The sequence below is a fragment of the Pleurodeles waltl genome, chromosome 3_1 (genome assembly GCF_031143425.1).
Source record: "Pleurodeles waltl isolate 20211129_DDA chromosome 3_1, aPleWal1.hap1.20221129, whole genome shotgun sequence".
In the NCBI taxonomy this organism is placed as follows: domain Eukaryota; kingdom Metazoa; phylum Chordata; class Amphibia; order Caudata; family Salamandridae; genus Pleurodeles; species Pleurodeles waltl.
Genome location: NC_090440.1, coordinates 556,588,482 through 557,165,197, shown reverse-complemented (window position 1 = coordinate 557,165,197; position 576,716 = coordinate 556,588,482). Strand labels below are relative to the sequence as shown.

Below are 576,716 nucleotides of genomic sequence, written 5' to 3'. Positions count from 1 at the left end.
GCCGCAAGCAACACAATCTCACATTTTTCCATAGGTAAATTCTCTCAGGGAAGAGTGCTGAAAGGTACCATGCAGCTTTGTTATAGAAAGCACCAAAAAGTGCAGTTTATGGCACATTTTTTAAGATGAACTCTTTTCATTTGTTTTAATTCAAAACCACCCACCTACATCACAGCCATTAGGAGCCTACAGCTTACAGATATCCTCCTCGCAGATGTCTACCTTCTCTACATTTGGTGTATATTCAACTTGTTGTTCTTAGGGTTGCCGTGTGATAATGGGACAATCTTCAAAAGTATTTAGGACTTAGTTGATAGCGCGGAGGGGTACACCTTTCAAAGGAATTCAAAACGAGCACCTCTGTCCTTCTGACCAAGAGTGATCTTTTTGTTCCCCAACATGTCCCACACCTGGTATAGCCAGGATCTCTGCATGGGTGTTTCTTATTTGCCCTAGAGGTTCGATATGGCTTCTTCGGCTGCTCCCTGCAATAGTGTAATTAGGCATCACTGTGTGATTTTATGCACTACATGAGACGATCTGCTGTCCCCAGAATTACAGACGCCTGGAACCTCAGCATTTGTATCTCGAACATATCATCAATTTAGTTTAGGATCCCTTCTCAATACCTCTGACGTTTAACTCAATTCCAGAGCAGGTGAAGCATCGTACCACCGTATCTCCAGCACAGGCCTCGTTTCTCAGGGGGATATATGGGAACCCTGTTAAGGGTACTGTAGAAGTAATGCAAGATTTTTGTAAATGTTTCTCTCATTGAGGCACTAGCTTCACTTAATCGGGGTATCACTAGTATCTTGGACCATTCTTTGTTTGTGAGTGTCACACCCTCATTGGCCTCCCATCCGTGCTGACAAGCTGTGTGGGTCTGAAAGAGGTCCGAATTAATAGCTTTATAATATTGAATATCATCCATTTGAGGAGGATCTGTTTTTCCACAGCGGTCAAGGGGGTAGGTTGCTCCTGGCTTCATCCTTTTGTGGGTCAACCATTGTCTTAATTGAAAGTATTGCAGCTTCTCAGTTTTGGGGAGGCCATAACCCTCTTTGATCTGTTTGAATCCCTTGGAGGTCAAACTAATCTCACAGTCGCTTACAGCATGTTTTTTTGCCTTACAGCAAATTGCGTGCTGTCCATGCCTGGAGTGATGACTACGCTCTCTATAACAGGAGTGAGGGGTAAGAGGACAAACCTTTCTTGGTCATAACCAAGTCTCAGGAGGCCAGTGTGCCTCACGTAACTGAGGAAGTTGAGCACACTTTGCCTGTTGGCAATGCATTATAGATTTAGATAGGCTGGCTTTATTACCCATCGCCCCCAGATAAAGGCTTTCATTGTAGTTTCTAGATCCCTCAGGATTCCTTATGCCAATCATAGGGGAAGAGATTTGGTCAGACATAAATATCGAGGGAGGGCCATAATTTTGACTGCAGCTATGCGGCCCAGCCATGATAAATTTACATTTTTCCACTTGTGGAGTTGGGCTTGCATTAATTGCAGCAGCTCTTTGCAGTTTGACAGGGCTATCTTCCAATAAGGGGGGAAAGATCTTTACCCCCAGATAGTTAGTGGATTTCTCTGCTCACATCAGCAGAAACTGTGGTACCATTGACTTGGAACGGCAAATTCAGAAACTGAGATTTTTTAAGATTGAATTTAAATTTAGCCACCTCTCCAAATTCATTTAGTGCAACCAGTGGTCAGGGAGGGTTTGGAAGAGAAAGGACTAGATCCCTAAACATTAAAAGCACATCGTCAGCATACAGACATATTTTGTGTGTCTCGTTGCCAAATGGTAGCATAATGGTTAGAAATATGGCAGGAGTAGCTTGTCAGGCCAATGAGAGCCCCTGGGACGCAGGAATTGACCAGTCATTTCATAGTATCTAAAGACAGACTTTTCATGAGCATCTATGTAATAGTTACATTTAGGAGAAGAGGGACCAGGAGGAAGGAAAGTGGAAGGGGGATATTGGCTGCTTTGAGAACAGAGGCCAACAGTGTTAGAAATGTTACACGTTATGTGCATTTGTATTACACACAACTCACCAGGAAGTGTACCTGGCATTGAAGAACAAACTATATGAGCCAAGGATAGGCAAAGAGCCAGGATTTCACTTTATTGTAGAATTCAAAAAATGAAGAGGTAGTTGTGATGTGCAGGGATAGGTTGTTCTAGACTTTAGTAGTGAGGTAGGATAAGGCACAACAGCTGTATCTGGTTCAGCATCTGCAGGGGGTGCAAGTAGAAATCTAGCTGAGCAGAGGTGTCTGGTATGTTTGTGGGCGTTTACAAGTATGAGATACGCAGGGTCAATGTTGTGGCTTTGTATGTGTGCATGAGGAGTTTGAAAAGTGCTCATTACTGGAATGGGAGCAAGTGGAGGTCTTCAGGGTGCTGGGTGATGTGAGCTGGAGTGGGAGGTTGCGAGTGAGAATAATGTCTGTAACAATGTTTTAAGATGATGGAGGAGAGAAGGCAAGGTGAGCAGGAGAGTAAGTGCTTAGAACAGGTAATACTAAGTGTAGGTATTATCTGGAGTAATTGGTTCCTGGTCACATAAGACAGTATTATATCTCTGAAAATAAAATAAGGGTATTGTTAGATTTGCATGTTCTAGTTATTGTACCAAATTAACTGCCTACCAAACATAGTATATACCACTTTGTTTATTACCCGTTTTTTTTTCCCACACTAAAATTACTCCAGTTTGTCCAAAACCTTTGCCTCGTTGTTATGATTTTGCCCCATTATCCTGTTACAAGCTAGTCTCATTATACACACTTTTTTCCAGAATAACTTTGTCAGGCATCTACTGAACATTCTCCCAGATAAGATGTAATCTCTATTTGCTTTGGACAAGAACCTACAGAAATATACTAACCATGCTATCTATTTAAATCAGCTTATATTATTCATTATGCACTATTGCTAAACATTTTCATGAAAGGTATTGCTATTCTATCATTTGCACCTGCCAGCATTCATGGGTATGTTACACGTTTGTGTGTCAGTTCTGTACTGCCATACGCATTTATTCACTAAAATACCAGAAGTATTTGAAGTGACTTTACCCACTTTTCAGCATCTAGGCATTTGCTGGCCGGTGTCAAGGTGGAATAAAAAGAATGTAAACTAGGGAAAAAAGGGGGCACACTTTTTGATCCAACCACTGCCATCATAATTCCTGAGACAGTGGGTAACAAGGGCACAACTGCTACATCTCCTAACCCTAATTGAATTCCATGTGTGATGTGGATTTAGCATGGCTAATCCTTCTTTTATGCAATTTCAGCAGAGCTTTCCAAACATGGGTCACATTTCAGGCTGTATGCCTACCAAGCCTTTTCAAAGCCAAGCATATTTAATAAGAGTTGTAACAGTACCAATTAATATATTTTCTAAATTGTATGCTGTTGAAGGCCCATGACATCTGTTTAATGGATATCTAAGCCTTGTTGGGTGCGTGTGCTACCTCTTTTCTAAGTGGACTGATGGACTAACCTGTACTGCATCACAAGGAAGGATGCAGATAGTGTTGACGATTAAAGGCAAACAGAGTCAATTACAGCCATGTGCATTAAAAAGAGGGATTTGAATGATAGAGAAGGCAAGAAAACTTGACTTGGGAGTCAAATACTACACCTAATCTTAATGGAAGGCTGGCTGTTAAAGGGCTGGGAAGCACTTTTTGTTTTTTCTCAGCCTCTCCTTTCATCTAATCAGAAGGTTATAGTTTGAGCATCACTGGTCACAAAGCCAAAGTTAGAAGTCAAGGGCAGTTATTGAAGGACCTTGGCCAACTGTTAAATGCAGTCCTTGGAGGCGCTGAGTCACTCTGCTATTGATGTCTGCAGTCGGGTGATGTAGGCAGTTCAATATCATCTGTATTAAAAGCTTTCTACAGCGCTCAAGCATACAAAGTTATCCAAGCATTCAGACCCCTGGTCTGGGTGACATGAGAGTAATGCCAACGTAAACTGAGAGAAAAGAACCATCTTTAGTTTTCTGAAGGCAAGTATAACTTACCCCTAGCCCTCATCCATATGTTTGCAGCCATTATCAAAGAGGATACCTCCTCTAGTAATGCGCCTGCGTGTTGGTACCAACAAAAGCATTTACAGTTACAGCAGCTCTCTAAAATTGAATTGTATTGTTTAACTGTCTTTAGGTACCTCTTTAATTTGTTCTTTTTTTAAAAAGATTTTGATATTGCGCTGCTGGGCTCCGAATAGTGACAGAGAGCATCACAACAAATGACAATATGATAAAAACTTCCACAACTTCTGTCAGTGGAAAAGAGATGACAAATATTTGAGTGAGGCAACTGAGAAGTATTTACCTTTGTGGTTAAAATCAGCATACTCTCATGGCTTTTTTAAGATTAATATATTTGTAGGCAGTGGCATAAACAAAGTGGTAGATGCAAAGGGCAGATTCTATAGGGGAATCCTTTATTCTGGCTATGAAGTCTTGCAATGAGTGGATGGGTCGGAAGGTTCTTACACATCCTAGGTGCATTCTCTCCGAAAGCTACTTGATGGTGGACATGTTTTTCAAATAAGATATTTAGAGAATTACTTGAAGTAGTAGCGTAAGATGACTTTGAAAAGGATCATATGAAAGCTGGGTAGTCTGGGTATTAGAAAGCTCCTGTATTCTAGGCAAAATATCACCAGTGCCTGTGTAGTGGCTCTGAAATTATATCTGGAGATAAATGGTCTGATGTTATAAAGCAGCTTCAGTTGAAAGCTGACACTTTTAGTGAGATATTTGATTTGGAGGTCAGTAGTGAGGGAGTTATGTAGCTTAGTGCTGAGGGGCTTGGCTGATTTTGCAATATTGGGGAACATGCTCTGGGCCTGTGGCTTAGCAGTCGAGTCAGAAGGGAGCGCGTTAGCGCTGTTAGGTGGTAATAGGAGGAATTCAAGGGCATGTTTATAAGCCCTTCTGCCTCCTTACTGCTGCCATAGCGTCATTTTTTTTACGCTAATGTGGCTTTTCTACCGCGCTGTATTTAAAAGGTGGCGCAGTGCTAGCATTGCGCCACTTTGTCACCCCTTGAGCTACACTATGCCTGCGGCAGGCATAATGTATGCAAGGGAGGCATTCCGGCACCGGGAGGCCTGAAAAATGGTGCAGTGAAGTTTACAAGTTTTAATTGTTCCATTTTTAGCGTCATTTTTAATGCCTGCTCAGAGCAGGCATTAAAATGATGCACCCATTACATTCAATGGGCCTCCCTGTACTTTGCTACACTAGCTTCAAAAGTTTTGACGCTCGGGCAGCAAAGCGCCACAGTAGCATCAGAAATGTTGCTAACGACTGCCATGGTGCACCGTATTGTCAATACAGCGCAACCATGGTGTTGTTAGGTGCCGGTAGGGGGGAACAAGAAAAGTGACACATCATCTACGATGTTTACACTTCCTTGTAAATATGCCCCTCAGTCTTTTGGGAGTAATGTTTAAGTTTCACCTTGAAGTCCATGAGATAATGTTGGTTAAGCGTTAGGGTAGAGTGCCACTATAATCTGCCCTGTCAATTTTGAGATACAGGTGTGCATGCTGGTGGAAGTCAATACCTGCCTCAGACAAGATCTTACCCAGCAGCTCAACATACAAGTTGAATATGAGGTAAGAAATAATAGGTACTTCTGGAACTCCAAATAGAACAGCATTTGCGGGAGGGGGCAGAACGCAGGATTACAAGTTTTAATGCATTGTGTTGTGTTAGACATGGTATGAATCAATTCCATGAGGGGCCTTCTTTGTCCATCCTGTGCAAGTGCAAATGATCTTGAGTATGGAGGTTTCTTGGCCTGTTTTTAGCATTCTGAAGTTTAAGTAGGAAAACAATGACTTGAAAACAAACTTCTTTTTGGAAGTTTTTCTTTCCTTATTTAGAGATATTAGCTTGGAGAGGGTGATTTTCACCACTTCCTCACGTGGTTATGTAGGATCTTCCTTTGAATGGTAAACCCGTTGTGAGCTGACAGTTTTTGATAATTGTACTTTTCACTTTAGAGAGATTATTAACTATGGTGAATAACTAAAACATGTAAACCTGAGCTTGTGCCCTCATCATGCCCAGTGTTATCAATAATGGCATTTGAAATGTCATCAGTGATGTAATTGACCACATCATGAGTAATGCAATCTGTGAGGTCATAATCAGAGCATGGTACTATTGTAAATCTATGCATGTGGGATAAACCTCTTGCTGAAGAGTAATAAATTATCTGTGACACAGTGGTTTTAAAGTTAAATGCCGGTAAAGAGTGTACATACAGCCCTCTTAACATTCCCATGAGCTAACAGTGAAGCTAAGGATTAGCATATTTTCTCAATGGCTAGACAAGACAAAAAGATGTTTCGGGAGTGCCTGTCAGTGTCACTCATGGTCTTGTTATGGATACTAGGTTAATGCACGCAGAGTTGCTTTTCACAACTTGCTGACATTCTTTAATCAGTTGTTAGTAGAATCACCAAAGAAAGATATTGAAATAATAATCTTGCAGCTAAACCAAGGCTAAAATACACATATAGAGTTTGAAGAACCATACATTACTTTAAGATTATAGATGGGATCATCAACATTCCCCCAAAGCATATATTGCAGAGGTTGATCATAATCAATATGATTATAATCGTATTGCAAGAGATTAACAGAGATTAACAGAGCTAGCAGTGATAGCACCTGGGATTAATGGTCACCTGCCAGACTTAGGGGGTCATTACAACCCTGGCGGATGGCGTAAAACCGGCGGTAAGACCGCCAACAGGCTGGCGGTCTTACCTTGGTGTATTATGACCATAGCGGTTACCGCCATGGTCATCCGCCGGTTTTCCGTCCCACCCGCCAGGGCGGAGACGACCGCCGGGCTGGAGACCTGGGTCTCCAGCCCGGCGGCCGTCAGTATACCGCCGGCGGATTTGGACCCGGCTTATCCATGGCGGTAAGCACTATCAGTGCCAGGGAATTCCTTCCCTGGCACTGATAGGGGTCTCCCCCACCCCCCTCCCCACCCCGACCCCCAACATAACATTACTCACACACACCCGACACGCATGCAGGCACCACCAACACACACACCCACACACCCTGACATACATGGCTACATCCACACACACAGTCATACACGCACACCCACATTCAAACATACACGCACACATCCATACAGACATACCCACAGACATACATGCACTCATTCCCATACACACAACAACCCTGCAAGCATACACGCACTCACACCCCCCCTACATACACACACGCACACCCCCATGCACGCACACAAACCCAACACCCCCCATCCCCCTCCCCTAACGGACGATCGACTTACCTGGTCCGTCGATCTTCCGGGAGGGGACGGGAGCCATGGGGGCAGCTCCGCCGACACCACACTGCCAACAGAACACTGCTGCGCCGAATCACAGGACGTGATTCGGAGGGCGGTGTTCTGTTGACGTGGAGGTGGAGCAACCTCCACTTCCCCGCCGCCCGTCACTATGGCTGTTGGCGGCTCTCCTTCGGAATAACGACGGAGAGCAACCACCAGTCATAATACGCCGAGCGGCAAACCGCCTGCACAGGCGGTCTTCCGCACGGCGGTCCCTCAGCGGTCTTGCAAAAAGACCGCCGAGGTCGTAATGACCCCCTAAATCTAAAAGAAAATACAATTTTGGTTGAATCCAGCAGAGAAAAGCAAAATGCTTGATAAAAATGCTGCTTCTAAGAGGAACAGAGCAAGCCTGCAAGAGAAGTCTTATCCTGTTTAACATTCATAATCTAACCTTAGCCTGCCGAGCTAAGAGCGAGAAAGTACTGACAATAATAAGGGATGTAAAAGGCATCAATGATAACAAATGTGGCTCTCTAATTCACTCTCTCATACTGGATAGAACTCCCTCTGTCGACCCCACTGAACTAATCCAGTAATACAACAGCAAATTATGTGTTAACATTCAGACAACAAAACATTGTTTTGCCCCGCTAACGTTTTGGAGCACCTTTGGGGTATAGGAGTGCCTGAATCTGTGGCTTCATTCAATTCATTTTTATTATTGTTTCAGCTCTGCATTGAGGATATCTCCAGATGCTAGCTCGTACTTTAAAAGATCTTTGAAGGTTTCCATAATTAATGAGGAGGAATCATGGGGCAGGGGATCCATGGATCCAATGCCTGGGCGGTTTGATGCATTGTAAAGTCTAGGTCTCACTATCGGGGTAAGAGAGATTCTCTTAAAGTATTTGTCCAGGAGGGCACACCCTTTACAAAAGGTCACACCCCAATGGAAAACCATTCCTTGCACAACCCTCCAACTGTTCTACCTGCAACTTCCTTTCCTTTGACTCATGTTTGGTATTGAGAGTTCGATCAGGGCCAAACAGTGGTCAGACTTCAAGAGACTCTGTGCCAAGGGTGTTGCTTTCTATGAAAACAGAACAATTGCAGCTTGAATCAGTACGGGCACACAAACTTAGTGAGGGGACCTTTGAGGGTAGAATACCTTTTAGCCTGCCCAAAGCAGATCCCAAATACAGAAAGATTTTAAAGGCGCCCTCACTATTTTCACTTTTTCCTCAAAGGCCTCATTTCCTGATGACTTCACATATTTTACAAATCCAATGGGAAAGGAAGTAGAGTTGGGTCTAGTGCCCACTCCTGAAAACATCAGGATCAAATTATTTATTTTGATGATTGTGCCTTTTGTCAGGGATCGAGGCTTGAAGCCTCTCTTAGTCAAAAATAAAGCGCCTGCAGTCTCTCAAGTAGTCGAGGCATTAAATTACAAGTTTCTTCATAGTTGTCTAGTGAATTTTTTTTTTTTTAGTTCCATCTCCTAGCTTTAATGTCCCTGTAACCTTTGTTTTTTCCAGTGAATTTCTACGGTTGTCTAGTTGTGCCTTCAATCAGAGTGAGCAGGACATAGTAGGTAATTCACAAGGCTGAACATAGCTAGTAACATTTTCATGGGGGTAACCTAGGCTGCATTTATTAGCAGAGTTGAAGCAGAACCCATTATTCGATCCCATCAAGCAGTCTCAAAATATTTAAGATTTACTGTAGATTATGCCAACGTGGCATAAAGAGAAGTAACCCGATGTCTCTTTTAGGCAATATTGTTGGTATTGGTGGTATGGCTGAAAACGTGAAGCCCGGGTGAACAGAACTGGTCAGGCCTGAAGATGGCCATGCTTTGAGGGAGCTCCAGGCAATAGGATCATACAGTGGGATGGCTCAGTGGTGTGTGTGGTGGGAGAGGGCAGTTGAGGTGGTATTACAAACTGTGATATAGGGTAAAACACCAAAAGTGCACTTCGGTAATTTGACAGTGAAAATCATGGTACTGTCTGTAGTGATGCTGCCACAAAAGAGTCATCCTCAGGAAGCAAAGGCTCCTATTGAGGTCCCAATTGGTGTCACTGACAAGAATAATACTCCAAGTGTCATAGAAACATCACTTTCTGCATCACACTAAGAATGGTGCATGGACGCAGTGGAGTTGCTTGTGTTCGCATTCAGGAAGGATGTCGCCTCGCTGGCCAATACAGTAGTAAGACACTTCACAGATGTGTGTAAGTGGGTAAATAGTCTTAATAAGTCAAGACAGAAGGTCAGTGGAGCAACAATATGTTCTGTTTCTTTGTTATTTCTTTTTTTAATTTCTATTAAAAGATTAAAGAAAACACCTGAAGCCCAGCAAAGTGCCATGAATTTCCCCAACTCGGATTACCTCTTTTCAGGTCAAATGTGGAATAAAAACATCCAAATTATCAAAGTGCTCTGAATTTACTAGGCGCTGATTAATGACTTACTATGATCCTGCCGCTCACGCAACACATTGCCGAAGACAGGCTGCAGGATTTTCTACCACAATTGTAGGGAAGCTGTTAAGTTAGATTTGTTGTTGAGGCAGCGTGCAGCTAGTCTTCAGGTTGCTTTTCTAAACACTGGACGAAATGCCTGTAGTGATAAACATTTCAATGCAAGACCACATTTTTGCCCTTCAAACAAGCAACAATATTATCTTTTGTGATCGGGCATGTTTTAAAGCTAATAAAAGCAGACTTCAAGAAGTTTCTTACAAGGCTGCAATGTGAACAGTTCTTTTTCAAGTCCCCTATCAAGAGGAAACGGGTTGGCTGGGCTGTTATTATTTGTTTTAAAGGAGAATAAATTAAGAATAAAGACTGAACTTTATATTTTTAAACTGATGAGATTTGAGTTTTTGTCTTGAATGACCTAGGATAAATGATGAGGTCTCTGCATCACGAACTTTTGAAATATTTGCTGTGTTGTTGATGAACCAATATTGAATGAAACTGACTTCTTGAGTGTTTTCCTGTTGGCATTAATTCTGAGCTGTCAATCGAGTAGGTTCCCACTTACATCATGGTTTTCAAACTAGACTGCCTACGGATGAAACAGCTGGTCTCCACAGAAACGTGGTCAATTTTTTATGTACATTAGGTAACCCGTAGAAAATAGGTATGGGGGTTGTCAGTTTTTAAGAATAAATATTCTTCATATTCTAAAATCGTGTATTTTTCCAAGATATTAGTATATAATTGTACTTATGAGGCAGTCTCACTATGAGCAGCTTGCAGTTGGGAGAGAATCACCCATCGTGGACACTAATACGCAATCATGATATTGGGTGGTCCTGTTTTTTGGGTTAAGGGAACTCGTTTGCACTGGCATCACTCCCTTATCCCTTCATCACGAATGCAATGCACAGAAGCACAAGGTATTGTTTCTACAACAAGTGCTATTCCTAAAGAAGAACCTATTTGACCAGCCTCGTAAAAAGCCTTCAAATGTACTTGCAGTTTTAAATATTTTTGGACCATTGATAGTGGTAGACAACTTCATGTCGTGTTCCAGGGCGTGGGGACAAAGGAGACTAGGAACCTGGAGGAGATGGTGCTTGGGGGAGTGGAACATACATACTTGTACTAGAAATACTACATTTCCCAGATTCATATCCAAAGTTCCAGCTACTTGAGGACCAACACAATCACTCACACACTCAACCCCACCTGAAAAGACTGGAATGCCCTTGCCTGACATCAATGGTTGTTGTATCTCTTTGTTTTCACCATTGTTCGCACGTGGCTTCTTTGATCCTTTCTTTTTGTAATTTTATCCCTTGTTCGGTTCCCTTCAGTCCTCCTCTAACTCCTGTTTGTGATTACTGCCTCATTAACGTCTTGTCAGTTTGTCTCCTTGTACAGTCCTCCTATCTCGCAGTGGAACTTGGGAATTCTGTCTGCAGCCCCTCGGTGGAGTTTGCAGTGCAAAGAGTGCTAGTTATAGCATCCCATCTTAGTAATTGTGTTCTCTCTCCCTCAGGTGGAGACCTTGATATTGCTAACCTGGCACCGAGACGATGTACCTTCGAAATCCATTCTGATTTTCTAAATACCAGCCTTCAGGAGTGTTTCTCTCTCTCACTCCTTACCACTTTTTCTCCTTAGTCTGGCTCTTCTTTAACATTCTTGTTCCAGTACAAGGTGTTAAATCGAACTCTAGGTGGAGATGTAAGGATTCGTCTTGACACCCACACGCTTAAAACTATATATAGCCTTTGTTTTTTTCAGTGAATTTCTATTTCTTTTTAAGCATAAAGTAATTCTAATTACTATACGTTGATCCAACCACCCCCACTATAACCACATCACAAGGCCTGTCTCTCTGGGTCTGAGAGTAGGTGTGAGAGGGTGTCTCTGGGTGTGAGAGTAGGTGTGACAGGGTCTACCTGGGTGTGAGAGGGTCTATGTGGGTATGAGTGTGAGAGTGTCTGGGTGTGAGTGAAGGTGTGAGAGTCTCTGGGTGTGAGTGTGTCTCTGTGAGTGGGTGTGTGAGTGTGAGAGTCTAAGTGGGTCTCTGGGTGTGTCAGTGTATGTTTGGGTCTGTGAGTGGATGCATGAGTGTCTTAGTGGGTCTGTGAATGAGTGCGTGAATCTCTTAGTGGTCTGTAAGAGGGTGCGTGAGTCTCTGAGTGGGTCTGTGAGTGAATGCGTGAGTCTCTAAGTGAGTGCGTGAGTCTCTAAGTGAGTGTGTGAGTCTCTGAGTGGGTCTGTGAGTTTTTGAGTGGGTCTTGGAGTGAGTGTGTGAGTCTTTGAGTGGGTCTGTGGGTAGGTACATGAGTCTTTGAGGGCATCTGTGAGTGCATGAGTTTCTGAATGGGTCTGAGAGTGAGTGCACAAGTCTCTGAGAGGGTCTGTGAGCGGGTGCGTGAGACTAAGTGGGTCTGTGAGTGTCTATGTGGGTGTGTCATATATGATTCGGCCACAAAGGAACAGCACCTCTGTGGGCAGGGAAAGAAATGAAACCTCTTCTTCTAGCAGGCGAGAGCACTTTGATAGCTTTTGCCCGCTGAAAGCAGAGTGTTTGCTCTGACTTGGCGGGACCTGTCAAAGCTCCTGGCACGTCAGAGCAAACAGCTATGTCCCGGGGGTGGGCACCCCGGGACATAGCAGGAGCTGGCACTGGGGGGCAGTGGTCCTCAGGGCTCTTATTGGCTCCACCAAGGGGGCCGCCCGTCAACATTTTAACTTAGACCTGGGGATGTTGTGCTCCCAGGGGTCACAACAGACCCCCTTCATCATGATATATCAACTCCAGGGAGGTGGCGGTCCCTGGGGCTGCACTCCTCCCCCGCTCCCCCAAATTGTAACAGTCCCGGGGAGGAGGTAGTCCCTGGGGCCGGGGGGGAGGCCTTACAGGCCTTCCCCTTTTCAAGTTAGAATTTTGCCCCGGGGATGAGGCAGTCCCTAGAGTCGAGGGGGTTGCGCAAAGCCCCCGCATAAATTTCACATTCAGCCCTGGGGAGGTGGCGCTCCCCGGGGCCTTGAATGTGGCCGTACGGGCCTCCCCCATTTAAAAATATTATTTTGCCTCAAGGAGGAGGTGGTCCCAGGGGTGCAAGAGGGCTGCATGCCCCCACCGCTCGCATACCTGAATTTTATCAACCCCAGGGAGGTGGTGGCACCAGAGCTAAGAGAAGCCCTAGGAGGGGGCAGGCCCGAGGACCCCCCCCCATTTTTTAAACCCCCAATGCCCCTGGAACCTGGCCAAAACGAGGCAGGAGACCACCCTTTTTCAAAACAAATCATGGAAAAAATCAGCAGATCCGGATTCACTGATTTTTTCAAAGATTTTTTAACAAAAAATGCTTTTTAGCCCTGTTAAGGTCTGTGAGGGCCTCCTAGACCAAGGTTAGGGGTTACAGTTTCTTTTGTTTCAACTTTTGTTGTGGTACTCCCAAAATGGCTTCCAACACGTCCTAGTTGAAGTGTTGGCAGCCAGTCAGCACGGGGATAGTTGGATCCGTGGAGGACCCGCATCCATAGATAGCTATATTTTTTACCTTTAATATCTCCAAAACTACTGAACGTATTTACACCAAATTACAAAAAGCACTATCTGTGCAACAAGATCTACTTTCCTGCTGTAATTTGGTGTAATTCCATTCAGCGGCATGTCTAAAGACCCTATGGATAAATGAATGGGGAAACTCATTTTGGGACCCCGCCCCCTTTTTCTCACACCCTGCTTGACAGATCATCCCAAAACTTTCAAGACAGCAGCTGAACCCACTGAAGTGTACGTTTTGAAAACTTAAAATGTTGTGAAAATTTGTCAAGCAGTGCCAAAGTTATTGGCAAAACAAAAAATGCTCTTCCTACGGAAACTAGGTCCTAACTATTCGAACCTTCTGGCGATTGCCAGTAGGTTATATATTGTATTGTATTGTAATAGTATTTATATCGCGCTTACTACCCCTGAAGAGGCGTCAAAGTGCTTTTTGGCAAGTAGTACGCTACTCGGAACCCAAAACGAATTAGTGGTGGGTTAGTATAGGGAAATATGAGTACAGTTTTAGTATTATTATGAGTTAATTTGAGCCGCGGATATGTGAGTTCCTTAGTTGGATTTACTGGAGTAATGGAGGGTGGAGGAGGGAAGAATCCAGAAGTGTTAATTGGGAGTTTATGATAATAGGATTATATATGTATAAAAACATCACTTTATTGATAAAGGTGCACGTACAGGTGAATGGCAGTTATAGGTGATTTTAGGGGTGGGCTGAGGGAAAAAAGGAGGTAAGTTTGATTTTAGGGCTTAAGGGTGGGTAGGGGTAAAGTGAAGGAAGGGTGATTTTGGTGCAGATAGAGGTAAAGGGTAACAATGTTTTTATGATTTAGGTGTCACTGGGTAGTTACAGTTAGGTCAGCGTTTCGTTAAGAAATGCCTTTTTAGGGTCAATATCGCAAGTGCTCTAGCCTGCTGTAATCTCTCTGTGGGCTTTTAACCACGCCCACTGCACGCCCATCAGTTTCGTTGGTTCGTGGGCTTGCTTTTTAAAAATCGCTTGATTTCATTTGTGAAAGGCATGTGTACATCATGCCTTTTCTGGTCTTTAGCCCTCTTCGAGTGCACTGGTAAAGTACTGAAAACATATGAGGCACCATGTTTTCCAGATGGCTTCTGGACTACTTTTTCTGTTTATTTTCTATGCAGTGCGATCTTGCTGGGCAGTAGTCAAGTGCTTTGCATGACACTGACCCTGTTACATGGATAATTGTATGACTGCCGATAGGTTTGACTGCAAGCGAACTTCTGTTTCCTTTTGTATCTCTCCTTCGCCGTGGCGCTTTAAATCAGCTTGTTTTTGCATGCTCTGAGAATGTTCTAGTTATGTCAGGAAAATGTGCTGTTTACAGTGTCTGGGCTGTGATTGAGGTCCAACGTTCTGTGCAGGCATGTGTGTGTTTGTCCTCTAATGTCCATGCGATGTTGTCCATTTCACAGCCTGCTTTTGTCATTTGACACTGATGTGGACACAGGGAAACCATCTGTAGTTGAACCTTAGTACCTTTGGCACATACATTGTTTCTTCATGGCAGGTTGGCCAAGCTGTTTGTTTTTCCATATAATTAGCCATTTAAACCCCCAGTTTCATTAAGTGATCACTGGTTACCCATGAGGAGTGGCAAGCAGCTTTGATGCCTTGTACAGAGGACCTTTAATTTGTTGTCAGCTGTGGGTGTTAATGGAGTGGGCTGGTGTTGGTAAGGGAAAACACAATACTCCAATGATGGAGGTGAAGGATGTGAAACAGCAATCTGTAGAATCAAATACATGTGATGAGCCAGGACTTGTATGACCAGTGATGAAGCACAGTTCAGAGGTGTGTAGAAAATTATGTTGTAGAGTACTTTTTAGGTCAAGCATAGCAGTGTGCAAGTGCTGCTTTTCCAACGTGTTAGTATGTAACTGGGCTTTTAACCATGCCAATCACTATCGCTCATTCATGGGCTTGCCTTTCAAGAAAAAAAAAAGTTGGTAAATGCTTTACGTTTGTACCTCCTTGGGGTGGTTTGGTTACCGCCTTGGACATCAACCCTGTTACATGGCTAATTTCACTTTTGCTGATTATGTTTAACTGCAAGCGAACTTATTTTTCCTTTTGTGTGTCTCCTTCCAGCTCATGGATTGGCACTTTGAATCGGCTCACTTATGTGAAACTGTCTTACTTTTTATTTTCAATTTATGTGGCAGTGAAAAGTTTGGTTGGAGTTTACAACGCTAATAGCTCTAACTTGAGCAAATGCGAGACCCATTGCATTGCAAATGCTTGTTTTGTTGTGGCAATAACTTTGGTGCAGTTGGACACATTTTTAAGAAACTTTCCAAAAAGTGCTCTTTTTTTGCCTAGTTTGTGCATGGAAAGTATCAGGGTGATCCGTCAAGCAGGGCCCAAGAAAAAGGGTGGAGGGTCCCAAAATGCAAAATCCTCATAACATTTTCCATAGACTTTTTTAAGCAATGCTACTACAAAAATCGCTGAACTGAATTACACCAAATTTGGAAGGAAGATGGTTATTGGTCCAGAAAGTGTGCTTTTGTGTTTTGGTGTAAATCTGTTCAGTAGTTTTTGAGATATTATTGTGCAAAAATATTTGTATATCTAGACAGTTGGGTTTGAGGGACTCTCACAAGAGCCCAGCGAACCCAATTTAAAAAACAGAATGTTCTGATTGGCCCGGGGGCTTTTTCCCTTGGGCCAATTAGCTACCATGGAAGTCATGCTCCCGTGGGAGCAAGCACTATGATCGGCAGCCTGCAACATGAGGAAAATTGCTGCAAGCAGCCATTACAGAACACAGGGAGTCTAATTTTAAAATGAAATGTAAGAGCAGGGTAGAGGTACACAACTCTCTCTATGCCTTCTTGGGGGTCCACTCCCAGGCCCAAAATTTTAAAAAAAAGCTGCAATCCGGCAGGAGACCCGTGGGGTTGAAGCATTAAAAAATAAATTTTAAAAAATGGCATTGGGGTGCCGCCATGAAAAACAAAGGCAAGGGGGTGTGCGGCCTCATTGAGGCCCTGAGGCCCCCATTCCCTGAGGCTAAAATGTAGCACAGGTAGGGAAGGTAATTGTGTTCCCACACAGCGGAAGCTTTGAAAATGCTTCCTCTGGGTGGGAGCACGCTTTTGTTTCCCTGCCTGCGCTCTTACTCTCTAGCAAAAACAGCTGTTCCTTCCAAACAGGAGCAATGCTGGCTCCAGATGCACCTGTGATAGGTGCATGTGGAGAGCTGACAGAGCTGCAGAGGCCATGGGGCTCCCTCTGTAGTTCCCAATGGTATGTGGTGAGGGTGCCCAAGCTGGGCACCTGGGCACCCAAGTACTATTGCCCGAGGAGGGGAGCTGCCTCCTCCCCTTTATGAAAAACACACCCACAGGACGGGGTCCATTGGGCCCCAAGAGACTTGGGGAGGGGGACAGAGTGTGTCCCCACCATTAAAATATATGTTTTATTTTCAGTCCACGATGTTCCATAAATAGTACGTGGGACACCTGTAGTGCCCCTCTTGCGGATCTCCACACGACGCCTGACTTAGGGGGTTAATGAAGCCCGACAGGCTGCAAGTGGAGTAACCCTCCACACAGGAGAACCCACCTTGGCAGGCGGCAGTGATTATCACCCCTGAGACAACTCCACCCACCTCAACACCATCAAGGGGCACATTAAGTGGTGACCCTAAAGAAAAGCCCACCCACAGGCAATGATGGCGGTGGCTGAGGCGGCAATCCCACCTTATCTTGGACAGTATACAATACCAGCAGCGGAGGTGACATATCCGGCCCCACTAGAACAGTGCAAGCACAAGATGGGTCGCACAAAGCCATGGAACCTTGGCTTGGGGCATCATGGCCACTATGAAAGACATAAGAGGCATGCTTGAGCCCAAAAGAGGCAGTGACAATAGAGGTGACACTTCTTAGGGCTGATCGCAGGAAAATGACAGCAAGAGTGACAGAAGCGGAAACCACTCTATTAGCCCTGCAATCTAAAACAGGGACTCTACGAGAACAAGTAAGTCACCTGATGAAGGAAAGTGCGACCATGGCGGCCAAGCTTTAAGAATATGAAGGTCGTTCCAGGCTGAACAACATCGATGTGACAGGGTCCCGTAAAGAGCAGAGGGGTTGAATATGGAGCTCTTCATAGGGAAACTAATAACACAACAATAGACCCAAAGGGTCTGTCGAGATTCTTCTCTGTTGAACAGGCACACAGAGCTTCAGTACTGCTGCCATGACCATCTAGGACTATAATTGCCTGTATCTTCTATCACCAGGATACAAGCAGACCAGCAATTGGTGGGGGGGCAACATAAAATATGAAAACACAGCTATCCGTCTATTCCCTGACTTCTCCATCAAGGTGCAGCAACAACAGATAAGCTTTGAGGGGGTGAGAAAAATAAAGTACATGTTATTCCCTGCCAAACTCTGAGTAGTTGTGGAAGATCTGGCCCTTCAGAACTCCAGCAGAAGTGTGGGAGGAGCTAGAGGGCTGGAGACCAGTCACTCAAGATGCAAGCATATGCACAGACACATTGTAAACTGGGTGGCGTTGACTTCTAGAAATTCCCCCAGAAAGAGCCGGGAGGAAGGAATTATCGGCAGGGTCCCAAAAAAGAGGACCAATGGAGACCTGGGTCAAGCAGAGGTGGAGCAACAATGGTTGAGAGACCAATTCAGATAAGATAAAATTACATGGACAGACAAACCCATAAGTGCGGACATGCTGGGACAGTAACCTATGGGTAAAGTCTACAAACCCTTCAAGGCCTTAGCCAAGCCACTGGCGAGAAAGTAATAGGGTTTGACGTGACAGGCAATCTGCACTGTTTGGGTGGTGGGTAGTTCCAAACAGACCACGCAGGGCTGCAGAGAGGGAGGAGTTATGGGGACTGTCAAAGTTAATCTACTGAGTCTTCACATAGCTTACACATACAGCTAACCAGCAGAAACCGAATAAAGTCCATATCCGAGAGGGCTTGTCCCAAGGATCATGTCTGTGGTGAAACAGAACCCAAGCAACATGTTAAAACATTCCCAGATCCTAACGGCCAATCCCCAGACACTGATGATATTGTCCTGGAACATCAACGGCTTAAGAAACAGGCTCCAGAGGGTCGTGGTCCTGCAGTACCTTAAGAGACAGGCCCCAGACATAATTTTGGTTCAGGAGACTCATCTCAAAGACAACCATTACAAAGCCTTAGACAAATACGACTATGTCAATCGAACACATGTAGGCTACAAAGCTGACTTGTGGGAGGAAGGCATCTTGACCCAAAAAATCAACACTATATATCCTGGGAAATACCTGGATAGACCTGCACAGGCGATATGTTGGTCACCCAAATGTGGCAATGGGATGGAATGATGGTTAACCTCTGCTTAGGATACATTTCCTCTAGACTCCGTGCAGTCGCACTCCCTGAGATAGTTACACTGCTGCTACAATTCCCAGAGGGCATCCTAGTACTTGGGCAAGACATGAACAAGGTGGCCTTAAAAGAGATGGATAGACACCCACTCATAAGATGGAAACAAGGGGAATGTAACTATCCATCTTCTTGGGCATTCTGGGTATGGCAGATATCTGGTGGGCACAAAACACATACCACTCTTTCACACTCCTGGCTGGACTATCTCCTTCCACAGCACAGATCCTTAGGAGAACTTGCAGGGGTCCAGACTTCGTGAGGGGTATATTGAACTACACACTAACCTGGGAGACGCTTCAGGGCAAAATGTGCAGTGAAAAGACAATGGGCGCTCAACCCCTGCACCTAAAAAATTAGGACCTACTAACAGGCAGAGATGTGGAATTCCTATCCCGATGCACGGGACATATTGTTTGGGGTCAAGGACAACAAGTTTTCATGTTTATTTTGTCCTTGGGACAAGGAGGCCCATCCCCCTGCAGCAAAACCCTTTGGCTGCCAGTTCACATAGAGGGAAACCGTCTGCAGTTGAGGTAATATGTGGGTCAATATGTTAATGCTGTTCGAACTTGTATTTATGGTTCGGCAATGAAAAGCCTTCATTATTGGGGTGAGTGCTGTAAGTAAACATATTAGAAAAGTTTAACAATATGAGGATACGCATAATGCTCACATAATGCTCTCTGATTATATGCAAATGTTTGCAGAAGCTTGTAAGCAAGAGTGATTATTCTTTGCCTTTAAAATAAAATGTTCACAAAAAAATGCAAGTAGGAAAAAAAACATTTAATTGCTATGAAATTTTAGGTGCTATTTCTTTGAAGCGTCATTTAGTGAAATGTGTTGATGCATGCTAGTAGTTCCAAAAAATATTCCTAACGGAAAATCAGTGTTATCACTTTCAACAAGATAATGGAAGGATTGAAAATAAACAAGCACTGACAAAGCCAACAGATCTGGCATTTTTTTTTTTAGTCTTTTGGTTTCGTCAATGCGTGTCTTGTTTTAACATGGATTTTGTAACACTTTATTGAAGCGGGAGCTGCCAGGTCCTCACCATTGTAACAAACACCAGCAAAAACAAAAAAAGGTTTTTGATCCGAAAAAGCACACATTGCCACCAATGGCGTAACAAAGGCCCAGAAAGCCCACCCACAACTCAGTGAGTCTGTAGAGGGTGCCTCACCATTGTAACAAACACCAGCAAAAACAAAAAAAGGTTTTTGATCCGAAAAAGCACACATTGCCACCAATGGCGTAACAAAGGCCCAGAAAGCCCACCCACAACTCAGTGAGTCTGTAGAGGGTGCCCCTCCATATTCTTTGCAGGGGGGGCCTCCAGTTTCGTAAGGTCACTGATTGCCACAGTAGTTCCTGGCACTGAACAAAACACTATTTTGTATGCCAATATGCTCCTTGTGTAAGAGCAGAAAGCGATCCCTCACTGTTAAGCCAGCCGATAGAGAGAGAAATAGAAGTTTAATGAAAACAAAATCTATTTGTTAACGATAGACCTAATTAGGGACCCAATTCTTAAAGAAAGTCAAAAAAGCGCACTCATGTCTTTGAATAAGTGTCTTTCATGAATTCACGAGAACTTGCAGAAGTCCTCCAGGAAATCGAACTCCTATAAAATATTTTTGAACTGTATTTTAGCATGAGCAAATATGCATGTGTAGATTTGCTTATGTGAAAATCTGTTGAGTGTTTACAAGTTCACATTCCCTCCAACCACTTTTTTCCCCAACCCTGGAAGAACTTCTACTTCTGCCATTGTCAGGAGTAAATTTCCAACTTTTCTCATTAAGGGAAAAGATTAGAGAAGAGCTGGTGAAAATCCTAAAAACATACAAGTTAGTAGGTTTGCAGACTCAAAGGCATTCCAGTCCTGGAACAATTGCTTACCGCATCTTCCAGCCCCAGTATGTAGATCTGCGGAAAGGTGGCAAAATATGGAAATTGCTATAGTAGGGATTGAAATTGCAAGTATTCAAGCCCTACTATACTAATAGCACTGGCATAATCAGAGAGGCTATTATCTGAGCTTTTACATAATGAGATTGCTTTCACAATTTGTCGCTGCACTACATGGCACCAAAGGGGCAAGTCGATTTTTTTACAGGACAAGTAGATTTAAAAAGCAACCTGTCCCATGGACAAGTAGACATTTTATTAAATTCCACACCCCTGTAACAGGCATATGCCTATGTACCAACATATACTTTAATTAAAATGTAGGAACAGTAGACTCCACAATTACGCTATGGGATGCAAACTAAACAGTAATAAGAGGACAGGAGCTGGCCTTAGTATCAAGGGAACAAAAGTAGAAAAAGAGGCACTTGAAAAATGCTAGAAAAAGAAACTGAGGAACTGTAAATCCTTACTGCCTCTCAAGAGAACTAATTCTCCATCCACAAGCTAAACCTAAAGCAACAGGAATACCGAGATATAGCAGAAGACAGTGTCCAACCTACCTACCTTGCAACACAGTGCCCTCTCTATGAAGTAGGCAACAAATCAGGAAAACTATTGGCCAGGTTGGACAACAAGGAACAAGCAACAAAACTGGGTTCCAAGAATGAAAGGATCAGATGGGGGGAAATCCACACCAGCAACTCACAAATTGCAAACTATTTATGCCCGCATCCAGCAGATCCTTGGTGGAGGCAGCTACCCTGCTGAAGGACTTGGAACTCACCACCCGACTATGGAAGACAGGCAGGAGTTAGAGCCCAACAATGTCAGCTCTATTGGACATTCACAAATACTGCTAGTCATCCGAGCTGACAGTCATAAATGACTGGACGCATGCAGCCCAATCCAAACCAGTGGTAAGAACGGTTGGATATATGATGGGTGTCAAATGTTTCCCTGCAGCACTATCCTGGAGGGAGCCACTTAGGAACCTTCCCCCACACACCAAAATGGTAGTCTCCAACTTGCACAAATAACATCATATCTGAATAGGAGGACCTCCACAAAGGGCCAATAAGGTAGTGGCAGCCTTGGGAGACCTCAAGGAACTGGACCAAGGGGACACAATAGGCATCTCGAAGCTAAGTGACCTATGGGAGAGAGGAAAGATGGTCCCCCGGGAAATGCTCCAAGAAACGTTCCACTTGTCAGGGACGAAACAAGCCACTACCTAAGGTTAGACATGCACTCTTGTCATACATCACCACAGGGACTGCGATCCCAGACTTCGCCACTGGAAGCGGGAGTGCTGGCAGAACCCTTCACTTGATGAGATATTTCATTCCTATGCCAGAAAATAGTAAACAATTCACCAGGGTGCCTTCAGTATCTTAAAGAGACCAGGGATTCTAATCTAGGACCATTTGAGGAAGGAGAGTGGGAAAAGGCACAACAAAGACAGAGCAATGGCAATACGGGCCGGGTTCTGCATTGTGCAGCTACGTGTGTTGCACGGAGTGTATTACAAGGGAACGACCCTTCAAAGAATGCAGAGAAATTCAATGCAAGGCGCCTAAGAGGGTGCAGGATTGAAGGATCCTTCTACCTTATCATATGGGAATGCCCAGCAATTCAAATACAATGCCACTCAATTCTAGGAACTGTCCCAGGCACACAGGAGTGTCAACTTCAGCTTTGCAAAGCACCTTCACTGCACAGAAGCAACAAGTGTCAGATTTTTTGTAACTTTTGAAACATTTGAGCTAGAAACTTATTTTTTGTTAAATTCTGCAGATTAAGCAGCAGATGATGGATTATGTGGCAAATCAAGCAAATCTATAATTATGCAAAAACCGCTGCAGCCGCACACTCACATAATTCCAGTGGGCCTGAATTTGCTATGTCACGCACCTCCATACACAGTCATTCCACTGCACTCCCCACACTAAATTAACTATAACTCGCCACTGTACCATCTACAGTGCTCTCAGAAATTATGTAATTTAAGATACCAATGGTGTTGTTATGAATGCTATCATTTCACAAGCTATAAGTCCTATAATATGCAAAGTCCCTGGGGCTGGGGGGGAGCCCTTTTCAAGTTTGAATTTTGCCCCGGAGATGAGGCAATCCCTAGAGTCGAGGGGGTTGCGCAAAGCACCCGCATAAATTTCACATTCAGCCCTGGGGAGGTGGCGGTCCCCGGGGCCTTGGATGTGGCCGTACGGGCCTCCCCCATTTAAAAATATTATTTTGCCTCAAGGAGGAGGTGGTCCCAGGGGTGCAGGAGGGCTGCATGCCCCCACCGCTCGCATACCTGAATTTTATCAACCCCAGGGAGGTGGTGGCACCAGAGCTAAGAGAAGCCCTAGGAGGGGGCAGGCCCGAGGACCCCCCCCCATTTTTTAAACCCCCAATGCCCCTGGGACCTGGCCAAAACGAGGCAGGAGACCACCCTTTTTCAAAACAAATCTTGGAAAAAATCAGCAGATCCACTGATTTTTTCAAAGATTTTTTAAAAAAAAATGCTTTTTAGCCCTGTTAAGGTCTGTGAGGGCCTCCTAGACCAAGGTTAGGGGTTACAGTTTCTTTTGTTTCAACTTATGTTGTGGTACTCCCAAAATGGCTTCCAACACGTCCTAGTTGAAGTGTTGGCAGCCAGTCAGCACGGGGACAGTTGGATCCGTGGAGGACCCGCATCCATAGATATCTATATTTTTTACCTTTAATATCTCCAAAACTACTGAACGTATTTACACCAAATTACAAAAAGAACTATCTGTGCAACAAGATCTACTTTCCTGCTGTAATTTGGTGTAATTCCATTCAGCGGTCTGGGCTTTAGGCATGTCTAAATACCCTATGGATAAATGAATGGGGAAAACTCATTTTGGGACCCCGCCCCCTTTTTCTCACACCGTGCTTGACAGATCATCCCAAAACTTTCAAGACAGCAGCTGAACCCACTGAAGTGTACGTTTTGAAAACTTAAAATGTTGTGAAAATTTGTCAAGCAGGGCCAAAGTTATTGGCAAAACAAAAAAAGCTCTTCCTACGGAAACTAGGTCCTAACTATTCGAACCTTCTGGCGATTGCCAGTAGGTTATATATTGTATTGTATTGTAATAGTATTTATATTGCGCTTACTACCCCTGAAGAGACGTCAAAGTGCTTTTTGGCAAGTAGTACGCTACTCGGAACCCAAAACGAATTAGTGGTGGATTAGTATAGGGAAATATGAGTACAGTTTTAGTATTATTATGAGTTATTTTGAGCCGCGGATATGTGAGTTTGTTAGTTGGACTGGCTGGAGTAATGGGGGGTGGAGGAGGGAAGAATCCAGAAGTGTTAATTGAGAGTTTATGGTAATAGGATTATATATGTATAAAAACATCACTTTATTGATAAAGGTGCACGTACAGGTGAATGGCAGTTATAGGTGATTTTAGGGGTGGGCTGAGGGAAAAAAAGGAGGTAAGTTTGATTTTAGGGCTTAAGGGTGGGTAGGGGTAAAGTGAAGGAAGGGTGATTTTGGTGCAGATCGAGGTAAAGTGTAACAATGTTTTTATGATTTAGGCGTCACTGGGTAGTTACAGTTAGGTCAGCGTTTCGTTAAGAAATGCCTTTTTAGGGTCAATATCGCAAGTGCTCTAGCCTGCTGTAATCTCTCTGTGGGCTTTTAACCACGCCCACTGCACGCCCATCAGTTTCGTTGGTTCGTGGGCTTGCTTTTTAAAAATCGCTTGATTTCATTTGTGAAAGGCATGTGTACATCATGCCTTTTCTGGTCTTTAGCCCTCTTCGAGTGCACTGATAAAGTACTGAAAACATATGAGGCACCATGTTTTCCAGATGGCTTCTGGACTACTTTTTCTGTTTATTTTCTATGCAGTGCGATCTTGCTGGGCAGTAGTCAAGTGCTTTGCATGACACTGACCCTGTTACATGGATAATTGTATGACTGCCGATAGGTTTGACTGAGAGCTAACTTCTGTTTCCTTTTGTATCTCTCCTTCGCCGTGGCGCTTTAAATCAGCTTGTTTTTGCATGCTCTGAGAATGTTCTAGTTATGTCAAGAAAATGTGCTGTTTACAGTGTCTGGGCTGTGATTGAGGTCCAACGTTCTGTGCAGGCCTGTGTGTGTTTGTCCTCTAATGTCCATGCGATGTTGTACTCTTTGCATTGTGCGCGGATTACAAAAAAAAAACGAGAAGACTGATAATGTATCTCAATGGTACTGTTAACCACCACAGCAGTATCGAAAACCGTGTTAAGTACTGTGGAAGCTGAATTTTACTTTGTGCATATTGTATGTCTCACACTGTGTTTTACGCCTAAAATGCAGTTGCACTGTAATCGAGTGTGACACATCATCTTTACCAATATACTTCACCAGCAGGCATTTCATTTCATATATTTAATATTTATTTCACTTAGGAAGGGTATGACTTTGATCCAGAGGCTGGCTGTCTGCAAGTCAGAGCTCAAAGTGTAACAATATTGGTTATAAATCCAACTAATGTTACCACCCAGTCATGCCTTTACGCTGTGTGCACGTCTGAAATGCAGAATATGAGAGACCGCTTTGTTTCAGTACCTTAAACTAATTCCCATCCTAACTCAACTGCTCTAAATTACAATATAAAGGAAACAGTTATAAAAACTGTGTTTCTCAAATGAGTGTCCATTTCACAGCCTGCTTTTGTCGTTTGACACTGATGTGGACGTAGGCAAACCATCTGTAGTTGAACCTTAGTACCTTTGGCATATACATTGTTTCTTCATGGCAGGTTGGCCAAGATGTTTGTTTTTCCATATAATTAGCCATTTAAACCCCCAGTTTCATTAAGTGATCACTGGTTACCCATGAGGAGTGGCAACCAGCTTTGATGCCTTGTACAGAGGACCTTTAATTTGTTGTCAGCTGTGGGTGTTAATGGAGTGGGCTGGTGTTGGTAAGGGAAAACACAATACTCCAATGATGGAGGTGAAGGATGTGAAACAGCAATCTGTAGAATCAAATACACGTGATGTGCCAGGACTTGTATGACCAGTGATGTAGCACAGTTCGGAAGTGTGCAGAAAATTATGTTGTAGAGTACTTTTTAGGTCAAGCATAGCAGTGTGCAAGCGCTGCTTTTCCAACGTGTTAATATGTAACTGGGCTTTTAACCATGCCAATCACTATCGCTCATTCATGGGCTTGCCTTTCAAGAAAAAAAAAAGTTGGTAAATGCTTTACGTTTGTACCTCCTTGGGGTGGTTTGGTTACCGCCTTGGACATCAACCCTGTTACATGGCTAATTGCACTTTTGCTGATTAGGTTTAACTGCGAGCAAACTTATTTTTCCTTTTGTTTGTCTCCTTCCAGCTCATGGCATGGCACTTTGAATCGGCTCGCTTATGTGAAACTTTCTTACTTTTTATTTTCAATTTATGTGGCAAGAAAAGTCCAGTTGGAGTTTACAACGCTAATAGCTCTAACTTGAGCAAATGTGAGACCCATTGCATTGCAAATGCTTGTTTTGTTGTGGCAATAACTTTGGTGCAGTTGGACACATTTTTAAGAAACTTTCCAAAAAGTACTCTAGGCCTTCTTGGGGGTCCACTCCCAGGCCCCAAATTGAAAAAAAAGCTGCAATCCGGCAGGAGACCCGTGGGGTTGAAGCATTAAAAAATAAATTTAAACAAATGGCATTGGGGGGGCCGCCATTGGGGGGCCGCCATGAAAAACAAAGGCAAGGGGGTGTGCGGCCTCATTGAGGCCCTGAGGCCCCCATCCCCTGGGGCCAAAATGTAGCACAGGTAGGGAAGGGAAGTGTGTTCCCACACAGCGGAAGATTTGAAAATGCTTCCTCTGGGTGGGAGCATGCTTTTGTTTCCCTGCCTGTGCTCTTACTCTCTAGCAAAAACAGCTGTTCCATCCAAACAGGAGCAATGCTGGCTCCAGATGCACCTGTGATAGGTGCATGTGGACAGCTGACAGAGCTGCAGAGGCCATGGGGCTCCCTCTGCAGTTCCCAATGGTATGTGGTGAGGGTGCCCCAGCTGGGCACCTGGGCACCCAAGTACTATTGCCCGGGAGGGGAGCTGCCCCCTCCCCTTTATGAAAAACACACCCACAGGACGGGGTCCATTGGGCCCCAAGAGACTTGGGGAGGGGGACAGAGTGTGTCCCCACCATTAAAATATATGTTTTATTTTCAGTCCACGATGTTCCATAAATAGTACGTGGGACACCTGTAGTGCCCCTCTTGCGGATCTCCACACGACGCCTGACTTAGGGGGTTAATGAAGCCCGACAGGCTGCAAGTGGAGTAACCCTCCACACAGGAGAACCCACCTTGGCAGGCGGCAGTGATTATCACCCCTGAGACAACCCCACCCACCTCAACACCAACAAGGGGCACATTAAGTGGTGACCCTAAAGAAAAGCCCACCCACAGGCAATGATGGTGGGTGGCTGAGGCGGCAATCCCACCTTATCTTGGACAGTATACAATACCAGCAGCGGAGGTGACATATCCGGCCCCACTAAGGCAGTGCAAGCACAAGATGGGTCGCACAAAGCCATGGAACCTTGGCTTGGGGCATCATGGCCACTATGAAAGACATAAGAGGCTTGCTTGAGCCCAAAAGAGACAGTGACAATAGAGGTGACACTTCTTAGGGCTGATCGTAGGAAAATTACAGCAAGAGTGACAGAAGCGGAAACCACTCTATTAGCCCTGCAATCTAAAACAGGGACTCTACGAGAACAAGTAAGTCACCTGATGAAGGAAAGTGCAACCATGGCGGCCAAGCTTTAAGAATATGAAGGTCGTTCCAGGCTGAGCAACATCCATGTGGCAGGGTCCCGTAAAGAGCAGAGGGGTTGAATATGGAGCTCTTCATAGGGAAACTAATAACACAACAATAGACCCAAAGGGTCTGTCGAGATTCTTCTCTGTTGAACAGGCACACAGAGCTTCAGTACTGCTGCCATGACCATCTAGGACTATAATTGCCTGTATCTTCTATCACCGGGATACAAGCAGACCAGCAATTGGTGGGGGGGCAACATAAAATATGAAAACACAGCTATCCGTCTATTCCCTGACTTCTCCATCAAGGTGCAGCAACAACAGATAAGCTTTGAGGGGGTGAAGTGAGAAAAATAAAGTACATGTTATTCCCTGCCAAACTCTGAGTAGTTGTGGAAGATCTGGCCCTTCAGAACTCCAGCAGAAGTGTGGGAGGAGCTAGAGGGCTGGAGACCAGTCACTCAAGATGCAAGCATACGCACAGACACATTGTAAACTGTGTGGCGTTGACTTCTAGAAATTCCCCCAGAAAGAGCCAGGAGGAAGGAATTATCGGCAGGGTCCCAAAAAAGAGGACCAACGGAGACCTGGGTCAAGCAGAGGTGGAGCAACAATGGTTGAGTGACCAATTCAGATAAGATAAAATTACATGGACAGACAAACCCATAAGTGCGGACATGCTGGGACAGTAACCTGGGGGTAAAGACTACAAACCCTTCAAGGCCTTAGCCAAGCCACCAGCGAGAAAGTAATAGGGTTTGACGTGACAGGCAATCTGCACTGTTTGGGTGGTGGGTAGTTCCAAACAGACCACGCAGGGCTGCAGAGGGGGAGGAGTTATGGGGACTGTCAAAGTTAATCTACTGAGTCTTCACATAGCTTACACATACAGCTAACCAGCAGAAACCGAATAAAGTCCATATCCGAGAGGGCTTGTCCCAAGGATCATGTCTGTGGTGAAACAGAACCCAAGCAACATGTTAAAACATTCCCAGATCCCAATGGCCAATCCCCAGACACTGATGATATTGTCCTGGAACATCAACGGCTTAAGAAACAGGCTCCAGAGGGTCGTGGTCCTGCAGTACCTTAAGAGACAGGCCCCAGACATAATTTTGGTTCAGGAGACTCATCTCAAAGACAACCATTACAAAGCCTTAGACAAATACGACTATGTCAATCGAACACATGTAGGCTACAATGCTGACTTGTGGGAGGAAGGCATCTTGACCCAAAAAATCAACACTATATATCCTGGGAAATACCTGGATAGACCTGCACAGGCGATATGTTGGTCACCCAAATGTGGCAATGGGATGGAATGATGGTTAACCTCTGCTTAGGATACATTTCCTCTAGACTCCGTGCAGTCGCACTCCCTGAGATAGTTACACTGCTGCTACAATTCCCAGAGGGCATCCTAGTACTTGGGCAAGACATGAACAAGGTGGCCTTAAAAGAGATGGATAGACACCCACTCATAAGATGGAAACAAGGGTAATGTAACTATCCATCTTCTTGGGCATTCTGGGTATGGCAGATATCTGGTGGGCACAAAACACATACCACTCTGGCACACTCCTGGCTGGACTATCTCCTTCCACAGCACAGATCCCTATGAGAACTTGCAGGGGTCCAGACTTCGTGAGGGGTATATTGAACCACACTCTAACCTGGGAGACGCTTCAGGGCAAAATGGGCAGTGAAAAGACAATGGGCGCTCAACCCCTGCACCTCAAAAATTAGGACCTACTAACAGGCAGAGATGTGGAATTCCTATCCCCGATGCCCGGGACATATTGTTTGGGGTCAAGGACAACAAGTTTTCATGTTTATTTTGTCCTTGGGACAAGGAGGACCATCCCCCTGCAGCAAAACCCTTTGGCTGCTAGTTCACATAGAGGGAAACCGTCTGCAGTTGAAGTAATATGTGGGTCAATATGTTAATGCTGTTCGAACTTGTATTTATGGTTCGGTAATGAAAAGCCTTCATTATTGGGGTGAGTGCTGCAAGTAAACATATTAGAAAAGTTTAACAATATGAGGATACACATAATGCTCACATAATCCTCTCTGATTATATGCAAATGTTTGCAGAAGCTTGTAAGCAAGAATGATTATTCTTTGCCTTTAAAATAAAATGTTCACAAAAAAATGCAAGTAGGAAAAAAAACATTTAATTGCTATGAAATTTTAGGTGCTATTTCTTTGAAGCGTCATTTAGTGAAATGTGTTGATGCATGCTAGTAGTTCCAAAAAATATTCCTAACGGAAAATCTGTGTTATCACTTTCAACAAGATAATGGAAGGATTGAAAATAAACAAGCACTGACAAAGCCAACAGATCCGGCATTTTCTTTTTAGTCTTTTGGTTTTGTCAATGCGTGTCTTGTTTTAACATGGCTTTTGTAACACTTTATTGAAGCGGGAGCTGCCAGGTCCTCACCATTGTAACAAACACCAGCAAAAACAAAAAAAGGTTTTTGATCCGAAAAAGCACACATTGCCACCAATGGCGTAACAAAGGCCCAGAAAGCCCACCCACAACTGAGTGAGTCTGGAGAGGGCGCCGCTCCATATTCTTTGCAGGGGGGGCCTCCAGTTTCGTAATGCCACTGATTGCCACAGTAGTTCCTGGCACTGAACAAAACACTATTTTGTATGCCAATATGCTCCTTGTGTAAGAGCAGAATGCGATCCCTCATTGTTAAGCCAGCCGATAGAGAGAGAAATAGAAGTTTAATGAAAACAAAATCTATTTGTTAACGCTAGACCTAATTAGGGACCCAATTCTTAAAGAAAGTCAAAAAAGCGCACTCATGTCTTTGAATAAGTGTCTTTCATGAATTCACGAGAACTTACAGAAGTCGTCCAGGAAATCGAACTCCTATAAAATATTTTTGAACTGTATTTTAGCATGAGCAAATATTCATGTGTAGATTTGCTTATGTGAAAATCTGTTGAGTGTTTACAAGTTCACATTCCCTCCAACCACTTTTTTCCCCAACCCTGGAAGAACTTCTACTTCTGCCATTGTCAGGAGTAAATTTCCAACTTTTCTCATTAAGGGAAAAGATTAGAGAAGAGCTGGTGAAAATCCTAAAAACATACAAGTTTGTAGGTTTGCAGACTCAAAGGCATTCCAGTCCTGGAACAATTGCTTACTGCATCTTCCAGCCACAGTATGTAGATCTGCGGAAAGGTGGCAAAATATGGAAATTGCTATAGTAGGGATTGAAATTGCAAGTATTTAAGCCCTACTATACTAATAGCCCTGGCATAATCAGAGAGGCTATTATCTGAGCTTTTACATAATGAGATTGCTTTCACAATTTGTCGCCGCACTACATGGCACCAAAGGGGCAAGTAGATTTTTTTACAGGACAAGTAGATTTAAAAAGCAACCTGTCCCATGGACAAGTAGACAGACATTTTATTAAATTCCAAACCTCTGTAACAGGCATATGCCTATGTACCAACATATACTTTTATGAAAATGTAGGAACAGTAGACTCCACAATTACGCTATGGGATGCAAACTAAACAGTAATAAGAGGACAGGAGCTGGCCTTAGTATCAAGGGAACAAAAGTAGAAAAAGAGTCACTTGAAAAATGCTAGAAAAAGAAACTGAGGAACTGTAAATCCTTACTGCCTCCCAAGAGAACTAATTCTCCATCCACAAGCTAGACCTAAAGCAACAGGAATACAGAGATATAGCAGAAGACATTGTCCAAGCTACCTACCTTGCAACACAGTGCCCTCTCTATGAAGTAGGCAACAAATCAGGCAAACTATTGGCCAGGTTGGACCACAAGGAACAAGCAACAAAACTGGGTTCCAAGAATGAAAGGATCAGATGGGGAAATCCACACCAGCCACTCACAAATTGCAAACTATTTATGCCCGCATCCAGCAGATCCTTGGTGGAGGCAGCTACCCTGCTGCAGGACTTGGAACTCACCACCCGACTATGGAAGACAGGCAGGGGTTAGAGCCCAACAATGTCAGCTCTATTGGACATTCACAAATACTGCTAGTCATCCAAGCTGACAGTCATAAATGACTGGACGCATGCAGCCCAATCCAAACCAGTGGTAAGAATGGTTGGATATATGATGGGTGTCAAATGTTTCCCTGCAGCACTATCCTGGAGGGAGCCACTTAGGAACCTTCACCCACACACCAAAATGGTAGTGTCCAACTTGCACAAATAACATCATATCTCAATAGGAGGACCTCCACAAAGGGCCAATAAGGTAGTGGCAGTCCTGGGAGACCTCAAGGAACTGGACCAAGGGGACACAATAGGCACCTCGAAGCTAAGTGATCTATGGGAGAGAGGAAAGATGGTCCCCCGGGAAAAGCTCCAAGAAACGTTCCACTTGTCAGGTACGGAAACAAGCCACTACCTAAGGTCAGACATGCACTCTTGTCATACATCACCAAAGGGACTGCGATCCCAGACTTCGCCACTGGAAGCGGGAGTGCTGGCAGAACCCTTCACTTGATGAGATATTTCATTCCTATGCCAGAAAATAGTAAACAATTCACCAGGGTGCCTTCAGTATCTTAAAGAGACCAGGGATTCTAATCTAGGACCATTTGAGGAAGTAGAGTGGGAAAAGGGACAACAAAGACAGAGCAATGGCAATAAGGGCAGGGTTCTGCATTGTGGAGCTACGTGTGTTGCACAGGGTGTATTACAAGAGAACGACCCTTCAAAGAATGCAGAGAAATTCAATGCAACACGCCTAAGAGGGTGCAGGATTGAAGGATCCTTCTACCTTATCATATGGGAATGCCCAACAATTCAAATACAATGCCACTCAATTCTGGGAACTGTCCCAGGCACACAAGAGTGTCAACTTCAGCTTTGCAAAGCGCCTTCACTGCACAGAAGCAACAAGTGTCCGATTTTTTGTAACTTTTGAAACATTTGAGTTAGAAACTTATTTTTTTGTTAAATTCTGCAGATTAAGCAGCAGATGATGGATTATGTGGCAAATCAAGCAAATCTATAATTATGCAAAAACCGCTGCAGCCGCACAGTCACATAGTTCCAGTGGGCCTGAATTTACTATGTCACGCACCTACATACACATTCGTTCCACTGCACTCCCCACACTAAATTAACTATAACTCGCCACTGTACCATGTACTGTGCTCTCAGAAATTATGTAATTTAAGATACCAATGGTGTTGTTATGAATGCTATCATTTCACAAGCTATAAGTCCTATAATATGCAAAGGTATAATCAGTGCATGGAGAAATGGTGATTTATAGTTAATGTAGTGTGGCAAGTGAGGTGACAAGAAGTGTACGGAGTTGTGCAACTTATAGTAATTTTAAGGTGGTGCGTAAACTATTAATTTCATTTATAACTAGAGGTGCATAAATTATAAATTTAAGTTGTAACTATAACTTTAGTACTTTTAATGTTTGTATAGTTTAAGTTGGGTTGTATAGAAAGAATAAATGATGTTTTCCTAGCTCTAACGTATCCTTAACACATGTTTTTTCATTGACTATATATATATATATATATATATATATATATATATATATATATATATATATATGTTAGAAATGGGGTAATGGGGTCTTTGGTTGGCAGTCAGGTTACCCCCTGTCCAAGCAAGTACCCTCACTCTAGTCAGGGTAAAGGAGAATCACCCTCAGCTAACCCCCGCTCACCCGCTTGGTAGCTTGGCATGAGCAGGCAGGCTTAGCTTCAGAGTTCTAGGTGTAAAGTATTTGTCCCAACACACACAGTAACTCAGTGAAAACACTACAAAATGACACACACAGGTTTAGAAGAATAGGAAATATTTATCTAAACAAAACAAGACCAAAACAACAAAAATCCAACATACAAAAGTCAAGTTATGAATTAAAAAGCAAAAAAAGAGTCTTAAATCCTTTAGTAAACAGTAAAAACACTGTTAGCATTGAAAAGTACCTGGGTAGCGTCAAACTAACACGCCCGACCGAGTGTGCGTCGAAAAAAGGTAAGCAGTGTGTCAATTTCTCATCCGCAAGCGAAACAGTGCATCGTTTTCCTCCTCCGGTCGAGTCAGCGTGTGTCGTTTTTCCTCTCTGCAGGAGAGCGATGCGTCGATCTGGGCAAGCGCTCGGGTCCGGGCAGGCGCTGCATTGTTTTTCTGCGCCCAGCAAGGTTTGCGTCGAAAATCCTGCTGCACATTATCAGCAAAACCGCGCAGTGTGGGTTGCGATGTTATCAGCCTCCGTCAGCGGGTGTTGCGTGTCGTTCTTCCAGCTACGTGCGTCGAGATTCCAGTTGCGATACCAGTGGAGCATCATTTTCTGCTACGAAGCTGGTGGTGCGTCGTTTTTCAGCCGCGTCTCGGTAGGTGCGTCAATATTTTCCCTGCACAGCGGTCTGTGTGTGGATTTTCAGTCTTGGCCTGCCAGCTTCACCTTCCAAGGCCTCAGGAACTGGATAGGGCACCACTTGGCAGGGCAGGAGTCTCAGCAGAGGGTCCAGGTACTGGCAGGAGAAGTCTTTGATGGCCCTGAGACTTCAACAACAGGAGGCAAGCTCAGGACAGGCCCTTGGAGATTTCTTCACCAGCAGGAAGGCACACAAAGTCCAGTCTTTGTCCCCTGGCACAGGCAGAAGCAGAAACTGCAGGGCAGCTCCACAAAGCACAATCTCAGGCAGGGCAGCACTTCTCCTCAGTTTTTCAGCCCTTCTCCAGGCAGAGCTTCCTCATGGTGTCCAAGATGATCTAAAGTCTGTGGTTTTGGGTGCTCTTCTTATACTCATTTTGGCCTACTTCAAAGGAAAGTCTCTCTTGTTTGTGAGATCCTGCCTTGCCCAGGCCAGGCTCCAGACACACACAAGGGGGCTGGAGACTGCATTGTGTTAGGGCAGGCACAGCCCTTTCAGGTGTGAGTGACCACTCCTCACCTCCCTCCTAGCACAGACGACTCATCAGGATATGCAGGCTGCATCCGAGCTCCCTTTGTGCTACTGTCTAGAGAGAGGTGCAAACAGCCCAACTGTCAAATTGACCCAGACAGGGAATCCACCAACAGGCAGTGTAATAGAAAGGTTTAAGCAAGAAAATGCTCACTTTCTAAAAGTGGCATTTTCAAACACACAATCTCAAAACCAAGTTTACTAAAAGATGTATTTTTAAATTGTGAGCTCAGAGACCCCAAACACAACATCTATCTGCTCCCAAAGGGAATCTACGCTTTAATCATTTTTAAAGGCAGCCCCCATGTTAACCTATGAGATGGATAGGTATTGCAACAGTGAAATCCGAATGTGGCTGTATTTCACTGTTAGAACATATAAAAACACATTAGTATGTGTCCTACCTTAACCATACACTGCACCCTCCTCATGGGGCTACATAGGGCCTACCTTAGGGGTGTCTTACATGTAAGAAAAGGGAAGGTTTAGGCCTGGCAAGTGGGTACACTTGCCAAGTCGAATTGGCACTTTAAAACTGCACACACAGACACTGCAGTGGCAGGTCTGAGCCATGTTTACAGGGCTACTAATGTGGGTGGCATAACCAGTGCTGCAGGCCCACTAGTAGCATTTGATTTACAGGCCCTTGGCACCTCTAGTGCACATTACTAAGGACTTACTCGTAAATCAAATATGCCAATCATGGAGAAGTGTGGCACAATGGTTAGAGCAGCAGACCCTGAAGCAGAGATCTGGCTCAAGACCAGGGTTCAAGTCCTGCTTCAGCAGGTCTTGGGCTCAATTCCCTTGGACCAGATAATTCTCACCTCGGTGCCTAATCTAATTAATGGGTCCCACTCTGCAACTCTGGGCAATAGCTTGCTTAATCTCCACAATGGCCCCAACAGTGCTTGGATGCCTGGCTTCACCCTGGGGGTGCCCAGGAGTGGGCACCTCACAGGGAAAAGCCAGGAGGGGTTCCATAGCGGTATGAGTACAGTGCCTTGAGACCCTAACGGGTGAGTAGTGCGCTATACAAGTGCAAATTTACACAGAGAGCATATGCACTTTAGCACTGGTTAGCAGTGGTAAAGTGCTCAGAGTTCAAAAGCCAAGAACAACAGGTCAGAACAAATAGGAGGCAGGAGGCCAAAAGATTGGAGATGACCCTGCAAAAGAAAAAAAGTCCAACTACATATATATATCAGACGTTACAACGCAGGGTAAAAGGTGTGCTTTCTGAAGCCCTGCTTGGTATTACTTTGTTGTAAAGGCCAACACGTTGTATTGCCCACAGAGTAAAGGCATATGAAAACCTATGTTTTATTGTATTATGTTCCTTCTTCATTAGCGTGTTTATTGGGAGGGCCTGTTGGATGACCACAGGTGTATTTGACAGCCTGAACATGAGACAGAGATGCGCTTGTGTCTGTTTCGGCAACTATCATGGCACAGAGGGACAAATTATATTTGTCTGTGCTGATCATGTTGAATTTCAGAGAGTCCCAATGAGTGTGTGTGTGGGTGCGTGCGTGCGTGCACGCATGTGCTTCACTTAAAGAATGACATATTGTATTAATTCACTGAAATCAACCCGAGGAACTTTGTGAGGAGGCCCCTTTACTTTCAATACCTTCTCTTAAGAATCTGAGGTTTACCCAGTTTGAAATAGTGTGAGATAGGGACTTCAGGCCATATGTACGAACACTTTTTCCCATAGACACAGAATGGGTAAAAAACCTTTGCTACATCTGGCCCTAAATCACTTCCTGAGACTTTCTTGCGCTATCTGAGACTTTCGTGCTGTTCACTTTATAAGGCTTCAATGAGCTTGTATGACTCGCAGGGATTCTAGTTATACCAGGGGTGTCTTTATTTGTTAGGAATGCAGCTTCACAAAGTCGCAGTCATCAAAACTAGAGCAAAAACACTTGTTTTTCCAGAATTTCACCACAACCTAGCACAGCAGGGACCATATTCAATTCCACTTTTGAAATCATAGATGCCATGGTTGGAGGTGTCCGATTTACCAGTAGGAATTTGGGAATGTATTAGAATAAGACCATAGAACCTCAGGTGAGTTCTGGAAACAGCCCCAGCGAGTAGTATCTCACCATCCTGTATGTGTGTGCAATAGCCACCTTGAAGTAGACTCTCAACCTGCTTCTTGAAGTGTGAGGGGGGAAGAGATGAGCAGCACGGTCAAGTCATTCCAGGAATGAACCAATGCATAATTGAAGCAGATGTCCACCTCCTAGAAACTAACATTGGCAAAGCCTTTAGGTCTAGCATTGGTCGTCAACCTTTTGGCTTTGCCAATGTTTGTTTTGCCATGGTTGTTAGAATTCGTTAATGGTGAGGGAGCTGCGGGGTCCTCACCAATATATGAAAGAAATTGCATAAAATATATATATATTGTGGTCTCAAAAAGCATGCATTGTAGTCCCTGGCACGGAAGGGAACTACTTTGTGAGTGGATGTGCTCTTTTTAAGAGAGCACAAAGCCTAATTCACATTCGATGCAGTCAGTATTTGAAATGGGCTGACCTACTGATTTATGCTGTAATGGGTAGAGTAAAGAAATGTGAATGACACAACAGCAGATTATTAGAAGAAGAGGATTGGCTGAAAGCCCCTATAAGGGGGAGTTGTGTATAATTGTTGTCAAATTAAAAGGTCTTTTGTTAACGCCAAAGCTGAAAAGGGATTAAGCTTACATTTTTCTTCATCTTTTCCACTAATTCATGGAGCTCTGTGGTGTTGCTTCCCCAAAGATATTCCTTCACTTAAATAAAATGGAAGTGCAGACATTACACTTGTAATCGGTTTAGAACTGCCTAACGTAGAGTAGCAGGAGCTACGGGAATCAGAAGACAGCCAAGGCGGGGAGAACTGAAAACATGTTGTAAATGGGATAACTGAACTATCGAAAGGGTGGAAGTGGAGAAAGAGGTAGGGATTCCAAATGAAGCCTCTTAAAAAAAATACCTTGCAGAAAATTATTTAGGGAGAATTACCTTTCTCTTTTTGAGTGTATTTGGAAGTGTGGCTCAAGAATGATGACCTGTCCATGCCTTTTTTCAATGGTGAAAGTGCAGCATGCTTTGGCCATTCACTGCTTGCTTCAGAGAATCTAATATTCTTGTGATAGAAAATGAGATTTAAGGGATGAAATTCAGTTGAAAACTACCAGCATCCAATCGTTTATTTATTTTAATGTGCTTCAAGTCTGTCTTTTCCTCTAAAATCTCAAGTAGCGAAAACTTGATTGATGCTAAATCAATTGTATCTCCTACAGGTAAAATTGGAGTTTCTGGATAAGTCCTGGAGTTTTCTCAATGTTCAGGGGCATAAGCAACCCAGTGAAGCTAGAGAGTATTTTTACAACACCTTTGTTGTCTCCTAAGCATATGGTACCCCAACTATTTAATTACCCAGTTCAGAGCTACACTACAGCCACTAGTTTCTACAATAAGTTACTACGACGGCTAGACACTGGACATCCTGAAAGAGCATTAGACCTTATTTGGCCCATGGCAGATGGTCCTTCAGTACACCATGGTGCAAATGGTTATGACCTTCGCCTTCTTTGCAGAGGACTGTCGGCCACATTTAGCGATCCCCATCTTCCGCATGGCTCCTTTCACAGCATTGAAGGTTTGTCAAGTGGGAGCCATGTTTAAAGCACATGCTTTGCTAACTTTTTTGTTCAAAGAAAACAAACTCCAATGTAGGAGTCTTGCTTCTCTGAACAAAACGTAAGTGCTGGTTACTTTTCCCTGCATTGAGGGCAATGTAAATGTTTTTCCTGTCCATATCTACCGTGGCACGGGCAGAGAAAACTAGCCTCCATTGCCCTACCTATAATGGAGTCACTGTTGAGTCAGGGGTTACTGTTGGCAGAGTCAGCAGATGGTCCACCAATGGTAACCCAGTATTTCCAAGGCTCCAAAGAGAGAGGGCGGAGTATGGGTTTGGCAAGGTGGGAATTTCCCTTGATGTTGAGATGTCTACGGTCCAAAGTGAGCGATTGTTTTTCTTCTGGAGCAACTGTCTGAAATTCTTTGCTTGTCGTTCGAATGGCAAAGATTAATGACATCCATTAGGAACTGGAATATATCATGGTGACGCTGGATGTTAATTCTCTTTACTTGAGCATCTGTCACAAGAAGGGCATAAAACCACATGAAAAATTTCTGAGGGCCAGCCCAACTGCATGCTAGGAACATACAAAAATGATACTCAAAAGGATAGAGATATACCTAACTGACAATATATTTTGGTTAAATGGAGTTCTATAGCAACAGCTTAGGGGCACCAAGATGGGCACCTGTTTCCCAACTATGCATATTTATTCACAGACTGGTGGAAAGGCGGGCGTGCATGGAAAAATGTTTGTTCTGGATCATGTTCTGGCTGTGCTACATAGATGACCAGTTTCTAATTTGGAATGCCAGAATACATTTTGTAAACTTTTCAAAAACAGGGGCAGGCCTGCAATATTGCTGGCCGCAGTTTGGGGAAATGACTCTTCTGAAGTGTGTTAACACAAATGTCTTAATTAGAAATTATTAACAAATGTTTATGTATTTTGCATAATGAAATTTGGTAGAAAATGAATAACGTAGAAAATAATGTGAACGTTTGAAATTGTGACCTCAGAGAATGGCCACCAGTATTCATGAAATGTACTAAATGAGTGATTAACATATATGAAATAGTGAAAATGTATTAGAAATATATCATATTGAGAGTTATAACTTATGTTCTTCAATAACTATAGGCCTTAATTTAGCAAGTGTCTTGGCCAAGTCTTGCAAGGCCTCATGCAGAAGCTGTATTTCTTAACGTTCAATGGAAAATGCTGACATAATGAACTAACCATGAACTGCTCATTGTTGAATAAAAGCTTAGTCAAAGCTTTCTACGGGAACCGAGGGCCAAGAAATGAAGCTACTAGAATTGTATCATTTTTGTGTATAACATGCATGAGATGTACTTTCCCAGGACATGAACAATGAAGACACTGACTGAAGAAGATGCAACATTTTTTTATACCAGATGAGCCGGATGATGAAAACATTGAACAGCGAACCAATAAATGACATGTGAACTGTGAAATATAAGAATACAAAGATTTGGTACATAGACGTCATTGGATAGAGTAATAAAAGTATGATTAATTGACCAATTGGAAATTGGGGGACAGTCTGGGTGACTTTGATATAACAACGTGACAGAGGGAAAAGACTTCAGATGTTATGGGAGAAAAATTTTGCGAAACTACAGGGGTGATTCGAGACTCTGTCATTGGGCTCAACTCTCTGACTGAGAGCCTGATGTGTTGCTGATCGATCGATGACCTGAGGACGAAGACTTACTCTGTTGCTGATCCATACCGTGGATAGATAGATTTGACAATGTGACTGGATTGTATTTTTGTGCCTTTTCTTTCTAGGTACCAACTGCGCTGTCTTAGTGGTATTCTTTAGCTAGATGTTTTCTAAATTCTTATTCCTAAATTGTTTTGCATGAAGTCCCACGTGCTGATGCTAATCTGGGTTAGATGAGGGTTCCTTACATGACAATTGACAGATTACAGAGACAAAGTGGATGACGGACTGTTTTGCTGAACTTCATGTTTAGAACTGAACTATTATCTTTGATTCTCTTATTGACTTGTGAAATGCTTTAGAATTTATTCTGATGCAAGCTTTGGTCAGATTATGTTTCTGGCGTCTTTAACTAATTAATGCTGTTCTTATTTGAATTGAATTGAGTTTGAATTGATCTCATGACAGTATTGTAACAAAAGGGAAATAAAATTACTAAAACGTATACTGAGGTGTGGTTATTAAGGCTGAAAAGTTATGGTGTGATGTTATTGCTATTATTGATTAATTAATTAAAGCCTTATCTAATGATTAATGAATTTTGTGCATTGATTTCTGGGTTCATTGGTCACATCATAGCTAGGATACTCCATGCGAATCAAAATGTTCATCGATCTATATGCGTTACCTTGTAAGTTTACTTATTAAGGACTGACGCGCTAACAAGCGTTAACCATCCAGAAAAGGCCACATGCTGCAGAGGGGGTGCAGCTGCAGGGTCTCGCAGCAGAATACGCTAAATGGTGGCCTAGCGCTCTCCCTATCCGGAGGGCTGCTGCATAACTCGGTCCCTGCAGAACCTGGGCGAGGAGCACCATGTGAGGGAGGTGTGCATTAGCTGAGGAACGTTGCGACCCCCTCCGCAAGTGAAACACTGGAGAGATCAGGATTCGGCCCTCCACTGTGGTGAGACTCCCGTCCGCCTGCCGCAAACTCAGCCAGAAGCTAGAGGACTGGGATGTGAGACGGAGACCTGATGGGCATCCTCAAATGCTGGGGCAGCACCGTCTGCACAAAGGGGCTGAGGTACGTGGTGACTCTGGACTTGCTGGCAGGAATTGCGAGACTGCAACTGCAGTGGTGGGGGGCGACGGTTGACCATTGGCGGTGACTGAGTGGTGCTGCTGCCCACAGAGAGACCGCTATACTGCTCCCCCTCCCTTGCTCTGCAGTTCCCTGCAGAAGCAACGACAGGGCCCACTGGTGAGGGTCCCTCAGAGACTGCTGCTAATTGCTGGCAGCAGCCGGAGGCACAGGCGACGGGGCTCAGATGGTACTGCTAAGGAAGGCGAGAAGCCAGGTGGGCATTCACTGTGTGTGCAGAAGCACCATAAATGCCTTTCGAGGTACTGAGCTGGGAACTCCAGGACAACGAGCAGGATGTGCAGATGGTGGACTCTGGATAGAGAACTGGTCATTGCTGGGGGATCAATGCTCCTGACTGCGTAGGGCTGCATGGAGTGTGCGGCCCTGCCTTAAATTCCTGGAAGCCCCAATACCCCAACGATCCCAGCTGCTTGTAAAAAAGATGCCCCAGGCTGGGAGTCGGAGTACAACGGTGTGCAGGGTCTCCCCTGCTGGAACCCATCTGGATTGTGAGAGTACCGGGGGGCCCTCGCACAGCTGCTGGGACACTATACTGTGACTAAAAATCAAAGCACAGCTCCTGGAGCTACCACGTTGCTTGGTGCTCCCCTCGTGACTCCTGGGGAAGTGCAGGAAACAGTGGGTCATGCTCATGGGGAGAACCCCCTGAAAGCTGACATTACTACATAGAGCCTTAGGTATTGTTTCCAAACTACAGGCATCCCTCAAGGAAGATAGGCACATAAATATGGCAATACTGAAGGAAAAACGGGATGGGGACGTTGATGCTCATCTACCTGATGGAGAGAGGAGATGCGCCACAGCACTGGTACAGGAGATCGCGAGTAACACCAGATTTGCACAGAAGCAGTTCTGTTATTTGCACAGGGCATATCTGACCCCACAGAGGCTACATAGAATTTACCCCACTTGTGATACTAATTGCAGGAGGTGCTGTGTGTTGCCGGCAGAATTAATGCACATCGCCTGTAAGTATGGAGTAGTACGGCCCTTTTGGGAGGCTGTGCAGCGAGAGGTGTAGAGAGTGACAAACGTAGCGGTGGCATTTTCCATGCGACATTGTGTGCTAGGATTACTCCAACTCCCAAAAAATTGCATTTCACTTTACTTAACTAGGCCTGATCCTAGCCTTGCCAGTTGTGATTCACTGGGCCGGCCACGTGCCTCCGACCATAAAGAAAAGGCGGGAGGATCTGTTGGACTGGCCAGTGGCTGAGGAGTGTAGACTCAAAAGGGTTTGGGTGGATGAACAGAGGGACCTGGAGATCTGGGTGGGCCTGGGGGAGGTGGGTGTGGGGGCAGGACGGAACTCACAATGAACTTAGAGGGGTCTGATGGAACAAGAACAGAGAATTAAGGGGTGGGAGCCAGGTGGAAGGGCGAGATACCAGGGATTTGTGCCCCCTCCCCTCCTTTCTCCCCCCTCTCTCCCCGGGGTGGAAGGTGGGGTGCAGGGGTGGCTGGGAATAGCGTGGGGGAGCCGAACTTGCACACATTGCATGAAGTGCAGGTGGAAGTTATTTAGTTCTTGCCTTGTCTCGGCCTTGACCGCAGGGGTTGGCCACTCCTTTTCACCCCCTCCCGGTCCCGATTGCCACTCTGGTTCATATTGTGCTGTTCCCCCCTCTCGGGGGTCTTGAACCCCACTGAACACCGGGGAATTATTGTCCTTCTGTCTCAGCAGTGCTCCTTTTAGATGGGCTAAATGTGCCCTTTGCCTCTCCATCACCCTATAGTTACTCCACTGGGGACATAGGAAACTCACCTCATTGCTGCATAATATGCTCTTTGCTGTTATGCTTTAGGTTTTAACATATTTGATCGACTGTAATGTCACTTGACAGTTACTGTAAATGTTAAGAGAATATGAATAAAGAAATAAAAAAAAAGTAATAAAAACAATCCCTTAAATTTACAATTAACTGCAATCTACAGTAATATTGACATGTAATTTCTGGTTATTAGATTGCAGATTAGAGAAGGTTACCTAGAAACATTCCTGTATAGGAAAACACAGCAGAAAATAGTTACTGCAATCCCGAAGAAGTCACCCAACTATACTGAAGTGGAACATACCTTATGGGGAGCTCTTTAGAGAAAGAGGAACGTACAGCTCGATTGGTAGTTTTGAGGAAGCTAAAAGTAGGATACTAAAATTATTCAGATTTTGGATTTACTATAGTTGAATGCACTATATGATTCCACTGTGGCAGGAGGGGATTGTGATGAGCCAACTGTATATGAGGGAGTCAATGATGTGTGTCAGGAATGAGGTTTACGTTTAAAACATTGGTGTGTGTCAACTAGGATGTAAATGTGAAGGCTGATGGGCGTTTGTGTGTTTTTGTGAGAGAAGAGGACACATTAGCAGTGAGGTTTAAATTTGAGAGCTAAGGTTGGTTGGTGGTGGGACTGTGATGGCTGCCACCTGCGTAGGAAGCTGATGTCGACCTGTAGGGTCTAACATTCCTGGCACAAAGCTCAGGTAACGTTCTCCTCTTTTTCTCATTATGAGTGGCTGGTATGTTGTCTTGTGCAGAAAACTTGTGTAACAACCCATGTGTCCCCAGACAGGCACTCATCATCATCATCATCACAATACTTTATTCGATTTAGAACCATAAAAGTACATAAAATAGACAACGAACAATACAGACAAACAGAATATAAATAAATTAAAATATTCAATCGGATTTTAAAAGGACAATCAGAGGATCATGGTTGCCCATACAATATTAGAACAGTTATAAAATTCCAATATGTCATTTAATACAGCAAAAGGTGATATATAAAGATCACAATAGTAAAAAAAAAAACAGAGCAGCTCTTGTGGGAGGTATAAGACAGTATGCTAGGATCTGTGTGGGCACACCTGAACTCAAAAAAGCCTGAAGGCTGATGGGAATACAGATATTGATGACAGGAGTAGATAAGTAGACATCAGGAAGCTATCAGCAGGCCCTGTTTATGAAAATTTGCTTAAGGATACTTAGTGGCATAAAAATATGGGCAAATGAAACAAGTGTGGGAAGTATAATGCACTAGGCAGTGGAAGATGTGTGCAGGTCCACGCAGGGGAATATCTCAGGAAACAGCCTCGAAGGTGCCAGAAAATTTACCCAAATGCTTTGGTTCCAATAATCCAGCTTCAATGGAGATATTTGATGACTGCACAAACAACCGCCTCTAGTGCCTCAGACACTCTTCATAACGTGCAAGTTACATACCAAAGTGTTAAAGATTCTGTAGGGTGATGGCGTCCACCTAAAGTGGTCTTCGTTTTTCACGTGGGTGCCTACTGGCCACATGACTAGGCCATGACACCACTAACGGCTGGTGGCAGCTGACTAGTAGGCGTGGCTTCCAGGCTTATCTACCTGCTCCACCATAGGGAGATTGCCCATTGACTCTTTGTCTGTCAATCTGTGTAGCATGTCATCACTGGTTATGTATGGTGTGCACTGGAATTTAGAAGTGGCAGAACCATAGTTGGGGACTTTTCCTGTCTACATATAACTGCTAATGTTCTTGGGTGCATGCCTACCACTTCCTGCAGAAAATACTGTAAAGCCTAGCTCATGTGTACTGAGGGAAACCATATCCACTTGAATGGAAAAAGATTATTTTGTTATCCTCTTTGCTGGCTGCTTTGGACCTGTGGTGACCCAGTAGTAAATGCATTTGGTAGCGATTGACTTCTCCCAAAGGTTTAGATCTGAATGTGCCATTGGTTGGAGCTCATGGTCCTAGATAGAATTTGTCGCCTCTGGCTTAAAGTCAATGTTTTGAGGGCCCATGTACCAACAATTTCAACTACAAAATAAAGTACACTGTTCCGATACTGTTAACACCACTCAACCAATTAGGTGTGGAGTCACCAGGTCAACATATATCCTTTTGTTTAGAACAACTGCCCTCACTCACCCATGGGTGACATGCTTCATCATCGGGCATTGCTCCTCGTCAGGCCAGCAATGCCTGATGGGCCCCAAAAGGGGGCTCTTTACCGGAGAACATTTGATCGTTGTTGCCAGAAGGGATGGGGAAAAAAGAGAGGGCTGGATAGTGTGAGAATAAAAATGAGATAGGTACCCAAAACAAATCTTTAGTCACAGTATGGGTGGGAACGTATGTCATGATTAACCCCTAGGGTGGCAGGTACGAGCTGGTCTCGTCCTCGCACACGGTTCCCATGTGCCGGGGACGAGACCAGCTCGTCCTTCACCCGGCCCAAGAGGGGGAGCGCTAGCCCCGTGGGCCTCCCTCCCACACCCTCCAGTCGGGGGTGGAAGGGGATGGAAGGGGAATCGCTTCCCCTTCCACCCCTGATCCCCCCCAGTGACGTCTTATGACGTCAGCACGCGATTGCGTGCTGACCTCACCAGAGGTCACCTCCCATCGATGCCGAAGAGAAATGCTGAGCATTTCTCTTCTGCTCTGGAGGAGGGGGCAGGCAGAGGCATTAAAGGAAAGGAAAGGCCTTTCCTTCCATGTCTCTGCAAGCATTTCTGCTGCCCGATCGCGATAAGATCGAGCAGCAGGAATGCCCAATAGACATCAGGGATTTTTTTTTTTTTTATACCTACACATAAGGGGAGCGGCCCCTTGGGCAAGGGCTGCTCTCCAGGAGGGGGCCAAATTATTTTTAGGCCGTTTCTGCCCTGGGAAGGAGGGGGGCAGAAAACCCTAGACACCAGGGATAATTTTCTTTTTTGTTTATTTTTTTTCTTTATATGTGGGGAGCAACCCGTTAGGCAAGGGTCGCTCCCCGGGGGGCCAAATTATTTTTAGGCCATTCTGCCCCCTGAGGAGTTGGGGGGGGATAGAAATCACGACACATCAGGGACTTTTTTTTATACCTACACATAAGGGGAGCAGCCTCTTGGGCAAGGCTCGCTCCCTATGAGGGCATATTACTGCTTGCCATATCTGGCCCCTTTGGGGGTGGATCAGCCTATTTTTGGAAGGCCCTTCTGCCCCCAAGGGAGGCAGAAAGCCCACCAGAGACCAGGGAAGATTTTTTTTTCAAATTAAGAGGGTGGGGGTATGGCCATACCCCAACCCAAATAAATGGGGCCAAAGTTGTTCTGCCCACCATTGGGCAGATTGGGCAATTACCCCTGATCCACACCCCGGGGGGGCAGAAAGTCTACTAGATGCAAGGGAATTTTTTAAAAAATTGTGGGGTGGTGGCTACCAACCAGTATGGGCCTGGTTATGCCCCCACCCCAACTGAAGAGGGTAACAGTCTTTCAGCTCTCCCCCGCACACTAAAACATCTTATCCCAGGACAAGCAAGAGGACACTTGATTATTTTGGGTTTTGGTTTTACATTTGGGCCATGAGAGCTTGGCTAAAAAATCGTCCCACTTGGAATGGTGAGGGCTGAACTTTTTGGACTGTGGGACACTGCCATGTAGAAAAATCCACAAGACCTAGACATATCTGAATACTAAACATCTGGTTGATTACAGGATGGTGTGCTTCACATGCACCCTGCACCATTTTATACCCACAATGCTCTGCAAACCTCCAACTTCGCTGGAAATCACACATTTTTCCCACATTTTTGTGATGGAACCTTCCGGGATCTGCAGGAATCCACAAAATTCCTACCACCCAGCACTGTCTCATCTATACTGATAAAAATTCTGCTGCACTTGTCAGCATAAAAATATGGGCAAATGAAACAAGTGTGGGAAGTATAATGCACTAGGCAGTGGAAGATGTGTGCAGGTTCACGCAGGGGAATATCTCAGGAAACAGCCTCGAAGGTGCCAGAGAATGTACCCAAATGCTTTGGTTCCAATAATCCAGCTTCAATGGAGATATTTGATGACTGCACAAACAACCGCCTCTAGTGTCTCAGACACTCTTCATAACGTGCAAGTTACATACCAAAGTGTTAAAGATTCTGTAGGGTGATGGCGTCCACCTAAAGTGGTCTTTGTTTTTCACATGGGTGCCTACTGGCCCCATGACTAGGCCATGACACCACTAACGGCTGGTGGCAGCTGACTAATAGGCGTGGCTTCCAGGCTTATCTACCTGCCCCACCATAGGGAGATTGCCCATTGACTCTTTGTCTGTCAATCTGTGTAGCATGTCATCACTGGTTATGTATGGTGTGCACTGGAATTTAGAAGTGGCAGAACCATAGTTGGGGACTTTCCCTGTCTGCATATAACTGCTAATGTTCTTGGGTGCATGCCTACCACTTCCTGCAGAAAATACTGTAAAGCCTAGCTCATGTGTACTGAGGGAAACCATATCCACTTGAAAGGAAAAAGATTATTTTGTTATCCTCTTGGCTGGCTGCTTTGGACCTGTGGTGACCCAGAAGTAAATGCATTTGGTAGCGATTGACTTCTCCCAAAGGTTTAGATCTGAATGTGCCATTGGTTGGAGCTCATGGTCCTAGATAGAATTTGTCGCCTCTGGCTTAAAGTCAATGTTTTGAGGGCCCATGTACCAACAATTTCAACTACAAAATAAAGTACACTGTTCCGATACTGTTAACACCACTCAACCAATTAGGTGTGGAGTCACCAGGTCAACATATATCCTTTTGTTTAGAACAACTGCCCTCACTCACCCATGGGTGACATGCTTCATCATCGGGCATTGCTCCTCGTCAGGCCAGCAATGCCTGATGGGCCCCAAAAGGGGGCTCTTTACCGGAGAACATTTGATCGTTGTTGCCAGAAGGGATGGGGAAAAAAGAGAGGGCTGGATAGTGTGAGAATAAAAATGAGATAGGTACCCAAAACAAATCTTTAGTCACAGTATGGGTAGGAACGTATGTCATGATTAACCCCTAGGGTGGCAGGTACGAGCTGGTCTCGTCCTCGCAAACGGTCCCATGTGCCTGGGACGAGACCAGCTCGTCCTTCACTCGGCCGAAGAGGGGGAGCGCTAGCGCTCCCCCCGTGGGCCTCCCTCCCACACCCTCCAGTCAGGGGTGGAAGGGGGTGGAAGGGGGTGGAAGGGGATGGAAAGGGAATCGCTTCCCCTTCCACCCCTGATCCCCCCCAGTGATGTCTGATGACGTCAGCACGCAATTGCGTGCTGACCTCACCAGAGGTCACCTCCCATCGATGCCGAAGAGAAATGCTGAGCATTTCTCTTCTGCTCTGGAGGAGGGGGCAGGCAGAGGCATTAAAGGAAAGGAAAGGCCTTTCCTTCCATGTCTCTGCAAGCATTTCTGCTGCCCGATCGCGATGAGATCGGACTGCAGGAATGCCCAATAGACATCAGGGAATTTTTTTTTTCTTATATACTTACACATAAGGGGAGCGGCCCCTTGGGCAAGTGTCATGACCACACAAACTTGCCAAGTCAAATCATAGAAGTGCATGAGAAAAGCAAAGAGATATCCTCAGTGGAGACAGCAAAGCCCAAACTGGAAGAAGGTTTGCAGAGTAATCTTGCGCTTATTTCAAAGGAAGAATCAAGAAGAGAAGATCCAAGATGGCCGCTGTGAGTCCTGAAGGTTAGTTACAGTTCTAGTCTTGCAATCGGTTGGTTGCTAGGTTACGAGCTCTCCAGCTGGAAGCCTTACACTTCAACTGAGGTCTGACAGGAATCAGCTGTGTGGAGAGAGAGCGCGCTTCAGAACAGAAACTCCTGTGAGGTAAAATTACATTTGAAGATTATATTACAGAAAACGAATAAATATTGTCAAGGTTTACTCGAAGAGTTTGATAGTAGACCGTTCCCGTGGAAGTCGGCAAGGCTACAGAGTTAATGTATGAATTAACCTTATGTTTACAAGGTTCTTGTTTAAGATATTAAAGTCAAAGAAAAAACGAACTTTAAAAGAGCAAGCATCTACAAATGTCAAGGTTATAAACAAAGGCCAAGTTTAAAGGAGAAACGAACTGTTAACAAATAAGCATTTACAAATTCAATGGTAATAAACCAAAATAGAGTTTAAAAGAGAAACAAACTTAAATAAACAAGCATTTACAACTACAAGTTATCGACAGATGTCGAAGTAAGGAAGGAGAAACTAACTGTAATAAACAAGCATTTACAAATACAAGTTATCAACAAATGTCGAAGTAAGAAAGGAGAAATGAACTTTAATAAACAAGCCTTTACAAATACAAGTATTGACAGAAGTCACAATAAGACAGGAGAAATTAAATAACATCAGCTGATTTGAAGAACACATTATCACCAACTATATATATATATATATATATAGCATCATAAAACCAATCTCTAACAAAGGTTGAGAAGTTCTTCCAGAATCAGTAATAAGCATTTTTTTAAGAAGATCTATCATTTATAGAGAGAAGCAAGGCTACAGAGAACTCGGGGTGAGTGAAGAAATAATAGAATTAAAGAGAATTAAGTGTTGAGAGTAGAAAGTGGAAAACTGATGTTGTATGTCCCTAGTAATTGCGACTGTGACTCTTGCAGGTGCTGTATCCAATCTTAGATGTGAAGAGGCAGACTGAGTACTGGCGTTCATCATCTCTGTGGCAGTCTCTGTACCATCCCATTCCCCTTTCCCCCTCCGGGGTACTCAGCACGAAGGATTAATATTCGTTGTGAGTAGCTCGGGTCGGGACTGAGGAGTTATCTTCTGCTTCTGAGGAAATCGAATTGAAGTATCCTGACAGCAAGGGCTGCTCTCCAGGAGGGGGGCAAATTATTTTTAGGCCGTTTCTTCCCCCCCGGGGGGGGGGGGGAGCAGAAAACCCTAGACACCTGGGATAATTTCCTTTTTTGTTTATTTTTTTTCTTTATATGTGGGGAGCGACCCATTAGGCAAGGGCTGCTCTCCAGGGGGCCAAATTATTTTTAGGCCATTTCTGCCCTGGGGAGGAGGGGGGACAGAAAACCCTAGACACCAGGGATAATTTTCTTTTTTGTTTATTTTTTTTCTTTATATGTGGAGAGCAACCCATTAGGCAAGGGTCGCTCCACGGGGGGCCAAATTATTTTTAGGCCATTTCGGCCACCGGGGGAGTTGGGGGGGGATAGAAATCACTACACATCAGGGACTTTTTTTTATACCTACACATAAGGGGAGCAGCCTCTTGGGCAAGGGTCGCTCCCCGGGGGGGGGAGGGGGAGAATTATGTTTAGGTAATTTCTGCCCCCCCGAGGGCAGAACGGCCTATTATAATTAGGCAGATCTGCCCCCAGGGGGGGCAGAAACCTCTAGACACCAGGGATATATATTCTTTTTAATTTACTTTATGTTTTTATGTATGGGGAGAGACCTATTAGGCAAGGGGCGCTCCCCTGGGGGGCAAATTGTATTTAGGCCATTTCTGCCCCCACTGGGGGCAGATTGGCCTATTTCTATTAAGCCGATCAGAAACCACTTAGGCACCAGGGATTGGTGTGTGTATATGTGTGTGTTTTGTTTGGGGGTGGGCTGCCCCTTGGGCAAGGGTCACTCCCTATGAGGGCATATTACTGCTGGCCATATCTGGCCCCTTTGGGGGTGGATCAGCCTATTTTTGGAAGGCCCTTCTGCCCCCAAGGGAGGCAGAAAGCCCACCAGAGACCAGGGAAGATTTTTTTTTCAAATTAAGAGGGTGAGGGTATGGCCATACCCCAACCCAAATAAATGGGGCCAAAGTTGTTCTGCCCACCATTGGGAAGATTGGGCAATTACCCCTGATCCACACCCCGAGGGGGCAGAAAGTCTACTAGATGCAAGGGAATTTTTAAAAAATTGTGGGGTGGTGGCTACCAACTAGTATGGGCCTGGTTATGCCCCCAACCCAACTGAAGAGGGTAACAGTCTTTCAGCTCTCCCCCGCACACTAAAACATCTTATCCCACGACAAGCAAGAGGACACTTGATTATTTTGGGTTTTGGTTTTACATTTGGGCCATGAGAGCTTGGCTAAAAAATCGTCCCACTTGGAATGGTAAGGGCTGCACTTTTTGGACTGTGGGACACTGCCATGTAGAAAAATCCACAAGACCTAGACATATCTGAATACTAAACATCTGGTTGATTACAGGATGGTGTGCTTCACATGCACCCTGCACCATTTTATACCCACAATGCTCTGCAAACCTCCAACTTCGCTGGAAATCACACATTTTTCCCACATTTTTGTGATGGAACCTTCCGGGATCTGCAGGAATCCACAAAATTCCTACCACCCAGCACTGTCTCATCTATACTGATAAAAATTCTGCTGCACTTGTCAGCCTAATTTTTTTTTTTCAAACTGTCCTTTTGGACCTGCTTTGGTTCCCCCTCAATTGCAACATGTTTTTGGCTCTTCCCTATCACAGGCACTTGGCTTACCTACACAAGTGAGGTTTCATTTTTACAGGGAGACTGAGGGGAACGTTGGGTGGTAGGAAATGTGTCCCAGTGCGGTGATCCCACATAGAAATGTGGGAAAAATTTGACTTTGTTAGCTAAATTTGAAGTTTGCTGAGGATTCTGGGTAAGAAAACATTGGGGGATCCATGCAAGTCACACCTCCCTGGACTACCTTAGGTGTCTAGTTTTCAGAAATGTCTGGGTTTGGTAGGTTTCCCTAGATGGCTGCTGAGCCCAGGATCAAAAACACTCCCCCCGCAAAAACAGGGAGTTTTGTATTTGATAATCTTGATGTGTCCAGATAGTGTTTTGGGGCATTTCCTGTCACAGGCACTAGGCCTACCCATACATGTGAGGCACCATTTTCATTGGGAAACTTGGAGGAACGCTGGGTGGAAGGAAATGTGTGGCTCCTCTCAGATTCCAGAACTTTCTGTCACCAAAATCTGAGGAAAAGGTGTTTTTGGCCAAATTTTGGGTTTGCAAAGGATTCTGGGTAACAGAACCTGGTGAGAGCCCCACAAGTCACCCCATCTTGGATTCCCCCAGGTGTCCAGTTTTCAAAAATGCACAGGTTTGGTAGGTTTCCCTAGGTGCCAGCTGAGCCAGAGGCCAAAATCCACATCTAGGCAATTGGCAAAAAACACCTCTGTTTTCTGTCAAAAAATGGGATGTGTCCACGTTGTGTTTTGGGGCATTTCCTGTCGCGGGCACTAGGCCTACCCACACAAGTGAGGTTCCATTTTTATCGGTAGACTTGGGGGAACGCTAAGTGGAAGGAAATTTGTAGCTCCTCTCAGATTCCAGAACTTTCTGTCACTGAAATATGAGGAAAAAGTATTTTTTGGGCCAAATTTTGAGGTTTGCGAAGGATTCTGGGATTCACCCCATCTTGGATTCCCCTACGTGTCTAGTTTTTAAAAATGTGCAGGTTTGGGAGGTTTCCCTAGGTGCCAGCTGAGCTAGAGGCCAAAATCTACAGCTGGGCACTTTGCAAAAAACACGTCAGATTTCAATGTAAAAATGTGATGTTTCCATGTTGCGTTTCCTGTCGTGAACATTAGGCCTTCCCACGCAAGTGAGGTACCATTTTTATTGGGAGACTTGGGGGAATACAGAATAACAAAACAAGTGTTATTGCCCCTTGTCTTTCTCTACATTTTTTCCTTCCAAATGTAAGACAGTGTGTAAAAAAGACGTCTATTTGAGAAACGCCCTGTAATTCACATGCTAGTATGGGTACCTCGGAATTCAGAGATGTGCAAGTAGCTACGGCCTCTCAACACCTTATCTTGTGCCCATTTTGGAAATACAAAGGTTTCCTTGATACCTGATTTTCACTCTTTATATTTCACCAAATGAATTGCTGTATACCTGGTATAGAATGAAAACCCATTGTAAGGTACAGCTCATTTATTGGCTATAGGTACCTAGGGTTCTTGATGAGCCTACAAGCTCTATATATACACCCACAACCAGAAGAGTCCAGGAGACGTAACGGTATATTGCTTTTAAAAATCTGACATCGCAGAAAAAAGTTACAGAGTAAAACGTGGAGAAAAATGGCTGTTTTTTTTCACCTCAATTACAATATTGTTTTATTTCAGCTGTTATTTTTTGTAGGAAACCCTTGTAGGATCTACACAAATTACCCCTTGCTGAAATCAGAAATGTGTATACTTTTCAGAAATGTTTAGCTTTCTGGGATCCAGCAATCGTTTCATACCCATTTCTGTCACTAACTGGAAGGAGGCTGAAAGCACAAATAATAGTAAAAATGGGGTATGTCCCAGTAAAATGCCAAAATTGTGTTGAAAAATTGGGTTTTCTGATTGAGGTGTGCCTGTTCCAGAAAGCTGGGAAGATAGTGATTTTAGCACTTTAAACCCTTTGTTGATGCCATTTTCAGGGAAAAAAAACACAAGCCTTCTTCTGCAGCCCTTTTTCTCATTTTTTTTAAAAAAATGAACTTTTTGCTGTGTTTTGGCTAATTTCTTGGTCTCCTTTACGGAAACCCACAAAGTCTGGGTACCTCTAGTATCCCTTGGATGTTGGAAAATAAGGACGCAAATTTTGGCGTGGGTAGCTTATGTGGATAAAACGTTATGAGGTCCTAAGCATGAACTTCCCCAAACAGCTAAAAAAAGGCTTGGCACCTGAGGGGGAAAAGGCCTGGCAGCGAAGGGGTTAAAACCAAAAAGAGGGGCATATCAAGTATAATAACCTAATTCTCCACACGGCCAAAGATATCTTCTACTCTCCACACATAGATGGAGGAAAATTCTAATGTCAGGTGTGACTACTTATCTGCACTCCAGATATCATGGTCAACATGTTTCTCGCGCTAACCATTCCTACGGATCGACCGGCAATTCATCAGTACCTAAAAGACCTAGTCCTCACTAAGAAGGTATTTATACTCCTGTTTTATGTAACCCAAAGGTACTTATCTCTTGAAAATGGGGAAACTATCCCACTCTAAGTGATGACCTGTAAAACATAATTAATAAACATGTTTCATACATTGATATCAAATGATAAAGTGTTCACATGCACACACCATGTGAGTGTCATGAGTTGTGAAGCAAAACTCAAATATAAATACCTTGCAGGACACCAAATGGATAAAATGAAGTATGTCGGTGTACATCTAGTGTTGAGTACTGAGAAGTCTCTTACCCTCCTACATACAGGCTCAGGCCCCTTTAAAGCGCATGGATGCTACTACCCCCAGAGCTAAAGTTGCTGAAAAATATAATGTCATGAGCTTACTATGTTAATCTTATTATTCGGTTTGGTCAGTGGCAGCCACAGCATCACATTCCTACTCTGCTAATTAAGTTAGGTTTTCCAATAGGAAATAACTAATCAAATCTCAACTGGATCGAAATATAGTGGATTCCCATGTCCTAATACAAACACATGCCTCGGTCATTGTGAAATGAAAAAGACTAGAATTTACAGATGCATGCATCCATGTGATGTGTGATAGGTAGGTGACGCCCTCACTTAATAGAGTCTCAACGTTATGTACACAAATTAACGATATCATGAAATTGCCTGTTACTATTTCAAGGTGGGCTTATATAGGGGGTGATTACAAGCTTGGCGGGCGTAACCGCTGTGCGGCCGCCAATGCGGCCACACTCCCGCGGACCCCATTACGACCTCCCCGCTGGGCCGGCGGGCGCAAACCAAGTTTACGCCCGCCGGCCCAGCGGGGATGAGGCCGCAACATAGGAGCCGGCTCCTAATGGACCCGGCGGTGTTGCGGCCGTGCTTTTCACTGTCTGCTATGCAGACAGTGAAAAGCTGGCCGGGGCCCTGTTAGGGGGCCCCTGCACTGCCCATGCCAGTGGCATGGGCAGTGCAGGGGCCCTCAGGGGCCCCAGGACACCCCTTACTGCCAGCCTCTTCCTGGCGGTGCTGCCCTGGCGGATTATCACCGCCGGGGCTAAAACGGCGGGAAACCGCCGGCCCCAGCGGTGCGACCGCGGCGCTACCGCTTCGGTCATAATACGGGTCTCCGTACCGCCAGCTTGTTGGCGGTACGGACGCCACATTACCCCTGGCGGTCTCTGACCGCCAGGGTCGTAATGACCCCCATAGAGTCATAAATATGGGACAATGACAGCTTCTACCTTTTTCCGTCATACTATGGGCAAAATATACCACAGTCAAGATTGTTATGAGAAATCAACGGGTTATTGAATGTCTGTACCCAAAATAGTAAATACATTTTATCTCACATGAAACATTCATGCCTGTGACCTGCAGTGTGTCAAATACAGCGTCCTCTCTAAGGGCTTGTCAACAGCATACACACAATATAGCAATATTACATGATAGCCCATTGTTACTTTAAGAAACGCCTGTATCCCTCTCTTTTTGCTACCAACAATGTCAACGCCACTGCCTTCCTCTGCGGTTTCACAAACCCATTGCGTTAGGGGCTGTGTGAATTAGCCTGATACTTACTTTAAAGGCCCAGAGAACTTGCTCAACAGTATCTGTGAGTGGCCATATGTATGTGGGTTTTGTATGTGAGGAGTGACAGGTGTACAAGCGCTGTCAAGTACATCTGCGTTTGAGGCTTGACATGCACATGAAGGCAGAATTGTGTGGGAGAGAGGTGTATTAGCCTTGTGAGGGCAAAGATGTGAATGTGGACATCACAGGGTGGGTTAGTGAAGACTGTGCGAGCAGTGGGGTGGGGCATCTGTGCCTGAAGACCTAGTGCACTTTCTAGGAACAGAGCACTTGAGAGACACGTTTGGTGTCTAAAGACTTAAGTTACTATATAAAGTTAAGGTGTGTCTGAACACAGGGATGTGCATGTGTGGGCTGGGGTGCATGACAGGGCCTACGTGTGCATGTGAAGACTAAAGTGTGCGTATGAGGTTCAAGGTGCATGCCTTTATGCTGAATCCATGCCACACGCACCAAACCTTTAAGGCCTTTACCACCCTGTATGCTGCATCGGGAGTGAGTAGCCTTGAAGGGCCATCTCCTTAGACAGTAACCAGCCGTAGGAATATTACCAGCCCAGTAGGACAAATTCTTGTAGCTAAATGTTAAGAGATGTACTGTAGGAGAGTATTCAATAAATGGCAATGACTATCTCCGTGTGGGTTCTACACAGCATTGAAACCGTGAAACCACTCAACTGTGAAAAAGTCTCTCAGATCAATAGGCAAACAAAAATACAACTAAGAACTCGGCAGCGAAAATATGAAATAACAGAGCTCAATCCTGACTATCTAAAACATCTACCAGGTTAAATCTGAGAGTCAGAAAGATAAAAACCCCATAGCAGCCACATTTTACTGCTCCAGTGTGTGAGTACCATGATATGCGTGAGGTGTACTTGAGGGGGTTAAAGTACAACATGTAGGAGAAGCAGTTACGTTTGTCACTGAGAGGGCGTGCATTTGTTTGTGCGTAGGAACTGGCGTTTACGCACGCCTGCGTGTGCTCGATGAGGTGGGGACATGTGAGTACAGAGGCCCATTCGTGATGACTCGTGTGCGTGCCGGAGAGTGCAAACGAGAGGTGAGTGAGATTTGGGTGTGACTGGCAAACATATTTGTCAGAAATGTTTGTGTGAGGTTCAAATTGGGACTAGGGCTCCAAACTTCAAAGGTAATGGTACAGTGTTTTGGAGTGGGGGGGGGGGTGCTTTCTTATAATATCACAGGAGGTAAGTGACCGGTCTTTCTAAACACAACAAATTCTGCCAGAAAAAAAATCTGAAGGAACCTTTGTCAGGGCACAAGTCGCAGGCACGCGGTGTCCACCCACTATGGCGTCCACCCTGCAAGAAGTGGGTCTCACTGAAATATGCTGAACATGTTCCGGGGTGATGTTCAGACTTCGGGACACATTCAGCAGTGCCTGCAGGTGTCTGCTCTCGTTTGGAACAGCAACGTGCAGGCGGCGGTGAGGGGTCCTTCATGTTTCAGACTCCTGCTGGTCCCACTACAAAGACTGAATTTAAGGGACCATCAGGTCTTCTTTTGTTCCACTATCCTGACTGGGATCTATCTGATCCTCCCATCTAGATGCAAATGCAAGGGAGGGGAAACAAAGGCACACAGCTATTATCATTTCACAAATATTTAGGAGAGGAATGCTTTTTACTATTGTTCTTTGGGATGTACTGGGCACACAAAGATCTCTGCAGCAGGTGCCATAACCCCATAAAATATTTTAAAATGCAGACTTTGCAACCAAATAAGCATAACAGATTTACTGCTAGGTTTCTCCTCGTTGCCAACCTCTTTGTGGCAGAGTTTTGAAAAAAAAACTGTATAAATTGAGGGCCAGATATTGTGTCAGGGTTGCGTCACATTTTTGGCACAACCTACACAAAATCTAATTTGTTAAATCTCATAATCCACTCAAATGTACTCCTGGTAGACCTGCCAAATGTGTGAAAAGTTTAGATCTGAAGTCACTTCTTGTAATGTCACTTCCTGTGAGGTCATGGGTTGTGATAATACTCCCTGTGATGCTGTGCTGTGATGCCACGCACCTAACTTTGTTAGTCTCCCCGCTTCAATTTTTTAGGAGTCGTGCCCTGCTTTTATTGTTCATTCTCTATCCGATCTCCTTCAAGCTTTAAGGGCGTGTTGAAGCCCTGCACTCCTAATTCTAGCGCCTCTGTGCGTGTGTGTGCACTGGGGTCATGCGAGGGTCAAGGTCCCGTCCCTGTCAGGCTGTCGCGTGCTGCTTACCTTCAAGCTCCGCTTCTGAGAAACCTAGAGCCTGAAGGAGTGGATGCGGTGGCTTCCGGACCTCAGGTTAGGTTTCCCGATGAGGCAGGCAGGAGCATGTCCTCCATTTGCCCTTATTTCTATTTCTGGCTGAAATCATTCCTTGCTTGTCTTCTGAAATGTCGCCGTGCAGTCCTTGATTCTGATCCAGCTGTCGCTGGTGGGAGCGATACTGATGACAGGTGTTCGTCTTCCTTCTCCGTGTGAGTGAGCCACACAGCGTTATCTGCCCGCTTCTCTGACCTGTCCTTCCACTGGCATGTTGCTCTGGGGTAACATACTGCTCTGTCGCCTTTATTGTATATTCTGTTCATTCAAACAGATCATTCACTCCCACAACAGACGGGCATGGGGTATCCAGGCGCAAGGATGAGAGCAAAGACAGAAATAAGTAAGGGGTGAGAGGTGGAACGCCCACAACATACAACCTACACAGATCGGCCCTGCTTTATGAAAACATTACAATCCAAAAGACCTACCTTATCAACTAGTAGCTATAGGGAAAATGCAGGGCTGCTTGAGCTTTGTATGCCTCTCATACCACAGTGCATTTGAGAAGCCTGTTGCATCACGTGAAGGTGGCACAAGGAACAACGCGGACTCAGGCACTTTTGTTTCAGGGCTCTGCCCGAGCCGCGCAGGTGGGCCTCTTTTACCAGGGTCACTGACTCAACCGGACCCAACCACGATGCATGCAGAACCGCAGGGAGGTTGGCCAGGTTACCTCTCTCTCGGACCATACCAATAGTGCTTGCTCACGTGCAAAGAAAGCATTTCTTCCTTAACACAAAACACAATCGGACACGCACAGTGAACTTGGGTATACTTGGATATACTAAAGACATATACGTCGGGTGGACGATGAGCCACACCACATAGTTCCGGTATCTTTGAAAAGGCGCTGGACTGGTGTTGGGGGTGCGACCTAGGATGGGTACCCATTCCACTTGTGTTTGGAAACGGGCGAAACTAGTGCTTGTGGTTCAAGCAGCCTGTAAGAGCCACAGGTACTAACATTTGTGTTTGCGATTACCAAATAGTGAATTTTTGTGACTCGCTATTTGGTAATCACAAACAACCATGTACAAATGTGTGTTTCACATATTTTACGATTCCCAGTGGGTCGCAAATAGACCTATCTCATAAATAATAATGAGGTAGGTCTGGGTTTGCCAACCATTGGGAATTGCAAAAATCACAGGGGTGGAGGTGGCCTGCTGGGGTCAGTGGTCTGTGATTGCTTTTCAATAAAGCAATCTTTTTTTTTTTTTTTAAATGGAGCCTGTTTTCCTTGAAGGAAAACAAAAATAGTTTTCTTTTAATTTTTTAGGAGTAGGTAGTGGTCCCAGGGACCACTGCCAGCTCTTAAAAATATGTTTACAACCATTCTCTAAGTGAAAGGGGTCCATAGGGGACCCCTTGCTATTTGGAAATGGGTTACCAGCTACTGGAAGTTGGTGGTAAAATGCAAATGTTCTGTGACTGCTTTTCAATCACCAAACATTTATACACACCACTGTGATTTGGTATTAGGAAGGGACACCCTAAACACTCTCCTTCCTAATACTGAATCGTAAACCCAAACTGCGATTTGGTAACATGTTACTGAATCACACTTTGGGCCTAATACTTACAGAAATGCATTTTGCACTCACATAAGGCCCAATTCTGTGAATCGGGGCATTTGCAAATGAAAAAAGCTTTGTACATGTAGCCTTCAGTTCGTGATTCATACTTTGCACTTTCCCATGGAGCCCAGAGCATCTCTCCCAGTGTCTGTGACATGCTGGAGTCCCATTCAGCATCCTCTCCCTCGAGGACCTGAGTTGGGCCTGTCCTATCAGCCTTTCAAAGAATGACGAGTTCCATGACACCTCTTATCCACCTCTCCAAGCAGCAGTAACTTGCAGGGTTTCTGTCTCTTACAAGTACTGGAACACCCCCTCCACCCCCATAGTGTGTGACTTCATGTTCATCGCTTGCAACTCGTGACAATGTTGGGTTACAATGTCACTGGCTATTACTCCTGGGTTCAGCTGGGATGGTGCAGTATAGCCTCCAGGACATTTCTGGCTTGGGGGTTTGTCTGGTGGTGGTGTGAGGAGTTTGGTGGTGCTTCAGCAGGAATAAGTGGATGACTCATTCAATATTCTGGTGGCTAGCTCTGGCAGTGTGTGATGGTGTATATAAATTGCTCTTCTTCCACGTCGGGATGCAGCCACCTGGGTGTTATCGTGATATGCTTGACTCCTATGGACTCTAAATACTCTATTTCCTACTCCTGGAAGGGTGGTCCATTGTCTGTTCAGATCTCCAAGAGGAGGTCATGCACCACCATTATTTTCTCCAGTTTTGGTATCACTTCATCTGTTGAGGTGGTGTTGACAATCTCAACTTCCGGGTATTTTGAGAAGTCATCCATGACAATTAGCATGTGATGTCCATCCGGAAGACTCCCAAAGAGTGTTTATTCTCACCCATGGTTCAGCCGCTATGGACTCAGTGCTAACAGGTGGTGACGGAACATGGTTCCCTGCTGCTTCGCACAGACTTCATTCCTTTACCATTAACTCTGCCATTTCGTCCATCTGTGGGAACCACACTTTCCGATGGAGTTGGCTTTTTTTTTCACAAACCCTTGATGCATGGCATTAGCTAACTGTATAATTTCCTTGGTGAGGTCCTATAGTGATAGTAGTCAGTGTCCCGTCAGGAGCCACATATTCAGAGATCGCAGTTCATGTCGTACATGGCATAGCTTTGGAGGGGAGGGGGAATATTTGGGGTGTGACGCTCCCCCAAATAAATGCATTCTTGACTTGTTAGTTGAGTCTAGGGGCCTTGAGCTGGGTCTGCCATCTCTGCCTCATTTTTTCTGGTTGTGAGCTAAGAATGAAGTACAAAACAGTGACCTTTGATGTAAAGGGGAGGGACAGAGATACCCATCTCATGGCTGAATGTCAAAATGTGAAACCAGTCACCCTAGAATGATTTCAACTTCCCTTCTTGTCCAAATTGTGGACAAATGTTTTATTTCACAGAGCCTCATTATTTATTATTATACATGAACATAATTTTAAATATTTGAGTTCCCAATATGCCCTGTATGAGCACCTCTTTTGTTTGATTTCATAGATCATAATTTTGCTTTATCTACAGTAAGAATTTAGGTCACATTTAGGGTTTACATCATTTTGAGGAGATTGTTTCATATTTTTACATTATGTTTGCAGCACAAGATACATGCCAAATATTTTCATGGCTCAGCTCGTGTACAGGCTCTAAGAGCCAAGCCAGATTCATAGCTCGGCCTGCCCTATTAATTTATCTGCACACCCACTTCTATTTATGACTTGGGTTTACTTCATGGGCCATCAGTCACTTGATAAAATGAATAGTAAAAGGTGAGGACTAGAAACATGAAACCCTGCCAACATGCTCCAATTTGACAACTCCACCATCAAGGCTTCATGTAGCAGTGATTAAGAAGACTGTGTGCAGTGCAAATACATTTAAAATGAAGGGACTACAGGTCATTGTGTTGTACATGACCAGAGTCATGGGTTCTTAGGGAGCAGGGCTGGACTGGCTGTAGTGGGCAACAGTGTTTCCCCAGGAGGCTGGAAGAGTCGAGGCTGGAAGAGTGGGGGGGGCACTTTTGTTACTTGGTGGGGGCGGTTGTAGCAATGCAGCAGTTTTAAAAGCACTGCAGAGTTTCTTATATATACAATAGCTTTAGGCAACAATAAAAGTGCCAAGATAACTGGTGATTAAGGTACCTGCTGAAGAGAGATCAGAGTTTTGACTTGTCTAAGGTAGCGCAGAGGGTTTTTATGCCTGCTTCAAAGAACACGTACTACGCATATCACAAAATAGTATTTTATGCACAGTGCTCAGTGGGATGCTGCTTTGTCCCAAATAACCTTTGTTACTGTGCAGTTCATTAGTTGCAATCATAATCTAGCACAGTGAGCTATGAACTGCCATCAAACAGCTGCATGCAAACTGCACAGCACAGGTTAGAAAGTTATGGTTTTTGTCCTTATCTTTTATTATCTCAATTTTGCTAAAAAGGGTTTAGTTTGTGTAGAAATACATTTTTATTAGTAAAGTAAACCCTAACCACTGTGTTACATTTTGAATCCCAAGTTTATGCTTCCCCAGACCAAGCAGTCTTAAACAATGCCTACCAGTATGGATGGCATGTGAATCCTACACCTTGTAGTCCCCTTTGTCTTATATAACATTTTCTATACAGTGATTTACACACGTATGATTCTTTGTCTCTGTATGTGTGTGTGATGTAAAGTGCTCCAACACCATATGCTGGTAAGATAGGCACTATGAAATACACATGAGAGAGGGCTGTGGAGAGATGAGTGGCACTGTTAGAGGGTGATGGTGAGGGAATCATTGAAGAGCCCCAATAAAGATTGCCATAACTTGGTGCACTGTAAGGTCATCATTCATTATGCTTTAAAAACGAATACAATTGAATATATAATGAAAAACATGTTGTAGAATGCTCTGTTTTTCCCATCTTTCCCAAATTTTATTTGGCGGGGGAGGGGGTACCCCCAATCCCCATTGTAGCGATTAGGTCACTCACTATACAGTCTATGGGGGCTGGTCTGACAAAATTTGTCGGAGCTGCTTTGGGTTCTCAGTCCGGCCCTCTCAGGAAGAACTGCCAGATCCAGGATGGATGGTCAGGGACATAGCTTCAGCAGGGTATTTGGGGTGTGACCCCACTCAAGTGCATCCTTGGTTTGGTAGTTGGGTCTTGGGGTCCTAAGTGGGGTATGCTATGTCTGGGCCAGTTTTTCTAAATATAATTTCACTACAAGTTTTTTTTTATGTGTTCTTTTTTCTGGATCGGTATCTTACATATACAGTGACTGGCTTACCAAAAAGTAGTAAATCTACACCCACAGAACAGCTCGTTGAACGTGTACAAATGTACACATTTTTGGAGTTTAGAAATATTGGTATTAGAAGGCATACAAAAGCTGCACCAGTCTCAAGTTTCCAGGCATACTATTGGCAATAAAACACCCAAAAGCTGATGGGATGAATGCCTGCAAATAGTGTAACCAGTGGCATTTGGTCAGGGTAATAATTCAACTCATTGTTGCCAACTGTGCCACTCAAGACAGAGGCCCCCCTCATGCAAATCAGTTCTGACCCGGTTCCACATGGGAAGGAGAAAATCCAGAACCTTGGCCATCTCACCCTTGCACCCTGCAACCCATTGCTTTTTAGTTGGGACATTTTAGATTCACACCCCACAAATGTCACTGACTAAGCTACATCCCTGTACATGGTGGAGGGAATCAAATACCTGCCTTGCTTCTGTAGTGTGTTGGGCCAGGTGGCAGCTTCTAGTGGAGGTTGGTTCTGTTGCCATTTATAAACTGTCATCATGCGCTGTGGCTCACACTATTTGTTCCAGAGGGATAGGCATAGGCAGAAACCGCTCTACTACAAACCAAACATATTCCTCAGTGTCCTTGGCTGTGTCTTCTTCTTTAGGGGATGATGGTCTCGGATGTTGAAAGAGGTAGTCAGCTGGGTTGTTACACATTGGTTTGCACTCTGCTGTGAAAGAGTACTCTTGCGATTGGAGTACCCATTTCTCTAAGCATGGGGCAGGGTTTGATGATGCGCCTTCGAATAGTGGGATCTGTGTGGATGATGAAAGGGTGACTGTATAGGTGCAGGTGAAAGCGAATGTACCAGTAATGTATGGGAATTGCTTCTCTTTGATTTGCGAGTAATGCCACTCTGTGGTCATGAGTGCTCTGCTCGCAAAGGCCACTTGTGCCATTTTGCATCATGGCTACTTTTGTGACAGGAAAGCTCCTAGACCTGTAGGACTGAGGTCTGTGGCCAGCTCTGATTCTTATGATAGATCAAAATAGGCCAAGGTGTTTTCTGCTTTTTTGGTGTCTTGGAATGCTGCTTCCTGGGTCTCTCCCCACTCCACCCTCACACAAAGGGGCTTGAACTCTCCACAGTAGTTGACCAAACCAAGGAAGCTCTGCACCTCCATAACTGACATGGAGGTGCTGCTGCTTGGACGTCCTCCACCTTGGGAGGATCTGTAGGCTCTCCAGAGAAGTGGTACCTAAGGAATGTCACTTGTTCTGGAGAAACTCATGACACATCAGATTGTTGTCTTGGAGCATTTGGAGTACTTTTCGAAGGTGAGTGTTATGCTCTTTCAAGGTCTTAGCATAGACTAGTATGCCTTCACTGACAGTGATGTCCCTTGTCAGTCCCAACAGTACCTCCCTTATGGCATTTTGAAATAACTCTGTGGCACTTGAGATGCTGAAGGTGAGCCTCTTGCAGCAGCGTAGTCCGACATGAGTAGAAAACACTGATGTATCAGGATGCATGATCTAGCAACAAATGGTTATTCCCAGACCCAAGGTCTATTTTTGTGAACTAACAGGAGTCACAATTTTACCCACAAATTAATTGCTGCCTTTTGGGTTTAATGTCCGACTTGGGAAGGTGCATATCCACACACATCCTCACCTCCCTCAGTAGTTTTGGCTTTCTTGTGCTTATCATGGGTGAAATCTCAGGAGGGGGACGGGAGACGCAGGGACAGGGGACAGAGGAGGGGGAAAAAACGTAACTTTTCCTGCAGCTGCCCCTTGCCTCGTGCTCCTCTTCCGATGGTGCTGGTCTCCCAGCAGTCCCTGGGACACCAGCACAGGCTCCACTCGCAATCCTGGCACTGCTCTCATGCTAAACCTAGCATGAGTGCAATGTCAGAATTTGTCTGAGCGGCTTGGTCTGCTGCTCAGACACTTCTTGGGAGTCTGTGCAGTTTAAGACGGCTGGCCAAACAAACATGCGCACTTAGGTGCACTCCACTCCCTGTCTCCTCTCCCCCTCCCAGCCCTGCCCCTCCCTTCACACGCTGACTGAGCCAGCAGTTGAAAAAAAAAATAAACTATTGTTTTATTTTTCAGCTGTTAGCTCTTAGCCAGGGGGGCGACGCTCCTTCGCCATCGCGAAGAAGCCTCCCCTGCAATAGTCTGCGTCCTCTAGCTTGCAGAGCTCTTCTTCCACCTTTGGTCAGAGGTGGAATACTATCCTGCAGTGCCTCAAGGTCACTGGTTGTACAGATTTGTAGATCTGAATCCATTCTATCTTTTCTTTCTAGTATCCAATGTCCTGAAAATGGTGAATGTGGAAACAAAGCCCCACTCCATCCAGTGTGAAGCTGTTGAAGATAACAAATTAATTGAGAAGTTTATGCATTGTTGTCCAGAAACTTGCTAGCAAGGCCGTAAAGAACGTATTGCGCCACTATGTGACACTAAGCTATAAACCATACAGTACAATAACACTATAGGCAGTGATAACCAGGTACAAAGCAATGCTAAAGGCAGCAACAACTGGTACAGAGAAACACTAAAGGCAAGGACAACCATGTACAGCGAAACACTAAAGGCAGCAATAACCAGGTACAAAACATGCAATGAGCAGAAACAGCCAGGTGCAAGAGAACGCTGTGAGTAAAATCAAATACAATGCAGAGAGGTGAGAAGGGTGATGAACCCGTGCAAGAAACAAAGCTGCTACTCACTGCTAAAGAAGAAGATAGCATCTCACAGAGAGAGAGCGGGTGCGATGACTCAGTTGGTAGCATGCTGCTAGTGCTTGACGAAGATGCCGGCACAAGCGGGCAGCAGACGCTGCCAGAGCAAACTCCGCTTTTGACAGCAGAAAGTTCCACAGGTTATGATGCCACATTCCTGCCTCCCTTTGATGCCTCCAAAAAGCAAGATATTGGTGACCAATGGACTGCCTGGATAGAAATGTTTGATGATTCATCGATGTACTGGAAGAAACAGGCAACAGAAAGATTTTCAAATAACTAAAAACTCTAGCTGGTGAACGAGTAAAAGGGGTAATATAGAAACTGCTGCAAACTGATGAAATTACATACCAAAAAGAAGCGTTAAATCTCAAGTTCATTCTAATGCTGAATGTTGATTACGAAAGATATATTTTCAGTCAGTATTGACAGAAAGTTGGTAAAACAATCGACAAATTTATTGAGAGACTTGGTTCGCTTGTCAAATACTGAAAATTCAATTAATTCAAGGACGCCAGATCCAGCTAAAGTATAAGCTTGCTCAGCCACCAATCCCCCACAAGATTTTATTTTCATTCCTTGGCATGGCCAGTTACTGTTACGAAAGTGAACAAAGTTTTTAAAAAATCAAACATGCAGTTAAGAATACCACTGAAATTACCTACTTTGATCCAAAGCTTCATACAGAGGTTGGGGGCGATCCTTGCCCAACACAGAGGACACCCAAATGCTTGAAGGCATATTGTGGCGTATGCAAGCAGAAATTTGTCACAAACTGAACGTGCCTACTCACAATCTGAAAAGGAAAGTTTACCAGTGGTGTGGCTTGTGACATTTACATGTATTCTTAAATGGAAAACCTTTCATTCTTGTAACAGATCATCAAACATTACTTACCATCTTCGGCAATCCAAAAGCCAAGATGCCTTCTAGAATTGAAGATTGGGGTTTATGACTACATGGATATGACTAAACTATTGTGCACGACCAGGGAAAGATCAAAACCCTGTGGACTACTTTTCACAAGTACCAGAACAGTATCATGGTACCCCTTCCAAAGCTTCTGAAGCCTACATTAACTTTGTTGTAAAGTCCAGTACTCCTGCTGCAATTTCTTTGGTACACATTATTAATGCAACAAGTAAAGACAGTGATATGTTGATACTGAAAGACATTATTGCACACCTATCCTGGAAACAACACACTTGACCTCTCAGACATGACAGTAAATATCAGAAATTCAAAAATGTGAGACAAACAGCCTGTTACTCAAGAAGGTACTGTCTTACGAGGTTTGAGAAATGTCCTACCAGAGAGTCTGCAACAGCAAGTAATTGAAGTGGCCCATGAAGGACATTGTGGAGTTGTTGCTACTAAACGAGCTCTATGAGACTGAGTTTGATTTCTTCATCTTGATGATAGAGTTGAAAGAGAGTTGAAGGCCTGTCATTTGTGTAACTGCTTATCTCCCAAAATCACTCAACGTACCTTGAACATGTTGGATTTACCAAAATGTATGCAAGAGCATTGCTGTTGATTTCTTTGGTCCTCTTGACAATGAACATCACCACATGGTGATTGTCGATGAACACCCCCGTTTTCCATTAGTAAAAGATCTCTCATCGATTACTCAAGATAGAGTAATTGAGAAGTTAGATGGCATTTTTGCAATAGGGAGTGTTCCTCCGTTTCTGAAGTCTGACAATGGCCCACCTTTCAATAGTCGAGAATTTAGAGACTTTCTTGATCATCTCAGTTTGAAGCATCAGAAAACCACACCTCTTTGGCAACAAGCAAATGGTGTTGTCGAACGCTTTATGAGCACACTCAAAAACACTGTCCATTGTGCTAAATTGAAGAAGCTTGATCTGAAGCTAGCTCTCCATACTACTCTTCAAGCTTACCAGGCAACTCCTCTTTCAACTAAAGATGAAAGTCCTGCCACCCTGATTTCAGGAGCGCCACGATGACCAAGTTACCACAATGGACCAACAGAAGATCTACAACAGATGGTGAACTTCGTCAAACAGACTTGTGTCGTAAAAAAAAGATGAAAGTATATGCCAACAAGCATCAATGTGCCAAGAACATTGTTTTTAATGAAGGAGATTGAATATTGGTGCGACAGCAGAGAAAACACAAATCTGATGCTGAACCCTTTGAAGTTGTAACTAGCAAAGGACACATGGTGACTGCTTACCATCCTGGAAAGTACATTACACGAGATCCTTTGTACTTCAGGCATCTCCCTCATCATTCACCGGTTCCTGAGGTCAGAAATAATACTGGTACAATGGTGGCGGGAAGCAAGCACAGCAAACAAAAGGAGTTACACAGCTCACCAGACATGCTGACTCTTCACAGAGCACCACGCTGCTGCATTCAACAGCCAAACCTGCTGGGACATGCAGAGACACCAGGAAGGGTGAGAAATCTGAATTCAGATGTGCTGCATATGATGAGCAGTCCTCCTTGTTGCCAGTTGTTGCATCACACGTAGGACATGTACTGTGAAATCACAGTAGCACAAGGAATCACTCAGGCTAAGGCTTTTTTTTCCTAGGTCTCTGCCCTGAACTACGTGAGTAGGCCTCTTATGTTAGGCTTACGGACATCAACAGGACCCACCCATGGTTCATTCAAAATAGAGGGGAGGCTGGCAAGGATCCCTCACTCTTGGGCCACACTAATAGTGCATGTGCAAACACCACAAAGGCTAGGATGGATGCCTGTGCACTCTATGACATGTAATAGTGATTTACTATTTGTCTTGATACACTTGCTGGATATTATAACAGAAACCACTTTGTGATAATTAACACTAATAATGAATTGGAAAGTGATTGTGATAATTGCAGATGAAGAGGATCTGGGTAAAAGGATCATGTTAAGGCTGATAATATGTAAGAGTTGTTCAACACTAAAGGTGGTCATTCCGAGTTTGGCGGTAACCTGACTGCCACGCCGGCGGCGGTGTTATGACCCTGCCAGGGTAGCGGTGCAGACAGCCATATAACGAGTAAGGCAGTGAACCTAACGCAACACAGGCAACTCACTGCCACCACCGACGAGCAGCATCCGGCGGCGGAAGCCAAGTTCATGCTGGCGGAAGCCAATGTCCGCCCACCATATTCCGAATCACCACGCCGCCAGGATATCCAGGGCAGGCTGGCCACTACAAAACCCTGGCGGAAACAGAAAGTACAAAAGGAGACACCCACCTCCAGGCACAGGAACACGACCACAGCCACCATGGCAAATGAACTGCTAATCTTCCCAGCGTTGTATCTCGCATACACCTTCAGGGCCAGTGACAACGACGAATACGACAACCGTAAGTACGCCTAGCACAGAGGGGATGAAATGGCAGTGATACACGCCCACACATAACACACATTCCTCACACAGATAGCGAAGGCCACACACAGGAACACACAAAATATGTCAATGCCAAGTACCCAATACACACACAAAGCCAAGCAGATACGTGCCAAACATACAACACAATGCACACAAACACTACCAACACACTCCTTGACCACACAACGACAACTAGACCACAAACACCTCAAAGCAGGCATAGACAGGCACGTTGTGCGACACCACACATACACACACCATGAACTGTATGTAGCAATGACACACAATCAATAGCAGTGAACACTCATCCAAACAATGACACAAGTGACCCGTCACGCACAACCAACAATCAAGGAAATCCAAACATGCAGCACCATACACACGGACACACACTACACCCCAGGCAATCCCACAAGCAAGCAGTCAGACACATTACAACAAGCCCAAGGCACAACCCATCTACCTATTGCATGCAACAACACGGACGCAACCCATTCACATACCTCACACACTGTGGCACACAGATGTCACACCACCAAGTAGAAGGAAATCAGGAAAAGCATCTCATCTTGCCAACCACAGGAATGTGGGCAGATGTAATTGGAACCATCAAAAAACTGTAATAATTATATACAAAAACTGCCAAATGGCAAGTCCAATCTGCATTAATGCAGAAACGTATAAAGTCCACATATCATGGGCCCAACTTGACTTGTGACAGCAAATAGGCCTCCACATCATAGGGGCATCAATGGGACAGGCAGGCACCTCAGAGGTGTGTGGGTGGTGGGGGAGGCTTGGATGTGAAAGGGGCATGTTTTGGTTTGGGCGTGGGAGGGGTGACTTTGGCACTGGGAGGGGTTGATTTCTTGCTGGGTGGAGGAGCATGGGAAACACCAGTGGGGGCACCGAGGAATGGGAGGTGGAAGGGCCTGAGAGGGGGACACAGTGTTTACAGGTAACACAGGGTGGGAGAGGAGAAGGGATGAAGTCAAAGGCGGCAAGGAAAACTTTCTTAGGTACACGGGGCGGTCACATGATTGAGGGTTGGGAGTGGAGGTAGAGGGAATGCTCGTCTGACGTGTCTGTGTGCTGTACATGGATGCTAGTGTGTGAAATGTGTGCATGTGTGTAGTGGGTGAATGTCGGGTGGGTGAATGGGTGCATGTGCATTCTTTGGGAGGAGGGGTGTAGAGATGCAGGAAGAGAGAATGGGAGATGTGTGAGTGAATGTTGCAGTGGTGTGTGCATGTGAGGTGAATGTGCTGCAGGTGGCAGAGACAGTAGTTGTGGTGAGTGCGGATGTGGTGTGTGGGGCGTGTGTCTGTGAGCCTGCTGTTGTGGTGATTGAGGGTATGACAGGAATGCTAGCAGGACCAGTGTGTGATGATTAAGTACTGGTAGGTGTGAGTGGAGATGTGGCTGTAAGGGAGGAGGTGGAGGGGGAAGTATCTGTTGTGTTTGCAGATGTGTGTTGTGTGTGTGCATGCCGGTGTGAACGTTTGTGATGCCGATGACTGCATATGTGCACCTTGTCTGTTTTAGTGGGTGTATACTGGTCTGTAGGTGTGCTTCGGACAGGTGTACGGAGAGGTGTTGTGGATTGGGAACAGATAGCTGGTGGGAGGGACGGAAGATGAAGGGACACTGGCTGTCATTAACGAGGAGGCCAGAGCCTGAAACGATCTCTGTAGGCGAGACAAGGCACCGTGAATGCCTTCCAGAAATGCATTGGACTGCTGCATCTGGGATGCCAGCCCCTGGATGGCATTCACAATGGTTGTCTGCCCCACAGAGATGGACCTCAGGAGGTCAATAGCCTCCTCAATGAGGGCAGTAGGGCTGACTGGGGCAGGGGCAGAGGTGCCTGCGGCAAGGGAGACACCCACCCTCCTGGGTGAGCGGGCATGGGCAACTGGGTGGGGTGCTACAAAGAGAGTGGTGCTGGGAAGGGGGTTGGCAGACAAGGATGGTTCTGGAGTGGTCCCAGATGGGTCCGTCACTACTAGGGAGCCGCCATCGGAGGAGGAATCTGTATCAGATGTGTTGGTTGCTCCAGTCTCCCCCATGGTGTTCCACTCATCCTCCGTCCCACTTGTCCCCTCAGCTTTACTGGTGCCAGCCTCCTGGATCCCGTGGGCTGCTGCATCCCCACTCGCCAGTGCTCTTCCTCCTTCGCCAGATGATGCTAATGCACACATAGACAGAGGTGGAGATTGAGAAGGAGGGTGAGAGAAACGGAAAGGGAGGAAATAATAATGACCCACACATCCACTTAACATACAAGCAATACATATTACAGGCCCTGCCGGGCATACAAGAGACCATTTTGCAATAATTTACAATTGAGTCATGCAAGCGGTGTCGAGGCGAGGCCACTCACCTGAAAAGCAGGATGTCTGCAGGGGCGATGGTATGCCCCCGACCTCCTGGAACACCCCTCGGCACTTCCTGGTAGACACGGAAACCCCAGCAGGTGTCTCAAAAGGAAAGAAGGAGTGGAAGAAAAAGAGACCAAACACTGCCACGTCTTGCCGGTCCAGCCAGGCACCCTGTATCTTCGGGGGGCAGGTTGTTGTTGACAGAGTGATAGTAGAGTTAGTGCACTCAACTTCCTTGAAACTGAATCGCTCTTTCTGATATGGGCACGGGAGCGGTAGAAGAACACCGGGATGCTCCAGCACTTTTCTTGGATATTAATAACTATTGGCACAATTACTAACACTGCATTACAAAAAAACCAAACTGAGTACCATAACAATAAGTACTGCGACACTAGGGCTGGCTTCACAGAGATTCACTGTTGCACACTACAGTTAGAACTGTGGTTGCACTTATCATGCACAAGAAAGACAAACAAGGGCATTATTTATATCACGTATAACTTTCCTGCATGCATAGGGTTAAACTAAAAGGAACAAAAACAATCCAAGAAATACAAATGTCCATTCTGGGTTTAAACAGTTAGGGTGGCACAGTTTGGTTTGGTTTCACTGTGTGTGTGAAAAACCCTTCAAAAGCAAAAGCAAATTCCTCAAACCTGAAACACAGACATGAATGACAGTTTAAATCCAAGAGTTATGCTATTAGAGAAAGAAAAGCCACGTAAATGCTCTTTTAAAATTGCACTATCACTTTTTGTAGAACTTGAGCTCAAGCAGATTTCGTGAAGCACATTTAGGCAAGTAACTACAATAATAATGTAGAATGGTCAGAAATGCATTTGCCTCTTCAAGATAAGCACTCTGCCAAAATATAAAGTCTGAAATACACCAGCTGTTCTAGGAAAGCGCAGCGCTCAAAGAACAAACTCCCTGGAGAATACTAGTCACTTAGCTGCAGTCTTTTCTGGAGTGCTGGAGGAATGCCTGGCGTCAGCTGGTACAGGAACGGAGAAAAGAACTGCCTTAAAAGTCCTGAATACGAGTATGACAGCAGGGGCTGGACTGCCAAATCAGATGCTGAGATCAGGAAGCAAAACAAAGCCAAGCAGGGAGGCATGCTTCACTCTGCTATTTATAGCCAATCAGGAAAGCAGTTGAGTTTCCACATGTAGATGAGTCACCATACCCAATTAGAAGCACATATCTACACCACACCCAATTAGAAGCACATGTCTACACCTGCTCACATTAGCAAACAAGTAAAACAAGCATTGATACAATCAATTGTGTAACACAACACATTATGTTTACTTAGAAACATGACGGTTTAACCAAGAACAGAGATATGATTTAACCCTAACCCCTGGGGATGCTGACAGATAATGCAGGAGGCACCTTGGGGATTCCTGACAAACTGTACCTAAACTCATAATAGATCACCTCAACCCTGCAGCCTAAACACCTGAACGAAGCCCACTACATGCCTATCAACTGCCTAAATGACTTATCCAGTAATCTAGCCAGGGAACATACCCAACCACATGTCATCCATTACTGGATGATACAAATCTGAGAATAGAGGGACTGAGCACATTAACTAACTTACAGGAATGTGTGGAGTACATGTGGTATAGAGATCCATTGATGTAGCAAGTGAAGCAATTGCAATGTTCACGTAACATGTCTGTCATTACCCATATACAGTGCCAATATGACCACCTTGTACTTCTACAGTACACGCAGAGTTGGAGGATGCAGCCAGTGACATGATAGCATACTTGAGCGACCCATAAGTACAGGTGAACGTGTCTCACAGTACCACTATTCCTTTTCCTGCATGGCACAACTTAGCTAATATGACACACTCCTACATGATTGGTGTGACAATCAGGACTGTGCATTCCCTAAATATCATCTGACCACGTAAATTCCAAGTCCAGTGAGGATCACAGTGCACAACCATGCAGAAGTCACCTAACAGTCAACACTTACCCCCCTGTGGCTGCTGTGCTGCTTTCAAGCGCCCATCCAACTCTGGGTAGGCCACCGTCAGTATGCAGGCCATTGGGGGGGGGGTCAGGGTCCGACGGGCACCCCTCCCACGTTGGGAGGCCGTCCCCAGCTGGGCCTCTGCGGTCTTCCGGGCCCAGCATCCCAGGTCCTTCCACCACTTCCTGCAGTGGGTGCTCTGCTGGCTATGGACCGCCAGGGTCCACACTTCCTTGGCAATGGCTCTCCATAACCATTTTTTCTGATGGGCGCTGACCTGCATGGGAAACATTCCGAAAATGGGGTACATGATGTGCATAATACCAATACAGCTGTAACCTTTGGCAACACAGAACAAACACGGACCATGCACACTGCCAATATCCCACACATATCATGCGCATGCAAAACACCTGATCAGTCATGCCATGTCAATGTGCACACACATATATCGTCAAACACCACCAGACGTGGGACAAAGGACATTGTACTGACCTTTTGCCCTTGAGCACTGTACAACCGCTCATACAGGGGTAGGACCCCTTCCACCAGTTTCTCCAGTACCTCTGTAGAGAAGGCTGAGGCCCTATACCCTGCAGTGCGTGCCAGCCTTGCTCCGAGATACAGGACACAGCAGCACATGAAGTGGAGGTCTGTCTTGTCCAAATGCCAGGAGTCAAGTGAGCTGGCCCATACAAAATGGCGGTTTTGACCACAGCGGTCATGACCGTCACCACCAGTGGGGATCGTCATTGGTCCCAGTCTCCCATAGATGTCAATGTTAACCAATGAGGAGTTGCACTGCGGTTCTGACTGCCTTCTGCCATTATGACTTCCGCCAGAGAAACAAGGTCACTTCCAGCTGTCTAATGCATGCCAGATGGGCGGATGCCATATTAGTCTGCAACATGAATGTCCTGGGTTCACACTGCGTAATTACCTGCATGTAGTCACAAATAGATATATTAGGTCACACATTGTGGATAATGACACATGTAGTGAGTGTCTGGTGACATCACCACACTTGTCACTGCAGTTGTCAGCATGTATGATCCGTATAGTGGGACACATTGACGGTGTATGTATACATGTCCTGTATACATCCATTGTCACAGGGATTATGTGCCATCGTCTGGTTAAGAATGGAGTGTGGAGTAATGTGTCATACTTGGTGCCCTACAATGTGAGAGGTTCCCAGATTGTTGTTTGTGTCCCCGCACAGATATCACCACAATGGAGTGATGACAAATGCACCAGTTTACCAGCCACTCGTAGATCTTGATACCATGGAAGAGCGCCACATCATTCAGACCTCCTACCGGGTTTGAGAAATCCACATACCACTCCTCTGTTGAGGTGTTGTCAGTCCTGCATTTTCTGGTGAGTGGCTCTTTTCAGGTTACAGTGGGACTGGCTGCAGGGTTTTCATAGCCCCAATTCAGTAAGGTGTTGCAGGTTGTGCTGTATGCCCTACTCAAGCATTTGCTCAGGTATGTTAGGTTTCCACAATGTCCTGAATTGCCCACTGTAAAAGCAGCCTTCTACTACATAACAAATGTCCCACATGTAATTGGGGCCATTGATGGGACTCACATCGCCTTGGTACTTCCGAGGACCAATGAACAGGTCTACAGAAACCGGAAGAGTACATATTCGCTCAGTGTACCAGTCGTGTGTCTTGTAGATGAATACATAACACATATGAATGCTAAATTCTCAGGATCAGTACATGATTACTACATCCTGAGGAACAGAAGTGTCCCTGCAATGATGTCACAGCTACAGGGAGGAAGGGCCTGGCTCATAGGTATGTGTACTGCTCTCCATGTCAGACGTTTGTACCCCTCAAAGACAGTCAGCACTCTGCCTAGCATTGTTACCTATAGTCATGTTTCCTTTTCCACACAGGTGGCTCCGGATACCCCAACCTCCCCTGGCTCCTGACACCTGTGAGACATCCAACTACAGGAGGGGAGAACAGGTACAATGAGGCACATGGTAGGACAAGGTGAGTTATTGAGCGGACTTTCGGTCTCTCGAAAGCTAGGTTTCGTTGCCTCCATGTGTCCGGTGGTGACCTACAGTACCAACCAGGGAAAGTCTGCAAGATCATTGTTACATGCTGCATGCTGCATGCTCCATAATCTGGCCCTCAGAAGGCACATCCCACTGTTGGAGGAGGGGGACATTGATGCTGGAGCAGTGTTTGGGGCTGGCGACTCTGATGCTGAGGGGGAGGCAGACGAGGATGAGGCACATGACAACAGGACTGATATGATTCGTCACTACTTTCAATGATGTACAGGTATGTATGAATTGATTGTCATCTGCACATGGAAGATGTATTACTGAAGCCAGCCTGTAGCCAGTAGTTACATGCATCAAGGTGTGTGTGGGGACTACAGCATTCCATCTTGCTTTCCGACTCTGAAAGGTAGGTGACTTACCATGAGGGGTAGTGGTAATGCACTGCTGCTATGGACATGTGTGGAATGCTGGTGCCATTGCGGTACAGCCTTATAGTTGTACCAAAGGTTTAGAGTCCTCAGTCTGCCTGTTTGGGGAAATATTAGGGGGACTTATCAGTCTTTTTCTACTGCGTAGGCATATCATGCTGCATTGTCAGCTTCTGTGTGGCAAGTACCTGTTCCTGACTACTCAGGGAGGTGAACAATAGAGGATGTTACCTATGTTAGATCTTTCTTGTCCCACACGTGTGTGAGTGCCTATGCAGGCTCTTACATATGTGGTATCATAGCTGCTGGGCCAGTCATTCTGTGTATGAGTTCAAATGCTGTGGATGTATGACTTGGTTCACATGCCTTACAACATTGTGCCTGTTTCCATTTCATTTTCCCTGCTCAGGTCACATCTGTCTGCAAGCTGATTACTGTAATGTCTGTTGCCATCGTTGACACTGGATATCACTTCAATTTGGATGTACTTACACACCTGCTGAGGTGTCCCACTACATCTGTCACTTCAACATTGTTGTGGTGCCGACGTGTGTATATATTTGCTGCTTGGAAACAGGATTGCCACTACATACAATGAAGAAACGTGCACCATGACTTGTGTGAAATTGTGTTTATTAAGTGTATGACATCACAGTCCAGAGGAGTGGGGTAATGGTCTGGGTGATGATCAGAGTGGGTGGTACAGCACAGGTCCTATATCCATTTTCCCGGTATGATGTGAACTTGGTTTTAGACAGCCAACAGGATATAACAGTGGCACACAAGGGTGTCAGTTCAGAAGAGGGATCACTTCATGGTGGGGGGGTTTGGTCTTGGCCTCAGGTCCTGCAGGATGTCTGGATGGGTGAACTCTTTTACGGGGGTCCCTCAGCTGCAGGGGTATGGGTGCTGGTGGCCTGTGGGTCCTCCTGCTGGGCCTCTATTCCAGTAGCAGACGCTGATGTTGTTGCTAGTGGTGTTGCCTGACTACTGGATGGGGCCTGCTGTTGGGCTTAGGATGTCTGCTGAATATTGTTCAATTCCTTGAACTCCCCTAATATGGAGAACATGGTGGCATTGAGTGCCTGCCACTGCTACAAGGCCTCCTGGTGGTATTCCCCCTGCAGCCTTTGGGTGTCCTGCAAGGTGGTGAATATCTGGCCCATCTTCTCATGAGTTTGCTGGTAGGCTCCCAGGACTCTGGATAAGGCCTCTTGGCCAGTCGTGTCCTGTACCTGCCTCATCCCTTGGCCCACAATAGCCCTCCCACTGGCCCTTGCCTCCTGTGCCTGGGTCCCTGGTGCAGTGTGCCCCCTCCCACTGACACCAGGACCGTCATTGTCTTCGGTTTGCACCGCTGACTCCTGCCCCTGTCCTGTGGGGCACACTGATGTTTGATGTGACCTTGGAACACTGGTATGGGAAGGTGGGCTCTGCTGTGCATTGGCTGCCACAGAAGTGGTTTCAGTTGTGGGCAGGGTGCGGCTGGTGGTGGTGGACTGACCACTTATGCCTGATGGGCCAGGTTTGTCATCCATATCCAGACTTCCAGGGGAGTCCTCCCCTATTGGACCTGCTTCCAGGCCTGGGCTTTCTGTCACTGGGCTACTTGTTGTGTGGCAGTACTTGGGAGACCTCTGTAATGAGAGGTATTGTGTCAGATGATGGTATTGTAGCAGCGACACACATGGTTGTATGCCATCATTGACAGGATTTGCAGGGCAGTGATGGCATTGACAGTTACCAGTCCACTGCTTGTGTTACCATCGGTAGAATGTTGGAATGGGCCTATTTTGGAGAGTAGTTAATGTTTGTCTTACTACTGTCATTGCCATATACTGATGTGCATTGCTCATACTTATCGGTGATAGGGAGTGACATGGTTTAACATGCAATTGCAGAGAAGTGATGTGGATGTAGCAGTCATGCAAGGGTAGGGAGTGTTGCATTGTGATAGTTGTTGTACTTGCTGTAGGGTGAGGTATCCATGCACTAGGTGGGCCTGTGAGGGAATGGTGTCAATAGGGTGCTGTGGCATGCAAGGGTGGGTATTGGGTCCATGATGGGCTTGTGCAAGTTAGAGTGGTGTGAAGGGGTGAGAGGGTGGTAGGGGTACACGCTGTGCACGGGTACATGTTGGCCGGGGAGTACAGTTGACCTACCAGTGTCCATGCCAGTCAGCCTTTCTGGATGTACAATGGCCAGGACCTTCTCCTCTCACTGTGACATTTCTGGGGGAGCCAGTGGTGGCCCACCACCAGTCCTCATGATGGCGATTTGGTACCAGGAAGCCATAGCCCGTACCTTCCCCCGTAGGTTGTTCCACCTCTTCCTAATGTCCTCCCTTGTGATGGATGGTTCCCCACTGCATTCACCCTGATGACTATCCTTTGCCATAAGTCGTTCTTCCGGGCTATGGATGTCTGCTGGACCTGTGCTCCAAACAGTCGCGGCTCAACTCTGACGATTTCATCAACCATTACCCTCAGCTCCTCTTCTGTAAATCGTGGGTTTTTTGGTGGTGCCATGGTGGTTGTGTTGTGGGTGGGAGTGTATGTTGTACAGGGATGCTGGATGTGCTGTTTGTTGGTGTGAGTTTGGGTAGTGGTATGTGCGTGTGCTCTGTGGTGGTTGTGTGCAGTGTTGTGTTGTGTGATGCGTGTTCAGTGTGATGGTACCTGTGATATCTAGGTGCAGTGCCTTCTTTCAGTGTGCTTTTGCCTCACTCTGTCAGTTTCTGGTTGCAAAGGTTTCTGGGTATGTGTGGGGGGGTGTTTTGTAGTGCTGTGGTGTGTGTATGTGTCTCAGGTGTTGGGTGGAGGTATTGTCCAATGTGGTGCAGTGTTCTAGTGGTGGTGGCTTTTTTTCCTGCGGCGGTTCAGACCGCCAATGGATTGCCGCTGTGTTGGGACCCTGGTGCTGATTTGTGAAATTTTATTTGGCGGGCTGGATGTTCTCACGTAGCGGTGCTGGCAGTGCAGCTGCCTGCTTCACGCCGTTGTTTCAGTCGATGGTGTGGTTTTTTTGGGTGTATTTTGGGCGGTGTTGTGTGGGTGACTCGTAATGTGGCGGTCTTCACACCGCCATCACTGGTGGTCTTTCAGCGGCCGCTTGTACGGCAGCCTTCGGTAATGACCGCCAAACTCGGAATGACGACCTAATAGTAGATTCAGGTTAGTGGAAATGGCTTGTCACCACTATCTTGTTATACCATGCCGGAGATCAAAGGGCATATACTCCTCTGCATAACGCGGTAGTGAATGATGGTGCAGATAATTCAACTTCCATTAATTCTAGCTGCTTTATTCCACTTTTTCCTTGATGTCCATCAGGGTCCGATTGTCCACACAGGCATAAGTGTGTTGATGAAGGGCCCCTGCCAAAGGTCAGTCCACTGACGTTCTGGCCAGCATCTGTCGCTCATGCCTGTGTGGCCACTGCTGCTGCTGTTGAGTCCTGACAGAGCCACCCGCAGGCAACCGCCTGTGCCTCATCCCTGCTGGCCTACTGGCCATCTGTGTCTGTCTGTTTTTCTGTATTTTTTCCTCTTTTTCCTGCTTTTTCTTCCTTTTCTGTTTCTCTCTCTTACTGCACTTTTCACCCGTTTTTGCGCTCTTTACCGTGGACGCGTTTCCCTCCCTGCTGCTGCTGCTCCTGTGGCCCGCCCGCAAAGCGCTTTCCTGCCCCCTCACCTCCCAGCTGACCAATCCCTCCCCCTCATTCCCCTTCTTAAGAGTGGCTGCTGTATGGCTGCTGGTGTGCCAAAGGCAAGCCTGTTCGTGCCCAGTGCCACAGACCCTGGCTCTTGCACCATCCACCGATACAATGCCAAAACCTTCCATGCACTGAACCCTAGATGTTCAACTGCCTGTCACATCGCTTCCCCCAGAGACACCTACGGACTTTTTTCCTGCCGCACTGCCACCGCACCTTCTCCATGCTCCAAACGCCAGAACCGCCAGCAGCAGAACCGTCAAAAACCCCTCAAGGTCACCTCAAGTGCATCCTCCTCAACATCCGCCCCCTGCACAAGCACGCCGTGGTACTTTGGGACCTGATAGACTCCACCTGCCCGGACATCGCCTTCCTCAACAAGACATGGACAAACACAGCATCTGAACCCGATATCACCATCGCCATCCCTAACTACTACAAACTGCTCCACAAGGACCGACCTTCCAGACCAGGTGGTGGACTAACCATCGCCTACAAGACCATCTTTGGCCTATCAATCAACACACTGGAACACTCCCCCCTCATGGAGCACCTCCACTTCTAAGTCCACGTCACCCGGAAGACAACAATCCGTGGCACCCTCATCTACTGACCACCTGGCCCACACCCAGCTTTCAGCGACTCCGTCATCGACTTCATATCCCCCCACGCAATTGCCTCCATCAACTGCATAATCCTCAGAGATCTCAACTTCGACATTGATGACCACAACGCCTCATCCCTACTCAAGAACCCTGACGCAATCAGTCTCAAGCAATTGGTCACCTCACCAAAGCACATCGCCGGATACACACTCGACCCCATCTTTTTCACTAACAGCAACACTCACTTAACACTGCTACACTGGACTGACCACCACTGCATCCATTTTACATCACCACGCCTACAGCTCACGTCCACACCATTCCCTCCCCTCCAGGAAATTGAACCAGACCACAGAGAAGTAACTCACTAACGCCCTCAGCAACTTGCCACCCCAACACAACAGATGCCAACACCTCTGCATGCAACCTCTGCCAGTGGATCGCCGATTGCGCCAACACCCTAGCCCCACTCCAAACAACCACAGGTCAACACACCACTAAGAAAGCCAGCTGGTCCACTCCCGCACTCCAAGAATCGAAGCGCAGATGTAGGAAACTGGAGAAAAAAATTGGAGAAATAGCAAATCCCAGGAGGACCTTGCAGCCTTCAAATCCACCACAAGATCCCACCATGGCCTCATCAGATCCACCAGAAAAAGCACCCTGCAAGACCGCATCAATGGCACCACTCACAACACAAAATAACTTTTCGCCATCATCAAGGAATTTGCCAAACCACAAGCGAAAGCCACTAGCACCACGCATCCCAGGACGACAGACTAGCTGACTTCTTTCATAGGAAATTAAGGATATCTACCACAGCTTTGGACCCCAAGACTCTCCGAAGTCACCAGCAACGCCACAACCCAGATGCACTGAATCCCCACTGTTCCTGCATGCCTGGTCCCACTCACGGTGGACGAGACTCGCTCCATCATGAGCAGCATCCTCTCCTGAGCCCCCATGATCCCTGCCCCCATTACATCTTCAACAAGGCCAGTGATTCGATCGCCCCCAAGCTCTGCAAGACCATCAACTGCTCCCTAGAGTTGGCCACTTCCCCGAGGCCTGGACGCAAGTGGAAATCCTCCCACTTGTGAAGAAACCCACGGATCTCAAGAATTACCACCCCATCTCGCTGCTGCCTTTCCCAGCCAAGGTCGCCAAAAAAGCAATCAACGCTCAGCTCTGCCAAAGCATAGAGGACAACACCATCCTGGACATCTCCCAATAAGGATTCAGAAATAATCACAGCACAGAGACAACCCTGTTCACCGCCACAGATGACAGCCGCTGTCTCCTTGACTGTGGCCAAACCGCAGCCCTCATCCTACTAGACCTATCGGCCACCTTCGATACAGTGCCCCACCGCACCCTATGCGCCAGACTCCACACAGCACGCATACGCGGCAAGGCCCTTTGGTGGATACACTCCTTCTTGACAGGCAGAATGCAGAGAGTCGGACTCCCGCCACACCTGTCAGAACAGACAGAGGTCATCTATGGAGTACCCCAAGGATCCTCGATGAGTCCCAAACTGGTCAACTTCTACATGGCCCCACTCGCCTCAGTTATCAGAAACTGTGGACTGAACATCGTCTCCCACACTGATGACACCCAGCTGATCATCTCCCTGACTGAAAACTCCACAATGGCCAAGAAGAACTTCCTTGACGGGAGGGAAGCAGTTGCTGCATGGGTGAAGGAGAGCTGCCTTAAGCTAAACTCTGACAAGACAGAGATCCTCATCCTGGGACCCTCCTACTCAGCATAGAATGATTCCTGGTGGCCCTGAACACTTGGAAGCCCCCTACCCCTACAAACCCTGTGCGCAACCTCAGCATCATCATCGACTCAGCGCTCAGCATGACAAGACAGGTCAACTCCGTCTCCTCCACCTGTTTCCACACTCTTTGACTCCTACAGAAGATCTTCAGATGGATCCTAAGTGACTGATGCAGAACCATGACACACACCCTGATCACAAGCAGACTTGACTACAGCAACACCCTGTGTGCCGGAACCACCAAAAAGAATCTGAGCAAGCTACAACATATTCAGAAGGCTTCCATCAGACTCTTCCAGAACATCCCCCACCAAGAACACATCACAGGACACCTGAGACATGTCCACTGGCTCCCTGTCGAGAAGAGGATCAACTTCAATCTGCTTGTACATGCGTACAGGGCCCTCCACAACCTTAGACCCCGATTTCTCAACCATCGCATCACCTTTTACACCCCTGCCAGACCTTCCAGCACTCGCACGCCACTGTACCCCGTATAAGGAAGTCCTTGGCTGGAGGGAGATCTTTCTTCTAACTTGCGTCAAAATGTTGAAACCCCTTACCTCTCCACCTCAGACAGTCGCTGTCACTACCTCAATTGAGGAAGGACCTCAAGACCTGGCTCTTTGACTAAACCCTGATAACATACCCCACAGCGCCTTGAGATCCTATGAGAGAGTAGCGAGCTCTAAAAATATTGACTGATTGTCAGTTGTGGGCCAGTTTTCCATTGTGCTTGGACCGCCCTACACAGGCTCGAAATGCAGCATCTCGTGTAGTAGTTCTACCTGGCTACTCATTTCCATGAAAAAGTGTGAAAGCAAGCTGGCCTGGACAAAGCCCAGTCTGGCCTTGATACACACACCACTCAAAGCAGGGGTTTTAATTGGGAAAAAGTGGCCCTTAAGTGAATTTTGACCTTCGCTTGTACCATAGGGTAGCTGGTAGTGAACAAAGGGGAAGCGGACCTGGCCTTCTCTCCAACTGTCCACTTAATGATCACCAATTAACACTAGGCAGTCATTTCAGGAGATAAGTGACTTTGGTGTGACAGGTCAGCCGGTATGTCTCTAAAACTCTGCTTTAATTTGAAACTTGAGGGGAGATTTCAATGTGGTACAGCTTTTCAAGTTGCCCACGAACACAAACTATTTTCTACATACAACTTAATAGAAATACACAGGAAACAGTTGCTAAAGAAGTCCTGCGTTCTGTCTTCAGTGTTGGCATCTAAAGTAACATATCTCCTAAAAGCACAGTATGCGTGGGTGCAGGTGAATAATTATGCTAAAAAAACATATCATGCACATAGTACACAACAAAAAGAGCTTCCTGACAATTAAAATTGCCTTTTACCCAACTCTCTTGTACTCACTTTTATTACCTTCGGAAGAATAACAGAGATCGCCCTGCAAAAATTGAATTTTACAGCATGTGCAGCATGTGCAGGCCTTGACAGCCAGTACATAGATAGTGATTCGATCGCCCCCAAGCTCGATTTGAAAATTATTGCATTTTGTGACTTGAACGTTACACCTGGATTTCTGTAACAGAATAAATCTACCGAGGAATGCTTTAGGAATTAGACCTGTGTCCTGAATATTGTACATAGCGGTCAGCAGCATACCCACAAAATCGCGGATGCTATTGAGACATGCTGGAGAGCTGCATTACTTTGATAATCTAAAGTTAACAAACTTTTTTTTCCAGCTGATGGCCTTGGCCAGCTGATTTAGGGGCTGATTTAGAGTTTACTAACCACTTAGTATGCTCTCTGGCGAACCCATGGACCTCCGGCTACATTTGGAGGCTCGCAGACCAAAAGTATGTTGATGACATACCCTGGCTTCGTCTCCACCGTATGCATTTGATGACCTGATGGAGTGTGGGCCGACGGAGTTTAGCCATTTGATTGCTTGCACTACTTAGAGTGGGCGATCGGATTCCTTATTTTTTCTGTCCCTTCCAGCTGGGGAGTGGACAGTAAAAAAATAATTATCCCCACACCATTAGTTATTCCTTTTTCAAAAACAAATTCCCATTTTAAACCAGCCCCCTTATCGTTTGGATATTACATACTTAGTAACTATGTAAACAAACTGAAGGTGACAACAGTTTTCATTGTGGCCACTATTACAAAGCAACTGAAATGCAAAACTGCAGTAAAGATCGGTTTGATGTGTGCAAGGATTTTCTTTGTTTAAAAATGAACGCCCTTTGCAGCACTTATTTTCACTATAAATACTGGAAAGGGCATTCACTTTTTAACAGGGGTAATTCTTAAAGTTCAGACTTTGCTTGACACAAAGGTGATGACCCTATGAGCATTCGTTGCAATCACTCTCTTTTGTGGTTGAGCTTAGATTAGGTTTATCGAGAAAGAATTTGGAGTGGATGAGGATGCCGCATACGAGATGGGGTGGGAGGCAAAGCCTACCCAGTCAGTCCTCCTAATTCTCTCCATATCCTTTTGGTGCCAGCGAGGAGGTAGTGAGTGACCAGTGAAGTGAAGGATTGAGCCGAAGTGTAATTGAGATGTGGCTTTTATCCATAGAAATTAATGTGAACTGCTGAAGGTCTGACTACATTTTTAGGCTCATTTTGAAAGTGATCATGTGGAGAGTCACAGCTAAAAACAAATTACTTTCTGATTAAAATCCACTAGTATAGTATAGTACACTCATTTTAAAGAAAACAAATAATTCCCTTCCTACAATTCAGCAACTTTTCCCTTCAATGTAAAGAATTTCAGTGGGTAGTTGACGTAGAATCGGTGATGTGGAGAGGGGACCTTCATTAAAACCTTTACAGGTAAAGGGCTATATAGCGAGCAAGTGCACATTAAGAGGAGTGGGGAGATAGTAATATGTATGTGTATCATTGTCCAGTTGGGGTGCAGGTTCGACTAACCTAGATGCAAAGGGGTAGCACTTCCCCTATCTGATAGTGATATTATCAATGATGTCATAGAAGTCATGACTAATGTAATATATGGAATACTTAGCAGTGCATGACAAGGGCGCAAATTATAGGTACCATAGGGCACAAGTTATAGTTTCTTCAGATATCAGATAACTACAAATGCTGAATTGCTATGGTTTTGCATGTGTAAAATCTGAACCTAACTATAATGTCCCTGTAACCTTTGGTTTTTTATTGAAATTGTAAGGTTGTTTGAATTTCTAGTTTTTGTTAAAAAAAAATTACGCAAGCTAATATTTAATTACCATATGTTACTCTAACCATAGGGGGCAGGTCAAAGGGCCTGGCCACAGGCCTACCCATGTCATGCAGCCATCCACACGCTGTGCACAGCGTTTGGTCCTGTGGCCAACCCCATGCTATGGGTCTGTGAGTGGGTGTGCTTCAGTGGCTGTATGGGTGTGTGAGTGGTTGTGTATGGGTCTGCTGCACATGGTGATTATGGCCAGGCCCTGCGGCCAATCCCCCTACATGCACCTAACTCAAGGCTGCGCACGGCCTTTGGCCACGTGCGGCTGGTGTAGATTGTGTGAATGTGTGAGGTTTTTTTTCAACTGGGATTTGGATCCACATCCCTAGATATCTATATTTTTCCCTTTAATAACTCCAAAACTACTGAACAGATTTACACCAAATCACAAAAAGCACGATCTGTAGCCCAAGATATAGCCTCCTGCCAAATTTGGTGTAATTTCATTAAGCGGTTCAGGTTGTAGCTCTGTCTAAATATTGTTAAATACCCTAAGGACATAGATTGGGGAAAAAGCATTTTGGGCCCTCCTTTTTCTCGGCCCTGTGTAAGTGTGTGTGTGAGAGTGGCTGTGTGGGTCTGTGACTAGGTGTGATAGCAGTTTTGTGAGTCTATCAGTGCGTATGTAAGTGTGTGAATGGGTGTGTGAGTGAGTAGGTCTGTGAATGTGTGTATTTTTTTTTTAATTGGGCTCTTGATCCGCAGATCATTTGTGGATTCACACGGGGTCCTTGCTGAGCGCCACAGAGGACCTGCACATCCACGGGCATCCTCCTCCCAAAAATAGGTTTTCAGGCAATTTCTTGCCCATGAGAGGTCCCTCACAGACCCCTTCATCAGTCCTACGGGGTCAGGATACCTCTATCCTGACCCCTGATATCCTATTTTATTTCTATTCCCCCCTCAGGATTAGTTGCTCAATTCACAAAATGGCAGCCGCAACTTTTCTCTCAGGTTGCGGACAGCCAATCACAGCATTGCTGTTGGTGCATGACTTCACAGATCCAAAACAGTAGATCCACATCTCTGGATGTACATAAATCTTTTTTCTTTAATGACTCCAAAACTACTCAACAGATTTACACCAAACTACAAAAAGAGAACTTTCTGGACCAAGATCTAGCTTCCTGCCAAATCTGGTGTAATTCTGTTCAGTGGTTCGGGCTGTAGACATGTCTAAAATCCCTATGGGGCATTGCATGGGGAAAATGTGTTTTGGGACCGTCCTTTTCCGCGGCGACTGCTTGACAAATCACAGCAAAACTTTCCAGATAGATCCAGAATTGACTACTATACTAGTTTTAAAAATGTCATGGTTATTAGCAAAACAAAGTCCTAACTATAACTACCTACTGGCGACGGCCAGTAGGTAATACATACCTATCTATCTATGTATCTCTCTATCTATCTATATTCACTGAAATAAATAAAGGTTACAGAGACGTTATAGTTAGGTTCACATTTTACCCACATAAAACCATAGAAATTCAGCAGTTATAGTGATTCTTATAGTTTTACTTATGTTAAGAAACTATAACTCGTCACCTAAAGTTACTTTCCGGCATGAGTTATAGTTTCTTTAATAAGCATAACTATAAGTATAACTATAGCTGCTGAATTTCTATGGTTTTGTGTGGGTAAAACGTAAACCTAACAATAACGTCCCTGTAACCTTTGGCTTTATCAGTGAATTTGTATGTTTTTTAATATAAAGTAATATATAAATACCGTGCATTAATACAACCACTGCTGCACATGGCGGTATGGCCAGGCCCTGCGGCCAATCCCCCTACATGCACCTAACTCAAGACAGCGCACGGCCTTTGGCCATGTGCAGCTGGGGTATAGCGTGTGAATGTGTGAGTTTTTTTTTTTTATCCAATTGGGCTTAGGATCCACATCCCTAAATATCTATATTTTTTCCCTTTAATAACTCCAAAACTACTGAAAAGATTTACACCAAATCACAAAAAGCATGATCTGTGGCCCAAGATCTAGCCTCCTGCCAAATTTGGTGTAATGTCATTAAGTGGTTCGGGTTGTAGCTCTTTCTTAATATTGTTAAATACCCTATGGACATAGAATGGGGAAAAAGCATTTTGGGGCCTCCTTTTTCTCTGCCGTGCTTGATGAATTACCCTGAAACTTTATAGACAGTGGATAAAGTAACTAGCACACTATTTTTGAAAGTTTTGTGAAAATACGTCAAACGACGCCAAAGTTATTCACAAAAGAAAAAACATGCTGCCTATGGGAAAAGTTGGTCCTAAATATAATTACTTACTGGCTATCGCCAGTAGGTAATAGTGGAGCACAATTATTGAAAGTATATATTTTATATCATATTTCTTTTTAGTTACTTTATTAAATATGCTTCTATAAAAAACCTACATATATATATATATATATATATATATATATATATATATTATATATATTTTGTTTACATATCTATTTATCTATACATATAAATATATATTTTAAAAGAACATACAAATATTAACAGTTCAATTACAAAATATTAAGTAAATTACCAAGTCAATAAAATATTTTTGTAAGGATTCAAAGTATAAACAACCAATATAACATAAAAAGATAAACAGCTAATAAAAATATATTTAACTAATACCAGAAAAAGTATTGGAGTCTGGAAATATTGGATATACTATTCCCACTCCAATTTATGCAACAGTAGTGAAAATGCAGGACTTTGGAGAGGTAACATTTATTATTCCTCCTCCAAACAGCACAACAGTAGGAAGAGTGCTGGACTTCGGACGGGTTAGATTTACTGTTCCTACCCCAAACAGCATAACAGAAGGGAGAGCATTTGACCACAGAGGGGAAAAATATACTATTCCCACTCCAGTCTGTGCACTAGTAGGGAAAGGGTTGAACTTCGGAGGAGTAAGATTTACTATTCCCACTCCAGTCTCTGCAACAGTAAGGAAAGGGTTTGATTTCTGAGAGGTTAAGTTTACTATTCCCACTCCAGTCTCGGCAACAGTAAGGAAAGGGTTGGCTTTACGAGAGGTTAAATTTACTATTCCCACTCCAGTCTGTGTAATAGCAGGGTAAGCGTTGGACTTCAGAGGGGTGAAATTGACTATTACCATTCCAGTCAAAGCAACAGTAGGGAAAGTACTTCACTCCAAACACATTACATATTAGAATAATACTATTAACTTAGAAAAAATATCAATAAGCTATACAATATTAACAGAGATTTATAAATTAAAGAAATGTAAAACAATTAAACAATTTACATAATTAACAATTAATTGACTATCAATGAAAAAATAGTTATTTAATTATTACTTAATTCACCACCCTATACTCCTACAAACCTAGCAGCCCATACCTAAATTATAACTAAAATAAATAAGTATAGCACAATGTACATATTTGATAATCAAATAAATATTTAAGTATTAATGAATTGTGTATTATTATTTAATTAACCTTATACCCTACATCCATAGAAACCCAGCGGCCCACAGCTAAAACATGACAAAAATGTATAATTATTACACAATTTACATAATTAATAATCAAAAACTGTTAATAAAGTAATCATTAATTGCCAATTAATCATTACTTAACTTCCCACCTTATCCCCCTACAAACTTAGCAACCAACATTTCAAATATACCTAAAACGAATAATTATAACACAAAATACATAACAATCATTTCAATGTAATAACAAAATAATATGTTAAGTAATTATCACTGAAAGCACAACTAAAATGTATATTTACACAATTTACATAGTTAATAATAAATTAAATAATTAATTGTTAACCAAACTCCCACCTTATACACCTTCAAACCTAGCAACCCACAAATAAAATGTAAGTAAAATAAACAGGTATAGCACAGTTTACAACACTGATAATTTAATAATTAACAAGTAATCAATTGTTAATTAATACCTAATTAACTTTCCACCCAATGCCCCTACAAACCCAGCAGCCTGCACCTAAAACATAACAAAAGTATATAATTAATGCACAATTTACATAATCAATAGTAAATGAAATAATTAATAAAATAATATTTGTTAATTATTACTTAACTTCCCACCTTATACTTTAGAAACCTAGCAACCCACACTTAAATTGTAACTTAAATAAATCAGTATTACATAATTTATACAATTAATATCAACCACATATTAATTAAATACAAATAATTACTTTTTGCTTAATGTGCTTTCCACCCTATCCCCTACAAACCCAACATCCAGCTATGATACTATAAATTACTATTAACAAATACATTGAATATTCTAAATCATTTAAAATTACAACTATATTTTAAAAATAATAATCCAAAAAACAAAAGTAACACAGACTTATTATATGAACTACAATACAAAATAATGAAAAAATAATATTTTTTACAACTGGGTTATTGATAATATTAAAGATAATGATAATATTAAAAACAATAGTACTTACCTGGAAAAACAATATTCTTCACAGCAATATTTTTGCATCACAATATTTTTTTTCAGATATTTGTGCCTCCCAATATTTACAACTCAATATTTTGTCCAAACACCTACCTAAGCATCTATGTGGGAGATGTGTTCTGCACAACATGATACTGTGAAAAGGTAGCAGCCATTATGGACTGGGATGATCCTTCTGCAAACAAAACAGGGTGTTATGCTTTCAATTAAATCTGTGTAATAAAGATTGTCTGTGGCATAACAAATATCCCATCCTATATACATATACTGATTGTGAAGGTGTGAATAATATCCAAATCCTACTTAAACGGGTTATGGGCTACATTATACCAAATAAAAAGAGGTGGCCATCTTGAAAGGGCTGATGTATCTGTAGATAAACTGGGTAGTTTGCTCACATAGTAATGTACAGAGTTGGATCGGCGCATAGACACAGTAAAAGTATTGCATTATTACGTGGATGGGTCTGTGAAGCTGGGGGGAAATTAAGGTAAAATTGTTAAAGAGCACTCACACCATGTATAGGACCAGATGAGCACACATGTTGGAAAAAATTGTGTTTAGATAAAATGTATAATGTGGATATAAGTAACTTGAACAGTTGGTCATACTGAAGTCCATCTACAGTTCCTAGAAAGGATGTGTAATTTGAATGCTGATATACGCAATAAAGGGTGAGTACAGTACACCTGAAGTTCATGAAAGATCAAATTGACAATACTCAATTTAAAAAGGTCAAACATAAATTTGTGGTATAACAGTGATCCAATGGTCTAACAAAAATGACTATGAAAATCAGTTGTATAGTAACTAGCAGTTAAATCCAATAGATCTCCCTCTGTAGAAGTATTTTAGTTGTGCTGACACCTGATATATTTCCTTGAATTTCCAAAACCTGAAAGCCCAACTGTGAAACATTGTGTCTATGTTCGGGAAAATTAGCTGCAGTTGTAGATTTGAGTTATTTTGTTTGTGTATGCTGCTCTTGCATTCTGAGATGCATATTCTGATTTTTCTCTCTGTTTTCCCTATATGCAATAGGCCAATGGGACATTTAAGCGCATAAGAGCAATTTTTGGTGTTTCAGTTGCCTTTGTATTTCAGTTTGATGTTTTTCCCCTTGTGGGGGGTGATTCACACATGCTCCCTTAATCACATTGTTACATGAAATGCATTTTCAACAAGGTGTAGTGTAAGAGAATTTTATCCGTTTTTTTTCTTTTTTACTCTTATTTGGTTTAGTGGTCACAAACCCCTTGATGTTATTTACCTTTCATAGGCAAATAAATGTTTTTCGCTTGTCAATGATTTTTTTTAATCCTGACACTGAGGATGGAAAATGTGGAAATAAAAGTAAAATGTGTTGCTGTTGTGTTGTCATGTCATTAACTGTTGTCTTTGTTTATGGTTAGCATTCATTTTAGTGTCAGTGATCTCTGACTGAAAACATTACTTTCACTCCTTAGTGCTTCCTGCAATGTTGGTGTTTGCTGTAACACTTTTGAAGGATACTGCTCTTAAAGCGCTAGAATTAAAAAAATAATAATAGAAGATGTAAGGCACTACCCTGAATAAGAAGTGTTACTGACATAAATCTGAGGTCCTGAAGAAGCAAATATTTCCAAACCACGTGTTGGACAGAATATCTTATGGTGAAAGGAAGAATAAAGGGTCTCATTACTGTCTGGCGGTCCGAAACCTGGACTAAAAGACCTGTGGAGAGAAGACTGCAGTGGAGCTGGTTGTCCCCCCCCCACCCTATTACACCGTTTCCACTGGGCTGACCAGCAGAAACATCTGAAATCAGATGATTCCGCCAGTCAGCCCAGTGGACCTTGCGGTGGCATTGGCCTTGGCTCCTCAATGAGCCGAGGCCAATGTCTTTGCACGGAGGGTGCCACCAGCACTGGGTTTCCGCCAGCCTTTTGATGGTGTGATCAGCGCGACAGCGCTGAACTCAGCGTTGCCGTGGCTGTGAAGCTGTAAAGGTACTTGTGGGAAATAATCAGCAGGGTTTTGATTTTAGCCTGGCTTGTGCCCAATTGTATAGTCATATTCTAGTAGAAGCAACCCCCAACTCTCAATGCCAGGAGGCATCTTGGCTTTCGGATTGCCAAAAATGGTGAGCAACACCTGGTGATCAGTGATGACTGTGAAATGCTTTCCATACAGAAACACATGAAAATGTTCACAGGCCCCTACCACCGCCAGACTCTCCTTTTGTGGCTGGGAATAAGCTCATTCTGTGTCAGACCAACTTCACCTGGCATATGCCACAATGTGCCTCCAAGCATTAGATGTCTACTATGCTGAGCAAGGAATGCACCCAAGCCCACCGGGCTCACATCAACAGTGATCTCAGTGTGCAATTTAGAATTAAAATAAGCCATCTCAGTCACATTTTCAATTGCATGTTTTAGATTCTCAACACTGCTGTCACATTTAGCAGAGGCAACAACAACAGGGGATACCCAAAATAACTGAGTCGAGACCCAGGTACGAACATGTATCTGCAGCAATGTCTCAACAGGGATAATTCATCAACATATTTGAAGAAACACAAAAGGTCCAATAATCAAAAAGGAGTACCCATATTTATTTATTAATATTTCAAATTAGACAACAGCAACCACATACTCACTCTGTTGGCGCACCCTATTTCCTGGTTTTCAACGGAACATCATTGAATTCTTGTGTTTCTGCCTTGCTCAATTCAGCCCTGATTGTTTTGAACTCCTAGCTAGTTGCATGACTAAGGACGTAACCACTTCTGACATGTACTTACTCTTTTCAGTTGCTCCTCAATGTGAGGCCCTGATTAAATGTGAACCTTTTCTTGAACGACTGTTGAATGCGGCCCTGTCTTAGGTTCAATTTAAATTTCAGTCAGCTTTTTTTTACCTGGTAAATGATTTTGAATGTAATGATGTGTTTCTTCAAATATGTCCATGAATTATCCCTGTTGAGACATTGTTGCAGATACACGGTCACATTCAACAGACCATCTGAACTGGACATTTCGCTTTGTTAGGTCTTGCAAAGGGACACTCACTGTGGCAAAGTCACAAATGTATCTTGAACAATAACTGGCCATGCCCAAGAAAGACCTTACCATGGTGACATCTTGTGGAGGGCTAGTGGCTGATAGTGCTCGTACTTTGTCAGGATCAGGAGTCATGCCTGTATCAGAAAATACACGTCCAAAGAACTTGAGCTTTGTTTTGTGAAATTCACACTTTTTGGGATGTAAGGTGAGGGAGCATCTGTAGGTAACTGACCCACTTGTATGAGGGCCTTATCATGCTCCCTCCGTGTTGCAAAAATATCAGTACATCACCACTGTAATTCATGGCGTGTGTCAGAGACTGAATAATCCTACGTATGACATCTTTGAATATTTCTGTAACAGAGGATACTCCAAAGGTTAATCTTTTGTATCTAAATAAACCAGCATGAATTGAAAAATTGGTAATGTCCCTGCATTTCTCCCCCAATATAAGATGATGATAGCCCTCGCGCAGATTCAGACTGGAGAAAACTTTGGCACCTTATAACTGTATGATCCTATCTGCAATGTGGGGACCAGGATGTCTCTCTCACACTCTCTTTCACTCTTTCTCTCTCTCTCTCAACTGCTTTGTTGGTTTGGCACTTTACCACGCAGATGCACACTGCATCTCCACTGTCCTTTTTCGGCACTACCACAATGGGTGACACCCATGGTGTAAGACCAGTAGAGTGCGCAATAATGTTGTGTTTCAGCAAAGCTTCTAGCTCCTTCTCGAATGCTTCTTGTAGGTGAAATGGTATCCTGTGGTGTGGCTGTGCAACAGGCCAGACGTCTTCATTAATATGAAGTTGCAACTGACTCATCATGTCAAGTTGTGTATTTATGTTGTAATTGATGGATATCAGTCCTATGTCAACAGCAGTTGTAAAGCTAAGTAAGCATGCACTGGCTGGAGTACCTTGAAGAACGTGAACTGGGGCCTGCACAAACGTTTTGTTACACGTCAGGGTTGCTATGAATGATCCTTTACTCTACAGTAATTTGGAAGCAGCCCATATGTGCACCTTCGTACTTTATGCTTTGAGTTGAGGTACAGGCAACAGACTGTGAAATAGTTCAACTGGCATGATGTAAATCGATGCACCACTGTCGATTACAATAGTTACGGGGCAATTGTCACGTAAATTGATGCACCACTGTCAATTACAATAGTTACGGGGCAATTGTCATTTAGAGTTTGGGGCAATGTCAATAAGAGTTCTTTTGCTTTCTCAGCTCACTTGCTTCTGCCTTTCTTTCCTCTTCCTTCCAAATGGCAAGGGCCACTTATGCATGTCGGTCTTTTTTATCTATGATCATCGCACATTCACCCTCTTCACTGTCGCTCCATGGTGACGTCAAGGAACTCTTCCAGGAGGAAATTGAGGCGATGGACTTCATTTAGTTTCGACCTTTCGAAGTTGAGGTCGTTTTTTGTCTCTGTGGGTGAGAAGAGACTGTTTCTGGAACATTCTGGCATCTATCTTCTCCTCCTGCTGTTACACACTTGGGTTTTTCTTCACCTTACAAATGGTTATAAAGTGGTTCTCCTTTCCGCACCCTTTGCACGTTTGTCTGTTGGCTGGGCATTTATTCTCATGTAGAAATGAAAATGCACAACAGAAACACAGTCTTTCTTTATTTGAAGGTATCTTCTTGCCAGTAACTGCTTAGGGCTGGTGTCTACTCTTCATGACCAGTACTGATTTATCTTTTGCTGTTCCCACTTCCATGTTGGCAGGTTGCTGATTGGCTCATTCCTCAGCTCTAGCAGCCATCAATACCTTTTCTAGACTGAGGGTCTCTCGCCACATGTGTCTTCTGAACGAGTCCGACAAACAACCATCAATGATTGAGGTGCATGGCTTCTTCATCATTAAATTAACTGAATTTTCAATGTTTGATGAACACATCAAGTCTTTCAACAAACTCATCTATTGTTTCACTAACTTGTTTTCTCGCTCGATTGAAAATGTACCTTTCATAGTCTACGTTTGGCACTTGGGTTGAACTTGGCTCCTAACACTTCTTTGATTTCACATTAAAACATTTTCTCAGTCTGTGAGAGTTTCTTTATCACTTCTTTCACTCCTTCACCAGCAAGATTCTTTAAGTATTTAATGTTTTTCTCATAATTTGCTTCATCCATAGCATCTATGAAACCATCGAAAGTCTTAATCCATGTGGTCCCTCTGGCACCAATATTCTGTTTTTTGGCAGTACTGAATGGCAGCAGAGGTTTCAGGAAAACAGATGCGGTGTACTTCACCTTTCTCTCTTCTGGCATTGAGAATATTTGCCGTTCAGGCAGTGTTCATTGTGCACCTGAATCAGCACCTTCTGGAAGTACTGACTTTGTACTTGAGCTTGGGTCGCTAGACCGGCCTAGTGTCTGTGCTGCACCCTCTTCATTCTTGACAGTGAGTGCATTTTCTGTTTCTTGCATGGTCTGTTTTTTTCTTTTGTTTTGTTCTGATAATTTCTTTGTGCTATTTCAGCAGCATTCTCTTTCTGGCCCACCTTGTTCTTAGATAATGGTTGCCTGTATGTTTGAGCTACCTTCCTCCATGTGAGATTCAGAACGTAGTGGATGCTACTTGCCACTTTGCATGCATCAGCTTCTCCAGCAGGTCTCACCCGGCGTGTCTGATACTTCAGTTGTGACCACTGTTGTACTGGTGAGTATATATGTATTTCTCATACCTGGTTGTAGCTGCCTTCTAGCGTTATATCTGGTTGTCACTACCTTTAGCGTTTTCCTTGTATGATCGATGGCTCTATGTTTTGGTGCAGCACCTTCTTGTTTTCTCAGCCTGGCCGGCAAGTCTAGCCATGCTTTTCCAATGGTGCTAACTTTATGGGCCTTAAGCTTCTCCACAAGGCCTCTTGAGGGCTAGAGCAGTGCTTGCACTCCACAAAGGCCAACTGCAGGTTTCTTCATTTCAGCTTGGGCACATGTGGCATGCACAAACAGTTTGCTGTCTCTTTCAAACTCTCAGGGAAAGCACTTCTGTTTCTTTTGGGCACGTGTCCTTTACACATCACCAGTTGTCACGTCCTCCCTAGTCCAGTAGCATGCATGAAAACACACCGCAGATGGAGTTCGGAATTAACGTCTTTACTCTTCAGTCTACAACATGCAGCTAACTCATAAGATCCCATTAACTGTTAGGACCACACCCTGACACCTCCCATATCGATTACTTAATGTCCTTCATAGGTCCTCCCTCAAGTATGGGGTCCTATAAAGTACAGTTCTAAGACACTACACAGCCTAGTCTGGGGACCCCACCTCCTGTCAACCGATGGCAGAATATTACAGCTTTTCTTGCTAAGCTTGGACTTTCATCACCACAAAGGCCATCACCTGTTTTAGAATAGGGATGACCATTGTAGGCCAAGATGGCATGGATTCAAATGGCCTGAACTAAGAGCAGACCATCAGCTTACAGTGTAAGTCAACTCTATATGGTCTAAACAGAAGTTACAAAGAGATCACACAAAGTAAGGACCTGAGGATACAGGCTGTAAACACACCAAACCAATAAATAGTCTTATCTCCACTAGTTCATTTACAAATGCTTCATAGTTAATCAGAGCCTCAAAGTAACTCAGGTCTGTGTGCCACAAGTGATGTAGTCATATTGTACACCACTATGGAATGAATGCTGGTTATTCCACATCTTAGATTATGTCTCAGGTTCAATATCATCACAGGCTTAAGCACTCACCATCTCGAGAGTTCAGAACCAATGCAGGCAGCAATACAGTGTTATTAAAAAGGCTAATCCCAGAATTAACAGACTGCTTTTCCATATGTCAGTAGGCAAGCAATCAAACAAGACCAGTTTGGCATTCTCCTGTATGTAGAACATGAATGTTTTGAGAGTCTGGTGCACTGTCAAACAAGGTATGACATTATATTTAGGTCAGTTGGATACTGAGACTCAGATAAGACACATGTGAATAAACCTGCTCTGAATTATCTCCACAGTATATATGTATTTCTTATTGCACACTGGAGACGCGGACCTGGGAAGCAGGTTGTTATAACCCACATGTGTATGTATAGGTACAAATTCCCTTCAAGTAAATTATGTATTTAGTTATCATTTTATGTATTTATCTTGTTATAGAACATGACCCCGAAATTGTATAAGTGTACAATCTGTACTTGGGGTGGGAAGTGGTATGTTCCAGCGTTCCTTAGGATGAAAGGGTATTGGTATACCCGGGAGGCTGCTTTAGAATGTTGGCATTGTTGAGACGACCAGGAACGGTGAAGACGGATGACGAGGAGCGTTCTGAATAAAGAGTTGAAGACTTCTCTTTGTTCACTAGTTTCCAATACTTATTATATACATTACAACATCTTTTATGGCGACGAGTGCGGGATCACTGTGCAGGGGACAGTGAACGCTCTTTGCCCCCTGACCGATTTTCTGTCTTTTGTTGGAGGATTGCTCCAGATAAGGACTTACACTTACCTTATATTGGAGTTCAGTGTTCCACATCCTTGGCGGGGCATGTGAGGAGTGCTGCTCCGACCTGCGGAAGTCATCTTGGGACTGTTGGTCTAATAGGCAAGTCAAGTGCGAAGATCGTGTGAAGGACAAAGTGTCGGCGTCCGTGAAGTATCCCGTAATCCCTAGTGGGACCAGCGCTTGGCAAGAGACGCGTTTCGCGTTCCAGCGTGCCATTTAAGTATTGTTCGTGGTCTGCGGAAGGAGTTTTCTGTTCGGTGCTCCGTATTCTGAGGTGAGGAGTTGCAGCGTTAGCAGGAGACGCACTTCGTTGGCTCGCGTTTCTGCAAGTCATTAAAACAAAGGTCGCGGTCTGTGGCCAAAGGTTGAAGGAGTTCCTTACTCTGTCGACATTTCCTTGGGGCACTTCCTGCAGGATACACGTGACCCAGGCAAGGCAGAGTCACGTCCTAGTAACTCCAGCCTAAGAAACACTAGACGGTGTTCCTAGTGAACTATCGTTAGCCCAATAAATAATCATACGTTCTACAAACTGGATTGTGGACAGCCCATTGAGTCATATTATCTGAATAATTTTTGAGATGTTGGTTCTTGAGATTGTATAACTCCATCGTGAACTCTGTGAAATCCACGAGGAACATAGTAAATTCTGTCACATGTTGCAGAAACCTACATTTAACGTAATAAGGAAGTGTGCCAGTGTGTGCTAGTGTATCTCAAATATTGTACAAAGTAAATATTGTACGCCTTTACAGAATCCCATATATTCTAATAGGATTCTATAAAGGAATTTCACTCTGTCTTGTTTATACCATGGCGGCAGCAAGTATGTCGCAGCCACCTCCATTCCTTAGCGAATTTGATGAACCGAACCTTCCTTGGAAGGAGTGGATAAAGCTTTTTGACTCATATTTGATAGCCATTGGGGGAGAAAGATTTACAGCTTTGAGGAAACAGCACATTTTACTACATAATCTAGGTATTCAGGGACGTAAAGTGTATGAGAGTTTGACAGACCCTGATGAAGAAGAAGATATGGGAGAAGAGTTAGATGACTATGAAAAAACGATCAGGAAATTGGAAAGTCATTTTGGGCACAAAGTCAATGTAGTGTAAGAAAGACATACATTTTTCAGTAGAACACAGGGTAAAGACGAAAAAGTTTCTAATTACATTGCATGTCTTAGGGGTTTGGTCAACACATGCGAATGTGGAAGCCTGGAGGATTCTCTCATTTGAGATCAGTTACTAAGATATACAAATAATCTCAAGATTCAGGAGAAGTTAGTGGTTCACAATCCGGCTTTAAAGGAAGCGGTTGATATAGCTAAAGGCATAGAACACACAGTTGAGTGCATGAAGCTCATTAAGCACACCCCAAATAACGATGAAGTAAAAGAGGTTAAAACATATTCCAAACAGGAAGACAAAGAGTTAAGTCAGGAAGGAAGTAGTAGAGTTCATGAAATTGCAGTCAAGAAAAATACTACGAATAACATAGATATGGGCAAAGGTAAATGTTTTAGGTGTCGTAACAGTAGACACCTGGCCAACAACGCAATGTGTCCGGCCAGAACGTGTGTGTTTCAGAAGTGTGGTGTTAGAGGGCATTTCACACAAGTGTGTAAAAATGAAAAGAGTGAAAATAATGAAAAGAAAACCATACACAAAATTGAAGAGTCTCAAGAGTTAAAAAACAAATATGTGCTACAATTGAAAGAAACAGATGAAGTTAAGCAGGGGAACAACTCTTATCCAACGTGTGATATTAAACTTGATGGTATAGGTGTAAAAGCATATGCTGATTCGTGCTCTCCTTTTACTTTCATAGAGTGTAGTGTGTATGAGAGATGCTTCCGAAGCAAAGGATACAAATTGTAGCCTGCTGATTTCTCTCCTGGGGGTTATAATAATGCCCCCATACCCTTGAAGGGCATGTTAGAGTTACAAATAACTTTCAAAGACAGTCAAACTAAGGGTAATGTGTATTTTACTAACAAGGGATCAGATTTATTGGGATGGAAGCATCAAAAGGAGTTACGTATCAAATTGGATCCTAATAATGAGGAACAAGTTCTTGTGGTAGACCATCCTAAAGAGAAAAAAAAAGGTGTGTGAAGAATTCCCCACATTGTTTAGTGACAGATTGGGATTATTGAAGGATTACCAACACCTAATAAAGAGAAAGGAGGGTGCCACACCCGTTGTTCACAAGGTCAGACCCATTCTGTACCTAATGCAGGAACCGTTGAAACTAGAGTTGGACAAACTGGAAAAACTAGGTGTCATAGAACCAATTGAGAGCTCGTTGTGGTTGGCCCCCATAGTAGTTACCAAGAAACCTGGAGGTAGGGGCATACGGGTATGTGTGGATTTGAGGGATCTTAATTCCAATATAGGGGTGAACAGATTTCCCCTACCGAGAACAAATGAAATGTTAAGTACCATGGGTCCAGCTAGGTTCTTCAGTGTGATAGATCTATCATCTGCATACCATCAGGTAGAACTTCATCCTTCATCTAGGTCACTCACCTCATTCATCACTCCATATGGAGCCTTTAGGTGTTGCAGAATGCCATTTGGCTTGGCTTCTGCTGCAGCAGTCTTCCAGCGTATTATGCAGAATGTATTACAGGGAATAGACCAGGTTTTGTGTTTTTAGGATGATATCCTAATCTATGGGGTTACGGAAGAAGAACATGATGCTACATTGAGGAAAGTTTTCAAAGCATTGGAGTGTGCAGGAATGACCATTCGTAGGGCCAAATGCCAAATATGTGTAGAGTCAATTGAATATCTCGGGCATAGAATAACAAAGGAAGGGGTAGAACCTAAATGTGATCTTGTAGTAGCAGTGAAAGAAGCTCAAGCCCCCACCAACAAGCATGAACTCAAGTCCTTTTTGGGACTAGCTGAGTACATGGCAAAATTTGTACACAACTTTGCCGAAGTCACGACTCCCATGAGAACACTACTAAAGAAGAATATTCCATTTGATTGGAATCAGGATTGTCAGGCAGCCTTCGCAAGGATAAAAGAAGCTATTGTTACTTCCCCTAATTAGAGTAATTTTGATTTCAGGAGGAAAACTATAGTAACCACAGATGCCAGTGGGAAAGGCTTAGGGGCTACCCTATCTCAAATTGCAGAAGGACAGGAGAAATTCATAGCTTTTGCTTCAAGGTCTCTTACGGTTGCAGAAGCAAATCATTCCACCATAGAGAGAGAGAGACATTAGCATGCTATTGGGCCATCAAACACTTTAAGTTTTTCCTATGTGGTTTGCCTTTTACCATCAGAACAGATCATAAACCCCTCACTGGTATGTTCACCACCAAAGGAAGAGAACTGGCTACACCACGCATTGCTAAATGGATCCAGGGTATGGAAAGTTTTATTTTTGGAGTAGAATATGTTCAAGGGAAAAGGAACATAATAGCAGACTTTTTATCTAGGTCACCTAGGAAAGTAGAAATAGAGGAGGATTCCAACCTTTTGGAACCAGTACTGCATATAGACCTTGCTGGTCTTACTAGAGACGAGTGGGTTGAGGGAACCAAAAATGACCATGTTTTGGTAATGCTAAAGGAGAAAACTGTCAGGGGTTGGCCAGAGAAATCAAAAGACCTGGAAGAAGAATTGAAGGGGTATTGGGAAGTAAGATCGGAACTTCATATTTCAGATGACATGGTGATGAGAGGAGAGAGAATAATACCTCCACAAGTGATATGGGATAAACTCGTTACTTTGGCGCATGAAGGTCATCTAGGAAGGAACCCCACTAAAAACAAACTCAGGGCCACCTACTGGTTCCCGACTATGGACAGATTAGTAGAAATCACTGTAAAAGAGTGCATTAAATGTGCTACAAGTGATAAGATTAATGTATCTAGGAGAGCTCCGTTGTCACCAATTGAGGTCCCAAATAAACCTTGGGATAAACTAGGATTGGACATCTTAGGTCCGTTAGTTCCGTTGCGGGTCAGGGAAAAATTCATATTGGTGTTGGTGGATTACCATTCACACTGGACAATGACCAAAACAGTAAATCAGGTAACTACACAGGAAGTAACAGCATTCCTAACAGAAACATTCATGGTTGAAGGCATTCCCAGCACCTTGATAACTGACAATGGCGTACAATTTACTTCGGACGCCATGAAAGAGTTCCTTAAGAAGTGTGGTGTTAATCATTTTAGAACTGCCTTGTATAACCCCCAGGCAAATAGATTAGTGGAGAGAACCAATACAATGATCAAAGAATGTCTGCAAATGGCAAGGGTGGTCCGGGAATCAGGAGATTTGGCCCTAAAACAAATGTTATGATCTTATCACACCACGCCGAACCTGGTTACAGGAATATCACCTTTCATCTCACTTAAGGGTAGACAACCAGGAACTAAACTTAACTCTAATTGGTTGGGAGGAGGGAAACCCCAGTATGTGCAACATGAGGAAGCCACAGCTCGTGTCTGGCAAAACCAGGGAAAATACAAAAAGTGGTATGATAATAAGTTTGGAACGAAGTATAGGCCATGGAAGGTGGGGCAATGGGTTAAAGTCAAACTACCCGAGAACACCAGGAGAGAGGGCAGCAAGTTCTCAAGCCCTAAAAGAATTATCAAAGTACAAAAGAATGTGGTAAAGCTGGAGGACGGCAGGGTATGGAGCATGGACAAGATATCATGCAGTAGAGAACCAATGGTTAGATATAGTAGTTCGCATGATGTGGAAGAAGAAGAAGAAGCATTGAATCAACGCAGCCAGAACGATGAAATGAGAATTAGGAGACAACCGTCATGGCACAAGGACTACATGTTCAAATATTAAGGAAAGGAGATATGTTATAAACCACATGTGTATGTATAGGTACAAATTCCCTTCAAGTAAATTATGTATATAGTTATCATTTTATGTATTTATTTTGCTATAGAACATGACTCCGGAATTGTATAAGTGTGCAATCTGTACTTGGGGTGCGAAGTGGTATGTTCCAGCGTTCCTTAGAATGTAGGGGTATTGGTATACCTGGGAAGCGGCTTTAGAATGTTGGCATTGTTGAGACGACCGGGAACGGTGAAGACGGATGACGAGGAGCGTTCTGAATAAAGAGTTGAAGACTTCTCTTTGTTTACTAGTTTCCAATACTTATTATATACATTACAACACAGGTGCCTCAACACAGCACCAGTAATTGGAGTATGTGTGATCACACTGATCTCAGTAAAGGAAGTGAAGAGCTTACCTAGTATCTGTGAAAAACATCAGACACAGAAGTCACATAGCAGTTCTTTAGGGCACTGTTTGCTCTTCTAAGAACAAGGTTAAGCCCCATCAGCTGACCATGATAAGGGCTAAAAGACCATAAGGCCAATGAACTGGGCAATTGTAAGATGTGTTTCAGAAGCACAGTAATGTCCAGAGTGATGCAATAATTGAGAGGAAAAATACAAAGAATGGAGTGAAACACTTAGGCCCTCATTATAACTTTGGCGGTAACTGCCGCCACGGCGCTGGCCGCCAACATGCCACTGCCGTGGCTACCAGGCGTCTACGCATATTATGACAGTCGACGGTATTCCGCCAGAAGGCTGGCGGAATACCGCTGATTGTCATGGCGGCGGACGGTGGTAAGGTGGCGTTAGCAGCACCGCCACGCCAGCAAAACACCACCGACCATATCATGAGCAATGATATGGCCTGGTGGTGTTTTGCTGGCGGACGCTGCTGCTGAGAGTAGCACCACGTCCCGTCCCCAGCCGGAGGACCCCCTGCAAGCAGGTAAGTTGGGTTCTCTGACAGGAGAGGGGGTTGGGGGGTGCTGTGTGCATGTGGGGGGGTGTTGTGTGTATGTGGGGGGTGTATGTGTGTGTGTCTGTGTATGTGGGGGCGTGTGTATGTTTTGGTATGCGTGCATGCGTGTGTGAGTCGCGTTGAATGAGTGTGTGAATGACTGAATGTGAATGTATGTTGTGTGTTGTGAATGCGTGTGTGTGACAAAATATGTTGGTATGTGTTGCGGTGTGTGGTTATGTATGTGGGCATGCGTGGGTGGATGTGGGTATGCGTGTGTGCATGTGTGTATATGGGTGCGCGTGTGGGTGTGTACATGTGCGGGGCGGGTGAGGGAGGGTGGGGAAGACTCTAGGGAGGGGGGCGGGGGAGACCCCCTATCACTGCCAGGCACTGGCACTGATAGTGCCTACCGCCATGGTTTTCGTGGCGGTAAGATTGGCACGAAAACCATGGCGGTAGGCCGGGCCGTAATCCTGAGGGTGGGATTGTGACGGCTGCCGGGCTGGAGATCAAAGTCTCCAGCCCAGCGGCCATTACCACCCTCAAAATCCCATTTATTTTACCACCGGCCTGTTGGCGGTATTAACACCGCTTTAACACTGACCGCCAGGGTCGTAATGAGGGCCTTATTGTTAAAAAACATTTTAAGGAGACAGGAAGCAGGGATTGGTCCATTCTTCTCACTGTAAGCCATCATTTTGGTTAATGAAATGACAGTTTTATATTCCCTAGCACTTTCTGTATTCATTAAAAATGTGCAAGATCACAGGAGTAATGTGTTCCAGGTCTGTAGTATTTGAGGACATTAACTGAACAGAATTATATTTTATCCTCTATTGCTCATCTGTCCAAACCCCTTTAAATAAGGGGTTGCCCTTGCCAGCAGGGTAGCGACTCTGTTGCCAAGGTGAACAAGAGCGGGGAGAGGAGACTTCCCTATTTTGTACTCCTTTTGAGCACAAACACATAGGCGAGGTCATCACTGCCATTACTGTCATGTTTGGATAAGTACATAGATCTTTTACCCACATATTGTATTTGGGCTCAATCCCAAAATTCTTAAGCATCAGGAAATAGAATTGTAATTCGAGAAAAACAAAAGCAAACTCAACATCGAATGATGGAATCACCAGTGGGCTATTTCTCCACTTCACTTAGTATCGCCAATTATGGAGTCTATGTATATTTAGTCTATATATCACAAGGGCATAATGCCTAACTGGGCTTGGTGTATTAATGTAGTAATGACCGTGAGCATCCTATTGGTCATTATGTTTGCTAGGATCTTTTTTGACATTGTAGAGCAAGATCGTCTGGTATGAAGAACACTCTGATGGAGTATCATTTTGGTACTAGCACAATGGTGGCATGACAGTGGTCTGGAGACAGTTTCCCTCTTTTTTAGCCTCCTTGTTTAGTTCTGTTAGGTGTGGGCTCACCAAGGGATGCCAGACCCTTAACACTTCTACCAGTAGACCATTTATATCTGAGGTCTTCCTGCTCTGGAGCTGTGCAATCACCTATGTGATTTCTTCTCTGTAAAACACTTCAAGAACAGACATTTTGTCAGGGGCCAGCCTAGGAAGATCCTTCTCCTCTAATAGGTCTTCACCTCTTCCTCTGTTTTTTGCATCTTAGCTGTGTACTGTTCCTAACTGTAATTTGTTAAGGTTGGAGTGATGTTTCCATTTGTGGAGACTGACTCTTTCCACTGTGAATGGTGCAGACTCCTTATTCCCTATTATTGAACCATGCCAATAGATGCCCTGCTTTATTGCCTACTTTAACCTTCTGTAGACACAAATGTAAAGTAGTTTAGCCACCTACCTTGCCTCTTTACTGTGTGCACTATGTGCCACTGCTACTTGCTTCTTCTCTTCAGTTGCACAGGGAGTCTCTGATAGACTGCTCCAATTCCAATACGTTTCCCTGTTATTCCAGGATCTTCTTGAGCCTTGCTCATTTTTTTCCCCTAATTAATGTTTGTGCTTGCCTTCTCAGAACTTTATTACAGGTCAACGTTACACCCAAATGTACAGACTATGCTTATCAAGAAAATATGGCCTTGTGACGTGCTTGATCTGGCTCTGCCATTTCTTTGTCAGTAAAAGGGAAAGAGTCGTCTGAAGTGCCTCTGGCCTAATATTTAGTGTTATCTACCAAACAGAACTTTTATGTTGGAACAAAGACATAATAAAACCTGCAGAAGAACCACAAGCCCCTGAGAAGGTGCACTGTTTGTCGATGTAGTGTTTAGTGCGCCATGTATCCATGATGACTAGGGCTATTGTAAACTGTGTCTGTGTTGTTAGTCCATTGTGCCCTCCTCTACTTTGGGGTTTCTATCTATAGCTATGTGCATGACATCATTAAAGCTACCCCCACAATATGCACGTTTCCCACTTCTTCATGGAGCAGTTCTCCTAGCTTTCCCTAAGTGTCCCTCTTCAACCTTGTGGGCGCATAAATGCTAAATACTGTCTATCAACATTTGCCACAGAGTCCGTTCAGTCCTACATATGTGCCTTAAGAGTCAATCCAGAGTTTAGAATTTCATTTCCAAATGAGACTTTTTTCAATAATCTTGTCATGTTTTTGAAGACATCCTTGTGTTTCATAAATTGGTCATTCCTGGCGGGTGCACCAGTTCACACCCTTCTTCTACTCCCCTAGCGAGGGCGGTAGGGGCGGGGGACACTGGAGAGTACCACTTGCGGGAAATGCCTTGTTTGGCCACCAGTGTGTTTAACCCGATGACCTGATCCTCTGCCCCCAACCCCATCCAATAGGCCCAGTTATGCAATCCTGGGGGTAAGGCCAATCAGGCGATCCAAAACCAGCAAGCACTCCCTTCCTATACTCTCCCAAAAGGGAACTAGGGCCAGACAAGCCCAGACCATGTGAAAGAAATTCAGCCTGTGGTAGGGGACACTGCGCACATCGAGCCTGCGGAGCCTTGCCTGCTCAGGTGTAGTTGCCGGGGGGGGTCAGACAAGTGAGATGTAGGTAACTGAGTTAGTAAATAACAAAAAGAGAGTGAGAAGGCTCACTCCACTTCCCTTTCAAATTTAACACACACTAAAAGAGAGCCTGCTACCAAAGTCCTGGATCCTGTGGTGTGTTGGGGAAACCCACTAGGTTTTTAAAAGAACTCTCACCCACTAACACTAGTTCCCCATCATAGGGTTCCCACTCAAGGGTTCCCATCATAGGGTTCCCACTCAAGGCACCAAATGCATCTGGGAGTGCTACGACGCCTGAGTTACAGCAGAGCAGGTTTTGTTTGGTTTCACAGGAATCCGGAATATAAAATTACCTTAAGGTCTCCCACCACTGAAGGCAATATTTAATAATGGGAGCCTTAGGTAGGATTAAAAACACGGATGGATATGCAAAGAGATTATGATCTCCCAGATCTCAGACCTCCTTGCCAGATGTCCTCATGGTGGGTGATCTCTATTTTGTCCCACTGCACGTTTCCATTTAATTACTATATCATTTGGTTTAAATCTGTCTTTGCAGCCTATTACTTTTATACACTATTATGTTTTTATGTTTGCACCAGAGCTTCTTGACCTTTGGAATGTTTGTTTAATTCGTTTTGCCTTTTTCCTTTGGTACATGTTATTGCATTTTTATCTCCCTGGGTACTTAAACATAAATCTTTTTTTTGAAATTTGCATTTGTGTATGTGCAGTTATGGTATAAGGGAATTTTATTCAGTACACCTGTACTTACCTTTGGTTGTTTTCTAGCTATTTTAATTTCTCCTTCCTGAGTAAATCTTAATTTTTGACATAGCCAGGTGAGATCCTGTCAACACCAGCTGATGAGCAGAGTCAGCCAATGGAGGATGGCGTTGTAACGCCATGCCTTGACGCGGCATCTCTTTCTGCCCTCGCGGCAGGAACGTGCTGGCGACACTCGGAGCGCCGTTCCCCGTGTTTTTTGGTAGCGCGTCCTGGGAAGCGTGTTTTACGCTCCTGGTCGCGTTACACTTACTGGTAGTCATTTTTTCTTCCTTTTTGTTGGTGGTGGGTTTTTCTGGTCTTTTTCCTTCTTGGCTTGCCATGCTTGTTTCCATCTTGTCTTCTTCCTGTTCATGTCCCAGCATGCTCTCTTTGTTTTATATACTGCCTTCTTTTTCCTATTCTTGTCTATGGGCCTTTCCCAATCCAAGATGGTGCCCTTTCCCTTTCCTTTGATGTCACTTCCCTTTTTTCAGTATATAAGTCAGTCAGTCTTGCTCTACCTTGCGTTGCAAACACTTCCTTCTGGTTGTGCTCTTCGCTCCTGTTCTTCGTTCCTGCTTTTTGTGCCTTGGAATATTTTTGCCTATTTTTTGTTCCTGTTGTCAATTCCTATTTTTTCTTCTTCTCTTCAGGAGTTCCTGTTTGAGGTTTTTCCCCAGTGTTTGGTTTTTTTTTCCCTCTGGGACTCTTTCTGGAGGGTACGGTCTGCTTTGGTGTTTCCTGTCAAGCGGCATCGTGGCTACTAGAAAGGGTCGCCCTTATCTGGGATTATCCAGAACCTGTAGAAGACCGGGGGTATTCGCCAACCCTGTATCCAGAGGTGAGAAGTCAAGCGCAGTTCATAACAGGCGTGGCTGTTGCTCCGAGGAAAGCATCTGAGCCTCCAGGTCTGTCACCTACGCCAACTTCTGTGTTTCCTTGCCCTGGATGTAGCCTTTGAACAGACATTGAAGGGCGGGTTTGCTGGAAGCACAAAGGGTCCCAGCGGAGGCCACCGCTGTGTTGTAACTTAGGGCAAATAAGGACCTAATCTCCTTAGGCGTAGTCTTGGTCTATAACATACAAGGCATTAAGGCTCCACATGGGTCTCAAGCGCCCTTGGAAAGGCCCCATCTCAAGCAGTGGAGCCTGATCCGGGATTCCTTAGAGGAGGATTTGCACATGGGTCAGGTGAAGAACGTCAGAGGCCAGAAGCCAGATCTGATCGATATGTGACAGCGTTTTATGTGCTTCAGACGTGTGAGTGTATATGCACACAGTGGGGTGGCAGGTCCTCCACGCAATGAAGAGACACATCAACTCTGCCCAGGGAGGGCTGGGATGAACAGGTGCTGTGGTCCGGCCAGGGAGGCCCAAAAGTATCCAGCTCTGGATCGGGAACGGCATTAAAGTTGCCTCCTATCAGTGTACAACCCAAAAGAAGAGTTAGGAGAAGATTGCAAAGCGACTGTAGTGTTGGTTGAAGCTGCTGTTAGGGGACATATAGTGAAAGAAAGTTATATTGTCGGCCATCGAGTCAGCCTTCAATCCCCACATAGCCCCCCTGGGGGTTGACATGGGAGGTCGAAACCACCAGCGGAAATTCCTTATGCAGAAGAATAGCCACTCTCTGAGAACCTTGGGAGAAACCGGCGTGCAACACCCTGTCAAATCCGAAGCAACTGAGAAAGGAGCATTGCATGCCCAACAGATGGGTCTCCTGAAGCATAACCTCTTCCAGCTGGAAGCATATCACATGTCGAGGGCAGTGGATCGTTTAATGCGATTCGGTAGACCATTAACATTCCAGGATAAGGCTTTAACCATCGTAGATGCGGAGGGGGTGGAATGGGGTTGGCATCCCTCCTGAGGACAGCCTATATATCAAGTGTAAGGCAGTCAAAATTTGATATGGAGAAGCAGTGCACTGTAGCATGTGTGTGTCATTTGTAAGGATTTTGGTAGCTGTTGGTGTACAGAACAAAATAGCAAATCAAAACAACAACCCATCCACCCAAACTCCCCCCATCCCACAATTCCAAATATATCTTGCCCCAACCCAAAACATGTCAATGGTAAAGTAGGGCCTGGGTCCATCTTAAGGCCACTCGTCGCCCCTCAGAAGGATAATGGTACCCAACAGTAATCTCAAAGTATCTTGTTTCGATAGACCTAAGAATCCACCCAAAGCCCCCAACAGCTTCCCAAATAGATGTACTTATCATGGAGGCATAATATTCACAGTACAATTCTGTGATGTGTCACCAGGACCACTCCGAATCTCCTGAGGATTTAGACATGAAGGTGCCTCAGAGTTGTCACCCCAGGATCTGAAAATGTCTGGGGTGTCAGGTAACAGAGCCTCATGGGGCAGGGCCTTCACTTGCACCAACATCATGGTGTTGGCTCAGTGGGTCCCGTTACCTCCGTGGGCTAGGTTGCACCTTCTGGGAGCTGGGCCTCCTCCTCTGGGGTGGGGGTAACTTCTCCCACCCGTGCCCCAGTGTTCCTTCGAGACACAAGGCCGTTGCAGGTCTCGCTGCGCCACTGCTCAATCACAAGCCTGCTCTGGAGTATCGAAGATGTAGATTGAGGAGTTGGATATCACCTCTAACCGGGCTGAGAAAAGGAATTTGTAGTGGAGGTTAAGAGCCCTCAATTACTGTTTGATGTCCTCAAAGGAGTGTCTGAGCTGCTGAACTGCGCATGTATAGTCTGGGAAGATCATGACCTTGATGTTTTGGAAGCGCAGGTCATGGTGTTGTCCGGCTTTACAGAGAATGGCCTCCTGGTCCCGATGATTGAGGATGTGGGCAATGACAGGACGAGGAGGGGCCCCGGGAGCTGGTCGCCAAGGAGCGATGCACCATCTCTACCACAAAGCAGCAAGATACTTTATCGGTGGGGACTCACAACCAGATGCCCTCCAGGAAGTCAATGAGCGTTTTTCTGCACTTTCGGCCCGTTCCTCCAGGGATGCAGGCCCAGAGAGCAGCTTGGAGTTTCAGGGTCCGCACCTCGTCTTCCACTGTGGAGACCCTAGTTTCAGGTTCCTTTACTTGGCCAGCCACATTGCAGAGATCTTGGAGTAATAGGGATACATCAACTTGGACTTCACCCACGTTGGTCTCAACCGCCACTCGAGTCCTGGATTGCCTTAAGGATGATATCCAAGTCTGCCTGCATTGAGGGGGCACCCGCTGGAGGGGGTGCCTCAGCGGCCAGAGGTAGGCCTAGTATAGTGATCCATTTGGTTTACTCTGGTGTTGGCAGAGAGGGCATGTCCCCTCTCCTCTCAAGGGATGTGCCAGATGAGATCACCAGAAGTCAGCGTCTGTAGTCTAGTGGCCTGCTTGCCCCACCAGAGCAGCACAAGCAGCCACTACTGCCAGGAGACCACTCGAATTTCCACCCGGGTGTGCCAGTGAAGAGTCTGAGTAATCGGGGTGTGCCACCGAGCTGGACGTCCCCTCCTTCACAGCTCTCCCCTGGTTGGGTACGGTCCAGTTTACCCTGTGAGATGGTAGCTGGAGGCCCTCTCACAGGGTGAGTCTAAGCCTAGGGCCTGGATGCCCCCTCATAAAGCAGCATCTCCAAGGGCAGGTGTCCCCAACACCGTCTGCAATACCGCCAGAGTAGGGCAGCCACCCAGCAAGAAAATCAGCGGGGGTGATACACCCCACCCCCACCCAAAGGAGTGTGAGGCAGGCTGATTACCACAAACACCCAAGATCAAGCAAGGGGGCAGGAGAGGGGTCAGAGTTCATCAACATGTCCCCACATCGCTTAGGGAGTCTGTGGTCACAAAGGGTGCTCCAGTGAGGACTGCAGGCGAAATGGCTGGCAGCCACCACCCATCAACAGTCCTCCGGTGTGGGGGCCCACCTTGGCCTCTGGGTGCAGTGGTAGTCACAGGTGCAGCGGTCCCTCACAGTCGAGGCTGTCTGGGGAGGACCAGGCCCGTGGCCACCAAGTTCAAGGGCCACAAGGAACCGGGCTCATGGTAGTTAACTGATTCCCCGCCACCCAATGATGCCACCACCAGGTCAGGTGTCTCTTCACAGCTACTGCTGAGGATCAGAGTGTGGAATGCAGGGCTTGTATGGTTTGGGCTGGCTGGGAGCCTGGCGGGCCGAGATGTCATGGTGCCTAAGGTGTGGCCACCATCTAGGGAGTAATGTGCAGCAGGTCACAGTCCGAATTGGAAATCATGTCCAGCGGCAGCAGCAAGGGCTGAATCAGGTTCTTGGTGTCGTCTTGTTGCCCCGCACTGTGGAGGGAGACATCAGTGTTTGCAATTGGGCAAGGATATGCGTATTGTTTCCCGGGGAACAGCTTGGTCAGTAAGGGGTGTGAGCTTCAGATTTCCCAACAATCATGCTGGCACATAATGGTAAGATAGGTTATATCACAAGCACAGTGCATGAGAGCGGTTTAAGGGGCAGCGGAAAGGGAGAGGAATGCAGATTGGAAGGGGTACGAAGTGAGAGAAAGCACATTGTTATGTGAAATAACCAACATGTTTAAAGTCTTTCCAAACCGAGAAAGGGAGAGTGTGTGTGTGCTTTTGTCCATATGTGTAAAAATTCCTGGTAAAATCTGACAGACACCTCACCATGCCGGACTGAAAGCACTTGTACCCAACTATTTATCACAAAATACATTTATTAGGGGTGTAGCACCCCAGCTCCCCCCCTCGAAACTATGCCCCTGAACGCCGCATGGGCCCTGGGACCTGGGTTAGAGTGCTTCTGCCATCTTGGCCAGCAGGCCCCAACCCACCTCCAAATAAGACTTTTGTTAAGCATAATGTCCACTCCTCTGGATGTTCATGTAAATCAACCATGTGCTCAGTAGCTATATTATTGTCTCCCCAGAAAGGAGCAGTTAACCCACAAGAACTAGGACTTCCTGCAGGAGGAACAGGTCTGAGCCCTGCCTTTTAAGAATCTTTGTGATTATACATTGCTTAATTGTGTCTTCTAGCTTGTTCACCTCCATGTCTATAACTTGTTTTGTGTCAAATCTGTGACACATCATAAGCTAATACTCTGTCTTCCATAGGTTATATAATTTTTTGGGATTCATATTGTGTTGACCAGTGCCCATGTCTTGTGTGCTCCCCCAACCACCAGTATTTCTCCGGTGACCCTCTGTTTAGTGCTCTCAGTGTCAAAGAAACAATGTAACACAACGTTAATAACTTTCCCGTATTCCCCGTCCCCACTTTTTCATATGACAAATTAAAACTACCTGCCACTCCAATTTAAGAAGGCTCTGCTGCCCGCTGCCTTGCCCAGGCAAACTACTTTAAGGAATATGTGGCTAGTTCGTCCAGCTCATTTGTTATGTTTACCTATGTTTCTGCCTCACTTACACTCACTTTGTCCATTAGCAGTAATTTTCTCCAACCCATGACTTACTAGTCTTCCTTTCTTTTGCTGTATGCCGCTCAGGTTTCAGGTAACTGTTCGCTGTTTTGTTCATCTTGTCCTTTTTATTGGGTTATCTTTTGTGCCCAGACATTGTGAGGCTGGTTACAGGGTGTTCCATTGTTCTCCACATTCATTCTGCTATTCTCATCATTGTTCTAGGCCCCTTGCTCTTGTTCTGGCGCCTGAAACATTCCCCTGCGTTCTCGAAGGTTTCTAATTCCATGAGGCCATCTCATCTGTGGTAATCGACCAGTCCTATCTCCTAGCTGTGACCAGACCCATACCCTATCAGGATCTGTAAAGAAGTGGCATTTGCTTTTGTGGACCAACTGCAACTTGGCAGGATACAGCCGCATAGATTTTAGATCCAAGGTTCTTAGTTTTTGTTCATATGACTGTCTAAGCTTTTGCAATCTTTGTGTGTAGGGAAAATTATAATCACGTGACCATCGAAGCAGGGTCTTTGTGTGTTTTGTAATATTTAGTCCCTGTCTCTATTGTTAGATATCTATCAAAGCTTGTGGTGACACTCTGGGGGTAGACAGTAGGGGTGATTCGCCATTGGCCTCTGGACCCTTTAAATGCTGGAAGAGGGTTCAAGCCTATTAGTTTTAGAGTCTCTAGGATCCACTTACCCAGGAACTCTTGTGTTGCTCTGTCTTCCGCTCACTCTGGAAACTGTAGGATTGATCCTCCTTGTACTCCCTTCCTCGTCATGCACCGTGTTTGAGGGCATAGTGGAGACCAGATAGTGTTCCTACTTTCGTTTAAAGCTCTTGCAGTCTCTTCTGTTTCTCGTGCTCACTCTGCAACTTTTCTCAGTAGTTGATCTCAGTGCTATTATGTCTATTTTAGCTTCTAGCGCTGCTCGTAAGACTTCTATGGCTTGTAGCTCCAGGGATCCCCTATATCTGTCAGCTTGTTGAATGTTGATGTTAGTGTTTCTTTCTAGGGAGCGATCGTAGCCATGTACTGTTTTTGTTTTTGTTTTCCAGGTAAGCTTTTTGGCCTTTCTATTTTGTCAAGGAAGAAAGTTACCGCGTCTATTGTTGCTTGTTCAAAGTATATCATTCTCTCCCTGATGTTGTCTTTTCCCAACTTCTCCTTCTGTTACTGCTATGTAGCGCGGCGCCGATCACATGTAAAACACCTGTTCCAGCATTTATGTCCTGGTGGTCCTCACCAGTACACAAACTTTGTAGACCTACCTTTGCCATCTTTTCTAGTGACCACTGCTCCTGCCCCTGTGAACAGTCTTACAGTACTGCCCTCTAGCACTCGCTAGCATTTTCTGTTTCTCACACTCCTGTCCACGAGTCAATTCAAGTGGAAGCCCAAGACAGTCAGTTGTGTCTCTTCTGATTTCCGTTCACTCGCTGCTTCATCCCTGTGCATTTCTCTGGGTTTCCTTACATCAAGGCCTGTATTCACCTCTCTACTTATACTCCCAGTTAGACAGAGATAGTCTGCAGCCCTTCTGTCTCCTTGCTTTAGCTCATTCAGGCACATGTAGTTCCTAGATTTGCTTGCTAAAACCAACTTGTCAACTCGACCGTAGCTTTGCTCCCAACACCAGGGTCAGGTACCACAGTAGTTTTGATGGACCAACTTGCAGTTTTTACCTGCTCTTCTGTTAGTGTCGTAATCCATCAATGTGCTGCTGTGAGGGCTGTTCTTGGTCCAGCCAGGCTGCAGGTCCTCAGCCCCCACCCCACCCATGCTTTTTGTCTTGCCCAGGATGCTTCCCAGGCCATGGGTTGGGCAGCTCCTGTGGTTCCCTCCTTCTGCTTCAAGTTCTTCCACCAGCAGCTTTATCTTTCCCCTTGGCTTGCTGCTGAGCTCTGGACGGATGTCATCATTTATAACGGTCAGGGGCTTCCCTGCCACTTGGCTGACCTGGGTGGATGCAGGAGGCTGCTGGGCTATCACGTTTGTCTTGTATAACATGTTTGCCCCCCTCGCTGCAGCTCTTTTGTTATTCATTTGTCTCCAGGCTGCAAAGAAAGACATTCTAAAAAGCAAACGTCATTAGGAGAAAAAAAGAGGTCCACATTGGTAATTATATGCAGTGACACTGCACTGCATAACTGGGTGTTAGAAGATTACAAATGTTGTATGACCTAGTGTTGCTCAGTAGTCAACTTATATTGTAGTATAAGTGGGATAATCAGGTGTCCAGGTGTCATAGCAGACATCAGTGTGAGTTAACAGGAGAGGACACTGGGTAGCATTTTGGACACAAGTATTTGCAGGTGTTGTTCAGCAGAAGCGTTTGGTGGTTTGTTGTGTTTTGTGTGTTAATCTCTGGCATAGTGGAAAGTAACAGCACCATCATTTTTCATGAGCAGTCAAGGGAAGCTCATTATGAAAATTGAAAATAGAACAAAGAGATTAATCATCTTTTTAGAATTTGTGGTACAAATGTAAGTGTGAAATAAATAATTCCTTATTGATGTACTTTCTTGGTCCAGTAGGGTAAGAAGTCTTTGTAAATGTACCACATTTAATAGGTGAGGACAAGGGGAGAAAACAAACTTGATATATGCGTAAGAAAGCTAGATAACCATTTTTGTACCCAAAGTGAGTACCAATGATATCATATTTGAATCAAGTCCCAGAGACAAAATGAAATTGTGGAGGAACATATAACAGAGCTGAGACTGCTGGCCTCTTCATGTAAATTTCAGAGAACAGATTGATGAAAAGATCAGGGATCAATTTATATATAGCTGTGATAAAGGGAGGAATTGTAGTTAAAAGATGATCTACTATTACATATGCTGTTGATTGTGGCAAAGATATCGGAGCACACAAGTGCTTGCATCGAAGAAATTAGGAAACAGGATGAGAAAAGCCATGCAGTTCAAGTAGCGAGTGACAAGAAAATTATATGGCAGGTAAAAATTATAAAAGGTCAAAGGTCTGTGTTTAAGACCTGGACATTTGGGAATATAGCTAGTGACAATGTATTCAACTGTAAAAGTGGAATGTAAGAATTGTGTAAAAAAACTGTATTTTGCCAAGTTTTGCAGAAGTATCAGGAAACCCAAAATGTAAAAGAGGTGTTATGTAATGAAGTGATAAGTGAAGTGCAGCTGACGCAGTAAGGTTGGATTTAGTGGAGATAAAGATAATGTTTTAGTCTTCTTCTATGTTGGCTGCATTGTCTGGTGAGGTATTTGATGAAAAATACAAGAATAAAATTAAGTTTAAAATGAATCAGACATTCTAGTCTCTTGCACTCAGGGTCTTTTGGAAGCAGAGGTTGAAGCTGAGACTTTGTCCCAGGAGCCCCCACCTCATTAGCAGAATCTAGTGCCAAGTGCAGTGAGAATACCCCGAAAATGTCTAATCATACACCCAACTTATTACAACCTGGTAAATCGTCCAATTTAGTAAGGAATGGAAGGGATGTGATATTAGACCTTGTCAAGGAGGTGAGAAATAGGGTTGATACTTCAGAGAAAAAACAGAGAGAGATTCAGAACTCATGGCAAAAGCTCTCAGATAAGATAGATGAGCTGACCTCAAGAATGGTGGTATTGGAGGATGCAATGGCAGGGATGACAGATGATGTGAGTAAGCACTCCCTGGAGCTGGAGGTGTTAAAAAAGCAGAACAGATTAACACAAGTCCCCCAGGAGAGGTTAGAAAATCAAACAAGAGGCATTAATGTGAAGATTATAAAGTACTGGAAGGGGTTGAAGGCTCAGACATCAAGGCTTTTGTTATTAGGTTGATTAAGGGAGGGTTAATTGCGGGGCATTCCTACGAGGACTTAGAAGCAGAAATCCAAAGAGTGCACAGGGACCCGTATAGAATTAAGCAGGATAGAGTTAAACCTAGGAAAATCCTGGTGAACCTTAGCTCTTTCCAGGTGGAAGAGGCAATCCTGTCTAAAGCCTTAAAAACAAATGTTTGCTTATTTGAGGGAGACCCATGTCATATAAGGTCAGATCTTTGCCAGGTTACAGAAGAAAGGAGGTGGTGTATGAGGACAAATATGTCTAAATTCAAAGAGTTAGGGCTATCTGCCCAGTTAAAAAGTCCTATCCACATTAAAGGTTATGTGGGAGAATAACATGCATATTGTCCATGGCGAGGATGAGGCTGATGCTCTACTTCAGAAAGTTCAGCAAAAGCAGAAGCAATGAGGTACATGAATAGGAGCAATTGGATCATTGAGTTAGCCAGGTAAAAATTCAGAGGTGAGAGAAGGAAGGGGAATTCGAGGGGAATACACATTAAACAAGTTGTATTGGTTGAGGGTTTCCATTTCTAGGACTCAATTGTACATCCAAATGGCAGTTGTAGCTTTGGAATCTGGAGGGCTCCTCTGGGATGTGGGTGGAGGCAATGTGAGACAGGTGGGTGGAATGGGTCATGTGCACTGAGAGGGGAACAATGGGGAAAGATACAAAACAAATTGCTCCTCATCAATTGCGTAGGTTTTAGACTATTAGGTGTAACCATGAGGAGGGTGAGACGCAGAATGTCAGAAGTGGTTAGGGTATGACATATGTAGAGGGAAAAAATAGTCATAGGCAAGGCATCAGATTAATGTCCTGGAGTGTAAATGGCCTACAAGTTAGTAAAAAGCAAAGGGTTATATTGCAGAAGATTAGACTACTTAGGGTGGATGTGGTAGTATTGCAGGAATTTCACATAATAGCATAATAGCCCCTGAAATGAGAGAGCTAGTAGCAAAGCAGAGGTGGATTCAGGAGGCGTTTTTTAACACCCAGACTTGTGCGACTAAGGGGGCAGCTATTTTAATGTCTGCTAACTCTGAGGTACAAGTGATACGATCGGAGGCGGATGAAAAGGGAAGATGGGTATTAGTGGAGATGATTTATGGCCAGGTAAAATTTGCTTGTGTTGATTACTATGGTCCGAATCTTGATGACTTAGGTCCCTTAAGAATATTGTTTGGTAAATTGCTGCAATACAAAAACCCCATTGTATGGGGAGACGATTTTAACATGTTGATGGATGGTAAGATGGACCCATATTAATTTCCTGAAAATGACGAGTAGTTTGAAGTTAATGCTCAGAGATTTAGGACTGAGAGATGCTCAAAGGGAGAAAATGGGCGATCAAAGAGAATATTCTTTTCACAGTTCAAAATATGGACAAAGCTGGAGAATGGATTACTGGTTTATCGATTATAGATATGTGTAGGAAGTAAGACAGATTAAGTAAATCCCCTCCGCACTCTTAGATCCTAAAATAATTTGGTTAAAAATGGAGGGGACGAATATAATGTGGGCGATCAAATCTGGCTTTGGACATTGGAGAGAAGATTTCTTAAGTACCCTGACCTTTTTATATAACATGCCAACTCACACAAAATACTATTTTGAAATCAAAAGAGGTAACAGTGAGGCAAGAATAGCATGGGATGCCTACAGGGCTTATATTAGGGGTCTGATTATTAAATGGGTGAAGACACAGAGAAGTGAAGAAAAGTTTGAAATGGACCTACAAAACGATATTCAAAGATTAGATAGTTTAATCGGTGATCCATTAAATAGTAGCCAGCACGTATCCCTAAATAAGGAATTAGCTATTTGTAAACAAGAATATAGAGGTTGTGTGGGGAAGAAACAGTAAGAGAGTTGGGAAGCCGGGAAGACAAGACAGTTTAATGATGGGGAGTTGATTGGCACGTTGTTGGCATGCCGTGCAAAAACACAGACCACCCGCAATGTTATCAGAAGTATCATAATAAATGAGGGAAAGCAAGTAGAAGAGGAGCAAGAACTAGGGCAGTCAGAGGACATTAGAGATGTTTTTCGAGTTTTGTTTTCAGGACCTTTATAAGGAAGATCTGAACTCTCACCCACAAGGTATTAGAGAACGGCTTCAGTCTATGCATTCGCCACACCTTTCAGAGGAGTCTAGACTAGGGTTAGTGCAGGAATAAACAGTGGATGAAGTCAAGAAAGCCACTAAGGGTATCAATAGTGGAAAAGCGGCAGGGCCTCATGGGCTACCGGGGAAATTTTATAATGCCATAATTGATGAGATTACCACAGTTTTAACAACTCTCTTTAATGGCATATTGCTTTCTGGGAAAGAGCCTCCTCAGTCATGGTATGAGGTTACCATCTCAGTAATTTTGAAGTCAAATAAAAATCCAAAGAAGCGTGAATCATACCATCCCATATCATTGCTAAATGCGGACTATAAGATTTTGGCAAGGATACTGGCAAGGAGGCTTGGCCAGGTGGCCAATAAAATTATTCATCAGGATAAGCAAGGTTTTATGAAAGGGCGCCAAATGCATAACTTAACTGGCTTGTTAATCAGCACTATAGATGTGGTAATTTATAAAAATATCCCTTTTGCAGCACTTACATTTTCGATGTGGCTAAAGAGTTTGATCTGGTTCATTGGGGCTATATGTGGCTCTGCCTAGAAAGGTTTGGCTTTCCCTCATTATTATATCTAGAGGATCCGAGAGCACTGTATTCAAAGACCACAGTGAGGGTACTGGTTAATAGGGTTTTGGCGGATAGTTTTTCTATAACTAGGAGGTACCCAGCCGGGGTGCCCTTTGTCGCCCTTATTGTTCAACCTACATATTGAACCCTTTGCTCAGAAGGTCAGAGAGGACGATCATATTATCCACTTTCAAATTTAGGGCTACATAAAGAAGATCTGTCTCTATGCAGATGATTTGATTTTATACACATCTCAACCGAGTTTGACTCCGGGTTGGGTTGATGAATTGGCAAATGAGTTTGGGGCAATCTCAGGATATCGTATTAATCAGGACAAAATTGAGATATTGGGATGGAACCTAGAAATACAAGGCAGCTTAGTGAGAAAGGAAGTGCGTTACATAGGTATTTGGGTGAATCACAATCTAGATGCTGTTACAGATATCAACTTAGCTAAAGTATCAATAGGGTTCGATAGAACACTAAAAAGATGCCAGAACTTACCTCTTACTATATGGCAAGGTTAATCTAAAAAAGATGAACATCCTCCCGGACTTATGTTCCTGTTCATTTGTATCCCATTATCATTTCCAAAGGTGTTATTACAAAAGTACAGGAGAATATTACTAGTTTTATTTAAGAGTCACAGGGAGCCCGGATATCATGGAAAAAGTTGAGGCAAAAGCTCCAGAATTGGGGTCTTCAGATACCAGATATTAAATACTATTGCATGGCATTCCAATTTAAGTTTTTAGGGTCCTTCTAAGTACACTGGTTCCCACAGGTTTTGATGATCTAGATAGGATGTGTCAGGCTATGATGGGATCTCGAAAGAAGGAAGTGGGGTATTTGTACAAGTTTGGGGACCCCAAATATTACAAAAAGGTTAGATTGAAGACTCTGGATTCTGCTATAACTTTGTGGATGTGGCCCCGGAAACTATGGTCGATACCATATTTTTCTTCTTATGCCCCGATCTGGTATTCACCCGGTACTCCTGAATGTTTAAAAGTTTATGTGCTCTGCTGCGAGTGGTGGGAATCCAAAAATGGGGTGATCTGCTGGATAGAAATACCTTAAAATCTTGGGCCAATGTGAATAATAAGTTGGGAGGGAGCTTGACCAAATTCAAATATTTGCAATTAGCCTCATGGACAGTGGCACACAAAGACGAACTGCAATGCCCAGAGGATATCGAAGCCATCCTACATCTTGGTGGCATCAAAAAAAGAAAAACGGAAATTGCAAGGTGGTAAGGACTGATGTGCCAAGCGAAAGAACAGCAGATGCCACCACTTCATAAGATCTGGGATAGATGCTTGCCAAGTGACCAGCTGGAAACCTTATAGCAAGTATCCTTTTGCACTTTATACAATGTTGTCAGTTCTGCTGCACTTAAAAGGAATCATTTGGTTATGTTACACAGTGCTTATTAGACTCCATTAAAACTTTTGAAAATCTCTAGTATGTCTGAAAACTGCTGTAAGAAGTGCAACATGCCCTGGGCAGATGACCTCCATATGTATTCTGAGTGCCCTGGACTGTCAGCATTGTGGGGGAAAGCAATTTCATCCATCTCTGAAATTATCAACAGAGAGATCAAGGTGAGTGCCTACCTAGTTCTGTTTGGGATAGACCCAGAGCTTGAGGTGGAGTTTAATAGCCAGAAGAAACAGTACCTAATTTTTTATTTGAAAGTCATTGTGAGGCATGCTATCTGTAAAAGATGAGTCGTTCCTGACCCCCCTAAGGTAGAGGACTGGTTGGCTCAAGTTAGGAAAATGTAGTTTATGGATGTGGAGAACAGAAAGTGTAAGAGTAAAGTAGACGTATGGTCCCCTGTGGTTGATTGGTTACAAACAAAATATGAGGATGTCCTGTGATTAAGAACACCACTTGCCCACTCTTTTCCCTCTTGGGTTGGGCGAGAGCAGTGCTTCCCGACCCCCTGCTAAAAGTAATGGTCTCCTCTCACTTCTGCATCTTGGTGGGTGTGGAGGCATTTGTGAGGCTATCTTTGATGTACGGGTCATGAAGGCTTGGTGATGAGTACAAAAAAAGCTTTAAATAAGATCAGGATGTTTTGGGCGTGAGCTAATCAAAATGCAAGGTTAGATTGAGTCACTCAGTGAAATAATACGGATGTACATTATAGGGAAGATGAATGTGTCAGTCAAAGGATATAATTAATATAATTGGATGGCCACACCAAAAACAGTTGGATAAGGACTTTGGATACTAATTTGGTACCATAAGTCAAGGATACTGTTTACAACTATCTAAGCTGCATGAATATAATCTTGGGAATGGCTTATCAGTGAATCACACAAATACAAAGGTAATGGCTTTTGGGAAAAAGTGGAAACAGTCAGAGTCAGAAATTCTTTTTTTCGGTCTAATTTAGACCATTAAAGACAATAAATAAATGATCACATTATAAAAACATCCAGGATTAAAAATTAATGCAATCACATCATACATACAATACATCAGTACGGGTCAATTTGCATAGGTATGCCTAATGCTCAGTGTACATCTGATGTAATTCAAGACAGCAAAGAGACACCAGCTTCAATTGTGCCCTGAAATTGTTGAGCTCTGATAGTAAATAGATGAGCCCAGGTGAAAGAGCTATCAAAGGGAGTTCCAAGGTAAGTGGGTATTGTGAGGATCTTAGTCCCTCCAATCAAATGCATCTTAGATTTTGTTTTTATTGGGCCCATAACCATCGTAAAAGATTTAGAAAAGTTGACCCTTTAGCTTGAGCACAAATGATGTAAAAGATTCCAAGATTAATTGAAGCCGATCAGCTGCTTGTGCAGGAAGCACAGCGTCATCTGCATATAGACAGGGGACAGGGTGAGAGCTCATCTGGAGCACATGCTTTCCATTTTTAATCACATTTTGGTCCAAACCATTTATGTAAAGAAGGAAGAGAAATGGTCCCAAAATACATCCTTGCCGTACCCCTCCTTGGAGTTTATTGGAGGGGTAAATTCCCCATTGTGCCCAAACAGATTTGTATTGTAGTTTTAGTATACATTCACTTAAGAAGATCCACAAGTTTTTATTGTAGTATTAGTATGCATCCACTTAAGAAGATCCACAACTACCGTCTCAACCCCCGCAGAATCTATCATGGCCCTTAATTTGGAGCAGTTAACATTGTCAAAATCTCAAGAGAGGTCTATAAAAGCTAAATGCAAGGTGCCTCCTCTGGCTTTGACATATGTCCCAATAATAAGTGAGAGATTGAGGCATTGCTTCACCATTCCTACCACAGGACAGAAGCCGAGTTGGACCTAGGAAAGAATGTTATTAGATTCTGCTCAAGTATTCAAGCGTGACAGAAGAAGTCACTCTATTCATTTAGAGGTTGAATTCAGCAAAGAAATGGGCCTATAACAACTTGGATCAATTCTCTCTCCTTTTTTAAAAATAGGCACAATAACTGCTTCTTTCTGTGAGGAAGGTATATGGCTAGTATCAATGGTCCAAAGAACATTGATAATAAGAGGGGCCCAGAATTCTATGTTTGCCTTAAATAAGCCCAAGAGGACTTTGTCTGGGACTCGGGCTTTACACACCAAGCTCTTTCTAATAGCAAGGGTCACCTCCTTTAGATCTATGGAAAGGCTCCGATTAATAAGAGACGCTGACTTAATAGAAGACTCCTGCACCTCCCCGGCACAATTTCTAATTAATCTTTTTAGTCAAAGAGTTTTGAAAGTGTAGGACCCAAGTTTCAGCAGGAACTAAACCTTGTACCTTAGAAGAATTTGATTGAGAGAAGAAAGGATGATTAACCACTTCCCAGAATCAGGACTGATTGTTTACCCTTGCCGCTGCTTCTAGTTCACCCCTACGCTGAATTTTTTAAATTCTATCTTACTACAAGAAAGAACTTCTTTGTAGTTCCTTCTGGCGAGTTTAACTTTAGCCTTATCTCTAGGGTTGGCTTTGAGTGTGCTTTTAAGTGCAACAGTGCATTTGGTATTAAACTAACCACAAGGTTTAGGACACTTCTTACCTTTCTTAACAAGCAGAGAAATAGACACTCTCTGGCAAAGTGAAATAAACCCATTTATAGTCGCAGATGAATCTGCTTGAAGGAATTAACAAGTAGAAAAAGTTTCCTCCTCACTTTGGATTACATCCTGCAGAAAAAGATCAGGGTTTAATTGGCAGAATAGTCCAATTCCTCGAGCTCATGGGATTGAGTCTTCACTAAATCCAGGTTCGATACTAGGGATAGTAAACTGTGGCCACTCGTGCAGTTGCTTATAATTGATAAATCCTCTATTAAAGAGGCAAGGTTGTCAGTAATTAAAATATGATCAGTAGTGCTACAATTCCCATTCCCATAAAGGTTGGGGGCATGGGCTGCTGTTTAGAAAATAAGCCTGATGTAAACAACAAATGGTGTTTGATAAGAATCCTATTGAGGACTTCCTCATAAAGGCTGTGAGTAAAATGAGTAATAGCGTCCCCTTTCATGTTAGTTAAAACACACATTTAGTTCACAAAGTTTGATATTAAAATCTGCAGACCACAAGGCTGGGCTCTGGTGATTTAAAATTGAGAGGATACCAGTTAAAAGCGCATCAAGTTCATTGCCCACCTCAGTCTGACTTTGGTCAAATATATTATTGTAATAGTTAATTAGCAACAAACTCCTACTGAGAAATGCAGAATTTGGAACCACAGAGAATTGGGCAGCTCTTTAACCTTCAATCGCGATAATTTAACTGATATTAACATCGCTAAAACCCACTTGCCAGCCCAGCTGGCGAAGGGCCTTCCGGACTACATTAAGTGCAAAAACCATCCACAAAAAAAGACACCAGCCAGATTTCTTGTAGGTATATTGAATCATATTTTCCCACTAGGTTTAGCCAATCTGGGTTGTCAAGCTTGATGCGCGTACCTGCAACATTCCAGGACAGGTCAAAAAAGCTCCATCACTAAATGGCCTTATGCTAGAGCAGGGTTTTGAGTCAACATCCTCAATACTCGAGGTTCCATCCTGCCTGACAGATACATTTAACACTGCCACATTATCACCCAAACCATCTCCCTCATTGTGTCTTCCAGTGTGTTTCCCAATGGGGTTCAGTCAATCCAGGTTCTCCATAAAGTTTAGGGCCTCAAATCGAATGTGTATTGTAACATTAAAGAATCCTGAGCATGCCCCTTCTTTCAATAGCTTGTGGATTGGAATTACCCGATCTTGACTGATGGGTTTATAGAAAAACCCCAAAGGTAGAGCCTGGATGCCGCTTACATGAATATGCGTATGACTAATGTGATTCAGAAGTGCCACCACCCTTGGTTTGCTAAAGTTAACCACCACAATCCGTCATTTGGTTACCCAAGCATTGCTCAACCCACTTAAATCTTCTGACAAGAAGGATCTCATTATGTAAGTCATCCCTCCATCCAGAGTTTTTCATGAGCCAGTGGACCACTTTAGCTTTCAAGACTGATGTCTTTCGAGTGGCTAAAAATGGCACATTTCTCAGAATCAGGACATAAGAGGTACATGCATGGAGTGATACAAATGAGTGTCTGGAGTGTGGGGACATGGGCACTCCTTGCTTGCTATGACGTGAGCGGGTGTGGTTAAATCATTAGAAGTATTACCCTTGGGGATCTAGAGTGGATTCTTATTTCTATTCACACACCTCTGTCAGGTTAGGTTTACCATGGACTTCAGAAATTTGAGCATGCACTCTTTCTACATTACCGTTTGTAGATACCGTAGTGGCACCATTTCTCTGAACAGTCTGCAAGACTGCACCTACAGGAGTTTACCTTCAATATTTTCCAAGCGACCATGTATCTCTGCACAGAATTTCAGCAATCTACTGTCCACATTTTTTTTTAAAGTGGTACAAAAATTATCCCTATACACTTCCCAATACTGGAGAAATTAGGACTTTCTTGGGGATTAGCAAAATTTTGACAGTTCTTCATCTTGCCTCTGCACATCATCTGGTGTATCTCCATGAAGATTCACAAGATTTGACTGTTTTCATAACACCCTTACAAGTGTACAAATGTTTACACATGTGCATTGTGATGGTGGCATCAGTTTTCCAGAAGGCGATGACATGAATCTTGTGTGATTTGAACGGTGCTTAATATATTCAGGATGTTGTTTAGGTCTACAGTAGCAATTGGATAAAACACAATATGAAGGTAAGTAAGGTGTTAGAAATTTTACAAGAGCGTGGTCTAACTGACAAAGCACAGAAATGTAAATTTGGTAAATCAGAGGTACATTATTTGGAACACTAGATTTCTGAAAGTGATATTATGTCTAAAGAGGAGCAAAAAAGGGTGGTTACCCAAGTCCCCACGCCCAAGAGTAGGAAAGACTTGTCAACAATCTGTGTATGGTGGACTTTAAAACCAAATTATACTAAGCTTTGTGTGTATGACGGCTAGGGCAAGTGGTTTTCTTGAAAGGGAAGGCCACAATTTTCTTGGACAAGGAGTGACACAAAGAGTTTAATGATGTGTAATGTTTGGTTACCCAGCTGGTTGTTTCAGAGGATGCATGGATGCGTGGCATGGAAAGAGGAATTGGAAAGGGATGAAACTGTGTAAAGGCTAATAAAACACAATAATGGTAAATGAAAAGACAAGAGGGTAATGTATAAAGGATGCTAACCATTCCTATGTATTAAAGAGCTATCTATTACTGATGGTTTACTATTCAGAGCTATGAATACCACCTATTAATGTGAGGACCGGGTTAATAAAACTAGTCTATGAGGGGAACAGAGAATTATGAAGGATTGAGGTGCCCAGGCCTAGATTTCAAAGCAGACATAATGATGAGAAAGTGCACAGAGTGTAGCAAGAGTGGCAACATTTATATAACATGGACACACACCCCATGGCCTCTTTCCAAGAACTCACAACACTATGGGTAGAACCTGCTTAGCATGTTCTTTTGTAGAAAACATACACCATGCCCATTCAGGGTTACTGATATGTTCTTACAATGTCTGAAGAGACACGTGGTAGAGACATCAGCACCAGAGTGATTTGATTTCTGGAAAGAGTTTCAAATTGGAAGGTATTCAACACTCAACTGATCTCCAGAAAAAACAACTGTCCGAATATGGCATTATACATAAGAGTGAATTGTATCATTCTGAAACAAAGTGAACCATGGAGAAGTTTGAAAGAAGCACTAAAGATAGCATACAGTTACAAAGGTGTAACAAAAATAGTTAAAATAACCCCTGCAGTATATCTTCAAATATAAATTGCCCCCACCCTTCCCCCGTGCTACCTACTGCAGGAAAATTTCCTTTCATATTATTCAGAGGTAGAAAATCCAATACCAACTTATGTCTTGGGTGGACACAGAAGAATACGATTATAGAGTGTGCATGTAGAGTATGAATGGAGACACCAAATGAACATGCAGTAAAGAGGAAAGAAAGAATATGATGAAAGAAAAGCGGTGCCTAAAACCAAAGTGAGCGTGTGCAATATAGTGAAAGTGCCAGGAGCGATGAGCAATTGGTCAAAGTTCCCAAAAGCTTTGATGGTGACAATGTTTTTCAGTAATGCCCTGAAGACACAAAGAGAGAGAATATGGAGTTTAACCCCTACGGTGCCTTGGACGAGGTGATCTCGTCCAAGGCACCGGTTCCCGGGTGCCTTGGACGAGATCACCTCGTCCTGAACCCGGGAACTGGGGGGAGTGCTAGCGCTCCCCCCATAGGCTCCCCACCCATCACCCCTGGTCGCGGATGGAAGGAAAAGACCTTCCCCTTCCACCCCCGACCCCCCCACCCCTCTGTGACATCAGCCCGCATCGCACGCTGACAATCCCAGAGGGCCTCCTCCATTGCACTGGAAGCTCAGCTTCCAGCACGATCCGTGGAGGAGGCCAGAGAGGCTTCAAAGGGAAGGAAAGGAATTTCCTTCCCTTTGAAATCTCTCTGAGCGTTTCAAAAGCCGGATTGCAAGCAATCCGGCTTTTGAAACGCCCACTAGACACCAGGGATTTTTTTTTTTTTTAAAATTGGCATAAGGGAGTGACCCCTTGGGCAAGGGTCGCTCCCAGGGGGGGCATTTTTTTGGAAGGCCTTTTCTGCAAAGGATTCTGGGTAACAACCTGGTCAGAGCCCCACAAGTCACCCCATATTGGATTCCCCTAGGTCTCTAGTTTTCAAAAATGCACAGGTGTGGTAGGTTTCCCTAGGTGCCGGCAGAGCTAGAGGCCAAAATCTACAGGTAGGCACTTTGCAAAAAACACCTCTGTTTTCTGTCAAAAATTGTGATGGGTCCACGTTGTGTTTTGGGGCATTTCCTGTCGCGGGCGCTTGGCCTACCCACACAAGTGAGGTATCATTTTTATCGGGAGACTTGGTGGAACGCTGGGTGGAAGAAAATTTGTGGCTCCTCTCAGATTCCAGAACTTTCTGTCACCGAAATGTGAGGAAAACGTGTTTTTTTAGCCACATTTTGAGGTTTGCAAAGGATTCGGGGGGTTTCCCTAGGTGCCGGCTGAGCTAGAGGCCAAAATCTACAGGTAGGCACTTTGCAAAAAACACCTCTGTTTTCTGTCAAAAAATGTGATGTGTCCACATTGTGTTTTGGCGCATTTCCTGTCGCGGGCGCTAGGCCTAGCCTCACAAGCGAGATATCATTTTTATTGGGAGACTTGGGGGAACGCTGGGTGGAAGGAAATTTGTGGCTCCTCTCAGATTCCAGAACTTTCTGTCACCGAAATGTGAGGAAAACTTGTTTTTTTAGCCAAATTTTGAGGTTTGCAAAGGATTCTGGGTAACAAAACCTGGTCAGAGCCCCACAAGTCACCCCATCTTAGATTCCCCTAGGTCTCTAGTTTTAAAAATGCAAAGGTTTGGTAGGTTTGCCTAGGTGCCGGCTTAGCTAGAGGCCAAAATCTACAGGTAGGCACTTTGCAAAAAACACCTCTGTTTTCTGTCAAAAAATGTGATGTGTCCACGTTGTGTTTTGGGGCATTTCCTGTTGCGGGTGCTAGGCCTACCCACACAAGTGAGGTATCATTTTTATCGGGAGACTTGGGGGAACATTGAATAGCAAAACAAGTGTTATTGCCCCTTGTCTTTCTCTACATTTTTTCCTTCCAGATATAAGAGAGTTTGTAAAAAAGACGTCTATTTGAGAAATGCCCTGTAACTCACCTGCTAGTATGGGCACCCCGGAATTCAGAGATGTGCAAATAACCACTGCTCCTCAACATCTTATCTTGTGCCCATTTTGGAAATACAAAGGTTTTCTTGATAGCTATTTTTCACTCTTTATATTTCAGCAAATGAATTGCTGTACATGTATACCCGGTATAGAATGAAAACCCACTGCAGGGTGCAGCTCATTTATTGGCTCTGGGTACCTAGCGTTCTTGATGAATCTACAAGCCCTATATATCCCCGCAACCAAAAGAGTCCAGCAGACATAACTATATATTGCTTTCAAAAATCTGACATTGCAGGAAAAAGTTACAGAGTAAAACGTAGAGAACAATTGCTGTTTTTTTCACATCAATTTCAATAGTATTTTTTTTCAGTTGTTATTTTCTGTAGGATACCTTTGTAGGATCTACACAAATTACCCCTTGCTGAATTCAGAATGTTGTCTACTTTTCAGAAATGTTTAGGTTTCTGGGATCCAGCATTGGTTTCATGCCCATTTCTGTCACTGACTGGAAGGAGGCTGAAAGCACAACAAATCGTAAAAATGGGGTATGTCCCAGTAAAATGCAAACTTTTTGTTGAAAAATTGGGTTTTCTGATTCAAGTCTGCCTGTTCCTGAAAGCTGGGAAGCTGGTGATTTCAGCACCGCAAACCCTCTGTTGATGCCATTTTCATGGAAAAAACCACAAGCCTTCTTCTGCAGCCACTTTTTCCCATTTTTATGAAAAAAACGAAATTTCTACTGTATTTTGGCTAATTTCTTGGCCTCCTTCAGGGGAACCCACACACTCTGGGTACCTCTAGAATCCCTAGGATGTTGGAAAAAAAGGACGCAAATTTGGCTTGGCTAGCTTACGTGGACAAAAAGTTATGAGGGCCTAAGCACGAACTGCCCCTAATAGCCAAAAAAAAGGCCTAGCACAGGAGGGGGAAAAGGCCTGGCAGCGAAGGGGTTAAATTCGGTTACTAAATGGAGTTAGTGTGATGTGGTGGTGATGTAGGAGTAAGACAGAATGGTGATGGGGCTCGAAAAACATTAACTGCTTGCCACCACAGCAGATCAATGGGTCATAAGGAAAAGACGAACTAGCATATCTTTAAGAATATAGCCTTCAATGACTTCAATGACTTCTTGTGTACAGATATGTTTTGTGAGGTTTTGTTTATACATTATTAAGCTTATATATTGTGGATGCATTTTTCTTGTTCCTCTCTTATGTTGTTATTTCATGTTGCTGTCTTCTCTTTTTATCGTATCCTTTATGATTTTTCTAGCAACATACTTATATGAATTGTATCTATTTTTGATTAAAGGGAAGATGTGTGGCATTCTCCATTGTACAGAACATACATGTCTTAAGATTCTGGTGTACTGTCGAATAGGGCCACACTTTCTATTTAAGTCAGCTGGAGATTGGCCCCAAATATTGACCAGTAGGGTTAAATACTTTTTTTAATGTGAAGGCTCAAAAGTTGGGCCTGTGTTAGAGAGATTTAACAACAAAATCTGTGCATTAAACACGAGAAATGCATGTGTGGTTGTTTCATGTCTCTCATCGGACACATACAATTTCTATTCAAATACACGCTGCCATTGGAACCTATAATATTCTCAATGTCATCATTTTCTTTTCCATATAATGTATAATTTGTGGTTCCTTGTAGGGTAAATTGGAAAGTCTACGGTGAGCTTTCAAAGTTCTAGTTGGAAAGCTGGAAGAATAATTCAATATGTGTACAAATATACCTTACAATCCAATAAATTGATATTTTTGGAAACTTTAGGATCCTCTGTGGAAAATCAAATTTGTTGAAGACAGCTAAACTTGACTACCTGTTTTAAGTTGCAGTTTGTTTATGATTGTCAAACTTCCTATATATAAAAGCACCTTTGGTTTTCCAAAGTCTTGATGAATCAATTAATTATTTTGTATTCCTGGGTCCATGGAGACCTGACACTGACAGTATACAGTCAGAGTACAGTTACGAAATATGTAATAGGCAGAAAAAGGTTGGTATCTGTATAAATGAATACTAAACATCATTAAATGAAGATTTAGCCAAATGCAGTAACACAAACCAGTTACTATCATATTCATAAGTTTATTTAAAGTTCTTATAGAATCTATTATCACCTGGGGAGTTATTTTGCTTCCTTACAACAAAAGGTCTCTTCTTTTTCTATTTTTCTTGAAAAGTGTCCAATGCTCTCACACTATACACACAACTTTTCTCTTCTTCTTTCTTAAAATGGTATTGTCACCCCAGCTCAAACGATTTGCATGTGTCCTGTGGGCTAGGATCGAACTCCGAGGCTATACTCATTTTTTTTCAAAGAGTCTAAATTCAAGACACACCAGTTCTATTTTTCACACTTCGGCCACCACCACACCGGCACAGCCAATGAAAGATACTAATTTAGATATTGAATTTTGAAATTTAGTTTCTTCCATAAAGTATTTTTTTCAGCACAGTCTTAATGAAAAGGAATTATCTGTCACAGATGTTTCAGGCACTAAGACAAAGCACTCTGCACATATACAAGGGTTACTCCAAATGGTGCCCATTCAGTCCATGGACAGCAATGACACTTAAAAATATACAAGAGCTGCTGGCTCTGAGATTTTCAGCTGGAAAAAACCATGCCCATTGCAAAGCAAAGGCAGAAGTCAGTGATCATCTTCAAAGGCAACTAGGAGTTAGTGTCCATAATACTGCCTTAAGGCATGTGCATCTAGGATCTGTAGAAAATACACACCTGTGTTTTATTAGGGAGGAGGGGGATTCCTCGTTGCCACAGGCTTGTGGTCCTCCAATACACAAAAAACTCACACTGATCAATACATTTCTCGTGTACACTAATGGATCAACTCTGTATTATTGATAGAAATATGAAACACGTACACCCGCCTACAATCACTGGCATGCGTGAGAAAAATAACAAGTGCAGTGGCGTAGAGTGCAGTGTTGCAGGGTGGCGTTGAGTGCAGTGGCGTAGAGTGCAGTGTTGCAGGGTGGCGTTGAGTACAGTGGCATAGAATGGAGTTTTGCAGAGTAGATCGGTGTGACCTACATTGAAGTGGTGTAAAGCAGGTATTGGTAAAGAGTGCAGTGGTTTAGAGTGGCGAAGAGTGCATTGTAATAGAGTAGAGTGGTACAGGTTAGAGAGGCATAGCGTGAAGTAGCACAGAGTGCAGTGGCATAGAGTGGAGTGGTGCAGAGTGCAGTGGTGTAGAGTGGAGTACTCATGGTGTGGTAACACACTGCCATTACAGACAACATATTTTCAATTGAAATGACCATTACATTTGCACTGACATATAGTTTTACTAATAAAACTATACTGTGCACAGACGAAAATGTGTGAAAACTGCATCACCTAGTTGAATGATTTGTTTTGATCCTATTAAAGTATTTGTTTAAAAATTTAAATTCTGATATATTCTGAAATACTTACACAGTTCATTTAAATGTTGTCGTGTGCTAGCAAAAAACTCTTTCCTACCCTTGGAATCCAGCAAGACTGTCACATACATCCATTCACTTTGAAGCCAGAGAAAGAAAAGCAAACAAGCGCCTTTGGAAGACAGCGCCTGACATTTGACCTGGGTCTTTGAGTGCACGGCAAATGTGACAAGATATGCACAAGATTTAAAGGCCTGCTATCACAAAACGAGTTTGTGGAAGAACATAGAAAACACAGTTTAGGCAACGGGAGGAACTAATTGAACTTGGAGAGCCTAAAGAAAATGAAGCCAGCAAATGGAAAGCCATAAAGTGTGAGTTATAAACCACAAAACCAATGGTAATCAACGAGTGGAATGCATTCCTAGGTCAACTTTCTGAAAGTCCCCAAGATGTCTTCAACAAATTAGACAGCTGTGCTGTCTGGTAGGCTGCAAAATAAATAAAAGTGGGATGAGGTCAGGCTAACAATTTCAGGGGGCCTTTCCTCCAGTTAAACACAATGGGCCTGATTACAACTTTGGAGGAGGTGTTAATCCATCCCAAAAGTGACGGTAAAGTGACGGATATACCACCAGCCGTATTACGAGTTCCATAGGATATAATGGACTTGTAATACGGCTGGTGGTATATCCGTCACTTTACCGTCACTTTTGGGACGGATTAACACCTCCTCCAAAGTTGTAATCAGGCCCAATGTGTTCTGGACTGCCTGTGGTTATCTTACATATCAGGGTGGGTCAGCTAAACGAAACATGCAATGCCCTCTCTTTCAGTTACAGCATCAAACGTAGCCAAATATGGTATTAAGCCTCCTTCTGTGGTATTCCCAACATCGGACTGAAGGGGTGGCAATCAGCCCACCAGCTGGCACACCAGCTGGCCTTTGCCTCAAGCCCCTTGGGCAATAAGGGGCTTGAGGCAAAGGCCAGCTGGTGTGCAGGTTTTTTAGCTGCTGCAGACTTAAAGCAAAGTTTAGAGCTCATTATCACCAAGCACAGAGAATGGCTGGCTTATTTTCACGTGCAGCAGGACAATGGGCACAACTGAGCAGTCACACCATGTGGTAGGTCTCCTCCCATCCCAAGTCTGTCAGCTTGACAGTGAGGCCACTGGGTGTGTCTGTGCTCTTTTGGAGCATCAAAGCGAACACTAATGTTGCCTGAGGGTTGAGTGAATGGGGGCTGTGCAGGGAGATATATTACAAGTGGTGGCCATCTAAAAGGCTCTATGTTTGTTTCCAGCAGTAGACAGACGAGCTCCAGCTGCTTCTGCCACCTTATTACCTTAAAACTGGAAGGAGACTCCTGTTGACCATTGGGTGAAAAAACAAATAACGCAAACAATCAAAATGAACAAAAAGAAAAATGTTTGACAACACAACAAGGTTATTTTTTTGACAAAGGTTACTGAAAAAAACATTAATTCTGGGACAAAATTACAGTGGTATGGGCGAACAGACTTGGCAGGAGAGTAACAAAATGGATTGAGCATGATGGAGAGAGAGAGAGAGAGAGAGAGAGAGAGAGACAAAAGGAAAAGTGAGACAGCGAGTGGAGAAGAATCACTAAAATTTGGGAAGAATAAAAGGAAATCAAGGGAGAGAAGAATGAAAAGGTACAGGAGAATGGGTAAGAATGCTACAGATGCAGACAGTTGGAGGGAGGCGGGAAGACATTATGGAGAAGAAGTGATGAAAGACAATAGAGAAAAGGTCAGAAATTGTTGAAGATAAAGCTGGAAAGCAAAAATGAAGAAAAGGGAGACAGGTTAATAGTAGTATATGTGGCGTATTTGCCAGAGGTACTGATTTTGGAACTTAAAAACCAGGTTTGAGTCTATGTGTTGGCTCAACACCCTGTGATTCTGGGCAAATCATGCAATCCCCCCGTGCCTAAAACAAAAATGAATGTGTCCATGTGTAATGTACTTTTGTGATATGTAAAGCACTCCAATACCTATGGGTAGAGTTTGCACTATATAAAACTGCAAAACAACTGAATGACGAAGGAAATGATGGAGAAGGAGGGCAGAAGAGGGTCTCAAACTTTCCTGGTCTATGATAAAAAAGGAAAGCTGATTACTGCCTCACATACACTATCCTAATTTCCTCAGTCAGTCTAGGACTTTGCTTAGTGGTTGTTGGCATTCTAGGAGGTAGTGGTAAATGCAGAGTACAATCCACCAGTGGAATTTCCTTCGTACAAGGGATGGAATGGTAGAGGAAATCCCCCCTGTGGATTCTGCTTTGGTATAAATGTTGCCTCTGGCATATGAGGACTCTCTTACTGTCTGCAGCAAAGCAATAAAGGGGACACATGAATATATTATATTAGGTTTAGTACAAAGGAATTCAAGGGGCAGAGGGGAATAAGAGAGGCTGACTGGGGAGAACAAGACAGCAGAAGAAGAAAAGGTTTGCACAAAATGACAGGAGGTATAACAGCAAGAGAGATATAAGCTCACGGAGGGATACAGGGGTGGAGGGGAGGAGGAGGGAGAAAGGGATTTGGAGACAGAGAGAAAGATAGGAAAAGAGAAAGGGGAAATGAGAGAGCCGGAGTGAAGGACATTGGCAGAAAGAGATACACCAAGGAGAGGAAAAGAAGTAAAATATGAGAGAAAGAGTAAGAACTAGAGAGAGGGGCAAAAAAGGGGTAAGAAGACCAAGAGAGGAGCAAAACAAGTTATAGCATGAATGAGAGAAGTGTATACAGCAAGTAAGAAATGGTTATTGAGACAAGAGAAAGAAATGCATTTTGAGTTAATTCCTGTAGCTTTTCCAGATTCAAAGCAAGTCTCTACTCCCAATACGCAAGGCATCATGAACCAAGATGTATGCAATCCTCGAAGATATTGCTTGCAGAGATGCTCCTGAATGATACCCAAAAGAGGAAGATCCCTGGTTCCTTGAGTGTGAATAGAAGCCTCCAGACATGAAAGATGCATGCAGCTCTTTGACTCATGGTCTGTTATAATACACGACATTCAGGATCTTTGGGTGGAGGCACAGAGTAAGGGATCAATAGGTGACTAACAACCTCAGTCACCCACGGTGGAGCAATGTAAAGGCCTGAAGATCAGGTGTGGAGACCTGTGGGTGAGCTGCAAGGGAATAATGGTGTGCCTAGTTTTTGCCACAACTACTGACCCCACAAGCTTAATTTAACGGAGATATTCTCAATACTAAGCAACATTTCATGAAAGGTCATTATACTCAAATATGGGTCACTTTGTCTTTCGGTGCCCAGGCATAATATTGTTCCCAATCTGACCCTGGATATTCCCCATCTCCTTCCCACTCCAACCAAGATACAAAATAGAAAACTGACATATTCATCCTGCAAATGTGGGATTAGCAAAGTTGCGAAGTTCTTATCCCCTCTCTTAAAAGGTTAGCCCTTGAGAGTGTTCGTTGGGACTAAATGGCTCTATCCAATCACCCCTCTCTCTGCACAGGGACCACCTTTTCCCAGTAATCGCCATTAGACCCCCAAAGCAGCTAACACAATCACAAACCGTTTATTTCTTAGATATTGTCCATCTTACATTAGTCCTTTTGGGGTGCACTGCTCTTCTCTCCAACTCGATCATCTGTGCTGCAGGCTCTAACTTGTTTCTTCTGTTCTGGAATTTCCACAATCTTTGTGTTTTCATGCTTCTGTTGTTTCTGCTAGGTGAGGCCAAGTTGAGTGCCAGTGTCACATCTGAGGGCTTATTGAGATCAAGGATGCGGTGCCGAAGACTGTAGCCAATGGAGGACACCACTGTCCCCAAGTGACTATAATCTAAAGAGACGGTCACATTGGTATTCGATTCCTTTTCCTCAGCACAATTGGAGGGTTATGATGGACAGTTTGTGGAAAAAGTACATTTTATGGTCCTCAAAGCTAAGGAGACATGTGTCTGTTGGTGTTGGTATAACCACTTCCTTTTGGTGACAGAAGTGGACACAAGTCAGTATGTGTGATGCAGTCTTTTCCCACAGCATTTTGGAGCCTACTTTGCTGCATACGGTACAATTTTATACCTTTTTAAGACTAGGCAGACTATGCATCACAGTCTTTAAGCATATGCCTTAGTTGGCAAAGGAAGGAGTGCCAATGCTTGAAGCTTTTGATCAGAAGTCAGCAGCAGGGTCAATTAAGCTCTAGCCTCTTTAATTAACTACTAGACACTTACTCCCAGAATCTTTATCCAACTCTTGCACTATTTTGTTTTTGTCTTCATTCACTTAACTGGGAACAAAATGTCTCCTCGAAGTCCTTACCTAGGGAGTCACATAGGTCTTGTTTGATCTCCCCTAGGAGGCTCTTATCCGGATTGGTTCAAATCTCTGATTAGTGCAAGCTTATTAGCCCGCCTCCAGAGCACTTTTAAGACCAACAATTGGTGTAATCATAGAACAGACTATGAATTGCCTTTCTAGAAATTTTTTCAGTGGAGCCCAGAATTTATATTTCTTATTCTCCTCCTTATTCACCTTTACATTGAGTGTTAAATTGTAAATAAGTGAATCTTTCCACTCCAAAAAAAGTTGGGGGAAGCACAAATCCATTTTTTATATATCTCTCTCCTGGCCAGTAGCATCATATAAAAAAGCAATTTAGTACTGTCTCTATTTATGTTCATTAAGTCCAACAGGCATCCAAAAATAACTAAGAGGGGGCTTACCGGACAATTTATAGATAGAATTTTGTTGACTGTTTCAACAACCTCTTTCCAAAACAGGCTGAGCTGTGGGCAATCCAAAACATATGGAGACCATCCACGGAGTCCAAGCCACCTTTTTTTTACGACTAACCAAATTACCTTGCTTCAGCTTGCATAACTTCTCTGTGGTCCAAAAGGCCCTGTGAATTGAAAGCAAATGATTTCTTCTTAAACGGGTGGGTTTAACTGTAGAATACAACAAAGTAGTAGATACTTGCCACAATTCTCCTATCTGTGATCCTGGCAAGTAATCTGCCCAAATTTCTTCTGGCATGGTGAATTCTCCTTCTGCAGTTTTCATCAACATCCAATACCATCTTGCCACTTCTTTCTTCTGAGGGAGATTCTGATGTAGTACTTCTTCCACCTCGTTTGAGCCCCCCACCTCCTCTCTAACACTCTTCACCCAGCTCATCATCTGAAGATATTTAAATTTAGAGAACTTCCCTTCCGTCTCCATATTGAGGTCATCATACGAGATCAAGTCTCCATTGTTACACAGTTGTCCCCATTGCAAAAACCCTGCCACTTTAAAGGGCACAGCTAGAGTGTCTTTAGTCCAATCCGGCGATTCCGGGGATTCCCAAACGGGCGCATACTTACTATAGTAAGATAAGTTGGTGGCCCTCCTTATCACATACCACACCTTTACAGAGGACTGCAATATCTATATCCCATGGCTACATTCCATCATTACTTTGAAAATCTGCCCCAACTCTGAAACCCCTGACTCATTCAATATCCCGCTCAAATTTTTAACAAAAAACGCCCAAGCGAAGTATTGAAGATCTGGCAGCGCTAATCTAGCTTTTTCCTTCTTCCTTCTCAGTTTCTTCCATGCAATACACACTCCTTTGAAGGCCCATATAAAGCTAATAATTTTGCCCTGTAGCTTGCTGAGCCACTTTTTATTGTAAATCAACGGCAACGCGTTAAAAATGAATAACAGTTTGGGTAATATCATCATCTTAACCAGATTAACCCTCAGTGTAATAGTAAGGGATAAACTGTCCCAAGTTTTCATTAGCCTGCAGGAATCCCTCATAACCCTCATAAAGTTCATTTCCGCCACTTTGTTTATATCTTGGGTTATAGTGATCCCCAGGTATTTCATCTCCTTTTTAATTGGGATTCCCTCCACATACATATGCCATGACCTCAGTTTTTCCATTATCAACCGCATACCCAGCAATTTCCCCAAATTCAGCCGTCCTTTCTTCTAAGGCTAGTAATATTTGCTTAAAGTTTGCTGTGTGCACCATCAAGTCGTCTGCATACAAAGCGACCTTCCTGCACCAATTCCAATATCTAAACGGGGCTATCCTATGCTCTTGTCTAATTTCGCAGGCCAGGGGCTCTATATAGAGATTTAACAGGAGTGGAGATAGTGGAGATAGTGGACAACCCTGCCTTGTTCCCCTTCTAATTTTAAAAGGACGGGTTAGGGTGCCATTAACTAGGACCCTGCATCCGGGTTTAATGCGAATTAAAGACTTTGCATATGGTACTCAGATATTTCCAGTTGACCCTATCAAGTGCCTTTGTGGCATCTATCATCACTAAAGCAAGAGGTTCCTTTCATGAGTTAGCTAGGTCTGTTGAAACTATCGCACTCGTGTCAATTCGTGCATCTATCTACCGCTTATAAACCCTTTTTGGTCATGATGTATCAACCAACCTAAAACTCCACCTCACCTGTCTGTCAAAGTTTTTCCATCGATTTTATAGTTGCAGTTTAACAGAAAAAAAGGGGCCTATATGAATTACAACACTTCTTCAAGGGTCTTTCCCTGGCTTTAGGATTAATGTGATAATAGCCTCATTCCAAGAAGTAGGGAGTATACCACCATGTTCTAGAATATCCTTGCACAGTCCCACTAAGACGTTTATTATGCTATCTCCTAAAACTCTTTATAGTTCAAAAGGTAGCCCACCCGGGTCTGGTGCTTTCCCTAATTTCCCAGATTGTATACCCCGCTCCACTTTAGCTTGTCCTATCTGTTCATTCAGAACTTTATTGTCCTCCTCACCCAAAATAGTTAGACCAAGATCATTTAACCATGTCTTAACTGTCCCTGATGACACCTCTAAGTTCTCTGTGTAAATTTCTTTAAAATAATTCCGGAAGGACTCCACAATCTCCTCATTGCTCCTACTAGAAACCCAAGATTCCTTACCACGTATTTCTGTCACCTTATTCCTGTCCTTAACTTCCAAGCCAACAATTTCCCATAATTTTCCCCATACTCAAAGTGCGCCACCCTATTTGGTTTGCATCTCTTCTTGACTCTCTAATCTATCACCACTACAAGCTCATACTGTAGATCTTGATGTAACCTGTGTCATTTTTCAATATTCCTCTTGTCACAATCCAAATGTGTCAGGTCTTGCTCCACTTGTTGAATTTGTTCTTCCAACTGACTAATCTACTTATATGCCTTTCTTTTGATGGAGGCAGCCCTCACCAATCCACTTCTCAAAAAGGCCATAAGGGCATCCCATACCATAGCTGGTGACTATGACCCTACATTGAAGTTAAAACATTCCTCTATATCTGCTCTCAATTTCGCCACAATATCCTCATCTAGTAATAACATTCTATCTAGAGTCCACCTACTCTAGGCTACCTTCCCCCATAATCGAATATTCAGAGTAACTTCTGAATGATCAGATAAATGAGCCCCAACATGTGCAATCTCCTCAACACACTCTCTCAGGCTCCCTTCTACTAAAGCATAATCTAACTTAGATTGGTGTCTATTTTTGTTGTTGTTATATGTATATCCCAGTTTCATCCCCATCCTTTCTCTCCAAATGATGTGAAGTCCCAACTGAGACATTAACACTTGGGATCGCATTTTTCCATTGGTTTTCGATCTGCTACCTGAAGGTCTGTCTAATTTGTAATTCAGCACTACATTAAAATCCCCCATCCATATTATAGGGTCGTGAAATTGCAACAAGTGTTGGAATAAATCAACCAAAGAAGTGGTGTCATCCTTATTAGGGCCATAGTAGCCCACCAAGGTAAACGCAGAGTCAAATTCCACCAATTTCGCAATTACCCACCTACCTGCCTTATCCACTGACTCTATCTGCAAATAATTATTAGGATGGTTTTTAACTAGGATAGCCACCCCTTTACTACCCCCAGCATGGGTGGTGCTTATAATCTGCTGTAACCATCTACATGGTTGGAACAGGTTAATTCATTCTCTATTAGACAGGTGTGTTTCTTGCAGAACTAACACATTAGCTTGGACGTCTTTCAAGTATTGCAAAAGCCTTCTTTGTCTGTTCCTAGCCCTTAAACCATTGTTGTTCCAAGATAGGAGCCTCAAGTCATTTACCTTCATCATTTATAACAGTGGTTCCCAACCTGGGGGTCCGTGAAGCCTTCTCAGGGGGTCCCCAACTTCTTAGAAAATTAAAAAAATATTAACAGATTAGGTCCACAGCTTTCATTAATGACTCAGTGGGGGGTCCCCCGATTCCAATAATCACTCAGTGGGGGGCCTCGGGTTCCAGTAATGATAAAGTGAGGGAACCACAGAAGTTAAAAGGTTGGGAACCACTGATCTATATACTACCCTTATAACCCAACTCAGGTAAGCCCATGCACACACCCCTTTCTCCACTAAATGAGGACACTTTCTTTTGTTTTTCCCACATGCTCCCCACCCAGTGCTCACCCGCCCTTCCCCCTCCCAATCTCTGCCCAACCCGAACCGCAACCTCAACCCCTAGTACCCTGGGAGAACCCAACCTATCTCCTTGCTTTCTGCTTTTGTGGCATTTTTTCCCATGTTTGTCATCCTTCATCTTTCTGATGTGTGTGTTTTTTCCTTTTTTGAGTTCAAGGATTATCAGATGCGGAAAAATAAGTGCCGGTCACCACAAATACGAGCCAGTGGGCCCCACCAGCAATCACAGGTTCAATTAAGCACTGCCTTCTGTGCATTTTCTGTGCATCTAAGCACTTCTCTGATCCTGATGTTCACCCGCCTACACTGATTCTCAAGGTTCCCCAGGTATGCCTGCAAATCTAAACTTTGATCTTTCAAGTTCATGATTTCTTGGCTCATAGCTTCAGATTCCTTTTCCTTTGCATCTCATGTGTCCTATAATGTCTCCACTCTGTGACCCAGAGATGTTAGCTCCTGTTTGAGATATTTGGACATGAGAGAGATCACATTTTATGAATATATTAGTGACATAGAAGTTAGCATAAGGTGACGAATTAACCTGCATTTAAAGGCCTAACAGAGAAAATAACATGAGTTGTAAAATGTGCACATATGAATTATGGTGAACCATGTGACCACCGTTTGTATTAAACACTACATTTTAACTTGAGAGTTTGTATGTCATTAAATCTAAGTACTAAAATAGGCTAACGTTAAGTATGTTTTATTAAAACATAGATTGTTATTGAAAATATTAAAGGAATATGAATTAATCATATTTATAGTGATAACATGAATTTTATTAATGCAAATTACATGTGTGCAGAAAAATAAATGCACGTTTATATTAATTTTAACATAGCGTAAATAATGTTTACAATTAAATAATTTACTTTGCATATTTGTACTGAAAGGTGTGCATAGATTTATTAATGTATTAATGTATTGAATGTATTAAGGCTCTCTTAGCTTGACCTTTCCTGAAAGATTCATTTTGCAGTAGAAATGGAAAATCACTTGTTTATTCTGCCCCCTCTGATCTGACTTCTTTCCCTAGGCTGTTAATGTGAAATGTTGAATGTCCTACTGTTCTGAAAGCAAGAAACATGTTTTGGAAATAACAATGTTGCATTATCTGTTCTAGTTGTCGAACAGGACAGAAAATGTGTAGTTCTCATGTAAAATGTATTTGTTTTGTTTATTGTGTGTTGTGAGAAAGGATCTCAAGCAACAAATAACTAGAGAATGTAATATTCTGTCAGACATGTGTGAAGTCATGGAATTAACAATGCATTTTTGCTGAGAAAGTTTGGAATAGGAGCAGAATTGGTGGTGCCATCTGCAGCATTTGGATGCTGAATCTGATGTCCGAAATGTGCCCACCGGAAGGACCAATCAAGAGGATTGTGATTATTTTAATTAGTGATAGACTGAAACTTGAAGTTAGATCTTCTCCTGCCTCAAAGGTATCCAGAACCCTGTTAGAATCTGCTGTCACACTCTGGCCCATATTTATACTTTTTGACGCTAAACTGCGCTAACGCAGTTTAGCGTCAACAAATTTTGCGCCGTCTAACGCCATTCTGAAGCGCCATGCGGGCGCCGTATTTATGGAATGGCGTTAGACGGCGCAATCAGACCGGCGCTGCCTGGTGTGCGTGGAAAAAAACCACGTAGACCAGGCAGCGCCGGCGTGGGGAAAAAATGACATTAGGGCGTCTTAAAATGGCGCAAGTCAGCTTGACGCTAAAAAATCGTCTTAACCCGATTTGCGCCATTTTTTCGACGCCCAGACGCCATTTCATGACTCCTGTCTTAGTAAAGACAGGAGTCATGCCCCCTTGCCCAATGGCCATGCCCAGGGGACTTGTGTCCCCTGGGCATGGTCATTGGGCATAGTGGCATGTAGGGGGGCACAAATAAGGCCCCCCTATGCCACAAAAAAATACAAAAAAAAAAAAATTATACTTACCTGAACTTACCTGTACTTCACTGGGATGGGTCCCTCCATCCTTGGGTGTCCTCCTGGGGTGGGCAGGGGTGGCAGGGGGGGTCCCTGGGGGCAGGGGAGGGCACCTGTGGGCTCATTCTGAGCCCACAGGTCCCTTAACGCCTACCCTGACCCAGGCGTTAAATTCAGGCGCAAATGCGGGTTTTTTAGTCCCGCCCACTCCCGGGCGTGATTTTTGCCCGGGAGTATAAATACGACGCATTTGCGTCGCCGTCATTTTTTTAGACGGGAACGCCTTCCTTGCATCTCATTAACGCAAGGAAGGCGTTCACGCTAAAAAATGACGCTCTTTCTTCATACTTTGGCGCTAGACGCGTCTAACGCCAAAGTATAAATATGGCGTTAGTTTTGCGCTGAATTTGCGTCGAAAAAAACGACGCTAATTCGGCGCAAACGGAGTATAAATACGGGCCTCTGTTTCTTTAAATCCCCAGATGTGTTTCACATCATTATCTTAATTACCCTATTCTGTTATGTGGTTCAGTACTAATTTGGGCAACTAATTCTAAACTTCTGATTTGTCCTGTGTGCAGCCCATGTTCTGCACTGTTCTGATGCTGCTGTCAACTGATGCCAGAAGAAGGTGACCGTCCTGCCTGACAAACTAATCTTGTATGCTGTCCCATGAGGAGAGGTATAAGTAAATGTGGTTTCTTGTTTCCTTTTCAGTTAGGTACTTACACCAGCGTATTTTTATAGTGAGTTGCCCTAGTTAGATGCTTTTTCCAAGTTATTTTTTGTCTTTCTTTTATTTTTGCTTTTGTCCGCAAGTGTTAGCCCGTTCCCACACATGCAAGTCCAAATTTGTGTTATTGAGAGGAATGGCCCAGATCTGACACCTGAAATTGAATTTTAAATTGTATTTTGATGATTCACTGATGTCACCATCATCTGCTTTGAATTTTAACAATATTGTGCATGTTGTGCTGTTGCTAATCAATATTATTATTTTGGACTGTTTAACAGTGTTGATGTTTAGTAGGTTAAATCTCTTCAGACGTTTCGCTCAGCCTATGGTTTTCATGTATGTTTATAACTTAGTTTTGCGCACCGTATAAGTGACTTTGATCTTGGGCTTGTAAAGCTTTGGAACTTTGTTCAGTTTGGAGTTTGATTTAGTGTTGAATTGTTCATGGTGTCTAGTATTGTGGTATAATGTCAATGATTTGTGTTTGAATGATTCTGACTACTACACTCCTCGCCAACTCCAATGGTCAGTAGACTTGTACAGGTGAGATTGGCGATGGTGTCTTATCTGCGCACTGGTGGTCATTGAATCCGGAGTGGGGAGCAAATATTTCCCGGGGCCCTATGCGCCAACAGCCACATCGACCCATAGCTTCAGAATGTCATCACAGATGCCTCGGAATAGAGCTAACATGAAGGAGTATGCGACTGCGGCCTCAGCCTCTTCTACTGAACTCTGACATCATCTTCCAGGGGCCTGCCACCTAGCTTTGCCCTGCTTGTCTGCTTTCTGTGCCACCATTCTCATGAGCAACTCCTTCAGGTTATTGTCTTTTCTGCTTTTGCTGGAGGCCATGTCAATGAAATAAAGCCTTCCAAGCTTGGTATCACGGTTACTGCTATGCGTATAAACCTGGATGGGTGTTTGCTACATGGCTCACTGAGGAATCAGCTCTGTGCATAAACACTGGGGAGGACTTGCAATGTCATTGGCAGGGTAGGGCAACAAAGCTCATTCTAAATCCAAGAGACACTGTGTGCCTCTGGCCACAGATTGCTGTTTCCAGGGTGACGTTGGCCAGTGGTGCCAAGGTGCACCTCTCAATTTAGTGCTCTCTAATAGGTATTCGTAAAGGGACCATCTCAGGAGGTACAGCATGGCTCCATTAATCTAGCAGGCCCACCTCTCCAGCTGGTCCTCCAGGCAGCCACCATGAATTTGCACTTAATTATGGGATCCCCTTGTTCTAGTCTGTCTTCAGCTATGGGCCTAAACACAGCTTAGGTAATTTGGTGAGTGAATGTGCAGAGGGCCTATTCACTGGATTGGGAGGTGGGCCTACAGACTTCACTGACTTCTTCATTTTGTTGTGAGGCACTGAGGCACAGTCACTTCTGCTTTCCTCTGTCAGTTCCACTCAACTTTTACCACACTTTGAGGTTGCAAAGCTTGCTGTGGTCCACCTCTCCAGGGCCAATAGCACTAGGAAGTCCTGAACTGCTGCTGCTGTTGCCTGTGTCTGGGTCAGTATCGGTCTTAGCCACACAGTCCAGGTCCAGAACAGTTCATACTGCTGCACCTCAGCACTCACTTTTTACTAGGGTGCTTAAACCCGTTAAGTGTATCCTACACGCAGCAGCACGTCTCAACCGGGGTCTGAAGAAAAATGATAATCTCACTGCCCCTCCTGATGAAACTCCAATGGCTCCCATTGCCAGCTCACACCATCTTCAACACCAGACACATCATTACAAAGCCAGGGCTGGGGACGTGGCCAAGATGGTGTCCATGGCAAACGTGTAACTGAGAGCTCCGCGTTGGCCCACTCAGTATCCTGCATTAATCCTTCCCACCCAAAGCACTAAAATTAATAAAAGACTTTTTGTGGCCCCCTGGTAAACGCTGCAGCTGCCTGCTTCCGCAAAGCGGGAGCCAAGACGCCGCTACCGTGTGAAGGTGACCGTGCAGGCTGTAGGTTGGAAGGCGTGCGCCCGGAGCCAACTCACCAGGCCTCCTAGACCCCTATACCATGAAGTGCTGAACTCCTGCCGAGAACTACACTACTCAGCAGCGCTCCGCTCCCTGTGGGAGCGCAACACCATTGGTCACGTTGTGCGCTACTTCGTGTAGCGGGAGCTTTCGTGCAATCCCAGCGCCACTCACCGAGCACAAATCTACTGGGAGCCCTGTGGCAGGGGAGGCAGAGCTCCCTCCGGCTAGCTGAGAAGTGCTGGTACCCACGGCCCTTTGGGAGCAGTGGGCTTGCAGACCGTCAATCTGCACCATGGGGACCGCAATGTGGCCTACTTTGACACTTCAAGGCCTTCTGGGAGCCCTGCAGCAGATACAGCAGGGCATCTACATCTGCCCCCCCCACCCAGCTCACCAGTGAGCAAGAAATCATTCATGACAGTCCGCACCTCTACCAGGATCATAATTGGAATACAACCCACTTCTGACAGCAAACTCAAAGGTGATCCCGGCAACAGCAGCGATCAACCCAATCAATAAACAGTAATTTCATGCTCCCAAGCCATTGATAAGCAAACTATGTGCATGGTGCTAATCCTGTTACCCCTGCACTGATATAATGTCAATGATTCTTATGCCACCCACATATAACTTCATAGTGACTGCATCAACAGGGAGCACATAATAGAGGCCTATTATTACTCGACTGTCCATATCTGGTAAACTCCTGATGAATAGTCCCCCTTTCGCCCTGAGGAAAGACATTACTCCCTCTAGGAATGCTCTGAATGACTGTTCGCTGAGATACAACAACCTGGGGGTTCCTTGCTTAACTAGGACCACAACCTGCTACCTCTGAGTTAGTGCCTGCTGCGAGTGTGCCTCATTGGGTCAGAGACCACATACCCTGTTCCAAGCCGCCATTATGGGAAAACCTAAAACTAATAAACCCATCCTGAATGACTCCCATTTGAAAAAGTTCTACAAGCCATCCTAGAAACCAAAACGTCTCTGGAGAGTGGGGCAGATACCATCTCCTTGGATGTTAACCTACTACGCATGGACCACCGAAACTTGATGGATCATGTGGAGGCAGTGGCCTACGGTGCAAGACCTACAATCTCAGATGAAACAACTCTCTGCGGAAGTTGCTTTACTGCATCGCAGGGCGAAAGACGCTGAAGTGAGGTCCAGAGGCAATAACATTCACTTCTTGGTCTTCCCTGAATGAATGGAGGGCCCCAGCACGGAACTCTTAATTCAGAAGTGGCTAATAAATACTGTTCTTTCAGGCAAACCAACTAACTTTTTCTATATAGAAAGGGCACATTGACTACTTGGCAAACCACCCATTCCTGGGGCCCCGCCTTGCCCCATTGCCTGCCTTCTTAACGACTGAGACCGTGATTTGGTACTTCAACACTTTTGGACAAAGGGCCCCAGGCAATATGAAGTAGCCATGATCACAGCTTACCATGACTTCGCACCGGAGGTACAGAGACATTGCGGATCCTACGACAAAGTCAAGCTATGACTCCAGGAGCTACATTACAAATACGCACTACTGTTCCCAGCAAAACACTGCATGATCCATGGAGAGATGAGCCATGTATTTGCCGCTCCGAAAGATATGTGGACTTGGCTATATGTGAAGGGTCTCACACTGATTGTATCAGGAGATGAAGGGGACTGGTTGACACCCAAGCCCACACGTAATCAAACTGCAGGCGAGCAGGCTGAGACGGTGCTTGAAGCTTCCCAACTTAGCGAGAACTCCTTTGTTACACTGCAGACAGTCCTACCAATGGGCTCTGGCTCTGACTCAGGAACTTCAGACTCCTCACAATCCAAACTTGAAAGAGGCCCTGCAATCACCCCACGATCTGCGCATGACCTGTGATGCCCCTTGCCACACACTGTACATTCACTCATTGCTCCAGAAGACTTATACTTATGGCCGCTCTCTCCAGGGGGTTTGCATTTGTCTGTTATTCGTTCGAGCTGGGTCGTAAGTCCTTAGTGTGGGGCCTACAATATGGAACTGTTAAGTAGAATCCCACATGCCTCACGGTGAACCCAGAATGTATGGAATCAACCAATTGGAATACACCAGTTCAATAGCTTGAGGGGTTGTGGCATGCAACTAACAGTGCTCAGGCTAGGGTCAGGGGAGTTGTTTGTTTTGATCGTTATGTTTACTTGTTCTGATTACTCTGGCAAGAAGGCTCCATGGATATGGGTGGAGGCTTGGTGGGGGAAATGGGGTTTGTGAGTGCCCTGAACTGTTTAATCCACACATATGGGCACTGTATTTAATGGTTTGACTTAGAACATCTGTGGAATGGCAACTCCGGCCAGGAGACACAGGGTACATGCCTACCTCTGACATATCCACATTGCCTGTCTCCAGGAAACACACCGCATCACAGGGGAACTTGATAAAGTAAATAAACGTCGGAGTGGTCCGGTATATGGCACAGGGTACTCAGGTTACGCCTGAGGTGTTTTAATATGGGTATCCCCAGAAGTTCCATTTGTAAAGACCAGAGTATTAGCTGACAAAAAGGGCCATTATGTACTACTGGAGGTCATCCTAGATGCCATTCCTTTTATAAAGTGTCGCTATATGAGCCAAATACAACTCAAGGCACATTCCTAGATGCGCTTTCCCCAACCATGCTGTTAAACTCCCAAGCCCTAGGGTTATGGGGAGGTGAGTTCAACTGCATACATAACACTGATCTAGATTGTTCAATATCTCCACTCCCAAACCCTCCGGGGTTACAAACAACAAAACATTTTTCAGTTGTGGTCTAAGTTATCCGCCCTACTTGATATATGGTGCTTGAGACACACTAGAGAGTGGGAGTACTCCTACTATGCACCCAGACATCAAGTTCATATATGGTTAGAATATTTCTTATGCACCACAGAAAGCTGGCCCCTTATGCATACCTCTGAATATTTGGACAGGACCCTCTCGGACCACAACCCACTTAAATTTACAGACCAATGGTGGGAATGAGAGCTCCCATCCCAACATGGTAAATCCGCATGAAAGTGGTGCAGGGTTCAGCTTTTAAAGATGCACTAGCCATGCATTTCCACATACTTTGAAGAAAATACAGGGTAGGTGGGGTCATATGGGATGGAATGGGAGGCCATGAAAGTGGTGATAAGAGGGCATTGCATCGCGGCAACATGGGATGTCAGATCGTCGGTGCTGGAGACACGCATATGACACACAGAATTAGATGTAGTATTGATGCCCAAGGGGTGCCCTCATTTGGCGAACCTGCAACGTCACTATTGGGAGGAGACAGAGCAACTCTGCAACCTAGGTTGTAAATTAGTTTTTAGCTCAGCAACACATGCATGGTGAGAAGCCTGGCTGCTCATTGGCGTGGTTGCTGCGGTTGCACACTCCCAAAACCTTAGTGGGCGCTATATGTGACAACGCAGGCTTCCTGAGAAACACTCAGGCTGACATCAACAAGGTGGTTGCTTGTTATTCCAAACAACTATATACTTTCCCCGTGAGTCCACCCTGACACAGGTACGAGATTACTTGCAAACAGTGCCATTCCCCCAACTGAACCTATTACAATGGCTGGACCTAGAACAACCTCTGCAGATGGAGGAGATCAACCTGGCAGTCAGCCAGATGGCACATGGCAAAACCTGAGGCACAGACGGGTTTCCCCTGGAATTTTATGCCACCTACAGAATTGCCCTTGCTCCTCCCTTGTTAGAAGTATATCAAGAGGCACATTGCCCGGGTGTTCTGCTGTGTTCACTGCATGAGGCACTCATAGTGGTACTTCCAAAACCTGGCAGAGACCCCCTTGACGCAAGTTCCTATAGACAGCTGTCAATGTTGAACATTGACAACAAAATCCTGAGTAAGGTACTAATAAACCTATTGCTCCTGATGCCCGGCTCCCTTGTTCACCCAAATCAATGTGGGTTTGTGCCCCTATGAGCGACACACTATGATGTCCGACGCTTGTGCCATATAATGGATACGCTATTCAGGGCGACCGGCACCCCTCTGTTTGTTTCCCTGGACCTTGAGAAAGTGTTTGATATGCTGAGTTGTCTTCTCTACTGCGAGTCCTGGAAAAGTTTGGGATGGGCCCCAATTTCTTAGGCTGGGTCAAGCTCATGTATACAGCCCCTCAGGCACGGGTCCGCACCAGTCACTAGATCTCACGTTCATTCCCCATAAGTAGGGGAACTCGCCAAGAGTGATCTCTTTCTCCAGTACTTTTTGCCCTAGTCATGGAACCGTTGTGCACCAAAAGCCCTGACTGGGGTATAAAAGTGGGACCAGACTGGCACACAATATCGCTCTATGCAGATGATGTACTGATCTACCTACATGATCACGCATCTACATTGCCAACTCTGTATGACCTACTCGACCACTTCGGGACATTACTGGTCTCAGGGTGAACTGGGATAAATCCTGCATTTTCCCTTTAAGGAGGATCAAACCAGAGCACTGAACAGCACCTGAGGAAGGACGCCTTCCCTGGGCCTTTGAGACCTTTCGACATCTCTGTTTCAACATTTATTTATCATATGGATAAGGATTTGTATGATGGCAACCATGGCAGGGCCTTAACCCCGACACACCAATCAATGCACTTCTGGACGTGACTACCCCCGTCACAAGTCGGCAGAGCACTGATAGCTAAAATGCCAGTCCTTCCAAGGCTCCTTTTGCAGCTCTGCTAGTGATACCCACTAGATCCTTCTTTAAGACCCTGAGGAGCCTAGAGGTGGAACTCGTTTGGGGGTCTGCCCGGAGGTGGGTAGGGATCTCTACCCTCCAGCGTATCATGATTGAAGGGGATCTTGGAGTCCAAGACCTAGAGTTATACTTTGTCACAACCCAATTACAATGCCCAATGCGCTGGCTTTCCGGAGATAAAACAGCGGAAGGTGCCTTGATTTGAGTGGACTTAAGAGCTAAGAATATATTGGGATGGCTCCTCTCGCCTGGGAGACCACCCAGGCAAAGCTCATATGGATTGAATACATCCAGCTCAGAAATGCATCAATCCCCTACACACTGCAGTTTCCCCTCTGGAGTGCTCCTGCCATGAAAATTCTACGAGGACTCATGATCTTACATCGTGGAGGGAGGCAGGACTCCTCAACATAGGTGGTCTATACAGTGATGGCACTCTGTTGTCCTTTCAAGGCCTCCAGGAGCTTTATGACCTTGGAGTGGGTCTGTTTTACCTGCGCACTGCACACAAAGCAGTGATCGTGGAAATGTGGGAATCGAGTCTGGATAAACCACCAGTGCATATGGATAGCCAAAGCCTTCTTACGCATGGACTAAGCCGTCAAACTATATCAGTGTTATACGTGGCATTAAAAGGATGGGATAATGTCGCTTTGACTCTAAGCAAAGCCAAGTGGAATACTAGTTTGGGTCTAGAATTAACCAACAAGCAATGGGCCATGGCTGTAGAATTGATTAAACGCATCTCCCGCAATGCCCCCTTAAAATGTACGCAATTTAATTACTTACACAAAACTCACCTTACACCACACCGCTTACACAAAATGTTCCCAAGAGTGCCCTCAATGTACCCCAGATGTGGGCATGCGGATGCTACCTTCATACATATGGTCTGGAACTGCCCACCACTGTAACACACCAGGACCCAGGTAATGGAACATGTGTCAATGCTGACCGACGCCCAATTACCCCAGATCTGCTCCTTTGTCTCTTAGGGATCACAAAGCGGACTAAACGTAACAAGCACTATTTGAATCTGGTTGACCTACCGCTGATCCTTTTTAAATGTCTAATTGCCATGAATTGGGAGGCTTCTCAACCGCCCATGATTGAATGCTGGCTCCAAGTGACCAAAAAAATGGGCTCTGTCAGAGGCTGACGCCTTGAAACATGACAATTGTAATTGTAATTGTAATTGTAATCGTATTTATATAGCGCTTACTACCCCTGACGAGGCGTCGAAGCGCTTTTCGATGAGTAGCACGCTACTCCGGTACCCAACAAGAATTAGTGATGGATTAGTATAATTTAATAAGGAGTACAGTTTTAGTATTATTATGAGTTAATTTGAGTTGCGGATATGAGAGTTTGTTAGTTAGATTGACTGGAGTAATGGAGGGGTGGAGGAGGAAAGAAATCCAGAAGTGTTAATTGGGAGTTTATCCTTCATTTGCTCAATCCAAAGGCTTGAGATGAATAAAAGGGGGGCGGAGGGGAAAGAGGATGTGGAAGGGTTAGGGAGAGCATAGTAGCAGGGTGAGATGAATGCAGGAGAATTTAGTAGGGTTGTGTAGGAGGTCACAGAGGTAGAGTGAGGTTTGGTGAGTTAGATGTGGGGGTGGAGGGATGAGCTTAGGCAGAGATATTTAGGAGATGGAAGTGGTCGAAGGGATTTGGGATGAGTCCGAGTGAGAATGGAGGATAGTTTGATAGAGACATGACATAAGAGCGATGAGTAGATAAGTGTGATAAAAAGAGAGCAGAAATTCATAGAAACATGCCAGGCACAGAAACAACATATACACATATATATATATATTTATACACACACACACAATAGATCACCGGGGTGAGTCACAATGTGGGACACTTATGTGTTGAAATTATTTGACAAATTAAATATGCTTTCCCCCCTAAATGATACACTCTTCCATGTGGGCCAGGTGTTTCATGTGAGTAGGCCATTGTACAGGCCGCTCACCCCTTTGCTGTTGCTTACGCAACACTACCAATTAATCCAAAACTAACTATGACCAACCACTTGAGGTTCGCTCCTCCCTCCCCTCATCTCCTGCCGCCCTCTTCTTCGCCACATGGCAAGTAATATTGCCCTAATATATACATGCCTACAGCACTACTCGCCCGTTCACGCTCCCATAGTACTACACAGATATAAAGAAACACTCTGCCAGATGAGTTTGAAGCTACTGTTTTACCCTGTTATTGTTATGCAATGAACATATTAGCTGACTCCTCATAAGACAAGGTGTACTTTGTTCCCGAGAAAGGATATCTGACATACCCTATTCCCTACATTTTATATAACATCTCTTAAGTTAATGTTTAGCCTCCTGTCAAGTCATTCACAATATTGAGATGATGTAAAGAGTTTTCACTTTCTCTATCCTTAGGAGCATATTGATGTGTTTATCTTGTAAAATGTATAGTGACTTCTATAATAAATGGTAACAAAGAAATGTAAACAAAAACAACAAAGCCATGGCTGGACTGTGACCCAAAAGCTGCCCTGGAAAATATGTTCAAACCAGCCCTGCTTCCTTCCTCCTCACTTTCTCTTCTGTCTCCCCACTACCTCCCTCTCTCTCTCCCAAAGCCCCCACTGAGCCTGCTATAATTATCTGGGGGAGCTGCAGATAATGACAGAAGTGCTAATAGTGGCCCTTGCCGTAAAAAACAGCCTTTAAAGGTTCCAGCCCACCAGGGAAATGCCCAGTGGAAAGAACATTCAGACCTGGTCAGTACAAAGCCATATGAGCAGCACCCCTGCTTATCTTACAGTCAATATATATCTAGAACACGGGGAAATGACCCATAACCCAGGAACCCGGGTATACAAAGTATCAGACACAAATGGTTCCCAAGGGGTAAGTGTTGCCCTTGACTTCCACAGTTACTCTGTTGTATGGATGTGGATATCTAAAGGATAGATACCTTAGTAAAACACTATAATTTGTTCGAGTCACATGTATATATGTACATAGCACCAGTGCACTTTTTTCTCTTTGTCACTTTGCACTGCGCCATCACTATATAGGAGCACCTTATATTTCATGCCATTATAACCAAAAATAGTTTTCTTGATATTTAATAAAACTGTATAATTTTAAAAAATGTCCTTCTATTACACTATGGCCCTCATTCTGACCTTGGCGGTCTTTTCGCGAGACCGCCGAGTTACCGCTGCGGTGAAGACCGCCGACCGCGGCGGTATGCCGCTGTGCGCATTCTGACCGCTGGGAGCGTTCCGCCGGAAAACCGCCAGCAGCCACACTGGCGGTCGGCGGGAAAGTGGAGACTGGTCAACCTCCACCGCCACGCCAGCAGAACACCGCCCACAGAATTACGACCCACATTTCTGTGTGGCGGTCTTCTGTTGGCGGTCACGTCCCTATGGCTCCCGTCGCCTCCCGGAGGACCAACGCACAAGGTAAGTTGATCGTCCGTGAGGGGAGGGGGTGGGGGGGTGTTGTGTGATGTGTGCGTGCATGGGGGTGTGCGTGTGAGTGTGTAGAGGGGGTGTGTGAGTGCGTGCATGCGGGCGGGGAGTGCTGCTGTGCCTATGGGCAATGTGTGTAGTTCGGCGGGTGCGCATGTCGGCATGTATGTGTGCGGGTATGTGTCCCCGTTGTGTATGTGTGTGTGTAGGGGGTGTGTATATGTGCATGTTGGGGGTGTGTGCATGTCGGGGTGCGTGTATGTGCATGTCGGGGTGGGGTGGGGAGGGGGTTCGTACCACCTCTGGGGGGTGGCAGGGGGGTGGAGGGTGTGGGGGGAGGACTCGGGGGGTAGTGGGGGGTGGGGGAGACCCCTATCAGTGCCAGGGAAGGAATTCCCTGGCCCCGATAGTGCCTACCGCCATGGTTCGCATGGCGGGTTCCGAACGCCAGAAACCGCGGCGGTAAGCAGGGTCATGATACCGTTGGCGGTCTTGGGTCGACCGCCGGACCGGAGTGCGCAGACTCCAGCCCCTCGGTCATGACCGCCGTGGCTGTTGGAGTGGGGAAGTGGCGGTCGGTCGCGGCGGTGACCGCCGCGGTCAGAATGCCATTTTTAATACCGCCGGTCTGTTCGCGGTCCGACCGCCGCCTCTCCGCCGACCGCCAAGGTCAGAATGAGGGCCTATATCTTACAGTCAAGCTCTCTTGGGGTTCTTGGCACACCTAAATCAAGGACACCATCAGGCTACAGGCTAGGAGATGTGAAAAAAGTAAAACAAGTAAGCATACCTTTCCATCTATGCACCTTGGACTTGCATCAATATCCCTGCATCCATCCGGACCACTCCAACATAAGAAACAGTTTAAGACGTACTTCTTTAAGGAACTCAACGTCACAATGCATTAATAGCCATCAAAACAGCTACACCTCTTATCACTCATTTAAGTTTTTTTTTTATTTATTTACCCAGTACAACAGGTTTCACTACTTTTTGGTAGGTTTACGTTAGGTAAATATTACATACATACAGAGCTGCCATCATAGGGACAGCACTCCGGATCTGCACCATAGGAGCAGCAATGCCAATCTAACTGGCAGCAGTGGCACTCCAGGACCGCCGCAATTGTGACACCATTTAGATCTGCCAGCAGAGGGATGACACTCCTAAATAGTAACCAAACCAGAAGCACAATAAATTACCATCAGAGGGCTGGTATTTAAATCGAGCTTAGGAATGCTAAATTCAGGACTGAGTATACATAAATACGCAATTTATGAACAGGAGGCATATCCAAGTAAAAACATGACAAAAAATACCAGTATGTCGTACTCCCTTTTCTCACACTGCTGTATGTGTAAAGATGCAACTACCTTATCTTCAGGGGACAATGAAAAACATTCAGCAGACATCAGTACTGATGAGAAAGCAAAGGGTTAAACTGCAGACTGTGTAGGTTTCGTGTGCTAGAGTAGACAAATACATGACAGGACGAATTTGCCAGGTTTTTCTTATCTGGCATCATGTTATGCACGCACCTGCCACAATGACTTTTTTACTTGCACTCTTGAGGAAACAACATTTTCCCATTAAAAAAAGATGCTATAGTCTATAATAGAGAGTTATTTAGAGCTGTAGTTGGAGTCCAGAAAGGGTGTAAAGCACATCCGTCTCTCTTTCAATAAATTGCTGACTTTTTTTACCTCCTTAAATTGGCATGACATCCCACGTCTAATGTCTTTTTATGTAAAATTTCTCTAGCAAGTATATTGTTTAATGTTTGAAGAATATTTACACCAAAGGTTCAAAGTTGTTAAAGTAGCCTTTAACAACTCTTAAGTCCGAGACTCTTAAGTCCAAGTAAAAGGTGTTTTTTTTTGTTTTTGGATAATACTTGTTGTAATCCTATCTCCGTGCGTATACACCTTCAGGCAATATATTAGTGCTCCCGCATGGGGTGTCATCTTTTCGTGCGCTGCTACTACCATTCCTGTGTCAGGCGACAAAAACAGCCTAGAAGATGCGATATTGGTGACTCTAGCTGTTGTTATGGCATTCACATTTGTCAAGTAATCTGAGAATTCAAGCAACTAAACAAGCATGGTTTTTAGCTCAAATAAGTGAAAAATGATGCAAATTAACTTGGTAGATCATGCCATTTGTCTTATTCAGTACAGACTATTGTAGAAAAATAACTGAATGGAATTACCATAAAACTCTTTATAAATGCTGCAAAGTTTGTATAGAGTGAAAATTAACTGCCGAAGAATACATCAGAAATCCTGGTCGTGGCTGTACTTTGGACCTGTGCTGGAAATGGGCAAGTACTAGAACAGCCTAACAAGCAAGTGTGACAAACTCAGAGGCAGAATGATGGCTCAGTTGATACAAACTAATAATGTATGTAAAGAGCAGCTGTGATGGTCGGCTGCAGACATGCATGAAACACCATTCAATGCACTGCCTTTGCTGTGTTTGGGCGTATGAAGTTAGCGAGGGGCCAATACTCTGTGTGGGCATGTGTTTCAATGAATTGCACATTACAGGTGTACTGGAACTTTAGTTACACTTCATAATTCCTGTACCTTGTATAATGAGAATGGCGATTTTTTTTTAAAGGAAGCTCGCAACAGGTAATCCCTCAGCAGCAACAGTCAGAAAAACTGACCCCTGTGTCCTTCAGGGATCTGCAATCCAAACTCCTTTTCAGGTCGGGCCTACCAGACAGCACATCTGTCTGGCTGAAAATTAGCTTTTGTGGGTTTACTAAGATTTTACAGTGGGATCAAAACCTGCAATTTTTTTACCACTGGTTGGCTTTATTGTCACTCATTTCCTTGCTTCTTAGTAAGTGGCTTGCCTTGTCCATCTTGTGTTTGTCCCTTCCCTGGAGCATAGCTTCCTCACCATCCTCCTGCTTTGGCTGACTTGTATCCTTCCATGGCTCACTTTTAGGGATCAAAATGTTTCCTTTTTTGTTAAGCTCTCCACAAGAAAGAGAGCGTGGCTTCAGTCATAAAGATGGCGGTTGCACTCTTAGGGTGCTCCGGACCCCTCTGTCATCTGCCCTAAAAAAGCCCCAGTATCCTGACTGGGACACCTCATCTGTAGTAATCTTGGTCCCCCCTGTGGCATGACCAGGGGATCGTGACACGTCTGGCAATCCAGGGGCTCAACGATCGCAAAACCCTGGCCGTGTGGTCGGGCCAACTGGGGGGCCTGGGCAGGGCCAGAGAACGGAGCGGGTTGCCCCGCACTACCAGGCCTGGTGGTGAGCAGAGCAGCAGAGGCACTGGGAGAATGAGCTAAGAAGTACTGACGGCAGTGGGGAAAAGAACCAGTGCAGCTGAGACCCAGGCCGTGAGCCTCCTGGCCATAGTGAGTAGACGCGTCGCCAGGCCCGGGCGGAACAGCGAAGGCCCGGGGGACTGCAGAAACAGCCAGAGGAAGCACCGGGGGCACCCAGCACTTCAGCAGGGCTCCCTGTGCGAGTGGCTTTGACCATGCACAGGGCTCCCTGGGAAACGGATGGGTTTGGTGGATGCGCTAGACTAGGCGGTGAGTCAGGCCGTGGGGAGCCCCCCACAGAGGACAGTAGGCAAGGCGGGGGCCCGGGCGAAGCGGCAGGGCTGGCCGCTCCGCAGCGCACTCCAGAGACAGTCATCTTGCCTGGAGTGGTGGCGCGGGGGCCTGGAGTCTTGCTATAACTGACTCCCCAGTGCCGGTGTGGGGGGCCTGGCTGAAGGTCGCGCCTCATGGGGAGCCAGCTGAGGAGAACAGAGTCCCACCATGCAGTGAGAATGTAGGACTGGGGAGGCGAGATCCGAAAGAGCATCTGACTTATTTCTTGAAGGTCCCTCATGGAGGTGGCGAAGGGGACTGGGCCTGTGAAACATACCATTTGGGCCTGAGGACACGGGGAGTGGCGGAGGTCTGGGACGAGCTGGGGTGCAGGCCTGAGAAGAACTGCCCGGAGAGGTTGGAATGACCAGGTTGTGCCGCTAAGGAGGCGATAGCGTGGGGCAAGCGCAGCCTGGGACGCATCTGCAAGTTGTGCCTCCACCTTGTGGCAGCAGGCAGGACGCGCCCATCGGGGCCCAATCATACTCTAGGCACAGCCTGGCTGCCTGGCCGCTGGCGGACCGCATAGAGTCCGGGAGCACTGGGACCCAAGGGTACCTAAGCAAGGCGCTAAACCAGAATCAGAGAAGAAAGTTTATGAGATGTGTCGCCCAAGGGGTCACCAAGCTCTCCTCCCTCTTTCCCCTCATGTCCATCGACAGCCACAGGGAGGCCCCTGGGGCTGGGCCACCCGAGTGCTGAAGGGGCGAGCTGACTCACGGCTCGTGTCCTCTGGGAAACAGTTGCCCTGTCCTGCACCGCAGGGGAGGGATAGAGGAGACATCTGTGACATCGGGACCCCCTCCGGTCTCGCCATGGGGAAGGACAAACTCAATAAGCAGCCACCGGCCTCACAGCAGCGCTTCTACCAGTACGTCACCCAATCAAACTCCCAAAGAAATAATGCCCAGGCAACTGGGATCCCAGCAGTGGAGGAGCTGGACACCATCAAGCGATTCAGTCATCACAACAAGCGGTTGAGACTAAAATCGGAGAAGCGAGCGAGGATGTCGGCCTGCTCCGACAAGACCTAATGACAGCAGTGGGCTGCATAAAAGAAACAGAGGATTGCGTCTCAACCATCGAGGATGAGATCACCAAACTTAAGTCCAAGGTGGCCCAACTGTTGACGCACACTGGCAAACTACACCACAGAGGCGAAGATGCAGAAAATCGCTACCGGTGCAATAACTTGCGCTTTGTAGGATTCCTGGAAGGTGCGGAGAGGAACTAAACTACAGAATTCCAGGAGCAGTGGCTTCAAACATGGATGCCGGAGCAGATGCTGTCCTCGTGGTTTGCAATAGAGCGGGCCTACAGATTGCTGCCACCCAAGCCCTCACCAGAAGGACAGAGAAGGCCAATAATCACCAAGTTTCTGCACTTCAAAGACCGCAACGCCATCCTTAAAGCAGCGAGAACCCAGGGTGACCTCCAATGGGAAATTCACAAAGTCCTAATATTTCCAGACTACATGCGAGAGGTGCAGACCAAGTGCTGTTCATATGAAGCGCAGACCAAGAGCTGTTCATATGAAGCGGTCAGACAAAACCTTAGAGCGATGCAGCTTTCGTATATGCAGTTGTTCCCTTTTTCCTTGACACACCAGAAGCTGTCTGGGAGTGGCTTACAGAAGAACATCAGGTTGTTAGGCGGGGACTCCCTGTTCGTCCACAGGGCTCCTTGATATCCAGATGCGATGAATCGCTGGGTTTGAGACGCAAGCAGGGGCGCACCCGATCCCACCTCAGGAAACAAAGTGAGGAGACCCAGACATCTGCGACTGACTCAGTGGAACCCTTGGCTCTACCAGGGCAGGCAGTGACCACCCACTGGGAGGAGGGACAGAATATAACAACCCAAGTAACTGACCACCTTAGTCAATCTCCCTCCCTCATGTGAAGTTTGAAGGTGACACTGCACCCCAGTGACTACTGGGGGAAAGAAAGAGAGACCTCACGATAAATAGGGGGTCCGGGACGAGGTCTTATTTTGTAAAACTCCGACTATATGGAGGGGTCCACCACTCCACACCAACCTCAGAGATTTTGGTTTTGGAGGTTCAGTTGTGATTTTGGGCGACAGATGCCTTGGGGATGGAAGTATGGGGTGGGGGCTGTTAAGGGGGTTGGATGAAGTTAGAGTAAAAGTACTGCAGTTATGTTTTAGGTATGTTAACAATGTTTTTAATTTTAGGTGGTCATGTCATTTCCTTAGGTTTACTCTCTGAGCACGACTCCCCCTAATAGGGCCTTTTGTTCATGAGGTCCACTCCTCTGAGGACTGAAAGCCATACAGAGAGCTAAACGCCTCTCAATTCTGCTCCCACATGCACTTCGGGACCCCTTAGGGCAGTTATATCTTGGAATGTAAATGGACTCCTAGATAAAATCAAACAGTCTGCAGTATTCAGCACTGTCCACCTCTTCGCCCCCTCTGTATTACTACTCCAAGAAACACACCTGCTGGGCTCACAGGCCCATATTTATACTTTTGTATTTTGTAAGTTTGTGCCGCTTATGCACCACAAATGACGCAAATGCGGCGCTAAAAAAGTATAAATATGGGCCACAGTGCCCTATGCTACTGCGGGCTGGATATGACAGGGTATACCATACTGGCTTTACCAGAGGCTCTAGAGGAGTGGCAATACTGCTACATCGCTCGACACCTATTGTGACTTCCATGATTAAACTAGACCCACAAGGTCGATATGTCACGGTGGCAGGGACGCTAAATGGCCAACCTATTAATCTCCTAAGTGTGTATGCCCCTCTTCCCTCCTCCCCCAGGGCACTGGAATGGTTCCTAACTACCCTCCAGGAGATTCTGGCGCAACTTACCCCAGGATTGACTATCTTGGGGGGGCGACCTCAATGCGGTCATGTGCCCAGATACAGACACCACGAGTGCGCCATCGGTACACCGGAATACCCGAGCCAAGCAGCTGTGCCGCTGGGCTGACGGTCTGGGCCTCTGCGATGTGTGGCGGATCTGGCACCCGAGAGTGAGGCAATACACGCACACATTAGTGACACATCATACACATGCAAGAATAGACCTTCTCATGTCAGCATGAGACGTTGGTGAGTTGCGGGCACGCAGATACTCCCACGTGTGATCTCTGATCAAGCACCACTTCTGGTGAGTCCCAGCGCCCCATGTGGCTGTTAAATGCTTGGTACCTATAAGATGACGAATGTCTCCAGGAGTTGAAAGAGGAGCTTGGCTACTATTTCCAGAAAAATGTTGGCTCAGTGCAATCGGCAGGTACGGGATGGGCCACATGCAAGCCCACCATCAGAGGTTATGCTCGGCACCTCCCCTGGGTGAAGGAACGGGCGAAGCACCAGCGGGTGACGTGCCTTGAGGCCGAGGCACTTCCCTGAAGCTACAAATTTCCCCCACTAACCATGCCACTACCAAGCTGAGTGAGTTGGAAAATTCCCCTTTGACCTCAAACAAGCCACAATTGTTGTAATCCCGAAGTCCCATCCGCCCTCCACGCAATTGTCTGCCTACTGACCTATTTCCTTTTTAAATACTGAAATTAAAACTAAAATACTCACTACCAGGCTGAAAAGAGTTCACCCAGATCAATGTGGGTTCATGCCAACCAGAAGCACTCAACACTGCCTTCAGCGGCTTCACACAGCATTGGCTTGCTGTCACTTTCTACCCCCACAGTTGGCGCTACTACTCATAGATTTCGAAAAAGCTTTCAATACAGTTGATTGGTTGTATCTCTTTTAAAAACGCAGGAATCAGCCCTAGATACCAAAGGATGGTGCTGCTCCTCTATTCCAACTCAACTGACCGAGTACAGGTAAATGCAGTGATCTCCGATCCTTTCCCTAATTGCTGAGGAACCCGCCAGGGATGCCCATTATCCCCATTCCGCTTTGCACTAGTGATTGAACCGCTGGCAAAAATCAATCGGGAGGACCCTTTACTCAGCAGATGGGCTTGGCCCACCAGGCGAAAGGACCGTATTGACCTGTATGCTGATGACTTACTTGTCTATCTCGCAAACCCAACTAATAGCGGGCCCCGGTGTCTGCAATTACTGACATTGTTCTCTGAAGCCTCAGGCCTAATGCTGAACCCTGATAAATCTGTACTGGTCCCGTTACATGCGGCGAGAGATTGCTATGATTGGCAGGACAGAATACCTATCCGGGTATCTGGGTATTACCGCTGCTTTATTGCCCGAGCTGGAATGGTATCTTAACATCTTGCCACTCACCCAGAAGGTGAAGGAGGACCTCAGGAGGTGGCAAACCTTACCTCTATATGCCCTATACAAAATGATGATACTGCCCTGCTTTCTTTAGCTTATGCAGAACTTTCCCTATCGGCTTCCCAAGCGGTGGTTTCAGGAAATGGAGACAGTAGCGTGGCAATTTCTGTGGTATAACTCTCGCCCACAACTGGCACTGCACAAGTGCCAGCGGGGAGTTCATGAAGGAAGGCTCAGTATGTCCAACATGTACCTTTGCTATTTAACCACGCAGCTGTTGGTGATTAACGATTGGTTGAATGGTGGATGGTCAGACCCAGCATATCAGCTCGAACTACTGACAATGGGCTTCCCAAAATGTATTGGGTTACTGTATGGAGCCCCTCTGTCTAGAGAGATTCCCTAGGTGACGAAGATGGTACTTGTGGGGTGGAGGGCAGTACAACGCGAAACAGGGTGGTGGACACGTCTTACCCAGCAAACTCCACTGTGGCAGAGAGCATGGCTCCGAGAGGTCTCCACTCTAGATGAGTTCCGCAACTGGGATACAATAGGTATCTCGCTCCTAGGAGATGTCTGGGCGGGTACTAGTATGCTCTCCTTTAAGGAAATGCAACAACGTTATTCACTCTCTAAGACCCAGTTCCATAAATACCTACAGCTTCGATATGCACTGCATACCCATATCCAGGCTGGTGCAGTCCTCCCGAGTTTAGTCCAGCCGAGGCAAAGGTTTTGATGGGCGGCCTGGGTAGAGGCGGGGTCTCCCAAATATATCAATCTCTGGTCATGAACACAATGAAGCTGCTCACAAGTCTTTGAGAGCGATGGGAGGGCTGGCCGGGGCAGATGGAGGAGGACTGTTGGGGTGCCTTGATGGCCCTGAGGAGCTTCGTCATTGCCTCCCGCCTGCGCTTAGTACAGACATACTACCTGCATACAGCATACCTCACCCCAATAAAATGCAAAAGACAGGTCTTCAGCCACATTCTGCCTGCCCACACTGCTCACAGATTAATGCTGACTATTACCATGTGGTGTGGGCCTGCCCCCGCATAGAGGCTTACTGGCGGGCAGTGAATGCCGAAATATCCCGAGTGCTGGGGATTGAATTAGAGATAGCCCTGTTGCCAATCCTACTGGGTGTCCTGAAGGGAGTGGGAAGCAGCAGGCAGATCGTATTTTTCTGGGGATAGCATATCTGGTGGCCAAGCAAGATATAGCTGCCAGTTGGGGGTCGGAGACGGCACCCACGATTGCCCAATGGAGACGAGGGGTAGATTGTTTTGCCCAGCAGGAAAAGCTAGTCTATGAAATGAGGATATGCCTAGATAAATACCATAAAGTGTGGGATAAATGGAAGGGGGTACTGTGATATTTGTTGACAATAAATAACCTCAAATATGGCATTGGTTGCTAAGTGTGAAGCGCTAAGGGGGATACACTGTGTGAAGAGAAAGTTATATTCATACGCTGTCTGGTGTGATGACAGTGATTACATGCCAAGCCGTAAATGTGACCTGTTATCAAGTTGTTCTCTTAAAATCAATAAAGATATTTATTTAAAAAAAAGCTTTCCACAAGAATGCATTTGTTTTCCATCTCTCTCCCTTGTGTGCTTTCCCCAAATGCCTCCCTTTCTCTGTATTACTCTCTCGTGTACTTCTCCCTCACCCCCTTGGGTTCCATGTTATTCTCTCCCTTATGAGATTCTCCCTCTACTCCTAGCATGGCTCGCTCCCTTGTGTGCTGTTCGTTCTCTCAAGGGCTTCTCCTTCCACCCTTGTGTTCTTTTCTCCCGACCCCCACTCCAGTAAGTGCTTCTCTTCTCCCCTTGTGTTATCTCCCTCATGCGCTCTTTCCATCCTCCCCCTACCACCCACTCATTTGTCCCCCATGCTCCTGAGGACCTTTTTTTAATTTTGAGCTTTCAGACAAAACAATCTTTATTGCTTTATTTATTAACCCAAGTCGCGCCCACCATCTTGAATCAATAACTAAAAAACCCAAAGAAAATATCGCCCACATTAATTCCACTGTTGCACGCATACGCAAAATGCATGTGGGCCAGTAGAATGATGCAGCCTATCACATCTTTGTGACTTTTTGTATTTTTGTTTTACCACTGCTGCACCGCACCAGGAAAAAAGCATTTTGCTTGCTCCCTCCTCACTGTGAAAAGCCATTGGCAAATACAATAGGTCCCATAGGAGAGACTTATTGGCTTTGCCAATTCTTGGTTATGTCTGTCTGAAACAATGGCTGCGATCATCCAGTGGCATCATTTAGACTTGCAGATATGTGCTGATAATATTCAGCAAGTGGGTAAATTAAAGAAGAGAACTGTAGTCAAACCAGGTGTAACATGATCAAGACACCCTTTTTAAAAATGAAGTTGGTTCAGTGGAAAATAGTTGTGCGGCGAATCTTTTTATTATCATTAGTATTTGTGCGACAAGTTTATTCATTTGATTAGAGTCATCTGGCTGGGCCCTCAAATTGGAAAGGAAACAGTGACTTCAATTGTTCAAACCAATTCAAACCATTATTTTAACGTTACGAACAAATTTGAAGACAAGTGGCATTAAAGAAATGTCCAATATTAAAGCAAGGATAGAAATGTAATTATAGAACTCTCTGTTGCTCATGGTTTTCAAGAGGAGTGGAGTTTGGGAACCGGAATTGCTGCGAGGGACAACTGTGTTCTGTGTCAGCACTGCGCAGATCATATCCTCTTCACCATCTGTTTGATTGGCTGACTTGTATCATTTCGCTGGCCACTCCCCCACCCTCCCTCCATTGTGTGGTTCTTCTCCTAACCCCATAAAAGTGCGTGTGTTCTCCTTCGCCTTTGTGTGCTTTTCCGCCCCCTGCTCTATATTAGCTTCTGTCTCTCTCACTGGTTCTCTATCGCCAAACCACCTGCAACTATACTCGGTACAGCTCTACCACGTCGAGCTTTTCCCCATCCTTACCCAACCAGCATTATTTGTATTTTAACCCTCCCACCCTACTCCTCTGTTGCTCTCCCATTGCTCTTGGGCATTCACATTTTAAAAATCTATTTTCTGAGAGGCCCAGCAACTTCCATCCGCTCTGCTACACAAAAAACACTTTTGTGCAGTTACAATTTTATTTTGTATGTCAACCCTTAAAAAGGCCCAGTCTCAGCTTACCAAGAACCTTTAGGGGCGTATAGCCTACCCATTGCTTACCATTGGTTGAATTTATTGTCACTCTCATTTCCTCGCTTCATGTTTGAAGGCTTGTCTTGTCTATCTTGTGCTTCTTCCTCCCCCGGAGCATAGCCTCTTTACTTGTGTAGTTCCACAGTGAACTTTTAGGTAACTTTTTTTGTATTTTACTTACTTTGTCCACGGGAGTGCATGTGATTTCCAGCTGTCTCTCTCGAATGTTTCTGTGCCCCCCTGTATGTTTCTATCTCGTATACTTCTCCATCACCCCTTACACTCTGCATTCTCTCCCTCGTGCTTCTCACCCCAGTCCCTCGCTCCGTGTTGTTCACCTTCCTGTACTAGTCCCTTGCCCCCATACTGTTGTTTGCCTCTTTATGGGCTTCTCCCTCTGCGCTTCGTGTTCTCTCCCTCCTGTGCTACTTCCCCTGTGCTGGACTGCTCACTCCCCCTCCGCTTCGTATTGTTCTCTCCCTCCCAGTCAGTGCTTGAAATGGGAAAATTAAAGTGTTGTTTCTGAGAAGTGCCGGTACTCTCCAATTAGAAGTATTACGTTTTTCTTGAGATGTTGAAATCGACAGACAGGATAGAGGTAGACGTGTTTAAGTTAATGTAATGGTAAAAATGAAAATGTTCTCACCTGTGTGTCACTGGAAATATTGCTGTATGACTGACTCCCTGTTGTCGTTGTCTTCTTCCTCAGCTTCCTCCTCATCACTGTCCACAGGCTCCACAGCTGCTACAACACCGTCATCTGGATCATCCTCCTGCAGAAAAGGCACCTGGCGTCGCAAAGCCAAATTATGAAGCATCGAGCAGGCGATGATGATCTAGCACACCTTCTTCGGTGAGTAGAATAGGGAACCACCTGTCATATGGAGGCACCTGAACCTGGCCTTCAGGAGGCCGAAGGTGCGTTCGATCACCCTCCTAGTCCGCCCATGGGCCTCATTGTAGCGTTCCTCTGCCCTGGTCCTGGGATTCCTCACTGGGGTCAATAGCCAGGACAGGTTGGGGTAACCAGAGTCCCCCAATAGCCATACACGGTGCCTCTGGAGTTGACCCATCATATCAGGGATACTGCTATTCCGCAGGATGTAGGCGTCATGCACTGAGCCAGGGAACATAGCATTTACCTGCGAGATGTACTGGTCTGCCAAACAGACCATCTGAACATTCATAGAATGATAACTCTTCCTGTTCCTGTACACCTGTTCACTCCTGTGGGGGGGGACCAGAGCTACATGGGTCCCATCAATGGCACCTATGATGTTGGGGATATGTCCAAGGGCATAGAAGTCACCTTTAACTGTAGGCAAATCTGCCACCTCAGGGAAAATGATGTATCTCCTTACGTGTTTCAGCAGGGCAGACAACACTCTGGACAGCACGTTGGAAAACATAGGCTGGGACATCCCTGATGCCATGGCCACTGTTGTCTGAAAAGACCCACTAGCAAGGAAATGGAGCACTGACAGCACCTGCACGTCAGAGGGGGATTCCAGTCGGATGGCGGATTGGTGACATCAGGTCTGGCTCCAACTGGGTACATAGTTCCTGGATTGTGGCACGGTCAAACCGGTAGGTGACGATGACATGTCGCTCTTCCATTGTCAACAGGTCCACCAGCGGTCGGTACACCGGAGGATTCCGCCATCTTCTCACATGTCCCAGCTGACGGTGCCTACAAAGGACAACAGCGACGAATCAGTCATTATTCCTCCAGGTATTTACCCACAGTTACACACAAGACTACACCACTCACAAAACCCTTCCTGTATGTGTGTTGAGTGTAGGCCTAGCTATGTGTGACGCAGAGGTAAATTAAGCCATGTGGGCCCCTGAAATGGCGGCTGCCTGACCTCTAAACTGGGACAATGGGATTGTGGGGTAACTGCGCTGGCGTTGCACACCGTCGCGGTAGGCGGTCGTAGACCGTGGCGCAATGCTGCATTGGTTGACATAGGACCCTATGGGTCCCAGGAGCCAATGAACAGGTGCGCCGGCGGTGAAGATGCACCCCGCCGCGGACATCACCGCCGCGGACGTCACTGCCATTTTCTATCTGTTCAATCACTAGATACCTGACCTTCGACAGGAGAGGACCTACACTGCAAGTGCTGCTGTGACCTCGGTCTGGAAGCGACGATGGCTGCTGCGTCTGGGGAAAGGGCCCCTGCCTTCACTGCACAGGAGTTGGAGAAACTGGTAGACGGGGTCCTCCCCCAGTACACGCTACCCTACGGTCCTCCCGACCAACAGGTTAGTACACAGGGAGCACGTTGTATGGGCTAGGCCTGGGTGAAGAGGGCTGGTTGGAAGAGGGAAGGGGGCCGAGTTCATAGAACATTAATGCATGGGAATGAATGGGCCACATGGCCAAAGTAGGGAGGGGGCCACTCACATCGACGGTGCAGTTGGTAATGACTGTTCCTCTTTCCTTGTGCATGTCATGTAGGTCAGCGCCCACCAGAAGAGGGACATCTGGCGTGCCATCGCCAAGGAGGTCCGGACCCTGGGGGCCCACCAGAGACGGGGCATCCACTGCCGGAAAAGATGGGAGGACATTCGCCGCTGCAGCAAGAAGACGGCGGAGGCTCAGCTGGGGATGGCCTCCCAACGTGGGAGGGGTGCCCATCGCACCATGACCCCCCTGATGTTCCGGATCCTGGCGGTGGCCTACCCGGAGTTGGATGGGCGCTTAAGGGCATCACAGCAGCCACAAGGGGGTGAGTACACTCTCATTCTGCTGACTTTGCGTGCAGTGGAGGTGTCTGGGTGGGGGAGGTGGGCTGTGGGTTTCCCTAGGTCAGGGCGAGTTCGGTAGGCAAGGCCCCTCCGTAATGCAGGCCATGTGGCACTCTACCCCACCTCAGCAGAGTCCAAGTACAGGTATAGTTGCCCCTGTGGCATCCATGTGTGCAGATGTCCACCGTTGCCATATAGGCCATATCCCAGAAATTGCATATGCAGAGGGCAGGAGCACGGCGTAATGCAGGGTGCTGCTGTGTCTGACTTGGCCGCCAATGGTAGCGGTATGCCATGCACTCAAACTCTCTTTCTTCTTTCTCCCCCCCCCCCTTTTTCTGCTTTCCCTGTCCTTTTGTACATCAGCATCATCAGGCGGAGGTACAGTGGCACCGGAGCACGAGGGAGCTGCATCCCACATGGCCATGGAGGGCCACACCACGGACTCTGAATGCACCAGTGGGACGGAGGGCGAGGGGAGCTTCATGTCGCCCACCGGATCACCAAGCAGCGACACGGACTCGTCCGCCGATGGGGGCTCCCTTGTGGTGGCGGCACCATCTGTGCGCCCCACTTCTACAGGTACAGCCGCCACCTCCCCTACCAGCACCGCCCTCCCAGCAGCCCCTCAGCGTTCGCCCCGTGCCCGCTCACCCAGGAGGGTGGGCATCACCTTTGCCCCAGGCACCTCAGGCCCTGCCCCAGTCACCCCTGCTGCCCTCAGTGAGGAGGCCATTGACCTCCTCAGGTCACTCACTGTTGGGCAGTCTACCATTGTGAATGCCATCCAGGGTGTAGAACGAGAGTTGCAACACGGTAATGCATTCCTGGAGGGCATTCATTCTGGTCAGGCTGTCCTTCAGCGAACCCTGCAATCTCTGGCCTCAGCACTGATGGCAGTCATTGTCCCTGTCTCTAGCCTCCCCCCTCCAACCTCCTCCACCCAGACCCAATCCCCTGTACCCCAGCCCATCCCAAGCACACCTACAGACCAGCATGCACACAAGTCAGCACACACAAGTAGCTCAAGCAAACATAGGCACCACACAACCCACAGGCACTCACGCAAGCCTCACCCACGTACAGACACAGCAACATCCACTGCCTCCACTGTGTCCCCCTCCTCCTCTTCTCCCTCCTCCCTCCCAGTCTCGTCTACACACACACCTGCATGCACCACATCTACAGGCACCATGAATCGCACAAGGAGACCCAGCACCCCAAGCCGCTCACCTGCACTCACCACCTCCACTGCCATTAACACGTCCCCTGTGTCCTCTCCCGATGTGTCTGTGACGCCCCCTCCCAAAGTACACAAACGCCGGCAACCACACACCCAACATCCATCCACCTCATGACAGCCTCCAGTACCTGCACCTGCACCCAAAACACCTAAAGTGACACCTCCGACAAACACCTCCTCTTCCTCCACTCCCAGACCCCCTCCAACTACCCATCCCAGTGTACGTCAGAAACTGTCCCTCTGTAAAGTTGACCTTTTTGCCCCCTCCAATTCATCAGTCCCGTCGTAGCGCCTCAGCCAAAAAGCCTCCAATACCAGTGGTGCCTGTTCAAGGTTTGTGGAGTGCACCAGCCACCAGGGCAGGCAGTGTGACCCGGAGCCAAGGCACTGGCAGCCCACCCCCTGTAAAGGCTCTAAAACTGGAGAGTGGACGACGGAACCGTGTGAAGACTCCTGGTGGGAAAACAACTGACATGGGTTCCAAGGGGATTGGAGAGTCAGCTGTGACTCCACCAAAGGTGGGGAAGGGCCAGAGGAAGTCTGCCCAGCCTGTTGTGAGTGTCACGGCGGAGAAGGGCGGCATCATTCCCGGCGGTCGAGACCCAACCGCCAGCACCGTCGTCACTGGTCAGGAGACCCCCGCCACCGCCAGAGTCAGTGCCCAGGAGGGCCCAAGTATGGTCACTGGTCAGGAGACCCCCGCCAGAGTCAGTGCCCAGGAGGGCCCAAGTATCGTCACTGGTCAGGAGACCACCGCCACCGCCGGAGTCACAGCCCAGGAGGGCCCAAGTATCGTCACTGGTCAGGAGACCACCGCCGGAGTCACAGCCCAGGAGGGCCCAAGTATCGTCACGGGTCAGGAGACCACCGCCATAGTCACAGCCCAGGAGGGCCCAAGTATCGTCACTGGTCAGGAGACCACCGCCAGAGTCACAGCCCAGGAGGGCCCAAGTATCGTCACTGGTCAGGAGACCACCGCCAGAGTCACAGCCCAGGAGGGCCCAAGTATCGTCACTGGTCAGGAGACCACCGCCAGAGTCACAGCCCAGGAGGGCCCAAGTATCGTCACTGGTCAGGAGACCACCGCCGGAGTCAGTGCCCAGGAGGGCCCCGGCTGCCACAGCCCAGGTGGGCTATGATGGAACGTCAGGCCACACACCAATGCCCAGTGTAGGGAACGTCATGCCACACACCAATGTCCGTACCAGAACCGCCATGGCAAAGCACTGCTGAACAGTCCAGAGACCGCCATGGCAAAGCACCACTGAACAGGGCAAAGACCGCCATGGCAAAGCACCGCTGAACAGGGCAAAGACCGCCATGGTAAAGCACCGCTGAACAGTCCAGAAACGCCATGGCAAAGCACCGCTGAACAGTCCAGAACCGCCATGGCAAAGCACCGCTGAACAGTCCAGGGACCGCCATGGCAAAGCACCGCTGAACAGGGCAAAGACCGCCATGGCAAAGCATCGTTGAACAGGGCAAAGACCGCCATGGCAAAGCACCGCTGAACAGGGCAAAGACCGCCATGGCAGAGCACCGCTGAACAGTCCAGAACCGCCATGGCAAAGCACCGCTGAACAGTCCAGAACCGCCATGGCAAAGCACTGCTGAACAGTCCAGAGACCGCCATGGCAAAGCACCGCTGAACAGGGCAAAGACCGCCATGGCAAAGCACCGCTGAACAGGGCAAAGACCGCCATGGTAAAGCAACGCTGAACAGTCCAGAGACCGCCATGGCAAAGCACCGCTGAACAGGGCAAAGACCGCCATGGTGAAGACCGCTGAACAAGGCAAGCACCGGGTAGGAATGAATAGACCGCCACATCAGGCATCCTTATCCCATGTGCAGCTGGGACAGTGACAGGACAGGAACTTTCACGGGGAGACTCATCCAGTCTGGGCACCAGTCCCCCTCCAGAACCAGTGGAGACATGCATCCACTACCTCAGTCCTGACAGGATGAAGCACTCTGGGCACCAGTCCCCCCCAGAACCAGTGGAGAATGTTATCGGCTTGGGAGACTGTGGCTTTGCACTCCCCAGGATGGCACAGTGGGCACCCCACCCACTGTAGAGACGTGAGAGACTGTGGCTTTGCACTCCCCAGGATGGCACAGTGGGCACCCCACCCACTGTAGAGACTTGAGAGACTGTGGCTTTGCACCCCCCAGGATAGAGCAGTGGGCAACCCACCCACTGTAGAGACTTGAGAGACTGTGGCTTTGCACTCCCCAGGATGGCACAGTGGGCAACTCACCCACTGTATAGACTTGAGAGACTGTGGCTTTGCACTCCCCAGGATAGAGCAGTGGGCAACCCACCCACTGTAGAGACTTGAGAGACTGTGGCTTTGCACTCCCCAGGATGGCACAGTGGGCAACTCACCCACTGTAGAGACTTGAGAGACTGTGGCTTTGCACTCCCCAGGATGGCACAGTGGACAACCCACCCACTTGTGAGACTTGAGAGACTGTGGCTTTGCAGTCCCCAGGATACATCAATGGGCATGGAGCCCTGTCGTGGATCTGGCTTTGCAGTCATCCAGCTGAGGTGCCCCCCCTTCCCTTCCCCCTGAGGTGCCTGTAGTATTTCTATCTGATGCCCCGGCAGTGTTCTCTCCAATTGTGGTCAGGTATCTTTTGTGGGCCTCGCCCATGCATTTTTGGACTGTTGGTGCACGGACATTGTTATGTACATATCTGCACTACTTCTCGTAATGTATATATTTCTGACTGAATTTCGTATATATCTGTATATTTTTTAAAGACATGTATATTGCAACAGTACAATGTTTGAACAGATTTTGCTTTGTCTTTTCATTCTTCCGGGGGGATTGTGGGTTGTTACTGTGATTTTTGTGGATGCATTGGTGTGTATGTTGTCATATGCGAGGGTGGGGGTGGGGGTGTTTGCTGGGTGTCCCCCTAACTTTTGCCTTCCCCCTCCCCCATGTCGTAGGTGCAGTACTCACTGTTGTCTTCGGCGCCTACGTAGATGGTGGTCGTAGAGGAGCAGAAAGACAAGGGCAGGGAGTATTTGGAGTTCCGGGTCCATGGAGTCCTCGTTCCTCGTGGGATGTGTTCAGGTGAGCGTTTTCCCATTGCAAAAGCTGTTTCTGCCGTGTTTTTATCCACAGTGAATCCGCCCCGGAAAAGGTGGCGGATTGGCGGGTTGTGATACTATGGGCGGTACATTGTCTTCCGCCTGTCTGTTGGCAGTGACCGCCGCGCTGCTTGTCTGTACTGCCGTGGCGGGCGGTGTGTTAAAGTGGCTGTCTTTGTTGGCGGTTTCCGCCTGGGTCATAATTCCCTTTTTTTATCCGCCGCCCTGTTTGCGGTATTACCGCAGCTCTAACACCGTCCGCCAGGGTTGTAATGACCCCCTATATCTTCTATCAGTTCGTTTGCATGTATATTTGTGTGCAATCAGGTCACCCTCATGTAGTACAAGATAATGTATCTGCAGTTGGATTGCAGGTCAGTCATGCAATACACGGCGCTGCATCTATGCAATCAGGGCTTTAGGGGGGCACATTCATGAACCATTTTTGCCGTCACAAACGGCCTGATTCGCAGAATCGGGCTGTTTGCAACGGCAAAAATGCTTTTTTAAATGTACAAACATCCAAACTGCTATTCTCCAAAATCGCAGTTTGGATGTGGAAATTGATATTTGGAAGGGGCATTTTCAGGGCGCTTTTTCCAAACAGTGATTTCCAGTGTTATATATAAGCTATTGCAACCAAAATACTGTCGCAAAACCTTGATATTTTAGCCCCCAACTCAAAGATGGTGGTTAGGTATTCACAAATTGGAAGGGGTCACCCTGGGACACCTTGCCCTTTGTGTATGTTGGATAATATTTTTTAAAAGCAGGCAGTGGTCACTTGGACCACTGCCTGCTCTTAAAAAAATGGAAACAAAACGTTTCATTTTTTATTGTTGAAACGCATCCCGTTTTCCTTTGAGAAAAACAGAATGTATTTCAGCAAAAAAAAACTATTTTCAAAGGCTATCACAGACATGGTGGTCTGCTGTTTTGGCTATGATTCCTAATGGGTCGCAAACTGCGACCTGCCTTATTAATATTCATGCAGTAGGTTGATTTGCGACCCACTATGAATTGCAAGTTTCATACATAAGGAATAGAGATTTAGACAAAATCGCCATTTGGAAATCGCTATGACTCATCTTTGTACATCTGGCCCTAAATTTTTAAAATCTGTTCACCGCTTGTATGGTAGAGGCCAATGAAATTCTGATCAGGATTTGTAATATGTGGCTAATCACCGGTGAGGGTATGAGCAATCTAGGCATCATTGTACAGGTTGGGTACTTAGCAGATTAGCTGGGGAAGTCAACCAGAAAGTAAGCACAGGCCAAGGCAGGGGTAATCCATGTGAGCATACTCAAAGTTTGCTCCCAGTATTACCTCAAGAGAGCCCCTGAGCAGAAAGTTTACAGCATACTATCCACGGGCTATGTGTGCACACCAGACTCCTTCAATACTGGCTCACTGGTCACTAAGAAACATCCTCTACTGGAAAGGTGTGGCCTGACTGTTTATGCTTGGCAGAAGCACCTCTCTCTTGATAGATCGAGCGCGCAAGAGCTCTAAACTGTTGTAATCTCTCTGAGGGCTTTTAACCAGGCCCATTGCATGCTCAGCACTTTCACTCGTTCGTAGGCTTGCCTTTCAAAAATCCCTTGTTATCATTGGTAAATGCTTTACGTTTGTCCCTCCTTGGGGTGGTTTTGTCCCAAAAGGCATGGGACTACTATACTCCTCGCCATGGATGGGTTATTGTGGGGTGTCTGCATGACACACAGACAGGCTCCACTAGCTTCTGTTTTGTTGTTCCCTCTTTTTCCTTTTTTTGTTGAAGGCTACCTATCTGCCAATGATCATTGTGATGTGCCCAGCATAAGAGAACATATACCCATCTATGATTTCTTTTTCATAAATACTCTTTTTTTAAATAAATAACTTATTGATGTCTGGAGGACAGCAGTTTGATCAGCATGGTTCAGAGGAGTCTCTAATAAAATACATTATACCAGCATTTGCTTGTTTTGAGAACGGGTGTCTCTGATTCTCCCTCTCTTATCACCCCCCCAAGCAACACCACTGAGAACAGGACAATTACCTGGGCTAACCAATTTGGAGACATGCTGAAGCATAAATCTTTTAACTCAGGCCCCCTTCGTCCCATTTACTGTTTTACAGTTCGAAAAGATTGCATCTCTTATTCTAGATTCAACACACCTATTTTGAACCTGACAATTTTGGCACACGTTTGTATGGACATACATGGTGGATTGTGCCCAATTTAAGTGTGAGTGTAAGTGTCTAGGCAAAGATGATTATTTGGATGAATCAGATTATTCCGAAAATATTCACCAGATTCGTGTATTTCGAATATTTGTAATAGTGGTGAGTTAAACTTAAATTAATTCTACAAACAGTGAAAACCAAGCCTTGTGTTAAAGTTTGTGAGAACATTTAGTGCTGACTCTGGTTCTCAAAAAATATGTTGACCTTACACATATTTATTTATAATATAGCTAGCAAGATGGAAATCCAACCATATCTCAAGTGAGCGGATTTTAGAAGCTGCGATAACATGAAAACAACTATAAAATGGCTTATAGTTTAGATGTTATTGGGCAACTCTTTTGAGTCAGAACTCGTGCCACTGGACTACAGGTTACTCACATCTTTGCGAATGTGCATTAAACTGCTAAGCAATCATATTGAGTGTAGTACATGTTTGGTTCATTTTAGACACCAAGTAGACATGGGGTACATTAGTGTAGCTGTTTTCAAGCTGGAAGTGGCTTACATAGTCTGCCCTGGCCTCTGTTTTCCCATTCCTCTTTTCTCACTCCCGTCCCTCAAGTGTACTTCTGTCTTGTGCTTATTGTAAAAATTCAGTTTTTTCAAGACTTGTCTATTTTGGAATTAAAAAGCTGATCCAGAGACATGTCTGCCACATTGGTACATAAGTCAGTACCCCTTGTGGTTGGTGTAGGAAAGGTCATTGCTTACGACCAGCTCTTGAAATTAAAATATAATAGTGCAGGTATTTACTATCATAGAGTATCTGTTTGCTCCTGAGAAGTCGATTAAAAGGAAATGCCAGGCAGCATGACAGACACATGCTTCATATTAACTATGTTCATGTGCACGTTATTTGCTGCCGGTCCTAACGTGCTTTCACATGTCTCTTTTGCTCCCTCATTCTCTGCCTACTCCAATCCCCCCCCCCACTCCTCGCAGTCATTTAATCATTATTTTTTTGCTTTATTTTTTGGGGGAGAGCCAGACAGCTGCTATTTGCTGGTGGGTGTTCTGCTATTCCTAAAGAGCTTCTGTACCCACATTTGTTTAATTTTTTTAACCGATTTAAGAGGTATTCGTCATCTTAGATCAGTAGATGAAAATAAAAAGGGTGCATACACTCTGTAGGCATGCACATGGGTGGTAACTTATGCACACATACAACATGTGTCAACAGAACGACGCAGCATGCAACAGCATCCGTGTCATTGTGCCTTTTTTTGCCACTGCTGCACAACATCGGCCAAAAGCATTGGCATAGTCAATAGGTCATCAGGATAAAACCCACTTCTTGTTTCCTTTACTGATCTAAGGGGCACCCGCCATCTTGTCATTTAACTGGGAAAAAAAAGAAGAAAAAAAAGAAAATTGGGCCTACACTATTCAGCCCGTGTACATGCATTGTGGCGCATGTGCACATGCACAGCAACAGTGACTGCTTCACCACATAATGTTTTGGTTTTGCAAATGCTGCAGATCATGTCAAAAGCACATACCATCACTCACACCGTCTGCATGTCGTTCCCTTGATAGCTCTAAAGGTCTCACGTACCACACAGAGCAAGCTGTTTGGTTATGAAAACTTATTGTTAATTTACTCTGGGGTTAATGTTAATTGGCTTTATTGTCACTTCTATATGCGTGTGCCTTATTCAATTGCTTTCCTGGTCTATTTTGTGTTTGTCCCTCCCGTGGAGCACGGCTTCTTTACCACAAATCTGCTTAGGTGACTTGTATTCTTCGACTGCTTACTTGTAAGAAACTTTTTTTTCTTTTTGGTTAAGCACTCTATGACAGTGCATGTGTTTTCCATTCCCTTCTCTCTCGTGTGCATTTCCCCTGGCCATACCCCATCGTCCAGTGCTGCTGCTCCCCGTGGGTGCGTCTTGCCCTGTAACCCTACCACTCCGTGCTGCTCTCTCTATCTTGTGTTGTTTTCTCATTACTGTGCTTTTCTCCTGCCAAACCTCCATGCTTTGTGCTGCTCTCTTCGTCATGGTTTCCTCTGTCCTGTGCTCTTGGCTATTCTTTTCCTCATGTGTTTCTTCCCCCACCAAAAGTATTCACACACCCAATTGTTCTCTACCTCGTGTGCTTACCCTGCAACCCCCGCCCCAAGATCAGCGTTCCTCTCTCCCTTATATGCTTTTCCCTGCAAACGGCTCCTCCCTGTGCTCTGTGTTGCTCTTTCCCTTATCTGCTTCTCACCCTGAAAAACACCCAGCAAACCCTTCTGCTCTCACCAACACGTGCTTTTCCCACCCCTGTGCTCTGTGGTCCTCCCTCATGTACTTTTTCCGCACACTTGCTCCTGCAAACAGTGTTGCCCTCTCCATTGTGTGCCCCCCCCCACAGACAGACATCTTCCTCCGTGTTGCTCCCTCCCTCACATCATATGTTTTACCCATGAACCCTCCACCATGCCACCGAACAACATTGGCAAAGCCAATAGGCCTAAAGGGTGAGATCGATTTGATGTGTTTGTTTATCTGTCGTTGACAAATTGGTGTTCTGAGCACGGCGGATGGCATGAGTTATGGTTTACTGCGTGTGCCTTGCTAACCATAACTGGGAAATTTCAATCGTTTTGCATGTTTGAGCCTGAACCATAATTAACTTTTTAACTTTTTTCAGTGACTTATTTCTTTTTCTTATGATATACCTAACCTCCAACTCCCATTTTTTCACCAAATGCTTAATTAAACGTGTGCAGCAAGGTTTTGCCGTAGGACCTTGCACAGCACCCAACCCTCTGCAAAAGGGTTTTGAACAGCTCATCACAGTGGCTGGCTAAGCCCCTGCTGCTTAATTTCCAACCCATTCTGCGCACTTGCTAGGCCACATGCCCAACCCCCTTGGGCACAAGGCCTTCCCCAACTAGGCACGTCCTCTGGCTGTGGGTAGTAGCTTTTTTCCTCATTGTAAGAAGGTGGATTATTTGGGGCGGGTGACTATCAAAGTCCAGGAATAATCACAACCCTTTGTCAGCATGGGTGAATCCTCAAAGTATCTAACTTAACGTGAGCTCAACCTTCTGGTATCTGTGGCACAGAGCATAAGGTTTAACTTAGGGCAATGTGTAAAGTATTTATATAGTACCAAAACAGTAATAAGTTCAAAATGCAAAACAAAAAAAAACACAAACCCAAACTGAATTAGAAAAATAGAATACATTTTAATAAACAAAATGTTACCAAAATTAGAAAACTCCAACAAGGGGGAACCACAAATATGAATTTTAAAGTTTTAAGTGGGAATAGCGCCAAGAAGCACAAAGTGCCAATGATAGTCAATGGTCGCAGTAGACCAGGACCTAGGTGCAATTTGAGGCTGCCTACGATGGAGTGTAGCAAATATAACAGGGTCTAGTCCAGGTCCAGTTACCAATGGTCCACCGGAAAGTTTGCAGGAACGGCCTCTTGTAGCATCTGGTATCGCTGTAACATGAACAGGAGGTCAGGCGAATGACCCTTGGAGTCAACTTCTTTGTCCTGGGTACATGAGGGAGCATGTCCAGTCCTTCAGTGCTCCTCTAAAGTCACAGACAGCAGATCCAGGTCTCTTTTGTTCTTCATCAGGTCCAGCAGTTTTCTGAAGTGAGTGCTTGGAGACGCCACTTTTATACATGGCTCCAGCTAGAGAGTGGAATGATTCCTGCGCACATCTTAACCAAGTGGGTATAAGTTACCGGGACCAACCCTACCCATTTTGGGCATTTTCAAGATGGCAAAAGTCTTCAGCCACACTAAACTTGAGATCTGAGAGTGGAATATTTATCATCATTGATAGTATCCTCCCACAACTCACACTACAATCCAGTTTGAGACAGCCACTGTACCCCCAATAAACCCGGAGACAGAAGACTGGTAGGATAAAAGCAGGGTTCTTGACATCCTGTTCTCTTCCTTTCAAGTGTCATATGCGGCTAAGCAGATCGGTCATGCAGGATTTGATACGGTGCTATAAAAAAAGAGGCCCACAGTTCCACGGTGCACATTCTGCCAAGCTCAGAGGACCCATCTGTGCAAATTTAGGCCAGCATGTTTTTTGCTCCTGGGTGGCATTCCACACCTTTTTTAAGGCTAATTATTGGCTGGGACCTGGTAGCAGATTAAGCTAATTAGTTTATTGGCAGTTTTGGGTCGGTAAAGGGTAACTTTCTGAAAGTTATTTTTCCTTAATATTTATTAAACATCCAACATCAACATTAAATTGGATTAATAACTATAAAAACAGTTTTTAAATTATTTTTCTATCTAGTCCCATTATCAAGATACAGTATTAGGAATTTAGGGCCATATGTACCAACGCATTTTCCCATACACACAGAATGGATAAAACCCTTTGATACATCTGCCCCTTAATGTGTATGCTAATTTTCTACATAGGACAGCTAGGCCTTCCACCATGGAAAAAATAGCTTTAGGGTGCTAGTCACAGGGGGGGTGTGGCCAAGATGGCGATCGGAGCGGCAGCATAAACCGCAGCTCCGTCGCCCAGCCCGCACAACCATCCTGTCGCTAAGCACCTAGAGGCCGTTCGGGGGACCCCGAAGTGCTGCACCATTACCCAAGCCCGCGGCATTTGAGACGCTCCGATCCCGGAGTGGGAAAAAAAAAAAAAGCATCGCCGGGGTCGGCGCTTGCCTCGCGGGCCGCCTAGCCCAGCCGATTGGGGGGCCGCGCGCTCGACGTTCCGGAACCGGCACTTGGACTTCGCTGCCACCAAAGAGGTAAGGGCTTGCCGCCGCGACCCCGTCGTGTGCGCTGGAGCTGTCCGCTGGCCTACGGGGGGCCGCTCGGCGTGCACAGGGCCGGCCGAGTCCTCCCGCAAGCGTCCCTGCTCCGTGGAGTGCTGCGCCGGAGCGCGTTTATTAGTATAGATCACACTCCCTCCGCGGGCACCCATCGAGCGCCCGCGCTTCGTCCAGAAGCTATGTCCCACACCTGGGACATCTGAAACTTAACACAGACGTTATTGACGGCTCGGGAGGCGGCCTGGGAAAAAAAGCATAATTGAACACTCGCAGGATCGGTAGCCGCCATTCTAGGTGCCTCGGACCTCGGTGGGACCAAGTTCCTGCGGCTCAGTAATATCGTACTCGCCAACAAAGTAAACTAAACTGCACAAGCGCCCCCCTTAAACGTGCTGCATACCAGGTGCACTGACTGGCCGCATTTGAGCAAGAACATCACTTCAAGCCCCACTGTGCCCCCCCTAAGACACCAAGGGGGTCATTCTGACCCCGGCGGTCATGGACCGCCGGGGCCAGGGTTGGCGGGAGCACCGCCAACAGGCTGGCGGTGCCCCGCAGGGCATTCTGACCGCAGCGGTTTGGCCGTGGTCAGATGTGGAAAACCGGCGGTCTCCCGCCGGTTTTCCGCTGCCCAAATGAATCCTCCATGGCGGCGCAGCTCGCTGCGCCGCCATGGAGGATTCTGACACCCCATACCGCCATCCTGTTCCTGGCGGTTCGCCCGCCAGGAACAGGATGGCGGTATGGGGTGTCGTGGGGCCCCTGGGGGCCCCTGCAGTGCCCATGCCAATGGCATGGGCACTGCAGGGGCCCCCGTAAGAGGGCCCCACTTTGTATTTCAGTGTCTGCTTTGCAGACACTGAAATACGCGACGGGTGCCACTGCACCCGTCGCACCTTCCCACTCCGCCGGCTCCATTCAGAGCCGGCGTCCTCGTGGGAAGGTTGTTTTCCACTGGGCTGGCGGGCGGCCTTTTGGCGGTCGCCCGCCAGCCCAGTGGAAAACCCAGAATCACCGCAGCGGTCTGACGACCGCGGTGCGGTGTTCTGGCGGGGGTACTTTGGCGGGCGGCCTCCGCCGCCCGCCATAGTAAGAATCACCCCCCAAGTGTGCTAGAATTAGCGAAGACAATGTAATTGGTGCAAGAGGGTAGCAGCAGAGTCAGAATAAACTGCGAACGCATCCCTGGAGCACAAGCAGCGCAGATTAAAACATAAGGGGTGCCCCCTGGCGATACTCGTCAGCTCGAAGTTCCGCAATAAGTTAAACATTCCTTTCAAGAAACCCTAAACATCCAGCACAAATATTGCTTCCACCTGATCTGGAAACGCCATATCTACGCCTCTTCCACAACGCGATACCCGACTGACTCCGCCAACTGCAGCCTCTTTAAGCAGATAGTCAACGCTTCTAGCTGCTCCTTCTCCGTTTAATCGCCAGACGTGAGCCCCGGACGGCTGGCTTGCCACAACACTTGATCTGGTAGCTTTCGCCGCAGGGACCCCAAATGCAACACTAAATTCACAGCCACTGCTGCATTTCTCAAATGGTGAAGCCAAAGACCACTCGTGCACCCCTCACCAAAATGGACCACACTACAACATCCCATCCGGAAGCGCACGCCACTGCGCAATCAACATTACAGAAGCTGGAACTAACTTTACAATCACATACTTCACAATTTGAAAAAATCCTGCAAGCCATTCTAGACACTAAGACCACCTTGGAAGACAAAATAGGCTCTGTAACAGAGGACCTCAATATCCTTCGCACCGATCAACACGCTCTAGCCGATAGAGTATCCGAACTTGAAAAAGACACGGCGTCCCTGCCTGGCTCCATGAAAGACCTGCAACTACAGCTATCGCAACTGTCAACAGAAGTTGATTTCTTAAAGCGCAGAACAGAAGATGCAGAAGGCAGGTCTCGCCGCAACAACATACGCCTGGTCGGTTTTCCTGAACGTGCAGAGGGCTTAAGCGCGGAACTGTTCATTGAGCAATGGCTCATAGACACAATCCTTAAAAATAATATCCCGAAGTTCTTCTCAGTTTGAAAGAGCACATAGAATTCCAAGCAGACCTCCAGCACCTGGTTCGCAACCACGCCCTCTTATAATAAGACTCCTTAACTACCGAGACAGAGACCTCATCCTCCAACTATTCCGCAAATCAGGCCCAGTGTGCTACGAAAATGCCACGATAACAGCTTATCCAGACTTTACAGCAGAAGTGCAAAAAAAACGTAACTCCTTCTACAGTGTTAAGGTATGCCTTCGCAGACACGATATCAAATACGCACTGATGTTCCCAGCCAGACTTCGGATACAGGATGACTCTCGCTCCTTCTTCTTCACCACTCCGGAAGATGCCTGGACCTAGCTACACGCCAAAGGCCTAGCTGATCCGTCGGATGCAAGCACTCAAGTCGACAATAGATCTCTCTCCACGAGGTACCGAAAGCAACGCAAGAGACAGGGAGCCAGACCCTCACCCGAGCAGGCAAAATCCGAGCGCTCTCGGCTCCTCCGAACAACATCCAGTTTTGTCAATGCTCCCTCCGCCGCCTCACCCTCGCAAACGGAAATCGAACAGGAACAAGTCCTAAACTCCGATTCAGCTGAGTCCACATGTAGCCCTCTTCTCATACCACGCACAGCGGACGACATCTGATGAATGATCAGACTAGCTCATTTAACGCCTAAAAGTTTCATCGCAGCTTCTTCAAGGCTCCTACATGTGGTCTCGCAGTCAACGGGTGCCCCCCGCCCGACGTGTTTCGCCTCTTAAACTATGCGAAACTCGGGCAGGGTAAGACAGTACCTTTGCACCAACGCTAATTGGCACCCCCCTGCTCCATATGGACAATTACCTCACACTGGATTTCTCCGGTATTGTTTTCTATATGTTAATAGTTTATTTGTTGTATGTTGTTTTAGGGTGCACCTCTATATTAGGAGTAGGGATTTATAGTAGGCGAGCCAAATATAAAAACAGCAGCAAACACACAAGAGACGCTGACTGTAGGAACAAAAATACAGCCCACAGCTTGTCTCTTGATTGTCGGCCAGTCACAGCGATTGAGTCCCATAACAATGTCAATACCAGGTCGTTAGATAATTACAATCCCGATCATATAACACATACAAAACAACTATGGCCACTCATAGACTCCTGGGAACCCTAAAATATAAAACACTCACTTGGAACGTTAAGGGTATGGCAAATCCTTGGAAACGCCAAAGGGTTCACGCCTTTCTCACAAGACATCAAATACACATAGCTTTCCTACAGGAGACACATTTCACCAAATCTATCCTAGACACCACACGTTCAAAATGGAAGGGGCAATTATATGGCACTACTTCTTCGTCCTTTGCTCGTGGAGTAGCCATCTGGATAGCACCTAGAGTCCCGTTCGCGTCCTCCCGCACGCAATGCGATCCAAACGGTAGATATGTAATACTTGAAGGCACCCTAGACGGGTCCCCATTAGCCCTGGTCGCACTATACTCCCCAAACTCGAACCAGCGCGACTTCTTATCCACGCTCACTACTGGCAACTTTAGCGACCCTACATTGGAAAGCATATGGGGAGGCGACTTTAATAGCGTCCTAGATACTCACATGGATCGCTCATTTCCCCCACTCATTGCAGCCCCCGCCAATCGTGCTTCAGAATCTCTGGCGCAGTGGGCGTCAAACAATGGACTAAGAGATATATGGAGGGTGCATCACCCCACTCACCGCGAGTACTCTTACTTCTCACCAGTCCATAAACTGCATACTAGGATAGATATATTCTTTGTATCCGCCACCGTTAATCACAAAATATGCTTATCCGAATATTTAGCACGCACAATATCAGACCACAACCCATTATGCCTAACGTTGGCATGGGGACACATACAAACTCGGATACCAACATGGCGTTTGCAACCAGAAGCCCTCCTAGATCCTCCTTTTCGAAAAGATATCTCCAAAAGTTTAACCGATTACTTTCTATCAAATAAAAATACAACCTCATCCTGTGCCATAGAATGGGACGCTCATAAAGTGGTGATAAGGGGGCACTGCCTTTCGGCCACGGTAGGGATCAGAAAGGTGCTCATTAAGGAATTACAAGTCTTAGAAATAAAGCTCCGTAATGCAGAAAATGCCAATGATAATAGCGAACCCGCACTAGCAACACTACATCTGCTTAGGGCCTCTCATAAGGAGACAGACAATAGACTGGGTAAACACAATTACAGGCACTATATGACCAGACAACACGCCGAAGGTGACAGATCTGGTAGATTATTAGCTTGGCTGACTCGGCAACCATCACAACCAACACCCATTGGCGCAATACGCTTAAATCCTGACACGATCATTAATACCCAAGCAGGCATAAACGATGCCTTCTCCACATACTATCGGACCCTTTATACGCCTCCTCCACCACCTCCAGAGCAACATATTATCAACACACTAAGCCTGGTCCCCCAAAATCAACTTATCCTTGACAACACCGCCACTCTAGATGGCCCCGTTACTATTGAAGAGTTGCGCCTTGCATTATCACAAATAGCACGTAATAAAACGCCCGGCTCAGACGGTCTACCGATAGAATATTACAATTCCCATGCTTCCCTTTTATTACACCCACTAACAGAATTATTCAACGAAGCACACCATAAATTACAATTGCCGGACTCAATGTGCAAGGCACTGATAGTTGTCCTTCCAAAAACAGGCCGCGACCCTCTAGATGTCAAATCATACAGGCCGCTCTCCTTGCTGAACACAGACTGCAAACTATTAGGTAAAATACTTGCAAACCGTCTACTCCCTTATTTACCGACTTTAATACATCATGATCAATCAGGCTTCATTCCTGGCAGAAGCACCTTCCTGAACATTAGGAGACTCTTACACATAATACACAGTAATACAAACTCGGTAGCAGTGGCCCTATCTTTAGATATAGAAAAAGCATTCGACACACTTAGTTGGAACTATCTGTTACACACACTTAAAGCGTTCGGCTTTGGTGCCGGTTTCATTAACTGGATCAAGACGCTTTACTCCAGGCCCACTGCTCGTGTCAAAAATGGACGAGTTGTCTCTGAAGCATTCCCCATAGGCAGAGGCACCAGACAAGGCTGCCCATTATCCCCATTGCTGTTTGCTATTGCTATGGAGCCACTAGCGATTAAACTACGGAGCTATGCACACATATGGGGTATACCGGAGGCTAACAACCACCACGTCGTATCTATGTACGCAGATGATGCCTTAATATATCTGCGTGACCATTCGGCCTATATGGCTGAGGCCCTGCAGTTACTGGACTCCTTTGCTATCGCCTCTGGACTGCACGTCAACTGGTCCAAATCAAGCATATTCCCCATTTCTCCATCCCCGGTAGCTCACCATATGTCGCTACCGCAATACAAATTGCCCTGGTAACATATAACCTTTAAATATCTGGGAGTGCAGATTTATCACTCTATCACTGATCTAAAAGAAGGAAACATAGACAGAATCCTTGGCTCCGTTCGCGGCTCAATTCCTTTCTGGAGCTCACTTCCCCTGTCTCCAATGGGCCGTGTGGCGATAGCCAAAATGCTCATCCTTCCAAGGTTTCTATACTACTTTACAGCTCTCCCGCTGTGCTTACCGCGTTCCTTTTTTAATAAGCTGCAATCAATACTAACGGATTTACTCTGGGGTAAAGACAGACGCAGAGTGGCGCTGTCAATAACGCAACATCCGCAGGAGATGGGTGGGTTGGGAATGCCTAACTTCGAAAGATATTATGCAGCCGCCCAATTATCATGGCTGTCTACATGGCTATGTGACACCCCGTCGGCTGAAAGCAGGATGTTACAGACACATATAGCATCACAGAGGCTGCTACTCTCGATACTAACTAGTACCCCCCATACGTCTCCCAGACTAATATTACTAGAGGCAGCCCGATTCTGCTGGCGCAGATATGTCCAAACTAAGTCCACATCTTTCCCCTACTCGCCTCTGCTGCCACTACTTCAACTGCCGGGCACCCAAATCCTGTCAATACACCATGATACACGCGAAATGAACATGCTCCAACTGGGTGATTTATACTCTCGCTCCGCGATGCGTACTTTCGCTGAACTGGTAACTGCAGGCAGTATGCAAAATGGGGCCTTCCTAACATTTAATGCCATAAGGCTATTGCTCAATAATATCTGGGGCGCAGGAGACTCGGAACCTCCCGAATCCTTGCTGCTCACCACTATACTAACCATTGGCAGCTCAAAGAGCATTATTACCACATTATATAAAGCATTGCTTGAAGCAATATGTACAACACTGCCACACGCAAAGGCGCGATGGGACGCTGTCCTTCCTGCCCCACTACCACAGAAGACCAGGGTTACTGCCCTCACAACAATCAAATCAGTGTCCCGTAATCCTCGCTTACGGTACACTCAATTTAATTATCTTCACCAATCATATTTATCACCAGCCCGCATCCAAAAAATCTACCCCAATACAACACCAACATGCCCTAGATGCACTACACCAGCAGCTGACTTCTACCATATGGTTTGGAGGTGCCATTCCATAAACTTGGCCTGGCAACACGTGACGGAGGTTACAGCAGAGATCTCATCTCACACCCTAGTGCCCACTCCTGACTCCTGCTTACTCGGCATAAGACATCGTACTAAAGCAGACAAACATACGCACAGGTTTATCGACCTAACTTTTGTGGTGTATAAACGCTTGATAGCAATACATTGGAAAGCTCCACATGCTCCTTCCCACGCGACATGGCTACGTGATTTACATAGCCGCTCTCAAGCTGAAGCCCAGACACTTCACTTGCTACAACACAGAGGTCTCATCCTAGCTGGCCCGGAGGTCTGGGACACATTCGTGGTTGCAATGGAGGCCAGAGACGACATGTATCCCCCATGAACAGGTTTCAACCCATGTACACCACAGCCTGTGCTGACGCTGTTAAGACCGGGGCCGCACAGCAGCAACTCCGTTTGTCCTTAAACACACTCACTACTAATATCCTTCTTCTTCCTCGAAAGACATTTCTTAGCTGTGCCCAATCACTCCCCACACGCTTATACATGCCTGTAACATACAATTATAACAAGTAAAATAGTCCTGCCCCTGAACCTGTCAACACCACAGCCACTCTTTACACCCCTGAAGTGATTACTATATTAGATACGGATATCGTCAATGTCTGGCCAGACCCCATCAGCTGCAATCAGCCCTCATAATAGCTCGCATGTTAAATGTCACCCCATTCTCCTTTTACAACGCCCTTAACCTTCTCGCATTATTAAGATTAGCTGTTAAAGTTCTCCCTTCCAGATATCCCTGCCTTCCTCTTCCAATTCCCCTCTCTCCTCCTTTCTTTTTCACACCTCTCGTTGTGGCAATGCTGTGTAAAATTATACAAGTGTGTAAACGTATTGCAAAATAACGTACAGCTATTGTATTGATGTGTGTAGTTTGCGTTCAATAAACAGATTTAAAAAAAAATAAAAAAAATAGGGTGCTAGTCACAGTAAGGACATGTTAACATTCGATGTCCTACTTTCTGTTAACATTGTGGTGGTGCACACTCTAGGGCCAGTCCCAACCAATATCTCTGCTGCAAGGTCGTCCCTGACTCCTGCCTCACAGATCCTGGCACCTTGCAGTAGCGGGCGTAATATTCAAGATCTGCTGTGTGGTAAAGCTCATGCTCTGGTGACTACATCACACTGGTGGTTACACTGTATTCATTAGACCCCCCTAATATGGGTGTTCTATTTTGTGTTTTTTTTATTCCTTTGTCTTAGCCAGATCTCTAACCGGACTTAAAGCCCCTGATACCCTGGGGTGGCCATCTTGGGTGTGGCTCTCGTACAACAGAGGTCCTGTCCAAGTAAACATGTTCCCTATTCTTTAGCCGTCCTGGAGGATGGCTGCTTCCACTTCCCAGAGGTTTCCTTAACGATGGCTTGGAACCTTAAGCTCGATGTCACAGACTCTTGTGCTCCCCTCCTGAGCATCACAGAATTTTGGCAGAAACTGGTAGCAATATGAACTAATAAAAGTAAAGACCGGACAGGTTTTAATGGTAAGCCCTTTCTTGCCCACATTGTTGCAGTCTTCTGCACGTATTTCCCTCTAGGTGTTGAGAGATCTTATTCCGGTATTTCTAAATTTCTCTAACTTTGGACTTTCATTGAAGTCAGAGTTTTCCGGTGAGTTTTAGCTGGGAGTTTGTTTTTGAGGGTGTTACGCTCCTTCTGAGTGCTAATAACTTGGGGATTACAGTAGTGGTTCATTGTGTACTTTCAATTTTACAGTGATTTAACTGTTTGCAACTTTTAGAGAAATCTTCTGGAGTGAGTGGGATTTTAGTGTGCTTGGAGCGGAACCATTTTCAGGCTATCCCACTAGAGTGTGTGAATTATTAACGATAATTACTGGAGAGCGATTTGTGACCTAAGGCTTTGATCTAGCTTTATGTGCAATAAGACTGCAAGGCCTGGATTATATAATCCTCAGCAGTACAATACTAAATCTACTAGAATTGTTTATTTCATGCCTACTAACCTTTTCCTTTCGAAATATCTTTCCCCGCAGTTCACTTCCCAACACCCTTTCCTTCACCTGACAACTCTATTACTCAGCGCTATTATAGCATCTCAGTTGGAGGTGCATGGAGGTCAACCAAGAGGTCATCAAGTAGATCCCGAGGAAGGAGACACCCATGACAGAATAGTGAGCCCACAAATATATTCCTCCTGATCTGCTCGAGAATCATTGCCATGGCCACCTTTAATGATTTATTAAGGGTTGTAACTCAGATGCAGAAAGATCTAGTTGAACAAAAAAATACAACTATAATACTCTCCAATAAGGTAACCCAGTTGCAGAACAAAGTAGGATAGTTGACGGGAAACATCACTAGCAACAAGGTCAATGCAACGCTATGCATTGGTCACGCTGCCATTACCACTCATATGCGCCTACTACGCATGCGTTTAGCACGCATGCCTCAACCACACATATGCGTGGTAATGGCAGAGAGAGCAGTCCAGAAGGAACAGGAAGGAGTAGTGACTAGAGGAGAGAGGTAAGTGGAGAAGTTTTTAAGACAGGATCAGAGGGTCAGGTAGTTTTTATGACAGGTTGGAGAAGGTTTTAGGGTTCAGGTAGTTTTTAGGACAGGGTGGCTTTTCATTTTAGGATGGGGGAGGGTTGGTGTTGTTTTTAGGACAGGACAAGGTAGGGTTTATGGCGGGGAATCGGGTCGTTTTTAGGACAGGGTGGGGTAGTTTTTGAGGACAGGATAGAGTTAAGGGTGGGAGTTGGGTAGTTTTAAGGACAGGGTGGGGTCTAGGCCAGGGGAGGGGCCGTTTTAGGACAGGGATGGGTAGGTTTTAGGGCTGAGGCCGGGGTAGATTTTAGGACTGGGCCAGGTAGGTTTTAGGACAGGGTAGGGTAGCTTTTAGGGTGTAGGACGAAGGTGGAGGTAGGGCTAGTTTTTAGGACAGGATGGGGTAGGTTTTAGGGTTCACGGTGGGGACGGAGTTTTGGGGTAGTTTTTAGGACAGGGTGGGTTAGTTTTTAGGACAGGGTAAATTTTAGGGTTTAGGGCAGGGGTTGGGGCAGTTTTTAGGACAGGGGAGGGTAGGTTTTCGGACAGAGCAGGGTAGCTTTTAGGGTTTAGGGTGGGGTGGGAGGTGAGGTAGTTTGGAGGGAAGGGTAGCTTTTAGGATTTAGGGTGGGCATCGGGGTAGTTTTTAGGACAGGGTGGGGTAATTTTAGGACAGGGAGGGGTAGGTTTTATGGCAGGGTAGGTTTTAGGTTGGGGCGGGGTAGTTTTTAGGACAGGGCGGGTTGGTTTTAGGACAAGGTAGGGTAGCTTTTAGGGTTTAGGACAGGGAGGGGTAGTTTTAGGACAGGGCAGTGTAGGTTTTAGGGTTTAGGGTGGGGGCGCAGGGTAGTTTTTAGGACAGGGCGGGGTAGGTTTAGGGAAGTGGGGTCGGGTCGTTTTTAAGACAGGTTAGGTTTTAGGACAGGGCAGGGGTGCTTTTAGAGTTTAAGGTGGGTGAGGGTTGAGGTAATTTTTAGGACAAGGCGGGATAGGTTTTAGATTTCAGGGCGGGGGTCGGGGTAGTTTTTAAGTCAGGGAGGGGTCGTTTTTAGGACAGGGCAGGGTAGCTTTTAGGGTTTAGGGTGGGGGCGGGGTACTTTTTAGGACAGGGCAGGGTATGTTTCAGGGTTTAGGGCGGGGTAGTTTTTTGAGGACAGGGTGGGGTAGGTTTTAGGGTTCAGGGTGGGGGCAGAGGGTCGGGGTAGTTTTTAGGACACAGTGGGGTATTTTTAGGACAGGGTAGGTTTTAGGGTTTAGGGCAGGGATCAGGGTAGTTTTGAGGACAGGGTAGGGTACGTTTTAAGGTTTAGGGCAGTGGTGGGGGGTCGGGTAGTTTTTAGGATAGGGTGGGGTCGTTTTTAGGACAGGGCAAGGTAGCTTTTAGGCTTCAGGGCGGGGTTGCATAGTTTTCGGACAGGGAGGGGTAGTTTTTAGGACAGGTAGGTTTTACAGTTTAGGGCGGGGGGTCGGGGTAGTTTTTAGGGCAAGGTAGCTTATAGTGTTTAGGGTGGGAGTGGGGGGGTCGGGGTAGTTTCTAGGACAAGGCAGGATAGGTTTTAAGGTTTAGGGCGGGTTGGGGAGTTTGTAGGACAGGGTGGCATAGGTATTAGGACAGGGCATGGTACAGCAGGCGGGTTAGGGCTCAGGGCAGGGGGTGTAAGGAGCAGTTTTAAAGGCTTGGGCGGGTGGAGTATGGTGTCAGGTGTAGGGTGCGGGGAAAGGGGGGAATGTATCACGCATGTTCCTTTACCAAACATGCTTTTACAACGAATATCGTTGTGAATGCATGCGTGGTAAAAGGCATGCGTGGTAAAGATGTGGTCTTTGTAGAGACCACATTGTAAAGGCATGCGTGCTATACACATGCGTTGTTCCATCTTACACCCAGAGTTGACTGGGGGTGGTGGTGAACAAACTTCTTCTGATACGCCTTGGGGGAAAGTGGCAGGGGCATTTCCACCACCTCAACCAGGGCCTACACCTCCTGCGAACATCTCCGTCAATGTTCCTCCGCACATTCCTTTAGCAGCCCAAGAACACATTTCAGGGGATCCTGGGAAGGTGCAGATTTTTTAACACAAGTGGAACTGCACTTCACCTGTAGACCCAGAGCATTTTCGGACCCGCAATCCAGCACAGCCTTTTTGATATCTTATTTGTCTGGGTTGCCGCGTCATGGGCGGTTCCTTTGCTGCAACAAGATTGTCCCTTGTTGTATGACTGGCACAGATTTGTACAGGAATTTGAGAAGGTATTCTACCAACGAGCAGTCACCCTTTTGGCTGATAGGTAGCTGTTAGAACTCTGACAAGAGAATAAGGATTTAGGGGCGCATGCAACAGGAAAAAAACATTTTGGTATGTACAGAGCCTATTTTGCGATTCGGTAATCTATTTACCAAATCGCAAAATAGGTCTGCGAATCACAATTAGGAAGGGGTGTTCCCTTCCTGATTGCGAGTCGCAGTGCAATGTAGGATTGTTTTGTGACCGTGAATGCGGTCACAAAACAATTGCAGTTAGCACCAGTTTCAAACTGGTGCTAACCCATTCACAAACGAGAAGGGGTCCCCATGGGACCCCTTCCCCTTTGTGAATGGCAGCGAAAGTATTTTTATCCAGAACAGGCAGCGGTCCCACGGACCACTGCCTACTCTGAAAAAATGAAAAGAAAAAACTTTTCATTTTGATTTTGAAATGCATCTCGTTTTCCTTTAAGGAAAACGGCTGCATTAAAAAAAAAAAATTAAAAAAAAACTGCTTTATTTAAAAGCAGTCGTAGACATGGTGGTCTGCTGTGTCCAGCAGGCCACCATCCCTGTGAGGGCGGCCATTCCCAATGGGGTCGCAAATTGCGACATACCTCATGAATATTCATGAGGTAGGTCATTTGCGACCCCATTGGGAACCGCAAACAGTGTAAAGTACACTATTGTACATCCGGTTGCGAATCGCTGAGACTCGCAGTTTGTGAGTCACAAAACCGGATCTTTGTACTTGAGGCCCTTAATTTCATACCCAGCTAAGTCCAGTTGACTAACTGCAGAGACGGCATGGCCTGAAGAGAAAAGGTTAGCTCTATTTTATCAAGGACTCAGGGAAAAGTTGAAAGACATGTTGGCTCAAATCGATCTTCAGCCAACCAACTGTGCGGACTTGATTAATCTAACTTTATGGTTATATCATACGTTATCAGAATGAAGAGGAGACAAGAAGAAAACGGATAAAGTGACATGGCGCACTGAGAAACCCAGATCTTTAAACACAAACTCATAGGCCCTCATTACAATATTGGCGGTAAATGCCGCTTACCGCCGTGCAGAAGAGCGCCAACACGCGGCTGCGGCGGTGGAATTCCTCTACAGCTATTACGACCCACAGGCCGGAATCCGCCAAAATCCAGACACCCACACAAGTCCGCCACACCAAAGGTCAGTGATAAACTGGCGATAACAAAACCTCCACCGTCATGCCAACAGGAATACGCCCACACAATCACCAGGGATGTGGAATTCCTATAGCCCGACGCCCGGGACATCTTGTTTGGGGTCAAGGGCAACAAGTTTTTATGTTTACTTTGTCCTTGGGACAAGGAGGCCCAACCCTCTGCAGCACAAACCCTTTGGCTGCCTGTTTACAGAGAGTTGAACTCTCTGCAGTTGAGGTAATGTGTTTCCAAAAGATAATTCTGTTCGAACTTGTATTTATGGTTCATTATTTGAAAGCCTTCATTATTAGGGTAAGTGCTGTAAATAAATGTTTTAAGGTCACACTTCACTACTGACGTTGGTTCCAGTACAAAAAAAAAAAAAACGTGTATACACATGTTTGAAACGTTTAGGCTATGAGGCTAAGTGTAATGCTCCCAGAATGCTCTCTGATTAGATGCAAATGAAGTGTCATTTAGTAAAATGTTTTGATGCATGCTAGTATTTCCCAAAAATATTTCTAATGGAAAATCAGTGTAACCATTTTCAACACGATTATGGGAAGCATGAAAGTAAACAAACACTGACAAAGCCAACGGATCTGACATATTTTTATAAGTCTTTTAGTTTCATCAATGCGTGTCTTGTTTTGACATGGCTTTTGTAACACTTTATTGTTGTGGGAGCTACCAGGCCCTCAACATTGTAACAAACACTGGCAAAAAAAAACCACAATGTTTTTGAACTCTAAAAGCACACGTTGCCACCAGTGGCATAACAAAGGCCCCGCAGCCGCCCTCCAGGGGGCCCCTTCAGCCCAGCACTTGCCCTGAGTGAGTCTGGAGAGGGGGCTCCTCCATGTTCTTTGCAAAGGGGCACCCTCCAGTTTCGTTTCGTCACTGATTGCCACTGTAGTTCCTGACACTGAACAAAACTACTTTGTGTGCCAATATGCTCCTTGTGGAAAAGCAGAATGCGATCACTCACAGTAAAGCCAGCCGAAAGAGAGAGAAATAGAAGTTTAATAAAAACAAAATGTCTTTGTTAACACCAGACCTAATTAGGGACCAAGACCCATATGTAGGTAGCTTTTTGCATGTCGCAAACAGCGACTTTCGCTGTTTGCGATGTGCAAAAAGCACATTGCAATGCACAAACCCAGTTTTGCGATTCGGTAACCTGGTTACCGAATCGCAAAACGGGTTTGCGACTCGCAATTAGGAAGGGATGTTCCCTTCCTAATTGCGACTCGCAGTGCAATGTAGGATTGTTTTGCGAACGCGGGCGCAAACCAATCGCAGTTTGCACCCATTTCAAATGGGTGCTAACACTTTCGCAAAAGAGAAGGGGTCCCCATGGGACCCCTTCCCCATTGTGAATGTCACTGTAAAAAAAAAATCAGAGCAGGCAGTGGTCCGCACGTTTCATTTTTCGTTTTTTGTAATGCATCTCGTTTTCCTTTAAGAAAAACGGGCTGCATTACAAAAAAACCTGCTTTATTGAAAAGCAGTCACAGACATGGTGGTCTGCTGTCTCCAGCAGGCCACCATCGCTGTGAGGGCCGCCATTCGCAAGGGGGTCGCAAATTGCGACCCACCTCATGATTATTCATGAGGTGGGCATTTGCGAATCCCTTGCGAATCACAGATGGTGTCAGGGACACCATCCTACATTCGGATTTGCGAGTCGCAAATCTGAACCAACCTACATGTGGCCGCAAATTCTTAAAGAAAGTCACAAAAGTGCACCCATGGTGTATGTCGTACCCCTATAAAATATTTGTGAACTGTATTTTAGCATGGGTAAATACGCATGTGTAGATTTGCTCATGTGAAAATCTATTGAGCATTTACAAGTTCATTTTCCCTCCAGCCACTTTCTTCCCAACCCTGGAAGAAGTTCTAATTCTGCCATTGTCAAGAGTAAATGTCCAACCTTTCTTATTATGGGAAAATATTAGAGAGAAGCTGGTGAAAATCTTTAAAATATGCAGGTTAGTAGGTTTGCAGACTCAAAGGCATTCCAGCCTTGGAACTATTGCTTACTGCTTCCCCCAGCCCCAGTATGCAGATCTGCAGAAAGGTGGCAAAATAAGGAAATTGCTACAGTAGGGATTGAAACTGCAAGTATTCAAGCCCTACTGTGGTAGTAGCCCTGGCATAATCAGAGAGGCTATTATCAGAGCTCTTACATAATGAGATTGCTGCCATAATTTGGCACCACACTACATGGCACCAAAGGGACAAGTAGATCTTTATACAGGACAGGTAGATTTGAGAAGCAACCTGTCCCCTGGACAAGTAGATATTTTAATAAATTCCACACCCCTGATCACGACCCACGAATTCATGCGGCGGTCTTTCAACTGCGGTATTCCATTGACGGTACACACCGCTGAGCTCAAAATACACACACATTTACAAAACACAACCACATTGGACAATTCGAAATACACATACCTGATACACATACACACACCACTCCCACACACCCAATACAAAATATAACACACACCCACATCACCCACTAACCTCTACGACAAAAACAGAGAAAGAAGCACAGAGAGAGACACCACTATCAACAATACTAGCAATCACAGGCACACACCATCATCACTCACACAACATCCACGCACCTCAGACAACACATACAAACACATCCCCTCACACATCACAACACACACCACCCTACACATCACCCACACCACATCATGGCACCGCAAAGACACCCCAGGTTCTCTGAGGAGGAGCTCAGGGTCATGGTGGAGGAAATCGTCTGGGTAGAGCCACAGCTATTCCGATCACAGGTGCAGCACACCTCCATAGCTAGGAAGATGTAGAATCGTAGACAGGGTCAACGCAGTGGTACAGCACCCAAGAACACGGGATGACATCAGGAAGAGGTGGAACGACCTACGGGGGAAGGTGCGTTCTGTGGTCTCAAGACACCAGATTGCAGTTCAGAGGACTGGCGACGGACCCCCACCTCCTTCCCCAAAACTAACAACATGGGAAGAGCAGGTCTTGGCTATACTGCATCCTGAGGGCCTCGCAGGAGTAGCACGAGTAATGGACTCTGGTAAGTCAAATCTTAATTATTACATCCCCCACCCTACCTGCATGCTATCACATACCCCACCCTTACCCTCACCCCCATCACTCCAGCACCTCACATATGCCCCACTATCACAACCCACACATCCCAATACCAAGCCCTGCATGCAACAACAAGGCATGGACACCCATCACCAAAGCATGTCTACTACAGATACCCACACAGACCCCAAACCAAGGCCCCTATTTATACTTTTTTAGCGCCGCATTAGCGCCGCTTTTTTATGCAAAAACAACGCAAACGTACAAAATACAATTGTATTTTGTCAGTTTGCGCTGTTTTGGCGTCAAAAAGCGGCGCTAATGCAGCACTAAAAAAAGTATAAATATGGGCCCAAGTATCACACAACGTCCTAGACAAGAATGCAAGCACTGGAGTACAGGGTCACCCACTCATTGCACATGATGGCACATACAGATGCAATAATCATGCCTTTACACCCCGGCAGGACCCCTACCCAACGTCACCGGACAGGAGGTTCCAGACATGTCCACTCCCCCCACAGAAGAGGCCCACAGTGATGACAGCAGCTCTGTCCAACTGGATCAAGATGACCAGCCCGGCCCATTTGGGACCTCAGGACAGTCGGTTCCCCTCACACTGCCACATGCCACCACATAGCCTCCCCCCTCAGGAAACACCAGCACAGCACCCTCTCAGTGGGCCCATCCCTCTGTCCCCAGGAAACGTCAAGCAGCAGTGTCTCCACCACTACAGGGAACCCAGGCAAACCCACCAACCCAAGAAAATCAGGGACCTGGGTGCAGTGGCAGTGGGCACACGGTTCAGGGGACAGAGGCACAGGATAACAGGAGAACTGGAAGGACAGCTGTGCGACAGGGGGAGGACAGACCCAGGGAACCCACTCTCAACGAGGCCCTCTCCAACATCATGGGAGCGTACCATCATTCCCAGGACACAATGGCAACGGTACCGGCCAAGTTTCAGGAGACCCAGCGGCTGCAGGAGGAACAGTATCTGGGGATCAGGGAGGAACTTAAGTCCATCAACACACACTAGTCACCACTATAGGGGTGCTGAAGGACCTTGTGGACACAAGGAGGGACACTGTGGCACATCAAGGGGCCCCCGACACTAGCCTGGATGATGAACAGCCCACCACCTCCACCAGCGCTAGTGGACAGGAGGCACCACCACAGGACCACGACACCAGCACCCTACCCCCTGCAGATGGAGAACCTCCCCGCAAACGGTCCCTGAGATCCAGGACAAAGACAGAGAACAATGCCAAGACCCCGCCAGGAAATAGACCACCCTGAATGTCATCCTTCTGTCCCACTTCGTGACCCTGTCCATCCATCAACTGCCCTAGCTCCACTTCCTATGCCACTTTGGACAATGCACCTGTGAAACAAATAGACTGGACTCTGCCATGGACAATCCTCCACCATCACCCCTGCCCATTTTACAACCCCCTCCACTAATTTGCACTGAAATAAACACCCTTGAATCACAAAACAATCTGGAGTCAGTCTGTGCTTTCACAAATGTGTATTTGCAATAACTATGGAATATTTCAATGTCGATTGTATTGTCAACATACCTATGTCACACAGCTCTAGTCCATGAGGTAATATAGCAGAGGTCACACAGTGGGACCCACATCTGTGAAATGGAAAGGCAAAGTGACAAGTCAGGGTCCATACACTGGGTGAAAGTGACAGACTTATGATAGGTCTAACAATTGTATGAGATGTGTGAACCAGTGACATCTTCTTACCTGTGTCTCACTGGAAGTATTGCTGGATAACGTTGTTTCTGTTGTCGATATCCTCTTCTTCTGCCTCCTCTTCTTCACTGTCCACAGGCTCCACAGCTGCCACAAGACCTCCTTCTGGACCATCATCCTGCAGAAAAGGCACTTGTCGTCACAAAGCCAGGTTGTGCAGCAAACAGCAGGCCACGATGATCTGGCACACCTTCTTTGGTGAGTAGTAGAGAGAACCACCTGTCATATGGAGGCACCGGAACCTGGCCTTCAGGAGGCAGAAGGTCCTTTCTATCACTCTCCTAGTTCGCCCATGTGCCTCACTGTTGCGGTCCTCTGCCCTTGTCCTGGGATTTCTCACTGGGGTCAGTAGCCATGACAGGTTGGGGTAACCAGAGTCACCTGAAAATATCGAGGAACAACTGTTAGACACACACTAACCCATAGGGACAACCCCAGACAACTATTCACAGGGTATAGGGTCCTTGTCCTCACCTATTAGCCACATACAGTGCCTCTGGAGTTGCCCCATCACATAAGGGATGCTGCTATTCCTCAAAATGTAAGCATCATGCACTGAGCCAGGAAACTTGGCATTCACGTGGGAGATGTACTGGTCGGCCAAACACACCATCCGCACATTCATTGAATGGTAGCTCTTCCGGTTTCTGTACACCTGTTCACTCCTGCAGGGGGGGGATACCAAGGCCACATGTGTCCCATCAATGGCACCTATGATGTTGGAGATATATCCCAGGGCATAGAAGTCACCTTTCACTGTGGGCAAATCCTCCACCTGAGGGAAAACAATGTAGCTGCGCATGTGTTTCAGCAGGGCAGACAATACTCTGGACAACACGTTTGAGAACATTGGTTGGGACATCCCTGATGCAATGGCCACTGTAGTTTGAAAAGACCCACTTGCCAGGAAATGGAGTACTGACAGGACCTGCACCAGAGGGGGGATTCCTGTGGGATGGCGGATAGCTGACATCAGGTCTGGTTCCAACTGGGCCCACAGTTCATGGATTGTTGTACGATCAAGTCTGTAGGTGACTATTACGTGTCTCTTTTCCATTGTCGACAGGTCCACCAGCGGTCTGTACACCGGAGGATGCCGCCATCTCCTCACCTGCCCCAGCGGACGTGCCCTATGGACGAGAACAGCGAGCAGAGAGTCAGCCAACACTGAGGTATTTAAAAAATGTTTATTGCACACAGTTGTCAATCTGCAATGTGGGTGTCACTGTGTGTATGCAAGGCCTAGATAGGTGTGACGCATTTAAAATGAATGCCATGTGGCCCCATTAAATGGCAGCTGCCTGACCTGTAAGGTGGGACAAGGGGATATGAGGTAACTGCGCTAGCGTTGTACACCGTCGCGGTAGGTGGTCGAAGACCGCGGCACAATCCTGCATTGGTTAACATTGGACCGTATAGGTCCCAGGAGCCAATGACGATGTACGCCGGCGGTGACGGTACGCACCGCCGTGGACGTGACTGCCATTTTCTGTCTGTTCACTCACTTGATACCTGAACATCGACAGGAGAGGACCTACACTGCAAGTGCTGCTGTGACCTCAGTCTGGAAGCGACAATGGCTCATGTGTCTGGGGAAAGGGCCCCTGCCTTTACTTCGGAGGAGTTGGAGAAGTTAGTGGGTGGGGTCCTCCCCCAGTACACGCTACTCTACGGTCCTCCAGACAAACAGGTGAGTACACTGTGAGCATGCTGTATCGGCAATGCCTGTTTGGAATGGTGTGGATGGAAGATACTGGGGGAGGAGGGACTGAGGCCTGCATGAGCGGACGGTGAGTGTAAGGCCAGGCAAGGGTGGGAACGTGGGTCAATGACTGTGACGGTCCGGACGGTTAAAGATTTTCCTTTTTCCCCTGTACTATTCCTGTAGGTTAGCACCCACCAGAAGAAGGATATTTGGCGTGCCATCGCCAAGGACGTTTGGACCACGGGGGTCCACCACAGACGGAGCACCCACTGCTGTAAAAGATGGGAGGACATTCGCCGCTGGAGCAAGAAGACGGCGGAGGCCCAGCTGGGGATGACCTCCCAAAGTGGGAGGGGTGCCCATCGCACCATGACCCCCCTGATGTACTGGATCCTGGCGGTGGCCTATCCGGAGTTGGATGGGCGCTTGAGGGCATCGCAGCAGCCACAAGGGGGTGAGTACAGTCACATCCATCTGACTCTGCGCGCATTAAGAGGTGTCTTCTGTGGGTTCCCCTAGGCCAGGGCGAGTTTTGTGGGCAAAGTCCATTCGTGAGGCAGGCTATGGTGCACCCCACCCCCACCAGTGGTAAGAGCCAACTACACCTACTCAGGCTCCTGTGACTTCCATGTGTGCAGCAATCAGGCATAGGCCTTGTACCCCATGTCCCTGTGATCAATTAGGGAACTCTAAGTGCATGGCGTAGTGCAGAGGGCTGCTGTGTCTGTAGTGTCCGCCAACGGTAGTGGTATTGCATGCACTGAACATGTCTTTCTTCTGTCGTTCCCCCACCCTTTTTGTGGTCTCCCTGTTCTTGTGTGCATTAGCATCATCAGGCGGAGGAGCAGTGGCACTGGAGCAGGAGGGAGCTGCATCCCACATGACCCTGGAGGGCGAGAAAATGGAGTCTGAAGCCACCAGGGGGAGGGAGGGCGAGGGGAGCTCCACGGCGGGGACCAGAGGTGACATCAGCGACAACGACTCTTCCTCTGATGGGAGCTCCCTTGCTGTGGCGGACCCCTCTGTGCCCCCCGCATCAACAGGTACAGCCACCACCACCCCTACCAGCACCGCCCTCCCAGCAGCCCCTCAGCATGTGTCCCGTGTCCGCTCACCCAGGAGGGTGGGCATCTCCTTCGCCCCAGGCACCCCAGGCCCTGCCCCAGTCAGCCCTGCTGCCCTCAGTGAGGAGGCTATTGACCTCCTGAGATCCCTCACTGTTGGGCAGTCTACCATTCTGAATGCCATCCAGGGTGTAGAGAGGCATTTGCAACAAACAAATGCATACCTGGAGGGCATTCATTCTGGCCAGGTAGCCCAACAGAGAGCTTTCAGGCTATGACCTCAGCACTGATGGCAGCCATTGTCCCTGTGTCCAGTCTCCCCCCTCCAACCTCCTTCACCCAGACCCAATCCCCTGTACCTCAGCCTATCCCAAGCACACCATCAGACCAGCATGCACACACCTCAACACACAAGAGTGGCTCAGGCAAACATAAGCACCACACATCCCACAGGCACACACACAAGCATCATACCCATGCACACATACCAACATCCACTGCCTCCACTGTGTCCCCCTCCTCCACGTCTCCCTCCTCCCTCCCTGTCTCATCTCCACTCACACCTGCATGCACTACATCTTCAGCCATTACCTCCATCACCAGCACGCCCATCACCACACACCGCTCACATGCACTCACCACCCCACTACCATTCACACATCCCGTTTCCTCTACCAGTGTGTCTGTGAGCCCTCCTCCCAAAGTACACAAATGCAGCCACACACCCACCCAACAGCCATCCACCTCACAACAGCCTCCGGCCCATGCACGTTCACCTAAAGTCAGCAAACGTACACCTCCTACAAACACTACCTCTTCCTCCACTCCCAAACCCACTTCATCTACCCGTCCCAGTGTGTCTAAAAAGCTTTTCCTGTCTACTATTGACCTCTTCCCTACACCTCCCCCCCCCTTCCGTCCCCTAGGGCCCGCCTTTCCAGGTCCCAACCCAGCACCTCAGCCACCACATCACCGGGCACAGTGGTGCCAGCAACTGCGGGCTTTTGGAGTGCGCCAAGCATCAGGGCTGCCAGTGTTCCACGAAGCGAGGGCAAGGACATTCTGCCACCTCCAAAAGTAAAAAAGTTGCCCACATCCCGGAGGGAGAACGTGAAAACACCTGCCACCAAGGGCTCAGGCAAAACAAAAGTGGATAGTGGAAAGACAGCTGCGCCACCATCCAAGGTGGGGGAGGACCAGAAAATCAAGGGCAGGTCCACATCGACGCCAACCTGCACAGCGGACAAGACCACCACCAGCACCGCCACCTGCACCGCCGTCACTGAGCTCGCCACCAGTACCGCAGTCACTGAGCCCACCACTAGCACCGCCGCCACAAAGACCGACACCAGCACCGCCGCCACAAAGACCGGCACCAGCACCGCCACCACAAAGACCGCCGCCAGCACCGATGCCACAGAGCCCGCCGCCAGCACCGATGCCACTGACACCACCGCCAGCGGCCCCACGACATCCTGAGCCAGTGGCACCAACGAAGACATGGCTGCCATCCCCAGTGGTCAGTCGTACGAGGCTGGTGGTCACTTCCAGGAGTCTGGGCAGCTAGCATGTTGCACCGCCGTCAGTGGAGTATCACATCCACTCCTCAGTCCTTGGCAGGATGAAGCACTCTGGGCACAAAGCCCCCTCCAGAACCAGTCGAGTATCACATCCACTACCTCAGTCCTTGGCAGGATGAAGCACTCTGGGCACCAAGCCCCCTCCAGAACCAGTGGAGTATCACACGCACTACCTCAGTCCTTGGCAGGATGAAGCACTCTGGGCACCAAGCTCCCTCCAGAACAAGTGGAGAAAGGCATCCACTTGAGAGACTGTGGCTTGGCACTCCCCAGGATACAACAGTGGGCAAACCACCCACTGTAAAGACTTCTGAGACTGTGGCTTTGCACTCCCCAGGATTCAGCAGTGGGCAAACCACCCACTGTAAAGACTTGTGAGACTGTGGCTTTGCACTCCCCAGGATAGAGCAGGGGGCAAACCACCCACTGTAAAGACTTGAGAGACTGTGGCTTTGCACTCCCCAGGATACAGTGTGGGCAAACCACCCACTGTAAAGACTTGTGAGACTGTGGCTTTGCACTCCCCAGGATACAACAGTGGGCATGGAGCCCACTTGTGGAGCTGGCGTCGTGCACTCATCCGGCTGCGGTGCCCCCTCTTCCCTTCCCCCTGAGGTGCCTGTTTCATTTCGATCTGATGCCCCTGCAGTGTTCTCTCCGTTTGAAGTCTGGTATCGAGTGTGGGCCTCGCCCATGCATTTTGGGCCCAGTGGTCCACGGACTATGAATGGTGCACTATCCGGACTTGTGTAGTTGGTATACATAAATATATATACTGTATTTAAAGTTTTGACTAATGGATTTTTATTTATTACACTCGTTCAACTCATTTCCTTTTGTCCTTGCGTTCTTCCAGAGGGGGTGGGGGGTGTTAAATGTAATGCTGCTGCATGTATTTGTGTTTATGTTGTTGTGGGTGAGGGTGAGGGTGGGGGTTTTGCGTGTTGCGTGTGTGTGTCACTCTCTTTTCCCTCCCCCCTCCCCTGTGTTGTAGGTGCAGTACTCAACGTGGTCGTCGCCGCCGTCTTGCGTGCTCCTGGTAGAGGAGCAGGAATACCATCGCAGGGAGTATTTGGAGTTCTGGCTCCATGGCGTCCTGGTTCCTCGTGGGGTATGGAGAGGTGAGTGTTTTCCCTTCCAAGTCCTGTTCCCGCCGTGTTTTTGTTCGCGTTGGTTCCGCCCCAGAAAAGGTGGCGGATTGGCCTCTCATAATAGTGTGGGCAGTACAGTGTCTTCCGCCTGTCTGTTGGCAGTGACCCCGCAGTGTTTGTTTCTACCGCCGTGGCGGTCGGAGTGTTAAAGTGGCTGTCTATGTTGGCGGTCTCTGCCATGGTCGTGATTCCATTTTTTTTTACCGCTGGCCTGTTGGCGGTCTTACCGCCGCTTTAACATCGACCGCCAGGGTTGTAATGAGGGCCATAATCAAGTTTGGAACCCATGTAGAGTGGAACCATTAGACAATCTAACAAAGGAAGAAAAAGCGACCCTTCACAAGAATGGACAGTGTCTGCATTGAGGCTGAAAGGGGCATTTTGTTAAGGAATGCCCAATAAAACCTAAAGAGATGTTTCCCTTTCCTCACCCTTAAAAACAGAGTATAACAAGTACTATAACCACAACATGAAATTGAAAGGCCCATGATGTAAGGAAGGGATCACTTGGGCACCTTGGCTATTTCTTCTCTGTACGTATGTTTAGAGGATCACACTCCACATTTTCAATTGGAAATATATCTAGTACTATAGAAACAAACACAAAAGGTTTAGATTTGGGTTCAGGGGCCACAGGAAACTTTGTAGACTATGATATGGCACAAGGCTTCAGAATTCCCTGTGTCAGAAAGGCAGTCCTGGAAGTGGTACAAGTTGTGGACGGCAGCGCTTTACCAAGTGGTCCTGTGACACTGCAAAAAACTGAAGTTGAACATAATGGTACTGGACAATACTCAGAGTGGATACAGTTCAATGTTATCTAAGCGCCACAAAATGGGTTTATTCTGGGGGTGCCCTGGTTAACCTACACAGTCCACACACTGACTGGGAAAAAAAGGTCACTTCAGTGTCTGTCCCCCTACTGCCAATAGCACTGTGTAACCAATAAGACAATGCAAGTATCAACTTTTGAAATTGTTACTGTTGAGGAAAAAGACAGAGAGGGCCTGAGTTAGATCTTGACGGTAGCTGCCCTGCCGTCGACTTTTTGACTGAAAACGTGTCCGCCGCCATGGCGGTCCGCCTGCTGTATTCAGATGTTGGGGGTCCCATAGATGAAAGCCTGCATTCGAACCGCCATCTCTGCCCACAAACACCACCCGCGTCGACAGTGGGAGAGGGAAAAATTTATGCTAGCAGGAACCCAGATGTCCTTTCCGCTGTGCAGATTTCGATGTGCCTTACCACCAAGTAAAAAGTGGCGGTTCAACCTCCATGTCCGAGTTAGTGGATTGTGGGGTTGAAATTTGCCTTTTTTTTCCAAACACCGACCATCTTCAACTGGATACGACTGGATTACACCTGCCATCACTGCTGCCACCGACTCACAGAGAAAACACAACCCCCTGGTCGCCGAACTCGAAGGACCACTGCAGGCATATAAATGTCACAGTCATTTTTTGAAATTACTCTGACATGCATATGTAGGCTACACAATGGTGTCACACATGGCTCGGGACACACTTGCACAACACACGTATCTCACAAATACACAACTGTCATAGTGGTGTCATCATTCATTGGCACCACAATGACGGTACATTCACACTGGAGACCGGTGTCCATGTGTGCGCATTGCAAAAGGCCCTGTACGAGGAGGTTCGTGCTATCTGTTGTGTATATGAGTGAGTACGTGTATGTGTGTGGATTAGCTGGTTGAGGTGGAGAGAGCTGAAGTGGGTAATGTGGTTGCGCCTGGATGTGTGTCACTTGCATGCAAGACCGATGTTGTTGTGTCACATTCAGGTGAGTATTGTGTAGCGGACTTTGTTGTGATGTGTGTAGTAGTGTGTGTGAGTACATTTGTATAGCTGAGTGTGTAGTTGTGTTGGTTGTAGTGGTTGTGTTGTGTGTTTGTGCAGTGCCAATGATGTGTGTATGTTGTGGTATTAATGTATGTCAATGTGTGTTTTCGGGATGTACGAGTTGCATTGTGTCGGAATGGCACTGGGTTATTGCATGAATGTGATGTGTAATGCAGGGGTACACATATGGCTAAGGGACAGTATGTGTGTGTCACTCACCTCTCTTCCATAGCCTCTGCCAGTGTACAAAGTCAGTTGGGACCCGTTGCCATCCCCCTCCATCCGAAGTCTGTTGCCAGTCAATCCACTTGCAGAACTGCAGCATCTAAATACGGTGGGCGGAAGACCATCGACTTGACGGTGTTCTCGGGTCCGCGGCTGACGCGGCTTGGTGATGCAACCTCCAAGGTCTAAATCAGGCCCAGAGTTGCCCTTACAATATACACAATTCGCAGATGTCTTCAGCATAGAAAAAGCTGTGATGTTACCCCCACAGAGGCCTTATGATTATCAGATCTTGAACCAGGAACCAATATACCAAGTTGCTGGATTTATGCTTTGTCAGATACTGAAAAAACAACACTCGAGACAATATTTAGATCAATACCTAGTCAATCGGTTCATCCGGCCAACCAGGTCTCCAGCTGCCTCAACCCTTTTCTTTGCCCCAAAGCCAATGGGGAGATGTAAGCCTGTATTGACTTTTAGGCCCTTAATAAGATTATGATCAAGAATCAATACCTGCCCCCCCTCATTCTTGTGCTGCTTGACCAAGTAAGAACCGCAGTCATTTACACTAAATTAGACTTGAGGGGAGCATATCAATTGGCTCGTATGAGAAAAGGGGATGAGTGGAAAACAGCCTTCAAAATGCGTTATGGCCTATTTGGATATCTGGTGATACCCTTTGGGTTGTGTAATGCCCCAGCTGTGTCCCAGTTCTTTATGTTTTAAGGGATTTCCTTGATCTATTTGTCATAGTATACATAGAAGACATTCTCATCTACTCCAATAGTGAAGCCGTATGTGAACACCATGTCAAAAGAGTTCTGGAAACGTAACACAGACATCTCGAATGTAAGCTCAGTAAATGTGAGCTCCATGTCACGGAGGTATAATTTCTGGGAGTAATACTGTCTCCTTCTGGCATGCAAATGGTAGATAAGAAAGTGCAAGTAGTTGCAAAGTGGCCCAAACACAAGAATGTACAAGATGTTGAATGCATCCTTGAGTTTCCAAATTTTTACTGCAGGTTCAAGGATCATTTTTCGCAAACTGTGGCACCTATTACTAAACTTCTCTGCAAAAATACACCATTTGCCTGGAACCCAGGGGCTGAAAATGCTTTCTGTACACTAAAAAATGTCTTCACTTCTGCTCCAATGTTAGCCCATCCAAACTCTGACAGACTGTTTTTAGTGGAAGCAGATGCTTTGAATATTGCCGTACGGGGAATTTTATCGCAAAGAAATTTGGAAATAGGTCAGCTACATACAGTAGCTTATGTGTCTCAAAAACTCAATAAGGATGAACAAAATTATACAATTGTTGAAACGTAATTGTTAGCCATTCATGAAGCCTTCATAGGGTGGAAGCACTATCTTTTGGGGGCAAAGCATACGATTACAGTCGAAACAGACCACTGGAACCTATAGTTCATGAGTTCAGCTAGATTCTTAACCCCTCAGCAGTTGCAATAGATACTGTACTTTGCCGAATTCTTCTTCTTTGTCACTTACAGACCTGGAAAGAATAACAAAAAAGCTGATGCATTACCCAAATAGGATTCCGCAGTTACTCACATGGTGGGTTTGCCGTAGTCCATCATTGCTTTATCTAAGGTTCTCTGTCTAATCTTTGCCAAAAAGTTTTTGGATACAGTCCGAGACAATTTCAAGATTACAGCATGGCAAGAGAAGTTAAATGGAAATACCAAAAGAATTGTCGCACAGGAGTTGCCCATAGATGACTCTCGTCTTTACCGGCCAACTTTAGATTTACAACAAAAAGTCTTCCAATGGTTTCACACAAATCCTCTTGCAGGTCATCCACGTTTACCCAAAACCTTAGCATTAATACAAAGGTACTTTGGTGGCCATACTGGTAAAAAGAGGTTCAACAAATGATTCAGGGGCCTGAAACATGTGCTCACAATAAATCTGATCATTTTAAATCCTTTGGTCTACTACAACCGCTTCCAACTCCAAATGTACCTTGGTAACATATCTACATGGACTTCATCGCCGATCTCTCTCAAGACCAACAACACTCAGTGATTTTAGTGGTAGTGGACAGTTTAACTACGTACAGTAATTTCATAGCCACTATCTCTGCTGCAAGGTCACCCCTGATAACTGCTCAAAGATCCTGGCACCTTTCAGTAGTGGGTGTAATGTTCAAGGCTCATGCTCTGTCAGCTACAGCGCGTTGGTGGCTACAATGCATTCATTAGTCCCCCCCAATAGTGTGCCTTTTTGTGTTATTTTTATTCATTTGTCTTTCTTTTAGCTGCTTCTCTAACTGGACTTCCAAGTCTCAGATGCGTTGGTGGGGCAGCCATCTTGGGTGTGGCTCTTCCATGAAAGAGGCCCTACCCGAGTAATCATTCTCACTATTCTTGAGGCATCCTGGAGGTTGGCTGCTCTCACTTCCCCCAGGTGTCCCTGGTGATGCCTTGGAACCTTAAGCTCGAAGTTGCAGACTTTTGCGCTCCCCTCCGGAGCATCACAGTGTTTTGGCAGAAAACTGGCAGAAGTCAGAACTAATAAAAGTATAAACTGGACAGGTCTTAGCAATAAGCTCTTTCTTGCCTGCACTGTCACAGTCTTCTGCACGCATTTCCCGCTATATATTGAGTGATCTTATGCTCACATTTATAATAAGATCTAGCTTTGGGCATTCATTGAAGTCGGAGTTTCCCAGTGAAGTTTTAACTGGGAGTTTGTTTCTTGAGGGCACTATGCTCCTTTTAAAGTGCTTATACCTTGAGGATTACAGTAGTGGTTCATTGTGTACTTTCAGTCTTACAGTGATATAACTGTATGTGACCTTTGGAGAACTCCTCTGGAGTGAGTTGATTTTAGTGTGCTTCGAATGGAACCATTCCCAGGATATCCCACTAGAGTGCATGAATTATGAACGATAATTACTCCAAAGCGTTTTGTGACCTAAGGCTTTGGTCTAGCTTTTATGTGCAAAAAGACTGCAGGGCATGAATACATAATCCTCAGCAATGCATACTGTTGTTTATTACTTGTCTACTAACTGTTTCCTTACCAGATCTCCTTCCCCACAGTTCCCTTTCCAACATCCTTTCCCTCACCTGGCCACTCTAATACTCAGTGCTAGAATAGCGTCTGAGTTGGAGGCGCCTGGAGAGGGACCAAGAGATCATCAAGCAGATTCTGAGGAAAGAGACACCCTTGACACTTTTAACTACCTTCACCATGCCTTCTGAGCTACAATGAGTACATAGGGGAAATTTATTTATATTTAGGAAGGAGGTTTGATCTGTCAAAGTGGTTAATTTTGACAGGCTGAAAGGCAGTTTTTACACTCGCTACAATGGTTGGCCTGAAGTCATGTTTGCATCGCCACTATGGGTGGTGGAAGGCACAGTAAGTACTGCAGTCCACTAATGACATTTAACTTCCAGGCCCTGGGTAAATTTTGTACTATATGCTAGGGACTTATAGGCAAGATAAATATACCTATTAGGAGTATGCCAATCTGACTATGTTTAAAGTTGAAGCACTGGTACTTTACTGGTGACTGGCAGGTGTAAACTGCCAGAGTTCTAAAGCCAACAAAAATATAGCATCCAACAAAAGGTGAAAAAATCCAGGGTGACTAAGCAGAAAACGCAGATTTCCTACAACTATTTAAAAATATATATTTTTATTGAGTTTATATTTTCAGAACCAAACAAACATAATGCAGTGCATATCATAAGAGACACCCCCAGATATCTTTTTCACATGAAAATTGCCTACATAATCAGGGATAAATATCAACATTTGCTGAACCAGCCGGGCCTCCGTCAGTCGCCAACACATGGCAGTACCATAATGAAACCAATTCATATACAATCTATGCATTCCAGAGTTTCCATATGACCACAGTTTGTTGTCACCATCATTACATTCGTGTGTGAACCCCATTAGTTAATCATCAGTGCCAGTACTCATCCCAGAACTTGACCCATCAGTTGCAGTGAAGCGCAACTGCAAGCGTCCCCATGCTATCAGATCGGTAGGTGCACCCTCATCCCGATGCGCTATCTGCATATGTTGTTCCTCTGCCGCTCCCCACTCCAAGATATCCCACGAACACAATTCAACTGACAGGCTCCTAGCGCTCATCCAACCTATGGCCACCCTACATTTGGCTAGCACTACAGACAGTTGTGCCAGTTTGTAAGGAACTTTCCACCCCCTTGGGCTTCGTCACCACCCCCAACAAACATGTCAACAGTGTCAATGCTATATGCAGTCCAGTGGCCTCCACAACCTTTACAACCACCTCCCGTCAGAACTTCTGCACCTCCCTACAGGATCAAGCAAAGTGTAGGAAGGAAGCGATAACCTCACCACAGCTGGAACACCTAGCTCCCCTGCTTCCATATCCAAAAAAGGAATGAAGCATGCAGCACCCCACAATGTGCCTTCTAAGGTGTTTCTGTTAAATTTGTGCCTCGCACCTGAAAGGCAGATCCTTCGGGCTCCCTTCCTCCGCCTTTAACATTGTCAATTTACTAGACACTGATAGTGATGGAGATGATGTTTTAGATGATATCAGATCTCGTTTTAATTTAATGGATGACATCTCTTATGATGGACCTTTAGAGAAAAGGTGAAAAATGTCTCCCTTGGATGTTTCACCCCATCCATTGTCAAATAATCTTGTAGATCATTTTGGGGAACCTCTGTTTAACCCTGTGTCAATTCATCATCCAAACTGTTCAGAATGGTTCCCTTCTGACCATGTCTCAGATTACGTTTCTTTTTATTTAAGACATGCCCTAGACAAATGGTCCAGGAATACATTGAAATCTGAGTGTCCTCACCTGTCCCTTCCCTTTAAAGTGGATGAGACCCCCCACTATTGAATCTAACATGTTACTATTTTTCATTAAATTTGGGGATGATCCCATGAAGGGAGTCAATAGAGCCTGGTCAACTTGCCAGGACAGACTTCTGGACCTGGTCGGCCCATTGACTAGAATCTTGGACTTGGCCGAGGAGGCAAGAATGGAACGGGAACAAGTTGTCCCTGAGGCACATTTCAACTGGGGACAGCTTGCGATTTGTATGTCGGGCAAAGATAATATCTACATTTCCCAGGAAAGGCGTAAAAAGTATTCTGCTAAAGATTGATCGGAAGCTAAGTAGTTTGGCAATGAAGGAAGAGGGTCCTAAAGCTAATGGCCTTCTCTTTGGAGACTTCTTTATTAAAGAGATGAGCAAATATGTGTCTACATTTGCAACAACTGACAAAAGCCCAGTATTCAGTTAAGAAGATTTTTCCCAATATGTTTTTGGCAGGGCCGGCAAAGGTAGGAGTCAATTTGCCAGTTGTTATTCATCAAGAGGGGAATACCTCAGCAAAGTCTCCTACAGTCAAGGCTTACAGCAGAATTTCTATCAAGGATACAAGCCCTAGTTCTATCCCCGTTGCTCCTGTGGATTCTGCAACAGGAGATATAGAGCTAAAGGAGACCAGCTCACAGGTATGAATTTTCAATTTTGGCCCACTACCCATTGGAGGCAGACTGGGGGTTTGTCTAAATGTGTGGTTGTCTCTAACTTCAGGCCCCTGGGTTATTCAAACCGTTCAAGGTTACTGCACATATTTGTATCCGATTCCATCACAGCGTCACTTTCCCCTACCTCTACATTTTTCACTGGACCAATTTCTTCTGGTTCAGGACAAAGTGCAGTCTCTCCTTGCAAAACAAGCTATTCAACAGACTAGCTTTGACCCTTCAGGCTTTCTCAGTACCATCTTTCTAATTTGGAAAAAACCCAACAAACATCGTTCTGTGATAAACCTAAAACTGTTCAACAACTTCGTGGATTGCCATCATTTCAAGATGGAAAGATCTTCTTCTTCAAAATGATTGTTTGGTCCGTATGGACCGCCAGGACGCTTACCTAACAGTTCCTGTACATCCTTCATAAAGGAAGATTCTTCATTTTCAATGGCAAGACTCCTTCTTCCATTTCAATACTCTCCCTTTCGGTGTTTCTTCAGCCCCTTGGTGTTTCACCAAGATTCTCAAACCTTTGGTGGCCTTCCTCAGGAGTCAAGGTGTAAGACTCATAGTTTATGTAGACGATTTTTAAATCATGGCTCAGGACAAATCTTGTCTTCTGACACATCTAAATCTTTGCCAAGATCTTTTGTCAAGACTTGGATTCCTGATAAACTCTCAAAAGTCTGCTCTGGTTCCTTCTCAACATCTCGAGTTTCAGTGCTTCATAATAGACACTTCTCGATCAATTCTCCAACTTCCTCAGCAAAAGTGGATTTATTAAAGAAGAAGCTATGCCATGCTTTGTCTATTCCTCTCTGTTCCCTAGATTGATAGCTCGTCTAGAAGGCCTTCTTTCTTCCTCCATTCAGGCCATTTTTCCGGGGCCTCTTCATTACAGAGTCCTACAAAGAATGAAGATTTGCCATCTGTGCAAAGGGTTAGTTTATTTGGATCCGGTTGTTCTGGATTCCGAATCCAGAGGAGAGCTGCTCTGGTGGCTGAGTTATGGGAGAAAGATTTTCTCTGTCGCCCCAGATCTTGTCTTCGAGTCAGATGCAAGTCGGACAGGATGGGGCAAAAGATGTGGTCATCTCTCGACTGGAGGTACATGGTCCATTCAGGAGTCATCACTGCAAATCAATTGTTTAGAGATGCTTGCAGGTTCCTTTGCCATTGTAGGAAGCTGGCCTGATGTGTGGTGGGTACCTAAGGTACTTACACCTTATACCAGGTCCAGGTATCCTCTATTAGTGTGGTATAAGCAGTGTCTAGAAGCCAGGCTCTCTAGAGGTAGCTGTGGGTGAGCAGCCAAGGCTTATCTAGGAGACATGCAAAGCTCATGCAATACTACTGTAGTCACACAGAACTTACACACATGAAAAAAACACTCAGTGTTACAAAAATAAAGGTACTTTATTTCAGTGACACAATACCAAAAAGTACTGGAGAGGCAACATTCCAATTGCAGGTAAGTAACACATTAAATATATACATTAGTTATCAGCAATAGGCATAGAAAGTGATAGAAAACAGTGCAAATGCAGTTAGACAATAGTGACCCTAGGGGGAGCCCAAACCATATACAAAAAAAATGGAATGCAAACACCGGACCCCCACCTAGGTAAGTGGAATGTGTAGAAAGAAGCTGGGAATACTAGGAAACCGTACAGGTAAGTACCTCAGTGCCCCTAGCGACCAGGAAGAAAGGAGTAAGTTAGTGGATTTTCTCCAAGCCGCCAAAAAGGAAGGAAGAGAAGAAAATGCAACACCCAGACAAGACTGCAAAAAACCAGCGGTGGATTCCAGAACAAGGTGACTTGTGGAAGAAGGGGACCAAGTCCAGAAGTCACAAAAGAGTACAGGAGGATTAGGAGCTCCTACCCACCAAGCTGTAGGTGCAGGAGTTGGTCGATGGTGAGGTGAAGAAAATCAGCACTGCAGCCCGGAAGTCAGTGAAGAGTTCTTGAGGGATGCAGACAATGTCCCACGCTGGAAGGAGAATTGCAGTCAGATTCTGGTGCAGTAATTTCACAAACAAGCCTTGCAAAGGCAAATGTCGCGGCCGGCAGGAAGTGGAGCTGCCGGGGACCAGCAAGGCCCAGGAGGACTCAACCCATGAGAGGAGTCAGAGGGGACCATCAGCTACACAGAGAGCCCACAGGAGCAGAGGCAGCACCCACAGGAGTCCTACAAGATGGGGGCACAGAAGTCGCAGAAGAGCCCACGCAGCACGACTGAAGAAGGGCCGCGTGCTGCAGGAGAACCATGCAGAGGGCGGTGGGTCGCAGGAAGGAGTGCTGGGGGCAGGAGCTACACGCAGCCTGACGACCCCTTGGAGGAGATGCAAACAAGCCTTGGCAGCTGCTAGAGACCTGGTGCACGGGGGTACTGTCCTGCATGGGAAGGCAAGCACTTACCTCCACCAAAGTTGGACAGCTGGCAAAGAGGACCAAGCGGACTACTCAGGATCACCATCTGTGATGCAGGATCCATGCAGCTTAGGATGAGAGGAGGTTCATGCAGCCAGTCGTCATTGCGGTAGTTGCCTGTGGATTCAGGGGAGTGACTCCTTCACTCCAAGGGAGATTCCTTCTTCCTTCTTGTGCAGACTGAAGACTTGCCACTCTCAGATGATGCACAGCAGGGGAAATGTTGCAGAAGCTGGAAGGAGCAGTGGAAACAATGCTGCAAGAACAGTCTTCTTCGTGGATTCAGATTGACGGTTCCTGGAGGGTCCAGTCGCGGTTCCAAAGGCTAGAAGTCGAAGTAACGTTGCAGAGGAGTCCTGCTGAAATCTTGCAAGCCAAATCTGAGGACTCACCCAAGTGAGAGACCCTAAATAGCCCTGAAAGGGGGATTGGTCACCTAGCCTGGTGAGCACCTATCAGGAGGGGGCTCTGATGTCACCTGCCTGACCTGGCCACTCAGATGCTTCCAGGGATCCTCTGGAGGAGCTCTGAGCACCACTGATGGACAGGGAAGTGGTCACTCCCTTTTCCATTGTCCAGTTTTGTGTCAGAACAGAGACTTTAGGTCCCTGAACCAGTGTAGACTTGTTTATGCACGGAGGGCACCAAATGTGCCCTTCAAAGCATACCGGTGGCTTGGGGAGGCTACCCCTCCCAAACCATGCAACACCTATTTCAAAGGGAGAGGGTGTTACCCCCTCTCCCAAAGGAAATCCTTTGTTCTGCCTTCCTGGGCTTGAGCTGTTCAAGCAGCAGGAGGGCAGAAACCTGTCTGAGGGGTGGCAGCCACTCGGGCTGCCTGGAAAACCCTGGAAGACTGGTAGAAGCAATGCTAGGGGTCCTATAAGGAGCACCTGGAGTGCCTGGAATCATACTTCTAATACTGGCAACAGAATTTGGGTATGATTCCAACATGTTTGATACAAACGTGCCTAGGTTTGGAGTTACCATTATGTAGCTGAACACAGGTGTGGAACACCTGTGCCCAGTAAACGCATAAAATGGTGTCCCCGCACTCACGAAGCACAGGAAAATGGAGCTGGAGTTTATGGGAGCACCTATGCTAGTGCAGGGATGCCCTCACACACCAGTACTTGCACTCTGCCCGCCGGGCTAAGAGGCCCTGCCACAGGGATGACTTACAATGTCCTGGTGCAGTGATTGTAGTGAAAAGGGTACATGCACCCTTTTACGCAGACTGCAATAACAGGCCTGCAGAAGAGTTTGCATGGGCTCCACATGGGTGGCATAATACATGCTGCAGCCCAATGGGATCCTAATCCCCTGGGTACCGAGGTACCATATACTAGGGACTTACATAGGGGCACCAGTGTGCCAAATGTGATGTGTAAAAAACAGTTAGAAGGGAGAAAGCATAATCACTGGGGTCCTAGTTAGAAGGATCCCAGTGAACACAGTCAAACACACTGACAACAGGCAACAAAATGGGGGTAACCATGCCAAGAAACAGGGTACTTTCCTACAGCCATTCAGTCCTTAATACAAGACAGGGTAAAATGCACGGTTCTTCTACGGATGGACAATCTTAACAGTCAGATACATAAACCATCTAGGAGGCACAAGATCCAAACCTCTAGCATCGCTAGCCAAGAGTCTTTGGGAATTCTGCCTCCCAAGACAGATCTCTGTCAAAGCAGAATATCTCCCAGGCAAGTTAAACGTAGTGACAGACTGGTTTTCCAGACATCTCTACGATTCAAGTGACTGGAGACTTCACCCTTTGGTATAGACCTCTTTGCTTGCTGTATCAATACTCAACTTCCCTCTTTTTTTCAGCTGGAAACTGGATCCACTGGCCATAGCCACAGATGCTTTCCTTCAGTCATGGCCTTGATCTCTCCTCTGTGCCTTCCATCCTTTCCTTCTCATTGCCCGAGTACTTGCTGAAGCCCGCAGACAGCAATCATCCCTCATTCTGATCACTCCTTTCTGGCAGCCCCAGCCTTGGTACCCCATTTTCAGAGCTAGCGTTGGATCTCCCAGTGTTGACTCCTCCTTTTCCCGAGAACCCTCACGGTCTTTGTCACAACCTCATTTTAAAGGGCTCCCTTTATCTCATAGCATGGAGGATTTCAGGGCTTCCTAGAGAACCCCAGGAATTTCAGAGGAGGCTGCCCAGTTCATCCAGCAATTCTTGGCCTCAGAACATGTGAAAGTGGAAGGAAGACCTGTTGGTGAACATCTTCTGGTTTGTGGCCTGTTAAAGGGAGTAGGTTTTGCTAAACCTCCAGCTCCCAAATATAATGTTATGTGGGATGTTAACTTGGTGCTTCGATTAATTATCTCATGGCCAGACAATACTGATTTGTCGCTCAAACATCTATCTGCCAAATTGACTCTGCTCTTGTGTTTGGTTTCTATCAAACGTGTATCGGATGTTAAAGCATTGGATGTTTCCTCTTTCCGTTACTCCTCTTCAGGAGTTTATTTTCAAGTCAATAGGTGTACCAAACTAATAAACTAATTTATCGTCTATTCAGTACCCTTTTTTCCCCATCTCCGCCTAAATTGTGTATTGGCAATTGTTTGAAGACTTACGTTTCTCGAACTGCAGATCTCAGAAGTCTTCCCTCTTCCCAGCTCCTTATTTCCTTTCAGAAACCCCACAAGCCCTTCTCTGCTCCTACTTTAACCCGTTGAGTTAGAAGGGTCATGTCTCTGGCTGGCATTTTTTACCCTCTCTTTTGGTGCCCACTCAGTAAGAGGGGCTATGGCCTCTAGAGCTTTCTGGACAGGGGCTAGTTTACACGACATTCTCAGATCTGCAGATTGATCAAACGTTAACATGTTTAGAACTTTCTATTGTAAACCTGTTGATGATCCATCTGACTCGGTTATATCTTATCTTTGAACAAGCATAATATGAGCCTTAGGTCTTGTAATAAAACTGAGATTTTCCTAACCTTGGTGTCTGAAAGGCTAAATTCTATTAAAGATATGGAGGCAAACACTATGCCACCCCAGTTTCTCTACCCCGCCCTGTTCTTTTTTCTGCAGTTCCACTGCCTTCAACAAGCTCAGCTGCATCTGGTTAAACCACATGGAGCTTCTACTTACCTGGATTCTTCCTTCTAGATATCTTGGCCTACTCCTCCACTTCCAGTCTCGCCCTACTGCTTTCCTTATGGACACTTTTAAAGACTTGATAACTGCATTATTGACTTTATGTTTGGTCATAAATTTGTTTTTCCAAACCTATATTGACTGACTTTCGCAAAAAAAAAGAGAGGCTCCTTGCTCTCAGTCAAGATTGTTATGTTCATACTTGACATGTCATTGTTTATACTATCATGATGTAACATGGTAGTTTTTTCTCCCTGGGTTTTGTAGTTTTCTTGGCTGCTGTTTTATTAAAGCAAGAAAAGAAGGCATAATATTTGCTCCTTTGTCTTTAATAAAATTTAGCCTTTCAGACACCAAGCCTAGGAAAATCTCTATTTTGGTGCAAATCTGTCCACGTGGTCAAAAGCTATAGGCAAATAAAAAAATTAACTTTTAATGGAAAGTGAAACTGAATCATAACTACAAAGTGGTGACTGCCACTGTGTAATAGATAAATACAATACAATAGATAAGTACTGTACATATATATCCCCAAGCACCGAGAGGGATGCACATTAGGTGATTTAAGAAAATACAAACATATACACACATACATATAAATTGTATAATATATTTGTTTTGTTTGTACTGTCATGTCTGATCAAACTGATCAAAGGCTATGTCACAGATCTTCACTGAATCACAAAAAGCATGATCATATTAGAACTTAACTCAATGGGCTCCACTGGCCGCAGGGACTCATTCAGTTAAAGGTACTCTGTGTAATCACTTGGGCATTAGAGTAAAGGGGCTCATTTCTCTTCAGAACAAAAGCTATGTTTAGAAGAGCAAAACTACCTCTTGTCAAAGTAAAGGAAATGCTCCAGAAGCCTCAGGCTGGAGATGCTGGATTCAGTTCTTTGAAACAGGCTCCCAAAACCCCTGCAGGAAGAAATTTCAAAACTTACCTATGGAAGAGGTTTGTTTTTAGTAGATTCACCACTGTTGAATCCAAGTCAACAAATTACCAACTTTGAGGAAGAGGATAGGTTATATTCAGGTTAGGAAAGAAGACCCAAGAGCTAAATTGTCATAGCTCTGTGAACTACAGGGAGTGCAGAATTATTAGGCAAATAAGTATTTTGACCACATCATCCTCTTTATGCATGTTGTCTTACTCCAAGCTGTATAGGCTCGAAAGCCTACTACCAATTAAGCATATTAGGTGATGTGCATCTCTGTAATGAGAAGGGGTGTGGTCTAATGACATCAACACCCTATATCAGGTGTGCATAATTATTAGGCAACTTCCTTTCCTTTGGCAAAATGGGTCAAAAGAAGGACTTGACAGGCTCAGAAAAGTCAAAAATAGTGAGATATCTTGCAGAGGGATGCAGCACTCTTAAAATTGCAAAGCTTCTGAAGCGTGATCATCGAACAATCAAGCGTTTCATTCACAATAGTCAACAGGGTCGCAAGAAGCGTGTGGAAAAACCAAGGCGCAAAATAACTGCCCATGAACTGAGAAAAGTCAAGCGTGCAGCTGCCACGATGCCACTTGCCACCAGTTTGGCCATATTTCAGAGCTGCAACATCACTGGAGTGCCCAAAAGCACAAGGTGTGCAATACTCAGAGACATGGCCAAGGTAAGAAAGGCTGAAAGACGACCACCACTGAACAAGACACACAAGCTGAAACGTCAAGACTGGGCCAAGAAATATCTCAAGACTGATTTTTCTAAGGTTTTATGGACTGATGAAATGAGAGTGAGTCTTGATGGGCCAGATGGATGGGCCCGTGGCTGGATTGGTAAAGGGCAGAGAGCTCCAGTCCGACTCAGACGCCAGCAAGGTGGAGGTGGAGTACTGGTTTGGGCTGGTATCATCAAAGATGAGCTTGTGGGGCCTTTTCGGGTTGAGGATGGAGTCAAGCTCAACTCCCAGTCCTACTGCCAGTTCCTGGAAGACACCTTCTTCAAGCAGTGGTACAGGAAGAAGTCTGCATCCTTCAAGAAAAACATGATTTTCATGCAGGACAATGCTCCATCACACGCGTCCAAGTACTCCACAGCGTGGCTGGCAAGAAAGGGTATAAAAGAAGGAAATCTAATGACATGGCCTCCTTGTTCACCTGATCTGAACCCCATTGAGAACCTGTGGTCCATCATCAAATGTGAGATTTACAAGGAGGGAAAACAGTACACCTCTCTGAACAGTGTCTGGGAGGCTGTGGTTGCTGCTGCACGCAATGTTGATGGTGAACAGATCAAAACACTGACAGAATCCATGGATGGCAGGCTTTTGAGTGTCCTTGCAAAGAAAGGTGGCTATATTGGTCACTGATTTGTTTTTGTTTTGTTTTTGAATGTCAGAAATGTATATTTGTGAATGTTGAGATGTTATATTGGTTTCACTGGTAATAATAAATAATTGAAATGGGTATATATTTTTTTTTGTTAAGTTCCCTAATAATTATGCACAGTGATAGTCACCTGCACACACAGATATCCCCCTAACATAGCTAAAACTAAAAACAAACTAAAAACTACTTCCAAAAATATTCAGCTTTGATATTAATGAGTTTTTTGGGTTCATTGAGAACATGGTTGTTGTTCAATAATAAAATTAATCCTCAAAAATACAACTTGCCTAATAATTCTGCACTCCCTGTATAGACATGTGAACTATACACATACAAATAACATAACACTACTTTACTTGAAATCAGGCAACAATGTTGTATGTGGTTGAGTGAGCAAGGTATTCACTGCACTGGTGCATAGAGCACAAAGCTGTCCTAATATGGGCGAGGAAGGCAGCTATAAAAGAAACCGCTCTTGGCAAAATGGTACGTGACCTCACTAAGGAGGTGGCACAATAGGGACACTGTGGGGACTACCTTCCTCTTGAGATCACCTGCTAAAAGCGAGATGTTGGAATGTATGTTGCTTAGAAAAAAGCTGAGGAGACGATCAGCTTGCTGATTTATTTGATCTGTTTAACATTAGTAATGTGTAAAATGCAGAACAAGGGGCTGCCTCAGAATACGAACAGCCAAGGAAAGATGAGGTTGTGGCAGGAGGTGGGTTGAAAGGCAGATCTGTAAATGGTTTGGAAGAGGTGAGCCACCAAGAAGGTAAGAAGTATAAGACAAGCCATCACACCATATGGTTTAGTGGGTTACTGCAAGGAGGTAGTTGGTGGCTCTGACTTCACTTAGGATAATCGAGTTGCATGTGGAGATTGGACCTCTATTGGCTGTCACATGCATCACTTAAGCAGGCTGCTTGTCTGTAGTTGTCAGTCACATACTTGCCAACCTACTGAACCTCGAGGGAGGGTAAGGAGTTTCTCCCTGCCATACTCCACAATCTGTATTCTTCAAAAGTATGGAGAGAATAACATGTCAACAATCATGAGCAGACAGTTGCTGCTTGAGGGACAGAGCTGCTGGCTAAAAATAAACTAACTTCTTCATGGCACTGTCATCTTTTTAGTGGCTACGAGCTGCCACCAGTGGATCTGTTTCCCTCCCCCACCCTTCTGAAATCCTGCCTGCGGCAATGTTCCTGCTTGAAGATCACCTGAATCTGTGTTGCCTAGCACCCTGAGTGATGCTCAGCTCCCAAGAGCAACCTGTAAACACAGAGGGGGATATCCGCCAGCATACGGGGTAATGGGCTGGTCCAGCGTTGGTGCGCCCCAGTGTCCCAACATGCTCCACTGTACTGTAGCAGCCTTCAGTTTGCAGCCCTCCCAGTTTAAACTAGGAAGGACATGCAAACTGATGTTGTCTCATGTACATGTCCACACTGAATGTGATTTGGGTTGATGCCTGTCTGTTGTTTCCCAACAGTCATTCTCGCCAAGGGAACAACATAACTTATCAACGTTAGTGGCCATTAGAGAAGTCTCAGATTGCCTGATAACAACTGAACACAGCAGCACACACATTTTCACCATCTCTGTTCGTGTTTTGTATTCATGATTTTCCAAACATGATCTGCATCTTTGTCATTGACTAGAGTTGTGGAAAGTTTTATTCTGGCGCAACACCAGCTGAAGTTACACATGAAGGGGACTTTTCATGAACAATTCTTCATTCATTAGCTACTTTGTCTGCTCTGGTTGGGAGCATTGTGTGTGGGTGAACTCACAGCAATTGCACATTCTGTGCAGGTAGTAAATTGTTCTTGTTTGCTTACTGTGTTTTGCCTTTTTCCATCAGACACCTTGTAGCCATGCACGGTATTTCTCCACCTTCTCCCTTCTTGGCAATTCCAGATACTCACCATTAAATTTGGGGCAACAGTGTGGAGCAATTGAAGCCTATTTGGATGCAACTGATGGAGAACATTTCACATTAAAAAGGTAAAAGCTCTCCTCGAACATATTCTTAGTCCTAAAGGTAGACCTTTTAAAAACATTACCTGGGGACCTGGTCAAAACACGAACTAGAGACAGGTGCTAATTCTGACGTAGCTGATAAATATATGTCAGTAGTAAGAACTCGATACAAGATTCAATCCACAGAAGAATGTTCTGCTCGACAGACCCAGATTTTTGCAGAGAGGTAAACTCTCTGGCAAATCTATTGATGATTTTGTAGCTGCAATATGAACACTAGCTGCAAATTACAATTATTGGAAGCTCAAAGATGAAATATCCAGAGATCAATTAATTGAAAGAATGAACAACAAAATGATGCACGAAAGACTTTTGTCTAGAAGGGATCCTGATCTTCAGACTTTTCTAGGCTTGGCCAGGGGCAGAGGGCATTTGGAGATGTATACGAGAACGCTGGCAACATTGTGTACTAGAACAAAAGTTAGAGAAATAAGAAAGATCTACATAGTAACAGTGAAAAACTTGATGACAAAATCTAGTGGGACAAAGTCAGTGTAGCTGTGAAATATATGTGAGAATTACTGTTTCTGTTGCGGATGCAATCCACATATTGATAAGTGTAGCAAAAACTGTAATTATAAGTGTGTTTATAGGGCGAGTGTGAGTAACGGAGAAAATGTGAAAAAACAGTCAAGTCTTTGGAGAATGATTCTGATGAAAATGGTGATAGTTGTGAGTTGATGGTGACTGATAACATAAATGATGTAACTGAATTGGTGGAAGTCGGATCAAGGAAAGTTAAGGAAATAAAACCTCCTTTTTTCAAATTACAAATGAATGGACACAACATCAGAATTATGGCAGATTCTGGGTCACCCTTTACCCTAAATAGAAAAGAAGAGCTGGAAGGTATTTGATTTTTTTATGTGAAACTGGAAGAATCGAAGATCAGGATTTTCCCATATGGGGCAAGAGAGTTGAGGTGGTAGAAAAATTTGAGGCTGAGCTTAAGTCTGAAAAAAATACTGCATGTGGTGTCATTTATGTGACAAAAAATTATCTAACTAGTTGGGGCGAGGTGAGAGAGCGACGTTCAACATGATCCTTGCTACTAATCACCCTGAACAGGTAAAAATTATTAGTTATTTTATTTTTTGTGTTTTGGGAGTAGAAGAAAGGAATGACTGGGTAGAGAAATAGGCAAAGGTGTTTTGTGACAAATCCAGCATTGGATTGAGTAGAAAAAGTGATGCTGTGCATAAAGCACAAAAACTGTAGCAAGGCCGAAAGGATGAACTGAGGGCTGAACTAGATAAACTAGGAATATCATGTATACCTGAACACATGGAGGTTTCTGAACGGTTGGCACCTGTAATGTAGATGAATATCTGAAGTTGTGTGTGGACCTACATGACCTCAATCACAATATTTGGGTTGTTGACTCTTACCCAATATTGAGAAGCTGTCCACTCTGAAGAGTGCTCTTGCGTGCAGATCTCTTGCTATGTCAGCGGCATATTACCAGATCGAATTCCGTGAGGACTCTAAACACCTCACATCATTTGTAATGCCGGAGGGTGTGTTTTCTTACACTTGGATGACCTTTTCTTTGGCTTCTGCATGCTCTGTTTTTCATAGGAGGATGAATGTCCTGTTTAAAGGGGTTGATGGAGTAGTAGGTTTTCGGGATTATAAACTCATATATGGGAACAACGTGGGAGAGCAAGAGTCTAGGTTAAGGAGAATGTTGAAGATTCTAAGACAGAATGTTGATAAAAGACAAGTGTAGATTTCCCCAGGATGGGGTAGACTACCTTGATTATTATGTTTCTGCTTAAGGGATTGAGCCCATATTTTAAGTTTTAAGTACAATTGAGAAATCATCAGTACCCATGGGGAAAGATCATCTCAAATCCTTCTTGGATATAGTTGAATACTATGCCAAAAGTGTTTCTCAATTTGCCATCAAACCTGCTGCACTTTGTAAATTACTTAGGAAAAATGCGAATTATGTGTAGGGCGAATAATGTAATGGGGCTTTCGACTAGATTAAACATATTGGGGGTTATTCCAACTTTGGAGGAGGTGGTAATCCGTCCCAAATGTGACGGATTTACCACCAGCCGTATTACGAGTTCCATAGGATATAATGGACTCGTAATACGGCTGGTGGTATATCCGTCACTTTACCATCACTTTTGGGACGGATTACCACTTCCTCCAAAGTTGGAATAACCCCCATTGTTTCCACTCAGCCTTTGAAACTGTTCAATACCAATGATGTGAGCATAGTAGTGACTGATGCCAGTAATTGTGGGTTGGGGGTGGCACCTCTGCAAAAGTGACTCTATAATAATTGCGCAGATGGTGATGAGTTATTACAGAATGTAAAGGAATATGTGGCGAAGGGACAACTCTGTGTGAAATATTTCAGTAAAGAACTGGTCCTGTTTGGGCATGTTGCTGAAGGCCACTGTGGTATCAGTGCTCTAGAGTAGAGGGTTAGAGAAGACTTGATGGCCGTGGGTAGACAAGGCAGCTGAAAGTCATGTGAAAGATTGAGAGGATTCTGTACTCAGTGACAAAACTCAAACGAGTATGCCATCTCTGGTCATACTCATGGATGCCACAACAACATAACTGAGTAAACCTGCTTTAGATGTTTCTGGACTGTTTGATGTGTTGCGTGGTACACCCATGTTTGCTTTCGTCTTAGTTGATTATTTATTTAAATGGTCGGCGGTTAAATTTGTTGAAAATGTACCAGAATCTGATAGATTTCTTACAAGAAATTTTCATGGGAGATTGTTACCACGATTAACTCATGGCAGACAATAGAACACAACTGGTGTCAGATGAGATGAAGAATTTGCTTGACATAGCTGAAATTTATCTAGTAAGGACTTCCCTGCCATCCCAGAAGTAATGATTTAGTTAAGAGAGTTATCTGTCTAGTGAAGGATCAATTACAATTGGACTTGGTCAGTGAGATTGTTGGAAATGCCCTTTTTGCAGGGTTATCCCCAAAATGTTTGCCTCTGACCTCTTGATTTTGACTGTGTGCTGCATTTAGTTTGTGCTGGCTTTTAGGACTGTGGGCACTTTACCACTGCTGACCGGTGCCAAAGTGCAAGTGCTCTCCGTCTAAATTATATTGGTGATTGGTTTCCTCATGACTGGCATATTTGATTTATTAGTAAGTCCCTAGTAAAGTGCACTTTATTAGTAAGTCCCTAGGGCCTGCAAATATAATGCTACTAGTGGGCCTGCAGCAGTGATTGTGCCACCCACATGAGTAGCCATGTAACCATGTCTCAGTCCTGCCACTGCAGTGTCGGTGTCAGCAGTTTTAAACTGCCATTTTGACCTGGGAAGTGCACCCACTTGCCAGGCCCAAACCTTACCTTTTACTACAGGTACGTCACCCCTAAGGTAGGCCCAAGGCAGCCCCATGGGCAGGGTGTGATGTATTTAAAAGGTAGGACATGTACTGGTGTGGTTTATATGTCCTGACAGTGAAATACTGCTAAATTTGGTTCTCACTATTGCAAAGACTATGGCCCTCATTACAACCCTGGTGGTCGGTGTTAAAGCAGTGGTAAGACTGCCAACAGGCCGGCGGTAAAAAAAATGGAATCACGACCATGGTGGAAGCCGCCAACATAGACAGCCACTTTAACACTCCGACCGCCACGGCAGTAGAAACAAACACAGCGGCGGTCACCGCCAACAGACAGACGGAAGACAATGTACCGCCCAAACTATTATGAGAGGCCAATCCGCCACCTTTTCCGGGGCGGAATCAACGTAAACAAAAACATGGCAGAAACAGGACTTGGAAGAGGAAACACTCACCTCTACACAACTCACGAGGAACCAAGACGCCATGGAGCCAGAACTCCAAATACTCCCTGCGATAGTATTCCTGCTCCTCTACCAGGAGCATGAAAGACGGCGGCGACGACCACGGTGAGTACTGCACCAACAACACAGGAGAGGGGGGAGGGAAAAGAGAGTGAGACACACACGCAGCACCCCCACCCTCACCCTCACCCACAACAACATACAAACAAATACATGCTGCAACATTAGATTTACACCCCCAAACCCCCCTGGAAGACAAAAGGAAATTATTATAATGATTGTAATCAATAAAAATCCATCAGTCAAACTTTAAATACAGTATAAACAATTATGTGCACCAACTATTCAAGTCCAGGTAGTGCACCATTCATAGTCCGTGGACCACTGGGCCCAAAATGCATGGGCGAGGCCCACACTCGATACCAGACTCAAAACGGAGAGAACACTGCTGGGGCATCAGATCGAAATGAAACAGGCACCTCAGGGGTAAGTGAAGGGGGGCACCTCAGCCGGATGAGTGCACAACGCCAGCTCCACGAGGGGGCTCCGTGCCCATTGATGTATCCTGGGGAGTGCAAAGCCACAGTCTCTCAAGTCTTCAGTGGGTGGTTTGCCCACTGCATTATCCTGGGGAGTGCAAAGCCACAGTCTCTCAAGTCTTTTCAGTGGGTGGGTTGCCCACTGCATTATCCTGGGGAATGCAAAGCCACAGTCTCTCAAGTCTTTTCGGTGAGTGGGTTGCCCACTGCTTTATCCTGGGGAGTGCAAAGCCACAGTCTCTCAAGTCTTTTCAGTGGGTGGGTTGCCCACTGCATTATCCTGGGGAGTGCAAAGCCACAGTCTCTCAAGTCTGTTCAGTGGGTGGGTTGTCCACTGCATTATCCTGGGGAGTGCAAAGCCACAGTCACTCAAGTCTTTTCAGTGGGTGGGTTGCCCACTGCATTATCCTGGGGAGTGCAAAGCCACAGTCTCTCAAGTGGACAACAGTCTCCACTGGTTCTGGAGGGGGCTTTGTGCCCAGAGTGCTTCATCCTGCCAAGGACTAAGGTAGTGGATGTATCTCTCCACTGGTTCTGGAGGGGGCTTTGTGCCCAGAGTGCTTCATCCTGCCAAGGACTGAGGTAGTGGATGTATCTCTCCACTGGTTCTGGAGTGGGCTTTGTGCCCAGAGTGTTTCATCCTGTCAAGGACTGAGGTAGTGGATGTGACACTCCACTGACGGTGGTGCAACATGCAAGCTACCCAGGCTCCTGGAACTGACCACCAGCCTTGTACGACTGACCACTGGGGATGGCAGCCATGTCTGTGGTTGTGCCACTGGCTCAGGATGTTGCGGGGCCGCTGGCGGTGCTGGCAGCGGGGTCAGTAGCAGTGGTGCTTGTGGCGGGCTCTGTGGCATCGGTGCTGGCAGCGGTCTTTGTGGCGGCGGTGCTGGTGGCGGCCTCACTGACTGCGGTGCTAGCGGCGGTGTCAGTAGCGGCGGTGCTTGCGGCGGGCTCACTGACTGCGGTGCTGGCGGCGGTGTCAGTAGCGGCAGTGCTGGTGGTGGGCTCACTAACTGCGGTGCTGGTGAAGGGCACAGTGTCTGCGGTGCTGGTGAAGGGCTCAGTGTCTGGGGTGCTGGCGGCGGTGTCTGTGGCGGCGGTGCCGGTCTTGTCCGCCGTGCAGGTTGGCGTCGACGTGATTTTCAGGCCCTTCCCCACCTTGGATGGTGGCGCAGCTGTCTTGCCACTTTCAACTTTTGTCTTGCATGAGCCCTTAGTGGCAGGTGTTTTCGCCTTCTCCCTCCGGGATGTAGGCAACTTTTTCAGTTTTGGAGGTGGCAGAATGTCCTTGCCCTCGCTCTTTGGGACACTGGCAGCTCTGTTGCTTGGCGCACTCCAAAATCCCGCTATTGCTGGCACCACTGTGCCCGGTGATTTGGTGGCTGAGGTGCTGGGTTGGGACCTGGAAAGGCGGGCCCTAGGGGACGGACGGGGGGAGGGAGGTGTAGGGAAGAGGTCAACATTTGATAGGAAAAGCTTTTTAGACACTATGGGACGGGTAGATGGAGGGGGTTTGGGAGTGGAGGAAGAGGTAGTGGTTGTAGGAGGTGTTCGTTTGGTAACCTTGGGTGAAGGTGCATGGGCTGTAGGCTGTTGTGAGGTGGATGGCTGTTGGGTGGGTGTGTGACTGCGTTTGTGTACTTTGGGAGGAGGGTTGACAGACACACTGGTAGAGGACACAGGGGATGTGTGAATGGTAGTGGGGGTGGTGAGTACATGTGAGTGGTGTGTGGTGATGGGCGTGCTGGTAATGGAGGTAGTGGCTGAGGATGTAGTGCATGCAGGTGTGAGTGGAGACGTAACAGGGAGGGAGGAGGGAGACATGGAGGAGGGGGACACAGTGGAGGCAGTGGATGTTGGTATGTGTGCATGGGTATGATGCTGGTGTGAGTGCCTGTGGGATGTGTGGTGCTTATGTTTGCCTGAGCCACCCTTGTGTGTTGATGTGTGTGCATGCTGGTCTGATGGTGTGCTTGGAATAGGCTGAGGTACATGGGATTGGGTTTGGGTGGAGGAAGTTGGAGGGGGAGGCTGGACATAGGGACAATGGCTGCCATCAGTGCAGAGGCCAGAGCCTGAAATGCTCTCCGTTGGGCTACCTGGCCAGAATGAATGCACTCCAGGTATGCATTTGTTTGTTGCAACTGCCTCGCTACACCCTAGATGGCATTCAGAATGGTAGACTGCCCAACAATGAAGGATCTCAGGAGGTCAATGGCCTCCTTACTGAGGGCAGCAGGGCTGACTGGTGCAGTGCCAGAGGTGCTTGGGGCGAAGGAGATGCCCACCCTCCTGAGTGAGTGGCCATGGGACATACGCTGAGGGGCTGCTGGGAGGGCGGTGCTGGTAGGGGGGGTGGCGGTTGTACCTGTAGATGCGGTGGGCACAGAGAGGCCCGCCACAGCAAGGGAGCTCCCATCAGAGGAGGAGTCGATGTCGCTGGTCTCTGCTCCTGTCCCTACCGTGGAGCTCCCCTCGCCCTCTGTCCCACTGGTGACTTCAGACTCCGTTGTCTCGTCCTCCAGGGCCATGTGGGATGCAGCTCGCTCCTGCTTGGGTGGCACTGCTCCTCCACCTGATGATGCTAATGCACACAAGAACAGGGAGACCACAAAAAGGTGGGGGGGGGGAGGGAAGCCTGATTGCTGCACATGTGGAAGTCACAGGAGCCTGACTAGGTGTAGATGGCTCTTACCACTGGTGGGGTTGGGGTGCCACATAGCCTGCCTCACAAAGGGTCCTTGCCTACAAAGCTCGCCCTGGCCTAGGGAAACCCACTGCCCACCTCCCCCAACCAGACCTCGTAATGCGCGCAGAGTCAGATGGATGTGACAGTACTCACCCCCGTGTGGCTGCTGTGATGCCCTCAAGTGCCCATCCAACTCCGGATACGCCACTGCCAGGATCCGGAACATCAGGGGGGTCATGGTGCGACGGGCACCCCTCCCACGTTGGGAGGCCATCCCCAGCTGGGCCTCCGCCATCTTCTTGCTCCAGCGGCGAATGCCCTCCCATCTTTTACGGCAGTGGGTGCTCCGTCTGTGGTGGACCCCCAGGGTCCGGACGTCCTTGGCGATGGCACACCAAATATCCTTCTTCTGGTGTCTGGAAGACTGTAGAGTAGCGTGTACTCTGGGAGGACCCCATCCACTAACTTCTCCAACTCCTCCGAAGTGAAGGCAGGGGCCCTTTCCCCAGACACATGAGCCATTGTCGCTTCCAGACACAGGTCACAGCAGCACTTGCAGTGTAGGTCCTCTCCTGTCGAAGGTCAGGTATCAAGTGAGTGAACAGACAGAAAATGGCGGTCACGTCTGCGGCGGTGTGTACCGTCCACACCGGCGTACATCGCATTGGCTCTTGGGACCCATAGGGCCCAATGTTAACCAATGCAGGATTGCGCCACGGTCTTCGACCGGCTAACGCGATGGTGTACAACACCAGTGCAGTTACCTCATATCCCCTTATCCCACATTACAGGTCAGGCAGCCGCCATTTCAGGGGGCCACATGGCATTATTTTAAATGTGTCACACATATCTAGGCCTTGCATACACACAGAGACAGGCACATAGTGGATTGACAAATGTGTGCAATAAATTATTTTTTTACTACCTCAGTGTTGGCTGACTCTGTGCTCGCTGTTCTCATCCATAGGGCACGTCCACTGGAGCAGGTGAGGAGATGGCGGCATCCTCCGGTGTACAGACCGCTGGTGGACCTGTCGACAATGGAAGAGAGACATGTAATAGTCACCTACAGACTTGATTGTGCCACAATCCAGGAACTGTGTGCCCAGTTGGAGCCAGACCTGATTTCATCTATCCGCCATCCCACAGAAATACCCCCTCTAGTGCAGGTCCTGTCAGTACTCCATTTCCTGGCAAGTGGGTCTTTTCAAACAACAGTGGCCATTGCATCAAGGATGTCCCAGCCTATGTTCTCAAACGTGTTGTCCAGAGTGTTGTCTGCCCTGCTAATACACATGCACAGCTACATCGTTTTCCCTCAGGTGGAGGATTTGCCCACAGTGAAAGGTGACTTCTATGCCCTGGGACATATCCCCAACATCATGGGTGCCACTGATGGGACACATGTGGCCTTGGTACCCCCCCCGCAGGAGTGAACAGGTGTACAGAAACCAGAAGAGCTACCATTCAATGAATGTGCAGATGGTGTGTTTGGCTGACCAGTACATCTCCCATGTCAACGCCAAGTTTCCTGGCTCAGTGCATGACGCTTACATTTTGAGGAATAGCAGCATCCCTTATGTGATGGGGCAACTCCAGAGGCACCGTGTGTGGCTAATAGGTGAGGACAAGGACCCTATACCCTGTGGATAGTTGTCTGGGTCTGGGCTTGTCCCTACGGGTTAGTGTGTGTCTAACAGTTGTCCCTCGACATTTGCAGGTGATTCTGGGTACCCCAACCTGTCATGGCTACTGACCTCAGTGAGAAATCCCAGGACAAGGGCTGAGGAACGCTACAATGAGGCACATGGGCGAACTAGGAGGATTATAGAAAGAACCTTCGGCCTCCTGAAGGCCAGGTTCCGGTGCCTCCATATGACAGGTGGTTCCCTCTACTACTCACCAAAGAAGGTGTGCCAGATCATCGTGGCCTGCTGTATACTGCACAACTTGGCTTTGCGACGACAGGTGCTTTATCTGTAGGAGGATGGTCCAGAAGGAGGTCTTGTGGCAGCTGTGGAGCCTGTGGACAGTGAAGAAGAGGAGGCAGAAGAAGAGGATATCGACAACAGAAACAACGTGATCCAGCAATACTTCCAGTGAGACACAGGTAAGAAGACATCACTGCCTCCTACATCTCATACAATTGTTAGACCTATCATATGTGTCACTTTCACCCAGTGTATGGATCCTGACCTGTCACTTTGCCTTTCCATTTCACAGATGTGGGTCCCACTGTGTGACCTCTGCTATGGTACCTCATGGACTAAAGCTGTGTGACATAGGTATGTTAACAATACAATGGACATTGCTATTTTCCTCAGTTATTACAAATGCACATTTGTGAAAGCACAGACTGACTCCAGATTGTTTTGTGATTCAAGGGTGTTTATTTAAGTGCAAATTAGTGGAGGGGGTTGGAAAATGGTCAGGGGTGATGGTGGAGGAATGTCCATGGCAGAGTCCAGTTATTTGTCTCACCGGTGCATTGTCCAAAGGGGCATAGGAAGTGGATCTAGGGCAGTTTAAGGATGGACAGGGTGACGAAGTGTGATAGAAGGATGACATTCAGGGTGGTCTCGTTTCTTGTCGGGATCTTGGCATTGTTCTATGTCTTTGTCCTGGATCTCAGGGACCGTTTACGGGGTGGTTCTCCATCTGCAGGGGGTGGGGTGCTGGTGTTGTGGTCCTGTGGCGGTGCCTCCTGTCCACTAGCGCCGGCGGAGGTGGTGGGCAGTTCATCATCGAGGCTAGTGTCAGGGGCCCCTTGTTGTGCCACAGTGTCCCTCCTGGTGGTCCCAAGGTCCTTCAGCATCCCTACAATGGTGACCAGGGTGGTTTTGATGGACTTGAGTTCCTCCCTGATCCCCGAATACTGTTCCTCCTGCAGCCGCTGGGTCTCCTGAAACTTGGTCAGTGCTGTTGCCATTGTCTCCTGGGAATGATGGTACGCTCTCATGATGTTGGAGAGGGACTCGTGGAGAGTGGGTTCCCTTGGCCTGTCCTCCCCCTGTCACACAGCAGTCCTCCCAGTTCCCCTGTTTTCCTGTGCCTCTGTCCCCTGAACCGTGTGCCCACTGCCACCAGGTCCCTGGTGTTCTTGGGTTTGCCTGGGTTCCTTGTAGTGGTGGGCACACTGCTGCTTGACGTGTCCTGGGGACAGAGGTATGGGCCTGCTGGGTGGGTGCTGTGCTGGTGTTTCCTGAGGGGGAGGCTCTGTGGTGGCATGTGCCAGTGTGTGGCGAACCGACTGTCCCGAGGTCCCAGATGGGCCGGGCTGGTCATCTAGATCCAGTTGGACAGAGCTGCTGTCATCACTGTGGGCCTCTTCTGTGGTGGGAGTGGACATCTCTGGAACTTCCTGTCCGGTGACGTTGGGTAGGGGTCCTGCAGGGGTGTAAAGGCATGATTATTGCATCTGTGTGTGCCATCGTGTGCAATGGGTGGGTGACCCTGTACCCCAGTGCTTACATTCTTGTCTAGGACCTTGTGTGATATTTGGTTTGGGGATATGTGTGGGTATCTGTAGTGGACATGCTATGGTGATGGGTGTCTATGCTTTGGTGTTGCATGCAGGGCTTGGTGTTAGGATGGGTGGTTTGTGACAGTGGGACATATGTGAGATGTTGGAGTGATGGGGGTGAGGGTGGGGGTATGTGATAGTATGCAGGTAGGGTGGGGGATGTAATAGTTAAAATTTGACTTACCAGAGTCCATTCCTCCAGCTACTCCTTCGAGGCCCTCAGGATGCAGTATAGCCAAGACCTGCTCCTCCCATGTTGTTAGTTGTGGGGGAGGAGGTGGGGGTCTGCAATCTGGTGTCTTGAGACCACGGAATGCACCTTCCCCAGTAGGTCGTTCCACCTCTTCCTGATGTCATCCCTAGCTCTTGGATGCTGTCCCACTGCGTTGGCCCTGTCCACGATTCTGCACCATAGCTCCATCTTTCTAGCAATGGAGGTGTGCTGCACCTGTGATCCGAATAGCTGTGGCTCTACCCGGACGATTTCCTCCACCATGACCCTGAGCTCCTCCTCAGAGAACCTGGGGTGTCTTTGCGATGCCATGGTGTGGTGTGGGTGATGTGTGAGGTGGTGTGTGTTGTGATGTGTGAGGGGATGTGTTTGTGTGTGTTGTGTGAGGTGCGTGGATGTTGTGTGAGTGATGGTGTTGTGTGCCTGAGGATGCTAGTTTGTTGATGGTGGTGTCTCTCTGTGTGCTTCGTTCTCAATTTTTGTCGTAGGAGTTTGTGGGTGATGTGGGTGCGTGTTTTATATTGTATTGGGTGTGCGGGAGTGGTGTGTGTATGTGTATCAGGTGTGTGTATTTCGATTTGTCCAATGTGGTTGTGTTTTGTAAATGTGTGTGTATTTTAAGTGCGGCGGTGTGTACTGCCAATAGAATACCGCTGTTGAAAGACCGCTGCGTTGATTCGTGGGTCTTGATAATGTGGGCGTATTCCTGTTGGCGTGACGGTGGAGGTTTTGTTATCGCCAGTTTATCACTGACCTTTGATGTGGCGGACTTGTGTGGGTGTCTAGGCGGATTCCGAGCTGTGGGTCGTAATAGCTGTAGCAGAATTCCACCACCGCAGCGGTGTGTTAGCGGTCTTCTGCACGGCGGTAAGTGGGATTTACCACCAATGTTGTAATGAGGGCCTATGTCTCCCATAGAGTAACATGGAGAGTGCCTCAAAATATATTTTAAGTGTAATTTCCTTTTGGGGTCAGACAGAGATGTGGAGTTTGGGGTCTTTGAATTCACAATTTAAAAATACATATTTTGGTAGAGTTGGTTTTCAAATTGTAAGTTTGAAAATGCCACTTTTAGAAAGTGGGCATTTCCTTGCTTAACCATTCTGTGCCTCTGTCTGTCTGTGGAATACACGTCTGGGTCAGGATGACAGTTGGGCTGTTTGTGAATTTACTCTAGACAGTCAAGCAAAGGGAGCCGAGGTGTGCCTGCATTGCTTGACGGGTCTTCCTGAGCTAGAGTGATGGGAGGATCTGACATTTTCACCTGAATAGGGCTGTGCCTGTCCTAACATTAAAGCAGTCTCCAACCCACTGGAGTGTGTCTGGGGCCGCAGTAGGAGAGGCAGGGTCTTGTGCACTAAAAAGACTTCCCTTTGAAGTTTGTCTACTTCAAATACAGAGAGGGGTATAAGTACTGGAACTCTGACCCCACAAAGTTACAACAATTTTGGACTGAGGACATTCTGCAAGGAAGAAGAGCTGGATGCTGTAGGAGGGACTGCCACTCTGGATGTTGCTTTGTTGTCCTGGCCTGCTGCTTGCTGCTTCTGTCCTGGGAGTGAAAGGACTGGACTTTGCTTCCTACATCCTGCATTCCAAGGTTCTCCAAGGGCTTGAGTTGAGCTTGCCGCCTGTTTTAAAGTTTCAGGGACATCAAAACCTTCATCTGCCACCACCTGAGCTCCTCTGCTGAGAGCCCTGCCCTGCCAAGTGGTGCCAAATCTAGTCTGGGCCCTTGAAGGAGGTTTTTGGTGCTGCAAGAAGAAAATCCACACATCGACTCACTATGTCATTCCAAACCGATGCATCCCTGCAAGAATTTGATGCATTACCACTGCCTGCACCAGAGTGTGGTCTCCGCCTGACTCAACAACCACGGTTTTCTACACAGGCCCCAGCTCTCTGTCGTAGCACATCGGAAACACTGCTGCATGAGTTTCAAGCACTGCATCACTGGAGTCCGTAACGCATCGCCCTGACTCTGAAGCAGCGCCTGCCTGTGAGATCAACACATTGAGGGTCATTCTGACCCTGGCGGACGCCACCCGCCTGGCGGGAACCGCCAAATGGCTGCTCCGCGGTCAGAAGACCGCGGAGGCTATTTCGACTTTCCCGCTGGGCCGGCGGGCGACCACCAAAAGAGCGCTCGCCGGCCCAGCGGGAAAGGCCCTGAAACATTGAAGCCGGCTCCGAATGGAGCCGGCGGTGTTGCAGGGGTGCGACGGGTGCAGTTGCACCTGTCGCAATTTTCACTGTCTGCAATGCAGACAGTGAAAATCTCTCTGGGGCCCTGTTAGGGGGCCCCTGCACTGCCCATGCCAGCGGCATGGGCAGTGCAGGGGCCCCCAGAGGCCCCACGACACCCGTTCCTGCCATCCTGTTCCTGGCGGTAAAAACCGCCAGGAACAGGATGGCGGGAAGGGGGTCGGAATCCCCATGGCGGCGCTGCAAGCAGCGCCGCCATGGAGGATTCTCCCAGCCGGGGGAAATCCGGCGGGAAACCGCTGGACCCGGCTGGGCGACCGCGGCTTTAAAGCTGCGGTCGGAATTGCAAAGGAAGCACCGCCAGCCTGTTGGCGGTGCTTCCGTGGTCGTCGACCCTGGCGGTCGATGACCGCCAGGGTCAGAATGACCCCCACTGTGACTTAACTTCCAACGCATCACCGATGCATCGAACCTGGGCACCATTTTCTTCATTGACACCGCACTGCAGTTAGGAACAGACACTCCAAGCTGCAAACGACGCATCACCTCCCCTGTGGCAGTAAGGAACTGATGCTTCACCTCTCTTGTCCCATGCCTAGCAGTAAGGAACCGATGCATCACCTCCCCAGCGACAGTAAGGAACCGGCGCATTTCTGGCTCTTTCAACGTATCACCTCCCCTGCAGCGTCTTTGTTTTGACCCATCTCAGTTACTTTGCCTCATTCAAGTGTATCATTGATTTCAAGGAACTGCAATTGTATTTAATCTTTTAAAAGTGATATCTTTGCTTGTGTATGTTAGATTTTTGTCATTTTGGTCTTGTTTCACTCAGATAAATATTGGTTGATTTTCTAAAGTGATGGGGAGTACTACGTGCTGTTTTCACTGTGTTACTGTGTGTGTGTACAAATACTCTACACATTGCCTCTGAAATACGCCTTCCTTAACCTGACTAGAGTGAGGGTCCCTACTTGGATAGGGTGCAGACCACTGCCATCTAGAGACCCCATCTTTAACAAAGATCATTTGGAGGTCTTCGATGAAGAACATGATGTGGGCAATAAGGACCAGCTGCATTTGAGTGCATCTTTTATAAGAGGCAGAGTTGCTGGTTTGAATTTTAATCATGATTGGATAGATCACAAGCCTACAGATAATAGATTATTCCAGGGTTGGACATGTGCTGGGGGTGTGTAAGGTATTGTCAGGAAGACATAGAATGGGTGACTTTCCTGTGAGGAGGTTAATAATGAAAGTTGGAGACTGGGTGAGAATCAAAAAACCTGTTCATGTGAGAAAGGGGTGGGTGGTTGTGTTCATCTGTGCCTGTGCAGGTTAGTTAAGTTAAAGATTGTGTGGTAGTTGTAATAGGCCGTAATAAAACTGCAGAGGGCCTACTCTGGTCAACACACGCATTAGAAAACAAAGGTGCAGAAGTTTATATTATACGAGAAAAGTACAGGCCTCAGTTTGAACATAATGGTCAAGAAACAAGCAGTCAGATAAAGTTTAAAGAATTATTGTTTTTGTTAATTGTAAGTGTTGTGAAGGAGGTGGATTTTAAGTACCCATCAAGTGTATAAAACTCACTGTGTGTTAGAGCTGAGTTGAGTGTGGCTTCAGTTGCAGAACTGTGCTGTACTCCCGCTCGTATTTTATTTTGTTTTATTTTACTTATAAATACTCAATTACTACTAGAATTGTGTCACTTCTTTATTATTGATAAGAAATTCAACTACATTTTTGTGGAGAATGGCAGAGTGTAGAAAAGAACAAAAAGTCTGCTGTGTCCCACGACAAAGCCACGATAGTGCAGAATATGTCGGAAATTGGGTATGAGGACTGTGATGTGCCAATTGAAAAGTTTTTCCCAACATTCCTACTGATATGTAAGGAGATGATTTGAGAACGACTCGTGTGGTTTTGTGAGAAGGTGTAAATGCAAACTTATGCATTTCAGAGGCTACGTTTAAAATGATGTTTTGTGCATTCTAAAGACTATGTTCAAGATAAGTTCATTGGTTGATTTCCATCTTTGTCTATATTTCATTTTCATCTTTGTCCGTGTTTTTCTCACGAATTGTATACTTGTTCTTCTGACCCCTATTTCTTCTTTTGTACTTTTTTCCCGTCTGTTTCCCAGGCATTGCTTACTCCATTATGCGTGTGTCTTTTTTATATTTGAGCTTGCTCAATTATAACTAGATACATTTCATTGAATCTGCTGTGGTGCGTAGGAAGGGCTATGTGTGAAGTTTCTCCTTGAAGTAGTCTATGTTCTGTTCTCTGGAATGGTGAGGATAATTTTAACATTATTGAATAGACAGTTGCTGCTTGGAGCTGGTGACAAGAAATAATTTTACCTCTTCATCTTTGATGGTACCGCCTTTCCAGAGGCTCAAATAAGGTGCTTGTAGTGACTATTCTCGCAGAACAGAATGAAGTGATCATTTTTTTTGGAAAGGGTGGTCTTTGACCCAGAGGCCTATGGCAAATAGTTGATATTTTGAGAGGTTGGAAATAATGCAACGGAAGGAGACACCGTCCGAAAGAGGGTAAATTAAGAAGTATGGTTAAATATGAGCTGGCAGTGGATGATTTGAGGATGCTGTTCCAACACTTCCAGTGTGTATGCCTAAGTATGTAGCAACAGACTGCCGCTTCAAAGGGGGCGTATAAGTGCACATATAGATGCCTTCCTCAAGGATTCCAGCAAGATAGACAACCCATTAAGGTTCATGGCAGTCCAAGAGAGCAGGCGGGCGTAACTCTATAGTTAAGTGAAGCTCCTCCACCCCCCTAAAAAAAAAAAATCATATTCGACCCAGTTAGCAAACAGCACTATTGATGCAAGGGCGTTTGTAACATTAGTTATTGAGGTAAAATCCTTTCGCTTTGCGAATTCATTGCTGTTTGGCGTAAAACGCAGGGCTGGCTAAAAAAGATAGCAAGATATATTTAAGCCACGTGGCAGCAGTGCAATCCTACCCACTGCACCTCCCGTTCTACTGGATACGTCTACTCTTCCCTGAGCCAGCAGAGAATGAATCCGAATATCTCCCCGAAATTCAGCTCACGGTTTCCCGCCTTTTATATTTTACCTCAAAAGGCAACTCCTCAACTACCTCTTGCACCTTCACAGCTCTGCTTAATTCGTCATCGCCGGCCTCGCATTTAACCTGCAACACCGGCTGGCGGTGACGTCATACACCTCGTTCCTTCCGTCTCCGATGACGTCACGGCTCCGACCACCTGCCACCTTCGGACCGCCCCGTGCCGTTCACCTGCCTCTAGGAACGTCACGGCCCGCCCCTGCCGCCAAGGTGCGGAGCTCCCGATGAAAGCGAATCGAAAACTTTTATGGAGTGCCTTTTTCAGGCTCACGATTGGTTGGAGCTGCGTTCGTCACCGTGACTGGGGCACGTGATTGGAAGGTGGCTCTTGTTGCTTCTGGGCGGTTAGGCAGCCGAGTGGAGTTGCAGGGTCTGCCAGAGGTGCTCGGGGAGCTGGGGCAGAAGTAAGAGGAGCCGCAGTCCGGGGAGTGGGTGGGCGTGGTAAGACCAAGAGTGCTCTCCGAGACTCGGGGGACCCCTAAAAGTGAACGTCAGGAAAGGCTGTGTCAGGAAAGTGAGAGGGGAAATCTAGTAGTTTAAAAGAGGAGACGAGGGAGCTTCCCGGGTCTCGGAGGAATTAGGGGCTAAGAGGCGCATGAAATCGGAGGCTTTCCTGGGGCTGGGAGACCTAAGCGGAAGTAAATCCAACCCGTGAAGCCATGAAGAGCCTGAAATCCAGACTGAAGAAGCACGAGGTGACAATCACGGTGAGTGCTGTTCTGGTTGCACTCGGGTCCTGTTGCTACCGCCAGAAAAGTTTCTGGGGCAGGTGGTTCTGTAAACGCATTGGAGATCTGTTATCCTGAGGTGCCCGGTGAGGGGTGGCACCGTTTTGGAAATGTTTTGGGGCGGTGCTTGTATGTTTTGGGAATACATTCATGTGGGACGTGTGCGACAGGTGGTGATTTTCAATGCTGGTGAGTAGCTCTACTTGTAATGAGAAGTATTTACAGAAGAGTTGCCTGTTTGGCTTGAAGTTTCTGACAATCGTGTGTGCTATGTGACCTCTGTGTAAGAAGTTCACGTGTCTTTTTCCCTTGTGATCATCAGGAGTAGCGCCTGAGAATTGGTAATTGACTGAATAATGACTCCGATACATATTGCCCCTGAAGATTTAAAGACAGGTGCTGTGGAAACAGAAATTTGGAAAATAGAAAGGAAGTTTGAGAAAATGTAACTTTTGATAGAAATCAGTGACAACTAATGCCATGCAGCAATCTTTTAGCTGCATCCCCCTGTTACTTGCACGATTGTGTTGCACTGTTTTTTTTTTTTTTTTTTTGCAGCCCAATGCACAAATGATTCCACCATATAATACGAAGATCACCTGTAGTATCAGCTTAGTTCTGCAGTGCAGTTTATTGTCAATGTGTGTCACCTTATGCATGCTGACTTAATGTCTTTAGCATCAGCGGTTTTGGATTAATTACTATTGTTCCCTTGTGTGTGAAAATCAAGAAAGTTATTGTGTTTTATTTATAAATTGCACGCCCGATCCCATATGATACCTGAGCTTTAAAGGCATCAACGTGATACGCGGCATTCACAACAGGGTACATGTTAACCTGTCATCAAAATTTATAATGTTGCGCTCCATCCATGTGTAAAAATATATTTGGGGCCTCTAGAATGCTGAAACACATTTTCTTATAACTCCATAAATTTAACACTTCTGAGCATATTTACTGAGTCAAACATTGCAGTTAATTTCAGTTTTCCCTTTTAAATTTGGAGTCATATACTTGATTTCCAATATTTTATTGGAAGCCAGGTCTTCTTAAAAGTATCTGCAGTGTGATGATTTATCAGAAATATGAAGTAGTGATATTTGAGAATTAGTTGAACCCCGCAACCATTTTAACACCTATTCCCAGCCAGAACATGAATGACAAAAGATGCTACTGATGAACCATTACAGAATGTCCCACTGCACTCTTGTTTTATTTTTCACTAAAATCAGAGGATTGTTTTCAGCATAATTTTTAGGTCGCAACCTACCAGACAACCCAGCTGTCTGGTTTGCTAAAGACACCTTGGGTACTTTAGAAAGTTGACATAGGAATGCATTCCGCCGATTGATTACCATTGCCTTTGTGGTTTGAAATTCACGTTTTCTGGCTTTCTGTTTGCTGGCTTTAGGCTCCCCAGGATCAGTTCGTCCCTCCCTTTTCTTAGGTGTTTACTGTATTCTTCTACAAACTCACTTTATGTAAACAGATCTTTACATCTTGTTCTTATCTCGTCACATTTGCTGTGCATTCAAAGACTGAGGTAAAATGTCAGTTGCTGTCTTCCGAGGCCGCATGTTTACTTTCCTTTCTCTGTTTTCAAAGTGAGAGGATTTATGTGACAATCTTGCTGGATATTAGGGGTAGGAAAACGTTTTGGCTACCACACAACAACATTTAAATGAACTGTATAAGTATTTCAGAATATATCAGAATTAGGAACACAAATGAAGCACAATTATTATTTCTGAAGTGTGTTGGAAACAAATACTTTAATAGGATCAAAACAAATAATTATATTAGGCAATGCAATTTCTACATATTTTCGTTTGTGCACTGCATAGTTTTATTAGTAAAACTATATGTCTGTGCAAATGTAATGGTCATTTTTCAGTTGCACACTCTCCACTGCACTCTCCTCTGCACCATTCCACTTTACACCACTCCACACCTCAGCACCACTCTACGCCACTGCCCTCTATGCCACTTCACGTTACGCCTCTCTACCCTGTACCACTCTACTCTACGCGCATGCACTTTTCGCCACTGCACTCCAAACCACTTCAGTCTAGGACACACCAATCTACCCTGCACAACTCCACTCTGCCAATGCACTTTACTCTGTAACACTCAGCTGTGTCCCTGCTCTCTTTGCCAATCTACTGTATGCCACTCTAATCTACTTTGAAAAACTGCAGTCTGTGCTACTGCCCTTAACACTGCTTTATGCCATTATACTCTATGCCACTCAAAGCACCTGCACCACTCCACTCTACGTTACTTCACTCTACTCTGAAACAATCTGCACCACTCACAGTGCACGCTACACAGCTGCACTGTCACTGCATTCTATGTCACTGCACTCTACTTTGCATCACTGCTCTCTGTGCCACTCTACTCCACACTACACAACTGCACTGACCTTCTTATGCAACACTGCATTCTCTGCTACTCCACTCTACTCTATGCCACTGCACTCTACAGCACTATACTCTGCACCACTCTAATCTACGCCACTGCATTCTATGTTGCTGCATTGCACGCTGCTGAGTTTGTCATTGTATTCTATGCCACTATACTCTGCAGCACTCTATGCCAATGCACCCTGCGCAACTCCACACTATGCCACTGCAATACACAGCACTCTGCCACTCCACTCTACAACACTTCACTCTACAACACTTCACTCTTTGCCATTCCACTCTACGACATTCCATGCAGGTGCGGCTCCTCCATATGGGTGGAGGAGCATTGCCCCCCACCCCTCGCCAGCAGCAACCGCTGCAAATCCTATTACACGGAAAGGATAATAAACTCCCTCTGTTATCCTTATCCTTTCAATGTAAAAGGGGTGGGCATTGGGGGTGAAGAGCTGAGGGGAGTGTACTAACTTTTAGCCATGCTGAACAGCAGCCTCGTTTTAACTTATCTAGGTTCATATTGTTAAGCCTCTTCCAGGAGGTCAGTGGTTTTTCTGTTTTATAAGAACAACCTTGGTGTTTGTGTTGAATTTCAGAAACATCAGACTTTAAGTTGACATTGCTTAAAAGGCCGGATCTGAGTTTATGGATATTGGTTGCTGCTGACTCTTTAATGTGTAGCTGGCTGTACACTGCATCTTGGTGGACAGCAGTGTCTTGTTTGTTGAGTGGTATTCGTAGTGGCACATTGTGCAGGATTCAGGTAATGAGCAAGGACAGATCCCTGTGAAACCCAGTGATGGGGATCTGGAGCGTCCCATCTGTGCCCATTGTTTTAAACCAGGAAGGTATGAGTGACAACCAATTATAGGTTGTTGATGCCTGTGGTGAGAGTTAAGTATCACCTGGTATCTGTGATATCAGAGACTGCTGATGGGCAAGCCTCTAATTCGTGGTAATGGAGGAAGACACAGTTGTTATTTCGTTACATCTGTGTAGATTTTGCTTCAGTATGAATTTGAGTTCAACAAAATCTCGATTGGGTTAGATTTTGTGCGTCGATCCTACAGGGAGGGAGATTGACAGGCTACCTCTGTGCCCCCTGTCAATTCAGCGTCTATTGCATACACTTAGCATTCACTTCAGTGTGGCACTACTCGTGTTTTGTGGGGTTGTGTAGTAAGTAGCATGTCTTTAATGGTGTTGTATAAAGTTTGGTGAGTTTTCACCAGTTCTAAACAGTAGTTGCTAAAAAGACATGCTAACCTGTGGTGGGACATGAAAGCAATGGTTCTGTAGCTGTATTATGATGAATAAGCTGCCCAATAATGCTTGTGTTGTATAAATATACCATCAATGCAATACTGGAAAATATTTTTACTTTTTTCTGATGTGTCGCAGTAAACTGTGACCTGGCCGTGGTGTGGCTACATAGCAGGTGTAGTCCGCGTGTAAGTTGTAGATTTGGAAGAGGCTGTCTGGACTACTGTGTGCCAAGCAAAGTAGAAGGTCTTGGCTGTACTGTGATGTGTGTCGGTGACGGCCTGAAAGTGACAGGGTAGTAATCTGCGTGATCTGAAGCTGAGCAAGCGGTTTGTCTGTGGCAAACCTTGCTTGTTGGTATGATGGTGGCCACGTAGTTTGCAGAAGTATGTCCGACTTTGTTTGGATTGGAAGTCCCTTATGGTAAAGTGCCTTATGTTAGATTGCTCACCCATGCAGACCCATAAAGTTATTTTTTCTGAGCTTCCTCTGTTGAGGGGGGGGGGGGGTGTCACTGTTTTAGATACGCTGGTTGGCGAGCTGCAGAAAAGGCTATAGCAGCGAATCCTATTGCAGTAGGTTATCATGCTTTTTCCCTTAGCTTGCAATGTTTGGTGTATGCATCATGTTTCAGCAGTAAGCTCCTTCGCCCTTAACGGTGCAGTGTGAAGATATGCAGAGCCTCCAGCAGCACACGTATTGATTACAAATCCAGTCGTGGGCTTTAGCTTTCGGTAAACATGGAGGAGCTGTGTATATGCTCGCTGGAGAGAGTATATTAGGGAAAGTGAATGAGGGCAGGCTTGTGGAAGTGGGATTGGAGAGACCTGTACAGTAAGGGGTGCTTGAAGCCTTTTAGAGGTTGGCTTGAACGGATGCGTGACGGGTTCCCTTGGGTTGTTGTCCTTCCCTGGGCGGCTGGCTGATCAGTGTTGAGAGTGATGTGGCTGTTCTGGAGCTCCAGTGCGGGGTCCTCTTGGAGGTATCTGCTGCTCTTTAGTCTGTCCTGTAATTGAAGTTCCCCCAAAACACTCCCTGCTGTCTACAAGCCGTATTTGCGGCCCTCAAACCAAACAAAATATACATATAATTACAGAGTAGGGGAAGGCACTGGGCACGTGGCAAGACTTTTTGTAAACTAGGTTCATGACGTAGCTTACAGAATGGGACAGATGTCTGCAGTTCAGGCTCTGTGTTTTGCTCATAACTTTGCATGAGAATTTCCAAAGAAACATAATCCACCTATAATCACTCCTTGAAAGCGTGACGTGCGTTGGCAATTAGCCGGTACAGAGGGACCAAGATTACTTTACCCATTCAAATTTCTTTATGCAATGATTTAGATGAAGCTGCAGAAACAGTTTTGCAGAATGGGCAACTATTTTGTGAATTTGGGGAAGGGCTTGTGTATATATTCAACAAGCATTCTTGTCTTTGCTCACTATCACTTGTGCGAAACCTGTCTCCGCATTACCATAACTTTTCTCCTTGAATCCCTAGAAATGCTGTTATTAATGATTGAAATTGAGTTGGGAGTTTCTTTCTATGTTGCGGTATCAAAATACAATTTCAGATACTGAAACAGTGTAAATGTAAAAAAGTCAATATTGCTTTGAAATAAAAATAATCACAAATGCAATGAAGTAAATAAGCTGATAACTGTGCTTAAGTAAGTGACTTAAACGGCTTTATTTGGGCACATAGTAAATGGAATTGCTAAAAAAGAAAACTCACTGAGAAAACGTTGTGCTAGTTTTATACCATTATACTGTATCCATGATTGTGAATGGGGGCACCTCAGGGAAGAAGAGCCCTTTTCAGCACTATAATAATTGTCCTAGAGCACAGCGGGTTGAAATCGTAGCACCTCACCTGCGTGACACAGGCGAAGAACTGCGTTATCTGCACGCTAGTTTTGCTCAGGAGTCGCTGAACGAGATTAAGTTCGTTTAGTGTCGGTACAGTTCGTTCCTCCGGTACTTGTTTGACACTTCTAAGGTGTTTCATGCTACCTACATTACTGTGATCGCAGAGGCTGCTGTTTTAAGACCACTGTTCTTGGGCCCATCCAGTGTGCCTGCTGCACGGGTACGAATTGCCCCTGAGGGTGTTCCCATCGAAGGGTGTGTTGTTTCTCCCATCCCCCGCGTGGCTCGCATTCTTTTAATTCCCAGCATGTTCCTGCTGACTCGAAATTGCATTTTTCCTCCCCTCAGTTCTGGGAGTTGGTGTGGGTGGGAGGTGATTTCTTTTTTTTAATTGCAGCTTGGAGTCATGCCCTTGTGCGCAGCACCGCGCCTGCAGCCGGAGTGCATTGAAGTGCACTGAAGTGCACTGTGCACTCCCTTACCCGAGGCCACAGAGAGACTAAACGAGAGCTTCAAGGAAGAGTCTAATGGAGATATTTCACATGGTGCGTGTCAGGAGAGAGAGGACTGATAGACTGATGGTCTTTTCTTTCAGCACCAGCAAGCTCTCCTACTCAGTCCACGCCCGCTTGTGTCCCAACTCCGAAGTAAGGCCCGTATTTATACTTTTTTTAGCGTCGCATTTGCGCCGCTTTTTGACGCAAACGTGGCGCTAAAAAAGTATAAATAGGGGCCTAAATCCTTTATCGCTAGTTTGACTGGTGACCTCAAGGCATTATTATCGTACAACTAATTCTTGTGCCAAAATGATCTCTAGAGATGGGACTTGCGCATTATTCATCCTTTATGCTTTCAGAACTTATTCTTTTGGTAATGATGACTGTTGCGGCCACTTTTGACTTAAGCTTGACTTTTCTTTGTGTTTCCATCATCCGAGTCATGGGTTCGAGGCTACTGTACATGCCCTGCATTAACAAAAACTGCAGTGGAGTTGAATCAGGCTTGTAAAATAAGAGATGATTCGCCAACATTATTTCCTGTTGTCTACCCTGCTTCGGTAGCTAAATACCTCATCTAATGACCATAATAGCCTTTGCATGACTGACAACACTATTATCTAAGGCAGGGATCTGCAAAGTCGGTCCTGGAGAGCTGGGTCCATGCCAGATTTTTAGCATATCCACATTTAGAAAAATGTAGAATTCTGAAACATCTTGTTTCTAAATGTGGATATGCTAAAAATCTGGCATGGACCCGGCTCTCCAGGACTGACTTTGCAGAACCCTGACAAGAGGCTAAAACCATGATCCAGTGAGGTGGCTGCTGCAGTCCTTGCCAGAGTAGCCCCCTCTAGTGGCCGAGCCCTCATGTGGTTGCTAGAGCTAATTGTTTTGTGTATGAAGACCGGCATCAGTGCTACATGCCTGCAGGAATAGTTGCTGCCTTTCTTAATTAGGTCACTGTCACAAAGAGATGGGCAGCCACTAATACTCCCACTACAGCCTTGGATTTATAAGCGCACCATTCTACACACATCGCTGCAAACTTGTGCCTCTTTGCGTTGTGCAGTCCTCGATTGGGAGGAGCAAATTGTGTGGTTCTGAAGTGGCAACCATTTTAACCATCACCACTTTAAATCTGCATAATATTCATGAGGAACACAATTCCCTTATTTTTATGTCGGGAAGAACTGCATATGGTAGAGGCTACCACCACTGCCAGCCGCCTTTTGAAATAAAAGAAAACCGCAAAACAACCAGAGAAGATGGTTCCTTGGAGAAGAGTTCTAATCTAGAGATCTCTGTATGTTGAGCACCCTGAATCACATGATCTGATGTAGCGAGGGCTTGAAGCAAGCGTCTCTGAAAATAGGGCATCATGTGCGGAGATGCCCTAGATAAATCTCCCTGTTCTTCGAGCTTGCATATCATTCGTAACAGTAAACACTACGGGTCCATCGTTTTTTCTTTCTGACAATAGCGCATGAAGCTGTACTTTTTAGAAGAGTGTACTGTACCAACTCCTTCTGGTGTGATTAGTTGGAAGTGGCGGTGAAAGAGTGTTTGAGGGGGTCGCCCTGGTGATATTGAGCCCACCAGTGACAGTGAGGCAGCCTCTGTTGGACGTCTTTTATGTGGAGTACCTGGTGCTTTCACCATGGGTTTGATATTTACTTTTCTTTTGCTGACTGCAAAGTGGGAGGAGTTTTTAAAGTGATTTTATGACGACTTAGGATGTCGTTTTTCTCCCCCCCCCCAACAAAAAACAAAATGTAAAAAACAATAAATTAACTGTACACAGAGAGCAAAACTGACGTGCATTTTTTTTTGTAACTCTGTAGTGTGGTGGAAACGGCTTTTAATAGGATCACAAAAAATAAAGCCACTTTCATGGTGATGCACAAATGATAAATATTCACAGAAACTCTATTTCCACACTCTATCATTTGAGTGCTGTATGCTATACAGTTTTATCACTAAAACAATGTTTTTGCAAAGTTAGTGACCATTTCAGTTAAAAATGCACTGTCTGTAAATGATGAGATGCTACCACGCAATGCTTTTGATCCATTAAAAAATCACCTCTCCTCTTGGCCATTAAAGGTACGTGTGTTACAAAAGCTTCTCATTTTAAAAAGTGGGTTGTGGTTCTAAAAAGTTTGGGAACCGCTGCTCTAACATATAGAAGCTTGACCAGTAAAGAGCCACAGTAATACTAAATTCAGTTACTTGTCCACTTATGTTTATGGCGCTATTACCCTTAAATCAGTTAATTTATTTTAGCTAGCCTTGTTTTGCTTACAGAGGTGGTGATTGTTTATTTATTACTGTTGTGTGTAGAACACTGTCGCCTTTCAGGTAGATCAAGCAGATCAGACTTGTTGGTTCAAATACTTGTGCCATCTTGGGAACAGCTGGACATGGGTTGAAAGTGCAAACTACATCCCTTGAGCCCAATGGCGAACCTTGAAGCTAAGTAATTCTTTTGCTGCTCAAATTACCTATTTTTTGATGCTTCCGTCCTTTGCTTTAAGGGGCTTAGAACTTACGCCTGAACCCAGCTCTTGCCCCCTTTTCCAACAGTCACCAAGTAATAACATCTAGTTTGGTTGTAAAGTAAGTGCTATGCTGGTATTTAACTGTTCCTTCCAGAGCGCAAAGCCAGAAAACACTTCTTATGTTCCCCATAGCTACAGATAACCAGTTAAACTTTGAGGCTTTCACAACTATGAATTATTTTGCAGGTTTCAGTCTGGAGCAAGTGGTGAGAAATACTACTCTGCCTCCACACACAAGGGACCTGTTAGGGTTTCCCTTGCACGTGTGTGCTTGCCCGCTATGCTGTGAATTTTTTTGTGAATAAGGCTTAGAACCCCACTCCTTACTTACCTAAACTTACAGTTGGCTTAGTCCAACGTTGCTGTAATTTATGTGCTCCTGATTGTCCAGTCTGTTGTCTGCTTTTACTTCCTGCTCTCTGCTGCTTTGTTGTCCTGCCGTCGTGTGGAGCCTGGACTAAGTACCTCTTGTGGTCACTGGCCATTGGGGACTGGCCAGTGTCCTTCCACTGGCTACTTCACTGTGAAGGTACCTTTTTTTATTATTAAACGAATGTGCACATCACCTGCACTCTTGGTTGTGTTTTTACTTCTACACATGCACCCCCACCCACCCCCAGCAATGTCCGTTGTCTCCTAACCCTCCTCCCATTTGTTTGTTCCCCTGATTTCTCCCCCACCCCTCCCCCCCACCCTTCACACCCCCCCTCCTCACCCTTCACTTGATGTTTAATTGGGAGCTGTTCCAGCCTCACGATAGTATACTGGGCCAAAGGGGCTTATATTAGCTCACACCTTCTTTGCACTACTTGTGTAGCACAGAGCTGCAGTGCTTCTGTTATCTTTGGGCACTGATGCAAGACAAGAAGCCTAAAGCAGTTTATAGGCTACAACAGCAGTTCCTAACCTGTGGTCTGTTACCTTGCGTAGAAATACATTCTTATTTTTAAAGTCAACGCTAACCACTGTGTTATGTTCTGACTCCTGAGTTTGTTCTTCTCCAGACCAAGCACTCTTAGAAAATGCCTACCAGTGTGAATGACATGTGAATCCTACACCTTGTAGTGCACTGTAAAGTGCTCCAACACCCTACACTGGTATGAGAGATGCTATAAAACAAGCCAAATTAATTACATGTGACAGGGAGGATGATGAGAGGCCCTTAGGATTTTACTTCTTTTCCCCACCATATATTTATGTGAAAAAGCTTTCTCATAGCTTATGTACCTAAAAAAAATCGCATGGGAAATGTAGAATCTGACATGAGGATTCAACTTTCCTAAATAAAGGCAAACTTTGAAAAGTTAGTTGCCGAGGTGCAGCGCCAACTTCCCATTAAAAGTTTTTTTTTCTTCAATTTGTGCATATTTTTTCAATATAAAAAAATTATATCTTTAGCAAGTCAAATATTTGTGTTGTGTGTAGTTGTTGGTGTATTTTTTGCTAATTACCATTTTAATGTTTGAAATTTAAATCCTGCAAATTGCTTGGGGATCCTTGACTTCCAGTTGTGATTCAGTGGGGGTCCTCCGAAGTCTAAAGGTTGGGAACCACTGGGTACAATAAAGGTATTACAGAAACAAATCTGCAACTGCCACATAACATTAAACTGCGGAGGCAACTGAAGACTTTCCATTGTAAGTTTTTCTTGTAGCTGAAACGCATACGCACTTTCTGAAAGTGGAAGGGGACAGTATAAACAAAGGGTATGTTTGAAAAAGTGAGCAGTAAACGTGACTCGAAAGGTCGGGTCCCGACCTGAACATGCTTGAACTCGTAATTTTGCATTTCGATTACACAAAGGATACCATTGAGATTAAGTTTACTGAGCCTACTTACCTTAATTTGCGCTCCTTCTTTCTTTCCCTCCCCCCCCTCTGTTATTTGTCCCTTTACTCACACATTCTTTAATGTCCAACTTTAGCTACGGGCCCCAACACAGATCAAATACATGCGAATGTGAAAGACTGAATAAAGTTGAGTTTGTATTTTTAATGCAGAGCTAAGAGTGAACCAGAAAGTTCAGCTTCTCAGCTCTTTATAAGTACTAGGCCGCAAGATGGCGAATAACACAAGCCTTACTGTACTGGCAAACACATTACCGCTACACACCATTGGCAAATGTTATACAACGCAAAAACGCAACCTATTGGCTTTGCCAGTGCAATATGCAAAAAAAAAAAAAACGTTTGTTTTAGGTATTGTGTGTGCTGGGTAACCGGTCATTATTGGGTTCCAGTCGAACACAGGAATGCTGTAGGGGTGACTTGGCCCTCTAAGAAGGAAGAGAAAATGTCCCTAATGCTCCGTAGTTTTCCGGTTGGGGCTTGTGCCTGAAGACTCGCTCCAGTCACATCCAACGCTCATTGGATGTTCGCAAACGGCAGAGGCGTGCAACTGTACGCAAAATGTGCTAAAAGCAAGGTGTACCAGAATTCTCCACAGTCTGCTCCATCAGTTGACTGATAGGATACGGCTTTTGAAGGCTGCCTGGAAAAAAGAAACATGAGGAAAAAAACATGAGTGCGCAATGTTTAGCGCAGCGCATACACAAATACTTCTCGGATGGTGTAATGCGGCACTTTGGCCTGGATTTAGCCGGGCGTCGGGCATATCCGCTGCAAGCACGTTTCCATTGTGTGCTAGGGTCGGATAATGCCACCTGGCAGGGAAGCGCCGCTCTGCCCTTCCGCTGGGATGGCAGCGATGAATGGGAAGGGCTCCTGCAGCCCGGCTCGCTTCCGCCTGCTGCCTGGGAGGCAGGTGTCCCGGCCCCGCCTGCTTCCTGGCTGATTAGCGAGCAGTTGGGCAGAGGTTTCACGGGGTTCGGGCCCTAGGCCAGCGTAGTGGACGCCGAAGGTCCGTTCCCCTTGGGGGACCTGCGATGATATCTTCTCCCATGTCTGTTGACCAATGTCAGATACGTGGAGTTATATAAAGTGTATTTATTTTATTGCTTTTATCAGCTTTCTTTATTAGAAGAGATTTCAACATATCAAGATTACGAATAGAATCATACCAAACGTTAGATAATCGTACATATATATCATCCGTGAGAGTGCAAAATCTGAAACCGCAATGCAAGTCCGACATCCAATATACTCTTAATAAATAGAAACAATTGTTCTGAAACGCAAAGGTGCAAATAACATGCCGCACTAACAGGATCCTAATCCATGTATTTTATTTTTGTATGCAAACGGCTAATGAGCAGGTCTTGCTCCCGGCTTTGTAAGTGAAATGTATGGGAGAGTAGGTACAGTGAACGCGTTCTGCATTGAAACTGCATGGCTGTGTATGCACTCTTTATGACTGGCTAGATTTGGAAATGGAGCTTAACAGAAACTCTTGTACTGCTGAGATCCAGAATAGTTTTCTTTTTGTTATAAGTAACATTAAACTTTGAATCAGTTAAAATAACCCAATCAGTGTCTCCTGCTGTGGGTGTTGATTCACCAAAATGCCTGGGGCAGTGGAAGTGACCTCACTTGCCCAGACCTACCGCGGAGTGTTCCAGCAAGAGAGCAGAGCCCCCTTATGCTACCCAAATTTCTCAGATTTTGGACAGCTGATGCATTCATAAAGTTAAATAGATTCTGGAGACTATGGACAACACAACAATTCCCTAAGTTAAACATATTTTATAGGCTGAACTTAGGGCAGCAGACTTGGACCTCAGGTTACCAAGTTTTACTATCTCGGGTTAAGATAGATATAACTCTGAGATGAAACAGATCTTAAATGGTCAGATCTCAGACTGCAGAGGTTTCCATCAGGTAGCTCAAATTTTATATGCTGTCAAATTTAGTGGAGTGGGGTAACACTGCCAGAGAGCATCAATTCAGCTTCCTCAATGTTCAGTCTTTCGTAATGCAGAGGGATAGAATATATTAATCCTTGCTCATGTGCCTCACATTTTAATCTTTAACCTTTAACATATTTGTTTCTTATGATACATTTGTGATTTAATTCGGGGTCACCTATATCTAATTGTTCATGTAACTATAGGATTATGCATGGTTTATTTGCTTCAGGAGGCCAGAAATAATGCCACAGAATCCCTCAATTGCTGCATAATAACAGATTTTAACAAAAAAGTTTGCTTGCTCAAACGTTTCAATAGTTACTAAAAATGCAGAGACACGTGTTGCCGCTCAGTGAAAGGCCCTTAACAAAGGTTTACTGGTCAACCTTCTGTTGCTTCCTTCTATGTTTGAGTGTACGTACTAAGAAGGTGCAACCTGTGCCCAGACAGTGTTAACAAGTGTAAAAATGACAAAATAATGAAGTGATGCTGTAAAAAAAAAAAAAAAAGCCATGATTTGCCTTTTCTTGCCTGTATAATTTAGTTAACCTGGCTGCATATTTTGGCCTTCTGCTGCCTAATTCCAGATGCCCTAGGTATAGTTACTAAAACGTCTTGCAGTGCAGCAACCAAGCTGCTGTGCTGTGTTGTATGAGAGATTGAACAGGAAAGTGCCATATCTTCTAAGATACGGCATTGTCCTGCTCCCTCCTCAGCGGTAGTGCACAATCAGCCTACCTAGCGAGAGACACACCAGTGTCTGTCATGTCAAGCATAGATTTTGTACTGAAAGGGTGCCCTTCCAGTACAAAAGACCACACCTAGGCAAACTAACATTTTTCTCACTTTGGATGTATGCTGCACTGTGCAAAGCTCATGCAAAGTAGGAAAAGATTCTTAAAATAAAAATGTTTCACCTTGATAATGCAAATCTTAAAACAGCATTATTTGTTATGCAAATCCCTGCCTACTTTTTTTGTTTTAGTAGATTGAATTTTACATAAAAACACATGGATGGTTGCTTGCTAACGCACATACATCTCCCATGGTTCATCCCCTTGACGCAAAGTAGAGCATAGCAGCGCATGGCACTGCTTTGCATTATTTTCAGACACTTTGTAGCGCAAAACAATTTTTGTGCTAAAGACTGCATTTCTAATAAACCTTTTGCACTGATTTGCCTTTGAAATACTAATCTGATGAAAATATTTCACAAATAATGACTTACTGTGACTGTGTATAGGACTGTGTTATTACAGCAGGCTGCCCACAAGAAAATCAAGTGTTAGGGCAGGAGTGGAGCACAACACAAGTCTTTCTGTGCAGTCCAGAGTGGAATACCAACACCAATACTGATAGCCTTGAGGTGAAGGCAAATAAATGTGTGTATGCTTGACTCTACCCAGGGCCTGGGAGGCCCTGTTAGTGACTGTGTTGCTAGGAGACACATTGGCTGATCAGACTGAGTTGTAACAGTTGCAAGCTCAAGGAGTGCTGCCACAACAGCAGCAGTTTTCTGCAACACTGGAGCGAGCATTTTGCACAGAAAACTGTTCCTATTGCTCTGTTTCTGGTGCTGCCTTTTTCTTCTCTGAGTCCCGGGGCCACAAGGGCGGTGCCAGGGGTCGCATGGGCAGTGTCAGGGGTTGCAAATGCCCCAAAATGAAGTCCCTGGCTATGGGCCTTTCTTATCCCATGAATAAGCATACCCTTTCTCCTCATTTTAGTGGTCTTTTCATGGTATAAATAAACATTGTGTACCAATTAAACTCAAAGAACTTTACTGCCATTAACTTGCTTTGATAGTTGTATGGATTCTCATTTTATCTGGTGTCCACAAGCGTGAACGTAGGCCCTACCTTGAATGTGCACTCTACTTTTTTTGTCTTCAACCTGTAACGCCATTCATCAGCGAGAGGCTTTTTCTCAGCTCCCGTGGATAATGTTAGCCTTCTCTCTCCAGGAAAACCATGAACAACATCGTGACCTCTGTCTTGAAGGCACCCTCTGTTAGAAGAGCTAAAAAGTTGTGGAGAGTCACACAAACTTCTCTGTCGATTACCCAACTCAGGCCTAAAAGAAAAGACTACACGTCGCATATCAGAAATTTCAATTACACTTCTTTAACAGCAAATCTAAGCATCTATTTAAATGATCATATCTCAGGCAAGTAGATCATTTCCTGATGCAATAAGTTCAAATTCCAACCAATTGGCCTCATCTTTTCTGATGACATAAACAAAGTTAGACAAAAACTAAATATCTGCTAAATCGAGTCATAATTCTCTAATGTCTCTTCTCATTTCCTCATACCCTACTTGTGTCAAACCAGTCTCTCTTTTGAGTAATTTCTCTCTTTTCAGCATTCAACCTGTTGACTTTAATATGAAATACTCTGTGGATGCTCTCCATCTTCCTTTTGGGAAAGAGGTTGTTTAAGTCCTTTACCATCACTAGTTGGACGTCATCAACTCATCTCTTCGACATGGTGTTGTACTGATCTACCATAAAGCTATCCCCATCAATCTTTCCTTAAAAATATTAAAACTTGATCATTTAAATGTTGTCAGCTATTATCACATCTCTGGTATCCCCTTTCTTTGTAAGGTTATTGAGGAATGTCTCCTCCCAATTGATTAATCTTATGCAGGAAAATAATATTCTGGACATTTCAATCTGACTTCCGTGTGGGCACAGTATTGAATTTACAACGCTCATGTTGATTGACTATTCCTCCACTCATTTGGTGGACACCACCACACCTTCCTGGATTTAACCTCCGCGTTCAGTACAGTACACCATCAAATTCTGTTAGGATGGGCTTAGAGTGAACTGTCTTGAAATTGTTTTTTTCCTAACTCGCAGAGCTCTCTCACCTTGTCAAGATTGGTTCCCCTGATCCCACTTCTATCTCTTGCAGTGTCTTTTAGGGTTCATTCTTAGCACCTATTCTCTTCAATTGCTGTCAAACGTTTCAGTGAACTTCCTAAATTTCATCATCTTTTCCTGACTATGCTGATGGCACTCAGGCTTATCTAAGATTGAACTCTTCCCAATCCATCTAAAAAAATCATCTTTGCAAAGCCCAAGTAGATGAATGGTGCAAAGGCATTTTAATTTCCCCTTCTTAACTCTATGCCTGAGTCAGTAACCAGTCAACTGTGGGTTAAATCGTTAAAATGGGCAGCTATTGCTGTCAGATTGACTACTGCTGCTACTACCACTGTTAAGCCCTTGGATTTCCTTCTTGACTCAACCCTAATCCTCAAAGGGTGCATACATGCTTGAATAAATCAGCCAGCTTCCTTCTTATGAAATACAAGAAGTTAAACCTATCTTCTCCCAGGATTTGAATGTAGCACCTGAGACGTTGGTATTCTACCTACTCGACTATGGAGTTGCCCTCCTCAGTGGCCACCCATGAAACAGACTTTCTCTAGATAGGGCTATCCGTTATGCTGTTGCGAGATTTCTCACAGACCCTTAGAAAGGGACCACATCATTACCTGCACTTACCTACCATAAGTAGCTCCTGATCCAGGCATACTGCTCGACAAGAATGGCCTACATTGCATGCACAACTGTGAACATCAGCGCTCCCAAGCATCTGTCCCAGAAGCTTTTTATTCCTGAATGCTCAGTCTCCTTATGCTGCAATAGCGGAAGATGATGCTCCACTACATGTTTTGCCCTAGAAATCTATGCTTTGCAGATCATTCTCTGATTGTACTCTGAGATCCTGAACTGCTATCTCTCTTCATATTAAGAATTCTTTCTTTACAAAGCTGTAAATCTCTCCTCAAGAAGATGCTCCTGATAAACATCTGCATCTGGTTATTCTCATGGTTCCCGTGCACCATCTCAAGGCTATTCCCTGATCTCTGTTTTTACTCCTTGGTAGTTCTAGTCTCATACCTCATTGCATTTTCTTAGATGCTGTGCTTTCTCCCATTGTCAACCATTGTTACCCCATGTACCTGTTGTAACTACATCCTGCTGGCTGTCCAGCCCTACGCTCTGCTGGCCTCTGTTTGATTTCTGAATGTACATCACTCTGAAATAAGCTCAGTGCTAGATCTTTAAGTTCTAACAAAGGCTGATGACCTATGTCGGGTACTAGTAATTGGCCGAAACATGTCAATGCATTGAAGATGCAGGGTCAATATAACCCCATTACCATCCCTGTTTGGGCACCCGAGAATAGCCATGTTGAGTTAGTTTATGTGCTAGGCGTTTTTTTTTTTTTAACGTATATGTTTTTGAAAAATTCTGATGTCCGTTATAATATCCTGAGCTTCCACTGTGTAGTGGAGCCCACGCCAACATAGTGATATGTCGAGAATGTGGGGAAAATCCTGATGATGACGCATGCTACAAGATGTGGATGAGGGCTTTTTTTCTGAAAAGAGGACTCTTCTCTACACAGCTGGAGTAGTATAAAATTAATTGCTACCTAGGTTTCACTATATCATTGTGTGTGATGAATATATATAACTAAACAGAAAAACATAATATACTGCTATTATAGCCAGCTGTTTTATCACTACTTTGTCCTTGTTTGCAGGTCAGATGTTCTGTTCTTTTGTGGTCCACTCCTTGCACAGTGTCCTTTGTAGTGTTTGTTCTTTGCTCTGACCTACTAGTTGAATATTTAAAAATGTACCTTATTTTACATACTCTTACTTATGCAAAGATTTTTCTAGCAGAAAGGCTGTACCTAGAAAGTCAGTAAACAACAATAAGACCCCTCTTCTTGTAACACCCCAAGAAATGTCTAAACTCTCCTATACAGGTCCCTTGACTTCTAAAACTAAAGGCCTGTACTCCATCCTTGTTTTTTTTTTTTTTTTTTTTTGGGTATATAGGAGTGGTGCTACACGAATAAACAGATGTGTCAAACGGAAACAAACAATTCATGTAGAAAATAGTAATGTAAAAAGTAGACCGTGTCTCAGGTATGCGATCACGAGAAGCCAGTCGAATAGTGCTACAGACTGGCTAACTTGTCAACATTGGTACTTTCCTTTATATGCAGGGCAAAGGTCATTACTCCAGGATCTGCTATGGAGAGTAGCTTAAATTACACTATTTGCAAAAGTTTGCGACATTTATCAACCATTGTGCTAATTGGGTGGCCCTAGACATCAGTGGGTTCATAAACCCCCACAAGAAAAAACTGAGCTGTTTGTACAGCACTCAAGGTACCCAGCGGAAAGGTCCACTGCATGAAACATGACTGAAAACAGCTCTCTACAATGTCTTGCTTGAATCTGTAGCACTATTTGATAGGATTCTTCTGATTGGTTATGTGAGGCATTTGATATTTTTTGCTTGAGTGCGCAAGTGATTTGACCTGTTGAAAGTATTGGGGCTTTTAACAACGCCCACCTCACGCCCATCACTTCTTTTCGTTCCTGGGCTTGCCTTTCAAAATTCACTTGATGTCATTCGTAAATGCTTTACGTTTGTCCCACCGTGGGGTGGTTTTGTTACCGCTTTGGGGCCCGACCCTGTGGATTACTGCACGATTACCGATAAGGTTTTTTTTTTTTTTTTTTTTTACTGTGAGCAAACATTTTATTTTTATTTTGTGTGTCTCCTCCGCTCTCGTGCTCATGGCGACCTTGGCACTTCGAATCGTCTCGCACTGCCGTCCCCCAGCACCTCTTGCCGGCCTCTAGGTTCCCTGTTCGTGTCTACCCTTGGCTTCTGGTCCTTCATTGCCCGCCCCAGCTTCTGGGGAGTTCACCAAGCGGCCCAACTACAGCATCGCTGATTATGCATTTGGTCATTCGCAGTTGTTTAGTGCTTGAGTTCTGCTATCTGGCGTCCTTTCTTTTTGGATTTATGTGAGTAAACGACCCGTTTTTACATAGTAGTATCGCTGCTTCATTTGCTGTATGGCGCTTCGTAAAAAGTCATGTCTTTAAAACGCATTATGAATAAATCTGTCTTTCGAAAATTGTGGCATCTTTTGGGAAATGCAATGGAAAGGCAGAACAGTTCAGCATGAAGTGTATAATAATTGCACGTTTTCTTATTGGCCCACCTTGACAGGAAACCTACTGTAATTCTGTTCTTCCTACAGTATTTGGTGTGAAGTGACTCTCTAGCCCTTATTCCTGTCTTCAGACATTTCCGACCAGTTTCTCTTTCTTCTCATCCATGGTTAATATTTTTATAGGCCAGAAAATGACTGATGTAATTGTTAGCATGTCGTCTTCTTTTTTTTTTTTTTTTTTTTTTTTTTTTTTAATTTAAGAACCCATTCATGGGTGTATCTAATAATAGAAAGTGTTTAGATGTTTGCTTTGGTTATGAAGTTATGAATGAGTCATGATGGCAGATAATACTGTGTTGCTAGAGTCTGACTACATGTTTTTTGGACCACAAAATGCTTGCATATATTTGTTTTTAAAACTTTTTTTTAAACCTTTGACAGAGGGGGTGGAGGGATATGCGCCTAAACCGCACTCAGCTGACCAGAGACAAGGCCAAATGAATTTGAATGAGCCCCCCCATCCTCCTTTTGTTTTCAAATTTCAGCAGGTAAACTAAGTACAGTATTTAGAGGATGGATTTAATATGCATTGCTGTAGGGGTTTTGGAGAGGCTTGTCATAAAAGCAGAGGGGTCTGCCCATCTGTCAGTGTTTTTTTTTTTTTTCCTTTTTTTTCTTTGAATAATGTAAATCAAATTTAATGCAGGAACGACCCTTCTCCCCATCCTCCTCGTCTTGAATGTGATGGGACCTGGGTGAACTGTTTATTTTAATGAACAAATTTACTTGCTGCTTCTTCATCTGTTAGTTTCTTTGAGTCTCATTAGTTGTGTCAGACTGCCTGAAAAAAAGTGGTATCATTATCCAAACTGACTAACTGTTTCTCTAGGTTATCTATGCATTTGTTGAGCTTCTCAATATCTTGCGTCCTGGCCCTAGTTTCACCTTTAAAAAGGACAATACCTGTCCACAAATTGTCAACTTAAATGCCATCAATGAAGTGGTTGGGTATTGCACTATACCAACTTTAAGCTTAAGGCATTCAGTTACTTCTTCAGGGATGTAGCCAGCTAACTCTTGATCTTTTAGCCACCACACATTGAATTGCCATGGGCATCTACAGTAGTGATCCAACTGGCTGATCTTTATTTCTACAGGGGAATGGTTTCATAGACCTGGAGGTATTTGTACACACAGCAGATGTGGCTTCTCCATCACCAGGACAGAGATAGTGTATTCTGAAAGAATGTCTTCCAGGTCACACTTCTACCAAGTTTTGAAAAGCGTCTTGGTCATCACACACTTGGATAGTGCTACCAGTCTACTCATGGACACAGAACTACTAACAATGGGTTTATGATGGAGTTACAATTCACTCCTGTAACCATCATCCCAGCTGGGGAGTCTATCTGGATATTGCTAATGCTGTGGGGTACTCTCCCATAAGTAGGCCCTCTAGGGGCTAAGTATATGGTATGCTTACACTGCTTTACTTTCAGTCATTTTCTTTTTATGTGGTTATGTTCTCCAGGGGCTAACTGTACGGTTAGATGACCATGTTTGTTACAAATGCTATTTTCATCGTGGTGTCCTCTAGGGGCTCTTCTGAGCATTACAGTCTAATGCCAAGAGTTTATTTCTGATAAAGGTTTTTATTGGGAATATATGATAATTGCATATGTTTTATTAATCTCTCCTTTTGCAATTATGACCAATGTTCAGGCCAATTTAACATACTTATTACACTATGCCTGTTTGAACACTTTTGATATGTTTGGGTGACCATTCTAGTTTATTTCTCTTATTACTCCTCCGTGGCTTTCTTGTGTCTTTTTTGGGGGAATTGTGTTAGCCAGCCAGCAACTCTGATGGTGGGGTAGTGAAAGTGGTAATCTATTTGAATTAGCATGGTAGATTTAAATTAAGATGCTAAATGGCAACCATTTCATTTTTGGCTGCAGATAGAGGATGAAGGTGAATGGAAGTGCTTTAGTTATATGCAGGGCCACTGGAATTATGAGGCAGGGTTGACCAATTTATGTGGCAAGAAAGGTCCGGTTATTAATTTACAATGCCAATAACTCAAAGCAGATGCGCGACACGTTGCATTGCAAATGCTTGTTTTTACATTAATATTTTCCACGTGAAATGTTTGTCACTGTCACTGCACCTATTTTTTTTGTGTAGCTTCACCCCCATATACAACCCCACCCCAGGCCTATAATTTAGAAGTTGTCAAAGGACCGGCATAGGACAGTTTAGACATCTCTTGGGGAGTCTAATTTGGGGTTCTTGTTGTGTAATAACTTTGAGTGGTGGGCACCCTATTGATCTGTTGTCCCTCTTTGGCCCCTGTATGTTTTATTTGTACAGAGAAAAAGTAACAAGACAAAAGCAAAATTAAATCTTACAACCCACAAGGGACACTAAAGGTTTTTAGCTGTTAGTTTGCTAATGCTTAATTTTGTATTGCTGCTGTGCATTGCTCCTATCCTCGACAGAGTCAGATATTGTCTTTATTATACATATAAAATCACTCCCTGTGTCAAAAAAATGTATGTACTATCCAAAACTGTATTAGAGATTCTAGTAGCACTTACTGCCAAAACAAATAGTTCTTAAAACTTGATTGGTTGTCGATATAAAATTTAATTCTTCCTGGCACTCGGTGAAAGGTAATTAGGAAAAAAATCTAATCGTGTAGGCTGCGGTGTAATTATGCAAACCTTGAATCTCCTCCCGAAAAAACATAAAATTACTTTTTGGATGGTTCCCAGTTTCCAGCAAAAGACAGTATCTGTATTGTCTGATTGCGTTCTTAAGAGCTGTTACCGGCATATTTCCTCTCCGTCTTCTGAAAAAGCAATTACCTTGTTTCCCGCCAGGTGTGGTTACATTTTCCAGTGTCCAACTGTGCATCCTTTCTTTATAACGTTACACAAGACGATTTAAACACCTAACCACTTTGTCACAATATGTTGTTAAATATTTAGATACTGAAGAATACATGTGTTGGCAGGTTGCCAGACCCTATTTACAACATGTTTGGCCCATTGAAAGAAGAAAGCATTGGTGAAGTGCAGTATATATACACTGAAATGCACATCAGTTTTAGGCATGTGTGCACGTGATCAGGCAAGACGCTGGCATGCTGCAAGTGAGCCAACTACTGAAGTGAGCTGGCCCGTTGTGATATAGTGTATGCTCTGGTATGCGGGAACAAAAAGGGAGTGACAGTAGAAAATAAAACAGTGGATAAAGACTGTTGACCCAAAGCCCCACTGTGTATGTATGCATTTTTATTTATGCATTTTTTTTCTATTACATAAAGTTGACAAGACTGTTATGCTGTCTTTAGACAGACCTAAAAATGAGGGGTGATGCCTATCTTCCACAAGTACAGACCTGGTATCAGAAAGTTCTATGAATGTATCTGTTGACATTTCTGATTTCATCTGGCTCTACAAACATTGATTTCATTTTGTGGATGGTGTTAAGATTGCGGATGAAAGACCATACCTCGTGGTGTTGATTCAAGAAACTGTTAATATAATCACTCATGAGCAGTCCTGTGATCCAGGCTTGTAATGGTATTTTTTCACTGTTGTTGACTTCTAGTTCTGAACCTATAAAGTTCCTTTAAAAGCTAGTGATCTCCATCTTACACTGTGCAAATGGACTCTGAAATGACAAGTGGTCACTTAAATAAACGAGCATTGCCAAAGCTAATGAATCCGATCAGCCACAGAGCAGTTGACTTTGCCAATGTTTGTTTGCTCTGGCAGTGTGCATTTTAGTATTAAAAAAAAAAAAACAAGCTTTTATCGATGTGTCAGCACACATGCATGCATATGCATATGTTCAGCTAATTTGTGGATGTTTCTCTGGTGGACAAACACCAACGTACTCTCGACATCGGTGTTTGCTGCTTTTGAATATGCTCCCCCGCCCATCAGCATTTCACAACATCCAACTGCAGCGGTATTTATTTAGATGCTGCAATGCAGACTACAAAATATGTCAGGAAAAAAAGCGGTACAAAGGCAACATACTTGTGCAACCATCTTGGAATTCTTTTTCTTTATGGAAAAATTTTTTAAAAGATGGCTCCCCATATGTAAGCATACGTGCACATTCCTGCTGATGTACTGGTGCCCGTCTTGGAACACAGGAAAAAAAATATTCCAAACCGGTTGCCCGTATGTGCCTATGAATGCATATCTAGGGACAGTCATATGTGTGAAATATTTTTCCCCCATAACGAAAAGCCTTCCAAGATGGCTACCTGTGCTTGTGAATGGATGTTTGTGCCCTGGAAGCTATCTTGGGTTTCTTTATCTTTTAATTTGTTAGTAATTTACTATTCCAAGATTTCCGATGGCTATTTTTAGATCGAAGCCTATCAGAAAGTACAGCTGTCTGGTTTGTAAAAGACATCTTGTAGACATTCAGAAAGCTGACCCTAGGAATGCATTTCTCCTGTGCATTCCATTGGCTTTGTGTTTTTTTTTTTTTAACTCATTGTCTGACTTTCTGTTTGCTGGCTTTATTTGCTTTAGGTTGTTCAGCTTGAATTCGTCCCTCCCACTGCCCAAACTTGGTTTACTATATTCTTCCACAAACACGCTTTCTGTAAACAGGCCTTTAAATCTTGTTCTTGTCACATTTGCTGTACATTCAAAAACCGAGGTCAAATGCCATGCCCTCTCTTCCAGGGAGCTTGGTGTTTATTTATCTTCCTCTGACTTTAAAGTGAGTGAATTTATGTGATAATCCTGCTGAGTACCCATGTGAGAGAAGGTGTAGGACTATTTTTCTTTCTTTTTTTTTTTTCTAGCACATAACAAAAAAACTGAACTCTTGTGTCATTTCAGAATATATCATCATTAATACAAATGAAGCACTTTTTTTGGTAATTCTGAAGTGTGGTGGAAACAAATATTTGAATATGATCAAAACACATCAGTTCACTAGGTGGCGGCATTTCCACTCATTGTGTGCAGTAAAGCCATATTTTGGTGCAAATGTAATGGTTATTTCAATTGAAAATGTGTTGTCTGTACTGGCAGTACACTACCACACCATGCGTACTCCAAACTACGCCACTCCACTCTGTGCCATGCCACTCCATTCTACGACACTCCAGTTCACCCCCCCTCCATTCCACCAATCTACCCCACTTCACTTTAAAACATTCCACTCAAATCTACGCCACTTCTCTCCAACCCACTCCAGCCCACTCTACCCCACCCCATCCTACCACCAAACTATCCTACTCCAGTCTACCCCACTCCAATCTACCCTTATTTACTCCATTCCAATCTACTCCACCCCACTACTATCTACCCCATCCCATTCTACCCCACTCTAACCTACCCATCTCCACTTCAAACTACCCCCTCCAATTGTCCCTCTTCAATGTGCCCCACTCCATTCCAATCTACCCTACTGAAATCCACCCCACTCCAATCTACTCCACTCTTCTCCACTCTCACTCCACTCCAGTCTCAACTACTCCAATCTACCCAGTGTACCCTACTCCACTCTACCACACTCCATTCTATACAGTCTACCCCTCTCCATGTCACTCCAGTATACCACATGCCACTCAATCTACCCACTGCAGTCCAGTCTAACCCATTCCACCCCAACCAAACCTACCCTACCCCATTCTACTCCCATTTACCCCAATCCAATCTACCCCAGTCTACTCCATTCCACTCAAACTACTCTGCCCTAATCCAATCTACTCTGCTCTAATCTACCCCACTCCAAGCCAATCTACCTCACACCAATCTATGCAACTGCACTCCAACCTACTCCACTCTTCCCTCTCCACTTCAATCTACCCCACCCAATATATCCCACTCTAATCTACTCCTCTCCAGTCTACTCCTCTCCACCCCACTCTACTTAAGTTTACACCAATCCACTACACTCAACTCTTCCCCCAATTCACCTCACTCCACTCCTATCCACCCCACTCCATCCCAATGTACCCCAATTCAGTCTATCCCACTTCCCCTCTCCACTCTACCCACTCCCTAAGTCTATCTTATTTCACTCTGCAATCTATTCCACTCTACCCCACTCCTACCTACCTTAGTCTAATCACTCCTCTTCAGACTACCCCACTCCATTCCAATCTACCCTACTCTAATCCACCCAACCTACCCCATTCCGATCTACCCAACTACTCCATGCCAATCTGTTCCACTCCATTCTACTCCACTTAATCCCATACTGCCCTACTCCAATCTACCCCATCCAATCTGCCCCACTTCAGTCTATCCCACTCAGATCTAACCCACCCCATCCTAATCTACCCCACACCGTTCTATCCAACTCCACTCCAACCTAATCCAATTCGCTCCACTTCTATCTACCCCACTTTACTCAAATTTACTCTACCATAATCGACCCAATCTACCCCACTACGTTCCAGTCACCCCACTCTAAATATACTCCTTTCCACTTCTTTTCACTCCAGTCTACCCCACTTTAATCTACCCCGCTCCACTCCAGTCTATGCCATTCCACTGCACTTCACTCTTCCCAGTCTACCCACTTCATTCCAGTCGAACTAATATGTCCCACTCCAATATACTCCCACTCCAGCCTATTCTGCCCCATTCAGTCTACTCCACTCTTCGCAATCTACCCCACTCCAATCTTCCCCATCCTGTCCAACCGACCACCACTCGAATCTACCCCACTATGCCTCCACTCCACTCTATTCTACCCGACTATAATTCACCCAATCCACCCCACTCTTCCCTAGTCTACACCACTCCACTCAATCAACCTCATTATGCCCTACTCCACTCTACCCCAATATACCTTACTCCAACCTACAACAATCTACTGCACTCCAGCCTGCCCCACTCCACCCCAATCTACCCTAATTCAATCTACCCCACTCCAATCTGCCATGCTAATCTACCCAACTCCCCCACTCCACCCTCCCTTCTACCCCATTTTACCCCGAATCTACTCCACTCTACCCCAATCTAGCCCATTCCACTCTACCTCGATCTACCCGCATAGGCTAGACCGATTGTCTTTGCCAATGCTTGTGTAAAAAGTACATTTAGAAATGAAGTATAAGTGGGGTCGCCGCCCAAATAAAAACATGCGGGCTGATTGCAGTCCGTAGATGCTTGGGCGCAAAAACATTTAAAAAGAAAAAGTGGGAAGGGTAGGGGTGAGGTGGTGGAGCAGTGGATGAGCAGCGGTAGTTGGAAATAGAAGGAACGTGTGGAGGCGAGTGGAGTGATGTGACATGGAATGAGCAGACCTAGAACAGAATGAAGCAAGTCATGCATTTCGTTTTCTGACGTCAGCAGCGTAAGGATACAAATCATCCAGTTGAACCGATGTTACTGTTGCAGTGCTCCAGTGGGTACAAAAATAGGAAGGCAAGCCTTGTAATTGGCAACATCAAACCGAGGCAGACAAAACCATCCTGTCCTGCTCAAGGGGCTGACCAAAAGGTTACTCCTTGTATAACTGGTACACAACAGGTCTTTGGCAATGGACAACTAAATCTGTGGGCGAGACATTTAATTTTGAGCGAGAGCACACTTCTGCAGCCCATCTGCTGACTTACTTACCACAACTACTTCCTTGCTGAACAGTGCGCACTGGCATTCAGCAGCCGTGCATGTTGTGTAACTTACATGGCCTTTTACAAACGCAGCCTAGTTACTGGACATGTTCTACGATACTCCACATCTAAACGTACTGTCATTCCATGATCAGAGAAGCCCCGGAAAAGTGGTCCTGCTTTCTTGGTTCAGATTGGGAGGTTATAATACCACTTGCCACCAAATCACAAAGATATTGGGTATTATAGACATTTTAGGAGAGTGGTACAAACTTCGCTATCCTACAGAACATTGTAAAAAAATGCTTTTGTCGGTACAGCTCAGCGCTCCGGGTGTTGTTGGTTTAACATGGTGCATGGATTCAACACCAGGAAACCAATGTGGTGAACGCGCACTCTAAACAATAGCTCGCATGTAGAAGTCTAAATGAGGCACGTCGCTGGTAGAAATAAAACCACCGGTGGGGGGAGAGTGGTCGCCGTTCATAGCAAAAGTGTTCCGCACTGTAGACGAAACAAGCAGCCCTGTGACGCTGGGGGGGTTGGGGCGGGGGCTGGGGGCTGCCGTTATCGATTGTTTTAAAGCACCAGATACTTGAAATTGTTAATTGTTGCCAGTAGATTGATGTACCGCAACTGCTTAAATGGAAAGTGGTGCAACTGAATTCCCCCCTTGAACGCAATGGTAATGTTTGATACAACATTCTGACTTCAAGTGGGCCGGGTCCCTCCTGAGCAGTAACAAAAACTGATATTCAAACGGCTCTCTCTCTATATTGATATCCTTAGCTTTTAAGGCAGAAGCGCTAATAATGTAACCCGATTCTTCGCCTTTGTTCCAGTTTATATTTTACGTTTTACCCACTTTTGCATTCCCTAAAAGTATTTGCTTTTTCCAGGATACTGCTTCTACAGTGTGTACCATAAAGAGTTATTGTTAATCATTTATGTGATACTACTAAGAAGCCTTGGCCAAGAGACCAGGGGCCAGATGTAGCAAAGGGTTTTTCCCATTCTGTGTCAATGGGAAAATGTGTTCGTACATATGGCTTGGTCTGGCTTGTTTTAGACTCGCGTCTGTTACTATGTGATAGGCCTAAATGCAATAACAAACTCAGAGGCACCAAAACACTGTTCGGGTGGCACACTAAGGGAAGCATAGGGTCTTGGCTAGTATGTTGTAAGTCAGTCACTTAATTACATAGGACACGCCTCTTGGAAAGAGATTCCCAACGCACACTTTTTTTTTCATCCCGTTTATATCACTGGTAACATTTTTTTAGCAGTTGAAGGCACACGACCTCTAACGGAGGGACATTGCAAAACAAACTGAAATGAAAGCGATTTATATATCGTCCTAATACAAACATAACCACATCCTTAAGATGCCTGATACTTTTCTGACCACAGGTACTGTCACTTTAGTGTTTTTTTTATTTTTTATCTTTCAGCTTATGGTACTGGGTAGCTCGAGGTCTTATTAAAGCGCACTTTTGCGGGACACCCTCAGACACAACCTGCAACTGAGCCAGCACCCGGACTCCACCTTCCAGCACTGTAGCTGACTGGTTGTTGCTGGCTCCTGCTCAGACAGCATGGCCCAGGGTTTATTGATATATTCTTTTTAGGTTTCGCATGCTTTTGCACTGTTTGCGAAATCTTTTGTGGATAAAAAAAAAAATTAAAAGGGCTTGGAAAATGCCCCTTACTTACTCAAATTTACCATTGGCTTAGTCCAACGTCTCTCTAATTTACATGCTTCTCATTGGCCAGCACTTCATCTGTTTTCACTTCCTGCTCAATGCTGCTTTGTTGCCCTGCCGTCTGTGCCGTCGGGTGGATTCTGGACTAAGTACTCCTTCTGGTCAGTGGCCATTGGCTACTGACCAGTATCTTTCCACTGGCTACTTCACTGTAAAAGTACTTTTTGGCATTTCCATATGAGCACTCCTTACATGTGAATCTGCAGACTGTCTTCTCTCCTTTCTATCTACCAGAAGCAGCCTAGCTAGCCCGTTTACTTCTACTTCTATATATCGTGAACTCCACCCGAATGCATTGGGGCGCGTTACGTGAGTACCAGTTACCTTACATTAAGTTGCATTCCCCTTTTTTGTTGAGGCACAGAAAGATTGAGTGATTTGCGCTGAAATACAGTATTTTTTGCTTCGTAATTATTTAATTTAAGACCGCGTTCCCAGAATTCAGTTTTTATGGATTTTCGTCAAGGTGCGCGCACATAAATAGGCCTCTGTTCTCCCGTTGAACTCTTTTGATTGCAGGTGCACCATCCAATTACAACAATTTGTCAGGTAACTGATTGTCTGTCCTCGGCAGCATCCCTGCCGAGTTCACTGAATTAGCTGCTTTTCATTGGGCACATAAGCTGGACAGCCAAATTGGAACACCTAAAATCTACAATTGGAACAGTTGTGGAATTTTTACTATATAGCTGACTAGAAATGGGGGGATACCTTCTGCCACCCTGGCTTTTTGCCTGCGGCAAGTTGTGCTCTGGTACTTGTGCTTTCGCTTTTAATATATGCAGTTCGATAAAATATTAAAGGTCTACCTCAAGGTGTCGTACACAGCTTTTCGGCTTCTCAGTAGGTCAAACTCGTTCCTGAAATAAAGGGTGCACACCTTTCATTCTAGGCACATCTTTAGTAATGGCGCGCTCTCATCGGATGTACCTTGCTTTTATTTTGGTAGATTTTGAACATAGCAAGAGTAGAACGGTTTTAAGCGGATTCCCTTATTTCCCTCCTCCGGAAGCTATGCTTATGACTGGGGGGTAGATACACATGAACTTTCCTCTAACTGTAATGGGTTGGTCGGTTTCGTTCCAAAGTTTCTCTTCCTTTTATTTGTATTTATTTAGTGCTTAGTACCCCTTGACAATGCGTTACATTTGAGAACTAAACACCTTATTTTCCCATCACCGTGAATTCCTTTTCTGTATTACTCAGTTTGAGGGTGTGCCAGCGGCTGAGAGGTTCGTGCTATCTGTAGCCACGTTCAAAACCAGGCGACGCATTCCGCTGAACAAGAACAAACAAACCATCCTGGTTGGAGAGGCTCTCCGCCCTTGCCGACTAGAGGACTTCCTGGTCCGGCTCTCGGGGACAGAGCAGATCCGTAGCATGCGGAAGACATTAACTTCCGGTTGAACCCAACAGGTGAAAGGTCTGCCCTTTTGACCTCAACACGGGCTTGCAGTCACTCTGGCATGTTCTTTGAGAGATGGTATGTTATGTGCTCTCAGAATTATGTTTTGAAGAATGAGAGCGGCTCATGGGGCTCCCATTACACCTATATCTACATATGGGTGATGAGGAACTAAGCAGTCCCACTTGACAGTCAGCCATTATTGGCTTTGAGCTAAGAGCATTTTGGGACTTGTAGTTTTCTCTTTACTTGTAGAATTATGCCAGAATAATCGCAGCATGCTGCTGGGTAAGAAAGGGGTTTGATGGATGTCACACCTGATTTTGGGGCACCATAGTTGACCAACTAAGAAGAACTTCGGAAATTTAAACTTCTCCACTTCACCTCCATGGCACTACCATGTGCCACTTTGCAAGATGTTACACATAAGCCAGTTACTTGAAGAAAGAGAGCAGCAAACAGGGATATTAAAATGTTTTATACAGCGCTTCGCACCACAATTTATTTTTTCTAAGCATTTTATATAATGGGTTTTATGGTATCGAATTTCTTTCTGCCCCGTGTATCGACTTGGGAAGGATGAAGAGCTCAATTGAATCAGACCGCTGACCTAGCAAAAGTAAATCCAGCCGTTTTATCATTGTAAATAAGCGTTAAAAAATCATTTTCGGGAGGACAGTAACCTGGGGGGAGGAGATTATAATTGCAGCCTCTTCTTTCCCCCTTCACTCCATCAGTCCTACCTGTCAACCCCCTCTTGCCAGCCTCGACGCTGCAGTGTGACATTTCTCGAGGGCTGTCGCCTTTTCCAGATAACACTAAGATCATTGCTTCAGGATTTAGGGATGAAAGCTGCTGGCTCTGGGGCCAGCGGTGCAGTCACCTTGTCTCGTCATTGGACTTCCTTTTCAGATTCTCCAGATTACTGATACTTGAGGGTATCGATAATGTCTGCGCATTTGTGACAGTCTTTAGGATTACTCAAATACATGTGTTAATAAACAGCCAATATTTGGTGATTATACATCACAAAGAAGCATTGGCGAAGCCATTAGGTTTCGCCTATGCAAAATCTATTGGCTTTGTCATTGTCCGTGCAATAGAGCTTTTTCAACTTTGTTATATTGCACAGCAGCTCCGCTGCTCTGCAATATATAATAACAATGACCTCATTAATACATTTTGCATAGACGAAACCTATTGACTTTGCCAATGCTTGTTCTTATCCCTGGTCGGGCACTTGAAGGTAGACAATGGCTTCTGGCCTGTGTTTGATGCTCCGTCACCCACTGGAGAAAGTCTGTGTCGCTGTCAGTCTACAGTCGAGCTCATCCTGCATGTCGTGCCGTCATGAAACATGTAAAATTCTTAGTTTTTGATCGAGTATAAAGCCGCTCTTTGTACTGTTGAGGAAGGCAAACATCAGAACTTTGTCCCGCATGAGATTTATGTGCCTTCCCTTGCGCAAATGAAAGAATGAATTGCGAATAACGACCTTTCAGTATAAAGGGTTGGAGGTCGCCATCTGGCCCCACGTCTTTGCTGGCGCCGTGGCGCCCTCTAGCGAGCCCTCCGTGCTGTCGGTGGGTCTCGCGCCCCTCTCGTCTGATCTCAAGGGCTGGCCTTTGCCCTGTAGATTTCTTGCACCTGTTGCATATTAACTAATTTCATAGCTGCAGCGTAGAAAGAGAAGCAGACGCAGCTCCGGGGAGGTCTGTGATCTTGGAGACTTTAGCTGTGTACACAAATCCGTGCTGTGCAAGCGGATTCAAAAACCATCTCAGTCAGGATGGAGGATACCGAGTTTCACAGGCCCACAGCGAGCATCAAAACCAGGAATGTTTTCAGTTCAAAGGGTGAAGTCTTGAATCTATCATAAACACATTTTTGATTTTACCCGTGGCCTTTTGTAGATTGTATTTTTTTGCAGATTGAGAGTTTCAAACCACATCGTTCAAACGGCGAATGCAGTTGTCATTGCTCCTGTAACGGTGTGCAGTAGAAGGCATATTGCTTCCTTTATTTCAAAGGCTGATTTGGGTACGAGTATTATTGCTGAATGAATGTCTTGTTAATTGCACAGATTTTCACGTGGAAGCAGACGCACACTGAACGCTGCAGCCTGTAAACGGTGGTAAGACGGCAGTGCTTCGTGACGCACTGTTACCACTGAGGGTTTCCTCTAGAACAATCCGTGGCCAGGTGTCCCTGCCAGCAGAGCAAACCCTGCGAGGCCGGGCTCCAGAAGATTCTACTTGAGAGCTGTGCTTCAGAAATTCAAGCCCTGACACCATTTTAAAACCCTTATATCATAGCAGGCGATGACGTTAGCTTGGAAATATTGACGTCACTTGTAGTCTGCTCAGCGACCAGCACTAATGATTATGTCTGTACTACTTTTTGCTAGTTTGAACGGAGTGGGTTTTGTAGTGAAGTATGTCCAGGAGATGTGCAGGCATTTTATACCCACGTGACTGTTCTAGAAGGGGACCTAGAGTTACTTGGACAGTTGAACATTTGAGTGGTGCATTTCTACGAGGTCTAAGACTATAGTGGCTTTTAGCTGTTCAGTGAATGTAATAATATCATCTATTAAACCTTATAGTCTGCGTTCTTTCCTAGACAAACCAAATGATGGGGACAGAGAGATGGATACTGTGGGCTTGCTATGATTTCTGAGACAGTGTTTTAGTTTCAAGTGCCCCAGCTATACCCATGACGTGTCATAGGAATCTTGTGCTTGCTGGAACATATGGTTCCGATAGAGATTTAAATGCAGATTCCTTACCTTTTTAATATTCCCCAGGCATCGGACGGATCAGAAACTTTTCAGCAGTACCTGTGCATGTCAGTAGCTGGCACTGAGCTGTTCTGCACCAATACCGTTCTGCTCCAGAAACAACATGCAGAGCCTACATAGGGACCACTCCTGCGCACTGACGTCAGTTCCTTTCTTTACATGCCTCCTGATGCTGATCTGCAGCTTCCTCTCACTTCTCAGATACACTTTACCTCAATAGTTTAAAAACAAAATCTACAGTGTGAAGTGACAGGTTTTAAGCCCTGTAGGGACTATCACAAGCAAATGTCTGTGACGAATCCCCATTTGGTGTGTCTCTGTTGTCTGGCGGCGAGTCAGGACTCCAAGGCCTGCAGTGACTGTGCAAAAGTTACATTGCCAAGCATAAGAAGACTCCATGCTGGGACCGCTCTACGTCACAGTCCAGGTGCAATGTTTGATTCAGGTCCCGCTGTCGCCAAAGCCACCTGGAGTACTTCCGGTTGGTATTCCCTTGTTCACCAGTTGATTCCTCCGAGCCCGTTATGACGTCTCTGGCTCCAGTCTAAAACACATGCCACACCGGTCCCTGGGACTTTGACACTGGCACCGAATTCATCTTCACCGGACAAAGAATTGCTCATTTTACACTCCAACTCCAAGGGGGCTCTGGTCGGACTTCAGATGGTTCTGCGCCTGACATTTAAGGCACCACTTCCTCTGCTTGCATGGATAATGATTACCTCCCCTGAAATGGGTCTCCTCTCGCCCTCCGGACCAGTCCCAGAGGAATCTGCTTCCTATGACATGGTAATGTGCAGGGCAGATGAAGTACTTGACCTCCAGCTCTCCATGTTGGAAGTACAGTCTAATGCCTTAACAGAAGTTCTCCATCTTCTGCCCCCCTCCTATAATTTTACCAAGGCCTTAACCAACGCCTAATAAGAAACATTATTGGGGGCATGGGCCAAACCTTGCTCTGGTCCACCAGACAACCGCCAAATTGCATGAGTCCATCGCCCTTCCCCAGACGATTCCATTCTTCTATATTAGCACCCCTGCCCGGAAGGTTTGATGGTGCTGGTTTCCACAAGTAAGACCAAACTAACCATGTTCCTAACTACTCATTTAGACAGAGACTCACAATGTTGAAGCTTTTGGCATACAAGTATATTCACCTTTTTGTTCGTGGCGGGGTCCCCGGGAATCCCACCACCAGTCAGGTTATTACTACCCTCTGCTCCCTTCTCTCTTTCTCTGTCTTTTTATTTTTTAATTTTTTTTAAAATACTTTTGTTTTGTGACTAAGCTGAGACTGAGTGCCAAAATGGCTGCCAACACTTCCTGGTTGCAGTGTTGGCAGCCTATCTTATCTCAGCATGAGATCTGTTGGATCTGCAGAGGATTGCCATCCCTACATATTTATATTTATTTTTCCTTTAGTATCTCAGAAACTATGGAACAGGTTTACACCAAATCACAAAAAGCACACCTTTTGGACCAAGATCTAGCTTTCTGACAAATTTGGTGTAACTCCATCCAGTCTTTTGGGCTGTAGTCAAGTCTAAAAATCCCTATGGCAAATTGCAGAGGGAAAGTGTTTGGGGCCTCCCTTTTTCTTGGCCTCCGCTTGACTTAGCCCCCATAAATTTAAAGACAGCAGCTGAAGTGAGTGGCAAACTAGTTTTAAAAATGTCATGAGGATTTATCAAATGACGCCAAAGTAATTGGCAAAACAAAAAACTATTTTCTGAGGGAAACTAGGTCCAAACTATCATATATATGTATATGTGTATGTGTGTGTATATATATGTGTGTGTGTATATGTACTACCTGAGGAAGGCGGAAGCTGAAACGTTGTAGTAGAAATATATTTTTGTTCTTTAATGAGATCATCTGTTTGAGTCACTTCTTTCTTGGATATTACATTTTCTTGTGGCTCTTTGTATCCTTTGGGATCCAGATTTTTGCCCTGGCTGGCTGTTGTTTTCTTGTGATCCTGCATCTTCCAGTGTATATATATATATATATATATATATATATATATATATATATACAGGGGTGTGGAATTTATTAAAATATCTACTTGTCCAGTGGACAGGTTGCTTCTCAAATCTACTTGTCCTGTAAAAAGATCTACTTGTCCCTTTGGTGCCATGTAGTGTGGCGACAAATTATGGCAGCAATCTCATTATGTAAGTGCTCTGATAATAGCCTCTCTGATTATGCCAGGGCTACTACCATAGTAGGGCTTGAATACTTGCAGTTTCAATCCCTACTGTAGCAATTTCCTTATTTTGCCACCTTTCTGCAGATCTGCATACTGAGGCTGGAGGAAGCAGTAAGCAATAGTTCTAGGGCTGGAATGCCTTTGAGTCTGCAAACCTACTAACCTGCATGTTTTAAAGATTTTTACCAGCTTCTCTCTAATATTTTCCCATAATAAGAAAGGTTGGACATTTACTCCTGACAATGGCAGAATTAGAACTTCTTCCAGGGTTGGGAAGAAAGTGGCTGGAGGGAAAATGAACTTGCAAATGCTCAATAGATTTTTACATGAGCAAATCTACACATCGTATTTACCCATGCTAAAATACAGTTCACAAATATTTTATAGGGTACGACATATACCATGGGTGCACTTTTGTGACTTTCTTTAAGAATTTGGGGCCACATGTAGGTAGGTTCAGATCTGCGACCTGCAAATTGCGAGTCACAAATCCGAATGTAGGATGGTGTCCCTGACACCATCTGTGATTCGCAAGGGCTTCGCAAATGCCCACCTCATGAATAATCATGAGGTGGGTCGCAATTTGCGACCCCCTCGCGAATGGCGGCCCTCACAGGGATGGTGGCATGCTGGAGACAGCAGACCACCATGTCTGTGACTGCTTTTCAATAAAGCAGTTTTTTTTTTGTAATGCAGCCCGTTTTCCTTAAAGGAAAACGAGATGCATAACAAAAATGAAAAATGAAACGTTTTTGTTTCATTTTTTCAGAGCAGGCAGTGGTCCTCAGGACCACTGCCTGCTCTGACAAAATGTTTACAGTGACATTCACAATGGGGAAGGGGTCCCATGGGGATCCCTTCCCTTTTGCGAAAGTGTTAGCACCCATTTGAAATGGGTGCAAACTGCGATTGGTTTGCGCCCGCGTTCGCGGTCACAAAACAATCCTACATTGCACTACGAGTCACAATTAGGAAGGGAACACCCCTTACTAATTGCGAGTCGCAAACCCGTTTTGCGATTCGGTAACCAGGTTACCGAATTGCAAAACTGGGTTTGTGCATCGCAGTGTGCTTTTTGCATGTCGCAAACAGCGAAAGTCGCTGTTTGCGACATGCAAAAAGCTACCTACATGTGGGTCATGGTCCCTAATTAGGTCTGGTGTTAACAAAGACATTTTGTTTTTATTAAACTTCTATTTCTCTCTCTTTCGGCCGGCTTTACTGTGAGTGATCGCATTCTGCTCTTCCACAAGGAGCATATTGTCACACAAAGTAGTTTTGTTCAGTGTCAGGTACTACAGTGGCAATCAGTGACGTAACTAAACTGGAGGGTGCCCCTTTGTAAAGAACATGGAGGAGCCCCCTCTCCAGACTCACTCAGGGCAGGTGATGTGCTGAAGGGGCCCCCTGGAGGGCGGCTGCGGGGCCTTTGTTATGCCGCTGGTGTGCTTTTAGAGAGTTCAAAAACTTTTTTTGGGGGGGGGGTTTGCCAGTGTTTGTTACAATGTTGAGGGCCTGGTAGCTCCCACAACAATAAAGTGTTACAAAAGCCATGTCAAAACAAGACACGCATTGATGAAACTAAAAAACTTATAAAAATATGTCAGATCAGTTGGCTTTGTCAGTGTTTGTTTATTTTCATGCTTCCCATAATCGTGTTGAAAATGGTTACACTGATTTTCCATTAGAAATATTTTTGGGAAATACTAGCATGCATCAACACATTTTACTAAATGACACTTCATTTGCATATAATCAGAGAGCATTCTGGGAGCATTATACTTAGCCTCATAGCCTAAACTTTTCAAACATGTACATACACGTTTTTTTTTTTGGGTACTGGAACCAACGTCAGTAGTGAAGTGTGACCTTAAAACATTTATTTACAGCACTCACCCTAATAATGAAGGCTTTCAAATAATGAACCATAAATACAAGTTCGAACAGCATTATCTTTTGGAAACACATTACCTCAACTGCAGAGAGTTCCACTCTCTGTAATCAGGCAGCCAAAGGGTTTGTGCTGCAGGGGGTTGGGCCTACTTGTCCCAAGGACAAAGTAAACATAAAAACTTGTTGCCCTTGACCCCAAACAAGATGTCCCGGGTGTCGGGCGATAGGAATTCCACATCCCTGATATATATATATATGGTTTTGTACCATTTGTTGTGATTAAATTGCACACATCTTTTCAATGAAATAATGCTAGTAGCTTAAGTCTTGGCATGTCAGTCTTTGACATCTGTTAGGGAGGTAGGGTGTATTTGTGGGTGGGTGGGACTATATGAGGGAGTCAAAAGTGAGCATTTTCCATTGTCACTTCTATAGGAAACTTTCCTTTCCAATACAGAAAAAAAAAAAACACTGAACCTAATTAATCTAAATGTGACATTAAACTAGAATTTCACTCAGAGGTGTACCTTTGTTTGCCTTCCTTTGTGTGCTCTTGTGCAAGTTTTAGTAGTTTTTGAGAAACTAGCAATTTAGCGTGAAAACTGTAAGGAGAGATTGGAAAGTATCTTGGCCATTAATTTGCATACAGTACACACACACACACACACACACACACACACACACACACACACACACACACACACACACACACACACACACACACACACACACACACACACACACACACACACACACACACACACACACACACACACACACACACACACACACACACACACACACACACACACCTACACACACCTACACCTACACACACCTACCTACACACACACACACACACACACACCTACACACACCTACACCTACACACACCTACCTACACACACCTACCTACACACACCTACCTACACCTACACACACACACCTACACACACACCTACACACACACACCTACACACACACACCTACACACACCTACCTTCACACACCTACCTTCACAAAATATTTGCAACCTGGGCTTAGAGTTTGTTAGTTGAAATAAATATACCTGGTGTCTTGTCCAAAGGCCAGCCATCTTTCGCTGGCCAAAGCCAAGGAGCTTTCAACCTGCAGAGCTCCGGGCACAGGACCTGCCAGCAGGCTAGACCCTGCGGCCCACCTTTGCTGGGCATGGTGTGAAGCATGGGGGAAGTGGGTACTGGGGTGGGAATATAGGCGCCCTGGTAGTCTGGGGCACAAGCACTAGCCAAAGGACCGGCCCCTATAGCATCTGATTTGTACACAGCAGGAGGCCCGAGCAGCAGGGGTTAGATACCATGGAGTGTTAGGAGGTTGCTGGGAGAGTGTTTTTTTCTTCTTCTTTGGTTGAGACCCCTTTTTGATGGATACAACTACCTGTGAATTCCTCGCCTTATGAATTCTCCCAGTGCGCCAGCATTCAACGGAAATTTTCTTCCTAGCTTTCCAGGTCGACGTCACAATTGCACAGCTCCGCACGCGACTCCGTCTGACATTATTGTGGCAATAAGAAGTCCTCGCCAGCGTGCTGACGTCCGTTCCTTATTTTCCGTGTCTTCGTCGCAAAAGTTTTTTTCCTGGCTCTCGAGCAGTTACTGTTTCTAAGGAGTTATCGAGTTACAATCTCTCCACCAAAAAAATCGGGCTTTAAGCCTTGTCATGAGTGCGGGGGTCGCATGTCGGTTACAGATCCTCATGAGGACTGCTTGTGGTGCCTAAGCTCGGACCACAATGTGGAGGGGTGTGTGTCCTGCCAGCGGATGAACCCGAAGGCCTTGAAGAAGAGAGAGGCTAAGCTCTTCTTGGCAAAAGCTAAGAGGGAGCATAAGAGTCATTGAAGATCTAAGGCGAGGCGCTCTTCTTCACATAAGTCCTCGGTCGCATAAGAAGTGGCACTGGCACGATTCTCAACATTGTTCTTCCAGGGGTTGGTCTTGGTCCCCTCCGAGACGGCGCCGTACGGTATGGGAGGTCAATCTAACGGTCACTCCTCAGCCTCAGAGTCCACAGGCTTCTCCGGCGGCGTCGTTTATAGAGGTCTTCGAGTCCTCCGGTTCACTTTTCTCCTGTGTCAACTTATGGTCTGGAGTCGGTGGTACAAGTTTCGGATTCGTTTCCTGCCTTCCTGACTCCGGGAGCATATCCAGCAGCGTTCCTTAATGCTATGTTTAGCATTTCCAACAGAGCTATGGCCCCGGCTGGTCCCACGGGTCCATTAGCTTTCACGCTGGGTTCGCCGGTGCCTTACAAACAGGCCCCATTTGTACCCCTCTATCCAGCTGAAGGTGCTGGTTCTGCGCCGATGACGTCGTCACCCCAGATTATGTTGCCGATGGTGCAGATGGAGACGATTCCTGCGCCGGATGGGTCCCGATCGGGGCCCAGTGTCTTTCCACCCTCTCCTCCGCCGGAGCATCCATCTCCTTTGAAACCGGCGTCATTGACGTCCGCTAATTCTCTGTCGATGCCGCCTGTTGGAGGCCAGACTGAGGTCGATAAGGAGGGCCTTGATGCTCTTGGAGGAGCAGAAGTATCGACAATAGCTGTTGGAGGAAGGGGAGATTCCTGAGCCTATGGGTCAATTTCAGGGCCTGGACTCTGCAAGTGGCCTAGGTACATCCCCTGAGTGGGATCTTTCATCCCCTGGCGATCTCACAGAGGAGGCAGCATCTTACCGCAGTGTAAGGACTGCTGAGTGCTTGGTCCTTACTTTACCAGCATCGGAGGTGAAGACGAACATCCTGACTGAGGTGTTGCATCCTTTCACTACACCTTCGGAGCCCCTACTCCCTTTTGATGATGTCCTTACTGAGCCCATTCTAGACATTTGGAGGAAACCTGTCACAACTTCAGCGGTTTCCAGGACTGTGGCTAGGAGGTACAGCGTTGCTTCAGGGGATCCACAGTTTTTGTCTAGGCATCCAACACCTGAAAGCTTAGTAGTGCAAGCATCTTGTTCTGCCCGGCCTGCACACGGTTCGTTCTGTGCTTCTCCATCAGATAGAGAGACTAAACGAATGGAGCAAACAGCAAAGAAGGGTTTCTCCTCATGCAGTATGGCCTTGAAGTATGTCAATGCTACCTGTGTGCTGGGGAGGTATATTCATGCCCTGATGGACAGGGCAAGAGCTGTGGTGCCAAGCTTGCTTCAGGATGTGCAGGGGCAGTTTGATGAACTCCTGTTGGACACTCAAGTGGCGGCCAAGCTGGTTATCAAGTCTGGTTTGGATACAGCAGATTCAGTTGCCAGGGCAATGGGCACTTCGGTGGCGACCAGGAGGCATGCGTGGCTTAGGTCTTCTGGCTTTTCCATGGATGTTCAGAAAACTTTGTTGGACCTTCCGTTTGATGGCGAGAAGTTGTTTGGATCCAAGGCCAACTCAGCTTTGGAGCGTTTTAAAGACCGCAGGGCTACTGCAAAGTAACTTGGGGCTTCAGCGTCCACACCCTTTGAATCTTTTCAGAGATTATGGGGTTTTGGCCATGGGTTCTCTTTTCGTGGGAGGCCACAGTCCAGCATGCAGCAGCCTGCCAACCCTCACTATAGGTCTTATAGAGGGTGGGGGAGGGTTAGAACGTGAGGAGCTACTCAGCAGCCTCATGTCTCTACTTCTTCCTCTGGGGTAACCCATCAAGGAAAGCAGCCCTAGTTTTCTCTCCAGCTTGCATCATACTTCTGCCATAGTGGGAAGGCTATTTCATTTTCTTCACAAGTGGGAGTTAATCACATCTGACGCTTGGGTGCTGAATATTGTGGGGAAAGTTTATGCCCTTCTTTTTTAGGAGTTTCCCCCTCCCATTCCTCCCATTCGTTTTGCACCGAAGATCATCTCCTGTTGCTTCAGTAGGAGGTGCAAGTCCTTTTGTTAAAGGGTGCAGTGGAGTTGGTTCAGGAGCAGGAAAAGGGTCAGGGATGCTATTTGTATTTGAAGTATTTCCTGATTCCCAAGAAGGATGGTTGATTGTGGCCTATCCTGAATTGGTTCCTCAAACAGGAGAAATTCAAAATGTTGACCCTAGCACAGGTGCTTCTGGTGTTGAACAAAGAAGACTGGATGATGTCTGTCGACTTGCAGGATGCTTATTTTCATATCCCCATTCTGAAGTTGCACAGGAAGTATCTCCGGTTTGTGGTAGGGTCTCAACACTACCAGTTTTCTGTCCTTTCTTTTGGTCTTCCGCACCTCGAGTCTTCACGAAGGTGATGGCAGTGGTTGCAGCGGACCTCAGAAGGAAGGGAGTATCTATATTTCCTTACCTGGATGATTGGCTGATCAAAGCCGGGTCAACAGAGCTTGTGCTGCATCACTTGCAAATGACAACACAGTTGTTGTTCAACCTGGTTTTACGGTAAACGTGCCCAAGTCTCACCTGGAGCTCTCTTGGTGCCTCCTGTTCATAGGGGCAGTACTGGATACAACATTGAATCGGGCCTACCCTCTGCCTCAGAGGATTCAAGACATTCAGGCATTTATTCCAATGTTTTAAAAGGGAACAGCTGTTCTGGTCCTCAAGGTCCTACGTCTGCTCAGTCTGTTCGCTTCTTGCATTCTGTTGGTCACTCATGCCTGTGGCACATGATGGCTTTCCAGTGGTCTCTTCCGCAAGCAGTGGTTTCAACACAAAGGGGATCTGGAGGAGTCGATGACTATCTCCAGAGACGCTGCAGCAGATCTACGATGGTGGGCTGTGTACGGCAACCTTTCCCAAGGAAGTCCAACATTTGCCTCCCACCTTCGGTGGCCACTGTCATAACAGATGCTTCCACTCTAGGGTGGGGAGCTCATCTGGGGGACGTGGAGATCAGGAGCCATTGGTCTCCAGTAGAACAGATGTTTGACATCAATCTGTTAGAATTATGGGCAAAATGTCTGGTTCTCAAGGCTTTCCTCCAGTCCCTTCGCGGTCAGTCAGTTCAAGTCTTGACAACACTACTGCGATGTGGTACATCAACAAGTAGGGAGGTGTAGGGTTGTACCTTCTCTGCAGAGAGTCTGTGCGGCTCTGGTCCTGAGTGCAGGACCATTGGATTTGCATAGTTGCAAACCATCTGGCTGGAGTTCTCAACGTACGTGCGGACAGTCTCAGGCGGCATTTCTTGTCTGATCACGAGTGGCGTCTCCTTCTAGACCTGGTTCTTCACATCTTCCGGATGCGGGGATTTCCACAGATAGACCTGTTTTCCACTCAGGAAAAGCACACTGCCCGTCTTTCTGCAGCCTCCAGTATCCGGTGCAGGGACGGTTGGGAGATGCGTTTCAGATGTCTAGGTGCAACCAGTTGCTTTACACGTTCCCCCACACCCTTAATTCCTCGGGTTCTGAGGAAGATTTCCCAAGATCGGGCTCAAGTCATTTTAATAGCCCCAGATTGGTACACAGACCTTCTCCAACTTTCACTGTGCCCCCCGCTCTGTTTCCCTCACAGGGCAGACCTCCTCTTGCACTTGCTGTCGCAGGGGCAGGTTCTACATCCCCACCTCCGAGAGCCTGCACCTACATTCCTGGAGATTGAACTGGGAAATCTGAGTTCCTTTTCTCTCCCTCCAGAAGTGGTGGATGTTCTCTTATCAGCCAGGCGACACTCCACTAAGACTGTCTATGCTAACAGAGGGGCAACATTTGTTGCATGGTGTGAAGAGAGGCAAATTGATCCCTTAAAGGCCCATTTTTCTGATGTTTTGATTTTTTTTCCTTTTCCTTGGCACAGAAGGGATGTGCAGTTGCGACTGTGAAGAGTTATTTATCAGCGCTGTCAACCTTTCTGTGCCTTCCTGATCAGCCTTCCTTATTTAAATCCCCTATGGTTATTAGATTCCTGAAAGGTTTGACTTACAAGTTTCCTCCCACTCCGTTTGTCATGCCTCAGTGGGATTCAAATTTGGTTCTGACTTTCTTAATGGGTTCACTGTTTGAGCCTATGCATTCTTGGCCGTTGAGGCTTTTAGTTTTAAAAACAGTTTTCTTAATGGCTATCATGTCTGCTAGGCGTGTAAGTGAGCTTCAGGCTCTTAGTTTCAAACCTCCTCCGTTTATGCTGACAAGGTGGTGCTGAGAACCAGGGTGGCTGTCATTCCTAAAGTAGTCACTCCCTTTCATATGGGTCAGTCTATAACACTCTCATCCTTTTACTCTCCTCATCTATCAAAGGAGAAGGAAAGACTTCATCGCTTGGATCCAAAAGGGGCTCTGAGTTTCTACATTGAGAGGACAAGAGACTTTCTAGTTGATCAACTCTTCGTTGGATAGGTGGGCAAGATGAGGGGCAAAACCGTCCACAAGAGAACCCTTCCCAGGTGGGTCATTCTTTGCATAAATATTTGTTATTCACTGGCAAAGAAGGTTCCTCTTAAAGGTATTAGGGCCCATTCCACCAGGGCTAAGTCTGCTACTTCGGCCTTCGCTAGAGGTGTCCCAGTTGCTGAAACTTGTAAGGCCGCAACTTGGGCTTCCCTACACACATTCGCGAAGCATTATTGCTTAGACTCGGAATTTAGGAGGGACGGCCATTTTGTGCGTTCTGTTTTGCAGGATTTGTTGGTTTGACCTGTCAGGCACCCACCTCTGAGTGCAAGACTGCTTTGGGATTCTATTCATAAGGTGAGGAATCCACAGGTAGGTCTATCCATCAGAAGAACAAGTTGTTTACCGTTGGTAACGCATTTTCTGGTGGATACAGTAGCTACCTCTGGACTCCTCACAGTCCCACCCGCCTCCCTGTTGCCTGTCTGGTCATAGCAAGACTTCTTTTATTATAAATATATATATATATATATATATATATATGTTTTTGGTGTTTTTATATAAACAAATACTATGGTTTATATTTGTATTTGTATTGGTATATATTGTTCTTGTGAAGTCCGTATTCACCTGTTCTCCTCAAAGGCACGTAAAAAATTGTGAACCTGACGTCAGCACGCCGGTGAGGACTTCTTATTGCCACGATGTTAGACGGGGTCGCGTGCGGAGCCGTGCAGTTGTGATGTCCTCGTCTGTAGAGAGCTAGGAAGAAAATTTCCATCTAATGCTGGCGCATTGGGCGAATTTATAAGGTGAGGAATCTACAGGTAGCTACTGTATCCACCAGAAAAAGCGTTACCGAATGTAAGTAACTTGTTCTTCTCTGCATATGAAAAGTGCCTGTTATGTTTAAGCTTGGCCTAGTCTTGTGTTCAAGTGGGCACCAAACATGGTTTGTGCTGTGAGCCGCCTTATTACAACGCTTTTAGGACCTGCTATGAATGGATCTTCTGGGAGGGCTGCAACGTGCAGTAAAGTGCGCCCGCTGTGGAGTTTCCTCTTGCTGTGTATGACCAACCTTGTGAGGGCTACTTCCTACCCAGTGAGGGCCTACTTTATGAGCTGCCTTCTACTCATGAGAGTTTCGTTCTGCCGTGTATGGGACATAGCAATGTAGAGGGCCTGTTGCAGGAGAGTTTGAATTTCTATTATGGCGATTTCTGTGAGAGAAAGACTTCTGTCCCGCATAGGTGGGCCTAGTGTCTGAAATTCCTTCTGTGCATGGAGAGAGAGAGAGAGAGAGAAAACGAGAGAGAGAGAAAACGAGAGAGAGAGAGAACGAGACACAACTCATTGCAGCAAAGGGAGCCTATTGTGAGACACCATTCTAGTGCCAGATAGGAGGTTTGCCGTGAGAGGCACTTCTCCAGACGTAGGCCCTGCGCCCGGAATCTTTCGTATAAGCTTGCATTATATACCTGAGGGGTTGCTTTACACAGGTGGTGGCATTCTTGACCTTTGAATGTGGTTGGGTGGAGGAGGATAATGCGAGTGTTCTGCGGGCTTAAATTCAGATGCTTGATCCTTCAAATGGCAGGGAAAACAAAGACTGGAATGAGACGTTTGGATTTTTCTTTTTAAAAATGTTTTCGTAGCTCCGTTGCAGCTCCTCGCTGAACGAGAAGTAGCTGAACAGATTTCCTGGGGGGCTAAAGCTGCACCAAACAAAGCGCCATAGAGCTTGCCAGGTGCACGGGAAGGAACTCCATTTTAGTGTATGTTGCTTTTTGACCGAAGTGCAAAACATATATTCGTCAGTGACTGCCCTTGCATTGTGCGACTAGGTGTGGGTGCTCACCCCTCTTCTGGGATCTGTGGTCTTCCAGTGCTGGGCCCGCCTCTCTCCTCGTTTTATAAAATGCAGGTTGCCGAGCTGAGATTCTATAGGATATTATAACCTGGAGCTCTCTATAACGTGCTGATCGAAATGAAAAATTAAAATCAGCTTGTATCGTAGTTACCCAATCGATCAAAAATAAAAAACACCCTGCCCTGATCCACAGATTAGCAGTTTCTTATAGACTCGAACTCCCTACTAAATGCATCTTTCTCGCACTGTAGAGGGAGCACATCGCGCACTGGTATCCTCTGCTGTACACGGACATGCGATCTGTACACTCTAACTGCATGTTTTTCTGATCCTGAAGATATTACAGGGGTCTTTTGTTCAGAGGGAGCTCCGAAGTCTCCCCATAGCCTACGAGTCGGTAGTATTACCTTCTCAAAGCTGTGGGGAGACTGATAATTGAGGGCACCTTCTTAGGTTTCAGGAGAACCGCCCTTGTTACCTGTACCTGTCAATGTTGCTCATCTGGAGTCTTTACATTCTGGCACTTTGTGGGTTTGTATTCTTTGATTGTTACACGTGTTGTTTATCTGGGAGAGTGAATGGTGTCTTTGGGGACCAGCGGAATGCTGCACACATTGTGAATTCCCCTTCAGATTGGTTTTGTCCACCTTGTAGTTACATGCGTGCTTGTGTCCCTAAATCTCTTGAGAGCTGATGGCATAACCACATTCGGGATATGCCCAAATGTACACCCTACAAAAGTATTGGAGCGCCCCTTGTATTCAGCATCATGTCCCTTACCAAGGCAGTCTGACGTCTCTCAGCACACATAATGTTACCAGATGGTGCTAGCACCTTCTCTGTCCTATGAGCAGGATAATTACATCCCTTACTCCAAGAACTTGATCTTCAGCTGGACTGCAGGAATGCAGTCTGTTTACCAGTCCACAGAAACGTTTGTCAAGAATAAGAGTCTTTGTTAGCTCCTTCTTTTCTAGGCCTGCACATAGCATAGGATTCTTGAAGAAGCTCTGTTGCTTTGCCCCACCCTGAAAGAAGAGGAAGCTCTTACGCTAGGTGTTTGTATATGTGGTGTGTGGAGAGGAACTATCCTCTGGCCAACATGACTAGAGCAGTGCAGAGTGGATTACTGTCTGCGTGGAGGTTCTGTTGTAGAAGAGAACTGCCCAGGAGCCACACGGACCAGGCAGCCTAACCGGTAAGACCTAAACCTTGACCTTGACCCAAGGGTAGGTCGCTCCCCCTGCCGCTGCAGCTCCTCCAGCCCAGGTTCCTGAGACCTCCTAGCAAGCCCAGCTACCTCGCAGTAAGTACCCCCCCACCACCCAGCCCCTCGCCCTGCCCCGCGCTACTCACCCTCTCTCCTGCTTCTTTTCTTCTTCTCTGTCCTTCCTCTGCGCTCTTCTTCTTTAGTCTTCTTCTGTACTCTTCTTTCCCTCCTGCTCCCCGTCTTCTCTCTTCATCTGTGTGCTTCTCTCTCTCCTTTGCACCGCGACCGGCGTGTGCCTCTTCTTCTCTGTCCCTCTTCTTGGCTCCTTCCTCTGCTGCTCGTCGCCCCTCTTCTTCTTCACCTTCATCTGTATTCTTCTGTCTTCTGCGCTCCTCTTCTTCACCTTCTTCTGTAGTTTTCTGTCTTCTGCGCTCCTCTTCTTCTTTACCTTCTATTGTGGTCTTCTGTTCTTCGGCTCCTCTTCTTCTGTGGTCTTCTGTCTTCTGTTCTTCGGCTCCTCTTCTTCGTGGTCTTCTGTCTGCTGTTCCTCTTCCTCTGTTACCTGCTCCCTGGTTCTTCCCGCGCCTGCCCTCCTGCTCCTGTCTCGTCTCTCCCCCTCACTCGCCTCCCCCTCTCTATCACCCCTATCTACCCCTTTCTCTATCGGTCTCCTTCACTCGCCTCCCCCTCTCTATCGGTCTCCCTCACTCACCACCCCCTCCTATCTACCTATCTCTCTATCTGTCTCCCTCACTCACCACCTCCTCCTATCTACCTATCTCTCTATCTTTCCCCCTCACTCGCCACCCCCCTCTGTAACCACCCCTATCTTCCTATCCTTTCACTCTACCTCTCACCCTCACCCACCTCTACAACCCCCCTCCCCTATTTTCCCATCCTTCCTCCTATCTCTCTCCCTAAACTCCTAAACTTCCTAAAACTCACCCCCTCCACCCTTAACCCCCCTCCCCATCTCTTCTCCCCTCTACCTGTCCCCCCTCCCTCCGCTTTCCCGCCGCCACCTCCTGCACGCCCCTGCCCCCCAGCTCCCATTCGTCGCCCCACTCCCGTGTCCCGCCCCCAGCTGACCCCTCCCCCGCCCAGCGCCACGACCCCTGGTCCTCAGCACTCCCAAACCCCGCTGCTCCGCTACGACCCCACTACCCTCCACGCCCTCAACCCAGGGCGCTCCAGCACCTGCTTCCAAGCTAACCCGAAACGTACCCATGGACCTTTCGCGTATCACACCTGCAAAGGTATCTTCCACCACAAAACTACCACGCGCCATCAGCCCACGCGCCATCAACCACCTCAAATGCATCCTGGTCAACGCTCGATCCGTCCACAAGCACGCCGTTGAACTCAGGGACCTCCTGGACTCCACAGCACCGGACGTCGCCTTCATCACGGAGACCTGGATGAACGCCTCCTCGGCCCCAGACATCGCCATAGCCATCCCCGAAGGCTACAAGATTTCCAGGAAAGACCGCACCAACCAAGTAGGAGGAGGAATCGCCATCGTCTTCAAAGACTCCATCAGCGTCACCACCTCCACCGAAGACACCCCCCTCGCCGCAGAACACCTGCACTTCCAGATTCGCACCGACCCCAGGACCACCCTCAGAGGATCACTCATCTACCGCCCCCCCCCGGACCGCGCGCCCTTTTCAGCGACTCCATCACCGACTTCATCTCCCCGCACGCCCTCGCCTCGCCAGACTGCATCCTCCTCGGCGACCTCAATTTCCATCTAGAACAGAACAACGACCCCAACACCACCGCCCTGCTCGACAACCTCGCCAACCTCGGTCTCAAGCAACTGGTGAACACCCCCACCCACCTCGCCGGACACACGCTTGACCCCATCTTCTCCGCCAGCAAACACGTTTCCTTCAGCCACGCCTCCGCTCTACACTGGACCGACCACAGCTGTGTCCACTTCACCTTCCGACGCGAGACCCGCCACCTCCGCACTCAACCGATCCCTTGTCGACAGTGGAACAAAATCCCCGAAGAACAGCTCTTCTCCACGCTCATCGACAACCAACCTACCTTCATCACCGACCCCAACGACGCAGCCCTCAGCCTCACGAACTGGATCACCAACTGCGCAGACAACCTTGCTCCCCTCAGACGCCCTCCAAGACAGGCCAACACCAAAAAACCTCTCTGGTTCTCTGACACCCTTAAGGAATCAAAGAAAACCTGTCGCGCCCTTGAGAAAGCCTGGCGTAAGGACCACACCGCTGACAACATGACCGCCCTCAAGAACGCTACCCGCGAACACCACCACCTAATCCGCGCAGCCAAAAGGAATTTCTTCACTGATAGACTGGACAAAAACAGCCACAACAGCAGAGAACTCTTCAGCATCGTTAAAGAGTTCTCCAACGCCATCACGCCCTCACAAGACCTGTGCAACTCCCTCGCCACCTTCTTCCATCGCAAGATCACCGACCTCCACGACCGATTCGGACACCAGACCCTGCCGATCAACTCTGAACCCACACCCCCAGCCATCACCCTCAACGCCTGGACCCACATCAACACTGAAGAGACCAAAACCACCATGAACTCTATCCACTCCGGCGCCCCCTCGGACCCCTGCCCACACTTCATCTTCAATAAAGCCGACGACATCATCACCCCGCACCTCCAGACCATCATCAACTCCTCTTTTTCATCTGCTACCTTCCCCGAAAGCTGGAAACACGCCGAAGTCAACGCCCTACTAAAGAAACCTACGGCTGACCCAAGCGACCTGAAGAACTTCCGCCCCATCTCGCTCCTCCCCTTCCCTGCCAAAGTAATAGAAAAGACCGTCGACAAACAGCTTACCAACTTCCTTGAAGACAACAACCTTCTCGACCCCTCACAATCCGGATTCCGAGCCAACCACAGCACTGAAGCCGCCCTCATCTCAGTCACAGACGACATCAGAACCCTGATGGACAACGGTGAAACAGTCGCCCTCATCCTCCTCGACCTCTCGGCTGCCTTCGACACCGTCTGTCACCGCACCCTAATAACCCGCCTCCGCTCCACCGGGATCCAAGGCCAGGCCCTGGACTGGATCGCCTCCTTCCTCTCCAACCGCTCTCAAAGAGTCTACCTCCCACCTTTTCGCTCAGACCCCACCGAGATCATCTGCGGCGTCCCTCAAGGCTCCTCGCTCAGCCCGACACTCTTCAATGTCTACATGAGCCCCCTCGCCAACATCGTACGCAAGCACAGCATCATCATCACCTCCTATGCCGACGACACTCAACTTATACTCTCCCTCACCAAGGACCCCACCAGCGCAAAGACCAACCTGCAAGATGGTATGAAGGACGTCGCAGATTGGATGAGGCTCAGCCGTCTGAAACTGAACTCGGACAAAACGGAAGTCCTCATCCTCGGCAACACCCCGACCGCATGGGACGACTCCTGGTGGCCCGCGGCCTTTGGCACCGCACCGACCCCCTCAGACTACGCCCGCAACTTCGGCTTCATCTTGGACCCTCTTCTCACCATGACCAAACAAGTCAACGCCGTGTCCTCCTCCTGCTCCCTCACCCTCCGCATGCTCTGCAAGATCTTCCGCTGGATCCCCGCCGACACCAGAAAAACCGTGACCCACGCCCTCGTCACTAGCCGCCTGGATTACGGCAACACCCTCTATGCTGGGACCACCGCAAAACTCCAAAAACGTCTGCAACGTATTCAAAACGCCTCCGCCCGCCTCATCCTCGACATACCCCGCAACAGCCACATCTCCTCCCACCTGAGACACCTGCATTGGCTCCCAGTCAGCAAAAGGATCACCTTCTGACTTCTCACCCACGCACACAAAGCCCTCCACAACAAGGGACCAGAATACCTCAACCGACGCCTCAGCTTCTATGCCCCCACCCGTCTCCTCCGGTCCACCAGCCTCGCTCTCGCCGCCGTCCCGCGCATCCGCCGCTCCACAGCGGGTGGGAGGTCCTTCTCTTACCTGGCGGCCAAGACTTGGAACACCCTCCCCACCAGCCTCAGGACCACCCAGGACCACTCCGTATTCCGGAGACTCCTCAAGACCTGGCTCTTCGAGCAGTAGTAACCCCCCTCCCCCTAGCGCCTTGAGACCCGCACGGGTGAGTAGCGCGCTTTATAAATGTTAATGATTTGATTTGATTTGATAAACAACATCCTTGTGGCCAGCAAGACAAATACACTTTTGGAGTGCTCTAAGGATGCACTCATGGTGAGCCTGCTTTGTTCTTATAACATCTTTGACTTTGTGGGAGCCTGCATCTGCCCCTTTTCTGTTTGTGAGAGGCACAGCTTTTATTCTTTAGCATGTGCCTTGGGGTAGTACCCCATTAACAGAAACAGTGTCCTGATTCTGTAATGTAACGAACCTTCCTTCTAGCCATTACAGTTTGTAAAATGTTGTTGTTTGAGGTTGAAGTTGTACACCAACTCTAAAACCCAATGTTCCCAGTCTTAGCTAGCAATTTAGTGTGTGGCAGTGGGTACCTATGTTTCCATGACTGCATGTGCTTACTGAAAACTGAGACCATGATCAAGTAATATCGATACAAGATCTGGGAACATACCTAACAGCCAAAAATGGTGGATGCGAACTAGGGAAGCTCTCAATTTTCTCCCATGATATATATCTGTTTACATCTGCCCAGGAGTGCCAGACAATAAACAGAAAAGGTGAGGCAAGGAGTAGCAGGGAAACAGAGATCCATAAAATGCCCAGTGCTGGCACACTGTGATTCTGCACCACTGAAGCTGTGCGCAGCTGTGGGTTGTGCATGGAACCAGGTGGGCCAACTGACCTGAGCACTGTGAATTGGGACTGGTGTGTGCAAGCGGATTGGCCTTGGTCTTTGCATGCTCTAGAAGAAGCACTGGAAAAGGACTAACAGGAAGATTGTAGCTGGAGCGGGTGCTACATGTCCTGAGAAGAAACAGCAGCATGGCCTACTTTCTGGCCTGCTCACCCTTTGCCACCCTCAAAAAGAACTGGTGGTAGAGGACGGGTCTGCAGTGGGTGTGAGATGGGTAGCATGGACTGGTGTAGCTGCCCCTGGGGGTGATTATAAAGCCCTGGCAGTAGTCTGTGTGGATGAAGATTGGCTAACCGGTACTGGGACAGGCAGCTTTTTCTGAGTGCCAGAAAGACTTTTTTTGACGTGCATGTTGCATAGTAAAACATAGCTACAAATGGCAAGAGGTTCAACAAGGATAATTGACCAGAAGAAAAGATAAAAGTAGTGCCTCAATCACAGTGCAGTCAGCAGAAAGACCACAATAAAGCTGACACAGTTGGTACTTGGTCCATGCTCCATCCGGAAGAAGAGGAAGTGAAGTCTGCACACGCTGGTCAATTGGAAGTCAGCAAATAAGAGTGACAGTAAAGCCAGTAAATGTTGACAAATGGGTGGGTTGCAAGCCCGTTGTATTCAATCTCTCGCAAGTGAGTGTATGCAGTGCATACTTTGTTGCAGGTGAGACCTAAAAAACCTGCTATGATGCGACATTGCATTTTGTTCCTTAACATTCAGCCGTGCTGCTGTACCACATGACTAAAACATTGATAATAACAGTATCTCGTATATGCAAGACCATTTGGCTTTGCCAATGTTTGCTTTTAATTGTTGCTTTCTTATTTATTTTTTGTTTAACTGAGCAAAGGTGTCTACCTTCTTGGATCAGTAAATAAAAAAAAAAATTAAAGCAAATGGTGACTCAGCTGACATGCATGCCCTCTGCTCAAGACAGGGAAATTATGCAACCGCCATCATTTTCATTTTTTTTTTTTTTAATGATGGAGCACTGCATCCAGCAGCTTTACAGCACTGCCATAAGCATTTGCTAAAACCAACAAATTCCAAAAGTGAGACCTATTGCTTTTGATAATCCTTCTTTATAGATTAAGTACCCCCGCCCCCACTTCCCCCTGGTGAGTTACCTAGCCATGGTTTAGGTTTATCTAATTTATAAAAGTATGTGTTACAATATGGCAGAGCTACTCTTTTTTTTACCATGTGTCACTACAGTGCTTTTAAACTGCAGCAGAGTCAGAGCACAGTGATGCTTTACGAAGTCATGCATTTTTTTGTACTATATGTGTGTGTGTGTGTGGTGCCAATACACACACAGCCTACAGATTCGCTTTCACACCACTTTCAGTTTCCTGCACCATCGTACAATTGAAAACTTAAATACACCAATTAGGTGAAAGCAATTTTTACGATGCAGATTTAGGTTCAGAGAGCACACACTGAAAATGAATGGTAGTGTCTCAGTGCACAGAGATGCCAACATTTTCAAACTTGGAAGTGGGAGATTTTAAAAAAGAAATCGAGATATTGTGTATTCACCATTGGTTTATATTGAAGGAGACAAAGGTATAGGTAGAGGACAAATACAATTACTCCATTTTTGGCTTCAGAAAACGGGAGTCAGCCGTCTGAATCGGATCTGTAGGCATATGTACTTGCCTTTACGCTCACTGACTGTCGGGCTACCGTTTTGCATTTCTGTATGCTTATCGGATCCCAGAGTTCTCTGAAGCAGCCTCAAGGCACAGAGACGTTTTACGGCATATATGGAGGGGGGCGATAGATGCAGCTCTGTTCTGCCGAGTCTTGCCCTCATGGCCTTCAATAATTCTTAAACATTGTTTTAAATACCGTTTTTAATGTGGGTGATGTGTAAGTCTATTACAGACATTTTGCAGAGAAATGTAATTTGTTTTATGCAGTATCCATATTTTTTTTATTGTTTAGCTCCTAACAGCACGATATATGAGAAACGGGAAGATGTCACAGAGATTATTTGCAGTACTATTAAGTGAGCTGCATCTGTTACAATATTGAAAACGCAGGTCACTGTCGCTGAATATTAGACATAAGCATACTTAGAATTTTGACCAGTGTGCCTGTGCACTGTCAGTGACCTGGCCAAAGACGGCATGAAAGAGCCGAAAATGGATCATTTAAATTTAAAGCTGTTCCAAAAAAGGGCCTACAAAATACGTCTGGCCCGGGAACCCAAAATCTTTAAGAAGACCCTGTCAAGGCAGCACGAAACTAAGCAAAGAGACCCCATCTTAGACACTGCCCCTTATCACTCGCCGTCCTGGGTCCCGGAGAAAACGCTGCAGACATACTTTACTGTTTCCTGGTGTGCGAGCAGGCCCAGGCCCTGCATTGCAGCCTGTGCTTGGACGGGTTTCTTGCATGGCTGACGCACACGCTTCTTTGGGCCCGGGGGTGCACGTTGAATGTTTCAAAGCCCCGAGTGGCTGCCGAGAAGGAACTGGCGGGGCTCCCAACACTTTCATTTCACAACAGAAGTTCGGCCAGTACCAACACGTCTTGGTTAATCGTAGATGGTTCCAGCCGGAAGGAGTAGATCTTATGCTTTTTATGTTGTTGCAATTTATCATTTTTCCTGTGATGCTTAGAGTAATCATCTGACTCGTCTCAATTTTCCATTCAGAAAACCAGAAACGGAAAACACGTTCTCTTTGGCCGAGAGCACTGCGGGTGTGTCTTAGTGAGAGTCTTATTAACAAAAAGCTGAATCCCCGGGACCTCTCGGTCGAGGCCTGTGAAGGGGCGTTGAAGTCACTCGGCCATTTTTAATAGCTGGGCTCGCGAATGCTTGTGATTACTTTCCTTTAGTGTTTACTTTTCCTTAATTAAAGCGCATTTTCTCCACTGGGATAGATATACTTTTAGAACTAATTTGTTTTGAGCCTTCCTCTCTTCTGTTCATACTGGGCCTTCTCAGTAGGCCACGCCATAGAAATAGTCTGCCATGATAGTAGGCAGCCAAGGTCTATATTGATGATTGCGAACCATGTGTGGGTGTTTTTAGGCCTCGTCCAGCATCTACTGCAATACCTTTTATCTTGCAAGGGGTTTAGAGGCTGTCGATTGCTTACGATTGGTTGACTTCACTGTCACTTTCATTTGCTTACTTTTTGTTGATCAGCTTCTGTATTACTTCTGTTCTTCTACTGCGCATTTTTCAGGAGATATCCACCATCCATTGTTGGCCTGCTTACCTACTGCCACCCTCCGTTGTCTGTGTGCTTGTCCCAGTCCCTTCCAACGACCTTTTATTGTCAGTCTGCTTGTCCAGACCTCCTCCCTCCCACGCTGTGTTGTGTGCTTGCCCAGAGCTCCGCCCTCTATTGTTCGTACTTGCCCCCAACCTCCTACCCTCAGTTGTGTGTTCTTGCCCCCGCTCTCCTGTCCTCCCTTGTCTGCATATTTGCCTCCATCCTCTTTCGCCTCTGTTTTCAGTGTGCTTTCCATCTTCCTCCTGCCCACCATTGTCCGTGTACTTGTTCCCACCCTCCTGCCATCCGTGTGCTTGCCTCTGCCCTCCGTTGTCAATGAGCTAGCCCCCACCCTCCTGCCCTCCATTGTCTGTGTCCTTACCTCTGTGCTTGGAACCACCCTCCCGCCCCCTGTTGTCTGTGGGCTTGGAAACTCACCCACCCACCGACCGTTGTCTGTGGTCTTGGAAACTCGCCCTCCCACCGACCGTTGTCTGTGGTCTTGGAAACTCGCCCTCCCACCTACTGTTGTCTGTGGGCTTGGAAACTCACCCTCTGTTGTCTGTGGGCTTGGAAACTCACCCTCTGTTGTCTGTGGGCTTGGAAACTCACCCTCTGTTGTCTGTGGGCTTGGAAACTCACCCTCTGTTGTCTGTGGGCTTGGAAACTCACCCTCTGTTGTCTGTGGGCTTGGAAACTCACCCTCTGTTGTCTGTGGGCTTGGAAACTCACCCTCTGTTGTCTGTGGGCTTGGAAACTCACCCTCTGTTGTCTGTGGGCTTGGAAACTCACCCTCTGTTGTCTGTGGGCTTGGAAACTCACCCTCTGTTGTCTGTGGGCTTGGAAACTCACCCTCTGTTGTCTGTGGGCTTGGAAACTCACCCTCTGTTGTCTGTGGGCTTGGAAACTCACCCTCTGTTGTCTGTGGGCTTGGAAACTCACCCTCTGTTGTCTGTGGGCTTGGAAACTCACCCTCTGTTGTCTGTGGGCTTGGAAACTCGCCCTCCCACTGACCGTTGTCTGTGGTCTTGGAAACTCGCCCTCCGTTGTCTGTGGTCTTGGAAACTCGCCCTCCGTTGTCTGTGGTCTTGGAAACTCGCCCTCCGTTGTCTGTGGGCTTGGAAACTCGCCCTCCGTTGTCTGTGGGCTTGGAAACTCGCCCTCCGTTGTCTGTGGGCTTGGAAAGTCACCCTCCCGCCCTCCGTTGTCTGTGGGCTTGGAAAGTCACCCTCCCGCCCTCCGTTGTCTGTGGGCTTGGAAAGTCACCCTCCCGCCCTCCGTTGTCTGTGGGCTTGGAAACTCACCCTCCCGCCCTCCGTTGTCTGTGGGCTTGGAAACTCACCCTCCCGTGCTCGGCCCCACCCTCCCACCCTCCGTTGTCTGTGGGCTTGGAAACTCACCCTCCGTTGTCTGTGGGCTTGGAAACTCGCCCTCCGTTGTCTGTGGGCTTGGAAACTCGCCCTCCGTTGTCTGTGGGCTTGGAAAGTCACCCTCCCGCCCTCCGTTGTCTGTGGGCTTGGAAACTCGCCCTCCCGCCCTCCGTTGTCTGTGGGCTTGGAAACTCACCCTCCCGCCCTCCGTTGTCTGTGGGCTTGGAAACTCACCCTCCCGCCCTCCGTTGTCTGTGGGCTTGGAAACTTGCCCTCCGTTGTCTGTGGGCTCGGCCCCACCCACCCACCCTCCCGCCCTCCGTTGTCTGTGGGCTTGGCCCCACCCACCCACCCTCCCGCCCTCCGTTGTCTGTGGGCTTGGCCCCACCCACCCACCCGCCCTCCGTTGTCTGTGGGCTTGGAAACTCACCCTCCCGCCCTCCGTTGTCTGTGGGCTCGGCCCCACCCTCCCACCCTCCGTTGTCTGTGGGCTTGGAAACTCACCCTCCGTTGTCTGTGGGCTTGGAAACTCACCCTCCGTTGTCTGTGGGCTTGGAAACTCGCCCTCCGTTGTCTGTGGGCTTGGAAACTCGCCCTCCGTTGTCTGTGGGCTTGGAAAGTCACCCTCCCGCCCTCCGTTGTCTGTGGGCTTGGAAAGTCACCCTCCCGCCCTCCGTTGTCTGTGGGCTTGGAAACTTGCCCTCCGTTGTCTGTGGGCTCGGCCCCACCCTCCCACCCTCCGTTGTCTGTGGGCTTGGCCCCACCCACCCACCCTCCCACCCTCTGTTGTCTGTGGGCTTGGCCCCACCCACCCACCCTCCCACCCTCTGTTGTCTGTGGGCTTGGAAACTCACCCTCCGTTGTCTGTGGGCTTGGAAACTCACCCTCCGTTGTCTGTGGGCTTGGAAACTCACCCTCCGTTGTCTGTGGGCTTGGAAACTCACCCTCCGTTGTCTGTGGGCTTGGAAACTCACCCTCCGTTGTCTGTGGGCTTGGAAACTCACCCTCCGTTGTCTGTGGGCTTGGAAACTCGCCCTCCCACTGACCGTTGTCTGTGGGCTTGGAAACTCGCCCTCCCACTGACCGTTGTCTGTGGTCTTGGAAACTCACCCTCCCACTGACCGTTGTCTGTGGTCTTGGAAACTCGCCCTCCGTTGTCTGTGGTCTTGGAAACTCGCCCTCCGTTGTCTGTGGTCTTGGAAACTCGCCCTCCGTTGTCTGTGGGCTTGGAAACTCGCCCTCCGTTGTCTGTGGGCTTGGAAACTCGCCCTCCGTTGTCTGTGGGCTTGGAAAGTCACCCTCCCGCCCTCCGTTGTCTGTGGGCTTGGAAAGTCACCCTCCCGCCCTCCGTTGTCTGTGGGCTTGGAAACTCGCCCTCCGTTGTCTGTGGGCTCGGCCCCACCCTCCCTCCCACCCTCCGTTGTCTGTGGGCTCGGCCCCACCCTCCCTCCCACCCTCCGTTGTCTGTGGGCTCGGCCCCACCCTCCCTCCCACCCTCCGTTGTCTGTGGGCTCGGCCCCACCCTCCCTCCCACCCTCCGTTGTCTGTGGGCTCGGCCCCACCCTCCCACCCTCCGTTGTCTGCGGGCTCGGCCCCACCCTCCCACCCTCCGTTGTCTGCGGGCTCGGCCCCACCCTCCCACCCTCCGTTGTCTGCGGGCCTGGCCCCACCCTCCCACCCTCCGTTGTCTGCGGGCCTGGCCCCACCCTCCCACCCTCCGTTGTCTGCGGGCCTGGCCCCACCCTCCCACCCTCCGTTGTCTGCGGGCCTGGCCCCACCCTCCCACCCTCTGTTGTCTGTGGGCTTGGCCCCACCTGGGCTTGGCGCCACCCTCCCACCCTCTGTTGTCTGTGGGCTTGGCCCCACCCTCCCACCCTCTGTTGTCTGGGTGCCTGGCCCCACCCTCCCACCCTCTGTTGTCTGGGTGCCTGGCCCCACCCTCCCACCCTCTGTTGTCTGGGTGCCTGGCCCCACCCTCCCACCCTCTGTTGTCTGGGTGCCTGGCCCCACCCTCCCACCCTCTGTTGTCTGGGTGCCTGGCCCCACCCTCCCACCCTCTGTTGTCTGGGTGCCTGGCCCCACCCTCCCACCCTCTGTTGTCTGGGTGCCTGGCCCCACCCTCCCACCCTCTGTTGTCTGGGTGCCTGGCCCCACCCTCCCACCCTCTGTTGTCTGGGTGCCTGGCCCCACCCTCCCACCCTCCGTTGTCTGGGTGCCTGGCCCCACCCTCCCACCCTCCGTTGTCTGGGTGCCTGGCCCCACCCTCCCACCCTCCGTTGTCTGGGTGCCTGGCCCCACCCTCCCACCCTCCGTTGTCTGGGTGCCTGGCCCCACCCTCCCACCCTCCGTTGTCTGGGTGCCTGGCCCCACCCTCCGTTGTCTGTGGGCTTGGCCCCACCCTCCCACCCTCCGTTGTCTGTGGGCTTGGCCCCACCCTCCCACCCTCCGTTGTCTGTGGGCTTGGCCCCACCCTCCCACCCTCCGTTGTCTGTGGGCTTGGCCCCACCCTCCCACCCTCCGTTGTCTGTGGGCTTGGCCCCACCCTCCCACCCTCCGTTGTCTGTGGGCTTGGCCCCACCTGGGCTTGGCGCCACCCTCCCACCCTCCGTTGTCTGTGGGCTTGGCCCCACCTGGGCTTGGCGCCACCCTCCCACCCTCCGTTGTCTGTGGGCTTGGCCCCACCTGGGCTTGGCGCCACCCTCCCACCCTCCGTTGTCTGTGGGCTTGGCCCCACCTGGGCTTGGCGCCACCCTCCCACCCTCCGTTGTCTGTGGGCTTGGCCCCACCTGGGCTTGGCGCAACCCTCCCACCCTCCGTTGTCTGTGGGCATGGCCCCACCTGGGCTTGGCGCCACCCTCCCACCCTCCGTTGTCTGTGGGCATGGCCCCACCTGGGCTTGGCGCCACCCTCCCACCCTCCGTTGTCCGTGGGCTTTGAACCCACCCTACACCTCGTGCCCTCCATTGTCCGTGTGCTTACCCCATCCTCCTTTCCTCCGTTGTCCGTGTGCTTGCCCCATCCTCCTTCCCTCCGTTGTCATTGCCCCCACCCTGTTGCCCTCCGTTGTCATTGCCCCACCCTCTTGCCCTCCATTGTCTGTGTGTTTGCCCCACAATCCGCTGTCAGTGTGCTTGTCCCTCTCCTTTGTCAGTGTTCTTGCCCCCACACAGTCTCCTGTTCTGTGTGCCTTCCCATCTGCATTCCTCCCTCTATGTTGCCTTGGGGATCCATTAAAAAAAGTGGTATCACATGGCCAGCGCAAATCCTCCCCACTTCAATGTGCCCCACTCCAAAAAAATTTGAATCTATTCTTCCCACCCTACTTTAATCCATCCCATCCCACGCCACTCCTACCCAACCCTCCCACTCCAATTGACCCCACTCCAATCTAGTCCACAGCTACCCAATCCACCCACACTACCCCAATCCATCCCACTTCAGTACAATCCACTTTAATCCATTTTACTCCAGTCCAATCCAATCCACATTAATCCACTCCACTCTACTCCAGACAAGTCCACTCCACTTTAAACCACCTCAATCCACCCCACCACTATCCAATCTGTCCCTCCCCTATCTAATCCACCCCAATCCAATCCACCACTCAGTCCAGTCAAATCCATTCCACCCCACCCCACCCAAGTTCAATCCACCCTACTCGATCCAATTCACTTCACCTCAGTGCAATCCACTCCACCCCACTCAATCCCATTCACCTCACCTCACTGCAGTCCACCCCACCACACTCTATCCTAATCAGTCCACCCCACCTTAGTTCACTCCACCCCACGCCAATACAGTGAATGCAATCCACCCCAGTCCAGTGTAATCCACCCCACTCTATTCCACCCCACGCCAATCTAATCCACCCCATCCCTATCATTCCAATCCAAGATCCAATCTAATCCATCCCACTCCATTCCTCCCCAACTTAATCCACCCCATTCCAATCCCCCCTACTCTACTCCAATCCACCCCACTACCTCAATCCAACCCGCCCCACTCTACTCCACCCCACTACTGCAATTCACTCTAACCCACTCCAGCCTAGTCCACCCCACTCGACAATGCACTCTGCCACTGTACTCTACTCCCTCTGATCAACTCTACTCCCCCTACTCCACTCTACTGCATTCCAACAAATCCACTCTGACACTCTACACCCCTACTCCACACCACTAACGTCTAGCCATGCTGAACAACAGCCACACTGGTGTACATAGCAAAGCACACTGCCAAATCCAATAATTCTTGTATAGGCTTGACCTGTTGGCTTTACAAATGCTTCTTATTTTTTGTACATGAGAGAAATGAATGCAGATGCCATTCTGTTTGTGTGTCGGGAAGTGTGCACTGCTCCTACCTTCACTGTACCCATTCTGTTTTTGTTAGGAAACCCTGCACTGCTACTGTGTGTTGGTGTAGTTAGTTCTGCTGTTGTGAAATAGTGAAGCGTTTTAATATCACATTTGTTGTGCAAAAGACAAAACTATTGGTATTGACAATGCTTATTATAACTTGGCTACCGGAGAGTTTTTAGCTGCCTGTTAGCGAAAGCCTCTGGTATTGCATACGAAAAACAAAGAGAAAGGTGTGCAGTGATGGATTCCTAAGCTTTATCTTTAATCTTCTAGACTAGAAAGGATTGTAATATGTCTTTTTCAAAAAGCATAATTGAGTTAAATCCTTCCACTGCTCATAGTTAAGGAAATACTTTTTATTTTTATTTAAGCTCACTTTTTGAGTGCAGTTGGTTTCAGGGTCTCTCCCTCATGTGATTTCCCTTGTCACAAATCTGTCATCCCACCTATTTGAGGGCTCTTGTTTCTCCCTATCTCCCCCTCTCTCAGCCCCTGGTGCTCTCGTCGTCCTGCTTTTTACGTTGAGCGTGCAAGCAGGTATTGTGGGCTTTTAACCACGCACACCCATCAGTTTCACTCGTTCGTGGGCTTGCCTTTAAAAAGTGCTTTATCATCATTGTTAAATGCTTTACGTTTGTCCCTCCTTGGGGCAGTTTTGTTACCGCCTTGCAGACAAGCCACTGTTACATGGATAATTGGACGATTGCCGACACGTTTGATTGCGAGCAAACTTTTTTTCTATTTGTGTTTCTCCCTCATGCTCATGGCGGCCGTGCCGCTTTGAATCGTCTTGCTTATGTCAACTGTTTTACTTCTCATTTTCAATGTAAGTGGCAAGAAAAGTCCAGTTAGGATTTTACAAGGCTAATAGCTCTAACTCAAGCAAATGCGAGACCCGTTGCATTGGAAAAGCTTGTTGACCCATAACATTCCTCACTCTGCGAGCGTAGTGTTCTCCCTTCTCCTCCCCATACTGTTAATTTCTTCCTCCTCCTTTAATTTTACTTATCCTTACTCCACAGGCATTAAAAAAATTTTTTACAGGGGTGGGAAGAGAGGGAGAGAGAGAGTATTGGTCAGGCAGTTGTCATTTGTTACCAGGCCATATTATGTATAACCTTTCGGAGATGGTACATACCAAACTGTGAGAGAGAAGCCTGCATCCATATTTAATACCTCGGTCACAGTCTAAATAGAAATGTACACACAGGAAAGCTGCACGGGTGATTTACAAAATGCAGCCATCGCCAATATTTACAAAGCAAACATAACAGGACATAGAGAATAGAAAGGACTCACGCCTCACAATACAGATAAGGAATGTGCGGTCAGCATTTTGAAACGTGTTTTACCAACATAAATACATATTAATATGATGACTTAGTCGATTCTGGTGTATCCTGCAAATTAATATATAACAATTAAACCTAAAAAGAAAGATATGGGATGCATATCAATAAACAAAATGAATGCGGTTTTTCAAGATGGCTTGGACAGCGAAGGCAGACCGGTCAGAATAAATATGAGTTTGTTGCTCAGCCCAGTTATCTATAATGAATACATTGCACATATAAATGTCAGTATCTAAAGGATGAATATTTACTGAGAACTCTTGACAAAAAAATCCATTCCAAGTGGGAAATCAAACCATATTGTGTTGCAGCCAAAGTGCATCAATAAAGCTGCAAATATTTGGGCACCATAATTCAATTGGGAACACAAAATATTAATCAAAGAACCGTCATATTTAAATCATGCCCTAATAGACAAAAACATGTAAAGGTCCATAACATCCCTAAATTGGCAGATGTCTAAGTGGAAAAATAAATAACACCTGTACCGTAGTAAATAACACCTAGCCAGTTACCTAAACGATTGTGAGTGATGGTCACATTCCGTCAAGCGAAAAGTGAAGATCAGAGTTTCTACCTCAATCTATAAAACAGTGATAAACGGTTAAAAAAGAGGTGCGCTCTAACACAGATCAGAATATACGTTATTTATATGCATAAGCAATATTAACACACATAATGCAAGCAGCATGTTACACAATTATATCCTTTTGGGTAATTATGTTCCTCAAGCCTTGATTAAGGCTTTGGGAAGCCTTTGTCTCCAGTTCTGCAATGTATATAGATTCTAAACGTTTAAGCATTAGATCCTTATCACCCTCTCTAATCATGGGTCTGTCAAAATCACAAAACATCCAAGTAAATTCGCATTACTTCTGTTTTTGCTTTAAAAAGGGCTAGCTACACAGGGTGCAAATAATTTTTGTTCATTATAGCCCTTAAAAGCTGAAGAACTCATTTCTTGGCAGAATGGATCGTACTGCCAGCATAGTGGAGTTCACCCAGGGACAGGTCAACACCTATATATATATATAGCCAAAGTGACAATTGAGATGTTGTCAGATAGGTACAGGATTAGTCAAATAAGGAACTTCGTAATTACTCACATTCTGACTTTAGCAGTAATGGCACACGAGGAACGCTGAAATTTAAGGCCCTGCAGTGATAATGCCAGTAGATGGTTCTTTAGAGATTTAATTTGTAGGTCGAGCATAGCTGCGCGCAAAGGCTGCTCTTCTCGACATAGTGTCATCTATTCTGTGGTCTTTAACCACGCCCATCACGTTAATTCGTTCCTGGACCTGCCTTTCAAAAATCCCTTGATGTCATTGATAAATGCTTCACGTTTGTCCCACCTTGAAGCTGTTTTGTTACTGCCTTGGAAACTGACCCTGTTACATGAATTATTGCACGATCACACAATGTACCTTAGTGTGACACACTGTTTTTCCTTTTACCTTGTCTCTTTGCTCATGGTGTATGTTGTTTCTTAGTCTTCCTTGGTTTCAAGCATCTTTCTATTTCTTTGCGATGTCTGCAGGGGCTTTTCTATTTATGAATTTTTTTGTTTGCAGCTTTATGGGGTGCAAACTCGACACACAGGTATTGGCATGCTTTATTGTTTTTGCAGATTTATATTGTGTGAACTTGATACAAAGGTATTACAGCGCATCACATGTGCACAGGTTACATTACACAAGAACATATTCATTTTTGGTAGCAAGGGGAGATTAAGTGATTACCCCAGAATCACAGAATTTTGATCCGGTAGTGTTCTCTAGCTTTCTTACGCCACATCCTCTCCTATAGGGTTCTTTTATGCGTGTTGGGGCAGCCTGGGAATAACAATTTTTTTAAATATAGCACTTGGTAATGCAGGTTCTGCCATTTCATGACCCTGCAAAGCAGGTGCCATTCTTAACAAAATCACTATAATTCATTTGCATCGACCTTGCAGAGATGAAGAGATGAAAGGATTCTAATCTGTGACATTCTCGTTCTGTCAAGACCTCTGCAGTTGGGTGTATTATCCAACTGACTTGAGCGCAGCTTAACACTAGGTGATAACACACGCTCTTTATAACCTCCAGAGGGTCACCAACCAAGCACATAGGTTAGTTCTAGGCAAGAAGATGGCAAAAGGTGTTGTCTCCAAAACAGTGGAAAAGGAGTTGTGAATCTAGACTCAAGCACTTCACGGCCTTAAGCTTGATAGCAAAAATCATCTAGACTCTGGATGTAAATTGGGCCTCTTCAAATAGAGTTCAGTTAGCACGAATTTGATGCAAAGGTATTACAGCGCTTTCCATGAGCAACAATTACGTTACACTAGAACACATTCATTTTTGGTAGCAAGAGGAGATTAACCGATTTGCCCAGAATAGCAGGATGATGAGCCGGCGCCTAGACTCGAACCGTGTTCCCCAGCTCCAGGGTTGGCAGCTCTGGCCTTTACGCTACATCCTCTCCCTTAGGGTTCTTCGTTGCATGTTTGGGCAGTCTGGGAATAATTTTTCTTTTTTTTAATATAGCACTTAGTAATACAGGCTCTGCCATTTCATGGTGCTGCAAAGCAGGTGCCATTCTTAACAAAATCGCTTTCATTCATTTGCAGGTTAGCTGCCTCTTCTGTTTATTCTCTTTGTGTACAGTCAGTGTTTTTTAAAAGTTAGGCTGGTATTGCCAGTGTAGAAGAATAATAACAGATTAACACACAGAAATATATGGCTGACCCCTTTTCTTTGCTTCTAACTCTTTGACCCCCTCATTCTCTAGGTTAAATGCCATGAAGGTGCTACTTTGTGGCTTTTTTGGTGCTATATAAGTTTAGGTAAACACACTAGAAAGGGTTGGATCTCTATGGTATTGCAGCCAGTCTGTAGGAATGAGGCAAAAAACACTCCCAAGATAGCACCCTTGTTGTGTTCTCTCTCCTGCAGTGACAGGCCTGTGACGGTTGCTGTGGCACCTGCCATACATCCACTACACTGCAAACCAAAACACATAGGTAAAAGACATTGCCATTTACAACGTCAGTAGCTCTACCTCTCACAAATGTGAGACCTATTCCGTTGCAAATGTTTATTAGCCTGTCCCATAAAGAGGAATTCTTTTTGTATGTTTTAGTGGGATTGAGACCAACTATTTTCCCAATATCGGGATCTGATAGAAAAATGTGGCAAAGATTTTTCATGAGTTTAATTTCCGTACATTTATTGTGAATGGTAATAAAACCTAATACATTCTTTCATAGTTTTGGTCTTTGAAAATCGGTGTAGATGCTCTTTTATATCTTTCATTTTGACTTAAGATTTGGAAGACTCCTAAACCCACTTATTGTATCCTTCATCTTTAAAACGGTTAATGAGTAGAACTTGCTCTTTCAGAAAAGTACTGTGATCAATGCATTGCGTTTTACTCGAAGTAATTCCCCAGTGGCAATACTCCATTACAAACTGATCTGATGACTACTATCTGGAGTTTGGTGTTGCTAGATATCTCTTTACGAATAAGGCATGTGGTGGTGGGATCATCTATGTTTACCCTGATCTCCAAAAAAGCAATTGTATGGGCACCCATAGTACGGGTAAAGGGTAGACTGAAACTGTTTTCATCAAGTGCCTCAATAAACTCCTTTGTTTCTTCTCCTTTCTGTGTAACAAGCAGGTCATTTGTGTACCTAATCCAAGTAACAATGAGTTTGTTGAAGATGACATTGTTAGCTTTTTAGACCACCTGCTCCTCGCAGCAGTCCATTACCAAATTGGCGGAGCAGATGCCCATAGTGTGCCCTGGGTTTGCAGATTAATCTTGCCATCAAATGAGTTAAAATATTATTCAGGCAAAAGGTAATCGTGGAGAGTAGCATTTCAGTATGTAAGTAAAATAGATTTGGCCTAGCTCTCAGAAATGTATACAGGCTTGATTACCTGTTGTGACTGGTGTTGTGGTATAAAGAGCTAACATCTAGGGTAATCAATAGATAATTGGAGCACCAATTAATATCACTGACATGTTAGTCATGTCAGTATTTAATGTATGATGGAAGAGCTTGGATAAAGGGGTGGTGAAAAAAGTCCATGTATTTATAGGTGGTCTCTAGAAAAATACCCTGGGAAAATGTATATAGAAATATGTATAGATCACAGTAGCAGTCACCACTATGTAGTTATTGTTAGGTCACACTTTCCATCTCAAGACAGTGCTTTATTTTGCTAATGACTTCGGTGCTGTTTGATAAATTTGCAAAAACTTTACAAGAAAAGTTCATCCATCTCATCTCGATCCTAGAGGGTTTTGGAGTGATCCAGAAGTGAGTAGGCCAAGAAGGAAGGGGGTCCCAAAATGTTGACTTCACGTGTTAATTTCCATAAGAAGCTTCTGTTGCAGATACACAAAAATGCTTAATTGAATCACAGCAAATTTGGCAAAAATGTTGAACTTTACTCAAATTATACTTTTTGTGATTTTTGTGAAAATCAGTTCAGACATTTTTGAGAAATTAGCATTTAAAGAGGTGCTCTGGGTGGTCATGAAGGGGTTAAAATAGCTAAATCTAGTCTGTTGGTGTTCAGATATGCTCTTTTTGAACACTTTCTAACAGAGACTAGCCTTCCTTATTCGCTGGCCGCAACATGAATAATATGCTGTGGGAGTTATTACAGGACTCCGCAGCATGGTCTCGATGTCCTGAAAATGGATGAAAAAATATATAAGGGTACATGGTGAGCAGATCCGGGCCCACTTGGGGCATATAGGAATCCCAATGGTCCCACCTTGATTGGCAGGCCACAACATGGGCAACATGTTGTAGCAGCTATTACAGGATATGGGGCATATTGAAATACATTGTAGAGAGTGTCTGGTCTTGAGCTTCACAAAAATGAGCACATCTAAAGTTTGGTAACAGATTTTAGTAACAATATAAATCATTTGTTGGTGGTGTTATGCTCATTTTAGGAATTCTTGTGAGTTTTCTGGTTATTTTACAATGTGGAAAATGTAGGCCTGCTGCTGGAATTTGAAGAACCATGTTTGAGGGGCAGTTGTTTTCGCTTGCGATTTTTTTTTTTTTTTCCTCATGGGGATTATGAAGGGTACTGCCAAAGATTTAAAAAAAAAAAAAAAATTAGCTCTCATTTTAAAAGTTCACACTATCTTTCTCAGCCATGTGAGAATAAAGTCTGATATTCAGAGTAAAAGCATACTTCCAGGTACAGCAGCTTGTCAGTTAGTTTCCCAGTGTGTCATTGGTGCGTTGTGTTTTCTGGTGCTATTTCTACTTAAAGCTTTAAAATCTATATCTCCAGTTCCTCCTGTTGGATTTTTGGTATTTTTGTGTCATTTTGTTTCATTTCTACTCCATTTTACTAGTTCTGTTTGGGATTTTTATTGTTTTGCATTAATACTCTATTATTTTTATTGTTTTGGTACTGCATCAAAACTTTAATATTGCCCTGTGTTACGCATGTGTGCTCTGTTCTATAGCCACAAGGTGGTTGAGCTCACCTTAATATAATAACGTTAAAGGTTCACTGTGTTAGGGATTGTGGTTGTTCCTTGAAATGATTAGTCACCCACCCCAAATAATAATCCAGTTTCTTACAGTAGGGCACATCTAAAGCAATTTTCATGGAATCAAAGCTGTGAAACGTAAACCATTTTCTTTGGAAATTAATAACATTAGAGTGTTTTTTTTGTCATAGAGATTATGGTTAGTGCTCTACAAAGCTAAAATTAGGACCAGTTTTCTGTGAGTTCCCAAATACCATTCTTATCCATGTCCATAAAGCGCTCTGAAATGCAGTGAGAAACATGCACTTCCAACACCAGCAGCTGACTGTCTGTTAACTCCTTAGTAATCGTCTGCACCGTCACTGCAGAGTTCTAATGAACAAGTTGAGTGTTAACATTTTTTATTCAAGACAAAATCGAGGCACTTCTGAACACGTTTTGTTTGAATAGGAGCTGTTGATTGTAAAGCCTTTCCTGAAAGGCAGGCTGAAGTAAATGAGCAGTGAGATGTTAATAGAGGCATGAAACTAGACGAGGGTTAAAAATGTAGAACAGAGGTATGACATTTTTTAATTAGAAGCTTAATACATTTTTAAAGAGCCTAAAAATGTCTCGAGACATCTGCATAAGCACAGCATCCTATTTCCACATCGGTTTACTCAATGTACCCATCTTCTAAGTTGGTTAACAGCTCCATAATTTTAAAATAGTAACATGTTAGTAGCTATATATTTGTTTTCTTTTTCTATTGAAAAAAACAAAGGTTAAATTGACACTATAATCAGGTCAGTTGCTAAGACCCAAACAAAAGTCCAGAAATTCACTGAAAAAACAAGGGTAAAGATGTCATGAGTGATGAAGTATGTGACGTCATAAGCAGTATGTGATGGAGTGGCAATTTACAGTTAGTTCACCAAACTGTAACAGGATTATTTCAGTGGTTTGTGGGTTTATTTTGTTAGCTCGCGTTTCATTCCAGCACCTAACTAAATCGTCACTTTAACCTTGTTTTCCCCCCGTAAAATATAAATAATATATATGTCTGTATGTGGGTGTATTACTATTGTAAGAAAATAGTTAATCGATCAATAGTTGCTTGCATGTGAGTTGACTCTCGTATATACGTCATGCATGTGCATGATTGAATGACGTGATGTCAGTAGCGTCATGGTGTTTTTCTCTTATTTGCCAATGCTGTATAGCATTCACAAAGTCAGTTGGTTTCAAAAGTGAGACTGATAGGCTTTACCATTGCATGTTTTTATCATAGCGTTGGCGATCACAGTCATGAAGACATACAGGGAGTGCAGAATTATTAGGCAAATGAGTATTTTGACCACATCATCCTCTTTATGCATGTTGTCTTACTCCAAGCTGTATAGGCTCGAAAGCCTACTACCAATTAAGCATATTAGGTGATGTGCATCTCTGTAATGAGAAGGGGTGTGGTCTAATGACATCAACACCCTATATCAGGTGGGCATAATTATTAGGCAACTTCCTTTCCTTTGGCAAAATGGGTCAAAAGAAGGACTTGACAGGCTCAGAAAAGTCAAAAATAGTGAGATATCTTGCAGAGGGATGCAGCACTCTTAAAATTGCAAAGCTTCTGAAGCGTGATCATCGAACAATCAAGTGTTTCATTCAAAATAGTCAACAGGGTCGCAAGAAGCGTGTGGAAAAACCAAGGCGCAAAATAACTGCCCATGAACTGAGAAAAGTCAAGCGTGCAGCTGCCACGATGCCACTTGCCACCAGTTTGGCCATATTTCAGAGCTGCAACATCACTGGAGTGCCCAAAAGCACAAGGTGTGCAATACTCAGAGACATGGCCAAGGTAAGAAAGGCTGAAAGACGACCACCACTGAACAAGACACACAAGCTGAAACGTCAAGACTGGGCCAAGAAATATCTCAAGACTGATTTTTCTAAGGTTTTATGGACTGATGAAATGAGAGTGAGTCTTGATGGGCCAGATGGATGGGCCCGTGGCTGGATTGGTAAAGGGCAGAGAGCTCCAGTCCGACTCAGACGCCAGCAAGGTGGAGGTGGAGTACTGGTTTGGGCTGGTATCATCAAAGATGAGCTTGTGGGGCCTTTTCGGGTTGAGGATGGAGTCAAGCTCAACTCCCAGTCCTACTGCCAGTTCCTGGAAGACACCTTCTTCAAGCAGTGGTACAGGAAGAAGTCTGCATCCTTCAAGAAAAACATGATTCTCATGCAGGACAATGCTCCATCACACGCGTCCAAGTACTCCACAGCGTGGCTGGCAAGAAAGGGTATAAAAGAAGGAAATCTAATGACATGGCCTCCTTGTTCACCTGATCTGAACCCCATTGAGAACCTGTGGTCCATCATCAAATGTGAGATTTACAAGGAGGGAAAACAGTACACCTCTCTGAACAGTGTCTGGGAGGCTGTGGTTGCTGCTGCACGCAATGTTGATGGTGAACAGATCAAAACACTGACAGAATCCATGGATGGCAGGCTTTTGAGTGTCCTTGCAAAGAAAGGTGGCTATATTGGTCACTGATTTGTTTTTGTTTTGTTTTTGAATGTCAGAAATGTATATTTGTGAATGTTGAGATGTTATATTGGTTTCACTGGTAATAATAAATAATTGAAATGGGTATATATTTTTTTTTGTTAAGTTGCCTAATAATTATGCACAGTAATAGTCACCTGCACACACAGATATCCCCCTAACATAGCTAAAACTAAAAACAAACTAAAAACTACTTCCAAAAATATTCAGCTTTGATATTAATGAGTTTTTTGGGTTCATTGAGAACATGGTTGTTGTTCAATAATAAAATTAATCCTCAAAAATACAACTTGCCTAATAATTCTGCACTCCCTGTAAATGGGATATTCCCTTTTTGAAAAGCTACATGCTATTCCCTTTTCAAAAGTGAATCAAAGTCTTGGCTGTGGTGCATGTTGAAGTGTCTAATTCCCTCTGTTTACAGTTGGGACAGACGTTAAAGTTTGCATCATCTGCCGTAAAGTGAGCATTGTGTTCAGTGGCGTGACTGCTCATAGCGACACTCAATAAGGTTCTGGTTCAGTGACGTGAACGCTCACACATGAACAGCGACAATGCTTTTTTGTGATCAGTAATTATCATTCCTATATTGCCAAACCCTCTTAAATCCTATAATAAGTCATTGGTCCGGTTGCTGAGCATTCCACCACTGTGAGAACTTCAGCTCGGCATGCCCACACCTTTTATGGGCCTTTTCTTGGGTGTATGATTGGGCCCTCAGTGTTTTTTGTAAAAAGAGCATGTTTTACATTAGCTTTGCTAGAAGTTGTCAGGTGCACTAATGTGTTTCTGAACTTTATGTATGACCCAAGCTCAAGCTTTTCTTCACCTCCAGTCTGAGGTGTGTTTTTAAGTGTATGTAATACGTTTGTATCATATGTATAGCCTGAGGCCTACAGCTTGCATCAGTCTTTGAGGCAGTCACCGGTTACGTCAAGCCTTGATGGATGTCATTCTTGCAATGAAGCCTGGTTTGCTTGCCTTTGGATGTGATGTGTGCTTGTTAGTTTTTGTTACTTCACTCAGATTGGCCTGTTGGGTAATGAGACAGTGGCTGAATGGACGTAAGTGTTAACCTGCTTCTTCCTGAAGGCCAGTGATGTCCACTCAACAGCACTACCGATGATTGACCTTAGGGCAAGCGTACCCTTGTAGAGGAGATACAAGTGATTGTTAAGCTGGGCCAGGGTAGCTTGGAAAGGGGACATATCCTTTCAGGTCCTTTGCCAGTAAAGATGGAGTAGGATATTTTGTAAGGGTGATATCAAGAATCCTAATGGGGATGAAGAATCATTTAGGCATGTGATCTAAGTTTTCAAAGAGAAGGTCTTTTGAAGTCCATTAAGTCATTTTTAAGTTGAAGCCTACCAGACAGCACAGCTGTCTGGTTGGTTTATCGCCCCTTGCTTACTTTTTGGCTTTGTGTTTTGTAACTCACAGATGCTTGCTTTCTGTTTTCATCCTTTATTTGCTTTAGGCTGTCCAGCTTGAGTTTGTTTACTTTATCCTTCAGAGTACTCGTTTTCTATAAACAGGCCATTAAATTTTGTTCTTATCTCGTCACATTTTCTGTGCATTAAAAGACAGTTCAGTTGTCAGGCTCTGCCTTTTGAGGAAGCTTGGTGTTTCCTTTTCTTTCTCAGGCTTCAAAGTGAGAGTATTTATGTGACAATCCTGCTGGGTACCAATGTGAGAGGAGAGGGTTTAGACGTTTGTTTTCTAGCGCACAACAAAAATGAACTATGCTGATATTTCAGAGTATATCAGAATTACAAAAGTACAACAGTAGCACATTGTTTTCTGTAATTTGTGTGGAAACAAATATTTCAATACGATCAAAACACATCTATACATTAGGTGATGACATTTCCACATTACCTTTTTGTGTGCAGCAAAACTGCATGTAATGGTCATTTCAATTGAAATTGTGTTGTCTGTAGTGGTAGTACACTACCACACCATGCATACTCCACACAGTGCCACTCCATTTTACACCACTCTACAACACTTGTTTCCACTCTATGCTCTTCTCTACAACACTCCACTGTACTACATACCACTCCATTCTACGCTACTCTAAGACACTCTTACATGCCACTCAACTCCACACTACTCCTCTCTACCCCACTCACTCCATGACAGAACACACCACTCTATGCCCCTTCACGCCATACTCCTCTACTCTACACCCAGCCACTCCAATCTTCCCCAGTCTACCCCACTCCACTCTAATCTACCTTGATCTATCCCACTCCATTCATGTCTACCCCAGTCCACTCAATTCCAATGTGTGCTACTCCACATCACTACAATCTGCCCCAACGTGCGCCACTCCACTCATTCTACCCCACTACAATCTTAACCAATCTACCCCAATCATCCCCACTCCTCTCCATTCTTCCACCAATCTACCCCAGTCCACTCTAGCTCAATCTAGCCCACTCCAACCTACCACAATCCACTCCACTACAAGCCAGTCTACCCCACTTCACCCCAGTCTACCCTACTCCACTCAGCCTAACCCTATCAACCCCACTCCACTCAAATCTTCCCCACTCTACTTCAGTCTACCCCACTCCACCCCAATCTACCTCAGTCCAATTTACCTCTCTACTCCAGTCGACCCGGACCAGTCAACTCCATTCCATTCCAATTTATTCCACTCCAGTACAATTTATCCCACTTTAATCTACTCCACCCAAATCTACCTCCACTCTACCCAACTCAGATCTACCTGTCTGCCCCACTCCAATCTACCCAAGTCTTCCCCCATCCCACTCCAATCTCCACTCCAGTCTGCTCCACTATGGCCCAACCTACCCACTCAAATCTACTCAATCTACCCCACTCCACTTTACCCCATTCTACCACACTAAGCTCAAATCTACCCCACCCCACTCCACTCCACTCCAGGCTAACCCATTCCATCCAAATTCACTTCACCCCACCCCAACCTACCCCAGCCCAATCAACTCCACTCCATTCTACACCACTCCAATCTACCCCACTCTACCCCAGTTTGTCCCACTCCACCACCTCAAATCTACCCCCACCTCACCCCAGTCCACCCTACCCCAATCTAAAACGCTCACCCCACTCTGTCATATTCCAGTCTCCCACACTAACCTCATATCTACCTCACTTCAGTCTAACCCACTCCACCCACTCAACCTCAGTCTACACCACCCCACCTTACTCCTGTTTACTCCACTCCATTCTACGTTGCCCCCTCTCACCCAACTCCAAACTACCCCGCCCCATCTACCCTACTCCAATCTATTCTAATCATCCTGATTCCACTTCAGTCTGCCACAGTCTACCCCACCCCACTCTATTCCACACTACCCCACTCTATTCCACGCTACCCCACTCTATTCCACGCTACCCCACTCTATTCCACGCTACCCCACTCTATTCCACGCTACCCCACTCTATTCCACGCTACCCCACTCTATTCCACGCTACCCCACTCTATTCCACGCTACCCCACTCTATTCCACGCTACCCCACTCTATTCCACGCTACCCCACTCTATTCCACGCTACCCCACTCTATTCCACGCTACCCCACTCTATTCCACGCTACCCCACTCTATTCCACGCTACCCCACTCTATTCCACGCTACCCCACTCTATTCCACGCTACCCCACTCTATTCCACGCTACCCCACTCTATTCCACGCTACCCCACTCTATTCCACGCTACCCCACTCTATTCCACGCTACCCCACTCTATTCCACGCTACCCCACTCTATTCCACGCTACCCCACTCTATTCCACTCTATTCCACTCTACTCCACTCTACTCCACTCTACTCCACTCTACTCCACTCTACTCCACTCTACTCCACTCTACTCCACTCTACTCCACTCTACTCCACTCTACTCCACTCTACTCCACTCCACTCCACTCTACCCCACTCCACTCTACTCCACTCTACCCCATTCCACTCAACCCTTCCCCAGTCCACCCACTCTACACCTCCCCATTCTACCCTACTCCACCCCAGCTCAGCCCACTCAACCCCAATCTACCCCTTACTCTACCCCAGTCTGTCCCCACTCTACTCCAGTCAATCTACCACACTATCCACTGTAATCTACCCCACTCCAATACACCATAGTCTACCCAACTCCACTCTACCCCAAACCACCCCACTCCAATTTATCTCACTGCAAGCTACCTCAATCTACCCCACTGCACTCAAATCTACTCCAGTATGTCCCACTCAATTCCATTTTACCCAATTCTATTCCACCCAAGCTACCCCACTCCACCCTAATTTACCCCACTCCACTTCAATGTACCCCACTCCAGCCAGCCCCAAACTACCCAATCTGTTCTCCACTCCAATCTACCCCACTACACTCTGCCCACTCCACCCTTCCCCAATCTACCCCACTCCAGTCCCCATTCCACTCCAGTCAACTTAACTCCACTCCCCCAAACTCCAGTGTTTCCTAATCTTAACCACTCCACTTCAGTCTACCACGATCTACTCCAATCCACCCATCCTACCCCACTCCACTCAAACATACCCCCCTGCACTCTACCCAACCCCACTCCACTTCACTGTAATCTATCCCACTCTACCCTACCTAACTCCACCCTGTTTTTTCTCAATCGAGCCTCCTCCTCTCTAGTCTCCACTCCAGCCTACTCAGCTCCACTTAAATCTACTCCACTGTACCCCAGTCTACACCACTCAATCACAATCTACCCCACTCCATTCTGCCCCACTGCAGTCCACTCAGTTTGCCCTACTCCACTCCAGTCTACCTCAGTCCACTCTACCCCACGCCAATTCACCCCACTCCAGTATACACTACTCCTCTCAAATCAACCCCAACCTGCCATATCCCAATCTACCCCACTCAATCTACCTCACTATAATCTACACCACACCCCTCCAGTCTTCCCCACTCCAAACTATCCCACCCTAGTCTATCCCACTCCCATCTTCCTCACTCAATTCCAATCTGTTCTACTGTAATCCGCCCAATCTACCCCAGTCCACTCCATCCTAATCTACTTCGCTCTAGTGCAAGCTACCCCACTCCACTCTACCCTGGTCCACTTAACTCTACCACAGTCTACCACACTTCACTCCCCGGTACCCTAATCTACCACACTCCACCCCAATCAGCTCCAGTCTACCCTGTTCCACACCCATCTACCCCTGGCCACTCCACTCTACTACACTCTCTACTTCATTCTACCCCACTCCACCACTTTCCAGTCTACTCCACTCCCATCTACCCCAGGCCACTCCACTCCCTTCTACTCCATTCTAGTCTACACAAATCACCCCAGTCTACATCACTCCAGTCTACCCTACTCCACCCACTCCAATCTACCTCTGTATTTCTGAATATGTGTGTTTGACGCGTGTGCGACTGTGCGGCAGCCTGAGCTGTGCGCGTAAATTAATAATGTGCATTTCCTCTTGCAGTGTAGAAGCTGGAGAAATGCGATTTATTACAGGTTTATAAAAGCTGCGGGAACAGGTTACTGAGGCATTATGCAGACTGAGTAGTAATCTACTTGCATGGTAGTACTTTACGTTTTGGGGGCTTTTTTCTACTATTTTTATTGATTTAGGGCTCAGAGTTAATAGTTGTTTGCTACAATACAGTCATAATAAAAATGTATAGGTTGCTTAAAGAGAATAACAGACTGTTGAGCAGTCACTGAATGGCACTACACTACAACATTACCAAGGAGACCCGCTTGTTAACATCCAACATTCAGTCTGATAATACACCACCTTGGAAAACCACAGTTCCAGCAATGTGAGTTTATATACAAACTCGATTACAGGGTGTCATGTTATGAATAGGAGTTCTCCTTTCACTCAAATCCTCCTCGAGTTTCTCATCTTCGTAATCTGAATTTCCACAGGTAGTGTGATTCCTGAACATCTTTGAGCCCAGCCTAAGTTTATGTTAGGTTATAAGGCTCTTATAAGGGTCAACAAATACTGGACTTCCAGTGCTCTAGAAAAGCACAAGAACCTCTGTATTTATAGTACAAACCCCACATATGTAAACAGATAGTTTTTTAATTGCTTTCTAAAATTCAGTAGATTGCTGTTAGATCGCAGCTTGGAGGGAGAGCCACCTCCTCTTCCTCTCTTAATTCTTGGCACTTCAAGGAGGGAGAAGGGCTGCATTCAGAAGACTGTTGTGTGCCTTTTTGCAAATGAGGAGGCATGTGCATTCAAAATGTATCCAGTCTTCCCTTTTATGAGTACCGTAAACCAGGCCCAGCAAATATGGTTCTTAAGTCATGCGACCTATCCCATGTCAGTACTGCATGATAAGTGGACAGACACATCGAAGCATTTGAAACAACCTGACGCAGTATTTTCTGCAGCGCCGACCTGTACTGGTGTGGTCGGGCCATAATCTGTGCAACACCACAGGAGTTAAGTACGCTTGTCACTGGGTTTATATGAATGGTGTACTGGATGTGGCTTTTTCATACACCTGCAGCACACGGGAAATTATGTGCGGACATCTGGATCCTCTATTGTTCTGAAGATGTGGGGCAGTGAAGAGCTAACTCATGGGTCTTTGCAGTGTAACCGTTTAGTATTCCCCGGGCACTGTCTCTCGTGGGCATAAGATTGATTTTGAGAGTCACTGGAGCAGTGGCACAGATTGGCCTGTGTTTCTGACGGAGGCATTTATGATCACTGGCAGTGACAGGGGTGATGACGGACACGAGCTGGCTGTGAAGTGTACTCAGTAAAACATGTAAGATGGCGTCCATTTGGACTAACACTTGAATCCTATCTTACTGTCGTTGGGCTTTTAAATAAATTTCAATTCGCCTCAAACTTCCTAACAATAATAACTAGCGAGCGTGGGTGGAATTAATTTTCCCTTTAGAGTTGTTTTTGAATGATATAGTCTTTTGACCACCGTTACCGGCTTTTTTTTGTTCTGTCCTATCTAAATTTGACAACATATACTGAGCTAGCTTGCTTTAAAACCCGCAATTTTCAACAGCTTTGCTAAAATACCCTTGCAGAATTCTAGGCAGTTCACTCGTCAATTAATTAATTTATGAATCACTTCCTGTGTCAAGCACTTTTTCAGAGACAATCCGCTTCAACTCGTCTTTTGACATTTTTTCGATCCTAAAACGTTCTTGGCAGAGAACCTCCAAAAGCCGTTGTAAAATTGCCCCTAGGTCCTATTCTGTTTTCACCACTAAGGGTAGAGTAACAGAATTTTAGTAATATTTGATTGTGCTTGCAGGAACTGTAAATCTGCACTCAGTGTTTAACGCCTTCTAGCAGTTTTACCAGCCTAATCTGATTTAAAATTGACAGCTTTTCATGTTCCTCGTATGTCCTTGAGTGATAATGCCAAATCATGCCTAAGCAATCTTATTTAAATCATATTCAGTATCAGCCAGTTCTACTGGTTTAGTGCGCTTTAAACTAGACAGTGTGCAACATATTTTTACAGAAATTCACCCACTGATACTGTTTATGGAGTTCCCAAAACTTGAGTCTCGACTTCCCCAGTCAAAGTAGTTCTCTTCAGTGCCAGGGACTGATATGGCAATGTGTGCTTTTTGAAACTAAAAGACTATTTTTGCTTTTAGCTTTTTTTTTTTTTTTTTTTTTTTTTTTTTTTTTTTAGATTGCGGGCTCAGCACCTCACCCTGCAAAAACAGTCCCAGAACAAAACCAGCATTTTTGACAAAGCCAAAATACTGGGGGTCAGGGCCAAACCTATTGGCTTTGCCAATCATTTTAGGTCTTGCCTACACAGCGCATATGCTGCTGTCATAAGCTTCCCTTCCTTTCTTGTCGTAGCTCCTTCCTGGAGCATGGAGCAATACATGTGTTCTTCCTCGTCTGTGTTCTTCTTTTCTTTTTCCAATGCATTTTTTTTTTCAAGTTTATAAGCATTTTGTATTATTATTGGACAACAATGTGTCTTCCTACTTTTAATACAGACATACAACTTCCTATTTATGTTCTTTTATCTCCTCTGCCATCTCTGTCTACACTTTAGTTAGTTATTTGCACGATTGTACTACTCCGTGCCACTCCGCTTTACCCTATGCCACTGTCCACTATGCTCTACACGCTCCCCCGTCCCACCCAATGCCCCTCTGTGCCAAGCCGTTCTCCTCTGATCCCATCCACTCAATCTGTGCCAAACCTAAGCACGCATGAGGTTGTTTTTGCTGTCTCAGTTAAGTGGATCAGGGTGGGTGAGGAGTTAGAGCCAGTTGTTCTAGTGGCTGTCCTCTTGGGAGCAGGAATATAAAGGATAGGGGGACTCCGACACTGTTAGATTGTGCTGAGAAATTTTGGACACGAGAACTCAGTGATAGTGAAATGCAACTACAGAAAAGCAAGTTGAAAACCGAATCGCCCCAACTACACGATTGCTTGGAATAGGATAGGGCAATATTGGGGCCATTAGAAGCTAGGACAAAAAAATGCAACCCTAGACAACGTAGAGAAGTAAATACTGCACTACAAAGGCTCTGCCTAATGCAAACACTTTTGAAGGTGCTCAAGGTTGACTGCCCGTACGAGAAAATACTGCTGAAGGTGACACCAGCCACTCGCCCCTGTAGAGGAACCTGCAGGGGTAACCCATGACTTACCTGACTCGCAGCTCAGGCTGTAGGGGTCATAACATCCGTCCCTCCCCTATGAAATACGGCTGTAGGGCAGACCCTCACCGTACAGAGCACGTCACCCAGGGTTACTCAGGCTAGGGAAATGTTGACTGTCTTGTAAGCCCGCGACCGCAGGCATCAGTCGTCCTCTCAGAACCTAAGGTGCCAAGAGGCAGAACCTAAGAACACTGCACTGTTCAGAAACTGCGGAACATGACAACAATGACCAGGAGTGGTGGTTGAGAGGGGTTATGTTCCTGAGTTATTTTGTGGGTGTATTTGGAGAGCTGAGGAACGAAGAGTTGGGAAGCTCGAGCAATGATGTGCCTGACATATTTGAATGTCGGGAACAGGCGCTCACTCTTGTTGTGGAGAATGATTTCCTGCCCCCCCATCGCCTGTTTACCTATTTCTGTAGCAATAAAAGGTGCTCGTAAACTCTATTTTTACAGCCGTTTAAAACGTGCGGATTACATTTGGTAAGCATCTCGCATGAGGTCATTGTGCTTCATGTGTCCCTGCTGCGCACATCATTGGAGTAGGCTGTGGCTGTCATTCCCCTTGTATGGTGAAGGCTGAGGTCCCTCTGTCCTTCGATGCTCGGAGACCATCCCTCAGAACGGTTCTTTCAATACCTGTCAGTATCTGATTTTGAGTACACATTTTCTGCGACCAGTGGACTGCAGTAGTGCGATTCTGCGGTCGTTAGAGCAGACAGTAAATGTTGATGTGGGCTGTAATTTTTATTTTATTTTCCGCGTTTCTTTCAATGAATTCTAGTAAGGCTTAAAGTCACCTGAAATGTTGTCGTCTAGCACTCTCTGGTGATTTGTTAACTTACGTTCTACTAACAAAAAAACTCCTAAGTGAAGTGAAGAAAACATGCATTGTCAAAGCCAATAGATTTTGCCTATGCAAAATATATTGACTTTGTCAATGTTTTTTCACATGTTGCACAGCAGCACGAGCTGCTATACAACATGGCTTAAAGAAAAGAAAGCAATATGATGTGACCAGCATTGACTGCGTCATAGCGTTTTTTTAAACTTTAGACCAAGTTGCACAGCAGCCCATGCTGGTGTGCAACGTGTAAAACTAGCATTTGCAATGCAATGGGTCTCGCGTTTGCTCGAGTTAGAGCTATTAGCGTTGTAAATTCCTAACTGGACTTTTCTTGCCACTTAAATTGAAAATTAAAAGTAAAACAGTTGACATGAGCAAGCCGATTCAAAGAGCCATGAGCACGAAGGAGAGACACAAAAAGAAAAATAAGTTTGCTCACAATCCAAACGTGTTGGCAATCGTGCAATTATCCATGTAACAGGGTCAGTCTGCAAGACAGTAAAAATCGCCCCAAGGAGGGAAAAACGTAAAGCATTTACCAATGTTAACAAAGGATTTTTGAAAGGCAAGCCCAGGAACAAGCAAAAGTGATGGGCATGCAGTGGACGTGGTTAAAAGCCCAAAACACTTACAACAGGTCATGGCGCTTGCGCGATCGACCTAAAAAAACATTCAGGCGGTTTTGGGAGGGGTCAAGCAACATGAGGGTGGGGGGTGGGAAACATATTGGAAGGTGGGGGGGGGGGGGGGAGTGTAGCCAAGCCACTATGGAAGGCACTGAAGTCAGTGGAGCTTACCCTTGGCATCCTTTCAGTTGTTGTAAATACATTTGTGATCAAACCAGTCATCTAGTCTTGAAAGATTTCCAGATCCCTGTGTGAGTAACTGATCCAAATCCAGGTGTTCTCTTTGCATTGTGGTACTTGTAGACCAGGTTATATAAATGGATACCAAGGATAAGTTCCAGTCTGCAGAGGGGAAAAAAACGGAACTGGATAAAGTTCTTACACATAGGTCTGGGAGGCTGGTGAGACCTCTCGATACACGTATGACATGGGTAAGAGAAGCAAAGCACCTCCAGAAATGATAGCTTTGAAACCCACCTATAAAACAATGACATTGCCTCCCTAACCCTCTACACTCAAGGACTGCAAGACTGCAAAACAACATTGAAGTCATAACCACTATTGTTATCTTTTCATTAATTAACGTGTTTCTGAGGAGCGATGTTAGTTGGAAACATAAAAGGTGTAGAAATGCTCAACAAACGGCTTCGGGAGTTGCTAGTGCTGCCTGACAACTCCTCTGTCCTGTAGGTGCGGCTGAGACAGCAAGATAAGGAAGCGAAGCACGCTCTCGGATGGGATTTGAGGGCCTACTCATATGAGGGAGAGCTGATGCCTCCTAGTTTTTGGTTTATTGACAGCTGCAAGTAATCCAATCCTTGGCAAAGCCAATAGGTTTCACTTATACCAAATATATTGGCTTTGTCAATATTTGTTTCACATGTGGCACAGCAGCATGAGCTGCTATGCATAATGGCTTAAGGAACAAGCATTTGCTTGAGTTAGAGATATTTGCATTGTAAATTCATAATTGGATTTTTTTCCCCACATAGATTGGTCAACCCTACCTCATCATTTTGTCTTTTCCTGTCATATATCCGGAGGCCCTCATATAACTAAAGCACTTCCAATAACCTTCTTCCGCTGTCTGCAGCAAAAATTGAAAATGTTGCCTTTTAGAATCCTAATTTAAATCTGCCATGCTAATTGAAATAGAATACCACTTTCACCACCCCACCATCAGAGTTACTGGCTGGCTAACACAGTCCCCCCCCCCCAAAAAAAAGACAGAAGACGGCCACAGAGGAGAAATAAACTAGAAGGGTCACTCAAGCATATCAGCAGTGTTTGATAAGGATGTTAAGTTGGCCTGAATCATAGTCATAATTGTAATAAGGAGAGATTATTAAAACATATACAATTATTATATAAACCTTTATCAGAAATAAACTTTTGGCATTAGACTGTAATGCTCAAAACAACCCCAGAGGGCACAATAACAAAAATATAATGTGCAAGAAACATGGTGATGTAACCATATTGTTCGCCCTTGGAGGGCATACCATACCCCCAAGAAAAACGAGCATTTGCAATGCAATGGGTCTTGCTTTTGCTCGAGTTAGAGCTAGTAGTGTTGTAAATTCCTAACTGGACTTTTCTTACCACATAAAATGAAAAGTGAAACAGTTGACAGAAGCAAGTCTGTTCAAAGTGCTACAGCCGCCATCAGCATTAGCGCAAGAGTCATTGGCTCCCTGCGTGAATGTCTAGAAAGGATAGCGGTTGGAAAGAAAGGCAAACCAAAACCAGAGGAGGGGCCATTACACGCTGCAACAGGAGGAAGTGTGACGTAGTGTGATGGCCAACAAAAATGTCACTTATTGGAACCCCCCTGTTCCAACCCCTGACCCCCCCCCCCCCCAATTGAGTCATTACTGAAAGCTGGGGACCTAATCTTTTTAAATGATTACATTTTCTAAGCAGCTGCGGACCGCCTCAGGAGGCTTCAAAGACCCCCAGTGGCCCCTGGACCACAGTTTGGAACCACTGGTGTAGACAGAGCACGTTGTGGTGAATGTTTTCAGGGTGGTCCCGTTGTCCTAGGAGCACCATAGGCTGAGTTATGAGCAAAAACATTTTGTAAAAGTAATGCCCTGCAAAGCCTTACAGGGCATGTTTCCGTGCCATGAATATTTTAGTACGTTGATTTGACTGTAATGCTTAGAAGAGCCCCTAGAGTTAGAAGCCACCACGATGAAAATAGCATTTCTAAGAAACTTGGTTTTCTAACTGTATAGTTATCCACTAAAGGGCATAACCACACAAAAGGAAAATGGCAATATATAATGCAGTGTAACCACATATTTAGCCCCTGGAGGATGTAGTGCATTACACATTTTCAGGAGCAGCAGTCCTATAGCAATGATATTACAAACAAGGCCCTTAAAACACAAGCTATTCCCAGCTTTAAAACATACATTCCAGCCATAAGACAGCTTAAAAAGACACTGAATGGTGCAAGGGGTTATTATTTTGGGGCCCACTAACCTAGTGTGGGAACCCAGAAAACCTAGACAGTGTGTGTCGTGCTGAGCATTTTGGTGATGGCCCCTTTGTCCTAGGACCACAACAGGCTGAATTATGAGCACATTTTTTAAAAGTAATGCCCTGCAAACATTATGGGGCGAGTTTCCAGAGTGCAGTGCATGCTGTGGTATCTGCTCTCCCGCTGTGCCGGGAGAGCCGCTTACGCTTTGAGGATTTCTGTTTTATGTAAAGCATTTACAAATTCAAGTGTTTTAAGGGGAGACCCGCAAGAAATGACTCTGATTAGGTAACTGTGAACAGTGTGACCAGTGCTCCAATATCACCGATCGAGTTCACACTGTTGCGCCTGTTTGCGCTGTGAGCTCCATAGCCACCATGCAGCATGAAGGGGAGAGACAAAAGAAAAAAGGTGGTTTGCCCATGCTGAGGTATATCGGCAATCGTGCAATAATCTATGTAACAGGAGCCAAGGCTTGACAAAAACGGGCTCAAGGTGGGACAAATGTAAAGCATATACAAATTACATCAAATGATTTTTGAAAGGCAAACCCAGGAAAGAATTAAAGTGATGGGCGTGCTCAAAAGACCACAATACTTGCAACAGATCAAAGCACTTGTGCGCTTGGCCTAAAAAAAAAAAAACACTGGCACAGTCAGTGGGGACGTGTTTTATAGTTACCTTAGGGCACGAGTTATAGCCACCAGAGTGAAATATAACTGATGAATATCAGTGGTTTTGTACGCTTAGGATGTTACATTATCACTAACATTCTCACCTAACTATAACATTGCTTCAACTTTTTTTTAGTTTTTTTGTTTGCACAATGCAATTTTGATGCCCCATCAGGGGGAAGGAACTATATAGAAGACAATCTGAAACAAATAAAAGCTTGAAACCTAATGACAGGAAGTGTGAAGACATAACATTGTATTGTTCAAAGACCATAAAGGACATAAATAAGAAACCACAAAAAGGGTGCAAGGGCTTGTGAGGGTCCACCAGAGGACAATGATTAAGCTGTACAATTATGACCGATTAGAATCACGATGAATGGATTTGTAAGAAAAGTATTCAGAAAGAATCATTTTAATAAATGAAACCATGCAGATCACCAGAGATTCTAACAATCATCAAAACTGGAATGACAAATGTTTGGCAAGTGGAGATTGTCATGATCACGGAATAGGAAATGGTTTGCACATAAAGAAGATGGAAACCAATTAATGATTAAAAACCACATTGTGGAAATCAAAATGGTTCTCTGAGGTTTTATTGAGCAGGACTAAATTATCATCAACCATGGACATGGCCCTGTGCCGACAATGGGACACGTGGTTAGCTACAAAGACTGTCATGCAAAGTGTGGGCAGTGTGCAGGAAATCAAGACCCTATGAATGTGCAATGGTTGATAACCGACAAAGTGGACAATTTAAATTTCTTTAACATGTGAGCGAGCATGCTATTTAAAAAAAAAAAAAAAAAAGGATAAAATGTAATACATTGTGATTTTGGAATTGAGCACGATTTTTACTCACTTCCAGTTCATGTAGAGCAGTGGTTCCCAACCTTTTGACTTTTGTGGACCCCCACTTTATTATTACTGGAACCCAGGGACTCCCACTGAATCGTTATGCAATCTGCAGACCTCCCACTGAGGCATTACTTAAAGCAGGGGACCTAATCTGTTAATAATATTTAATTTTCTAAGCAGTTGCGGACTCCCTGAAGAGGCTTCGCAGACCCCAGGAGTCCCCAGACCACAGGTTGGGAACCACTGATGTAGAGAACATTGATATTTAATGGCTTTCATGCATGGCACTTTTTGCACTATTGAGCACTTTTAGTTAGACTACAAATCTCGATTTTGGGAAAGCAGTATTAGTCTTGGTAGGGAAAAGAAATGAGAGCGAGAGATATTAAACAACGAAGTAGGAATGTAACATCAACCTGTGATGAGGGTCCAGGGGGACTGAATCGCGTCGGGCATTTGTTTGCCACGCCGTAACTTCATGCGTTAAATGGAGAATTTATCCAGATTCTGAGAGTGCGGTTCGTATTTCAGTCGAGAGCAGCAACATATGTGTATTTTTTGGTTTTTTAATTACAAGAGTTTTGCTGACCGCTAACGTTGTCAGGCCTCATGTAGGATTAGAGACTGAGGCAGCGGATTCTGAGACAGCATCTGAGGTCTAGGACAATGGCGCAGCCTGGGAGTGATTTTTCAGTCGGAGGAGTCCCATTCGATAACTCCTCTTCCAGTGATCATGAGGGGGGTGATGAAGACAGTCCTGCTGTCCCTTAGCAAGCAGTCTGTGCAGCGGGACAATAGCGGGTTAGCCCAAACCAGAGAGCAGGTGCATGTGGCGGCAAGCACAGAGAGAGTGCTCTCTTGGGAGCTCCCCAATTTAGTTCAGCCTAAAATTCCACCGCCCAAATCGTATTGTGGAGACATCAAAATTATCTATCACAAAACAAACTTGTTTTGTAAGGCAGGCACCTGCGTTTTTGGTCCTGGGCTCGGTGGCCATATAGGGAAACATACCAAACCTAGACATCCGGGAGAGTCCACAGAGGTGTGACTTGTGTGGATTCCCCAAAGTTTTCTTACCCAGAATACCCTGCACAGCTGAAGTGTTGAATAAAAACTCTATTTTTTCTTGCATTTCTGTCACACAAACTACAGGAATATGCTGGGATCCACAAAATTCCTACCACCCAGTGTTTCCCCACCTGGTCTGATAAAAACACTACCCCACTTGAGTGCCTGTACCTAGTGCGTGGGTCAGGAATGGATCACCCCAGGGTCAACAGTTGCCCTTATGTAAGGACCAACATTGACAGTTGTGTGATCTATTCCTGTCGCGGGCACTAGGCCTACCCACACAAGCGAGGTACCGTTTTTATCGGGAGACTTGGGGGAACGTTGGGTGGAAGGAAATTTGTGGCTCCTCTTAGTTTCAAGAACTTTGTCACTGAAATGTGAGGAAATAGTGTATTTATTTTTTTTGCCAAATATTGAGGTTTTCAAAGGATTTTGGCTAACTGAACCTGGTGAGAGCCCCCACAAGTCACCCCATCTTGGATTCCCCCAGGTGTCTAGTTTAAAAAAATGCACAGGTTTGGTTAGGTGGCGGCTGAGCTAGAGTCCAAAATCCATAGCTAAGCACTTTCCACAAAACACGTCAGTTTTCAATGTAAAAATGTGATATGTTGCGTTTCCTGTCGCGGGCATTAGGCCATTTGTATCGGGAGACTTGGGGGAACACAGAATAGCAGAACAAGTGTTATTTATTGCCCCTTGTCTTTCTCTACATTTTTTTCCTTCCAAATGTAAGCCAGTGTGTAAAAAAAAAAAAAAAAAAAGACATCTATTTGAGAAATGCCCTGTAATTCACACGCTAGTATGGGCTCCCCGGAATTCAGAGATGTGCAAATAACCACTGCTTCTCAACACCTTATCTTGTGCCCATTTTGGAAATACAAAGGTTTTCTTGATAGCTATTTTTCACTCTTTATATTTCAGCAAAGGAATTGCTGTATACCCGATATAGAATGAAAACCCATTGTAAGGTGCAGCTCATTTATTGGCTCTGGGTACCTAGGGATCTTGATGAACTTACAAGCCCTATATATCCCCACAACCAGAAGAGTCCAGCAGACGTAATGGTATATTGCTTTAAAAAATCTTACATCGCAGGAAAAAGTTACAGAGTAAAACATGGAGAAAAATGGCTGGTTTTCTTCACCTCAATTTCAATATTTTTTTATTTCAACTGTTATTTTCTGTAGGAAAACCTTGTAGGATCTACACAAATGACCCCTTGCTGAATTCAGAATTTTGTCTACCTTTCAGAAATGTTTCGCTTCCTGGGATCCAGCATTGGTTTCACACCCATTCCTGTCACTAACTAGAAGGAGGCTGAAAGCACCACAAATAGTAAAAATGGGGTATGTCCCTGTGAAATGCCAAAATTGTGTTGAAAAATGTGGTTTTCTGATTCAAGTCTGCCTGTTCCTAAAAGCTGGGAAGATGATTTTAGCACAGCAAACCCTTTGTTGATGCCATTTTAAGGGAAAAAACACAAGCGTTCTTCGGCAGCCATTTTTCCCCATTTAAGAAAAAAAGAAAAAAAAAACAATTAAATTTTCGCTGTATTTTGGCTAATTTCTTGGTCTCCTCCAGGGGAGCCCACAAACTCTGGGTAGCTTTAGAATCCCTAGGATGTTGAAAAAAAAGGATGCAAGTTTGGTGTGGATAGCTTATGTGGACAAAAAGTTACGAAGGCTAAGTGCAAACTACCCCAAATAGCCAAAAAAGGGCTCCGCACTGGGGGAGGGTGTGAGAGAGCAGCTAAGGGGTTAAGTAACAGAAGTGCAACCTTCTGTTGCATATAACCAATACAGCATGGGTAACAATAGCTGATTACCAGATGTACAGTATGCACAGTGCAATCACTCATCAAACAATACAAATATAGAACAAGCAGGAAATGTGTCAACTTCCAGCCCATGAGTATGAGCGGGAGCATTGGCCAGAGTACTTCAAGCTTCTCTCATGCATATTACAGGCACAGCAAAGGCTATGCCCCTGTAAGCTTTCTCTTTTCCTTGGACACAGCTGAGCTCTGAAGGTTCCCAGGTTCACGACTCATTCAGTTGAGGCTTTTTTTGGACTGGATGGGCAACTTAAGTGCTAGCTTCTAGTCATTCGCAGCCCTGCAAGATCCTGTAGAGCATTTAGATCCCTTTATCTGACAAGTGGGAGATGTTGGTTACTTAGCACCTGCTACCCAGCGCATGTAGAAGTGCAGCTGTCATCACATCAGCTGAGGGCGATGCACTGCAAGAATAGAGAGAAGGTGCTGACAGGACAGCCTTTTAGGGGGCTCCGCAGCCACATTTAGACACGGAGACACACATTGTTCTTGTGTGGCGGACTAGGAGGCTAGAGGTGCGGTTTCACCATGGTTATCCTATCACATAAAGCAGTTAAATCTTATTTTATTCAAGTTGCATTGTCTGATGCATCCTGTGGCAGCAAAGCTCGGAAAACTCAGGGGCACAATCTCTTCAGGCTTTTTTCATATAAAAAATAGTGCTCTCTCATGGTATTGGTGTTTGAATTTTAGCTGTGGAAAGGTATATCTTTCTTTTTCACATAAGTATTACATTGAGTCTTTGTATGGTGTACCCTATTTAATATTTCTGATGCACCTTGATCATTCAGGAAGATCTTATTAGTCGAGCCTTGTGATTTAATTTGAAAAAGTTCACAAAATTCTAATCTAAATGATCAATTATGATAATAATGATTAAAAAAAAATAAGTGTGTGTATGTATGTGTATATGTATATATATATATATATATATATATATGTGTTCATATATACGTGTTCACTGGCATGAGTAGCTGCAGATACACATGCTATGCATATCTCTTCCGACATCTAGTGTTGGGCTCTGAGTGTTACAAGTTGTTTTTGTTCGAAGAAGTCTTTTTGGAGTCACAGAATCTAGTCCACTTCTCCGTCCACTTCGGAGTCCGTTAAAAGTTTCACTTTGGAATCCAGTAAGCGTCCTCTTCGGAGTGGAAGATTCAATGCCCGGCTTTGGAGCCAGAACAGCCGAAAAAGATTCCCAGTTCGGAAATGAAAAAAACCTCATACACAGAGGAACAAGGACTTTTGAGCACATTTAAACGAATTTCGAAGCCAACATAAGAATCTTACAAGCCTTCTGATGAGGACACTGAGATTCAGCCAATATTGGTGGTTATGGATAAAAGACCATCTGGAATCCATATACATAAAGAGACTGGAAGAATTGTTACTGCACCTCCTTTAAAAACTAAAAGAAAGCTGGCTTTTCAAGAGGAATTAGACTCTGCTCACCACCAGCAAAAATTCAGAAACAAAAGGAGAAATCAGCACCTGTCCCTACTTCTCCTCCTCATTCTCCACAGCTTTGTTTTTCACCTCCACAAAATAGTCCACCACCATTGCCTTCTCCAACACATTCTCAATACTCTCATGGAGATACAGTGGTTCCTTGGGATCTATTTGACACAGATCCTATTCTGGATAATGATCCTGACCTATACCCCTCCAAGCCTTCTCCACCAGAGGATACTACTGCCTACACTCAAGTCGTTTCTAGGGCAGCTGCATATCATGGGGTGCTTATGCACACTGAGCCCCTAGAGGTGGACTTCTTGTTCAACACTCTGTCTTCTACTCACTCCAGATACCAGTGCCTCCCCATGTTACCTGCAATGGTCAAACATGCCGACCAAATTTTTAGTGTGCCCTCCAAAGCTAGAGTAATTACTCCCAGAATTGACAAAAAATACAAACCTGCTCCTACAGACCCAGACTACATCACACACCAAGTTCCTCCAGACTCAGTAGTGGTGAGTGTGGCTAGGAAATGAGCTAACAGCCAATCATCAGGGAATGCTCCTCCACCTGATAAGGAGAGTAGAAAGTTTCATGCTGCTGGCAAGAGAGTAGCCACGCAAGCGGCTAACCAATGGCGAATTGCAAGCACTTCTTGCCAGGTATGATAGCGCCCACTGGGATGAGATGCAAAAATTCATACATCACCTCCCAAAAGAGCATCAACAGAGAGCACAACAGGTTGTAGAAGAGGAACAGGCCATAAGTAGCAATTAGATAAGGTCTGCCCTTGATGCTTCCGATGTAGTTGTAAGTAGTGTAAATACTGCCATTACAATAAGAAGGCATGCATGGCTACGCTGGTCTGATTTTAAACCGGAAATTCAACAGGCAGTACTTAACATCCCTTTTGATGATAAACATTTATTTGGGCCTGAAATAGATACCACCATTGAAAAACTAAGAAAAGACTCTGATACTGCCAAAGCAATGGGAACATTATATACTACACCATACAGAGGCTCCTTTTGAAGGTCACAGTCTAGAGGAGGATTCACACCACAATCCTCTGAAGCTTCTACCTCCTAGGCAAAGCTGGGACAACGGCAGCAACAATTTCAATGGGGGAAGGGTTCAGAGGGTCCTATAGAGGACAATATTTCAGAAACCGAGGCAAATGCCAAGCCTCAAAACAAGCCACTACACCATCCAAACAGTGACTTTTTTCCCACTCCTCCAACACACGCATCTCCTGTGAGGGGAAGACTACAGCAGTTCCACTCTCATTGGCAAAATATCACCACAGACAATTGGGTGCTGTCAATTATCCTCAATAGCTATTGCCTAGAATTGATTCCTACCCCTCCAAACATCCCACCACGTTACCACAAATTGTCCCCAGAACACAATGTTCTGTTACAACAGGAGGTACAATCCCTGTTACAAAAACAAGCAATAGAATTGGTGCCACATTCTCAACAAGGAACAGGGGTACACTCTCTATACTTCTCATTCCCAAAAAACAATGGCACTCTAAGGCCCATCTTAGACCTCAGACATCTCAATCTATACATCCTGTCAGAACACTTTCACATGGTAACTCTTCAGGACATCATTCCACTACTAAAAAAAAACAGGATTACATGACTGCTTTAGACCTCAAAGATGCGTATTTCCATATACCCACCCATCCAGCTCACAGAAAATACCTGAGGTTTTCATAGCAGGAAAACATTATCAGTTCAAAGTTCTGCCGTTTGGCATAATACCTCCAAGAGCCTTCACAAAATGTCTAGCAGTAGTAGCTGCCTACTTAAGAAGACAACACATTCATGTCTTCCCATATCTAGACAATTGGCTAATAAAATCAAGCAATTTTACACAATGCCAACAACACACTCACTACGTAATAGAAACCCTACATACACTAGGGTTCACTCTAAATTACCAGAAATCTCACCTTCAACCAGCACAGGTACAACCTTACCTAGGTGCTATTTTAAACACACAAAAAGCCCTAGCATATCCAAATACACAAAGGATACAAGCTTTCGAAAATCTTATACCACACATACAGCCAAATACACTGTAAGATTTATCATGAAAATTCTAGGGATGATGGCATCTTGCATAGCGATAGTTCCACATGCAAGACTCAACATGAGGACTTTTCAACAATGCCTTTCACAACAATGGTCTCAGGCACACAGTCAGTTGCAAGATCTAGTGTTGATAGACCGCCAAACTCACACTTCCCTTCAGCAGGGAATCTCAGCAATCGAAAGAAGGGGCGGTTATTTCAAGGCCCTGTGCCTCAGACCACAATAACCACAGATGCATCAATGACAGGTTGGGGAGCTCATCTCAACAGCCATACCATTCAGGGGGAATGGGATTCCAAACAAAGATTTTCACATAAACCATTTGGAATTATTAGCGGTGTTTCTGATGGATACAACTACCTGTGGATTCCTCACCTAAAGAATTTTCCCCACGCGCCAGCCCTCGACGGAAATGTTCTTCTAGCTCTGCACGTCGACGATGACGTCACAATTGCCCGACTCCACGCGATGCCGTATGACGTCATCCAGGCAATAAGAAGCCCTCGTCGACGTGCAGAAGTCAGTTCCCTTTTTTCCGTGCCTTCGAGTAACATTTTTTTCTTCGAGGCTACCAGGGAGCTACAGTTTCACTCCGGTGTAACTATGTCACAACCGAGGAAGTCGGGTTTTAAACCCTGTAAACAGAGTGGAGATCGCATGTCGGTCACGGACCCACATGAGAATTGCTTGTGGTGCCTTAGTTCCGACCATGAAGTCGAGTCATGCGGTTCATGCCTACGCATGAATCCTAGGGCCCTGAAAAAACGGAAGGCTAAGTTGTTTCTTGCTCGTTCTAAGAAGGGGAAGGAGAAGCATCACCGTAGAGAGTCTTCTTTAAGATCCTCGAAGACACATCGGCGCCATCGGGATTCTCGACGTCGACATGGCTCACGGCGCCTATCGAGCAGAGAATGCTCCCGTTCGAGGTTGCCATCGGCTCGGCGCCGACCGACGTGGGAGATCAGCCCGACTGTCACGCCTCCACCTCCAACGACTCCAGCTTCTCCGAAGTCTCCACTGTCGGTGTTTTGAAGTGGATCCGCATCAGGAGCCGAGGGCTTCTCCGGAGCAGGAGATGCCTGGGCTGTCATCGGCTTCACCACTGGCGCTAGATCCTCAAGGTTATCCGGCACCAGGCATGGACCCCACAGCATTTCTGAATGCTGTGTTTAATATTTTTGCCACCATGACGCCTGGTGGAGGGCATGCGGGTCTGTCAGGTCCTTTGGCCTTTGACTTGGGTGCTCCGGCTCCTTACAAGCCGACACCCTCTATGCCGTTTCTTTCTTCTGGAAGTACTGCTTTGGCGCCAATGCCTTTGGCGTCGCCCAAAAGACCGGTGACGACGTCCACTATCCCGGCGCCGTTGGATTTACCACGGATCCAGTCGACCTTGAAATTGCCTGTGGTGCTGGGGAATCCCGTGTCGGATGGCTCCGAGGGTCGGCGTCGTCAGAGATCTTCGGCGTCGGCCGACGCCTTATCAATGCCGGGGCTTGAGTCCAGGCTCCGCTCCAGGACGTTGGCTCTAAGGCTGCTGGAAGAACAAGAATATGAGAGGCAGCACTTGGAGGAAGGAGAAATCATGGAGCCTTCAGGGGACCTGCAAGGCTTGGATACTGCAAGCGGCCTAGACACTTCCCCGGAATGGGACCTGGCTTCTCCAGGGGAGTATACGGAGGAGGCTGCTTCTTTTCATGCTGTAGTGAGGAAAGCAGCAGACATTTTGGACCCACCACTTCCTGCTGTGGAGGTGAAGACCAACCTCCTGACCGAAGTGCTGCATCCAGCATCAACTGTGGCGGAACCCCTTCTTCCTTTCAATGAGGCTCTTTTGGACCCTATTAAAGAAGTTTGGAAGAAGCCAGTGACTTCGGCTGCCGTGAACAGGGCAGTGGCGAGACGCTATCGTGTGGCCCCAGGTGATCTGGACTTTTTGACCAAGCACCCAACTCCGGGGAGGTTGGTTGTCCAAGCGTCGTGCTCCTCCCGTTCTGCTCCTGGTTCGTTTCCCGGGGCTCCAGCAAATGGACCAGGCAGCTAAAAGGCCTTCTCTTCCTGTAGCATGGCTTTAAAATCTACTAATGCTACTTGCATTTTAGGTCGTTACATTTATGCCCTTATCTATGAGGCTAATGGCCACCCGGGATTGTCACAGGAGGTGTTGAACCTTTTGTCGGACGCTCAGGCAGCGGTGACCCAGGTGATTCAATCTGGGCTGGACACCTCGGACTCGGTGGCCAGGGCTATGGGCACGTCGATAGCGACGAGACGGCAGGCCTGGCTGCGATCGTCAGGGTTCTCCCCTGAAGTTCAGACTACTCTCCTGGACCTACCATTTGATGGAGACAAACTTTTTGAATCAAAAGCCGAATCCGCTTTAGAACGATTTAAGGAGAGTAGAGCCACGGCAAGATCCTTGGGTCTGCAAGCAGCCACATCCTCTGCTTTGAAGTCATTTAGGAGGTTTAGAGGTTTTGGTTGTGGCGCTTCCTTTCGTGGCAGGCTCCATGCGGCAGGACAACAATCTGCAGGAACTCTTCCTTTCAGATCTTTCAGGGGCAGGGGTAGAGTACGTACTAGAGGTGCCGCCCAGCAGCACTCTGCTTCTTCCTCTTCCTCCAGAGGGGTGCTAAAAGCAGCCTTAGTCCTCCATCACTCCCTGCTCACACGTCTCCTGTAGGGGGAGACTTTCCCACTTTCTCCGCATGTGGGAGTCAATAACATCAGACTCCTGGGTCACCGACATTGTGGGGAAAGGGTACGCTCTTCCCTTTCGGGAGTTTCCTCCACCCTTCCCTCCCCGCCCATCCTTCTGTTCGGACGACCATCTTCTGTTACTACAACAGGAGGTGATGTCCCTTTTGTCAAAGGGTGCAGTGGAGTTGGTTCCAGAGCAGGAGAGGGGTCAGGGCTCCTATTCAAGATATTTCCTGATCCCCAAAAAGGATGGTCGGTTGAGGCCAATCCTGGACCTGAGGATTTTGAATTGGTTCCTCAAGCAGGAAAAGTTGAAAGTGCTGACCCTGTCACAGGTTCTTTTGGAGTTGAACGAAGGAGATTGGATGGTGTCTGTCGACTTGCAGGATGCGTACTTCCATATTCTGATCCTCAAGTCGCACAGGAAGTATCTCCAGTTTGTGGTGGGGTCGCAGCAATATCAGTTTGCGGTCCTTCCGTTTGGTCTTACTTCAGCACCTCAGGTCTTCACGAAGGTGATAGCGGTGGTGGCAGCGGAGCTCAGAAGAAAGGGAATAGCAGTATTTCCTTATCTGGACGATTGGTTGATCAAAGCCAAGTCTCCGGAGCTCTTGCGGCATCACCTGCAGTCGAAAACTCAGTTGTTGTTCGACCTGGGTTTTTCAGTGAATGTGCCCAAATCTCACCTGGAGCCCTGTCAACGTCTCCTGTTCATAGGGGCAGTACTGGACACAACATTGAATCAGGCCTTTCCTCTGCCGCAGCGGGTTCAGGACATTCAGGCATTGATTCCAATGTTTCGAAATGGAGCAGTCATTCCAGTCCTCAAGGTCCTTTGTCTGCCCGGTCTGTTCGCTTCTTGCATTCTGCTGGTCACGCATGCACACTGGCACATGAGGGCTCTTCAGTGGTGCGTCCGCAGGCAGTGGTTTCAACACAGAGGAGATCTCGAAGACTCTGTAAGGATCTCCAGAGACGCTACAGCAGATCTTCGATGGTGGGCTGCGGTCGGCAACCTGTCGCAAGAAAGGCCGTTCTCGCTACCTCCACCAGTGGCCACAGTTGTAACGGATGCTTCCACTCTAGGGTGGGGAGCTCATCTGGGGAACCTGGAGATCAAAGGTTGTTGGTCTCAAGTGGAACAGAAGTTTCACATCAATCTGTTGGAATTGTCTGGCTCTCAAGGCCTTCCTCCCTTCCCTTCACGGTCAGTCGGTTAAGGTCCTGATGGACAATACTACCGTGATGTGGTATATAAACAAGCAGGGAGGAGTGGGGTTGTATCTTCTCTGCAGAGAAGCTCTTCGGCTCTGGTACTGGCTTCAGGACCACAGGATTTGCTTGGTAGCAAATCATTTAGCCAGAGTTCTGAACATGCGTGCGGACAGTCTCAGTCGGCTCATCTCGACCGATCACGAGTGGCGCCTTCATTCGGATATGGCCCTTGACATCTTCCAGAGGTGGGGATATCCACAAATAGATCTGTTTGCCACTCGGGAGAAAGCGCACTGCCCGTCGTTTTGCAGCCTCCAGTATCTAGTGCAAGGAGCTTTGGGGGACGCGTTTCAGATGTCCTGGAAGGGTCAGTTGCTTTACGCGTCCCCCCCCCCCCATACGCTTGATTCCTCTGGTTTTGAGGAAGATCCGCCAAGATCGGGCTCAAGTCATCTTAATAGCTCCGGATTGGCCAAGAAGGGTATGGTACTCAGATCTTCTCCAACTCTCTCTGTGCCCTCCGCTCCGTCTCCTGTACAGGGCAGACCTCCTCTCGCAGGGGCAGGTTCTACACCCCCACCTCCAGAGCCTGCACGTTCATGGCTGGAGATTGAATGGGGCAATCTGAGTTCCTTTTCTCTCCCGCCGGAGGTGGTGGAAGTTATTTTATCGGCCAGGCGACACTCCACCAAATTGATCTATGCAAGCAGGTGGGCCAGATTTGTAAGTTGGTGTGGAGAGAACCAAATTGATCCCTTGAAGGCCCATTTGTCTGATGTATTGTTATTTGGTTTATCCTTGGCACAGAAGGGTTGTGCAGTTACCACAGTTAAGGGATATTTATCAGCGCTGTCGGCTTTTCTGTGCCTTCTAGACCAACCCTCCTTGTTTAAGTCACCTCTTGTATTGAGGTTCATTAAGGGTCTCACTAATAAGTTTCCGCCCACTCCGTTTGTTATGCCACAGTGGGATCTTAATTTAGTATTGACCTTTCTTATGGGATCGCCATTTGAGCTGATGCACTCTTGTTCTTTAAGATTTATTTTTAGTTTTGAAGACTGTTTTTCTAGTGGCCATACATCTGCTAGAAGAGTGAATGAGCTCCAGGCTCTTAGTGTAGAGTCCCTATATATTTCCTTTTTCAGGGACAAAGTGGTGTTAAGGACCAAGGCGGCTTTCCTCCGGAAGGTTGTTACACCCTTTCATTTGGGACAGTCTGTTACTCTCTCTTCCTTTTATCCTCCACCTCATCCATCCAAGGAGGAAGAGAGGCTTCACCGGTTGGATCCACGAAGAGCGTTGAGCTTCTTTGTCGACAGGACGAGGGAGTTCAGACAAGACGATCAGCTCTTCATGGGTTACGTAGGGAAGAGGAGAGGCAGAGCTGTCCACAAGAAAATGCTGTCCAGGTGGGTCATTCTCTGCATTAAGCTTTGTTATTCTTTAGCAAAGAAAGAACCTCCTGTAGGGCTCTGAGCCCATTCCACCAGGGCTAAGGCTGCTACGTCGGACTTGGCTAGGGGTGTTCCTGTGGTTGACATCTGCAAAGCGGCAACTTGGGCATCCCTCCATACTTTTGTCAAACATTATTGTTTGGACTCTGAGGTCAGGAGGGATTTCCATTTTACCCGCTCAGTGCTGCAGGATTTCTTGGTTTGACCATTCAGTCACCCACCTCCTGAGGTGGTACTGCTGTGGGACTCTATTCTTTAGGTGAGGAATCCACAGGCAGGTAGTTGTATCCATCAGAAGAACAAGTTACTTACCTTCAGTAACGCCTTTTCTGGTGGATACACTAGCTACCTGTGGATTCCTCACGGAATGTATGGAAGTACTCAAACAAGCACGTAATCCTACCACTAGACAATGTTATGCTAACAAGTGGTAAAGATTTGTCTACTACTGTCAATCTAAAAACATTGATCCACTTACAACATCAATACACGATATTGTATGTTACCTGCTCCATTTGCAAAAAGCAAATTTAGCTTTCTCATCTATAAAAAAAAAATCACCTTACTGCAATATCTGCATACTTACAAACTATTCAACACACTTCTCTGTTTAGAGTTCCTGTTATTAAAGCTTTCATGGAAGGATTAAAATGCATCATTCCACCTTGAACACCACCTGTTCCTTCTTGGAATCTAAATATTGTACTTACCAGACTCGTGGGCCCACCGTTTGAACCCATGCACTCTTGTGAAATTCAGTTTTTGATATGGAAGGTTGCCTTCCTTGTATCTATTATCTCATTATGAAGAGTTAGCGAAATACAAGCATTCACTCTTGAAGAACCTTTTTTCCAAGTACATAAACATAAAGTTGTACTTAGAACAAATCCTAAATTTCTCCCAAAAGGAGTATCTCCTTTTCACATCAACCAAACAGTGGAGTTGCCAGTCTTCTTCCCACAGCCTGGCTCAGTTGCAGAAAGAGCACTTCATACTCTCGACCTCAAAAGAGCTCTTATGTACTATATAGATAGAGCTAAACATTTTAGGAAAACGAAAAAACTTTTTGTTGCTTTTCAGCAACCACATAAAGGCAATCCTATCTCTAAACAAGGCTTAGCAAGATGGATTGTTAGATGTATACAAACATGTTATATCAAAGCAAAAAGACAACTTTTGATCACACCTAGGGCACGTTCTACAAGAAAGAAAGGTCCATCTATGGCATTCTTAGGAAACATACCAATGGCTGATCTATGTAAAGCTGCCACATGGTCAACTCCTCATACATTTACAAAACATTATTGTGTAGATGCATTTTCAAAGCAACAGGCCAATGTTGGCCAAGCTGTCTTACGAACATTATTTCAAACAACTTCAACTCCTGCAGGCTAGCCACTGCTTATTTTTGGGAGGATTAACTGCTTTGTAGTCTATGCATAGCAAGTGTATCTGCAGCTACACATGCCATTGAACAGAAAATGTCACTTACCCAGTGTACATCTGTTAGTAGCATGTAGTGCTGCAGATTCACATGCACCCTCCCCGGAAGCCTGTAGTCGTTAAAGTTTATTATTTGTACATATGTAGATACATTTACATTTGCATGGACATCTCTTTATATTCTTATACTCTATCACTCCTTCATTCACCCTTTGCGGGGAAAACAATCTAACAATGGAGTTGATGCCCATGCGCACTGTAACCAAGAGGAGGAGTCACTCGATCCCGTGACTCCGAAAAGACTTCTTCGAACAAAAACAACTTGTAACACTCTGAGCCCAACACTAGATGTCAGAAGAGATATGCATAGCATGTGAATCTGCAGCACTACATGCCACAAACAGATGTACACTGGGTAAGTGACATTATTATATATATATAATATATATATATATATATATATATATATATATATATATATATATATATATAAAATAATATACATTTACTCTCTTGTAAGCTTTACTTTGATAGAGACATGGCATGGTGATGGGTAGACAATCTATCCTCCATCCCCACTCTGACTCATCCCATACCCATTCTACTACTTTCATCTCCAAAATAACCCTGCCTAAGCTCTTCCCTCCTCTTCCACATCTAGCTCACCCAAACCTCGGTTTACTACCATGATCTCCCAAACATCCCTACTAAATTTCCCCTTGTTTATCTCACATCTGACTCATACAAAACCCCTCCTGCTACTATGATCTCCCTAACCCTTTCCACAGACTCTTCCCTCCTCCATCTCTCCTTTACTCATCCCAAGCCTATTCCTATTACTATAAACTCCCAATTAATACTTCTGGATTCTTACCTCCTCTTTCTCTCCATTACTCTAGTACAGTGGTTCCCAACCTGTGGTCCAGGGACCCCTGGTAGTCCGTAAAGCCTTCTCAGGGGGTCCGCGATAGCCTAGAAAATTAAAAAATATTGACAAATTAGGTCCCCAGCTTCCAGTAATGACTTAGGTGGGGGTCCCCAGATTCCCATGATGATTCAGGGGGTCCCTGGGTTCCATTAATGGTAAAGTGGGGGTCCACAGAAATCAAAAGTTTGGGAACTACTGCTCTAGTCATTCCATCTAACAAAATTCACATATCCGATGCTCAAATTATCTCATAATAATACTAAAACTGTACTTATATTTCCCTATACTAATCCACCACTAATTCCTCTTGGGTTCCGGAGGAGCGTGCTACTCGCCGAAAAGCGCTCAGACGCCTCGTCAGGGGTAGTAAGAGCTATATAAATACTAATACAATACAATTTAGGTTTTAGAAGTCCTTTTTCCTTGTCCCACGTGTTAGCCTTAGGCAGGGATGTGGAATTCCTATGCCCGGGACATCTTGTTTGGGGTCAAGGGCAACAAGTTTTTATGTTTACTTTGTCCTTGGGACAAGTAGGCCCAACCCCCTGCAGCACAAACCCTTTGGCTGTCTGTTTACAGAGAGTTGAACTCTCTGCAGTTGAGGTAATGTGTTTCCAAAAGATAATGCTGGTCGAACTTGTATTTATGGTTCATTATTTGAAAGCCTTCATTATTAGGGTGTGTGCTGTAAATAAATGTTTTAAGGTCACACTTCACTACTGACGTTGGTTCCAGTACAAAAAAAAAAAAACGTGTACACACATGTTTGAAACGTTTAGGCTAAGAGGCTAAGTATAATGCTCCCAGAATGCTCTCTGATTATATGCAAATGAAGTGTCATTTAGTAAAATGTGTTGATGCATGCTAGTATTTCCCAAAAATATTTTTAATGGAAAATCAGTGTAACCATTTTCAACACGATTATGGGAAGCATGAAAATAAACAAACACTGACAAAGCCAACTAATCTGACATATTTTTATAAGTCTTTTAGTTTCATCAATGCGTGTCTTGTTTTGACATGGCTTTTGTAACACTTTATTGTTGTGGGAGCTACCAGGCCCTCAACATTGTAACAAACATTGGCAAAATCTCCCCAAAAAGTTTTTGAACTCTTAAAGCACACGTTGCCACCAGCGGCATAACAAAGGCCCCGCAGCCGCCCTCCAGGGGGCCCGTCAGCACAGCACCTGCCCTGAGTGAGTCTGGAGAGGGGGCTCCTCCATGTTCTTTGCAAAGGGGCACCCTCCAGTTTCGTTACGTCACTGATTGCCACTGTAGTTCCTGACACTGAACAAAACTACTTTGTGTGGCAATATGCTCCTTGTGGAAGAGCAGAATGCGATCACTCACAGTAAAGCCAGCCGAAAGAGAGAGAAATAGAAGTTTAATAAAAACAAAATGTCTTTGTTAACACCAGACCTAATTAGGGACCAAGACCCACATGTAGGTAGCTTTTTGCATGTCGCAAACAGCGACTTTCGCTGTTTGCGACGTGCAAAAAGCACACTGCGATGCACAAACCCAGTTTTGCGATTCAGTAACCTGGTTACCGAATCACAAAACGGGTTTGCGACTCGCAATTAGTAAGGGGTGTTCCCTTCCTAATTGCAACTCGCAGTGCAATGTAGGATTGTTTTGTGACCGCGAACGCGGGCGCAAACCAATCGCAGTTTGCACCCATTTCAAATGGGTGCTAACACTTTCGCAAAAGGGAAGGGATCCCCATGGGACCCCTTTCCCATTGTGAATGTCACTGTAAACATTTTTTCAGAGCAAGCAGTGGTCCTGTGGACCACTACTTTCTCTGAAAAAATGAAACGAAAACGTTTCATTTTTCGTTCTTGTTATGCATCTCGTTTTCCTTTAAGGAAAACGGGCTGCATTACAAAAAAAAACTGCTTTATTGAAAAGCAGTCACAGACATGGTGGTCTGCTGTCTCCAGCAGGCCACCATTCGTGAGGGGGTCGCAAATTGCGACCCACCTCATGATTATTCATGATGTGGGCATTTGCGAAGCCCTTGCGAATCACAGATGGTGTCAAGGACACCATCCTACATTCGGATTTGCGACTCGCAATTTGCAGGTCACAAATCTGAACCTACCTACTTGTGGCCCCAAATTCTTTAAGAAAGTCACAAAAGTGCACCCATGGTATATGTCGTACTCCTATAAAATATTTGTGAACTGTATTTTAGCGTGGGTAAATACGATGTGTAGATTTGCTCATGTGAAAATCTATTGAGCATTTGCAAGTTCATTTTCCCTTCAGCCACTTTCTTCCCAACCCTGGAAGAAGTTCTAATTCTGCCATTGTCAGGAGTAAATGTCCAACCTTTCTTATTATGGGAAAATATTAGAGAGAAGCTGGTAAAAATCTTTATAACATGCAGGTTAGTAGGTTTGCAGACTCAAAGGCATTCCAGCCCTGGAACTATTGCTTACTGCTTCCTCCAGCCCCAGTATGCAGATCTGCAGAAAGGTGGCAAAATAAGGAAATTGCTACAGTAGGGATTGAAACTCCAAGTATTCAAGCCCTACTATGGTAGTAGCCCTGGCATAATCAGAGAGGCTATTAATTGTTGCCATAATTTGTTGCCACACTACATGGTACCAAAGGGACAAGTAGATCTTTTTACAGGACAAGTAGATTTGAGAAGCAACCTGTCCCCTGGACAAGTAGATATTTTAATAAATTCCACACCCCTGCTTAGGCAATTAATGTTCCTTTTCCTTCTTTAAGAAAGACATTTATTAACTGTATTAGATCATTGTTATCGCTTTGTGGCCTGGGGTCACTCATATATTTCCTCACAGGGAGAGAATGTATTTGGGGATACCATTTTACATGGAAGAGATCCATATTTTGTGAACTTGAGATGCATTTGTTAATTTTTTATTGATATCTTGGAGTAAAAAGGTTCCACAACTACATCCTGTGACATAGAAAGCGTATAGGCTTACAATAAAAGGGCAGTGCAGGTAAGAAAAGCATGTTTGCAAAGTTGCCTATTCAATACCTCGGTGAACCAGCAGAGCACTAGTAAGAACATCCTACAACCATGCAGTATGAAATTGGAGCTATATCATTGACATTCATTGCTGCCCCAACAACACAGACCAGGGTGGGAAACATGCAAGTGCTCCTTCTTGCAAAATTTAATAAAAGTCTTCTGGAACAGGCACCCCTCCACAAAGTATATTCTAAAGAGTATAATCGTGCAAATATTTATGCCACTGAACCAGTTTGAACATCACTAAACATTACATTAAATAGTGCACTCTACACTGACCGAACAAAAGAACATGACTGCTCAAAACTGCACTCAGGCTCCGGAAGCTTTTTGTATATTAGCAGAAAGGCTAATATACAAAATATTGCTGATCCTTTCATATGACATGGTAATTTCTTCATCCACTACACTCAGTAGTTTCTCTGTACCAGTAGTCCTTTTTATGTGACATACTTATTTGTTCAAACTTGAGGTTGTCTGTGTAGTACTGCTGTAACAGGTGATTGAAAGAGATCAGTACCAACACTTTGTACTGCTCAACACCTATGCTGCATTTTAGTCTGGTTGTCCAGTATCCTTTGGTAGTGCTGACAAGGTTGCATACGCATATACAAAGTAACAAAAATGCCCCCATCTAACACCTCCTACATTTGAACCTTGCCAACCAGTGTATATATACGCTCAAAAAGTTCAATTATTTATACATAAATTGTATTGCAAATTATTTTTCTTTTTTTTTTTCAATATATTTTCTTAATCATTTTGTATGGTCCTATAAAATTTATTTTTACATTTAATTATATATTGACAGAAGCACATATCATTAATTTTTAATTTTGTGATAAAGGCATGCATATATATATATATATATATATATATATATATATATCCGATCGCAGCCCCCAGGGAAAGCACACACGCGTTGGAAAAAGTGATATATATATATATATATATATATATATATATATATATATATATATACACACACACACATACACATATATGTACATATCTACTTCTTTAAATAGGTATTTTACAGTGCATCATGTGGTGGCCCAGTCGAAGGCTTTTTGTCGAAACGTGTAGGCCAATTTGTTTGTAGCACCTCGCACTTTGCATTTTTGAAATTAAAATTTTAAGCTAAATCCTTTTTTAAATTTTTTTAAAGGATATATATATATATTATAGTTAGGACCATGTTTCCAGAGAAAAAGCGTATTTTGATCTGCCTATATCTTTGGCACCATTTGACAAATCTTTACGAAATATTAAAAAAAAACAAAAAAAGTGCCCTGGTGATTATTTTTGCACACAGAAAGTTTCTGGGTGATCCGTTAAGCGGGGACCGCGAAAAAGGGGAAGGGTAAAAAAGTTGCGTTTCCCATGCTAGTTCCATAGGACTTTTAGACACGACTGTAGCCCAAACCACTGGACGGAATTGCACCAAATCTGGCAGAAAGCTAGCTTTCAGTGCACACATTACCCTTTCGCTGATTTGGTGTAACTCCATTCAGTAGTTTACGAGAAATGTAAGAAAATCCAAATGTGTATATCTCTGGCCATGAATAAATTGCAAATTTTCACAAATGTTGCAAATGTGTGGGTGAATTGAAGCGTTGTCATTGGCTGGCCACAACCTGAACAGAAAGTTGCGGCTGCTATTCTGTGTTACGGGAGAGGGTCCCTGGGGCTGAAAAACAAAATAAAAAGTAGCATAAGGGGTCCAGGTGGTGGTAACCTGACCCCAGGAGTGTGATATAGGAGTGCTTGAGGGTCCAATTATGGGATTAAAATTGTTTTCTTCACCATGCACGATATTTGTGATTAATCAAGATTAATTGCAATAAATCATCGAATAAGCAAAAAAAATTCTCAGACCCATTGATATACCAATTCATTCACTCATACATGCACTCAGAGACTCGTGCCCACTCACATGCCCACTCACTCATGCATACACTCCCTCACTCAATTTCAGACCCACTCAGACCCTCATGCACCCATTCACAGACCCACTCAGACACTGATGCACCCACTCACAGACCTAATCAGACACTGATGCATCCACTCAAACCCACTCACACTCCTACACCCACTCAGATCCTGATGCACCCACTCACAGATCCACTCAGACCAACATGCAGCACTCACAGACCCACAAGCAGCACTCACAGAACCATTCAAACCCTCACCCACCCACTTTCACACCCAGAGACACCCTCTCACACGAAGAGAGACCGACTGTCCTGCTGTGCATGGTGTGGGATTGGGTAGTTAAGGAGCTTGGCTGCAGGCCATGTAGCTAACCCCTGCCATGCGAGGTGCTGGCTTGGGTGGTTATCAGAGGTTGGCTGCAGGCCCTGTTGCCAACCTCTGCTGTGCACGGCCAAAGGCCGTACACGGAGGTGGTTGGAATAATGTATAGTAATGAAAATTACGATACATAAAAAAATAAAATAAAAATTCATTGAAAAAAGTACAAGTTACTGGGATGTTATAGCTAAGCTAAAATGTTAAACATAAAAAAACATAGAATTTCACCTGCTATAGTTAGTCATCTCAAGTAACTATAACTCATGCTCTGAAATAACTGTTGCTCGCGCCCCCGCTATACTCAGTTTTTTTGTAAATTTGTTTTTACTGCACATATTAAATTGATACAATTGTCCGGTGTGCTGTAATTTGTGGGGTAAAACACACACACAGGTCGTAGAAGGGTAAGACGGGGTGAATTTGTAATTTCCCTGCCCCAGTACCCAATTGATACAGGGGCTCCTTTGTCTCAGTTTGCATAAGCACATACTTCATTGACCCAGGTTTGGTGGGTCAGTTTTGAGTCATTGCGTACTTCAGGATGTTGCATTAGAGTTAATTTGTTCTATAGCGACTGCTGTACTTGGTAACCATCGGATGGGTTTGTACAAAAAAATCTCAAGAAACTTGCTGACATTAATAAAGTTGCTGTTGATGTTACTTAAGTATTTTATTTACCTTTCAGTACCTAGTTATCTAAGGAGGTCTGCTGTTCCCGTGAAGGCACATTGGTTACACCCCTACCTTCAAAACGGGACATCCTCGCCACCATCCTAATTTCTCTCTTTTCCAGTGGTAGGTTATCTACATGAAGGCCCTACAGAACTCTTCACGTGGCTCATCCTTTACCTGCAGATTGAATGGACTGGAGGGGTAGAAAGTTGATGTGTAACCATATGCAAGGCGGCTTCACCTTGTGACCTCTCGTGTTATGGATTGTGGCATCCTGTCTGATAGCATCTTGGATAAGGAGCATCCTGTTCAGGAGAAAGGAAGACGTTTGTAAATGTGGAGTAGTATGTAGAATATGACTGAGTTTGAGGAGAGCGGAGTAGGCTAAAGGAGCAAGCATCTTGTTTGTGAATGTAAGAAATGTGTCCCCAAGTGAAATGTAATTGTTTTTTAGGGCCATCCCGGTTTCTCTAAAAACGTGCCTGCCCTTTCATGCAGAGATGCTGCTGTGCATTAACCTCCCAACATTTAAAGGGGTCTCTGAGGTGTGGAGACTCTCAGTATAATTGTAAAAAATGATACAAATATCATCACAAAGCAAGCTGGTCTGGCTTTCTTTTAGGTGAAGTGTATGGTAATAGCTGGATAACCTTGAGTGAGCTGCTCCAACTATCATAGAAGGAAAGTCCCATAATGAAGCAACATCATGTTAGGTGCGAGAAGGGCCACTTTGCTGGACAGAGTTTAGCGGTAACCTTGAAGAAGAGTGCTAATAAAAGTAATCAGAAGATGAAGATTGTGCTGTACGTGGTGTACTTCAAACAGCATAAACAAAAAAATATTGCATGCCTTTGACAGTGGACAAGAACGTTTTTTTTTTTTTTTGTTGATTTTTTTTGTTTTGTTTTTGTTGCATCTCTGCTATGTGTTCCCGACTTTATGAACAAAAAAGATATAATTTCCAACATTTTTATCATGCCAATAAATTAAGCAAATGTATGGGTAAGGGAAGATAACGAATAGCTTTGTCTCTTTATGACAGGCCAAGGCATAACCTCATGTGCTTCCTAACAAAAGTCATAAATCGACAATTAAAATGTCAACAAAGTCAACACATCAAGGAACACAAATTGCTGCTCGCAAGCTACCCTATGCTGCACATCTGCCTGCTCCCATAAGGCTACTTGACCCCTCATCATTAACAAGCATTTGCAATGCAATGGGCCTCACCTTTGCTCGAGTTAGAGCTATTAGCGGTGTAAATTCCTAAATGGATGTTTCTTGCCACATAAATTAAAAATGAAAAGCGAAACAATCGACATAAGTAAGTCAATTCAAAGCGCCGCGGCCTCCATGAGCGTGAGTGCGAGAGTTATTGGCTCCCTGCCTGAATGTGTAGAAAGGATTGCGGCTGGGATGAAGGCCAAATCGAAACCGGAGGAGGGGCCATCACACGCTGTAACAGGATGAAACATGACATAGTGTGATGGCCAACAAAAATGTTCACTTAGTGAAATCGCCTCAGAGGGAACGCAGCACACAAAGGAGGGACACTTACAGAATGCACCTATAAAAATAAAACATTTGAAAAAGTACAACAAAGAATGAATAGCAAGAGTGGGTGTGGTTAAAAGCCCACAGAGAAATTACAACAGGCCAGAGCGCTTGTGCGCTCGATCCTAAAAACTAATGGGAACACAAATGTCAGAATTCCGACATCTATGAAATAGCATTTTCTTAATGACTGGCCCTTTCAAGGATATGGAAACACGTGAGGGCGGCTGACTCAAAGCTCACTTTCATTCTGCTGCTTCTTATTGCACGTTTTTGAAAAATTGATGACCTTTGGCCCGCAGACTGTCGAAGCCTTCTGGATGCAGGCTTAAACATGATGTGTAAAGATAATGCTGGCTTGTTCAAATAATTGCACACTAATAAATTGGCAAGTGTTAAGAGGGGGAAAATATGACGATGACTCCATTATTATCCAGTGCATTTGGCATTAGACCAGGATGTTTGGGAATACCACTGTTAATCAATTTGACATGTTTTTCCAATTGTATATTCAAATAGTATACATTTCCAATAATGCTGCTATACAGTACTGTTAGCAAGGTAATTTAAACCGAAACTACCCACTTTCGATTTTTGACAAAAAAGCAAACTGAGTTGCAACTTTGACACAGGTTGTGAGCGTACAGAATAATTAATGAAGGAGTGTCTATACATGAATTAGAAACCCTTTCTAGCTTATTAACCTACAAAGGCAGAATTTATGAGTTTATTTTTTCGTGAATTGATTGATTCTGTCCATTAGCTCTGTTAGTCTTAACATATGAACATGTTTCTTTGTACTGTCAAGCCGAGCTTCAGTCTTTAGTAAGGTTTTTTTGTGAAGCACCATACTTTGCTGTGAGGTTTGCCTCCAGGGATGCAGAAAAGGGGATTGTGCTCAGTGGTCGAAGTGTATTAAAAAGAAAACTACAGTATGGGAACTGTGATGCTGCATGCAATGGGGTGGGTGTCAGGGAGTGTGGGGGCAGGGTCTAAGGTGGGGCTAAAAAAACAAAATAATGTGTAAGGTTTTTTTGTCTTTCACTGTCAGATAGCTACATGTAAAATAACATGCAACTTAAATAAAAAATACATTTAAAAAAGTTGTTACTTGGTGGGAAATGCACTGTAGTACATTATGAAACCTCTGTTAGTTAATGCACTGCAGAAGTCGGTGTGTAACCGGAGAGCCACCGAATTAAATATTGGTTGATGCAGTGGAGAATAGTGACATGTATTTTTAGTGCTACAAAGTCAGAGCCTGTGTGAATATGTAAGTCAATATTTTAAACTTGCACTACACACAGTATACTATGGACTGCTACAAAATTTACAAAAAAAGTTTAAGATAAAATGGTGCTTCCAAAATATAGATTTTAGTAATGCCCAAACTGTAGGTAATGCAGTTTTGTTTACATAACTGTCCCTTCAACACCTCTCCAGGGGTAGTAAGTGCTACATAAATAGTTTCAATTAAAAGACTGCACTTCACAGCTCAGTTGTTAACTCTTTGCACTATGACTTAAAGAGAAATCTTTGTCATTGAACACCGGCTCCTACACTTGCATTACAGTTGGATGCTCCCCTATACCTTTGCATATGAAATCGTTGCGTACATTTGCATTTCTTTCAGGGAAGCAAGCACTTTGCAGAAAGGCTTGTTTAGAGGTTTGCCCCGCTTCGGTTTCACTTCGCAGGAGACTCACTGCATGGCGCTTTAGCTGAAGCATTTCAAATATTGGAATTCACTGTCCTGAGGCAGTTGTAGTTTTACAAAAAGTAGGGGACCGGTTTTTCATAAATCAGAAAACTATGGCCACATTGAGCCCCTCCGATACTACCCACTTTGACCACTGGTTGTGCTATGCTTCCCGAAAGCACGAAGTACACAGGTAAACATGGGTAGCACAAGTTTAGGCCAACAGGTAAAGAGCATAGACAGCAGTCTAAGTTCCATCTCACACACACATCTGTTTGAGCATGTGCAGCAGCACTGCATGTTCCCTCCTCCCCAAGAACAACATAGCAGTATTACACATTTGACTGTCTCACACAGAACTATTAAGCCACAAGTAGCAGCAGCTCTGTCACTCTGTTTTATATTTCTTCTGTTCACTGCAGTCTCTTCTTGTTGTCTTTTCCCCTCCCTTGCACTCTCCCTCATGATTTCTCACATGTACAATTGTCGAGCATTTTCATCCTTCGTGGGAATCAATGCTCGAGTTGGATGGATCTTTGGCCCTAGAAAGTGGTTTGGTAGAAACATTAAAGCAATGTTAATACAAACCCAGTCTATTTAAACACCGTGACCATTGTGGCCATTGAATGAAAACTCCACTTAGTAATAAAGTTTATGGATTTATTACAAACACAAGCTCAAAGTCATGTAGACTGTTCGCAATACCAAATTTATAAAGATAAATAATCACCAAGGGTTGTCCAAGGTGACAAAATAAGCTTAGGTGAACTAACATTAACAAAACTAAGCATTTAAGTATATTGATTGGCATTTGTTTTTAAGTGTTTTTCTGACTACTTATTGTTTCCAATCTAAATTGCTTTTACCTTAATTAGATGTATGCTAAAGTCATTCAGTTCTCAAATTATTTATATTTCTCACTGTTTGATTCAAACTAATTGCATGCCAATGTTTCATCTACTTCTGAGGGCCACTTCGTTCATACTGTGTGTACTTCTAGAAGTCAAATCTGCAGTGGAGTGGGTTGGGTGGATGATTGAGTTGGATGAATGGATGAGGGAGGCTTATTAGATTCCTAAAAGGTTGAGTGAGTAGATGGGGATGGGTAAGGTCATTCATTTCCCTAATTGAGGCTCATGAGTACAATCTGCTTTCTTTTGGAGCTATAACTCATTGGCCACCTCCCTCTCGCTTTCAGCACTCCCCTTTCTTTTCTCTCACTGATCCCATTCAGTCTCCCTTTCCTGCTCATCCACTGCCATCCTCTATCTGCATTCTCCCACTAGAATTCTACACTGTCACCCCTTCTCACAGTCTCCTCTGTGTGCTCTGTCTACCCACCCTGTGGGTTCTGTCTAGCACCCCCTGCCCCCACCCCCCCCCTTTACAGGCTCTTTCTGCTCCCCCATGATGTGGTCTGTCTAGCCCCTCCCCTTGTAGTCTATGTTCCCCACTCCCCTTTGTGAGCTCTGTGTCCCCCCCGATACCCTCTTTGTAGGCTCTGCCTTGAACCCCCCTCTGCTTTTTTTCAGGTTTTTCTGCCCCACCTCCCCACTGCCCCATAACCCTCTCCTAGGGCTGTCTTGCTCTCCCTACTTCCCTCTGTGCTCCTCCCTATATACTAGCTTCTCACTGTAGGAAAGTGCTTCTTTTGACATGGTCATCCTCCCACTTTTTGCCTGGTTTCTGATGCAACTTCGGATGAAAGTGCACTGTGTCCCTACTAAACAGATCACAAGTGCAGATCTGTTTCTCTAAAACTGAAGTTGTTTTTGCAAATTGGCAAACCTTTAATTGCCACTGTAAGTCCCTAGTAAATGGTACCTCTGGTAGCTAGGGCATGGGATACTACAGAAAGGCCCCTGGGGGCTGCAGCACAAATTGTGCCACCATCAGGGACCCTCTCACTAAGTGCCCCCAGTGCTGCCTTCGCAGGCTGCGTGTCTTGGTGCAGACCTAAAATGAAAACACAACATAGCACACAGCCAGTGTACCCTGTCCACTGCATGCATTATGTAAATCGCCCCTCTGGAAGGCCTTGTAGCCTTAAAGGCAGGGTGAATTTTATATTACATGTGAGGGCATATCTATATGAGCAGATGTGCCCCTGCTATGTCTTTGTTGATACTCAGACATAGTAAGTGAACAGTGCAGCCATTTTAAGTACATGTGCTGGACACTGGTCATTACGAGTTTCCCAGCTACATGATGGCTTCACTGACAATGGGGATGTTTGGTGTTTTATTAATAAACCCTCACTGAATCCAGTGATAGATTTATTTAAACATGCACTCAGAGGGTATCTTAGGTGCCACTTGAAACCTACAAACTCCTAGAGTGGGCACTGACTGCTTCAGAACCAGTATAGCCACTTTATATAAAGTTCTGCCCCCCTGAGTTGAGAGCCAGTGCTCTTGAGGGCCCAGAACAAATGCCTGCTCTGGGCAGAGGTGTGACCTCCTCTCCCAGCGAGGATGGACATTCCAGGGCGGGGAGCTTCAAAGGCCCTGCCGCCTTTGAAATGTGACCCAGGCCTCTCCAAATGGTGGATGAGGCTGACCCCCAGTTCCTGACTCCACTTTTGGCACCAGGACTGGTAGGAAAATTAGGTTAATTAGGAGGAGTGCCCACTTCATGTCAGTCCACCCCTAGGGTGGAGGAGCTGAAGTGGACACTACTTTTTAAATTCCTAAATTCAGTATTTAGGTGACACCCCTGAACCCTGGAATCAGATTCATGTCGACCTAAGAAGAGCTGGGCAGTAGAGAAGTCACCCAGCAGAGAAGACTGAAGACACCAACTGACTTGGCCCAAGCCCTACCGGCCTGTCTCCAGCCCTCAAAGAACCTGCGCCCAGAAGACAATTGTCTGCAGTCGAGTGACTGCCTGCCTTCAATAAAGAACAAGAACTTATGTGGACAGTGGACCTGTTCAAAAGAAACATCTCCAAAGAAGAAAGAGGTCTCCCTGAGGAACCGCAAAACCGCTGCCTGGAACCACCTCTGCACCTGATGCCCACTGCCCAAGTCCAATTGGGCCACCAGCCCATTGAAGGTTTCCCAGTGCTTCTGACCCATAGTCCATCGTCGGCTGACCCTTGCCGGACTCCACAGCAACGCCTGCAGCCTGAATCTGAGGGCTCCCCCTGACCACAACCTGCCAGATAAACTGTTTCTGACGCCAAAAGACACCCCTGTACCTGGAGCCCCTGGGCCTTGGGGAGCTAGAACATTGGTGGCCTTATGACTTCTGGCATCTTAATGTACATGGGAAGCTGTGGGTTGACCGCTCCTGGCAAAAACCTGCATCCCGTTTCTGAAAGTGATCTCCTGCACTGACTAACATTGAAAGCCTGATGCTGTGTTGGCACTCTGCACCCGGCTGCCCCTGTGCCTCTGAGGGTGTACATTCGGTGCTGCCTTGTGTCCCCACCCCCCCTTGTCCTTGTGTCAACCCCTGGAGAACCACTTTGACCACGGTCTACTCACCTGGAAGCAGCTCTTAAACAGATACCCACTGTCTCCATTGGATGGCATTGGGTCCCTGAGTTGTGTTGGCACTCTGCACCCAGCCGCCGCGGAGGGTGTAAGTTTGGTGCTGCCTCCCCCCCCCCCCCCATGCTTGGTTCAACCCTCAGAGATCAATCGCTGACACCGCCTGTACTTACTTGGGAGCAACGCTTCTTCAGCCCCTCCCAGTCTCCATTAACTAACACTGGGCACCGACTTCGACCGTGACCTTGGCACCCAACTGCCCTCGTGCCGATGTAGGTGCCCTCTAAACCTTGCCTGGTGCTAGCCTGAAACCCTGAAGACTGGGGTTGTAAGTGTGTACTCGCCTACGAAACTGCATTCTTGTTTTCCTTCCATAAGTTAACATTGAAAACTCTTGAAATAACAAAGTATTTTTAATTTAAAAAATGCTTACCTTGTAACACAATTATTGGATTCAAAGCATATATAAAAGCAACTGTTATTTTTCTAAATTGGTCTTTGATTTATTCCTTGAGTGCGTGTCTCATTTGTTGCCTCTGTGTACAACAGATGCTTAACGCAACTCCTTGATAAACCTAGCTGCTCACCCACACTACCACAAATAGAGCTTTAGACCTATCCTTTTCTGCCTCTGAACATCTTTGGGGATCCACTGGACTCTCTGCACAGTGCACTTCATTTTAGTACATTATATAGAGAGACCGCTTCCTACACTCACCCATTCTCAAACCTGGCTTCCCTTCTTCTGCTCCCTCTCCACCTGTTTTCATCACTCCTGTGTAATTTATGTGTTAGAAACTGTCTCCTTGTTAAAATAAGCCTTTTCACCCATTTTTGGGTGGTTCTGTAGATGTAGTCAGTTAAAATGTCATTGTTCAGAGTGTACGAGAGCTAATGGCTGAACTGAGCTGACCCACTGCTCCAGGCTGAATAGCTGTAGAGGGCGACAGCAAGACGTGAATGACACTTGAGTAGACTAACCATGGATGAGGAGACCTGACCGAAAGCCCCTGCATTTATTTATTTATTTATATATATATATGTGTGTATATATATATATATATATATATATACTTGGATTTTTAATATGAATTCTTTTGAAAACATTAGTCTGGCAACTCAACTAAAACTGTCTTCCGTCCAGACCCGAAGAGTCCTTCCTCTGCATGGCATGTTTTTATCAATCGAGTATTAAGCCTTCGAGAAGGTCACGGCGTGCGCAGATACTGGAGCTGGACCGCCCAGTCCCACAACTGCCATCATTTATAATCTGTTATTTGTAGCCACCAGCCAGCCCTCCTGCCCCTGCCTCGTGTTCTCGGATTTCCTGCTCTCTGGTGACAGCATTAATTGGCAGTCATCGCAGCCACTAGGAATGTTAACCATTCCTTGAGGGACAGCTGACTGCATAACCGAATGAATTTGAGAATATTTGAATCGGCGAAGTGTTCACACAACATTCCCTACTTAATTCGCTTTATTTACAGCTTAATCCTTTACGTCACAAAGGATGTGGTTTTTCATTACAGCCAGGTAAAAATCAGGAACTGGAAGGTGAATTGCCAAAAACAATTCTAGGTCTGGTACTGAATGCAGAGTTTATCGGATAGAAATACAACACCCAATAAAGAACAAAAAATCTAATTTTAAGGAAGTTACTAAAATAATGAATTGAAACTTAAATAGTTAAAAAGGGACAGGTAAAAAATTAAATTTTAAACAAATTGTATCCTATTGTCCTCTGCACCTCGGCTGTGGCAAATACATACCCTGGAAGTATTAGCTACCTGCTCTTAGCACGTCACAAGTCAGGCACACATTCACACAAGGCAGGATAAGTAGTAATGAACATCACCTGTGGCCATACTGCATTTTCTGTGTTGGAGAGTGGTTGGAGGGAGGGGTGAGGAGTTTATCATCAGTGTGTGTGTGTTGAGTTCAGTCAGGATACCTTTCTAAATTAATGCCGGGTTGCACCCTTCATACCGTCATTGCAGGAGGTCTATGGGCCACACACTTGGCTGTCACCCATCTGTTGAATCCACTCATCCAGGCTAACATTCTGGCGGCAGATGTAGATTGCAGATGGCCATCACAGACTTTGTCAGTAAAAAGGCTGCTATTGTATCAACACTCCTGCCTCGACCTGTATGGATAATCTAGTAGAGCAAGCCATCACAACTCAGGGCAGTGTGATTTTGATTGCGAATACAGACAGAGACCAGTTCCAACACCTGCAACTACTGATACTTGAATTATAGGGCATCCCTACATCATATTAAAAAAGCCTGCATTTTCTAATCGACATTTTGGGCAATGCACCAGCTAGTAGTTAACTGTAAATATTATGGAATCAAATTGGGGTTAATATATCCAGTGAAGATATGAGAAATTAATCAACTTAAACCAGGCAAAATGAGACCCTGTGATGATGTCATTTACTAGTTTAACTCATTCTTCTTCAGTAAAGTCTGCTCCCACAGGCCTGGACCATGCACCACGAGCGTCATTCAGTGTAGCCTTTTCTGCAGAGGGAGATTCTAGTGATGTCAAAGTTATTGCCAGTCTACTGGAACGCAGGTTTACCTGCAATTGCATCACTCCTTGTGTTTCTGGTTTCAGTGTCTTATTGCTACTTGTCAGTCATGCCACACAGGATATCATAGGTTTGTCTAAATTAATTAAATGTCCATAGGATTCCTGAATACTATAGATCCCTAACAAAGTAGACCCTTTTATTGGACCATATAGTCCTGATGGTATTGTTTGCAACCTTCATGATCCGATGCAGTCTTCAAATGAAGATTGGCTGTGCAAAACCCATGTACGTTCAGACCTGCTCAGAGTAATTTATTTCGAAAGGAACTGGTGTCTCCTTTAGAGGGTCACAGTTAGGAGAGAAAACCCACTAAGGAGATGAGAGCCTCCTTTGAAGATCTTGTGGCTTATAAATGTAGATAGTGTTTGATTAGAACAGTACACTCAACTACTTCTGACCATCAAGAAGGAGAAAAGAGCCAAGCAGATACAACTGCTCCAAGGAACGAATAATTAAAACGGTGGTGAACACTAAGTAAACAAAATGACCGATGATAAGATCATTCACAAGGAAAAATCCAAGCTGCCAATGAAAAATCCAGGGACAAAAATGAATACCGTGTGCATGATGAGTGCTCCAAATAAATCCGGAAACAAGATGCATTGCAGATCATCATATCTTTCTCAGTACTTTCTTTTATAAGTTTGAAACCGGGACTGGTCACACAGAAAGAAACTCGGCCACGTCTTGCATGGAGATGTTGCAAGAGTTCCTAATTTGAGAACCAGCATCTTGAAAGTGGGTTTCTGTAGCAACAGGCTTCGCCCTAATTTGGGAATTTATGATGGTTAAATTCCCTCAAAGAAGACTAAGTTTGACACCCTGTGCACCATACTGTGTTCCGGAAACCCACTGTTGCACATGTTCAACTCGGAAGAAACCACTCCTGGTTTCTGCATGTGTGACAATGCTGGAGCAGCACCAGTTGCTCTGCGTGATACAGTCCACTATGTAAGCAACATGCTGGCACATAAGAAACCTTTTCCCTTTCTGAGTCTGCATGATCCCGGGTAAGCTATTTTTTCGATTCTGGACACGAACGAGACATTAAGTGTGATAGCACTGTTATAACTGTATTGGCCCAGGGTATTTTTGTCCATTTCCAGGACTTACCACAACTATAACTTCCGGTACAGTGGTGGCAAGGGCTGGTTGTCTCCCTTAAGCTTGAGCAGAGTTTTCAGGACGAAAACTCTGTATAAGCAACTGCTTTACATGTTGTAGAACTATCAGATTTCATTTATAGTTATCATGGCCTGTGGGCAGCAGAGAGTCTAGCGAGGAGAGCACAAAGTAGTCAGACATCTGGTTGACAGGTGGGGTGGGCTTCAGCAGAGCAGCGATGCTGCCTACGTAACACTGGCAACATTGGGCATAAGTGATCTGTGTGGATGCTGTTTTGGTCCCAAAGGGAGCCCAAAGCATGGCTCTGATCACCACTCCTGGCTCGCTTTCTGTACGGCGTGATTGACCAGTTACGTAATGACAACCAGAGCCAGGCATAGTCACAAAGCCACTTCTCCACTTTGCTAGCACCAGAACCTAATTCATGGAGGGTAGAGGAACAAAAGTGTCTATGTGTTACCTTGGAGGAATACTGATGTGCCTCATGGAAAACCTATTGGCCAAATTCTACAGCGCAAGAAGTGGGTTATGAGGGGAAAAATGCTGCAAGGGTTCATGATAACACATTGTTACATGGTGTAGCTCATGTGTGGTAGTCTTCTCCAGAATGTTACCAGGACCTCTTCTGGCTCCTTTACGCTTCCATGACAGGTGTGGACATGAATATATGTTAGTAAGTTGGAATGGCTGGTGCTCATTGACAATGACTCATCTGTCATTGGCAGGTCTGTGTATCAGTTTAGGCCTTGTATTTAACCCACCAACCACACATTTGGAGATAGAATGATAATATGCTACTTTTAATAGAGATATTTTTGCCTAGGGAGGAGGTGGGGCAGGGGTTGTACTAGAGTGCTGGTATTCACCATCAAAATTGCCATGGAACACCTCTCAGTTGTAGCACAGTGAAGTCCTTGCAATTCATCCATCTTTCATTGGGCGTACGTATGTGAGTAATCAAGGCAGTCTTGAAAAAGTGGCATCATCAATGCATACTCCTGGCATCTAGCGTAGGACTCGGATGAAGAAAGGCTTCCTTTGAAGAAAGGGTATTAAGTCACGGGATGCACTGTGACTTCACCCTCAGCTGGAAATGTGCATTGGTATCAACTCCATGTTAGAGTGCTTTTTCTGCCATCAATTTTGAACAAATACAGATGGGGCTGCAAGACTCTGTTTTCCACGTTTCATTTGTGCTAACACTGTCAAATTCGACACCTACGATTGGTGGAAAATGCCTTAGTCGTCCGCGTTCTTCTGGATTACACTCTTTAGACATTGACGCCTGATGATCGATTCCCAATCACTTCTTTGGAGAGCATGCACATCAGGTGATATACCGGATGCCCTACCAGTACTGACCCTAGCACCACACGAAGTACCAGTGATCCGAGCGCGCAAGGTGTGTAACCCCTCTAGTGAAACCTGCCTCACTGTATGTTTAAAGAAGACCCCCCAATACTGCAGGAAGGTGTGTTGAGCACATCAAAAAATCCAACAACAATCCTCCGGCAACATGCCCAAACTCAGTACATCAGGAAAGGTGGGCACAACTGCCCCACCAGCTGTTGCCAAGTCCAGAGAGAGTCTTTTCCAGTGATGAAGGTCATGAGAAAAGAGGAGGCTGCCCTGACCTCTGCGACCACCCCTGAGTTGGTCAGGCGTGGATACCTCTGTTGAAGTCATTACACCCTCCAGGGCTCCGGTTGGCACTGACCAAAGGCCTGGGAGATCACAAAGCTTCCCGCCCACAGGCATCGACCTTCCAAGGCCGTCAAGCCCCAAGATCTTTCACAGGGATGAACTTCACACGAAGCTGAAGGCATCTCTGACGCTGAAGCCATTGTCAACTCCTAAGACACAGTTGGCTTCAAAAACTTTGATGACTGACTGCAGTGACTTTGAGCAGCCGGTCCTCCAGAGACTACAGGTGGAGCTTGGTTTAAAACATAAGGGACTTTTTATCTATCCCCAAACTGGGAAGATTTCAATGAAGCTATCTCCACCAAAGCCCTTGGAGGCTCTACCTTGGGAAGATGAGAATAACATTTGTGTTGGAACTTGCCACAGAATCCGCTGCTGCGTCCAAGCCTAAAAGACATAGAGACAGCCCTCTTCCCTTTTTACCACCTCCCACTTTTCCTCCACCCCCACATTGTTCACCGCCTCCACTGCCCCCTTCGTCACCAGAAGGATTTCCACATTCCTCTTTTAATCCCAGAAGCCTGTAGACTGTGCCAACCTGTATGGGGCACCTTTTGACCAATGTCCCACAGACGACCCATGGGATGATTTTGATGTCAATCTCCTGGGAGACCCACACCTGGACCACTGCCTTGTTAGGGCATCTCTCCAGGAGGACACCATATCACACCACAATGTGATCCAACAGGCAGGCACCTTCCACAAGGTGGATATACATGTCCTACATACACACCGGTTACGTATGCATCTAATAGGGACACTAAATTTAATATCACCTCTGATGTAACATATATCATAGGAAATTGGATGTGGACACCTCACTCACTACTGATCATGGCATGCTTTATCATTGTTGCCCGCTCCACACTCAGGTTGGTAGATACCACCTGAGTGGACTCAACTACGTTTGGGAGTTCAAAGATGTTTGCTAACTGGATAAACACAGGGATCCATTAAAAATGTATAAGGGTGTACTGAAATAACCTTTTTAAAAACTTTTAGTCTTGGATGTCTCTTGAAAATGATGTTTCAACCATCTGTATTTCCTTGCTTACATGCTTCCGAATTGAGACTGCCTATAAGGGTCAACAGCTTTTTTCAGGGCTTAAGAATCTTTAACCGGTGTGCTTTCACTAACATGCAGCTTAGGTGTTTTAGGTAACAAACATTTATACCTGGATGAAATCAATAAGATGATCATGGAGATCAAGGACTTTTTTAAACCATCAAGAATCGGTACATTTCAAAAGGATTTAAAGAAATGTTCCCACAATGGAACCTTCACATATTCAAAACCCGATTATAAACAGGTCTTGAAAAATCTGAAACATTTTACCAGACCTACAGGTCTAGTGACTTGAATAATGTACTCGACCTACTTGTAATGTTCTTGACCCATAAACTCTCCTCATTGTGTGATTGTAGGCAAATATTTTATTTCACCAAGTTATCACATACGAGAGCACCTTCAGAGTTCAGCATGTGTGAAATACAAAAAACTTGTAAATGATTTATTAGACTAAACGTTTGCTCCATGTATAATAAAAATCTAGCCCACTTACTGGGTAAACATGTCCCCTGACTTGCCTCTTAGTTTACTTATATTATTTTCATCTGGTGGGGGATTGAATGGTAGTGATGAAGCATGCCACGATCAGTAGTGGGTGAGGTATCCACATCCAATTTCTTATGACATATGTGATATCAGAGGTGACTTTAAATTTTGTGTCCCATTTCGATACCTATATACCTGGTGTGAATGCATGTATATATTTAGGGTGGGACTATGTGTAGGTAGTTCAAACCACTCTAGGTCTCTTGTGATAGAGAGCATATGTATGTCCTCCCTGATGATGATGATTTCCTCGTAGAGAAACTTTCCAAGTCTAAACGGACAGGCCAGTGCTTGCCCATGCTAAAGGGCATGGTAAAGTCAGCCCGACAACTTCAAAGACATAAAGGTTTGGAAAGAATTATAAGCCCTCTCCTAACGACCCTGCCTACATCTGGGGCTTTGTCTTGCCTGCCTGGGTGCGCAAGCAGGTGTCCACTCAAGCCACGCATCTCCACTAGACAAGTACGAGGCATACACTCAATGCTGCCAGCCAAAGGGGATCAAAACCTGCATCCTTTTTATACTCCATGCCTGGCTTTCAGACTTCATGCCAGAAGTCTAACAGCATCTCCTTAACCTGCCCTCCAATGTGGAATATCTGTTTGGCCAACAGGCTGAGAAGCTGCTGGAGAAGATAAATTCTAGAAGGACACCGACATTGCCAGATCCATGGGTGCTTCTCAGAACCCAGCTGCCAGAAGCTCCTTCTAGAAACGGCAGTCTAAAGGAGGCTCAAAGGCTGCTTACCTGGATCCTGCCCCTCCTATTAAATGCAACAACACACATTCCACCAGCAGGCAGCAAGAGGGTCCACTATGTGTGCCTTCATGGGCAACAAGAACAACAAAGGCCGCTCCAAGCAGTGACCCGCTCTGCCTTCCCTCGGATCTGAAAACACCTGTTGGGGGTAGACTCCAGGATTTCCTTCCATGCTGGGAAGAAATCCCATCAGACTAATTGTTGTTTGTGGTAGTTTGCCGCAGTTACTGCCTAGAACTACTTCTCACACACACTCCCAACATCCCACCTCGCACCCACAACCTCAGCAGAGAAAATCTCAATCTTCTGGAGGAAAAGATGCAAGTGCTCCCTTTAAAGGGGGGCATAGAACCAGTGTCCACTCACCATCAGGGCAACAGAGTTTACTGTACTTCGTTATCTCCAAGAAGGCCCAATTCCCTTAGGCAGATCTTGGATTCTCGGCTTCTCAATTGCTACGTACGCAGAACATTTCTTAATAGTAACCCTGCGTGATGTCGTCCTCTGCTTGAACAAGGCGACTGCCTGATGGCGTTAAGACTTTCACTCCACATCCTGTCCACCTGTGCTACTTGCGCTTTCTGGTAAGTGACCATCATTATCAAATCAAAGCACTTCCGTTCGAGGTCACTGTTGCTGCAAGGGTCTTTACCTAGCCTAGCAGTGATAGCTGCCCACCTAAGGAGGCGGCATTCACGTTTTCCCCTACTTCAACTATTGGCCGATCAAGAGGTCAGGCAATCCTCAATGCCTACCCTATCGCCAGGCTACGATTGTGCTACTCCACAGCATGGGGCCACCATAAAAGCCACCAAATCCCACATGTAAATTGGCCTCCATCCCCTCCCCTGCAGATCCAACCGTTTTGAGAGGCAGTACTCAGCAGGGTCACAGGCAATTTCTATGCCAGCTAGCAGAAGGTGTTGACATTCCAGCAGCTATCAGCTCTTTTTTAGCCTAGTTGTCAGCTCACTCAAAACTTACATGAGCCTGCTAGGCATGATGGCTTCCTGCATTGCCATAGTACCCTGTGCCTGGCTCCATATGCGTCTGCTATAAGAATGCCTTTTGGCTGAGTGGTCACAAGCGGAGGGAATGTGGGAATGTGTGCTGGTAAAGGCTGATGCGCATCACTCTCTGCCGTGGTAGAACAGCCACAATATGTTGCATGATAGGTGTTTCCTAGACCGCATTCAGGAAGTCACCATCAACACAAGTGCTTGCCTCGCTGGTTGAGGGACGCATATCAATGAAAATGGCATACAGTAAATAGTGGCCCATGGGTGCCACATCATCAACCTCAAGCTCCTTTTCATACATCTCATTCTCAAAACGTTCCTTCCACTCATTCAGGGCAAACTAGGCCTTCTCAGACCAACCAAAGTGACTGCAATGTATTTTCTCAAGAAATGGTGTCACTCACTTTCTTCCTCTGTCATTACTCTAGGAGCAGACCTGAATTTGGCATTCCGTCGCCACATAAACCTCCTGGCAGAGTGCCTTCTGGGGTTGCACAAAAACATGGCAGATCTGCTCAGCAAGATGCATCAGCAAGACCATGAGGGGGAATTCTACCCACAGGTCTTACTCCAGGACTTCTAACACTAGGGCACTCCACAATTAGATCTGTTTGCAACCCTCTAAAACACAGAATGCCCAACTTCACCTGCAGGTACTCATATGCACAGTCCATGGGCAATGCACTATGGATGAATTGGTCAGTGATCTTTGCTTATGCTTTTCTGCCTTTCCCACTCATTCCTCATGTGGTGCAGAAGATGCAGCAAACATCTCAACCCCTAATATCAGTAGGCCCCACTTAGGCCAGACAGCCCTAGTATTTAACATTCCTTGAGATGTCAATCAGCACCCTTCCTAACAGTCTGCACCTTCTCATCAGCAACGGCAGGCAAATCAGACACCCACACACCAGACATCTCTATCTAGAAGTCTGGATCCTTAGGTCCTATAGTTCTGCTGCATGTTCCTTCCACAGAATCGCATGGACGTCTTACGTGAACCCCTGCAGGCCTTCTACATGAGACTGATGTGTAGAAAGTGGAAGATGTTTGTGGATTATGGCATCCCAAAATACCTGGACCTGCTTATCCTTACAGTCCAGGACATTATCTGTCACCTTCTGCATCTGCAGAAATCAGGCCTGGATACACTTGCATATGACTCAATTAACCAGCTATAGTGGCTTACATGCAAAAGAGGGGACATTCCTCCCTTTACTGCATCCACGTAGTTAAGGTCTTCATGGAGGGCCTCAAAAGAACCATCTTTCCCAGAGTTCACACAGTTTCAGCATGGAATTTCAATGTATTCTTTCACACGCTTATGCCCCCTCAATGTTCCTCTCCTGGAAGATAGCCTTCCTCATAGCCCTAACATCTCTGATGTATTAGTAAGTTGTAGAGAAGAACCCTTCCTTCAGGTCCATGAAGCCAGGATTGTGCTCAGAACCTACCCAAAGTTCCTCCCCACAGTGGGTTTCTCCCCCTTTTACCTCAACCAAATGAAAGAGCTCCCAGTCTTTTTTCCCCAACCTGACTCTGTAGCAGAGAGAGCCCATTATACCCTAGATGTCAGGTGGGCTCTCCTGTACCTACATTGACAAGACTAAGCCCTTGTGCAGGGCTAACCAGTTGTTTGTTGCCTTTGCCAAACCTCACAAGGACCAACATGTTTCCAAAGCTGGTATCACCAGGTGAATAATCAAATGTATCCAGGCTTGCTATCAAAAAGTCAAGAGGACCCGGGGGGTGGAGAATCACTCTACACATTTTAAAGCAGCAACCAGTGCCTTTCTAGTTAAAATCCCCATAGCTGACATGTATTAGGCAGAAGCATGGTCAACCCCACATACGTGTACCAAACCCTACTGTGTAGATGTCTCAGCTTAGCAGTGGTTGGCCATAGAGTTCTAAGCTCTTCATTTCAGATATTATCCACACTACTTACAGGGGTACAGCTTTACAGTATACGCAGAGAATGTATGTCTACAGCAACACATGGTACGAACTGAAAAATGAACTTCACCTCTAAGCATCTGTTCATAGTGTTTAGTGCTGTAGGGTCACGTGCCCACTTCCCTCCTAGGAAGCCTGCGGCTCTACTTACAGATCTCTTCCGTATAAACAACTTCCTTTCACAATAAACATGTGCACCATACTGCGTTCACTCGCCACTCCATATTACTGTCACCTGCTGTGCGAAAAAACAATCTAAGGTGGAATTTATGCCTATGCTAATTGCTAACTAGGGGTGCAGTCACAATACCCCATGCCTGATTCCATATGCCTTTCTTAGAATTAAAACAATTTGCAAACATCCGATCCAAACACTAGATGGCAAGTTTATGCAGAGCCTGTGATGCTGCAGCACTAAATGAAATGAGCACATGCTTTTGCAGGGTAACACTTTCCTTATGAAATTCAGCTCATATTGCAGACCCTAAGTGGATTAATGCAAGCACAATACTCCTGAACATTTGGCTTTTCTGTATACAAGGTACACAAAATTGTATTGCGTTTAATCACGAAACCACTTGGGTGTAAGCTATCACTATAATATTCACTAAATATAAATTGTCATCCGTACAAAATCTATGGACTATATGTAAAATCCACTATGGACCTAATATTAGGGCTGCGCTGTTTTTTTAAGAGGGCATGGCGTTCAAATATGAGTCTATATTGAAACAAATTGAAAAACTGGCATCATGACTAATCAGACACCCCAGTAACATCTACAGCTATTGCTAATGGATGACTTTGTCATGGGGATACATACTTTAGGACAGTTGTTTCTTCTGCAGATCATTGTAATCGGGAATACAGGCCAAATTAAGGTGAGCTAGAACTAGGACTTTTACATATAAAACTAACACATAATAAATAGTGATGTCAAATGGAAGTCCATTTAACATGTGATTCAGAGTGTAAAGCAGAGGTGTGAAGGTTGATCTTATTTCTAGTGCTAAAAGTTCCTCACCTTAAATTTAGAATTGGAACTAGTGTTTAAGCTCTCTGTGAGAAAGTAGCCTCTTTCTAGCCTTGTTACCCCCACTTTTGGCCTGTTTGTGAGTGTATGTCAGGGTGTTTTCACTGTCTCACTGGGATCCTGCTAGCCAGGGACCAGTGCTCATAGTGAAAACCCTATGTTTTCAGTATGTTTGTTATGTGTCACTGGGACTCTGCTAGCCAGGACCCCAGTGCTCATAAGTTTGTGACCTATATGTATGTGTTCCCTGTGTGATGCCTAACTGTCTCACTGAGGCTCTGCTAACCAGAACCTCAGTGGTTATGCTCACTCTGTACAAATTGTCACTAACAGGCTAGTGACCAATTTCACCAATTCATTTTGGCATACTGGAACACCCTTATAATTCCCTAGTATATGGTACTGAGGTACCCAGGGTATTGGGGTTCCAGGAGATCCCTATGGGCTGCAGCATTTCTTTTGCCACCCATAGGGAGCTCTGACAATTCTTACACAGGCCTGCCACTGCAGCCTGAGTGAAATAACGTCCACGTTATTTCACAGCCATTTGCCACTGCACTTAAGTAACTTATAAGTCACCTATATGTCTAACCTTTACCTGGTAAAGGTTGGGTGCTAAATTACTTAGTGTATGGGCACCCTGGCACTAGCCAAGGTGCCCCCACATTGTTCAGGGCAAATTCCCCGGACTTTGTGAGTGCGGGGACACCATTACACGTGTGCACTATACATAGGTCACTACTTATGTATAGCGTCACAATGGTAACTCCGAACATGGCCATGTAACATGTCTAAGATCATGGAATTGTCACCCCAATGCCATTCTTGCATTGGGGAGACAATTCCATGATCCCCAGAGTCTCTAGCACAGACCCGGGTACTGCCAAACTATCTTTCCCGGGGTTTCACTGCAGCTGCTGCCAACCCCTCAGACAGGTTTCTGCCCTCCTGGGGTCCAGCCAGGCTTGGCCCAGGAAGGCAGCACAAAGGACTTCCTCAGAGAGAGGGTGTTACACCCTCTCCCTTTGGGAAAAAGGTGTCAGGGCTGGGGAGGAGTAGCCTCCCCCAGCCTCTGGAAATGCTTTCATGGGCACAGATGGTGCCCATCTCTGAATAAGCCAGTCTACACCGGTTCAGGGATCCCCCAGCCCTGCTCTGGTGCGAAACTGGACAAAGGAAAAGGGAGTGACTACTCCCCTGCACCTCCCCTGGGAGGTGCCCAGAGCTCCTCCAGTGTGCTCCAGACCTCTGCCATCTTGGAAACAGAGGTGCTGTTGGCACACTGGACTGCTCTGAGTGGCCAGTGCCAGCAGGTGACGTCAGAGACTCCTTCTGATAGGCTCTTACCTGTGTTGCTAGCCTATCCTCCTTCCTAAGTAGCCAAACCTCCTTTTCTGGCTATTTAGGGTCTCTGCTTTGGGGAATTCTTTAGATAACGAATGCAAGAGCTCATCAGAGTTCCTCTGCATCTCTCTCTTCACCTTCTGCCAAGGGATCGACCGCTGACTGCTCTGGACGCCTGCAAAACCGCAACAAAGTAGCAAAGACGACTACTGCAACCTTGTATCGCTGATCCAGCCGCCTTCTCGTCTGCTTTCCTGGTGGTGCATGCTGTGGGGGTAGTCTGCCTCCTCTCTGCACTAGAAGCTCCGAAGAAATCTCCCGTGGGTCGACGGAATCTTCCCCCTGCAACCGCAGGTACCAAAAGACTGCATCACCGGTCCTCTGGGTCCCCTCTCAGCACGACGAGCGTAGTCCCTGGAACTCAGCAACTCTGTCCAAGTGACTCCCACAATCCAGTGACTCTTCAGTCCAAGTTTGGTGGAGGTAAGCCCTTGCCTCCCCACGCTAGACTGCATTGCTGGGTACCGCGTGATTTGCAGCTGCTCCGGCTCCTGTGCACTCTTCCAGGATTTCCTTTGTGCACAGCCAAGCCTGGGTCCCCGACACTCTAACCTGCAGTGCACGACCTCCTGAGTTGTCCTCTGGCATCGTGGGACCTTCTTTTGTGACTTCGGGTGAGCTCCGGTTCACTCCTCTTCGTAGTGCCTGTTCCGGCACTTCTGCGAGTGCTGCTTGCTTCTGAGTGGGCTCCTTGTCTTGCTGGGCGCCCCCTCTGTCTCCTCACGCAATTGGCGACATCCTGGTCCCTCCTGGGCCACAGCAGCATCCAAAAACCCTAACCGCGACCCTTGCAGCTAGCAAGGCTTGTTTGCGGTCTTTCTGCATGGAAACACCTCTGCAAGCTTCTTCACGACGTGGAACATCCATCCTCCAAAGGGGAAGTTCCTAGTCCTCTTCGTTCTTGCAGAATCCACAGCTTCTACCATCCGTGGGCAGCTTCTTTGCACCCTCAGCTGGCATTTCTTGCGCATCTGCCCACTCACGACTTGAGTGTGACTCTTGGACTTGGTCCCGTTGTTCCACAGGTACTCTCGTCTGGAAATCCATTGTTGTTGCATTGCTGGTGTTGGTCTTCCTTGCAGAATTCCCCTATCACGACTTCTGTGCTCTCTGGGGAACTTAGGTGCACTTTGCACCCACTTTTCAGGGTCTTGGGGTGGGCTATTTTTCTAACCCTCACTGTTTTCTTACAGTCCCAGCGACCCTCTACAAGGTCACATAGGTTTGGGGTCCATTCGTGATTCGCATTCCACTTTTGGAGTATATGGTTTGTGTTGCCCCTTTACCTATGTGCTCTCATTGCAATCTATTGTGACTGTACATTGCTTGCATTGTTTTCTATTGCTATTACTGCATATTTTTGGTATTGTGTACATATATCTTGTGTATATTTGCTATCCTCATACTGAGGGTACTCACTGAGATACTTTTGGCATATTGTCATAAAAATAAAGTACCTTTATTTTTAGTATATCTGTGTATTGTGTTTTCTTATGATATTGTGCATATGACACCAGTGGTATAGTAGGAGCTTTTCATGTCTCCTAGTTCAGCCTAAGCTGCTCTGCTAAGCTACCTTTTCTATCAGCCTAAGCTGCTAGACACCTCTTCTACACTAATAAGGGATACCTGGACCTGGTGCAGAGTGTAAGTACCCCTTGGTACCCACTACAAACCAGGCCAGCCTCCTACACTCTCACATTATAGCATTTTCTCGGCCTCAACCAAATGTACATGGCTTCTTATATAATTCAGGAGATCCTCTGCTCTGTCCCCATGGATGCAATGTGGGGCTTGAGCACTATGCTTTATTTTAGCATATCGGATTCCCTGGGGGGTGGATTCTTGCTCATATGGTGGAGAGGACCTCTGCATCTTTGGGCATTTCAGAACTCTGCCTTAGAAGCTGGGGGTTGATCAGGGTGCTGTTCTGTGGGCACCGAGCACCCTTCATTGTGCATACCTCTTCCCCATGTCTTTCAATCACTATGTCCACTGATGAACCATAATACACTGTTGCAGTGTTGTGCTCCCTTGACACTTTCTAATTATTCACCAAAACCTCAGAGAAGCTCGTTAAATCTGTTTTCTTATCTCTTTGTGAGTGAACGAAATTAGCACCTACAAACAGTTAACCTGAATGTAAAGTTCAGAACCTAATACTCAGCATGAGACTTTTTTTTTTTTTTTTTTAACTCCATTCGGGCTCTTCATGTCCTTCTCATCATCCCTTGTCTATGCTTGACTGTTTGATGAGATGTGCCAGACTTCTGGCCTTAAGCAGCCCCGAGGAGCTGCTTAAGGTCCTTACCCTGCCAACTTCTCCTATTAAAGTCTTCTTGTGCTTCAGACAGAAGGAGCTTGGCAAGCGGCTGGGAAAGAATGTTTTTTTTATTTTGTTTTTACTAGCTGTTCTTTACACATTGTAATCTTCTTTTCCTTTTAAAGTTGTAGTATGCAGAGAAAACCATATGTAAGAATCTTTACAATAGTGCAGTGAGGTAATAAATCTGGTTCGCATCAGGCATCTATCTACCCAACCTGAAGGTCACAGGTTAAACCCACGATAGATCCACTTGGCCTCTAATTTATGGTGGGCAAACACCCCCCCCCCCCCCCCCAACTCATCTCCCCCTAAGAAGTAAACATTTTAAGCCCCTCTTATTCACACCATTACAAATCTGAAATTTGGTAAGAAGCTTTATATGAAAAATGTAGTTATTACATGAAAATAATTAAATAGGGGTGGCTTCTGATACAGAAGGTGGTACTCATTTTTCCTTGTAAAATTGCTAGCAATATCCCAATGGATGTGCTTTCAGCGAGTGGGTTATTGAAAAATATGCAGGACGCACTTCATGAAGTGTGTGGTACATTTATACTCGGATAGTCCTGTCTGAGGTAGAGATGCCAGGAGAGATTCTAAATTGAAATCTAGCTTTTTGAACCTAGTGCTACCTTGATTAACATGCCGTGCTCAGAAGATGTCTCTGTACCATTATTGAAACTTGAATAGCTATGAGGCAAGTGCAGACTCCTGGTAGAATACGATTCCTCTATATACTGTGGCTTCTAGTGAGTTCGTGCAGGCTCATGCTGAGTTGGCTCGTCCAGGCAGGTTGGTTCCAGGTGAACTTGAAGGGGGAAAAACTCCAGGTGAAGGCAAACATTGGGAATCTCTGGTAGACTGGCCAAGTAAGTATGGTCCTTTTCCCGCATTAATCCAAATGAGTCTAATTATTGAGCTTTGCCCATTGACACAAGGAGTTTACCACTAGACTGCTCTATAATATATCTTATTGCATGCCTTGCAACTATGTAATAGTGCTTCAGCATGTGTTTCTTGTTGTCACAGTGTCCCTGTTTGTTAGATGCTCAGATATGCATGCTGCTAGAATGTGGCAATTCACTACCACAAAATTCCACAACATACCGGGTCAATGGCCGTCCCAGTTGCTACACGCAGTCATTGTTTTTTTTATGTAATGTCCCGATTGTGTCAAGCCACTGTTGTTCCTTACTGCTTCTACATTTCTCCTTAACTGGTGATTGAAGTCCCAAAACCTCATTAACCTCCATAATATTTTAATTCACGTCATTGGCCCTTTGTGCCACTATGACTGGGTAATGTCGAAACAATTACTTTTCGGAAACTAGCAATTTCACAACTCTGCACCCCTTTCAAAGACCTGCAAGCAAGGCTCAAACTGGAGCATTTTTTGATAGTGAACATGAATTAACTTTGCACTGAGATAAAGGGGCATGATTTTGACTTCCTAACTCTGTGTCTAAAGCAGGCTTCTCCAACGCGTAGCTCGTGAGCTACTGGTAGCTCTCCAGCTACCTGTTAGCAGCTCTCCTGTGTGCATCCCAGTCTACTAAATAACAGCCTTTTTCTTGGTTAAATTATTGCATGTATGCCAAAATTGTATATTCAAGACAAAAATATGTGTATTTTAAGAACCCATGAGCTGATGTTTGGAACAAATGGCTAAATTTCCAAACTATATTTAAAGGTAATTTCTGAGTGATAAATCATGTGGGGAGATTTGTTACTATTATTATTACTTTAGTGTCAGTGATATTGCCGCTGTGGCTGTTTTGTATTATCCATATATAGGCATTCCCTATTGACAAAGCCTTTTTTACATTTTTTACTGGCAACCCTGTTTGATGCTCTGATGTGATAAGCGCAAATAATTTTACATATGGTGGCCACTAATGTAATCTCATCCGATGTGGTCTCTATTAAAACACTAATTCTATGTAAGGACTCGGAGGAGAGGATTAGGCTTCTACTTTCCTCACTTTATAATTTCTAGCAGCCATTAACAACATAATGATTCAACAAACAGTACTACATTTCCCATGAATCCTTGGGAAAACAAAAAACAGTTCATTCAGTCGGAGCGCTGTACCACTCCATAACCACCACCGAAGACTGTCCTCCTTCCTCTTTCCTTTAGTCTCCAGCAGCTCTAAGATAAGTGATTTTCTCTTATCATTCTACCTTACCACACTCTGTCAAAAACGCAAGGATACCGAACAAAAGCTCGAATTCCCGGTTTCGGTTTACACCGATGGTGCGGCAGAGGATATTTCTTTCATGTTTGTTTTATTATTGTTCAATTATTGTTTCCTTAATTACTGTTTGCCTCCACAGCATGGCCGCAGGAGTGTTCCTATTTTCTACGAGGCAGCTTCAATATTTGTGACTGGCTCTGGTGCGTGGCGCGGTCTCTGACTGCTAGCGGACCTGTACACGCATCTGAATCGTGCTTGGTGTGCCCAAGCCTCCCGGTGACCGTCGCATCACTTTCACTTGCTGACAGGAGTGAAGCGCGTGCGGCCGCATCCTCAAGCGGGGGCTGTGTCTGGTTTTGTATTGGGCTTTTACTTTCATTGAAGAGCCTCCACCTGGAGACTGAACACCCGCGACACAGGTAAGGCCATTATTCTGCACCTACTCAATCGGGACACTTTCCAAGCGGCCCATATTTACCCGCATTATACTGGGTGATTTTCCCTTGCGATGCATTCATATTGAGATTTTATCTCTGACACGTTTGGGCTCTGCCTTAAAGTATTGCTACCTGTATCTGGGACCTTGCCCTTCACTTTCAAATGCATATGCAGGGTTTATTTACAAATCCATCTCTGCTCTGACCCAACATTATTGGGGATTTTGAGACTTCAGAAACTTGTATGGAGGAAGAGGGCAGGGGCGTAGGAGACAATACATTTCTGGGGGGGACAGGGACAACCTTGGGGACTTTCAATCAACCCTATACAAATCGCTTGTTGTTTGCGAACTGCAGGCTCCGATAAATATACACAATCATATATATTAGAAGTGAAATAGGGCGAAAGGAAAGCATGTTTTCACAGTCTGAAAGTATCTTTTATTGTTATTTACATTCACAAAGTAATTAGCTCAAATGTGAAAATAACATGTTGATTAACCTTGCATCTTCATGCACCAAGCAAATAAAGGTAGGAGGGTAAAAAGGAAAAACATTCCCTTTGTGCCCCACACCCATCATGCCCCTCATCTCATGCCAATTGGAACTGCACTGGGGATATCAAAAGCGATTAGGTACAACAGCTGTAAACTGTGCTCGGAAACCACAGTTCTAATAACACTTCTACTCCTGTGTGTGATCTTGGGAAGCTCAGCTCCACATTAGTCATAACTAGAAGCATTTCAACTGAAGACGCTCTTGGAGTTACAGGCTATATAAAGATGGATTCTTTAATCTCTGTATAAACTGCAGTCACTAATTTCTTTAGAATCAGCTGTTTGTGATGCACCAAGTCGCTGATTAAAAAGAAAAGACATCAGAAAATGACTATGATAGTGTTATTACAGTCGAGTCCTGACATTACAATATTTTCTGCCAGAGCTAGCAGCCAAGGTGAAAGGCAGATCAGGTCACAGAGCATAATTAATGCAGCTGTTTAAAGCAAAAAAATGGAATGTTGCTTTTCTTTCTTCTGCTCTACTTTAACAGCTTGGACTGACAGAAGCTATGCACAAAGGTTTTAAGTGGTTTGTGGGAAAGTTGGTGGTGTGATCATGTATTATATGGGGTAAAATACCCCCTGCGTACATAAGGATATTGCAAGTCACCTTGAAGTTCATACCTTATAAACAAGCACTGGCAAAGCCAATAGGTCTCGCCTAAGCAAGTTCTATTGCCTTTGCCAATGTGTTTTTGCCATGCTGTACACTAGTACGACTACTATTCATCGTGGCTCAAAGTTAATGGCATAAAGGAGAATGATGTGTCATCGACTGGTGTGGCGTAGTGTCAAGGAGTAAGTAGAGTGTCCTAGAATGGAGCAGTAAACTAACGTTAAAGGAACAGGGGTCCCTTGAATAAAATGCAACACCACTCCCATAAAAAATGATATTAAAGTAGTATGCAAATGGAATGTGTCATGCATTTATTCAATCAAAATATAAAAGAGCAAATGTAGTGGGAAAACATCAACAGAGGAAATCGAGAAAGACTGGTATTCGGGCATTGCACAAGTTATCTGTAAATGTCACCAATTACAAGAAAAATGTAAAAAGTAACCTATATAGTACAGTGGTTCGGAGGAGGCTGGCCTGGTTTGTAGTGGGTACCTATGGTACTTACACCTTATACCAGGTCCAGTTATCCCTTATTAGTAAAATGTAGGCAGTGTCTAGAAGCCAGGCTCTCTAGGGGTAGCTGTAGCTGAGCAACCAAGGCTTATCTAGGAGACATGCAAAGCTCATGCAATACCACTGTAGTCACACAATACTCACACACATGAAAGAAAATACTTAGTGTTACAAAAATAAAGGTACTTTATTTTAGTGACACAAATGTCAAAAATACCATAGAGACTATACTCCCTTGGGAGATAAGTAATACACCAATTATATACACTAGTATGCAGCAATAGCAATAAAAACAGTTAGAAAACAGTGCAATTAGTGAAAATCACAATGGTTAGAAATGGGCCTAGGGGAAACACAAACCATATACTAACACCGTGGAATGTTAATGTCGGTTTCCCACCTAGGCAAGTGTGGTGTGTAGAGGGGTGCTGGAGTATTAGAAAACACCAAAGGTAAGTAATAGAACCCACCTCAGAGCCCAAGAAAGCAGGAGTAAATCACAGTAACTTTCCTATAACACAAAAGAACACGAGAAAGAAGATAATGCAAGAACCAGAAGATACTTCAAGACACAAAGGGTGGATTCCTGGACCTAAAGACCTGTGGAAGAATGGGACTAAGTCCAAGAAGCACAGAAGAGTCCAGGGAGGACAGGATCCCCCGCTAACCGGAATCAAAGTGCAAAAGAAGAACCACTGGTGAAGAACAACAGTCAGTACTGCACGCAAGAAGATGGATGCGGGTTCCTGGTTGGTTCAGATGATATCCCACACAGGATGGATGACTGCAGTCTGGTTTGCCTCACTGGATTCCGCCAACAAGCCTTGGCACACGCAAAGCTCACGGTTAGCGGAAAATGGCACTGCCAGGACCAGGAGGGACCTGGTGGACTCTACCCAGGAGGGGGAGTTAGAGAGGGCTCTCAGCAACTCAGAGAGCCCGCAGAAGACCAGGCAGTGCACACAGGAGTCCCCCAGCACAGGGACAAAGGAGTTGCAAAAGGAGGCCCACGCAGCACAAAATCAGAGGATCCCATGCTGCCAAAGAACCACTCAGGAAGCTGATCATCGCAGCAAAGAGTGCTGGGGGCCGGAGCTACATTGTGCACAAAGAATTTCGTAGAAAGATGCCAACAAGCCTTGGCAACTGAAAAACACGTGGTGCACAGGGAAGGCAAGCTCTTACCTCCACCAAAGTTGGACAGTAGGACGTCAGGACCATCGGGACCACTTCAGTCCACCACCCGTGATGCAGAATCCATGCAACTCATCAGGAGAGGGGACCCACACAGATGGTTGTCGTTGCAGAGAGGTGCCGGCTGAAGCAGGGGAGTGACTCCTTCACTCCAAGGGAGATTCCTTCATTCTTTTAGTGAAGGCTGAAGACCGGCTGTCCTCTGAGGATGCACGACCGGGAAACAGCTGCATTTGCTGGCCAGAGCTGAAGATACAATGTTGCAGAAGTCGTCTTTGCTTCTTTGTTGCAGTTTGTGGAGTTCCTGGAGGGTCCAGGTGCATTTCTTCAGTGAGAAGGTGAAGTAAAGGATGCAGAGGATTCCTGCTGGAGTCTTGCAATCCGAATCTGAAGAACCTCCCAAAGGAGAGACCCTAAATAGCCCTGAAAGGGGGATTGGTCAGCTAAACAGGTAACCTATCAGGGAACGGCTCTGACACCACCTGCTGGCACTGGCCACTCAGATGCTTCCAGAGTTCGCTGCCAACTTGTAATCCAAGATGGCAAAATCCAGGGACCCTCTGGAGGAGCTCTGAGCACCACACTTGGGGTGGTGATGGACAGGGGAGTGGTCACTCCCCTTTCCTTTGTCCAGTTTCATGCCAGAGCAGGGACTGGGGGTACCTGAACCGGTGTAGACTGGATTATGCAAGGAGGGCACCAAATGTGCCCTTCAAAGCATTTCCAGTGGTCTGGGGAAGGAAGCTACCTCTCCCAAGCCTGTAACACCTATTTGCAAAGGAAGAGGGTGTAACACTTCTCTCCCAAAGGAAATCCTTTGTTCTGCCTTCCTGGGCTTGAGCTTTTCAAGCAACAGGAGGGCAGAAACCTGTCTGAGAGGTGGCAGCAGCTGGGGCTACCTGGAAAACCTCAGAAGGCTGGAATGGCAATACTGGGGGTCCTCTAAGGAGCCCTCAGAGTGCATGAAATCATACAACCAATGCTTGCAAAAGCCTTGTGGTATGATTCCAACATGTTTGATACCAAACATACCTATATTCGGAGTTACCATTATGTAGTTGGACATAGGTAGTGACCTATTTCCAGTACACGTGTAAAATGGCATCCACGCACTCATGAAGTCTGGGAAAATGGTCCTGGAGGTCGTGGGGGCCCCTCTGCTAGTGCAGGGGTGCACTCACACACAGGTACTCTGCACCCTGCCCTCAGGGCTGGAGGGCCTGCTATAGGGGTGACTTATAAGTGACCCGGTGCAGTGTAAATGGCAGTGAAAGGGTGCATGCACCTTTTCATGCAGGCTGCAATTGTAGTCCTGCAGAAGCCTTTTGCATGGGCTCCCTATGGGTGGCAAAAGAAATGCTGCAGCCCATAGGGATCCTCTGGAACCCCAATGCCCTAAGTACCATATACTAGGGACTTATAAGGGGGCACCAGTATGCCAATTGTGGGTGAAATACTGGGTTACCAGTATGCAACAACCATAATTTAAGGGAGAGAGCATAACTACTGGGGTCCTGATTAGCAGGATCCCAGTAGACACAGTCAAACACACTGGCAAACGGGCCAAAAGTGTGGGTAACCAAGCTAGAAAGAGGCTACTTTCCTACAAGGTTAGCATCCGCAATAATGATTTACAAGCTTTTATACCCCGACTTTTACATGAATGACTCAAATAGTGAATCTAGAAGTCATTAGCTCATAGTACCCATGCTTATGCCAACTTATGTACAATATCGCAAATTCAAGTCAAGGTACTTTGGCCGTCGATATTTCGATCCCCTAGACAAGTATCAGGATCATCCTAAGCCTTCCTTAAGCTTGAGTTAAAAGTGTTACAGAGTGCTTGTAACCAAAACGGCGGAGATAAATCTGACTCACTTCTCATATGAGTGAGAAGGCAATCAACAGAGATCTGAATCTCTAATCAAGCGCCAATGCCATAAAGTAGTAGTAGAGTGGAGTAGTGTCACAGTGTAATAGAGTGTCATTGAGTGGAGTGGCAGAGTGTCATAGAGTGGAAAGGCATAAAGAAGAGTGAAATGGCATAGAGTGAAGTAAAGTAACGTGAACTTGCATAGAGAAAGTTGGGTAGAGTGTTGTTGAGCATAGTACATTGTTGAATAGTAGAGTGGCATATAGGGTTGTGCAGTGGCGTAGAGTATCATAGATTGAAGTGGCATAGAGTGGTGCGGAGTGGTATAGAGTGGAGTAAAGTGGAATCAAGTGGCCTATAGGGAGTTGTGTAAGGAGTTACAGAGTGGAGAAAGTGTTAGAATTTAATGGAATAGAGTTTCAGCGTCTAGTATCATGGAGTGTAATGTCAGAGTGAAGTGTCAGAGTGGAGTTGGGTGGTCTAGAGTGAAGTGGCATAAAGTACAGTGGTGCAAAGTAGATTGGTGCAGAGTGTAGTGGTATAGAGTGCATTGGTGAAGACTGCACTGGTTTAGCGTACAGTGCATTAGTGTAGAGTGATGAAGAGTAGAGGGGAGCAGAGTGGAATGGCACATCATAGATTGCAGTGGTGGAGAGTGCAGTGGGGCAAAGTGCTGTGTCATAGAATGATGCAGTGCATGGTAGAGTGGAGTGGCACAGCATAGATTGCAGTGGTTCAGAGTGATGTGTCATAGAGTGATGCGGTGCATCGTAGAATGGAGTGGTGCAAGGTAGAGTAGACTGGTGTAGAGTGTAGTGGTGGAGTGCAGTGATGCAGAGTAGAGTGGCATAGAGTGTAGTGGCATATAGTACATTGGTATAGAGTGCAGTAGAGTGGCATATAGTTGAGCGGTGCAGAGTAGAGAGGAGTATAGTTCAGTGGCAGAGTGCTGTGTTGCAGAGTAGAGTGTCATAAAGGGCGGTGGTGTAGAGTAGAGTGGCGCAGAATGCATTGGCATAGAGTGCAGTGATGTAGAGTGATGCAGAGTAGAGGAGTGGTGTAGAGTACATTGGTGCAGAGTAGAATAGAGTTGCATAGAGTGCCGTGGCATAGAGTAGACTGCTGCAGAGTACAGTATAGTGGTGAAGAGTAGATTGTTGCAGAGAGGAGCATAGTGATGTAGAGTGCAGTAGCATATAGCGGTGCAGAGCAGATTGGAGTGGCACAGGGTACATTGGAGTGGTGCAGGGTAGATTGGACTGGCATAGCATTAAGTGGAGTTGCGTAGATTGCAGTGGCATAGAGGAGATGACTTCAAAGCAGAATAAAGTGCCCTACAGTGGAGTGGTGCAGAGTAGATTAGAGTGCAGTGGTGCAGAAAAGAGTGCAGTGGGACAGAGTACAGTGGTATTGAATGCAGTGGTGCAGAGTAGAGTGGCGTGGAGTTCAGTGGCAGAGAGCGCAATGTTGCAGATTAGAGGGTCGCAGAGTACAGTGGTGTGTTGTAGAGTGGCATAGAGTGCAGTGGCATAGAGTGCTGTGGTGCATAGTACAGTGGCATTGATAGCAGTGGAATAGAGTGCTGTGGTGCAGAGTAGATTGGCATAGAGTGCAGTGGCATAGAGTGCATTGGTTTTGAGTAAAGTGGTGAAGAGTGCACTGGCAGAGTGCAGGGGTGTAGTGTACAATGGTTAGAGTAGAATAGCATAGTTTACAGTGGTGTAGTATAGAGTGGTGTAGAGTGGAGTGGTACTGCATAGATTGCAGTGGTGTAGAGTGGAGTGGTACAGCATAGATTGCAGTGGCGTAGAGTAGCACAGAGTGGAGAAAAGTGGTGTAGGGTGCAGTGGCATAGGATAGATTGTTTCAGAGTAGAGTGAAGAAAAGATAGAGAAAAGATAATATACTTCAATATGCTTAAGTATGTAACGATAACAACAACATAAATAATAACGCTAGGCATAACGGCCCAAAATGAAATATGGCTTCTCCCTGTTAGCCACACTGTAATCAATTGCTTCATTACCCTGAAAACAAAACATTAAACATAAATGTTAGAAAAATATACCCTTCTAATAGCTAAATTGTGTGAAAAGGTAAAATCTGGGCTCAATCTCGACTTCACTGTTTCACCAACTGGTGTGATCTTAGGCAAATACAAAAATTGTGTTTCACAGAGTCTCCTTTCTAGCCTGCAGGCATCAGGGTGAGTGGGGCTCTGTTTCCTCTTTAGATCTTCCTCATTGTCTTGCAGCTCCTCTTGGAGGCGTCCTCAAGTGCCCCTCTTCAAGGCGGCAGCAGGTGATGCAGACAGTAATCATCCAAAACTCTTTTCTCCTCCTCGTGCCCTTTGTTCTTATGAGCACCCTTAATGCCCACAGCTGTGAACAGGACAAACAAAAGGGCAGAGGGCGCAGGGGGCCTCCGGACTCACCTTCATTCTGTTACCATCAGATTGGAGGATGGTCGGTACAGGGCTATTATAAGTAGCGCTTTTGTGCGCTAATGGCCCTCTGAACAATAGAAGTGAGAGGGGACATTTTTGTGTCCCCTTGTCCCCCCCACCTTCGTCCCCCGCGTCTTCCACCCTCCAAAATCTGGGGGGGGATACATCCCCCGCGTCCCCCACACTTCCTACGCCCATGGAAGAGGGTATTACCTACCACGCAATAGATGATCAGTTTTGCCAGGTAATGGACGCTTCCATCTTCAAGGCGGTTACGCAATTGGTGGTGCCCTTGGAGAAGAAATTTGTACAGCTACAGGTGCAATGCCAAAAACTCCTCGGCAAAGGTAAGACTACTGGGCCTCAGGCCTCTGAACCTCCAGGGCAGCCGACCACTTCCAACCCAGAGCGCAAGCGCAAACACTCAGACGGCACAGGAGTCGATGGGGTGCCTGTGCATGCCTTAAAAAGGCCTTTATGCATGGACATCAATTCACCAAAATGTCTGGGGTAGCGGAAGAGACATCACACGCCCTTTGACCTCCACTTTCAATCACACACAGCTAGTGAGACAAACATGCTAATTCACACTTAAACACACTCACATAAACACAATCTCATCCGCAAGCATGCACAACACCATACATTTAAAAGCATTTTTACTTACCTCAGCTGCAATGGAAAGGACTATTCCAGCTAACTGTACCCCATTTTTACTATGCTAATAATGAATAATATTTTATAATCTTTTTTGTTATTCGCTATTAGTACAATACAAATTGACTGGAAACAGAGAGTGGAGCCCCAACTGACATTGACAAATAAAGGAGCTGCCACTGTGTTCCTGGCACTGAATTTGTCACCTCTGAAGCCAGGGGTCACAAAGGCAGTGCCAGGGGTCGCAGCTGTGACCCCTGGTGACCCCTAAATGATGTCCATGCCATTTTGAAATCTCAATCCCTCCCTTAATTCTAGAAACTCCGCCACATCGGGGGACCCCTCACCCTCTCCCTTTCCTAATGATCCTACAGATGGGGATGACTCCCCTACTGCCTCGGACGGCGATGCAGACCCTAGCAGGCGCTGGTGTGCATCCTTTAGACCCACGGCATCAGATGGCGACCCTAGTGGGGCCACTAACCCATCAGCCCCTGACTCTGACATGTTGGACCCGAAAAACTCCTGCACCCTCATTCTTCTGAATGATGCCCAGCCCCCAGAGTAGCCTCCTACATAGTGGGTTGATTGCGAAAACCCCTGGATAAGAAAGTCAGGAGTTGCCTCTGAGCGGAGTGCCCCAGACCTTCCTTGGAAGGCAAAGTATCTCTTACCCCAGAGACTGACTCCAAGATGGACACTTTCTTGTTCTGTTTGAGCGCCTCACCTGAATTCCAGGTGTTCCGATGGGGCGATAACAATTACCCAATCCTGGTGAGGACCTACAGGAACTTGATGAAGAGTACATTGGCCTCTCATAAGCCCTCCAGGGGAAGGGGGTTTTAGGAAGAGAAAAAGAAAACACCAGCTTCTGCTTAGTGGACTGCAGAATTGGAATGCTGGTCCCTGTATTGTGTGCCGTGTTAGGCATCAGGGCTTCCGACTTCTCAAAATATTGGATTCTTGGATTTTAGGATTCTGGGCTGCAAAAGAATAACTTCATTAATACATTGAACTTGCATAAACTATTGCACTTAGCATAATGTCTGTTATTGTTGACACATGGTGCATACACTTCTATCAGGCTGAAAAAGTTTCTTCCTCTTTTTACAACACTTTCAGAGGCTTTGAAGCAATATCCAAACTCAAAAACAATCAACTTGACTAAAGGGCTTCTTTGTGTTCTGGCATAATCTCTTGCTCTATTTCCAGTCTCCTATTTCTTAGGGGAGTGCATGTTACAGAAAAAAAAGTCCTTTCCTTAATGTCTGTTTAGCAGTATCTTGAATTTCCACTCAAAACCATAAATCATGCTAGTTCTTATTGTCATAAAGTATTTAAAAGATAGAGTTCTGTTTTGTTTCATTTAAGCTATTAATCTTTCTTTACCTTGAAATGAAGCTACTTGCTTGAAAATTTCTGAAGAACCCAAACTGAGTTTTTTCACTTTTCTCATTTTCTCCTTTTTACAGGAAATACGGGATCGTTGGCAGAAGACGGAAGATGGAAGAGGAGAGCCGGGAGTCTGCAGAAAGCCGATAGGTGGGCAGGGATTGCCAGAATATGATTAGAGGCTGTCCAGAGGAGGAGAAATGCTGGAACTCAACTGGAAGTTGGTCGGAGAACAAGGAATACTTGAGCTCGACTGAAGGCAGGCTGGATGACAAGGAACTTGACTGGACTTGAAACATTTGAGCAGAGAAATGGGTACAAAGCCAAGCAAGGCCTCAGACTCACAGGCATTCTTTTGGCAGTTGATTGCTTGATTGCTTGTTACGGAAATTAGCAATTATCCTTCTGATTGTGGCACCTGTTCAAAACAGATCACATTGTGAAGAGCACATGTTTTAGCAGTTACAGTTAGAGCAGGTGGAAAGGCAGTTGGTTGTGTAGGAAAGGAGCAATTATCCTTCAATTGTGGCACATCATCAATACAGATCGCATTGTGAAGAGCACATGTTTTGGCAGTTACAGTTGGCACAGGTTTAGCAGGTGTGATACAATGTGCATAATCAACAAGAATTGGTTATAATAAAAGACATTTAACAAGCATTGGTTATTGCAAACTTGATATTCAAGAATGTAACGAATATATCAAAATAAGTCTGAATGTTGCAAGCAAGAGCATCTTACTGTAATCGAGCTCCTGGATGTGCTAGTGTACCCATATCACTTTCCTGGCAAAGTTTATCTGAGACCCCAAGAAAGGGATAGATTGCTTCTGGCACTCCTTCCTGGACAAGCTTCTGTAAGTAGCAGAACCTTTAACCAAAATCTTAGACATGGCGGAGCATTCCAAGGCATCTGGCTCCCTAATTTCCTGGTAAACCCTGTCCAACTGGGCTCAAAGAACTATAATCTTTTTAGGGAACGCCAACTATGCAATTTCAGTGGAGCGTCGACAGTTGCTCCTGATCAAGATTGACCTGAAACTGGGGGAATTATCCAGTTGGAGGCGGGTCCTATAGCACAAGAAAGTCTGTTTGGGGATCCATTTGTCCAGGAACTGGGCAAAGTGATAAATACATTCACCTCCCTTGAAAAGGCCCAGTCCTCTATTAAGCGAGTATCCACTCGTGGTAGGGGGCGTGCGATCGGCCGACTTTTTACCAAGCCTCCGCTTGAGGTGCGGATTCCTGCTGGAGCCAATCACAAGATGCCTCGAGGTTCGGAAGTTTTTACCCAACAAGAAGTTTCCCAGGCATCGGGGTTCCAGAGTTGGCTCCAGAAGTCCTGGTGTCCCCTGCAATTCCCAAGGCAAGAGTGCAAGACTCGGAAGGGTTAAATTGGGGACAGATTGGCACAATGACTTGTTTATCACCATTTCCAGATGGAGGGCATTCACCTACTCGGAGACCTTTGGCAGGTAGGCGACTGGATGGTCCGCCTGGACATGAAGGACGACTTCCTCAGGATTCCCATCTTTTCCCTGCACAGGTGCTTCCAGCAGTTCCAGTGGAGATTTCAAATCTTCAAATCCACATCCCTTCCTTTCGGTCTATTTTCTGCTCCATAGTGTTTCACCAAACTGCTAAAGCCAGTTGTAGAACACTTATGAACTCGGGGAGTGCGCCTAATTGTCTACCTGGACGATATCCTGCTCATTAATCAATGTCCGGTGCCCCTGACCTGCTGTGGACTTTTCACCTACTGGAATCACTCGGTTTCGTGGTCAACGAGCAGAAGTCCTCCCTGATCCCCTCTCAATCTCTACAAATCCTGGGGTTTGTGGTAGACTGATCTCAGTCTTTGTCACAAAAAGTGTCCAAGATGGTCACAAGCTGAGGAGAACACTGCCCAAACCTCAGATTTCATTGTGTCACCTAGCTCGAGTAGTGGGACTCCTCTCATCGTCCATACAGGCAATATTTCCCAGTCCCCTCCATTATCTGGAGCTTTAGCTCCTCAAAATGTTTCACCTAAAACGGGGTCTTATCTACTCCCAATACATGCCTCTCTCTGCAGAATCAAGAGAGGAATTACAATGGTGGATCTCTCATATGAAGGCCTGGAACGGCAAAGCAATCTTACGTTCCCTACCAGATTTAGTGATAGTCAGACACCAGCAGTGTGGGCTGGGTAGCACAGTGCAGAGCATTTTCCAAAGGAGAAAAGTTGTCTTCCGCAGAGAAGGCCCTACACATTAACAGCCTGAAGCTCATGGCAGGTTCCTTTGCTGTAAAATGTTGGACAAAAGGGAAAGTGCAGTTTTGTGTCCTCCTCAAGATGGACAATGTTGTGGCGGTTCGCTATATCAACCATCTAGGCGGGACACGGTCAAAGACCCTTGTTGGATCTGGCTCGGACATTCTGGGAGTATTGCCTAGCACATCAGATCTCCGTGTCAGCGGAACGCCTCCCAGGAAATATCAATCGGGTTGAAGATTGGCAGTCCCGTCATTGGAGGGATTCCAGTCTGGAAGCTTCATCCGGAAGTTTTCCACCAGATACAAGAGTGTTTGGGTCCTTTCTCCATAGACCTCTTTGCATCTCGCCTGGACTTTCAGCTGGACATATATTGCAGCTGGCGTCCAGGCCTCAACGCAACATTCACAGACACCTTTCTCCTAGATTGGAGAAAGGAGTTGGGGAATGTATTCTCACCATTTATGATGATAATGACAATATCCACTTGGGTCTGGAGGAAGAAGGTGTATCTGGTAGTCATCCCCCAGATTTGGAGATCTCAAGTGTGGTTTCCAGCTCTGATGGAACTTTTTGGGGGTTCTCCAATCCCTCTACCCCTATTTCCGGATCTTCTCTGGGATTCCCAGGGCAAACCTCACCATCTAGTCCTACCCCACTTCCTGTGTCTCATGGCTTGACGGGTTACAGGGAAAGTTGGAAAGTCATGGGCATTTCACAAGAAGCTGCCATCCTACTCAGCAGAACTTGGGCACATTAAAGCAATAAGAGATACCGTTCTGCCTGGTTTTGATGGTTGAGTTGGGGTCTACAATGCCAGTTGGATCACTTGGGGGCAGATGTTGTCCTCATATTGAATTTTCTGGCAGCTTTAGCCTCAGACGGCATGCAATACATGTCGATTTAATACCTTTCAATCAGCTATTTCAGGAGGTCATTTACCTATAGATGGTCATCCATTTAGGGAGCATCCCTTAGTCTGTAAACTCCTAAGGGGTATCAGGTTGTCAGTTCCTCTCGAACCCAGGTATTCCAGGTTGTGTGACGTAAATAAGGTTCTCAGCCTGTGTAAGTTGTGTTCCCCTAATAAGTACTTATCAAAGAATCCGTTATCGTCCAGGTTGGCTCCTTTGTTATGTCTTATTTCCAGCCAAAGAGTTTTGGACGTGAGAACTCTGGATATAACAGGTAGAGTATTTACCCTGGAAGGGGTTAGTTTCCATATTGATCGCCGAACAAAGAGTAATTCAAAAGTGTTTTATTATCCAATGTTTCTTGATGTTCCAAAATTATGTGTGGTCAAGGCAATAAAAGATTATGAGGCTGTGATGGAGGATTTCTGTCCTCCAGGGTAACGTCAACTTTTGATCACTCTTACCAAACCTCACAAAGTGGTCTCTTCCCCTACTATTGCCAGATAGGTCAGATGAACTATGCAAAAAACTGGTATCGATGTTTCCCAATTCGGAGCTTACTCATTGAGGGGCACGCCATAGCATCTAAGGCTTTCGAATTGGGTACGAGAGTGGAAGACATCTATAACGCAGCATATTGCTCGTCCGACTCTACTTTTAAAACATTTTATTCAAACCAATCACAAATCTGGCAACTCTGGTAGTGGACAGTCTTTGAATTAGCCTAATCCTAACCTCTGGGTCCCGACATAGAATTACAAATTTCCTAGCTATCCTAACGGAAAGTTTCAGTTCTATTAAGGACACAGAGGCGAGGATTAGCCCACCTCTTTCTTTCTGCTAGTGAAAAACATGCTCACCCAATGGAATACACTACTATGTGGCAAGTAAATAATTTCATTCTTGAAAATGTTTATGTGGAATTGAGCATGCTGGTTTATAGTTGAATGTCTTTAAATTGTTTGCAAGTGTAAATTCTTATTCTACGATTCTAAATAGTTGATATTTGATTATTCTTCAGGGTTAGATTCTGGCAAACGAGTGATTTCAATGGACATGACTGTGATTGCACGAAGAAAGAGGAAGTAGGGCAGTCTTCTGTGGTTGTTATGGAGTGGTGAAGCGCTCTTATTGAACAAATTGTTTTTTTATTTTCCCAATGATTTATGGGAAATGTCGAATTGCTTGTTGAATCGTTATGTTATTAATGGCTGCTGGAAATGATAAAGTGAGGAAGGCAGAAGCCTAATCATCGCCTCTGTGTCCTTAATATAATTGAAACGTTCTGTTACGGTATCTAGGAAATTTGTCGTTATATTGGTAGCTTGCACAAGTTTTAATTGAGCTCAAGTAGCTCTTAATACACAAAAGGCTGGAGACCCCTGGTCTAAAGGACAGCGGCTGCAATTGTGTTGCCTTCTCCTTGTTAGCTGACAGAACTACACTGGTGTGAGTTTGTAAGAGTTCTGATTAATGGTCCACTGAACTGCTTCTAGAGTGTAGATGCCAAATGAGGAATCACTCTAAAAGTTCACAGCTTTGTTTTTCCATGCAGTCTCAGAATAGCTGCTAAGAATAAAGTTCCTGATGAATGTCAAATGGAGATTCTCATAGAGATCGTCTCTTGGACAAGTTTTCCCATGTTGCCCCAGAAGAACAGCTTCGGATAATTAGCCACCTAAAGAAAGGGAAATGTATTTTTGATGTCTTCAGAAATGTGAGGATGAGGCAGATGATCAATTGTAAGCTTTCAAGTGGGATGTGCACTTATTAAGATTGATACATTATGGAACCTTTGTATTTAAGATCTACCATCAGGGTTCCATATAAGATTTTGTACTGAGAGTATTTTACAGGCAGGAGGTATTATTTTATGGTGTAAAACAATTCCTTACGCACACCAGTGTTTATGTCGTACTACTGAGAATTAATATGTCTATATGTACCTAATGTCTCGTGTAAAGTAAATTCCCCTTTACCTTTTTTCGGATCATGGAGCAACATTAACCAAACCTCTGACATAGCACTGTAGATGCCATTGAACTAAGAGCTGTGCGGATGGTGGGTGGAGTCTGCAGATGGCAGGCTTGCTCACTTTTTTCTTTTGCTCTGTTTTTATTTCTCTATTGTTTCTACTGAATCTGGTGACTTTGCAAGCATTTAGAGAGTTAAAAGACTAATACCTATCTCTCACCCTAATTAAGATCCTGGCCACTAGAACTCCCTCTGCTAAAATACAAATGTGTTAACTGAGATCCCTTGCTGTCTCTTGGCGAAACACGATTTCCTTAAACAGATAGAGCAAAGGCCACAGGGTGGCTAATCATTTGTCATGCTGCCTAAGGCTTGCAAACAGACTGAAACATATTGTATGATTCTCAGCACTACTCTTAACATTACAGTGGTGAGGGTTGCAAAGAAAAGGGAAGACTGAAACATATTGTATGATCATTAGCACTAATCATCACTACAGTGGTGACAGACGAACGTTGTGTTGTTACCTTCACCTAAATGGAATCCTTGCTACTGAACATGCTTAATAAACTTAGTGTTACCACTCAACTTTTAAGGGGCCATCTTGTGTAGAGGAAAAAAGCAGTTCACTTTTAAACAGCCCTCCATTGCTAACATTCACCAGCAATAGGCATTCTCCAAATGTTCTTTGTTTGATGTCAGCTGCAGTTCTTGAATTTATTGTGATGACATTCATCTGATGACCCCTTTGACCCTAATAGTCACAGGGATCCTTGGGGGTACTGAAAAGCAAGGTCAATCAGATATTGGCACTACGGAGGACTAGATCAGTGAATGCTGAAATTCGAGAGTAGAGTGGAAAATCATGTTGTGGGGTTTCCTTGAAGCTTTGCATGGTTTCCTTCTTGGTTATTCTGGAAATAAAGGTACAAATTGTACATATAGTAACTATAGCAATTATGTGAGAGCTACAAGGAGTTGCAATTCTGGAGAGCCTATCTATTCCAGAGGGAGGGGACATTTGCGCACTGATGTTCTCTTTCTTACAAATGTATGTTCTGAGAGACAATTGTGGTACTTAAAGTGTCCTGGTTGGGTTAGTTGTGTGAGCTAGACGAGCACAGTAGGACCTGAGGTGTTTCTAGAACTGAAAGTTGAAGCATCCTTCTGGTCACCTCACAAACTTGGAGTAGTCACTGATGGGGGATGTGGCTCATGCCTTTACACAACCTCAGTAAACTGGGCTACACAGCATAGAGATGGTGTGCAGAGCATTGATGGTGCAGCTGAGAGTTCCAAAACAATAATTATTGACCAATTTGATCCTGTGTCTTCTTAATGACCGGGAAGACATAGGGAAAATGTTTTGCTGCGGTGTGATAATACCCTTTTAAGAATCTTCTCTATCCTTAATTTCTCAGTGCTCATTTCCTTATTCATTTTGGGCGGAGAATTCAGAGTTATCATTATAGTATGCTTGTTCCTTTGAGGTGTTGAATTTCCATATAATGGTAAAGAAATTGACTGGTACCTTTTTAAATTATGCTTTTCCTTATGCAGTGTGCAGCAAACAAGACTTAAACCTAAAGTCTGTAAAGATGTTGCAGGGGAGAGTGGATGTGCACATTACCACCATATGTTTTGCAGAACAGATGAGTTGCTGATGGTGCTTGAAGGTTACTGTCCTTCGATTATCCTTATTGATGGAAAACCCATAAAACTGATTTTCCAAAAGTGTTCTTGGTGTGTTCCCATAAAAGGGAGTGAAAAGAGGATACTATCCACCTTCATAGTACCACTTTGTGTTCCCTGGCCATAATTAGTTGATTTAGTCATGCAGAATTCAGCATTACACCCTCTGGTAATGTACTACCATTAGGGTTAACAACAATGGTAGTGTTCAACTTTTCTTTTTAGGTCGAGCGTAAGCGTGTGGCCTCTTGTATACTTTTAGTATACTTATTATGGGCTTAAAGCCATTTCATTTGTTCATTTCAGTGTAATTTAAAAATCCTTCTTTGCTAGTGGTCAGTCATGCCTCTTTGTCCCTCCTTTTTCTCTTTGGGAGCATGGACCAACTACTTTATAATTACTCTTTGTCCTGTTTATCCCTTCTGTAGGGGACTTTTGTTTTCTTCGTTGCCTGCTCGTGTTCCATGAAGCTTCAGTTTTCATTTGCAGAGCATTCTTGCTCTCAGCTTAGCTTTGCTTCCCTGTATATCAGGCTGTTATCTTGCTCACATTTGCTCTTCATGGAGTAGAGTGTGTCTGCGTGTGATCCCCGGTGGTGGGAGGGAGGGCAGAGACCTGCTTGTTTAGTTAATTAATTGTTTTAACTTTGGGGGCTTTACGGAGCCTTTACACGAGTACCAGCTACTTTACTCAAGGACATATACAATTTTTTTGTAGGCACAGGGAGATTAACTGATGTTGAGCCGACACCGTCAGTCCAACCCGGGCCCTCAGTTCCAAAGTTGGCAGCTCTAGTCCTTGCGCCACACCTTCTCACTCTTGAAGCAGGTTTTCGTGGAGTGCATGAGGCATCCCAGCTCCTTTGATTGTTGCAGCACGGCACACTGTACTTTATATTTACATCTGGCGGCTGCCGCCATTACAATGTGCTCAAACCATGGAGTCCGGACCGTAAAAAAAAAAAAAAGCCATTTTCAACACTAAGAGCTTTAGCTTTGAAAAAAGCGAGACCTGTTGCATTGCAAATGCTTGTATGCTATAGGGAATGCTGTGTAATATCTAATGGAGAGATCCCTTAGCCACTTGTGTTGGAACTGTACCAATGATATCAGTATTGTGCATAAATGCAATGTGTGGGTAAAATTGTTCTTTTTGCAGCACATTAGGAAAAGCTTCAGTCTGAGTGTATAGATTTAATAGTTCTGGGTTCAACCTCCCTATGGATGTTCATTATGTAAGGGGTCAGCTGTCAATGGCAACATTCATATATCGAGAGCACACTCCTAGATAGAGCACCCCCAGTTTGAGATGGTGTGCTGATCTTGGTCAGTAGAATCAACATTTACATGTGTGAGACATAACTGCATGCATGAGCTGGAGAACCTTGTTATTAACCATTGGGTTAGTAATGATCAGTGTTGCATCAGCCCCCAACATTTTTAACATTTAATGGTCGATCATTTATTTTTGTGGAAAGTTCGGTCACACATTCTAACAAATTTATCAACATTCATTCCATTATGTAGGTACGTGTGTGAATTTATTTTTTATTGTGTCTGTTTGCTAGTACGTTATTGGTGGGTGTTAACCTTCAAGTGCAGGTATTGTCATTTTCTTGTGACATACTGGTTCAGTCTAACTCTGCCCATGATGCCCTTTTGCTCACCTGGTACATATTGTGAGTTTAATTTTGTATCACTTTTTTCCAGGTATGTTGAACATCTCTGAATGGCTGCCTTTTTCTAGCTTATCTCGTAGTTCTATTGTCTCTCGGACCAGTACTGTCTTGTTTGTAAACAAAATCCTATAGTTTTGATAGTTAAGAGAACCATTTTGACCTCTAGGAGAAACGGGTGCCTCAAATCCAATAACTAGTAGTGAGCTGTGAAAATTAATTTCCAACCTCTGTTTTTGTGAGTTCCTCTACTGAGATTGATCTGGATTTCTGTGAAAATAAACATGTTCTCCTCTTTCCTCAAAAATTATCCGACAGATCAGGCATGTCTGCTGGGTGTACAACATAGTCTTCACCTGAGGCACTAGGTATCTTTGTGATGCCATCATTCCCAACAACCTTGTGAACCTCTTAGACGTGCTTACTTCTGGACTGGAGACGTGATCCTGGTTAATGTCGGGATCCTCAGTTTATCTTTCTTGGTTAACAGTTTGAGCACACTTTCAGATGCCATCTTGCAGTACTTCAAGTTTGATTTTCCTTGAAGGGCTCTAAGCATGGAAATCACAGAGCACTGTAAGTATGGTAGTATTTCTATTCTGGCTTTTCTAAATCGAAGAAGCCAAACACATTTGGTTATTCAGTGAGTTGAAATGAATCGATAACCGGCTTGATCAGGAGTATGTAGTATGATGTTATTTTATGGGTGTGTATGTGTTTGTTTACATGATGGCGGGGAATGCTTTTTTTCAGCTGTTGCTTGGGTGGGGGTTTATTTTTAATAATATATACGACAGTGTTAGTTGGGTGTTGTTGGTATCTAACAGGAGAGTTTGCATCACACAATATTTACATCAGAGTATTGATGTCAGACATTTAAGTAGTAAACTCCTGGGTGTCCTCATGGTCAATTTAACACTTTTGATCCAGTATGTTAGCTATTTGTACAGTGCCACTCCAAAGTTACTTCAGTGCGCTGACAGGGAGAGAAAACAGTAAAGGCAAACCAGAAAAGGAAAGATGAAGAGCTTCAGGGAACTACTTTTTAGGCTTTGCCTAAGACAATGCATGCGCTGTTGCTGGCAACGATCTCTTTCTTTAAAAAAAAATAATAATAATAATTATAAGGGGCTTAGAGCCCACCTATTACTTACTATTGGTTGTTTTCATTGTCACTCTTATTTTCTGCCATCTCTTACGTTGCTTGTTTGTCCCCATCCTCGTTGGTGCTTCAAGTTTGTATCTAAACCCAATCCCTGTTGGTGCTGACGACAGAGCACATTAATCTTTCTTACTTTCATGTTTCACTCCCCCCTTCCCTCCCAGCTCTTCACTTCCTCAGGTCTCTCGTGTTCTTTACTTTTGTCTTTGCCTTCATTTGTCTCCATTTCCTTACTTGTTTTGCATTTTCTTCGAATACCAATTTCTTCCTTTTTGTTCATTTAAAAAAAAATCCTTTTTGTGTCCCTTTTTCTCTTTCCCTTGTGCAGCACAGAACAAATTCAATGTTCCGATTAATTACATTTGTCTAGCAGACACCTGCACAAATGTATCTAGGTGCTGTAGCCGATAGAACGAGGAAGAATTCACGCACTCCTTATGACAAACATATTTTAGACCAGTTTTACACTGAGCACGTCGGCTCTCTGTTATTAATGAACATTTCATACATGTTGCACCTTTCACTTGAATCATTAATTTCTATCGTTTGCAGTTTTTCTCTTCGTCGTGCTACCACCTTCCATGAGTGCTTTTGTCTCAGTTAAACATCCCCCTCTAATTCCTGTCCAGCTGATCCAACCATGGAATGTATCCAGGCTCTCTCCTCCATGCTATTCCAGTATCTCATGGGATGAACACAACTTTTTGCTCCTTCGGAGGGAAGATCCAGTGCCTCCTAAGTCTTCCCTTGCCCTTTGCAGGCGAGCTTCTGGGAGACTCATGTGAGGCTGGCTGCTGGTCAACTTCCACTTCGACCCCAGCTACACCAACTCCAACGACCACCTGGAAAGCTTGAGCAATATTGGCCTCAAGTAGCTCATCACCGACTCTATCCGCATTGCAGGACCCACACTCAAGCTCATCTTCACCTCTATCAACAGTTGGGTACATCTTCACCGCACCACTCCCCTGGTCCAACCACCACAGGATACACTTGACCATCTCAGGATCTACCTGTCCCAGCACCATTCCCCCAGATCCATGCGAAGAAACTGAAAAAAGGTATTAGAAGCCCAGTGAAATGACATTCTCTGCTCCCACCTCCCAGACACTACACACACCCCTGAAGAAGCAGCAAAGAGCTTCTCCCAGTGAGTCACAGAATGTTCAGATGCCATTACCCCCCCCCCCCCCCCCCCCCAACACAGCCATTATCAAAGAATAAAGCAAAGAGCAAGCTGGTTCGCGGAGGAACTGCACTCCACTGAATAAAACTGATGACAACTTGAAAGGAAGTGGCACATCAGCAAAAAAACAGAAAACTGCACCGCCTTCAGTTCTGCTCTCAACCAGTACCACTGCCTCCTGGAAAAAGCCAAGAAGAACCCACTAGCAGACAGCATCAAAGCCAGCACAAACCACCGCAAAGAACTCTTCCCTATTGTGAAGGAGTTCCCTAATCCCGCAGCCATTGAGAACAACAGCACTCCCTACCAGGAACTGTGTGACAACCTTGTGGACTTTTTCCATGACAAAATCTCAGCCATCTATGAAAACTTGGAACACCAACCATCCGCCACTGACGGCATCAGCCAGCTTGCAGACATGGACACAAACCCTGAACACCTTCTGACCCACTGGTAACTCCTCACCACGCAAGACACTATTTCCATCATGAACTCTGTGCACTCTGGAGCAGCCACGAGCCCTTGACCCCACCATGTCATCAACCTCAGAAGCAAGACAATCTGCGATGAGCTCAAAGTCCTGATACCCCCATCACTAGGGCCTCCTTCCCGGAGGTCTGAAAACACGCTGGAATGAGGCCCCTACTAAAAAAAAAAAAATCATCAGCCGACCCAGCCGTATTGAAGAACTACTGGCCCATATCTCTGCTCCCCCTATCCAGCAAAAGTCCTTGAGAAAGTGAATAACTAGCAACTCACCCAACACCTTGACGACCACAACCTCCTGGACCCTTCTCAATCTGGATTTTGAGCTAACAGCAGCACCAAGACATTCCTGATCACAGCCGCAGACAACATCAGAGCCCTCCTGGACCCTGGAGAAACTGCAGCCCTCATCTTCCTGGACCTGTTCGCTGCGTTTTACACAGTCTTCCACCACTTTCTGATCAAAAGACTCCACCACATCTGGATTCAAGTAAACACCCTCAAATGGATCACCTCATACCTCACCGGTAGAACCCAAAGGATCCATCTCCCACCGTTCACCTTAGAGCCCAAGAAGATGATCTGTGGAGCCCCCCCAAAAATCGTTCCTCAGCCTGACCTTTTTCAATACCTACACTACCCCTGTAGCCATCACCGTCAAATTACACAGACTCAACATCATCTCCTCCGCCGATGACACATAGCTCATCCTCTCACTGTCCGAAGATCCCTCCACCACAAACGTTAACTTCCACACATGCATGATGAACATAGCGGACTGGATGAAGGAGAACTGTCTCAAATTCAACACCGAAAAAAACGGAAGTCCTTATCTTTGGGAACAGCACCTCATCATGGACTGACATATGGTGGGTGGCCTGCAGAGCCGGGCACCCGCCCCAACAGACTATGCCCACAACCTCTGTCTCATCCTGAATAGCAAGCTTTCCATGAAGAAACAAGTTGATGCAGTCTCATCTGCTTTCATGCACACCTTTTGCATGTTCTGCAAGATCTACAGCTGGCTCCCAGCAAACACCAGAAGGACCGTTACGCAGGCCCTCATCACCATCAGACTGGACTACTGAAACGCACTCTACGTAGGAATCACCGCATGCCTCCTGAAGAGACTCCAGACAAAATAGAACTTGGCGGCAAGACTCGTACTCAACTCTCAGGAGGACCCACATCACAGCCCATCTCATGAAAGTATACTAGCTTCTGATTCAGAAGAGATTCCAGTTCAAGATGCTAATACACGCTTACAAGACCATGCTCAACGAAGGACCAGCGTACATCAGCAAACATCTGACTTTCCACCAACCGACTAGACACCTCCGATCAGGTTCCCTCTTCCTCGCAGACACTCCACTGATCCGTCGAGCCAAAAGTGGAGGTCGCTCCTTCTCGCGCTTGGCATCCAAGGCTTGGAACAACCTCCCCTTGCACCTCAGGACCGCACCATCACTCCAGCGATCCAGAAGAGAACTAAAGACCCAGAGGTTTGAATGATCATACCTCCACTTAGCAGCATACAGCTCCAGAGCCTCAAGACCCTCATGGGTGAGTTGCTGCGCTCTGTAAATGATTGTCAATGGCAGCTGGGTGAAGTGCAGGACCTTGGTGGGAGCCTTTGCATCAGCGCGGGGGAAAACTCAAAGAGCTGCTGTCTGGCACCAGAAAGGTGTTATCCATCGGGTGCTGCTTGGTTTTAGCCCCGATGAAGTTCTCTATGGTCAGCCTTTAAACATTTTTGGGAAGTCAGGATCCTTTCAGCGGACAAACCAACTAGTTGAATTAGACGAGCAGTTCCACATTGGCATCTGAGTTTCGGTGGAAGCCTGTGGTTCTTTTTGCAAAAAGTTTGAAAAAAAGTTTCTAATTTTACAGTCTTGCAGCTTTTCGTTGGCGAAAGAGTATACTCTAACACCAGCCAAGGGTCCAGAACATTTTGGGCATCACTTGATGGTTAGAACTTAATTTCCTAGAAGCCACCTGCAGGGTACAGGGCAAATCCAGTTAAACTGGTAAGCTAGGCTCTTGAAGCTGTAAACGTCTTGCAGCTTTTGGGTTCCTGGAACTAAACAGGAGGCTAGTCAACTAGCCCTTAAAAACCACGCTTCTGTACTTGGATCAGGATTCTACTGAATCCCGAGCTGAAGTTATGCACTCTAAGGTGTTATAATGTCACCCAGTTTTCTACTGAGAGAAAGCCAGCCTTTTTACAGTGAAACTTGACATTAAAGATGTTTGACTGTCAGGACATGTAAAAGGACAAATGTCTTACTTTTTAAATAGCATGCACCCTGCACCAAGGGGTGACTTACAACAATTAAAAGGGCAGATTTACACCTGGGAAAATGTATTTTGCCAGGTGGAATTTGCTGTTTTCAAACTGCATGCTCAGGGTGCAGAGGCAGGCCTGAAGGCATGCTTTACACAGTTACTTTAGTGCTAGCTCAATAGGTGCTGATGTCCACTAGAGACATTTAACTTTCAAGCCTTGCAAAATCTGCACCAGGGCTGCTTCCTATTACCAATTGCTTATTTTATACTTTGAGTCCTATATCTGAATGTTAGCTCAATCCAAGCATATCCCACCTGTAGTTCTAAATGTGTCTACTAGGATGGTTGTTGCTTATGCTGACGATGTGGCAGTTTTTTTTACATCTAATCCAGACATGGCACTGCAAGCTACTGAAAATGACGTTGGAGAATATGGCAAATTATCTGGCTATGGGTTACCATTATATAAGACTTGAGTCTTATTTATATTTAAACACCCTGCCTGAGATTTTTAACTAGTAACTACAGCTACACATCTCAGGGATCAGATTACATCTAATATTAATGAGGTATTTACCTTGAATTATATCCTATTGATTAACAATATTGAACAACTTTTCATTAAATGGAAAAATGCACCTATTGGTATTCAAGGTCGATAAAATGTCATTAAGAAATTAGCTTAACAATTTTTTTTCGGGCCTTACCTATCTGGATTTCCAATTCAATTTTCATTCAGAGTGACGGAATGTGCTCCTAATTCATGTGGCAAAACAGGAGACCAAGGCGAGCGAGCTCTCAGCTGCAAAAACCATTAAGCGAAGGGAAAGGGGTGGCCACTTCCATGCTTAAGTTTTATTTTTGACTAGTTTTGCAGTACGGTTCTTGCAAATTCTTGCCCTTTCTTCAACCACCTTGCCCTTGGGGATCTTTGTTGTGACTTAACATCAGCCCCAGGTGTTTTTTTTTAACCTTCTTGTTGCAAAAGAACAAGATTTAAGACCCATCAGGTATACGGTTGAGTCTGGAATGCCGTAATTAATAAGTTAAAGATTAATAAATATACTACTTTATGCTTTCCCAACTTTTCTTCAGGTGGGTTAGTCTATACCGGGTCTTGCACAAAACTGTAGACAGTTGGCCAGTTATTTTGAGACAGTTCTCTACATCAGTTTGATACATTGTCATCAACCTATTGAATCCCAGGTTTGGGATATTTTTAGTATATAAATATATTCTAGACACAAAGGCGTTATCAGCAAAGTTTATCCTGTTTGTTTGTAGAAACAATCTAACAAAATCCAAAACCTTATGTATCAATGGTCCTGGAAGCTTTCTAGACCAATTTTACACTAGTAGGTACAGTACAGTATTAACGTAAGTCATAAGCTTTTAAATGTTCCTACGCTTAAAATTCACCACCATAAATGTATTCATGGTGTTTACTATACTCCAGATGGGATGCATAAATGGGGATATCCGGCAGATTCAAAATGTCCTAGATGTTGTAACGACAATGCTGACACAGTCCACCTGTTTATTACATGCCAGACTCTAAAAACCTATTGGCAACAGGTAGAACAGGAGATTGGCTGGCTGTTTAAAATATAAATTATTTCACCTGAAGTAATATAGGTCGAGTATTCTGAAATAACGTCACTAAGATTAATGGGTTATGTCTTGGTTGCTGCTGTTCTTGCCAGATTACAGATAAGAAGATTTGGCAGGACTGTAACTTGCCTGATGTGAAGGAACAGTCGTATCTTTGCATTGATTTGTTGCGTGTGTAAATGTCGATAATCAATAATAACAAACAGCAACTTCTGCAAAAGTTCTGGAAACCTGTGGCTACTTTTTAAAATGCTCTGTAAAGAAAAAGGAACGAGAAAGAAGGAAAAGACCTTTGTCAAGATGTTCAGATTTTTTGTGGTATTTTTCTAATGAATGATGTCTCGTTATTGTCAGCTTCAGTCTTCTGTGTGGAATGTGTTGTATTTTTGTCTAGTCTTGATAAATTTTGGAAAAACAAAATACCTTACAGGGCCTCGGTGCACTGAGTACCAGGGACTCCTGGGTAGATTACATGTGCTAATTAGGATTTTTAACCAATTTGACAAGCTTTTACGGGTCAGAGCACATGCACTGGGGCCTGGTTAGCAGTGTCCCAATGTAGAGAGTTCAAACCCAGCAGCATCAGTCCAAAAAACAAGCACTGACCAAGCCATTAGGTCTCATGGGCAGGAGCTCTTTTAGCTTTGTCATTGTTTTGTTTAACCATGTTGTACAGCAGCATGGCTGACAGCAAGTAAAAGAAAAATGCTATGACCTGGCCAGCACTGACCAAGTAGTAATTGCATTTTATTTTCTTTACTTTCAGCCGTGCTGTACAACATGACTAAAAAAAAAAAAAAATTGACAAAGCCAGTAGCTGGTGTATAGTCCAATCCTACTAGCTTTGCTAATATTTTTCCAAAGGTTTCGCAGGAGCATGGACTGCATCCCTGGCTCAGGTGTGCTGTAGTTATATTCCCCACATTCAAGGCAGGGCAACTGTGATCTGTGGCTACTACTGGATGGGGACAGGGCTTTTACAGTCCCAGTGTCACTGCCTGGAAAAGCCAATACGCCAGATCATCCTCTGTGTAACAGACATTCTCGGCTCTACAAACAGCAGGACCAGGCAACCCTGATACGGGTCTAAAAGCCGAACTAGAAATGAAAAACAATTGACGTTATCCATTCAAGTGAGACACGGGCTAGTGGTTGGGAAAGAGTGAGCACCCTTTCAAACTTCTAGACATAATACACCGATAATGCTTTACAAGCTGTTGCCTGACCATGCAATGACTCCCATTCCGTACTGACAGATACCAGTGTACTGAGATTAAGTTAGACTCTGGGCACAGAAAAACACATATAAATCTGTCTTTCTTGGAGAGTTTACAGACCGTTTTCATTTAAAGTACAGTATTCAGTGTTCTTCATGTGGCCAAATTCATTGTTAAAATTGTTTTTTTCATAAAACAGAAACTTCGTAGACTTTGCCTTAAACAGTATTACGTCCAGACCTCTGGATGTGCCCTTAGTTGGAGATGGATCACATTGTGCATTTATTGAAGGTTCTGCCAGAGTGTAGTTGAATTGCAATCTCTAGTCTTGCGTTTGGGTACTTATGTGTAGATGTGTGACATGCCATATATTTGGTGGCCATGCCCATGGTGAATAAGAAGGTGTTGTTGGATTACATTGTGTGGGTCTTGGCAGTTGGGTGTGTGTGTGTGTGTGACCATCACAAGGGATTCTAATGTGTGTGGTCTGGTGTTTGTGATTAAAAATAGAAATTGATTAATTTATGCGTGGCTTGGTGGCTGTGTACTTGAGTGGTAGTGTATTCCATTATAAATATTCTTTGTGTGACCATTGAGAAAAAGAGGCGTATTCGGTTTTGTATGGCCTGCTGTTTGTGTCCAAGACTGGCGCTGTGTTTCATTTTGTATGAGCTGGTGATTCTGATGAATTGGAGTTGTATTCCATTGTGTATGAGCTGGTGGTTGTCTACTTTTTCTGGGATGGATTCCATATTATATCTATGCAGTCGTGTGTGTGTGTGTTAGTAACCCTTAAAAGGGAGGGCATTCCGTTGTGTATGGTCTGGTGTTTGTGATGAAACGTAGTGATGGGCTCATTTATGCATGCTTTGGTGGCTGTGCATTGCGATGGTGACAGATTCCGTTGTGTGAGGTCTGGTGTTTAGATCCACATATGGAGGGGCTGGCCCACCTTGTACGAGGTCAGGTGGACGCTGGCTGGGAATCAGTAGTTGGGGGGAGGTAGGTGCTGTGTATCTTTCTTAATGTTCTCACCAGCTCCTCATTTCCCATCCCTTCCCCACACCTGTGCTTCTCACACTGGGCCCGGGACTCCCTTCGGCACCCTTTCCAGGACTTTGCAGTTGGTGTTTGTTTTGGGAGGTGACACAGATGAACAGTGTGAGGCACAAACAGAACCTGCGTGCAATTAATGTATGCTAGTGGCTCTTTATAAATGTAATTTATTTTCATTTACCTATATCTCATGGGCCAATGACAAGCAGGTAGTAAATCTGCAATCTGATTAGCTGTGCTGCCTACAGTCATCTTAACATCTGAATGGGCTATTGTTTTTGTGGATCCCAAAAAGATGTTTCTTTATTGTGAAATATGAGCAGCATGTTTAATGCGGATGACAACAGTGTAGTTCTTTTGGTTCAGTGCTGGTTGTGCATGCTTTGATAGAATGGTCTCTTACACTAATATAAAAAAATGGACAAGAACAGGAGATTAAAAAAAAAGTGCTATGACACGGCCAACGCTGGTAACATCATACCAGTTTTTTAGGTCGAGCATAGCAGTGCGCAAGCGCTGCTCTTCTCAGCATGTTGTAATCTATTCTTTGGGTTTTATCCACGTCCATCACTTTCATTCGTTCCTGGGCCTGCCTTTCAAAAATCCCTTGATGTCACTGATAAATGCTTTTGTTTGTCCCTCCTTGAGGCTGTTTTGTTATCGCCTGGGAGACTGAGTCTGTTACATGTATTATTGCACGTTCAGCCATGTACCTTAGAGTGGCACACTATTTTTTGTTTTGCCTCACCGCTTTGCTCTTGGCTGTATGTTGTTTCTTCGTCTACCTTGGTTTCAGTTTCTTTCCGATGGCTGTGGGGTCTTTATTCTAACTCTTTTTTGGGGGGTTGGGGGGGGGGGGCAGTTTTATGTAGCATGAACTCGACACAAAGGTATTGGAGTCCTTTACATGAGCACCAATTAACTGATTTGCTCAGAATCACAGAATGTTGAGCTGGTGTCGAGACTCAAATCCCAGCTCCAAAGTAGGCAGCTCTGGCCCTTAAGCCACATCCTCTCCCGTAGGGTTCTTGGTCTGGTGCTTGTTGGGGCAGTCTGGGAAATAACTAGTTTTTTTAATAAGTGCTTGGTAAAACAGGTTCTTCCATTTCATGGCGCTGCAAAGCAGGTGCAATTCTTAACAAAGTAGCTCTAATTCATTTGTATTGACCTTGCAGAGATGAAGAGGTGTAAAAGTTATGTCATGATTGTAATCTGTGACATTCTCGTTCTGTCAAGACCTCTGCAGTGGGTGCATTAACCAACTGACTTGAGCACAGCTTAACACTAGGTGATAACACATGCTCTTGATAACCTCCAGAGGGTCACCAACCAAGCCCTATGTTAGTTCTAGGCAAGAAGATGGCAAAAGGTGTTGTCTTCAAAGTGGTGAAAAAGGAGTCATGACTCCAAACGCAAGCACTTCACGGCCTCAAGCTTGATAGCAAAAAACGTCTAGCCTTTGGATGTAAATTGGGCCTCTTCAAATAAAGCTCAGTTAGTGCAAACTTGATACAAATGTATTACAGCGCTTTACATGAGCACCGGTTACATTATACACCAAAACATTAATTTTTGGTAGCAAGGGGCGATTGAGTGATTTGCTCAGAATCACAGGATGTTGAGCCAGCACAGATACTTGTGCCGAGTTCCCCAGCTCTGAAGTCGGCAGCTCTGGCCCTTACACTATATCATGTCCTCTAGGTTTCTTTGCGTGTGGGGGCACTCTATGAATAACTCATTTTCTTTTTTAGGGTCGAGCCTGCGTTGCATGCGCTCGCGGATGCGTTTCGCAGCGAGACTCTTTTGTATTTAGAAAAGGGCTCGGAGCCCTGTCAACTTCACGTCAGTGATTTTTATTGGTTGGTGGGCTTCCCTAATAAAATCTGCTTGCTTTCATTAGTCGAAGGCACGCATATGTCATGCCTTTTCCGGTGGCTAGCCCTCCTCCAGCGCAGCGACCAAGTACAGAAAACATGCGAGGCTCGCTGTTTACCATCGGGGTCGTGGACTTTTTTTTCTCTAATTTACGAGCCCGATCTCACTTGGCAGAAGTCAAGCACTTTACATACTTGAGTCGGGTTAGGAGTTTACAACGCGATCAGCTCTAACATGAGCAAACGCGAGACCCGATGCATTGTAAATGCTTGTTATATATAGCGCTTGGTAATACAGGTGCTGCCATTTCATAGCGCTGCAAAGCAGCAACCATTCTTAACAAAATTGCTATAATTCATTTGCTGTTAAGCTGCCTCTTCTGTTGTTCTCTTTGTATACAGTCAATGTTTTTTTTAAAGTTAGGCTAGTATTGCCAATATCGAGGAATAATTCATTTAAAAGTTTAACACTCAGAAATATGACTGCCCCCTTTTTGTTTGCTTCTCACTCTTTTGACCCCCCCCCAATCATTCTCCGGGTTAAATGCCTTGAATGTGCCTCTTAGTGCCTTGTTTGGTGCTCTAAAAGTTTAAGTAAACACACTAGAAAGGGTTGCATGACTGGGGTATCACAGACCGTCTGTAGGAATGAGGCAAACACATTCCCAAGATGGCGGCCTTGTTGTGTCCTCTGTCCTCCAGCGACAGGCTTGGGAGGGTTGCTGTGGCACCTGGCACAGCCATTGCACTCCAAACTAAAACACATAGGTAAAAGACATTGTCATTTACAATGCAATACCTCTAACTCTCTCAAATTTGAGACTTATTACATTGCAAATGCTTGTTTTCTTACGGTAAATGGGAGATAAAGACAACAAAGGTAGGAAACAGGACACTTAAAAATATATATACATATTGGTTTGACAAGGCCAGTTCTGGCTGTATCATAGTGCTTTTTTCTCCTTATGGCGGGTAGGGTCAACACAGAAAACGGGCAGGGTTGGCGAGGGAGGGAAGACGCAATATGGACAATATGAAGGTGATAGAAAATTGGCAACCCGGAAAATGGGAGAGTGAGGTTAGGAGGGAAGTGGCAACATAGGCAATAGAGGATAGATGTGAGAGAGAAGAAGCAAAGTGGACAACGTGAGAGGAGAAGCAACATGGACAAGGAAAGGGATGAAGAAGTAATATGAAGCAACACAATAGGAAGAATGTATAAAAAAAATGTAACAAGATGGGGAAAAAGATACCAGAAAAATAGTACCTCATTCATAGTGCCAACAGAGAAAGGAGCTTAATCAAGATGAAGCAATCTGTACTTGGTCCATGCTGACGAGGAAAGAAGAGGAAGTGGAGCTGTCAGATGCTGCCCAAATAGGAGGCAGAAAATAAGAGTGACAGTGAAGCTAACAAATGGCCTAGTGCATACAATATCTCTTGCAAGCTAGAGTGCCTGCAGTACACGTGCTGTTGCTGGTAAGGCCTAAAAATGAGGGTTATCATGCGAAAAAATGAATTTTCTTTCACATACCATAATATATTATATTACCAGTGTTCCCTATAGGATGCGCGCGTGCGCGCATCCTGCCTTTTCCCAGAGCTCAGACACTAGTTCTAAGCGCGCGTCATTGCCAGCTCACTGCCTGCTTCAATGGAGAGCATGAAACTGTTCAGCAATGCTATGTTTAAAAGACAAGCAGCGCAAAATGCAGCAGAGCAGGCCAAGTATCGGCAGTTCAATAGGAGGCCTGTGGAAAGGAGCAGATCATCACTTAAGAGGACACAATGCAATTTCAAAGATTAGTGAATTTCTTCTAGGGCATTTTCTGTTTCAGCAGGGTCACGGAGTTCAAAGCAGGGGGCTCCTACTTGCTCTGTTATTATGGAGGTGGGGGAGGCCCTCAGTGCATTCTGCAGGAGAGAGAATGTTTTACGGTCAAATACTAGCTATTTTGGTTATTTTACAGAACTCGGGGTCCCTTTATTTAGGATCAGAGTTTTGTATGTAGGAACTCGTATTGTGCCCCAGTCTTGCAGTTCAAATGGCCTATCTTTTTCTCCAGTAGTTTTACATTACTTTTCTGTCTTTGTTCAATTTAACTACTAGCCAGGAATTATTAACGCAGTTCTAAAACGTATTTAAATGTGATTTCCCCTTATATTTTGTCTCGCATTGTTCTAGGATGCTCTAGTGTTTCTTGACTAATAGTTAAAGTAAACAGAGACGAAGGCTCATGCTATAAACAGCTGAGGGCACTGTAACTGAGAAGTGCAGCTCGGTCAGTCCACACGGAAGGCGAAGGCATTGGAGTGCGCAGTAGAGGCTAGTCAAATGGGTGAGTGAATGTTGGATGCTGCAGCAACAGGTAGTCTCTGTCGTTGGGCAGAGAGAACCGTCTGGCTGACAGTATGGACAGAGAACCGTCTGGACAGTATTTTTGCAAATCTGCATAATTTGTTTTCATTTATACTTCTATTTTGTGTCACATCTACTGTGCAGGGCCATGTTGACGCATGCATTTCTTATCACATACGTTTATTTCTTAGGAGCTACAATTAACTCGGGGCAGTAGAAAATCCAGGCAAAATATAGCTGTGCCTTTAAGCTCCAAGAGTTGTAATACTTTATTTTTTCAGTTATGTCCAGCTGCCTTCACTCTTATGTTGCACGGCTATGATATGCATACTCTTGTTTCTTAACTTTTTTTTTAAACTGGGTGTCCAATTCTCTATATTCACATCCCCTACACCAGAACCAAACGTAATTCATGCTGTGCCCTGTAATTATCGCTTTACTTCACTGGTCCTGCTTTTCTAACTAGTGAAGAGAAACTAGGTTCACACACAGCACTATATAAATACACTCCAGCCCAGTTTCCATTATTACAGAGGCAGGGCACATCCGTAAGATGTAGCAGTTTTCGTAATGTACTCCACCCCTACAGCCTCGAAAAAGGCTCTCAGTGGTTACTACAGTAAAATTTCATAATGGTTCAACCTTCTGATTCCTGTTTTCTCTAACTGAGGTGTAGGTGCTACTTAACAGGTCATGTCCTAACGGTTTGTCACTATGTCACAAAACTCTCTTAATACTTTATTGCATGGAGCAATGTTTGCAAAAATTCCAATTTTTAGCTTTAGTTGTCAAATAAAAGTTTAGAATGGCAAATGCTACTGATTTTGGTAGCTTCACTCTGCATTCATGTAAATGGTAATTTTCTTGCTGCACATACCCTTGGCTATAGCGTACGGTGACCTTACACTGCTGCACACAATGGAAAAAAATTAGAGGGAACATTGTATATAACACGCCCATTCCATAACATATTCTACAATGACAAGCCACACTATACATGTCACACTGTATTACGCTATACAATGACAGCCCATACCATACTATACTATACCATACCAGATCCTACCATAAACTGGCAGGCCATACCATACCGTGAAATTGTTGTACCATACTATACAATGACATGGCCATAACCTTGCCAGTCTACAATTACATACTATACAATGACAGGCCACAACATAATATACAATGGCATACCGTACTATACAATGACGGGTCATGCCATACCATTTTATACAATGACAACCCATATTATATCATGCCTTAGCATATAACGTACTATGCCATACCATACAATGATAGGCCATACCATACTATGCAATGACAGACCAGTTCCTGCCATACAACATAACTAAAAATATATTGACAAAGCCAATATATCTCATATAAGCAGGAACTGTTGGCTTTGCCAATGCTTGTTTCTTTCACATTTACTATTCCATGAGAGTGCCTATGTTTTCTTACTTTCTTCCTCTCCCCTGTGTGGTCCTTCTCCACTCTAATCCACCCCACTCCAATCAAATCCAGTCTACTCTGATCCATTTGATTCTACCCCAATGCATCCCACTCCAATCCACCCCATCCTACTCCTATTTCAATCTACCCCACTCCAGTCCACCCGAGTCCAATCCACCTCACTCCAATCCACTTTACCCCACTCCAGTCCACCCCAATCAATTTCAGTTCATCCCGCTCCAATCCACCCCTCTCTACACCAGTTCAGTCCACTTCATTACCTCAGTCCACCCCAACCCACTCCAACTTATTCCACCCCACTCCACAACACTGCACTCTACAACACACTCTTCCACTGAACTCTTCTCCTCTCTACTCAATTCTACGACACTCTACTCCCCCACTCATCTGTACAACACTGTACTCCAACAAGGCCACTGTCTCCACTCCCCCACTCCACGACACTCTACCCCCCACTCTGTGACACTCTACTCTCCCACTCCACTCTGCGACACTCTACTCTTCCACTTCACTCTTCTCCCCATTCCACTCTTCGACACTCCACATCACTGTTAGCTGTGCTGAACAGCCACATTGGTGTACAACATGGCAAACGCACATTGCCAATGCAATAGCTCTTGTATTAGCGAGACCTATTGCCTTTGCTAGTGCTTGTTTAAACAACCCCTCCCTGTTGTCCATCCCATCCTTTCTGCTCACGTCCACAGCTGCTAGTTGTTGATATTTACTTGAAATCTCCCCACGCCGCCCCTACTTGAACACCTCCCGATTCTGTGTTTTTTCCTAAATGAAATGTTTTATTGTACTTCCTAGGACTGACTGGAGCAGCAGTGGTAAGATTCGTTATGCTGGGGGGAGGGGGAGAGGTGCGGGGGCATCGTGGCATCATGGTGCACTTGCTTTATGATGCACGCAAAGACTGAAACCTTTTTTGTCTCTTTACCAATGGTTAATAGCGTCGACAAAATACAGTACAAAAGCAATAGACAAGCCTAGGTAAAGTTAAAAGGCGAGACCTTTTGGGTTTGCCAGTGTTTGTCTCTAAAGAAGAAGGTGGTACTAAATTACACATGCAGCCTCCAAATATAGACACATAGCTTGAGTTGTCACTTGCAGATCCACACATCTGTACCCCACGTGTGGCCTTGTCTTCTGACAAGGATACAATACTCATCGGTTTGCTCCAAGTTAACGTGCGTGGTAGTTGGACCTGTTCCACATGTAGGCTCCCCCGAGGGAGTGTCGGAATGCAGTAGGCAGGGAGGGGCTCTCCTGTTTGTCAACTCTCCTGACAAGTACTTTTAAAGCAAAATCATTAGATATCCCCCGCCTGCCCCCCCAAGCAGGAGGAAGCATACTTCTGTTCTGACAGCATGTGTCGGGCTCCAGTAGCAGTGGACATTCCTCCCTTCACAGCAGGCTGCTGGTACCCGTCTGGGCGCTTGGGCACTATTTGCAGAGGTGGCCTGGTTTAGCGCACTGTCTGCCTGCATGTCTGCCCGGTTCAGGGGCCCTGGTCTAAGACAGACAGTGATTTAGAGCCCCGTCGGAGGGCTCCACTTTCATAGGTTTAAATTTAAGCTGCAGTCCTCGTCCACTTTTAGCGTCCAAAACACGAGGTTCGGTGATGCATTGAGCGCGACAAAAATGACCTAGAGGCGGCGCAAAGCGGTAAACAAAACCACTGTTCTCGGAGAGAAATGGCATCTGAAAGTGAAGGATTGATTACACTGCAGCTGGTACCCCCAACCAGAGGTTCAACAGCAGGTGTTTTAGGTGGATTGGACCCCAGCCGTATGATGAACACTACTAAAAGTGCAGGCAGCAATGTTGAACACTGGGCATCCCACACTCTTGTCTCAAGCAACAGCCATACCCCGAGTACCAAATACTACATAAAGATGTACTTTCTCAGACATCATCCAGAGACTGGTAATCCCACACGGCATGGAGATCCCGGTCAAGGAAACTATTGAGTGTAGAGTTTGCAGTGAGGTAACTCATGCAAACTGTCATAGGGATACAGGGACCCAACACACACCACAAGACCTGTTTACATGTAAAGCCCTAGGAAAGTTGCTTACCTAAACACCTATGGGCATTACCATGGGGGAGCTGTGATCGCAAATCTCAACAGCCACAGTATACACATGATCTGCCATCTAATCTGAAAGGAGTCAGGAAATGGCCCTACCCAGGCCCAACCTCTCCACAGATGCTGCTTTAGTGAAACTCACATCAGGAGACAACATAATCCATTCATGTGGTTTTTGGGGAGTGACAGGAGACTCAACCTTTACACGAACGACCTCAAATCTACAACACAAAATGTGAAGAGGACTAAAGAGTGATCAGACTTTGTCTGAACCAGTCCTCAATTGTAAGGAAATGCCTCCTTGGCATGGTTACCCCCTGACTTTTTGCCTTTGCTGATGCCAAGTTATGATTTGAAAGTGTGCTGAGGCGTGCTAACCAGGCCTCAGCACCAGTGTTCTTTCCCTAAACCTTTACCTTTGTCTCCACAATTGGCACAACCCTGGCACCCAGGTAAGTCCCTTGTAACTGGTACCCCTGGTACCAAGGGCCCTGATGCCAAGGAAGGTCTCTAAGGGCTGCAGCATGTCTTATGCCACCCTGGTGACCCCTCACTCAGCACATGCACACTGCTTGCCAGCTTGTGTGTGCTGGTGGGGAGAAAATGACTAAGTCGACATGGCACTTCCCTCAGAGTGCCATGCCAACCTCACACTGCCTATGGCATAGATAAGTCACCCCTCTAGCAGGCCTTACAGCCCTAAGGCAGGGAGCCCTATACCACAGGTGAGGGCATAGGTGCATGAGCACTATGCCCCAACAGTTCCTAAGCAAAACCTTAGACATTGTAAATGCAGGGTAGCCATAAGAGTATATGGTCTGGGAGTCTGTCATACACGAACTCCACAGCACCTTAATGGCTACAGTGAGAACTGGGAAGTTTGGTATCAAACTTCTCAGCACAATAAATGCACACTGATGCCAGTGTACATTTTATTGTGAAATACACCCAGGGGGCATCTTAGAGATGCCCCCTGAAAACATACTCGACTTCCAGTGTGGGCTAACTAGTTTTTGCCAGCCTGCCACACACCAGACATGTTGCTGGCCACATGGGGAGAGTGCCTTTGTCACTCTGTGGCCAGTAACAAAGCCTGTACTGGGTGGAGGGTGCTTCAAACCTCCCCCTGCAGGAACTGTAACACCTCGCGGTGAGCCTCAAAGGCTCACCCCCTTTGTTACAGCGCCACAGGGCTTCCCAGCTAGTGGAGATGCCCGCCCCTCCGGCCACTGCCCCCACTTTTGGCGGCAAGGCTGGAGGAGATAATGAGGAAAATAAGGAGGAGTCACTTTCCAGTCAGGACAGCCCCTAAGGTGTCCTGAGCTGGGGTGACTCTGACTTTTAGAAATCCTCCATCTTGCAGATGGAGGATTCCCCCATTAGGATTAGGGATTTGCCCCACAGGGAGGAGGCACAACGAGGTAGCCACCCTTAGGGTCAGTAGCCATTGGCTACTGCCCTCCCAGACCTAAACACACCCCTAAATTGAGTATTTAGGGGCTCCCAGAACTGAGGAAGATGGATTCCTGCAACCTGAAGAAGGACTGCTGACCTGAAGCCCTGCAGTGAAGACGGAGACGACAACTGATTTGGCCTCTGCCCCACCGGCCTGTCTCCCTACTTTGAAGAAAACTGCAACAGCGACGCATCCAACAGGGTCCAGCGACCTCTGAAGCCTCAGAGGACTACCCTGTATCTAAAGGACCAAGAAGCTCCAGAGAACAGCGGCCCTGTTCAAGAAACTGCAACACTTTGCAATAAAGAAGCAACTTTTAAAGACCACACGTTTCCCGCCGGAAGCGTGAGACTTTCCACTCTGCACCCGACGCCCCCGGCTCGACCTGTGGAAAACTAACACTACAGGGAGGACTCCCCGGCGACTGCGAGCCCGTGAGTAGCCAGAGTAGACCCCCCCCTCAGCCCCCACAGCGACGCCTGCAGAGGAAATCCAGAGGCTCCCCTGACCGCGACTGCCTGCTTCAAGGAACCCGACGCGTGAAAACCACACTGCCCCCGCAGCCCCCATGACCTGAAGGAACCGAACTCTAGTGCAGGAGCGACCCTCTGCCTAGCCCAGGTGGTGGCTACAACGAGGAGCGCCCCCTTGCCTGCCTGCATAGTTGAAGAGACCCCGGGTCTCCCCATTGATTCCTATTGAAAACCCGATACCTGTTTGCACTCTGCACCCGGCCGCCCGTGCCGCTGAGGGTGTACTTTCTGTGCCTGCTTGTGTCCCCCCCCCCCCGGTCCCCTACAAAACCCCCCTGGTCTGCCCTCCGAATTCGCGGGTACTTAACTGCTGGCAGACTGGAACTGGGGCACCCCTATTTCCATTTAAGCCTATGTGTTTTGGGCACCATTTTGACCTCTGCACCTGACCGACCCTGAGCTGCTGGTTTGGTAACTTTGGGGTTGCCTTGAACCCCCCAGCGGTGGGCTACCTTGGACCCAACTTTGAACCCTGTAAGTGTTTCACTTACCTGTGAACCTAACATTTACTTACCTCCCCCAGGAAATGTTGATTTTTGCACTGTGTCCACTTTTAAAATAGCTTATTGCATTTTTGTCAAAACTGTACATGCTTTTGTGATAATTAAAAGTTCCTAGAATACCTGAGGGAAATACCTTTCATTTAAAGTATTGTTTGTAAATCTTGAACCTGTGGGTCTTAAAATAAACTAAGAAAATATATTTTCCTATATAAAAACCTATTGGCCTGGAATTGTCTCTGAGTGTGTGTTCCTCATTTATTGCCTGTGTGTGTGCAACAAATGCTTAACACAACCCTATGATAAGCCTACTGCTCAACCACACTACCACAAAATAGAGCATTAGAATTATCTCTTTTTGCCACTATCTTACCTCTAAGGGGATCCCTTGGACGCTGTGCACACTATTTCTTACTGTGAAATAGTATATACAGAGCCAACTTCCTACACCAATGTTCTGTCTCTTCTCCCTAAGTTGTCCTTCGAGTGGTTCATCCTAAACGCCAATTGAAGCCTTTCAGTGGAACATGCTAATTATTTCGGCCGGAACATCTCTGATGCCCCTTTTCAGGTCAGGCGCTTGTCAAAACCATGTTATCTTCGAACCTGCTCAGAGTCTCCTTCACTTTAAGGAAGGCCTGACCCAGCTGCAAGTCTGTAGATTTGAAACTATACTCCTTATAGTACCACACCTCCAGGCATCAGTCTCCACGCCATTTTAGTAAATGTCGACACCCATAACTGCTGTCTTTCTACAAAAAGCAATTAAGAGATCTGATGCATAAGGTTCTCACTGTACCCATGATTAGGGGTTCCAAAGAAGAGTTTCAGTTGCCACAGAATGTTTGCATCTGGCAGCCTAAACCTCATGGATACGAATGCAAACTGTGTCCTGACTAAATTGTCACATGCAATCTGGTAGATTGCTGTAGCTAACTGTATCACATGAGAGACTCATTTTCTTCCTTTGATTAATGGTTCTAAACATTAGTTACTGATCGTGTTGGTTACTTCTGATGCCGTGGCTGGTTTGTGTGCAGAGGATTTGTGCTCAGATGTGATACTAGATACTATCCAGTGGATTGTTCAGTGGCATCAATGAATAATTGAACATTTCTTGAGGTGGCCAGCATGTAATTTTGGGGGATGGCTGATGGTTCGTCAAGTGCATTAATCAAAACAGAGCAACAACTTCGGACTGGCTTCGTAGGTGAAAAAGGTTCAACTACGACATTTTAAGAATTCAGCCACCATGCTTATAGACTGTGCCAGTAGGCCCAACTTGAGCCTCAACTGCAGACATTTTTTCAGCACTACTGGGGTACAGTTGATGGTATAGGAAAGTCGCTTCACTTGTTTTCCTACGCTCAAAACATCAAACCCACTCTTGTCTTCTAGAGTTGCAATATCAGGCCTAAAAAAATCATAAAAATATTACTAGACCTGCAGGTCGAATAACTTGAATAATCTACTCGACCATAACAGCAATGTACTTGACCCGCAAACGGGTCTTAAATTTTGTGATCCTAGTCAAATATTTTAGTTTAAAGAGTCGCCTTTTTCTTCATTGTCACATATGAGTGCACCTTCAAATACAAGAGCTCTGGATTTATGCTGTACAAAAAACATATTTGTTTGATTAAATACACTAAATGTTTGATCCATGTATCAAAAGAATCAAGCCCACATATAGGGAACAGAGGATCCATTACATGCCTCTTAGTTTACTAATAGCATTGCCTTCAGGGCAGGAGTGTTAGTCAGTTTATGTTTAAACACTCACTTTTCATAAATATATTACTAAAGCATGATGTGATTGCTCACTGTAAATTACAGACAGAACATTTCCAAGAAATGTCCAAAAACCTTCCCTCTAACTTGCAGCTTTACTGATAAAACTATATAATGTATTAACAACTGCCAGATTGGTTCATCATCTAAAAAATCTGATCTCCTTTTTCTCTTGGTGGCTTGTACATTAAAGAGAATGCTTCTCTTGGTTCAACTTTTGTCTTCCCATGCTATGAAACCAGTTTTATTGCCACCTGGAAAGCGGGGTTCTTTTTCCACAGACTTGTTAAGACTATGCAGTGGTAGGCAACTCGTCATTAAAGGAGCATCTTTTCTCTCCATGGTCTCAAACACCAGTAATTATAGATAGGTCTTTCTCCACTAATGGGAAGCACAGAGTGCTAAGTCGACAATGGGATCACTGCACTGTTCACCTTGTGAAAGATTCATGCATAAAATATTTCAGGATTTGAGCACCACCTGCCTGGTGTTGAAAGCTGTTCTGCCTCTTCTTTGAGGGAAGCAAGTGTGAGGTCATAGAGGCATTAAAACATTTTTTTACATGAACACTGCCGTTTTGATAAAGTAGGAAGGTGTACACTTAGAAGCATTGTGTGTATAAACAATGCACCTATAGTTGTGTTGACAAGACCGAGAAATTGATCTGTCAGAGCTTATTTAGTTGCAGTCAAAACACTTGTCAGTTGAGCAGACTGTCCTCCATAAGCCACCAATCGGCATTTCATCAGTACTTGGTAAACCTGGTCTTTCAACCATGGATTTTATTGGAGGCCTCCTAATTATTTATCTTTTGAACCATGAAATGCTAGAGATGCTGTCTCCCCACTCTATGCTCCAGGTCTCTTATGCATAACCTTCTAATACAGAAGGTTATTCAGAACATAAGAACACACTATGGGTTCTGATTGCCCCTGACTAGGTAAGGTGTCTTTGGTATGCAGACCTTCTGCTTATAAACTGTGAGTACTCTTGGCTTCTCCCATGAACGGACACTGTGTTGGCTCAGCATGACTGTCGGTTACTGTATCCAAACTTACCCATGTGGAACCTATATGAACGTGAGATATTTTCTTGAGTACAAGGAAGTTGCCAGCTAGACCAGTCTGCTCCATATGGTGAACTGCATTTGTTTCTTTGTGCATGAACAAACCTGGAAACCCAGTGGAGGGCGGTGCAACGCCTATTTTGCAGGTGTCAACCTCTTTAGCAGAGAGAAGTGATACTTACATTGATTTACGCTTGAACATTTTCACATTATCAGGGTACTTGTTCAAAACACCAGTTGCCAGAATTCTTAAGGGGTAAAGAATAAATAGCCTGCTTTGGTCCGCCATGGGACATTAAGTTGGCCCTCGCCTTCATAATGGGGCGCTCTTTTGAACTTATGCACGTATGCCTGCCAGACATTCTGATGTGGAAATTGGCTTTTCTGGTGTCTGCGAGGAGGAGAGGCGCAGCAAGCAGGCTTCAGTGCGCCGGCTGCAGAGAGCTGGGGGGTCAGCTGCCAGCTGCTTTACCGGTATGAGAAATGTATATTTGACTGAGTTGAGCCTATGTGATTCGCTGATGCTCCTAAGCTCAGGACAAGGACTGATTGCCAAGCCCTTGCACTATAGGCCATGCCGGGATCCCGGATATCAGGTATTTGTGTTTCCCTGGATATTTATCTAAAAAGAATAATAATACTAATAAAAAGAGCTGTTTTTTTAGATTACCTGGATTTCCCTATAACATATTAAAAGGATTGGAGTTCTCTATGATATATTTAGATAATAGATAGTCCTGATGGAAGGTGGGGTGTATGATTATTCCACCGAAACGTACTTCAACAGTTTTAATGTGTACACTGTTGTACTGTGTCCATGAATAACATGGGAATATGACTGACACCTCTGTTAAATAACAAGCGATTGCGAGACAACCAGCACTTCATTTTTAACTTTTCATTGGACTCTGATTTATCACTTTAGTGGTTGTAGGTAATTACCTTTTTTTGCAATTTGCTTTTGGTGTATTTTGTAACCTGATTATCTTTCGATTAAAAAAAATCTTTGTAATTATGTTTGGATGCGTCAACAGAATTTTCGTAAAATACAGGATTTAGTCTTTCACACCCTCTGTGGCAAAATAAGTCTCTTGCACAGAGTAAAGAAACCTGTGTCTGTGTCGTGTGTTGAGTTTACAGCGAGGGCACAGTTTCCTCCCACCCTGTGATTGTTTAACAGACTGCAGTGGTACCTTAAGTGGACATTCCTCATCACTGCCAGATTGGGGGTGGAGTGAAGGGAGATATGGTTTGAGGGAAGGTTGGCTGTATAGTCTGCGTAATGGTGCCCGTGACATACTATGGCTGAAAGCTTTTTGGGATCCAGGTTAGCGTTTGTAGAGAACTTCATGCAAGGAGCCTACTGGAGCTGTTGAATCCATCATTAGGGCCAAAGATAAGTAACTTTAACAGAGAGGACACCTGTGCATTGTTAAGTAAGGATTGCACTGCTCTCACTCCCCCTTGTCCTTGGGGTTGCTAAGGCTGCAGCAGGACCAGAATAAATTAATGAAAGCACTAAGAGCCATGTTAACTTTCTGTAGTTTCCTCTCCTACCCCTTCTTCATAGACAGCAGCAAAGATGAGGTTGTTGAGAGGAGAAAATCGAGTTAAAGGACGAACCCTGTGTTAGGTGCGTCCAAGGGGGCTTGATGTCACTCCGAGTATCCCTGCCATTGTGGTGAATCAATATCCTTGCATTGTTCAGGAGTGAAATCCTATTTTCCTATTTATTAAAACAGTTCGAAAAGTTTTTAAACTGTGCTGGTTCAGAAAATGAATTTAAATTAATGTTTTACCTACAAAGTAAGCTGTAATTGGCTGATTTCCCAGAATCACCCAGTTCCTTCTTCGAGTGTAACAGCAGGCATGTGTGAAATTGTATGCACGATTTGCAGAGATAGTTTCAACAGCTATGGGCGTGCATTCAAATGCATTATAGAGTATGCGGGCCAGGAAGCAGAAGCAGATTTGCAAGTGAAAGGGCCATAAAGAGTGTTCGCTGTAATAAACGTTACGTCCTGAGGTTCCCTGACATTGTTGTGGTGTGCTGTTTGCGGTGGTTTATTGTAACACACTTGCTACTCAGACATAATTTCTGGTTTGGGCCCTCATCCACCACTGTCGGGATTTCCTTCTGAATGTCGAAAAGCGACCCCTGTGTTTTGGGGATGGGGAACTTCAAAGGGTGCTTCTGTAGATGATCTTGTCCAGCCTGTTTTGAGGTGGGCGGGCGGACGGTGCTTAGGATTGTGGTTTGAGTTCCTCCTCTAGTGTCAGCCGAATGTACCCTGACAACTTCTGACTTGAAACCACCACTAAGTACCTGTTAAAGAAGGCTGAAAGCTGCTGAGGCTGCTGCATGAATAAAACAGTCTGTGGGTCTTCCGACTGTGGCGAGAGGGGAGAAGAGCTTGGCTTAAACAGCGTATGTCCCCCATACCCCATCTACAAGGATGCACACCTTCCTGCTTCCTCTTGTCAGAGCCTTCTTTCCACTTATACCAGTATTAAAAGACTGCGCCTGTTACCAGCCACCTTGGATGTCATTAGGTAGGCCTGCATCCTGAGAATGGCACAAACCAATCCACACAGTGGCAGAGGTCTGAGACTTTGGATTGGGCGAGTCGAGGCTTCGAAGAGGCAGATGTTGGAGACTGCTCGTTGAGCTGCTTGTGACCCCACTGATGAGATCTGTGCCTGTTTGCCTGATAATCAGTCAGACTGGGTTTAATGGGCACAGGTTTTGGGAAGCAATGAAGAGGAAGTGAAGCATGCAGTTGTATAGAGGTGGAGAGTGGGGTGCTGGAATATGTCAAGGTAGGAGGACTCGGATAAGAGCTTTATAGAGCTCAGTTGGCTGAAATCTATGGACAGGGATTGCAAAAAAGGTAGGTTGTGGATTATTTAGGATCTCGTAGTTGTAAGTGATTCTATTTTAGAGCTACATTTTGGTGTTTTGGGGGCTGTGTGAAGGTCAATGGAGATATGTGAGGAACAGCTGGAGGCTATGTGAGGGTCTGTGATGCTTTTCATTTTATGTCCATTAGTCAGTCTGTGGGTTCTGATAGTTCTGGAATACATGATTGTGTCAGAATATTCCACAGTGAATTTAATGTGTAAGCGGTTGTTTAAGTCCAGATGAGTGTTTGTGTTATGCACGATACAAACGGATAATGTTCCACCAAACGGTAGAAGTAATCATGATATTCGTTGTTGCTGGTTTAGGAAGTTATCAAAAGTTGGCTGTTTTGTGATCTTTCTCCTATTCTCGTTGTGGATCCGTCTTCGGTAAGAAAAAGCTATTTTCTGTAAGAAATAACTTCCTTTGAATTAAAACGTTGTGGACGTGAAACTGGGAATAGGCTGTTAAGTATCTAGCTCAATACTCATCCAGTTTTCGTTTTCTACAGAAATGCTCTCAGACTGTTAAACCATCTTCACGTGGGTATTTGGTTGGTCAGTAGGAGTACATATATCCACAGTGGCTATGGGAGACTTGCCAGTACGTTTTTTATATTTAAAGAAGTTTTCTAAAGTAGTCAGCTGTGATTTTGCCAGATGGGCTGTAGTGGGTGCGCCCAGGATCCCAAATTTATTTATTAGTGCTTCTGATGTTTTTCCTTTGCCAGACAATATCCCAGAAATTATGGGGGAACCATCAAATTCAAGCTTTGTGGATTTTGGATTCACCTTTACTGAGCTCACCATCATTAGTAGTAGTTTTTGGTGCTATGGAGTTAAAATGTAAAACCTTTACCCTTAAGAACAATGAATACTTATGACAGCAAGCATGGCCCATTTCATCTGTACAAGAGACAAAACAATTCTCTCTATACGTGGTTGTTCAGTAAAAGAGGTATGGCAGCCTATAACAAGCGGCTCATGTCCAGTGGAGTAATCAACACACAGGTAAGTAGTACATGGTTAGAGCTTGGAGTCCCTTGGAATACTTCAACCGAAAACAAACTTTGTTAAAGTAAATGGATGCCACTATCCATGTAAGTGATCTACACAAGATTTGACGCGTTTTCTGGTTGTTGAGCATAGCTTTTGTGAAGAAACTCCTATTTTGAGGGACAAACTCATGTAATCTTTGAAACCCTGGATTAACAGGGCAGGGCTCTTGAATGGCAGTGTGCTGTTCATATTAGTGCCTACCAAAAGTCCTACCATTAATATGCAAGAATGGCTGTAAATAAATCCCCTCTGCAACTTTCGAAGTATGTTTGCAGGTCGGTGCCCCAAGTTAAGACAGTTTTGCTGAGTTGGCAGCGTGAGATCTGCTGACCTGAATGCCATCTTCTGTTGTTGTGTTGTTTATATGGACCTTGGCCCTGTTTTGGTCCTCGAGTTTTTAGGGCCTTGGGATCACTTGGTTTTGGACACTTTGGGTACACATCTTCTAACAGCTGTGTGGCCCACTGGATCAGTTGGCTCTACATTGGGGAGTTTAGGCCCGGGGTCCTTAATGCCATGGGATGGCTGGACTCCAGGGTCAGGGAAGCAGATTTTCGGTTAGCTTGGCCTGAACCACGGGATCTGTTAGCCAAAGGGCATGTTGGGCATCTGCTGAGCAAGAAGCAGGATCTGTTTTGGTTGGTCTCACTGATTGGTGGATATGCTGATGGATAATTCTCAGGGTAGCAGAGATTACAGCACTTGTTCTTCCTCATTATTTCCAGTGGAGTTTGTTTCTTGGCCACTGGGAGTTCGCATCGCCTCCTTCGAGAACAGGCTAAAGTTGAGTTACACTATGGCAAATCTGCCACTCCCAGGACTTTTGCCAGCAGCCACTTGATCGCAGCTTGTTGTTTATCCGGTGAAGGTGACTATATCCAGAGCCGGTAGACATGACTAATGTCGGGCCTGCATGCCTCTCCCGTGGAGGCACTGGCACCAGAGTATTCTTAGATTCTCGCCTCTGTCACTCAGCTGTCGGGAGCCCCTGGGTCTGAAATAGCGCAGGATCTGTGGGTATGCCCCGGCCGCGTGCAGAGCAGGCAGGCACCAGTCGAGTGGACTCGAGCTGCAGAGAGGATGGAGTGGCCCAGTGCGCCGAACGCCCACGGGGCCTATGAAGAAGCCGTGGTTTCCAGGCCCGCTTCTAGTGTCCTGGAGAGTCCGTGCTGGAGGTGGGCCTGCAGCGCTGCCCGCTGCTCCCTGTAGCAGTCCGGTGAGAGAAGAGTCGGGGCTGTCCGATCTGCAGGCGGACGGCAGCCCTGCCCGCGGCCTCGGGCGCATTATAACGCAGGCGCGGGCCGCACTGCGCACTGGCCACAGCTTCTCTGACAGTCAGCCTCGGACGTGAATTCTGACCTTGCCCGTGGCCCCTTATAGCGCTACGTAGGACGTACACAGGTGCGGACTATCAGGCTCGGCCCTAGCACCGGCAGGCCGGTGCTCTTCCTCCCGACCATGAAGGTGGTCGTGGGACCCGAGGCGCCAAGGATCGTGGGCCTCTTCATGGCTGCGCCTGAGCTCTGCAGACTCTGTGAAGGGGAGCCTGGGAGCCTCTCTTCTTAAGAGTGACTGCTGTAATTGGACTGTCTTCCTTATCACTGTTTTGGTGTCTGGAAGAAGCCGGTGGCCGTGTTGTTGAAGCTAGTGACTGGACGTGCGGTTCAGAATGCCCCCTTGGTTTGCCTGTGTCCTTAAACACCTGGTACGTGGCAGCTTGGTGGTGGTCCTACTCACAGGTGTCTTGAGTGTTTTCTTATCTACGTTCTTCCTGCTTTTTTGTTGTTTTCTGTGGTCAATTGAGCCTGTATTTCGCGCTGCAAATCTTGTATACAGATTTGGGCAATTCCAGTGTTTTATGTTGTTGTTCCTCTCTGCCTGTTTTTACTTCAAATGGTCATTTGTACAGCCACTAAACATCTTACCTCTAAAATGTTTCTCCAATAACTGATGTTGAGTTTTGAACTTCATTGTGCGTTGAAGTGGTAGCATCGAACATTATACAAGAGCTTTATTGGTAATCGAATTATTAAAGAAAATGCTTACAAAGCAGTGCATCCTGTCAAATTCTCCTCACTTGACTTCTGTAAGGGCAGTCCTGTAAAGCAGGACTGTAACACAGACTCTCCAGGCAGGTGTCTAGTTCCCCCTCACTCTTTCACCACATCCGTTACCTCCTCCGCATCCGAACGGAAAACCTCCTGCTACAGTCACCATAGGAAATGGGATTGAGAACAAAAAACATACAAGATAACCAGCACAGTAAAAAGACCTGCAATGCTAATCGGAGCCGCAAACTATCAAAATGTACTTCTGTCACATGCTTCCTCATCTATCACATCACTAAGTATTGCGCCTCTTAACACTATAACCACACTTGGGTGGTCATCACCCACGGCATGGAAGCACTTCCCACATAAGCTCATAGCAACGGTACCACACTTCCAATCACATACCCATGTGGATCAGCACTTCAGCGGCCCACATAGCTCTAGTAAGCCCTTTACTAATGCTCTAACACAATACAGTAGGTCATGTTTCTCAAAGGGGATTTTCTTGTAACAAGTACATTTATTAAACGGTACATGAAAGGCCACATTTTTTTCATGCACGGTTTTGTAAGGTTTTCACATTTCAGTGTTTTACTCTGTTAACATACAAACCTTGGTACTGCACCATCCAGTCTCGTTATGTGCTGCTGAACGTTTCACTCAGGGAGGCTGACAAGGGAGAAGCCTAGCCTCCATGCAGGTGCTTTGTCTTCCTGTTAGAGCATGCAAAGGTTCACTCGGCCACCGAGGGGTGTCCTGGTGAGAAGCCTTCAGTTCTTGCTAATCTTCTCAGACACTGATGAATATCCTTGCATCTGTGGCCCTGACTGCTCCTCAAGGAGTGATGCTTGAACTAATGCATTATGTTGAACACACACTCCAAGAGGAGATATGGCCCAGTGCCTGGAACTGCCTCCGTGGAACCTGAGGACCTTGGTTCAAATACCGGTCTCCACTCTTGATGACACATCCTGTAAGTCTAGGCAAGTCAGTCACACTAGCTAATTAAAAAAAAATATTAAATGTAACTCCTTCATGATCATTCATGACTGTCCTAGGAACCCACATAACTCTATTTACATTTTTATAGAGCGTAGCATTGCCTAATTGGTGTCTACACACTTCATGGGTAACCAAACAACTGAGAAGATGTCTTGTAAGATGTACAAGATGCTATAATAATGACTAAGATAATGAGTGAAATCTGGATCAGATATTTACAGTGAATTCTTACTGAAGAATGTTTCGGAGCATGAACTTATGGGAAGAAAGGAGCAGGGCTTTGAACAAGGAAGTGAGAATAGGGAAGGGAGGGGCGCCATAATGAAGAAATAGAATCTGGAGAACCCCGGAGGTTTAAGGCTCATGGAGGAGCGTTGGAGAGGGATGAGCGAAAGGCTGATAGGGGAAGGAGAGCTACTGAGAACAGATGTTGAATGGACTACAGAAGAATATAGAATGATGGACACAGTGTGGGAGAAGAGTTGAGTTGTAGTAAGAGAAGGTGACATTTAGTTCCAAACGAAGTATTTTAGCTATCCAGTTGAATCATGAAAGAGAGGATGATTTGGGATCATTAATATGGGATAAAAAATATATTTGCGACATAAGCGGAAGGATCCTGCATGAACAGCAAATGTGCAGCCCCCATTGCTCACTGGATAGCTGCACACTATTTAAATACCAGCCCATACATACTGTTGGGATTGCTCTGTCATTGTGTGTTAAATCGCTCTGGACTTTGCTGTGGTTCTCTGGATCTACTCCTCGACTGCAAATCTTTGTACAGTGGGGCATTTTATTTTATTTTTTGTCTAACCATCAGTCTCCCTGTTTGTCTTCTTTCCCTCTTTTATGGCCTTGTTTGTCATTGTGTGCTCAATCTCTTACTGCTGCCGGAACGCGGGACTGTGTGTACCCATTGGTCCGTTTGTGTTTGTTACCCAGCTTTGTTTCCATTCTAGAATTACCCGTAGTGTAAGTGTATTCGGTACCTCTCATACATATTAAGGGCGCGGGGCAGGCGCTTTCCAGGCTGTGTGAATTTGCCGTCTCCTCGCACGTCTCACTGATTATTATTTTTTTCCCGGTTTGGGGCTCTTTGGCATTCCTCTTTCCTGGGACTCTGCTGATCTCTCTCTCCTTCCCATAAATGCCCTTTTTGTACCCAGCGTTGCATTTCCATCACAAAGACCGATGACAAATGTTGGGTGAAAGGCCTTAGATTCCAATCCTGGTCTCCAACTGGGTCAATCTCTCAGTTCTTTGGCCTCTGACAAAGTGCTCCCCGGGCCCAGCGCTGGTTAACCCTATCCAGACCACGCAGGTCTTTGTTTTCTGACTTTTCAGTTTGCATTTTCCATTGCGAATAACGCGTTCTGGCAAGTGCTGGGTTTCCTTTGGCTTTGGTACAGGAATGCCTCCAGGGGAAGCGGCAGTCATTCGAACTGGAAATGTGCCATTAACAACTGGGGGACACGAGGTGCTGTGGGAACGCGAGGGGCATGTTTTTGTAGAGAAATGATCACTTGTCATAGTTTGGTATGAGCGGGGGAAAGTTCTCCAAGAGGACCGGCTCCACCGGGAGTGGCGAGCTGTGGGAAGATGTGCCTTCCAGCCTTGTTCTTGGAAGGGGTGTTATAACAGCCTCGCAGACGAGGATTGTCGGCGTTGTATGGAAGACATGTCTGCAAGCACCCCCCACTCTTCCTCTCTGATGCAGAAGGCTTTCATGCAGTATTTGAAATGTTAACCTAGACTGCAAAAAAAGTCCGTAAAGACCGGGGGCTTCAGTAAAGCGAGACCAGCTCTCTTCTGCTGGCTCCGATACCGTGGATGCCACAAAATAGGCCCGAATGTCCGTGTCATTCCACGACTACAACAAGGTTACACGGACATGTTAAAGCACAACGAAAAACACGACATTGCAGAAGACACTGGTCTTTTTATTGCCTTGAGATAAACCCACGAGGTTCACGTATTGTTGCTGAAAACTATTGCCTAACGTCACCTTGATATTGGTTATCGTCTTGGAATTTTCTATCATGTGGTGAATATGTATCTACACTGCTGTTCTCTTGCCAATCACCTCCTTCCTGTTACTCCCTTGTGGTATTCAGCAGCCATGTGTCAGCACACCTAACAAAGTAGGCCACTCCCAACATCGAAGTGTATTCATGACGCGTCCTGAAAGCACCCCATTGTCCAAGTGCTTTCAATTAGTGTTATATGTGTCAGAGTGTCACCCCACATGCACCAGTTGGAACAGCCGTCGGTGTGTCAAAACCTGGCTCACCTAAATTCCTAAATCTTCTACAAGGAGATGCTTGGTGAATTTGCAGATCCACTACTATTTTGTGAATTTGGCCATTTTATCTTGAGGACTCCTTGGGTGCAGCCAGTTTTCTCTCCACAAAGCGCCTGGAACAACACCTTATGCCCATTCTTTGGCAGAACATTTCCCAAGAAATCAGCTTTTCCTGAAGCCCTTCATCGAGCATCATTTTCCCCTTAATTAATGGAAGATTGCAGTCACAGGCCTCGTCTACATAGCGACCCGATTACTCCTGCCTTCCATAAGGAACCCCAATGAGGAACGCATGAAAGCCTAGCTTGTTCAGAACAGGCATCAAGGTCTCAAGTCACCATGGCTTGTCATCACTTAATACTGACGCCTCTAGACTCTGATACCAATGTTGTGCAGAGAGAAATGGTTTGGGGACACTAGGCCTTGGTGATACAGTGTAACCTGGTTTATTTTAGGATTGATGTAAAACTAGTTTGACAGTTTTGGCAAGCCTGCTTCCTGGGTAAAATTATTTTCACATAAAAAAATCCTCAGACATTGCGCAGGGTGTGTCAGTGTCTCTACGCTGTGCCTGGTCTTCAGTTCCCCTTTATCGATGAATCCTTGAAATTGGAAGTTCCTCTGTAAGGATGTTACTTATGAGTCCAGTCCGAAGCATAGCCTTCTGGAGTGGCTGTAACATCCCTGAATACGCACTTTAAGAACGAGTCCCACACACAGACCATAACTTGCTACTATGCTTTTGGTCCTCACTACATGCAGCATGGACTCTGGGAACTCTCTTGATAAGGGGCTCTTATGTATGGGAGTGAAGCAAAATGTGGATATCTGCAGGAGCCGGGCTTAATGGAAACTTACTTCTACAATTTCACAGAGCTCTCATTGGTCTGTGATAGAGGAGCACTTCAATTTGTTGCATTCACCAGCCAATATAAACTCATACCACACTACTTCAAAGCATTGCTGACCCAAATACAGCTTAAAACGGCTGACGAGATGGCTTGATGACATGTCATGTGTCCGGTGGACCACAAATTTGAATCCTGGCAAGGCCTACTCTGTGCCTCATCGTTCCAAGGCGAGTAAATGGAGTACTGTGAAACGTAGTAATAGCAATGCCTATTGTTGACATTAACTTGCTGCACTTACCAATGGTAAATCGCAGTGCAAAGTGCTGTTTAAAAAAAAAAAAAAAAAAAGATGTTATATAATGCCATACTAGCACAGACTAATGTAATTCCAGGAAAAGGTCCTATATGTTTTCCCTCAAACTTTGGATTACTCTTATGCCTGACCAGTGGCCTGCGTCAAAGCATTATCTTAAGATTGTTTTTGATATGTTTTTATCACAAAAAGTTTGCTTTTGACGTTGATGTAAACTGCAATAACTTATTTGTCCATATTAACTTCTTTGACTCATGATTTGTCTGACTTTTCCGTTCTCCTACAGCAAACTGCTGACTGGAACAAGTATGATGATCGGCTGATGAAAGCAGCGGAGCGAGGAGATGTCGACAAAGTCTCCTCAATCCTCGCCAAAAAAGGGGTCAACCCTAGCAAGCTGGACTTGGAAGGGAGATCTGCGTAAGTATTATTAATTATTCGTATTGGTAGTTATTAGTATTAGTTTGGTTATTATTTTTATGATAATTAATATTATGATTATCACTATTCTTATTGTTACTTTTATTGTTACTACCATTGCTATTATTATTATTTTATAAAATGCATAGCTATCGAAAAAGGGTTTCCCCAGCACTGAGCCCCTCATGGTAAATCAAGTAAAACTAACACCACACATAGATTCGGACCAGCCTGGTCTTTAACAACTTAACAAAACACAAAGAGATCGACAGGATCTCATACAAGGTGGTAATGCGTTCCACAACTCGGACCCTGGTAGGAAAAGGCCTGACTCCCTTGACAGGGTCCTCTCACTCGGGGACTGTGGAAAGTTTGGAATTGCCAGAGCGCAGAGGACAGTTTGGCTTGTAGGGCAACACCAAAGATCTGAGATAATGGGGACCTGTGTTTGGCATGCGATATGCATATAGCACAGGTCTTTGAAGTGGATTAATTTCTCAGTTGGAAGCCAGTGCATATCTTGAAGGAGTCTGGTTGTAGACTTCTGTTTAGTCGGGTGGAGTAGTAGTCTTACAGCCACATTTTGAACTACCTGAAGCTGCTTAAGTGAGTCCTTGGGAACACCCAGATACAGAATGTTGCCTTAGTCTAGCCTGGAGATAATCAATGCCTGAATCACTGTTCTCTGGGAAGACATGGGGAGGAATCCGAGTATTTTCTTTTAGCCATCTTACAACTCCAAAAGCAGGTAGACCCAACCTTAGTGATCTGATGATCCATTAAGAGCTTATTGTCAAGCCAGAAACCGAGATTCTTGACAACGCGTACCTGGATTAGAGATGCACCAGGAACCTCAGGCCACAGATGGGGCTCCAGAGACGAGGTTGGTTGGCCACCAACAGAATCTCAGTCTTATCCCTATTCAGTTTGATGGAGTTTTACTTCATCCATACCGTGGCGTTCCTAAGGCAAATATTTAGAGTCAGCCCTGCGATTCTCCCGAGATGACCTGGAGAAACAGTCTGGGTGTCATCTGCATATTAAAAGAGCATAAGACTCAAGCTTTCCACGATATCTGCCAGAGGCCGTAAGTAGATATTAAAAAGGGTTGGACTAAGTGTTGAACCCTGTGGTATGCCAGATAATAGTGGGTAGGGCTTTTAGCAATGCTGCTGAGTATGTACCTGAAAGGAGCAGTCCAGCAGGAAAGAACTTAGTCAGGTTAGAGCATTACCATATGCACCCATCTCCTCTGATCTTTGAAGGTGTATGTTGTAGTTTACCACGTCAAACGCAGCACTAAGAGCTAGAAGAATCAAGGCAGCAGTACCCCCATTATCTAACTGAAGCCTTAGATGTCATTGATGCCAGGTAGGGCTGACTCCGTGCTGTAGCCGGCTCTGAATCCTGATTAGGAGGGGTAAAGAATACCATTTGATTCAGTAAAACACCGATAGTTGTTTATTCACATGTTTTTTTGAGGAAGTTTGGCCAATATACGCAGGAGCGAGATTGGTCCGTAGTTGGACCGATTAAGAAGGTCAAGATTAATTTTTTTTCAGCGAAGGCATTACCATAGCATATTCCCACGCCTTGGGAACTCGACCTTCTAAAATTGAGGAATTCAGATGTTGGATTATTGTTTTCACAAATTGTAGGCCTAATTTGGCAAAAAGCGTAGGGGGAAAAGGGTCTAACGGTGATCCTGATTTCATGGCTTCAGAGAGCATGGTAAAAGTCGAGAGGTCCATGGCAGAAAAGTACTCAGAGAGCAAAGCTGGGCAGAGCCGGGGGTAGTCTCCTCATTCATGTGCAGTTGGGAGCAGACAGGCGCAGCCCAAGTAGTATCTAATGCTGTTAGCTGCTGGGAGCAGGTAGGGTCAAGTGTATAAAAAAAAAAAAAAAATGAAGCCTGAATATATCGGGCACTTTTTCAGAAACAAAATCCTGCTAGTTCGTCACACTGAGGCTAAGAAAGTAATACAGAAGGGGAGATACCGGTGGCACCTCAAACGTTTTTACCACTTGAAAGAAGTTTGGGGGCAGTTTTGGGCCATGATTATTTCCCGAATAGGAGGCGGCTCTGGTAGTGCGGCAGTTTTTATAAGCTTTTAGAGCCAATCCATATCTCTGTTTGTTTATTGTTTTCGCAGTAGGATTTGCGCCAAACTTTCCAAATGTTTACCGTTCTTTTTTTTGTGTGCAAAACATGATTAAACAATTGGGTGGGGGGGGGGGGGGTCTATGATGTGTAACATGTGTAATAGGTAATACAGAGTCATGAGAAGTCCAATACCAGTTATGAGTGGTAACTGAGTTGGCCTCCACTTCGTGACTCAGAGCCGGATGGGTTATCTCCAAAATGGAGTTCAGAATAAAAATGTTAACTTTTAGCTAGTCCCTAAAGAAAGAAACCTCGGCCATGCTTCTGTATTACAGGCACAGAAGGAATTGGAAAAAAGAAGGGAATGGCGAAGTGGTCTGGCCATAATAAGGGAATTGGAGACTCTGTCTGCAGGCCCTTCAAATTCGAAAATAGGGGGTCAAGCAAGTGTCCAGCAACATGAGTAGGGGCACTATTAATGAGATGCATATCTAGAGTCCAGAGCAGGGCACGGACGTAAAGAGTTGAGGATGGAGAGTATCGGGGTCAAGCCATTCGTCAGGCATGTTGGATTTGAAGTGAGTTGAAAATGGGATGGGGTGGGGAGAGGAGAGGTCTTGTATTTGGATGAAGGGATGAAAATGATTATGCCAGACAGAGGGGGTGACTGAAGGTATGAGTGGGAGCAAACATCCCAAGAATAAGAGGCGAGGTCAGGATCAAAGAAAGTGAGTGGGAAGATGACAACCCTTGTCAGACATGGGTCAGAACGTTCTTGACCAGTGGTAAGCCTAGGTTGTCAGGGTAAGTGTGCATATGTCAGAAGACGGAGGAGAGCAGTGACCTGGTTGTTGGCAGATGTATCTACCATGTAAAATTCAGGGGCGAGGGGTCTGTTGCAATTAAATGGTATAAGGTATTGGGAGATGTGTGTAGGAGGTAGATGTTTACTCTTCCTACACCAATGTACGTATTTCATTTTGCTGCTTTGTGTAGGTTGTTTATGCAATAGCTGTGCCAGGCTCTACATGATAGCTTCTTGCTTTTGGCAGTGGCAAGTGGCAGCTAATCTGCCGAGACCTACACTTGAGAATTACCCTTGCTCAGGCAAAACAGTGGTGAGAGAGCCTATATGCATCCCCACTATCAGCATATTTTAGGCAAAGAGAAGCAGGCAAGTGTAAAAAACACATAAAATGCAAGCTTCCCATTTTTGGATCTTGCAATCAGTCAGAATCTTTCCCTCTAATCTGATAGTCTGCCCCCGCCCCCCGTTCTGTAAATTGCTCACTCTGCTTGTCAAAATTTCCATCTAATCAGGATCTAGAGGATTCTTTCCTAGACCACTGGGATAGGATTTCTTCTCTTTGAAGTGGGGTCCACTGGGCAATGATCCCCAGCTCCTTATTTGGCACCTTGTGGCTTAAAGAAATCAGAAAACCCTTGGCTTTGTTTTCCTTTGCCTTTCACAGCCTCCATCCCTTATGGTTGCCAGTATTGTTTTTTCATACTTTTATGCTTCAACTAGGAATCTGTTTTTTACGTTCCTAAGAGTTTTCTGCTACCCCACCACTAGGTGTCACTCTGATATGACTTCTTGATTATACTGACTATCCCCAAGAAGGCGTAGTCTTTAAGGTAGTCCTATTTATAGTGTTTATTTATTGATACATTGTTCTGATAGACACTGCTTCAGATTCCTCCCTTTTGAATATTCCCTAGGCGTCAGGCTTGGTCCGGAAACTTTTTCAGCATTTTTTTTTGTCAGCCAGAAGGTGATGCCCTGCTCCTCCGCACTGATGCCCTCCTGCTCTAGAAATAAAATGCGGGGCCTATATAGGTGCCACTTATGTGCACTGATGCCATTTCCTTTCTTTCCACACTGCCTCTTGTCTCTCAGAGGTGCTTTACATCGATTTACCCCCCATCCCAGCCCGAATTCACTCAATATCCTAGGGATATCACTCCCGAAAACATCAGGTTTCAAGCCCTCTAGGGAATGTCAAAAACTGATTTCTGTGCACAATGAAAACATGCTCCTGCGCTGTCTGGTGCTGAGCCCTGACTCTGATACCTGTGGAGACTGTGTCCATGACCCTGAAGGCAATCAGGGAACACAAGTTGAAATTTTGTCACCAAGCATTAAAAAAAATGTAACACCGGTGCCGCTCCAAGTCAGGGTCCACATCTGAGATCTGATCCTGGTGCTGGAGTTGATGGAGTGCTTCATAAGTGGGACTTTTGCGCTCTCCAAGTCTTCAGGTAAATGCAAAAAAAAAAACCCAAGAAATCAAACTCTGCTCCTTTGCGCTGCACGCCCTCCCCTGACCAAGCTCGAGAGTGCCACCAGCCATCTCGATCACACTCTCAAATTTAGCTGACTTCAGAGATCTTCCTGCACCTGGTTCTGGTGCAAACTAAATTCCCTGAGCCTCCACCCTTTTTGCGGCAGTTCAAAGAGTTTTATGCAGCCATGTTCCTTACCGACTATGTTAGTTGCACCTTTGGGCCCCAATCTACTGAGAGACTTTCCACTTAGAATACTGCAGGTGGATTTGCCCTCTACTCCTGCTGGGCCCTCTGATCCAGTCTTGCCTCCTGTTCTGATGCTGCTTCCGGCACCAAATCACATCAGGCCCGGTTATGTCTACGCTGATGCAGACCTCACTGCCCAGAAAGGTGGCCCCGATTGTCCTCCCAGACACCAGTCTGACTTTGACTGACATTGTGTCCTAATCTGACTGCGCCACCCGTTTCTGTACTCCAGTTACCACAAGGCAGGCAACGTTCTTTGCATTTTGTTTCTGAGACAGACTCTGATAACAATTATGACCCGGGGGATAAGTTTACTCAGTACTATCAGGATGTCAACTGGTATGAGGATCTGCAGAGCTTAGTAGGACTAGGCACCTCCTCAGAAACCGTTCTTTTCTTTCTGCCCGGACCAGCCACAGAAGAATCTGCATCCTTAGCCATGGTCATGCTTGGGGCAGACCTGGTCCTTGATCTCTAGCTCCCCAGTCTGGAGATGAAAACTAATGTCCTTACTGAGGTCCTGCAACCAGGCCAGACTTCTTCTGATCTTCACCTGTCTTTCAATAAGACTCTGACAGACACCCTGCCAGTCAATAGACAAATCGCCAGGTGCCATCGCCCTGCCCCAGGCTACAATGCATTCTTGTCCCAGCATTCCTCACCAGAAAGTCTTGTGGTGTAGGCCTCCGCCAGTTGTTTCACTTCAAACACTTTTCCTACCACTATTCCTGATAGGCAAACAATGCGAGTGGAGACATTTGGAAAGCACCTCTTGTCGCCCACTAGTTTGGCCATGCATTTTGTTAATGTCTCCTGTTTCTTGGTCTGTTATTGTTGCACCCTTTGAGATTCAGTGGCACAAGTCCTCCCTGGTGTGTTGGATGACCTTCGCACTGTACTGTCTGAGGTGATTTAAGATGGCCGTGATGTGGCTAAGTTCACAGTTTGTTGTGGCTTGGACACCATTGACTCCATCAAGTGTACTATAGGCACAACAATGCCATTCGCTGCCGTACATGGCTGCTTTCAACTGGGTTCTTTGACGATTGCTCGTCCTTCCTGAGGAACATGCCCTTTGATAAGATTAATCTGTTCTGGGACAAGGCTAACTCTGCCCTCAAACTCTTTAAAGAGAGTAAAGCCACTACTCGCTGAGCCTTTTGTGGCTTTTGCAGAGGCATCCCCTACCAACCAACACCCTCAAAGAACCCAGAAGTTTTTCGGGAGAGACAGAGGTGCCCACTGCCCTCATGGGCAAGATCTGCATGGTGGTCAGTCCACCACAGCCCCACTTGCCAAATCTCTTTATTGAACCCTTACAGGGTAACATTCAACCGGTGGGAGGCAGAAACCACCAATTCTATCCAGGTTGGTAAGCAATCATGTCAGACTGGGGGTCCTTTCAACTTGTTTACAAAGAGCTTGCTTTACCTTTCCTGTCTTCGCTGTAGCACCTTTCACCATCCACCCAATGACTGACTGAAGACCCATCTCTCCATTTTGGGGCTGGAAGTACAATCTCTTTTGGCCAAAGGAGCTGTTGAGAGGGTGCGGGAGCCACTAGTAGGGTGTGGTTGTATTCCAGCTTTCTGGTGCCTAAGAAAAGTGGAGGTCTTTGGCTTATTTTAGACCTGCATCCTCTCAACGCCTTCCTCTGGAAGGAGAGATTCAAGATGGTCAACCTGGCCCAGGTCTTGTCTGCCCTTGACCCTGGATACTGAATGGTGCCGGTGGACCTACCGGACACCTATTTCCGTATCTCCATCCTGCCAGCCCCTTGTGCTACCTATGGTTCAAGGTGGAAGGTGAGCATTTTCAGTTCTCTGTGCTTCCCTTTGGGCTCACCAGCACCCCTTGGGTGTTCACAAAAGTAATGATGGCAGAACACCTTCGGAGGGAAGGGGTCCCATTCTTCCCCCTACCTCCGTGACTGGCTGTTAAATTTAGGCTTGCCCCAGGCAGTCGTCAGCCACCTCCAGACTGATGTGAACCGCCTTTTGGGATTCACTATAAACACACCAGTCACACCTTCATTGGAGTCATTCTGGAAACTGTTCAGTTTCATGTCTTTCTCCTCAGAAAGAGAGTCTAGGACATTCCGGTAATGATCCCCATCTTTCAGCCTTAGTCCTGGATTTCAGCAGTGTCCCTGCTTCACATTAACCTTCTGAAGCGGAGGGCCATCCGCTTGGCATTGAAAGCGTTTCTGCCATCCATCAAAGGGAGGCTGGTACATTTGGCACAAGCAACAACACCACCACCATGTGGTGCTGCGACACACATGGTAGGCTGGGGTCACTGATCCTGTGCCAGGAGGCCTTGTGCCCCTGGAAAAGGCTGGGCCGTAAAGGAATTTTCCTGGTGGTGAACCTGATGGGAAGGATCTCTGAATGCCAGGGTCTATGAACCCAGTGGGTCACGCCTAGCAGTTACACTCTGAGGTGGCAGGAGGTCTCTTCCGTGAATGGAAAGACCCTTGGTTTGATCTGTTTGCCACCCACAAGTATACACAATGTCAGCACTTCTGCGCTTTGGAGTTCCCAAGTCATCTCTCCCTCGGACATGCATTTAGCCTTGAGTGGAACTTGGGACTCCTGTATGCCGATACCACTCCTTCCCTAAGAACTCAAGAAGATCGGGGCACACTGGACCCAAGTCATCCTAGTGACTTCGGACTGGATGCAGAAAGTGTGGTATCTAGAACTTCTGGTCTTGAGCATATAATCCTACAATTAGGCTGTCCCTCCAAGATGACCTGCTGTTGCAGCAACAGGGCAGGGTTCTGCACCCGGGTGTTGCAGTTTCCACCTTCATGTGTAGAAATTGAGCGGTGACAGTGGAACACTTTCGGCCTTCTTCTAGAGGTGGTTGATGTCATCTTGGCAGATAGGCGACCCTCGACAAAAGCTGCATACGCCTGTCGTTGGAGCATATTTGTGACTTGGTGCGGCACCTGCCAGATAACTCCCTCAAGGCCAAGTTATCTGACATTCTGTTTAATCTTTCTCTTGCCTTGCTTTGGACATAGTTAAGGCTTATCTTTTGACCTTTCTAGGGTTGCCAAATCACCCTTGCTGTTTAAATCACCAGTTCTGATGTGATTTCTTAATGTGATTCAACATATGCTTCCCCCGTCGCCCTTTGTCGTAGATCTTCTAGGTCACTCATTTTGCCAGATAAACTTGGTTAGAAGTTTATCATTTTTTTGTGAAATTTCTCTGATATGACCACGGGCAGCTTGTTGATAAGATAGTTCACTATTGGGGTAACCATCATTTTGATTGTTTTAATATGGCCCCATCACCAAGTTATGAATTTTGGGTTCCAACCCTCTAATAAGCTTTCAATCTTTTTAAGCGTCACACTTTCGTTGAGGTGAAGGGTTTCTAAGAGGCCAGGAGTGAATTCTAATCCTAGGTATTTGATGGAGCAAGGCTGCCAAGAGTGACCTGTGAAGCTGAGAGTGGATGGGATACTGAGGTAATTTAAGGCCCATAATTTCAGACTTGTCTTTCTTTCATTTGTAACCTGCAACTGAGGCATATTCCTCTATTGCCTGTAAGTTTGGAGGGATCAAGTGACTGGCATTCTCTGTTAATAAGATATCATCGGCGTACGCCGCAACTTTTACTAGGGTCTTTTTAAATGAGACGCCAGAGATAGCTGGGTTGTGTTGTACATTGTGGAGCAAGGGCTCACGTGCTAGAATGAATAGTGTGGGGGATAAGGGACAACCCTGCCTGGTTCCTCTTTCTAAGTTGAAGGGGGTGAAAAGGAGACCTCCAACTTTAACCCTGGCTGAGGGCCCACTATAGAGGGCCATTATCCTACTGAAGGTTTTGCCTGGATTAAATTTAAGGCGGGATTCCTGAAGGAACGTCCATGAGACTTTCAGTATCACAGTGGATTTGGCTTTAGCAATAATTGGACAGAGTAAACACATGTTGACGTTAGGCGATTCTTTATGAAGCCCATCTGAGGTTGGAAATCCAAGTGTGGAAGAAGGAGTTCTAGTCTTTTGCAGAGGATTTTAGCATGCATTTTGGCGTCCAGATTGACTAACGAGGTCGGACAGAAGTTTTTAGCGTGTGTTGGGTCTTTGCCCTTTTTTCGGGATCACTACTATAGTGGCCTCACTGGCTGTGCTCTCAATGGCACTATGGTTTGAAAAGTGATGGAAGAGATTAAGGCGTATGGGGCAGATGACAGATATAAACAATTTATAAATTTGGCAGAGAAGCTATCAGGGCCCTGGGCTTTATGTGATTTAAGAGATTTAATAGCCTCATCAGTTTCTTCTAGCTTTATTGGTGACTCTAGGGATGCTCTCTCGGAGTTGCTTATAACGGGTAGGTGTAATTTATCTAAATAGCTTATGCATTTTTCCTTCGTAGTATGAGCATCGTCTTCGTATAGCGACTTACAGAAGTAATCTTTTGTAGATTTGTGTGGGTAACATTTTGATTATCTTTCAAGGTGGAGATGCTCCTGTTGGATTGTTTCAAGTATGACGCTAGCAGTTTACCAGGCTTATTCGTCTCACGGAGCTTTAAACTTTTGTTCTTATTAACCCAAACCCCTGCTTATTTGCTTAGGATCATATTATATTTGTATTTTCTGTTGTTGAGAGTGTAAAAGGTTTGGACACTCAAGTTGGCCATGTATGAGGATTCTAGTATTTTGATCTCGTTCTCAAGGTCTAGAAGGTCTTTATTATGGTTCTTATTTAACTTAGATTGAATGTCTACTAGTGAGCCTCTAACTGTGGCCTTGAGTGTGTCCCAAAAAATATCGGGAGAGGTACCTACGTATGCGTTGTCTTTGGTATAATTCAGGATGATTTGAGCTATAGCTTCTTTGTGTGCTATATCTTTGATCGAGTCATAGTTGAATCTCCAGATTTTACAATGTGATTTGGTCAAGGTACCCATGAGACATAGAGTGATGGCAGAGTGATCAGAGATCAACCATGGGAGGATGTCTGTTTGGTCAATCAGATTTGCATATGATTTAGATATTTGAAGGTAGTCTATTCTTGAGTAAGATTGATGTGGGCTGCTGGAGTCTCCAAGAGTCTAGGAGGTTCAACCGTGAGCAGAGTTTGCACAGGGGTTTGTATGATTAGGAGGGGCTGCATTGCTGTTCCATCTTGACTGTCTGTCCAAGGTAAGGTTTAGGGGAAGAATAAAGTCTCAGCCTAAAATAATCAGTTCGTCAGTAGGGATTTTGCTCAGTGCAACTGTCAGTGAGTTCCAGAAGTACTTATCATCGGTACTTGGGCTATATGTGTTGAGGACATGGAAGCAATTCTTATTATTAGAAAGTTTTACCAGTATCCATTGCCCATCCTCCTCTATTAAGTGAGAGCCAGTGGAAAGGTCAGAGTTTTTGTTGATTAGGGTAATTATGCCTCTTTTTTATTTTTATTTATTAATGGCGGGGAGGGACAGAGTGCTACTAATCCAGTTTCTTCCAAGTGAGATTAATTCTCTTTCAGTGATTTTGGTTTTCTGTAGGAGAAGTATATCAGCTTTAAGTTTATGTAGATAGTTATTGATCTTTTTCCTTTTAACTGGGTGATTGAGTCTTTTGACGTTTAGGGAAACTATTTTTAAGTTTACATTGAGAGGGTTAGTAGACATAAGATAATGGTGAGGAGCTGTATAATTTATGAAGTAAAGAATTTAATCCATTGGTAATGAGGGTTTAATTCACTATTAATGTACGCCAATGGGAGAGGTAGGTTGACTGCCATCATGTGTCGAGTGTGTCACAAAACATATGTCATAAAACAAAAGAATACAAATTAAAGTAAAAAAATTGAAAGTGAAATCCCAATCCCGTGCCCCACCCATACCACCCTTCTTGTTAGATTCGAGGAAGACCACAGCGGGACGAAATCCCGAATGATATAAGTAAGTAGTAGTTAATATCTCATTGGTCTGCATATCTAAGGGGAAGTGATTTAATACACATTGTAGGAGTAGAAAACTAGAGGGAGGATAACTCTAACTTGGGACCATATCTGGGGTCTAGTATTTGTAATTCAAAACACAGTTTTGATGGGATTAAACAAATAACTGTCAGACAGTCTATATAGATAACAACAGGCTTGCAGGTAAACAGTCGTGCATACAAAGCGTGTGCGTGTCCAACATTTAAGTAGGAAAACTTATGACACCCTTGTACTAACTATACCAAACTAGAGGTGTGATTGTGTTTAATATCAGACGTAAGATCAAGGCATGGGAGCCTAGATTAAGAAGAATGGGTTCTCCAACACCCTAATTAGTACTGGAATGCTGGTAGCAAGGGCATTAACATTACGATTTAGTGGCAGGTGATTGGTGCATGTCCTTCAGGTATCCATCTTTTTCATTGAGGAGGGTCTGAAGATCCCTCTGGTCGTTGAAGGTGTGATGTTTCCCCTCCACTTGTACTAAATGAGAATTGAAGGTTTGCTTTCCTGAGTCTCGGTCTGAGGGCCCTTCCTAATCTCCACTGTTGATTTAGAAAAATCTTGTGAAATGAAGATCTTGTGGCCATTCCACATAATGTGATTATTTTTGCAAATGTAGGAGAGGGTTAGCTCCGTATGTTGATAACTCAGTGGTCAACAAACGATCTGACGGGTGATGTTCTGAGTATTCGGTATGAGTCGATGGGACTTTCTAGCTCAAAGTTCTTTTTGAAGTTTAAACCAGTCACCTGTGGAATCCATTTCTCAAGGAATAAGATGCAAGAGGGAGAAGCATCCTCCTAGCCCTCCGGGATTCCGAAAATGCGCAAGTTCCCACTGTGATTTCTGTCTTCTAGTTTGTCGCGTAGGCTCTCATTATTCTTATGAGACTATGGATTTGAGCGGCGGAATCTTCCACAGTGTGGGAGACTGAGTCTTAACCTACTGCAGGTGACACCTGTCACCCCAATCCAGGTTTTACTCTGGCTAACTAGCAGTGCCTCATCTCTACACAACAGCAGGGATGATTGGGCAGCAGAGCGCATGACACAATTGACTCCTCAGGGAAATAATGGTCACTCAGATCTCAGTCCGTTTCTCTCAGTTACATTAGTCTCACATATACAATTACAAACAGAGGCAGTATATGTTTCAATAAGGTTTTAATGAAGCAACTGCATCTTAGATAATAAAGAATGAACTGCAATAACCAGGATGATAAAACATGACAGAATTAAAATTGTGACAAGGAGAGTGAAGCATAGAAATAACGCTACCATATTGTCACTAGAGTCGATAGGCTAATTCCTACCTAGGCTATATTAGAGCATAGCATGTTAAGCTCTAGTTCTGCCCTTCAGGTTCCCCTGGGAAGACATCATCCCCCATACCTGAGCAAAGGCCTGAAGTCTGAATAAGCAGCTGTAGCGAAGCGTTCAGTAATCAGCATACAGTCGTGGTCATCTGGCTAGAATCTCCCTCTAACGTGTATAGGACAGGGAAGTGTTTTTATAATAAAACAGCTGATGTTCTGAGAAAATGTCCCTACGTAAGGACGTGCATATTTCTATGAACACCAGAGACAAATCGTTACCACGTTTTACCGGCAACCTATCTTACTGTAGTCTTGAGAAAAGCACAGAGTGAACAAGAATTTCTTGTTTGAGAACGTAGTGCTGGCCTAAGCAAAAAACAGCTAGATAGAGAGAAATAAAACAAGACTGCTAATGTGGCTGTTAAAATAATAAACAAAGCTAAATAAAATACATCTAGGTTAAAGTGCACTGCGGCAGGCCTAGTGTGCTAAAATAACGTGCATGGAACTATAACTAAAATGGCTACACAACAAGTTCTGCCAACTGTCTTTGTAGCACCTTAGTGGAGATTTCTGTTTTTTTTTGTGTCCTCGGACAGGAGCGTAGTGTTCTCCTCCAGAGAGCTGATTCGCGACTCAGCTTATGTTACTTTGGAGTTGATTGAGTTAATGTCTGCTCTGATCGCATATATTTCCTATTGCATTAAGTCTGTGTTTGATTTGGTTTTGCAAGGTCATGGACCTCGTTGAGTTTTTTGATGATCATGTCTATAGTATTCCCTTTGATAGGAGAATCTGGGAGTGATGGCTCCGCTTTGGAACATTTGTGACTCGTTCTAGTCTCTTTTTCAGCTGTGGTTATTGAGTTGTGGGTGATGTAAGAGTATCACCAAGTTAGCGTCAGTGTTGGTCTGGAGGCTTCGAATGGGAATTGTGCAGATGTTAATTAAGGCAGCAGATTATCCCTGTATATTTCCAAAGTTTGCAGTTCTTAAGTTTGTCTGGAAGTAGCAGTGGTGTCCCTCGGGTGGCCCCCAGACCTGTGGGGTTTTCCTCCGGTCATAATATGCTAACTAGCGCCGAGGATTGATAGCCCAGTTCGACAAAGTTCACTTAGTGGAGCTCATTTCGGCCTGTCTGAGGCTGTTGCTTATGACAGATGTTAGATGTTTATAATACTATTATTAGAGCCCTCTCGATATATTGATATGCCACATGGGAGCTGCCATTGTAAGGTCAGGGTGAGCAAGATGCTGTTTCCAGGAAATGTGAAGTTTGACTGCTGCTTAATAAGTCGCTGGCTAGTTTGAGCGCATTGGCAGCAAAGTTGAATATTTGCTGTGGTGCTGGTTACCTCAGAGTGTTGGAGTTATGGAGGTTAGATGGATTTCATGTGTCACATGGCGGCTGCCATATTAGAGTGAGGCTGGACGGGGTGCAACGTGTTTATATCCATTATTAGAATTTCTCGTTGCAATGCAAAGTTAGGTGTTAGTTAGGATAGGATCACTGGCAGAGTTTAGTAATGATCAGCGGGTTGAGCCACTCTTACTTGCTTCAGGAGATACGCTCCCCGGTTGTAATAAATGTACATCTGCCATTTTGTATGGAGGAGGCAGCTCAGAATGGAGGTCTGAGTTGTTTATGGAAGCGCTGCAGAATATATGGCTCTGTAGTGCAGATGGAGCCACCCCATTATCGGATCTGATCTCGATAGGATCCCAGAGAGTCCGCAGACAAGTTCCGTGGTGATTACCATACCATACCAGCGGGAGCAACTGGATCAGGCCGCTATTTGCCACACAATTAAAGCCACACCATTCCTCCCCCTCCCACCCATCTGTTAGGGTTTATTAATACAAGATGTTTGATACCAAGTATCCCTATTTACAGTGAAGCCATCATGTAGCTGGGGAATTCGTACTGACCAGTGTCTAGCACATGTACTTAAAATGCCTTCCCTGTTCACTCACTATGTCTGAGAATCGACAAAGACATAGCAAGGACACATCTGCTCTTGCAGATATGTCCTCACATTTAATATAATGCACCCTGTCTTAGGGCTGTAAGGCCTGCTGTAGGGGTGACTTACATATATTACATGCAGTACAAAGGGTACAGGTCACACAGGCTGTGTGCTATGTTGTGTTTTCACTTTTGTTGAACCAAGACAAGCAGGCTGCACTGGCAGTCTGTCACTGATGGTGGCACAGTATATGCTGCAGCCTTTGGGGACCCTCTTTGGTACCTATGCTCTAGGTACCAGGGATACCATTTACTAGGGGCTTACAGGGGTGCCAGAGGTATGGCCAATTGGGGAACAATTGCACAGTTTTAGGGAAAGAGGTCTGGGACTGGGGACCTGGTTAGCAGGAACCATTGCAACACTGGAAATGCAGAGCTCAATGCATGCAAGGAAGGGTGATAAAACAGCAGTGACTAGGGTTTAGCTTGTTCCTCTTACCTCTGGACCCTGGTGCCACTGTACCTGAAACATCAATTATACTTTCTATCTGTTTGTGTTAAAAAAAAAAAATAAAAAAAAACAGCAGCAAAGTTGGCCTAGATTCTAATGCTAATATGGAAAATGTCTCCCAGCTCCATTATTCATAGTAAGGCATTCATAATTGGATTTCAGTGGCCACATTTAACCCCAGTACCTGCTGCTTTCTTCAACTGGGCCCTGACCTGAAGATCCTCTGTAAAGGCTCTATCTTGTGGCTCCCAATGTGTCCTGTCAAAGCGAATTTTGTCTGGAAGAGAAATAACAGTCAATACACAGTCATGGTATGAAAATCATAGCAAAGTTTATTTGCTAGTGCCTGTAGGCAGAAGACTGCACACAGTAACACACTGTGGAGCTCTTCAAAAACATTGAGTCATCAGAGGCTTTTTATAATGTTCAACGCTCATTAGTTTACATTATAAGCACTATTTCACAAGCTACGAAAAGCTGCAAAAACATGCAATTGACAGCAAAATTAATTATTCTTTAAGGGAAAACAAGCTTATCGGTAATGGTAATTTAGGATATGGCACTTCCAAGTGGGCCTCCTTGTCTCAATTTCAAAGTCCCTGTCTAGGGCACATTGTATTTCATGTGTAGCATCCTAACCCTTCTAAAAGTCACATTCCAGCTCCATAGTGTAAGAAGCTATAATTCTGTAACACGTCACTTTTATTTTCTCAAACAATCTTAAGAAGTTCAATTTATAAAATAACCAATTCTTTCTCTAAGCTTCAGAGGTTTAGTGATTTGTGACTGCACAAAGCTGAGATAACAATGTCCCTACACCACGTCTGCATTTAGAATTAGAAAATAGAAGATGAGAATACCCCACATTTTAGCTCAAGAGGTCAAGAGGAATCGCATGCGTGTTTAAAGAAAGCAACAGTATCCTAAATGCAATTGCTAAATGCTTGGACAATAGTTCAATTTCTCATGTTAATTTTATTTTGCTTTCTCAGTTCTACAGAGTAAATATATGTTTGGAACTTGATGATTCTGGATGTTTGGAATGTCGCTAGTTCTGCCAGTTTTGCATTCTCTGTGTGAGTCCAGAGCTCAAGTTGAGATAGCATGTGAAGCAACTTGCTCTCATTGTAGGTGGCCATTGTTAAACATCTTTTGTTACACAGTTGGGAGTTGAATCTGAAGCTTCCACTTGGGATGCACCTTTAATGTGCAAGACTATTCAAGAAGTGGAGCACACGCTATCCATAAAACCATTGCCACAACTGCGTCTCAAGTCAACATCAGTGCCTCATTGGTAGTGTTTCCTGCAGTTACGGATATGCTGATGCAGCTGGTGGTCATTCATGTAGCCACCTGTGAGGCCCTACAAGATGTTCAAAAAGGCCTTTTAAAAGTAAATTAATTCTTGATGCTGCTAATATAAAAATGTGGAACACCAGACACACCTTACCAGGACTAACGTCACGGCAACTGACCTGGAAGAACTCAAGAATCAGAGGCTGTGCAATGCTCTCTCTCTCTTTCTCTCTCTCTCTCTCTCTCTCATTCTCTCTCTCTCTCATTCTCTCTCATTCTCATTGACCAACTGGGCAAACATATTGAGCTTTGTATATTATAAAACGCACGATATTGAAGATCATTTGAGTCCATGAAGCTGAAAGTTCTTTGAATGACTGAATATAAAGATTGCTTGGATTATAATAGCTTTTCTGGTTAAGCTCCTATGAGTTAAGTAGCGTGATTTTGTGCCAGGCTGGTCTACATCCAAGACAAGAGATCCACTTACGTTGGTTGAATACCTATTGTTGGTGATTGTTAGCGAGGCGGTACTGATTAAAGAGCACTTTTTTTTCTCTTCACTGGATGGCCCCTTTTACTGCTCACTGTCCAGAAGGCTCTGCATCCAGATGGAGCCCGGGCAGGACCAGGTTCAGGTGCTTTCTCTCACCTTTAATTTTTGTGCTATACATTGATATTTTTTTTGTGTGATCAACATAGAATAAACAGATGCCCTTGCAATGCACCTAAGGTGTTCCGGTCAAGCTTGTTAACTTTGTGTGAACCTGTTGAAAGTAACCTCAGTTATTAAAGGACAGAAGCCCTCACCCATCCCGAGGGGCCATGCTTCACCGTAAGGGCCCCTTCTTATACTGGTGCAAAGGATCACCAATATGGGCTTCTGCTCGGACCACGCTGGGAGCTCTTAAGGGTAGAGTCTGTGTGCCAAGTGGGCAGGGGTCCTCAGTGATCTGATGTGGGTGTAATGTAATGTTTAAAAAATAAAAAAAAAAGCTAAATATTTCGGTGTGGCAGTTTGGGGCGCTCCGAAGAGGTGGGCAGGGAGAGAGCAAAACACGTGATACTCAGCAGAGCTGGGTGAGTGGCAAGGAATCCATTGCATTCTCTGTACTAGAAACGTGCACAGGTCCACAGTGGGGCGGCATAGCAGCACATTGGACACCCAGACCCAAAGGTGGGCTGGTGGGGGCCGGCAAGTGACACAATGCTTTTCCAGTTTTTCCATTTTTTGCGGGGAAGACTGTAAATTCTGAAGTGAGAAGTAAAGAAACCTGTACAAACTACAGTCAGAATGCATAATCATTCGTTTTCAATTATATTCACTGTAGTTATTTATTTTCAACGTTCCTGAATATTTAGAAAGCAGACAACATTCATTATGTAAGGTCTCTGCCCCTCAAACACAGTTCTTCTCAGACCCTTTTTGCGCGTTCAGATTTCAAGGGTTTTATTCCCCTCAAAACCATCTCAACACGGAGCCCCATAGGTTAGGCGTCCAGCTCCCTCACACTTCTCAGACTATTTCCTTATTGCGCCCAAGAGCACACTCAGTCTTTCCAAGCCGTCATGGGGAGCACGAGAACGCCAGCAGGTGAATGAGTGACTCGGGTATGACCGCTTTCCCTGCAGTCTGAGTACGAATGTCCACTGCTTAGCCCATGTGCAGTTCATCAAGGTTGCTATTCCATCACACATTGAGAAAGCCAGTAGGTCTGGCTTACATTTTAAATTCTGGTGTAAAACAGTTTGAAAAGCTGATTGCAGTGAAAAACAGAACGAAAACATTGTTGTTGTAAATAGTTCATCTGCGAGTTAAATAATTTAATGTGTGATGATTGAGTCTATTTTGGAGATATAAAATAGTTCCTCGGACATTGCAGTTCAAGCACTCCATAAGAGGCGGACTGATTCACAAACAACCAAAGACAGAGCAGTACTCTGAGTGATTTGTTGAGAGCAACCTCAAAAAAACACTTGTTTGCTAATCGTTGTCTCCATCTTGCATGTTTGAGGTCAATAAAACATACCATTTTGTGGGGTCAGTGATTTGTGTTCTCCGCAGAGCACGGAGTTGCCCTTTCTTCATGAATACTGCATATTATTAAACAGACAGTGTAATTAATGTTAAAACCACCCTAGAACAACCCAGCCTTCCCTCTAAAAATGGGTATGAACAATGTAATAGAAATATTCCCAAATGTGAAGGTGCTCTCTGTCAAGTATTTTAACAACCTAAGTGCATATTTATACAGTTACGTATATTTCAGCATATTAAACAGATCGACATATACAGTGTACGCCACTCTCTTCATTTATTGTTTACTTGTTGGATTAAACTCCACGTGAAAAATTGAGCATTAACACGTCATAATCGATTAGGTTATTACCAACCAATCAGTAAAAACAAGCGAATCCGAGTAAACCAATCCATCAGGGATATTTCCTTTACCCAGTGAAATATATGTAGCTCAAATTAGAGGATGAGTTCCACTGGCAGGGATTCTGTACTCTAGTTTTGTGTGGCTGCTTATTTATTACAATCTTTTTATTTCCTGCACCTCTGTTTCCTATTTATTCTTTTCTCTTGTGAATGAATGTTTTATACACCATCTGCCTCTTCAAAGCAAACTGTGTTTTTGGTTTGTTGTGTCTAAGAAACCTTTCTCCATCTGTTCGACAATTAAGACATCGTGGACCTTGTAGCATCTTAAATCCATCTACTCACGGAAAGAATAATGCACAAACGGCAGTTTGTTTTAAGGGGTGTCACATTTCATGCATTTCACGTTTTAGGAGTTGAAAGCCGGAGCCAGCTTGTTACATGTCAGTTACCAGACAGCTAAAAGCGAACGGCTTTATGTGGGCGTCCATTTTTGGCTTTAGTCCCCAAAAATCATGTATGATAGACATGCATACAAAGAGGGGCTTCTGGTCAGCGGGCTTCAGCCATTGGTCTCTTTAATAGCTTTTCATATGTTCCTTCTCCCCACCGCAGCGTGGAGCCATAGGTCTGCCTATTTTACCGATTGGTTCTCTTCACTTTGAAAACTGCGGTAAAGGCTACGATCATTCTTCACTTCCGCCTCGAATAGCTCCTTTCTCTTCAGTGACAAAGCTTTTCGAAAGTGTATGTTTTTTCATTTTACTTTTTCACAGGAAGTTTAAATGCCAGCAATTAATTTAGTCTGCACTTTGGGTGTCTTGTGAAATGGTGTTTTCTTTTTGGTTTACTTTTAAACTTGCAATTATACAGGCACATTGCAACACTGTAGCTGCCTGCGATTTGATTAGGCGGTGGTGTATTCCTCTCTCTTTAACAGATCCTAATAAATCGCATGGGACAATTGAGACTTTTTAATTAAAAACATCAAAAGTAAAAAAAAACAAAAAACACCGTGAAAGTTTTTTTTTTTTTTTTTAATTGAAAATGTGTAAATTTGCATGCAAGGTTATAATGACGACGTTTACAAGGCAGCCCATTTTCTTTCTGTTTTTAATTCCTTTTTTATTATGTGACATATGTGTGTGACAAAAAATGTGTTAAAAAAAAAATTGCATCAGCTTGCCAAGGCTAGACCTCATGACTTTACCAATGCGTGGTTCTTGGCTGCGCAATTTGCAGACACCGGAAACGAAACATGAACTCTGACCCTGAAGAGCCATTGGCTTGAGGATCTGTTTGCCCAAGATGGACCTTGGCGAATCGCTTAGACCCTCCATTTACTAGTTGTACCCTTGTTCCTCTACCATGTAGTTACTGAATCTATAAATGCTGGCAGAGATCTTTATACTTCATTGGGAGATTCAGATGACATGTTTTTAACGTTAAGACTGTTTATCATCCCTCTTTATAACCAGTAGATGTTATGGCTCTAGATCTGGCCGTGTGGCCTTCACTCAGTCAAGTTATGAACTACATGAATTACAAGAATCTAGGTTTTTACCAAGTAGCTAAAGTAGAGCTCATGCCTTAATCATGTCGATTCAATACTGTATCATATTTTCATGTGACCCGTGTGAGTGGTGTCAAAGGGTGGCATTCCTAAAACCATCAGAGTGACTGAAGTCAGGTCCTTGCACCAGGGAACACATGAGGCTGTCCGCCTGCCTAGAGGGCGGGAATGAATTATACAGTCCTTCTTTATATGCATACAACCACATGTCCGAATAGGGAATGTACTACACTCCATCCCTAATAAATACAGGAATACTGCCTTTCGATGACAGTCACACATATACTTTTAAGCTTTGAAAAAGCCCTAAGCATCAATACTTGTTGGCTAGTCTTGTGATGAATAATGTTTAAGCAGAAATGTAATGGATTTCTCTGGATTGAACTAGTTTGTGTGCACAGCAACAGAAATGTTCATGTATGCTTGAATTTCAAACTGTTGGCCCTGTTCTTATCCACGTATTTGCACTGCAAATTGGTCTTCCCATCCAATCTACTAAGCCTTTCCTCTTGCATATATTGGCATCTCAAAGTCCCATTTCTAGGCACCTGTTCGTTTTTCAAGCCTTCCATACTGCTGTCTCTGTCCTTTTGCTTATGTTCAGTCTACAAAAGGAGTGCATATATTGATCTTTCTATAACACAAACCTAGGACCGTAGATCAAAAGAAATAGAGCACTGTACTTGGCAATATGGACGCTAAAATGTGATATGTGCGAAAGCAAATTCAGAAAGTGGGGTGTGTATTCCTATCACCTTACCTTCATATATGTTTTCCCGTCATCCATTCCTTGCCAAAATATTTCCATCTTCTAGTCCTGGTCCTACATAAATACTGCAACTTCCAGTCATGTGCAGGCGCACCCAAGTGCACCTTTCATGCATCTTCCTCATGAACATTCATTTGTAAGGCTTTCCACCCAACTTGTGGACTGACTAAAGTTATGTGCCTTGTGCACATAACCTTCACAGATTTATAATTGAGCACCTACGACCATCGCCCAGTCTTGTTCTTCTTATAATGGTTTGTCTGATGTATTTGCGTTTCTTTTGTATTTGCAGATTCCATGTTGTGGCCTCCAAGGGTAACCTGGACTGCCTGAACACCATCTTGTTGCATGGAGTGGACATCACCAGTCACGATGCTGTTGGTACGCCTCAAGTAATGGGAGGGGGAGAACTTTTCTTGCTTTTCTTTTGACATGGCTATAACCTAAAAGATTGCATAGATGATGAATGTTGTATCTTTAACGTGATATGCCAGACTGCCACTAGAATTTTTATAGTGTAGGTACTGTTTCTAAGAACAGTTCTTCACCACCGATAGCTATAAAGTATCTTGTTAAAGAGTGGATTGCAGTATTAATGCATATACATAGACAGGGCAACCGGGAATTACAGCATAGTGCCAGAGTGATCAGCAACCCCATCAAAGACAGTATGATGCCTTAATATATCCCATTCTATTAATTGTGCAAACTTGTATATTAGGCAGCCTGTTCAACTGTACACAGTATGACATCTTGTAAAGCAGGACTATTCTGCCCACCAGAGTTGCGTGATGCTTTGGGTAGCAGTCCTGACACAAGAAAAAACAGTCTAAAGCCCTGTGTAAATCCCACTCTGTCTAGCTAAGAGTGTAATGCATTGTATGTGAGCCACCTACTCCAGTCACAAGAGTGAGAGTAGGCCTGTCCATCAAGTTACAACGTTGTCACATCCGTGCTGTGTTTCTGTTACACCAAGGCTCTTTCCCAGTCCCAGTTGTGGGTACCGTGCCACCTAATGGGAGTACTGGAAACTGCTTTGATTGCTTCTAAGTGGATGGGTTTTCTTGCCAATAAAAAAAATGGGTGTCTCCTATGAGTTATACCCAATGCCCTATGTGTATACACATTCTCGTAATTTTATTTTTTCCCTACAAAATGTAAGTATTGCAAGCTGCGCTGTTAAGCTCAGTGGATTTCTTATACAGGACCTTGCTCAGACACCCCTTTGGTCTTTTCAACTTTTTAAATTAGTTTTGCTGTCCTTCATAGGAAAAAGCAGAATGTGGTCTAGCCTTGACACTCAGTATAATATTCTGTCTTTGGTTGTCAATGAGCTTACCGACACTCTCTAGGGTGCCACACATGAAATTGTACTTCACACATTCATGGGGATTGACTAAGGCTTTTCCTCCTCCTGACTTGCGTCACTTCACAGATGAAGATACTGTTTCATCCAGATGATTCCAGATGCTTACGAGGTTACAGTCATCTTGCTTAGGGGTGGTATCCCATGCAAGTGACACTTACACCCTTCAGTTATGTTTAATAGACTACTGCTTGATGACAAGCCTACACCCCTCTCTGTCCTGACACCCATGCTTCTGAGACAGTGAATACATGCTCTCAACTATCCTGGGGGAGTTGCCCATTCTAACTGCTCCAGTCTCTGCTTGTGATAATCACAGACTCCATACAGTTGGTGCTGATCACGTTGTTGGGATGTGCATGCCAGTGCTTTGTGCGACAGACCAGTTTCATCCCGTCAACTGGAGGCAGTATTTCTGGGACAAGAAGCCTTCTTTCCTGTGGTGAAATCCACGGTTGTATTAGGTGAAATGGATAATACCGCAGCCCTCTTCTGTCTGAGGAAAGGAAAGAGCACCCACTTCCCTAGCTGACCTTCCCTGGGAATGAGTCTTACAACACCTCATGTTGATGCTAGTCCCCTACATAGCTGCTGGGGATCAACAGTTCTGAAGCAGATAGTCTGAGCAAGAGCCTTCACTCGCCATGTGAATGTGGAATTGTCTAGGAAGTACTCTTAAGCACCATAGCGACTAATGCCTTAAGTGACTTGTACGCCTTTTACATGGGCAGCGGGCCGTTCACCCCAGTTAATGGCCTTGTAATGGAGTTGATGAGTTGTTGTTCTGTGCCTGTCCATCTCCTCTTATTGCCAAAGTTCTGCAGAACATCAGAGAGCTAAGGAGGCTCAGTCATTCTAATGACCTTGCCATGGCAGAGGTTAGTCTTGATCCCCGACATTGCCTGTCTGCTTCAAAAGGAACTCATCTGCTTCCTTGGACCTCCTGTACATGGTGTAAGGGAAAATGCTGCATCCCTGCCTACCATCGCTCAGGCAGAGCAACTGGTTTCTCAGGATCTAAACTGCGCACCTTTCACTTCTCAGAGAATTTAGAGATACAGGCAACTGCGAGGAAGACCTCCATCAGGACTGTGTATAGATGAAATTCTACCATTGGGCAGTAGCGAAGAGCATCAACCCACTCATCTGCGTAGTGGGTGGTGAAATTTGTTTTTTTTTATATCCAGTTTTATTGATTTTCAACATTGTAAACATAAACAACTGAGCCAATACAGAACATACATTGCGGATTTGATGTGGAAAAGGACATTCAGGACAATGCATCATCAGAAAAGGAGCCATTCCAGCAAGGGCGATGTAATGGATACAAAAAATATTAGAGTCCAGGAATCAATTGGATGGACCCAAACGTTTCCCCCATATATGTGCATGTTTGGATTGACAGCCCCTGGCCTCATACACAGATTTCTTGGGTAGTGCACCAGTTTACTCCCTTCCGCCAGTGGGACACAGTGGGTGGGGGGGGAAGCTGGGTTTTTCTTTAGCCACCACAGTAGCTGTGCCCAGGAATATTCAGTCTGCCCTTGCCCCCCAAACCTTCCAGGATGCCCAGCAGCAGTAACAGGAGGAAGAGCGGCACCTTCCATCCTAGCACGTCATAGTTCCCTGACTATGGCTGTCCAGTATCTCTGGATTACTGGGCATAGCCATACCATGTGCTAGAAGTTTGCTGGGGTGTCAGAATATCGGAGGGCGGCAGGTGTGGGGAGAAGGCCTGCTCTTTGCAGTCTGGATGGGGCAAGATAGGCGCAATAAAGATAGTACGTTTGGATCAGTACCAGGCGGGAGGAGATCATTATGACGCGGAGCGCCATCATGGCGTCCCTCCAGTCATTGACGTCAACGGTGCCCAGCCAGTCCTCCCAGCATTTTTAAAGATGGTTCAGTGTACTGGCAGTGTTGATGACAGGGGTACGATAGATCGGTGACATCCCTCTTTTGCCCAGGCACCCATGAGAAGTATAACCTCTAGGGGGCTGAACTCAGGGAGGAAGGTGTAGCACGGTATGTGGACACTTAAAGTGTGGTGCAACTGTAGCTGTCTTGCAGCTCTTGGAAGGAGTGTAGGTGGTTCCCAGACCACACGTCCCCAAGCAGTGAGATACCAATAGGTTCATAGTGCCGAAAATCTGTCAGGGCAGCGACATCCCCTAGCCATGTGCCACACAAAAGCGGTATTTGAAGTGTGAGTTTTTGTATCCCACTGAGTCTGTTGGAGTGCACTTCTCTAAGCGTGAAAGACCACACGTCACCATAGGGATAGTTGTGGGGACCGTGGAACCATAATCCTAGGAAATCCCATGGATGCCAGTTCTGTCCTGTATGCAGGGTCCGACTGCCCTGTTAAAACATTCATTAATCACCAGGAGGTCAGAGGCTAGTTAGTATAGATAGAGATAGGACATTCCTAAGCCACCATCGTATGGTGCTTGTTGACAGTGGGTAAGGGCTAGGTGGGCTCTAGAGTTGTACCAGAGAAACAATGCCGCTATCCAACCACATCTTGGAACCACTGATGAGATTGAAGCAAAGGCAGGGTTTGAAAAATGTAGACAAATCTCAGAAGCACCATCATCTTGTAGAGGGAGATTCTGCCCATTACATTAAGCGGCAGAGTCTCCCACCTTGGGAGGTCTTCCTGGGCCTTCCGCACCAGGGGTACAAGGTTGAGCGACCAGGTGAGTTGAGGGTGGAGTGCCACCCACATCCCCAGGTATTGGAAGCTGAGGTGGCATAGAGGGATATTAGTTTACCAGGATATGTAGTCTTGTGTGGAGGCCAGCGGCACTAGGACTGATTTATCTGGATTAACAAGGAGGGCGGATGCTGAAAAGCTAAAGGAGCCTAAGACAATGTGGACCGCTCACCACGTGGTCTGTTAGGAAGAGGAGGACATTATTCACATAAAGCACAATCTGGTCTTCGTGTCCATTATCCCATTGCCATCCTCACATCTGAGCATTGCAGCAAATGAGACATGCTAGCAGCTGAGTCACCAGAGCAAAGAGGAGGGCAGGCAGGGGACAGCCCTGTCAGGTTCCCCATGCAGTAGGGAAAATATCAGAGAACACCTTGCTGATCTGGACCGTGCTGTAGGGTTGAAGTAGAGTACTCTAACAAATCTGCAAAAACAGAGGCCAAACCCGGCCGTTTCTAGCATCCGTCCCAGCTAATCCCAGCCCACTGTGTCAAAAACCTTCTCAAAGTTGATGAGAAGCGGTGCTAGGTAAGGTAGAAGCAAATGACGGTGAGTTAGAGCCACATGGAGATAGCGAAGGCAGTCCCTTGTACTCCTGGCAGGCATAAAGCTGCATTGGTCAGGGTGTATGAGGGTGCAAATGATATGTTTGAGTCGAGTAGCTAGGATTGTGGCATAGATCTTGACTTCTTCTTTTATAAGGGAGATCAGGTGATAGTCGGCACAGGAGTTTGATGGGAGCTGTTTTTTTGGAATAACCACAATGATGGCAGTTTTTATCTCTGTAGGGAAGAATCCTGCCTCAATCACTTCCTCATAGAGTGTGAGGAGCCAGGGCGTTAGGCTGTCTCTGAACTTGATATAATATTCAGTGGGATGCCCGTCGGTGCAAGGGGTCTTACCAGAGGCAAAACCCAAAATTGTCACCCCAATTTCTTCAGCTGGTAAGGGTTTTTCTAAGAGTTGTGTCTATATGTGGGATAGGTTGGGGAGGGGGATCTCCTGTAGTAGTTGTGGGTTGCCACATTCAGCCGACTACAGTAGTCTGCGAAGGCTTGGTCGATATCACAAAGGGCATGGTAGGCTTAACCCTGTGTGTCTAAAATCTCTGGTATTATCCTATTTGCTAGGGGGCAGAAAGCAAGCCAGTAGAGTAGCTTGCAATTTTTGTTTCTCCAGCTATATACCCTGGCCGTAGAGGCATAGTTGTTATGGGGTCTCAAGGGATAGGAGTCGGATTTCCTCTCTTATTATGTCTAGATGTTAGGTGGTTTCATCCTGGTGGGTGGTGGCTATGTCTTAACTCCAAAAAGAGGGCACATGCTTTCAGTTGAGTGATGTGTTGGGCCCGGACCCTTTCCATTGCTCTTATTTGGCTCTTATTTGGCTCTTATTTGGCTCTTATTTGGCTCTTATTTGGCTCTTGGCGTTGCCATGAATGACAGCTTTGCCGTCTCTCCACAGCTTACCAATTGAGCGGGTTTAGATTTTAGACACTTCACAACAGTACGCGTGCTGGCATTAAGACAAGGTCTATACGGGAATGCGTGTGGTCTGCTACAGAGGTATGGGTGTACTGGCATTGGCGAGGGTTCCACACCTTCCCTATGTCACAGAGACCAAGGGCAGAGGTCCAGCCTAGAGGACGGTGAGCTCCGGCCCGACAAGAAACAAAGGGGGGGGATACCAGTGGTGTCCATGTCTGGAGATAGAACCGCATTAAAGTCACCTCCCACCACTGTCAGTCATACAGGGAGAGCCAGGAGTATCTTAGAGAGGTCATCAAGAGATTTATGTTATGTCCATTGACGGTCCCGGTAATTGCAAGGAAGCAGCCCTGGGGATCCTGGGGTTCCCAGACAACAGTCATGAGAAAGGAACGTTGGACCAGAATAGCCATCCCCCAAGAGGCCTGTGCATATCCTGAATGGAAGACCCTATTATAGCCCTGGCACCCAGAAATGGAAAGTTGTTCCCCAGCACGTGTGTCTTCTGCAGCATCAGAACGGCTGGAAGGAATTGGTGCGCGTATCTCAGGACAGCAGATAATTTCACTCAGTCGAGTAGACAGTTAATGGTCCAGGCCATGTATTACCCCCATGTCCCCAAATATTTGTTCTGGATGAGTAGACTAGATCGGTAATTCCTGGCTCTGTAGGGAAGGGGTGGGGGTGTTCATTCCTGGCTGTCTTACTGGCCTTACTGTTAGGGCTGGATAAGTGTATGACTAAATGCACTGTGGAACAGTGGAACATGAAAAAACCAAACAAGAACCAAAAAAAAAACGTTTTCCCAAACTTAGAGGGTTGCCATCCCATTCCCACAACAACCCCCACATCCCATACTTCTACCCATGAAGTGTCTGTTGCCCCTAACTAATAACACAAGGACAGTGCAACTTTGAATCAGAACAGAAGTGATGGACCCCGCCATCTTATAGGGTCAGATGCAGTTTTCAGGAACTGAAGTACTTCAGAGAACAATATCAAACAGCAGCTGGCCTACGTCAAAAGCCGGTCAGCCCCGGAGCCAGATCGCAGGGTTTTGCGATAGGTCAGTGTCAGCTGAGTGTGCGTCAAAAGGCAGTGGGTCGTCGTCTAGACAACCACCCAGAGTTGGCTATGGACCACTCAAAGGAACAGGTACGGCGGAGGGGGCAGCAGAAGATTGCGATTCACCCCTGTGAGGTGATGGAGAGGATGAAGGTGTTCGTTTGGCTCCATGTCCTCTATGGAAGCGCGTGCGGGTTCTATTCAACTTAGCTGCTGCCTCTACCTGCATTGATTCCGGGAAGTTGGTTGTCGGAGGTGGAGTGCCATCCTGACAGTGAAGCAGTTGTTCCTCTGTAAGCCATGTCCAAGGTGCTTCTGGGGTTTTGAAGAAGTGTGTTTTGTTTGCAAAAATGACACAAAGTCTGGCTGGAAATAGAAACCTGTACGGGAGGTTTAAGGACTTCAAGCTTCTGTTAAACTGCTTTGTAAGAAAGACATTGTTGTTGCACCTCCCAGGTGTAATCCGGGAAGATGAGCACCCTTGTGCGTCTGCACTCAAGATCAGGGCGAGAGCAACCTTCTCGCAGGATGGCATCTCTATCCTTAAAGTTGAGGATGCGGGTGATCAAGTCGATGTGGTGCTCCTGGAGGTGATTTGGGTGCCAAGGCCCTGTGTGCCCTCAATCACAAACCAGGTAGACAGTTGGTCTGCTGACATCCAGGACTTAATCCAGATCTTAAAAAATTCTGCCACTTGTGCGGGTTCGGCACTCTCCAGTACACCTACAAAGCGCAAGGTATTGCATCAAGAGCGGTTTTCTGAGTCCTCCGCTTGGCGGTGGAGCTCAGATGTGTGTGTGTGTGTGTGTCAGTAGACGTGAGACTTCAGGGTGGTGAGTTCATTTTCCACTGTGGACATGCAACCTTCAGCCTCTGTTATTCTAACTGTGGAGTTGCGGAGATCCTGACACTAGAGTGCCATGTCCACTGGCACCTCTCCAATTTTGGTTTCCACAGATGTTTGGTAGGTGTGGATTCCATAGAACATTTGAGAGGCTGCTGGTTGATTGGACTTGTGTTTACCCATTTTGAAAATGTCTACTTGCTGCTGCTGACTCTAAAGGTGTCCCAGCCCGCTTACCGTGAGAGCATGGCTTCATGAGCAGCTGGGTGTCAGAGGTGTAGTGACTGTCATCCAGGACAGTTGCGGTCTTAGATTCACTGTATGATCCTGGTATGTCACTGGACCAGCAAGGAGGATGACTACGCAGTAAGTTGTTGGCCACTGGTTCTTTTCATCGCTGTCATGAAGCCAGAGCAGTGCAGACTGTGTAGGGACAGACAGGGCAAGAGGCAGCCCCAGATCGCGTCCGACCTCTGAGTTTGGGTGTAGCACTACCAGAAAGGTGAGCAAGAATAGTTACGACAGTTCATTCAGGTGTAGTATCGTGGTGAGTAGGGAAGAACTGGGGGCTCGTCTGTGGGAGTTGGCCACCAGAGCATAGGTCTTCTGTTCGTTGAGGGAACTCAAAAGGGGCGAGCCATAGAAGGGAAGTACTGTTCAAATATTTTTAAATGACAAAGGCTTCCTCCAGGTCCACCATGTGATTTGATGTAGAGCTTGCGCTCACCCCCTACTCAGGGCTGCCCAGCATCTTCCCAGGCCCCACTCCCAGTGTTTCAGGCTAGGGCTGCTCCACCTCATCTGGCATAGCTGGTGTTTACCCACGCGAAAGGGTGGGAGCCAGTGAGAGTGTACAAGGTCATGTAGGCCTCATGGACATGTAGGCTGCATGGAGTAGCATGGTTGCTGGAGGCCAGCACGATTACCGACCTTGCAGGCGGTGGCCCGTCCCAGTGAAGATGTGCACCGCTTCAGGGTAGGAGCTGGCCTGCAGGCACATAAAAGAGTAGGCTAAGGGCCCGCCCAGTCAGGAGACAGAGCAGTGTAGAGCTCTCCCCCCGTTGCCCCGGGGTCTCCAGGGAGAGAGTGGTTCCCACACCCCACTCATGACCGCTGAGCGGCTCTGTTTCTGTCCAGCCGCGGTTGTGTTGTGGAAGCGCAGGAGAGAAGAGACCCGTGGGGCCGTGCGGAGCAGGTGGACAGCAAGAGCAAGGAGGCTATTTGGTGCAGTGGGGTGATCAGAGTCCAGCAGGACACTCGTCTGATGATGCCAAGAGGCTCCTGTGTCTGCAGACTGATGGCCTGCCCCAGGGGAGAACGGGGTCGCTGCTTCAGGCAGGGGGCATGGCAGCAGACACGAGGAGAAGTCTGACGAGTGTCCGGTGCAGCCTCAACCGGATGGCCACGAGGCTGGTGCCAGGGGTTACCGGAGTCTCCAGGTAAGGTGTGTATGTGCAAGCAGGCTGAACACTGCCTCAAAATCGTGGGTGAGTTGTGATCCTGCAGAAATGTCTGTGTCCGCCCCCCCCCCCCCCCTGACCTGCCCCCCCCCCCCCCCAACCTGCCCCCCCCCCCCCCCAACTCCATAATGGTACTCACCAGGAATCAGGACGACGGGTGAGTATGTCCCCTGTCAACCGCCATGTTGCTGGGAGGCAATCTCTGCTTTGTTGGTCCCTCTGCAGGAACCCAGGGTTCTGACTTGATCCTCAGTGCAGCAGACACCTCCTAGGGTTTTGTTGCGTTGCTGCAGAAGGTGCAGGGGACCCTGAAAACACGTGGATGGCAGCGGATGTATGAGTTGTCTATAGCATTCTTGGAGTGCGATCACCATCTTGACACTCCAAGCCACGCCCCCCCACTTGATGGTGTATTAATAGGTGCGCATAACCTAGCAAGATAGGGCTATAGACGGTCATCTGCTTAACATATCTTGCAGCCACTGTAGTCTACAACAGCAGACCTCAGGAGTTGTCCTCCCATTAAGGTTTATGGGATTCCCTTGGTATCGTGATTTAAGCATGGTCCTTGCCAGGTTGATGCAGTTTGATATATTGGTGTTGTGAAACCTAGAATTTCTTATGTGCAAGACATCTTTCTCACTGTCCATAATACTGGCTGAATGCATCAGGGACACCAGACCCTTTAAGCTTCAAAATGTTTCTCTGTTTTCCATAAGCACAAGAGGGTTTTAAGGCCTTGTTTTATTTTTGTTCAAAAGATGCTTTCAAGTTGCATTCACTCTTGATGTTTGCCTTACTTTTGTTTTTCATATTGACAGAACCAGTGATCAGCATTTTATGAACAAATATGTGTGAATTTAGAGGCAGTGATGTTAGCCCAGCAGCTGTTTAGGCCACCATTTCCAGAATGATTGTCTTGTATCACCCATTACTATTCACATTTCACTGAGCTCATCCTCCATTTGTGGTTCAGAACTAAGGCAACGTCCGTGGCATTCTGTAGGAAGTGCTTATCAGAAATATAGGCTGGAAGACAACATGGGTTATTACACTAATAATGTATTGATTCTGTGCTTGTGAGGCTTCATTCCAGAATGAGGCTAATTATTGGCAAGGAAGTTCTTTCAGATTATTGCCCCAATCTGCTATCTCCATTTCCCATTTTTATTTACTTTGGATTATGCCCCCAAGTTGGTAATGGGAAATATCCATCATTATGGTGCCTCAGTTTCTCAATCTCTTGGGTTTTTTCCTTTATAAATGCCTTTCTGTCAATCTCCCCATCCATCAGACACAAACTCAAGATTCCGCCCTTATTTCCAAAAGGGGGATTGGTGAGAATACAAATGTGCACCATGGAAGAGGACATGCTCATTTGTTACATAAACACGCACATGCTACCAGGATACAGTGCCCTGAAATGACGGGTACAGAAGCAGCTTCTGGTCCCAGTAGTCACAAGCTGATCATTGATTTTAGTTCGTGGCGGTTCACCATTAAGGCACTTTAAATATAACGTTATATTTTTATTACATCATCTACTACCTTAGCCATGTCAATGTGTCATGTGCAGCTTTGCTAAGAAAGATAAAGGTAAGGTTCATGCTGATATGAATTTGACATTTCGATCAGGAGTTTGATTTCTGGCAGGTCCACTTCAGGCCTTCAACCTTCTGATGCTGATTAATTGAGTACCATTAAATTAACTAATAGTAGCAGCTGTTACTTACATTATTATGATATGTCAGTACTTCAGTAGCACACTGTGCAACCAAGTTATTAATCAACAACTCCTTCTCATCATTGCTGTAATGAGCTCTCATTAGCATGTCGCTCCCCATCAGCTGCTGCACAGTGGCTTGTATATCTACCAAAGCAGTGTGATTTCTTCTCTAGCCTTTCAGTGGAAAGGCAAGACAACCTTAGTTCTGTTCACCTTACTGATTTATATGCCTTGATGGGTCAAGTATTTCAGTGCATATCACTTTAACACCTTCCCTGTACTGGAATTTCTGTGATGATAATGCTGTTATACACTGTTTTAGTCGGGATTGGTCTTCCACTAAAACCTGTTTTTATGTACCCCACAGGAAGAAATGCCTTGCATCTATCTGCCAAATATGGACACTCTCTCTGCTTACAGAAGCTTTTGCAGGTAAGCCAGTGATCCTAGTCCATTAATGCTCCTAGAACACTATGCAGACATTCTCTGTAGCCCAGGGAGTAATGTAGAGTCATGCAGGTAGCCAGGGGCACCGTTTGTGACCAGAAAAAATAATCTAATCTTCATAAGATGTGGCCTGCCTGCCAGACCTGGCAGTTTAAATCTCAGCTTCAGCATTTGACTGCACTTGTGTGCTTCTGGGCAGAACATTTAATCTCCCAGTTTCAAAACGAAAAAAGTGAATTGTAATATGTTAATTATATTCGTGCAATCCCCACTCGAAGTAAAAAGACATGTAGATCGCCTCCTGTTCCCTCCCCCTATAAGTTACAGTGCTCTGTTGCTTTCTAGCTAGTTTTGGGCTATATAAAATACTAATACACACTCTCATTGGTCAATATTCATGTATGTAACAAATCATCATTGAGCAGTTGATGAAATAAAGCCCCGTCCCCGTGTCGACTTCGACTGTGAGAAGGCATTTGACAGCGTGGGCAGAAGGACTGTTTGGAAGCTCCAACACCGCTACAGTGTACCAGATATACTCCTAAGAATCATCAGGGACTTTTACGATGTAATAACCTGCAAATTAGTCCCTGGAGGACAATACACTGATGCCTTCCAAGTGAGAAACTGAGTCCACCAGGGTTGTTTGCCCTCGCCTTTTCTCTTCCTACTGGTTATAGACCTGATCATGAAGACATCCACAGCATGGAGAAGAAGAGGGATCCAGGGGACACCTTGGATGCCCGTCGAAGACATAGACTTTGCAGTCGACCTTGCCCTACTGTTCTATACCCATCTGCAGATGCAGCAGAAGACTGACAAGGTGGCAACCACATCAGCACAACTTGGCCTCAACATTCACAGGGACAAATCAAGATACTGAAGGCTAACACAGCCAGCACAACTACAGTCACTCTTGCAGACAATGCAAGATCATAGACATACAGGGCAGCACAGCCACTGACATCAAGGCAAGAAATAGCAGTCAGCAAAGCAAGGGCTTCCTTCATTCAGCTAAAGAAGATCTGGAACGCCAAGGACCAAATACTGCAAATCAAGATCTGACTTTTTAACACCAACATAAAATCGTTTCTTTTGTATGGAGCAGAACTTTGGATGATAACAGTGACCACTAGCAACAAAGTCCAGACCTTCTACAACACCTGCCTGAGGGAAATTCTCTAAATTCGCTGGCCAGATACCATCAGTAGCAACTACCTGTGGCAGAAGACTTCCCAACTCCCGGCCCGTGAAGAAATCATGAAAAGACACTATGGCTGAATAGTTCACACCCTCTGCAAGCCTGCATCAAACCACCAGGTAAGCCCTGACCCGCAACTCTCAAGGGAAAAGGAAAAGAGGAAGGCCAAGAAACACCTAACACCAAGGCCTTGAGGCTGACTGCGGGGAAATGGATTACACCTGGAGTCAGACAGAAAAGCTAAGGACAGAGGTGGCTGGAGGGTCCAGTTTAATGGCCTATACCCAACGAGGGGAAGTAGGCATAACTAAGTAAGAGAGTATCACAAGACCACTTTCTTTCGTAATTGAGGAATAGATGAGACAATATGTACAGGGATGACCAGTGAGGCATTGTGGGAGAAGGAACCAGAGTTTGAAAAAGTGACTCCTTTTCAGAATATTACATTTTCCAGCATTGAATTGTTTATAAATTTCCATGCTTGATTCCTGTTGAAACTGTGGGAATCTCCTTTAAACGTAAATAGTAAAGTGTTACAGTAGCCATAGGCCCAACAACCTTGTTTGTTTGGTAGCACATCCACCTCATTGAAAATGATCCACTTTCATTGAGTGAGGCAGAGATGGTATGATCTCTGCTAGATGCCACAGTAGGTCAGATTTCTACCGCACTTTGTGTGTGTATCTTTGACCTTGCATCAGCTGCGTAGTGACATCACTTGGTCTTCAACCAGATCTATGTTCAGATTCCACAAACTGAGTTGGTTTTAGGGTGTTTTTAGACCTCTTCATCTTCTGGCGAAGAAGGGTGCTCAACCATTACTGTGACAGAGTGAGAAATATCTTTTTTCAATCCTGCTCAGACTGCGTACAAAAAAAACATTTATACTGATGAGCTGCACAATCATTGCATTTGTTTGCCTTCATCTTTCTCACTAGGCATTGACACTATGACATGTGTATGATAATTCCCTCCAAAGCACTTATGGACTGGAAAGAAGGAAGTCTCTCTCTCTCTCTTTTGGGAAAATAAATCACTCATTCCAAAGGGAATGTCCTCCTTCCCCGTGGATGAATATGTGAAAAGTGTTCCCCCAAGCACTTCTATGAATGTGGTGGAACCTACTCAGCTGGAGTTTAACACAGAAGGGCCTTGTAAGTAATTGGGTTGCTTGTTTGAGGAGGGAGTGGTGAAACACTATTTAAGCAGAAACTCCAATATTTGTCAGGGTGAAGTGACAAGCAAATCTAAAATTAACTTGTGCTCAACTCTCTGGTAGCTTGTCACAGAGCTGTCCGGCTTAACTTAGAGGTAATGTGTAAAGTATTTATGTAGCAAGCCAAACAGTAATAAAGTGAAATACAACACAGGAAAGATCTACACCTCTAATTTAGAAAAATAGAGTAAAATGTTATAAATAATTTAAGACCAAAACAACAAAAATAAAATCAGTAGAACCAAAGATAGCCAATTTGAGAGATTTAGGTCAAAATAGTGCCAAAAAGCATAAATCGCCAACTTTGGTTATCTGATCATGCCAGACTTGGAAAAAGTCACAGCTTCAGGCCAACCAGAGTGCGGGGCCAGCTACAGGGACCTAGTTAGACCTGCTGGACAAAGTACTTTAAATCCTGGTTGCAGATTAATGTGCAATCCCGCCCCGAGGATGCATCATGCGAGGTCCTGACTTGGCGATGCATCAAGGAGCAATGGTTCTGGGGAGCTGCAATGGCGATGCAAGGCCCTTGCGTGGGATGCCTCGCGCAGCGCCAATTCTAATGAGCTGCGGAGCTTTTGATGTGAAGTCCTATGTCAGGGATAGTCTTGTGAGGTGATGCGTCCTGAATTGGTTCTGCTGCAACCACAGCTGGGCTGGCAGAGCACCTTCAGGCCCCCTTCCAAGGGTCCAGGTCTAAGGTGGCACCACTTGGGAGGGCAGGACTCAGGTGGAAGAGTCCAGGTGCTGGCTTTGAGGTTGTTGGAGTCTATTCCGTCCCTGAGACTCTGATCAGGAGGCCAGCCAACTAGCCTACTTGAGTCACTCTGGTGGTCCTGGCAGTTCTTCTTCTGAGCCTTCCAGAAGACCATATGTGTACTGAAGAGTTGAGTTTGAGGGTCCGTTATTTATACCCGGTGCCCCCTTTAAAATAGGAGAAAGTTCTGGAGGTTTCCAACCCCGCCCCCGTGGTGTAAGTCATCCCCTTCCTTCTTGCACTGGCCCCAGCATTTCTGTGGATACAAAAGACTAGTTGACAAACCTTTTGTGAATATGTTCAGGCAGATCCTTTGTGATGTGCAAGTGTGGTAGGTGAAGCCTCCTCCTCTTCATTAAGTCAGAGTGGCCAATCCTGCCAACACATAGCCTCCCTTTGTCTCACTATCTGGGAGCAGTACACAAGGACCAGCTGCATCTAGTCATGTGACCCAGGAACGAGTTGCATGCACCAGATGGTTAGGACAAGAAAATGCCAACCTTTTCAGCATTTTCAGAATTGTAACTTAACATTCGACTTTACCATTGAAGAGGGGTTTGAATTACAATTTTTAGACATCAAACTTGGCCCGTCTCGTCGACTTGCTACCAGTTAAACATTATCACTTGTTAAATGTAATAAACCCAATGTTGTCCTATCGGTGAGGTAGGCCTTGCAGTAGTGAAAAAAGAATTTGAGTTATTCAGTTCCAGTACATGTAAAACTAAAATGTACATTTCCAACTTTTTAAACACACTGCAGCCTGCCCTCTGGGCTGTTCAGAGCTTACCCTAGGGGTGACTTATATATATTAAAAAAGCAAGGTTTGGGCCTCGCTATAGTTTTATTTTGCCAGGTCGAAATGACATTTCAAAACTGCACACCCAGGCTGCGATTGCAGGCCTGAAACATGTTTTACAGAGCTACCAAACTGTGTGGCACAATCAGCACTGCAGGTCCCCTAGTAGCATTTATTATAACTAGTACCATTTTATTTGGCACTTAAATTGAATGTGCCAATTGGGTGTAATATAATTTTACCATGTTTAGGGGAGCGTGCACTGGTACTTTAGCACTGGTTGGCAGTTTTCAAGTGCACAGAGTTTTAAGGCCAACAAAGTCAAAATCAGCAACAGTTGGAGGGGTGAAGGCAAAATGTTTGGGGGACGATCACCCTAAGGATGACAAGTCTAATAGCCGTTCAGCTACCCCCCTCGAAGACCAAGTTTTCATCAGAGAAAGTTTTATAAAAAGAAGCAGAACAACCTCTGAAAATGACTCTGATATTTTACGCCTCAGGCCTGACTGGAAGTCAAGCCCAAAACATAAGTGAAAATCCATACATTGGTGCAAAAAATGTAAAACCTTGATGACAACCTCCCTGTCGATTTACTGTCTCGCTGGCAAAGTCTTCATACAATGCCCTGTCATCACCGTCCAAGACGATACCGTTGATTACTGCAAGAACTTGCTCAACGATGACCCTGTTGAAGGCAACTCCAGCGACATGCTCATTGATGGCTATCATTTCCGCAGCCAGATCATACATAGCAATTGTACTGTCAACTGTCATCAGCTAATCAGCCTATTGACATTCAACTTTGAAGGTTTCTTTGCAACTGCCTGGCTACCAAGAACAGACCTCCAATATGGCTTACAGTACTGTTTACTTGCATGTGTTCTGCATTCCAGGGGAGACTCCAGAAGATTAAGAAGATATAAGGATAAGGGCAGTGGGTTCTCCTCTGTCGATTAGGGCACAGCTGTCGTCTGCTGCAGCGAGCAGAGGTGTCTCGGTGCTGTGGTTGGTTCAGGCTCCCGATTGTGAAGGGTCTAGTAGGTTGTTTCTCTCCCGGTGATCAGTGGGTTGGAGGCTGATGGCCTTCTCCAGGACATTAGCGGGGAACGGGAGCAGTAAGATGGGTCAGTAGTTCTGCAGTTTGTTGGGGTCTGCCGAGGGTTTTGGCATGTTTCCGAGTGTCGGGAAAGGCGGCCATGGTTAGCGAGGCATTGCTGATAGTAGTGAGTTGGCAGCTTATATTGCCTCTTCTGAGGTTGAAAGGTTTATGTGCTCCACCACCCTTGTCATGTTCTCTGACTCCATTTCTGTCCCTTCCACTGCAATCACAACCTCAACCCACAGCCTCTTTTTCTTCCACCAATACTGCCTCTGGTGTCATGTCCTGTACCCCCTAGTGCCTACGGACATGGAGATGAAGATTGTCTTAATAGTGATCAGAAAGCAGTCCTAGATGAGGAGGATAGTGAGGTCATGGAAGAAGAGAATGGTGAGGAGGAATTGAGAGACTTCATTCATCATTCTGCCCTAGGAAGGTGACAAGATCTTTCTGCAGCCAGACTCTTCATTAGATTACATCACCTGACAGCAAAGAAGTTTGGCCTTCTAGTGTTCTCTTTGAAGCAGGCAGCAGTATTTCTTGTATGATTTTATAGGAGCAGCCTACAAAGACAACTAAATCCATTCCTATCCTGAATCTTCTATGGAAAGGAAAGCTGACATTCATCCAAGTACCATCCAAGGAACAAGTAGTGCACCAGAGTCTGGTTCGGCATATTTCGCTAGCCACCCCAAGCCAGATTCTGTTATTGCACTAGTTACTCCGAGGAGGTCAAAGAATTCTGTTGCTCTGACCTTTACTTCTCAGTGCTAACGTGGGAGACGTATAGTCAATTCTGTGGCAGAGAAATCCAACAAAACAGCAGATAATATGCCCCTCCTAGGCGGCTACCTCTGCCAAATGTGGCATGACATTTTACTTGGTGCAGACTTAATTTCTGAGAGTAGAATAAAAAAAAGCTAAGGCGGATGTGAGGGAAGTGGCTAATGTATTCTATCATAGATGTGACAATGGATGTTTAAATGCTGGTTTCCATCAAATTCCAGGTGTGGAGATAACGTGGAGACGGAGTTGGCACAGGTCTACATTGTTCCAACCAGAAGTGCAAGCTCTGATATCCTCAACATGCCTTTGAACAGCCAAACCTTGTTTGGCAAGTATGTGGACAATGTGCTGTAAAGTATAAAAACTGATGCTGGTACAGCAGGCTCACAAGGAGTCCTGCAGTACAGGCCTGCCGAATCCACCTTTTTTTTTTTTAGTGGCTCCAGACTCTCTCAGGCCTACAGAGTCAGGTAAAACCAGTCATGGGTTCAAAGATTATTATATTATCTCCCCTCAATTCCTTCTAGATAAGCTAGATATGACCAAAACAGCATGCTTGATCAGAAGCTAACGTTGGAGCTATCACAAATCAGCAGGGAAGAAGATGGGAGCTGCCCAATGATATGCCCAGGTTAGTAAAAAAAAACGGTCCTAGCTTATCAACACTCTATCCCCACACCAGTCACCTGCCTCCAATGCAGCCTGTAGGGGAAATAAATTCCTGTTTTGTTTCCACATGAAAACAAGTTAACACAGATCTGTGGGTACTCTAAATAGTTCACTCTGGACACACCATGGAATTTTCTACAGGAGCCTCCCAATCACCCATACACAAAGAAGTACCACCTGCTTGTGTGAAAACTGCAAAATTAAATTCCTTATCTTGTAAAAGGCAAACACAAAGGTGCCAAAACCCCAAAGAAATCTTGGCTTCTGTTGCACGCATATGGAAAACCAGATCTGGCGTTCTAACCTTCTCCTACATTTCTTCTAAAGCGTGTACATCCTGCAACTTTACATAGGAGCCCCCTCCTCACTTGAATTCCACAAGAGGCTGAAGGCCTGGCTTTCTGAGCAGTCCAACCTGGCCATAGGTTTGGCTAGACTCATACCAGCTCAGTGCCAGGATACCCTCCTGGGTGATAGTATGCTCTGCAAATCTGCATAAAATAAAGGGGCGAAGGAGACAGAGGACAGCCCTGTTGAGTACTCCATGCCTGCCTGAATCCATATGACGGTACCCCATTTACTAAAATGTTTGCTTGTGGGGAATCGTAAACTATCCATATATATAATTGCATAATGGGTCCCACTCCCACCCTGATCAGGACCTGTCGGAGGAAAGCCCATTCCACAAAATCAAACGCTTTTTCCACTTCGATCGCCACGTTGCTCATTGGACTGTTGTGTCTGTTTGCTTTTTAAGGTGCAGTACTCTTTGAATATTATCATAGGTTTGCTGGTTATGAATTAACCCACACTGGTCTAGGTTTATTTATTAAGGAAGAGATTTGTCAATTTGTATTTACTTTTATATTGTTTTGGAGAAGTCTGGCATTATCTTTTTCAATCCATTCCCATTTCTTCATCTGGTTCCTTCTCATTTCAGTTGCACATACTGTTGCAGTGTTCCACTTCCTGTGATAAAAAAAAATATGGTTAATCTACGGTTGATTGGGGAACCACTCTGTTTCGAGAATACCTTAGAGTATCCATAAGCGCAACCATGCACCCATCTTATTTGACATTCTATCACAACAGTTGTCCAAATAAATGAGGCAAGCAATTTATCCTGATATTTTGTCATCCATTAATATGCATCTACCGCTGCAAGGTGACCAGTAGTCTTGCTCATACTTCTGGTGCAAGATATATACAGCAGAATGTTGTGATACACTTTAATTGTGAAGTACCTACACCTTGCAAAGAACATGGAATAGCAGCCCACAAGCAGGCTGGCTAGCATTTTCTTTTTAGTTACTTGAGTTGTACCTGAGTAAGCATACTAGATGGAAAAGCAACATTGGTTTTATTTTTGAAAGTACAGCACAACTCAATGCACAGCATGCACTAGATATTTTTGTTTATAACAGCCAAATTAACCACAAGGAAGATTTGATAATTGTAATGACCTTTTTTTGTAGTGACCCATAAGGAACATTGGGCTTCCTTTTACACAGTATAATAGGAACCAATATATACCTTATGTCTAATCAAGAAAGAATTATCTTTCAGTGTGATCCTATGCTAAAATCTTGTTAGTGCCTCCAATTGTGGTTTAAAAAAACTTTGATTTCAGTCAGGATCCTCCACACAGCCCACATACACCACCAGCCTGGACCATACAGTACAGAGCTTCAACAACTTGATAACCAGTGCTGCCGACCAAGTCACCTGCCACCAAACCAGCCAAAGCGCAAAGGCCATCCAAGCAAGCCAACTGGTATACTCTGGAACTCAACAAGCCGAAACGCTGATGCAAACAACTTGAAAGAAGATGGCGCACAAGCAGTAATTAAATCGACAGAGCCACTTTCAAATCGGCCTTCAACGACTTCCACTGAAAGATCAGAGCAGCAAAGAGGGAGGTCCTGACCATCCGAATTGATACCAGCGCCAGCCGAACTAAGGAATTCTTCACCGTTGTCAGAAAGTTGACTAGCTCTGCAGCCACTGAAAATCTGACCCTGCATCACATGAGCTCTGCAACGCCCTTGCCAAGCATTTCCACTACAGAATAGCAACCATTTACAAGAACTTCGATCCCCAAACCTCCAACACCTTCAGCCTCCAACCAACCACCACAACGAACATGTGCTTAACGCCTGGAAACAACTCAGCGTGTCAGACACAACCGCCCTTATGAGTTCCCTCCATTCCAGAGCACCCACCGACCTCTACCCCCACTGACTTTTCAACCTCAGAAGAGGCAAGATAAGCTGCCAACTCACTACTATCAGCAATGCCTCGCTAACCATGGCCGCCTTTCCCGACACTCAGAAACATGCCAAAACCCTCAGCAGACCCCAACAAACTGCAGAACTACTGACCCATCTTACTGCTCCCGTTCCCTGCTAATGTCCTGGAGAAGGCCATCAGCCTCCAACCCACTGATCACCGGGAGAGAAACAACCTACTAGACCCTTCACAATCGGGAGCCTGAACCAACCACAGCACCGAGACACCACTGATCACTGCAGCAGACGACAGCTGTGCCTTAATCGACAGAGGAGAACCCACTGCCCTTATCCTGCTCGACCTCTACACCGCTTTTGACATGGTTTCCCACAACACTCAGAAACCACCTGTGCCAGACTGGAATAACTGAAGGATGCTCTCAGACTGATGGCATCCTTCCTCACAGTGCTCACCCAGAAAGTCTGCCTCACCCCCTCCACATCGCAAGCCAAGCACAACATATGCGGCGCTCGCTCAGCTATACACTCTTCTACATGACACCACTAGCAGACATTGTCAGATCGCACAACATCAACATCATTTTCTACCACCACAACACACAGCTCGTCCTATTGCTCTCCCCCGACCCCACCTCAACTAAGATGGACTTCTACAACTGCATGAAGAACATCTCAGCATGGATAAAAGACAACTACTTGAAGCTCAACACAGACAAGACGGAAGTTCTCATCTTCAGCAAACACACTGCCCTCTGGAACGGCTCCTGGTGGCTGTCGGAGCTCGGACCCACCCCGTGCCAAATGACCATGCCTGCAATCTTAGCATCATCCCAGATAACGAACTCTCCATGAGATATCAGGTCAATGCCGACTCCTCAGCCTGCCTCCACACGCTCTGCAAAATCTTCAAGTGGCTCCCCATCAACACAAGAAAGACAGTATCGCATGACAGAATTAAGGAAGGGGATCAAGGCTTGACTTTTCAAATGAGACCTACATTAAGTGCCTGGATACCCTCGCAGGTGACAAGCCGTGCTTTAGAAATACCTGATTGATTGAGATGTTCGTTGAATGTATTGCTATAGATAAACATGCTCTGCATTCTTCTGTCTTCAAGTGATGGCTAATATTTAGGCCTTTGATATCCTCCAACCTTTGTTTCATTGACTTCTAATTCCAAGGTTGTTAGGGCTTTAAGATCATTTACATTAAGATTCCAGACAAACGTAAAGAGCCAGATTAAGGGTTTGTCTTTTTGCCTTATCAACATTTTTAGTTGACCGGTTGATTACCTTTTTACTTGTAATATTCATTTGTTTCGTGAATCTGACACATTAGGTGTCCAACCCCCCCCCCTTCTTGTTGAGTCTCAGGCAGAATTTGTCTTTAAAAAAGGAAGAAATCTGCTATTGGACAAAAGGTGTGGATAGACCCTCACTGGCATCACCTCTGAACTCACGTCGGAAACGTCTGCCAACCTTACACTATCAAATCTCCTTGCATATGCTTATCTGTTTCATTGCCTGTCTTGTCCCACTGGAATTTGCTTGCTTTCCTTTCTTTTATTTCTTGTTTAAAGTTGTTCAAGCTGGCTTCAATATCTGTATGATTTTATATAGATTCCTGATCATTGTTCAATAATTCACTTTTAATTTCTTCAGTTTCTTTTAAATGCTTGATCTCTGTCCTTATCAGCATATTTTATCAGAATCTTGATCATATTTGCTGGTGTGATAGCATTGTTTACAGCCAATTCTTCAAACTTTTTTGGATCAGGGTTCTTGAACATTTGTATGATCAATTCCCTAGGTCCTCTCGGGACCCGTCCCACTTCTAAATCTTTTTTTAAGAGGTAATAGAAAAGGAACACTTGCGGAGCAAAGGACACAACTTGTTTTAGCACAGTATCCCTTCTTAAAAGCAATCAGTCCAATTTCCTATATAAAAAACACAAAACTAATACATGCAAATGGAAGACATGGTTGACTAAAACAATCTAAATCATGTCTCTATACTGCATGCAAATAAATGTAATATTCAAAATGAGTAGCTAAATATGTCAGATACATAATTAACAGCAATCAGTAACACAAAAAGCAGCAGCATATATATGAAAAATATAAAACATAGTGCTAATGTGTTAGGCGGACTGTTATATTTAACTTGGTAGAAGTACATAAGTGTGAGACAACCTAGTGCATAAAGAAGAGTAATATAGACGCAATGTCAGATTGTCATAAAAAACACAATTTTTTGCAAGGGTTTCTCAGTCTCCATGATCCACCTCCAACTGTCAGTCCATGGAACTCCAGATGATCAACACATTCCCCCACAATGACATCAGTACACTCCACAGCAGTCGAGCATACCACATGATGCTGTGTTAGATTCTAGTGAGTGGCACAAGCCTTTCTATCTGTACCCATAGGAGAGTAGTAAACCTTAATTTAGCCTTATATAATGGTGTCTTCCCCACGAATGTGTGTCCCGGATAATGTGTGATGGGCTATGAACTGTGCTGGGTTGGGAGGCCATGTTTCCTTAATGATGGGCTGTCTGCAAACCGTAAGGTTTGCTCAGGGTATCAGTGCTGCCTCACTGGGAGTCACCATGACACTGACAGTTGGCACTTTTCCTTTCTTCTTTGATTGCTCAAGAAGAAAGCCTGTGTAGATGCTGTCTACTTTGGTTGCCTTTTATGATTTTTGTAACTGGCATCGCAATGTGATTGTTCCTTCCCACAAAGGTTTACATCTTTATAAGAATACTGTCCCACTTCATCCAGTTTGCTTGATTTGCATGGTTGTATGGCGATGTTCTGCTGCACTAGCACAGAGCAGTCTTACAGGGGTATGGAGGTTGTTTTCCACAAGACTGAGAGCCCGCTCAGGACTCTGGAGGAAGCCCTGTTGCTTTGGCTTCTCCTTGAAGTAGTAGTTGTACTGGCCAGTGAGTGAAGTAGTGCTGGCCCCTTACCAGAAAGACTAAAAACAAGGACAGTTGGACCGAAGCTTTCTAGAGGTTGCCTTCAGGAACTGGCTGCTTAAGATCCATAAGGACTTAAAAGGCCAACTGGAGAGGTCAAACCTGAAAATATCTGATTTGCAAGAATGTCAAGAGTCCAGAAAACAATTTTCAGGACTGTAAGTGAGATGTCCCTGACATAGTTGTATACCATCACCTAATATTGTGCAAAATTAAAAAAAAAAAACGTTTGTGACCTAAAAGGTCATAACCATTTTCATTTCATGTTAGCCCCTTTCTTAGGGTATTAGCCTTTTTGCTGAGGCTGGTCTTCCTTATTACAGAACTACTTGTACCATCTTTCTAGTCTTAATGTAAGTTGAACCTAACCCTCAGCCCCAGTTCCTTCGTTGAGTTAGGTGAACTAATTACTTCAGTGGGTGCCTCCACCTCCCCTCTCCTTCCTCTTGAATATTTGTGCTATCAGATCATCTCAGTGCTACAGTGGTATGCTATAAATCATAAATTATGTATCAATTGTTGTTTAAATTGTCATTGTACTGCTCCTTTGGTATAGCATCGAGGTCATGTTAACGTCTCATTCATTCTAGAAAAAGTAAATAACAAATAAATGCAGAATATTTGAAAGCTACAGTATAATTGGGCAAATCTTACAGCTGAAGCCAATGGTTGTATTTTGCATTTTTTCGCTATATTAAAAAGTAACACTGTGCATGGGCAAGGGTGTGGTATGATGGTGTACCTCTGTAAAATTACATCCTTATTGGGAGTGGGTGTCTGCAGAGGCCACCTAATGCTTTGCCTTTGAGAAAGCGATCATTATTGGGCTTTTGTATTGTATTCCACCTAGTGAGCTCTCATTGGAACACTGTGAGCTATAGTACAATGAGCTGCACATTAATTTATTGTACACACAGACAACAATAATCTGGTGCAAATCAGAGTAATGAGTAGGTCTCTTGGTGAATTCTCTGGTGGTATTAAAACGAATTGCTTCACTAAGGAATAATTGTTGAATTTCAGCCTGTTTTGAAAAGGTATAGGAAGATGTAGGAGAGTGAAAGTAATTTGTATGAAATAGCTTAGTTAATCATCACATTTTTATTTTACAGTTTAACTGCCCAACAGAAAATGTTGACCTCCAGGGTAGAACTGCCCTGCATGATGCAGGTAAGGACTGGGCATGCAATGTAGGGACTGAAGCATAAGGTGGAGGGGGATAATTGACTGGACAAGATGGCATCAGAAGAAAGTGGGGTGAAGAGGCATGATTAAGCTGATCTGGTCATTCGTTCAAAAGAGGAAGGGTGATGATTATTTAAATAGGGTTAAATGAGACTAGGTTATGGAGGATTCATAAGGTTTGGAAGGGGTCTGGGTGATGAAGCTACTGTAATATTCCTGAGGATTATTGTTGCTGTGTGACCAGGAAATGTACAGCAAGAGCTGTATGTCCCTTGCAAACAAGGCAAACACCATGACAGCAAGATGAGGAGTAGCAGCTCTCTGGATTTATCTACCAGGATTTCTTCTCTAGTATTTGATCTTTCATATGTTTGAATCATCCCTGTCATCAAGTTGGGATTCTCTGAATAATTTTTATGTAAGCAGTACAGTGCTACACTGAGATTTAAAAGTGTAAATGACCAATTTATTAAGCTATCCGCGGAATTTAAAGGAACCAAACTTCAACCAAGCAGGATACAGATGGGCCAGCATCACTCCCCTCAAGGACCGCCATCCCTCAAATTTTATTTTACTGCATGTCGTGTGAAGAGTGTCTCCCTGAGCTCTGCTCAGGTTGTCCTCTGAAATAATTTTTTCTTCATTTTTAAGTCAATTGTGATCACTACTATTATAATTTCTGACTGAAAACATGGCAGATGTTCCTAAAAGGGCCTCTTCAGACCTTGTGGCTCCTGTGGGAAAATAAAAGCTACGTTCTGAAGACCCGCTACATGAAGTGCACCTGCAGTCTCCATTCTAAACACATATCCAAGGAATGCAAGATCTGTTGCACCCTCTGAGCCAAGTCTCCAAATGCCCAAACGTAGGTTACTTCTATAGGAACAAAATATCAAGGCAAAGGAAGACACCCTCTTGAGAATATATACAGTAAAGTATTCAAACATCTCCATAAAGGCCCACAAGAGAAACCATTCTCTTCAACATTCTCCAAAGCATTCCTCACATCGAGAATCTTCAGGTGAACCTAGGAGGAAGATTTTAAAATGCACAGAGCTCCTCCACTTAGAATTTCCTAGCTCTGCTTTGGATGTCCTGGAATGTCCTACAAAAAAAGGCATTTCTTCTGGGCTAGAAAGACCATAATCTGAACCTTTCACACCATCTCTAAAGACTCTGTATCGCGGCTCATCTAAAATGAAGTTGAAATCTCTTTGGCTGTGTAATCTGTAAAAAAAAAAAAAAACATCAATAAAACACACTGAAAATGCTTGGTTGATGACTGCCTTGAATCCACCTCACCGAATACCACATCTGTGTCGACAACACTGTAAACTGGAACTCTGTCAGCAACATCTCCGAAGACATAAACGCAGTTAAAATTATCATTGAGGACTCCACTTATCGAAAAGACCATCTAAGGTAATTTTAATATTGGACAAAGGCATTCTATGCCTTGCCTTCTGAAGCACATTTCAACCAGTAAAAAATTGCCTTTCCCTCTCTAGCATTTACAGGAAATAGAATATTATTTTGAAGAGCATCCCTTTAGCCCATATCCTAGTCCTGCCTAAATTAACATCAAGTACCAGGAGGACGATGATGATGGTCAGTATCTCGAAGGGAAATATTCTTTTCCTTAATTGCCTGTTTACCAACCAGTAATGCTCAAGCCAAGAGATGATTTGCAGTGATACAGCGAGTCATAAGGAAGATGAAATGAGAACCATGACATCTCACTCTAATAGCACCAGCTTGGCTCAGACACTACTGGTACACAGTTACTTCTCCTTTCAGAGGTGAATCACATTACCTTGAGGCCCCTAACCAATCTCCTAAGCCTGCACTCAGGCCAGGTTCTTTATCCGCACTCGAAATTGATCCATTAATTGACCTGGCTCCTGAACATAATAAATATTACCTCTTAAATATCCCCGAAGATAGCAGAGTAAAACTTGCCAAATCCAGAGCAGATTCAGCAAATAAGACACATTTAGCCAAATCGAAACACTTTTGTCTGTGGTGTTCCAACCACAATATTCATCCTATTTCTTCTCTTCCAGATTCTTCCATATTTAATTCACTTAGTACGTTCATATCTTTCCCACTCTTTAGTCAAAGTCCATTTATTGGCAATTTCACGATGTAGGTCGGCTACCCAATACTCCTGATGGTAAAATTGGATTTTAAAGGAGATCCTCAGACATTAATTTGGAACCTATCCTCTGGTTAGAAAACCACCGAATCATTGCAACTTAATACAACCATAACACATTTAATGAAACATCCTTTTGAGCCTATTTACAAGACAGAAATTAGATTCTTGACTTGGAAAGCATCTTTGCTATTGAGTTTGTCTGCTGGACGTGTGAACGAAATTCAAGCCTTTCCCATAAAAGAACCATACATGCAGTTCCGAGATGAGTACAAACCTGCACTGAAGGTCCTAAGATACCTTCAGACTTTCACCTTCATTAAAAAAAATAAAAAATAAAAATCTTAACAATACAGTGGAGAGAGCTCTGCATACTCTTGATATGAGGCGATGTCGCTGTCTCAGGTTCTATATTGCAAGAACATGACATTTCAGGAAATCATATCAACTTTTAATACCATATGGCCCTCCCAGAAAGTGGCATACTATTTCCAGAGTATGTTCAACTCTTGTTTTCTGTCACCAAAAAGCAGGACGGCCTTTACAAGGATAATCAGTACAGGTTCCACAAGAACTATAACCAACTTCCACCACCCTATTGCATGTGTGTCTTTGTTGCATATCTGCAGAGCTGCAACATCGAAGAACAGACGTACATTTGCATGATACTGTCTTGACTCAACATTGACCAGTGATGCAGCATTGGGCCAGGCTGTCCTTTCTCATAAAGGTGAGCCTATTATGTACATATTTCACCCTCCTTCCACTGTCAGTACTGTTATGTAGGAATGTATATGCTTACACATATATGCATATATGTTTGTTCTCGTGTAAGCAAGTGAATGTATGAAAGATCCATTGCCGGAGAAAAAAAACAAGTTAGCTACTTGTATATTGTGCTTCTCCAGTATTGTTATCATTCAAAGATTCACATGTGACTCACCCTCCTCCCTGATGTGGGCTTACCTCTAACAGAATCTAATCTCACTCTCGTGCTAAGAAATCTGAGTTATGGTGGCTGTTGAGGTAAGCGGCGTTGGCACATCCATCTCCCGACTGGCCAAAGTTTGGTCCATTTTAAATGATGTGTTTAGGTTAATAAAGTTGTCATTTTATGCTTTCAAAGATCAATCTACTTACTTAAAACGTACCGCGAGACTCCCAGCTTGACCACTGGGATGATTCAGGCATATGAATCTGTGAAAAAAACAACACTAAAGAACCACAATATATATAGAATAGTAACTTGTTTTGTTTTAATTATGTGCCAACCCTTTAAGATACAATCGGACTTGATGGAGCTTGGGATCCCCTGTGTTCATGAAATAAGCTTGCCTGTCTCAGATGGACTTGTTACCTTATCGCTCCTACAAACCTCTACTTCCAAGCTGCACTTTTCAGTATGAACATCCCTATGTTTGGGATCAACAATAGTTTTTTATTTTACGTGGCGGGGTTAAATGTTGGAAGAACTCTGCTCAGACTCTTTCAAAGTGAAAAATGGCACATCTTTCTCATTCACAGCTTGTCACCCTCTATAAAGCATTTCATTTTTTAATTGTGTGTGAATACCTTTTGCTGTTTCTACTACTCAATTCATATTTGTAGAGAACAGTCCATTTTTCATTAGTTTGTGAAAAAGTTGCTCCTCTTTGATCATTGACAGATGAAGTAGAAAGTTTGAATGATTACATTCTGGCAGCTATGGGACTCAGTTTAAGGGCTGCTTGTGCTTCTGCTCTTCTTGCTATTTATGACCAAGGGGAATGCGAAAAAGTCAGACATCCTGTACTGTAAGATAATAGGCTGTAATACAGATAAAGACTTCACTGGCTATAGTGTATTTTCCTTTTGGACCAAAGTCAGTAGTTTTGCTGTAGAAGATAGTTATGGCTGGTGTCTAGTTTACCACAATGTCCCATCCTATCCCGGCAGCATACTCCACTGTGAATGGCACCAGGTGTGCCTGTGAATTGATCCATGAATCAAGGCCATAAGGGCCATGGCCCCCTGTGAAGTACATTAGAGAAATCTTGGGCATAAAATCATCATCCAGAGGGGCTTGCACCAAAATTAAAGGAGCTGTTCCTGGATACCACATAGCTAGTTTGCAGCCTTCTCTCTTCAGTTAGTAGGACCCATTGTAAAATATGTGGATTTTGCATCCCACTGTGATCTCTCAGATGACTAATTTTCATGTGCAAGGTTTGGCCAAATAGCGCTGCTTCTGAAATCATGGGGTGAAAACTCTGGCCCGTTTCACTGAAGAAATTCCCCCCCCCCAAAAAAAAACACAGGTATTTATGGGTATGGGACAAAAACTTAAAAAAACACTGAAACGAATCGGTTTTAAATAGGTAAAGTAATCATAAACTGTGCCCCCGTTTTGAGTGAGTTTTTGATGTGTTAACCCTACATCAAGGTGTTCTAACCAAAAATGACTTCACTTTAATCTGTTTTTTATATACCACATCCAACAGTTCACTGCGCTCAACCTGAACGGACAGACAACCCCCGCTGCGCACAGCTGAAGTATTAGCCCATGACCAGGCCCTACTCGCATCCTACCACAGGCAGCCATCCACTGCTGTGCAGAGCCAAACCAGGCCCTGCATCGAAATCACCTTAAATGGAAAACTCCCACTGCACAATCTCTTTGGAAATGTTTAGTGAGAATTGGCCCCAGAGCTTAGCCTACAGCAACACCTTTATCCCATCCCACTCTGTATATGTCTTTTAGCCACACACAAAGAAGTTTGGCCTCAGGACATGGCCTATGACCAGGCTCCCCAGTGTTTTATTTATTTTTTGGTTTTCTTTTTTAATATGTATAAGGGTTGGTGAACCCTTTGTTAGAGTTTGCCATTTTTTGTACCCTTTTTGATCCTCTTGTGGGGTTCGCAAACCCAGGACAGGGTCTCCGAATGCATTGGCAGTCTAAAATGTGCTCACTAGCACTTACCACTGCTTTGCGGTTCGTTTCCCCTCATTCACCGACCTTAGGGTGACTGCACTGGGATCATCTCCACATGCCCTGAAATGCCAGCCACAAGATATTTCCTCCCGTCCTGACCAGCCATAACAGGGTTTTCGGTCCACAGACAACTTTTTTTTTTGGACCCAAAATGGGCAACAGGAATAAAAGCACCCGTGACCATTCAGAATAGGATTCTTTTTTTTTTTTTTTTTTTTTTATTCCGGTCAGTTGACCATCCATGCATTAACAGGCCAGATACCTGTATAATTTAACCCATTCGAGCCACTGGAAAAACAGTAAACGTTCAATTCATGTATAGTTGGCTGTGTCAAAGTGGTGAGGACAATCTGATCTGTAAGATGATTTACAACATTTGTATTACTGTGTCTTATTAATGGTGAGGCCAGTCAAGTGCATTGCCTTTGGTGTTATTTATGGTTTTCATGGCTACTTTGTGATTTACTGATGAGCTGTTATTCAGCTCAAAATGTTTGCTTTTGGTCTATTTTGTGAAATAACCACCTGCTTCTACACAGAGGCCAAACATCAATCTGTACCATGCTCAACACAGCAACGTGTTTTTTTTTGTTGATGGATAGGTCTTCCTGCAGATTCCTCACCTTCTGAAAATCTGTTCATTAGTCAGACTGGTCTCAAAACGTTTTACCAAAAGTAGCTCTATAGCTTCACAGATGTGAATCCACCTATTATGTGTTGTGAAGAGTATATATATTTGGTTCCAGCTGGCAGTATTTTAAAAGTGATGAAAACTACAGTAGCTGTAATGCTTCCTAACCCTGCATCTTCTTGGGGTTTTTCACTTAAGAAAAAGTCAAAGCCTGGTAATGAACAGTGATCAGCTTGGTTGGCACCACCTCTGGTACTGGTACAGATGCCACCATCTGAGCTGAATCGTATACCGCCTTTGAAACTCTCGACCTGAAATTATGCAAGTGGCAAGGAAAAGGTAAAACATGTTTTATGGTGCACACTTGGTAGAACCTCTTACAAGGGCCCAGATGCTTGCCCCGTGGAAGACTATTTGGGTCTGACTCAGCCCTTTGCCGTGCCTGATGAATTACAGCCACGTAGAGGGCAATTATTTGGAGGCTGATTACCTCCTTCTCTTTTACAGTAGTGATGGTGGTGTATTTTTAATTCGCACAAAGCAGGTGTCCGGATACTTCACTAACAGGGTCCTTCCCTTAACTCTCTGGCCCTTTTTGAGAAGAACCTTCTTCATTCACCAGAGTGGTAAGAAAAGTGATCGAAGCTTTGGAGTTAACACTGCCGTCAGATGAGGCAAAATCTTGCAGTCATCCTCCATGGTTGTGGAGCCTTTGACCTTCAATTGGGTCCTTGTGCAACCTGTTTCAGCTACATAGGACAAAATCCTATTGCTTCCTGCTTCCCACAGATGAATATCCAAAGCGCATAGAAATGTTGTTATCACACCCTTTTTCTGAAAGCCTACTGCACCAAGCTTCTTCCTCAAAAGTGAACACAGCTGACTTTTCCCATCGCACCTGCGGTAGACTAAAAAGGTGGACTATGGTTATAAAGCTTTTGCCTCGGACTGCCCTGATCTTCATATGAGGCATGCCATTTTCTAATTTGGTCAATCGCGATTTGGATACCTCTAAACAGATTCCCAAGTATGGTGTAGTTTCCGAATACATGATTGGATGCATTCCACTGGCTTCTCAAGGGGTTTTCAGGCAACACTTATGCCCTTCAAAGGAGAGCAGCTATTTGAAGTGAAGGCTGATTCTTCTTTTCAAGACTTGGAAAAACAGAAGAGCTACAACTTGCTCGCTGTGCCTAGTCTCACCAGTGATGCACCCGTGAGACACTACCCCAAAAGACATAGGAAGTGTTGTGGCCTCTCCAGAGCACAGGCAGCACCACCATTTGCAGCCACTCCAAACACGTCAAACGATATACCGCTTGTTTTGGTTCCCACCGTACTCTGCCAGACCTTTTGCCTCACACCCTCTGTGACTTAAATCACCATTCCTGCACACCGTCCCCTCCCTTACACCACCGTCATCCTGTGGGCTTGTTGATCTCTCACTTTTCTACTATTTGGGAGTCAGTTGCAACAGATCAGTGGGTCGTCCAAATAAACCGTAAGGGCTAGACACTCTTGTTTTTGATGTCTCCTCCAGGCTGTCGTCCCTCAATCAGCACATATTCCCCGGCATGCACCTTGATTTTAGCGGCAGAAGTCCTCCCCTGAGCACACTGGGCCCTGGAAGCAGGAGACACAGGTTTTACTCCCTTTACTTCCTGGTGTCCAAGAAAGAAGGGTGTGGAGGCCCATCCTCAACAATCACCTTCATTTGGGATGCCAACCAGTGCCTTAATGTGTAGGATTGGTTGGCATCCATGGACCTCCAGGACACCTGCTTTCATCTACCAATGCTTCCTGTCCACAGGTTACACCTGTGGGGTCCCTGCACTATTACGTTTCCATCATACTATTTGGACTACGGACCACACTGTGTGTCTTTGCAGTAGTAATAGCAGTTGTAGCGTCTTCACTGCAGCGGTCAGGAGGCCATGTATTTCTGTACTTGGAAGACAGGTTGGTGAAAGGTTAGTTGTTGGTACTAGTTGAGGAACACATGCATAGCCTCTTTCCTTGTACATCCTGTGTTGGTGCCACACGCCAGATGATGGTCCTTCAGTGGTACATGAGAAAAGGGTGGCTTCAACATCAAAGTAGTCTGCTGTGTGCAGACCTTCAAGTCAATCCAGCTAGATCTGCACTGGTGAATGTACCCTTTCAACATTTTGGTAGGTCGCCCAGTCAGTACTTTAAAGGTACAGGCATCATGGTTCCTGACTCAGTGGGCTGTGGCAACCATCTGAGCGATAAGACCGCGCAAGGACATTTGTCCACTTTGGAGTAGTCTCTACACATAAACCTGCTTGAGTTATGAGTGGACCAACTTGCCATAAATGCATTCCCCTTTTTTATCTCAAGGAGAATCAGTCAAAATCTGTCAAACACCAACGCCACAATTCATTATATCAACAGACAGTGTGGGGTGCTTGAAAACTGTTTGCTGTGACATTGGGTGCAGCACATGGATATCTTCAGGTAGACTCCCTTGCAGGCTCCCTCAGCTTGAATGTGGATTCTGTTATCTCTCCCAGGATGACCACGAGTGGGAATTACATCCTGAAATGACACAAGCAATTTTTCTCCAGATTGGGGTATCCAATACATGGATCTCCTCGCCATGGCCTGTAACTGGAAGTTTTCTCACTTTGATGCCATGCACTACCCTGTGAATGGTACCCGGGTGGGTGCCTTCTGGTTCACTTGGTCTCTGGGCCTGAATTTTCAAATTTTACATTGATTTTGCTTCTGTTGAAAATCCGGCAGAAGGTGCAGGAGGATAGAGCACAATTGATCCTGGCTGACGTAGATTGGAGAAGAAATATTTGGTATTCCTGCATGTCGGCACTTTGCATTCTGCAACCTCCTCCTCTATTACACAGGGCAGTCCTTCTCTGGGAGCAAGCTGCTCAGATCCGTTATCCCAATCTCTGTACAGTGTGGCTCTATCTATGGAGATTGATGTCAACCAGTGTGATTTTGTCTTTCTGACAGTGTTTTGGATGTCATCTTGCATGCCGAAATAGCTGGTACGAAATCCATGTATGCGAGTGCTGGAACAAATGTATTCAGTAAGCCCGAAGGCCTGAATTCTATTCAGTCCTGCCACTCCAGCATCCTAGGCCTCACTGTCCCATGCCCAGCACAGTCTTGACAGTAGCTGCAGTCAAAGACTATTTAGCTGCCCTGTCAGCCTTCATTTATCGTCCTGTTGAGCCACCCTTGTTTGGGCTGCCACTAGTGGCACGTTTTTCAAAAAGGTGTGCATGCCATGTTTCCGCTCTCTCCATTTATTGGTCCTCAGTGGGATTTGAAACTTGTTGCCTTTCCTAATGACATCCCCAGTTGAACCAAGGCACAGCTGTCCAGTTTGACTTGTTCTTTTTCCCAGCATATTCCTTCCTACCCTAAGTGGTGTCTGCTTTTCATATTGGCCACTCCATTACCCTTCATCCCCTACTCGTCATCCCACCAAGGAGGAAAAGCAGCTGCATAGACTCGACCCACAGGTTTTAACTACTACTATAACACTCCACAGGACAGAGTGGAAAATAAACTCTTTGCGGGGCTTGCCGGAGCTGAGAAGGACAAGGCAGTATCCAAGCAAACTGTTTCAAGTTGGGTCATCCTTTTCATCAAGATCGACTAAGCCGTAGCAAAGAAAGACCTTCCAGGGTCATTTGTGCCTACTCTGCTAGAACCGTGCCTGCATACATAGCTCTCAGAGGCATTTAGACAGATGGCATATGCCGGGCGCCACGTAGTCATCCATGCATGCTTTTACCAGGCACAGTTTCCTCCCAGCTAAAGCACGCAGTGGCAGGTACTTTGTTCCAGATGTGTAGCATCACTTCCTTGAATAATCTGCATCACTCGACCCTCCCTCTTGGAGGTTATTGCTTTGGGACTCATTCATTAGATGAGGAATCTGCAGGATGGAGGAAATGTTACTTTGGTAACTACAGTTTGGTGGAGACACAATCTTCTTGCAGATTTCGCACGTTGAATCTCCTTTGGTCGTTCTCTCGTTCTCTGGCTCCCACTGCACCTCTTCCACTTCTCCATAAAGCCAACAGGCTTTTTGTGGATTTTTGATAAAGTTACTTTCTGCAACTGCGAGTCTTCAATGTTTATTCCATTAACATTTTTCACATCAGAAAATAATCAAAGTGTACATTTGGAAATGATATACCTGGGGCATCTGTTCACAGTTAAGTCATGTTTGCATTTTACCTGGGTTTCTAAACGTACAGGTTGCATGTATGGATAGTTTGTGACTCCTACGTTATGACTGGCATCTGTGCATAAAATATCACCCCAAAGTTTCTCTGATCCGTGTTTTTCTCTGTCTTTCTTTTTAACATCTTAGCCATGTCAGAATGCCGTTCCAGTGTGCAGCTCCTGTGTGATCATGGGGCGTCTGTTAACGCCAAGGATGGGGTATGTCCGCTTGTCTTTGCCCTCTCAAGGTGTTCCTGCCTTAAGGGCCTGTCTGTCCTATCCCTAGCATTGGCTCTTACAGGAGCTCTTTTGGTGTCATGCCTGGGTTATGCCCTCCCACTCTTCATTTGTTGGCATTCTTATGGCGGATTGTCTGTGTGCCGGGTCCGTGGTGCTTTCAGTGCGTCATATATGTCGGATCTGGAAGGTGGGCTCTCTGCTAGGACCTTGTTTTGTTCCATCTGCATCTCGGTGCCATGTCCAGTGTGTTCATGGTGATGTTTCTGCTTCCGTCTAACAATGCATTCCTTCCGGTTCACAGGATGGAAGGACCCCTCTGGTGCTGGCCACACAGATGTGTCGTCCTGCCATCTGCCAGCTGCTGATCGATAAAGGAGCCGATATCAATGGCAGAGACAAGCAGAACAAGTAAGCACTCCAAAGATGTGGCAGAATCTCAACCGTAGACTTCCAACAAGTTTTTTAAATGTTGTATGTGTTTGTATAAAGGACTTAACTAATTGTGTGAGCCTGGAAAGGATAGGCAAGAGCAGGTTGTGTCTGTCGCGGAGTGGTTATGGCACTGGTCCGTACCGCAACTGCAGGGACGTGACTTAGGCTCCGTTTTGAATGTCCTGAGTGGAACAGAGTCTGTACATGTAAAGGATGGGGAATGCTCCTTTCATGATCAACAAACCGACGCCGTGTTTATCCCACGGAACCGCCGTTAGAGTGTCGACAACTAGATTTGGTGGCGGGTAGAGTGATCTCTGTTTTGGGGACACAGGTTTGGAGCACCTGAAGTCCAGACCTTAGGACTCGACCAAGTCTCTTGTCCTCATTTTTTAAAACTAAAGATTCATCTCTTCAAGGAAGAATGCGACGTGTACATCACACCAGTCATTTACTGCAAATGTGTCACTTGTATCTCTAAAGCGCAAAGAGTTAGTAGCTCTAATAAACCCACCAATGGCACCACACAGGTACAGTGTAGAGCGACATGAGAAGGCCTCTAAAGCGGCCCTACTGCTCCCACCTCCTTAGTCGCGAGGCATCCAGAGTTTCCACAATGAACATTTTTCTAGTGCTGCAACTCGATATAAATGTGATAAATCAGTTCTGTTCAAATCAGTAAAATAAGACAGTTTATGTTGAGCTCCCCCTGACAGGAACCGCCCATGCATTTGTTAGAATTCTTTCATCAGCAGTGATCTTTTCTGGAAGAATCTGTAAATCACCGCTGCTAAAATTCGGAACCAGAAATTCATTTCTCAAGTTTAATCATAGCCCTCCAAAACTAGGCAATATTTGATGGATTGATTTAAAATGTTCATTTTCATACAATTGTTTTGTTGCATATTTCAAGGAATGCGTCACAATAGCCAATACGTTATTTGCATAACAATGAGCCAAATGTCCTCGATGGTAGTAATTGTACTCTTACTTTGAGGGGTTATTATCTGTGGTTGGAACTTAAAAGATGTAATTAGTAGAACTAGACATTTTGCACGTTTTTAAGTAGTGCATATTTTCCCTATGTTAATATTGTATTTCTTAAATCTGTTTCCCCTAACGTAAATAGCTTTATCTTGACCTTATTTCCCTAACTTGTTAGCTTTAGAGGTTAGGTAGAATTGATTCATTTCTGTTCAAACCACGGCCGCAAGTATACCTAGACTGCTTTGTAGCAATCCATTTAAACTCTTTCCATCCAAAAACACAGTGAGAATTGTAAACTGAATATAATGCTTATGGGTGTTTGATAGAAACATTTAATATTGAACTCTTTCTCTGGACTGCCTGGAAGTGTGGGGACAGTGTTAACTGGTGCTTTCATTTAGGACCGCCCTGATGCTGGGCTGTGAATACGGCTGCAAGGATGCGGTGGAGGTCTTGTTGAAGAACGGGGCGGACGTGAACCTGCTGGATTCCCTGGGCCACGACAGCGCCTACTACGCCAGAATCGGGGACAATCTGGAGATCTTGTCAATGATCAGGGCTGCCATGGAAAGCACTGCTAAAGGTGCGTCACTTGCGCATATCTTACTTCGCCTAGTCACCAGTTCAGGATGTGAGGTGGCCTCTTTGATTACAAACAGTGTCATTTGATGGAAAGTTTAACATTATGCGGGCTTTCCTTTGTGACCACGTCATACAACGATATTTTAACCTTTCTGATTTACAAACTCCCTTATCCAGGTGCTTTTGTTCAAGATACCTTATTGAGTTGAGGTAAAATTCCAACTCCTCCAATGCGTTACTGCAAAGGAATGCTGGCTCAGGGTACCTGTCGTTGCAGGACCTCAGTTTATAGTTGGGTAGTGACATGTTCTTGAGTGGGGGTGGTTAGTCTGGTGTGAGTGGAGAGCTGAAATAGTTTTCCATTTTAAAGAATGAATGATCATCCCCTAGCCACGATGTTAACTGAGTGCTACAGTTGATGGTGAGGTTCTGTGTTCATTATGGATATTTCCACAGGATTGTGCTACTGAATACCGACCCCAGAATACCATGTTACAATGATATTGAGAGACAAAATATCAAAAAGTAAGTGCATCTACCTACCTTAAAGATATATGTACCAAGTAGGTGCCTATATGTGGAGTTAGGTATAGAAGATCTAGACATACTTACCTGTCGGTGTGTTTTTATCGATATCTTGTTCTCAGTATTGTGTCCCATTGATACTGTGGGGTCAATATTCGGTGCTCTTCATCCAGTGTAGCAGAGTTTTACTTGAAGATTTGATAGTTACTGGAGAACGGAATTACTCAAATATTTATAATTATTGGTTTGTCATTGTCTTGTGCAGGGCGTGAATCAATCAGGAAAGGCCCACAGTTGCCCACGGTAAGATTCATCTCTGAAAACATAATGATGTGTGTGTGCTCTGAGAGTATATTTTGCTCTAGTGAAAGTGAATTAAATGTTTTACTGAAAAGCAGTTTGGCATGCTTGCTCTTCTCACTGCTCCACCTTAAAAGCATAATAGGATCTTCCATGACCGTTCCCTGCAGTCTTTGGCTCAGACCTCAATGCTGGTTATTCCTGCCTTCCTTTGAAGTGATGCGAGTTCCTCCCATAATCCTAACCTCCCTAAATGTTTTAATCTGTAGATTCAGCTAATATGAAATCATTAATTTAACCTCTACATCATATTGATGCAGCCATGGACCCCAAACTCACATTAACCGCAGTTGTGAAGACCCTTTGGTATACAAGGTAATTGACCTTGGGGCTACGTGCCATAGGCTCAAGTGTCACGCATCTTGCGTTAGTATAACGTATCGCCAGTCATCTTCCCGCATTGCCTGAGATTGTCACGCCAAGTCCTGAAGTGCGGTAAAGCCTTCTTGTTTCATTTTCTCACTTTGCTAGGTAAGCTCTGAGTAGTGTTTATCAAAGGCTACTAGGTGGCGCTGGTGTACAGCAGGCGGTATAGGATTCTCGATATATTGCGATTTATATGGTTCCCTCTTCAACATCGCTTGATTATGCTTGCAAGAAAGTGTCACTCATAGTCGTTGAAATGGCACTCATAATTACTCTGAATTTATGAAAATGTCACACAGCAGTCTGAAACCATGGCAGCAATGCAGGAGTGTAAGAATTTTAAAGCAAATGCAGGCAGGGAGCAGGCAGACTGGGTACCCCTGCCAGTCCTTATCTGGCATCAAATTGTCTAACAGCGCGCTATGTGGCACACTCCTGAAATCCTGCAAATGCTGACATTTTTTGGTTTATGTGCTAAATTTGACCACATGCTTTCAGATCAGGTGAAAACATTGGGCTGTGAAAGTGAGAAAAGTGAAAGATTTTAATGAGTAATTTTGAGTACATAAATTCATTAATGTGTAATTTGAAACTGCAAGTAAAGTGAGAACATGAATTTAAAATAAGGCATTTAAAATTAGAATCTCAGATTGATACACGCATATTCCGTGCCGTAAAGGTAAACGAAATAAATGAGAACGAGGGCCTTTACGTGAGAAATGCTCTAAGCACCCGCCCCACGTCATCCCTCACTATAAGACAACTCTCCAACAGCTGTTCCTATATCCCGCTGTCTCAAACGCCTCCTTCTTCTATATCGGACACACCTTCCTCTGACAGTCCTGTGCCCAAAATCAAATTGGGTTGTATCACCAGATTAGTTCTTGTTTCAAACTCCGAAAAAATCATTATTTCTTACGCGATCTTTTAGTAAGAATTGTTTTACTGGTCATTGTTTATTTTATTCCACTTAGTTTCAGTTGTATCTCTTTTCGTTCCAGACTTTTAGCGGAACCTTATAGTTTGTCACTGTGTAACACTGCGCTAAGGAGGAATAAAGGCCGATGTAGTTTCTTAGAACTTGAAATGTGCTTATATGATGTGTTAAGAAGGACGCGCGTATCTCTGTGTTTTTCTGTAGCTGGGCGTCTGATTCGGCGTGTCTTTCAGTAATTTAAGGTGCATTGTGCGGTTTGTTTCCTACCTGGGTTGTAGACTGCAATGCGTGAATTGGTGTTGGCTGCAGGGATGAGTTAAACTGGTTTGTTCTTTAGTTTGATAGAAGTGACGATTACCTTCACGTCTCTCAATCCCACAAGTCGAGCTTTGGTGGCTCAGTGGGTTCAAACATCCGCGCCAGGTTTCTGTGCTTGACATCACGGTTACAGGTTCGAATTTGAACCCTGGAGGGTCCCCTCTGCCTTTCATTCTTCCTAGGCCAATAAAAGGAGTCTCACTGTGCTGGGGAACAAGAACCATCTGTTATTCCGCGCCAAGATGCTGAGGGGATAAATGTGCGTCTTTACAGATGCGCATATTGAGTCCTATTACATGAGCTATCCTGCAATATATGGAGATGTAATCTGTTTAGTGTAGAACTCCTAGATGGCAAAGACTGATCAAGTATTGTTAGCCCTAATATTACGGTGTACGCTTGGCATTCTCCTGGAGCGAGGACGATGGATAACGTTCCTTCATATGAGGTCCTGATGTCAGTCGGTTCTGTAGAGATGTGGACTCCAGAGACTGCACTTTACAGCAGGCTCTAACTGACTGGGTTTTCCTTCATTCATGGGATGTGGGGCGCTCCCTGCGTACTACAAGCCAGTCCAAGAGCTGTAGTGTGCAGTCTGAGCCAGTCACACATGCGCTGGGTGTGTCGGCGCGGTTCAAGGTGTCTGATGTATTTGTAGGCGGGCCACTAGTTCCGTACATTCTGCCGGGTGTAAACTTTCCCAACTCCCAAGGCAGAGGATTACGAGGCAACATCAGCATTCGTCCGGTGGCCCGTGTTTCAATGTCTGATCTGGCAGCCTGCCCAGTATGCCCTTTGTACCCAAAGATATCAAGGTAAATACCAGTCTAAACTAAGCTGAATGCGTGATACATTATACAGTTTAGCATTACCCACAGTGCTTAATTTGTGCTTGTTGTTTCCGGTGCGAGCACCGGCACTTATTTTTGAAGGCCGGTATTTATTTTTCTGCCTCAAGCATTTACTGCGAGCAAAAGACACATATGGGAAAAATAGAAAAACGGAAAAGCGTCACAATGGGAGAAAGCAGAAAGCTGCAAGAGTGAGCTGAAGAGGCAGGGAGTGCCTTTAAATGGATTGTAGAGGCCCGAAATGGCTTCAGGATTCCGTGTTTGCATATTTAATTGCAGCAGCCGCATGTTTAAGAGGGCGGCTTTGGGCACCGGCACATTTTTATTTACACATTGTTATGAAAATGTATAGAGCGCATAGCTACCCTAAGGCCTCCCAACACTACGTGAACATTTTCCAACAACAATACTTTAGGGACAGAGAGTTAGTACAGCCATGTTTTTAGTAGCCAACGGAAGCATAGTTTGTGGCTGGTTTGATGAAGGGTAGAAAGTTCCAGAGTTTAGCTCAGAGATCAGACATGGATCTTCCACCCCATTTTGGCCTTTTTTATTGGTGGGGTTTCCGCTAACGGTGCCGATGATGACCTAAGAAGTCTAACCAGCTTATGAAAGATAGCCAAAGTTCGCAGGTACGGATGGCCTTTGACATAGAGAGCTCTATGGATGCAACAGAGCTGAAAGGGCTGGTTTGGCCAATTCAAGCCTGGGTATATTGAAGAGAAGGCGGGCAGCAGTGTTCTGCACCATCTGCAATTTCTTTTTGACATAATTTGGGGCCCCCAAAAACAAGGCGTTCCTATAGTCCAGGCGTGAAATGATTAATGCCTGTATAATAAGTCTCTTGGCAATAAATGGAAGTATTTTGAAGACCTTTCTAAGGAGTCTGAATATCCCAAAACATGTGGAGGAAATTTTCTTTGCCTGATGGTCCATGGTCAACCATGGATATAGCCATTAATTGCCTTCCTTATTGAGCTCATAGACCCCATGAGTCATTCTGCCGTGGTCTCCGCACTTGCACGCAACCCACTTCTGGCTCCACACTGCGAGATTGCACATGGTCAGCTGACACTTCATCTTCACATACAAGTTCACTGCTGCTTCCGTGCGCACTGCCTTAATGCCAGTTGACTCAGTTGCCAAATTTGCGATCCAGTTGCTTGTTTTGGGATGCAGGTTTTAAGTGCTCTGTGAATGAATGTGTGAATTGTGATTGCTTACTTTAGTTTGTAAATCTGAGAATAAGTTGCTGTGTTATTAAACTGCACGCCTTTTCCCCATTTGTGTGATGGTCTATTTATTTCTGCAGAAGTGGCACCACGTGATCGATCAGGATAAAGTGAAGCAGCAGCAACAGATCTTTCGTGAACAGCAGCAGCAGCAGGTATGTCTGCTATGACTCCCTTACTGTCATACTTGCTATGTGGTTCCTCTATATGAGACCACCTGTCTCCAGCTTCGTCTTTTTTAGACTATTAGTATCCACATGGCCTGAAGAGGTCTTCTGCTGATGTACCCCCGTTTCCAGTGATCAGGGAAGGAGTTTGGGCAATTATTTTCTAAAGTCTATTTTAGCAGAAAAATATATAATACTCTGGCGAAAATAATCACAATTTGTTTTCGTCATTTGTAAAGCTGTCCTGCACCCCTTGAGGAATGACAGTCACAAAGGTTCAGGGTGTAACCAAAACTCGGTATATATTTCCCTGTCCACAATGGGAGGATAAAAAGACCTGTGGTGGAATAGAGGAGTGCCCTTCTTGACTTAAAGGTGTGTATATGAAGTGCAGAGTGCTTAACGTGCAATGTCCACCTTCGTAAGCAAACCATCCATGTACCTCCATCCATTTTGTGACAGTCTAGGAACTGCATAGCGAGTAGTCTCCCTGCCACATGAGCATAGGCAGAGTTTTCAGTATGCCTTATTCCTTTAACAGGAGGTTACATCATATGGCTCATGCAAAGTGCAATCCCATTGCAGAAACATATACTTATGGTATCTATTTTGGGGCAAGGCTCACATACACCTTTCAGAACTGGCCTGAGGTCTTATTATATAAACAAGCGCACTCAGGGACCTCATGCATACCAGCCCTGCTGATTTTCCACTTACAGGGAATGTAGGGTGTTTATAGCAAGTTAACAGGGATTTAGTCCTCATTCCAGGCATTCCAAACTCCAATAACTCTTGGTCAGTTTGGCGTCTCTAGTTTGGCACACCTGTCACTGAGTATATGTGAAGGACACTGTCATGGGTCAACGTCTGTCCCTCGTGATGGAGTGAGCGTCTCCATCTCTCTTGTTGGGAACCTGTTGATGAAAAGCCAACTCGTGAGCCTTCCTGGACATGTTGCCTGGCTGAGCATCAGGCCTATCGATAATAATCTTGGATTAACCCAACATTTCTACCACTTACTGACCTCCATCCTGGGTTCCAACTTGCTGTCTTGTAACAGGATATTTTCAACCATTTGCTTAAACATTAGTGAAGGGCCTACTGCAGGGTACTCTGCAAATCAAAGTACTCACTGATTTCGAATGTCTGCTCTTAATAAAACATATATAGTTTTAATATCACATATGGTAATTGCATCCACAATATAGGAGTTTCAAAGATCGAACTAAGTGCAGCGGTGCAGTGCTCGTGAAAGATGAACATATTGTGTAAAGAAAGGTACAACAATGCTTGGTTTAATCAAATACAAATTAGTATAATTTGGAGCAAACGTTCCTATTTAAAGTTTTTGCCCTTCGCAGTAGTCCACATTGGGAAATGTTAGCGTTGTCATTTAACATGTGGCAGATTTGTAATTGAATCGGGTCTCCATCTGGATCAGAATAGATTCCTACGCCTGCAGATGATGCCAAATGATAGAGACCAACAAACAGCGCAAAAAGTAATCTGCAACCACTCTGTGAAGGGACCATAGAGTTATCCATAATTTTAAGCTGTTGCCTTGCCATGCTTAAAGAATCATACATATGTATCAGGGTCAACAACTCCACAATATTACTGGTTTTGCTCATCATCAAGGATGTGCGATGAGCTGAAACCATCAGACTCCTCACTAAGGTATAAGTGACTTTTATATAATGGCATGTGTCCAGAGCCTCCTAAAAAAAATGTTCTCTTGAAGGTAAGGGCGGAAGGCGGGATGCAATGATGCGCCGTGTATCCTCTTAGATGTGGAGTTTGTGGTGCCAACACCTTTGTCCGATCTTGAATTATCGTTGGCTCGAGCTGCACCAACGTCGCCCTATGACGTTACAACCATCTACCTTTACCATTTTACAGCTGTCAGCAGAGGCTCTCTTGACTTTTTGGCTCAGATTCTGAACCTGTGCTAGAACAGGTTGCGCCTCAAGAATTTAATGCCGAATTTGAGGAGGATGGCCTGCTCCCCACCTCACTGCACTGATGCTCCCTTATCCCTTGATTCATAAAGTGCATGTAGGCATGATACCACCCATGAGACAGAGACAGAGCTAGGTTGCCACATGGGCCTCCTACAGAACAAAGTGCCTCGTTCGCAATCGTTGTTAGGAGGGCATCCCAGGTACTAGTTATAGCTGCCCTTCTTTGAGACTACAACGAATGTTTTGATGGAAGTTTTTCATATAGGCCTGCAAATCTGAACCCTTGCACCCATTTAATGATGCCCTCACGGATACTCTGATTGCTTCTCACTCCCCTTCTACCCCTCTGTTCTGTGGAGTGGCCTCGTTTTATCTTCTTTAAAAGGTCGCAAGTTCGTTATCAGCACAATGCTTCCAACAATTGTTCATTCTCCATTTCTGTGGTTGCGGAAACGGAAAAAGGCACGAAACTGAAATCCCTGGGCAAGCGTTGATGCTTGTATGCGGCCCAATCGTTCAATTTCGCGATAGTATGGATCCAGGGCAGAGCCGCACAGTGCCACCTAGCGGTGCCCAGGAGCACTGCTACAAACCTCTCCTGGTGCAGTCCGGATTCTAAGATGAGGAATCTGCTATTGGATGGAATATCCACTCGAAAGAGCATTACTGAAGGTAAGTAACTTGTTTTTCAAACTGCCAGATGGTAAACCAGAGATTCTTGTCTCTTCCACTAAAGTTGTCTGAAGTTGAAAATGTTGTGCTTTTTTTCAAACATGTATGACTTAATTTGCAACACTTATAATTAAACAATTGCTATTCAGTTCAGTTTATGGGAAAAGGAGGAGGCTGGTGAGTTCCTCCACTTGAAACATTTTAGTTGAAAGTTCTTAAGTCCTTTTGTCTCAAAAGGAGCATGATGATCATCAGGAAGTGGTGTTTTCATTATATGATACAAGTAGTAAACCTTTTTAATGAAATAGTTGAAAAACAAGAGCAGCATACCACTTTGTGAAATTCTGTAGCCACAGTATATTGCTATGAACTGATTAGAAAATGCATCCCAACATGGCCTTTTGTTGGTGCCTTTTAATGTTTTTAATTGACGTTACCACGAGTGCCAGAAAAGCATTTGCAGTGAGTAGCACGAGGTGCCCTACCAACTTCCTACAGGCTTCTAGCTCGCTGATCGCTAATAAACTGATAGAAACCAATATCTCCTAATCTTTTACATATTTCCGTAGCACTGCTCCTATGGAAGTGCAGTCATTCTGATTTGCTCATGTTTTTCCCAAAAAGTCATAGTGAAGTAGAAAACTTTTGGAATGCTTCCAATACATCACAGTCAATTCTCAACTTGTAAATTAATATATCTAATGAACAAGTTTAGTGGGGTTATGCTGTTGGTATTTGGAAAGCGCTCTTTCACCTGTACGGGTTTCCTAGTGCTGAGCAGCTGTATGCTTGTCTGGCCTAGCCTCGTTAGGGTGTGGAGTACTTGAAAAGCCAGGTCTTGAGCTTCCTGCAAAATTTCAAAAAGATAGGATGAGGCTCTGATGTGTAGTGGGAGGTGGGTCCGTGCTTTAGGGGCAGTGTATGAGAAGGCCACCCTTCCGGATAGGTTTCTGTGGATGCATGGAATATAGGCCAGTAGAAGTCTGGCAGAGTGGAGGTGTCTGGGTAGTTGGTGGATGGAAATTCGATAGTTCAGATAAACTGTGCCTATGTTTTGTAGTGCCTTGAATTTGTGAGTGATTGGTTTGATGTGAGTTAATTTATATATCAGGAGCCAGTGGAGCTCCCGGAGGTGTGGTGTGATGTGTGTTCTGCGTTCAAGGTTGAGAATGAGTCTGGCTGCTGAGTTCTGCATGGTTTGAAAACTTCTTGTGACATGATTTGTAAATCCGGCATAGAGGGTGTCGCGGTGGTCCAGCTTGCTGGTGATGATGGCGTGATTGCTGTTTTTCTGGTGTTGCTAGGGAGCCAGTTAGATTGGTGGTCCTGGACCCGAGAGCCACATGTACGCATCAATAAAGAGACAGGACCAGTGGTTTTGAGCATCATTCTCTGGTACTAGTCACTTGCAGCCTTAACAAGTTTACTGCCTTAATATTGCAGGATTTTTACAAGTCTCCTATTTCTTGTAGCTCGTTTCTGCCTGCATTAGTAGAAGCCACAGGAGAGGTGCAGAAATCTGTTGCACGCATTGCGAGAAGTCTGATTTTGGAAAGAAGGATTACAATCCATTAGTGCAGCACAAGGAAACTGTGCCACTCAGCAATCGATGAATCAATTTGCAGTAAACGGAATGTAACCCAGCATAGGATGTTACAGCTTCCTGCTTTTTTGCAGTTCCTCCAGACGGAGGGGAACTGTACCTTTTGGGGCTATTTTAAGTGTTGGATTTTCAGATTGAATGTAATTTTATGGAATACATACATACATACAACAGGATTTTCCAGAAGGAATTCTTCAGCCCACCTCCACTCCTAGAATTCAGACAGCAAATCTGTGGTTCAAAGCGCTCAGTCTTGATCCACCAGTTTCATGTAATCATTCAGTCCTGATTTGCAATCCATGCATCAGGTATTTTTTTAACTAACTGCTTCAAGGATTGGCTATTTGAGTAGGCTGTCTGCAGTGCTTTTTCAGTCACACTCACTCAATTGCGCCACCTACCCTCTCAGTCAGTAATTGAACTCCCTATCATTTTATAGGTACATTGTAAGGAATATAAATAAGCCTTATAACGTCAGTAAACATAGTAGTAATAAGCAACGACATTGATTATAATGGTAAATGCTCATTGTTCAACATCCATGTTGTCAATAAAGCATTTGAATTCAAAATAGCAAGGTACCTGCGTTTTTCTTGGCAGTCTTCAGGCCACAGCATTCAGCAGTGGGGCAAGTACAAGGAATCCACGCATTGCAGAGCTCAAGAACAAAGGTTCCAGCTGTGCGATTGATTAAACAAATGATCACCTTTCCTGTGGGTTATAGTTGCAATCCCAGAGAGAATTATGGTGACATTTAATAAAACCCATCTGTGGGACTGCTCCAGCTTCTGCAGCCCCTCTACACTTCCATCACATGTTGCCCTCTGCCCCTCCTTGGAGCTCCACAAGCAAAAAGAATCTTTCAGTGGAGCCCTGGCCGGGCATTGTGAGGCGCCCTGAGGCTGGGAAGTTGAATAACTGATGAGCGGGTTTGCCCAATATGATCTTTTTATTTTGCGACCTTACTACTCGTCCTTTTTTTTCTCATTTTTTTCTTTAGTTAATCTCGGGTGCCTGTGGCTATGGGACAGCTGGGTGCTTTTAGGGATTGGAGCAGCACGAAGAGCCCACTCCAGGTTGTCCCAGCCAGCTCCTTGCTCGCTTGTACGCCAGACGCAGAACCCAGAGCTAAGAGAACCCTCTGCTGCTCCTGCCTCTGCAGGGAGGGGTAGAGATCCTAAAGCTCCAGTCCGTAACAGGAGCCGCAATTTGATCCTGGGCACGCCTCCCCTCTTCCCACCCACACATTGGCATGGGAATGGCAGGGTACCCAGTGGGAGGGTCTTCAGGGACGGGAATCATGCCATTATTTCTCACCCGCCCTTCTTGTCTGTTGCACCTGACCCCGGATAGCTGGCGGTCCCCGGGGGCCAGCCTCCTCTGCCAGTGGGTAGATTTTCTGTTGTATTGGCCCTGGCCCACTTTAGGGGCGATTTTGAAAGGAGTCTGGCGGAGCGCTACACCCTTGTTTTCACGTTTCTCTTCTTGTAAACGGGCCAATCTTTAAGGCAGCATATCTCCGGCCTCGTTGAGCAGATTTTCTTCATCTTTAACTTGTTTCATTCCTAGTACCCAGCCAAGCTCCCGGGAGCGTATTCATCAGACATGCTAGTGTCCTAAAGGGGTACATTCTGTGGGGAACTGGACTTAATGCCTCCCTGTGATAGTCCTCAGTCTATCCTTGCAGGGTATTAGGTGGCACCCTACAGCTGTGTATCTTTTTGCTGTTGTCACTCCCAGAGTATTCTTAGCTGTCTCTTCCTTGTGCAGGGAGTTTTATGAGGGGGTGGAAGGTTATCGAAGCCAGTTACCCCTAACCAATCCTACAATGCTACATCATCCCTCCAACCCTCCTGCACAGCATTCTGGGGCAATACTAAATGGCAACTTCAAGTTTTTTCTGGTAAAAGCTCCCTTAGGAGCCTCAGCTCAGCCCCTAGCTGATTCAACTGTCTATTCCCTTCCCACTAAAACTTCAAAAGTGAGCCCCTCGTATGCCCTACAGATCCGGGCTCTGTCCTTTCTACTAGTGGGCTGTCCTATTCCAGGTGTAGTGCAACTAGTTGATTATCAGATGCAGATTTCCTTTCCACCCTTTCCTTTCCCAAGAACTGAGCCAATCCCTGCTGATTGCACTTTTGTGTGGGAAGGCCTTTGATCCCTTTGCTGGAGAGCAGAGTAACTAACTTGTAGAGGGAACCAGTGTCTGGAATCTGTTTGAGCTGAGCCAGAGAAACATAACAAATCCCAAAGCCCCACAAGATGTGTATGTGAAATGTTGGGGACTGCAAATTCACGCTTATGTGCAAGTTTTACCCAAGTTTCGTACCTTGCTGGACCATGTAGCCCTAATTTGAGCAAAACTGTTCTTTAGGGTAGATTTCGCCTATATGCATAATACAGTGAAAACACCACAGATTTTCTATTAAGCACTACAGAGCTACACTATGAATGCCCATTCATATTACAAGCACTACTTCAGGTCAGCACCAATTCTTGCAAAGCGAAGGGCTACCTGTGCGCAGGTGCCAAGTTGTGCACTATGGTAATCTCACATGCGCAGCCCACAGATGTCACCCACACTTTTGCTCACATGTAACCAGCCTAGTGCCTCTTACCCTAGCTGTGCAGCAGCGCTCTATTTTAAAAAAGCAAACACTTGTAGTTAGCATGCGGGTGATGGAACACACTCAGAGTAAAAGTCCAAAAACCAGTTAGTCAAAAGCAAAAAAAAAATCCTGGTGGACTAAATGGGTGGAACCCATTTGCTTCACAGACATAGGCACCAATCTCAGGCAACCGGTTGACTAATGTCATCCCTCCATTATGAGAGTTGGGAGGGTGACAAATGAAATTAAGAAGTTTGAAATTTCACATCTGCATTAAAAGGACAAAACTGCCATGTGGCTGTTTTTTGCTAGCTCCCCAAATCTGCAACATATTTGTACAAGATTCCCTTAATTTGAGAGCATCCATTTACATTATCAAAGAAGAACATATCTTCTTGGACAACTGGTTGATCCAATCCTGGGCACAGTTTTTAACCATTCTTTATTTCACGCAATTCTTTTAACAGTCCGTAACCGGCTGGGTCATGGACGGTCTTTCCTCATTTCCACTTAAACTCTACATATTAAGAGTGGTCTTCGACAACAGGTAGAGCATAGCTTTTCCTTTGAAGATGGAGAGTTCCACTGTTTGTGTATCATCCTTTCTCAACTGGCAAGTTCAGGCTTGTACCTTCAAAGCATTCTGGCTTGTTTCCATAGGGCCTCTATGTTTGTGTTTCTTGCTAAATGAGACAAGTTTGGAATAGAAAAGAGCCAGGCATGCATGTAAGGAAAAGCTACTCACAAGGAGTACTTTCCTTACACTCCATGCAGGATGGTCCTTTGCTTTGGCTTCCTGCTGTGTCGGACTCTGTGCCTATAGTAGCATTTATTGCAACTAGTTTTCCATCTGTGGTTTCCAAGTAACTGGGATGAGGCACAGAAAAAATGGGACACATGCATTTCATCCTGATTCCTTTTGAAGCTGTTGAGAGCATGTTCTGTCGTACCACAAGGAGGTGCAATTTTCCATGAGTTTGGCAAGGAAGCCTATTAAAAGGCTTTGACTTACAAGTAATATGTTGGTGCCCTCGTCTTTCTTGAGTCAGGCCAAAGTCCTCCACATTAGTGAGTCACAGATTCAAGTAGTTACCCTGATTTATGGAAAGGTCCAACTCTGGATTCTCCATCACAGTGCCAGGCCATCCCTCTAGCGGGCAAGGCATGTAGGATGTATGTTTGTCAATACTTTCTTGCCCAAGAGCCTTGAGTGCAGAACATATATTGTTAAAGTGGGATATTTTCTGTATTTTCACCAACCCTGGGCTCACTAAAAGCATAAAGGGACTTTGTTTGTGTTTCTTGCTTAGACGAGGATGACTACCAAATGAAACGGTAAATCACAATTTCGCTCAGTTCGTTAGCGAAGAGGAAGGGGTTCTTGGATGAACGTGGCATTATGCATAATCTCACATCTCTGTATAACCTGAGGAATTGTTGGTTAACATTACCAATAGTGTCATTATGGACAGTATGCAGTTAGCAGGGGAAAGTGGGCACGTGTGCAAGAATGATAGAAGGGAAGTGGGAGTAACTCCCACACAGTCCTTTTGCCATGATGAAAGGAAAGAGCCCCAGGAGAAAAGCAAGTCTTGTAAGGTTGGGAAAAAGCTGCATGGTAAACATTGTTGTTAAAGAATTTAAATGAACAGTATAGTTGAGGACCACCAACAGCAATTCTAAGAAAGATCATGCTAAGTGGATGTGTGCGGAAGAGCTGTGAGTATATGATTGGAGGAAAGCTGAAAGGGAGGAAATGTAAGGAAAGGCTTACAGCCTCCACTGCTCTGCCTGTTTGCCCTGTATTTGTTGGGGATGGTATGTGAGCTTTGGTGACTGTATCAAGGGATTTGTTTGTACATTGTGTTCCCCACATTTTAAGGTGAAGAAGAGAAATGGGAATGTAGTAGTTTGGAGGAAGATATCGGAACTGTATAACTGAAGGGTGTTTTTAATACTCAATAAAGTATTCCTCACTTCTATGCCGGGCAGTTGTTTCGTGAGCTGCAAGTCTGACCGCTCCACACTATGTGCTACAGTACTGTTCGTGGAGGAAACCCCTGAGGACCGGTGGTACCGTTCTCTTAGTAATTCACAACACAAGGGATTAGTGTTTCTTCTACACCTGCAGGTTTCGCCCAGTGTATCTTGTGAAACACAACCAGGAAGCATGTCTGTGAAAGAGTTCTGCAGGGCTGTGACATGTCCAGAGCGGACAGTGGAGCCTGGCGGGCTTGATAGGTCTGGAGTCATTTTCATTGGTTCCTCTCCATGTCCGCCCTCCTCCCCTGCCTCCGCTTTGGTATTTGTGTGGAACCAAGAGAATGGCTTAAAAAAGCAGGTGTTTGCCTATTAAGCTAGAAGCCAGTGACGAGCAGTGGAGCAGGAAGGCACTGCTGACAGCAGACCCTGCAGTATTTAAAGATGTTGTAGTGTTTTTACTTTCCCACTAGGGGGCAGGTGTTTCTCAATAGGTAGACTCCAGTTACCACAGTAAATAGCCCCTACCCCTGCTCATGCTATTCCCTTTACAGATTCCCACATGGGCTGGCCGATGTGGTGTCTGTACCGAGGGGGGTATATCAGGGAGAAGAGACGTCCTTGTAATATGTGTCATTTTGGAAACGCGACCTACGACACATCAAGCATGTGCTGATTCTGGTGGAAATACAACGCATGATATGCATTGTGTACATGCCGTTCCTATAGGAAATACCAGATTACAAATCCTGCACGTGGCCCTGTTTTTAGTTACACGAGTAAACACCATCAGTGCACTGACTCGGTTGGACACGATATATTCCGTCAAGTGCTATTTCTGTTCGTCTGCAGAATTGTTACAGAATTTCTCTGTGAAGACTAGTTCAAAGTCCAGTGAGTATGTGTTTCAAAATATGCATACTCAGTGATTATCAGTCTCTTGGTGAATTGTACACATTCTGTGCCGAAGATTTTATTCCAAATCTGCATTTCTTTAAACTGTGCGGACATACCACGACAGTGGCCAGTGTATTTCCTTGTCATAATTATTCATTTGTTTTTTAGCCCTTACTTACCGCGCTATTAGCAAAATTACAAGCCCCAGAGTGCAACGCGCTATTGGTTAAAGTGCCTGGACTGGTTGAAGCGAGCACACGTGGCACAGGGCTAGTAAGTAGCTGTGTGCATTGAGACACATTACTCTGTTTGTGACGTGCTGAAATGGAGAATTAGGGGAATCCGGGACCCCCCCTTGGTTCTTCCATCTAGTTACTAACTCCCGTGCTCCTAGGCTTCCTGGGAGAGGCTAGCAGGGTATTCTGTCCGAAAATCGCGCTTATTTAGAAGTGGGGACGCTTTTAGTGATGACTGGAAGAAAAAGAATAATAGGTGTTTGTAGTTTTATGCCCGTTGTACTCGTTGGAGGGCAAGTCTTCATTGTTATTTTATGTTATCAGACTTTGGGAATAAAAAAAAACCTAAATCTTCAGAATATCCAACGCAGTGGTTATCTTCTTACTTTCTCTCTAAATGCCCGCAGTACATACATGTCACACATGTTTGCAGCATACTCCTTTTCGTTCTGGCATGTGCCCTGCACTACTGAAATGTCGTTTTCCGGCATGTTAGGGCACTGCCCTTCTGCAGTGTAATCCTGTCCGTAGATGTAGACCACCTGCTCTGCCTTGTGAGCACAACGTTTGGTGCCTACCCAGCTTCCCATTCCCCCGCTATCCTCCTACTACAAACCCAGCTTCAGCACAACGTTAGCGTATGCATCCTTTACCCCAGCTACATATGCAGTTCTCCTAGAGAGTATATACTGCCCTTTACAAATAGCCTAATAATTCGATTAATAAGATGTAGATTCCTCAGCTGCTGAACTTCTCAGGTACCAGACTGGATCTGGGAACTATGCAATAGCTCTCCTGCAATGGTAAGTAGTGCTCGAAGCAGCATTGGTGTAACTTCAGTGGATCCATATAGTGCCTCCCTGGTGCCCTGATGTCAGTTTTTTTTCCCGCACCTCCTTCGACGCAGATTGGGAACTGCTCTCTGTGAATTTGTATTTATTCACATTTACAGCTTAGTGCAGTGCAGATAAGGGGGTGTGTCTCCTCAAGAAATTGGGGTTTTAGCCCATGTCATGGACAACTGTCCATATCCGACTCCAGCGAGGTCTCCCTGTAGTGCCTGGGGCCGAAGAGGAGTTGTGCAAAAAGACTTTCAGATGGGGTTTGTCTTCCAGCCCATAGAGTTGCCAAACCAATTTCTGCATCAGTATAAGGACAGAAGCAAAGGAAAAGACAGACGGTCCCAACAGCCCTCCTCCTTCTCTTCCTGGTCCTCTCCCACACCATCTGGAAAGCTGTTTTAGTGCTTTCCCGTACGAGAACGCAATGACCAGTTAGTGGGAGGGTGTCTTCCTTTCTTTAGGCTTAAAAGTAGTTACAACAGATCAGTAAGTCTTACAGATTGTGTAACGGGGATATGCCTTTCCTTTCCAACAGGCATCACCTCAGATCCCCTCCCCCTCAGACCTGACATCACCTTTGAATCATGCAGCAGGAGGAGGCAACCATGTTGCCAAAAAGATCAGTGTAGCTGGTCCCAGAACAGGAAAATGGGCAAAGATGCTACTCCTAGTACTTCCTGGTTCACAAGAAGAAACGTGATCTATGTCTGATCCTGGGCCTCAAGGTATTCAGGTTTTATCTTGTCAAGGAAAAGTTAAGGATGCTGCCAGGTACTTTTACTGCTGGACGCAACAGACTGGATGGTGTCCTTCAGCTTGCATGATACAGTTCCACGTACAAATTCTGCATTTGCACACAAGATACCCACAATTCATGGTAGATCCACTCATTAGCAGTCCACAGTCCTCCTGTCCTGACTAGTGAAGGGTATGTCAGTGGTCTCTGCTCTTCTGCGCAAGTCAGGGGTCTTTCTGTTCTCTTACCTCGATGATGGACTACTGAAGAAGGACGTTCTGCAGCTGATGTTGGAACACTTGAAGGCACAGCATCCCCTGCTGCTTGACCCCTCCTCTTCCATCTACCTGCCCAAGTCTTGCCTAGAGCCCTCTCGGCACCTGTTCATAGGGGAAATAGTGGAAACAACATAGTTAAGAGCCTTCCCTTCTCTTCAGAGGATCCAGGATAAACAGGTTATGATTCAGATGCTTCGAGGGGTAGCTTGTGTTCCAGTCCTGATGTCTCTTCACGTGATCAGTATGTTGGCTTCCTACCAGAGGAGATCTGTTGGACACCATTGTAATCTCTCAGGACACTGCAACAGACTTGCTCTGGTTGTCCGTGGGGGAGCACCTGATGCAAGGAAAGCCCTTTTGCTCTCTGCCTGAAGTGGCCACAGTAGTAATGGACTCATCCACTTTGAGGTGGGCTGTGCATTAGGAGGAACATGAGACGAGCGTCCTCTGGTTCAGCACATGATCTTTCAGGAGCTGCAGAAACGTTGTCTGGCCTTTTGCTGTAATGTGGCCAGATCTTGAGAGGGAGGGAGGGAGGGAGAGAGAGAGAGAGAGAGAAAAAAAAAGGTTCTTGAACTCAGCCTTCAGAGTCTCTACCATATTCTTCAATATTTATTTCAGTATGATTTGATAGCTAAGCAATTATTTACATATGTCATTCAAAGGGCCTGTGTACCAGATTGTTTAATATTTGTTTCAGCAATTGTTTGTGTAAAATTTATAGTCACTGTTTCATAGAAGCAGAAGTAGGTGAATATGCATGTTGATTTGTTGTTTTTGATACATTCAGTAAGAGGCTTGTTCATTTCAAAACAACCTGGAAAGGGTATTTAAGCTAAATACAAAGAAGTGTTCAGGAGAGGGGATCGTCACTCTTCCAGGGAGCTCAGTGATTGGGCTCATGCACACAGGAGCTGCAAACGTTCTTTTTGAAGGCCACAAGCAAAGACCACATTGCCTCCACATGCCTTATCGATGTGCTGGGGCACTGGCTCTTTTCGTACAGAACGAAATGTTTGTGGCATGTGTAGCTGCTGATACACATGCTGGGCATACTCATGCCATGTAGTATTGTGTACGGATATGTGCAGCTTGTTTTTCTTAGAAGTTGTCTTCGAGTCGTAAGGTATTGTGACATAAACTTCATGGACATCTGCTCCATTGTTGGATTGTTTCTTCTGTCTCATTTGGACGTGCATTCACCGATCTCCGGATAGGTGATCTTCAGTGTTAGGCACTGGTACCTCCTGGTTCTTCCAATCTGTTTGACTCAATCCTCTGCAGCTTCATCTCATCACTCGACTTTGCCATCTGAGTTTCTTCCAGGGCCCCCCTTGGGGCACTTGCCCCCTTTCGGGGCCTTCTCAGCCTCTTTCTCCGAGAATACAGACTGCATAAATGAAAGAACCCCTTTCTGGTACTGTTCAGAGTGCCATTCCAAATACCCTTGGTTGGCTATTCATGTGTTCTACAACTTGGCTCTCTCTCCAGAGCACAAGGCATCCTGTACCACCTGCCTCACCTTCAAATGCAAATAAACTCTCTGTTGCAATCTATATCGGCTCTTAGCTCAACATAACAATCCCCCCGACCCCCCCCCCCACCCCCCCCCCCCCACACACACACACACAAAAAGGAACAGGATGTTCTGCCCTGTAAATCGAAACTCACCTTTGAGGAGGAACTTTCACAGGAACTCCATGCTCCACCTAAGTTTCGGGAAACATTGAGACGTGCACTAGCACAGCACTACCGTTGTGCCCTGCCCCACCACCTACACCACCATTAATTCCCCAGTCACACTCACCATAGGGACCCCCAAACTCCTGTTATGGGGCGAGGTAGCCTTGAGAAGCTTTCTTGCTGTAGATGATAATCCTATTCCACATGAGGTAGTCCATTACTCTCCCTTAATTTTTTTTCCTCTGTGCCCCAAAGGGTAGAAGTTACTGTGTCTGGGCTATTGTGGGCAGTCAGTTGTTGCATCAACTGGATGAAAGAGATCCAGTCTGATGATCACTGTTTCTTTGTTGATTGTGTAGGCACCCAGAGGGGCAAGATGGTCTAGAAGAGTAGCTTTTCATGCTCAGTCGTCTTCTGCATTAAATGTATTATGGTCTCGCTAAGAAGAGAAGAGAATGGGTGGCCATTCCAATGCTGCATGAGTTCCCTGTTTGACCACTCCTTCAGACCCACCACCTGGGAGAGGGTACTGCTGTTGCATCTTTTCAGAAGATGAGTAATCTGCCAATATTGGTATGCATTCCCCCCAAAAAATGGATACCTTCTGGAACTATCTTTCTTCTGGAGGATACTTTATCTACTTTATTCCTTACTGGCCCCGCCGACCCCCCGGTTTCTGAAGGATGATCATATATTTTTGAATAAATGGTTCCAACGTAGTTTGTCACACTGCACATTCACGTTTGATCGGATGTTGGCCCTGTCAGTCTCTCCGGACATGGAGACAAACTGGCAAAGAACTGATGTCGGGTCACCGGGTGGCACTATATGGCACACCAATGCCGTTTTCGTTGCCGAGATGAAGCAAACACCGCCCACCAATGTGGGACAGCTGTTGCAAAATTTCTGGATCTAGTCTGGCTCAAGGGATATTCAAAGGGTGAAGACTCTGCAGATGGAGTGTCTACCAGAAATATTGTTACCAAAAGTAAGTATCTTTTTCGTTTTAAACAGCTACTTCATACTTGCTTACAAATATGTTTATATTTAGGCAGTATAAATGCCTGACATGCCACCTTCTCCCTGTCCTTTCTGTAGGACCTCGAAGCAGAAAATGAAGAGCTGAAAGAGCGGTTGTGGGAAATGCAGCGGGAACATCGGCAAATGTTTGACAAGAGTGGTGTGCTGCAGCAGCAACAGGTCTGCATACAAAATGCTTACAGTGGCAGGCAGTTTTTGGGTAGTACAGGGAGTGCAGAATTATTAGGCAAATTAGTATTTTGACCACATCATCCTCTTTATGCATGTTGTCTTACTCCAAGCTGTATAGGCTCGAAAGCCTACTACCAATTAAGCATATTAGGTGATGTGCATCTCTGTAATGAGAAGGGGTGTGGTCTAATGACATCAACACCCTATATCAGGTGTGCATAATTATTAGGCAACTTCCTTTCCTTTGGCAAAATGGGTCAAAAGAAGGACTTGACAGGCTCAGAAAAGTCAAAAATAGTGAGATATCTTGCAGAGGGATGCAGCACTCTTAAAATTGCAAAGCTTCTGAAGCGTGATCATCGAACAATCAAGCGTTTCATTCAAAATAGTCAACAGGGTCGCAAGAAGCGTGTGGAAAAACCAAGGCGCAAAATAACTGCCCATGAACTGAGAAAAGTCAAGCGTGCAGCTGCCACGATGCCACTTGCCACCAGTTTGGCCATATTTCAGAGCTGCAACATCACTGGAGTGCCCAAAAGCACAAGGTGTGCAATACTCAGAGACATGGCCAAGGTAAGAAAGGCTGAAAGACGACCACCACTGAACAAGACACACAAGCTGAAACGTCAAGACTGGGCCAAGAAATATCTCAAGACTGATTTTTCAAAGGTTTTATGGACTGATGAAATGAGAGTGAGTCTTGATGGGCCAGATGGATGGGCCCGTGGCTGGATTGGTAAAGGGCAGAGACCTCCAGTCCGACTCAGACACCAGCAAGGTGGAGGTGGAGTACTGGTTTGGGCTGGTAACATAAAAGATGAGCTTGTGGGGCCTTTTCGGGTTGAGGATGGAGTCAAGCTCAACTCCCAGTCCTACTGCCAGTTCCTGGAAGACACCTTCTTCAAGCAGTGGTACAGGAAGAAGTCTGCATCCTTCAAGAAAAACATGATTTTCATGCAGGGCAATGCTCCATCACACGTGTCCAAGTACTCCACAGCGTGGCTGGCAAGAAAGGGTATAAAAGAAGGAAATCTAATGACATGGCCTCCTTGTTCACCTGATCTGAACCCCATTGAGAACCTGTGGTCCATCATCAAATGTGAGATTTACAAGGAGGGAAAACAGTACACCTCTCTGAACAGTGTCTGGGAGGCTGTGGTTGCTGCTGCACGCAATGTTGATGGTGAACAGATCAAAACACTGACAGAATCCATGGATGGCAGGCTTTTGAGTGTCCTTGCAAAGAAAGGTGGCTATATTGGTCACTGATTTTTTTTTGTTTTGTTTTTGAATGTCAGAAATGTATATTTGTGAATGTTGAGATGTTATATTGGTTTCACTGGTAATAATAAATAATTGAAATGGGTATATATTTGTTTTTTGTTAAGTTGCCTAATAATTATGCACAGTAATAGTCACCTGCACACACAGATATCCCCCTAACATAGCTAAAACTAAAAACAAACTAAAAACTACTTCCAAAAATATTCAGCTTTGATATTAACGAGTTTTTTGGGTTCATTGAGAACATGGTTGTTGTTCAATAATAAAATTAATCCTCAAAAATACAACTTGCCTAATAATTCTGCACTCCCTGTATATTGTGGGTGTAGCCTGAAGTCCTTTAAGTTCTTCAGCTGGGAATAGCTTGTAATCCATATTGGAGCATTTAATGGATAGATCTATATTATTTTATAGAAAGAAGAGTTGGCAATGATATTGGAAGCTAAGGAGAAGGATCACGAGACCAGCTTGCGTACCATTGAATCCCTGAGAGCTAAACTGAAATATTATGAGGTAAACTTGTCTGTTTGGGGTATCCTATTGTATTGTGAGAAATGTTTGACTTGAGATAAAGTCAAGTTGTATACCTGTTCTAAGGTTGAACTTGAAAACCCTTTTCATATGTCTGTCCTGCAAATTCCACATGATAATGGCTGTTTGGGGAGGGAAGAGTGGGTGGGTTGTTTTTGTGTGTATACACACACACACACATACACTTTTCAGAAAGTAAGGAAGAATACACAATAGACCTGTGTTCCTAGATGACCGCTGATATGAGGCAAAGTGCTTAGCTGCCCACTTATCCTAGGAGCTCTCATAAAGTTTTAGAGACCCCTAGCTTTCGTATATATAACCTGTTCTTCAGTACACACACCACCACGTAAAAGCCATTGATGCTTTGGCCAGAAGCACACCACATAGTTTAGCATTAAAAAACAAAGAAAGCAAGAGCATTAGAATCAAAGTGTAGTAATTCAGATGAACCATCAGATGAAGCCTGATGTAAAGAAATGTTCTTGATCTGTCAGAGTTATTTTGTCACAGAAGGTTTTGCAGAGCTAAGATGATAAATGGCATTGATTTAGGCAACTCTAACAAGCTACCTACCTTCAGTAATGCTGGTTTAGGTGGATACTCTCTCAAAACTTCTGATTCCTCAGCTTCAGAATATTCCCCACATGCCAGGTTGCACAATATGGCTCCTCTATGACTTGGTACCACTCTGAAAGTGCCACCTCCTGTGTCCTAATGTCAGTTTCTTAATCTGTGTCCTTCTGCGCCCTCAGATACAGGGCCCTTCAAACAAATTGCAGGTGACAGTGTGTCAGAATCTCACTAGGAACCCTTATAAGATGTTCAGAGCCATGCCACAGAATGTGGTGGGAGGTCAGCAAGAGATGTGCGGTATCCACCAGAAAGTGAAGATAAGTAACTTGATCCTCTGACAGATACTTATAACTGCAGAATCCTTGACTTTAAATTAGATATCACATCACTACTGTGCAAAGGTGGAGTACCTTATGGAATGAGCCTGGACGCCTTCAAGGGGTTCTTTCTTAGCCACTGCGTAGTAGATTTTAATGCAATGCGCTATTCACCTTGGCAGAGTCATCTATTGCACTGCCTCTTCTTGCTTGGTCCTAGTGAACCCCCCAAAATAGTTTTTCTTCAGCACAGTCATGATTTGTATGGTCAGAGTAGAAACTCAATCTTTCTTAAGGTCAAGCAGATGATGCCTCCATCATTCCTTTGATGGGTGTGATGGAGTGAAAAATTTCAGCACAGTAATCCTTTCTAAGGGTGGTTCCACAATTTAGTAGCCCGGGTGTTCAGCACCAATGTGTCCATTAAGTAAGTACTGCAGGGAAGTAGCACAGAAAGTACCAGCAGTTCACTCATGCAGCATGCAGAAATGTTGGTTCTAAATACTCTCTTGATTGTCAGAAGCCATAGTGAGCAACTATGCATAGGCTAAAATGGCACCAGGGCTAGGTTTAGGTCCCACTGACACACAATAAGTAGCTTTGGTGGCAACATATTCATCATGCCTTCCAAAAAATGTTTCAAATTCTGGGATTTAAAGAGAGAAGGTTGATGAGGCAAACCTAGAAAGGCAGAAAGCCTTCATTTTGCCTCACCCCAAGGCTGTACTGGGCCAATGACAGAATGAACAACAATACATTAGAAAGTTTGGCTTACAGAGAGTTGAGATGATGAACTCCACACTGGGTTACAAATAATTGTCAGTGCCTGGCTCAGATGGATTTCTTTAATGAGCATCTGGCGGCAAGAAAGACATCTTCCACTTCAGATGGTAGGTTAGAGGAATTCAGTTGTCACTGCTCAGTCTCCATACCTGGGGTGCAGGTTGTGGAGATTTGGGTGTAGGACTCCCCTGTTGCTGAGGCCCGAGGTCCTCCTGTAGGGGTAGCAAAATCAGATGGCAAATGGTCAGACAGAGGAACTCTGGGTTCCACACTTTCCTGAACCACTGTAGGGCTATTAAGATGACAGGGGCCTGATGTGTATTGAGTGTCCTCAAAAGAGGCAGGAGAGATAGCGGGAACGCTCACAGGAGCCTCTTGTCCCATCACAAATGCAATGTGTTTTCCAGTGATCTTACTGGAGGAAACTCCAGTGCGCAGAAGCTCTGACATTGCACATTTTCAGTGGTGTTGAACTGATCTAGCAAAGTCATGGCCTTCTGATCAAAGATGCATAGTGTCTCCTTGGGATGGATCTGCCCCTGCTGGTCCTCCAGCTAAAGTTTGCTCAGCTAGTCTGCTTTGCCATTCAGGAACCCCACATGGCTGTTGGCTACCAAAAAGATCCTCTTCTGGTCCAATTACCTCCAGAGACATAGAGCATATTGTACAAGATCCAGGACCCCCACCCTGCCCTGCTTGTTGCAATATCACATGATGTTTGTGTTGTCTTTTAAGACCTGTACCAGCTTTCCCATGTTGGTTGGTAGGAAGGCATTTAGGGCCCGGTAGATTGCTTGGTGCTCCAAAAAACTTCATGTGGAGCTGGCTATCTGCTGGAGACCAGAGGCCTCTGACCGCCACTTCCTCCAGATGGCCGCCCCAACCCAGTACAACACATGCATTAAAACTCTGACATTCAGGTGGTGAAGGGAGAATGGCCTGCCAGTTATCAGGTAGGTGCCTGTCTGCCACCACATGAAGTACTGAGTCATTTCTTGACACATCTGGAATTGGAGAGGCAGCTGTGGTGCTGGGCCCTTTGAAACCATGGTTTTCTTTGAAGGGCCCGCATGTGCCATGTGGCAGGCCGACGAGGAGAATGCACTGGTCCAGGAGTCCAAGAAGCCTCAGAACCATTGTTACCAGAACCCTAGAGAGACCCCAACATGTTGAGATCATAACAGGAATGTCCCAAACTCACTGGGCCAGTTGAAAGGCCTTGAATGCTAGCTTATCCAAGATAGCCCCTATAAACAGGATCCTCTGTGTAGGGCTCAGGTCGGATTTCACCTTGATGGAAAACCCCAATGAGATCAAAAGCCTCACTGTTGTCCTGAGGTGGTCTGCAGCAGACTGCGGCTAGCTTGCCTTGAGCAGCCAGTCATTAAGGTACATAACTGCATGAACCCAACCTCTGAAGATGAGCTGCAACCATTGCATTTACTTTAGTGAACAGTCGAGGTAAGGAAGTAGAGTAGAACAGCAAATAGGATTTTTTCACCAGCTGGAAATGTCCCAACCCCACTGTGAACCACAGGCAGCATCTGTTGGACTGCAGGACAGATATATGATAATGAGTCCTGCAAATCAAGGCACACAATCCATTCCCTTGGATCCAGAGCAGAGAGGGCCGGAGCCAGAGTGAGCATTGTGAACTTGTCTTCAGAAAGATATTAATAATTGGAGGTCCACTATGGGCCTGAGACCTTTGTCGTTCAGCACAAGGAAGTAGTGTAAACAGCACCTCTTTAAATCGGGCACCTGCTTGATGGTGCCTTTGGCCAGCTGAAGATAGACTTCATTCATCAAGGTGTCTGCCAAAAATCCCTCTGGTGGGTGGGATGGGGGAGAAATAAGACGTGGGGACAATGTGAAAGGTAGGGTGTAGCCCAGGTTTCTCCAATGAACAGCTTGTGAGGTACCAGTAGCTCTCCAGCTACCTATAAGTAGCTCTAGTGTGTGCACCCCCAGCCTACCAAATTATAAGCGTTTGCTTGGTTGAAAAAATAATAGGTGCACTAAAATTGTAAAGTGTGTATTGGGGACAAAAATATGTATATTATCAGAACTCATAAGTTGATGTTTGGTGCTAAATAGCGTAATTTGCAAAACATATTTAAAGCTGATATTTGTGTGAAAAATCATGTGGCGTTGGGGAGACTTACTGCTAATAAAATCACCTTTGTGCCAGGGGCATTGCAGCTATGGCTATTTTGTATTACCCAGGTGTAGGCATTCCACATTGACAAAGCCTTTTCTGCATTACAACTGGCAAATGTACCTAATGAACTGAGGTGATCACTGCTATCAAGTTTACATATCGTGGTCAGTTATGTATTCTCTTCTGATGTAGTCACTTTTACAACACTAATAATATTAGTAACTCAGGACGATGTTCTTTGATCATGTAGCTCCTATTACACAAAAGGTTGGGGACCCCTGGTGTTGCCCATTTAATCAATTTGTAAACCCCCCTGTCTGATATGATTGCATTCCAACCTGGGAGGAAATATCATATCCTGCGTCCTGCTGGCTGGTTGTCGGTCTGGGTGGGAAAACCAAAGCACATGTGGATCCACTGACGCACGGGAGGGAGAGTTGGAAAATTGCTGTTCCTCATGGCGTGCACAGCTCGGCCACCACCACATCCTCTGCTTCGAAAGGGCTGAGTTTGCTGCTGCACCAGCTGGGAATGTTGACGCTGCCAATAAAGTGGGCCTTTTGAATAGCCCCTAAGCTTTCTGTACCCCTTGTGAAATTGTCTGTTTGGGTACAATAACTCCAAAGATCAAGCTGTGGTGCAACTATCTTCAAATATTATAGATCCATCAAAGGGCATGTTTATGAGGGACTCTTCCAAATCTCTTGAGAACCTGGTTTATGCAATCAACCCCTGTCTTCTAGTCCTGTGCTGGCACCAATAGCATGGCCAATGCAGTAGTCAATATCCATGCAGGCATGCAAAACTTAATTTGCTGCACCCACCCTATCCATCTTTCATTGTTTGGGATAGTGAAACCCTGAGGTCATATAAGACAGCTGGCAAGATCTTGCTTGGCATTTCCCAGATGGCACACCTGAATCAAAGATCGTATAGCTAAGCTAGCTGAGGAAAATATTTTCTTTCCAAAGGCATCAACACCTGTCAGCTACCTTTCCATGAAGGAAAGCATTTGGATTGACTTTACTTTGGGTTCCTGCACCACAAACCTTTCAGATGTTGAGTCAAAAAGTCAGAGTGGCCAGGGGTTGATCTGTGTCATATGGCCACAGGTCAGCAGACCCCAAGGATTGAAGATGGCTTAGACTAAGTGGCCACAAGAATGTCTATAAGGGCCTTATTAAATGGTAACAATGGTTTCATTGAAGCTGTGGCTGGTTCAAGAATGTTTTCAATAAATTGACTTTAGTTTCTGGTAGGTCATTGCAAATCTAGCACCTATGCTGGTCTTCATACAACTGTCCAAAAGAGGCACTTTTTCCAATGATGGAGCAGATAGTAAGCCCAGCTTGGTCTCTGATGAGGTATCTTGCCCATGGGCATTTTGAAAATTTTAACAGCCCTTTATCAGTGTAATGAGGTGAGGGGCGTACTGTTCGCCTCCTTTTTGTTATCAATGGTGAGAGGGCTAAATGCATGCTCTCTACCGTATTAGTCAGAACAAACACGAAGCTGTAATAGGTTTTGGTTTAGAGGGCAAGGTTGAGGCTGAAGGAATAAGTGGTTGTGCCTTGGCTATTTCATACTGCCACATAGGTCTGCTGTAGGTCGTTGTTGGTTTGAGGCCCAAGACCGGCATTGCGATTTGATCTGATACTAGTGCCAGTGGCATTCAGGTTGATGCTGACAAAGAAGTAACTGCTGTGGACTCTGGGGCTGGAGCCGAAGTCTGGCCTGACTTTGGTACATTCATGGAAATTGAGTTTGAGGCAGGAAGCCAGTCTGTGGTGGGCCCACCAGCAGATGTTCCACTGGATGGACCCCTGCAGCTCTCTGGGGCTCAGACATACCAGGGGTAGGCTGTAGCATCTGGAAATATTGCAGCATGGCCTCCTTGAAGGCTGCTATTTAATGATTGGTCAACTACAGCTTTGGAAATTTGGGGTTAGACAGGACCACATCTGGGACTAGCTCAGAGTGAAATGACTCTAGAGTATTGTCCTTACAAATTCTTACCAGGTTGACTGGCATCATGGGGTTAAGTCTAGCTTGGCTTTGCTGTGCTCCTGGCACATTTTTAACTTCCTGGAAGACTTCAAGTGCCAACAGAACTCTTCATGGGACTAACCTTGTGACTGAGAACTTCCCTTTGACTTAGAGCAGGAACTCTGTTTCTAGTAGAACCTTTTGTTCTTGCCAACGTCGTATCTCCTCCTATTCCATGATTGCCTTTGGGCAGATGAGGGTGTCGCGTAGGCTCTCATTATCCTATTGAGACTACTGGATTTTTGGACGGCAAGATCGTTCACATTGTGGGGGACTAACCCACGGCAAAGGACCCTTGACACCCCAAATCCGGGTTGAGCTCCGGCTAACTAGCAGTGCCGCACAGCCGAGCGCATGACATCTTAGTGCTTCCCAGGGAAGTCGTGGTCACTCAGATCCCAACCAGTTCTGTCATACACAGTGTAGTCTCATATATAAATGACATAGGCAGTTTGAGTTTTAAAGATTGGTGTAATAAAACTGCATTTTAGATAACAAGTCGTGAGCCAGAATAACCAGAACTATACAACACAGTAGGATTGAAATAGTAACGAGGAGAGTGAAACATAAGAATAACGCTATCATAGTGCAACTAGATTACGTTCTCTCTTCTAAGTTTTATTTTGAGCACAGCATGTTAAGCTCTAAGCCTGCCTTTCAGGTTCCCCTGGGAGGACATCAACCCTCATACCTGAGCAAAGGCCTGTGATCGGGATCAGCATCTGCAACAGGGCAGTCAGCGTCTAGTTGTGGGTTCCTGGTCGGAATCTCCCTCTTACGTGTACCAGGACTAGGAAGTGTTTTTATAACTAACACGCCGGTGTTCTAAGAAACGTCCCTACGTAAGAATGTGTACTTTCTACGAACCCCAAAGACTAAACTTCGACCACGTCTATCGGCAATGTACCAGACTGTATCCTTGACTGAAGGATAGAGCGAGCAAGAATGTATTGTTTGAGAACTTCAGTGCTGAAGTAAGCTAAACAGTGTGATAGAAGAAAATAAAACAAGACCGTGAAACTGGTTATTGTAAAATAACAGTACGAGGCTAAATAAAATGCATCTAGGGCAAAGTGCACAGAGGCCTAATACTTTAAGCAAATGCGCAGAAAGCTACATTAAAAATGGCTACACTACAAGGGTGCACTTTTCTCACAACTTCGAGTTGTGACTAAACATTATAGGTATGCAAAGGCGCTTCCTGCAGTTGGGACATGGCTTGAATTCTGCTGTTTGGATAATTGTGGGGTTAGTGGAAAACCGCCAAAGTTAAGAGGGGAGCTCTGGATCTGTGTCAAAAGACTCTGAAGCAAAGGATTAGAAGGGGATGATCCAACAAATAAACCAGGAGAGTAGAGCCAAGGGTCGGCTCTGGCTGTAAGAGCTAATGCACAAGCAGAGCCCTGAAATATCTGGTATGAAAATAATGCAACAACCATCATGTTGAATATGGTAAGGTATCTTTAAAATGTAAAACAAAAAAAACATATTTCTTTACAATAATATAACCTTTTGTAACTCTGAATTAAGAAATAGTTATTAAAAGTGATAGTTGTTAGATATAAACTAAGAAACATTTCTGCCCACTGCGTTGGCAATGCTATTAGTAAAGTACGAGACTAGTCAATTGTCATATGTACCCTAAATGTAGCATAGATTCGTATTATACACAGACCACCATTATAATTTATTAACTCAAACACAAGAGGTTTTTGTACTGCACACATCTTGAACTCACACATTGTAAAGGTGCTCTGATATGTTGTAATGAACTTTTAGGAGGCTCTGATACATGGAAATAAACAAAGGTATGACAAAGTATTTCCCTAGGTTCACACAGTATGGTCAGGCAGGAAAGGACTGAATCCAGATTTTCCATTTTCATGCTGTGCAAGTCAGCCACTATGTGTGAATCTTTCTGATATAAAAGGTTAATGCTTTGTCCTTAATTCTTAGAAGAGGAGATTAGTGTGTGTGAGATAGGCAGAATCCACATTATATTATTGCCAATTTCATAGTTCGAACCTTGCTCACAGACATATGAGCACTTCATAATAGATACGTACACTTTTTACTGCACAGAGAGATTTAGCAGCATATACAGGATGCAGCGTAGAGACCGGGTTCAAACCTGATTCCCCATGTTACATGGTCAGCTTTTGTAGCCACTGAGGCACATGGCCTCCTGTTTAAAGCTCTGCTCATTTTAGACTCGATATTCCAAGAGGACCTTGAGTTAAGCCAGACCCAATAATCTGGCTCAAGCCTGGGAAGGAGTTTTCAGTGGCTCGTCTACATTTAGAAACAAACTGCCATTAGTATGCACAGGTGACAATTCTATGCAGCTCCACCACGTCATTCTAGGGCAGTATGAAGTTACTCTAGAGCAATATCATGCCACCTACCAGCGCGTGGGGTGCATTTCTGAGAAACGTCTAAGAATCCAGTCTAAAACTGAGGAATACGCAGGTAGAAGTATCCATCAGAAACTGTTTTACACAGTAAAATCCGTGTTCACGCCCAAATGCCATTTGGAAAAGTTTGACAAAATAAGGATTGACAAGCAGCACAGCACAGCCTTCCATCAACCATCTTTTTATCACCCCTTCTGGCTACATTTGTGCTCATTCAAGTGTCCAAGTAATGGATTTTAGAACAACTAAATCAAATCAAAGCAAACTGTGCTTGTCATTCTCAACCCCCACCCCAAACTTTGCTAATAAACAGAATTCTGGTCTTCTGAGACCCCTAGTTGCTAGAATTATTAATAAAACAATTCACCCCTGAAACATCTCATCATTCTTCCTCTATTGAAAAAGTCCTCTGTTGATGCACAAGAAATAGGAAATGATCGCTCACTTCCTTCATCTTACCTCATCGAAAACACAGCAGCCTCCCAACTTTAACTTCACAAGATAAAATAGCATCTCTTCAGTCTCTCTTTAGACCTAAAAATTTGTACTGATACTGCTATGCTTTGTTAGCAACAGACTCTGGATCCTCCCCATTGCTGTGTCTGCTTAGTTTCTCCACACTGGATTTTAATAACTTGTTAGAGCAGTTAATCACAGTGTTGGGATTGTTGAGTCAAGCTGTTACATGGTTTCCAGACTTTTTGAAAGAGAGAACGGAGTATGTCCAGTTTGGGTCCTTCAAGTCTGTGCCTACCCCTTTAGCTTGTGGAGTGTCCCACAGGGATCCCCCAGAGTCATCTCAGCCTCTTTTCTTGGCCATCTCCAAGCATCTCATATAATTGTGTTCATAGGCAGATGAAGCCCAGTTGGCAATACTCCTTTCGGATGAGGCAAATCAACTCCGATCTATGGGTCAGTGCCTCAAGGACATTGAAACATGACTGTAGGAAACCACCTTCAATAAAACTAGAGCAGGGACTAGTAATCAAACTTTTGAGGCTTCTCCTCGCCAGCCCTTTTTCTAATGTCCTGAAACCTCAATTTTTACCTGTGCACAAACTTTGCACTCCATTTGAGCTTGACCTAAAACTGATTCACTAGACCAAATCATTTGTCAGATCAGTTATTTTTCAGCTGTCCTTGGTAAAACTCATTCTTCCTCTTATCCCTTCCAACAATTCGCACCTTGTGGTTGGAACAGTATAGAACTTTTGCTTTGGTTGCACAATTCCATTGTATGCACGACTTTCTCATTGTCTCATGCAGAAACTTATCTGGTGTGACTAGTTTTTGCCCTGGAAAAAAAAAAAAACACTGGCCCAGAGCAAGATTTCCGCACTGGTGGCCAGTAATTGCTATGATTATATTCAAAGCTCTATGCCTTCTTCATAACACCCTTCTGCTTAATCTTCTTACCTTCTTCACATATAATACCATCTGCTATCCACATGTCCAGATTGAATGCCGTGCATCAGGAAACCTACTGAGTGTTCTTGGACGATGCAGCAAGGGAGTTGAGGGTCTGCTACGGAATTCACTGCGGGGAATTCTATTTCAGGTTATCTGTGTGTTGAAACTAACCATTTAAAATTTAGGAAATCCATAAAAAAAATAGTTTTGTTAATCGGGTGGGGTACATAGCCAGTAGCAAGGCAGGGTGGTGATCAGACCCAAGAGGCGGTTTGGTCTGTAGAACATGTTATATAAATGTTATCACTGACTCATCCTTATAGTTTGCTTACAGCAGAAAAAAGACGTCTGTTCTTAAGGAACTGCATCTTTTATGTGTGTCTTGCCCCTAATAAAGTTACAAAGCCTTCTGATTTGCATCTGCTTTCTGGGAGCCCTCCTTGACAGGGTTTTGGTTGTAGTTTGGCCTTTTTTAGTGGGTGTTGGATGATGTGCGGAAAGTTTTGAGACATCCTGTAAATATTGTGCATTAATGTAATTGCTCATAATCCTGAGGTTTTGCAGAAAGTGTCAGATTGGACTGAGTTATGCATGCATGCAGATACCTCTTTTAGGTTTGTATCATTAAGTAGAAAGTGTAATTTTCTCGACTCCATTATGCGATGGGGAACACCTGGGAGAGAGGTCCTGGCTGATAGATTGTAGTGTCAAGAGGGACCTTAGCTCCACAACTAGGAGACAATGTGGTTAAGCTGAACACTGTATGAGTGGATATAAAGGCAGCATGGGCTGGGAGGGTCAGAGAGAAAATTGAAAACTATGGAGAAAAAAGAAAACTGGCATAGGAAAATATACGCCAAAGGACATAAATTTGCAAGCACTAATACTAGGCATGTTTGTTCCTACACGTAACCTAGGTATCATATACGTTTTAAAGAATTGTTTAGAACACTTTTAAGCCTTCTGCTACATTAAACATGTCTCAAAGTGTGGATGGGCAAGTCCCTGCTCATTTTATGGCATCTAGTATTTGGAGATCAAGGCCAAAGCTAGATCCCAGTAGCATTTGGGGATGTGTCCCTAGTAGAGAAGGATCTAAAGCCTATTAGAACATTGGGATGTTAGAAGTTTCACTGAAAACAATGGACTGGCAGTGGGCTAATATGGGGCGGTATAAGCCTTCAGCTCCAACATTCTAATGTTTGTCTTTCTGTTTTACCCTTTTTAGGTCAATCCTGTCTGCTTCAGGCTATACCGGTTGTTAAAAGCCGTCTTCCTTGTTATAGGCCCTCAAGCTCAGGGACTTTAATAACAGGTATAGCCCTCAGTAGCAGGCTACAATAAAGATTATTGTGTGGCCAAGCATTGCTAACAATCAGTTTTTCTAAACTTCATAGTTAGTACCATGCCCTTCACAAAAGATTAAGGCTTCTTTTTAATCTTACCCTTGTTACGGTGGAACGGGTATGGTGACATCCAAAAGTACAAGTTAACGTTTCATACTGGGTTTCATACTGCTAATCCATAGTCTCCCTTTTCACAGGTGACCCAGCTGTCACCTTGGCTCCGAAGTCTGTGTCAATATGTGGGCCTTTGGCCTAGCCTTGCAGAAAAAGGGATGAGTCTGCAGAGGCTTGTGGGCAAATTGAGTGGAGAAGAGTAGGAGGGCCAGATTGGTGCACTTGAAGGGCCTTTCGTGCTTCCAGGTTTCAGACTTGTGACTTGTTTGAATGTGATTTAGTACTGAGAGGAGGCTCCCTTTAGTATGGTGAAGAGATGCCACACACTAAGCAATTTCTAGTGAAACCATGCAGAGGTTACATCTTACGATGCCCAGGAACTTTCAGATTGTTTCTATGTAGAGACGATGGTGAATGCATTGCTGGATGATTACATGGAATTTTTGGAGTTAAGTTTATATTCTTATGTGAAAATACAGTTTTCCTTTTCCATCTTGATTCTAGGGTGAAATGATTCCTTAGTAAAAGGATATAGAGAAATGTTTCCTACTTGGCTTCGTGATTAAGAAAAGGGGTTGAAAGTGTGTGTTGGAGAAAGAACAAGGCAAAACGTTCTCTGAAAAAAGAGAGAGGCGTAGTGTCCACATGGAGGAAGAAAGTGTGTTGTCCACATGATGCAGAGGGATTGTGATGTCCTCTGAGTGGGGGCAGTGTCCTCAGACTGTGGAGAAAGAGCAGTGTGGTGACCTCAGTGTGGAGAAAGAATGGTACAGTGCCCAGTGTTTGGATCAGTGAAATGTCTACTGAGTGAGAGAGAGGTGTAATTAACTGTTCAGTGTGGTGAGGAACGTACAGCGTTCACGAATTCAGCCAATAAAATGATTTTTTTAAAAAGATGTCAAGGTAGTATTATCAGAAAAGATATAGGGTCTCTATAGAAGAAGAGGACCGTGCTCTCAATGTTCTGGGCAAAGAGGTGATGTCCTCAAAATAATTCAAGAAAAGTTTCACAAGACAGAGAGAAGGAATTGTAGTCCCCAGAGTGGGACTTGTTAATGGTGGTTTATCCGTCAGTGTTGGAAAAGAGCCAAAACGTTTGGTGCCCGCAGAACATTAATGCGAAAAGTACTTGATTGTACGTGTAAGCGAGCCCATTTTTTGACTTTGTGTTTTACTGTTTTTCTAGGTCAATCAGACTGCTAGCAGCCCTTTCAGTAATGGTATGTATCGATCTTCCCCTGTTCTCACGGTGTGCTTAGGCTTTCCTCGTTTTGCACCTGTGTTTCTCTGGGCTGCATAGCACATTAACTTTTGTAGCTTTCTGCCCGATTTCTGATTTTATACCTAATTTGCTATTATGTGCTGGAGATTTCTACATACAACTGCATCGCCCCTAGCTCACACTGGCATATGGCCTTGTGTTAATCATTTGCCCTACAGAGTGCATCACAAAGGCAAATACCTAAGAAGCGGCCCCTGTCATTTCTTCTTTGTTTGTGTTTGAATCTGTTTTGAATATGACTGTGACAACGTATTTGGGATTATGTCCTTCTTACTGTGTTACACAGCACCCTATCATATGTTTCTACTCATTTATTGGGACTGTCACCCTATTGTGTCCATGCCTGTGATGTCTTCCGGCTATTTTTAGCGATGCATGGTATGTAGTGGAAGTAGAGGCTTGATTTTGTCGGCCTTAACTACTTCATTTCCAATACAGAATCACTTCTGTTACAGCAGTATAGCTTTTTTCACATTGATAACATACATGACCTTTCCTCTCCCACTCACATAAAATGATTTGGTAACGCGGTGGCTCCTCAGTAGTAGTTCTTCACTTCTGGACTAATCCACCAGTGATAGCCGTGGACCCTGCTTTGGTACTACTCGATTGCGTTTGTTTGGTGTGACTTTAACAGGTTTTCTCTTCTACTCAGGGAAAGGTGATGCGCTGCTGAAGCAAAGTTTCAGCTTCAGCACGGAGTCACAGGTAATTCTTGTTTACCTTCTTTGTTTACCCTTCACATGTCTATTTTATGTAGAATGGATGTCAAATAAAACCCACCCTCAAAACATGGTTGTAGTATTTTTGTTATATACTTTCCCAACATGGAATGAAATGCCTTATGTTGATTGATGGAGTTGGGTAAAGATGACCTAAGATTACCTCATCTATAGTCAATTTATTATTTCACATGCCTGCTTCAAGTCCCATTTGCAAGCTGTGCTTTCTGGCTTTTGGGTATCGACAGAGGTTTCTCAGCGGCTATCTTCTGGAATGCAAATAAATGAGTGCGAGGGCTGTGTAACCAGCAGCCCATGGAATGATGGGTTACAGCATGCTTCTATCCTCTAAAGATGTCTTGCTCGATATGTGTGTCTTGATTTGACTTGCATTCCTGTAGCTCACCTTTGAAAGGGGATCTGTTGCAGGTGGTGTTTTACTGGCCTCTAATGCCCAAAACCCCAAAACACTACAACACCAATAACTTGCTCATTCTTAATTGTGAACCAGACATTAACTAGCACTGATAGTGGAAATGAAAACCTTCGTTCATTTTTGTCACCACAATTAATGTTAAGCTAATAGGAAAGAGGAACATTGCAGATAAGCAGACTGTAATACAGAACAAAAATATACTTGCAAATCCAGGTACATGTTTGATGAGAAAGTCATGACTTTGCTCCATAGTAGAAATGGGAGTTGGCTTCAAAACCCTCAGTGTGACTTCTTGAACAAATACCTTTGCTACTTAACAGTTTGTAACTGTGGTTACCTGGAACTTATGATGCTCTGCAGAAACACACATTCCTCATTTTACTCAGTTCAATAAAGTGTTGTGTAGTCCTAAACAACTATTATGTGTTACCCACCCGATTGATGGAGTCACCAAGATATGATGTCCAAAGCTTAGACCCCCTTTGGTGACTATCATTTCACTTGTTGAGTTCAGGAGCTGCAGTCAGTGTTCTCTGAGGTTGAGTACCTGATTCTTGGGTTTTGGTGCTTTAGAGGACCAGAAGACGTTGCACGCTCTTGTTATTGGCCCCTCTGTAAGATGTGTTTCTTTCATTGTCTAATCTGGAAGAGGGTTGGACAGACCCTTTTCTGAGTTAGCTTCACATACAGCCACTTACAATCCAAAAATAGTCTTTAACGGATGCCACCACATGCAAAATAGGCTACCCTTAGAGCTTTACACAGCAGTGTACTAACTGCTTGTCGTGGTGCTTCCTGGGCCCTGTCCTGCTTACAGCGGCTAATAGTACTTCTGTAAACGACTGAGAAAACCCTCCAATAACCAGCCTTCAACAGGGTTAGTGTACAGGGAAGTGAGGCCAGCATGAAGGTGTAGAGGGTTCAAACCCATCGGAGCACCAAGCAGCATAGTCTGTGTTGTGCAGCCTAAATAAAACAGACTTTCAGCTGCAACTGAGCTGCTTATAATTGAGTGTTACTAACAGCACAATAAATGAAACAAACTGCTTGGAAATAGTGTGAAACCACAGCCATCTTGTTTAGAGTGATGGTGTAGTACTTGATTTTTTTCCGTATTGTATTTGAAAGTTTTGTCGAAGTATCAATACTTATATGTATCTTCCAGTACTCTCCAAACTTATTGTCATCTCTGCTGCAGTCCAGGTCAATGGTGAGACCCTTGGAGCTGTCCAAACCCAGTCAAGCAGTCTCTGCAGAGAGCGAATCCCTGAAGAAGGAGCTGGATGCCCTGAGAAAGTACAATGAGGCTGCAAGAGAGGAGAACAGCAAGTTGCAGGTGGAACTGTCCCGAAAGACTGCAGACTGCAGGGCTCTGGCTGCCCAGTGTGAGAGGACCAAGATGGAGTCTGATGAGCAGATCCGGCAACTGGAGGATGCACTCAAGGATGTGCAGAAGCGCATGTTTGACTCAGAAGGCAAGGTAAAACAAATGCAGGGCCACTTTCTGGCACTGAAAGAGCATCTGACCAGTGAAACACTGCTGGGCAGTACGAAGCTGGCAGAGGATCTGCAGGAACAACTGACCGATATGAAGAGCAAGTACGAAGGTGCATCAATGGAGGTCGGCAAGCTAAGGAACCAAATGAAACAAAATGAAATGTTGGTAGAGGAGCTGAAGAGAGATGAAGGAAGACTGATAAAAGAGAATAGAAAGTTTCAGGAGGAGCGTAGTATGTTGGCAAGAGAGCAGGAAAAAGAAGCTAAGAAGGCTTGGGAGTTGGAAGGCCAGCTCCGAGATAAAGAGGCAAAATTGGCATTGAGTATCCCGGCTGATAAGTTTGAAAACATGAAGAGTTTGTTGACCAATGAAGTCAATGAGAAGGCAAAGCAAGTTGTGGAGATGGAGCAAGAACTTCAAAAATTTCATACAGAGCTAAAACGGTTGCAGAAGGAGCTAGGGATGCACCAGACCAAGGTGTTAGAAGGAAGCCAGGCACGCAAGAACCTGCAGAGCATGCTGGATAAACAGTCAGAGAAATTTGGGAAGGAAGTTACGGAATTAACATTAAAGAATCAGAACTTCCAAAAGGAAGCACAGAATGTTCGTCAGGAGAATTATCTGCTCCAGCAGCAGATGCACAAACTGAAGGAGGAACTGGCTAGTCACTACATGCCTTTAAAGTTGCATGCTGAGCAAAAGAAGGCTTGTGAACTTAACATAGAAGATCTCAGCAAACAGCTGGCTGAAGCCAGACAGAAGCAACAGCAAGCCAAGATGGAAATGGAAAAACTCATGATTGAAAAGACAAGCTTAAAAGAAAATGTAAACCATCTGCAAGCATTGTTTGTCCCACCAGAGAAACATGAAAAGGATATTGCGACCCTGAAATCAAATGTGGTTGACCTCCAAAGGCAGCGTGATGAACTGATGCAAAAATGTAATGAAGAGCAAGAGAAAAACAGAAAACTTATTACTGCAAATGAAGATCTGAAAATAAGCTTGAAAGACCACTACTTGCCAATAACCAAGCACATGGAGGTCACATCCACACTGACCAGCACGCTGGAAAATGTGACGGGAGAGTTGTTGGAGTTCAAGCGTAGAGAGCAGGAAACCCAACAGAAATACATAAGAGCAAGTGAGGAATGTGACACACTAAAGAAGCAGCTTCTTCAGTTACAGGACAAAGTGTGGGCTGAATATGTCAATTTGGCAGACCACAAAAAGCAGGTGGATGATCTAAACCAGAGCAAGAAAGAGCTTGAAGTCACAAACAATGAAACTTTGGCAAAGTATGTGAAGGAGAAGGAGGAGGTGGCTAGATTGCATGTAGCAATCGAAGGGCAGAAGAGAGAGCTGGACACACTTCAGGAGTGTATTAAAGTGAAATATGCCCCAGTAGCTAGTATGGAGGAGAAAGAGAAGTCATTTCAGGCTACACTTAATGGTCTGAGAAACCAGTTGGCAGAGCAAACTCAGAGGTGCACAGATGGCCAGGAGGAGGCAAGGAAGTGGCAGCGAGAGAACGAGATGTTAAAAGCAGAAATTCTATCCCTCCAGATGGACATTCAAAGCCATTCTGGTCTACACAAGACCAACCAGGAAAAGGAGCGCCAGTTTGAAGAGAAACTGGAGGGGCTGAATGATGAGCTGCGAGAGGTGCTGCAGAAGTATGCAGACATTGAACGGGAAAAGGAGAGGCTTGAAGATGAAAATGCTAAACATCTGTCTGAGGCACAGGCAATGCAGGTGCGCCTGCAGAGGCATTATGCTCCCCTCGAGCAGCTTGAAAGTTTGAAAATGTCACTGGAGGGCAAAATTGAGACACTGGTAGTTGAGCTACAGCAGAAGAAATCAGAGTGTGAGCATGCATTCGAGAAAGTTGAGCAACTTCAGCTAGAACTAGAACATCAAAGAGGGACGTCCTTGCCTTTGACTGAACACACAAAGATGAAGGAAGAGCTGGAGAGGCAGATAGCTGCTGTCAAAGACCAATTGAGAGAGGAAATGGAAGCAGGCCAAATTAAAGAGACTGTGACTGCCAAACTAAAAGCTGAGATCCAGAGCATGGAGTCTGCTGTGATGGAGCTGCAGAAGAGGGAAGCGAGTAACGTTTCAGAACACAAAACTACAAAGGATGCTCTTATGGCACAGGTGGCTAGCTTGGAAGGGACTGTGAGGGGCCTGCATGAAAAGTACAAGGACAAATGTGAGGAGGCTGCACGGCTAGAGCAAGAGGCAGTGCTGGCTAAGGAAGAGGCAAAGTGCCTGCAGGCACAGAGCCTCCGCATTGAGCAGGAGATTCGAGAGTTGAAGGAGAGATATGACACATCTTTGGCCACCATTGAAGACCTGCAGAAAAGCATCCAGGAGTCCGCCAAGCAGATTCAGGCAAAAGATAACAAGGTGAGCAAAATCAAACACAATGCATAAGGGGACAGGGTATGGAGGTTGATGAAAGAAAGTGATATTAAATGTAGATCACAGAAGAGTATTAAATGGGGTATACTCCCGTACTTGAATTGGGAAGATCAGTGAATCCTTTAGTGGGAAATAGCGCCAGATAGATTCCTATAGGTAGTGTAGTTTGAGACTCTCATTGGTGCTTAGTCAGTAAATTTCCCATTGTTGTCTCCCACCGATGGAGTAGGAGCTATCCACCCTTTCTTGGGGAGACTTTCTACAGTAACCCCAATGGGAAATGGAACAGGACAGGCATGGGAATTAGTTCATTGTGCCAGAAGAAGTCATGCCCCAGTGTTATCCGGAGGGTGGGACCCATAGTGGAGAAGGTGAAGGACTGCCCTCCATGGCAAGCCCCACCACATGCAACTTGTGACAGAACAGACAACATGCATAAGACAGGTATGGCAGTCCCTGTGGAAGCTGAGGAAAACACTTGTTCCCCCTCACTTGAGTTGTGACTGAAGACTCCAGGTAGCTAAGATCCGGGGCCTTACTAGCAGCTGGACATGGGTTTGGGAGCAATTCTGGCTTACTGCCCCACTACTCAATTGTCACTGCTTTCTCCTCACCTTGGTGAGAGCAAGAAACTGTACTAGGAGATTACAGAGCAACCAGTTTAGGAGATGCCCATGGAAGCGGAGGGCAGAAATGCTTATAGGCGTCAGAGATGCCTCTGGGTGTTGGGGGTCGGAGATGCCCATGGGAAATGGGGGTGGAGGTTAAGTTGAATTGAAGACACTTACAGGAGATGGGTGGGCAAGAGACGTGCACAGATAGGAGATGCCAATGGAAACCTGTATATTGGAGACCCATGGATACCAGAGTAAGAGAGATCTCTTCCAGTCCCATTTTACCTTGGCAAGACTTTGTTAGCGATGCAGGACAAACAGAGGATCCTCACCATGACAGATCTGCATAGGGCAGATACCCAGGGAAGCTTTGTGAGGCCATCTCACGTTGTGTCCAACGTGAGAAGGTGTGACAGAATCTGACTGTGGGAGAAAGACTATTAGAGCGCTTTGGCCACGATAGCATAGAGGGTACACTGAATTCGCAGTACCTCTCTACTACACAATTTCTTTCTATGGCTTGGGTAGGACGTATCTCTACAGATTCTGTGATAGGCTTCTCAACATCATCAACCTAAATAGACACTTAGAAAGAATAGACCTGCACATGCTTCAGATTTATTCAGGTAGCAGTTTGATTTTTGAGGCTTTTAATGATGGATATACTCTCTCTGTTGGCTTCTTGGGAAATTAGCTTCTGACAGAGTTACACAAGTATGGCACGAATCTGATGAAGAGGAGGCCCCTGGAAGATCTTTGTGTTATTTTCTGCTCTAGAAGATTGAGATGCTATCTCTTTTCACAAGATTGTTGTCTTCTCATGGCCACCTTCACAACCAGCCATGTAAAATAGCATCTCTGTTTTGCACCAGTGCGCCTAACTAGTAATTGCCTGAAGGTTCAGGATGGTAATTGCAAATTTCCATTCTGACGAAATATTGATGTGCAAAATATTTTATAAGAAGACTTAACGAAGGCTGGAACTGGTCAGTATCATTAAAAAAAGCAGTTATTTAGTTTGTTTTGTAAAGTACTGTGTGCAGCCTATGTTGTTTCAGAGTGCTGAAAATGGTAGAAAATTCAAATAAGGAAAAAGATGAAATGATGGTATGTTGGAGGCAGTTCTGATTGGAAAGTAACCTAGTTCTTTTGTCTCAACCTGTGATCGAAGTAGAGTTCAATTAAAAACAAGCCTAAATAGTATGCTGTTCAGAAATATTCTGAGCCACTTGTGATTGAGCTCAAATGTCTGTTTAAGGTTGAGGACATTACTCGTTCTTGGGCCATGCTCGCCCATGGATCTATCAGTATATTTCTTCATGAATGATTCTGGCTTTTTTAAATGGGTTGATGTGAAGTGTAGATTTCTTGTTGGTGTGCATTGTGTTACCAGTTTCTCTTGGTATTCTGGGCCATAATTCGTTATCTTTGTGGATGGTGCACGGAACCTTGAAGTTGGGTCTGATGTCTACTACCGGAAGCTAGTGGAGTGCTTTCATAGCAAGTTTGAGGTGGTGGGACTAGTGGATGTTTAGGCACATTTTGTCGGGTTATTCTGTAGCCTGGCATTGTGTTTCTTTGGAAGGCCAGTACAAATGACAATACAGTAATCCAGGTATACTTTGAACAGGGATCTTATCCACTCACTTTGTAATTGGTTTTGAATAGTGATAATATAATTTTTATTTAGAGTAAAGAGATCTGTAGATTTTGTAATGCTTTGATATGTCATATTCAAAACGTATCTCCATGTTCCTTATTTTAAGAGAGGTTGGTGGAGAGACACAAAGGCTTTGTGGCCACTTGAAACATATTGAGTGTTGCTTGGTTACTTTCAATGCTAGGATCTCAGTTTTGGCTCAACTGATGGAGAGAACCCTCTTCTTCATCCAGACAACGACCTGAAACAGATAGAGGTGATATTGGTTGCACTGTTAGGTTTGTTTTCCAGCTGTAAGTCTATTTGCTTGTTGCCTACATACATTTGTAAGCTGATGCGGTACTTATTTAATATCTGTGCCACTGGACCGTGTGTGTAGATATTGAGCAGTACGCAAGAGAGGGAAGGTCCTTAGATAACCCAATGTTAATTGGTTACTTACAGTTGATGAGAAAACGTTTTTTCCAGCTTTTTAACAGAATTGTGTGGTTGACAGTAATGTAAGGTGCCGATCATGGTCAAGAGTAGAGACTGTTTTACTGTCCTCATCCATGAAAAGCAAGAGATCTTACCTGATATTGTCAAAGGGTGAGTTAGCCCCCTTTACTGGTCTGAACCCTGACGTGGAGGAAGTGAGTGAATTCCATGTTTTCTTGAAATTATCTTGTCACCTCCTTTTCCATGATGTTGCTGGGGACGGGAGGTTAGATGTAGGCCTAAGTTTGCCTGGCTCTTTAGGCTGCAGTTGTTCTGTTGTTCTGTTTTTCTGTGGGTTTTTTTCAACAGGGGAGTAATGATGTCTGTTTCAGAGAGCGTGAAAAGCTCCTTGTTCAGAGGGAGGAGTTTATCATTTTTTGTGCAGCACAGTAGATTCATGGCCTTCTTTAAAGCAAAGAAGCTGACAGGATGTGCTCAGTGCTTTTATCTCATTGACCATTTTGAACAGCTTGTTGATCTCCAGAGGTAGGAATGAAGTGATCACAGACTGTAGTCATGGTGCTGAAACGGTAACAGAGGATGAGTGGTCTGGTGAGTTGAAAATTGAGTTGCAGATTTTGCCAATTTTTAATTCAAAGAATATCAAAGGGCTCTTCACACTCTTTTGTGGTTGCTTTTCAGACCACCTGAATTACGCTGTTCATAGTAGAAATGAGGTTTTCGAATAGGTACTTCAAGATTGTTAAACCTTTTTGGCCCATTTGATGACTATGTGGTATCCCTTTCCTGTGTATATTGTAACAGCTTAATCTCCTGCAGCCTGTTACTTGAACAGTTATTGTTAGAGGATGCACCTAGTACGTTTCATTTCAGTTCGTTTTCCATTAAACCACTTGTTGATTGCTTTAAAACCTGCCTTGGCTTTCTGTAGATTTGGCAGGTGCATGGCAGTCTAGAAAGGATTATTTATTTGGTAGGTTTCTGGGTCTGACGACGTGAAATGATTAGATTTGGTTGAATTGCAGGTTGATTCAAGCTCATCTGTGCCTACTTATCTGAAGTGGCTGAAACAGGTGGGTGTTTTGTACTTGTGTTCCTTTGCTATTGTAGGTAATGGGTAAATTGGAGAGGTAATGAGGGAAAAGTGGTCAGACCTTATTTGCAGATGCACTGTTATGTTTGATGTTTCTTCATTGTGGGTGTGTTGGCTATATATGTTGTGCCACCCACACCTAGTTGGAAGTGGATTTATATGCATACTCTCAGGAAGGTCCACTGCATGTCTTATTTGTCAACCCAAATGTTAATTTACCTTGCTCTCAATTTCACTTGATCATAGAATTGTTGACTCTAAATAGTAATTTCAAGGATGGAGGAGACTTATATCACTTGTGCATTGAAAGGTCTATTGGGCTTGATAGTTATCCAGGGGCGGCCCTTCCATTATGGTGGAGGATCGTTGCCCCACTGCTGAAAAGCAGCAGAAAGCAGAAAAATAAAATGATGATTAAACAATTTATTATCATTTTATTTTTCACTTATCCAGTAGGACAGTCTAGTGCAGGTTGGGGCCATCATCTGTCAGTAGCAGGGAGAAGGAGTGGTAGGTGCACTCTAAGTGCGCATGTCCGTTTGGCTAGCCATTTTAGGCCGGCTAAATCGACATGCGCACTTAAAACTCTCTACCCGAGCTGTGTTGCACCACCCAGTGGAGAACCAACAGTGGCTCCCAGTCCCTAAATGAATGGCATTTCAGGCCAATCCCGGCACTTCGCTTGTCCTGGGTAACAGCATGAGAGAAGTGTCTGGATTGGGTGGGGAGCAAGCAGAGAAGCACTGAGGCAGCTGGAGCAGAGGAACACTGAGGTAGCCCCGACAGCAGTAGGTACTTTTTTTTAATTTATTTTTTATTATTATTATTCGTGCTCCACCAAGCATTATTGGCAGCGGCCACCACTGGAGTTATCAGGCACTTGTACACTAAGAGAAGTATGGGATGTATTAGGAACAGCTGTATAAGTCAGGTCAGCCGCATATAGATTGGAAAAACCCTTCCCCCTCTCCTGCCCTCTGCCTCACTATAATTTTGTGGCCCATAGGCAGGAGTTGATTGAAGCAGGTTTTAGTGTTTTCTTCTGCACTGCGTCTCAGTAAGTCCAACTGTGTGGCAATATGAAAGGAGGTTGTGTGTGTCTTGCTTCAGGGCAGAGCATGTGTTGTAAAAGGCTTGATGCTGTTCATTACATGAACCATTTATGGAGATTGGGAGATCCCTCCCATACTCTGGTCACTACTGGCTTCACCCCAGGCAGATGCTCGCTGTCTGGCTTTTCCTCATGCCGGGGGCACTCTGAGCTGCCTTTTTTCCTGTAGAGTCAGGCACACTCTTTCCATCAAGGAACATGGGAACATTGGATTGTCAGGGATCAAAAGGGATCTGCAAACATTGTGGTGCTCATGAGCCTCATAGTATTTAATTTGGCTTTCTGTTCCGCAGTGTGACGAAGGATCTCTAGCTAGGTAGGAGCTAGAGGGATCATTCATTATTATTTGTGTGTGTTATATTTGGCTGTATGTGCACTGACTACTTTACTTCTTAAAGCCTAAACAGTGACTCAGTAACGTTATTGCATGATATTGCTGCATTGAGTACCGAGTTTCTAGCCCATTCTACCTCCATGAGTAAGCTTTGGACTGTTGAGCCTCGTTGTCCTGAGAGTCGAGTGCTAAAAGGGGTGTAGATCATGTTCAGTTTGAGTCCATTTGTAGGTAGGCCCTGGAACACCATAGGTAAACGACCTCAGTTGTTAGAATAGAGGACTAGAAACCACAGACGGACCCTGGACTGCTGAACCAGTTCCCACACAAATGATCTAGCTTCTTTCGGCTGACATGTTGAAATTACTCCCACCCACTACATCCATCAGAATGGTCATTTTTACTTGGAAGCCTATGCCGAGGAAGGCCTTTTAAAAACTGTTATCAGTAGACTTGTACAAGACCTTTGTATATACTTTTCTATATGTTTTACTCTTCGGGCAACGATTGTCAGATTTAGTTGCAGTGCATTGGCCATGGGTCTGAAATCTGAAATATGGGTCAGATAAGACTGCACTCCAGATCTCTTTCATCGGTCTGCTGCACTGCATTTTAAAATATACTGCTGATTGCAGAGCCGGCTAGACCCATTACAGATTGCATGACACCCGCAAACCTTGTCTCGTGTTGCAAAATGTCACTCATTTGTGTTGGTGGGGACAAGTCGTGGCGAAATGGTACTGATACTAAATCAGTATCTGAAGATATAAAAAGGTTGTTATGGGGAAGGTAGCTTTTCCTTGCTTATTAATATGTTGTGCAAGAAGGTCCAAAATACTGCAAGGTTTTTAACGATGTTGTGAATTAAGGTGCTTGCCAAAGGTGCTATTAAGACCACAGAACACTTTTTGGGAAAATTCAAGAAATTGCCACGTCGAACATCCTCTTGAAACAATTGGAACATTTTATATTAGAAGTGCAAATTCCCGAGCTTTGAATCCAAGTGCCCAGGCAAGCATCTGAGAATGCCGAAAAAGTTTAATTGACACCTCACTTCCTCTTGTTCTAATTTCCAAAGTGAAACGCACATTCACCATGTCCCAGGAAGAGCTGATGTTCACAGTGAGCTATCTTGGGACAGACATATCTAGTACGTAGACTATTTTCACCTCTGGCTGTCCAATACACATCATCTGCTTTTCACAGTGGAATGGATGTCCTGCTATAGAGCCTAGAATTACCTGTTGTGGGAGTAGTGCTCTTGCAAGTTATAGCGTGTAGCCATCTTCATCTGTAAGATAAACTATAGGACCACGTGTCAGTGGATGGTCCTTCCAGTGGAAAAGCATGTGCCTTTCTAAAGGTCAGGCCCTTTGCTGTGTTGGGGTTATTTTTACCTGTTTCTGCATCGGGTCCGGTCTGAGATTCTACATCTTTTACTACCAGCTCCTTGTGGTTTATGATTTCCTTGACATTACTTAAAATGACATTCTGCCCAGTTTGAGATCCACTTGTCATTTGAAAGGTTATTATTAAATACGTAAAGATATGGGCCCACTCTTAGAGCCCATGCACAAATCCGATCAAAATATGTCGTGTGCCTTTTGTTTTTTTTCATACAGAACAATAAGTAATGTTGGCTTATTTGTCTCCTCTATTAACTTTACTTGCCGTATTTCTAGTTTATCATTCCATTTCGTATCCAGTTATTTTAGCTTTACCCAGAGCATCCTGATAGTTGTCTCATACCCGGAATGCTAAATGCACTTGTTCAAACCACCCAGGGCAGCATAAACATGCGTTTTATGCACCTGAATTAAATGGGTAGTTTTCAGACAAGGTATTCCAGTTAGCCTGTTGCTTTAAATGATGTTACCATAAGCTAAACTGTCACTTGTGGATTATATGGCTCAAGGTTAAATCAGGAAAGCAGACACATACAGAAATGTGTGCACACTTGATGTAAGCATTATTGATGCAGATACCTCTCTGACAGATGGTAAAGAGGAGTGTCAGAATTCAGTTCGAATGGAGATTCTAAGACTAAGAATGCATATCTGTAGAAAATAACCTCCTGGAGAATAGTGATGCTGGCCCTTGGCAGTGGTTGTGTTGCATGGATGTATTCCATGCACTCTCGTATAACACACCCTTTCCTCCCTTTTGGAATGCGGTTTCATACTCCTTTGTTTTCCCCTCAAGGAAATCAGTTTCTGTCCTGAATTGGTCTGCACATGGATTGTTGCAACTTTATCCATTTTTTGGATCGAACCTGAATTAAATGGGTATTCTTCTTTCTGTTTAAACATTATTCAGATTGTTCACAAATTCTCCCTTATACAGTGAAGGGTATAAAAGTATGTGACTCTACAAGCCATATTGACCCTGTAAAACCCTTGTTACAGGCAAGTATCTTTTTCCTTCTTCTGTGACACTTCTTTGACATGATAAATCTCTGGTGTGCTGGGGGAGGGAAGAGGGCACTAGGAACCACCTACTGATGCTTCAATCCAATGCAGAATTTATATGTCCCATCAGACGAGTTAGAGAAAATCTTCAGGTGTTCCTGGGTGAAGTGCTGTTGAATGCATTCGATTAAAAGCCATCACATACCACCATCACTCACCATGTTACACTTGCTGAGTCTTGTCTACCCTAAACTGAACTTTATCCATTTCTCCCTTTTAAGATAACCGAGCTTCTTAATGATGTAGAACGCCTCAAGCAGGCGCTGAGTGGCCTGTCTCAACTCACCTACACCACTGGGGTTCCCACAAAGAGACAAAACCAGCAGGTTGACGTACTGCAGAGCCAGGTGAATACCCTGCAGCAGCAGTTGGCTGTAAGTAACCACTTGAGACGTCAAGTTTAGGACCATAGCTGGGAGCTGACAGGTACCCCTGCTGGGAAGGGCTCCTCGCCCGATCCTGTAGGGTATGAGACATTGGCACCATTAGAAATACTATCATACTCAGCCGCGTGCATTCTGGTATCGTGGTCTGTCTTCCTACTTCAAGTGTTTGGTTTGGATCAGGACTGCAATTTATACATTGCATTCTATTTGATTTCTGCTGTGTGAAGGTCCATGTTAATTTCGACCTATCCATCAAAAGGGTCATCCCTGTTCCACCGCAGTGTATGATAAAGACAATCCTCCCATCTTCATAAAATTAACTGCTGAGTGATAGTGGATTTCACTTTTGGACGCTATCCCGCCAAAGATTCAGGCTCTCTTTTTATTCTGAAAACTATTATGGGAAATCCAGCTTGTATGTTCACGCCCCCTAGGTCACTTGTCTCATCTTTTTGTCCTGACATTGCTCTTTGTTCATGGCTAGCTCTGCCCTCAAGTCTGTAGCACAGGGCAGTTTGGTTTCCAGTAGAGATGAAGGTCCTTAGAACCAGTAGAGTAACATGTGTGTCGATCACTACCAAAATGCATGGGGCTTAGATGAAAGAAGCTAACCTGGGAAGTGTACAAAAAGGTGCAGCCAAACACATTCTGCAGACTGATTTTTTTTTAAAAACTGGTGGCGGTGTGCTCATTGCTGTTATAGCTCAAAGAAATTAGGCTAGATGAACGAAGAGTAAACATTACAGACTCAGTGGAAGGGACTCCGTCCCTCAGTCATCTTGAGGTGTGGGTGCGGGACAGGTACCCCGTGGTTACATATCTATGTATTTGAATTATTTAATGTAAACAACTAGACTTCAAACAGTTAAGACAAAGTTGAAATAGCCTCTTTTGCAAGATTCTGGATTAATTTCGAAGACTAGTAGAACAATAAGTTGTTTTCAAATAATCACTTGACATGCATCTGACTTGTGAAAGCAGGATGCATCATTTTTTTCTGCAGTACCCCGCTGATGAAATGACCAGTTTTTCTATAGCATTTGGCAGTCTATAATCTTTGTGAACTGGCTAAATGAATATAGGTATAAATTGGTCTTTGAACTTTAATGAATATTGAGTTTTCTCAAAGATGTATATTTGGTACAATCAATAGAAAGCAGATGTGCTTCAGCACTGGGGTGTTTGAAAATGATGCATCATTTCTGATCATTAATTCGGTTTTCTATGTTTTTTTCATGCATTATACAGGAAGCTGACAGGCGGCACCAAGAAGTAATCTCAGTATACCGAACACACCTTTTAAGTGCTGTACAGGTTTGTGACAACCTTTGTTTGTTTACGTACAAACGGTCTGCTGCATTGGCACCTTTTCCAAATGTTGGCAAGGGTTTTATTGTGTGCTGCCTGAGCTTTGTTGACCATTCATATGCTATGACAACTAAGGATTGATCGCATTTGCCAGGAGGAAGGTGGTTTTCTCCAGCCAGCATTAAACCAAGTTAGTTTAGGATATTCGCTTTTGAAGCAGATAGATTTCTGCAGATACACTTTATGGGCACCAACATTACAATTAAAGTCACAGTTTGTACTAACTTGTACCAGCAATTCACTAGATCTCCTAGGAAGGTTGTCTCCCGTTTCATGGTGGATCCTACGATAGTGAATGTAGTATATAGAAATAATGTATACTTTGTGCATGAATGTTGCACATCTAGGCTTTGAGTCCATTAGGGGAACAAAATATGATCAGGCCTTCCCTCCTCTTATTTTTCATCTGTTTTTAGATCCTCAGAGGTAGGGTGGAATTGCCTTTGCTGTGTTGTCACTTAATAGACCGATGTATTTTGAAAGTACAGATGATGCTTGCCCTTAGACCACAGAGGTATTTCACTTACAACTTGAAGACACTAGTGAAATCTGGAGGAGTCCTATCCCCACAAAACCTTAATTTCATCGTCATGTAGCCATTCCTGATCACTGTGTCTACCACACTGGTTGTTAAGTCAATTTCGTGAAGCACCAGTCTCACTTGGCATGTCCTGTAGTGTTTCCTCCTTGGGATAAGAAGTCAAGATGGCTATTACAAGCACTTTCTTTATCTGTTGTTTAGTAATGGAGTTTGCATGATATAAGCTGACTTAACCAAATATTCTACTGGATAGACTCAAAACACTTAAGGGAGAGGGTTGCAGACATCTCCAGAACTTCTGTTAGGAAGTCTGGGTTCAAGGATTTTCAGAGTATTGGAAATGTGGTTGCTCTGTGGAATGCTGCAAGAATACCCTGCTCTCACCGTTAATGTTCTCCTTTCACAGGGTCGCATGGATGAAGACGTGCAGGATGCCTTGCTGCAGATTATCAGAATGAGGCAGGGGCTCGTCTGCTGATGGAGTTGTTGTTGGTTGGAGATTTTCAAGGATCCACTATAGGCTGCCTTGTGACTATTTTGTGGAACTCTGGACCATGGCACCACAGAGTTAGCTTGACGAGAACCCTCCAGATTAGATGACTTGCATGTGACCAGCCCTACTGCAAAACTGGACATGCAAGAACTGTATGGCAAAGCATGATGGGAAAGATGTAAATATGCAAAATACATTGAGGAATTTATTGGAATCATCACGATTGTTTAGAAGAAATCCTTGATGAATTTGGGGGGGAAAAAAATAAAGAAAATGTTGCATCCTTTCTCTGACCCTTTCAGGGCAGTATTTGCGATTTCACTGAAAGTGACAGCTGAAATGACGGCACCTTTATAACATACCGATGGTGTTTGATTGGTTGCAGCGTTCACCTCTCACTGGCAAGAACGCCCAGTGGGGAATGTGTCTGCGTTGAATCAGGGCAGGCATGTGTTTGGCACAAGGGTGGCAGAAGCAGTGGTACTGTACAACAGAAGGGGTGTGTTCCTGCTGCTCGAGACTTTGGAACCTGGCTGGCCAGGTTACCTTATTATTTAAAGTAACTTAAGACGTATGAAATTGCTTTAGTTAGAGCTGCTGAAATGGTTATTTTTCAACTGACACTAATATTTGTACTTTTTTTTTTTTTTTACAGCTATATCTTTCTATAATACTTTGTAAGTGATTTAAATTTAGATTAAATACACAGCAGGTCTGTGATCTATGTAAGGTATATGCTGGTGCGATTTTAATGTCTATTAACGTTTTTAGGTCCTACTCTCCACACTACAGGGTACAAACTATCTCTACTTCATCTAGCACACAGCCCACTGTATCATGGTGCCAACCCAGGGAAGCAGGTGTTTGCACTCATACACTAGCCATATGACGGGTTCTTTGGATACCCTACCGATCGTTATATGTCCATAGGGCTTCTCTTGTATGGGTGTGTTTGCGTGCACATGCCCTACCGCGAGATCTCCGGATTAAAGACTGTGCTTGACAATGCCAGTTTAATGGGAAGCCAAGTGCCTGAGAGTATGAGAGGCTTCTTAGGGAAAGCCATTTAGGTAAAGATAAGCCAACAATCACAAACAGATTTCCTTTTATCGTATACTTTTTTTGATCAGTTGGGTGCCTGTATCTCATGTGCTTCCTTTTGACCTGTATGCATTAGAGTTCACCTCCAGTGCCTTCTCTCAGACTGTGACTTTTCCGGCTCCTACCTAGTTCAGTGAGTTGCCTTTTTTTAAGTGAGTTCCTGGCTTCTTGGAGCCTTAACTTTAAAAATGTGTTTGGTTTACGTGTGCCTGTATTTTTTACTTTTTGGTTCCATATGCACTGGAATGCCTGTAATGCTAGGGATCTGCCTACACATTTTTGATTTTACTTCCGTACCTGTACTCTGTATGATTTAGATTTTACTTGCAACACCTGACTTTAGTGTGCTTAATATTTAATTTTGGATCACTGTCTGTGCCTTACATTGTTCTTATGATAAGCAATTTCTCTGTGCCTAGGTTTGCTACGATGCTTGGGGTCTTTGTAACTTTCGTTCTACGTTTAGATACCTAGTACCTTTGTGCCTTTCCTTCACAGTCCGGTGGTCTGAAGCAGAGCTGATCCCTTTTGCTGGTGCTAGTCTCTCTGATCATGGTGATTTTGCCTGTGTCTAACTCGTAGCACAGATGATGCCTGCCCAGTATTTGTGTTTTTTTTCATCAGCATCTGGTGGACCGTATCTAGGCTGGGAAATTGTTTCTGCGGGTGCTACTGTGCTCGGCAGAATGGAGCATGCCTAGAACCAGCTTATGGTGATCCCTCACGTGAGCCTTATTCTGCTACAAGGCTGATGCATGGATTACAAAGAGGAGTTTGGAGAATTGTTAGCTAATTCTGCATAATATTATTTGAAACATTTCTGGACTCCTGACTCTACTTGTTGTGCACAGGGACCTTACTTTGTTTGCTCCCATAAACTGGAAACCTGCAAAATCTCACTGTTAGCTCTCAAGTCAACCTGCATAAATGGCATTTAACAGAACAACCTCTCCAATGTGTATCATCTTTGTATAGTTTGTATATAAAATGTACTTCTGGATGGAGAGCACCTTGTAGTGTACTAATACTGTCACTTTTTGGAATTAATTTTCTTGATTTGCCTTTTGTACCGTTTTCCACATGCTAAATCCCTGAATAAAAAATATTTATCTTCGTAATGAAGTTGCTGCAATATTTCTCCTTAGAACCGCAACAGTTTAATGTTTGCTGTCCCTTCCGTGGTATTGGATATGCGTAAATAAAAATGATCTTGCAGGGAGCCGAACCGTGGACCTTTGAAAGAGGACTGTGGTCCCACAATGTGCTAATCCCTGAATGCTAGCGTTACTCATAAGCCATGACAGCTGTAAATTGTCCATCTTGGTGCTTAAACTGTAAACTGCTGAATTAGTGAAGACCACTTTCCATACAAATATTTCCAAACAAATACTTCTGAATAGGTGAACAGCTTTATTTATGCTTTTTGTGAAGTACAGGAGTAATCAAAGGCTGCTACAGAACCGCATGGCTGAAAGGAGGAAGAGCTAAGGAGAAAAACAGATTAAATGTTTATTTAGCTCCAAGCTGAAGTGTGTTTTAGATTTAGGTTTAATTCTGTTTTATTACTTTTAGAAGAAACACGATACAACAGTCATAAAACCACAGTGTGGTGCGATGGTAACTAACAAAGAAAAAACAGCAGGTAGGTTGGGGAAGGCAGGAGGGGGTAGGAAGGAAGGACAAGGGAAGTTGAAGGGGGGTTCCATTCGACAACCCTCAATAGGAGAGTGTATGAAAAAACTACGCATCTATACTTCAGCCACTACGTTCCGTGTGTGTGTGGTGGAGTATTCGTAGATATGCAGGGCAAGTCAATTCCCTGAATTCATGGGAGAGGAACTGTACACAGGGCCCCAAACGTTGTCAAATTGTGCCTGTTTGGAGTCCACCAGCACAATCAGTTTCTCCATGCCCCGGAGTTGCCACAGTTTGTTGCCAGTCCAGCTGCATTGGCGCCTTATCTGTGCCCCACTGGGATAGTATGATTTGTTTGACAGCGCCGAGTGCAAGTGTGATGCCCATCCCTTTGCCGACTTCACGGGTTATGTAAGCATGCTATGGAGGCCTAGTTAAATGTAAGTGTGAAACCCCGGGAGGTTAGTGTTGTACATCTCATTAGTGTCAGTTAGAGCCTCCGTCCAGTATTATTGTAGTTTGGGCAATGACAGAGAAGGTGTCTCTATATGCCTGGTTGTCCGAGTTACCTCAACAGTTAGCGATTCCTCCCTGCATCCATTTAGCTACTCTAGCCAGGGTGTAGCACCAATAATATGCAATTGTATCTTTTCTTTGTCAGATGTGCTTAGGTGCGTATTCGATTTAATATTTTGGACAACTCCTAGGGAGTAAAGGTGCTCTCACATTCTAACTCTCATCACTGCTGTGCCAAAGGTGGGGGCCACTGTGGCAGTGAGGAAGGTGTAGATGCCAGAAAGGAGGCTTTTGTCTGTGTGATGGGTGAGAGGCCACTTCTCAAACGGCATGAGGGTCAGCTGGCATGTGGGGTTGCATAACCCAGTGCCCGATGGCAGCATATTGCCATTACGCACTGGAAGGGACACCATAGTTAAATTGGATCTGTATGAAGTCCATGAGCCAGTCTTGGTCAAATAAGTCACCCACCCTCTTACAATTAGCGTTTTGCCAATGTGCAAAAGCGGTACCCTCGAGAGTCTGTGGGAAGTCAGGATTCCCTATGATATGGTTCTGGGGTGAGATGCAGGTGGAGAGCTTTTGTGTTTCTTGTACCCTATCCCAGGTTCCTATTCTCGCCCTGACTATGGAGGAGCTATAAACCCCTGTTGGCCCATGGGGCTTGGGCAACCATGACACCTTCCAAATGTGAATCCAGTCTGCTGTCTGGTCTATAAAGCATCAGTGCTTCTCTGTACGAGGTCTTAGACCATTCCACCCAATATCGAAGTTGTGCTGCCTGATAGTATTGCACCAAGTAAGGACGACTTAAGCCACTCTCTGCCGGAGTGAGGTAAGCTTGTTTCTTTGCCATGCATGCCTTTTTCCCAGCTCAAATGTAATCATAAATGAGGTGTTGCAGTTTACTAATTACGTTTTGGAGGGGGTGGGAAGAGCTGCAGTAGCAATGTCTGCATAGCATAGAGCAGTGGTCTTCAAACCTTTTAATGCCTTGCCCCCACTCCTCTCCCCCCCAGTGGAAGAAAAAATAATCAGGGGCCCCCCCTCAACATTTTTCACAATGATTCTATTAAACTGACCATGTTTAAATATGTCTAAACTTTGTAACATAACTTAACTGCAATGTTTAACTGTTAAAAATGCAGTGAAATACATGATGCCAAACATCCTGTTCTGGTCAGGCAGGCCATACTAACGTGTAAAAGTATCCAACTTGTGATTATTAGAAATAGGGGTGGAGGCTTTGAAAATAATTTGGAGTCCCTTCCCTTTTCACACATGCTGCCAGCTTGGATATAAATGACAAAACTTTGTGCTGATGGCCCATTACAGAGCAGCTTACTGCTGCTTATTTTTTTTCTCCTAAAAACTAAACCCTGTTATCAGCATAATGCTTCTTTTGGCCAGAGCCTAGGATAATTTGAAGCCCCCCCAGGGCCCCTTCACCCCCACTTTGAATACACCTGAAATAGAGGATCTTGGGGAGTAAGGTTATTTAAACCACAGTGAGCCATCCCAGCCAAGACAGGGTATTACTCTTCCACGAACGTAGCTTGGATCAGGCATTAGAGAGGAGTGCGACGTGGTTACTTTTGGCGGTACATTCTGGCATGTGGGAGCTATGTTAGCCCAAATACACAACCCTTTGGGTGGCCCAAGTAACGGGAAAGAGGCATGCTGAGTTTGTCAGCATTTGGAATAGTAGGACTAAGTACTTGAGATTTCTGGAGGTTGACTTCAAACTCTGACTCTCTCTTGAATGCCTCCATCTCACGCATCAGCGGGGGCAGAGAGTTGAACAGTTGCGTTATGGTTATCATGACGTCATCTGCATATAGAGCGAGCTTATGTTCCCTACCCCCATTGGTATGCCCGCTATGTTTGGGTGTCTGTGTATTCTTTCGTGAACTGCTCCATATAAAGGGCAAAGGGCAACCCTGTCTTCTACTTCTGGCTACATAGAAGGTTTGTGACATCAGCCTATTGACTCTGACTGTTGCCGTGGGGCCTGTGTAGCTGCGCCAGATCCAGCAACGGAATTGCGCAGCAAGGCAGATCTTAATAAGCACGAACCGGAGATACGGCCAGTGTACACGACCAAATGCCTTTTCAGCATCAACTGATATTAGGAGAGCTGGCACCCGGGAGCACTGGATTTTGTCAAGAAGGTGGCAGAGGCGTTTAGTATTACCACTGCAGCCCGGCTTGGTCAGGGTCTACAGGACCCGCATTTACGGGGTAAGGTGGAACACCAAGATGCTACTGATGATCTTGGTGTCAATATTTGAAAGGGAGATGGGCCGATACAACAAGCAGAGCGTGGGGCCTTTGTCAGGTTTAGGAAGTATTGTAATGGTCGCTGGTCTCATTGTGTCCATGATGGAACCAATAGCACTACAGGAATTATATAGGCAGTCCAGGGAGGAGGCTGCTAACAATGTTCACTGAGGTGGTAGCTGTAGTAAGGGGTGGGGAGGTAAGAAAGAAATCTATCCTGAAATTTTTTATGTGCTGCAGAGAAAAAGGTGCGATCTTTCACAGCTAAGTGATGTGTTCGACACACGTCCACCAGTCCCATGTCTACCGGCTCGCCGGAGTGAGGACTTCCATCTGCCCCGTCCTTTGAACCGACATGTCCAGAAGTGCATCTGGGATGACGTTAAAGTCTTCACCTATAAGTACTTCTGCGTCGGGAGTGGCCAGCATCCGCCCCACAGCTTCCTGGAGGAAGACTTCCTGATGGTTATTTGGAGCAAAGATATTTGAAAGCGTAAATGTGTAATCTTTCATTGCAATGCGCAGGGACAGTATTCTGCTGCTCATTTTTTCTTGTGTCTGAATGACCCTCCCCGGGAACTCTGTGGCTAACAGCACTGCCACCCCTGCCCTTTTCCCTGGGCCAGATGAGAAATATTGGCGGTCAAATTAACGGGATCATAAGCGTTTCCGGTCTGCTTTGAGTAGGTGTGTTTTATGGATAAAGCAAATGTCACATTTAGAGTCCCCAAGCAGGGGAGAGCAGCTCCAACCGCTTCGCTGGGCATTTAGGCCACAAACATTAAAGTTAATTATTTTAACCATTTGCTGTACTATAGTGTAGAGCTATGTAAGCGATGGCGGACTGAGCAGAGCAGTGACATCCCAGCAGGTCTGTCTGGCCAGCATTATCTGAGACATATATGTCAGGGTGGGGGTCGTTGAGCAAGGAGAGAAGGGGGATAACAGAGAGCAGTACAGCTGGGGCATTCCCCTCCTGGGAACACAATGACCAAAGTACATGGAGTCCATGTTGTCGGCAGTTGGTTGTATCCCCTCACAAGTGAGGTATGGGTGGAGCTAAGCCAACAAGGGATAAAGCGTTAATGAGTAGGGGAGAAGAGCTACCAGGATTTCCCGGGTCTGAATGGGAAAATGACCAGGGCTATATATTATGGGCCGGGGAACGGCAAGTCATGAGCGCATTATCCATGACATCAAAAGTCATTGTCTGTATCTGATGTACTGTCCTGGTGCTGAAGTTGTTACAGCAAGACTGCCCTTTCTTAGGGCTTTCTGCATCTGTAGGTTTGCTAAAATGCTTTTTCATTGAGTGGAGGAGCATCGTGTCCCAGTGGATGAGTGGGGGGGGGGGACTCCACGGTTGTTGTCCAGTGGTTTCTTCCTCCTGCAACTTTTCCATATTCCGCAATGAGCGGGCAGGTTGCAGACACTGTGGGTTTCGTTGTTCCAGACGAAAGTGAGTCTGAAAGGACGCCCCCACTTCTATCGGATTCCCTTGTCCCTTAAAACTTCAGTAATGGGTAGAAGGGTTCTATGACGCTTCAGGTTCATAAGAGATCGATCTTGGTACAGCCATAAATTCGCTTCCTCAAAATCGATGGCCTTACAGTCTCTCACTGACAACATGATGGCCATTTTCTGACTGTAGTAGTGGAGGCAGTTCCGTATGTCCTGCAGCATGCCAGCGGGCTTGGCTGGTCGGCCCGCCCTGTGAGTGTGATCCAGTACAATGTCCTGTTCTGCGAGGTCTGGGTCCATGTGGCAGAATAGTCTGGTGATGTAGTCCTCCAGTTTTCCAGAATCTGCTTAGAGCGGGACCCCTTTAATTCTGTTATTGGTGAGCCTAGATCTGTTTTCAAAGTCCTCCAGTTGGTAGTGGAGTTAAGAATTTTTGTCTCGGAATTCTAGCAATTCACGCCGTGAAGTTACTCTTTACACGAGTCACTGGCTTGTTCCAGTGTGTTGACCCTCTGGCCCGCTCTCCCAGGTATTTCTTGATGCCCTTGACATCTGCTGCTATGTTGTTTAAGGGCTGCAATGTCATCTCAGGGCACCAAAAAGGATCTCCATAAAAGCGTGGGTAGTCAGTGCATCCCCCTCTTGAGGGGCTGGGCCCGTAAGTCACGGGAGTGGATGTTGGAGGCGATGCATCCATGTGCTGGGCAGTTTTTTGACAGGGCTTACTGAGCATGTCCTTGAGGGTAGTGTCCTTTTTATTGCTGCAGTTGGTGGTCATGATAGCCCAAGATGGTGTCACCAGAGAGAGCAGGGGAAGAGCTTGAAATCTGTGGTCCCCGTTCACTGCCTCCCGATCTGGCCATGTGGTCTGCCTTCCGATGTGGGTTCGTTCCCCCTACAAGTGTCTACCAGCTTGGTGGGGTGCAAGGTGAAGCGAGGGAAGGGTTATGTCTGGGACCTCCAAGGCATTGGCAGCCTCCAGATAGTCCTTGTTATTGCAGTGGTCATCACCCCTGCTAAGTTCTCTTTGAGTGCTTCTTATGCAGGGTGTCCTGATCGCAGCTACCATGTGTTCATACTGTCTCAGGGCCCAGGTTCGTCTTGTCGTCGCCTGTGTGATGGACCTCCCCAATAGCAAGGGCCAGATTCAATATGTGAGGGCTGTGGGGCGGGCAGTGAATGCCCTAAAAAGGCACTGGGTCCAGCACTATGCCTCCCTGAGGATGTCACACAGTGGGGCTCGCTCTGACCGTGATGGTCCTTCAGATAAACAGGCATACCTCGAGGCTGCTCCCACATGTTTCTTGTAAGTTGTCCCCAGGTCTGGCTGTCACATCTGGGGGGCTGTGATGTCGCCAGTCATCCCCGTGGGCCCAGTTCAGGATTGCTTCTCTTTCACCTCCTGCAGTGCTAACAGCCCAGGGCATATCCTTATATGCCCAGGCTGGAAGCGGTGTTGTCTCATCTACTCCAGATGCCCAGGCTAGGATAAGCCGTCTCAGCCTCCCCGCACTGTTGTGTTAGGCCGTGCCCCGTGTTTGAGCCCGTGCGCTCTGACTGGGGCAGCCACTGTCATTCAGCAGGTCTCTTTAATGGCCGCCCTTCTGCTGTTGCAGAGGGAAGTCTGCAATGCGGGGGAAATCCAAAGAGGCCGCACGTGGCCCACCCGATCCTATGGAGTTAAGGCTCTGTGGCAGCCGCCATCTTGAGATTGGGAGTGCCAGACTCCGCAGGCAGCCATATGCAAAAATAGGAGCCGCAGTGACACTTGTGGGCTAATGCTGCTGCACTGTGTGTGCTGGGCACTCTCCTGACAGATTCTAATTGATAGAGGAGCCCGAAGTGCATTGCATCCACCACTTTGACCTATGTGGGTTGCGTAACTCCGCAAAAACACCACTACTCAGGCTCCATCTTGGACACGTCACCTGGAATGCATTTTAAAAGACGTGGTTCTTAAATGGTTTGTGAAATATCCTGAAAATAGCTTTCATGAGGAGGCAACAACACATGGTTCTATAGGAAAAAGCCTTAATTGTACAGGGATCTTCCCTGTGCTATCATTTGTATCTAGCTAGTGGCAGCAACAAATTGGCCTGGAAGACTGCATTTATGTGTCCAATCGGATAAGCGTACGGCATTTCGGAAGCAGATTTCTTCTGTAGAGCCTCGTAGACCAGTGACAGGTTTGTAATAGAAAACCATTGTTTTACAGTGCCCCACGAGGGTGATATTAATGCACGGATATTTAATCTAAAATTTTGAATGCCAAGAATGGAATGGTTGGTGTAGGCTTGAGCTTTGAAGTTTAGTCTTCATTTTGTAAATAGCCTCCCTACACCCAGAACAGTAGTTGATGTATGAAATTGCCTCTATGTGGATTGGGATGATGCAGGGATGAGTACACATTAGAGGTAGAAGACATAACACCACATTCATAGTTTGACTTGTGTGTTAATGCATGGCTTGGAGTAAGAAGAATCTGAAAGTTTTTGATCGAGCTTGAATGAGTCCAAAAGGTGCAGGCATGGTCCCCAGAGTCTAGATGTAGGACTTAAGTTTTGTCCAGTTTGAGGCAGAGCCAATTTTGCCCTGTCCGTTGTTGGGGGAGGCAGCTGGCAATGTGTTGAGCGCTTCCACATTCACTTGAAATCGCTATACTAATGTGGGTGGTGTCAGTACACTGGTCGTATCCAATGTGATGGTTGTGAATAGCTATGAAAGTGTTGATAAGTGTTGAGTAGAAACAGTGAGGTCTAGGAACCGTGTGGCATCTCATTTGTCTGCTGAAGCAAGTTGGAGAGAAATTAATATTTGTTTGTTACAGTTTGAGAGACAAAGTCTCACACAACTAAATTGCAAGCCTTGGCTGAGTAGTACAATAAGGTTGGTAATGTCAATGGCCGATTACAAAGTAAATTAAAGCAGTTTCGTCCTGATGACTGGCAGGTGGACTTTGGGTAAAGACTGATGTTTTAGCACTAACAAAATACTGTTCATTTTTCTCCCGCTTGTTAAGTCAGCCATGTGCCTCCATGTAAATCAAATGGCCGAATGATGGTTAACTCAATTAAGCGTATTCTAAAAATTAAGTATTTTACTGCACATAATGGGGCCTGGTTCTTGTTGTCGCAGTTGACAGCATTAGATTCTATGCATTTAGGATCTTGCAAGTGCTGCACATCAGTTACCTCTTGAGTATATTCCAACCTTACCTTTTCAACTTTAATCAATTAATTTTTGAGTTGCTTTCTGTTAACAGGCATGATGATCTTTTCAGCTTCACTGATGTAGATCACATCTAGTGTTGGACCAGGTTCTATGACAGTAGATTGTAGAGGTAACTTATGGGAAATACTCCTTTCAAATGTTGCCGTGCCCAACATAGCAAGTTCCCATGGTCAGAAAAACAAGAATTCTGCAACCTCTGTCTACTGACAGACCACAACAAGACAGTCTGTGCGACCCGTAACACGTTTTGCTGCAAAAAAGACCATTTGGCACAGAAGAAACCAGAGGTGGGTGATCACATGGTCCTGCGTGTAGCACCAAGACTGACTCCCCTAAAGACGCAACTGCTGAAGACATTGAAGAATTCAAGACTTAAAATTTGGCGAGCCTGTCGGAGATCAGAGGCCCAGCAGGAGTCTATTAACTCTTTCTCCAGCTTATTCCAACACTGGAGATCAGGATTCTGCAGTGACTCCAGCGAAGCATGCACTCTAGACAAAGACCTCACCCTGGCTTTGAAAGGATATGTCTGCATGCCTAAAAAGGACCATCCTTTTGGGGGTTGGCCTTCAATTAACCATGAACTCCATACCAAGGAACGTCACAGAAAAGAACACTGCCTTAGTTGAGGAACCACCTCACAAAAAAGCATAGCCTACTAAGACAGTGATCAGTATCGTGCCCGACGCCACTCAGCACTGAAAACCACTTTTTGTTTCTTAGAGGTCTAAAAGCCGAGATGAACCTCCCTATTGCTTGACACCAATGTCTACCTCAAATCCTGCAAGCTACTAACTTTACACAGATACAGTCTCCATTTATAGGCAGGAGAGTGAGGGGTCTCACCCCATAACACTACGTATGGGTACTTAGCTTGTACATAGACTCAAAGATCATATTGTTGCTCGACCTCCACAACACTTGCAGCCACTACACAAAGTACACAGGCTCATTTTGGAAAAGAGAGTCTCAGGAGAAATTAGGGCTTACCCATTCCATGAGAGAAGGTAGTGTCCACCAGCTATACACCACAGCCACCACTACCACCTGATTTGCTTTTAGACACTGGCACTAATATTTCTGTTGAATAAAAAATAAATTACAAAATAAAAATGTACCTTTTGCCGCCGCATCCTGCGTGTTGCACCTCCTCCTTCCCTCAATGTGGTGTCCCAGCATTCACTGCAACACCAGCACAGGCTCCCCAGCAATCCCGGTGCTGCTTTCATGCTAAAGCTAGCATGAAAGCAGCGTCAGGGTTGGTCTGAGTGGCCTGGACTGACGCTCAGACACAACCTTGGGGTCTGTGCAGTTTCTCCAGCCCAGCTGTTCAACACAGCTGGGATGGAGAAACCTAAGCGCACATTTGTGTTTGGCTGGCCAAACACACATGTGCACTTAGGTACACTCTCTGCTCCTCCCACCTTCCATGGCCCAGCCTGCCCCTACCTAAAATATAATTTTATCTTTCAGCTCCTGGCTTAGCCAGGGAGGTGATGCTCCTTCACCATTGCAAAGAAGTTTCCCCTGCTACATGCTACCAAGTGGTGAGTAACGTTGTCCATTTATGACTGGTCAAAACAAGGACATCACAAGCACTGACTGCACCCTGACCTTTCTCAACGACCTGGGTGTCTTTATAAGCGTCCAGAAGTCACACCTCATCTCTATTCAGGCTACGTCTCATTGGTGCCATGCTGTAAACGACATGCAGGAGAGCTTCTCCTCCTCCACAGAGAATTACAGATAGTGAGTTTTTAAACATTTTCGGAACAGGGTGCCAATTCCTGTACTAGAAGTCCTCTGCCTGCATCCTGTTGGTGCCACAAGCCAGATGGCCGGTCAGTGGAGCCTGAGACTACAGTGGCTCCAACATCTGAAGTCTCTCATAGAGATAATCTGTCCTGTCTAGCAGCAATGCATCTCAGTGAGAGGATAGTGATGCCACCTCTCAAAGGACTACACTCACAACAAAGAGCATCATTGGCGAGCAAATAATTTCATGAATAGTTTGATGACAGTTTGGTATGAATGTGCTCTCTATTGCTAATTCTCAGGGCCTTGCTGTACCGTCGTAATTTTTTTTTTTTTTTTGGTATTATGCCCACACTTTGGGCACTTTTACACTTTCAGTACCCCTCACTTTAACGGGCACAGCAGCCTCCTTTGGAAAAAATACATTTACATTTGCTTCCCTCCAACGCACCTGATTTTTGCCACTTCATTTTAGCCCCCACCCATCTTTGTCCTTGTTCGATTTAGAATCTAGTTATGCTCCCTGCTTACCATAGATATCGCAGGCTCTAAAAAAGAACTTCAAACCTCATTTCCTTCTCATGTGCAACTGGAGCATTGTTTGCGCTTGTGCGCTTTCCCCACACCCGACCTCCTGTGTTTTTTTTTTTTTTTTTTTTTTTTTTTTAACTACCAGGCCCGCACTTGTCAGCCATTTTGGATTAGGATTTTCCCATTTAACATTTGTCTATTGTTTTCCCTGTGTTTCTTGGTGGCACAGTGATGCCCCCCCTGCAGAGGCATACATCACCACCACCGTGTCAGGAGGCTTCCCTCCTATTTTTATCGTTTCCAACGAAATTCAGTTAGTGCTCTAGCCAGCCTTACAATGTCCATTTCCATGACGGGTCTGTTGCCTTAGAAACGCTGCCAGCACCTCTTACTTTGTCGTACCTTACACCTAAAACAGAGGAAAACAAGCAGTTTATGGAAAAGTGATACATATATTTTTTTTAATCAGTTTTATTGGTTTTTAACATTTCAACTGTAACAACTGCAGAGTCGGGTATGACTTGCAATACATTGTCAAAAAAGTAGTCAAGGGGAAATTCATACATGAGGATTTAGCACACAGTTACCGCAGCGTCTACAATATCGTCTGAGAAAGGCACCAATATCATTTGTGGTCATAATTCCTTAGTAAGTTAATTATACAGGTATTAACAATTTTCATTACAGATGCACATGTTACGTGAGTGGTCGGTGTGAGAGCCATGCGTCCATGACTCTCCCAGGCTGAGCCCTTTGGGTCCAAAACACTCATCCCTTAATTTCAATGGAGAACAGCATATAGCTACACTTCCAATAGAACTCTCTTCAAGTCAACACTGTTTCTGCTATGAGTGTGTGTAGTTAGGAGCAGTTAGTGTGGGTAGTCTGGTAGTCCAGAAAGGAAAGTAGGTATGCGTGCTCAGTATGCAAGCTGTTGGCCTCTTCAGGGCGGGCGAATATCACTTGTTGCCTCAAGTTTAATTACAAGCTTGTTCCATGTATCATAGCCTGCGCACAGCTGACTACTACCACAAAGGAATCTCAGTACACATGTCTCCGCGCCCATTTCAGTGTCAGCCGGCGCCAACCAGCAACCTCTGGTGGCATGGGCACCTTCCGTCACATGGCAATTTGTCTTTTGTACATGATAAATGCCAGATCAGCAAACCTGTGAAGATATTTGTCTTTTTTGGGTCTGGGACGAATACCCAAGAGACAGCACTCTGGGGTGGGGACAAATAAACGGTCTGTTATGTCATATATGTCTGCTGCAATTACCTGCCATACGTTCATCAACAAGGGGCATTCTCATATTGTGTGGTAGAAACCTGCCTCTATAGTCCCACAGTGTGGACATCTAGGGATCAAGGCAGGGAACATGTGTTTAATACGGTGTGGAGACAAATATGTCTGATGAATGAAGTTAAAATGTGTGTAGCAGAAGCTGGGATTACGAGACACACTCCTTACTTGTTGGAGAGCTTCTGCCCAAGTTTTGGGTGACATGGGCTGTGGAAGAACTGCATTCCATCTTTTGAGTGCCGCCTGCGGCTGTGTGGTATCACACATAGATAATGCGCCGTTCAGGAGTGTTATTACTTTTTTTTGAACCAGTGCCTGATAATGTGTGAAGAATAAGCGCGTGTGAAGGTTCCGTATCACTAGGGCCACCTGCTTACCTCGCCATTCAGAGGAGGTAACGAGCGATCAAGTTCCACATTGGGCACACAATTAGTCACCTCCCCCTAAACAAGGGGCCAGCGGGTCACCAAGGAGGGCAGGGGTAAGGGTATTGATAAAAGAACCCTGGGCAAAATTGGGCGCACAGACATCTACAATTGACAATACTGTACCAATAGTCTCTCCAGTACAACATACCGGCCCCATGTATCCACCCTCTTGTACTGCTAGACGAATAGTACCCCCAGCACTGTCCATATCATGACCCCTCTAGCAAATGCTGAAGACGAGGTGCTATATACTTGCCCCTGCCACCGCTCACTATCTAGGAGATGCGTTTCCTCTAATATAGCAAAGTGCACATTTTGGCATTTAAGGAATGAATAAACTTGGTACCTTTTAAGTGGTGGGGCCATGCTACGCACATTGCATGACAGAACATTATAGCGCTGGGCGACATTATCAATATGGGTACCCATAATAAGAGAAGGCCTTTGAACATGTACAACATAGTGTATCCCCACAATTGAGGCAATAAGCGCCCACAACTGTGCATCCTGTGTATAGTAACATTTCAATTTCCCGCATTGCGACTCGTCCGGCCATACCCTGTTATACCCCCTTTCCCTGCAACATCAGCTCAAATAGAACCAGTTCAACTACTCTTAACATCGAGCCACAAAGCTGGTGGCATGTGGCATACCGCTAATTACCCACGTTACGAAAAGGAGAAAGAACAAACAACATTCGGGAAGAACTGTCCATGTGGAAATCTTTGAGGGAGGCGTGACAAGCTTGTCTACTATGGGCCTCAGCCTTGACCCTGTAAAGGAAAAATGATTAGCCAAGATAAAAGCCACATCCATACCTTTTGCCCATGGCGAAGCCTGTATTCCGGTCGTGGGTAACCATCTGCTACTCTCAGAGACGCCACCCCCACGCAGCCAGCAGGACCACATAAGGCTGCAGGTGGGCTAATAAGAGACATCTGTGGGAGCCAACCGGCCCCATCACTGGTATTGGGGAAACATTCAAACCGGTGTTGCTAGCGGATCCTCCTGCATTACTTGGAGAGTGTCTAGGCGCTCGTCCCCTTGATAAGATGTGGACCAATCTGGCTACAGCCATCAGAGGTCATCCATTGTCCGGGGGTGGGGGGGTTGACATCCGGGCCTTTAACCATCTCCAGGGGAATGGATCGAGAGCTCCCTGTGTCCGAGTCGAAGAGTACATCCATGGGCAATTTATTACAGGATTTTTCCAGGGCCTGAGGCAGGGCTGTATTTTAAGTGTCAGTCTCGGCCGCCATCTTGGCCATCCCCCATGGAAGAGTGAATTAACTGTTGTAATGAATTTTTGCGCGAGAGCCTCCAGCCTTCTCATTGCCTTTCACTCACATCCCTGAGTTTCTAATGCATTTCCTCCAGTCTGTTTTACTCCTTCAGCTATGTTAGATATTGAAAGCTATGCGAGTGAGGCCACATCTACCTCCCTCACACTCCTCGCCTCCAAGCAACAAGTCCTAGAAATTGTGCCACACTCGATTCGCCAACTAGAATTATCATTTGAATCTGCCCTGGTGTGCATTCCGTCCTTTTTGGCAGAATATTCTCTCTAAAGCCTTTACCCGTGGAGAGGATCAGCAAGCTGCTGCTTCTTCCGAGGATGCTACACCTCAGGTGCCTCAAGGCACGTGCAGCTTGGTCCGTCAGTCACCAAAGTGACCGGATATGAACACCAGTCCAACACTACCACAAAAAAAGGGCAAAAGCTCAAGCACTGTCGCATCCACTCTCCTAAACTAAAGGCCATTTCTAGACAAGTGCTGCTTGTCTCCTCTGTCTAAGAGAAAGCTGACTGCCGTTCATGCTCTGTTGAAGGTGCTTTGATCATGCTGCAGAGGACCCAGCCTCCTTTTCCGCCCTCACAGCGGCGGCCACTGCATAACGCAAGAGGAGGAGGAGGGGGCCGGCCCACGGTAACACTCACTACCTGGCAGAAAAGAAGCTTAATTGGGACGGAAGTCTTGTATTCATTATGTCCATATGCATAACCCCTACTTTAAGAGAAATTCAGAGGTCACTTCAATACTTGACGAAGGACTAAAACCAAAATTCTTGAACTTGTTGTTCGAGGGCTATATCATATTAAGTGACCCGTAGCATATCTGGCAGCAAGGGATGTGATCCATGCACCATATGTATGATTGTAGTGCTACATATTGCCCATTTCAAGTGATGCTCTTTCATCTCAAGAAGCTAGCAGATAAAGACTCAGTCACACAGATCGGTTGCTCTTGAGCTAAATGAACAATCACTGTTTAATTTAGGCATGGTCCTTCACAAAATCCATGCTAGACGGCTGAAGTCATGTTGTAGATAGTTTATCTGCAGACTTATTAGGGGGGGGATACCCCAAGTCTAGAAATAGTGCCTCTGCCCGTTCATTTGTAGAAGGAATACCCCAAGTCTTCTAAATCACAATGACTCTGGACTTTTTTCTTCAAGAATGTGTGAATCTTACATGTGTATGCTGGCAGTGGTTAATTTTTTTTTTTAAAAGTGCGGACACTTTGGGGTTTATTCTAACTTTGGAGGAGTGTTAATCCGTCCCAAAAGTGACGGTAAAGTGACGGATATACCACCAGCCGTATTACGAGTTCCATAGGATATAATGGACTCGTAATACGGCTGGTGGTAAATCCGTCACTTTTCCGTCACTTTTGGGACGGATTAACACCTCCTCCAAAGTTAGAATAACCCCCTTTGTTTGTAGGAGCCCGGCACGGCTAAATGCCCGGTTTGAAGAATGTCAAGGTTGGCTTATCTTGGTTACAGGTTTTTCCTCTTTTTCCAACACCCCATATCTTCTGTCTAACGCAAGTTGCTTTTTCTTTATTACAGTTTTCTTATCATTCCCTTCCTCCTTTCTCTCTTTCTCTCTCTCTCCCCCCCCACCCCCCCTCTATCTTGCCCTTGGTCACTCTTGTTTTGACAAATAAGTCCCATTGTCCAAATGAAGTGTTGGAGTTACTTCCAAAAGTATACAACCTTATGTGCTTTCACGTTCCCCTTCCACTTCTAGGTGTATATCCTCATTTTCACTACAGCAGTGGTTCCCAACCTTTAGTCCAGGGACCCCTAGGGGTCAGCGAAGCATCCGCGGGGGATCCACGACTGTTTTGAAAATTAAATAGTATGAATAGATTATTAACGTGTAAATAAAGTGGCTAAATGTATTATTTAAAAATTTTAAACATACTGTAAATGTCAAGCAATTTGAGATTGGAGGCTAAAAATAAAATCAGTATCCTCCTCAGATCGATTTGTGGGTGCAGGTGCATCAAAAAGAATATAGTATAGACCATGTGTGCTTCAATTGAATTTAGAAAAGCTCCAACCTCCCTGTTAAAATTAAAATGTTTTTTTTTTTATTTGTATTCAAATTAAATAAAATGTGTTATCATGTTTGTATGTGTTTGAGTGCTTGTTTCTGTATTTTTTGACTAGTAGTGACTCCGTGGGGCGTCCCCAGATTCCAATAATGATTCAAGTGGGGATCCCCAGGTTCCAGTAATGGTAAAGTGGGGGTCCACAGAAGTCAAAAGGTTGGGAACCACTGCACTACAGCTTTTCAAGCAAGAGAAATCGAAGCTTTCTATGCCCAAGAGATAGTAGCGAGTATGCCAAGGAAGCATGCTAAAGGGGAGTTTCAGTTCTTACAGATTTTCAAGGAGATTCATTTGTGCGTGCGCAACCCGCCAAGCTCACAGAGAGCCCAAATTGTGAGGCAATTAAAAAAAAGAAAGAAAAAAAAAAAAAGTTGAATATGATTAGCGGCTAACCTGAGCATAAATAAAGACACAGTTTCTGCAAAAATGTAACTATATTTTAAAAACCTACACTATTTCCAAAGCAATATGAATAAGAACTATTTGTTTCTAAATGAACGCTTACTACTGGGCTAGCCGGTGGCGCCAAAGCTCCATAAAGACTTCCTTAAAGAAAGTAAATCTCACCAGAGCACATCAGAAGTCCTCTCAGGATGGTTCACCAGGTGTGCGTGGCTAACAGAAAAGCATATTGAAGTCCGTGAACTTCCCAGGATAGAGTACATAGAAGAGTGATCCCTGTGCTTCGAGCCAAGTTTTTTCCTTTTCTTGATCTGCCACTAATTTCAGTACCCCTCGAAGAGTTCCACGCATCCTAGAATGGACAGAATATAGAGAAGAAAGCTTAACGAGTAGAGAGAGATGCACCGAGATTGAAATTCGTTTAAAAAACATTATGCTCCATTTTGTGTTTTATCTTTTCAGCCAGATTCCCAAATCACTGTTGTATGAGTTTCCACTGTATTTAATTCAAAAATCGCCCATGTTCAAGGATTATAGTTGGTCTGTTATGGACATTGATGTACTAGCCTCGGCAACTGGCAGCGCTTTGGCTGAAAATATTTTCTATACCTACACCTGAATCCTCTGTTCTTGGCACAAAAGTCCTTTGAGTTCAATATTAAAACACAGCGTTCAGCTCTACATATCAAGGGATTTTCTTTTTGTGATGCCAAGTTAAAGCTGCAACCTGTAGCCAATGCCTGCTTTAGCCTGTTTCTAGGTGCCTTCCACCTTCAGGCTGCCGTAATCCACCACTTTATCTAGGTATGTAAACTTATTAAGGGCCGAAGAGGTAGTTGTTGGCAAGTGAGCTATTCAACCTGATTTTCACAAGCACATCATGCTTCCGGTGGGACTTCCAGTCCTGGCTGAAGAGGACTGTATCTTCCAGAAAGGCCAGGGCAACGAGTTACAACCGAGTCAGCACCGAGGGCATCCCTAACTGGAAAGTCACATAGACATTTATGATAAAAGGGTATAGCTGGTACTACAAGATTTAGAAGCAGCAGGTGAAGCTGATGTAACTTTAATGTAAGTTGTGATTTTTGTGTTTCACCACATAGTACATATGCAGGTTATTCAAGCCAATAAGAGAGGACACAAGAGGAAAAGCGTCACCACCCCCACCCTCCAGAGAAGGTCAACTTAACTCTGACCTCCAAACGAGTCTAGATTGGGCCTTGTGAGCACCCCCACGGGAACTGTTCTGAAGGAGCAATTTTCCAGTAGACTATGCCTTCTGGTATGAATGAACCCTAGGCCATACTGCCAATCCCCTTAGTCAGGGAGACCTGACCTAGGGTGTCAGCCCTTGAGCACTTTCACTCTCAAAGCAGCCTCGCCAACAGTGCTAGTGTTTGCGCTGCCAACCTGTCTCATCCCCATGGTTTGTGCATTTACGTGGGATGAGAGATCCTACTGCTAGTGCATTTAACATGACCTTCCACATTTGTGGGTCCTCTCATGATCACCCTGCCCACAGAAGCTTTTTGTGTTGCGCTACAGAAGTCTTACAGGTTGGAGGACCCCCGTACCCCAACCAATCGGTTCCCTGGATGGTGCTCAGTCTGGTCACCTGTTAATGGCACTCACGAAGTGGAACCTCATTACCTTACAGCTCTTCAAAACTGAACTACACCAGGAGATCAAAGCGGGTCGCAATCTTCTCATTTAGATTGCAGCACAGTACCTGGAATTCTATAGCCACATCAGCTTTGATCGCCTTGTGTAGTTCAGTTTTGAAGGGTTGTAATGTGTCAATGAGGTTTGACTTACTGAGTGCCATTGTTGACCCGGAGCACTGTTGGGGCTCGCTGGGTGTTTAACCATCATTTGGTGGGCCTTCTTCGGTGGCATTCAGTGGCTAACCATTTTGAGATTACAGCTCGAGGATCCTGACGAGGAGGGCTAGGGTTGGTGTCCTGGGGGTAGGATTAATCGTCAGGAGCAAGACTGAGTCAGCTGGAGGACGCCCTGTACCCAGCAAGCCAAAGCACCAAGATATCAGCTGAAAAACGAACACTGCCTCTGATACTGTCACTCCCTATAAACTCCAGATACAGTTCTTACTTGTGCAACCTAATACAGGATGTGAAATAGGCTTGATAAAAGGTACATATGCTTCATACTGTTCACAGATGGTGTAAATTTGGAATACACCTTGGAGACTACATTGTTTACAATGACTTAAATGATGACACAGCTTAAGTATGAAAAGTCACATTAAGGTGCGCTGTTTGTGAAGGAGGGATGCAAGATCTGAGAATCTTCCCTGGGAGGGGGTTGGAATTCTGGATCTCCCTCCCCTTCATGGTGTGTGGTGGGCCATTACTTGGTCCTTGGAGGTGTTCCTAATGGGCGAAAGGTCCACTGCATCATGACACTACTCCAAGTTATATTCTGTAGTGTTGTTCTTTTCTTATATATAATGTTGATCAGATTGTTGTCTCCCTGTTGAAGCCTTTTAAGGGCATAGGTCAGTTTCCACTCCACAGGATTCATGCACGCCATTCACATATTCCTTCAGCATAATTATCATCATGTCTCATCTACACCCATGTAGCCTGTGGCCCTGCCCTCAGATTATCTTGGTTCATTCATCCACATTACTATATGGTATGGTTAAGATCCTCTCTATGAATTTAAGGGGACTTAGTTGCCTTAACAAAAGAACACAAATGTGGAACTTTCTGGCAAATGAAAAGGTACATATTTTAGTAGTTCAAGAAGCACATTTAAATATATCTGATGAAATGCAATTTTGTGACATTAAATATCCTACAGCTTGCTACTCCTCGAGCCCCAGAAAACACAGTGGACTTCCATTCTTTTTTCCTAGATCTTTTCCATTCGCACCCACAGAGACTTTTTAAAGGCAGGATCTTAATGGTGGGGGAGCGCTAAAGGGCAAAAGAACAATTATGGACAGCACTTGAGTACGCCTGCCTGTCCAATCCAAGCCCACGCATCGACAGACCAACACCAAAAAACCAACACCAAAAAACCTCTCTGGTTCTCTGACACCCTCAAAGAATCAAAGAAAACTTGTCGTGCCCTTGAGAAGGCCTGGCGCAAGGACCACACCGCGGACAACATGACCGCCCTCAAGAACGCTACACGCGAACACCACCACCTGATCCGCACTGCCAAAAGGAACTTTTTCACCGACAGACTAGACAAAAACAGCCACAACAGCAGAGAACTCTTCAGCATCGTCAAAGAGTTCTCCAACCCCAGCGCCAACGCCGTCACGCCCTCACAGGATTTGTGCGAATCCCTCGCCACTTTCTTCCATCGCAAGATCAGCGACCTCCACGACAGCTTCGGACACCAGACCCAACCATACACCACTGAACCCGCTTCCCCGGACATCACCCTCAACAACTGGACCCACATCAACACGGAAGAAACCAAATCCATCATGAACTCTATCCACTCCGGCGCCCCTTCGGACCCCTGCCCGCACTTCATCTTTAACAAAGCCGACGACATCATCGCCCCGCACCTCCAGACCGTCATCAACTCTTCTTTTTCTTCTGCTACCTTCCCCGAATGCTGGAAGCACGCTGAAGTCAACGCCCTACTAAAGAAACCTACGGCTGACCCAAGCGACCTGAAAAACTTCCGCCCCATCTCTCTTCTACCTTTCCCAGCCAAGGTAATAGAAAAGACCGTCAACAAACAGCTGACCACCTTCCTGGAAGACAACAACCTGCTCGACCCTTCACAAACCGGATTCCGAACCAACCACAGCACGGAAACCGCCCTCATCTCAGTCACAGACGACATCAGAACCCTGATGGACAACGGTGAAACAGTCGCCCTCATTCTCCTCGACCTCTCGGCTGCCTTTGACACCGTCTGTCACCGCACCCTAATCACCCGCCTACGCTCCACCGGGATCCAAGGCCAGGCCCTGGACTGGATCGCCTCCTTCCTCGCTAACCGCTCCCAAAGAGTTTACCTCCCTCCGTTTCGCTCAGAACCCACCAAGATCATCTGCGGCGTACCTCAAGGCTCATCGCTCAGCCCGACACTCTTCAATGTCTACATGAGCCCCCTCGCCGTCATCGTACGCAAGCACGACATCATCATCACCTCCTACGCCGACGACACCCAACTTGTACTCTCCCTCACCAAGGACCCCGCCAGCGCCAAGACCAACCTACAAGAGGGTATGAAGGACGTCGCAGATTGGATGAGGCTCAGCCGCCTAAAGCTGAACTCTGAAAAAACGGAAGTCCTCATCCTCGGCAACACCCCGTCCGCCTGGGACGACTCCTGGTGGCCCACGGCCCTCGGCACCGCACCGACCCCCGCAGACCACGCCCGCAACCTCGGCTTCATCTTGGACCCTCTTCTCACCATGACCAAGCAAGTCAACGCCGTGTCCTCCGTCTGCTTCCTCACTCTCCGCATGCTCCGCAAGATCTTCCGCTGGATCCCCGCCGACACCAGAAAAACCGTGACCCACGCCCTTGTCACGAGTCGCCTGGACTACGGCAACACCCTCTACGCCGGGACCACCGCCAAACTCCAAAACCGCCTGCAACGCATCCAAAACGCCTCGGCCCGCCTCATCCTCGACGTACCCCGCAACAGCCACATCTCCGCACACCTGAGACACCTGCATTGGCTCCCAGTCAGCAAAAGGATCACCTTCCGTCTTCTCACCCACGCACACAAAGCCCTCCACAACAAGGGACCGGAATACCTCAACAGACGCCTCAGCTTCTACGTCCCCACCCGCCCCCTCCGCTCCGCTGGCCTCGCACTTGCTGCCGTCCCTCGCACCCGCCGCTCCACGGCGGGTGGGAGATCTTTCTCCTTCCTGGCGGCCAAGACCTGGAACTCCCTCCCCACCAGCCTCAGGACCACCCAGGACCACTCCGCTTTCCGGAGACTCCTAAAGACTTGGCTGTTCGAGCAGCGATAACCCCCCCTTTCCCCCCTAGCGCCTTGAGACCCGCACGGGTGAGTAGCGCGCTTTATAAATGTTAATGATTTGATTTGATAGTCACTGGTTAAGCCCCCAATGCCTTCCTGAGCAAACTCCTAGGTAAGGTCTCTGGTTTTGCAGAGGGTGATCTTGTTGTTGTGGGTGATTTCAATACAGTATGGGATTCCGCTATGGACAAAATGGGCACAGGGATAACGCATACTATGGCAATGCCTAAGAAATGTAAGTAAAGCACTGGGCCTCTAAGACATCTGGCAGGAACACTACTCAATTTACAGAGACTATATATATATATATATATATATATATATACACACACACATATATATATATATATATATATTGGATGGCATGTGTAGGTGCAGATACACATGCTATGCATAGTCCTGCCATCTAGTGTTGGGCTCAGAGTGTTACAAGTTGTTTTTCTTCGAAGAAGTGTTTTCAAGTCACAGGATCGAATGACTCCTTCTCTTCGGCTCCATTGCGCATGGGCATCGACTCCATGTTAGATTGTTTTCTTTCCGCCATCGGGTTCAGACGTGTTTCTTTTCGCTCCGGTAGTTCAAGTTGGAAAAGTTCTAAAAAAAACCTCTAATTCGTCAGTATTGTTTCGATCGCGTATCATCTCTCATCGACACTTCAGTACCGTCGGATCCAACTTCTCTACTTGCCGTTCGGGGCACCCGTGCCCAACTCGGGCCTGGTCGGGCTGACCGTGTGGAAGCCTCATGGACCGGACCCCATTTCGCTTCTGTCCTCGGTGCCACGCCAAGTTCCCATATACAGACCAACATCTCGTCTGTAATCTTTGTCTATCTCCAGACCATCGAGAGGATACTTGTGAGGCCTGCAGATCCTTCCGCTCGAAGAAGACTCTACGAGACAGAAGAGCGCGAAGGTTGGAAATGGCATAGAGAAGCACCGAACGTCTCGACGTGGAGGAAGAGGAGATTATGCACACCGCAGTCTCCGTCCGAGGGTCCGATTCCGAGCAGGAGTCCGAGGAGGACAGACCGGTCACGGCAGGACAGCACTTGAGTACGCCTGCCTGTCCAATCCAAGCCCAAACATAAGGCCTTCTGAACACCACTGCCAGAAGGCCATGGCTCGACCCGCAAAAACACCTCCGGTGACCAAGCAACGACTTCGGCACTGAGAAAGGCCACGCCACCGAAACCTTCAGACCCGAGCCGAAGCACTGGCTCCGAAACAGGCAAACACCGACCCATCCAGTCGAAGCCTCGAAAATCGCTTTCAGAGCCGAGGCCAACATCCACTCCCGGCCTTTCGATCCCGAGAAAACCGGCTTCGGAGCCGAAAAGACCCAGCTACACAGAGGAGCATGGACTTACGAAACAACTTAAAGAAAGCCATAGATTTTCGGAGGAACTCACACAAATGGAGGACATTGATGAAAGGCAGGCCAGAATTCATATTCATAAAGACACAGGCAAGATTATAACTGCACCTCCTCTGAAGACTAAGAGGAACTAGCCTTTCAAGGACAATTGGACTCTGATCAGCCACCAACTAAAGTGCCAAGGCCTAAGCAAAAATCTCCACCTCCACAATTTTCACCTCATCAGTCTCCTCCTCATTCTCCTCACCTGCTTTTCTCTCCACCCACTACTCCTACACCTGCACAGTCTCCTGTACATTATGTAGATTCACAACAGGACTATGTCTATCCATGGGATCGATATGATCCCGATCCCATTCCGGATAGCAGCCTAGACTGCTATCCTTCCAAACCATCACCACCAGAAGATAGCACTGGATACACTCAAGTTCTGGCTAGGGCGGAATCATACCACAATGTCGCCATGCACACCGAGCCTTTTGAGGATGATTTTCTCTTTAATACATTATCCTCCACTCACACTACTTACCAGTCCCTTCCCATGCTTCCAGGCATGTTAAAGCACGCACATCAAATATTTCAAGAGCCAGTCAAGGCCAGGATCATCACTCCCAGAGTGGAGAAAAAATATAAACCACCTCCCTCTGACCCGGCATTTATTACTCAACAACAGCCTCCTTATTCAGTAGTTGTGAGTGCAGCAAGGAAAAGAGCCAACTCTCAGTCATCTGGTGATGCACCACCACCAGACAAGGAGAGCAGAAAATTCGATGCTGCTGGCCAAAGAGTAGCATCGCAAGCAGCCAATCAATGGAGAATAGCAGACTCCCAAGCACTACTGGCTAGGTATGATAGGGCCCACTGGGACGAGATGAAAGATATTATCCCGCATCGCCCCAAGGACCAACAAAAAAGGGCACAGCAAATGGTTGAGGAAGGGCAGGCTCTTACTAACAGCCAGATTAGATCAGCCCTATACTCAACAGACACACCAGCTAGGACAATCAATACTGCTGTTACTATTCGGAGACACGCATGGCTTTGGTCGCCCGGGTTTAAGCGTGAAATTCAGCAGGCTGTCCTTAATATGCCATTCAATGAGAAACTGCTTTTTGGCCCTGAAGTTGATACGGCCATTGAAAAGATGAAGAAAGACTCAGACACCGCTAAAGCCATGGGTGCTCTGTATACTACACAATACAGAGGTTCATTTCAGAAACCTCAATACAGGGGTGGTTTTAGAGCACAAACACCTGAGGCATCCACCTCACAATCCAAATCATCTTACCAGCCTCAATACCAACGAAGTGGGTTTCGAGGAACTTATAAAGGCCAATTCCCCAGAGGTAGGGGAAAATATCAGCCAGCAAAACAAGCCTCACAGCCAAAATGGTGACTTTCTCCACCTCTTCCCTCATCACACTTCACCTGTGGGAGGAAGACTGCAAACGTTTCACAAAAATTGGTTACCCATTACAACAGACAATTGGGAATTGTCTATTATCTGCAATGGTTACTGCATAGAATTGGCACAAATTCCCCCAGATATACCTCCAAAAACCACACAAACTCTCCTCCCAACACATCTCCATGTTGCAAGAAGAAGTACAGTCACTATTACTCAAACAAGCCATAGAGCTTGAACCACAAAATCAGATAGCAACAGGGGTTTACTCCCTGTACTTCCTTATTCCCAAAAAAGATGGAACCTTGAGGCCAATACTAGATCTCAGAACTCTCAATCTTTACATCCTATCAGAACACTTTCACATGGTAACACTACACGATGTAGTCCCACTGCTACAACAACAAGATTTCATGGCAACATTAGACTTCAAGGATGCGTATTTTCACATACCCATCCATCCAGCGCACAGAAAATATCTCAGGTTTATAATACGGGGAAAACATTACCAGTTCAAAGTGTGACCCTTCGGGAGAACAACAGCTCCCAGAGTATTTACAAAATGCCTTGCGGTAGTTGCAGCCTACCTAAGAAGGCAACACATCTATGTCTTTCCATATCTGGACGATTGGCTGATAAAATCCAATAGTCACACACAGTGTCAAAACCATACACATTATGTAATACAAACCCTACACACTCTAGGGTTCTCTATGAACTACCAAAAATCCCACTTGCAACCTGCGCAAATTCAACAGTATTTAGGAGCCACACTAAATATGCAAACAACACTTGCAAGCCCAAGTCCACAAAGGGTACAAACATTCCACAATGTATTAGCCCAAATTCAGTCAAACCAACAGTACACAGTCAAATTTGTAATGAAACTGTTGGGCATGATGGCATCATGCGTCGCCATTGTCCCAAATGCAAGATTAAACATGCGGCCCTTATAACAGTGCCTTGCAAAACAATGGTCACAGGCACACGGCCAACTTCAAGATCTAGTGTTGATAGACCGCCAAACACGCATATCACTTCAGTGGTGGAATTCCACAAATTGAAACAAAGGGCGGCCATTTCAAGACCCTGTGACTCAAACCACATTTACAACAGATGCATCAGTGATTGGATGGGGAGCACATCTCAACAATCACAACATTCAAGGACAATGGGACAACAAACACAAACAACTTTACATAAATCACCTAGAATTGCTAGTCGTATTCCTAGCACTCAGAGCCTTTCAACCTCTTCTCGTTCACAAACACATTCTGATCAAAACAGACAACATGACTACAATGTAGGGACCCACTCATCACAACTGTCCCTTCTAGCACAAAAGATTTGGCATTGGGAAATACACAACAAAGTTCACCTGGTAGCACAATACATTCCAGGGATACTCAACCAATTGGTAGATGTTCTCAGCCAAGATCATCAACAAACACACGAGCGGGAAATTCATCCCCAAGTGCTGCAGACATACTTTCATCACTGGGGAACGCCAGACATAGACCTAGTCGCCACCAGCGAAAATGCAAAATGCTGAAACTTTGCATCCAGGTTCCCAGACCCTCTATCCAAGGGCAATGCTCTATGGATCAACTGGTCAGGGACATTTGCTTATGCTTTTCCCCCTCTCCCACTCATTCCATTTCTAGTCAACAAACTGCGTCAAAACAAACTCAAACTCATACTTATAGCACCAACTTGGGCACGTCAACCCTGGTACACAACACTGTTAGATCTGTCAGTAGTACCACACATCAAACTCCCCAACAGACCAGATCTGTTAACACAAAACAAACAACAAATCAGGCATCCAGATCTAGCGATTTGGCTTCTGAAGTCTTAGAGTTTGGATATCTACATCTTCCAACAGAGTGTATGGAAGTAATTAAACAAGCTAGAAAACCCACTACCAGGCAGTGTTATGTGAACAAATGGAAAAGGTTTGTGTTTCACTGTCAAACTAAACAGATTGACCCTCTTTCAGTATCAATTCAAGACATTGTAGGTTACTTGCTTCATCTGCAAAAAGCAAATTTAGCCTTCTAGTCCATCAAAATACACCTCACTGCTATTTCAGCGTATTTGCAAAATATCCAACACACCTCTCTATTTAGAGTCCCAGTTATCAAAGCCTTCATGGAAGGCCTAAAACGCATCATACCACCAAGAACACCCCCAGTGCCTTCATGGAATCTAAATATTGTACTCACACGACTCATGGGTCCACCATTCAAACCTATGCATTCATGTCAGATTCAATACTTAACATGGAAAGTTGCATTCCTAGTTGCAATTACTTCATTAAGGAGAGTTAGTGAAATCCAAGCTTTCACTGTTGAACAACCCTTCATACAAGAACACAAACATAAAGTGGTAGTTCGGACAAACCCAAAATTTCTACCAAAAGTGATATCACCGTTTCATATCAATCAAACAGTGGAACTCCCAGTCTTCTTCCCACAGCCAGACTCTGTAGCAGAAAGAGCGCTGCATACATTGGACATTGAAAGAGCTATAATGTATTACATTGATAGAACTAAATCATTTAGGAAAACCAAACAGTTATTTGTGGCATTCCAGAAACCACATATTGGTAATCCTATCTCAAAACAAGGACTAACTAGATGGATAGTAAAATGCATCCAAACATGTTACCTAAAAGCTAAAAGTCAGATATTAGTAAAGCCAAAAGCTCATTCCACCAGGAAAAAGGAGCAACAATGGCATTTTTAGGAAATATACCAATGACAGAAATCTGTAAAGCAGCCACTAGGTCAACACCCCATACATTTACCAAGCATTACTGCGTAGATGTGTTAGCAACACAACAGGCCACAGTAGGACAGGCTGTACTAAGAACACTATTTCAAACAACTTCAACTCCTACAGGCTGACCACCGCTTATGGGAGGCAAAACTGCTGTGTAGTCTATGCAGAGCATGTGTATCTGCAGCTACACGTTCGTGCCATGTTCTGCTGCAGATTCACATGCGCCATCCCGCCTCCCCGGGAGCTTGTAGCCGTTTAAGTTAAAACATTAATTTGTACATATGTATATATATCTCTATTCCATTTGCATGGACATCTCTTTTCTTTATACTCTATCACTCCTACCTTACCCTCTGCGGGAAAACAATCTAACATAGAGTCGATGCCCATGCGCAATAGAGCCGAAGAGGAGGAGTCACTCGTTCCCGTGACTCGAAAACACTTCTTCGAAGAAAAACAACTTGTAACACTCCGAGCCCAACACTAGATGGCAGGACTATGCATAGCATGTGAATCTGCAGCGGAACATGCCACAAACAGATGTACACTCGGTAAGTGACATTTTCCATATATATATATATATATATATATTTTTTTTTTATTTTTTTTTGCATGTTCATAGAACTTGCTCAAGGGTAAACTACATCTTTATTACTAATTCCCTAATGCCATTGGTAGATAGCTCTGACATAGGTCAGATGAGTGTGTCAGATCATACCATGGTTATGCTACAGCATAGATGGAAGTGAGGAATCATGTAGACCTGGCCAATGGATTCACCAACCTATGCTCTTGCAAGATTCAGTCCTAAAAGAGGAACGCCGGACACACATTAAATTTAATTTTGAGGGGAACAATAATAAAGAAGTCTCAGGTGCAACTCTCCGGGATGCCTTCATGGTTGTCCTGTGGGGTGCCATCATAGGCCTTATGTGCAGCGTCCGGAGGGTGAAATGACTCCGTAGAGTCTACTTAGAACAGGAGCTCCAACTTTCATAATCAACCTGAGAGTGCAACCTCTACATTAAAAAAAAATGTGATTAGTTGAATACGAACATTAGACAGTCTGAAATAGCCCACAGTTAGACAGCCTAAGATGGACCTTCTACAAACGGAAAATGTATAATAATCGAGAGAAAATAAGATGGGCTTCCTCTTCACCAAACAAATTAGATGGCAGCAAGAGTTCGGTTATGTCAAATAAATCCTAAATAGTTCAGGATCTATTTGCACAGGAGAAGAAGATAATGTGAAAGTTTTTCACATCATCTATAGCGCACTTTATTCATCCGTCTTACTACCCCACCGTGCTATGCACACCTATCTAGATAAAGCCCGAATGCCCAGAATCTCGACTGCTCAGCTGCACTTTTCAAGCCCCAAACACAGAAGAAGGTAAATGGCAATTAAAAACCTGCAGCTTCGCAAAACCACTGGACCAGATGAGTTTACGGATGGCTTTTATGAAACCTTTGCGTAACTATTAGTTCCTCACCTTACAAAACACTTTAACTCATTTACAATCACCGCTCGAGTGACCCCTTCAATGACTGATGCTGCAATTAACTGGAACCCAAAATCTGGGAAGGATCACAAGCAATGTACCTCAGACAGACCTGTAGCTCTACTTAACACTGATAAGATTTATTGTGCGATCATAGCTACAGGACTAGAATCCGTCCTTCCAAGCCTCCTCCACCCGGATCAATCAAGGTATGACTAAAAATGCACAAAAGAAGGATGTCCAGCGATCTTGTTTACTTTTGATGCTGCTAAGGCCTTCGATCGGGTCAAGTGGTGGGTTTCTACATTAAGTTTTACTGCAAGTGGGATTTGGCTCTAAAGGTATAGCAATGATATTGGTGAACTATCACAATCTGATCATAAGAATAACTTTATATGGTAGAGTCTCTCCTTTTAGGTGTTGACGAGGCACCTAACCCGGCGTTCAATTGCCCCCCCCCCACCCACCATATGCTCTTATCACAGATCATTTGTCCAATGAATTATGAAAGACAGTGACATCAGAGGATTGGAACTTGGTAAGGATACACATAAGCGCCCACTATTTACAAACAATGTATTGTTCACGCTTACAGACCCTGAGATCTCGCTCTCCCATATGCAGCAACTGTTAACAGAATATGAATCCATCTCGGGATTTAAGAGGAACGTTTCAAAATCTTCGATCCTTCAACTGGCGCTTCCCCCTTGAGAAATTGATAGGCTTAAAGGGATCTCACAATTCTCCTGGGCCCCCAATTCAATCAGATATCTAGGTGTTGCCATCAAACGTAAAATATCCAAGATCCTTATAAAGCTAACTTGCCTCCGCTCCTTGCCTCACTAAAGGGAGACGCCCCATCAATAGCAGACTGCCAAACTTTTGTGGATGGTTAAAATAAATTCCATTAAAATGCCTCTACTCCCCAAAATACTGTATCTCCCTGTAGCCCTACCTGTTACAGCCCCAGAACAGTTATTTGTTGATATTGAAAATGCAGTTCATCTGGAGCACTGGATGACCACAAGTTTCATTTGCAGCTATGTGCCAGGCACAGAAAATGAGAGGACTGGGACTTACAGACCTCACGACATTCTACAAAGCAGCCCTACTTAGAGTGTAGGCTGAATGGAGCTTTAGGAAGCCCTGCAGACAGTGGAGTATTAATGGTCCAAAATTGTGGGATTTTATCTAGAAACCCAAGATAGACAGCTCTCCAAAGAGGTGCCTTAGTACACCAACGGCCCTAACTCTTAAGAGTGTGGAATTCAAAAAGCAGACAGACACACCTAACTACATATATATCTCCATGCACTCCTCAGATACACTTTAATTCTTCATTTACACTGGTCGTCTCACTGGGACCCTTCACCGTTTGGTAAACTGGAGACTACTTCATGATCTCTGACATATTCCAAAAAGGTATGATTAAATAATTTTCTGGGTGAAATCATTCCTATTGACCACTTCCCCTTATGACCACATTAAATAACGTCAGAAATGACCATAGCTAGCTGGAATTTGCCTGTCTAATTCACAATGTCTCATGGTCTGGAGAGGCCACCATCAAGCAGTCCAGAGCACAGCAGGCATAAAATTCTCCTAGATTGGGATTATTACCAGCAACACCCCACACATTCTATACCACCATCACTCCTAAATGATGGAGAGGATGTGGTGAGATTGGCAATGCAAGGCAACTGGACAGACTGTCTCTATATTCCCCAATTTTTTTCTGAAATTCTTGAAGCCCTTAATTAGATCTTGGGGATACCCCATCCCTTGGGAATGCAGACAGGCGTATTAGGCATCAGGCCCCCTATCCTACAATATCAAACCATAACTAATGGGGTAATCTTATGGAATTGTCTAGGGGATCCACCCTTAACACACTGGCATACACATTTACGGACTCCCTGCAATGGAGAAGTTAACCAGCAACACTAAATAGCAAGGTGGATGTAGGAAAGCACCCTTTTTGGCATGGTTAGCCTCCCACTTTTTGCCTGGTACCTGAAGTAAATTCGACTGTTAGTGCACTGGGTCCCTGCTAACCAGGGTCCCAGTGCCAGAACTCTTTCCCAACACCGCACAGTTGTTTTGCACAATTGTCACACTCTTAGCACCCACTCCAATTCCCTAGTAAATGGTACCCCTGATACCTAGGGCCTCAGGTACTGAGGAAGATCCCCGAGGGCTGCAGCACCAGTTGTGTCACCCTCAGAGACCCTTCACCAAACCCACACAGTCCTGCCATTGCAGACTGCATGTGTTTGTGCAGGTCAAAATTGAAAACACAACCTGTCAAAACACCTTTGTGTGCCAGGTCCCCTACCACTACATGTGCCAGGTGTAAGTCACTTCTAAGGCATGGTGCATCCTGACACACTTGAGAGCATATGTGCATGAGCACACATACCCCTGCTATGTCTGTCGATTTTTAGACATAAGACATAATAAGTGAACAGGGAAGCTATTTTAAAAGTATGTGCTGAATACTGATCACTAAAATTTTCCCAGCTACATGATGGCTTCTCTGAACTCAGGGATGTTTGGTATCAAACATCTCAGATTAATAAGCCCTCACTGATTCCAGTGAGGGATCTATTAATAACTGCACCCAGACGGCACCTAAGAGATGCCCCCTGAAAACCTAACAGCTACTAGTGTGTTGGTGGCTAGTCAAGACCAGTTCAGCCACTTTTGACACATTTCTAGCCCCCCTCAAAGTGAGGGCCACCGCTCTTGAGGGCCAGAGACAAAAGCCTGCACTGGTCAGGGGTGTTATCATCTCACTCAGGCAGGATGGACATTCCAAGGCTGCGAGCTTCACAGGCATAGCCGCCTTTGTAATGCGACCCAGGTCTCCCCAGTTGGCGGTGATGACCGACACCCCCCCGTCCTGACCCCACTTTTAGCAGCAACACAGATGGGAAAATTAGGCAGATTAGGTGTGCCCACTTCATGCCAGTCCCACCCTAAGGTGGACAAGCTTAAGTGGACACCACTTTTCAAATTCCTCCATCTTGTTTGGAAGGAATTAGGCCAGTAGGGTTAGGGTTATGCTCATTTCCCAGTGGAAGTGGTAATAGAAAGGATGTAGTCAACCTAAAGGTAAGCAATAATTGGCTACCACCTGGCACTCCCTGTAATGCCCCTAAATTAAGAATTTAGGTGGCACCACTGAGCCCTAGAACTCAGATCCTGCTGACCTAAGAAGCAAAGGACAAAGAGGAGTCACACCTGCGGAAGAGGAAAAGAGGCAGCAGCTGACCTGGTACCAACACCGCTGGCCTGACTTCTGACCTCAACGGACTCTGCCCAGAAAGACAACTCATCCTGCTGCTGAGCCTCGAGAAACCCAGGAGGACTGCCTGCCTTCCATAAAGACTCAAGACTCCTGTGAGCAGTGGATTCGCTCAGCAAGAAAGTCTCAAGGGAGGACTCTTTAGCCTCCAGAACAGCAAAGACCCAACACCTGAAGTGACCATTGCTTCAGACATCCAGAACCCGAGGGGAAGCCAACCAACAGTGCCAACAAGGTTCCCTAGTTGTCCAGAGTCCGAGTCCATCGTGGTCTCACCCATCTTGGACTCCCCCAAGTTGTCTGTAGCCTCTGAATGCAGGCCCCCTCTCCCGCGGCTTTGTGGTGAGAGAAAACCCAACACCTCCTGCAACCACTGCACCTGTCGCCCCAAACCAATCTAAGATGGGTCACTGGTGTCAATGACATCCCCAGGCCCCTCGGAGCTTGAGTCCACCCGGGTCCACTCCTGCCGGACTCCCTGACGACACCTGCAGCCTCAACACACAGGATTCCCTACCTGCGAGTGCTCCCGGATGAGGAATCCCGATGTTGATTTTTGAATCTAAAATTTATTTATGCCTGAAACCTTCATACCTGATCACAAAGTTCTTGGGTTTGAAACGAATATAAAAGAAAGTGTTATTTTTCTAACTTGGTCTCGGACTTGTTCTTTGAGTGTGTGTCTCATTTATTGCCTCTGTGATTACAACAAATGCTTAGCACTACCCTCTGATAAGCCTACCTGCTCGCCCACAATACCACAAAATAGAGCATTAGTCCTATCTACTTTTGCTTCTGCAAACCAGTTGGGGATTCACTGGACTCTCTGGATGGTGTGCTTCTTTTTCAGTGCACCAGATAGAGAGACATCTTCCTACAGTGGATTTTGTAACAATTTGGACTCCGGTCTTGGTCTACCATTCTGAGTGTGTCCCTTCTCTATCTTTGATACTGAGGCTGCACGCCACAAACCTTTTGACACTTAGTTGGATCCATGAGGTATGAGAATGCCTTCTTTGAAATTATAGGCTGAAGGATTCTGGACCCCCTCTGTCCTTCTGACAGAGACCATTTAAGGAACAGCGCTTTGGAATAAGATTTGGATTATCTCTTATGGAGTTAGGGACACAGGTGTTGTGTGTGGGGTGGGGATGGATAGAGGGGGTAGGGCTATAGCACCGGGTGGGTGTTATTGATAATTTGCAAGATCGAATTGTTTCACGTTTCCAAAGATCACCACATTTATTGTTAATCTCTGACCACAAACCTAGCTGTATAGTAAGTACTCTTATGTTGGCAGACCTTTGAATTACTTTAATGTCGAACTATATCATTATACTTGCTTATGTTATTTGTGAAACAATAACAACTTTGTTATTAAAAAAAGAATGTGCATTCTTCCTCACCAAAGATAATTTAAGGTCATGCCCTGTTGATTGAGGGTTTACATTTGCATAGCTGCCTGGACTGGCATTTCTGAGGCTGTATGTTTTACAGTGTAACTGCAATTCCCTGCCAAATTAAGTTTTTTATGGACTTTATTTGTTTTGTGTCTGTAAAATGCAAAGTCTGTCAATGTAAGAATTTGTATTATTGTTTTTAGGTTCATGAATGATCTACATTGTGTTATGCCTTTTTGTACAACACAGTGGTCACCAATGTGATGGCCCAGTGGCTTGGCCGAAGAATTTTCCCTGTAGTCAAAGGTCTTGCTTTAGAACATCATGCCTTGGCAAAAACAAAAGGTCTGGCTCGCATTGTGTACTGTAAGCAGCACCCTTTTACTTTACCAGTGTTTGTGTGCAGCCTGAGGAATCTGGTGGGTGCATTTTAAAGCAGTTGTAGCTGAGCGCCAGGGCCAAAGCACTTCCAGGTGCTCACACCTGGTGCGAAGTGTCTCAGTGGCAGTGGAGAAGAGCCAATGGGCGGGGATTAAATCATAGTTACGGACACAAGCAAGGAAGCTGACAACCAACAGCAGGGAGAAGAGGGTTTCCACTAATAAATGTGATGAGTGACTGTACTTTTTAGGTAACAATTGTTACATGGGTGATGATTAATGGTTCTTTTCAGATGTAAAATATTCCGAAATGTATTCCAATGAAGGCTGAAGAAAACACCCAAAGAGACAAAAGAAAGATGTTGGAATTAAAATTCTCCTGTGAGCTGATCCACGATTTGATTCACAATGTCCCAAGCCAATGACTGAAAGGTTATGTGCCAAAAAAGCCTTTGGCTGAAGGAAGCTAATTAAAAAACTGCTATGTGTACATAATATTTAGAGTTTGTGGTTTCAGTTACAAATGATTATAATTGATAGAACCCCATGAAAGGGAATATTTCGTTTTCAGAAAAAAACCGGAGGAAATTGATTTGGTTCCCTGTTGCTGCCCTGTTGTCTCTAAAGAAAACAATTGCACTTACCTCTAAGTATTTCTCTTTAGTGAAAATTACCGCAGTGACCCACTGAGGCCGTAGTAAGCCACATAATAATCCCTTGTGACCATTCGCCAGGTCCCTGGACCCTCCAGGTTTTACTTACTTGGAGCATGTTGCTGTGTAGTGACAGGTTCACAAATTACCTCTGAGCAGGGCCTCAGTCCAGGGTAAGCACCGCTACCAAGAGGCCATCCTCCAGTGAGAAGAGAACAGAGGTTGTCCTTCTGAGAGCTCACGAATCAGGATTGTGGCAACATCTTCAGCACTAATGTCCTCCCATAACACGCTGCACCCACACCTGTGCTTAGTTTTAGAGTGTGTTGGTCTGAAAAGCTTGCTTGTAGTTGCCACATCTCCTACAGAAGGTTCAGGGGAGATATAATGAACATAGGCAGTGCCCATGTGCAGGGCCAGAAAGGATCCATGCACTGTTTTTGCTGTAACTGCACTGCCTACATTAACTCCACAAATCTCCGAGTTAGTGCACGAGCTGTTCAGCGTACAGCTCGGAAACATGAAGAGGCCTGAACAGTGGTGGCTGGTGACATTTGAAAATAGTGGGGCGTAAAAGTTCGAGACGAGTGCCTTGTGGAGTGCTAGCAAGCCCGACTGACATAAGGAGGGTTCAGGGAGGGTCTTCTGTTTACCCCTAAGAAAATGTTTGAAAAGAGTGGGCAAATGATGCATTTGCAAGCACATTTGAGAACGCAAGAGTGTTAATAACGCAATTGTGAAGTTATGGTTGAGACACCAGTAAAGAGATTTCATATGATAATGACATAGGTAGCAGCTTCTTCAGTATAACCAGAAAATCGTAAAGTTGTGTGTGTGCGTGATACCGTGTTGTATATCCCTGTCATTTCACGAAGATGAGCTTTGTTCATAGCTTATTGTACTTTGAAATGACCAATTTATTCATGCATGTTTATTTACAATCTATTGTAGCTCCTGTATGGCACTGTAAAACACCTCTAAGCTGATGGACACTATGAATGTTATGGTGGACTTTAAATCCTTGGGTTGCCACCCTCGTACACAGCAAAAACAAGGGGCACCAACCATTACTGGGGAGGGCGGGCCTCCTATAGAAAGGGTTTAGGAAAATGTAGCGGGCACCCAGTCCAACCACACCGCAGCCGATGACCATGCCACGACTGACACACCAGGCCACGTCCAACAGTTGCACAAGCAGAGGCTCTACTTCAATGGCCCCCCAGATCTCTGCGCCTGAAGGCAATACTCCCCCTCTCTATACAGCAGAGGCATCCAACACACAGGAATTGGAGGTAGGGTGTACTGACTTGGGAAAGACTGGCACTATTGGCATGCGGGTCCCCCTCACCCTGAAGAAGTTGAGCAATGAAATAACCTTGGCGAGGGTCACGCTCCCCCTGATCACAATCGTCCCCTTGGCATCCGGGCTCTGCTGTTTGGCCTGGCAAGTACCATTGCCAGCTAAGGAAGGGATATGGCGGCACAAATTCATAGACATCCTTTGATTCATGGCAAAGGCAGTATGGACACTAGGTGTATTGGTAGTAAGGAAGAGGACAAGAAGGGGAGATATCAGGCTTGGTCAGAGAAGACCATCGAAAATTGCATGGAGGCATTTTCCATCCTCTTAGCAGTTGTGATGAAAAACATACCCAGAACCAGGGTCAGGCTTTATTTCGGTTCTTGTGTACAATCCACATCGAGGCCATCAGAACAGGAGGCATTGGTTGGTTACTGTATGACGGAGGGTTCAGGAAAAAGATGGCCATGTGCCCCGAGCTGGGCTTGGATCAGAAGGATGTACAGCTCTGGATGGAATACATGAGCAAATTCATTCCACCCCAGAAGGACTCCTACAATAGGAATACAATTGGTCTATCGACCTTTAGGTCGCAGAGCCAGCTAGGCAAACGCTCCTCCAAGCAGCCCTTTTGGAGTTTGTGCTGGGCTTGGGGGAAGGGAGGAGGGTTCAGGCGGCCACCTCAAGGGACATCCAGACTGTTCAATGCTGGTTTCTGCTCATGGAGCAAAGCATGTAAATTAGCACACAGTTGTTCTAAGTGCAGTGCCCCCAGGAGAGCCCAAAAATCATCATCCCACCTAACCAGAAACATAACAGTTAAACACCCAATGACATGCCTGGCAGCACAAGCACCCCTCCCCCCCCCCCCCCATCCTGCCACAACAGACACCAGCACCTCCACTACCACACTTAGGAAACAATAAAAAGAGCCCATCACCACTTATCCTCCACACACTCCTGCCCCGCAACCCCAGGGAATTGTTGGAAATGGTTTTATTGAAGGTTTCAAGATACCTTACACAGGCCCCTTGGTACGAAGGGATGCCAAGAACCGGCCTGAGGCCAGTTCAGGAGCTACCTTCAGTAGTTCTTGAGAAAACCGAGAAAGAAGTAGCGCTAGGGAGTGTAGCTAGCCCCTTCCTGTCCCACCCGTTGAATAATTTTGTGGTTTCACCCCTGGGTGTGGTCCCTAAGATGGAAGCAGGGAAATTCAGACTTATCACCTGTCATACCCCAAGGCAATTCAGTGAATGACTGGCTGGACAGCAGGCTGTGTTCTAAAACTTACAACTCTTTTGATGAGGCAGTGGACATGGTAAGGAAAAGCAGGTAGGGGGACATGGCGAGCAAAGGCGGACATAGAGGCTGCCTTCTGAAAGCTGCCTGTGCATTGAGACAGCCACCATCTTTTGGGCTTCAAGTGGGCAGGCCAGTTTTACTACGATAAGTGCATGCCAAAGGGCTGCTCAGTGTCTTGCGCCTACTTTGAGGCTTTCAGCTCCTTCCTGCAATGGGCACTCCTGTGGGCACATGGGGTGGGCAAGGTCACGCACTACTTTGATGACTTTCTCTTCATTTTAGAATGGGGAGGCGCAGGACAGTGTCACCACACTGTAGAAGTTTCAGCCCCTGACAGATCAGCTAGGGGCCCCTTTAGTGCCAGGGACATTTCTGGACATAGAATTGGACACTTGCATGGCATGTCCAGACTCCTGCTAGTGAAGGTGTGATTGCCCTGCTTCAGGACACCCAAGCAGTACTGGCCAGAGACCGGGCAACCCTGGGCACAATTTAGAGCTTATTGGGAAAACTGAATTTTGTGGCACAGGTCATCCCGGCAGGTAGGGTCTTCGCTAGGAGATTGGCAAGGGCAACAGCCAAGGTAACACTCAAACACCACCTAGTCAAATTTAGCAAGGGATTGAAGGAGGACCTCAGGATGTGAGATGAATTCTTGACGGATTTTAATAGGACATTAATATAACGATCACCCTGGGCTGGCAGCCCCAAACTGTACCTTTTCACTGACGCTTCAGGCAGGGAAGGTTTTGGAGCTATACTAGGGAGTGAGTGATGTGCACAGAAATGGCCCAATTCTTGGAGCAAGAGGAAGATCACGCCCAATATCACTGTCCTGGAACTGTTTCCTATAGTTGCTGCATTTCATTAGTGGCCAGAGACACTGTCTGCCAAAGGATTTTTGTTCTGTTGTGACAACATGGTGGTGGTTCAGGCCATTAGTTCTCAGTCTGCTAACTGTCCACTGGTACTCAGCTTGTTGAGGGAGCTTTTGAGGTCTTGTCTGCGCATCAATGTTGAATTTTGTGCGCAACACATTGAAGGGGAAGAGAAGTTGCCAGCTGACACTCTCTCTCGTTTTCAGTACTTCAATTTTCAGTAGGTTTTGCCAGTGAGCGAGAACAGAGACGACAGCATTCTCTCCACAGCTTTGGCACCTATTTCAGTGGATGAACACCTCATAAAACTAGGTGAGCTATTGCTTGCCCCTAGAAGAAGGAGATAGTACAAGAACTGCATTTCCACATTCTGCAGGGTGACTGGGGCTTGGGGCAGTGTTGCATCAACTCTTGAGAGCAAGGTGCAGCACTTCGTTTTATGGATTAGGGACCAGAGAAAGAGGCATTTATGGATAACAGGGCACCTAGCAGCTGTTAGCCACCGTGCACAGCTGTGAGGCCACCAGAACACCACCAGGGCATTGACATTAAAGCTGTGAAAGTCCAAAACCGATCAGATGGGGCTTGGGAAGCCCATAGTGCTGCACCCTCTGGACATCAAAACCTACTGCCCTGTTGCACTGGTCGCAGCCTAACTGGCAGTACGCCCCCTGCTGGAGGGTTACCTGTTTGTGCATGCAGATCATTCCCTCTTCATCAGATACCAGTTTGGGAAGCTTATGAAGTCTTGTTTGGAACTGTCAGGGAACATGGGCAAACTCTACTTGACGCATTCTTTCAGAGTCCACTTACAAGGTTGGGCTTCCCCCGATAGCATTAAGAAGCAGGGCCGGTGGGATTCAGATAGTTACGGACGCCACATCTAACCATGACTGGTCAAGGGGCACATGGGGGAGGTCAATGCAATGAAACATGCATCAAGTAAATATTGAACAAATGTGTGAAAATTTAAGGGTTGTTTTTTTTCTCTAGAGGTATTTGTTTTTTTATTCAGCAACAATGATTGGTGTTTAGTGTATCCTTCATTGTGTAATTTAAGGTGTATATGTTATGGTGTGGTGATACAAATTAAAACGGTGTGTACAAAATGTGCATTTCTTTATTTCACTAGGGTTCAAGTTGTGGGTGATCGGCTGCTCATTCATCGCTAGGGTGGAAAGATGTGCAAAGACAAGGAACTGGAAGCACGGTTTCACCCACATGTGGATAGCATGGCTGGGTTTTCCCGGCATGCATTGGCACAGTTTGATCACCAAGCTGCAGCAGAGACTAGCGGGGGGAGGGTCCCCACTGCACATTTTAGTAATTCACCTCAGTAGAAATGACCTCACTGGGGCGCTATGCAGCAATGAAGGCAATGAAGGCTACCATGGGGAAAATCAGAAAATTCATGGGGCACTGTGAGCTATGGTGGTCGGCGATAATTCCTTGCAAGGTACGGCACAGAGCCAGGAATACCATTGAACATTCCAGTACAAGGGTAAATAGCACCATGCGCAAGTTCACAGAGCAGAGGGTCTTTGGTTTTATAAGGCATGGCCTAATTAACCCAAACAACGCGGGGTACTTTGATAAAGATGGGGGTACACCTATCAGAAGTTGGTATAGGCTTGTTCCTCTTGGACCTGCAAGAAGCACTGCAAACTGCGGGTTGCAGGTGATTAGGATGCCTGCCATGGTGGAAGGGGGGGCCCCAGATGTGATGGTGGCCGCATCCGAAGCGTTGCAGACTTACAGGGCGATCCGGAGGCAATTTGGTACTTAAAGGTTCCTGCTCAGGGAGCACAGTATGGGTGCTCTTTACGGCAGGACCCTGGGATGCAAGCAATGGTGCCCCATTAGTCCCTCGGGCCCCTGTTAGCCTTGGTGATGCTCTGCCCCCAAAAGGTATGCGTTCTACTCTTGGGCTGGTGGTCCACTGTCTTTAAGGGAGGAAAACTCCCCAACTAAAAATTGTAGCACTGACTGGGTTCACCCACAGTGTCATTTCGCTTATCAGGCAGGTGGGCAGCATAGGCCACTCATCGCTGCCTACCCTTAGATCGCCCATAACCCACCACGTTGACATATTTAATTTCTGAAATAAACCTGCAGCAATCTGTTTTTCACCAAACCACGTGTTGTCTGAATTATGTCATTCCTTGTGGGCTAAGTAGTAATTTAGCAATGTTTACTTGGGGAGGGTTGCCGATATCAGCACTAGGTGCCAGCAGCAGAAGTTACTGCTAAGTCCTCGGGGAGAGGTTGAGTGATTGTTAGGGCAACTGAGTTTGAGTGTGGCTGGTGACGAGAGGCCTTGAAGTTGAGGGAAGGACATCAGCATCAAGACAGGCATTGGAGCTGGGTGGCTGGTGCCTCCATTAAATTTCAATGAAATTCACAATGTCAGTATTGTCAAAGTTAGAGCTGTAGTGGGTCAGGTAATCACGACCGGAGTCACAGAGTGCACACTGAAGCTCTTATGAGACTGAGAACTGAATGAACTGCAAACTGAAAGCCATTCTTGAATTTGCCTTAATCAATAAATATTGAAGCAGGACTTATGGACTAGCATGCTTGGACCCCTTCCCATTCAAACTATGGTGGTTTAGGTTCACCACAGAAGGCGAGGTGGTGCCCGAAACTCTGTCCCCCTCATGGTAAGACAAACAAATTTTAAATCAATTAAACCAATTAAATAAATAATCAGTCCTTTCACTACAAGTAAGGGGTGACTTAATTTCAACAAAGATTAGCCCAGGAATCATGTAGGAGTTCTCACAAACAACCGGCGCTGTTCCCATTGCTGCCGCAATCCTCAGATACAAGGAATACGTGATTTTATGTGTGGAGAAATAGGACTGACAGGACACATAGGTTAATCCAGGCCCCAAAGAATCACAGGAAGATGTAAATATAGGATACAAAAATGCTCCAAACACGTGCCAGAATTCAGCTTAAAAAAAGCAGGTCACAGGCTCTAGGAAAGAGCTTGAAATTTGACAGGAAAAGGAAAGGCAGTCAGATTCCCTACTTTGGGGCTAAAGATATTCAACACTATTTTATCAATGAGGCCTAATTGGAGAATCATGAGAATCTCAGATGCCTTAAGCTGGAACAGGGTGATATATTTTGTGAGAGCTTAGATGTGTTCAACTTCCAGTCCCTTGAGAACTGTCCAGATAACTGCTCATGGCTCAACAAAAACTCTAATCAAGATCACTGGTTAGCAGTGGTCATACCTCCATCTGAGAACATATAAATAGGCAAGGGTAAATAGAGGGCATGATCCAAGGCCCCGATTTATCATCAAAGCTGGCTCTACTGGGTCCCCACCTCTGGATATGCCGGCAGCAAATAATCCTTGCGTTACACCTTTTAGGTCAAATTGCTGCATTTTTCTTTAAGATTTAGAGATTAAAAATAACTCACTCAAACTATGGACGGATAAGCAATCATCCTTTGACTGAGGTGCACTTAGTAACAGATATACTAATGAGGAGTTGCTTGAAATCACCTCTAGCACAAATAAACCATCATTCCAACCCTATGAAATCAGCTTAGTGGATCAAGGGAGTTGTGTAGAACAAAATGCAGTAGTTCATATAAAAGAAGATGGAATTTGAAAATAAGATGTTAGACACCACACCCACTGTCTTCTTTGGTATGTCAGGATCTAGCATGGATTCCAACAAGAATTTAACAATTCCCTTTGTGAAATGAGACTTCAGTCTCATTCCTTTCTGATCCCTTGTTGGCTTCCCTCAACACAATGGCCTCTCTGTTGACAACCACTGTGAATGCTCGGAATTTGACATCGGTTACGATGGACACTCAGATCGATATTCTCCTAAGTATAGGCAGAAATTGCCAAATTTGGATGAAAAACTAATCAAGTCAGTTGTCGTTGATGAAGTAATATTGAGTACCCTCAACCACTGCTTTTCCTTTTGTAGAGAGAGAATCGTAAAATTGGGTACCCTGCCTACCATGATCAACACTTGAAAGCAGATTGAACAGGACATGTTAACTAAAACAGCTGCCAAAGTGAGTGAGGTCAGGCTACAAACTACACAGCAGAATGTGGCTCTGAGAAATTAAAAGATCAAAGATCACCTGGAGTAAACAAAATCAAGTTAAGACATCTGTGGGAAGCGTTGAGCCTCTTTTTGACCTAGATCCTTCAGAAGTTCCCTCAGACAAAACTAAGATTGAAATGCAGCCCATCTTATATTCAAGAATATGATAATAAGGAGCTGCAAGAAATTGTAAATGTCCAGCAGGTATCAACTGCTGGCTTAACTGGCTCAACTGAGACAATCCCAAAGGTTCTTTCCAGGAAAAATAAGAAGATGCTAAAAATAAGCTCAACAAAAAAGAAGAGGAAAGAGTGGTTGGACATCTATTTTCAAAAGAAAACAAGTACAACTCCAGGAACTACTCCCATCTGTGGTGGAGGCTGTGAAGACAACATCCAGACCAAAAAAGAACTGGCCACAAGTTATCATAGTAAAGATACCTAAAAACGTAAGTCTGAAACTTCCAAACTCTCCACAGGATACAACACCTCTGAAACCAAGGACTCATACCAGAACACCAAGAAGGCCCACATGCTTATAGTCCCCACAGCAAGATCATCATAAACAATCAATGCTTATGCCTTGTCATGCAGCTTCCCAAAAATATACAATAATGCAATGCAATTTATCAACGTTCAACACAAAGGCTCAGAATAACCCAAGATCAACAATGAAGGAGTCTATCTCTATGGGTACTAGATTGCCCATATGGCAGCCTCTGTGCATAAAAAGGAGGAGGTGACCACAACAGTTTATTATGCACCATGCATGGACACAATTTAAGTTACTGCAGCATGTTAAAGTAGCTCTGAACACTCCACGATCTACACACAGAGTGTCCGCCTTCACGAGTCCCACCCTGCCTGGTACAACTGCTTTGGAAGACAAGGATGTAGAACAATAGGAACAATTTCAGTCATATGGAAGGATTACATCTTCACGAGAGCCAGCCAGCCTAAGACAGTAGCCACTGAATCCAACAAGGAAGAGCCAAAAAGCATAGTCACAAATTGAGCTAACACATTAACCCCAAGGGCAGAAAATGCCCCTCGAGTAACCGATTTCATCAGATGCAGTGATAGAACCAGCTTAAGTGTTCTGGTTGAGCGTGAGAACAGATCACATTTCAATAACAGAGAAAACAAATCTATTATCTTTCTCCCTTTTTATCAAAGTGATGGGTCTCACAGCGTTCTGAATAGTGTGAAGCTCTTCAGACTTTTTTCCTCAATCCTGGCATTATCAAACATTAGAACATTGGAATGCTGGGGGCTCCATTGAAAACAATGGAGTGCTGCGGGCTTTTACTGGCCGGTAAAAGCCCGCAGCACCAACATTCCAATGTTCGCTTTGTTCACAGCAGCAGCTGTGAACAAAGCCTCACGGAGCCCGAGGGGATTTTAATCCCCTCGGGCTCCGTGAACATTTTTCTTTTAATAGAACATTCTGCCCTGAGTGGCAGAATGTTCTAATAGCCTTAGAACCCGCCGTAGCGGGCTCTACCGGCTATTAAAGTCCCTCTCACTTGTTAAATACCCTCGCCTTCGGCTCGGGCATTTAACGCGGGGAGCGGGCCTTTAATAGCCGGTAGAGCCCGCTATGGCGGGTTCTAAGGCTATATTAAATAAAAGGACATTGAGTCAATTAAATTCATCTCCCCGTGCACTGTATCTGATAAATGTAGGATGGATCCAACCAGAATGTATTGTTACTCCTCATCAGTTATCCAATTAATTTAGTCACAAAAGAAATAATGTTTGAATATGGGCCTTAAACTATTGTCTAATACTGGTTGCAACTATTCCCTCCCAGTATTTCCCCCCTTTCCCCATTATAAGGCCCTAGTGATGAAAGGGTGATAAAAGCGTAGACAAACGACCAGCCTCAATCAGTCCTACAGAGCTCCCAAGGCCTTATAACAGATTTATCTCTATTAAATGACATCGTAATTCACAGTCACTGTAAGTTTGGTCAGTCATGCCAAGTAAAACAGCCCCAGTGTCAGAGCCCTAGCCTCATGACTCGTAAAAAAGATTGGAAATGGCTTCCAGATCTTTGGTATTATTAAAGCAAAAACAATAGCTGCTTCAGAATTACTCATGGGAGGCACCAAATAGTCAGCATATCAATAAAAACGCAAATCTAATAGCCTAGAAAATCCCAGGGATCAACCAATTAAGTACATCACAAGAGTTGCACAACTTCATATATGGTTATCACATTCTCTGTTTACAAGAAACCTGATCTGGAGACTCTTACAATATTCCTAAGTATATGTCATGGAACAAGGTGGCCACAGATCTTTCAGAGAGGGATAATCCACCTGGGGAATTAATCACCTTTATTTCAACCACACTGGAAAGCTCCCAGTCTCGGTTCCCAATAGAGAACACCTACATATTGGTCCTGAAATGAACAGGGGTGGCCTTAACAATCAAGGAGTAATCTTTTTTTACAACATATATGTACCCCTAGATTGGATTCATAAGGTCAGCACCCAAATATCACTCATTAGCCACATCTCAAAGCTACAGAAGGAATGAACCTTTGATTTTGATAGGTGATTTTGATAGGTAATTTTAATGACATTTTTGGCTGGTTAAGCATTATCCCAGATCCACTGAATGAACTTGAACATTTTTAGAACATTCTGAATATGGTACTCCTGGCTAAACCATCTGGGGAAACTAATACAGATTTCTGGAGAAGGTTGGTTATTCTCCTGGTAGACAATCTGAATGGTAGAGTTCCTCCTGATATTCCCGCATCCACCACACATTCTGCTGGTGACAAGTAAAATTTGTTAGATTCTCCATTCCTCCTAGCTGATAGCTGGCCATTTATAATCATCCAGCGCAAGAGTGATCATTTTCCACAGTTAATTGAATTTAATGTGTTTCCAAAACTAAACGACCCGCTAGTTGTGATTGCTGAAGAAGAAGAGAACACAACTTATATCGGAAAATGAGATGGAAGCAACATAGTGATCCGCATTACAAGGGTTGGGTGGAAACAGTAGGAATCTTGACTCTGACACAAGTCAATCTAAACTATCATAACAGAATTTACGCCATGCTGATAATGCATTTTAAAATGTCACATCTTGCTCAAAGGTATCAAGTCTAGAATCAGAGTTAAATTCCCCACCTAAAATGTAAACAACAGCATGTTACAAACCATTATTGAGGATGATGAAAAGGTGGTTGAATTCTTTGATAAGACTGTATTCCAGGAGACACACCAAATCAGCTCACTTGGAAATGATGAAGTCTAGAGCATTCTACAGACGGGAGCGCAGGATGGAAAATGTTGGAAATGGCCCTTTTTGCAGGGTCATCCCTAAACCTTTTGCCTCCTTCCTCCTATTTTTTCTGACCAGTTTTTGTTGGCTTTAGGACTCTGGGCACTTTACCACTATTAACCAGTGCTAAAGTGCATATGCTCTCTGTGTAAATTATATTGGTGATTGGTTTAATCCATGATTGGCATATTTGATTTACTGGTAAGTCCCTAGTTAAGTGCACTAGAGGTACCCAGGGCCCGTAAATCAAATGCTACTAGTGGGCCTGGAGCACTGATTGTGCCACCCACATAAGTAGCCCTGTGAACATGTCTGAGACCTGCCACTGCAGTGTCTGGGTGTGCAGTTTTAAACTGCCAATCTGACCTGCAAATCTTCTCTTTTACTACATGTAGCACACCCCTAAGGCAGACCTTAGGTAGCCCCAAGTGCAGGGTGCAGTGTATGTTAAAGTGGAACATGTACTGATGTGTTTTATATGGCCTAACAGTGAAATACTGCCAAATTCGGTTTTCACTGTTGCAAGGCCTATCTCTCTCATATGTTAACATGGGGGCTGCCTTTAAGTATCCTTAAAGTGCAGTTTACCTTTGAGAGCAGATAGAAATGTGGAGTTTGGAGTCTCTGAACTCACAATTTATAAATACATCTTTTAGGTAAGTTATTTTTTACATTGTTAGTTTGAAAATGCTACTTTTAGAAAGTGGGCTTTTTCTTGCTTAAACTATTCTGTGCCTCTGCCTGCTTGTGTATTCCACGTCTGGGTCAGACTGACAGTTGAGCTGTTGTGAATTCCCTCTATACAGTGACATAAAGGGAGCTGGGGTGTAGCCTGCATATCCTGATGGGCAATCTGGGCTAGAGTGGAGGGAGGAGTGGTCAATTACACCTGAAAGGGCTGTGCCTGCCCTCACACAACGCAGTCTCCGACCCCTTGGAGTGTGTCTGGGGCCAGGTCTGGGAATAGCAGGATCTTGTGAACAACAGAGACTTTCCTTTGAAATAGGCCTACTTCAAAAGCAGAAAGGGGTATGAGTAATGGACCCAAAACCCCAGACTTTTAGAATCATTTTGGAATCAAGAGGAACCTCGCCAAGGAGAAGAGATGAAGGTGGAGTACTGTCCCTTTGCTGGATTGGCCTGCAGTTGCTGCTTCTGCCTTAAAAGAGGGCAAAGGATGAATTGTGCTGTGTATCCTGCTTGAAAAAGTTCTCCAAGGGCTTGGAGTAGAGCTTGCCTCCTGTTGGAGGTCCCAGGGATATCAAAGACTTCTGTTTCCTCTTCCTATAGCACTGGGAAGTGTGTTTTGTGCTGTTCAAGGAGAGAAGCCACCATGACTCCGTCAACTACACCGCACTGCCCCGCTTCGTGACCCTGGTCTCACTGACGCCATCATAGGACGCCTTCACCAAGTCGCTGCTCGCACCGTGACCTGTGGGCCCGCACTCCGGCATCACCTTGCTCACACCGCAGCCTGGACATCCCCAATGACGCCGCTCCTGCTGATACCGGCGCGGCTGCCTGCACCGTGGCCTGTGGACACCGCTTATGAGGAACACAAAGCACCGCCCTGCTCTGCAGCCCCGGCCCACCGATGCCAGCACCATCAACCCCAGTGTCGTCAACAGACGTCCCTGTCTGCACCGTGACCCGTGGACGCTGCACACAGCTGTCCCGTGTCACACCGCTGACTTGGGCCTACCGACGGCTGCGCTTCAGCAACGATGATTCCACTGCCTGCACCGTGAACTGGTGACACCACACGTCGCACCGCCCCGCCCCGCTTCGCACAATAGCCCTGGCCTCACCGACGCTGCTGGATGCCGTCACCCAGCCTCAGCCTGCATCGTGACCTGTGGGCACTGCACGTCGCATCGTCCTGCTTCACACCGCAGCCCTGACGCCATCCAAGCCAGCACTCTGGACTTCATCAACCCGGATTTCGATCTCCAACACTCGTGACTTCAAAGGCCCGATGACCCCTGCAACGACTCGGGAACTGACACCGCAATGTCAGTGATGCCGCTCTCAGAAGCTCACCGTGAGGATCACGACACTCTGCAAATCCAAAGGTACTGTTTACAGGTCTTCCCTACACCATAGCTGGCCCACGATGCCACAGCCAGCTTGAACTGTTGGTTTTGTTGATCAGAACGGCGTGATAGCCCCAGGTGGAGGTATCAACTTCAAGAAATTGTATTTTTAAGTTAAATCTTGCAAAATTCATATCTTTATTACTGTATGTTGGATTTTTATTGTTTTGGTCTAGTTTTACACAGATAAATATTGGCTATTTTTCTAAAACTGGTGTGGTGTCCCTTTGTATTGTTTTCACTGTGTTACTGTGTGTTGTGTGCAAATGTTTTACACATTGCTTCTGAGAAAAGCTTGGCTGCTTGTGCCAAGCTACCAAGGGGGTGAGCAGGGGTTATCAGAGCGGGTATCTCCCTTATTATCTGAGCGGTTATCTCCCTTATCCTGGCTAGAGTGAGTGTCCCTACTTGGACAGGGTGCAAACCGACTGCCAACTAGAGACCCCATTTCTAAAAAGAAAAGGAAATAGCTGGGTAATCATAATGCCAAGAGATTTTGAAGGCTGATTAGGACCTTGGATCAAACTCCATCAGTACGTAATACAATAGAAGTATCATCCTGGAGGACTAATATTTCTGTTCTATATCTCAACCTCAGGGTCTCTCCTGCAGTAGATTAGCCGCCCGCTACAACAGCTGAGATATCCCATCAGCCTTTGATAGCCCCTATGACAACATCCTTGAATTCTGGTGTGGAGGCAATTGTAAGTACTTTCATAAGAAATGGGACTAAAACTCTTACCCACAAGGACGAAGATACGCTGGAGCTCATACATAAATCTGAGCTGATTATCAATTGCAATGAGGAGGTCAAGAATACCTCAGAGGATAGTGGTCCACCTGTAGAGATTGTTGAGGAGAGAATCCTGGACACATTAACATCATTAGAATAAAACAGTGCCCCTGGCCCAAATGGTGTTCCGATATCTGTTTTCAAATCAGATTTAAAAAACTGGGATAAATCCCAGTTATCAAAAACTAGGATAAATCCTTCCGTCATCTTTTCACAAGTTTGTTGAACACAGAAATAATACCAAAAACCTGGAGGGGTTAAGTTCTGCATCCCTTACACAAAAAAGGGAACTATTAGTAACCCTAAGAATTATAAGACAATTGCATTACTCGATAGTGATGCAAAATTATTTGCTAAATTCTCCTTACTGAACTTGACGACTGGGTCATTACAAAACAAATATTACCTATGCAGTAGACTGGTTTCAGGTAAGGTTCAGAGACATTAGATAGCTTTGCCATAAATTTGATGGCAGAAAGTGCATTACTACAAGGAGCCACATTATCCATGCTACCTGGATTGCAATGTGGTGTTTGACAGGGTGAACAGTACCATTTTAGGGGGAAAAAATGATCATCCTAGGTAAGTCCTATACCATTGTTTACGGCAATTAGAATACTTTGCATGAATACATTGGTGAGAATGAAGATAGGGTCCGGGAGAACAGTCAGAAGAAAAAAGTTTACAACGGTCAAGGTCTGAAGCAGGGACGTGTTCCCGCCCCCTATTATTTAATCTCTATACAACAAATATGGTTTTGACTGTACAGAAAGAAAGAATATTTCCCCCCAAATTGGATTCTGTACATATTGCTGCCTTACAGTATGCAGATGATACCGAGTTACTGGACTGTTCTCCAATCGGTCTTCAAAGAGCCTTGAGCTATCTTTGTGGCTTCAACTTAATGATCTCATATTACATTGTAGTAAATAGTTCAGTATGGAATAAAGTGCAGATAGTTTGGAGAACGGGTGGAGAAAGGGTGGATCAGTGCTATGCCAATGCCTAGCAATGTTTGCGAGTTTGGCAAGTCGAGAAGCTCAGTCATAAATTCCATCTGGCCGCAAGGAGAGACTGCGCAAGACACTTGTGAATCCATCGGAGGAAATTGTATTCCAACCTTCAAAGCCTACTCTGCTTTTTGATCTTGGAGATAATTAGAGTTAAATGTACACCTGCAATAACCTATAGATCCCCCAGTTACAGGGAGAAGCTACACTCTGGTCTAGAGAAAGTTATTTCTGCTGCTATCCAAGCCACGTTTTACCTCCTGAGTCCTCTCAACTCCTATTAGATTTTGGTTTTATGAATCGGGGCTCAACAGCTGATCTGCACTGCAGTTCTTGAAGTATTTTATGGATTGAAGACCTTAGAGATATATTCCCTGAAGTACTATATCTTGAAGGAATTAATCAACAACCCCAAAAAACATCCTCAGAATGGTTTTTCAAGTCTAGAAATAATTTTAACCACTTGGAATTTGATGTCAATGTGGCAAGAGGCACCAAGTAACAGAGCATTTAAAACCACTGCCAAAAATAAAAAAAATAAAACAAAGTTTAGTTAGCTGTCGCATGGTGGCCTACTACTTTTATATTACTCATCGCCAGGTGTTCAGGGTTACTTGGGGATGCAGTTGAAACAAGCAACGACAGCCAAGTACAGTATATGAGAATGAAGTTTTTACTGGTCCCACTTGCATTCCTGAAGTATGCTCATTCAAAGTTAAAGAACTGGAACTGTAATTGCTGTAGAAGTTGTGATAACTTGAACGAGACTCTATAACACATATATGTTCATGTCCATATGTGCCGCTGCTCTGCAGATCCTTATTTCCTTGCTTTCTCAGATTAGGAGTTGGTACAATCAAAAGTGCAGACCTTGAATACATGCAGGGTTCTGACAGTCAACTTATCTGTAGATGTTTAGAGTTGTCAGATGGAAAGCTGGATGAAAATGAAAGCCGCCTGCACTTTGTGAACTGTCTGCATTATGTAAGCCCTCTTGAACACGGGCTGCTATTTTACATGGTTTTGCTTATACACATATTCCAGGAATTATTAAGATCACCTGTCCAGATCAGATTTTCAATTATGTAATGATTTATCCCAGCATCATTGGATGTATACAGCAATGTGAGTAGGATCCTGACCAGATTAATTCCTGGGGGTGGCTAAGTCCCCAGCCTTCGGTCAACAGACAGTTATGTACACTTAATGAATTTTATTAGGTGTTATTTTTTGGATAGCCACACTTTAGATCCGAAGATGAATATTTATTGCAAATGCACTTTATTTCCAGCTGGCCGGGTATAAAAATACTTGATAGTCAAAAGAACTAGAGTGGAGACATCCATCAAACTTTTACAACATCGACAGGAAACGCCGTGACAGAGATGTCCTCAGGGCCGGTGGAGATCTCTAAAGTTGGGGGAGTGGGAGATGTCCATCAGGCAACAAAGTAACTTACCCATTGCCTGATATTTCTCTGTCCTCCTAACTGTAATCAGATCCTACCTTTATGTCTTATCTTTAGTTCTGCTGCAGCTTTTAAATTTAGTTGAGCCTGCTTATAAAACAAGCCAATGTTGGATCAGATTGAGACCAAAAACTCTCGTTGTTTAAATGTAGGTCATCCTTGATTGAAGGTTTGATTCATTGTCATGAAAAACATTTTTTGCTGCGGATGTTACATATGTGTAAACTAGGGGCTCTGCTGATAAAGAAAGGCACTCGGACCAAAGCAGAGACCCGACATTTTGCTTCTCATAGATTGTCTGATGACCTAAAATAACAGTACTCACAGCTCTGGCTGTGAGGGAAGAAACCCTCTTTGATACTGTCTAGATCTAAACATGTATACCCCTTCTCCAATACAGAACCTGTTCTTATTGTGAGCATAACGTATCTACCATGTCCCTGGCAGTGCTACACGAGGCCTGAGAATGTGTTCCATCTGGCGTTTGTGTCTCGAGTCTACTTATATGTCTATTGTTTGGCAAATCGAAAGTAGTACACATGTCCTGTAGTCACAGGAGTTAGTGAACAGTGTTATTGCCTCCTTAAGCCTGGAGTGCATGCTCCGCCACTAGACAGAGAAGTAGGGGACCTGGTTGTTGGGAGTCCTGATTGGTACCAAGAGAAGTTGGAGCTGCAAAACATTGATGGGAGGTTGAAACCAGTAAAGTGAAATCAATTCACTTCATCTTTGTAGTACCTACTGGTGAGATACTAAGTTAATGTGTGCTACACGTAATGTTCTGTAGGGCTGCTGTTGTTGGTAAAAGGGCCTTCAGCAGCATCACAACAAGAGCACAGAATAAGCTCAAAAAGGGACTCCTGTAGGCATGTTTTAAGCAAACTATGCATTTACAGAATACAATAGGTGTATAGTTGTTTACATGAAGTGTGTACATATGTGTTCTGCTCAGCAAACCACTAAATTTCCTTTGCACACATTATTTTACTTTCACAGGGCCATATTCACCAAATTGTATCTCCATGCTACTACAGAAAACTAAAATTGCAAAAGGTTGGTCAATAATTTTAAATGCAACATGATAAACAATTCTAGTTTATAGACTTGCCCCCGTAATTGAAAAGGATTTGAATCAATGCATACATTTGAAAAAAAAAAAAAGAAGTAATAATGATAGCTGGATTTAAAACTCCACCGAACAAATCACATATTATGATGCAAACTTTGTGTTTTACTTTCATGTATGTATTTATGTGTATGATATGTTTAAATCACAAACCTATCCAAATGGCAGCTGAGTGTTGTACGTGGTCAAAGAAAAGCATAAAGTCAGCGAGAAAGAGGAGAGGAAGCTGGGATGTTTATGGTTGTTGCATTGTGATATAGTATTTTTAAAGAATTAAGTCTCAACTCCTTCCTAAATTGGAGCATTGTTGGGGCGTTCCTCATGGATATAGGGATGTTCTTCATCATGGGTGCATAGAAAGAAAATGCATGCTGTTTTGTTCTTTCTCTTTTAGACTTCGTAGTCTGCAATATGATGTTGCCCTAGCTGCAGGTGTGTTGAAATACACCAGAGAGGGTGAGCTTGTCTGAAAGATAAGCAGGGTGCTGGTCATAAGAGTTTTATAAATGATGCCACTGGTTTTTAAAATGGTGAGGGTTGGCAAAGTGAACCAATGGAGTTCCATTTGGATGGGGTGATCTGATCATATTTCTTCAAGCACTGGCTGAGATGCTTTGCTAAGGTGTAGGATGACTCTAAGGAATGACAATGAGGCATCTGGGAGGCCATGGAGTTGGTAATTATAATGCAAGAGTGCGTGAGCTTTAACAGCACTTCTGATGTTGCTTTCTTTACGACAGAAAGCTGGTACCAGGCCTTCTTATTTTGGCAATGTGTTCCTTGAGGGTGAAGTTGGTGTCCAGGGTGAATACAAGTGGCTTGGCATTCAGTGAAAGTTGAGGTTCAATGCTGTCATGGTTCATGTCATTCGCCACGTTTGTGTTGTATGTTGTTCATTGTTTTTGGCAAGTAACAGGAATGCTGTCTTGGTTGGGTTGAGCCTCGTGTAGGTGCTGGACATCCAGGTCTAGATGATGTGCAAGCAGTGTTTGAAGCGTTAGATGTATGAAGCAGAAGAGACTTTCAAGAAGAGTTGTGTATCATCTGCATATTTATGAATCTCAATGATGCTATCTGTGAGTAGAGCACCAGGAGGATCCATTATTAGGTTAAAGATGGCAGAAGACAGTATGGAGCCCGTGGGGGACTCCACAAGTGATAAGGATGTTCAAACCTGGCAGTGCCCATGTGAACAAACGGGTGTCACTTTAAAAGCTGTGAGGAGAACCAGTGAAGGGTATTGCTGATTATTCCCATTTAAGACTCTAGGGTGTGCACAAAGGTGGAATTTTCAACTATGCTGAAGACAGCCGAGGGGTCCAGCAATTTCTGGAGAAACAGTCATCTTCATATGTGGTCAAGACGGCACTGTCTGCAATGTGTAAGGTTGCAGTCTTCATACTGCAGCGTGATCTGAAGCTAGACTAGTAATCATGCACAAGATGGTTAGCACTGATGTGGTCTTGGAGTTGAACATAAACTACTTTTTTAATGATATTGCCAGTGATGCTAGGTAAGTGATGGGTTGCTTCTTGGCAAAGTCATCCAGGTCCAGTGTAGGTTTATTTAGGATAGGGTGGATCTGACCTGTCTGGAGAGCTTTTGAGAAAATGCCTTGCGTGAGGGAGACCTTGACAATGGTAAGTGTGGGCTGGGCCACTGGATTTATGCAGCTTCAGGGGATCAAATTATGCAGCAGCTTTTAGTAAATTATGCAGCAGGAAAAGGCAAATTATGTGGCATAATGTGGCACACTTTGTAGTGATGTTACTTCATTATTTCAACATTTTTTAACTTCATAACACTGTATGGGCATTGGTTGCACCTCATTAGTACCATTTTAATACCCAAACGTAGCAATAAGCAACAAAAAAGTGGCCAGTCTAGTTTTGCAAAAGGCGTTTCACTGCGAGGCAAAACGTGTTGCTGCACCTTTAGTAACTTTTGAACTGTTTGAGCTAGAAACAAATTTTTTTTTTTTGCTAAAATCTGCAGATTACGTAGCAGATGATGGAGTGTATGGCAAATGCTACAAATCTGTAATTATGAGAAAATTGCCGTAGGTGCACTATCACATAATTCCAGTGGCCCTGAGTATGGGTAAGAAAGCATTCCCAGAGAGAGCTTTGATAAAGGACGATGGTAAGATGTCATCTTCATAAGAACCTGCGGCTTTGAGAAAATTGAGTATGTCACCAAGATCTGGGAAACTTAAGGCTTTGAAGGCTGACCATTGTGGGATTCTACAGGAAGGAGTAGGTGTGAGAATTGAAGCAGACTTGGTGTTGTCAATGATCTTCTGCATTTTTTCACTGAAGAAGAGGTTGATGGAATTCCACTTTTCCATGGAGTGAGGAATAGGTTGGCCAGGCATGGGGTTGATGTAATGATTGCTTGTTTTAAACTGTGTTTTGCTTCTGTTGGTAGCTTCATTAATGGTGTTGGTATAGCACTTTGCTTGCCTGATGTGATGATCTGTCTGCATGTTGAGAGGAGGCACTTCAGTATAAAGAATTTTCTTTCCTGTTTGTGGATGGATCATTTATTGTCAGTAAGATATTTAGAGTACCAGGGTGCTGAAGTCTTTGGCTTGCACTTTCGGGTTGTAGTTTGGGCAAAGATGTTCACATAGCTTACCAAAAGCTTTTGAAGTTGTTTAGAAAGGTGTTGTAGTTGGACATGGAGTTGATATGGTGAGAGATGAGTTCAAGTAAGAGGTTGTTTGTGGAGAAAGTCTTTGCAGGACCTGAAGATTTGGTATTCTCTTTTGTGCTGGCCTTGGTTTGTTGGTAGGACGCAAAGTATGGAACTAGGGATGACAAAGTAATCAGGCCACCCCAGAGGTATAGTCGGATTGCACTGGTTTATTAGTGAAGTTGAGGAGACAAGGTTTAGGATGTGGCATTTGGAGTGTGTTGGGTGTGTGACATGCTGTACATTGAGCGTATTTTCCTTGCTGCATGAGTCAGTCAAACAGCCACAATGCAGGAGATGCAGGAGCGTTAGTTTAGCCAGAAAAGTTCAAGCATGTCCACACCCTAGAAATAGAATAAGTATGCAGTTGTAGGGTGCCCCAGAGAACTGATGCACCCCCAAAGTTTCAAGACTTGCCATAGATTTCTCAAGTCCCTAAACCTAAATCTGACAATGTGTGGCATACTCTGTTAACACCTCACATGTTGATCCTTCTTTCTCCTCTTCCTCTGAATGGCTGGATATCCTTTTGAACAGGTGGCCCTATACATCTGGTGGTCTTAGCACAGGCTGCTGTATTTACATCCAAACTACCACTAGCAAGGAATCAGATGAGTTCCTGACAGTGACGGATGATATTCTTGAACTACTGGTCCTTGGTAACCATAAAATCCAAGAGGCATGGTATTCTCAGAGACAGCATGGAGTCAGAAGCTGTTCCTCCAGGGAAAACATGTTGACAAGAGATCCAGAATGGAAACTGGTGTTTCAGCCAGTGACAGAAGAAGTGTCAGCAGAAGAAAGAAATGGCAGATGGTAGAGACTCCCTGGCTGACTGAAGGTGCCCCTTTTGAGCTACTGAGGTTGATGGTCATCCCATGGTAGTCAAAGTCCCCAAGGCGGATGACGTTATTTCACATAACATTGGAATTAGAACTCCAGCACTGGTATGAAAGACGTATTTACAAACTACTGTTTAACTTCCTCCTGAGGCACTTTTACTGCAGTGCTACATTAGAGTTCATCAATATTCAAGATCCGCACTGAGATGCAAATATTTGAGGAAGAGCCCAGTCATATGTGTTGCCTTCACTATTGTTTTGAATCATTCTGACAGACCATCTGTAACAATTAAAAGGAAATCTGGATAATTATTACAAGGATGGAGTCCACACCTACAACATTTGTTGATGGTGTGTTTCTCAAAACATTTGATGCTGGTGCAGAAAACAGGTTGGGGTGATGCCACATAAGAAAACATTGTGGATCACAAGAAAAATGTTCAAGAAAGGCAAAGTAGACAACCTATGAAGAGGTAATTGTGACTGCTACACAATGACTTACCATCCAGATTTAGTAGAGCAAAGAGGGCAAGTTATGATCTGTTATTGGATTTTGGCACATTCTGCTGTTGTATGATTGATATGTGTAAGAAATTGGGTTATTGGTTGAGAGGGGTGGTAGCCCCACTCGAGCAACAACCACAATCTTTGTCAAGGTGGACAACAAAAAGTC

At 45.1% G+C, this 576,716-nt stretch overlaps 1 protein-coding gene across 4 annotated transcripts; it reads left to right on the top strand.

The window, feature by feature from the left end:
* The first annotated feature begins 234,182 nt into the window (after positions 1-234,182).
* UACA (uveal autoantigen with coiled-coil domains and ankyrin repeats) lies at positions 234,183-521,538 on the top strand. 4 transcript variants are annotated; one of them, XM_069222948.1, is made up of 18 exons: positions 234,183-234,559; positions 413,179-413,312; positions 434,015-434,103; positions 444,757-444,821; positions 457,710-457,767; positions 467,912-467,982; positions 468,305-468,411; positions 469,824-470,005; positions 470,795-470,832; positions 474,674-474,748; positions 489,356-489,457; positions 491,168-491,266; positions 503,638-503,671; positions 504,389-504,441; positions 506,090-508,798; positions 516,753-516,878; positions 518,166-518,231; positions 519,233-521,538. In XM_069222948.1, the coding sequence occupies exons 1-18, from the start codon at positions 234,512-234,514 to the stop codon at positions 519,302-519,304; spliced, it is 4,128 nt and encodes a 1,375-aa protein (XP_069079049.1). In that variant the 5' UTR covers positions 234,183-234,511; the 3' UTR covers positions 519,305-521,538. The 4 variants fall into 4 exon arrangements, with proteins under 4 accessions (XP_069079049.1, XP_069079047.1, XP_069079051.1 ...); XM_069222946.1 differs by having other exon boundaries at positions 516,753-516,905; XM_069222947.1 differs by lacking the exon at positions 234,183-234,559 and adding an exon at positions 407,386-408,075 and having other exon boundaries at positions 516,753-516,905.
* The last annotated feature ends 55,178 nt before the right edge of the window (positions 521,539-576,716 follow it).

Bases quoted from the DNA above. Each gene is read 5' to 3' on its own strand.
- UACA (XM_069222946.1), top strand. From the start codon at position 234,512: ATGAAGAGCCTGAAATCCAGACTGAAGAAGCACGAGGTGACAATCACG. The intron at 444,822-457,709 runs GTAAGCCAGTGA...TTTATTTTACAG, and splicing joins GCTTACAGAAGCTTTTGCAG to TTTAACTGCCCAACAGAAAA. The intron at 491,267-503,637 runs GTAAACTTGTCT...CTGTTTTTCTAG, and splicing joins CTAAACTGAAATATTATGAG to GTCAATCAGACTGCTAGCAG.